Here is a 537,869-nt window from a genome sequence, read left to right as displayed (position 1 = left end):
ACTTTACCCCCTACAATACATTACTATACCACCCTAAACTACATTACTATACCCCCCTACACTACATTACTATACCGCCCTACACTACATTACTATACCTCCCTACAATACATTACTATACCACTCTACAATACATTACTATACCCCCTTCACTACATTACTATACCGCCCTACACTACATTACTATACCGCCCTACACTACATTACTATACCCCCCTACAATACATTACTATACCGCCCTACAATACATTACTATGCCGCCCTACACTACATTACTATACCGCCCTACAATACATTACTATACCCCCCTACACTACATTACTATACCGCCCTACAATACATTACTATACCTCTCTACAATACATACTATACCGCCCTCCACTACATTACTATACCCCCCTACACTACATTACTATAGCCCCCTACAATACATTACTATACCACTCTACAATACATTACTATACCCCCCTTCACTACATTACTATACCGCCCTACACTACATTACTATACCCCCCTACACTACATTACTATACCCCCCTACAATACATTACTATTCCGCCCTACACTACATTACTATACCACCCTACACTACATTACTATACCCCCCTACAATACATTACTATACCCCCCTACACTACATTACTATACCCCCTACAATATATTACTATACCCCCCTACAATACATAACTATACCGCCCTACACTACATTATTATACCCCCCTACAATACATTACTATACCACCCTACAATACATTACTATGCCGCCCTACACTACATTACTATACCGCCCTACAATACATTACCATACCGCCCTACAATACATTACTATACCCCCCTACACTACATTACTATACTGCCCTACACTACATTACTATACCACCCTACACTACATTACTATACCTCTCTACACTACATTACTATACCGCCATACAATACATTACTATACAGCCCTACACTACATTACTATACCCGCTACAATACATTACTATACCCCCTACACTACATTACTATACCCCCTACACTACATTACTATACCGCCCTACAAAACATTACTATACTGCCCTACACTACATTACTATACCGCCCTACAATACATTACTATACCGCCCTTCACTACTTTATTATACCCCCCTACAATACATTACTATACCCCCCTACAATACATTACTATACCCCCTACACTACATTACTATACCGCCCTACAATACATTACTATACCAATCTACAATACATTACTATACCCCCTACAATACATTACTATACCCCCCTACTATACATTACTATAGCGCCCTACAATACATTACTATACCGCCCTACACTACATTACTATACCGCCCTACACTACAATACTATACCCCCTACAATATATTACTATACCGCCCTACAATACATTGCTATACCGCCCTACAATACATTACTATACCCCCTACAATACATTACTATACCGTCCTACAATACATTACTATACCCCCCTACACTACATTACTATACCGCCCTACAATACATTACTATACTGCCCTACACTACATTACTATACCGCCCTACAATACATTACCATACTGCTCTACACTACATTACTATACCGTCCTACAATACATTACTATACCCCCCTACAATACATTACTATACCCCCCTACAATACATTACTATACCCCCCTACACTACATTACTATACCGCCCTACAATACATTACTATACTGCCCTACACTGCATTACTATACCGCCCTACACTACATTACTATACCCCCCTACACTACATTACTATACCGCCCTACACTACATTACTATAACCCCTACACTACATTACTATACTACCCTACACTACATTACTATACCCCCCTACAATACATTACTATACCGTCCTACACTACATTACTATACCGCCCTACACTACATTACTATACCACCCTAACACTACATTACTATACCGCCCTACACTACATTACTATACCGTCCTACAATACATTACTATACCGCCCTACTATACATTACTCTACCGCTCTATAATACATTACTATACCGCCCTACACTACATTACTATACCGCCCTACAATACATTACTATACCCTCCTACACTACATTACTATACCGCCCTACACTACATTACTATACCGCCCTAAAATACAATACTATACCCTCCTACACTACATTACTATACCGTCCTACAATACATTACTATACCGCCCTACTATACATTACTATACCGCTCTATAATACATTACTATACCCCCCTACACTACATTACAATACCGCCCTACAATACATTACTATACCCCCCTACACTACATTAATATACCGCCCTTCTATACATTACTATACTGCCCTACACTACATTTCTATACCGCCCTACAATACATTACTATACTGCTCTACACTACATTACTATACCGTCCTACAATACATTACTATACCGCCCTACTATATATTACTATACCCCCCTACACTACATTACTATACCCCCCTACACTACATTACTATACCGCCCTACACTACATTACTATACCCCCCTACACTACATTACTATACCGCCCTACTATACATTACTATACCGCCCTACAATACATTACTATACCGCCCTACACTACATTACTATACCCCCCTACACTACATTACTATACCGCCCTACACTACATTACTATACCGCCCTACAAAACATTACTATACCCCCTAAACTGCATTACTATACACCCTACACTACATTACTATACCCCCCTACACTACATTACTATACCCCCCTACACTACATTACTATACCGCCCTACACTACATTACTACACCGCCCTCCACTACATTACTATACCCACCTACACTACATTACTATACCGCCCTACAATACATTACTATACCCCCGTACAATACATTACTATAAAGCCCTACACTACATTACTACACCGCCCTCCACTACATTACTATACCCACCTACACTACATTACTATACCGCCCTACAATACATTACTATACCGCCCTACACTACATTACTATACCCCCCTACACTACATTACTATACCGCCCTACAATACATTACTATACCTCTCTACAATACATTACTATACCCCCCTACAATACATTACTATACCGCCCTCCACTACATTACTATAACCCCCTACACTACATTACTATAGCCCCCTACAATACATTACTATACCACTCTACAATACATTACTATACCCCCCTTCACTACATTACTATACCGCCCTACACTACATTACTATACCGCCCTACACTACATTACTATACCCCCCTACAATACATTACTATACCGCCCTACAATACATTACTATACCGCCCTATACTACATTACTATACCGCCCTACACTACATTACTATACCACCCTACAATACATTACTATACCGCCCTACACTACATTACTATACCCCCTACAATACATTACTATACCACCCTACAATACATTACTATACCGCCCTATACTACATTACTATACCCCTACAATACATTACTATACCACCCTACAATACATTACTATACCACCCTACACTACATTACTATACCACCCTACAATACATTACTATACCGCCCTATACTACATTACTATACCGCCCTACACTACATTACTATACCACCCTACAATACATTACTATACCGCCCTATACTACATTACTATACCGCCCTATACTACATTACTATACCACCCTACAATACATTACTATACCGCCCTACAATACATTACTATACCCCCCTACACTACATTACTATACTGCCCTACACTACATTACTATACCGCCCTACACTACATTACTATACCTCCCTACACTACATTACTATACCCCCTACAATACATTACTATACCACCCTACACTACATTACTATACCGACCTACAAAACTGCCCTATACTGCCCTACACTACATTACTATACCGCCCTACAATACATTACTATACCGCCCTTCACTACTTTACTATACCCCCCTACAATACATTACTATACCCCCCTACAATACATTACTATACCCCCTAAACTACATTACTATACCGCCCTACAATACATTACTATACCAATCTACAATACATTACTATACCCCCCTACTATACATTACTATACCGCCCTACAATACATTACTATACCCCCCTACTATACATTACTATACCGCCCTACAATACATTACTATACCCCCCTACTATACATTACTATACCCCCCTACACTACATTACTATACCGCCCTACACTACATTACTATACCCCCTACAATATATTACTATACCCCCCTACACTACATTACTATACCGCCCTATTATACATTACTATACCGCCCTACAATACATTACTATACCCCCTACAATACATTACTATACCCCCCTACACTACATTACTATACCGCCCTACAATACATTACTATACCGCCCTACACTACATTACTATACCCCCCTACAATACATTACTATACCGCCCTACACTACATTACTATACCGCCCTACAATACATTACTATACCCCCCTACACTACATTACTATACCGCCCTACACTACATTACTATACCCCCTACATTACATTACTATACCCCCCTACACTACATTACTATACCCTTCTACACTACATTACTATACCGCCCTACACTACATTACTATACCGCCCTGCAATACATTACTATACCGCCCTACAATACATTACTATACTGCCCTACACTACATTACTATACCGCCCTGCAATACATTACTATACTGCTCTACACTACATTACTATACCGTCCTACAATACATTACTATACCCCCCTACACTACATTACTATACCGCCCTACAATACATTACTATACTGCCCTGCACTACATTACTATACCGCCCTACACTACCTTTCTATACCCCCCTACACTACATTACTATACCGCCCTACACTACATTACTATAACCCCTACACTACATTACTATACTACCCTACACTACATTACTATACCCCCCTACAATACATTACTATACCGTCCTACAATACATTACTATACCGCCCTACACTACATTACTATACCACCCTATATCGCCCTACACTACATTACTATACCACCCTATACCGCCCTACACTACATTACTATAACCCCTACACTACATTACTATACCGCCCTACAATACATTACTATACCCTCCTACACTACATTACTATACCGCCCTACACTACATTACTATACCGCCCTACAATACATTACTATACCCTCCTATACTACATTACTATACCGTCCTACAATACATTACTATACCGCCCTACTATACATTACTATACCGCTCTATAATACATTACTATACCGCCCTACACTACATTACTATACCGCCCTACACTACATTACTATACCGCCCTACAATACATTACTATACCCCCCTACTACACATTACTATACCCCCCTACAATACATTACTATACCCCCCTACACTACATTACTGTACCCCCCTACTATACATTACTATACCCCCCTACAATACATTACTATACCCCCCTACAATACATTACTATACCCCCCTACACTACATTACTATACCGCCCTACTACGCTACATTACTATACCGCCTTACAATACATTACTATACCGCCCTACAATACATTACTATACCGCCCTACTACGCTACATTACTATACCGCCATACAATACATTACTATACCCCCCTACAATACATTACTACACCCCCCTACAATACATTACTATACCGCCCTACAATACATTACTATACCCCCCTACACTACATTTCTATACCGCCCTACACTACATTACTATACCGCCCTACACTACATTACTATACCCCCTACAATACATTACTATACCGCCCTACAATACATTACTATACTGCCCTACACTACATTACTATACCCCCCTACACTACATTACTATACCGCCCTACACTACATTACTATACCGCCCTACTACGCTACATTACTATACCGCCCTACAATACATTACTATACCGCCCTACACTACATTACTATACTGCCGTACACTACATTACTATACCCCCCTACACTACATTATTATACCGCCCTACTACGCTACATTACTATACCGCCCTACAATACATTACTACACCGCCCTACACTACATCACTATACCCCCCTACACTACATTACTATACCGCCCTACACTACATTACTATACCCCCTACACTACATTACTATACCCCCTACACTACGTTACTATAACGCCCTACACTACATTACTATACCCCCTACAATACATTACTATACCCCCCTACACTACATTACTATACCGCCCTACACTACATTACTATACCCCCTACACTACATTACTATACCCCCTACAATACATTACTATACCGCCCTACACTACATTACTATACTCCCTACACTACATTACTATACCACCCTACACTACATTACTATACCCCCTACACTACATTACTATACCCCCTACACTACATTACTATACCGCCCTACACTACATTACTATACCGCCCTGCAATACATTACTATACCCCCTACACTACATGACTATACCCCCTACAATACATTACTATACCCCCCTACAATACATTACTATACCACCCTACACTACATTACTATACCCCCCTACAATACATTACTATACTGCCCTACACTACATTACTATACCCCCCTACACTACATTACTATACCCCCCTACAGTACATTACTATACCGCCCTACAATACATTACTATAACCCCCTACACTACATTACTATACCCCCTACACTACATTACTATACCGCCCTACACTACATTACTATACCGCCCTACAATACATTACTATACCCCCTACACTACATGACTATACCCCCTACACTACATTACTATACCCCCCTACACTACATTACTATACTCCCTACACTACATTACTATACCCCCTACACTACATTACTATACCCCCCTACACTACATTACTATACCGCCCTACACTACATTACTATACCCCCCTACAATACATTACTATACCCCCTACACTACATTACTATACCCCCCTACAATACATTACTATACCCCCCCTACAATACATTACTATACCCCCCTACAATACATTACTATACCTCCCTACACTACATTACTATACCCCCTACAATACATTACTATACCGCCCTACACTACATTACTATACCCCCCTACAATACATTACTATACCGCCCTACAATACATTACTATACCGCCCTACAATACATTACTATACCCCCCTACACTACATTACTATACCGCCCTACACTACATTACTATACCGCCCTACAATACATTACTATACCGCTCTACAATACATTACTATACCGCCCTACACTACATTACTATACCCCCCTACACTACATTACTATACCGCCCTACACTACATTACTATACCGCCCTACAATACATTACTATACCGCCCTACAATACATTACTATACCGCCCTACACTACATTACTATACCGCCCTACAATAAATTACTATACCGCCCTACACTACATTACTATACCCCCCTACACTACATTACTATACCGCCCTACACTACATTACTATACCGCCCTACAATACATTACTATACCCCCCTACAATACATTACTATATCGCCCTACAATACATTACTATACCGCCCTACACTACATTACTATACCCCCCTACACTACATTACTATACCGCCCTACACTACATTACTATAAAGCCCTACAATACATTACTATTCCCCCCTACAATACATTACTATACCGCCCTACAGTACATTACTATACCGCCCTTCACTACATTACTATACCGCCCTACACTACATTACTATACCCCCCTACAATACATTACTATACCCCCTACACTACATTACTATACCCCCTACAATACATTACTATACCCCCCTACAATACATTACTATACCCCCCTACAATACATTACTATACCGCCCTACACTACATTACTATACCCCCCTACAATACATTACTATACCGCCCTACACTACATTACTATACCCCCCTACAATACATTACTATACCGCCCTACAATACATTACTATACCGCCCTACAATACATTACTATACCGCCCTACAATACATTACTATACCCCCCTACAATACATTACTATACCCCCCTACAATACATTACTATACCCCCCTACACTACATTACTATACCACCCTACACTACATTACTATACCCCGCTACACTACATTACTATACCACCCTACACTACATTACTATACCGCCCTACAATACATTACCATACCGCCCTACAATACATTACTATACCCCCCTACAATACATTACTATACCGCCCTACACTACATTACTATACCGCCCTACAATACATTACTATACCCCCCTAAAATACATTACTATACCCCCCTACACTACATTACTATACCGCCCTACACTACATTACTATACCGCCCTACACTACATTACTATACCGCCCTACACTATATTACTACACCCCCTACTATACATTACTATACCGCCCTACACTACATTACTATACCCCCCTACACTACATTACTATACCGCCCTACACTACATTACTATACCCCCCTACATTACATTACTATACCCCCTACACTACATTACTATACCCCCCTACAATACATTACTATACCCCCCTACAATACATTACTATACCCCCCTACAATACATTACTATACCGCCCTACACTACATTACTATACCCCCCTACAATACATTACTATGCCGCCCTACAATACATTACTATACCGCCCTACAATACATTACTATACCGCCCTACAATACATTACTATACCGCCCTACACTACATTACTATACCGCCCTACAATACATTACTATACCCCCCTACAATACATTACTATACCGCCCTACACTACATTACTATACCCCCCTACAATACATTACTATACCCCCCTACAATACATTACTATACCGCCCTACAATACATTACTATACCGCCCTACACTACATTACTATACCGCCCTTCACTACATTACTATACCGCCCTACACTACATTACTATACCCCCCTACATTACATTACTATACCCCCTACACTACATTACTATACCCCCCTACAATACATTACTATACCCCCCTACAATACATTACTATACCCCCCTACAATACATTACTATACCTCCCTACACTACATTACTATACCCCCCTACAATACATTACTATACCGCCCTACACTACATTACTATACCCCCCTACAATACATTACTATACCGCCCTACAATACATTACTATACCGCCCTACAATACATTACTATACCGCCCTACACAACATTACTATGCCGCCCTACAATACATTACTATACCGCCCTACAATACATTACTATACCGCCCTACAATACATTACTATACCCCCTACAATACATTACTATACCGCCCTACTATACATTACTATACTGCTTTATAATACATTACTATACCGTCCTACAATATATTACTATACCGCCCTACACTACATTACTATACCGCCCTACAATACATTACTATACCCCCTACACTACATTACTATACCCCCTACACTACATTACTATACCCCCCTACACTACATTACTATACTGCCCTACAATACATTACTAAACTGCCCTACAATACATTACTATACCGCCCTACAATACATTACTATACCCCCCTACACTACATTACTATACTCCCCTACACTACATTACTATACTGCCCTACAATACAATACTATACCGCCCTACACTACATTACTATACCGCCCTACACTACATTACTATACCCCCTACACTACATTACTATACCCCCCTACACTACATTACTATACTGCCCTACAATACATTACTATACCCACCTACACTACATTACTATACCCCCCTACAATACATTACTATACCACCCTAACACTACATTACTATACCGCCCTACACTACATTACTATACCGCCCTACAATACATTACTATACCGCTCTACAATACATTACTATACCGCCCTACACTACATTACTATACCCCCCTACACTACATTACTATACCGCCCTACACTACATTACTATACCGCCCTACAATACATTACTATACCCCCCTACAATACATTACTATACCGCCCTACACTACATTACTATACCGCCCTACACTACATTACTACACCCCCCTACACTACATTACTATACCGCCCTACACTACATTACTATACCCCCCTACAATACATTACTATACCGCCCTACAATACATTACTATACCGCCCTACACTACATTACTATACCCCCCTACACTACATTACTATACCGCCCTACACTACATTACTATACCGCCCTACAATACATTACTATACCCCCCTACAATACATTACTATACCGCCCTACAGTACATTACTATACCGCCCTTCACTACATTACTATACCGCCCTACACTACATTACTATACCCCCCTACATTACATTACTATACCCCCTACAATACATTACTATACCCCCTACAATACATTACTATACCGCCCTACACTACATTACTATACCGTCCTACACTACATTACTATACCCCCTACACTACATTACTATACCCCCCTACAATACATTACTATACCCCCCTACAATACATTACTATACCCCCCTACAATACATTACTATACCGCCCTACACTACATTACTATACCCCCCTACAATACATTACTATACCGCCCTACACTACATTACTATACCCCCCTACAATACATTACTATACCGCCCTACAATACATTACTATACCGCCCCACACTACATTACTATACCCACCTACACTACATTACTATACCGCCCTACACTACATTACTATACCGCCCTACAATACATTACTATACCCCCCTACAATACATTACTATACCGCCCTACAGTACATTACTATACCGCCCTTCACTACATTACTATACCACCCTACACTACATTACTATACCCCCCTACATTACATTACTATACCCCCTACAATACATTACTATACCCCCTACAATACATTACTATACCGCCCTACACTACATTACTATACCGTCCTACACTACATTACTATACCCCCTACACTACATTACTATACCCCCCTACAATACATTACTATACCCCCCTACAATACATTACTATACCCCCCTACAATACATTACTATACCGCCCTACACTACATTACTATACCCCCCTACAATACATTACTATACCGCCCTACACTACATTACTATACCCCCCTACAATACATTACTATACCGCCCTACAATACATTACTATACCGCCCTACAATACATTAATATACCGCCCTACACAACATTACTATACCGTCCTACAATACATTACTATACCGCCCTACTACGCTACTTTACTATACCGCCCTACAATACATTAATATACCGCCCTACAATACATTACTATACCGCCCTACAATACATTACTATACCCCCTACAATACATTACTATACCGCCCTACTATACATTACTATACTGCTCTATAATACATTACTATACCGTCCTACAATATATTACTATACCGCCCTACACTACATTACTATACCGCCCTACACTACATTACTATACCGCCCTACACTACATTACTATACCGCCCTACAATACATTACTATACCCCCTACACTACATTACTATACCCCCCTACACTACATTACTATACTGCCCTACAATACATTACTATACTGCCCTACAATACATTACTATACCGCCCTACAATACATTACTATACCCCCCTACACTACATTACTATAGCCCCCTACACTACATTACTATACTGCCCTACAATACATTACTATACTGCCCTACAATACATTACTATACCGCCCTACACTACATTACTATACCCCGCTACACTACATTACTATACTGCCCTACAATACATTACTATACCCCCCTACACTACATTACTATACCCCCCTACAATACATTACTATACCGACCTACACTACATTACTATACCGCCCTACACTACATTACTATACCACCCTAACACTACATTACTATACCGCCCTACACTACATTACTATACTGCCCTACACTACATTACTATACCCCCCTACAATACATTACTATACTGCCCTACAATACATTACTATACTGCCCTACAATATATTACTATACCGCTCTATAATACATTACTATACCCCCTACAATACATTACTATACCACCCTACACTACATTACTATACCGCCCTACACTAAATTACTATACCGCCCTACAATATATTACTATACCGCTCTATAATACATTACTATACCCCCTACAATACATTACTATACCTCCCTACAATATATTACTATACCCCCTACACTACATTACTATACCGCCCTACACTACATTACTATACCGCCCTACAATATATTACTATACCGCTCTATAATACATTACTATACCCCCTACAATACATTACTATACCTCCCTACAATATATTACTATACCCCCTACAATACATTACTATACCACCCTACACTACATTACTATACCGCCCTACACTACATTACTATACCCCCCTACACTACATTACTATACCGCCCTACACTACATTACTATACTGCCCTACACTACATTACTATACCGCCCTACACTACATTACTATACCGCCCTACAATACATTACTATACCGCCCTACAATACATTACTATACCGCCCTACAATACATTACTATACCGCTCTATAATACATTACTATACCCCCTACAATACATTACTATACTGCCCTACAATATATTACTATACCGCTCTATAATACATTACTATACCCCCTACAATACATTACTATACCTCCCTACAATATATTACTATACCCCCTACAATACATTACTATACCACCCTACACTACATTACTATACCGCCCTACACTACATTACTATACCCCCCTACACTACATTACTATACCGCCCTACACTACATTACTATACTGCCCTACACTACATTACTATACCGCCCTACACTACATTACTATACCGCCCTACAATACATTACTATACCGCCCTACAATACATTACTATACCGCCCTACAATACATTACTATACTTCTCTATAATACATTACTATACCCCCTACAATACATTACTATACTGCCCTACAATATATTACTATACCGCCCTACAATACATTACTATACCGCCCTACAATACATTAATATACCCCCCTACAATACATTACTATACCCCCCTACAATAGATTACTATACCCCCCTACAATACATTACTATACCGCCCTACACTACATTACTATACCGCCCTACAATACATTACTATACCCCCCTAAAATACATTACTATACCCCCCTACACTACATTACTATACCGCCCTACACTACATTACTATACCGCCCTACACTACATTACTATACCGCCCTACACTATATTACTACACCCCCTACTATACATTACTATACCGCCCTACACTACATTACTATACCCCCCTACACTACATTACTATACCGCCCTACACTACATTACTATACCCCCCTACATTACATTACTATACCCCCTACACTACATTACTATACCCCCCTACAATACATTACTATACCCCCCTACAATACATTACCATACCCCCCTACAATACATTACTATACCGCCCTACACTACATCACTATACCCCCCTACAATACATTACTATGCCGCCCTACAATACATTACTATACCGCCCTACAATACATTACTATACCGCCCTACAATACATTACTATACCGCCCTACACTACATTACTATACCGCCCTACAATACATTACTATACCCCCCTACAATACATTACTATACCGCCCTACACTACATTACTATACCCCCCTACAATACATTACTATACCCCCCTACAATACATTACTATACCGCCCTACAATACATTACTATACCGCCCTACACTACATTACTATACCGCCCTTCACTACATTACTATACCGCCCTACACTACATTACTATACCCCCCTACATTACATTACTATACCCCCTACACTACATTACTATACCCCCCTACAATACATTACTATACCCCCCTACAATACATTACTATACCCCCCTACAATACATTACTATACCGCCCTACACTACATTACTATACCCCCCTACAATACATTACTATACCGCCCTACACTACATTACTATACCCCCCTACAATACATTACTATACCGCCCTACAATACATTACTATACCGCCCTACAATACATTACTATACCGCCCTACACAACATTACTATACCGCCCTACAATACATTACTATACCGCCCTACAATACATTACTATACCGCCCTACAATACATTACTATACCCCCTACAAAACATTACTATACCGCCCTACTATACATTACTATACTGCTCTATAATACATTACTATACCGTCCTACAATATATTACTATACCGCCCTACACTACATTACTATTCCGCCCTACAATACATTACTATACCCCCTACACTACATTACTATACCCCCTACACTACATTACTATACCCCCCTACACTACATTACTATACTGCCCTACAATACATTACTATACTGCCCTACAATACATTACTATACCGCCCTACAATACATTACTATACCCCCCTACACTACATTACTATACTCCCCTACACTACATTACTATACTGCCCTACAATACATTACTATACCGCCCTACACTACATTACTATACCGCCCTACACTACATTACTATACCCCCTACACTACATTACTATACCCCCCTACACTACATTACTATACTGCCCTACAATACATTACTATACCCACCTACACTACATTACTATACCCCCCTACAATACATTACTATACCACCCTAACACTACATTACTATACCGCCCTACACTACATTACTATACCGCCCTACAATACATTACTATACCGCTCTACAATACATTACTATACCGCCCTACACTACATTACTATACCCCCCTACACTACATTACTATACCGCCCTACACTACATTACTATACCTCCCTACAATACATTACTATACCCCCCTACAATACATTACTATACCGCCCTACACTACATTACTATACCGCCCTACACTACATTACTACACCCCCCTACCCTAGATTACTATACCGCCCTACACTACATTACTATACCCCCCTACAATACATTACTATACCGCCCTACAATACATTACTATACCGCCCTACACTACATTACTATACCCCCCTACACTACATTACTATACCGCCCTACACTACATTACTATACCGCCCTACAATACATTACTATACCCCCCTACAATACATTACTATACCGCCCTACAGTACATTACTATACCGCCCTTCACTACATTACTATACCGCCCTACACTATATTACTATACCCCCCTACATTACATTACTATACCCCCTACAATACATTACTATACCCCCTACAATACATTACTATACCGCCCTACACTACATTACTATACCGTCCTACACTACATTACTATACCCCCTACACTACATTACTATACCCCCCTACAATACATTACTATACCCCCCTACAATACATTACTATACCCCCCTACAATACATTACTATACCGCCCTACACTACATTACTATACCCCCCTACAATACATTACTATACCGCCCTACACTACATTACTATACCCCCCTACAATACATTACTATACCGCCCTACAATACATTACTATACCGCCCCACACTACATTACTATACCCCCCTACACTACATTACTATACCGCCCTACACTACATTACTATACCGCCCTACAATACATTACTATACCCCCCTACAATACATTACTATACCGCCCTACAGTACATTACTATACCGCCCTTCACTACATTACTATACCGCCCTACACTACATTACTATACCCCCCTACATTACATTACTATACCCCCTACAATACATTACTATACCCCCTACAATACATTACTATACCGCCCTACACTACATTACTATACCGTCCTACACTACATTACTATACCCCCTACACTACATTACTATACCCCCCTACAATACATTACTATACCCCCCTACAATACATTACTATACCCCCCTACAATACATTACTATACCGCCCTACACTACATTACTATACCCCCCTACAATACATTACTATACCGCCCTACACTACATTACTATACCCCCCTACAATACATTACTATACCGCCCTACAATACATTACTATACCGCCCTACAATACATTACTATACCGCCCTACACAACATTACTATACCGTCCTACAATACATTACTATACCGCCCTACAATACATTACTATACCGCCCTACAATACATTACTATACCGCCCTACACAACATTACTATACCGCCCTACAATACATTACTATACCGCCCTACAATACATTACTATACCGCCCTACAATACATTACTATACCCCCTACAATACATTACTATACCGCCCTACTATACATTACTATACTGCTCTATAATACATTACTATACCGTCCTACAATATATTACTATACCGCCCTACACTACATTACTATACCGCCCTACACTACATTACTATACCGCCCTACACTACATTACTATACCGCCCTACAATACATTACTATACCCCCTACACTACATTACTATACCCCCCTACACTACATTACTATACTGCCCTACAATACATTACTATACTGCCCTACAATACATTACTATACCGCCCTACAATACATTACTATACCCCCCTACACTACATTACTATAGCCCCCTACACTACATTACTATACTGCCCTACAATACATTACTATACTGCCCTACAATACATTACTATACCGCCCTACACTACTTTACTATACCCCGCTACACTACATTACTATACTGCCCTACAATACATTACTATACCCCCCTACACTACATTACTATACCCCCCTACAATACATTACTATACCGCCCTACACTACATTACTATACCGCCCTACACTACATTACTATACCACCCTAACACTACATTACTATACCGCCCTACACTACATTACTATACTGCCCTACACTACATTACTATACCGCCCTACACTACAATACTATACCCCCCTACACTACATTACTATACCCCCCTACACTACATTACTATACTGCCCTACAATACATTACTATACCCCCCTACAATACATTACTATACCCCCCTACAATACATTACTATACTGCCCTACAATACATTACTATACTGCCCTACAATATATTACTATACCGCTCTATAATACATTACTATACCCCCTACAATACATTACTATACCACCCTACACTACATTACTATACCGCCCTACACTACATTACTATACCGCCCTACAATATATTACTATACCGCTCTATAATACATTACTATACCCCCTACAATACATTACTATACCTCCCTACAATATATTACTATACCCCCTACACTACATTACTATACCGCCCTACACTACATTACTATACCGCCCTACAATATATTACTATACCGCTCTATAATACATTACTATACCCCCTACAATACATTACTATACCTCCCTACAATATATTACTATACCCCCTACAATACATTACTATACCACCCTACACTACATTACTATACCGCCCTACACTACATTACTATACCCCCCTACACTACATTACTATACCGCCCTACACTACATTACTATACTGCCCTACACTACATTACTATACCGCCCTACACTACATTACTATACCGCCCTACAATACATTACTATACCACCCTACAATACATTACTATACCGCCCTACAATACATTACTATACCCCCCTACACTACATTACTATACCGCTCTATAATACATTACTATACCCCCTACAATACATTACTATACTGCCCTACAATATATTACTATACTGCTCTATAATACATTACTATACCCCCTACAATACATTACTATACCACCCTACACTACATTACTATACCACCCTACACTACATTACTATACCCCCCTACACTACATTACTATACCCCCCTACACTACATTACTATACCCCCCTACACTACATTACTATACCCCCCTACACTACATTACTATACTGCCCTACAATACATTACTATACCGCCCTACAATACATTACTATACCGCCCTACAATATATTACTATACCGCTCTATAATACATTACTATACCCCCTACAATACATTACTATACCACCCTACACTACATTACTATACCACCCTACACTACATTACTATACCCCCCTACACTACATTACTATACCCCCCTACACTACATTACTATACCCCCCTACACTACATTACTATACCGCCCTACACTACATTACTATACTGCCCTACAATACATTACTATACCGCCCTACACTACATTACTATACCGCCCTACAATATATTACTATACCGCTCTATAATACATTACTATACCCCCTACAATACATTACTATACCCCCCTACAATACATTACTATACCGCCCTACAATACATTACTATACCGCCCTACAATACATTACTATTCCCCCCTACACTACATTACTATACCGCCCTACAATACATTACTATACCGCCCTACTCCTCCATGTAATTCTGCAGTCTTAGAGATCTGTACACACCGCTCTCCGCTGCAGCTAATTGCAGTGATTGAATATCGCAGTCATTATTGTCGTCGGGCTCCTGGTTCGGAGCGGATACAATGTTCCGGAGTCGGATCCTGCAGTCATTTGTCCTAGTTACAATCAAACCAACAACTTAATCACAAATCATTCCAATGTTAGAGTAAGATGAAGCCTCTGCAGTATCAGGGATGAAGACCTCCCGGCATTGCAGTATATTGTGAGACCGGAAGAGAACATTTTCATTTTTAATTATTCCTTAATCCTAAGTCAATTTATTTCAGTCCTTTATTTTAATTAAATTCCCCCTTTAATGAAACCTATCCCCAGGATTGTAATTTTTATCTGGTGACAGGTTCCAATAACCTATGATATGCTGATTTTAAAAATGCCTTTGTGGGCATTTTAAATCATATTTACTTTATATATTTACTTTATAATACTTTTTTCACATTACCTGGCTCCCTGCCAGAAGCTTATGGTGAGTCCCAGGGAGGAGTTAGATGCAGCATGTGTGTGCCTGTGTCTCCTCTTGTATTCTCCTCTTCTCTACACCATCCCCCTCCCTCCATTTAGTGATGTGTCATTCACGAACGAATCGGCTCTAACATGGCTAACTTAATCCCACCCCCAATTGGCATGTCACACCCCCTTTAACGCAATAAAATAGTACTGAAAGTGGTGCGGGTGGGGGATTGGCTAAACTGATGCTCTCTATTATATATTTAGTAGGGAGCAGTTCAGGAGCCAGAAGAGCTGAATCTTCTTAATGAGTGGAGCCTAATGATCCAGCTCAATAAAAGTACAGAAATTCCCATCACTTCCTCCCCTACCTGCTCAATGCACATGACAGGAAATGGAAAGGGGGAGGGGCTGCATGAGTGAGGACGAGACCAGACTGACACAGGCATAAACACTTGGTAGCTGCTCCCTCTCCCAGGACTCACAACAATCTGCTGGCAGGGAGCCAGGTAATGTGAAATAAACAGTTATAAAGTACTGAACTGATTCAGAATGCTAACATCAGCTATGCGAACCTGTCACCAGCTAAAAATCACATTCCTGGTGTCAGGTTCAAGTAAACATCAATGTACTAAGTTATTGTTTCTAGGTCTCCCATCGATGCCTTCACTTTGAACTTCAAAAATAAAGGCTACACTGCGTTCGCTGAAATGTTGCTTTGTATCCACATGTGAATAAATCTTTTAACGAAGACGGAGTGCTGCACAGGAAGGTGAATCTGCTCCATAACTCCCTTGAACATATGGGACATTACAGAGCAGTACTGACCTGTACTGATGGGAATAAAGCACTTGGGGTGAGATAGACAAGATGCAAAATACATCGGCTGCTTTATGGGGAAAGCCAAATGTTTTAATAGGAGTTGGGGGGAAGGTAGAGTGGAGACCACCAGGTGGACAGTGGTATAGTAGGTCAGCTGACTCAGCCGTGGAGCAGTTCAGTGCAGAGAGCACAGAGCACAGCAGTGTGAGGACACGCCCCCAGTGCACTTGAAGAATCTACAATCCTGGAATATAAGTCCATATTTCACATTCATGACAATTCCTTATCAGTGTGGAGCTCGGGTGTCCTGTCAGGTAATAAGCAGGTGACAGCGAGGACCAATCACCTATAAGCTCGTTATCTTTAGCTCATTATATAGTGAGATGTTTTCACCTCGGGAATTAGAGACTCATTATACTAAGTGCAGCTGTCACTAATGATCTCACTTCATCTGAATATAACAAATCAAACTAAACGGAAGATTCTAAACAGCCACAGAAATATTGAGATTAGTGAAGAAATGTTCCTGCAGCCGATGTCCCTCCTCGCCAGATCCTGCTCATGGCTCCGCCCCAGGTCCTCGCTTTCTGACCTTTTGTGTGTTCTGACCTCTTTGCTCCTGACCCAGTTCCTTGTACGACATTTCTCTGATATTTTAAATTCTGAATTACAGTCACAAACTTGTCCTAATGGGAATTGTAGCTGCTTGCCCTGACCTAAGGCTTGTCTCTTGGACAACTGGTATCTGCCTGCCCTAACCTTGGCCTGTGTGCAGCTATTTCTTGCCTTGCCTTCCAGCCTGGTGGCCGTGCAATCCCTCTACAGGAGGTTAAAGGGTAAACCCAGCAGATTTTTCTGGATGACACTGAATAGCCGAAAGCACATCCCGTCTGATGACTCAATGAGGCTTATTTACTAAGGGCCCCTCAGACCGCACTTTCGTCGGACATCCCAAAGATTTCCGTTTTGCGCCTCTGGGACAGGTATTTAAAAGGGGTTTTTGGCACACGCGATCGGATTTTGGCGCAGTCGTGCAAAATTCATGCAACAGAAATTGGGGGGCGATGCCTGCACTGTGACATCACTGTGTATTATTTCTGTCCTGTGACATCACTGTGTATTATCCCTGTACTGTGACATCACTGTGTATTATTTCTGTCCTGTGACATCACTGTGTGTATTATCCCTGTACTGTGACATCACTGTGTATTATTTCTGTCCTGTGACATCACTGTGTGTATTATCCCTGTACTGTGACATCACTGTGTATTATTTCTGTCCTGTGACATCACTGTGTGTATTATCCCTGTACTGTGACATCACTGTGTATATTATCCCTGTACTGTGACATCGCTGTGTGTATTCTCCCTGTACTGTCACATCACTGTGTGTATTATCCCTGTACTGTGACATCACTGTGTGTATTATCCCTGTGCTGTGACATCACTGTGTGTATTATCCCTGCACTGTGACATCACTGTGCGTATTATCCCTGCACTGTGACATCACTGTGTGTATTATCCCTGTACTGTGACATCACTGCGTGTATTATCTCTGTACTGTGACATCACTACGTGTATTATCCCTGTACTGTGACATCACTGTGTGTATTATCCCTGTACTGTGACATCACTGTGTGTATTATCCCTGTACTGTGACATCACTGTGTGTATTATCCCTGTACAGTGACATCACTGTGTGTATTATCCCTGTACTGTGACATCACTGTGTGTATTATCCCTGTACTGTGACATCACTGTGTGTATTGTCCCTGTACTGTGACATCACTGTGTGTATTATCCCTGTACTGTGACATCACTGTGTGTATTATCCCTGTACTGTGACATCACTGTGTGTATTATCCCTGCACTGTGACATCACTGTGTATTATCCATGTACTGTGACATCACTGTGTGTATTATCCCTGTACTGTGACATCACTGTGTGTATTATCCCTGTACTGTGACATCACTGTGTATTATCTCTGTACTGTGACATCACTGTGTGTATTATCTCTGTACTGTGACATCACTGTGTGTGTTATCACTGTACTGTGACATCACTGTGTGTATTATCTCTGTACTGTGACATCACTGTGTGTATTATCCCTGTACTGTGACATCACTGTGTATTATCTCTGTACTGTGACATCACTGTGTGTATTATCCCTGTACTGTGACATCACTGTGTGTATTATCCATGTACTGTGAAATCACTGTGTGTATTATCCCTGTACTGTGACATCACTGTGTGTATTGTCCCTGTACTGTGACATCACTGTGTGTATTGTTCCTGTACTGTGACATCACTGTGTGTATTATCCCTGTACTGTCACATCACTGTGTGTATTATCCCTGTACTGTGACATCACTGTGTGTATTATCCCTGTACTGTGACATCACTGTGTATTATCCATGTACTGTGACATCACTGTGTGTATTATCCCTGTACTGTGACATCACTGTGTGTATTATCCCTGTACTGTGACATCACTGTGTATTATCTCTGTACTGTGACATCACTGTGTGTATTATCCCTGTACTGTGACATCACTGTGTGTATTATCTCTGTACTGTGACATCACTGTGTGTATTATCCCTGTACTGTGACATCACTGTGTATTATCCCTGTACTGTGACATCACTGTGTGTATTATCCCTGTACTGTGACATCACTGTGTATTATCCATGTACTGTGACATCACTGTGTGTATTATCCCTGTACTGTGACATCACTGTGTGTATTATCCCTGTACTGTGACATCACTGTGTATTATCTCTGTACTGTGACATCACTGTGTGTATTATCCCTGTACTGTGACATCACTGTGTGTATTATCTCTGTACTGTGACATCACTGTGTGTATTACCCCTGTACTGTGACATCACTGTGTGTATTATCCCTGTACTGTGACATCACTGTGTGTATTATCCATGTACTGTGACATCACTGTGTGTATTATCCCTGTACTGTGACATCACTGTGTGTATTATCCATGTACTGTGACATCACTGTGTGTATTATACCTGTACTGTGACATCACTGTGTGTGCTATCCCTGTACTGTGACATCACTGTGTGTATTATCCTGTACCCTAAACTTATCTCAATGACTGTAGAGCCGCTCTTAAAGGTAATGTGACATGGAGCTGCATGTTCTGTATTACTGGGACAAACTTTTTTAAGCTTTGATAAACTCCACAAAGTCAGGATAAATATTCCCCCTCCATCAGACTCCACTTCCCATGAATAATCGCAGTTGTTATAGAAGCGGAGCATTTCCCCGGAGTTTGGAGGGTTCTCTCTGCACTTGGATGAGGAATGTTTCTAATACCGGTCCGGATACAGACTTGAGCGCTGCCCCCCGGAGCCTCGCTGGATGCGGCACATTACGGAGCAGCCGCTGCCAGATACTTCACATCATTGTGTGAAAAATAATCTCTCTGCCGATGTCTTGATTTCTCTTCAATTTAATTACAAAGCGTCGGCGGAGGCCGCGCCAAGAAGAACATTCCGTGCAAACGATGGACCGTAAATCATCGGATGGAGAAGATCCTGGAACCGCGAGGCATCGATGACAGGGGCCGGTGATGACGTCTTACAGTAATATCAGGAGCAAAACTGTAGGAAAGCTTCATCACTGCTTTGTGATGCAGGGAGGGGGCTCCATGGGGGGAGGGGCTACAATTTAAAGGGACACTTTAGTCTAAAATTTTAACTTGCTAAATTATAAATCTTCCTCTGACGGGGGAGATAAACCTGAAAAGCAAAATACGAAGCAGCTGAATACTAGACAGACGCAATTCTTACTGTTAGATCATCCTGTTTTCTATATCCCTCTAAGGATGGCAGCGAGTATATAGTCAGGGAGGCTGCACTGTCATCATCTACATTGTAACTGTGTGGCAGGAACCCATGGATTGATCAGCTGTAAGTTTGTGAGGGGTTTGTGCTCCCCCGGTGGAGAGTGTGTGTGGTACATTCCAGATTAAGGGACACAAATTGACCACCCAGCAGACACCACCGTTAACACCCACTGTCGGTGCTGGCACTGATTGCAGGTGTTAACCCAGTAAATCCTGGTGGGGCGTGGGCACGGCCATATTGGATTTGTGAAGTCATTGAGGTGGCGGCGATTAGTTACTATGACATCCTGGGATCATACAAAGACCTGAGTCTGATGTCAACCCATATATTACAATGTGCGATTTTACATATTGTATGATCAATCAGACACCCTAGGGTTAAAGTACCCTAGGGGGTCTGAAAAATAGTAAAAAAAAATAAATAAAAAAAAAAATTCTAATTACCCCCCTTTCCCTAGAACTGTTATAAACAGGGCCGCCATAAGGGGAGGGTTAGTGTGACTGTGTTGAGGGGGGCCCAAGGAGGAGAAGGGGCCCCAAGTCACATAAAACTCTCCTTCCTTCCCAGGTGCCGGTTACTCATTGTGCACACAGGGCTGGATTATCATTCTGTGCAGTTGAGGGGCCCCAAACTTCCTAGTGGGGGCCCTGGATATAAATATACATAAACAGAGCCATGTCAGGAAAGTGCAACCAATTTGTTAAAGGGGTTGACCACTTTTCAATAAATCTCTTCCATTATACAAGTCCCTACATGTACTGGTATTTTGGCCTCCTTTGAGAGTTTCAGCCTTTCCCTGTTCTCCCCATGCTGCCCTCTGTATATATACACATATTTCTCTCTCTCTCATGGCTTCACCCACTGTGTCTCTCTTCTCTCACTCTATCCTCACCAACAGAGACAGGAAGAGGTGAGGAGGACGGAACAGGATGAGTCATAATCTCCTGCTACAGCTCCTCCGATTCAGCAGAGCTCAGACATGTAAACAAAGAAGTACGGAGAGTCTGCACACAGTACTTAAGTAGCAGACTTAAGTAGCAGGACTGCTGAATCATTCATGAACATTCAGGGATTATCCACAAGGCAGTAAAGGCACATGGGTAACTCATGTAAAAGAGTGGCCAATCCCTTAAAGGGATTAATAACTGGTATTTGAACATTATTGGGGGTAAGAACACAAATTCTGTATTTTTATGCTTCTCCCTTTGTCCTTCATTAGTTATGACCAAAAACTTGAGTCCTTACCTCATGTATTCCAATTTTTTCTTAAAGGGAACCTGTCACCAGGGACCTAATTTTCACTAAAGACAGATTGTATAAGCCCATTACAGCTACATTGCACATCTGTCTTTCTGCCTTTTCTTAGCATTTGCATTACAATATAATTGTGATTTATAACTTGCCTTGCACACTGAAAAAATCCTGGGGTAGTCACAGGGGCTGGACTTTGGTTTGGATGCATTTAAAAAACAACATGTGCCTTGTCTGTGTTACTCCCTACTCAGATCTTAGCCCCCACCTTTGTGCTCCTGTACAGCTCCACCTCCTGCTCCTTCTCAGAGGTCACAGCCTGGTGAGCCTGACATCAGTGGGGGAGGGACATGCTGCACAGGAGCACAAAGATGGAGGCAGTCGGCAGCTCAAACAGGTCACATGTTGTTTTTTGAAATGCATCCAAACCAAAGCCCAACCCCTGTGACTACCCCAGGACTTTGGCAGGATGCAAGAGTAAGTTATAACGCACGATTATATTGTAATGCAAATGCTTAGAAAAGGCAGAGAGGCCGATGTGCACAGCAGGTGTCATGGGCTTTTACAATCTGTCTTTAGTGAAAATAAGTTCCCTGCTGACAGGTTCTCTTTAATCCGTTCATTTCTAGGGGTATTTCTACGCTATACGGGACAAGTTTTCCACTATTATCCCAAATCCCTTGAGAGTTAAGATCCACCAAAGAATAAATCCAGTTCTAGGGATATGGACCAACCCAACAAACAAATTGCCTAAATTTCCCAACTCTTGCTCCCGATTTGGTAATAGCCGCCCCCATTATTTGGGACCAGAACCTCCCGACCCTAAGTGTCTCATTACCGTAAGATCCGATGTTTCCCACAGTTTCCCGATGTTTCCTATTCCCACATTTTGGATGGATTCTGATCCGCCCTCGGCTTGTTTGCCTCCAGACTTGATGAAGTGATTATTTTTTTTCCCTTTGCAAAATCAAAACAAAAAATTTGGACTCGTCTCGGAGAGATTAAAGATTTAGACGTGAAAAAAAAAAAATTACCATATTATTGTTACGGTTCAGTTCGCCGCATTTACATATCACAGATTTCTCCCGCAGCCGAATCGTTTTACAAGAATTTGGCTATTTTTGCATTTTTTATTTCCTTGGATCGTAGCTGAGAAACTTGGATCAAAACTGGAGATGGAAGGAGGGAACCAGAGGAGCAACTTTTTGTCTAATATGAGTCACATGAAGGGAATCTGACAGCAGCTATCACCATGCAAAACTACTGTGATGGGTAGTGGTCCTGGAGAGATGTGGAATCATAATTTGCGTCTGTGGTTAGTAGCAGCAGGACTGTGATATATGGATTTATATTCCAGGATTGTAGCTTCTCTGAGTGCACTGGGTGCGTGTCCTCACACTGCTGTGCTCTGTGTTGTCTGTGGCCAATGTATTGTCCCTGGAGAGATGTGGAATCATAATTTGTGTCTGTGGTTAGTAGCAGCAGGACTGTGAGATGTGTCTTTATATTCCAGGATTTTAGCTTCTCTAAGTGCACTGGGGGCGTGTACTCACACTGCTGTGCTCTATGTTTTCTGTAGACAATGTATTGTCCCTGGAGAGATGTGAAATAATACTTTTATATTTATGTGTGGTTATATAAGTGGCTTGAATATTTATATGTGGTTAGTAGCAGCAGGACTGTGAGGAATGGATTTATATTAAAAGATTCTAGCTCCCCTAAATTTAGTGTCGGAGTTTCCTCACACTGCTGTGCTCTGTGCAGTCTGTAGACCATGTTAGGCATTGTCCCTGGAGAGATGTGGAATATTTTTTTGTGTCTGTGATTAGTAGCAGCAGGATTGTTAGATTTATAATCCAGGATTGTAGCTTCTCTAAGTGCACTGGGGGGGGGGGGCGTATCCTCACACTGCTGTGCTCTATGTTTCCTGTAGCCAAGGGTAAGTATTGTCCCTGGAGAGATGTAGAATAGTACTTTTTTATTTGTGGTTAGGAGCAGCAGGACTGTGATAAATGGATTTATATTAAAAGATTGTAAATTTCCTCGGGGAGTTTCCTCACACTGCTGTGCTCTGTGCAGTCTGTAGACCATGTTAGGTATTGTCCCTGAAGAGATGTGAAATAATTTTGTGTCTGTGGTTAGTAGCAGCAGGACTGTGAAGTATGGATTTATATTAAAGGATACAAGTGTACTGGTGGTGTTTCCTCACACTGCTGTACTCTTTGCTCTCTGTTGATTGTATTAGGTTATATCCCTGGAGAGATGTGAAATAATACTTTTTTGTCTATTGTTAGTAGCAGCTGGACAGTAAAAAAAGCGCAACTGGGGTGCTTCCCTTCACTGCTTTGCCCATAGCTCTCTGCATTGAGCACAGCAGTGTGAGGACGCATCCCCAGTGCCACAATCCTGCAATATGAATCCATCTTTCACAGCTCTGATTTTTGTTTTTTTCTTTTTTAGATCCTTCAGAAAAACAAATGACAAAAGTTGCAAATGCAAATTACCCTTCATTCCTATGTTAAAGGCTACTTAAAGGGCTCCTGTATAGCTGCTGCTTCCATACTGATGATATCTTATAATACCTGACCATGACCACCTGTGGCGCTCTAGTTAAAGTTTTTGGGGGTCATTTACTAAGGGCACGATTCGCGTTTTCCCAACGTGTTACCCGAATATTTCAGATTTGCGTCGATTCTCCCTGAATTGTCCCGGGATGTTGGCGCTTGCGATCGGATTGTGGCGCATCGGCGCTGGCATGCACGCGACAGAAATCGGGGGGCGTGGCCGAACGAAAACCCAACGGATTCGGAAAAACCGCCGCATTTAAAACAAAAAATCTGTCGCGGAGCTTGCACTTACCTTCACACAGCCCGAGCCGGTGAACTCCAGTGCGTTCCAATGCTTTTCAGCGCAGCAGCGCCACCTGGTGGACGGCGGAGGAACTACCTTAATAAATCCCGGCTGGATCGCGAATGGACCAGGTAAGTAAATCTGCCCCTTTGTGTCACTGGATAGAGGGAGCAATGAGACTTTGGAAAGGCGGTCACACTGATCCTGATATTTGGGGTTGGAGCACCCCTTAAACTTCATGCAATAATGAAAGGCTGTCCATCAGATGGAATTACCCAGAAGTCTCTTCTCTTTCGGGGGTTGGTTAATTTTCTCACTAGGTGAATAGATCCCTGGAGCTTTTATTATATATTGATCGCAGATGCAGCTTAATGGGGAATAAGAGCCGCGACCATCAATAACTTTACGGAAATCCTGGTCAGCGCTCACAGTACCGGCTGTATGTATATAGGACCTGGTCATGTGACCTGGGGGAAATATAGGGGGGCTTAGATATTTCCTAACCCCCAACATAAGTGTTCGAGATCAAGAGCCACAGAAATTATGTGGAAAAAAGAAGAAAACCCAGAAGAAAAAACCTGGCAATCCAAGAAGTAGCCGAATCTGGACCCACTGCAACAATTACGTTCTTTGGTTTTGGGCTTATTCCTCATTATGATACCCTGATGACACTGTTAGAACCATTGAACAACCCCCCCCTATCATGGTCCTGGACTTCTCAGGGTCCCCAGGTCACTACCTTTCATAGTAGTCCTGGTAGAGGGGAAGGCTATGCGAGTCTAGAAAAGCCACAGCAAAACCTCCTCAGATGGTCAGTGTTAGAAAGGTCAGTACCAGCTGAGGTCAGGACAGGCAGAACTAGCATTATCATGGATCACAGCACAGCTCAGGACAAGCTGAGGTCAGGACAGGCAGAACTAGCATTATCATGGATCACATCACAGCTCAGGACAAGCTGAGGTCAGGGCAGGCAGCAGTAGTAGTGTCACAAATCACTTCATAGGTCAGGACAAGCTGAGGTCAGGGCAGGCAGCACTAGTAGTGTCACAAATCACTTTATAGGTCAGGACAAGCTGAGGTCAGGGCAGGCTGCACTAGCAGTGTCATGAATCACTTCATAGGTCAGGACAAGCTGAGGTCAGGGCAGGCAGCACTAGCAGTGCCACAAATCCCTATATAGGTCATGACAAGCTGAGGTCAGGGCAGGCAGCACTAGTAGTGTCACAAATCACTTGATAGGTCAGGACAAGCCAAGCTGAGGTCGGGACAGGCAGCACTAGCAGTGTCACAAATCCCTTTATAGGTCAGAACAAGCTGAAGTCAGGGCAGGCAGCACTAGCAGTGTCATGAATCACTTTATAGGTCAGGAAAAGCTGAGGTCAGGGCAGGCAGCACTAGCAGTGTCACGAATCACTTTATAGGTCAGGACAAGCTGAGGTCAGGGCAGGCAGCACTAGCAGTGTCACAAATCACTTTATAGGTCAGGACAAGCTGAGGTCCGGGCAGGCAGCACTAGAAGTGTCATGAATCACTTCATAGGTCAGGACAAGATGAGGTCAGGGTAGGCAGCACTAGTAGTGTCACAAATCACTTTATAGGTCAGGACAAGCTGAGGTCAGGGCAGGCAGCACTAGGAGTGTCACAAATCACTTTATAGGTCAGGACAAGCTGAGGTCAGGGCAGGCAGCACTAGTAGTGTCACGAATCACTTTATAGGTCAGGACAAGCGGAGGTCAGGGCAGGCAGCACTAGCAGTGTCATGAATCACTTTATAGGTCAGGACAAGCTGAGGTCAGGGTAGGCAGCACTAGTAGTGTCATACAACACTTCATAGGTCAGGACAAGCTGAGGTCAGGGCAGGCAGCACTAGTAGTGTCACAAATCACTTTATAGGTCAGGACAAGCGGAGGTCAGGGCAGGCAGCACTAGCAGTGTCATGAATCACTTTATAGGTCAGGACAAGCTGAGGTCAGGGTAGGCAGCACTAGTAGTGTCATACAACACTTCATAGGTCAGGACAAGCTGAGGTCAGGGCAGGCAGCACTAGCAGTGTCACAAATCACTTTATAGGTCAGGACAAGCTGAGGTCAGGGCAGGCAGCACTAGCAGTGTCATGAATCACTTTATAGGTTAGGACAAGCTGAGGTCCGGGCAGGCAGCACTAGCAGTGTCATGAATCAGTTCATAGGTCAGGACAAGCTGAGGTCAGGGTAGGCAGCACTAGTAGTGTCATGAATCACTTCATAGGTCAGGACAAGCTGAGGTCAGGGTAGGCAGCACTAGTAGTGTCACGAATCACTTTATAGGTCAGGACAAGCTGAGGTCCGGGCAGGCAGCACTAGAAGTGTCACGAATCACTTTATAGGTCAGGACAAGCTGAGGTCAGGGCAGGCAGCACTAGCAGTGTCACAAATCACTTTATAGGTCAGGACAAGCTGAGGTCCGGGCAGGCAGCACTAGAAGTGTCACAAATCACTTTATAGGTCAGAACAAGCTGAGGTCAGGGCAGGCAGCACTAGCAGTGTCACAAATCACTTTATAGGTCAGGACAAGCTGAGGTCAGGGCAGGCAGCACTAGAAGTGTCACGAATCACTTTATAGGTCAGGACAAGCTGAGGTCAGGGTAGGCAGCACTAGCAGTGTCACAAATCAGTTTATAGGTCAGGACAAGCTGAGGTCAGGGCAGGCAGCACTAGTAGTGTCACAAATCACTTTATAGGTCAGGACAAGCTGAGGTCAGGGCAGGCAGCACTAGTAGTGTCATATAACACTTCATAGGTCAGGACAAGCTGAGGTCAGGGCAGGCAGCACTAGTAGTGTCACAAATCACTTTATAGGTCAGGACAAGCTGAGGTCAGGGCAGGCAGCACTAGTAGTGTCATATAACACTTCATAGGTCAGGACAAGCTGAGGTCAGGGCAGGCAGCACTAGTAGTGTCATATAACACTTCATAGGTCAGGACAAGCTGAGGTCACGGCAGGCAGCACTAGCAACTCCGTATATAAAAATGAACGCTCCGCACACGGACCTATTAAATCCATTGCTTTTTTTATATCTTTATATCGAGACAGACAATAGTTTCATCAAGCACAGTCCCCCATTGTCCTTATAGTCCAGTGTGAACTCCCAGGGTCTGCAGGCTGAAACCAACATGCAAGCCTACTCCATTGAGTGACATTTCGGGGTGTGGCAATGCACACACAGGTTCAGGTGCCTGAGCTACAGTGTACCTCATGCCTCACTACTGATAGGTCCATTACATACTCGCTACTTGCTCCTGATTAAAGGGATCCTATGACCATACAGACTGCAGGCCCCTATGTCTAGGATTAATGATGTTAGTTATGGGTATTAATATAGGAGTCTGGTCAGGGGTTTGATGTTAATATAGATGTTTGGTCTGGGGTCTGATATTATTATATGGTCTTGTCCATGTTTTGGTGTCTAATATTAATATGAGGTTCTGGTCTGAGATAAATTTTTTGAGGTCTGATTTTGGTTCTTAAATTAATAAATGTTCCTTTGGGTCTTAGTTTTAACATAAGGGTCTGGTCTGGGGTCTGATATGACTATACATGGTCTTGGGTCTAATATAAGGTCTGAGGTCTTGGGTCTGATCTGGAGTGTGATGCTGTGTTTGGGGTCTGATATTACTATATATGGTCTGGGGTCTGATATAAGGTCTAAGGTCTTGGGTCTGATCTGGAGTGTGATGCTGTGTTTGGGGTCTGATATGACTATATATGGTCTGGGGTCTGATATAAGGTCTAAGGTCTGGGGTCTGATATTACTATATATGGTCTGGGGTCTGATATAAGGTCTAAGGTCTGGGGTCTGATCTGGAGTGTGATGCTGTGTTTGGGGTCTGATATTACTATACATGGTCTGGGGTCTGATATGAGGTCTAAGGTCTGGGGTCTGATATTACTATAAATGGTCTTGGGTCTGATATAAGGTCTGAGGTCTTGGGTCTGATCTGGAGTGTGATGCTGTGCTTGGGGTCTGATATTACTATACATGGTCTGGGGTCTGATATAAGGTCTGAGGTCTTGGGTCTGATCTGGAGTGTGATGCTGTGTTTGGGGTCTGTTATTCATTTTGGGGTCTGGTGTCTATGATAATATGATTGGGGGTCTGGGACCTCTCATTTTTGGTTTTCGAGGCTGAAGAACCTGGTATTTTCTATGATTCTTCCTGGGAGGTTAGAGTCCACGTTGTGTCTCTCCTGTTCCCTCCTGTGACCCTCCTGATGCCGGGGCTCAGCGTTTCCTCCTCGCAGTCGTTTTATTTACGATGTTCTAACTACAAACAGAAAATCCATAAGTCGATGTCTCCTCTTCCTCCGCGTCTCGTGGGTCGCCCTCGTCTCTCCTGCTTTGTGTGAAGGATTTAGGACCCGATATCCCGGCAGTTGTCGGAACATCTCGTGTCTGCAGTGTTGTGCTGCATTTATTGCTTCCATTCATCTCCAGATGTAAAGTCTGACACTCGCTCATCTTTAGGTTTCACCATTTTGTGCTGATTCATTTTTTTACTATGTCTTTCCATTAGAGTAACATTAGTTACATCCCCTGTATAGTCCCAGGATTTATACAGAATTATATGCTGCCTGCTTGCACCACTAGGGGGAGCTCAGAGGCTCAGACCTGCACTGCTCTGGGGGCAGTTTGTCTATGTTTGTTTTATTTTAATCTGCTCTTTGGTGAGTATTTATAATTTTGGGGTGAGGTCTTTTATATATTGTGTGATCGGGGATCTGTGTTATTTTTGTGGTCTGGGGTCTGTGTTGTCATTTGGTCTGGGGTCTGTGTTTTTATTTGGTCTGGGGTCTGTGTTATTATTTGGTCTGGGGTCTGTGTTATTGTTTGGTCTGGGGTCTGTGTTGTTATTAGGTCTGGGGTCTGTGTTATTATTTGGTCTGGGGTCTGTGTTGTTATATGGTCTGGGGTCTGTGTTGTTATTTGGTCTGGGGTCTGTGTTTTTATTAGGTTTGGGGTCTGTGTTATTATTAGGTCTGGGGTCTGTATTATTATTAGGTTTGGGGTCTGTATTATTATTAGGTTTGGGGTCTGTGTTATTATTATTAGGTCTGGGGTCTGTGTTGTCATTTGGTCTGGGTTCTGTATTATTATTAGGTTTGGGGTCTGTGTTATTATTTTGGTCTGGGGTCTGTATTATTTTTATGATTTGGGTCTATGTTATTATTTGTTTTTGGGTTTGTGTTATTAATCGGTCTGGGGTCTGTGTTATGATTTTGGTCTGAGGTCTATGTCATTTGTTCTGGGGTCTGTGTTTTTATTAGGTGCGGGGTTTGTGTTATAGTTTTGATCTGGGGGTCTATATTATTTTTTGGTTTGGGGTCTGCTTGGAGGTGTATGTAACCCATCACTGACCATTAGTCCGTAGTAGTGTGGTACTGTATTCTAACATCATATGCTTTGGCACCAGATAGATTTTGCTCCATTAATACAATATCCCAGGTGTCAGCGGCCGACTATGATAAATGAGAGCCCCGGGCCGCTGCACTTCCACCACTAGACAAATGGTCTGTTAGGTGAAGGAAACACAAAGCTCCAAATCCTCTGCATGACCTTCAGTCAGTCTGCGCAGGATCAGCAGGCGCATCATACAGGTACATATCCTGAGTCTGGGCATTGAGCCTGGTGCCCACCTACCTGTGCAGGTAAATCTCTCTGAGCATCGGGGGGAGGGGGGGGGGTGGCGGGTAATGTCATCTATCAAGTGTTCAGCAAACAAAAGTTCAATGGCTGCAGAAATATTATGTAATAATCCATAGACTACAGGAAGTGGGACATTATCATCTCTAAGTGTCCTCTGTGCTTTACACTGCATCTCTGCTTACACAGCAATTGTCATTCACTCTAATTCTCTTCTATTAATTAGTTACTTTATTTTCTTTTACCGCATGGATACCATTGTAGATTACATTACAGGCAGGACTTGTATTGTACTGGACCTCTGCAGCTGCCCTGGATTGTGGGTGCTGCCCCATTGTCCTGGGTGACTGGGCCCAAGTGTAATGTAGATAATCACAATGGCTAAGGACAGAGTTATCAGCACCTTGCTGCACCACATCCCCGGAGAGAACAGAGGAGACCGGTGTTACTTTGTTATCATTGTGCTGCCATGTCCTCACACTGCTTTGTTCTGAACTCTCTGCTTTGTGTCACTTCACAGCTGAAAAAACTGTGAAAACTGTACCGAACTTCTGGCTGAATATTACAGGAGTCAGGTTTTCCAGAATATTTCCGATTTGTGCCGTTTTCCTCTGAATTGTCCCGGGTTTTGGCGAACACAATCGGATTGTGGCGCATCGGTGCAGCGACAGAGATCGGGGCGGCGTGGCCGTCGGACCACCCGACGGATTCGGACAAACCGTAGAATTTTAAAAAAGAATTGTGTCGCAAGATCAGCACTTACATGCACCGGGAAGAAGAAGGTGAACTCCGGCGGACCTCGGGGCAGCAGCGACACCTGCTGGATATCGGGCACACGACCTTAGTGAATCCCGGCAGAGTCCGAATCCTGGTCAGACAACGCGCCGCGGGATCGGGTAAGTAAATGTGCCCCAATGTGTTCAGACCTTCACAAAAGACTTTTGAGCACCTCGGTGCAGAGAGTACAGCAGTGTGAGGACACACTTTAAGTGAAGCCATATTTCACAGTCCTGCTGCTATTAACAACATACACAAAGCTCTCCGGGGACAATACACAACACTGGCTGCAGAGAGCGCAGAACACAGCAGTGTGAGGACATGCCTTCCAGTACAATCGGAGAATCTCCAATCCTGGAATATTGTTTTGTAAAGTGCTATGTAATATAATGGAGCTATATAAATACAGATTATTATTATTATAACTCCATATATCACAGTCCTGCTGCTACTAACAACATACACAAAGGTGTAAATCCACAGCTGTACAGGGACAATACACAACATTGGCTGCAGAGAGGGAAGGCCACAGTAGTGTGAGGGCATGCCACCAGTGCGCTTGGAGGAGCCTCAATCCTGGAAAGTTGTAAAGTGCTACGGAATATGATGGAGCTATATAAGGTTATTATTACTATAAATCCATTTATCACAGTCCTAACACCTAACACAGGCTGCAGTCTGTATGGTCACACCTGCTCACGTGTTCTAGTTAAATGTTAAAATTCTCACTGTCTACAGTCACCACTAGGTGGTGCTATCTACATACCACTATCATTTATCTTAATGGGAGTTGTATATAGTAAACCCCACAGTAGTGGCTGCTGTCCAGCACCTTGTGTAAATCTGGGGCAGAAATTAAGAGCCGATTCCCCATAGAACAGAACTGGATCTGGTTCTTCCCTGCACTTGCCTCTGTAGGTGTCAGTCTTCACTGAAGCCCTTGGATTCTATTCCATGTAAATCTTCTGGTATATAGCGAGTACAGAGCGGCTTATTCTTCCCACACGTTACACGATTGTTCCCCTGCACAATAGACGTTTATTAAAGGTTCTGAACATATAAAACCTCCTGTGATTCTTCCCGATGTTTCGGCTTTTGTGTCCACTCTGTTGGACTTTCAGCGCTTTTCTTCCGGAGGATTATGCAAATGCCAAAGAACAATATAAGGAACTATAAAAAGGAGGAATAACTTGGAAAGTAATTAGCATTTTGAAAGTTTTGCGTGTAATCTTCTGACGCAGACGGATCCCGGAACGAGGAGAAGAAGAAGTAATCCCATTAACAGGTTCTTACAATGAGACGTTCTCACCGCTAATTTATGGGAGAAGAGAATTAGAGCGAAATGTTCCCAGTCGCAGAGAGAAGACGGAAATGACTGACTGTGCCTCAAATGATCAAGAGCTCGTACAGTCCTCACAATGGTAACAATGAAAACATCAGCTCATCTCACAAAAATGACACCTCACACAGCTCCGCCCACCCAAGTATGAATAATTTATTAGCGCCAGAAGATGATGAAACACAAATTTTTTTTCACAGAATGGGGGTCATTTACTAAGGACCCGAATCACGTTTTACCGGTGGGTTACGCAAATTTTTCCGTTTTGCGACGATTTTCCCTGTATTGCCCCGGGATTTTGGCACACGCGAGCGGATTGTGGCGCATTGGCGCCGGCATGCACGCAACGGAAATCGGGGGGCATGGCTGAACGAAAACCCGACGGATTCGGAAAAAATGTTGCATAAAAAAAAAAAGTGTCGCGGGACACGCGCTTACCTTCACCAAGTATAGGATCGTGAACTCCAGTGGGCCTCGGGGAACTTCAGCGCAGCAGCGACATCCGGTGGATGTCGGAGGAACTGCCTTAGTGAATCGCCGGAAGACCCGAATCCACCGCAGAGAACGCGCCACTGGATCGCGAATGGACCGGGTAAGTAAATCTGCCCCAATGTTTTCATTTTTCTAAATATATTAAAACACAATAAAACCTGTATAAATGTGTTATCTCCCGTGTTCCTACTGATCCAAGAATAAAGTAGACCTGTCATTTGTGCCGCACAGTAAAAACCGAGCCCACAAGAAAATGTTGCAAATGTGTTTTTCCACCAAGTTCACTGCATTTGGAATTTTGTTCCACTTTCTGGTACACGTCATGGAAAATTAAATGTCGTCACTATGAAGTGCAATTTGTTATGCAAAAAACAAGCCCTCATGCAGCTCTTTACATGGAACAATGAAAAAGATATAGGGGCAGATTTACTTACCCGGTCCAGATTCGGGTCTTCCGGCGATTCACTAAGGTTGTGCGCCTGATGTCCACCAGATGTCACTGCTGTGCTGAAGTCTGCCGGAGTTCACCAACCTATCCTGGGTGCAGGAAAGCGCGTGTCAAGCAACACATTTTTTTTTTAATAAACTGCGTTTTTTCAGAATCCGTTGGGTATTCTGATGGCCACGCCCCCCGATTTCCGTTGCATGCATGCCGGCACCGGTACACCACGTGTGCACCAAAAACCTGGGGCAATTCGGCGCAAAACTGTAATTTTCGGGTAACCCGACGAAAAAGAGCCATTCGAGCCCTTAGTAAATGACCCCCTTAGATTTTTGAAGGTGGGGAGTGAAAAATGGAAACACAAAAACAAAAAAGGGCCAAGTCGTTAAGGGAAACCCAATATAGAGGGGGAACAGAGGTAACGGGCTATATCCATGTCTGTAAAACTCAAGACCGGCTGGGACCCACAATCTTTATAGGGGCACATGGTGGCATTAATGGTCATTAAGAACTGTCCAGTAACCCTAGGAGACATGGTGCAGTCATGTGATTGGTCAGGTTGGCTAATCTACAAAATCATTTAAAAATATAACCAAAAACATAAATTAAACAATCATCCAGGCTTTATCCTTCACACCTCTAAATATGATCTATTGTGGAACATCGTAAAGTTTACAACACTCAAAATATCCATTGATCTCCTTGGGTCCTTTGTTGCACACCTCCAGTGGAGGACAATGGAGAGGGTTGCCCTCTATGTTGTAGGAACAATAGTTGCTCCCCCAGTCCAGCATGGCCAAGTCTCCAAATCTCGCAGGAAGTTTTTGTAACCGGTTGCTTCCCAGCCACAGACAAGACAATTTTTTCAAGCAGCAGAACTCCTCAGGAAGGTGCGTGAGGAGATTGAGCACCAGCAGAAAAGTGTTGAGTTTCCTCAGTTGTTGGATGCTCCGGGGGATCGATTCAATCTCATTGTCACTCAGGTCGAGGAAAGTCAAGTTAAGAAGTTGACAAAGAACGGTGGGAAAGGTCTCGAAATTGTTGTTGGCAAGATGGACACTCTGTAGATTTTGAAGCTTGGCAAGCTCTGGAGGAAGACATCTCAAAAGGTTATTGCTGAGGGTAAGTCTTTGAAGGCATCTCAATGTACCTACTTCTGGTGGAACTTGTTCAAGGTTGTTGGTGTCCAAGTAGAGGGTGGTCAGGTTTCTCAAGCATCCGATCTGCCTTGGAACAAAGTTCATCTGATATGTTAGACAACTCTCCCTCTCGGGGCTCATCTTTAGTATCTTCATATCATCGAGGGTAAATACTTCCAATGGTGGACATGATAGCTCCTTGCCTTCAACTTTGATTTTCTTGTGGACTTTTCCACTTGAGCTGTTTTCGACCAACATCTTCCACCCGTGCCTTAAAGGGGAGATTGAGCGAGAAGACCATGTTGGATCCATCCCACGGCAAAACTGATAAGACAACGTCCTTGCTGTGGCTCAAACCACTGAGGAGATGCCTTCTCAAACTATTTTAGTTGTTTGAGAAGTTCCTTAAAGAGGGAAACGTTACGTTGCATAGTAAATGGATTGCTATGGAACGTTTCATGGTCCACTTTGAATATTCATGCTCTCATTTGTGGTGGTTGCTACGAAACCCAATATTTTTCTATGGTAATGAGGTGGCCTTCCCTTTTCTAAGTTCTGGATTGTAGATGTTTAGAGGACGGGTGTTTGCTCTACTTTGTGTTTACTCGTGGGTTTATGTGTTATGTAAGACACAAAAGATATTGTTACTGGGCAGAGTGACTAACCACCAAAGCCTCCAGAAACATGTACAGGTATTTAGGACAGATAATGATACGGGGAGTGTCTGTGGTTTTCCACGATGCTGGTGTAAGGTCGGTCTGTTTTGGGCAGATTAACTGGTTTTGAAACTGAAGCCCATTGACCGTAAGAGGCTCTTATCGCAGGTTTAGTTAAGATACTTCTCTGAATATGAGATTAACATAGACTCAAGTTATAGGGAAATTACCACGAAGACTAAATTCTTAATTACCGTATGTACTTGAGTATAAGCCGACCCGAGTATATGCCGAGGTTCCTAATTTTAACACAAAAACTAGGAAAACCTATTGGCTCGAGTATAAGTCTAGGGTGTGTTGAATCGGTAGCAGATTGCGCCAGATTCATGAATAAGATGCACCACAAATCCTAAATCTGGTGCCCCCTGCACAGGACACTGCACATACTGCACATAGTACACACTGCACAGGACACTGCACATAGTACACACTACACAGGACACTGCACATAGTACACACTGCACATAGTACACACTGCACATAGTACACACTACACATAGTACACACTACACAGGACACTGCACATAGTACACACTGCACATAGTACACACTACACAGGACACTGCACATAGTACACACTACACAGGACACTGCACATAGTACACACTGCACATAGTACACACTGCACATAGTACACACTGCACATAGTACACACTACACAGGACACTGCACATAGTACACACTGCACACAGGACACTGCACATAGTATACACTACACAGGACACTGCACATAGTACACACTACACAGGACACTGCACATAGTACACACTACACAGGACACTGCACATAGTACACACTACACAGGACACTGCACATAGTACACACTACACACTACACAGGACACAATGCACATAGTACACTCTACACAGGACACTGCACATAGTACACACTGCGCATAGTACACACTACACAGGACACTGCACAGGACACTGCACATAGTACACACTACACAGGACACTGCACATAGTACACACTACACAGGACACTGCACATAGTACACACTGCACATAGTACACACTACACAGGACACTGCACATAGTACACACTGCACAGGACACTGCACATAGTACATACTACACAGGACACTGCACATAGTACACACTGCACAGGACACTGCACATAGGACACACTGCGCATAGTACACACTACACAGGACACTGCACATAGTACACACTTCTCCTAGTACACACTGTACCTAGTACACACTGCACAGGACACTGCACATAGTACACACTGCACATAGTACAACCTGCACATAGTACACACTGCACATAGTACCCACTGCACATAGTACACACTACACATAGTACACACTGCACATAGTACACACTACACAGGACACTGCACATAGTACACACTGCACAGGACACTGCACATAGTACACACTGCACAGGACACTGCACATAGGACACACTGCGCATAGTACACACTACACAGGACACTGCACATAGTACACACTGCACAGGACACTGCACATAGTACACACTGCACATAGTACAACCTGCACATAGTACACACTGCACATAGTACCCACTGCACATAGTACACACTGCACATAGTACACACTACACATAGTACACACTGCACATAGTACACTATACAGGACACTGCACATAGTACACTATACAGGACACTGCCCATAGTACACACTACATGTAGTACACACTGCACATAGTACACACTACACATAGTACACAGGACACTGCACCTACTACACAGGACACTGCACCTACTACACAGGACACTGCACATAGTACACACTACATGTATTACACACTGCACATAGTACACAGGACAGTGCACATAGTACACACTACAGCAGGACACTGCACATAGTACACACTACAGCAGGACACTGCACATAGTACACACTACAGCAGGACACTGCACATAGTACACACTAGAGCACGACACTGCACATAGTACACACTGCGCATAGTACACACTACACAGGACACTGCACAGGACACTGCACATAGTACACACTACACAGGACACTGCACATAGTACACAGGACACTGCACATAGTACACACTGCACATAGTACACACTACACAGGACACTGCACATAGTACACACTGCACAGGACACTGCACATAGTACACACTACACAGGACACTGCACATAGTACACACTGCACAGGACACTGCACATAGGACACACTGCGCATAGTACACACTACACAGGACACTGCACATAGTACACACTGCACAGGACACTGCACATAGTACACACTGCACATAGTACAACCTGCACATAGTACACACTGCACATAGTACCCACTGCACATAGTACACACTACACATAGTACACACTGCACATAGTACACACTACACAGGACACTGCACATAGTACACACTGCACAGGACACTGCGCATAGTACACACTACACAGGACACTGCACATAGTACACACTGCACAGGACACTGCACATAGTACAACCTGCACATAGTACACACTGCACATAGTACCCACTGCACATAGTACACACTACACATAGTACACACTGCACATAGTACACTATACAGGACACTGCACATAGTACACTATACAGGACACTGCCCATAGTACACACTACATGTAGTACACACTGCACATAGTACACACTGCACACAGTACACAGGACACTGCACCTACTACACAGGACACTGCACCTACTACACAGGACACTGCACATAGTACACACTACATGTAGTACACACTGCACATAGTACACAGGACACTGCACATAGTACACGCTGCACCTACTACACAGGACACTGCACATAGTACACACTACACATAGTACACACTGCACATAGTACACACTACATATAGTACACACTGCACATAGTACACACACCGCACATAGTATACATTACACATAGTACACACTGCACATAGTACACAATACAAAGGACACTACACATAGTACACGCTGCACCTACTACACAGGACACTGCACATAGTACACACTACACATAGTACACACTACATATAGTACACACTGCACATAGTACACACTACATATAGTACACACTGCACATAGTACACACACAGCACATAGTATACATTACACATAGTACACACTGCACATAGTACACAATACAAAGGACACTACACATAGTACACACTGCACTGCACTGGTCATATTAAATGTGCCCCAATTATTGTGATTATTGTCCCCCATAGATAGATAGATAGATAGATACACAGATAGATAATAGATAGATATGAGATAGAATTTCAAAAATGTTACCACGGGGCACATGAAATAGGCACAATTCCTGGCACACAACTAGGGATTGCACATATTTCTTCCCTTACACCAAATTGGCCTGAAGAGAGGCGTGGCCAGCGGCTTAGTGGGAGGTTCCTGAGCACTACCCACAGCCTGTGCCCATTCAGACTTTGCCAGGTTTGGCCTAGTGTAGAATTGTGCCATAACCGTGTTGCCAACTGTCAGGATTTAGCAGAAGGCTGGAGCTTCTGATAGATAATAATTCTTTATTTATATAGTGCGCACAGATTACGCAGAACTTGCCAAATTGGTCCCTGTCCCCATGGGGCTCACAATCTAATCAACCTACCAGTATGTTTTGGAGTGTGGAAGGAAACCGGAGGACACGGAGGAAACCCACGCAAACACGGAGAGAACATACAAACTCTTTGCAGATGTCGACCTGGGGGGACTTGAACCCAGGACCCCAGCGCTGCAAGACAGAAGTGCTACTCACTCAGCCACCGTGCTGCCCCTAGATCTGCTGGCTGCCAGGGGGTGAGGACACTCAGCGCCAACATATGTGCCCCAATATGTACATTGAGACCATAAACAGAACATTTCTGCTCCTCATTTCATCACTTAAACGACACCTGTCATCAGGTCTGTGTCACTTGTCCTGTCACCTCTACCTGTTGGAGCAGCTCACAAGGATCCCATCCCAGCCTCTATCTAGTTATTTCATACATTATTCATTGTAAAATCATCTATTCTTTATCATGTAAATGAGGCTGGTCACATGGTCAGAGGCAGTGATGTCACCCCTGTTCCCCCTCCCCTCTCCTCCCCCTGCTCATGTCTGTGTGTAATGTATAGTAAAGCATTGCTAGTGTGTGTGCTGCATCTGCTGACATGCTGCATCCTCCTAGTACACAGAGACACAGACATCAGCTACACAAGTACCTGACATGTTCTGCTGTAACATGGCTGCATGGAGCTGCTGTATCTCTCCTATATACACACAGGCTGCAGGGGGCGCCAGCACCAGGAAGCACATCATTATACAGCCTCACATCATTACACAGGCTGTCAGTCATGCACTGGGGGTGTGGCTGTGCCTCCCACTCATGAATAGAGTGGACAGCTTGAATATGCTAATGCTTCATTGGACATTTCACAGGTCATTTGCATACAGCTTTAGGACCTCATTGCTTAGGTTTACAGACATGTAGAGGGACAATGAAGGGATAGAGGCAATGTTCTCTAATGGCAGTTTATGAAAATATATTTAGTTTAGGGGGGTTATTTTCATGACGGGTTCTCTTTAAGTTTTAGTGACATTAAATTCTTTTAGTTCCAGTCACAAAAATCACAACCGGTGCAGAACCTCCTGCCGCTCGCGGGTCGAGGAGCTTCAGAGAGGATAAATATTTAATGCGGAGATCCTCGGTGATCACAGCCTCGGCCCGTTGTGTCATGGCCGCCTCAATAATACACGGAGCCGCCGCCACCGCCCCGACAATCTTCTCTATTATCTATGGCGACTTGGATCAAATGCTGAACCTCCGGCTCCGGCGCAGCTCCACGGGAGCCACATAAATATTTCATTAATCCTCACTAATGAGCAGTAACAATCGCCTTAAAGGGCGTCTCCGCTGTCTATTAAAGGGGATGTTTCTACAAACAGCAATTACCGGAACGATTAACTGGAAATATCCGTTTAGGCAAAATTTTACTAAATATAAAGTGACAATTTATGAAAATATTTCGGCTGTAGTTACTTGATGGCGATGCAATAATATGTTACAATAGTTCAGCTTTTTGGGGGGGGGGGGGGCTGTGGCCTTTTTTTGGTACTGATGATCTATCCTTGGTATCAAACATCTAGAACCGGCACTGATCACCTGTCCCAGACATCCTCCAATATCTGAAGCTATATAAAGAGTGAATTGTGGCAGAGAAATCCTGATCCGGGTGCGTTTTTGACACTGAAATATTCCATGTTTTACTTCACTCAGAACTTACCTCAGTTTTTCCCTATTGCCACTTACGGAAAAATCGGCCTGCAGAAAAACATTTTCGGGAATTTTTTTTTTTGTCTGCTGAAACTGGCAAAAAACCTAATAGGTTTTTCTGTGTAAACTGAGACATGATCAGCAGAGTCATCTCACTATTAGAGGTTACAAATCCCCAATGGGTTGCACTGCTGGAGGGAGAGACAATGAGGCATAACTGCATATAGTGCCATCAGGAGCAGGACCTTCGACCTTGTTGGACCTCCTCTTATCACAATGGGGGGTTTGCTGCAATCTGTCATGAAGATTTTTTACCCTCCTATTGAAACTTGGATGTGACATTGAGCTGCAGAATCCAATCTCGTGTATCTCCGTGAGCCGGAAACTTCTGCTGTGTAATTGTTCTGGAAACATTCCCGATATTTATATGGGCTGTGAAGAACTCGGCACAAACCCCACGAAACTGAGATTTACACAGAAATGCAGAGAAACCAGAGGTGCAAAGAAGGTGTGAAAAGGTTTATGTTATATTCATAATTATATAGGACAGGGGAAAAGAATATCTGTGCAGATAGATGATAGCTATTATATATATGCAACACCCCTGCCAACATATAGGCAAGAGGGTAGGTGCAAACAGCGCCCTCTACATGTCAGGATCTATCAGGTGATCCTGTATAACTCACCCAGAGGATAATGCCAGGAGAACTTAGGTAACTTGCAGCTGTAGCCTCTGACTGGAAAGGCAACAGTTAAATGGGTGTTAAGATGTTATCCAATGATGTGGCTGTATTGTAAACTGGAGTGTGATTGGAGAGTTGCTACCACCTGATCAGGGGGAGTATAAAAACCTCTGCTGGGTGAAAGCACATGGTCAGATTGCCACAGATACCAATTCCCAGGAACTGAGTCAGGAGACTCTAACCCAGAGCTCCATCTAAATTCTCTCAGCCTGCACCTACTATTGGTGCACTATTCCTGAGGACCCCTCTCCACGACCACTCCAGTACCAGGATCCAGATCTGCTGTTTGGCCCATTGCCTGCAACCTGCTGTTAAATAAAGAAGCATAAGTTGATTTGCACAACTGATCCCTGGATACAGCTGTCACCACCACGGGCTCCCCATCCATTACCCAGCGACTCATCTTACAGAGACTCAGGGGTTGCCCCAGGGAGAACCAGTACATCAGCCTCCCCCTCCATATTCTTGCATACACCACCTGCTGCAGACCTGCCAGGCTGTAGGACAGCCCTCCAGTCCCATACCAAGCACCGTGACATCAGCGCGCCCCAGGCCGCAATTGCTAACCACTCCAGTATTCTGGGCCCTGGCTTCCTCCAGGCCCCAAGAAAAGGCTAGTCCCCGGTGGGGGATGTTGCATATATCAGATAGCAGGGTTGTATCTGCAAGGGAAGCAGTTGCTATGGGGCCCACAGTGTCAAGGGCCCCGGCATCTTGGGTATTGGATGTGTATATGTTCTAAATGTGTATGCATATGTGATGGGTATAGGCTGTATTTCTGTGTATATGGTGTGTATTCACTGTATGTATATTCAGATGTTTGAAAGTATATGATAAATAGATAGATAGATGTTAACCACCTTTTTAAGCCTTGAAACGTTGCCGCAATCTCAATAAATCACCATTTGATTTGAATTTCTGGACTACTGGAGCGCTGCCTGTGTTTCTCCCATTACTAGACAGATGATGGATATGACGGCTCCTCGCTCTCCGTGTCTCATCCTCTCCCATGTGGGACACGCGATAACATGACGCTCCGGTCACGGCAGGACCTGTTACACTGAGGAATCTCTCGGCACTTATCACATCGGCAGCAGGTGAACATGATCCCTACAGAATTTTCCCTATTCTTGTTATTCAATCTGTTAGAAAACTAAGAAAAATCTCCCTCCCTGCACATTACACCGCGCCGTCTCCTGTTTTTATCGTGTTTTTGAAAATACAACATGTTTCTTCTGTCGCTGTTGGGCGTCTTGTTCCCGGACTTTTCTGCGCCTAGGTCCCTATTTCAAGGTGTAGAACACGGTTATACATACATTCAGCTGGAGAGGTGAGCGCTCCTCACCCCTCCCCTCTCCATAGTGAGCCGCACTGCCGGGCCGTTCTTAGAGCACACTCTACCCTGTCACTAGCGTCGGCACGTTACGGTCACACCCATGTGTCACGCCCAAAGCAAACCCAATCGTCCAATCGTTTATTCACTTCCATACAAACCAATGCGACCAGTAACCAGCACCCGCTATTTCACTTTTAAACAATACAAAACAATGGGTGCTCCTTACCGATTGCGTTTCTATAGAATTGCCTATGCAATCGGGTCAAGCACCGCCCATGGGGGTGTGCCCAGATAGACATGGGATGGATTAGGCAGATTTAAAAAATGGGGAATTGAAATGTTTATTAGGTTTTATATTATTATATTATGTTAGTGGTGCACCTATAGGTTCTGGCTCCACAAGGAATCCTGGCGTCTTGTTCTCTCGATCTCTCGGGAAGCCTCGTCAGTCGTGTCCTTGTGTTGTAGATAATTTTCAGAGACAACTAATTGCCGCGGAGCGTTTAACGAGGAGAAGGGTTTATACATGAGAGTTATATCCCTGCAATGCCGACAAAGCACATCCACCCCCCCCCCCACCACCCCCGGCCGGCCTGCCTAATAAATTACATGTTATCCCATAGGACCTAAGGGAAAATCAGGAAGTGGCTGTAAGTAAAGAAGACAGTGGGGTCATGTACAGACCCTACACACAGGGGATTTTACATAGTGGAGCTTGACCACTAAATATATAAATGTTGGGAGTCGTGTTCTGTAAAATATCACATAAAGAGCATTAAATTATATAAAACTAAGATTTAGCATCCAGTGTCAGGCAGCTACAAAGCCAACATAGGGTGCATCAAACGTGCCTAAATAAGGCCATACTATGCACTGTGGCTGCAGGACAGAGATGGAAGGATAGAAAGACAGATAGACAGATGCATTTTTAATTTTTAAAAATTTTTTATTTCTAGCTCTGTAGGTCCCTTAGGGTTTTCGAACACTTGGGGGTCTGATTGCTCATGCAATATACCAGTGGTGGCGAACCTATGGCACGGGTGCCAGAGGTGGCACTCAGAGCCTTTTCTGTGGGCACCCAGGCCTTCACCCCAATACAGAGTTTGCCAGCTAGGGCTCAAGGCTTTCTCGTGTGATACAATACAGCCCAGGACGTGCCATGCTCAGCACTATTTTAAAGCGACATCCTTGGCCGCCAGGACTACAGGAGGAGCGAGAAGGTGTGGATAGAGATGGATTATCATTGGAGCTCCTGCTGTGGGTCCCCCGATTCTTCCTTTTCTCGGGACCCTAGAGGGAAGCTACAATCCAAATTTCTCTATCATCTTTCTATTGTATTGGTGAACTCAGGACACCGATACGATTAAAACCTGTGATACAGCAGGGATCAATAAGTTACTGTTTAAATTGTCATGTTGGCACTGCACGACATATAGCATGGGTTTTGGTTGTAGCTTGGGCACTCTGTCTCCAAAAGGTTCGCCATCACTGCAATATACTATAATACAAGTGTATCGCAATATATTGTGAATAAACATTATATTACAGACTCACTCTGGCAGGTTAGGTTAAAGAGTATTAATTGGCAGCTAATGGGGCCCCCAGAGGCTCCCAGTTGCTATAGCAACCAATCAGCAACCCCTAATGTTGCAGAGGGTGCCGATGGCCAGCAATATGACCGCACCTATGTAAAAACTGTTGTTTATGTGAAATGATCAGATTTGACTAACAGGTTAACTGTTGCCAGCATCGATCGCGGCAGTTAGCCAAATGGTGTCTGCTGTATAATACGGCAGACACCTACCCTGTATGGAGAGGACACAGGCTGTGAACCGTCTTTGCACAGCCTCAAGCTCAACTGCCCATGTATTATGGGTGGTCCTTAACAGGTTAAGACGTCCTCAACAGATTACATATTAATGGACCCTACAAAATTTTATGAAGTGTAACTTACTGTTACTGTTTTGTCAATAGCCAAACCCCGCCAGAATCCATCATGTATCCCCTATCCTGTTACATAGTCATTTATCATATGCCACACCCCCGAGGAGCCTTCAGTTTGCTGGAGATTTAGGAAAATTACGGTAATAGCTTAAAATAGAAAACCCCTCAGAGGTTATATTGTTGTGATTTTTTTAAAACTTTACAACTTTCCACCCGACAGATGGATTGACTAATGTTTTTTTTTCTCCATACCATAAAATTCATATTGAATGAATAACCAAACAAGACTCCAATAAAAAAAAAAAAAAATATTCCAATTGTTTAACATAAAAGTATTTATGTCAATACAATATATAGATTTTTTTTAAATACATAAAAGTTGCCTTTCAGAGGCGATCACATGACTTCTATGACAGATATACGTCCTCACACGCGTCATAGGAAAACATCTTAAAGCAACGGAAACTAGCACCAAAGTCGTGGAAGGTCGATCCATCAATCACAAATTATTTTTTTTTTAATTCAGTAAAATCTCCATATATCAACAAATAACTTATTTTCAGCAGAATACAATTTAATTTTTTTTAGATTTTATTTTTTCTAAAGAGACATAAACGTATGTACCAGAACATGACATGACTTGGTGTCCCATTCCTATCATTGAGCTTCACAATAGTTGGGATTTAAAGGAAACCTACCACTGCTGGCATGATAAAATCATGCGAGCAGACCACCCGGTAGGCTATTTAATACTAATGCCGGCACATACTTTAGTTAGGCACGGCAATCGTTAGTTTAGCTAAAAAAAAACGTTTTACTCACTTATGTAAATAGCCCTCTGGTGCTACCCTACGTCATCTTCGGAAGGGAGATGGCTTCCGATCTTTGACGTCACCAAGCTCTCGGCACCTATCGCGCATGAGCAGATACTAACTCTCGCACAGCCGGTCGGCGATAGGTGCCGAGAGCTTGGTGACGTCACGGCTCCCGAAGGAGGACGGCTACAATGAAGGAGGCGGGAATTATTAAAGATCGGAAGCCATCTCCCTTCCGAAGATGACGTAGGGTAGCACCGGAGGGCTATTTACATATGTAAGTAAAATGTTTTTTTTAGCTAAACTAACGATCGCCGTGCCTAACTAAAGTATGTGCCGGCATTAGTATTAAATGGCCTACCGGGTGGTCTGCTCGCATGATTTTATCATGCCAGCAGTGGTAGGTTTCCTTTAATGGGACAAAATCAAAGGCAACTTTTGTTTACCTTTTATAGAGAAGATCTGGGGTTGGATTTGCCCCCACTCAGGTGCCTTCAAAGACTATAGCACATAATATATGCAACTAGAAGGTACCTTCTCCGGTCAGAAGAACCAAGTGGGCTCATCTTGTCAGATTTATGATGATCCATACACTCGTTTCTGGGATAAAACGGGACTAGTTCTTAGGACAAATACTAAGGCCTTCAGAGTGATGGCTCCTGGAATACAGTGCTTTAGGTCCTGATATCTTGTGCATTTGACAGCGAACCCAATCCCTGGCATCGGAGGACCGTAGACATGACTGCTTAGGCCAGACACTGCCTTAGTAGTTATGTGTTTAATTTATGTGATGGTAGTCCTTCGATCCCGTTCCTCAATCCCAGTTGTCCATCACTGGAGCCATGGTGGGTCCTCCAGTGAGGTAAGCATGGTATATCTTCCCACGACCTCTCAGGGGCTTGGCCAACAATTGGAAACCTCTTTTAAAAACCTTCAAATCAATAGATCAAGGAAAAATGTACATGTGGGCCAACATGATGCTTCTGATTGACGTTTCCAAATTTATGACACAAGCTGCCCGTTTCTGATAAATGAATTACCCCTTTACTGGTAAGGACAACCAATGCATTTATTAGCTCTAACTTAAAGTGGGCTTTTTAGGGGTACAGTTATAGGGGGTAAATACGAACCCAAAGATTCCTCTGCTACTTAAAGAGACACCAGTATAGGCCACACTAGTGGTAGGGAAGTTTCTGGCTATGTCTCTGGTTCTGTTCTACTTAGAGATGCTCAAAAATTGGGTGTTGTTGGTAGGTTCTTAATGCGGAGCAATAACTGCAATTGCTCCTTCCAAACAAAAAAAAGCCGAAACGGGAATCTTTTGGAACCCAACATTTTTGAAGGTTATGCTAGTCTTGTATGTCAGAGCTTGTACCACATTGTCAACCAAACTCCTTACGAGTGCAAGTTCTGAAAATTATGATACTCTTAAACCAGAAGGTCATGGTTGAATTTTTCCCAGTCCTGATGTTGTCAAGGTTTTCTCCACCGAAGTCACCAAGTTTGCATTCTCAAAGCAATATACCGTATATACTCGAGTATAAGCCGGCCCAAGAATAAGCCGAGGCCCCTAATTTTACCACAAAAACCCGGTAAAACCTATATATTTTTTACTCGAGTATAAGCCGAGTTTGGGTTTTCAGCACAATTTTTTGTGCTGAAAAACTAGGCTTATACTCGAGTATATAAGGTAACCAAGTTCCTCAACTCTTTCTACAGTACATTTCGACCAAAATATGATTTTTTTTCAATCCCTGGCATATCTCCATGACTTCTCTTCACAATGACCCTAACTAGACACACATTTTATAATTTTTTCCTCCATTGTCTACCCAAAGTTTCTTAGTACAAAGGTGGCACATGGCTTTACAGTTTTTGTCCATTTTATTCTAATCTAGATTTTTTGTGACCATTTCAGTCCGTATATCAGCCATGTAGGTGATGGTTACTCTCCGCGAGAGACATGTGGTAGCCAAGAATTCTGATCTAATTAAACATACACGAAGAGGGATCTGAAGGCCAAAAACTCATAATAAGAAAACTTTGGATTCATTTAAAGGGGAACAGAAGGGAAAAAGTTGGCGAAGTGGGTGCCAAGAGTTGTCTTTGAATTTCTTTGGACTATGTCTCCTTTGAAATGTCTCCAAAAAGTATCTTGTACTTTTCAAGTACAGCTCCTTCTTTTAAATAAAAAAATATATAAATGACACACATATTGTAAGAACACAAAAAGCCTTGACCGACCGGCAGCAATCATTGGTTTCATCCATCGAAAATCTTTTTTTAAAAAAATTGCACTGGATTTCTTTTCCCCCAGCTGGGATCTCCATGGTGTGGATGGAGCACTAATACCCTTCATTTTGGAAGGTTGTTTAAACCAGCAATAAATTCAAGTTTCAACTAGTCTTTTTGAGTCTTCATGGATGTCCTTAAGTTCCTTTGACACTACCAGGTCTGGATCCTAAGCTGGCGTAGTATGCGCATTGTGATGGGTCGCACTGTCCATTTATACCAGGAGGTCCTTGAGGGCCATTAGATCCTGGTATCCCTGGTTCACCCTGAGGACCAGGGGTTCCTGGAAGTCCATCTTTGGCATATCCCGGTTCTCCAGGAACACCTAAGCAAAGAGAGATTGTTATTTACAAGAAGTATACGTTGACCTGCAGCAATGTGGAGAAACTTGAAGACTCTGGTCATGTTAATCCAACAAAGGTCCATAAGACTAAATTGTTGGATTAATAACTTGCAATTAGGGGCTACTCTTTATAAAGTGATTAAAAATATGACTGTTTATCAGATTTTATGAATGATAAGTAATTCTAGGACTTGCTAAGGTCCTTTATCGATGGAAGTTGCACTCTCCTTCATGGCTGCCCAAGGTCTGACACTGAGCTGGACTTGAGCTACCACCCCTTATCACTTACTGACATAGTGGGCAAAACCAAGTTACCTGGAATTCCCGGTGGGCCCATTTCACCTCTCTGGCCAACTCCCGGTACTCCCATTTCACCTTTAGCACCACGTTCACCTGTGAGATACATGATATGAGACATAGATGGAATATAAGAACCAAAACACATGGGTCCTTCATACAAGACCTTCTTATGACCTTCTATCAATTACAGATCATGACAAGCAAAATATTGAGACTGGTTTTTCCCCCTCTAACCTTTTGGACCCATAGGTCCTTGAGGCCCTTCTGGTCCCATTTGTCCAGGAATTCCCGGTTCTCCAGGTGGACCTGGTCTTCCATCATTCCCATCTTTCCCAGCTGGACCTGGTGGTCCAGGTCTGCCCTGGGAGGATTTAATTGGAGCTGGTGGTTGCATCTGGGACATGAGGTAGGATAATTTCACTGAAATAAATAAAAACAAGAAAATCAATTATAGTTTATATGGGGGTCTGGTTTAGGGTCTGATATTAAAAAAGGAGAATGGTCTGGAGTCTAAAACTGGATATGTGCTTGGGGTTTGGGTCTCAAATGAATTTACAGACCTGATCTAGAGTCTAGTATTATTATTGGGGTCCGGTTAAAGAAAGGTCTGATCTGCAGACTGAAGTTCCTTTAGGGTTCTGGTTAAATAATATTAAATGGACCCTCCAGTCAAAGCAAAATGATTGAATAATACAAGGTGCAGGACCTGCAGGGAGGAGCAGGAGTCATTTTCATTGAATTCCTACAACATTTTTAGAACCTCGAGTCCTGCAGAAGGTATCATTCACTGAATTAGCTGTGACTGGAGTGTTCCTTTAATATTATTATTACAGAAGTTTGGTCTGGGTTGTGATATTAATATAGAGGTCTGGTCTGGGGTCTGGTATTAATATAGAGGTCTGCTCTGGGGTCTGATATTAATATAGAGGTCTGGTCTGGGGACTTGTATTAATATGGAGGTCTGCTCTGGGGTCCAATAATAATATAGAGGTCTGGGGTCTGATATTAATATAGAGGTCTGCTCTGGGGTCTGATATTAATATAGAGGTCTGGTCTGGGGTCTGGTATTAATATGGAGGTCTGCTCTGGGGTCCAATAATAATATAGAGGTCTGGGGTCTAATATTAATATAAGGGTCTGGCCTGGGGTCTGATATTAATATAGAGGTCTGGTCTGGGGTCTGATATTAATATAGAGGTCTGGGGTCTGATATTAATATAGCGGTCTGGTCTGGGGTCTGGTATTAATATAGAGGTCTGGTCTAGGGTCTGGTATTAATATAGAGGTCTGGTCTGGGGACTTGTATTAATATAGAGGTCTGGTCTGGGGTCTGATATTAAAAGAGAGGTATTGGGTCTGAGAATATAGAGGTGTGGGGTCTAATATTAATATAGAGGTCTGGTCTGGGGTCTGATATTAATATAGAGGTGTGGGGTCTGGTATTAATATAGAGGTCTGGTCTGGGGTCATTTTACATAAATTACCTACCTGCAGGTAGATCCCTTTTTAATGTATATAAATATTCAGATAGTTCCAAGAGCAAAAAATTGCCAACTTAATCCCTAACAAAAAGTTCTCCCAATTTTTGTGCCTACCATCGAGCTGCTTTCCTAACTCTTCTTGAATCAATCTTCTTAAAGTATCGATTGAGGGCGGTTCTCCCTAAAAGACAAAAAAAGGAGAAAAAAAGAACCAAATCTCAGTGACAAGAAAATGAGTAGAATAATTTAACGAATCACGGATCCTGCTCCGGATTCCAGCTGAGCAGGAGTCTCCTAGTCTTTGGCACCTTTGACCCAGGTGGTGGGGCTCTGGTTCAGCCAATCAGTGGCCTCAGGGGCTCACAACTAAAACCTCAGCATGGAACTAGAATTTGGATTAGGGTTTTCATGTTAGGAAGGTTCCATAGTGAAGATCTTATGTCTACAAATGAGTATTTGGTTGGGCCGGTTGAGGCTCCTCCTTGGCTGGTTTGGCCACTCAAGGCGAAGTCTACAGAGTGGACTGTTGAAGGTTGGCCAAGGCGTTTCCTACTCATAGGGGTCTATGATTCGTCTGGTCAAGGTTTATTCAAGAAATGGGTCTTGTTGGTTTGGACAGTCAATGGTTTATGTGTAGATAACTTCTCTATACCAAAATGGTGGATTACCTTATTAAAAGTAATAGAGAACACCTTACCCTTAGGCCGGTTAATCCTGGAGTTCCAGGTGGACCTGGAGGTCCTGATGTTCCTCGTTCTCCTGGAGGTCCTGACGGGCCCATGAGTCCAGTGTGACCTTTATGTCCTGGGCTACCAGGTTTGCCAGGTTCGCCTTTTTCTCCCTGCGTGCCTTTGTCACCTTTGGTACCAGGATCCCCCTGAAATTGGGTAAAACATAAATAAAATATGTCTCCAGAAGAAACAAGGATACGGTGATCCACCTTATTACAGCAGATTATGGCAATGTGAAGAAAGTCTAAGAAGCTTAGTGTTCTCCTGGGATTCCCACAGACTATTTCTGTAGAACATCTCAAGCCTCGAGGGCTTTTAGTGTCACGTTAACATCTATTTTATCTAATACTTAATAAGAATCAATGGGAGCCATCAGACATTACCCAATACAAAGACCAGAACTAGAAGGCAGCATAAGCAGAGACATGGATGAAGGTCTGAGTCGATATGAGAATTGGACTCCTCAATAAATAATACCTAGTTATGGTCACTAAGAACCTCAGACCTAGTTCTTTTAGATTCACTATTCTCAGAGCCTTAAAAACCCATTGAGCTTCACCAGTCTCACAGTCTTGCACTGAATGGAGCATCACTGGTCTCACGGGGGCAGATTTATCAAGCAGTCTGAATGTCAGAATATTTCCAGTTGCCCATGGCAACCAATCACAGCTCAGCTTTCATTTGACCAGTGCTCATGAATATTTTAAAGGGGAGCTGTGATTGGTTGCCATGGGCAATTGGAAATATTCTGACTTTCAGACACTTTATAAATCTGCCCCACAGTCTTGAAATGCATTGAGCTTCACTGGTCTCACAGCCTTGCACTGGAGCTTCACTGGTCTCACATACTTGCACTGGAGCATCACTGGTCTCACAGTCATGCAATGAATGGGGAATTCCTGGTCTCATAGTCTTGCCCTGAAAGGAGCTTCATTGGTCTCACAGTCTTGCACTGAATGGAGCATCACCGGTCTCATAGTCTTGAAATGCATTGAGCTTCACTGGTCTCACAGCCTTGCACTGGAGCTTCACTAGTCTTACATACTTGCAATGGAGCATCACTGGTCTCACAGTCATGCAATGAATGGGGCATTCCTGGTCTCATAGTCTTGCCCTGAATGGAGCATCACTGGTCTCACAGTCTTGCAATGAATGGAGCTTCATTGGTCTCACAGTCTTGCACTGAATGGAGTATCACTGGTCTCACAGTCTTGAAATGCATGGAGCCTCATTGGTCTCACAGTCTTGCACTGAAGCATCACTGGTCTCACAGTCGTGCAATGAATGAAGCATTACTGGTCTCATAGTCTTTCCCTGAATGGAGCTTCATTGGTCTAGCAGTCTTGCACTGAATGGAGTATCACTGGTCTCACAGTCTTGAAATGCATTGAGCATCACTGGTCTCACAGTCGTGCAAGGAATGGGGCATTACTGGTCTCAAAGTCTTGCAATGAATGAAGCATTACTGGTCTCATAGTCTTGCCCTGAATGGAGCTTCATTGGTCTCACAGTCTTACACTGAATGGAGCCGCACCGGTCTCATAAATTCACATTGCAAGAAACAGTTACCTACAGATAATGGGGCTCAGGGTAGGAAAGAGTGAAGAGGAGATTGCCATGTACTGCAAGGTACTTACCCGATCTCCTTTAGGTCCCTTTTCCCCTGTTTTTCCAGGAGCTCCCTGAACAAAGAGAAGAAAGTGCAAAATACATTAAAAATTGGGCACATAAGATTCTTACAAAGTGGCTGTGGCGGAAACAGGAAGCAAAATTGGGGAAGCTCCAAAACTAAACGGGGCTCCACTACTAAAGCTCTACAGGGCAGAGGTGAGAAGCAAAAGGACCCCGCTAGTAGCAGCAGAGGACCCCTGGAACACAGCACCCAAACCTTGTGACAGATCCCCTTTATGTTAATGAAAAAATTGTTACCTCCTTTCCAGGTGGCCCGCTCTCCCCCGGCGCTCCCTAACAACAGGAGAGAAGAACATTACAACCAAAGTTATCACAGAAATAAATAGAAAGATATCAGAGAAATAGAGAGACAGAAATACCTGTGGTCCCTTAGGTCCTTGAAATCCTGGGACTCCGGCAGCTCCAGTTTCCCCCTTGGTTCCTTTAGGTCCCTAAATAATAATCATTCTGTGTAAGTATATTTATACATAGGGGGCAGTATTATAGTAGTTATATTCCTGTACATAGGGGGCAGTATTATAGTAGTTATATTCTTCTACATAGGGGCAGTATTATAGTAGTTATATTCCTGTACATAGGGGGCAGTATTATAGTAGTTATATTCTTGTACATAGGGGGCAGTATTATAGTAGTTATATTCCTGTACATAGGGAGCAGTATTATAGTAGTTATATTCTTGTACATAGGGGGCAGTATTATAGTAGTTATATTCCTGTACATAGGGGGCAGTATTATAGTAGTTATATTCTTGTACATAGGGGGCAGTATTATAGTAGTTATATTCCTGTACATAGGGGCAGTATTATAGTAGTTATATTCTTGTACATAGGGGGCAGTATTATAGTAGTTATATTCCTGTACATAGGGGGCAGTATTATAGTAGTTATATTCTTGTAACATAGGGGGCAGTATTATAGTAGTTATATTCCTGTACATAGGGGGCAGTATTATAGTAGTTATATTCTTGTACATAGGGGGCAGTATTATAGTAGTTATATTCTTGTACATAGGGGGCAGTATTATAGTAGTTATATTCCTGTACATAGGGGGCAGTATTATAGTAGTTATATTCTTGTACATAGGGGGCAGTATTATAGTAGTTATATTACTGTACATAGGGGGCAGTATTATAGTAGTTATATTCTTGTACATAGGGGGCAGTATTATAGTAGTTATATTCCTGTACATAGGGGGCAGTATTATAGTAGTTATATTCTTGTACATAGGGGGCAGTATTATAGTAGTTATATTCTTGTACATAGGGGGCAGTATTATAGTAGTTATATTCCTGTACATAGGGGGCAGTATTATAGTAGTTATATTCTTGTACATAGGGGGCAGTATTATAGTAGTTATATTCCTGTACATAGGGGGCAGTATTATAGTAGTTCTATTCTTGTACATAGGGGGCAGTATTATAGTAGTTATATTCCTGTACATAGGGGGCAGTATTATAGTAGTTATATTCTTGTACATAGGGGGCAGCATTATAGTAGTTATATTCTTGTACATAGGGGGCAGTATTATAGTAGTTATATTCCTGTACATAGAGGGCAGTATTATAGTAGTTATATTCTTGTACATAGGGGGCAGTATTATAGTAGTTATATTCTTGTACATAGGGGCAGTATTATAGTAGTTATATTCTTGTACATAGGGGCAGTATTATAGTAGTTATATTCCTGTACATAGAGGGCAGTATTATAGTAGTTATATTCTTGTACATAGGGGGCAGTATTATAGTAGTTATATTCTTGTACATAGGGGCAGTATTATAGTAGTTATATTCTTGTACATAGGGGCAGTATTATAGTAGTTATATTCTTGTACATAGGGGGCAGTATTATAGTAGTTATATTCCTGTACATAGGGGACAGTATTATAGTAGTTATATTCTTGTACATAGGGGCAGTATTATAGTAGTTATATCCTTGTAGATAGGGGGCAGTATTATAGTAGTTATATTCTTGTACATAGGGGACAGTATTATAGTAGTTATATTCTTGTACATAGGGGGCAGTATTATAGTAGTTATATTCTTGTACATAGGGGACAGTATTATAGTAGTTATATTCTTGTACATAGGGGGCAGTATTATAGTAGTTATATTCTTGTACATAGGGGGCAGTATTATAGTAGTTATATTCTTGTACATAGGGGGCAGTATTATAGTAGTTATATTCCTGTACATAGGGGGCAGTATTATAGTAGTTATATTCTTGTACATAGGGGCAGTATTATTGTAGTTATATTCTTGTACATAGGAGGCAGTATTATAGTAGTTATATTCTTGTACATAGGGGGCAGTATTATAGTAGTTATATTCGTGTACATAGGGGGCGGTATTATAGTAGTTATATTCTTGTACATAGGGGCAGTATTATAGTAGTTATATTCTTGTACATAGGGGGTAGTATTATAGTAGTTATATTCTTGTACATAGGGGGCAGTATTATAGTAGTTATATTCTTGTACATAGGGGGCAGTATTATAGTAGTTATATTCCTGTACATAGGGGGCAGTATTATAGTAGTTATATTCTTGGACATAGGGGGCAGTATTTTAGTAGCTATATTCTTGTACATAGGGGGCAGTATTATAGTAGTTATATTCTTGCACATAGGGGGCAGTATTATAGTAGTTATATTCTTGTACATAGGGGGCAGTATTATAGTAGTTATATTCTTGTACATAAGAGCAGTATTATAGTAGTTATATTCTTGTACATAGGGGGCAGTATTATAGTAGTTATATTCCTGTACATAGGGGGCAGTATTATAGTAGTTATATTCTTGTACATAGGGGACAGTATTATAGTAGTTATATTCTTGTACATAGGGGGCAGTATTCTAGTAGTTATATTCTTGTACATAGGGGGCAGTATTATAGTAGTTATATCCTTGTACATAGGGGGCAGTATTATAGTAGTTATATTCTTGTACATAGGGGGCAGTATTATAGTAGTTATATTCTTGTACATAGGGGGTAGTATTATAGTAGTTATATTCTTGTACATAGGGGGCAGTATTATAGTAGTTATATTCTTGTACATAGGGGGCAGTATTATAGTAGTTATATTCCTGTACATAGGGGGCAGTATTATAGTAGTTATATTCTTGGACATAGGGGGCAGTGTTATAGTAGCTATATTCTTGTACATAGGGGGCAGTATTATAGTAGTTGTATTCTTGTACATAGGGGGCAGTATTATAGTAGTTATATTCTTGTACATAGGGGGCAGTATTATAGTAGTTATATTCCTGTACATAGGGGACAGTATTATGGTAGTTATATTCTTGTACATAGGGGCAGTATTATAGTAGTTATATTCCTATACATAGGGGGCAGTATTATAGTAGTTATATTCTTGTACATAGGGGGCAGTATTATAGTAGTTATATTCTTGTACATAGGGGGCAGTATTATAGTAGTTATATTCTTGTACATAGGGGGCAGTATTATAGTAGTTATATTCTTGTACATATGGGGCAGTATTATAGTAGTTATATTCTTGTACATAGGGGGCAGTATTATAGTAGTTATATTCTTGTACATAGGGGCAGTATTATAGTAGTTATATTCTTGTACATAGGGGCAGTATTATAGTAGCTATATTCTTGTACATAGGGGGCAGTATTATAGTAGTTGTACTCTTGTACATAGGGGGCAGTATTATAGTAGTTATATTCTTGTACATAGGGGGCAGTATTATAGTAGTTATATTCCTGTACATAGGGGACAGTATTATGGTAGTTATATTCTTGTACATAGGGGCAGTATTATAGTAGTTATATTCCTATACATAGGGGGCAGTATTATAGTAGTTATATTCTTGTACATAGGGAGCAGTATTATAGAAGTTATATTCTTGTACATAGGGGGCAGTATTATAGTAGTTATATTCTTGTACATAGGGAACAGTATTATAGTAGTTATATTCTTGTACATAGGGGGCAGTATTATAGTAGTTATATTCTTGTACATAGGGGGCAATATTATAGTAGTTATATTCTTGTACATAGGGGCAGTATTATAGTAGTTATATTCTTGTACATAGGGGCAGTATTATAGTAGTTATATTCTTGTACATAGGGGCAGTATTATAGTAGTTATATTCTTGTACATAGGGGGCAGTATTATAGTAGTTATATTCTTGCACATAGGGGGCTATATTAAAATATATTTCGTACATTTCTATACCTACCATTATACCTGGAGCACCAGGACTCCCTGGAGGCCCAGCTAGGCCATTTTTTCCCTAAGAAAGACACAAACTGTTAAATACAATAAAGATATTTCATTGGTGGGATGGATATAAAAGAAAACTTTACACTCCAGAGCTGCAGTCACTATTCTGCTGCTGGTGCAGTCACTGTGTACATACATGACATTACTTATCCTGTACTGATCCTGAGTTACATCCTGTATTATACTCCAGAGCTGCACTCACTATTCTGCTGCTGGTGCAGTCACTGTGTACATACATGACATTACTTATCCTGTACTGATCCTGAGTTACATCCAGTATTATACCCCAGAGCGGCACTCACTATTCTGCTGCTGGTGCAGTCACTGTGTACATACATGACATTACTTATCCTGTACTGATCCTGAGTTACATCCTGTATTATACCCCAGAGCTGCACTCACTATTCTGCTGCTGGTGCAGTCACTGTGTACATACATGACATTACTTATCCTGTACTGATCCTGAGTTACATCCTGTATTATACCCCAGAGCTGCACTCACTATTCTGCTGCTGGTGCAGTCACTGTGCACATACATGACATAGTGGCTCATATGGGGCCCTCAGAATCGGTCCAGACTCCAGGCATTGCGTCGGTGTGGGGCAGCACCACCTTGCTCTAGTCTACTGCATGGCGAGGCACCTCCTCCCAATTCCCGATGCAGAGGCTTGTAAGCTTGTTTCCCCACAATTTTTGTACTTGATGTGTAAGTAGAGTATGTGTGTATAAATGTATGGATGTGTACACTGTGTATACTTTATCATACCCCGACACTCGTGCACCAGCGTATGACAGCCGAGCCAACCTAAAGGTCAGCCGCATACTTCAAGAAGCTTAGGCCTCTTGATATATCCGGTGGCTGGCTCCACCACATTTTATTTCTACGCCGGGTCCTGCCTGGTGTACTCATAAGCCCAGCCAGTGACCTTACGTGCAGGTAATGCACCAGCGTGGGGACAGGAATACCATGCGACAGACCACTCCACGCTAGCATTTGCGATTATTTTAGGTCTTATATTCCACTGTTCTGGCGCAGAAGCCCTGATAAATGAGCCCCTATGAGTTTATATATAATGTATCCATGAATGTGTTTAGTATATATATATATGTGTAGGTGTTTAAATATACTTTTATATGTGTGTTTGTGTATTAGTTTATACATGTGTGTAGGAGTGTATACATGTGTGTAGGAGTGTATTCATCTGTGTAGTAATGTATTCATGTGTGTAGGAGTGTATCCATGTGTTTAGGAGTGTATACATGTGTGTAGGAGTGTATACATGTGTGTAGGAATGTATTCATGTGTTTAGGAGTGTATACATGTGTGTAGGAGTGTATACATGTGTGTAGGAGTGTTTTCATGTGTTTAGGAGTGTATACATGTGTGTAGGAGTATACACATGTGTGTAGGAATGCATTCATGTGTGTATGAGTGTATTCATGTGTTTAGGAGTGTATACATGTGTGTAGGAGTGTATTCATGTGTTTAGGAGTGTATACATGTGTGTAGGAGTGTATACATGTGTGTAGGAGTGTATACATGTGTGTAGGAGTGTATTCATATGTTTAGGGGTGTATACATGTGTTTAGGAGTGTATACATGTGTGTAGGAGTGTATACATGTGTTTAGGAGTGTATACATGTGTTTAGGAGTGTATACATGTGTGTAGGAGTGTATTCATGTGTTTAGGAGTGTATACATGTGTTTAGGAGTGTATACATGTGTGTAGGAGTGTATACATGTGTGTAGGAGTGTATTCATGTGTGTAGGAGTGTATTCATGTGTTTAGGAGTGTATACATGTGTTTAGGAGTGTATTCATGTGTTTAGGAGTGTATACATGTGTGTAGGAGTGTATACATGTGTGTAGGAGTGTATTCATGTGTTTAGGAGTGTATACATGTGTTTAGGAGTGTATTCATGTGTGTAGGAGTGTATACTTGTGTGTAGCAGTGTATTCATCTGTGTAGTAATGTATTCATGTGTGTATGAGTGTATACATGTGTGTAGTAATGTATTCATGTGTGTATCAGTGTACAATTTGTATGTGTGTATAATTGGGCTCCTGCTTCCAGTGTATGGGCGATGGCAGTGAAGCCTTGTTATGGGGCATGTGGTATGGCGGCAGATCTCTACACAGTTGGCGGTATTCTCAGTATCTCGCTATCTGCCATCACTTGCTTATGATTTATGTAGAATTTATGATCAGTTCTGTGATGTATTTTTGGTTACATTTTACCTTTTCCCTGCAAAAAAATTCAGTAGCGCAACAGAACATTTGCCTCCTCCAGCACACTCACCGGCGGGCCGCGGATTCCTCTTGGTCCCTGATGTCCCGGTGGTCCAGGATCCCCCTTATGAAAAATATAAAAAAAACAAATATCACTATATAAATAAATAAAACTATATAAATATAACAGGAAATCATGAATGATGAACGTCCACAATAACCAGGAACAATCACATGATGTACCGCAGCACATGGTACATGTCACCCATAGGGTGCCCACTGAAAAGTGGAAATTCAGCTTTGGGTAAGACCCAAACAATTTATTTTTTATGTAAGATGTATTTCTTTCTATAAATATATCTGATACGAGCAGCGGGTTGTGGAGGATGCATTGCTTCCTGATTTCAATTCAATGGTTTCAGGACCTTTGGAGGATCGTCAAAGGTCCTGAAATGGCTCTTGTGTTGATGTGTGTTAAGAGCAGGAACAGATGGTACGAGGATTTCATGGGTGAAGGTCCTTCACAGTATAAAATTTGGTGAGTGGTTTGGGTGGCCATGGGCCCCCTAGAAGACTTGGGCCCTGGATTCCCGCCCAACCCGCCTATATTATAATCCCCTACTGCTTGTAGTCAGATGTTATCCAGATACTTCATTTGCTTCAGAACTTACATCTTTTCCTGTAGCACCTTCTCGTCCTGGAGGTCCGGGGATTCCTGGTTCTCCCTACAAGAACAATAATCAAATAATGAAAAAATAAAATAATAGTAATAATAATTTTTTTTAAAAATGATAAAAAATAACATTTCATGTTCCAAATTTTACGTTTTTTTTTTGTTAAATGAATGTTTACGTTTCCAAACGTTCAGACGATACATTCTACTCTCGTTAAGATATTGATATAAGACCTGATATTGTGGTCTGAACGGAGTTCACACCACGTTATTCGCCCCCTACTTGAGATAATGAAAAAAATGGGTAAAGGACTGGGGCTACTCAAGATAGAGGCATAAGCGATTGGTAGGGGTGGGGTGTTGGACCTCTAGTACATTAATATTTTAATAAAACTGTATTTTATTGAAAAACATTCTGTGGAGGACACTACTCTCTCAGTAGAGAGCCACCCCAACTGTGAGCCGACATGGCGAATCGATGGGAAGATTCTCTCCGATGAAGCACATAGCATTTTAGCATCTTCCTGCGTCACCCCGCTCCCCTCCCTATCCTTCCCCTATTCCCAAACCCCAAATTGTACAGGCACCTCTGAATAGAATGTAGGATGACTTTATAGCTCCTGCGTGAGCAAATGCAAATGTAAGCTGCCTCGCTCTGTCAGAGAATATTGGCAATATGTTTCTATCTCTCCTTTGTTACAAAAAAAAAACAATAAAAAGATTGAAACAAAAAAAAAGAAAAACATATTCTGTGTATTTTATTTGCAACTATAATTGGGTGTGCCTTAAACTGGTGCTCTGGACACTTTGTCATTTGTTATTCGCCATACGTTGTAAGGACACGTCGTTACAATGCGTGGCACAGACGCATCCCGCTCTATGTCTATACAGTGGGATTCGTCACCCCAAGGACCCTCCCCAGGCGAATGCAGGGGGAGGAGTGTACATCGGCAGCGGCTGGTGATTGGCTGCTGCCAAACGGGGTGTTACCCCAGAGATATAATATGGACAGTGACATAACCGGGTCCTCCTTCCTACCGGGTGACATGGGCTGTGGGGAGAGATGCCATAAGCTGCATCCATTGCCTCCCCGAGGCCCATACGTTGCTCAGGATAAGAAGGAGCTCGCTACGACTTTCCATCCTGCATTTTTTGATGGACAGGAGATATAGTGGCCAGAAAGAGGCAACAACTATGCCACTATTTGTCAGTGTATACCCTTTCCCGATGTATACAAAAACCATGGTGTGAACCCAGCCTAATAGGTTTTTTGGTTAAGGACATTTGCCCCCTATCCACAGTACAGCTCAGAGGGGCTGGGACCCCAAATGGGTCAATCACTTGGGGTCCCAGCTGTCAGACCAACCCTATGAATCAGAAATCGGGGTCGGATCAGACACTTGTCCCTTAATGAGAAAACTCTCCTAAGGTTTTTTTCCCACTGCAGGTCCGAGAGTGACTCCTGGGCTTCTGCAGGAGAATTTCCAATGGATTTGCCCAATTGTCATTCAATCCTCCAATTTTTCAACCCAATATTCATAGCATAAAATATTCATTTATCATAATGGAAGAAAGAAACATAGACACCCCAGAAAGATGGATACACCGAAGTCTGATCCTCCAAGGATTGATGGGATCAGTGATCGGTGGGCGGGGCCATGTACACAAGGGACAACCCCTTTAACATATTTCATTGTATCATCATTTTTTAAATGAACTTACTCTGCTCCCGGGTAACCCTGCATCTCCCCTGTGCCCCTTGAAGCCCTGAAAAAAAATATTCAAAAAATATATAAAATATTTAAAAAAAGTAATAAAAATGAACATTGTGTAAATGAGTTGATAATTCACATCACATCAATAAGTTATATTTCAAATAGTTTTTAAAGTATCGATAATGCATAATAGAATAAATCCTTAATATCAGATTGGTCGGGAGTCCGACCCCCAGCACCCAAATGATCAGTTGTTCTTAGGAGGTTATAAACATGGAAGGAGACAGCGCCAGTCTATACATAGTGCTCACACAAGGGTAATGCAGAGCAGATCCCATTCATTTTATTGGGGGTTAAGTTGCAGTGACTTACTCCACCCACTACACAGAGAACGGCGCTGTCTGCTTCCTGTCCCATTCTCTGTGCATAACCAGTTGATCTTTAGGAGTCCTGGCTGATAGACCCCCAAAAATATGATAAGGAGGACCCATCTATAAGGCCTGGAAGCCTCCATAGATACAGACTGCAAACTTACAGTCATGTGTTACTCCGTCTCGGATATCCCCCAAATTTATCTAGCAATGTCCAGTCTGTTGCTTATTAACAGATGGTAAGGAATATCACATGACTGTAGGATCAGACTACACAGGACCTCTTTGTAGTCTGTTGCCATGGAGACAATTAGATCTGTGTAGAATTAATATGCACACAACGCAGGAGAATTTTAACCAAAACTATGTCCCTTCTGTAACAATCCTTGAAGTCTCTGTTATTGGTAGCTCATGTTTTCATTGATCGCTCCCTCGCGGCGTAGATTAGTGTTGATCATCGTAATGAGCGCGACATCTGTAGCGAAGGCGTCTTCGCTTTTATCTCGTTTTGCTTTATTTTTTGCTTTTTTTTGTGGCTCCGCACATAACGATTTATCACCGATCCGTTTCGGGGGAGGGGGAGGTAATAAAGTAACAAAGTATTTATCACGGAGTAGAGGTTCTCCGAGCTCCGCCGCCTTCTGCTGACAAATCTCATTGTGCGTTTTGTCACCTGTTCCGTAGCGTGAAGTCTTATAAATGAGGATTTTACAGGGATTGATCCGTCTGCCGCTGACTCCAGGATAATATTTTGGATGACGGTTGAGTGTTCAAACTACTGATGACTTTCTATAAGCCTCAACTTAAAGTGAACCTGGCAGGAGGGAAGGTTCCAATACCTACCGTATGTACTCGAGTATGAGCCGTTTTTTCAGCACAATTATTGTCCTCTTCTTCTTGCTCCTACCTTCTTCTTCTCCTGGCCTCTTCCGGGCAGTGTGGGCACAGGCATGTCTATGCGCTCTGCCCACTTACTTACTATGACGTTGGGGTGTCGCTGCCCCGTGACGTTGTCAGCAATCCCAGCATGCTCGGAAGACAACAGGAGCCACATGGAGAAGAAGCCGGGAGGAGCGAGAAGAAGAGGACCTGTGGGGAGTGCTGGAGGGTAAGCACTAGCTTTATTATTAAGGGGGCTGTGCTGGGCATTATTTTCCTTGAAGGGGGGTTGACTGTGCAGGGCATAATTTTTCATGGGGACTGTGCTGGGCATAATTTTCCTTGGGGGGGCTGTGCTGGGCATTATTTTCCTTGGGGGGGCTGTGCTGGGCATTATTTTCCTTGGGGGGGGGGCTGTGCTGGCCATTATTTTCCTTGGGGGGGGGGGCTGTGCTGGCCATTATTTTCCTTGGGGGGAACTGTGCAGGGCATAATTTTCCTTGGGGGGGCTGTGCTGGGCATTATTTTCCTTGGGGGGGCTGTGCTGGGCATTATTTTTCTTGAGGGGGCTGTGCTGGGCATTATTTTCCTTGGGGGGGGGGGGGTTGTGCTGGGCATTATTTTCCTTGGGGGGGCTGTGCTGGGCATTATTTTCCTTGGGGGGCTGTGCTGGGCATTATTTCCTTAGAGGGCTGTGCTGGGCATTATTTTCCTTGGGGGGCTGGGCTGGTATTATTAATTCCCTTGGGAGGCTGTGCTGGGCATAATTTTCCTTGGGGGGGGGGCTGTGCTGGGCATAATTTCCCTTGGGGGGCTGTGCAGGGCATTAATTTCTTGGGGGGCTGTGCTGGGCACTATTTTCCTTGGGGGGGCGGCTATGCTGGGCATAATTTTTCATGGGGGGCTGTGCTGGGCATTAATTTCTTGGGGGGCTGTGCTGGGCACTATTTTCCTTGGGGGGGGGGCTACGCTGGGCATAATTTTTCATGGGGGGGGCTGTGCTGGTATTATTTCCCTTGGGAGGCTGTGCTGGGCATAATTTTCCTCGGGAGGCTGTGCTGGGCATAATTTTCCTCGGGGGGGCTGTGCTGGGCATAATTTTCCTTGGGGGGGCTGTGCTGGGCAAAATTTTCCTTGGGGGGCTGTGCTGGGCATGATTTTCCTTGGGGGGCTGTGCTGGGCATAATTTTCCTTGGGGGGCTGTGCTGGGCATAATTTTCCTTGGGGGATGTGCAGGGCATTAATTTCTTGGGGGGCTGTGCTGGGCATTATTTTCCTTGGGGGGGGGGGTTGTGCTGGGCATTATTTTCCTTGGGGGGGCCGTGCTGGGCATTATTTCCTTAGAGGGCTGTGCTGGGCATTATTTTCCTTGGGGGGGCTGGGCTGGTATTATTAATTCCCTTGGGAGGCTGTGCTGGGCATAATTTTCCTTGGGGGGGGGCTGTGCTGGGCATAATTTTCCTTGGGGGGGGGCTGTGCTGGGCATAATTTCTCTTGGGGGGCTGTGCAGGGCATTCATTTCTTGGATGGCTGTGCTGGGCACTATTTTCCTTGGGGGGGCTGTGCTGGGCATTATTTTCCTTGGGGGGGGGCTGTGCTGGGCATAATTTTCCTTGGGGGATGTGCAGGGCATTAATTTCTTGGGGGGCTGTGCTGGGCACTATTTTCTTTCTGAGGGATGTGTTGGCCATTATTTTCCTGTGGAGGCTGTGATGGGCATCTTTTTTACTGAGGGGGGTTGTGCTGGACATCTTATTACTGAGTTACGGCTTATACTCAAGTATATACGGTTTGTTATTCTGATTTTAAAAATGTCTTTGTCCGCATTCTGAATCATTTCAGTACTTTATATGAGTTTAATTCACATGACATGGCTCCCTGCTAGCAGTGGGTGGTGTGTCCCAGGGGAGGGAGCAGTTACAGCCTGAGTCCACTCATTCATTCTTCCCTTCCCCCTCCCTTCCCTTCCAGCCCAATACACATGACAGGAAGTGGGGAGGGAGCTGGATGAGTTTGGTGGAGAAGAGACTGACACTGGCTGCAATTGCAAGATCATTGTAAGACCCAATTGTATTTGCTATAAGACTCTACACACCTACAAGGCACCCTCAATGGCGAAGTCTCCGTATGGAGAACTCTTACTTCCCGACCCACACCTGATGACCTCTGCTGAAGGTGCCACATGTTCAATATCTGCAAAGCTCCTGTAACTTGTATCTGATATTTGGATCACTGCCCTTGGGTCAATCATTGGTCAGATATTGCTTTACCATTTATGTATTAGTGGGGACGATGACTTCTTGTCTTTTCACACCCACAATGAACTTCTCATCCTGCAGGTCAGAATAGATTTAAAAAGTGGAATCATAGACTGTTCCTTTAAGAGTCAGACTGATAGAGTGAAGGGAGAGGAAGTTTCGCTTTAGGTGTCTGTTCCGCTGGTAATTGCGATGGTCTTAGTAACAGAAAATTCTCGGCCTCCAGTGAGAGACTTTCCTCCATGTAGCATATCCCGTCCCGCCTCACTAACCACCGCAGCAGAGTCCAATAGTCACTTTCAGATCTCAGGGAAACTATCGATTTCCAATACTTGTTCAGAAGTAATTTTCCACTTTGCTGCGGAGGGCGTGGAGCGCCGGGGGCCGCCGCTATCATTGTGTCCGGTTTCCTTGTATGATTCAATGTTGCAAGACACAAGAAATTTTGTTATTCTTGGTTTACTGTGTCCTGTGGGGCCCGGAGTGATGGGAGCAATGGAAGTATCCACCATGTGGGAGGATTACGGACCTGCTATGGCGCCCCCCTGGGGCTTGGCGCAGAACTGCTCCCTACTGGAACACAAGCACTAGGGCAGTGATGGCGAAACTTTTACATACTGAGTGCCCAAACTACAACCAAAAGCCATAATTTTTGGCAAATGGCAAAGAAAGAAGGAGACATTTGGATTATCATTGTAGTTCCCCCGAACAGGAAGAATCACAAGGCCTGGAGTAGAAGCTCCAATGATAAATCAGCACAGACCACATCTCCTTGGCACATCTTGGGTTGCAGGAGTTCTTGAGTCTTGTATGGAGACCATGTTCTGGGTGATGGTATGGGTGCCCACAGAGAGGGCTCCAAGTGCCACCTCTAGCCCCTGTGCCATAGGTTCGCCACCGCTGCACTAGGGGCACCCAAAACCACCAATGGATGGAGACTCAGTATACTGGCTCCCATTGCATTTCAATGACGTATAGTTGTGGCCCCAGTGCGAGCAGACAATGGGGCAGATTTACTTACCCGTCGCGATCCCGCAGTGCATTGTCCGACGAGGATTCAGGTCCGGCGCGATTCACTAAGATCTTGGATCCGAGTTCCCGCATGTGTCGCTGCTGCGCTGAGGTCCGCCGGAGTTCACCTTCTTCTTCTCCCGAATCCATCCCCCGATATCTGCTGCGTGAAAGCCGAATCGCGTGCGCCAAAATCCCAGGGCAATTCGGCGCAAAACAGAAATCGTCAGGAAACCCGACGAAAATGCGTCCGACGGACCCTTAGTAAAGGAGCCCCGATAACTTTAATTTTATGATCACTTTACTCCAGATTGGAAGAATCCTCTGGGAGTCCTAAAAAGGGGCAGAGGATGTGGTGACACCCAGGAGCCTTAGGGTTCTCTTCAGTTTTCTCTCACATTATAGTTGGAGGCCTGGCATAGATTTTACATCAGGACACAACAGCCTTAACTTACACCGATGGTCCAAAGGTTCAGCAGAAGACAATCCACCTTAAAGGGAATCTGTCATCAGTTTTGGCCATAATAGTCAATAGTCAGAGTTAAGTATTGTCCCTGGAGGAGATGTATAATCAGACCTTTGTGTATCTTGTTAGTAGCTGCAGGACTGTGAAATATGGATTTGTATTGCAGGATTGTAGATTGTCAAAGTGTAATGAGGGCATGTCCTTGCAAGCCCGGAGGCGTATAGCCGTTGGGCTAATGACTGCACAAAGGAGTCTTAGTTAGTGGGGTTCTAAGTACAGGATAAGGCCCCTTTGACTGAGGTGGTTTTTCTTTCCCTTTCTGATATCCTGCGTGTGCCATGGTGGTGGAGGCTATGTGACTATGGGCGGGGCTTGTGTCGTGGGTGGTACAGGAAGTGGGCATAGCTTAAATAGGAGCTGCAGACGTCACTCACCCTCTTTCTGGATCGCGTTTCCCACCCGCCCTCCGTTTTGTTTATGGTATTTTTTTCAGTGTTTTAAATAATACAAAAAATATTATATAAAAAAATAAGAATTGTTTATACAGTGGTTTAACCGATATAAAGCTGTGCCCGACCCTCACGTCAACCCACAAGTTCAACTTGAATACAAGTCTCCGTGTGTTTTTTTAGCGGCGAATATTGGTTCAGGGTTAAAGGGGCCTGTGCTCCCGGTGGCTTTGGCTTAGCTTTATTTGGGCAGTCTCACACTGCTGTGCTCTGTGCTTTCTGCAGTCATTGTTATGTATTTCCCGGGAGTGATGCATAATCACAGTGTTGTGTATCTTGTTAGTAGCAGCAGGACTGTGAAATATGGATTTATATTCCAGGATTGTAGAATGTCCAGGTGCACATGGAGAGTGTCCTCACACTGCTGTGCTCTGTGATCTCTACAGCTGGTGTTAGGTATCATTCCTTGCTAGCTGTGTAATCATATCTTGGTTAGTAGAATTAGTAGCAAAGGAGCTTTGAAATGGGAACTTTCAATCCATATTTGCCCTGGATGCTTTCTGCTCTTTAACCGGAAGGGTTCTGAAGCCCCTCCCTGCTGCTCTGAGTGACAGCTGTAACCACCCAATCAAAATCCTGCTGCAACTCCTACTCAAAGGAAGGGGAGGGGCTGTGAGGCACAATAGTGCAGAGAGCAGAAAGCTCTTCAGGGTGAAATAAACAGCCATGGCTTTGCAATATTTGCAGATCCGGATTATGAATTTGCTTTTCACAGTCCTGCTGCTACTAATACATAAAGGTAAAATCAGAAATCTCCCCTAACACTGTGATTTGTATGCTCAAAACTGCTGACAGGTTCCCTTTAAATATTACTAAGGTCTGTTTCCCCGAGTTGATGAAGAGTGGAAACAAATCATATTATGTGTGGGGGAACCTCGTACTTACCGGAAGTCCTCGCGCCCCCTCTCTGCCCGGAGGTCCCATCTCTCCCGGTTTACCCTGCGCAACAGCAGAGAAGATTATTATTACTTTTATTAAAGCGCAGGAGTTATAGACATCAATGTAACATAAGTTCCTCTAGTATGATGGGTGCCCCCCAGATCTGTAATGGGGGCCATGCTGCACCCCCCTCATATGATGATTCTCCACGTCTGACGACGGCTCAATATACAATAAATAATCTGGGAATTATTCATCAAGGTTTTCAATCTCCAGCAAAGGAATCACAAATGTCAGAGATGGCGACACCATGAGAGCGACGAGCCGTGATCAATGCGCGCAGAGACGGGATTGTACTCGCTGCTTGACTTCTAGACTCTCTGATAAATAGTCCCAGCGTGAGCTCCCCGCACCACCTGCTATAATATGTCACCCCGGGAGGAGAGACAGAGCCCCACACACCTGCCGAACCTGCAACTAACTATGTGCATAATGTACTGTACATATACAGCCCAGCAGTGCCCCAGATCACCACAGGGGGCAGTATTATAGTAGTTATATACTTGTACATAAGGGGCAGTATTATAGTAGTCATATTCTTGTACATAGGGGGCAGTATTATAGCAGTTATATTCTTGTACATAGGGGGCAGTATTATAGTAGTTATATTCTTGTACATAGGGAGCAGTATTATAGTAGTTATATTCTTGTACATAGGGGGCAGTATTATAGTAGTTATATTCTTGTACATAGGGGGCAGTATTATAGTAGTTATATTCTTGTACATAGGGGGCAGTATTATAGTAGTTATATTCCTGTACATAGGGGGCAGTATTATTGTAGTTATATTCTTGTACATAGGGGGCAGTATTATAGTAGTTATATTCTTGTACATAGGGGGCAGTATTATAGTAGTTATATTCTTGTACATAGGGGGCAGTATTATAGTAGTTATATTCCTGTACATAGGAGGCAGTATTATAGTAGTTATATTCCTGTACATAGGGGCAGTATTATAGTAGTTATATTCTTGTACATAGAGGGCAGTATTATAGTAGTTATATTCTTGTACATAGGGGGCAGTATTATAGTAGTTATATTCTTGTACATAGGGGGCAGTATTATAGTAGTTATATTCTTGTACATAGGAGGCAGTATTATAGTAGTTATATTCTTGTACATAGGGGGCAGTATTATAGTAGTTACATTCCTGTACATAGGGGGCAGTATTATAGTAGTTATATTCTTGTACATAGGGGGCAGTATTATAGTAGTTATATTCCTGAACATAGGGGGCAGTATTATAGTAGTTATATTCTTGTACATAGGTGGCAGTATTATAGTAGTTATATTCCTGTACATAGGGGACAGTATTATAGTAGTTATATTCTTGTACATAGGTGGTAGTATTATAGTAGTTATATTCTTGTACATAGGGGGCAGTATTATAGTAGTTATATTCCTGTACATAGGGGGCAGTATTATAGTAGTTATATTCTTGTACATAGGGGACAGTATTATAGTAGTTATATTCCTGTACATAGGGGACAGTATTATAGTAGTTATATTCTTGTACATAGGTGGTAGTATTATAGTAGTTATATACTTGTACATAGGGGGAGTATTATAGTAGTTATATTCTTGTACATAGGGGACAGTATTATAGTAGTTATATTCCTGTACATAGGGGACAGTATTATAGTAGTTATATTCTTGTACATAGGTGGTAGTATTATAGTAGTTATATACTTGTACATAGGGGGAGTATTATAGTAGTTATATTCTTGTACATAGAGGGCAGTATTATAGTAGTTATATTCTTGTACATAGGGGGCAGTATTATAGTAGTTATATTCCTGTACATAGGGGGCAGTATTATAGTAGTTATATTCTTGTACATATGGGCAGTATTATAGTAGTTATATTCTTGTACATAGGGGCCAGTATTATAATAGTTATATTCTTGTACATAGGGGGGCAGTATTATAGTAGTTATATTCTTGTACATAGGGGAAGTATTATAGTAGTTATATTCCTGTACATAGGGGGCAGTAATATAGTAGTTATATTCTTGTACATAGGGGGCAGTATTATAGTAGTTATATTCTTGTACATAGGGGGCAGTATTATAGTAGTTATATTCTTGTACATAGGAGGCAGTATTATAGTAGTTATATTCTTGTACATAGGGGGCAGTATTATAGTAGTTACATTCCTGTACATAGGGGGCAGTATTATAGTAGTTATATTCTTGTACATAGGGGGCAGTATTATAGTAGTTATATTCCTGAACATAGGGGGCAGTATTATAGTAGTTATATTCTTGTACATAGGTGGCAGTATTATAGTAGTTATATTCCTGTACATAGGGGACAGTATTATAGTAGTTATATTCTTGTACATAGGTGGTAGTATTATAGTAGTTATATTCTTGTACATAGGGGGCAGTATTATAGTAGTTATATTCCTGTACATAGGGGGCAGTATTATAGTAGTTATATTCTTGTACATAGGGGACAGTATTATAGTAGTTATATTCCTGTACATAGGGGACAGTATTATAGTAGTTATATTCTTGTACATAGGTGGTAGTATTATAGTAGTTATATTCTTGTACATAGGGGGCAGTATTATAGTAGTTATATTCCTGTACATAGGGGGCAGTATTATAGTAGTTATATTCCTGTACATAGGGGGCAGTATTATAGTAGTTATATTCTTGTACATAGGGGGCAGTATTATAGTAGTTATATTCCTGTACATAGGGGCAATATTATAGTAGTTATATTCTTGTACATATGGGCAGTATTATAGTAGTTATATTCTTGTACATAGGGGCCAGTATTATAATAGTTATATTCTTGTACATAGGGGGGCAGTATTATAGTAGTTATATTCTTGTACATAGGGGCAGTATTATAGTAGTTATATTCCTGTACATAGGGGGCAGTATTATAGTAGTTATATTCTTGTACATAGGGGGCAGTATTATAGTAGTTATATTCCTGTACATAGGAGGCAGTATTATAGTAGTTATATTCCTGTACATAGGGGGCAGTATTATAGTAGTTATATTCCTGTACATAGGGGGCAGTATTATAGTAGTTATATTCCTGTACATAGGGGGCAGTATTATAGTAGTTATATTCTTGTACATAGGGTGCAGTATTATAGTAGCTATATTCCTGTACATAGGGGGCAGTATTATAGTAGTTATATTCTTGTACATAGGGGCAGTATTATAGTAGTTATAGCCTTGTACATAGGGGGCAGTATTATAGTAGTTATATTCTTGTACATAGGGGGCAGTATTATAGTAGTTATATTCCTGTACATAGGGGGCAGTAGTATAGTAGTTATATTCTTGTACATAGGGGGCAGTATTATAGTAGTTATAGCCTTGTACATAGGGGTCAGTATTATAGGAGTTATATTCTTGTACATAGGGGGCAGTATTATAGTAGCTATATTCTTGTACATAGGGGGCAGTATTATAGTAGTTATATTCCTGTACATAGGGGGCAGTATTATAGTAGTTATATTCTTGTACATAGGGGGCAGTATTATAGTAGTTATATTCCTGTACATAGGAGGCAGTATTATAGTAGTTATATTCTTGTACATAGGGTGCAGTATTATAGTAGTTATATTCCTGTACATAGGGGGCAGTATTATATTGGTTATATTCTTGTACATAGGGGGCAGTATTATAGTAGTTATAGCCTTGTACATAGGGGGCAGTATTATAGGAGTTATATTCTTATACATAGGGGGCAGTATTATAGTAGTTATATTCTTGTACATAGGGGGCAGTATTATAGTATTATAGTAGTTATATTCTTGTACATAGGGTGCAGTATTATAGTAGTTATATTCCTGTACATAGGGGGCAGTATTATAGTAGTTATATTCTTGTACATAGGGTGCAGTATTATAGTAGTTATATTCCTGTACATAAGGGGCAGTATTATAGTAGTTATATTCTTGTACATAGGGGGCAGTATTTATATACTTGTAGTTATATACTTGTACATAGGGGGAGTATTATAGTAGTTATATTCTTGTACATAGAGGGCAGTATTATAGTAGTTATATTCTTGTACATAGGGGGCAGTATTATAGTAGTTATATTCCTGTACATAGGGGCAGTATTATAGTAGTTATATTCTTGTACATATGGGCAGTATTATAGTAGTTATATTCTTGTACATAGGGGGCAGTATTTATATACTTGTAGTTATATACTTGTACATAGGGGGAGTATTATAGTAGTTATATTCTTGTACATAGAGGGCAGTATTATAGTAGTTATATTCTTGTACATAGGGGGCAGTATTATAGTAGTTATATTCCTGTACATAGGGGCAGTATTATAGTAGTTATATTCTTGTACATATGGGCAGTATTATAGTAGTTATATTCTTGTACATAGGGGCCAGTATTATAATAGTTATATTCTTGTACATAGGGGGGCAGTATTATAGTAGTTATATTCTTGTACATAGGGGCAGTATTATAGTAGTTATATTCCTGTACATAGGGGGCAGTATTATAGTAGTTATATTCTTGTACATAGGGGGCAGTATTATAGTAGTTATATTCCTGTACATAGGGGCAGTATTATAGTAGTTATATTCTTGTACATATGGGCAGTATTATAGTAGTTATATTCTTGTACATAGGGGCCAGTATTATAATAGTTATATTCTTGTACATAGGGGGGCAGTATTATAGTAGTTATATTCTTGTACATAGGGGCAGTATTATAGTAGTTATATTCCTGTACATAGGGGGCAGTATTATAGTAGTTATATTCTTGTACATAGGGGGCAGTATTATAGTAGTTATATTCCTGTACATAGGAGGCAGTATTATAGTAGTTATATTCCTGTACATAGGGGGCAGTATTATAGTAGTTATATTCCTGTACATAGGGGGCAGTATTATAGTAGTTATATTCCTGTACATAGGGGGCAGTATTATAGTAGTTATATTCCTGTACATAGGGGGCAGTATTAGGAACAAGAGAAGTTCAGCTCACCTTCTGCAGAAAACCCCTTTGGTCGCACGGATAGCGAGGTGAACCCCACGGACTGAGGGTCTGTGATCTAGTAGCAAACAAAGAAGAACGATCCAGCATCTCAGGGGAAAATGATGCTAAAAAATTTTCTTTTATTGAGATTCCAAAAGGCATAAAATCGTTAGGCAAGATACACAGCCTCTATTTTCATGGTTTGCAGGAAATGACAGACGCGTTTCGCTCAGGTGAGCTTACTCATGGTCTACTTACAAAATGTGAGTTACGGCTATTTAAAGATCGCGGTCCCCCTCGGCGTGTGACGTCACAATCACATGATCCAAGACCATGTGAGTGACGTCACAGTCACGTGACCCGCGTCACATGATCCAGGAAGCTCCGCCCCTGGAAGGCCGCGATTGTATACAGAGTAAGTATTTGTATATACATATAAAAACTTGTAAGATCTTAAAAAATGCCACTAGAAAAAGGTAGGTGATGCATATTGTGAATACATACATAGCAATTTGTAGGTAATGCATATTGTGGAAACATATATACACAGCAATTGAGCATATAAAATACCTGGAGAAACTGTAGATGACAAGAGGAAACGAAGCAAACAATAAATGATTATACTTTATCTCAAAACCCTTGAACACTATAGGAGAAACATATATACCACAGTACAGGAGCCAAGGGATTATCAAAAAATATAATCGGATCTAATATAATCGGATCTAGTAACATAATATCAGATCCTGTCTTAAATTCATGCCCCAAGGTTGGGCAGTCTTTAAGACAAACATCCAATACGTCTCCCTATTAAAAAGCTTCTTCCTGTAGTCTCCACCTCTTATTGGTTTTGTAACCTTTTCTATTCCCTGCCACCTGAAAGTATCACAATTCCCATCATGTAGGTCGCGGAAATGTTTTGAGGCGGCTGACATATTACTCAAATTTGTGTTTTTTACATCAGAAAGATGTTTTCTAATACGGGTTTTAAGGGAATTCGTAGTGCATCCTACGTATTGTTTCTCACAAGAGGTGCAGGATATTAAATAAATGGTATAGGTTGTGTTGCAATTAAGGTAACTGGTTATATTATATCTCTTTTTAGTAGTGTGTGAGATAAAGAAATTGGTGGTGGTAAGAAATCCACACACTAAACATCTGGAATGTCCACATTTGTGGTTGCCTGGATGATGCAACCAGCTATAATTATGTTTATCGTTCTTACTATTAAACAAACTCGGAGATACAATTGATCCAATGGTGGGTGCTTTTTTTGAGATGTATCTCACTCCTTGGGAAAGACAAATTCTAGCATTATTGTCCTGCTCTAAAATTGGTATAAATTTGTTCACTATATTTCTGATTTGGTTAAATTGTTTGCTATATGTAGTAACAAACGCAATGGGTTTGATGTCAGATAAACCGTCACAATTATTCTCTCTTGTAGGTTTGTTTCTTAATAAATCTTTGCGGTTAATGTTTCCAATTCTTTTTTTGGCTAGGGATAAGGTTTTTTGTTTGTATTTTCTGTGTGTCAACCTATTCTCCCATTCTATAACATGTTTATCAAAAACTGCTTTGGTGGAACTGTTCCTGCGTAGTCGGACCAATTCCCCAAAGGGAATATTATCCACCACGTGTCTAGGGTGGCATGACGTGGACAACAAAATTGTATTTCCTGCAACCGGTTTGCGGAAAGGCGACACCAACACCCTATTATCCTGTCCTGTAAGGGTGACATCCAAGAAATCAATCCCCTGACCACCAAAATGAGAGGTGAACTTCAGGTTCATATTATTAGTGTTGAGATAATCAACAAAATTTACAAAATCTGTGTGACTGCCCTTCCAAATCCACAACAGGTCGTCTATGAAGCGGCCAAACCACTCCACAGACGACCTGTGTGGATTGGAATCCGAAAAAACGAAGTGTTTCTCCCACTGAATCATATATATGTTGGCAAGGGAGGGGGAAAACTTCGCCCCCATAGGGGCCCCCTCCACTTGCAAATAATATTGTGAATCGAACATAAAAAAATAGTTTTGAAGGAGAAAATCAGTAGACATTAGGATGAATTCTTTTAATTCAGCAGAATATGTGCTGAACTCATCTAAATGTCTAGAGAGAAAAAGTAGGGCCTGTTGGTGTGGAATTGAGGAGTATAATGAAATCACGTCACAGGTCGCCCAATTGAAGGTCTCCTGCCATGTGACGTGTTCCATTATCTGTAGTACATGTTTCGTGTCTTTAAGGTAACTAGGGGTTACCATGACTAGAGGTTGTAAATAGTGATCAAGCCAGTCTCCCAGTCTCTCCCCAAGACTACCAATTCCTGCGACAATGGGTCGACATGGGGGAGGGAAAATTCCCTTATGTACCTTGGGGAGAGAGTGGAAGACCGGCATGACAGGAAACTTATTTACCAAGTATTCCCTGAGTTTAGTATCTAAGACTCCCAGGGCTACACCTTCGTCCACATGTTTCTGTAGTTTTTTTAGACATGTGGCAGTGGGATCACTACCTAGTTTACGGTAAGTACTGACATCATTCAACATGGATTCATTAATTTTCTTATACAAGGTGGCATTCATCAAAACAATAGCTCCCCCCTTGTCCGCACTTCTAATGACGAGATCTGTATTGTTTTTCAGATCTTGTAAAGACTTAGTCTCCGAACTCGTAAGATTCCTTTTACCATGGACACAGTCACTTTGTGACTTTAATTTAGTGAGCTCCTTTTCCACAAGATCCTGAAATCTATCCATGTGATCATTCCTTGACACGATTGGATAGAAATCTGGATTAGTGGTAAAGAAAGGTTTAGATATATTATCATTAATATCAGCCGATTCGTTGTTTAAACTTTTCAAGCTAAGGACATTCATTTGATCTATAAATTGCACAATGTGGTGGTCATCAGGTGGTGTCATGGGGGTCACACCTTCCCCAGGGAGAAGAGAGGGGTCACGTATATCATCATTTGTTTTATCCAAAAAATGCATTTTCACCGTGAGATTCCTAATAAATTTGTTTACATCAAGTAGAGTCCTGTATAAATCAAAATCTGTGGAGGGGGAAAAATTCAAGCCCTTGCTTAAGACTTTCAGCTGACTTTCAGAAATAATGTAACTAGAAAGGTTAATAATAGAGGATTCTAGTTCCGTTTTTTTGTTGTCTGGGTAGCAGTCCCATGTCTGGTTTTCATTTTTTCTTTTCCTTTGGATCTTCGGTGCTTCCTGCCCGCTCTCCTACCCCGTTTTTTGAGGGGGTCTTTTTGTAATTGGTTTCAGGTTCAAGACCCTCATCCGATTGGCATGATGATGAACTATTGTGAGAATCTTCTGTTTCTGAAAAACTCACTCTGGGAAGGTCTTTATTCCTTTTGTTGTTATATCTTTTGTGTCTTTTATTTTTTAGGATTGATTTAGGCGTTGGATTTCTCTCCTGCCGGAACTGTTTCCACGTGTATACTTCGTTATATTTATAGTCCAATAAATCCCTGTCAAATTTTTTCTTTTTTACTTCCATAATGCTGTTCTCCATTGATGTTATTTTGGATTTTAGATCTTGCTCCAATGTAGTTAGATTTTCGGTGCCAGATAAGGCGCGTATTTGGCTCTTAATGTCATCCATTTCTGTTTTGATGTTGATTAGTGAATTCTGTTCCTCTGAAATAATTAACTTTATAAGTTTTTCAGAACATTCACTCAAAATCGAATTCCACAATTCCTGAAAAGAATCAGAATATACAGTCTCCACCTCCAATAAGAGGTGGAGACTACAGGAAGAAGCTTTTTAATAGGGAGACGTATTGGATGTTTGTCTTAAAGACTGCCCAACCTTGGGGCATGAATTTAAGACAGGATCTGATATTATGTTACTAGATCCGATTATATTAGATCCGATTATATTTTTTGATAATCCCTTGGCTCCTGTACTGTGGTATATATGTTTCTCCTATAGTGTTCAAGGGTTTTGAGATAAAGTATAATCATTTATTGTTTGCTTCGTTTCCTCTTGTCATCTACAGTTTCTCCAGGTATTTTATATGCTCAATTGCTGTGTATATATGTTTCCACAATATGCATTACCTACAAATTGCTATGTATGTATTCACAATATGCATCACCTACCTTTTCTAGTGGCATTTTTTAAGATCTTACAAGTTTTTATATGTATATACAAATACTTACTCTGTATACAATCGCGGCCTTCCAGGGGCGGAGCTTCCTGGATCATGTGACGCGGGTCACGTGACTGTGACGTCACTCACATGGTCTTGGATCATGTGATTGTGACGTCACACGCCGAGTGGGACCGCGATCTTTAAATAGCCGTAACTCACATTTTGTAAGTAGACCATGAGTAAGCTCACCTGAGCGAAACGCGTCGGTCATTTCCTGCAAACCATGAAAATAGAGGCTGTGTATCTTGCCTAACGATTTTATGCCTTTTGGAATCTCAATAAAAGAAAATTTTTTAGCATCATTTTCCCCTGAGACGCTGGATCGTTCTTCTTTGTTTGCTAATAGGGGGCAGTATTATAGTAGTTATATTCCTGTACATAGGGGGCAGTATTATAGTAGTTATATTCCTGTACATAGGGGGCAGTATTATAGTAGTTATATTCCTGTACATAGGGGGCAGTATTATAGTAGTTATATTCTTGTACATAGGGGGCAGTATTATAGTAGTTATATTCTTGTACATAGGGGGCAGTATTATAGTAGTAATATTCCTGTACATAGGGGACAGTATTATAGTAGTTATATTCTTGTACATAGGGGGCAGTATTATAGTAGTAATATTCCTGTACATAGGGGGCAGTATTATAGTAGTTATATTCTTGTACATAGGGGGCAGTATTATAGTAGTTATATACCTGTACATAGGGGGCAGTATTATAGTAGTTATATTCTTGTACATAGGGGGCAGTATTATAGTAGTTATATACCTGTACATAGGGAGCAGTATTATAGTAGTTATAGCCTTGTACATAGGGGGCAGTATTATAGTAGTTACTGTATATTCTTGTACATAGGGGGCAGTATTATAGTAGTTATATTCTTGTACATAGGGTGCAGTATTATAGTAGTTATATTCCTGTACATAGGGGGCAGTATTATAGTAGTTATATTCTTGTACATAGGGGGCAGTATTATAGTAGTTATATACCTGTACATAGGGAGCAGTATTATAGTAGTTATAGCCTTGTACATAGGGGGCAGTATTATAGTAGTTACTGTATATTCTTGTACATAGGGGGCAGTATTATAGTAGTTATATTCCTGTACATAGGGGGCAGTATTATAGTAGTTATATTCTTGTACATAGGGGGCAGTGTTATAGTAGTTATATTCTTGTACATAGGGGTCAGTATTATAGGAGTTATATTCTTGTACATAGGGGGCAGTATTATAGTAGTTATATTCTTGTACATAGGGGGCAGTATTATAGTAGTTATATTCCTGTACATAGGGGGCAGTATTATAGTAGTTATATTCTTGTACATAGGGGGCAGTATTATAGTAGTTATATTCCTGTACATAGGAGGCAGTATTATAGTAGTTATATTCTTGTACATAGGGTGCAGTATTATAGTAGTTATATTCCTGTACATAGGGGGCAGTATTATAGTAGTTATAATCTTGTACATAGGGGGCAGTATTATAGTAGTTATATTCCTGTACATAGGGGGCAGTATTATAGTAGTTATATTCTTGTACATAGGGGGCAGTATTATAGGAGTTATATTCTTGTACATAGGGGGCAGTATTATAGTAGTTATATTCTTGTACATAGGGGGCAGTATTATAGTAGTTATATTCCTGTACATAGGGGGCAGTATTATAGTAGTTATATTCTTGTACATAGGGGGCAGTATTATAGTAGTTATATTCCTGTACATATGAGGCAGTATTATAGTAGTTATATTCTTGTACATAGGGGGCAGTATTATATTAGTTATATCCCTGTACATAGGGGGCAGTATTATAGTAGTTATATTCCTGTACATAGGGGGCAGTATTATAGTAGTTATATTCTTGTACATAGGGGGCAGTATTATAGTAGTTATATTCCTGTACATAGGGGGCAGTATTATAGTAGTTATATTCTTGTACATAGGGTGCAGTATTATAGTAGTTATATTCCTGTACATAGGGGGCAGTATTATAGTAGTTATATTCTTGTACATAGGGGCAGTATTATAGTAGTTATATTCTTGTACATAGGGGGCAGTATTATAGTAGTTATATTCTTGTACATAGGGGGTAGTATTATAGTAGTTATATCCCTGTACATAGGGGGCAGTATTATAGTAGTTATATTCTTGTACATAGGGAGCAGTATTATAGTAGTTATATTCTTGTACATAGGGGGCAGTATTATAGTAGTTATATTCTTGTACATAGGGGGCAGTATTATAGTAGTTATATTCCTGTACATAGGAGGCAGTATTATAGTAGTTATATTCTTGTACATAGGGTGCAGTATTATAGTAGTTATATTCCTGTACATAGGGAGCAGTATTATAGTAGTTATATTCTTGTACATAGGGGGCAGTATTATAGTAGTTATAGCCTTGTACATAGGGGGCAGTATTATAGGAGTTATATTCTTGTACATAGGGGGCAGTATTATAGTAGTTATATTCTTGTACATAGGGGGCAGTATTATAGTAGTTATATTCCTGTACATAGGGGGCAGTATTATAGTAGTTATATTCTTGTACATAGGGGGCAGTATTATAGTAGTTATATTCCTGTACATATGAGGCAGTATTATAGTAGTTATATTCTTGTACATAGGGGGCAGTATTATAGTAGTTATATTCCTGTACATAGGGGGCAGTATTATAGTAGTTATATTCCTGTACATAGGGGGCAGTATTATAGTAGTTATATACTTGTACATAGGGTGCAGTATTATAGTAGTTATATTCCTGTACATAGGGGGCAGTATTATAGTAGTTATATTCCTGTACATAGGGGGCAGTATTATAGTAGTTATATTCTTGTACATAGGGGCAGTATTATAGTAGTTATATTCTTGTACATAGGGGGTAGTATTATAGTAGTTATATCCCTGTACATAGGGGGCAGTATTATAGTAGTTATATTCTTGTACATAGGGGCAGTATTATAGTAGTTATATTCTTGTACATAGGGGGCAGTGTTATAGTAGTTATATTCTTGTACATAGGGGGCAGTATTATAGTAGTTATATTCTTGTACATAGGGGGTAGTATTATAGTAGTTATATCCCTGTACATAGGGGGCAGTATTATAGTAGTTATATTCTTGTACATAGGGAGCAGTATTATAGTAGTTATATTCTTGTACATAGGGGGCAGTATTATAGTAGTTATATTCTTGTACATAGGGGGCAGTATTATAGTAGTTATATTCTTGTACATAGGGAGCAGTATTATAGTAGTTATATTCCTGTACATAGGGGCAGTATTATAGTAGTTATATTCTTGTACATAGGGGGCAATTTTTATTAGTAAAAAACAAACATAAATACAGAAATACTTTTCCATCAAAATAAATCATAGATCATTCAGTATAAATCATACATGTTCATAAAAAATAAAATGTATATTAAATGTAACTTAAGAGTCCATTTTAGCTGAAAGGGAAACAAAAAAACAGAAAAAAAACAAATGCTTCCACATTATATAATCAGACATATTTCACTCCAGATGAATGTTCCTCCAAAGTCTTATATTCTCCCCCTTTTTCCTGACCTCTAATGACCGGATCCACCTGAGCTCGGACATGATGAGACTTATGGCCTTATGATGGTGGAAGTCCTCGCTATGGATGGACACTCTGGTTCTCATGTGCCAGTGGTAGTACTTGATGACCTGGATCACTATATACATGGTCTCCTGGTTGGTGTTACTTACAGTATGTGTCACACCATAGAGGATCTCTGGGTACCTGAGGGACTGCAGTGATGTTAGTCTTAGCTTGGTGGATATGTCACGCCAGATATTCCGTCCACCCCAGCACTCTGATATAAAATGGACCATAGTCTCCTCTGTCTGACACCCGAGGGGACACATACGATCTACCATACTGAGGAACTTAAGATTCCCCCTGACAAACAGTTTCCCCTGTAATGAGAGCCAGGCGATGTCACGAAACTTATGGGGCAGCCTCCGACCATTCAGAAACCTCAGGCTGTCCTTTAGGGTGGTGGTTGGACAGTCTGGAAGTGCCAGCTGCAGAGAATAGAAGGTCCTACAGACTCTGGAGTACAGATCTCTCCTGGTATTACTTTCAATAAAAGACTTATCTATCCCCCATTTCCGTAAACACCTGAGACCATACTCCAGATACTGGGGGAGGAAGCCAGGAGTCCATCGGCCCCTCTTGAGACTGCCGCCTCGCACCCAAGACTCTGCAAAAGGCAATATCCAGTCCCTGACACTACTTACCCACAGGAGACCATTATTTGAGTCCAGGCTACCGAAATTAACTTTCAGAAACACTGAGTCAAAGAAGACCCTTGGATTTAACATATCCAGCCCACCCTCTCTCCTCTGCAGGTAGGTGATCCCTCTTTTTACTGGGTTCAACCTGTTCCCCCATAAAAGTTGGAAGAACAGGCTAAAGAGCCTAGCGGAGGAAGATTCTGGCAAAGGAAAGACAACAGAGACGTAGAGGAAGACAGGGACCAGGTAAGTCTTCAGCAGAGCAACCCTTTCTCTATAGGTCAGCCTCCAGTTCTTCCATCGCTGAACCTTTACATTTCCGGCTTCCAACTTCTCCCCCCAATTTAGTGCAGAATTATCTTCCCTCCCGAATTTAACCCCAAGGATTTTAATATGGGTGGAGGCCTTTACAAACTGTGGCAGATCAAAGCCAGGAGCAGTATCCAATGTCCAGAAAGCTTGACTCTTCTCAAGATTGACCAGAGACCCGGAGGCCTCTGAGTAACTTCTGATGGCTGCAGACAACATCTCCACCTCACGAGGTTCAGATATCACCACAGTCACATCATCCGCGTAGGCAACAACATCCAGGGGCAAGCAATGGGGGACCTGCACCCCCTGAAAATCACACCGCTGCAGTGATCTCAGGAATGGATCTATAGCAAACACATACAGCAGTGGACTCAGGGGGCAGCCCTGCCTCACCCCCGCCTCTACCCTGAAAGTGTCACCCTGCCAACCATTGATCAGAGGAAAGCTCTTCGCCTCTCTATATAAAGTTCTCAGCCAATCCACAAATTCTCCCGGAATACCGTACTTTGATAAAGTTGCCCATAGATAATCGTGGTCAACCCTGTCAAAGGCTTTAGCCTGGTCCAGACCTACAACATATCTCCCACACCTCAGAGCTTTACATCTCTCAAACATCTCCCTTATCGAGAGGACTGCTCCAGAGATGTTCCGCCCTCTTACTGTGCCGTACTGAGAGCCTGCCAACAGTGCCGGGGACAAACAGACTAATCTAGAAAAGAGGATTTTTGCCAGAATTTTCCTATCAACATTCAAGAGGGCGATGGGCCTCCAGTTCTTGATGTCACTTGGCTCTTTCCCTTTGGACAGCAGAATTAGCGATGAGACCCTCATGGATGGAGGCATCAGGTGATTTTCTAGACAATTTCTGTAAACATCCACAAGGATTGGAGCCAAGAGGTCTCTGAACTTCTTATAAAATTCTGCTGTAATACCATCTGGACCTGGTGCCTTCTTCAGATGTAACTTATCAATGGCCTCTTTTATCTCCTCCACTGTTATTTCTGCTGTCAAAGGAGAAAAGTCCAATTCTCTAGTATCAGGGCCTGGAGTTGCCTCCAAGAATTGGGTCACTTTTTCATTATCCAAAGCCTTCTTCTGAAACAAGTCAGTATAGTACGATCTCACCACTCCCAGGATACCCTCCCGAGACTCTTGTAAAACACCCTGGGAGTCAGTGAGACCTGCGATCAGTTTCTTCTCTACACGCTCCCGGCAATTCTCAAATGGATCCGGTGCCCCTCGGGTTCCATAGTCCCTTTCCACTACCAGGGAGGTGTACCTACTGTACTGATACTGTCTTATCTCAGATTTCAGCCGGTCAATCCTTTGTTGGTCATCCCCACCCGCCGAATAGAGTGACTCCAATTCTTTACGCAGTCTCAGATACTGGCTGTACTTACTTCTCCCCTTCTTAATTGACAGTTTCTGTAAGAGGGACCGGATCTCCTCCTTGACGTCCTCCCACCAGTCAGCCATGTTGTCATAAAAATCCACTCTGTCCAGTTGGTGCAGCAAAAAAGATGAAATGTATTCCTGGACAGAAATATCATCTAACAGACTAGAATTTAGTCTCCATAGTCCTCTTCCAACATCAGGATACTTAGAGGAACCCAAACAAAAATATAAGGCAAAGTGATCCGAATATGGGACATTCCTTTCCATTCTCTCACTGATGGCTTCAGTAGGACTTACCAGAGCGAGATCTATCCTGCTGCTGCGTCCTGCACAGGTGTAGGTGAACTTTGGACTCCTACCACCCTGTACAAAAACATCAGACAGGCCAGCCTGCTGAATAATACTGTTAAGGACCTTACAGTCTCTGGTAAGAGGCCTACTGTTCCTGTCCCTGGTGGTAGTGGTGGCATTAAAGTCCCCGGCCATGATGACAGGAATTGATGTGAACAGATAAGGCTTTACATCGTTAAAAAGCTGAGTCCTTTCGGTCACTGTCTGTGGGCCATAGATGTTAATGAGCCGGAGTCTTCTGCCTCTGATGGTGACCTCTAGCAGCAGGCACCGTCCCATCGATATCTCAGTGAGTCTGTGGACGGTGACATCATGGGTGTTAAACAAGATGGAGACCCCGGCATAAGGCTCCACAGCCAGCGACCAAAAGGAAGGACCAGACTGCCAATCTCTCTCCGCCTCTCGCATGAGACCCAAGGTGTTTAAACGGGTCTCCTGTAAGAAAAACACATCGGCATTGAGATATCTTAGATGATCATACACAACATGTCTGGTCCTTCTAGCCCTAATACTGTTTACATTACTGGTGATCACAGTAAGATGGAAGTCTGCCATTAGAAAAAGAAGAAGAAAGACCATCCCCATCATCATAAGTCAGAGTCAGAGTTATCTTCCTGACTACCGGTTTCCATATCCCATACTGACTGAGACTCGGCATGAAGGGGTTTCCTTTTTGTGGGAGGATCCCCCCCTGGATCATCATCATACTCCTCCATCATGCGCTTCAGTTCTCTCTCTATTTCCTCCTCTCCATCTGACTCGGACAGTACGCTGTACCTATTTGTGGTTACAGTAACATCAGCCTGACTCTGCATTTTCATTTTAGAGGGTTTTTGGACGGTGGTCCACGCACTCTCGGGTTTTCTGGTGCTCTTATCCTTCTTCCTCTTTTTAACACTATGATTTCCCCCAGTGGTCGGTGTCAGTTCGGGGGAAGGGACAGGCACTGGCTGCTCTATAGGCTGCTCCACTACCTCCATGTCTCCCTCTGTGTTACCTGTCCCTGGATGGTCCGGGGTAGCACCACTAATATCTGGGGTCTCTGGCACAGTACACACTGACCCTGACAATAGGGCCTCCTCCTCCTGCTCCTCTTCTGGTACATCTGCCCCTTCCATTAGGTCTTCATCGGGGAGGTCCCTACAGATGTTGTGCCAGGCTTCAGGACAGTCTCTGTGGGGGTGACCGATTTGACCACAAAGGTTGCATCTGATGGTCTGGCAGTTGGCGCTCACATGGCCGAGGTCCCCGCACAGGGTGCACTTCACTGTGGTGCAGTTACTTGCCACGTGACCTGATCTCCCACACCTAAAGCATAGCCTGGGCTGACCGACATAGAAACACACACCCTTCTCTCTGCCAATAAAGAAGGAGTTGGGGAGGTGATGGGTGATGTTCTGGTTCTGATGTAATTTAACCAGGACCCTCCACCCCCCGGTCCAGATCCCATCCTCATCCCTGGTCTTGGTCATGTCTGACATGAGGGTGCAATGTCTCTTGAGCCATATGATGATATCTTGAGGGGGGACAGACTCGTTCCAGAACATTATGGTGACAATCGCTGTATCTAGTTTGGAGATGGGAATGAAACTAAACTTGTTCCACCCCTCAGTATCTCTATAACGGGGTTGTTGAGCCCAGAAACGGTCCAGATTAGACATCAGCTTGAAGCTAATGTCATACCCCTGTCTGTCAGGCAGATTTATTACGGCCAGGATGTCGGCTGGCTGGAAACCCATCTGGGTGCATAACATATCCCTCACCACGTGCCTCCTGTCAGGCAGATCCTCCTTAGCCCCTCTATGCCTAAACCTGACAACGTTCCTCCTCTTGAAAGCCTGGCCGGTGTAATGGGTGCTAGAGGAGAAAAATGGGGAACCCCGACTCCATGCATTCCCTGATGACTGACCCCTGTCCTGCTGTAGGGGATGTGTGGGCCGGGGACCATCAGTAGTAGGGGGCTGCTGACCACCCGGACCATGGGGCTCTGCTGTCTGTGGTGTAACTAAGGGGGGGAACTCTTCAGCCGTAGATTGACCCGCTCCCTCCGCAACAACATCAGGGCCCTCTGTGTCTCCAGTTTCCATATACTGCACCTGAGATGCCTGCTCAGCTAGGACATTATCCACAGAGACATCAGCAATTTCAGACACTTCAGTAACAGAAATATCAGCAATTTCAGACATATCAGCAACACTATTAAGAGCATTAAGCTCCTGCAGATCACAGTCCTGAATGTCCTGCTCACATACACCCCTCACCACACAGTTCTGTGTAAATACATCCTGAGGTGCTACAGAGTTACCTTCTGGTGGGAGTCCAGAGTCCTCCTGAAGTGCACTGCCACCTGGGACTTGTGGTGCCTCCTCCACTTCACTGCTGTTATCAGGTAATAGTCCACGGACAGCTGGAACTTGCAGTGCCTCTCCAGAGGTTGCTGGGACTTGTGGTACCTCACCAGTGGTTGCTGGGACTTGTGGTGCCTCACCAGCGGTTGCTGGGACGTGTGGTGCATCACCAGCGGTTGCTGGGACATGTGGTGCCTCACCAGCGGTTGCTGGGACGTGTGGTGCATCACCAGCGGTTGCTGGGACGTGTGGTGCATCACCAGCGGTTGCTGGGACGTGTGGTGCATCACCAGCGGTTGCTGGGACGTGTGGTGCATCACCAGTGGTTGCTGGGACTTGTGGTGCATCACCATGGGTTGCTGGGATGTGTGGTGCATCACTGGGAGCTGTTGCAGGACTTGGCTGTTGCTGTCTTTTCTTATACACGACTCCCTCCTCAAAAGGCAGTGTTGCTGGTTGCAGTATGGGTCTCACATGGGGCTGCGGGGTCTCACACCTGGATGATGAGGCCTGGTCTCTCTCAAACCTTTGTTGGTTCCTGTATGTCTCTCCCACTGGTCCCATCTGCTCAATGGTGGCCTCCATCTCCTGCACAACGTCAGCCAGTTGTTTGGCCAGTGAGTCCAGCTTCTTGTCTAGCAGGACCTGCTTCCCTGGGTTTGCTGCCCTCAGTTTGTAAGTGCAGTCTATCTGTTTCTGCAGGTGAAGTTTCTGGATTTTGAGTGTCTCCATCTTCCTCACCAGTCCTGGGATCTGTCTGGCCAGCTGGAGCTCAGGTGATGGGGGCTGCAGTTTGCTGCTAGGGTGCTGTTTGCTTGCAGGCCTGGATCCTGTAGCCACACTACCACCGCTCTTTCCTGGCCCCTGAGATTTTGGCACAGAGTCCTGGGACTTCTGGTGTTTTGCGGTCGCTGTAACTGCACTGGGGTCACAAACTGCTAATGGGCGATTGAGCCCCGGATGTTTTGCAGACACAACATTAGTGGTACCTCTAGATGTTCCTTCCTGGCCGCCTTTGGTCTCCTTTCCAGCTTGCAGGCCCCCAGACCTTGTGCGCTCCGCTGGTAACATAACTCGCTGCTGCAGGTTCTCCTGGATGGTCTGTCTCTCCAGCGATGTCCTTCTCTGCCTGCCCGGGGTGGAGGTGGATTGTCCACCTGAGGCCTGGGATGGAGGCTGCTGCACACTCTGCATGTTTCTTGCTCTTGGACTTTCCAACAGCTTACTTTTACTTTCAGTCATACCTAGCTTCACCAGGTTCTTACATGTTCCTACTTCCACACCGACTGTCCTTCCATTACTGGAACTTGCACTGCTGCCACTGCTGCTTCCTTCCATAAAGACTTTAGGATTTACATCCCTTTCTTTAGCTGGCTGGTTGCTGTTTGCCAGATTAGGCCTTGGAGCCTGGGCCTTGCTTGGGGAGCTTCCCCACCCAGGGTGGCCCCGCCCTGGGCTATCTCCAGACATGCAGAGGTCTCAGGAGCTCAAACCACGCACAACCTCACCTCTAGGAGGCAGGATTATAGTAGTTATATTCTTGTACATAGGGGGCAGTATTATAGTAGTTATATTCTTGTACATAGGGGGCAGTATTATAGTAGTTATATTCCTGTACATAGGGGCAGTATTATAGTAGTTATATTCTTGTACATAGGGAGCAGTATTATAGTAGTTATATTCCTGTACATAGGGGCAGTATTATAGTAGTTATATTCTTGTACATAGGGGGCAGTATTATAGTAGTTATAGCCTTGTACATAGGGGGCAGTATTATAGGAGTTATATTCTTGTACATAGGGGGCAGTATTATAGTAGTTATATTCTTGTACATAGGGGGCAGTATTATAGTAGTTATATTCCTGTACATAGGGGGCAGTATTATAGTAGTTATATTCTTGTACATAGGGGGCAGTATTATAGTAGTTATATTCCTGTACATATGAGGCAGTATTATAGTAGTTATATTCTTGTACATAGGGGGCAGTATTATAGTAGTTATATTCCTGTACATAGGGGGCAGTATTATAGTAGTTATATTCCTGTACATAGGGGGCAGTATTATAGTAGTTATATTCTTGTACATAGGGGGCAGTATTATAGTAGTTATATTCCTGTACATAGGGGGCAGTATTATAGTAGTTATATTCTTGTACATAGGGTGCAGTATTATAGTAGTTATATTCCTTTACATAGGGGGCAGTATTATAGTAGTTATATTCTTGTACATAGGGGCAGTATTATAGTAGTTATATTCTTGTACATAGGGGGCAGTGTTATAGTAGTTATATTCTTGTACATAGGGGGCAGTATTATAGTAGTTATATTCTTGTACATAGGGGGTAGTATTATAGTAGTTATATCCCTGTACATAGGGGGCAGTATTATAGTAGTTATATTCTTGTACATAGGGAGCAGTATTATAGTAGTTATATTCTTGTACATAGGGGGCAGTATTATAGTAGTTATATTCTTGTCTATAGGGGGCAGTATTATAGTAGTTATATTCCTGTACATAGGAGGCAGTATTATAGTAGTTTTATTCTTGTACATAGGGTGCAGTATTATAGTAGTTATATTCCTGTACATAGGGAGCAGTATTATAGTAGTTATATTCTTGTACATAGGGGGCAGTATTATAGTAGTTATAGCCTTGTACATAGGGGGCAGTATTATAGGAGTTATATTCTTGTACATAGGGGGCAGTATTATAGTAGTTATATTCTTGTACATAGGCTGCAGTATTATAGTAGTTATATTCCTGTACATAGGGGGCAGTATTATAGTAGTTATATTCTTGTACATAGGGGGCAGTATTATAGTAGTTATATTCCTGTACATATGAGGCAGTATTATAGTAGTTATATTCTTGTACATAGGGGGCAGTATTATAGTAGTTATATTCCTGTACATAGGGGGCAGTATTATAGTAGTTATATTCCTGTACATAGGGGGCAGTATTATAGTAGTTATATTCTTGTACATAGGGTGCAGTATTATAGTAGTTATATTCCTGTACATAGGGGGCAGTATTATAGTAGTTATATTCTTGTACATAGGGGGCAGTATTATAGTAGTTATATTCCTGTACATTGGGGGCAGTATTATAGTAGTTATATTCTTGTACATAGGGGCAGTATTATAGTAGTTATATTCTTGTACATAGGGGGCAGTGTTATAGTAGTTATATTCTTGTACATAGGGGGCAGTATTATAGTAGTTATATTCTTGTACATAGGGGGTAGTATTATAGTAGTTATATCCCTGTACATAGGGGGCAGTATTATAGTAGTTATATTCTTGTACATAGGGAGCAGTATTATAGTAGTTATATTCTTGTACATAGGGGGCAGTATTATAGTAGTTATATTCTTGTACATAGGGGGCAGTATTATAGTAGTTATATTCTTGTACATAGGGAGCAGTATTATAGTAGTTATATTCCTGTACATAGGGGCAGTATTATAGTAGTTATATTCTTGTACATAGGGGGCAGTATTATAGTAGTTATATTCCTGTACATAGGGGCAGTATTATAGTAGTTATATTCTTGTACATAGGGAGCAGTATTATAGTAGTTATATTCCTGTACATAGGGGCAGTATTATAGTAGTTATATTCTTGTACATAGGGGGTAGTATTATAGTAGTTATAGCCTTGTACATAGGGGTCAGTATTATAGGAGTTATATTCTTGTACATAGGGGGCAGTATTATAGTAGTTATATTCTCGTACATAGGGGGCAGTATTATAGTAGTTATATTCTTGTACATAGGGGACAGTATTATAGTAGTTATATTCCTGTACATAGGGGGCAGTATTATAGTAGTTATATTCCTGTACATAGGGGGCAGTATTATAGTAGTTATATTCCTGTACATAGGGGCAGTATTATAGTAGTTATATTCCTGTACATAGGGGGCAGTATTATAGTAGTTATATTCTTGTACATAGGGGGCAGTATTATAGTAGTTATATTCCTGTACATAGGGGGCAGTATTATAGTAGTTATATTAGTGTACATAGGGGGCAGTATTATAGTAGTTATATTCCTGTACATAGGGGGCAGTATTATAGTAGTTATATTCTTGTACATAGGGGGGCAGTATTATAGTAGTTATATTCTTGTACATAGGGGGGCAGTATTATAGTAGTTATATTCTTGTACATAGGGGGGCAGTATTATAGTAGTTATATTCTTGTACATAGGGGGCAGTATTATAGGAGTTATATTCTTGTACATATGGGTGCAGTGATACAGATTATTGTTGACATGCAGAAGATTATGAAAATGTTTGTCTATCCCTGTGATACCCTACATGTTATAACATATGAATATAATGTGTAGTATTTTTCGCCATTTGTCCTGTGCCCTTGTCAGGTGTGTAAATTCTCATAATGGTGACAATGTAGAGGATGACATTGTGACTCGTCCACTAAATCAGCCCCAGTATTTGGAAATATCCCTGTCTCTGCTTGTTACTTAATAATAGAGGTGACATACGGCTTCTCCAGGTGACCCCGGTTTTCCGTCTTTTCCATCTTTGCCTGCGATGCCCTAAAACCAAAAATAAATTGAGATTATAGTATAAGAGAAAGCAGCAAAAGAGACATCAAATATTGAAAGCAGCTTTGCAGATATATCATTCTTTTAGGGAAGATTTGTATAGATTGCGTTTCTTTTTAAGGTAATTTGGAATCCATCGGACAAAAGTTTATTCACAAAAGTTATAAATGATATCAGTCCTTTTCGTATGTTGTGAGCTGCTGGACTAAAAAATATAGATTTATATTCCAGGATTGTAGCTTTGCCAAGTGTTAGACTTGTGTGTCCTCCTTCCATGGGTGGACATCAATCAGATTCAGATTTTCTCATAAAATAATTAATGTGTCATGTCCAATATGCGAACAAGGTCACAAAAATGCAGAACCCGCAGGACCGTGCAGAGCGAGGTGATCTGGCCAAACTTTTTGTCTTTTCTAACTTTTTGTCTATTCAATGAGAAGCCTGATACATATTTAACTCAAAACAGAGCAGAGCAGGTAAATGCAAAGCACAAAGAGGCTGCTGTGATTTCATGTGATCAGACATATGCATGGTGTACAGATAATGTAAGGAGACTAAAGGACCTGTGATGATGTCACCCTGGTCACGTGACATGCTGAGGAGAGGCATGGGATATGGGGAGAAGTAGATGGGAGGGGCCAGCCAAGCAGGGCAAGCCTCCTCTGATGCCAGGGAATATAATAATAAAGTTGATGTATGTGGATGAAGGGAAACTATTTTTAGCTAAAATTGTCAGTTAGTTATTAGGGCTCTATTGGAACCTGTCACTGGCTGTATTTGTGCAATTGTGAAGACATGTTCCTTTTAAACGTTAGCTTTGAACACTCTTACAAAAATCTTTTCACAATAAAGGATGTAAACCAAGTGGGTTGGTCAACCTCCGCCTTTAAGAAACATGTCACACTCACCAGCAGTCCTGGTATTCCAGGGGGACCTTTAGGTCCTGGTGGTCCTTCCTTCCCCTGAAACAAAGACCAAGAATTTTAGAGGACTATGTTCATGGTGGTCATTAATCAATCAATCAACCAAACAACCATAACGATATCATATCAATAACAGTATTTATCTACAGATACCCAACTGCCCAGATCAGGGGCAACAAGAATTGGATCGGACAACTTTTATGGCCCTTCTTCTTGAGAGCAACCACATGAAATTAGCCATTGCTTATGTATTCTCAAGGCGGGGAACAAACTCTGGCCAGATCCTACTAAATACTTGACTGGACATATGGGAAACCGGAACGTTGTGCTTAGGTTTTCCACCATCCGTCATTGGGAAGAGTTTGGGGTGTGTCCCACACCCATTAGATTCTTCAAGACTTGGCCTCCTCCATACTTCTGTATCAATTGTTGGTTGCTAGTAGTCGTAGCAATTAGATACATCCAAGAACAAAGCCTCTTCTACCGGTATATTACATGGGACATCAAAAGTTTTGGTGTTCCTGTTAAGTCCAGGAACTTCAAGCTTTGCTCCTACAAAGCTCTTTTATAAGGTCCAGGCTAGTGAAACCAGGACCTTCAAGCTCCACCGTAACTCTGCCTCGCTTATCTACAATGTCCAAGTAACATCAACTCTACTTCGGTTTTCAACGAGTCTCCTTGTTGTTACGGCATGTGCCTTTTACAAAATAGTAGTACAGGCAGTCCCCAGGTTACGTACAAGATAGGTTCCATAGGTTTGTTCTTAAGTTGAGTTTGTATGTAAGTCGAAACTGTATATTTTATAATTATAGATCAAAATGAAAAAAAAAAAAAATGTCCCCATTGACAATTGGAGCCTGGGGCTATCGTAAAGCATCTAGAGAGCTTTACCAGAGGTCACAGTGGTCAGAAGGGTCTGTCTTTAACTAGGGGTCGTCTGTAAGTCAAGTGTCCTTAAGTAGGGGACCGCCTGTATTTTACATTATGGGGCAGATTTACTTACCCGGTCCATTCGCGATCCAGCGGCGCGTTCTCTGCGGTGGATTCGGGTCCGGCCGGGATTTATTAAGACAGTTCCTCCGACGTCCACCAGGTGGCGCTGCTGCGCTGAAGTTCCCCGGAACGCACTGGAATACACCGAGCCGGGCTGAGTGAAGGTAAGTGCAAGTTCCGCGACACATTTTTTTTTCAATGTGGAGGTTTCTCCGAATCCGTCGGGTTTTCGTTTGGTCACGCCCCCCAATTTCCGTTGCGTGCATGCCAGCGCCGATGCGCCACAATCCAATCGCATGCGCCAAAATCCCGGGGCAATTCATGGGAAATCGGCGCAAATCGGAAATATTCGGGTAACACGTCGGGAAAACGCGAATCGGGCCCTTAGTAAATGACCCCCTATATGTCTTAGGGTTAGTGAAGATCTGGATGACAACTAATTTAGACACTAATTATTTTTTAATATCCTAAAATCTTAAAATGACCCACAAATGTCACATAGAATATCTCAGGGTTCCTGCTTCCCTGCTTTAAACATTGGACTGATCCTTTCACCCCCTCCTGCAGTGGAACAGTCCACTTACTTTATAGTGAATATGTCTGTATTTTCTCATCTTTTTAAGGTTCAGGATCTTTTATAAAACTTTCCCGAAAAAAAGAGGAAATCTTCTAATTTCAAAGGAAATTTTATAATTAGATTTGTCTTTGTCGTCCGACCTTTGGGCCACTGTAACGTTGTTCTGTCTGTAACGTTGTTCTGTGACCCTCTGCGGATGTGACGGAGCTTTCAATCTATTTTATAATGGGGGTCGTTAGTGAGACTCCGCGGAGCTGCCAGAAGCACATTTATGGGTGATGGGACTTTCTCTTGAGTCTTCTGATATTAGACATTGGACAATTATCAGAATCTTTCCCTGATAGGATCTTTATTCAAAAATTGCTCCAAATCGTGTCCTCTGGGTCCTAGCAGGCTCTGCCAGTGCTGTTATTCTTAAAGGGACCGCACCTTGTTTGGCGTTCAGTACCAATTATTGACAATCACTTACATCTGTAAAAGGTCCTGAAAAGAGGTGTTTAGCTTTTCAATAGTACGTTAAAAAATAGGAGAAACCCCCCCCCCCCCCATTTCTCCATCACTTTGGTTCAAACCCAACGTTACTGGTTTCTTCTAGTCCCTGCTCAGCCAATCGCTGGCCAAGTTGGGTCACAGATCCTACAAGTGATTGGCTGAAATTTTCCTATATCAAGAAAGGATCTGATTAGGAGCCCAATCAGGTGTCCATATAGTAGCGACCCTGGAGGGGTCCAGGATAATTTGTTTTTGTTGGTTGCTTCGCATAACCTTCTTATAGTCTGGTACTAGAGGCTTTATTTTAGTTTTTTCTATGGGGCTCATTGCTTTTGTTTGCATCGTGCGTTGATGAGACCCATATTCAGTCATGTTACAAGATGTTACAATATGAGATTCTATAGCAAGTATTAGATCCTTCAGAACATTCACATTCATTTGCAGCGGGCGGGGGTCTCAGCATGCACACAGTAAGACATCAGACAATCCATGCACATCACAGTGTAACTTACTGTCTCTCCGGTGGGGCCAGGAGGACCTATGGCGCCAGGTAATCCATCAGGACCCTTAAATGTTACAAGATAAAGAAATTAGTGATAGTAATGGAAATAATTGTATTACAAATAATGGCATTCTTAGAGGTAACGAGCAAGTGACAGAATGATGCAGAATGAAGCTTCTTTTGTATCGATTTGTGTAAGACTTTGCCACTTGCTCATTAATAGCATTTTCCTATACAGTAACAGCCCAGTCTATGCTTTCTCCCGGGGCCAACATCTGCAAAGAGTTTGTATGTTCTCTCCGTGTTTGTGTGGGTTTCCTCCGGGTCCTCCAGTTTCCTCCCACACTCCAAAACATACTGGTAGGGTTATTAGATTTTGAGCCCCATGGGGACAGGTCTGATTTGGGAGCTCAGTGCAGCACTGCATAATCTGCGTGCACTATATATATATATAAAGTAATTATTATTTCTCTATATCCCGATATAATTAGGTCTCTAATTCTACAATTCTCTAATTAGTCTCTAAACTACACTGAAGATGTCTTGGCACCAGTTTTCTTGACATGAGGAGCAAAAATCATCCCTAGTGAGTTATAATGGTTTGGCGGATTAAGCTGCCGCTGAAAATCACCTCCTATTTTATCCAATTGTACTTGAAGAAGGGCTGATTAGCCCGAAACGCGTCTACTATGGAATAAAGCATTTTAACCTTCTTGAAGACCCTTGTCCAAATAGCGCCGTTCCAGCCCTTTTTTGGTTTTCTTACCACGGCTTCTGTCTATTTGAAAAATTTGTTCTCTTGTATTTAGGAGAACAAGAGCAGGGCACTCCACCCTCCCTTTGTATTCTGAGCTTTGCAGTGATACAGTATACAGATGATAATGCTCCCTCTAGTGGCCACCAGTAGTACAAATATAATAAGCTCACAGGGGGCAGGGGAATAAGCCCTAAAAAATCCTAATATTAATACACAGTAATTTACATTCATCTTTTTTTGTTACTATGGTAACATTTAAGTCATCAGTTTGTCAGTCCCGTGAGTTACTTCTATAACATTTGGACTTGTTTATGCAAATACAGTAAATTATTTTAAACAAATGTGAAAAAATACAAAAAAAACCCCCATAAAAACATAAAATAAACTTGAGAATAAATCATCTTACAGGAGGTCCGGTGGTACCCGGTGGTCCATTAAATCCAGGTCTTCCTGGAATACCCTGGAATATGATATAACGTGGTCAATGATTAAATCAATAAATGACATCAGACATATAAGAAAATTGTCGTTACAGGTGAATTTCTATGTTCGTAGATTGAAACCGGATCAGTGTCTCCAATAGAAGAGGGACGCGGCTTAATACAAGTACGAGAGAGTAACACATGGACTTATGGCTCCAGTCTTCCTCATTGGTCAATGGCTACAATGTAATGCACAGAGCTCCAGGATTGGACATCTTAGAAGAAGACTCTTCCTCTGGGGCATTTGTTCCAACCATGTATTGGGCTGGGTTCCCATCTGCACTAGTCTTTTCCATCGTTCTGATCAACAATGAAAGCCTAAAGAACCCATTGACTATGATGGGGGGCAGAGGACTACCTCTGGAGAGCCGTAAACCGACGACAGATGAATCTGGGACAGAGACGGGGAAGGTGGCCTTACACATGTGGCCGGCTGGAGAATCTAGCTTGACGTCCGAGGCTTTCGAGGTTGGTCCTGCACTAACTGCCCAAACATCAGGTTGGTTTTGTAATTAAAAACATTTTATGATAAAAAAAAGCTTGAATAAGTGTAGAAGGTTCTTTGGAGGAGATGGTGGAGACGGAGCTGGATGAACCATGCAACAAGTCCCGGGAAGGTTTTGTCGTGACTTAAAGGATATCTACCACCTGGATGAAGGATTGTAAACTAAGCACACTTACATGAGGGTATGTGTCCCCTCTGGCAGGATCTCCTCTTCTTCTAGCTTCTTATGCCCTAGTTTTTACAATAAAAGGCTTCTAAAATGACACAAATGAACCTAAGGGGCTCTGGGCTTCATAGGTGTTAATGAAGCCTGGAGCCCCTACAGCTCATTTGCATAATTGTTAAAGCCTTTTTTTTTTTCCTTAAAAATAAGGGCATAGGAAGCTTAAAGAAGAGCAGATCCGACTAGAGGGGCACACACCAGTATGAAAGTGTGCTTGGTTTACAATCCTTCATCCCGGTGGTAGATGTCCTTTAACAAATCAGTGATGTTGACCTGAACTAGTAGGTCGTAACCCTTTGTGAACCTCCAAATTCATGTTCTTGAGCAGCCAAGTCAATCAATCCGGCATTCACTATGTGCCTCCATTCCCTTACCACAGGATAAGTCTTATCTGAGTAATGGGTGTACCACAGGTGGGCTCCACAATGATCAGAAGATTGGATCAGTACATGTGCCCTCTAATGCTCCATATAGATGGATCACTGGGTTTTATGCCCTCAAACAGCTTATTTCACTCAAAGGGCTTTCGGCGCCGGCTTTCTATCACAGGTCCATGGACAGGCATGCACTCATTACATTTGCATAGAGTATTCAGTTCTAATAATTCCTAGGGATCTCATTGGTCAGATTTACGATTTGATATTTGCCCTCCCCCCTGACAATAGGGAAAACGTATATATAAGGGGAAAAATCCTTGAATATATGAAGTTCCTAATGTTCTCCAAAGATTTTACCTGTTCACCTTTGGGTCCAGCTTCTCCTTCAGGACCGCGATCCCCTTTACTGCCCTAAAACACAGAAGATAAAGATGGAGAAATAAATTTACATTCAGTCCATGTCAATAGGTCTAAGTAACTGCTAAGAAACTGATGCACACTATTTATTGAGTCACTTTCCTCTATTCCTTGATGTCAAGACCTTTGAGCTTATACCCATCACCGATAGAGGTTGGTGACCACCAAAATACATAGCATATATACTCGAGTATAAGCCTAGTTTTTCAGCACAAAAAAATGTGCTGAAAACCAAAACTCGGCTTTTACTCGAGTAAAAAAAAAAATCAAAACTCACCTTCCTGGCTTCCCCCGCTGCTGGCTATATACTGGGGCAGGGGGCTGGCTATATACTGGGGGATATGGGGTGACAGGCTATATACTGGAGGGCAGGTGCGGGCTATATACTATGGGGCAGGGTCCGGCAGGCTATATACTGGGGCGGGGGGCTGGCTATATACTGGGGCAGGGGGCTGGCTATATACTGGGGCAGGGGGCTGGCTATATACTGGGGATATGGGGTGACAGGCTATATACTGGAGGGCAGGTGCGGGCTATATACTATGGGGCAGGGTCCGGAAGGCTATATACTGGGGTGGGGGGCTGGCTATATACTGGGGCAGGGGGCTGGCTATATACTGGGGCAGGGGGCTGGCTATATACTGGGGAATATGGGGTGGCAGGCTATATACTGGGGGATATGGGGTGGCAGGCTATATACTGGAGGGCAAGGTTTGGCAGGCTATATACTGGGAAGGCTGTGACCAATGCATTTCCCACCCTCGGCTTATACTCGAGTCAATCGGTTTTCCCTGGTTTTTGTGGTAAAATTAGGGGCCTCGGCTTATAATTGGGTTGGCTTATACTCGAGTATATATGGTAGGTTTCCAAGTAAAACAATGGACCTACAGAGCAGAATGGGAAGTGGTGTAGTCTTTTTTTATTTCATGACTAGTACTTGTCTATAACAACAAACACAACTCTACCCTTCAGTGACGAAATGTTTAGATAAACTCTTAGATGATGATGCAATTTGCTAAGAAAAATGCACCAGAATTCTATGAAAGTTGCAGGAAAATTGCATTAGCAGAGATAAATCTTCCTTACTGTCCGCCCTTATGACTTGGAACAACTCATCACTTGTACATATTCATAATGTACATCGACCCTGATATAGGACAAACTAATGTTCTGCAGCAAGAACCCAAATGTCCTTGAATTGAGGACTCAAAAAAAACAGTCTAAAATTATGTTCAATCTTCTGCAATCCATTAACACAAGGTTCCTGCAATCAAGGATATTTGTCATTCAAGCGGAAGATATTAATCTGTGACGTGGAATAATTACAGCATGTTCTTAATAATCCAACTCACCTTCATACCATCCAAGCCCGTTGGCCCGGGAGGACCCACGACGCCAGGTTCTCCCTGCAAAATGGTAAAAGAATAGACAGCTGCATGATATACACAGGACAAATATGTGCAGGAATGTTCACAATTAAGATGTAATTAACTTTACAAAAAATTATTTTGTTCCTTAAGACACAATGGGGCAGATTTACTTACCTGGTCAATTCGCGACCCAGCGGCCCGTTCTCTGTGGTGGATTCAGGTCCGGCCGGGATTCACTAAGGCAGTTCCTCCAACGTCCACCAGGTGGCGCTGCTGTGCTGAAGTCCGCCGAGGCCCGCCAGAATGCACTGAAGTTCATCGGCCTATTCCTAGTGAAGGTAAGTGCGAGTCCCGCAACTTTTTTTTTTTTTTTAATGCGCCAGTTTTTCCCGAATCCGTTGGGTTTTCTTTTGGCCACGCCCCCGATTTCCGTCGCGTGCATGCCGGCGCCGATGCGACACAATCCGATCGCGTGCGCCAAAATCCCGGGGCAACACAGGGGAAATCGTCGCAAATCGGAAATATTCGGGTAACACGTCGGGAAAACTCGAATCGGGCCCTTAGTAAATGACCCCCAACATGTCTCACTCCTAAACAGTGGTTGAGGTTTTCTTGAAAACATTTTGAAATATTTTGACCATTTTCTCAATCTACAGATTCTTATGGTAGAAGGATCGTTGGATGATTACCTTTTTTCCATCATTGCCATCCCGTCCTGGAGGACCACGGAGACCCTTGTCACCTTTAACGCCTGGAATTCCTGGCAAACCTGGGGGTCCTGGTGGACAGTCTCTGCACAGGTCCTTCAAAAATGTCACAAAAAATTATTAGTGCTCCCCAGGAACCAAGAAGCCCTAGAAGAGGTCGTAGAAGATGGAAGAAGCTTAGATGTTTGTGGTAATTCTATTGAGATGAAACAAAATGTGAACACAGGGGATCTGAAGCTCAAATATGTGAAGAAGCACAAAAATCTCTGGTCCGTAAGGTGAGATAAAGTTGGCCAAGGTTATCATCATAGGGGAGCTTAAAGAGAACCCGTCATGCAAAATAACCCCCCTAAACTAAATATATTTTCATAAACTGCCATTAGAGAGCATTGCCTCTATCCCTTCATTGTCCCTCTACATGCCTGTAAACCTAAGCAATGAGGTCCTAAAGCTGTATGCAAATGACCTGTGAAATGTCCAATGAAGCATTAGCATATTCAAGCTGCCCACTCTATTCATGAGTGGGAGGCACAGCCACACCCCCAGTGCTTGACTGACAGCCTGTATAATGATGTGAGGCTGTATAATGATGTGCTTCCTGGTGCTGGCGGCCACGCCCCCTGCAGCCTGTGTGTGCATGTGTGTGTGTATATAGGAGAGATACAGCAGCTCCAGGCAGCCATGTCACAGCAGAACATGTCAGGTACTTGTGTAGCCGATGTCTGTGTCTCTCACCTGTCAGCAGATGACATACACACACTAGCCATGCTTTACTATACATTACACACAGACATGAGCAGGGGGAGGAGAGGGGAGGGGTAACCGGTGTGACATCACTGCCTCTGACCATGTGACCAGCCTCATTTACATGATAAAAAATAGATGATTTTACAATGATTAATGTATGAAATAACTAGATAGAGGCTGGGATGGATCATTGTGAGCTGCTCCAACAGGTAGAGGTGACAGGACTAGTGACACAGACCTGATGACAGGTGTCCTTTAAGTTTTTTCTTATAGACACAGCACTAGTCTATATGGGTTTTCTTATGTGGAGAACATGTTTTCAGAAGTAAAAAAACACAACCAATGTGTTGTTGGCATAAATACTGTACAGGCAGTCCCTGGGTTACGAACAAGATAGGGTCCAGAGGTTTGTTCTTAAGTTGAATTTGTATGTAAGTCGAAACTGTATATTTTATAATTGTAAATCCAGACAAAAACGTTTTTTGCCCCAGTGACAATTGGAGTTTGAACATTTTTTGCTGTAATGGGACCAAGGATTATCAATAAAGCTTCATTACAGACACCTTACAGCTGATCATTGCAGCCGGGGACTATAGTAAAGCATTCAGAAAGCTACACCAGAGGTCAGAGGGGTCTGTCTGTAACTATGGTTTGTCTGTAAGTCAGGTGTCCTTAAGTAGTGGACCGCCTGTATATCATATATGTCCCCTTTTACCTTAACATAGACTTCCAAATCAGGTGTTTTGATCAATGAAGCTGGACCCTGAAAAAAGAAAAAACTCAACATGTAAAAAATGAAGGTATCTATAATTTAGGTATCTATACCTAAATAGTATAGATTATATCAATATAGTCAATAATTACACTGTAACGAGATAGAAGGGGGTAGAAAAAGACAGATGGACACAGACTGTGAGTCCTAAAACTGAACGCACCAGACAGTCCCTACCTACTTACTCACAACCACCCCATGCAGTGGCCAGTAACTGGGCGATAGTCCCTGTTTAAGTGATAACAACAGATGAGGGCAATACAAACATATGAATAAGAAAAGTAACCAAAGCCGAATCAAAACCTAAAGGACAATGAAGTACCAAATCGATAGACAAAGACCAGGAAGACGAGACAAAAGGGACAGAAGATACCAGATATTAGGAGACAGAATACACATATCAAGTGGTCAAGTGTGAACTATAACAAGCACCAGGATAGATTTCAAGGACCTTTATGTGATTTCAGAATCCTGGTTCCAATGTTAATAAGATGAGGATTCTGTCCACCATGCCTCATTGACATGACTGTGTGCATATCCAGGCTCCTAGTCCAAGTAGATAAAGGGCCTACAGTAGCTTTCCTGGTGGAGTACTGTACCGGTCAGAAAGTTTGACCCCTACTCTTCCGTGTTATACATAACTCTTCCAGGATTCCTTGCTGATTCCTGCAATTTTTATTCCATAAATAGTTGTTATCACATTAGTCCCTCAATAGAAATCTTCTGTAAGGCTACATTCACACGGACGTATGAAAACGGCCATATCCGTACCGTACCGTTTTTTTACGGATTACATACGGCCACATTCATTTCAATGGACAATACGTCTGACCATTTATATTGCCGTTGTTAACTCCGTTCCGTACCGTACCGTATACTTGCCGTATAAAAATATAGAGCATGTCCTATTTTCTCCCGTATTTCAGTTCCGTATGCGCTAGAAGTCTATGGAGGCGTATAAAATCCGGGTTACATACGTGCTGCATACGGGTTACATATGTGCTGCATACGGATGAAAAACGCCACGTATATACGGCCCGTAAATACGGGACTGGAGAAATCATACATCCGTGTGAATGTAGCCTGGATGAACTGCTGCACTAGAGGAGCTCACCATTCCTACTAAGATCCTGTCCAACCACAAGCTTGACCTCCGTTTTCTGCCTAAAATCTAAAAATCTTGGCCTTTTTGGAATATTGATCAGAATATCTTGGCTACTTATCAGTGTTATGTATCTGATAACTGTGCAGGCTTTATATAATGTGAAGTCACTGTTGCAGTATTCCAGGTTTTGGCTGCTCCACCCCAGGATCTGTATCCTATGTGATCCCAGTGGTCAGAAACACAGTAGATAAAAGTAAAAAATTTGCTTTGAACATGACATATCATGGGAGATAATATAATCTCTCTCTATATATAATGATCTCCAATAGGATGGTCAACAATACAACACAATATTCAACAGCTGGATGGGGGGATAGTGACATACCGGCTCACCCGGTGGTCCTCTCTCTCCTGGATTTCCTGGAAAACCCTAAAACGTAATAAAGAATTATGGAGTTAACTTGAGTCATTGTATCACATGACATTTATTATTTATGGCATCTTCAGTATGTAAATATGAAATATCCTTATTGGTTTTAATGAGTCCTTCTCCCCGGGGACTCCAAGAAAATAACACTTCCATATGTAAATGGGGATCGGGATGGTTATGCCGCCGTAGATATGAATACATCTGCAGAGATTTCGGCTTTTTTTCCACCTAATTAGTCAAGTCAGTCTGGGGTTTTTTTTCACTCTGAGCTTCTACTTTAAAAAAACCCCCAAGATGAAAGACCAAGTGACGAGGTAATTCATAGAGTCGATACACGAGAAGAAAGGTCTGCAGGCGACTATTTTTAGTATTCAGAAGCCGCTGTGTTTCTACTCGGCTAGAAAATTATATTATTTCTGATTTTTTTTTCTTTTTTCATAAGGACTGGAAGTAAATTGATTGATTCCGAAAAATCAAACAGTTACATATAATAGGCAAATATGAGCTCTCATATCACTGTTCATAGGGAAAGTCCTGTAACCACTTTCTTAGGACAAACGTGTCCAATAATTTGTGGGGAGGAGAATTTGGGCTTCAATGTTGATTGCTGATCTAGGCAGCAGCAATGGTGTCTCTCTATTTGACCGATGTTAGCAAATACCGGCCTCATCGAGCCACAGCTGAGGCCAAATCGGTCACATGATCTGTTGAGTAGGATATCCCAGCCAACAGTCGGTACAAATAATGTGCACAACTATCGAAAAAACCAAGCAGTGCTGTGTACTGGAGATGATAGTTGACATCTGTAGCTACACAGGGGGCAGGTAGACGGTAGAGCAAAATTGCGATTGAGAGGATGACGCATCGGTCTGGTGGTGATGCGCAAATGCCATAGCCAAGTGAGAGAGGGCAGATAAGGCTGATTGGTCTGCCAATATAATACCAGTAGGTCGTAATGGAGTAAGATGGTTGCCTTGAGCCAAAGCCTCATATGTACAAATGTCTAGTATAAAGTTCTGCAACCATCCAAAAGAGTGCCTCACTACTCCATGTAGAAACAACTGATTCTGGCTGTTCACTCCACAATTAAGACTGTTTCGGATTTAGTTCTAGTGTCTACAGGTTAGTAATGTACAGTTGCACCTGGTCCAGCTGGTAGCCCATGAGCCAGTTGGCCAACCCTGGCCCATCTCAAAAATTGACACTTTTGCCTTTTGTCTACTTATATTAGTAAGCACCCAGTATTTCTTGGGCTATTTGTGGTTGACTTTTTGTCATTTGATTTACTTTGATATGATATTTGTAATATACAATGTATGCCATCATTACTTACGTCTTGTCCAGGTGGACCTTGAGGACCTGATGGACCAGCAAGTCCTCTTATACCCTTTAGAAATAAAAATAGTTCTGTTAATGACTTGGACTTGTTTGGTGTAAAATTAGGGTTACAAAAGCTTTTACTAAACATTAGGTTTCATGGGTTTTCACAACATCGTAGGTTCTCTACATGAGACATGGTACCAGATGAGGTCAATGGTGGTTAGACTTGGCTTTAGACTTAGACTAAGTTTCCTCTTCTTAATGATTGACGAAAGGGTTTTGATTTTTTTGTAATAAGATTTGTAGATGATGATTATTTTAGAGTCTTTATTTTATTACATCCTACTGTATTTTTTATGAATATTTGAGTATATTTTTTTATATTTTGACATAATGAATTTACATTTGCAAATTTTTTCTAAGACTGGATTTCTTTTTCTGACATAAAAAATTACTGTGAGTTGGATACGTAATAAAAGTGAAAGCCGCTTCTCTTTATCAAGGTTTTATATAATCCGACAGACTCATAAAGATGACAATTTTCTCTTTGTTCAAGTGCGGCCATAAAGCAATCTCGTCTCACTTGGATTCTAAATATAATTATGGGAGGCAATTACTACTCCGTAATGTTCTACATTTACTGCAGGATAGGAAATGTCATCTGACTCAAGATTTTTGTTCTATTTAAGATTTTTTTTTTTTTAAATATATGTATATTTTAAACTTCAAGACGAAAGAATTTTCTTAAAAGTCAATTGGGAAAATGTTTTAGTTGGGAAAAAAACAATATCTAAAGTCAAGGATATTTTAGAATTATATTTGAAATTATTTTAAATGTAATTAATTTTCAGTGGTTTTAAATTATAGTTTTTTAAAAAAAATTTTATATATTTTAAACTTCAAGGCGAAAGAATTTTCTTAAAAGTCAATTGGGGAAATGTTTTAGTCGGGAAAAAAAAACTATATCTAAAGTCAAGGATATTTTAAATGTTAAAATTTTAAAAACATTTGAAATTATTTTCAATGTAATTAATTTCAAGTGGTTTTAAATTATAGTTCATTTCCCACTGGGTTAAAAATTTTTGGCTTAATCTATCCAAAGCCTTTTTTACTGAAGTTGATCATAAATCTATGCAGTGAATTATTTATCCTAATATTGGGAGGGAAATAAGGGTCAAAAAAGTATCTCCAGAAGTTTGTGGTCAAGAAGCTGGAAGGTCATAGACTGGACACTTGTGTCTTCATATTTGGTCAGGCCCTAGGGTCAGGGAACGATTTCCCCATTTTCACCCTTATAACTTTACAATATCTCAGGTGAAGTCTCAGAAGGAAATCAAATTGAAAAATACCTGTTCTCCTTTATCTCCAGGAGGTCCTGCGGAGCCCTGTGAAGATAGAGTGAGATAATAATTATAGAAAATGGTACAAATCCATCAATTCTACCCCCAGAAGAAGACAACAAAGTTGCCTATTTCCTAATTTTCAGTAAAAAATACTTCCTCGACCTCAATGCTAAATTCACACCAGGTTTTCTTCCATTTTCTGTTATGATGGCAGAAATACATAACATTGGGGTCTGGTACCCGAACATGAACAGAGCTTTCCGGTACCGGAACCTGACCGAGTCTGCTCATCACTATCAATGATCAATTTTCAGAAATCTAGTACAAATAACTTATTGTTATATCTTTTTTAAAAAGAAAATTTTGGAATTTTTAAATTTTAAATATGGAAATGAACTCAAACAACCGTACAGATGGTAAAGAGTAAGGCTACATTCACACCGTACCGTAGTGCGGCGGGCATACATTGGCGCTGTGGAAAGGAGCAGGGGTTGAGCGCTGCTCCCCCCCGCCCCTCTCCATAGGAAGATACAGCGCACGGCACCGTATCACGGGAAAAGATAGGACATGTCCTATCTTTTCCCGGGCTACGGAGCGGTACGGTGCCGCTCCTGTACAGGGCCGTGAGCCCATAGAAGCGTATGGGGGACGTATATCGGCCGTATATACGTCCCCCATACATGTGTTTGAATGTAGCCTAAGACCCATGTGTATGGGAATGTCCAGAATTTCTGTTGTCGTTGGAAGGAAATAGTCATTGAATTACAAAATGGTTGATCTTTTTGGACTGATGGGTGATACACCACAGGCAGAGGAGTATGGCAGTAGATTATTCCCCCCTCAGAATTCATAAGACATGCATTAAACAGAGGGTACTGTAAGCAATTTCCCTATTAATACTAATGATTCCATCCAACCAAAAATGTTAAATCTATGTGGACATTTTTAGAAAACCTTAAAAATATAACAGATTTTTTTTTTTTTTTTAATAAATGTACAGTAAAATGTGAATTTACATTGAAAGATGGATCTGAAAAATGCTATTAAAAAACATTTTTTTAAAAACTTACCGGAATACCATCAATTCCTATGCCCGGTGGTCCACGGGATCCAGGTTGTCCAGGAAGACCTGGAGATCCTCGGTCTCCCTGTAAAGGTCATTAACAAAATCAATCACTATAATCAGGTAGTCCATATAGCTGGGGTCGTAGCATTAGGGTATCTATTTTAGATAAGCCTTAAACTATTTCCTGGAAGGTTTTGTTCTAATAGCAAAGAGTGGAAAAAAGTAGCTTATAGGTCATACAATCCTAACCTGCTGGAGACTGGGAGCACAAATCAAGTAATTCTAATAAAAGTGTATTCTAGTCCTTGCATTGTCAATGGCTGAGAGGAAATGGATTTTGATGGGCGATTTAGCATTTTTGTTTATGAAGAGTCTATGTAATTATTTATAAATATTTTTTCAACCTTCATCCAAGACTTTCCATTCACGATGAGTAGATACAGCACTAGGCTATTAGCTTATATTTTCTACTGGGCGCAAAAATACCTCCCAGCGTTCCCTATTGGTAGTCATCCAGGCATACAAGCGATCACTAGCCTTTGGTCACTGTAATCTATTACAACATGGATTCCACGACAAACTTGTCGATATATGGAAAGAAGAGAAAGACAGCGCAAGGTTCAAGTGTGAGGTTGACATCCAGGGGCTTTTTCAAAAAGATATCCGGCTCACCTTGTTGAAGTCTTGGTTATAAGCCAATCAGAAAGAGTCGGGGAAATCATAATGAAAGAAACATGCAGCGCTGCTCGGGATGGGAGTGTCATCCATGCAGGGCAACCCGTTAGAGGTACATACATTAAGTTTTATTTAAGGTTTAACCTGATGAAGGCTCTTACTCAAAGCCAGAACACATTGGGGCACATTTACTTACCCGGTGCATTCGTAATCCCATGGCGCGTTGTCCGAATTCACCATCTTCTTCCTGGTGCATGTAAGGGCGTGTCAAGCGGCACAATTTTTTTTTTTAAATGCCGCGTTTTTTCCGAGTCAGTCAGGTTTTCAGATGGCCACGCCCCCCAATTTCCGTGGCATGCAAGCCAGCGCCGATGCGCCACAATTCGATCGCGTGCGCCAAAAACATGGGGCAATTCGCCGCAAACCGGTAAAATTCGGAAAACCCGATGGAAATGCGCGATTCGGACCCTTAGTAAATGTCCCCCATTGTTCTTTTACCATTGAATAAATACTTTTGAGGTTTGGAAGACAAGCTGCCCTGCGTGGAATATCCTTGCACCGGATTTACATAAAAATAAGTTGGACATTGTCCACTTCTTCTTCAGAGTTCATCAAAAATTGTGGACTATTTTTTCCTTCTCCAAAACACATACCTTACGGATATCAATAGAGGTCCGATTGTGGTAACCCCCACTGAAATGGCCCCTACCTTATAGTTCTTATGAGGTAAGAACTGATAAATGAAAGTTTCACTGAAGATATTTCCCCCCAAACCATGTAATGTCACCTTCAAAAAGTCTACTCTTTCCGAGTTACAGTTCAGGTCACTGTGTTGACCAGTGTCTTCAGGCTTTGTTCTTGAAGGCCATTTTGAAGCACTGTGGATATCAAGAGATTTTCCCTTTGGGAGATTAGGCCCTTTACATGCTTTGGCATGTTTAACTTATTTGTATGCGTTTCATAGATAGTTTTATTTCAACCTATTGATGTGCCATGATATGTAAGCTGGACAATGTTGACATCTATACTTGGACATCAAAAGATCTCAGATATCTTATGAACCCAATATAGCCAATATGGGGTCAAATGTTCTCCTACCCATTAGATGGACCCTACCTTATTGAATGACTGCTTTACTGAGGATCTTGCCACCATCAAAAAGTCAACTTTTTTCTTATTTTTTTTTTTACTTGGGGTCAGGCGAAAATTAGGCAGATATAGAGATTTCAGCAGATGCCTTGATGTGATATTGTATGATTGAGTTCAGGTCATTGTGTAGACTCGATTCTATAGTCTTCATCCTTAAAGACCATTTTCGAACACTGGTGTCCCCAAGAGAGTACCACCTTGGGAAACCAGTTACTTTGGAACACTCTGGGCTTTCCTATCTCATTAATATGGGCAGATTCCACATTTTTCATCACATTAGATATAATATAGTCTGATGTTTTGCTGATTTCCCATAACATTGCAGATGTTTCCTGCACACAGTTGCCAGAATCTCTTAACAAATTCATTTTACTTTCGGGAAAATGAACTTTTGGCGTTAAAAAACACTGCATTAAACTTTAATTAGATTTCTGGTTCTCTTCTGTGACTCATTTAACCACATTTTGTCTCACTCAGCGTAACGAAAGAGCAGCTGAAGAACGCCTGGCAGGCTCCAGATTAGGAGGCAGCCAAAGCTCCTTGGCCATGGTCCATAAAATAAAACTCCGTCAATGGGAGGACATGTAGCCAGAATACCAAGAAGACATGAAGAATTCTAGTCTCCCTTACAGTAGGGCTACGTGAGAATTTGGCAAATTTAATGGGGTCTTGTGGGCAAAATCTATTCTATGACCTATTTATAAGGTGAGTCTCGAAGAAGTGATTGTAGGGGATACTACACCAAACTAGATAGAAGCAGGAGGTTCCATCCGTGGCTGGAGTCGGCCAGCTTCCACCAATGTCTACAATGTGAAACCTCTGGTCTGGGGGTTCCCAGGCTCTGCACCCTGGGCAATCACTTACTAATGTCCTATAGGTCATTTATAGTTTTTAGATGGAAAATATCTTTAATCTTCACCACTTTCTCCGATTTCACTTCTTTACATCCTATTCATTGGTGCTGAACCCGCATCATTGGTATTTTTGTCCACTGTTTCTAATCATGAATAACATTTGTTTTGGATCTCTATGGTTAGGTGGGTGGTCCACCGCTCAAGAAGACAGTCTGGGGCCACCCAACAAACAGAACAGAGCCTGATTAGCATATCTAGTGCTGAAACTACTGGTACCGAGTGCTCAGGTACAGTAACAGGTGGAAAAAAGTCCATCAAAATCAGTGGTCCATCAGTGGTCCATCAGAAGTCCATCAAAATCCAGCTCAGGTTGATTAGTCCTGTCTGGAGAGTTCAGGCAGCTCATGTATATGTAGAAGTAATGTGTTTATGTACGGAAGATAGTCTGCAGCCAGCTTTCCCAAAGTCCTGAATTTTATAATTGCTTTTTGAGCAAAACTGCTCAGTTCAGGGATTAAACAAGATATGTTTCTGCATCAGTGTAGCTACCGCATTCTCAATGTATGTTTGGTTTACAATGCATAAAAACAAATTGTAGATTTCCTTTAATCTTAACCCCTTTTATTCAAAGGTTTATTAAGATATTTCTAAAATATTACTAATAATATTACTAATATATATATATATATATTTAAAATATTTTTTTTAAAAACTAAAAAAATTCAAAAACTTTGTGAGCTGATGATTGATGATCATCCCAATATTTGTGAAGTTCTGAATGTTACATTGTGTCAATACACGAGTCTCATTAAGAATTATATGGTCTTGGAATAGAATTAGAAAAAAAATACGAGAAATAATTGAGGGTGTGAAGCCGGGACGTCCGCTCCGTCACCTTCATGCAAATCTCCACAACTTCCCCAATGTGTCATTTTTCAAAATCAGTAAAGCTTGAAGAACACTTAAAGAGATGACATTTTATCGCCGTTTCACTTCCATCAGATCAAAAGCCTCAATTTTAATTCAAACCGTGAAAAAACGGAAATAGAAATTTAGACTCAAAATGGGAAATTTGTGACGTTCTTATTTCTCATTTTAGATTTTCTGGATATCGTTTTATTTGAAGCTTCACACACCAAAGATGAAGAGAAAATGAGAAGTCAAGACAATGGAATATTGCTGAAAGAAACATTACATGAAGAAATAAAATGAGAAATATTAAAGGGGTTTTTCTGGATTACACTAGTGGTGGACTGTTTTCTGGAATTTAATGGAGGAAGAACTTGAAGGAAACCATAATTTATAAGAGAAAACTCAACTCAATTGTTGCACGTGGTCAACTGGCTCCATTGTTAGTGGGGATAACAAAAGGAAACTGGCTTGGTGGTTGCAGTCACACTGACCACAGTCATGCACTGGTCTTTATTTGATGCTAGCGAGGCAGAGGCTGGTGCCTCTCAGTCTCTCCGACCTGGCCAATAGTCTCTTGTAGCTGACAGTGACACCTACCATACTGTATTTTTTGGGAGCTTTTGTCCCTCTATGACGGAGAATCTTTTAGACACTAAGGGGCTCATTTACTTAGAGGCCGTATCGCTGGGTTTCCCAAATATTACCGATTTGCGCAGTTTTTCCCTGAATTTCCCCGGGTTTTTGGTGCACGAGATCGGATTGTGTCGCATCGGCGCCGGCTTGCATGTGACAGAAATCGGGGAGCGTGGCCGTCGGAAAAACCCCACGGATTCGGCGTGGAAATTATTTGTGTCGCTTGACAAGCACTTACATGAGAAAAGAAAACAAAAACAACAACGGAAGAGGACGGCGCCTCGCGTGATAACGTAGAGACAAGTCGGTACCAACTGTGGTGAGAAAAGAGGGTGCTCACCTGGTAACCACTTGAGTGCAAGTGGTATTAATTTATCCAGTAGAGGGAAGGTTCCTTATTAATATGGAAGATACAATCTTAGGTTACTGCAGCAACTCCTTGGCACTCCGAAAAACCGGTAACCAGAGGCAGCGTAGGTAAATGATACAGAGACGGAAAAGTGGAGAGAGCCAGGTGGGTGCGCTTGTAACCAAAAGAAATCTTCGAGTATAGCGAAATTTGCAATATTTATTGGTAGCAGTAAAATTCCAATGGAATTTTACTGCTACCAATAAATATTGCAAATTTCGCTATACTCGAAGATTTCCTTTGGTTACAAGCGCACCCACCTGGCTCTCTCCACTTTTCCGTCTCTGTATCAAGCACTTACATGCACCAGGAAGAAGAAGGTGAACTCCGGCGGACCTCGGCGCATCAGCGACACCTGGTGGACATCGGGCGCACAACCTTAGTGAATCCCGGCAGAACCCGAATCCACGTCGGAGAACGCGCCGCTGGATCGCAACTGGACCGGGTAAGTAAATGAGCCCCTAAGTGCCTGAACTACAATCAACATAACCTACTCATTTATTGTAAAGCGCCAATGTATTGAAAGAATGAGGGAAAATTTGGATTCATTGTAGCATCCAACCGGAATGATGGGAAGAATTGAGGGGCTTGCATTAGGCACTCAAATGATAACCCGTCCTATCCATGTCTCCTCGCTCATCCTGCAGAATGTGTTGTGGTTGGGACTGTGTACAGGGATACCATGAGTCCTGTCTGGTCAACTCTGTGCTGGGGCAATGGCCTGGGTGCCCACAGAGAGGGCTTCGAATGCCACCTCTGCTCTACAGTCATCTGCCATCAGTCTTTTTGGTACTACCCAGTGTCGCTTTGCAATGCAGTTGATGGTTTAGCCTGTGCTGATCATACACAGGGAGATTTTCCATTTGAGGAGGTAGCTTTGCCATCAACACTAGGGATTCAAGGGAATCAGCTAATTAGCAATGGTCTTGAGTATTGGATCCACTCCGACCTGATATTGATGATGTATTATATGGTTGATGTAGCGTGTCCTGTCTTGAGCACCTTGGTGGTGGACCCCTTCCCCTGATTCCCTAAACACGGGACAATTTTTCCTATTTGTGGATCAAGCCCTAATGTCCCTTTGTGTCAGTTACGTGACAGGTATGCAACCGGTTTTATAAAATTTCTACTAACTTTAGATGCTCCCTTGATCCTGCGGTTCCACCTCGCACGCTCATAGGTGTAAAGCAGATCCTGAATTCCATGGACCCTTCCATAGAGAAGTTTATGTTGGTCTTCCAGAATATTATATACTGGTCAGAAGAATTTCTCAGCTACTTCTACAGACCAGAAACTAAATATCATCTTAATGAAAGCCCCGGGGAGCAATTATAGAGAAAAATGAATGTATTGTACCAAACGCTAATTACCCGAGTCTGCATTTCTTCATTTTCTCTTTGTTACATGTGTCAGTAGAATAAATCATCTGGTGACTTTCTGCATATATCACAAACATTAATACTCCAGCCGCTACTCTCCCGCTCTAATACATTTACATTTTCTTTTTTGGATACAGCCGGTGGAGAAGATCCTCCTAAGAGTCTTTGACCCAGGGCACCTAACACGCGTCTTGTCTGAAGCTGTCCGGTGTCTTTGTCCTTGCATGCAACAGAATGACCCATATTATATACTAAAAGTATTGGCATGAATGTTAAGGGGAGTTTTGGAGGACTAAAAACTCATTGAAAGTCTTTAGAATTGGTGGATCAAGGATGGTCCACCCTGGAGACATCAAATTTTCCTGGGTATCGTAATGAGATAGAGAAGTCTTTAATGAGTGTTTTTTATCATATAATATGGTTGATAAAAGCTAGATCTTTGGTATTCGAGAACTGGGCACTCCAAAGATTTTTGAAAGAAGGGCCTCAATCACCCAACTCCACATAAAGCTACACAACCACCTCCAGAAGCAGCTTAATAGGAGCCACTCAACTCAAAGTCAATGGTACTGATGGATACAGCCTAGCACCATTGGACTATGCTCTTGGCTATGACTTTTGAGAAGACCAAAGACAAAGATGAGGATCGTTGACCTACAGAATAAAGACAAACCATCTAATTAAAGCACAGATTATGTAACTGAGGTGTTAGGATTATAAAATAAGAAGCCACATACAGGAGTGGTTTACAGTAGGGAGATTTGGGACACGTAGTTTAATTAACCAGATCCCCCTATCAGGTCCACTTTAACTCTGAGATTAAATTAACCCCTCCATCGACTTCATCCAGAGAGTAACGAGATATCATTCGAGGGAAAAAATGGTAATGCAGTTAAAATATTTCACTATTTTTGATATTTAGGTATCTACATATCTGCATCTTAAATTTCCAAGACAGAGCAATTTTGTCAGCATCTTCAGAAGTATTTGAAGGTCCGAATGAAGATGATCCGCGCCTCCATTTATAAAAGCTTTGGAGTAAACTTGTTTGTAATTGGTCGGCACTCGGTGACCCTCTCCTCGTGCTTGTGGACAGGTTATTATATATCAAGAAGAGAAGATCCCGGCTCCGTCACATGGCTGTGTCAGTGATCTATCGCTCACTAGCAGTGATCTATCTATCTATCTAGCAGTGAGCGATAGATCACATGACACAAAGAAATCATCTACTTGACCTACCTCGATGTCCCGGAATCTTCTTTTCTTGATTTATAAAAGCTTTGGTTCTAATTCATACTCTTAAAGGAGGTGTCCTATCTCTGCTATGTCCTTCCTATATTCTGCGACCATCACTCTTATTCAATAAAATGAGCTGGAGACCTATTGACTGTCACGGGTGTCCCCGCGATCCATGTTGCGGATTGTGGGTGCACCCGCGCTCTGCTGCCGCTGCCCCGTTCCTCTTGGGTCTGTACTTACCTGTCCCGGCTCCTGTTGGCTCCATCGCGGTCCCGTCCAGGCTGCAGGTCTGTTTCCTGTGTAGGCCTTGCGCTCCCGCTGCTAGGGCGCGCGCGCCTACTCTCTAGGAATTTAAAGGGCCAGCGTCCTCCTTATTGGTGCTGGCATACCTGGCTCTGCTATATAGCCTGGCTACTCCCAGCATCCCCTGCTGGATCTTCATGTCCTGTTACTGTAGAGAAAGCCCTCCGTGTTCCCGAGCGTTTCCAGACGCCTCTGTGGATGCTGTGATTCTGGTGTTCCTGTGTTCCTGGTATCCTGTGGCAGTCCTGGTATCCTGTGGCAGTCCTGGTATCCTGTGGCAGTCCTGGTATCCTGTGCCGGTCCTGGTATCCTGTGCCGGTCCTGGTATCCTGTGCCGGTCCTGGTATCCTGTGGAGCTCTGAGGTCCTGCCAGCCATCCAAGGTCCTGCCAGCCATACGTGGTCCTGCCTGCCCCCCGTGGTCCCAGTGTCTCTACCTTGGCTGCCGCCGCGGGCCTAGTCGCACCCGCGGGGCGACCTGGTGACTCCCGCCGCAGCAAGACTCCGCTCCCGGGTGCGGCTAAGGTTGTTATCTCCCGCGGTGGTCCAGGGAGTCCACTGTTTATCCCCGTGATTGTGACATTGACCTCCGTTGCCATGATCGGTTTGTATATTTCTGATATTTATGTGAGAAATATCTGAGATGATAATACTCTTGGAGATTATTTCTTAAAGTGACCTAATGATGCTGATGGGTCTGATGTCGCTAGGACCTCCAAAGTTTACTCAATCTATAAAGAATTTTTGACAATAACCAAGCTACTAAAATCTCATTAAAATCTCCACTTAAGTAAAAAGAAATTCTACTCACTTTGGATCCAGATTGTCCCTGTGGGCCAGGAGCTCCTCGTTCACCCTGCATTTAACATAAAAATGTATCATTTACTTTAGTTTCCATGACAAACTCTGCGTGGATTCCGCATCCCATTGACCCCAACCCAAACCCATCCACATGTGTAGGATGTTCACATGGATTTATAGCATCAAAGCAAAATAACACAATGGAAACAAGTTGTCCTTCTCTTATAAGTTGTGGACGCTAGGATACTTGAGAAGATCTGCAAGATGCAAAATACAGATTCACAGCATATGCAAGACAGTGATATAAGGGTTAACCTATGGAACTCAATGGTGGCACATGGTACAGTACTACCGGTAGTAGTGGTTGACACTTTTACGATAACGGCTAAAGTAACATTGTAACATTTCACGTGATTGGATGTCTTAATGTTTCTAAAGCTTACCCTCTCGCCATCCTTGCCTCGTCCCGGTAGTCCAGGCAGACCGGCCAAGCCAGCCTCTCCCGCAGGACCCGCCGGTCCAGTCTTTCCTTCTCTGCCTGGTTCACCCTGATAGAAAATACACACATTACACAACAGTCACTTGATATTAAGTCTCCATCCTTTCTCCTGGAGGGGTTCTACAGGAGAATTGAGCATTTTCTGATTACATGTAGGTACCAAGGTAACTTGCTTATGCGTTTCGAACATCTATGACTAAGAGTGGGAACCACTCGAAACGCATCTGCATTAAAATGCATTAAAAGTGTAATGTTAATAGTAACATCTACCTAGAGATTGGTCTTGATGGACCATTGTCTTTCTCGAATCTCATCAACTATGAAACTATGTAGAGTATATTTTTGGATTTTTTTGATGTACGCTGGATTCTTTTCATTTTTTTTTGGATACTGGTTCTGACACAGCTTTTCCGGGCAATGACTGAAAGAACGAATTTGGGTGGAAACTCTTTTATTGGTTTTTCAGCCTTAGTTTTGATCACCTTTTCTGTATGTTGTTAGTAGCAGCAGGATTGTGGAATGTGAATTCCACGGGGCTGTAGCTTCTGTAAGTGCACAGGAGGCCTGTCCTCACACTGCTGTGCTCTGTTTATTAAGCAACTCCACATTCCCTCCCTTCCGTTCTGATTGACAGATGTAGTATTACAGTAGTGTGAGGATATGGCCCCTGTAAAATCCTGGAATGTAAATCCCTTTTTCAGAGTCCTTCTGCTACTAACAACCTACTTAAAGGTCTGATTTCACATCTCACCAGGGACAATATCTATCACTGGCTGAAGAGAGCACAGAACACAGAAGTGTGAGAACACACTGCCAGTGCAATTGAAGCACTACAATCCCAGAATATAAATCCATATTTACACAAGGGGTTGATTATACATCTCTCCGGGAAGAAAACATAACTTTAGCTGCAGAGAGGACAGAGAACAGCAGTGTGAGGACACGCCCCCAGTGCACTTGGTGAAGCTAATATCTAGGAATATAAATCCATATTTCAGAGTCCTGATGCTACACAAAGGTCTGATTACACATCTCTCCGGGGACAATACATACATAGTCTACATGGTCACAACTTCTGACAACTTGATCCTTCTACAAAAAATGGTCCCCGCATAAAAGTATGTTGTCCCACGCGGGTGCATATTGAAGCAAACACCCATCGGTAATACCCTGATCTGTGCTGGCACCGATTGCGGGTGTTTGATATATTATGCACGTAAGAGCTGGCAGTGCATGGATGGCACCATTTTGGCTGTGATCGTTGCTTCCCATGACATCCGCGGGGAGAGATAATTCATCACCATGACAGCCTTGGGTCTTAAGACCAGGGGACCTGACATTTAAGTAGAACTGGCCATTGCCCATGACATTTTTGGATTTTGCTAATTTTTTGGTGACTTCAGCTTTCCATAGTCACGACATAGTCAAGGCCCCCCCAGTTGTTCCTCTTCCCCTCTAGTAAACAAATTGGGGGGGGGGGGGGGTCCAGCTTTGTCTTATTTGACAAACTTTTAAGTTTTTAATTTTAGCAAAATTATCTGGAGATCGATGGGACAGAACGCAGATGGCGATCCCCCCGCCCCACTCCCCTCCGTTTCTGCCTCCTCCGCTGGATATATTTATAAAATTTTGCTTCACCTTTTCACCCTTTTGTCCATCTTTTCCTGGCAAGCCGGCGTCTCCTGGATTTCCCTTTAAAAAAATGAAAAAATGTGTAGTTAATATTTTTAGAAATGTTTTTGGCTACAATATTCCAAGAGCTGAGACGGACATTTTTTAAAATTTTTCTTCAAATAGGCCCAAGGAATGTTTAAACCATAAAGGTCTTTCAATATACTGCAATACTATGATTGGGGGTGCATCAAGCTCTTAGATACCTTTGTGGCATCTAAGGGGTTATCTGCAGATAAAGGTGTCGGCACAGTTTGCCGCTAATAGTGGGTTTGCTCAATACATGGGAGGGAAAAGACCCAGGATATCAATTTATTTCAGAAGCTAATGGAAAAATGACTCATCTGATCCTCTAGCAAGTGATGGTTGAGGGGTCTATCTTTTGGGCTATGTCCGTAACATGGCCGCCATCTTGAAAGCCGTCCTATCGAAGAAGGCCAGAATTGTCTCAGAAATGAATTGCCTCAATCAATACAGAAAGCTGCAACAACAACTGGGAACATCCCCTGTGATGCACAGCTATGAGATGAAGGAGCTGGATCCAGTCATTCTGCACCTGCAGGAGAATCTATGGAGAATCTCTGTACTCATAAATGTTCAACCACTAGACATATCACAGGTGTAATTGTGGCAATCGATTTCTAAGACCACACCCAGTCTTCTCTGATACCTGACCAACTTCTCATTGATAGAAAATTGGCTTTAATCCAATACGGCACCTTTCAAAATGTCGCCCATGTTCCACTCATAACCTGATAGACAGGCCCCTCACACATTACTTGCTGGGGTATCAGTTTGGTCCCACAAACCCATCCCCATGATCCAATTCCATGAATTTTCCTGTCTACAAGGCTTGGTCTTTCCATAAACTTTCTATACCAAACGATCAACCACCCAACTGGAGAATGAGCCGATCATGGTCTAGACCATCAGTGGGGCTAAGCCTACACATACCGGTGAGGGGTCACCTGCTAGACTGCCAATGGTTATTTATAGCACTTCAAGAGTTGGTCTCTTGTAGAAATTAATTAGGATGTAACCATCTTGAAGACCTACAGCCCCCAACAAGATGATGGGAGTAATAAAGAGAGAGACGTATAGCTCAATCCTGACATAAATGAGCCATTAGTGCATCTTCCATTCCCCAAGGCGACTCGTAGACATGAGATTTCACTTAATGAGCTATGTACCACACCTCGCTTCTATTACTGCCATGAAGATGTTCTATATATACTCTCCATAACACCTCACTTATCCAAAGACATGCTCCATCCTCACAGCATGACCTCGATTCTAGCTCCGTCATGTAACATACCTCGATGGGCTCTTAATGTACTGTGTGTAATTATGGCTTCCATTACTCAGTGCAGCGTTGAAGTGATTCACAGCACAAAGAGAAACCTGTCTTGGAGGCACCTATTAAATTCCTCTTAGGACCCTAAGGGTCTGGGGTTTACTGTAACCTCAGACTCCTGGATGTTTGAGTTCATAATCATTTTTATAACACTTACCACATTTCCTGGTAGTCCCCTGGCTCCAGGTTGACCAGCAAGACCTGGTGGACCCTGGTGGAAAGAAATGAGGAACTTGGTGAAGACAAATGTACATATTATAATGAAGCACAACGGATGGGACCATTTGGAGATCCCTCTTTCCTCTGACCATTTGTCCAACAAAAGTTGGGCGAACATCTTGAACATGGTCAACTAGTACGAACAAAATTGGCGTTGGTACAATGTGTCATGGCCATGTCAAACTTATCTTGTCTATTAAATGACAAGTTTTCCTAAAACTGTTGAGGGAATTCTACATTCTAGAAGCATTTTGGGAACACAAAGATATCACCGAAAACCAGGACACCAGATTTATCCTACAGTTTACGGTAGAAAAGCTGTAATGGGGTTGTCCATGGCTAAAAAAACATTGGTTGGCTTGTTCTATAAAACATCCCCATGTCTGTCCTGCTTCACTGGAGGAAAAGAGGCTAAGCTGCAAATACCACAAATGCCCTGCAGAAAATGCTGGTGCTGTTTTTTGGAGTAAGGCTACATTCACACTGCCGTATGGGGGACGTTTATACGGCCAATGTATATACGGCAGTTATATGTCCCCCATAGGCAGCAATGGGCGCACGGCACCCTACGGGAGCGGTACGGTGCAGCACACGTGTGGCACCATACCGCTCTGTACCCCGGAAAAAGGTCGGACATGTCCTATCTTTGTCCGTAGTACGGCTCCGTGCGCCATTACTTCATATGGAGAGGGGCGGGGGCGAGCTGTGCTCACCTCCTCCTCCACTCCCTGTGCGCTACCGTTGCCCGCTACGGTACGGTACGGCGGGCAACGGCAGTGTGAATGCAGCCAAAGTGTTAATATCTTGGACATCCAATCTAACAAATTTTTCAGGATATTATCACACATGACGCTTACAGTAATAAAAATATGTATCTGATATAAGATATACTTACAACATCTCCCTTAGGCCCACGTTCTCCTTTGGCTCCTTCTCCGCCCTTTGGACCCTGCATTGAATAAATAAAGAAATTGTGGTCAGACTTACAAAATATGGCACATAACCTGTATGTAAGTTGCATTTGGCTTCAATTGTTTTTGTCTTCTATCTCCGTCACAATATGGAAGCACATTGGATGGAAGGGATCATTCCCCTTCGCCTCTTATGTCCTTGGTTAGAAGGATGGTTTATGGCTCTTCCACTTTAATGTCCAAGTTAGCTGAAAGAGTCAAAGTCGTTTCACTTTGACTTTGATTAAGGATTGAAAGGGTCATGGCACCCAACATGGAAAGAGTCCATAATCAGGTCCATGCTGGTAGGAGAGAAACAATTTGCTACCAGGTTGATATAAAATATGGGTGAATGGGATCACCAATGGGTTATTGTTGCTTGTAGGCCTATTCATCCTATGTATAAAGAGCCATTTATGTGTATCAATTTGGGTGGAGTGGGTCATCGACCTCTCATGTGACTGCCATGTTGGATGGAAAGGGTCACTCCCATTTCACCCTGTTCTCCATATTGATTGGAAAGAGTCACTGATCCCCAGTTTACATTTCAATTTGGTTGGAATAGGTCATTGTACTTCCACAGGTTCTTCCAGGTTTGGTGGAAATGGTCCTTATTCTAGGACTTCCATGTTGGTGTCAATGATCTACAGCGATGCTTGGCTGCACATATTCCATAGAAGAGGTCATCAGGTCATTGCATTTACACTTTGACTTTTGCAGGTCCTCACATTGTGACTCCTATAATGGAATGGATGGAAAGGACCATCATGTCCTACTTTGACCTCTATGTTTTTTTGGTTTAGTTCTATGCTGGATGAAAAGAGTCAATGCTCCACTGCTTCTTCTTCCACCATGGAGATTCTTGGAAAATATACAAAAACGAAAACCACATCTCTTTTAGCTACCTTATAAGGCAGCTCCTTTAACATCAAGCATGATTTCCAGGAAGCCTAATGCCGTGATGCAGGATTTAAACCAAACCAGTATATCTATTCCAGAAGGAACCGATTCCCAACTGTAGATACATCTTTCGATGTGGTTGCATCTCTTCTGTATAGTGTAGGGTTTGGCTGAGTTAGAGGATTTTGGTCATTATGCTTCCTGAAAGTCAGGCTTGATGTTAAGGGGGCTGCCTAAAGAGGCATGGTTTTCCTTAACCCATTGTGGAAAACTTATTTGCATATTTCCCATAATCCACTTGTAGAACATCAATGACAATAAGTCTCTACATGCTTACAATTCGGCCTTAATTGGCAAAGTCTCCGTAAGGTTTGGTTTAAATGCTGCATCATGTCATTAGGCTTCATGAAAGTCATTCTTGATGTTAATGGGGCTGCCTTATAAAGTAGCAAAAAGAGGCGTGGCTTTCCTTAGCCCATCTTGGAAAATGTATTTGCATATTTTCCCAAAATACCCTAGAGGAGCATCAATAGCTATAAATCTACAAAGGCCTACAAGGCGGCATTAATTGGCAAAGTCTCTGTAAGGAGAACTCTTACTTATCCTCGGTGGATGTCGGTACAATGTGCTATTTATTGTTTTCCAGCAATCTTTCCTCTGTCTCAATATAGAAGGTTCATTCACTATTCTGCTGTGTCAGCTTGGCAAGTGATTTTAGTTAAATCCACCGTACACACTGACCCAAATGTTCAGCCAGCACCGATCCTCACTGGGAAGCCTCCATGAGATCTCCATGACTGAGCACCCGCTGTAACATGGTGGTGTTTGTCCTACGTCTAAATTGCAGATGTGTATAGCCTCTGTTTGCTTTATTTAGGTGCAAGACGAATCCGGCAAATTACAAGCTGTAGGTCTTCATGTCCCAACCTCGGGTCTCTACAAATCTGGAAGCTGAGCCTACAAACAGTGATCCCTCTATGCATCAAATAAGCAACTGTGCCCCATGACAAAGTCAACTCTGCTTCATCTGTAATACAAATCTCAAGTTACTAATTCACTCTGATATCTCTCTATTATCTACGTTCCAGGTCCCATGTCCTGGATTTTAACATTGTGTGAATATAATGAAGGGGTAGGACGCTGTCAGCTCCCTGCATCACATTTAGCCTCTGTCACTGCTGTGTATGGATCCGAGATTAGGAAAGGGATTCAAAGGTTGGGCCAGAACGGAAAAAGAGGGTACAATAGGGGTGTATTTGGGGGTGCACAATGGTGAAAGGGGTGCAATGCTGGTGAGGTTAAGTTTGGTGCTATTTCACTGTGTGGAACAAGAGGGAGTGTCCAGGCCTGTAGGGGGCACTAAAAAGAAGGTTGTTTTACCCTTTCCTGACTCCCCCTGAGGGGGCTCTGCCTTACTAAACAAAAATTCATGCTACAACTTTTATATCTTTTCCTGTGTCAAACAAGTTGGGAGCTCAGTCCATAAGGATTGTCACCCACCCATTCTCTTGTGTTGTTATATAGAAATGAAAATAAGCTTAACTAATTAACGGATCAGAGGTCTGGGAAAGCTGAGTGACAACCTCTGAAGAAGGAGATGTTATTGTGTTGCCACCCGACTATTTCATATTTAGCTTGAAGTTCTGTAACTAAACACTTTGGCCTAATGGTGACCCCAGCAAGAAGTGCTACAGTCCCATAGTCCAAAGCACGTAGTCCTACAGCCCCATAGTCCAAAACACATAGTCCTAAAGCCCCATTGTCCAAAGCACATAGTCCTACAGCCCCATAGTCCAAAGCACATAGTCCTACAGCCCTATAGTCCAAAGCACAAAGTCCTTCAGGCCCATAGTCCAAAGCACATAGTCCTAGAGCCTCATAGTCCAAAGCACATAGTCCTAAAGCCCCATAGTCCAAAGCACATAGTCCTACAGCCCTATAGTCCAAAGCACAAAGTCCTTCAGGCCCATAGTCCAAAGCACATAGTCCTAGAGCCTCATAGTCCAAAGCACATAGTCCTAAAGCCCCATAGTCCAAAGCACATAGTCCTACAGCCCGGTAGTCAAAAGCAAGTAGTCCTACAGCCCCATAATCCAAAGCACATAGTCCTACAGCCCCATAGTCCAAAGCAGGTAGTCCTAAAGCCCCATAGTCCAAAGCACATAGTCCTACAGCCCCATAGTCCAAAGCACATAGTCCTACAGCCCCATAGTCCAAAGCACATAGTCCTACAGCCCCATAGTCCAAAGCACATAGTCCTACAGCCCCATAGTCCAAAGCAGGTAGTCCTAAAGCCCCACAGTCCAAAGCACATAGTCCTATAGCCCGGTAGTCAAAAGCAAGTAGTCCTACAGCCCCATAGTCCAAAGCACATAGTCCTACAGCCCCATAGTCCAAAGCAGGTAGTCCTAAAGCCCCATAGTCCAAAGCACATAGTCCTACAGCCCCATAGTCCAAAGCACATAGTCCTACAGCCCCATAGTCCAAAGCACATAGTCCTACAGCCCCATAGTCCAAAGCACATAGTCCTACAGCCCCATAGTCCAAAGCACATAGTCCTACAGCCCCATAGTCCAAAGCAGGTAGTCCTAAAGCCCCATAGTCCAAAGCACATAGTCCTACAGCCCCATAGTCCAAAGCACATAGTCCTACAGCCCCATAGTCCAAAGCACATAGTCCTACAGCCCCATAGTCCAAAGCACATAGTCCTAAAGCCCCATTGTCCAAAACACATAGTCCTACAGCCCCATAGTCCAAAGCACATAGTCCTACAGCTCCGTAGTCCAAAGCACATAGTCCTAAAGCCCCATTGTCCAAAGCACATAGTCCTACAGCTCCGTAGTCCAAAGCACATAGTCCTATAGCCCCATAGTCCAAAGCACATAGTCCTACAGCCCCGTAGTCCAAAGCACATAGTCCTAAAGCCCCATTGTCCAAAGCACATAGTCCTACAGCCCCGTAGTCCAAAGCACGTAGTCGTACACTCCCATAGTCCAAAGCACATAGTCCTACAGCCCCGTAGTCCAAAGCACATAGTCCTACAGCCCCATAGTCCAAAGCACAAAGTCCTACAGCCCCATAGCTTAAAGCAAGTGGTGGTCCTACATTCCGTAGTCCAAAACACAAAGTCCTACAGCCCTGTAGTCCAAAGCACATAGTCCTACAGCCCCGTAGTCCAAAGCACAAAGTCCTACAGTACCATAGTCCAAAGCACATAGTCCTACAGCCCCGTAGTCCAAAGCACATAGTCCTACAGCCCCATAGTCCAAAGCAAGTAGTCCTACAGCCCCGTAGTCCAAAGCACATTGTCCTACAACCCGTAGTCCAAAGCACGTAGTCCTACAGATTCATAGTCCGAAGCACATAGTCCTACAGGCCCATAGTCCAAAGAAAGTAGTCCTACAGCCCCGTAGTCCAAAGCAGATTGTCCTACAGCCCCGTAGTCCAAAGCAGATTGTCCTACAGCCCCGTAGTCCAAAGCAGATTGTCCTACAGCCCCGTAGTCCAAAGCAGATTGTCCTACAGCGCCGTAGTTCAAAGCAAGTAGTCCTACAGCCCCGTAGTCCAAAGCACATAGTCCTACAGCCCGATAGTCCAAAGCACATAGTCCTACAGCCCCGTAGTCCAAAGCACATAGTCCTACAGCCCCATAGTCCAAAGCACGTAGTCCTACAGATTCATAGTCCAAAGCACGTAGCCCTACAGCCCTGTTGTCCAAAGCACATAGTCGTACAGCACCGTAGTCCAAAGCACATAGTCCTACAGCCCCGTAGTCCAAAGCACGTAGTCGTACACTCCCATAGTCCAAAGCACATAGTCCTACAGCCCCGTAGTCCAAAGCACATAGTCCTAGAGATTCATACTCCAAAGCACAAAGTCCTACAGCCCCATAGCTTAAAGCAAGTGGTGGTCCTACATTCCGTAGTCCAAAACACAAAGTCCTACAGCCCTGTAGTCCAAAGCACATAGTCCTACAGCCCCGTAGTCCAAAGCACAAAGTCCTACAGTACCATAGTCCAAAGCACATAGTCCTACAGCCCCGTAGTCCAAAGCACATAGTCCTACAGCCCGATAGTCCAAAGCACATAGTCCTACAGCCCCGTAGTCCAAAGCACATAGTCCTACAGCCCCATAGTCCAAAGCACGTAGTCCTACAGATTCATAGTCCTACAGCCCTGTTGTCCAAAGCACATAGTCATACAGCACCATAGTCCAAAGCACATAGTCCTACAGCCCCATAGCTTAAAGCAAGTGGTGGTCCTACATTCCGTAGTCCAAAACACAAAGTCCTACAGCCCTGTAGTCCAAAGCACATAGTCCTACAGCCCCGTAGTCCAAAGCACAAAGTCCTACAGTACCATAGTCCAAAGCACATAGTCCTACAGCCCCGTAGTCCAAAGCACATAGTCCTACAGCCCTGTAGTCCAAAGCACATAGTCCTACAGCCCCGTAGTCCAAAGCACAAAGTCCTACAGTACCATAGTCCAAAGCACATAGTCCTACAGCCCCGTAGTCCAAAGCACATAGTCCTACAGCCCGATAGTCCAAAGCACATAGTCCTACAGCCCCGTAGTCCAAAGCACATAGTCCTACAGCCCTGTAGTCCAAAGCACATAGTCCTACAGCCCCGTAGTCCAAAGCACAAAGTCCTACAGTACCATAGTCCAAAGCACATAGTCCTACAGCCCCGTAGTCCAAAGCACATAGTCCTACAGCCCTGTAGTCCAAAGCACATAGTCCTACAGCCCCGTAGTCCAAAGCACAAAGTCCTACAGTACCATAGTCCAAAGCACATAGTCCTACAGCCCCGTAGTCCAAAGCACATAGTCCTACAGCCCGATAGTCCAAAGCACATAGTCCTACAGCCCCGTAGTCCAAAGCACATAGTCCTACAGCCCCATAGTCCAAAGCACGTAGTCCTACAGATTCATAGTCCTACAGCCCTGTTGTCCAAAGCACATAGTCATACAGCACCATAGTCCAAAGCACATAGTCCTACAGCCCCATAGTCCAAAGCACGTAGTCGTACACTCCTATAGTCCAAAGCACATAGTCATACAGCACCATAGTCCAAAGCACATAGTCCTACAGCCCCGTAGTCCTACAGTCCCATAGTCCAAAGCACATAGTCCTACAGCCCCATAGTCCTACAGCCCCATAGTCCTACAGCCCCATAGTCCTACAGCCCCATAGTCCTACAGCCCCATAGTCCAAAACACATAGTCCTACAGCCTGGTAGTCCATGATTCTTTCTGCTCAGAACATACATGAGGACCCCACAGCCCCTTACCCGGGGAGGCCAGGAGATGTATCTGTACAGTATGAAGCATTGACTTCTGCTGTTAATATTGGAGCCAGAGAAGTGACGGCGTTGCTGCTTTTATTGCCAATGACTTATTCATTATTGTCTCCGGAGGCCGTCAGCAGCCACTTAAAGGGATGAAGCCACAGTAAAGAGCGTCTTGGTGGACAGGTGGAGGAAAAGCAGTGTCATCGGGGTGATGTGTATGAGGAGGGAATGACAAGTGGGACAATCTCATGCCATATTTTACAGGAAATCTACCATGAAAATCCATCCTGATAAACCAGGGACATTACTCATAGATCCAGGCACCGGGACTGTGGTATCTGCTTATATTTATTATCCATGGCTTGCATACTTCTAAAATCAACTTTGAAAATTATGATTCTGGTGAGTTACCAGGGCCCCTCTGTGTGGTAGCTTCACAGCCTGTTATACTGTGCAGGAGAACATCCCCCCTCCTGTACTGACTCTTACTGTCCGGTACATACCTGTGGTCCTGCAGGTCCGATGGGGCCCACATCTCCAGTTAGTCCCTGCGATCCCTGGAAAATATAAAGAACATTTGATAGAGGCGCTGGACATATCATAGTCTCCCCCCATGTCTAGTAACTGGGACTTTACAGGCCAAAGGACATGGAGGAGACTGACCCCCTCTTATCTGAGCACCAAATGATAATATAGAGATACATTCATAGATAAATAGATACAAGACAATTCCATCATCTGTTATTCCTCTGTCTGGAGTAAAGGTACCAGTAATAAAGATACGACCCCCGGGGACTGTACACGACCCCCACTCACCGGCTCTCCAGGTTCTCCTTCATCTCCCTTCTCTCCAGGAATTCCCTAGGAGCAAGGAACATTTTCCATACATAAATCTTCTTACGGTAAAGGAAGAATGAGATATTGATGATAGATAGGAGATAGATAGATAGATAGATGATAGATAGATAGATAGGAGATAGATAGATAGATAGATAGATAGATAGATAGATAGATAGATAGATAGATAGATAGGAGATAGATAGATAGATAGATAGATAGATAGATAGATAGATAGATAGATAGGAGATAGATAGTTGCAGATACTTACAGGGACTCCGGGTTCACCGACTACAGTCACTGCCTGGAAGAGAACAGATACATGACTTTGCAGTAATATTATAAGGTATATGGAAAGTAGAGGGTTAATAAGCTCATATTGTTCCTTCCCTCCATTAGCAAAGTAAAGAGCGGAGGTTTAACGGAAACTTAATGGGGGTTTAATGTGTCATTCAAAAACTCCATTAACATCAATGTAAATCCGTTTCGGCAGGGATCCGTTATCCATGTGTTTTTTGGACAGATAAAATGGCGGAGGCCGCAGGATTTTTACTCCGTTTTAAAAAAAAAACGCATGGATAACGGACCATGACCATGACGGATGACGTACAATGTACAGTGATGTCAATGGGATCTTTGCCTAATACGTTCAATCTCCTTTAAGGCTCCATTCTTTACTTTTTAACGGAGGGAAGGAACAGTAGTGTGAATTGAGCCTAATAATCTCAGACATGCCGCATTATACTATAGACCCTGTTGGATCATGATGTGACCCCTCAATACAAACTAGATACCCCTAACAGGCTGCAATTCACATAACAACCACTAGTGGCCGCACTGGGACACACATGGGACATCACTTTTTGACAATGTTGCAAAATCATGTTCACTTCAAAAACTGCTCATCCGGTGACACATTACAGGAGGGAGGACACATGTGCACATGTTATACTGATATACAGAGCCATACGTACCTCTCCAGCAATGCCCGGTACACCAGGAGGACCAGAGGCTCCCTGAGGGACAGAAGACACAGGGTCAGGAGAAGAGGGACACAAGTGATTCATGACACATTACAGTATCTACTCCCATAGAAATACCTGATCTCCTTTATCTCCCTTGGGTCCTAAAGGTCCGATATCTCCGCGCTCCCCCTGTAACATAAACAATCAAGACAATGAAATCAATTATCTGCAACAAAAAAATCCCGGCCAATGTTTATTTGTTACTTATATCCTAATACTACTATTACTATACTAATACCACTACTACATCTACTACTTCTACTATTGCTCTACTTCTACTATACTATTACTATTAATATTACTCCTATTACTATTTCACTATTACTACAACTTCTACTATACTATTCCTACTACTATTACTATTATTACTACAATTGCACTAGTACTATTACTGCAGCGACACTATTAATATTATTCCTATTACTATTGCTCTAGTACTACAACTTCTACTACACTGTTACTACTGTTATTACTACTATTGCTACTACTACTTTTACCACTCGATTACTACTACTAGTATTGCACCATCAATCACTTCTACAATTTCTACCATACTATTACAACTACTACTTTTGTACTAATACCACTATTATTATTATTATTGTTACTACTAACATTACTACTTCAACTATACTATAACTTCGACTACCACTGCTAATTATATTATGCTTCTTCCGGTTATCAGTGTGGAACCACAGATATCAACCGGTATGTCTGCAGTGTAATAATATCACATGTTATGGATGATACATGGTACAGGGTCAGGATGGGTCGGGATGACTGCAGTGTAATAATATCACATGTTATGGATGATACATGGTACAGGGTCAGGAGGGGCCGGGATGTCTGCAGTGTAATAATATCACATGTTAGGGATGATACATGGTACAGGGTCAGGAGGGGCCGGGATGTCTGCAGTGTAATAATATGACATGTTATGGATGATACATGGTACAGGGTCAGGAGGGGCCGGGATGTCTGCAGTGTAATAATATGACATGTTATGGATGATACATGGTACAGGGTCAGGAGGGGCCGGGATGTCTGCAGTGTAATAATATCACATGTTATGGATGATACATGGTACAGGGTCAGGAGGGGCCGGCATGTCTGCAGTGTAATAATATCACATGTTATGGATGATACATGGTACAGGGTCAGGAGGGGCCGGGATGTCTGCAGTGTAATAATATCACATGTTATGGGTGATACATGGTACAGGGTCAGGAGGGGCCGGGATGTCTGCAGTGTAATAATATCACATGTTATGGCTGATACATGGTACAGGGTCAGGAGGGGCCGGGATGTCTGCAGTGTAATAATATCACGTTATGGATGATACATGGTACAGGGTCAGGAGGGGCCGGGATGTCTTCAGTGTAATAATATCACATGTTATGGATGATACATGGTACAGGGACAGGAGAGGCCGGAATGTCTGCAGTGTAATAATATCACATGTTATGGATGCTACATGGTACAGGGTCAGGAGGGGCCGGGATGTCTGCAGTGTAATAATATGACATGTTATGGATGATACATGGTACAGGGTCAGGAGGGGCCGGGATGTCTGCAGTGTAATAATATGACATGTTATGGATGATACATGGTACAGGGTCAGGAGGGGCCGGGATGTCTGCAGTGTAATAATATCACATGTTATGGATGATACATGGTACAGGGTCAGGAGGGGCCGGCATGTCTGCAGTGTAATAATATCACATGTTATGGATGATACATGGTACAGGGTCAGGAGGGGCCGGGATGTCTGCAGTGTAATAATATCACATGTTATGGGTGATACATGGTACAGGGTCAGGAGGGGCCGGGATGTCTGCAGTGTAATAATATCACATGTTATGGCTGATACATGGTACAGGGTCAGGAGGGGCCGGGATGTCTGCAGTGTAATAATATCACGTTATGGATGATACATGGTACAGGGTCAGGAGGGGCCGGGATGTCTTCAGTGTAATAATATCACATGTTATGGATGATACATGGTACAGGGACAGGAGAGGCCGGAATGTCTGCAGTGTAATAATATCACATGTTATGGATAATACATGGTACAGGGTCAGGAGGGGCCGGGATGTATGCAGTGTAACAATATCACATGTTATGGATGATACATGGTACAGGGTCAGGAGGGGTCGGGATGTCTGCAGTGTAACAATATCACATGTTATGGATGATACATGGTGCAGGGTCAGGAGGGGCCGGGGTGTCTGCAGTGTAATAATATCACATGTTATGGATGATACATGGTACAGGGTCAGGAAAGGCCTGGATGTATGCAGTGTAACAATATCACATGTTATGGATGATACATGGTACAGGGTCAGGAGGGGCCGGGATGTCTGCAGTGTAATAATATCACATGTTATGGATGATACATGGTGCAGGGTCAGGAGGGGTCGGGATGTCTGCAGTGTAATAATATCACATGTTATGGATGATACATGGTACAGGGTCAGGAGGGGCCGGGATGTCTGCAGTGTAATAATATCACATGTTATGGATGATACATGGTACAGGGTCAGGAGGGGCCGGGATGTCTGCAGTGTAATAATATCACATGTTATGGATGATACATGGTACAGGGTCAGGAGGGGCCGGGATGTCTGCAGTGTAATAATATCACGTTATGGATGATACATGGTGCAGGGTCAGGAGGGGCCGGGATGTCTGCAGTGTAATAATATCACATGTTATGGATAATACATGGTGCAGGGTCAGGAGGGGCCGGGATGTCTGCAGTGTAATAATATCACATATTATGGATGATACATGGTACAGGGTCAGGAGGGGTCGGGATGTCTGCAGTGTAATAATATCACATGTTATGGATAATACATGGTACAGGGTCAGGAGGGGCCGGGATGTCTGCAGTGTAATAATATCACATGTTATGGATGATACATGGTACAGGGTCAGGAGGGGCCGGGATGTCTGCAGTGTAATAATATCACATGTTATGGATGATACAAGGTACAGGGTCAGGAGGGGCCGGGATGTCTGCAGTGTAATAATATCACATGTTATGGATGATACATGGTACAGGGTCAGGAGGGGTCGGGATGTCTGCAGTGTAATAATATCACATGTTATGGATGATACATGGTGCAGGGTCAGGAGGGGCCGGGATGTCTGCAGTGTAATAATATCACATGTTATGGATGATACATGGTACAGGGTCAGGAGGGGCTGGGATGTATGCAGTGTAATAATATCACATGTTATGGATGATACATGGTACAGGGTCAGGAGGGGTCGGGATGTCTGCAGTGTAATAATATCACATGTTATGGATGATACATGGTGCAGGGTCAGGAGGGGCCGGGATGTCTGCAGTGTAATAATATCACATGTTATGGATGATACATGGTACAGGGTCAGGAGGGGATGTTTGGGATGAAATTTTCCGTAATATTGGGTTGTTTACATTCAGCAATATAAGTTTTCCCCTTCCTCTGTATCTACAGTGTAGGATCATAGATAGGACCTCTGTGTTTTCTCATATAATAATAATAATAATAATAATAATAATAATAATAATAATAATACATTTTAATAAACCTTTCATTTCTTACTTCCTTCTTCTGTACATTACCTGGTTTCCCTTGTCTCCCGGCTTCCCTTCTGCTCCTGATAATCCTGGGGGTCCGGCCTCCCCCTAACAAATAACAGATCAATGTTACAGCACAAAGCAGACAGATACATTATATATTCATAATCTATAGCTACAATGTATCTTCCACAATATCAGACTCTGGGAAAGGAAAGTCATAATTGTACATAATGTAAGGGGCTCCAAGACTTGGCCCCAATTCAGATGGATCTCCGGTGTATCTGGTTCTGGGAAAGATGGGTGCACACTAAGATGTCTGCCATCACAGCTCCCATGTGATCCACAACACAACTTTCTCAGACCCTGAACGGCTCATGTATCAGATTAGTTGCAAATGTTTCTAGGAATGAAAATCCATTTACATGACTCAGGATTTGTAGGATCTAATCACATGGATCACCACAAGCCTCATCCGTATCTAATGTACTGAAGTCATAACAATAAAGCAGAAAAAAAGTATAAAAACAAGAGGAATAAAAAGAATTTTAATGAGAAGAGGCTGAAAAAAAAAAAGAAAACCACTACAAAAAAAGGAGAATAAAAAGAAAAATATAAAAAAAAAATATAATAAATAATAATAATAATAAATAATAATAATAATATTTAAAAGAAATAAAATAACAATAGTTACAAGAAATATAAAAATCGAAGGGAAAAAAAATTATTTGTATTATTAGTTTTGTAAATCATAATAAAAAGAAGAAAAAACTAAAAACATTCGCAGCACTTTTACCTTTTCTCCAGGTCGGCCCGATAGTCCTCTCTCCCCTGGTTGTCCCTATAAAATCAGAAATAGAAATATTTTATAAGAAATCCCTGAAAATTCAATAATAATATAATGCCGCCATATAGTGTCACCTAAGCAATTATTACAAATAAGTGTCTGCTGCCACCCAGTGGTCAGGTGTGTCATGACAGTCAGATGCACTGCACCTTGTTTCATTAGGGAGACACCACCACCCCATATCCCGGGTGTTTAGCCTGGTGCCCCCCAGGTGGCCTGGGCTGGTGAATGCCTGTTTCACATTGATCTGATGATAAGCAGGGGCCGCCATGGTGTCATGGTCATGGTGCTGTACTATAATCCAGTCTGTGTACTGTATGGTGGTAATAATAGTCATGGTGCGGTAGTATAATCCAGTCTGTGTACTGTATGGTGAGAGTAATGGTCATGGTGCGGTAGTATAATCCAGTCTGTGTACTGTATGGTGGTAATAATGGTCATGGTGCAGTAGTATAATCCAGTCTGTGTACTGTATGGTGAGAGTAATGGTCATGGTGCGGTAGTATAATCCAGTCTGTGTACTGTATGGTGGTAATAATGGTCATGGTGCAGTAGTATAATCCAGTCTGTGTACTGTATGGTGGTAATAATGGTCATGGTGCGGTAGTATAATCCAGTCTGTGTACTGTATGGAGGTAATAATGGTCATGGTGCGGTAGTATAATCCAGTCTGTGTACTGTATGGTGGTAATAATGGTCATGGTGCGGTAGTATAATCCAGTCTGTGTACTGTATGGTGGTAATAATGGTCATGGTGCAGTAGTATAATCCAGTCTGTGTACTGTATGGTGGTAATAATGGTCATGGTGCGGTAGTATAATCCAGTCCGTGTACTGTATGGAGGTAATAATGGTCATGGTGCTGTAGTATAATCCAGTCTGTGTACTGTATGGTGGTAATAATGGTCATGGTGCAGTAGTATAATCCAGTCTGTGTACTGTATGGTGGTAATAATGGTCATGGTGCGGTAGTATAATCCAGTCTGTGTACTGTATGGTGGTAATAATAGTCATGGTGCGGTAGTATAATCCAGTCTGTGTACTGTATGGTGGTAATAATAGTCATGGTGCGGTAGTATAATCCAGTCTGTGTACTGTATGGTGGTAATAATGGTCATGGTGCGGTAGTATAATCCAGTCTGTGTACTGTATGGTGGTAATAATGGTCATGGTGCAGTAGTATAATCCAGTCTGTGTACTGTATGGAGGTAATAATGGTCATGGTGCTGTACTATAATCCAGTCTGTGTACTGTATGGTGATAATAATGGTCATGGTGCAGTAGTATAATCCAGTCTGTGTACTGTATGGTGGTAATAATGGTCATGGTGCGGTAGTATAATCCAGTCTGTGTACTGTATGGTGGTAATAATGGTCATGGTGCGGTAGTATAATCCAGTCTGTGTACTGTATGGTGGTAATAATGGTCATGGTGCGGTAGTATAATCCAGTCTGTGTACTGTATGGTGGTAATAATAGTCATGGTGCGGTAGTATAATCCAGTCTGTGTACTGTATGGTGAGAGTAATGGTCATGGTGCGGTAGTATAATCCAGTCTGTGTACTGTATGGTGGTAATAATGGTCATGGTGCGGTAGTATAATCCAGTCTGTGTACTGTATGGTGGTAATAATGGTCATGGTGCGGTAGTATAATCCAGTCTGTGTACTGTATGGTGGTAATAATGGTCATGGTGCAGTAGTAAAATCCAGTCTGTGTACTGTATGGTGGTAATAATAGTCATGGTGCGGTAGTATAATCCAGTCTGTGTACTGTATGGTGGTAGTAATGGTCATGGTGCGGTAGTATAATCCAGTCTGTGTACTGTATGGTGGTAATAATGGTCATGGTGCAGTAGTATAATCCAGTCTGTGTACTGTATGGAGGTAATAATGGTCATGGTGCTGTACTATAATCCAGTCTGTGTACTGTATGGTGATAATAATGGTCATGGTGCAGTAGTATAATCCAGTCTGTGTACTGTATGGAGGTAATAATGGTCATGGTGCTGTACTATAATCCAGTCTGTGTACTGTATGGTGATAATAATGGTCATGGTGCAGTAGTATAATCCAGTCTGTGTACTGTATGGTGGTAATAATGGTCATGGTGCGGTAGTATAATCCAGTCTGTGTACTGTATGGTGGTAATTATAGTCATGGTGCGGTAGTATAATCCAGTCTGTGTACTGTATGGTGGTAATAATAGTCATGGTGCAGTAGTATAATCCAGTCTGTGTACTGTAGGGAGGTAATAATGGTCATGGTGCGGTAGTATAATCCAGTCTGTGTACTGTATGGTGGTAATAATGGTCATGGTGCGGTAGTATAATCCAGTCTGTGTACTGTATGGTGGTAATAATGGTCATGGTGCGGTAGTATAATCCAGTCTGTGTACTGTATGGTGGTAATAATGGTCATGGTGCAGTAGTATAATCCAGTCTGTGTACTGTATGGTGGTAATAATAGTCATGGTGCGGTAGTATAATCCAGTCTGTGTACTGTATGGTGGTAGTAATGGTCATGGTGCGGTAGTATAATCCAGTCTGTGTACTGTATGGTGGTAATAATGGTCATGGTGCGGTAGTATAATCCAGTCTGTGTACTGTATGGTGGTAATAATGGTCATGGTGCAGTAGTATAATCCAGTCTGTGTACTGTATGGTGGTAATAATGGTCATGGTGCGGTAGTATAATCCAGTCTGTGTACTGTATGGTGGTAATAATGGTCATGGTGCAGTAGTATAATCCAGTCTGTGTACTGTATGGTGGTAATAATGGTCATGGTGCGGTAGTATAATCCAGTCCGTGTACTGTATGGAGGTAATAATGGTCATGGTGCTGTAGTATAATCCAGTCTGTGTACTGTATGGTGGTAATAATGGTCATGGTGCAGTAGTATAATCCAGTCTGTGTACTGTATGGTGGTAATAATGGTCATGGTGCGGTAGTATAATCCAGTCTGTGTACTGTATGGTGGTAATAATGGTCATGGTGCAGTAGTATAATCCAGTCTGTGTACTGTATGGTGGTAATAATGGTCATGGTGCGGTAGTATAATCCAGTCTGTGTACTGTATGGAGGTAATAATGGTCATGGTGCGGTAGTATATTCCAGTCTGTGTACTGTATGGAGGTAATAATGGTCATGGTGCAGTAGTATAATCCAGTCTGTGTACTGTATGGAGGTAATAATGGTCATGGTGCTGTAGTATAATCCAGTCTGTGTACTGTATGGTGGTAATAATGGTCATGGTGCGGTAGTATAATCCAGTCTGTGTACTGTATGGTGGTAATAATGGTCATGGTGCAGTAGTATAATCCAGTCTGTGTACTGTATGGAGGTAATAATGGTCATGGTGCTGTACTATAATCCAGTCTGTGTACTGTATGGTGATAATAATGGTCATGGTGCAGTAGTATAATCCAGTCTGTGAACTGTATGGTGGTAATAATGGTCATGGTGCGGTAGTATAATCCAGTCTGTGTACTGTATGGTGGTAATAATGGTCATGGTGCGGTAGTATAATCCAGTCTGTGTACTGTATGGTGGTAATAATGGTCATGGTGCGGTAGTATAATCCAGTCTGTGTACTGTATGGTGGTAATAATGGTCATGGTGCGGTAGTATAATCCAGTCTGTGTACTGTATGGTGGTAATAATGGTCATGGTGCGGTAGTATAATCCAGTCTGTGTACTGTATGGTGGTAATTATAGTCATGGTGCGGTAGTATAATCCAGTCTGTGTACTGTATGGAGGTAATAATGGTCATGGTGCAGTAGTATAATCCAGTCTGTGTACTGTATGGTGGTAATAATGGTCATGGTGCGGTAGTATAATCCAGTCTGTGTACTGTATGGTGGTAATAATGGTCATGGTGCGGTAGTATAATCCAGTCTGTGTACTGTATGGTGGTAATAATGGTCATGGTGCGGTAGTATAATCCAGTCTGTGTACTGTATGGTGGTAATAATGGTCATGGTGCAGTAGTATAATCCAGTCTGTGTACTGTATGGTGGTAATAATAGTCATGGTGCGGTAGTATAATCCAGTCTGTGTACTGTATGGTGGTAATAATGGTCATGGTGCGGTAGTATACTCCAGTCTGTGTACTGTATGGTGGTAATAATGGTCATGGTGCGGTAGTATGATCCAGTCTGTGTACTGCATGGAGGTAATAATGGTCATGGTGCGGTAGTATAATCCAGTCTGTGTACTGTATGGTGGTAGTAATGGTCATGGTGCGGTAGTATAATCCAGTCTGTGTACTGTATGGTGGTAATAATGGTCATGGTGCGGTAGTATAATCCAGTCTGTGTACTGTATGGTGGTAATAATGGTCATGGTGCAGTAGTATAATCCAGTCTGTGTACTGTATGGAGGTAATAGTGGTCATGGTGCAGTAGTATAATCCAGTCTGTGTACTGTATGGTGGTAATAATGGTCATGGTGCGGTAGTATAATCCAGTCTGTGTACTGTATGGTGGTAATAATGGTCATGGTGCAGTAGTATAATCCAGTCTGTGTACTGTATGGTGGTAATAATGGTCATGGTGCAGTAGTATAATCCAGTCTGTGTACTGTATGGTGGTAATAATGGTCATGGTGCGGTAGTATAATCCAGTCTGTGTACTGTATGGTGGTAATAATGGTCATGGTGCAGTAGTATAATCCAGTCTGTGTACTGTATGGTGGTAATAATGGTCATGGTGCGGTAGTATAATCCAGTCCGTGTACTGTATGGAGGTAATAATGGTCATGGTGCTGTAGTATAATCCAGTCTGTGTACTGTATGGTGGTAATAATGGTCATGGTGCGGTAGTATAATCCAGTCTGTGTACTGTATGGTGGTAATAATGGTCATGGTGCGGTAGTATAATCCAGTCTGTGTACTGTATGGTGGTAATAATGGTCATGGTGCAGTAGTATAATCCAGTCTGTGTACTGTATGGTGGTAATAATGGTCATGGTGCGGTAGTATAATCCAGTCTGTGTACTGTATGGAGGTAATAATGGTCATGGTGCGGTAGTATACTCCAGTCTGTGTACTGTATGGTGGTAATAATGGTCATGGTGCGGTAGTATAATCCAGTCTGTGTACTGTATGGTGGTAATAATGGTCATGGTGCGGTAGTATAATCCAGTCTGTGTACTGTATGGTGGTAATAATGGTCATGGTGCAGTAGTATAATCTAGTCTCTGTACTGTATGGTGGTAATAATGGTCATGGTGCGGTAGTATACTCCAGTCTGTGTACTGTATGGAGGTAATAATGGTCATGGTGCGGTAGTATAATCCAGTCTGTGTACTGTATGGTGGTAATAATGGTCATGGTGCGGTAGTATAATCCATTCTGTGTACTGTATGGTGGTAATAATGGTCATGGTGCGGTAGTATAATCCAGTCTGTGTACTGTATGGTGGTAATAATGGTCATGGTGCAGTAGTATAATCCAGTCTGTGTACTGTATGGTGGTAATAATGGTCATGGTGCGGTAGTATACTCCAGTCTGTGTACTGTATGGAGGTAATAATGGTCATGGTGCGGTAGTATAATCCAGTCTGTGTACTGTATGGTGGTAATAATGGTCATGGTGCGGTAGTATAATCCAGTCTGTGTACTGTATGGTGGTAATAATAGTCATGGTGCGGTAGTATAATCCAGTCTGTGTACTGTATGGAGGTAATAATAGTCATGGTGCGGTAGTATAATCCAGTCTGTGTACTGTATGGTGGTAATAATAGTCATGGTGCAGTAGTATAATCCAGTCTGTGTACTGTATGGTGGTAATATTGGTTATGGTGCGGTAGTATAATCCAGTCTGTGTACTGTATGGTGGTAATAATGGTCATGGTGCTGTAGTATAATCCAGTCTGTGTACTGTATGGTGGTAATAATGGTCATGGTGCGGTAGTATAATCCAGTCTGTGTACTGTATGGAGGTAATAATGGTCATGGTGCAGTAGTATACTCCAGTCTGTGTACTGTATGGAGGTAGTAATGGTCATGGTGCGGTAGTATAATCCAGTCTGTGTACTGTATGGTGGTAATAATGGTCATGGTGCGGTAGTATAATCCAGTCTGTGTACTGTATGGTGGTAATAATGGTCATGGTGCGGTAGTATAATCCAGTCTGTGTACTGTATGGTGGTAATAATGGTCATGGTGCGGTAGTATAATCCAGTCTGTGTACTGTATGGTGGTAATAATGGTCATGGTGCAGTAGTATAATCCAGTCTGTGTACTGTATGGTGGTAATAATGGTCATGGTGCGGTAGTATAATCCAGTCTGTGTACTGTATGGTGGTAATAATGGTCATGGTGCGGTAGTATAATCCAGTCTGTGTACTGTATGGTGGTAATAATGGTCATGGTGCGGTAGTATAATCCAGTCTGTGTACTGTATGGTGAGAGTAATGGTCATGGTGCGGTAGTATAATCCAGTCTGTGTACTGTATGGTGGTAATAATGGTCATGGTGCGGTAGTATAATCCAGTCTGTGTACTGTATGGAGGTAATAATAGTCATGGTGCGGTAGTATAATCCAGTCTGTGTACTGTATGGTGGTAATAATGGTCATGGTGCAGTAGTATAATCCAGTCTGTGTACTGTATGGTGGTAATAATAGTCATGATGCGGTAGTATAATCCAGTCTGTGTACTGTATGGTGGTAATAATGGTCATGGTGCGGTAGTATAATCCAGTCTGTGTACTGTATGGTGGTAATAATGGTCATGGTGCGGTAGTATAATCCAGTCTGTGTACTGTATGGTGGTAATAATGGTCATGGTGCGGTAGTATGATCCAGTCTGTGTACTGTATGGAGGTAATAATGGTCATGGTGCGGTAGTATAATCCAGTCTGTGTACTGTATGGAGGTAATAATGGTCATGGTGCGGTAGTATAATCTAGTCTGTGTACTGTATGGTGGTAGTAATGGTCATGGTGTGGTAGTATAATCCAGTCTGTGTACTGTATGGTGGTAATAATAGTCATGGTGCAGTAGTATAATCCAGTCTGTGTACTGTATGGAGGTAGTAATGGTCATGGTGCGGTAGTATAATCCAGTCTGTGTACTGTATGGTGGTAATAATGGTCATGGTGCTGTAGTATAATCCAGTCTGTGTACTGTATGGTGGTAATAATGGTCATGGTGCGGTAGTATACTCCAGTCTGTGTACTGTATGGTGGTAATTATAGTCATGGTGCGGTAGTATAATCCAGTCTGTGTACTGTATGGTGGTAATAATGGTCATGGTGCAGTAGTATGATCCAGTCTGTGTACTGTATGGTGGTAATAATGGTCATGGTGCGGTAGTATAGTCCAGTCTGTGTACTGTATGGTGGTAATAATGGTCATGGTGCAGTAGTATAATCCAGTCTGTGTACTGTATGGTGGTAGTAATGGTCATGGTGCGGTAGTATAATCCAGTCTGTGTACTGTATGGAGGTAATAATAGTCATGGTGCGGTAGTATGATCCAGTCTGTGTACTGTATGGTGGTAATAATGGTCATGGTGCGGTAGTATAATCCAGTCTGTGTACTGTATGGAGGTAATAATGGTCATGGTGCGGTAGTATAGTCCAGTCTGTGTACTGTATGGTGGTAATAATGGTCATGGTGCGGTAGTATACTCCAGTCTGTGTACTGTATGGTGGTAATAATGGTCATGGTGCGGTAGTATACTCCAGTCTGTGTACTGTATGGAGGTAATAATGGTCATGGTGCAGTAGTATAATCCAGTCTGTGTACTGTATGGAGGTAGTAATGGTCATGGTGCGGTAGTATAATCCAGTCTGTGTACTGTATGGAGGTAATAATGGTCATGGTGCGGTAGTATACTCCAGTCTGTGTACTGTATGGTGGTAATAATGGTCATGGTGCGGTAGTATAATCCAGTCTGTGTACTGTATGGTGGTAATAATGGTCATGGTGCAGTAGTATAATCCATTCTGTGTACTGTATGGTGGTAATAATGGTCATGGTGCGGTAGTATAATCCAGTCTGTGTACTGTATGGAGGTAATAATGGTCATGGTGCGGTAGTATACTCCAGTCTGTGTACTGTATGGTGGTAATAATAGTCATGGTGCAGTAGTATGATCCAGTCTGTGTACTGTATGGTGGTAATAATGGTCATGGTGCGGTAGTATAATCCAGTCTGTGTACTGTATGGAGGTAATAATGGTCATGGTGCGGTAGTATAATCCAGTCTGTGTACTGTATGGTGGTAATAATAGTCATGGTGCAGTAGTATGATCCAGTCTGTGTACTGTATGGTGGTAATAATGGTCATGGTGCGGTAGTATAATCCAGTCTGTGTACTGTATGGAGGTAATAATGGTCATGGTGCGGTAGTATAATCCAGTCTGTGTACTGTATGGTGGTAGTAATGGTCATGGTGCTGTAGTATACTCCAGTCTGTGTACTGTATGGTGGTAATAATGGTCATGGTGCGGTAGTATAATCCAGTCTGTGTATTGTATGGTGGTAATAATGGTCATGGTGCGGTAGTATAATCCAGTCTGTGTACTGTATGGTGGTAATTATGGTCATGGTGCGGTAGTATAATCCAGTCTGTGTACTGTATGGTGGTAATAATGGTCATGGTGCAGTAGTATAATCCAGTCTGTGTGCTGTATGGTGGTAATAATAGTCATGGTGCGGTAGTATAATCCAGTCTGTGTACTGTATGGTGGTAATAATGGTCATGGTGCAGTAGTATAATCCAGTCTGTGTACTGTATGGAGGTAATAATGGTCATGGTGCGGTAGTATAATCCAGTCTGTGTACTGTATGGTGGTAATAATGGTCATGGTGCAGTAGTATAATCCAGTCTGTGTACTGTATGGTGGTAATAATAGTCATGGTGCAGTAGTATAATCCAGTCTGTGTACTGTATGGTGGTAATAATGGTCATGGTGCGGTAGTATAATCCAGTCTGTGTACTGTATGGTGGTAATAATAGTCATGGTGCAGTAGTATAATCCAGTCTGTGTACTGTATGCTGGTAATAATGGTCATGGTGCAGTAGTATGATCCAGTCTGTGTACTGTATGGTGGTAATAATGGTCATGGTGCGGTAGTATAATCCAGTCTGTGTACTGTATGGTGGTAATAATAGTCATGGTGCGGTAGTATAATCCAGTCTGTGTACTGTATGGTGGTAATAATGGTCATGGTGCGGTAGTATAATCCAGTCTGTGTACTGTATGGTGGTAATAATGGTCATGGTGCAGTAGTATAATCCAGTCTGTGTACTGTATGGTGGTAATAATGGTCATGGTGCGGTAGTATACTCCAGTCTGTGTACTGTATGGAGGTAATAATGGTCATGGTGCGGTAGTATAATCCAGTCTGTGTACTGTATGGTGGTAATAATGGTCATGGTGCGGTAGTATAATCCAGTCTGTGTACTGTATGGTGGTAATAATAGTCATGGTGCGGTAGTATAATCCAGTCTGTGTACTGTATGGAGGTAATAATAGTCATGGTGCGGTAGTATAATCCAGTCTGTGTACTGTATGGTGGTAATAATAGTCATGGTGCAGTAGTATAATCCAGTCTGTGTACTGTATGGTGGTAATATTGGTTATGGTGCGGTAGTATAATCCAGTCTGTGTACTGTATGGTGGTAATAATGGTCATGGTGCTGTAGTATAATCCAGTCTGTGTACTGTATGGTGGTAATAATGGTCATGGTGCGGTAGTATAATCCAGTCTGTGTACTGTATGGAGGTAATAATGGTCATGGTGCAGTAGTATACTCCAGTCTGTGTACTGTATGGAGGTAGTAATGGTCATGGTGCGGTAGTATAATCCAGTCTGTGTACTGTATGGTGGTAATAATGGTCATGGTGCGGTAGTATAATCCAGTCTGTGTACTGTATGGTGGTAATAATGGTCATGGTGCGGTAGTATAATCCAGTCTGTGTACTGTATGGTGGTAATAATGGTCATGGTGCGGTAGTATAATCCAGTCTGTGTACTGTATGGTGGTAATAATGGTCATGGTGCAGTAGTATAATCCAGTCTGTGTACTGTATGGTGGTAATAATGGTCATGGTGCGGTAGTATAATCCAGTCTGTGTACTGTATGGTGGTAATAATGGTCATGGTGCGGTAGTATAATCCAGTCTGTGTACTGTATGGTGGTAATAATGGTCATGGTGCGGTAGTATAATCCAGTCTGTGTACTGTATGGTGAGAGTAATGGTCATGGTGCGGTAGTATAATCCAGTCTGTGTACTGTATGGTGGTAATAATGGTCATGGTGCGGTAGTATAATCCAGTCTGTGTACTGTATGGAGGTAATAATAGTCATGGTGCGGTAGTATAATCCAGTCTGTGTACTGTATGGTGGTAATAATGGTCATGGTGCAGTAGTATAATCCAGTCTGTGTACTGTATGGTGGTAATAATAGTCATGATGCGGTAGTATAATCCAGTCTGTGTACTGTATGGTGGTAATAATGGTCATGGTGCGGTAGTATAATCCAGTCTGTGTACTGTATGGTGGTAATAATGGTCATGGTGCGGTAGTATAATCCAGTCTGTGTACTGTATGGTGGTAATAATGGTCATGGTGCGGTAGTATGATCCAGTCTGTGTACTGTATGGAGGTAATAATGGTCATGGTGCGGTAGTATAATCCAGTCTGTGTACTGTATGGAGGTAATAATGGTCATGGTGCGGTAGTATAATCTAGTCTGTGTACTGTATGGTGGTAGTAATGGTCATGGTGTGGTAGTATAATCCAGTCTGTGTACTGTATGGTGGTAATAATAGTCATGGTGCAGTAGTATAATCCAGTCTGTGTACTGTATGGAGGTAGTAATGGTCATGGTGCGGTAGTATAATCCAGTCTGTGTACTGTATGGTGGTAATAATGGTCATGGTGCTGTAGTATAATCCAGTCTGTGTACTGTATGGTGGTAATAATGGTCATGGTGCGGTAGTATACTCCAGTCTGTGTACTGTATGGTGGTAATTATAGTCATGGTGCGGTAGTATAATCCAGTCTGTGTACTGTATGGTGGTAATAATGGTCATGGTGCAGTAGTATGATCCAGTCTGTGTACTGTATGGTGGTAATAATGGTCATGGTGCGGTAGTATAGTCCAGTCTGTGTACTGTATGGTGGTAATAATGGTCATGGTGCAGTAGTATAATCCAGTCTGTGTACTGTATGGTGGTAGTAATGGTCATGGTGCGGTAGTATAATCCAGTCTGTGTACTGTATGGAGGTAATAATAGTCATGGTGCGGTAGTATGATCCAGTCTGTGTACTGTATGGTGGTAATAATGGTCATGGTGCGGTAGTATAATCCAGTCTGTGTACTGTATGGAGGTAATAATGGTCATGGTGCGGTAGTATAGTCCAGTCTGTGTACTGTATGGTGGTAATAATGGTCATGGTGCGGTAGTATACTCCAGTCTGTGTACTGTATGGTGGTAATAATGGTCATGGTGCGGTAGTATACTCCAGTCTGTGTACTGTATGGAGGTAATAATGGTCATGGTGCAGTAGTATAATCCAGTCTGTGTACTGTATGGAGGTAGTAATGGTCATGGTGCGGTAGTATAATCCAGTCTGTGTACTGTATGGAGGTAATAATGGTCATGGTGCGGTAGTATACTCCAGTCTGTGTACTGTATGGTGGTAATAATGGTCATGGTGCGGTAGTATAATCCAGTCTGTGTACTGTATGGTGGTAATAATGGTCATGGTGCAGTAGTATAATCCATTCTGTGTACTGTATGGTGGTAATAATGGTCATGGTGCGGTAGTATAATCCAGTCTGTGTACTGTATGGAGGTAATAATGGTCATGGTGCGGTAGTATACTCCAGTCTGTGTACTGTATGGTGGTAATAATGGTCATGGTGCGGTAGTATAATCCAGTCTGTGTACTGTATGGTGGTAATAATGGTCATGGTGCAGTAGTATGATCCAGTCTGTGTACTGTATGGTGGTAATAATGGTCATGGTGCGGTAGTATAATCCAGTCTGTGTACTGTATGGAGGTAATAATGGTCATGGTGCGGTAGTATAATCCAGTCTGTGTACTGTATGGTGGTAGTAATGGTCATGGTGCTGTAGTATACTCCAGTCTGTGTACTGTATGGTGGTAATAATGGTCATGGTGCGGTAGTATAATCCAGTCTGTGTATTGTATGGTGGTAATAATGGTCATGGTGCGGTAGTATAATCCAGTCTGTGTACTGTATGGTGGTAATTATGGTCATGGTGCGGTAGTATAATCCAGTCTGTGTACTGTATGGTGGTAATAATGGTCATGGTGCAGTAGTATAATCCAGTCTGTGTGCTGTATGGTGGTAATAATAGTCATGGTGCGGTAGTATAATCCAGTCTGTGTACTGTATGGTGGTAATAATGGTCATGGTGCAGTAGTATAATCCAGTCTGTGTACTGTATGGAGGTAATAATGGTCATGGTGCGGTAGTATAATCCAGTCTGTGTACTGTATGGTGGTAATAATGGTCATGGTGCAGTAGTATAATCCAGTCTGTGTACTGTATGGTGGTAATAATAGTCATGGTGCAGTAGTATAATCCAGTCTGTGTACTGTATGGTGGTAATAATGGTCATGGTGCGGTAGTATAATCCAGTCTGTGTACTGTATGGTGGTAATAATAGTCATGGTGCAGTAGTATAATCCAGTCTGTGTACTGTATGCTGGTAATAATGGTCATGGTGCAGTAGTATGATCCAGTCTGTGTACTGTATGGTGGTAATAATGGTCATGGTGCGGTAGTATAATCCAGTCTGTGTACTGTATGGTGGTAATAATAGTCATGGTGCGGTAGTATAATCCAGTCTGTGTACTGTATGGTGGTAATAATGGTCATGGTGCGGTAGTATGATCCAGTCTGTGTACTGTATGGTGGTAATAATGGTCATGGTGCGGTAGTATGATCCAGTCTGTGTACTGCATGGAGGTAATAATGGTCATGGTGCGGTAGTATAATCCAGTCTGTGTACTGTATGGTGGTAATAATAGTCATGGTGCGGTAGTATAATCCAGTCTGTGTACTGTATGGTGGTAATAATGGTCATGGTGCGGTAGTATGATCCAGTCTGTGTACTGTATGGTGGTAATAATGGTCATGGTGCGGTAGTATAATCCAGTCTGTGTACTGTATGGTGGTAATAATGGTCATGGTGCGGTAGTATAGTCCAGTCTGTGTACTGTATGGTGGTAATAATGGTCATGGAGCAGTAGTATAATCCATTCTGTGTACTGTATGGTGGTAATAATAGTCATGGTGCGGTAGTATGATCTAGTCTGTGTACTGTATGGTGGTAATAATAGTCATGGTGCGGTAGTATAGTCCAGTCTGTGTACTGTATGGTGGTAATAATGGTCATGGAGCAGTAGTATAATCCATTCTGTGTACTGTATGGTGGTAATAATAGTCATGGTGCAGTAGTATAATCCAGTCTGTGTACTGTATGGAGGTAATAATGGTCATGGTGCTGTAGTATAATCCAGTCTGTGTACTGTATGGAGGTAATAATGGTCATGGTGCGGTAGTATAATCCAGTCTGTGTACTGTATGGAGGTAATAGTGGTCATGGTGCGGTAGTATGATCCAGTCTGTGTACTGTATGGTGGTAATAATGGTCATGGTGCGGTAGTATAATCCAGTCTGTGTACAGTATGGTGGTAATAATGGTCATGGTGCGGTAGTATGATCCAGTCTGTGTACTGTATGGTGGTAATAATAGTCATGGTGCAGTAGTATAATCCATTCTGTGTACTGTATGGTGGTAATAATGGTCATGGTGCGGTAGTATAATCCAGTCTGTGTACTGTATAGTGGTAGTAATGGTCATGGTGCGGTAGTATAATCCAGTCTGTGTACTGTATGGTGGTAATAATGGTCATGGTGCAGTAGTATAATCCAGTCTGTGTACTGTATGGTGGTAATAATAGTCATGGTGCGGTAGTATAATCCAGTCTGTGTACTGTATGGAGGTAATAATGGTCATGGTGCGGTAGTATAATCCACTCTGTGTACTGTATGGAGGTAATAATGGTCATGGTGCTGTAGTATAATCCAGTCTGTGTACTGTATGGTGGTAATAATAGTCATGGTGCAGTAGTATAATCCAGTCTGTGTACTGTATGGAGGTAGTAATGGTCATGGTGCGGTAGTATACTCCAGTCTGTGTACTGTATGGTGGTAATAATGGTCATGGTGCGGTAGTATAATCCAGTCTGTGTACTGTATGATGGTAATAATGGTCATGGTGCGGTAGTATAATCCAGTCTGTGTACTGTATGATGGTAATAATGGTCATGGTGCGGTAGTATAATCCAGTCTGTGTACTGTATGGTGGTAGTAATGGTCATGGTGCGGTAGTATAATCCAGTCTGTGTACTGTATGGAGGTAATAATGGTCATGGTGCGGTAGTATGATCCACTCTGTGTACTGTATGGAGGTAAAAATGGTCATGGTGCGGTAGTATAATCCAGTCTGTGTACTGTATGGAGGTAATAATGGTCATGGTGCGGTAGTATGATCCACTCTGTGTACTGTATGGTGGTAATAATGGTCATGGTGCGGTAGTATAATCCAGTCTGTGTACTGTATGGAGGTAGTAATGGTCATGGTGCGGTAGTATAATCCAGTCTGTGTACTGTATGGTGGTAATAATGGTCATGGTGCAGTAGTATAATCCAGTCTGTGTACTGTATGGTGGTAATAATGGTCATGGTGCGGTAGTATAATCCAGTCTGTGTACTGTATGGTGGTAATAATGGTCATGGTGCGGTAGTATAATCCAGTCTGTGTACTGTATGGTGGTAATAATGGTCATGGTGCAGTAGTATACTCCAGTCTGTGTACTGTATGGTGGTAATAATGGTCATGGTGCAGTAGTATAATCCAGTCTGTGTACTGTATGGAGGTAATAATGGTCATGGTGCGGTAGTGTAATCCAGTCTGTGTACTGTATGGTGGTAGTGATGGTCATGGTGCAGTAGTATAATCCAGTCTGTGTACTGTATGGTGGTAATAATGGTCATGGTGCGGTAGTATAATCCAGTCTGTGTACTGTATGATGGTAATAATGGTCATGGTGCAGTAGTATAATCCAGTCTGTGTACTGTATGGAGGTAATAATGGTCATGGTGCGGTAGTATGATCCACTCTGTGTACTGTATGGAGGTAATAATGGTCATGGTGCGGTAGTATAATCCAGTCTGTGTACTGTATGGAGGTAATAATGGTCATGGTGCGATAGTATGATCCACTCTGTGTACTGTATGGTGGTAATAATGGTCATGGTGCGGTAGTATAATCCACTCTGTGTACTGTATGGTGGTAATAATGGTCATGGTGCAGTAGTATAATCCAGTCTGTGTACTGTATGGTGGTAATAATGGTCATGGTGCGGTAGTATAATCCAGTCTGTGTACTGTATGGAGGTAATAATGGTCATGGTGCGGTAGTATAATCCAGTCTGTGTACTGTATGGTGGTAATAATGGTCATGGTGCGGTAGTATAATCCATTCTGTGTACTGTATGGTGGTAATAATGGTCATGGTGCGGTAGAATAATCCAGTCTGTGTACTGTATGGAGGTAATAATAGTCATGGTGCGGTAGTATAATCCAGTCTGTGTACTGTATGGTGGTAATAATGGTCATGGTGCAGTAGTATAATCCAGTCTGTGTACTGTATGGTGGTAATAATGGTCATGGTGCGGTAGTATACTCCAGTCTGTGTACTGTATGGTGGTAATAATGGTCATGGTGCGGTAGAATAATCCAGTCTGTGTACTGCATGGAGGTAATAATGGTCATGGTGCGGTAGTATAATCCAGTCTGTGTACTGTATGGTGGTAATAATGGTCATGGTGCGGTAGTGTAATCCAGTCTGTGTACTGCATGGAGGTAATAATGGTCATGGTGCAGTAGTATACTCCAGTCTGTGTACTGTATGGAGGTAGTAATGGTCATGGTGCGGTAGTATAATCCACTCTGTGTACTGTATGGTGGTAATAATGGTCATGGTGCGGTAGTATAATCCAGTCTGTGTACTGTATGGTGGTAATAATGGTCATGGTGCGGTAGTATAATCCAGTCCGTGTACTGTATGGAGGTAATAATGGTCATGGTGCGGTAGTATAATCCAGTCTGTGTACTGTATGGTGGTAATAATGGTCATGGTGCGGTAGTATAATCCAGTCTGTGTACTGTATGGTGGTAATAATGGTCATGGTGCGGTAGTATAATCCAGTCTGTGTACTGTATGGTGGTAATAATGGTCATGGTGCGGTAGTATAATCCAGTCTGTGTACTGTATGGTGGTAATAATGGTCATGGTGCTGTAGTATGATCCAGTCTGTGTACTGTATGGTGGTAATAATGGTCATGGTGCGGTAGTAGAATCCAGTCTGTGTACTGTATGGTGGTAATAATGGTCATGGTGCGGTAGTAGAATCCAGTCTGTGTACTGTATGGTGGTAATAATGGTCATGGTGCGGTAGTATAATCCAGTCTGTGTACTGTATGGAGGTAGTAATGGTCATGGTGCGGTAGTATAATCCAGTCTGTGTACTGTATGGTGGTAGTGATGGTCATGGTGCGGTAGTATAATCCAGTCTGTGTACTGTATGGAGGTAGTAATGGTCATGGTGCGGTAGTATAATCCAGTCTGTGTACTGTATGGTGGTAGTAATGGTCTTGGTGCAGTAGTATAATCCAGTCTGTGTATTGTATGGTGGTAATAATGGTCATGGTGCGGTAGTATAATCTAGTCTGTGTACTGTATGGTGGTAGTAATGGTCATGGTGCAGTAGTATAATCCAGTCTGTGTACTGTATGGTGGTAATAATGGTCATGGTGCGGTAGTATAATCCAGTCTGTGTACTGTATGGTGGTAATAATGGTCATGGTGCGGTAGTATAATCCAGTCTGTGTACTGTATGGTGGTAATAATGGTCATGGTGCTGTAGTATAATCCAGTCTGTGTACTGTATGGTGGTAATAATGGTCATGGTGCGGTAGTATAATCTAGTCTGTGTACTGTATGGTGGTAGTAATGGTCATGGTGCGGTAGTATAATCCAGTCTGTGTACTGTATGGTGGTAATAATGGTCATGGTGCGGTAGTATAATCCAGTCTGTGTAGTGTATGGTGGTAATAATGGTCATGGTGCGGTAGTATAATCCAGTCTGTGTACTGTATGGTGGTAGTAATGGTCATGGTGCGGTAGTATAATCCAGTCTGTGTACTGTATGGTGGTAATAATGGTCATGGTGCGGTAGTATAATCCAGTCTGTGTACTGGATGGTGGTAATAATGGTCATGGTGCGGTAGTATGATCCAGTCTGTGTACTGTATGGTGGTAATAATGGTCATGGTGCAGTAGTATACTCCAGTCTGTGTACTGTATGGTGGTAATAATGGTCATGGTGCAGTAGTATAATCCAGTCTGTGTACTGTATGGAGGTAATAATGGTCATGGTGCGGTAGTATAATCCAGTCTGTGTACTGTATGGTGGTAATAATGGTCATGGTGCGGTAGTATAATCCAGTCTGTGTACTGTATGGTGGTAATAATGGTCATGGTGCGGTAGTATAATCCAGTCTGTGTACTGTATGGAGGTAATAATAGTCATGGTGCGGTAGTATAATCCAGTCTGTGTACTGTATGGTGGTAATAATGGTCATGGTGCAGTAGTATAATCCAGTCTGTGTACTGTATGGAGGTAATAATGGTCATGGTGCGGTAGTATAATCCAGTCTGTGTACTGTATGGTGGTAATAATGGTCATGGTGCGGTAGTATAATCCAGTCTGTGTACTGTATGGTGGTAATAATGGTCATGGTGCGGTAGTATAATCCAGTCTGTGTACTGTATGGAGGTAATAATAGTCATGGTGCGGTAGTATAATCCAGTCTGTGTACTGTATGGTGGTAATAATGGTCATGGTGCGGTAGTATAATCCAGTCTGTGTACTGTATGGAGGTAGTAATGGTCATGGTGCGGTAGTATAATTCAGTCTGTGTACTGTATGGTGGTAATAATGGTCATGGTGCGGTAGTATAATCCAGTCTGTGTACTGTATGGAGGTAATAGTGGTCATGGTGCAGTAGTATAATCCAGTCTGTGTACTGTATGGTGGTAATAATGGTCATGGTGCGGTAGTATAATCCAGTCTGTGTACTGTATGGAGGTAATAATGGTCATGGTGCGGTAGTATAATCCAGTCTGTGTACTGTATGGAGGTAATAATGGTCATGGTGCGGTAGTATAATCCACTCTGTGTACTGTATGGAGGTAATAATGGTCATGGTGCTGTAGTATAATCCAGTCTGTGTACTGTATGGTGGTAATAATGGTCATGGTGCAGTAGTATAATCCAGTCTGTGTACTGTATGGTGTTAATAATGGTCATGGTGCGGTAGTATACTCCAGTCTGTGTACTGTATGGTGGTAATAATGGTCATGGTGCGGTAGTATAATCCAGTCTGTGTACTGTATGGTGGTAATAATGGTCATGGTGCGGTAGTATAATCCAGTCTGTGTACTGTATGGTGGTAATAATGGTCATGGTGCGGTAGTATAATCCAGTCTGTGTACTGTATGGAGGTAATAATAGTCATGGTGCGGTAGTATAATCCAGTCTGTGTACTGTATGGTGGTAATAATGGTCATGGTGCGGTAGTATAATCTAGTCTGTGTACTGTATGGTGGTAGTAATGGTCATGGTGCGGTAGTATAATCCAGTCTGTGTACTGTATGGTGGTAATAATGGTCATGGTGCTGTAGTATAATCCAGTCTGTGTACTGTATGGTGGTAATAATGGTCATGGTGCGGTAGTATAATCCAGTCCGTGTACTGTATGGAGGTAATAAAGGTCATGGTGCGGTAGTATAATCCAGTCTGTGTACTGTATGGTGGTAATAATGGTCATGGTGCGGTAGTATAATCCAGTCTGTGTACTGTATGGTGGTAATAATGGTCATGGTGCGGTAGTATAATCCAGTCTGTGTACTGTATGGTGGTAATAATGGTCATGGTGCGGTAGTATAATCCAGTCTGTGTACTGTATGGTGGTAATAATGGTCATGGTGCGGTAGTATAATCCAGTCTGTGTACTGTATGGAGGTAATAATGGTCATGGTGCGGTAGTATACTCCAGTCTGTGTACTGTATGGTGGTAATAATGGTCATGGTGCGGTAGTATAATCCAGTCTGTGTACTGTATGGTGGTAGTAATGGTCATGGTGCGGTAGTATAATCCAGTCTGTGTACTGTATGGTGGTAATAATGGTCATGGTGCAGTAGTATGATCCAGTCTGTGTACTGTATGGTGGTAGTAATGGTCATGGTGCGGTAGTATACTCCAGTCTGTGTACTGTATGGTGGTAGTAATGGTCATGGTGCGGTAGTATAATCCAGTCTGTGTACTGTATGGTGGTAATAATGGTCATGGTGCAGTAGTATGATCCAGTCTGTGTACTGTATGGTGGTAGTAATGGTCATGGTGCGGTAGTATACTCCAGTCTGTGTACTGTATGGTGGTAATAATGGTCATGGTGCGGTAGTATAATCCAGTCTGTGTACTGTATGGTGGTAATAATGGTCATGGTGCGGTAGTATAATCCAGTCTGTGTACTGTATGGTGGTAATAATGGTCATGGTGCGGTAGTATAATCCAGTCTCTGTACTGTATGGTGGTAGTAATGGTCATGGTGCGGTAGTATAATCCAGTCTGTGTACTGTATGGTGGTAGTAATGGTCATGGTGCGGTAGTATAATCCAGTCTGTGTACTGTATGGTGGTAATAATGGTCATGGTGCGGTAGTATACTCCAGTCTGTGTACTGTATGGTGGTAGTAATGGTCATGGTGCGGTAGTATACTCCAGTCTGTGTACTGTATGGTGGTAATTATGGTCATGGTGCAGTAGTATAATCCAGTCTGTGTACTGTATGGAGGTAGTAATGGTCATGGTGCGGGAGTATAATCCAGTCTATGTACTGTATGGTGGTAATAATGGTCATGGTGCGGTAGTATAATCCAGTCTGTGTACTGTATGGTGGTAATAATGGTCATGGTGTGGTAGTATAGTCCAGTCTGTGTACTGTATGGTGGTAATAATGGTCATGGTGCGGTAGTATAATCCAGTCTGTGTACTGTATGGTGGTAATAATGGTCATGGTGCAGTAGTATAATCCAGTCTGTGTACTGTATGGTGGTAATAATGGTCATGGTGCGGTAGTATAGTCCAGTCTGTGTACTGTATGGTGGTAATAATGGTCATGGTGCAGTAGTATAATCCAGTCTGTGTACTGTATGGTGGTAATAATGGTCATGGTGCGGTAGTATACTCCAGTCTGTGTACTGTATGGTGGTAATAATGGTCATGGTGCGGTAGTATAATCCAGTCTGTGTACTGTATGGTGGTAATAATGGTCATGGTGCAGTAGTATAATCCAGTCTGTGTACTGTATGGTGGTAATAATGGTCATGGTGCAGTAGTATAATCCAGTCTGTGTACTGTATGGTGGTAATAATGGTCATGGTGCTGTAGTATAATCCAGTCTGTGTACTGTATGGTGAGAGTAATGATCATGGTGCGGTAGTATAATCCAGTCTGTGTACTGTATGGTGGTAATAATAGTCATGGTGCGGTAGTATGATCCAGTCTGTGTACTGTATGGTGAGAGTAATGGTCATGGTGCGGTAGTATAATCCAGTCTGTGTACTGTATGGTGGTAATAATGGTCATGGTGCGGTAGTATAATCCAGTCTGTGTACTGTATGGAGGTAATAATTGTCATGGTGCGGTAGTATAATCCAGTCTGTGTACTGTATGGTGGTAATAATGGTCATGGTGCTGTAGTATAATCCAGTCTGTGTACTGTATGGTGGTAATAATAGTCATGGTGCGGTAGTAGTATCCAGTCTGTGTACTGTATGGTGGTAATAATTGTCATGGTGCAGTAGTATAATCCAGTCTGTGTACTGTATGGTGGTAATAATGGTCATGGTGCTGTAGTATAATCCAGTCTGTGTACTGTATGGTGGTAATAATAGTCATGGTGCGGTAGTAGTATCCAGTCTGTGTACTGTATGGTGGTAATAATGGTCATGGTGCGGTAGTATAATCCAGTCTGTGTACTGTATGGTGGTAATAATAGTCATGGTGCAGTAGTATAATCCAGTCTGTGTACTGTATGGTGGTAATAATGGTCATGGTGCGGTAGTATAATCCAGTCTGTGTACTGTATGGTGGTAATAATAGTCATGGTGCGGTAGTATAATCCAGTCTGTGTACTGTATGGAGGTAATAATGGTCATGGTGCGGTAGTATAATCCAGTCTGTGTACTGTATGGAGGTAATAATGGTCATGGTGTGGTAGTATAATCTAGTCTGTGTACTGTATGGTGGTAGTAATGGTCATGGTGCGGTAGTATAATCCAGTCTGTGTACTGTATGGTGGTAATAATGGTCATGGTGCGGTAGTATAATCTAGTCTGTGTACTGTATGGTGGTAATAATAGTCATGGTGCGGTAGTAGTATCCAGTCTGTGTACTGTATGGTGGTAGTAATGGTCATGGTGCGGTAGTATAATCCAGTCTGTGTACTGTATGGTGGTAATAATGGTCATGGTGCGGTAGTATGATCCAGTCTGTGTACTGTATGGTGGTAATAATGGTCATGGTGCGGTAGTATACTCCAGTCTGTGTACTGTATGGTGGTAATAATGGTCATGGTGCAGTAGTATAATCCAGTCTGTGTACTGTATGGTGGTAATTATAGTCATGGTGCAGTAGTATAATCCAGTCTGTGTACTGTATGGTGGTAATAATGGTCATGGTGCAGTAGTATGATCCAGTCTGTGTACTGTATGGTGGTAATAATGGTCATGGTGCGGTAGTATAATCCAGTCTGTGTACTGTATGGTGGTAATAATAGTCATGGTGCAGTAGTATAATCCAGTCTGTGTACTGTATGGTGGTAATAATGGTCATGGTGCGGTAGTATAATCCAGTCTGTGTACTGTATGGTGGTAATAATAGTCATGGTGCGGTAGTATAATCCAGTCTGTGTACTGTATGGTGGTAATAATGGTCATGGTGCGGTAGTATAATCCAGTCTGTGTACTGTATGGTGGTAATAATGGTCATGGTGCGGTAGTATAATCCAGTCTGTGTACTGTATGGTGGTAATAATGGTCATGGTGCGGTAGTATAATCCAGTCTGTGTACTGTATGGTGGTAATAATAGTCATGGTGCGGTAGTATAATCCATTCTGTGTACTGTATGGTGGTAATAATGGTCATGGTGCAGTAGTATAATCCAGTCTGTGTACTGTATGGTGGTAGTAATGGTCATGGTGCGGTAGTATAATCCAGTCTGTGTACTGTATGGTGGTAATAATGGTCATGGTGCGGTAGTATAATTCAGTCTGTGTACTGTATGGTGGTAATAATGGTCATGGTGCGGTAGTATAATCCAGTCTGTGTACTGTATGGTGGTAATAATGGTCATGGTGCAGTAGTATAATCCAGTCTGTGTACTGTATGGAGGTAATAATGGTCATGGTGCGGTAGTATAATCCAGTCTGTGTACTGTATGGTGGTAATAATGGTCATGGTGCGGTAGTATACTCCAGTCTGTGTACTGTATGGTGGTAATAATGGTCATGGTGCGGTAATATACTCCAGTCTGTGTACTGTATGGAGGTAATAATGGTCATGGTGCAGTAGTATAATCCAGTCTGTGTACTGTATGGAGGTAGTAATGGTCATGGTGCGGTAGTATAATCCAGTCTGTGTACTGTATGGAGGTAATAATGGTCATGGTGCGGTAGTATACTCCAGTCTGTGTACTGTATGGTGGTAATAATGGTCATGGTGCGGTAGTATAATCCAGTCTGTGTACTGTATGGTGGTAATAATGGTCATGGTGCAGTAGTATGATCCAGTCTGTGTACTGTATGGTGGTAATAATGGTCATGGTGCTGTAGTATAATCCAGTCTGTGTACTGTATGGTGGTAATAATGGTCATGGTGCAGTAGTATAATCCAGTCTGTGTACTGTATGGTGGTAATAATGGTCATGGTGCGGTAGTATACTCCAGTCTGTGTACTGTATGGTGGTAATTATGGTCATGGTGCGGTAGTATAATCCAGTCTGTGTACTGTATGGTGGTAATAATAGTCATGGTGCAGTAGTATAATCCAGTCTGTGTACTGTATGGTGGTAATAATAGTCATGGTGCGGTAGTAGTATCCAGTCTGTGTACTGTATGGTGGTAATAATGGTCATGGTGCGGTAGTATGATCCAGTCTGTGTACTGTATGGTGGTAATAATGGTCATGGTGCGGTAGTATAATCCAGTCTGTGTACTGTATGGTGGTAATAATAGTCATGGTGCGGTAGTATAATCCAGTCTGTGTACTGTATGGTGGTAATAATGGTCATGGTGCGGTAGTATGATCCAGTCTGTGTACTGTATGGTGGTAATAATGGTCATGGTGCAGTAGTATAATCCAGTCTCTGTACTGTATGGTGGTAATAATAGTCATGGTGCGGTAGTATGATCCAGTCTGTGTACTGTATGGTGGTAATAATAGTCATGGTGCGGTAGTAGTATCCAGTCTGTGTACTGTATGGTGGTAATAATGGTCATGGTGCAGTAGTATGATCCAGTCTGTGTACTGTATGGTGGTAATAATAGTCATGGTGCGGTAGTAGTATCCAGTCTGTGTACTGTATGGTGGTAATAATGGTCATGGTGCGGTAGTATAATCCAGTCTGTGTACTGTATGGTGGTAATAATGGTCATGGTGCAGTAGTATAATCCAGTCTGTGTACTGTATGGTGGTAATAATAGTCATGGTGCGGTAGTATAATCCAGTCTGTGTACTGTATGGTGGTAGTAATGGTCATGGTGCGGTAGTATAATCCAGTCTGTGTACTGTATGGTGGTAATAATGGTCATGGTGCGGTAGTATAATCCAGTCTGTGTACTGTATGGTGGTAATAATGGTCATGGTGCAGTAGTATAATCCAGTCTGTGTACTGTATGGTGGTAATAATGGTCATGGTGCGGTAGTATAATCCAGTCTGTGTACTGTATGGTGGTAATAATGGTCATGGTGCAGTAGTATAATCCAGTCTGTGTACTGTATGGTGGTAATAATGGTCATGGTGCGGTAGTATAATCCAGTCCGTGTACTGTATGGAGGTAATAATGGTCATGGTGCTGTAGTATAATCCAGTCTGTGTACTGTATGGTGGTAATAATGGTCATGGTGCAGTAGTATAATCCAGTCTGTGTACTGTATGGTGGTAATAATGGTCATGGTGCGGTAGTATAATCCAGTCTGTGTACTGTATGGTGGTAATAATGGTCATGGTGCAGTAGTATAATCCAGTCTGTGTACTGTATGGTGGTAATAATGGTCATGGTGCGGTAGTATAATCCAGTCTGTGTACTGTATGGAGGTAATAATGGTCATGGTGCGGTAGTATAATCCAGTCTGTGTACTGTATGGTGGTAATAATGGTCATGGTGCGGTAGTATAATCCAGTCTGTGTACTGTATTGTGGTAATAATGGTCATGGTGCGGTAGTATAATCCAGTCTGTGTACTGTATGGTGGTAATAATGGTCATGGTGCAGTAGTATAATCTAGTCTGTGTACTGTATGGTGGTAATAATGGTCATGGTGCGGTAGTATACTCCAGTCTGTGTACTGTATGGAGGTAATAATGGTCATGGTGCGGTAGTATAATCCAGTCTGTGTACTGTATGGTGGTAATAATGGTCATGGTGCAGTAGTATAATCCAGTCTGTGTACTGTATGGTGGTAATAATGGTCATGGTGCGGTAGTATAATCCAGTCTGTGTACTGTATGGAGGTAATAATGGTCATGGTGCGGTAGTATAATCCAGTCTGTGTACTGTATGGTGGTAATAATGGTCATGGTGCGGTAGTATAATCCAGTCTGTGTACTGTATTGTGGTAATAATGGTCATGGTGCGGTAGTATAATCCAGTCTGTGTACTGTATGGTGGTAATAATGGTCATGGTGCAGTAGTATAATCTAGTCTGTGTACTGTATGGTGGTAATAATGGTCATGGTGCGGTAGTATACTCCAGTCTGTGTACTGTATGGAGGTAATAATGGTCATGGTGCGGTAGTATAATCCAGTCTGTGTACTGTATGGTGGTAATAATGGTCATGGTGCAGTAGTATAATCCAGTCTGTGTACTGTATGGTGGTAATAATGGTCATGGTGCGGTAGTATAATCCAGTCTGTGTACTGTATGGTGGTAATAATAGTCATGGTGCGGTAGTATAATCCAGTCTGTGTACTGTATGGAGGTAATAATAGTCATGGTGCGGTAGTATAATCCAGTCTGTGTACTGTATGGTGGTAATATTGGTTATGGTGCGGTAGTATAATCCAGTCTGTGTACTGTATGGTGGTAATAATGGTCATGGTGCTGTAGTATAATCCAGTCTGTGTACTGTATGGTGGTAATAATGGTCATGGTGCGGTAGTATAATCCAGTCTGTGTACTGTATGGAGGTAATAATGGTCATGGTGCAGTAGTATACTCCAGTCTGTGTACTGTATGGAGGTAGTAATGGTCATGGTGCGGTAGTATAATCCAGTCTGTGTACTGTATGGTGGTAATAATGGTCATGGTGCGGTAGTATAATCCAGTCTGTGTACTGTATGGTGGTAATAATGGTCATGGTGCGGTAGTATAATCCAGTCTGTGTACTGTATGGTGGTAATAATGGTCATGGTGCGGTAGTATAATCCAGTCTGTGTACTGTATGGAGGTAATAATGGTCATGGTGCGATAGTATGATCCACTCTGTGTACTGTATGGTGGTAATAATGGTCATGGTGCGGTAGTATAATCCAGTCTGTGTACTGTATGGTGGTAATAATGGTCATGGTGCGGTAGTATAATACAGTCTGTGTACTGTATGGAGGTAATAATGGTCATGGTGCGGTAGTATAATCCAGTCTGTGTACTGTATGGTGGTAATAATGGTCATGGTGCTGTACTATAATCCAGTCTGTGTACTGTATGGTGGTAATAATAGTCATGGTGCGGTAGTATAATCCAGTCTGTGTACTGTATGGTGAGAGTAATGGTCATGGTGCGGTAGTATAATCCAGTCTGTGTACTGTATGGTGGTAATAATGGTCATGGTGCGGTAGTATAATCCAGTCTGTGTACTGTATGGTGGTAATAATGGTCATGGTGCGGTAGTATAATCCAGTCTGTGTACTGTATGGTGGTAATAATGGTCATGGTGCGGTAGTATACTCCAGTCTGTGTACTGTATGGTGGTAATAATAGTCATGGTGCAGTAGTATGATCCAGTCTGTGTACTGTATGGTGGTAATAATGGTCATGGTGCGGTAGTATACTCCAGTCTGTGTACTGTATGGTGGTAATAATGGTCATGGTGCGGTAGTATAATCCAGTCTGTGTACTGTATGGTGGTAATAATGGTCATGGTGCGGTAGTATACTCCAGTCTGTGTACTGTATGGTGGTAATAATGGTCATGGTGCGGTATTATAATCCAGTCTGTGTACTGTATGGTGGTAATAATGGTCATGGTGCGGTAGTATAATCCAGTCTGTGTACTGTATGGTGAGAGTAATGGTCATGGTGCGGTAGTATAATCCAGTCTGTGTACTGTATGGTGGTAATAATGGTCATGGTGCGGTAGTATAATCCAGTCTGTGTACTGTATGGTGGTAATAATGGTCATGGTGCTGTAGTATAATCCAGTCTGTGTACTGTATGGTGGTAATAATAGTCATGGTGCGGTAGTATAATCCAGTCTGTGTACTGTATGGTGAGAGTAATGGTCATGGTGCGGTAGTATAATCCAGTCTGTGTACTGTATGGTGGTAATAATGGTCATGGTGCGGTAGTATAATCCAGTCTGTGTACTGTATGGAGGTAATAATGGTCATGGTGCGGTAGTATATTCCAGTCTGTGTACTGTATGGAGGTAATAATGGTCATGGTGCAGTAGTATAATCCAGTCTGTGTACTGTATGGAGGTAATAATGGTCATGGTGCTGTAGTATAATCCAGTCTGTGTACTGTATGGTGGTAATAATGGTCATGGTGCGGTAGTATAATCCAGTCTGTGTACTGTATGGTGGTAATAATGGTCATGGTGCGGTAGTATAATCCAGTCTGTGTACTGTATGGTGGTAATAATGGTCATGGTGCGGTAGTATAATCCAGTCTGTGTACTGTATGGTGGTAATAATGGTCATGGTGCGGTAGTATAATCCAGTCTGTGTACTGTATGGTGGTAATAATAGTCATGGTGCAGTAGTATAATCCAGTCTGTGTACTGTATGGTGGTAATAATGGTCATGGTGCGGTAGTATAATCCAGTCTGTGTACTGTATGGTGGTAATAATGGTCATGGTGCGGTAGTATAATCCAGTCTGTGTACTGTATGGTGGTAATAATGGTCATGGTGCGGTAGTATAATCCAGTCTGTGTACTGTATGGTGGTAATAATAGTCATGGTGCAGTAGTATAATCCAGTCTGTGTACTGTAGGGAGGTAATAATGGTCATGGTGCGGTAGTATAATCCAGTCTGTGTACTGTATGGTGGTAATAATGGTCATGGTGCGGTAGTATAATCCAGTCTGTGTACTGTATGGTGGTAATAATGGTCATGGTGCGGTAGTATAATCCAGTCTGTGTACTGTATGGTGGTAATAATGGTCATGGTGCAGTAGTATAATCCAGTCTGTGTACTGTATGGTGGTAATAATAGTCATGGTGCGGTAGTATAATCCAGTCTGTGTACTGTATGGTGGTAGTAATGGTCATGGTGCGGTAGTATAATCCAGTCTGTGTACTGTATGGTGGTAATAATGGTCATGGTGCAGTAGTATAATCCAGTCTGTGTACTGTATGGAGGTAATAATGGTCATGGTGCTGTACTATAATCCAGTCTGTGTACTGTATGGTGATAATAATGGTCATGGTGCAGTAGTATAATCCAGTCTGTGAACTGTATGGTGGTAATAATGGTCATGGTGCGGTAGTATAATCCAGTCTGTGTACTGTATGGTGGTAATAATGGTCATGGTGCGGTAGTATAATCCAGTCTGTGTACTGTATGGTGGTAATAATGGTCATGGTGCTGTAGTATAATCCAGTCTGTGTACTGTATGGAGGTAATAATGGTCATGGTGCGGTAGTATATTCCAGTCTGTGTACTGTATGGAGGTAATAATGGTCATGGTGCAGTAGTATAATCCAGTCTGTGTACTGTATGGAGGTAATAATGGTCATGGTGCTGTAGTATAATCCAGTCTGTGTACTGTATGGTGGTAATAATGGTCATGGTGCGGTAGTATAATCCAGTCTGTGTACTGTATGGTGGTAATAATGGTCATGGTGCGGTAGTATAATCCAGTCTGTGTACTGTATGGTGGTAATAATGGTCATGGTGCGGTAGTATAATCCAGTCTGTGTACTGTATGGTGGTAATAATGGTCATGGTGCGGTAGTATAATCCAGTCTGTGTACTGTATGGTGGTAATAATGGTCATGGTGCGGTAGTATAATCCAGTCTGTGTACTGTATGGTGGTAATAATAGTCATGGTGCAGTAGTATAATCCAGTCTGTGTACTGTATGGTGGTAATAATGGTCATGGTGCAGTAGTATAATCCAGTCTGTGTACTGTATGGTGGTAGTGATGGTCATGGTGCAGTAGTATAATCCAGTCTGTGTACTGTATGGTGGTAATAATGGTCATGGTGCGGTAGTATAATCCAGTCTGTGTACTGTATGGTGGTAATAATGGTCATGGTGCGGTAGTATAATCCAGTCTGTGTACTGTATGGTGGTAATAATGGTCATGGTGCGGTAGTATAATCCAGTCTGTGTACTGTATGGTGGTAATAATGGTCATGGTGCAGTAGTATAATCCAGTCTGTGTACTGTATGGTGGTAATAATAGTCATGGTGCGGTAGTATAATCCAGTCTGTGTACTGTATGGTGGTAGTAATGGTCATGGTGCGGTAGTATAATCCAGTCTGTGTACTGTATGGTGGTAATAATGGTCATGGTGCAGTAGTATAATCCAGTCTGTGTACTGTATGGAGGTAATAATGGTCATGGTGCTGTACTATAATCCAGTCTGTGTACTGTATGGTGATAATAATGGTCATGGTGCAGTAGTATAATCCAGTCTGTGAACTGTATGGTGGTAATAATGGTCATGGTGCGGTAGTATAATCCAGTCTGTGTACTGTATGGTGGTAATAATGGTCATGGTGCGGTAGTATAATCCAGTCTGTGTACTGTATGGTGGTAATAATGGTCATGGTGCGGTAGTATAATCCAGTCTGTGTACTGTATGGTGGTAATAATGGTCATGGTGCTGTAGTATAATCCAGTCTGTGTACTGTATGGTGGTAATAATGGTCATGGTGCAGTAGTATAATCCAGTCTGTGTACTGTATGGTGGTAATAATGGTCATGGTGCGGTAGTATAATCCAGTCTGTGTACTGTATGGTGGTAATAATGGTCATGGTGCGGTAGTATAATCCAGTCTGTGTACTGTATGGTGGTAATAATGGTCATGGTGCTGTAGTATAATCCAGTCTGTGTACTGTATGGTGGTAATAATGGTCATGGTGCAGTAGTATAATCCAGTCTGTGTACTGTATGGTGGTAATAATGGTCATGGTGCAGTAGTATACTCCAGTCTGTGTACTGTATGGTGGTAATAATGGTCATGGTGCGGTAGTATAATCCAGTCTGTGTACTGTATGGTGGTAATAATGGTCATGGTGCAGTAGTATAATCCAGTCTGTGTACTGTATGGTGGTAATAATGGTCATGGTGCGGTAGTATAATCCAGTCTGTGTACTGTATGGTGGTAATAATGGTCATGGTGCGGTAGTATAATCCAGTCTGTGTACTGTATGGTGGTAATTATAGTCATGGTGCGGTAGTATAATCCAGTCTGTGTACTGTATGGTGGTAATAATAGTCATGGTGCAGTAGTATAATCCAGTCTGTGTACTGTAGGGAGGTAATAATGGTCATGGTGCGGTAGTATAATCCAGTCTGTGTACTGTATGGTGGTAATAATGGTCATGGTGCGGTAGTATAATCCAGTCTGTGTACTGTATGGTGGTAATAATGGTCATGGTGCGGTAGTATAATCCAGTCTGTGTACTGTATGGTGGTAATAATGGTCATGGTGCGGTAGTATAATCCAGTCTGTGTACTGTATGGTGGTAATAATGGTCATGGTGCGGTAGTATAATCCAGTCTGTGTACTGTATGGAGGTAATAATGGTCATGGTGCGGTAGTATAATCCAGTCCGTGTACTGTATGGTGGTAATAATGGTCATGGTGCGGTAGTATAATCCAGTCTGTGTACTGTATGGTGGTAATAATGGTCATGGTGCGGTAGTATAATCCAGTCTGTGTACTGTATGGTGGTAATAATGGTCATGGTGCTGTAGTATAATCCAGTCTGTGTACTGTATGGTGGTAATAATGGTCATGGTGCAGTAGTATAATCCAGTCTGTGTACTGTATGGTGGTAATAATGGTCATGGTGCAGTAGTATACTCCAGTCTGTGTACTGTATGGTGGTAATAATGGTCATGGTGCGGTAGTATAATCCAGTCTGTGTACTGTATGGTGGTAATAATGGTCATGGTGCAGTAGTATAATCCAGTCTGTGTACTGTATGGTGGTAATAATGGTCATGGTGCGGTAGTATAATCCAGTCTGTGTACTGTATGGTGGTAATAATGGTCATGGTGCGGTAGTATAATCCAGTCTGTGTACTGTATGGTGGTAATTATAGTCATGGTGCGGTAGTATAATCCAGTCTGTGTACTGTATGGTGGTAATAATAGTCATGGTGCAGTAGTATAATCCAGTCTGTGTACTGTAGGGAGGTAATAATGGTCATGGTGCGGTAGTATAATCCAGTCTGTGTACTGTATGGTGGTAATAATGGTCATGGTGCGGTAGTATAATCCAGTCTGTGTACTGTATGGTGGTAATAATGGTCATGGTGCGGTAGTATAATCCAGTCTGTGTACTGTATGGTGGTAATAATGGTCATGGTGCAGTAGTATAATCCAGTCTGTGTACTGTATGGTGGTAATAATAGTCATGGTGCGGTAGTATAATCCAGTCTGTGTACTGTATGGTGGTAGTAATGGTCATGGTGCGGTAGTATAATCCAGTCTGTGTACTGTATGGTGGTAATAATGGTCATGGTGCGGTAGTATAATCCAGTCTGTGTACTGTATGGTGGTAATAATGGTCATGGTGCAGTAGTATAATCCAGTCTGTGTACTGTATGGAGGTAATAGTGGTCATGGTGCAGTAGTATAATCCAGTCTGTGTACTGTATGGTGGTAATAATGGTCATGGTGCGGTAGTATAATCCAGTCTGTGTACTGTATGGTGGTAATAATGGTCATGGTGCAGTAGTATAATCCAGTCTGTGTACTGTATGGAGGTAATAATGGTCATGGTGCGGTAGTATAATCCAGTCTGTGTACTGTATGGTGGTAATAATGGTCATGGTGCGGTAGTATAATCTAGTCTGTGTACTGTATGGTGGTAATAATGGTCATGGTGCAGTAGTATAATCCAGTCTGTGTACTGTATGGTGGTAATAATGGTCATGGTGCGGTAGTATAATCCAGTCTGTGTACTGTATGGTGGTAATAATGGTCATGGTGCAGTAGTATAATCCAGTCTGTGTACTGTATGGTGGTAATAATGGTCATGGTGCGGTAGTATAATCCAGTCCGTGTACTGTATGGAGGTAATAATGGTCATGGTGCTGTAGTATAATCCAGTCTGTGTACTGTATGGTGGTAATAATGGTCATGGTGCAGTAGTATAATCCAGTCTGTGTACTGTATGGTGGTAATAATGGTCATGGTGCGGTAGTATAATCCAGTCTGTGTACTGTATGGTGGTAATAATGGTCATGGTGCAGTAGTATAATCCAGTCTGTGTACTGTATGGTGGTAATAATGGTCATGGTGCGGTAGTATAATCTAGTCTGTGTACTGTATGGTGGTAATAATGGTCATGGTGCAGTAGTATAATCCAGTCTGTGTACTGTATGGTGGTAATAATGGTCATGGTGCGGTAGTATAATCCAGTCTGTGTACTGTATGGTGGTAATAATGGTCATGGTGCAGTAGTATAATCCAGTCTGTGTACTGTATGGTGGTAATAATGGTCATGGTGCGGTAGTATAATCCAGTCCGTGTACTGTATGGAGGTAATAATGGTCATGGTGCTGTAGTATAATCCAGTCTGTGTACTGTATGGTGGTAATAATGGTCATGGTGCAGTAGTATAATCCAGTCTGTGTACTGTATGGTGGTAATAATGGTCATGGTGCGGTAGTATAATCCAGTCTGTGTACTGTATGGTGGTAATAATGGTCATGGTGCAGTAGTATAATCCAGTCTGTGTACTGTATGGTGGTAATAATGGTCATGGTGCGGTAGTATAATCCAGTCTGTGTACTGTATGGAGGTAATAATGGTCATGGTGCGGTAGTATACTCCAGTCTGTGTACTGTATGGTGGTAATAATGGTCATGGTGCGGTAGTATAATCCAGTCTGTGTACTGTATGGTGGTAATAATGGTCATGGTGCGGTAGTATAATCCAGTCTGTGTACTGTATGGTGGTAATAATGGTCATGGTGCAGTAGTATAATCTAGTCTGTGTACTGTATGGTGGTAATAATGGTCATGGTGCGGTAGTATACTCCAGTCTGTGTACTGTATGGAGGTAATAATGGTCATGGTGCGGTAGTATAATCCAGTCTGTGTACTGTATGGTGGTAATAATGGTCATGGTGCGGTAGTATAATCCATTCTGTGTACTGTATGGTGGTAATAATGGTCATGGTGCGGTAGTATAATCCAGTCTGTGTACTGTATGGTGGTAATAATGGTCATGGTGCAGTAGTATAATCCAGTCTGTGTACTGTATGGTGGTAATAATGGTCATGGTGCGGTAGTATACTCCAGTCTGTGTACTGTATGGAGGTAATAATGGTCATGGTGCGGTAGTATAATCCAGTCTGTGTACTGTATGGTGGTAATAATGGTCATGGTGCGGTAGTATAATCCAGTCTGTGTACTGTATGGTGGTAATAATAGTCATGGTGCGGTAGTATAATCCAGTCTGTGTACTGTATGGAGGTAATAATAGTCATGGTGCGGTAGTATAATCCAGTCTGTGTACTGTATGGTGGTAATAATAGTCATGGTGCAGTAGTATAATCCAGTCTGTGTACTGTATGGTGGTAATAATAGTCATGGTGCGGTAGTATAATCCAGTCTGTGTACTGTATGGTGGTAATAATGGTCATGGTACTGTAGTATAATCCAGTCTGTGTACTGTATGGTGGTAATAATGGTCATGGTGCGGTAGTATAATCCAGTCTGTGTACTGTATGGAGGTAATAATGGTCATGGTGCAGTAGTATACTCCAGTCTGTGTACTGTATGGAGGTAGTAATGGTCATGGTGCGGTAGTATAATCCAGTCTGTGTACTGTATGGTGGTAATAATGGTCATGGTGCGGTAGTATAATCCAGTCTGTGTACTGTATGGTGGTAATAATGGTCATGGTGCGGTAGTATAATCCAGTCTGTGTACTGTATGGTGGTAATAATGGTCATGGTGCGGTAGTATAATCCAGTCTGTGTACTGTATGGTGGTAATAATGGTCATGGTGCAGTAGTATAATCCAGTCTGTGTACTGTATGGTGGTAATAATGGTCATGGTGCGGTAGTATAATCCAGTCTGTGTACTGTATGGTGGTAATAATGGTCATGGTGCGGTAGTATAATCCAGTCTGTGTACTGTATGGTGGTAATAATGGTCATGGTGCGGTAGTATAATCCAGTCTGTGTACTGTATGGTGAGAGTAATGGTCATGGTGCGGTAGTATAATCCAGTCTGTGTACTGTATGGTGGTAATAATGGTCATGGTGCGGTAGTATAATCCAGTCTGTGTACTGTATGGAGGTAATAATAGTCATGGTGCGGTAGTATAATCCAGTCTGTGTACTGTATGGTGGTAATAATGGTCATGGTGCAGTAGTATAATCCAGTCTGTGTACTGTATGGTGGTAATAATAGTCATGATGCGGTAGTATAATCCAGTCTGTGTACTGTATGGTGGTAATAATGGTCATGGTGCGGTAGTATAATCCAGTCTGTGTACTGTATGGTGGTAATAATGGTCATGGTGCGGTAGTATAATCCAGTCTGTGTACTGTATGGTGGTAATAATGGTCATGGTGCGGTAGTATGATCCAGTCTGTGTACTGTATGGAGGTAATAATGGTCATGGTGCGGTAGTATAATCCAGTCTGTGTACTGTATGGAGGTAATAATGGTCATGGTGCGGTAGTATAATCTAGTCTGTGTACTGTATGGTGGTAGTAATGGTCATGGTGTGGTAGTATAATCCAGTCTGTGTACTGTATGGTGGTAATAATAGTCATGGTGCAGTAGTATAATCCAGTCTGTGTACTGTATGGAGGTAGTAATGGTCATGGTGCGGTAGTATAATCCAGTCTGTGTACTGTATGGTGGTAATAATGGTCATGGTGCTGTAGTATAATCCAGTCTGTGTACTGTATGGTGGTAATAATGGTCATGGTGCGGTAGTATACTCCAGTCTGTGTACTGTATGGTGGTAATTATAGTCATGGTGCGGTAGTATAATCCAGTCTGTGTACTGTATGGTGGTAATAATGGTCATGGTGCAGTAGTATGATCCAGTCTGTGTACTGTATGGTGGTAATAATGGTCATGGTGCGGTAGTATAGTCCAGTCTGTGTACTGTATGGTGGTAATAATGGTCATGGTGCAGTAGTATAATCCAGTCTGTGTACTGTATGGTGGTAGTAATGGTCATGGTGCGGTAGTATAATCCAGTCTGTGTACTGTATGGAGGTAATAATAGTCATGGTGCGGTAGTATGATCCAGTCTGTGTACTGTATGGTGGTAATAATGGTCATGGTGCGGTAGTATAATCCAGTCTGTGTACTGTATGGAGGTAATAATGGTCATGGTGCGGTAGTATAGTCCAGTCTGTGTACTGTATGGTGGTAATAATGGTCATGGTGCGGTAGTATACTCCAGTCTGTGTACTGTATGGTGGTAATAATGGTCATGGTGCGGTAGTATACTCCAGTCTGTGTACTGTATGGAGGTAATAATGGTCATGGTGCAGTAGTATAATCCAGTCTGTGTACTGTATGGAGGTAGTAATGGTCATGGTGCGGTAGTATAATCCAGTCTGTGTACTGTATGGAGGTAATAATGGTCATGGTGCGGTAGTATACTCCAGTCTGTGTACTGTATGGTGGTAATAATGGTCATGGTGCAGTAGTATAATCCAGTCTGTGTACTGTATGGTGGTAATAATGGTCATGGTGCAGTAGTATAATCCATTCTGTGTACTGTATGGTGGTAATAATGGTCATGGTGCGGTAGTATAATCCAGTCTGTGTACTGTATGGAGGTAATAATGGTCATGGTGCGGTAGTATACTCCAGTCTGTGTACTGTATGGTGGTAATAATGGTCATGGTGCGGTAGTATAATCCAGTCTGTGTACTGTATGGTGGTAATAATGGTCATGGTGCAGTAGTATGATCCAGTCTGTGTACTGTATGGTGGTAATAATGGTCATGGTGCGGTAGTATAATCCAGTCTGTGTACTGTATGGAGGTAATAATGGTCATGGTGCGGTAGTATAATCCAGTCTGTGTACTGTATGGTGGTAGTAATGGTCATGGTGCTGTAGTATACTCCAGTCTGTGTACTGTATGGTGGTAATAATGGTCATGGTGCGGTAGTATAATCCAGTCTGTGTATTGTATGGTGGTAATAATGGTCATGGTGCGGTAGTATAATCCAGTCTGTGTACTGTATGGTGGTAATAATGGTCATGGTGCAGTAGTATAATCCAGTCTGTGTGCTGTATGGTGGTAATAATAGTCATGGTGCGGTAGTATAATCCAGTCTGTGTACTGTATGGTGGTAATAATGGTCATGGTGCAGTAGTATAATCCAGTCTGTGTACTGTATGGAGGTAATAATGGTCATGGTGCGGTAGTATAATCCAGTCTGTGTACTGTATGGTGGTAATAATGGTCATGGTGCAGTAGTATAATCCAGTCTGTGTACTGTATGGTGGTAATAATAGTCATGGTGCAGTAGTATAATCCAGTCTGTGTACTGTATGGTGGTAATAATGGTCATGGTGCGGTAGTATAATCCAGTCTGTGTACTGTATGGTGGTAATAATAGTCATGGTGCAGTAGTATAATCCAGTCTGTGTACTGTATGCTGGTAATAATGGTCATGGTGCAGTAGTATGATCCAGTCTGTGTACTGTATGGTGGTAATAATGGTCATGGTGCGGTAGTATAATCCAGTCTGTGTACTGTATGGTGGTAATAATAGTCATGGTGCGGTAGTATAATCCAGTCTGTGTACTGTATGGTGGTAATAATGGTCATGGTGCGGTAGTATGATCCAGTCTGTGTACTGTATGGTGGTAATAATGGTCATGGTGCGGTAGTATGATCCAGTCTGTGTACTGCATGGAGGTAATAATGGTCATGGTGCGGTAGTATAATCCAGTCTGTGTACTGTATGGTGGTAATAATAGTCATGGTGCGGTAGTATAATCCAGTCTGTGTACTGTATGGTGGTAATAATGGTCATGGTGCGGTAGTATGATCCAGTCTGTGTACTGTATGGTGGTAATAATGGTCATGGTGCGGTAGTATAATCCAGTCTGTGTACTGTATGGTGGTAATAATGGTCATGGTGCGGTAGTATAGTCCAGTCTGTGTACTGTATGGTGGTAATAATGGTCATGGAGCAGTAGTATAATCCATTCTGTGTACTGTATGGTGGTAATAATAGTCATGGTGCGGTAGTATGATCTAGTCTGTGTACTGTATGGTGGTAATAATAGTCATGGTGCGGTAGTATAGTCCAGTCTGTGTACTGTATGGTGGTAATAATGGTCATGGAGCAGTAGTATAATCCATTCTGTGTACTGTATGGTGGTAATAATAGTCATGGTGCAGTAGTATAATCCAGTCTGTGTACTGTATGGAGGTAATAATGGTCATGGTGCGGTAGTATAATCCAGTCTGTGTACTGTATGGAGGTAATAATGGTCATGGTGCTGTAGTATAATCCAGTCTGTGTACTGTATGGAGGTAATAATGGTCATGGTGCGGTAGTATAATCCAGTCTGTGTACTGTATGGAGGTAATAGTGGTCATGGTGCGGTAGTATGATCCAGTCTGTGTACTGTATGGTGGTAATAATGGTCATGGTGCGGTAGTATAATCCAGTCTGTGTACAGTATGGTGGTAATAATGGTCATGGTGCGGTAGTATGATCCAGTCTGTGTACTGTATGGTGGTAATAATAGTCATGGTGCAGTAGTATAATCCATTCTGTGTACTGTATGGTGGTAATAATGGTCATGGTGCGGTAGTATAATCCAGTCTGTGTACTGTATAGTGGTAGTAATGGTCATGGTGCGGTAGTATAATCCAGTCTGTGTACTGTATGGTGGTAATAATGGTCATGGTGCAGTAGTATAATCCAGTCTGTGTACTGTATGGTGGTAATAATAGTCATGGTGCGGTAGTATAATCCAGTCTGTGTACTGTATGGAGGTAATAATGGTCATGGTGCGGTAGTATAATCCACTCTGTGTACTGTATGGAGGTAATAATGGTCATGGTGCTGTAGTATAATCCAGTCTGTGTACTGTATGGTGGTAATAATAGTCATGGTGCAGTAGTATAATCCAGTCTGTGTACTGTATGGAGGTAGTAATGGTCATGGTGCGGTAGTATACTCCAGTCTGTGTACTGTATGGTGGTAATAATGGTCATGGTGCGGTAGTATAATCCAGTCTGTGTACTGTATGATGGTAATAATGGTCATGGTGCGGTAGTATAATCCAGTCTGTGTACTGTATGATGGTAATAATGGTCATGGTGCGGTAGTATAATCCAGTCTGTGTACTGTATGGTGGTAGTAATGGTCATGGTGCGGTAGTATAATCCAGTCTGTGTACTGTATGGAGGTAATAATGGTCATGGTGCGGTAGTATGATCCACTCTGTGTACTGTATGGAGGTAATAATGGTCATGGTGCGGTAGTATAATCCAGTCTGTGTACTGTATGGAGGTAATAATGGTCATGGTGCGGTAGTATGATCCACTCTGTGTACTGTATGGTGGTAATAATGGTCATGGTGCGGTAGTATAATCCAGTCTGTGTACTGTATGGAGGTAGTAATGGTCATGGTGCGGTAGTATAATCCAGTCTGTGTACTGTATGGTGGTAATAATGGTCATGGTGCAGTAGTATAATCCAGTCTGTGTACTGTATGGTGAGAGTAATGGTCATGGTGCGGTAGTATAATCCAGTCTGTGTACTGTATGGTGGTAATAATGGTCATGGTGCAGTAGTATAATCCAGTCTGTGTACTGTATGGTGGTAATAATAGTCATGGTGCGGTAGTATAATCCAATCTGTGTACTGTATGGTGGTAATAATGGTCATGGTGCGGTAGTATAATCTAGTCTGTGTACTGTATGGTGGTAATAATGGTCATGGTGCAGTAGTATAATCCAGTCTGTGTACTGTATGGTGGTAATAATGGTCATGGTGCGGTAGTATAATCCAGTCTGTGTACTGTATGGTGGTAATAATGGTCATGGTGCGGTAGTATAATCCAGTCTGTGTACTGTATAGTGGTAATAATGGTCATGGTGCGGTAGTATAATCCAGTCTGTGTACTGTATGGTGGTAATAATGGTCATGGTGCAGTAGTATAATCCAGTCTGTGTACTGTATGGTGGTAATAATGGTCATGGTGCGGTAGTATAATCCAGTCTGTGTGCTGTATGGTGGTAATAATGGTCATGGTGCGGTAGTATAATCCAGTCTGTGTGCTGTATGGTGAGAGTAATGGTCATGGTGCAGTAGTATAATCCAGTCTGTGTACTGTATGGTGGTAATAATGGTCATGGTGCGGTAGTATAATCCAGTCTGTGTGCTGTATGGTGAGAGTAATGGTCATGGTGCAGTAGTATAATCCAGTCTGTGTACTGTATGGTGGTAATAATGGTCATGGTGCAGTAGTATAATCCAGTCTGTGTACTGTATGGAGGTAATAATAGTCATGGTGCGGTAGTATAATCCAGTCTGTGTACTGTAGGGAGGTAATAATGGTCATGGTGCAGTAGTATAATCCAGTCTGTGTACTGTATGGTGGTAATAATGGTCATGGTGCAGTAGTATAATCCAGTCTGTGTACTGTATGGAGGTAATAATAGTCATGGTGCGGTAGTATAATCCAGTCTGTGTACTGTATGGTGGTAATAATGGTCATGGTGCGGTAGTATAATCCAATCTGTGTACTGTATGGTGGTAATAATGGTCATGGTGCGGTAGTATAATCCAGTCTGTGTACTGTATGGAGGTAATAATGGTCATGGTGCGGTAGTATAATCCAATCTGTGTACTGTATGGTGGTAATAATGGTCATGGTGCGGTAGTATAATCCAGTCTGTGTACTGTATGGTGGTAATAATGGTCATGGTGCGGTAGTATAATCCAATCTGTGTACTGTATGGTGGTAATAATGGTCATGGTGCGGTAGTATAATCCAGTCTGTGTACTGTATGGTGAGAGTAATGGTCATGGTGCAGTAGTATAAGGTTATTTGGGTGTCACTTACCCGAGGTCCGGTAAGTCCTGGTGCTCCGTCCAAGCCGCGTTCTCCCTGCTCCCCCTACAATCAGATGTAAGCGATTATACAATGTCCAGAATTACAGCCTTTCCCTGGGGACTGACAGGTTATCTATGCAGCGCCCCCTACAGGACACACAGGGGCAGAGTTACTTACCTGGTCCATTCGCGATCCAGCGGCGCGTTGTCTGAACAGGATTCGGGTCCGGACGGGATTTATGATGGCAGTTCCTCCGCCGTCCACCAGGTGGCGCTGCTGCGCTGAAAAGCATCGGAACGCACCGGAATACACCGAGCTGGACCAGGTGAAGGTAAGCGCTTCCCAAGCGACACATTTTCGGTTTTTAAATGCGATGGTTTTTTCGAATACGTCGGGTTTTCGTTTGTCCACGCCCCCCAATTTCCGTCGCGTGCATGCCAGCGCCGATGCGCCATAATCTAATCGCGTGCACCAAAATCCCGGGGCAATTCAGGTACAATCGGCGCAAATCGGAAATATTCGGGTAACACGTCGGGAAAACGCGAATCGGGCCCTTAATAAATGACCCCCACAGAGTGTACCCTTCCCTTTTATATCATGATTTACTATAAGGAACGTCCACAATCTCACTCGGATTTTACCTTTGGTCCAGGTTTTCCTTCCACTCCATCAGTTCCATCTTTTCCGGGTGATCCCTAAAAAATATTTATAATAAATAGAAAAAAATATTAGATATTTCCCATTATTTCTCTAGTCTGCTCTGTGCGCCATCTAGTGGACAGCTGGTACATGGCAGTATGTATAATGTACCTGCAGATAATTGCTAGTATTATTATAAGAGCTACTACCTGCACTACTATCAGTACTTTATACATTGTATGTACTACTCCTAGTATTATATGTGCACTATATACCCATAGCATACACACACTTCATCCATATACACCGATCCTACATTACTGTCCTCTATGATCCATATACTTACAGGGGGTCCAAGTTTTCCAGGTTTTCCAGGAAATCCTATTTCTCCAGGCAATCCCTGAAACCATGAAGAAAGATGCATAATATAGTGTGACCCCGGGTGTAGAGCAGCCCCCCACCCCCACCCCCACCCGTGTTCTAGTAATAGACTCTAATACAACCTGTAGTTTATGTCACAAAAGTGGAAGAGAAGGTCATAAAGGATTCACTACATCGCACACAGTCTACTATACAGGGGATACACTGCTCTGCTGCTGTACTATACAGGGGATACACCGCTCAGCTGCTGTACTATACAGGGGATACACTGCTCTGCTGCTGTACTATACAGGGGATACACTGCTCTGCTGCTGTACTATACAGGGGATACACCGCTCAGCTGCTGTACTATACAGGGGATACACTGCTCTGCCGCTGTACTATACAGGGGATACACTGCTCTGCTGCCGTACTATACAGGGGACACACTGCTCTGCTGCTGTACTATACAGGGGATATACTGCTCTACTGCTGCACTATACCGGGGATATACTGCTCTACTGCTGTACTATACAGGGGATATACTGCACTGCTGCTGTACTATACAGGGGATACACTGCTCTACTGCTGTACTATACAGGGGATACACTGCTCTGCTGCTGTACTATACAGGGGATACACTGCTCTGCTGCTGCACTATACCGGGGATACACTGCTCTGCTGCTGTACTATACAGGGGATACACTGCTCTGCTGCTGTACTATACAGGGGACACACTGCTCTGCTGCTGTACTATACAGGGGATACACTGCTCTGCTGCTGTACTATACAGGGGATACACTGCTCTGCTGCTGTACTATACAGGGGATACACTGCTCTGCTGCTGTACTATACAGGGGATACACTGCTCTGCTGCCGTTCTATACAGGAGATACACTGCTCTACTGCTGTACTATACAGGGGATGCACCGCTCTGCTGCTGTACTATACAGGGGATACACTGCTCTGCTGCTGTACTATACAGGGGATACACTGCTCTGCTGCTGTACTATACAGGGGATACACTGCTCTGCTGCTGTACTATACAGGGGATACACTGCTCTGCTGCTGTACTATACAGGGGATACACTGCTCTGCTGCTGTACTATACAGGGGATACACTGCTCTGCTGCTGTACTATACAGGGGATACACAGCTCTGCTGTTGTACTATACAGGGAATGCACTGCTCTGCTGCTGTACTATACAGGGGATACACTGCCCTGCTGCTGTACTATACAGGGGATACACTGCTCTGCTGCTGTACTATACAGGGGATACACTGCCCTGCTGCTGTACTATACAGGGGATACACTGCTCTGCTGCTTTACTATACAGGGGATACACTGCTCTGCTGCTGTACTATACAGGGGGTACACCGCTCTGCTGCTGTACTATACAGGGGATACACCGCTCTGCTGCTGTACTATACAGGGGATACACTGCTCTCCTGCTGTACTATACAGGGGATACACTGCTCTGCTGCTGTACTATACAGGAGAGACAATGCTCTGCTGCTGTACTATACAGGGGGTACACTGCTCTGCTGCTGTACTATACAGGAGATACACTGCTCTGCTGCTGTACTATACAGGGGACACACTGCACTGCTGCTGTACTATACAGGGGATACATGCTCTGCTGCTGTACTATACAGGGGATACACTGCTCTGCTGCTGTACTATACAGGGGATACACTGCTCTGCTGCTGTACTATACAGGGGACACACTGCACTGCTGCTGTACTATACAGGGGATACACTGCTCTGCTGCTGTACTATACAGGGGATACACGGCTCTGCTGCTGTACTATACAGGGGATACACTGCTCTGCTGCTGTACTATACAGGGGATACACTGCTCTGCTGCTGTACCATACAGGGGATACACTGCTCTGCTGCTGTACTATACAGGGGATATACTGCACTGCTGCTGTACTATACAGGGGATATACTGCACTGCTGCTGTACTATACAGGGGGATACACTGCTCTGCTGCTGTACTATACAGGAGATACACTGCACTGCTGCTGTACTATACAGGAGATACACTGCACTGCTGCTGTACTATACAGGGGATACACCGCTCAGCTGCTGTACTATACAGGGGATACACTGCTCAGCTGCTGTACTATACAGGGGATACACTGCTCTGCTGCTGTACTATACAGGGGATACACTGCTCTGCTGCTGTACTATACAGGGGATACACTGCTCTGCTGCTGTACTATACAGGGGATACACTGCTCTGCTGCTGCACTATACAAGGGATACACATCTCTGCTGCTGTACTATACAGGGGATACACTGCCCTGCTGCTGTACTATACAGGGGATACACTGCCCTGCTGCTGTACTATACAGGGGATACACTGCTCTGCTGCTTTACTATACAGGGGATACACTGCTCTGCTGCTGTACTATACAGAGGATACACTGCACTGCTGCTGTACTATACAGGGGATACACTGCTCTGCTGCTGTACTATACAGGGGATACACTGCTCTGCTGCTGTACTACACAGGGGATACACTGCTCTGCTGCTGTACTATACAGGGGGTACACCGCTCTGCTGCTGTACTATACAGGGGATACACTGCTCTGCTGCTGTACTATACAGGGGATACACTGCTCTGCTGCTGTACTATACAGGGGATACACTGCTCTGCTGCTGTACTATACAGGGGATACACTGCTCTGCTGCTGTACTATACAGGGGATACACTGCTCTGCTGCTGTACTATACAGGGGATACACTGCTCTGCTGCTGTACTATACAGGGGATACACTGCTCTGCTGCTGTACTATACAGGAGATACACTGCTCTGCTGCTGTACTATACAGGGGATACACTGCTCTGCTGCTGTACTATACAGGGGATACACTGCTCTGCTGCTGTACTATACAGGAGATACACTGCTCTGCTGCTGTACTATACAGGGGATACACTGCTCTGCTGCTGTACTATACAGGGGATACACTGCTCTGCTGCTGTACTATACAGGGGATACACTGCTCTGCTGCTGTACTATACAGGGGGATACACTGCTCTGCTGCTGTACTATACAGGGGATACACTGCTCTGCTGCTGTACTATACAGGGGATACACAGCTCTGCTGTTGTACTATACAGGGAATGCACTGCTCTGCTGCTGTACTATACAGGGGATACACTGCCCTGCTGCTGTACTATACAGGGGATACACTGCTCTGCTGCTGTACTATACAGGGGATACACTGCCCTGCTGCTGTACTATACAGGGGATACACTGCTCTGCTGCTTTACTATACAGGGGATACACTGCTCTGCTGCTGTACTATACAGGGGATACACTGCTCTGCTGCTGTACTACACAGGGGATACACTGCTCTGCTGCTGTACTATACAGGGGGTACACCGCTCTGCTGCTGTACTATACAGGGGATACACCGCTCTGCTGCTGTACTATACAGGGGATACACTGCTCTCCTGCTGTACTATACAGGGGATACACTGCTCTGCTGCTGTACTATACAGGAGAGACAATGCTCTGCTGCTGTACTATACAGGGGGTACACCGCTCTGCTGCTGTACTATACAGGAGATACACTGCTCTGCTGCTGTACTATACAGGGGACACACTGCACTGCTGCTGTACTATACAGGGGATACATGCTCTGCTGCTGTACTATACAGGGGATACACTGCTCTGCTGCTGTACTATACAGGGGATACACTGCTCTGCTGCTGTACTATACAGGGGACACACTGCACTGCTGCTGTACTATACAGGGGATACACTGCTCTGCTGCTGTACTATACAGGGGATACACGGCTCTGCTGCTGTACTATACAGGGGATACACTGCTCTGCTGCTGTACTATACAGGGGATATACTGCTCTGCTGCTGTACTACACAAGGGATACACTGCTCTGCTGCTGTACTATACAGGGGATACACCGCTCTGCTGCTGTACTATACAGGGGATACACTGCACTGCTGCTGTACTATACAGGGGGATACACTGCTCTGCTGCTGTACTATACAGGGGATACACTGCTCTGCTGCTGTACTATACAGGGGATACACTGCTCTGCTGCTGTACTATACAGAGGATACACTGCACTGCTGCTGTACTATACAGGTGATACACTGCTCTGCTGCTGTACTATACAGGGGATACACTGCTCTGCTGCCGTACTATACAGGGGATACACTGCTCTGCTGCTGTACTATACAGGGGATACACTGCTCTGCTGCTGTACTATACAGGAGATACACTGCTCTGCTGCTGTACTATACAGGGGATACACTGCTCTGCTGCTGTACTATACAGGGGATACACTGCTCTGCTGCTGTACTATACAGGGGATATACTGCTCTGCTGCTGTACTACACAAGGGATACACTGCTCTGCTGCTGTACTATACAGGGGATACACCGCTCTGCTGCTGTACTATACAGGGGATACACTGCACTGCTGCTGTACTATACAGGGGGATACACTGCTCTGCTGCTGTACTATACAGGGGATACACTGCTCTGCTGCTGTACTATACAGGGGATACACTGCTCTGCTGCTGTACTATACAGAGGATACACTGCACTGCTGCTGTACTATACAGGTGATACACTGCTCTGCTGCTGTACTATACAGGGGATACACTGCTCTGCTGCTGTACTATACAGGGGATACACTGCTCTGCTGCTGTACTATACAGGGGGTACACCGCTCTGCTGCTGTACTATACAGGGGATACACTGCTCTCCTGCTGTACTATACAGGGGATACACTGCTCTGCTGCTGTACTATACAGGAGAGACAATGCTCTGCTGCTGTACTATACAGGGGGTACACCGCTCTGCTGCTGTACTATACAGGGGATACACAGCTCTGCTGTTGTACTATACAGGGAATGCACTGCTCTGCTGCTGTACTATACAGGGGATACACTGCCCTGCTGCTGTACTATACAGGGGATACACTGCTCTGCTGCTGTACTATACAGGGGATACACTGCCCTGCTGCTGTACTATACAGGGGATACACTGCTCTGCTGCTGTACTATACAGGGGATACACTGCTCTGCTGCTGTACTATACAGAGGATACACTGCACTGCTGCTGTACTATACAGGTGATACACTGCTCTGCTGCTGTACTATACAGGGGATACACTGCTCTGCTGCTGTACTATACAGGGGATACACTGCTCTGCTGCTGTACTATACAGGGGATACACTGCTCTGCTGCTGTACTATACAGGAGATACACTGCTCTGCTGCTGTACTATACAGGGGATACACTGCTCTGCTGCTGTACTATACAGGGGATACACTGCTCTGCTGCTGTACTATACAGGAGATACACTGCTCTGCTGCTGTACTATACAGGGGATACACTGCTCTGCTGCTGTACTATACAGGGGATACACTGCTCTGCTGCTGTACTATACAGGGGATACACTGCTCTGCTGCTGTACTATACAGGGGGATACACTGCTCTGCTGCTGTACTATACAGGGGATACACTGCTCTGCTGCTGTACTATACAGGGGATACACAGCTCTGCTGTTGTACTATACAGGGAATGCACTGCTCTGCTGCTGTACTATACAGGGGATACACTGCCCTGCTGCTGTACTATACAGGGGATACACTGCCCTGCTGCTGTACTATACAGGGGATACACTGCTCTGCTGCTGTACTATACAGGGGATACACTGCCCTGCTGCTGTATTATACAGGGGATACACTGCTCTGCTGCTGTACTATACAGGGGATACACTGCTCTGCTGCTGTACTATACAGAGGATACACTGCACTGCTGCTGTACTATACAGGTGATACACTGCTCTGCTGCTGTACTATACAGGGGATACACTGCTCTGCTGCTGTACTATACAGGGGATACACTGCTCTGCTGCTGTACTATACAGGGAGTACACCGCTCTGCTGCTGTACTATACAGGGGATACACTGCTCTCCTGCTGTACTATACAGGGGATACACTGCTCTGCTGCTGTACTATACAGGAGAGACAATGCTCTGCTGCTGTACTATACAGGGGATACACTGCTCTGCTGCTGTACTATACAGGGGATACACTGCTCTGCTGCTGTACTACACAGGGGATACACTGCTCTGCTGCTGTACTATACAGGGGGTACACCGCTCTGCTGCTGTACTATACAGGGGATACACCGCTCTGCTGCTGTACTATACAGGGGATACACTGCTCTCCTGCTGTACTATACAGGGGATACACTGCTCTGCTGCTGTACTATACAGGAGAGACAATGCTCTGCTGCTGTACTATACAGGGGGTACACCGCTCTGCTGCTGTACTATACAGGAGAAACACTGCTCTGCTGCTGTACTATACAGGGGACACACTGCACTGCTGCTGTACTATACAGGGGATACATGCTCTGCTGCTGTACTATACAGGGGATACACTGCTCTGCTGCTGTACTATACAGGGGATACAATGCTCTGCTGCTGTACTATACAGGGGATACACTGCTCTGCTGCTGTACTATACAGGGGATACACTGCCCTGCTGCTGTACTATACAGGGGATACACTGCTCTGCTGCTTTACTATACAGGGGATACACTGCTCTGCTGCTGTACTATACAGGGGATACACTGCTCTGCTGCTGTACTACACAGGAGATACACTGCTCTGCTGCTGTACTATACAGGGGGTACACCGCTCTGCTGCTGTACTATACAGGGGATACACCGCTCTGCTGCTGTACTATACAGGGGATACACTGCTCTCCTGCTGTACTATACAGGGGATACACTGCTCTGCTGCTGTACTATACAGGAGAGACAATGCTCTGCTGCTGTACTATACAGGGGGTACACCGCTCTGCTGCTGTACTATACAGGAGATACACTGCTCTGCTGCTGTACTATACAGGGGACACACTGCACTGCTGCTGTACTATACAGGGGATACATGCTCTGCTGCTGTACTATACAGGGGATATACTGCTCTGCTGCTGTACTATACAGGGGATATACTGCTCTACTGCTGTACTATACAGGGAATATACTGCTCTACTGCTGTACTATACAGGGGATACACTGCTCTACTGCTGTACTATACAGGGGATACACTGCTCTGCTGCTGTACTACACATGGGAAACACTGCTCTGCTGCTGTACTATACAGGGGATATACTGCTCTGCTGCTGTACTACACATGGGAAACACTGCTCTGCTGCTGTACTATACAGGGGACACACTGCACTGCTGCTGTACTATACAGGGGATACACTGCTCTGCTGCTGTACTATACAGGGGATACACTGCTCTGCTGCTGTACTATACAGGGGATATACTGCTCTGCTGCTGTACTATACAGGGGATACACTGCTCTGCTGCTGTACTATACAGGGGATACACTGCTCTGCTGCTGTACTATACAGGGGATATACTGCTCTGCTGCTGTACTACACATGGGAAACACTGCTCTGCTGCTGTACTATACAGGGGATACACCGCTCTGCTGCTGTACTATACAGGGGATACACTGCACTGCTGCTGTACTATACAGGGGGATACACTGCTCTGCTGCTGTACTATACAGGAGATACACTGCACTGCTGCTGTACTATACAGGGGATACACTGCTCTGCTGCTGTACTATACAGGAGATACACTGCACTGCTGCTGTACTATACAGGGGATACACTGCTCTGCTGCTGTACTATACAGGTGATACACTGCTCTGCTGCTGTACTATACAGGGGATACACTGCTCTGCTGCTGTACTATACAGGGGATACACTGCTCTGCTGCTGTACTATACAGGGAGTACACCGCTCTGCTGCTGTACTATACAGGGGATACACTGCTCTCCTGCTGTACTATACAGGGGATACACTGCTCTGCTGCTGTACTATACAGGAGAGACAATGCTCTGCTGCTGTACTATACAGGGGATACACTGCTCTGCTGCTGTACTATACAGGGGATACACTGCTCTGCTGCTGTACTACACAGGGGATACACTGCTCTGCTGCTGTACTATACAGGGGGTACACCGCTCTGCTGCTGTACTATACAGGGGATACACCGCTCTGCTGCTGTACTATACAGGGGATACACTGCTCTCCTGCTGTACTATACAGGGGATACACTGCTCTGCTGCTGTACTATACAGGAGAGACAATGCTCTGCTGCTGTACTATACAGGGGGTACACCGCTCTGCTGCTGTACTATACAGGAGATACACTGCTCTGCTGCTGTACTATACAGGGGACACACTGCACTGCTGCTGTACTATACAGGGGATACATGCTCTGCTGCTGTACTATACAGGGGATACACTGCTCTGCTGCTGTACTATACAGGGGATACAATGCTCTGCTGCTGTACTATACAGGGGACACACTGCACTGCTGCTGTACTATACAGGGGATACACTGCCCTGCTGCTGTACTATACAGGGGATACACTGCTCTGCTGCTGTACTATACAGGGGATACACTGCCCTGCTGCTGTACTATACAGGGGATACACTGCTCTGCTGCTTTACTATACAGGGGATACACTGCTCTGCTGCTGTACTATACAGGGGATACACTGCTCTGCTGCTGTACTACACAGGAGATACACTGCTCTGCTGCTGTACTATACAGGGGGTACACCGCTCTGCTGCTGTACTATACAGGGGATACACCGCTCTGCTGCTGTACTATACAGGGGATACACTGCTCTCCTGCTGTACTATACAGGGGATACACTGCTCTGCTGCTGTACTATACAAGAGAGACAATGCTCTGCTGCTGTACTATACAGGGGGTACACCGCTCTGCTGCTGTACTATACAGGGGGATACACTGTTCTGCTGCTGTACTATACAGGGGATACACTGCTCTGCTGCTGTACTATACAGGGGATACACTGCTCTGCTGCTGTACTATACAGGAGATACACTGCACTGCTGCTGTACTATACAGGGGGATACACTGCTCTGCTGCTGTACTATACAGGGGACACACTGCTCTGCTGCTGTACTATACAGGGGATACACTGCTCTGCTGCTGTACTATAGAGGGGATACACTGCTCTGCTGCTGTACTATACAGGGGGATACACTGCTCTGCTGCTGTACTATACAGGGGGATACACTGCTCTGCTGCTGTACTATACAGAGAATACACTGCTCTGCTGCTGTACTATACAGGGGATACACTGCTCTGCTGCTGTACTATACAGGAGATACACTGCTCTTCCGCTGTACTATACAGGGGATACACTGCTCTGCTGCTGTACTATACAGGGGATACACTGCTCAGCTGCTGTACTATACAGGGGATACACTGCTCTGCTGCTGTACTATACATGGGATACACTGCTCTGCTGCCGTACTATACAGGGGATACACTGCTCTGCTGCTGTACTATACATGGGATACACTGCTCTGCTGCCGTACTATACAGGGGATACACTGCTCTGCTGCCGTACTATACAGGGGATACACTGCTCTGCTGCTGTACTATACAGGGGGATACACTGCTCTGCTGCTGTACTATACAGGGGATACACTGCTCTGCTGCTGTACTATACAGGGGATACACTGCTCTGCTGCTGTACTATACAGGGGATACACTGCTCTGCTGCTGTACTATACAGGGGATACACTGCTCTGCTGCTGTACTATACAGGGGATACACTGCTCTGCTGCTGTACTATACAGGGGATACACTGCTCTGCTGCTGTACTATACAGAGGATACACTGCTCTGCTGCTGTACTATACAGGGGATACACTGCTCTGCTGCTGTACTATACAGGGGATACACTGCTCTGCTGCTGTACTATACAGGGGATACACTGCTCTGCAGCTATACTATACAGGGAATACACTGCTCTGCTGCTGTACTATACAGGGGGTACACTGCTCTGCTGCTGTACTATACAGGGGGATACACTGCTCTGCTGCTGTACTATACAGGGGATACACTGCTCTGCTGCTGTACTATACAGGGGATACACTGCTCTGCTGCTGTACTATACAGGGGATACACTGCTCTGCTGCTGTACTATACAGGGGATACACTGCTCTGCTGCTGTACTATACAGGGGGATACACTGCTCTGCTGCTGTACTATAGAGGGGATACACTGCTCTGCTGCTGTACTATACAGGGGATACACTGCTCTGCTGCTGTACTATACAGGGGATACACCGCTCTGCTGCTGTACTATACAGGGGATATACTGCTCTATTGCTGTACTATACAGGGGATACACTGCTCTGCTGCTGCACTATACCGGGGATACACTGCTCTGCTGCTGTACTATACAGGGGATACACTGCTCTGCTGCTGTACTATACAGAGGATACACTGCACTGCTGCTGTACTATACAGGGGATACACTGCTCTGCTGCTGTACTACACAGGGGATACACTGCTCTGCTGCTGTACTATACAGGGGGTACACCGCTCTGCTGCTGTACTATACAGGGGATACACCGCTCTGCTGCTGTACTATACAGGGGATACACTGCTCTCCTGCTGTACTATACAGGGGATACACTGCTCTGCTGCTGTACTATACAGGAGAGACAATGCTCTGCTGCTGTACTATACAGGGGGTACACCGCTCTGCTGCTGTACTATACAGGAGATACACTGCTCTGCTGCTGTACTATACAGGGGACACACTGCACTGCTGCTGTACTATACAGGGGATACATGCTCTGCTGCTGTACTATACAGGGGATACACTGCTCTGCTGCTGTACTATACAGGGGATACACTGCACTGCTGCTGTACTATACAGGGGATACACTGCTCTGCTGCTGTACTATACAGGGGATACACTGCTCTGCTGCTGTACTATACAGGGGGATACACTGCTCTGCTGCTGTACTATAGAGGGGATACACTGCTCTGCTGCTGTACTATAGAGGGGATACACTGCTCTGCTGCTGTACTATACAGGGGATACACCGCTCTGCTGCTGTACTATACAGGGGATACACTGCTCTGCTGCTGTACTATACAGGGGATACACTGCTCTGCTGCTGTACTATACAGGGGATACACTGCTCTGCTGCCGTACTATACAGGGGATACACTGCTCTGCTGCTGTGCTATACAGGGGATACACTGCTCTGCTGCTGTACTATACAGGGGATACACTGCTCTGCTGCCGTACTATACAGGGGATACACTGCTCTGCTGCTGTGCTATACAGGGGATACACTGCTCTGCTGCTGTACTATACAGGGGATATACTGCTCTGCTGCTGTACTATACAGGGGATACACTGCTCTGCTGCCGTACTATACAGGGGATACACTGCTCTGCTGCCGTACTATACAGGGGATACACTGCTCTACTGCTGTACTATACAGGGGATACACTGCTCTGCTGCTGTACTATACAGGGGATACACTGCTCTGCTGCTGTACTATACAGGGGATACACTGCTCTGCTGCTGTACTATACAGGGGATACACTGCTCTGCTGCTGTACTATACAGGGGATACACCGCTCTGCTGTACTATACAGGGGATACACCGCTCTGCTGTACTATACAGGGGATACACTGCTCTACTGCTGTACTATACAGGGGATACACTGCTCTGCTGCTGTACTATACAGGGGATACACTGCTCTGCTGCTGTACTATACAGGGGATACACTGCTCTGCTGCTGTACTACACAGGAGATACACTGCTCTGCTGCTGTACTATACAGGGGGTACACCGCTCTGCTGCTGTACTATACAGGGGATACACCGCTCTGCTGCTGTACTATACAGGGGATACACTGCTCTGCTGCTGTACTACACAGGAGATACACTGCTCTGCTGCTGTACTATACAGGGGGTACACCGCTCTGCTGCTGTACTATACAGGGGATACACCGCTCTGCTGCTGTACTATACAGGGGATACACTGCTCTCCTGCTGTACTATACAGGGGATACACTGCTCTGCTGCTGTACTATACAGGAGAGACAATGCTCTGCTGCTGTACTATACAGGGGGTACACCGCTCTGCTGCTGTACTATACAGGAGATACACTGCTCTGCTGCTGTACTATACAGGGGATACACTGCTCTCCTGCTGTACTATACAGGGGATACACTGCTCTGCTGCTGTACTATACAAGAGAGACAATGCTCTGCTGCTGTACTATACAGGGGGTACACCGCTCTGCTGCTGTACTATACAGGAGATACACTGCTCTGCTGCTGTACTATACAGGGGACACACTGCACTGCTGCTGTACTATACAGGGGATACATGCTCTGCTGCTGTACTATACAGGGGATACACTGCTCTGCTGCTGTACTATACAGGGGATACACTGCTCTGCTGCTGTACTATACAGGGGATATACTGCTCTGCTGCTGTACTACACATGGGAAACACTGCTCTGCTGCTGTACTATACAGGGGACACACTGCACTGCTGCTGTACTATACAGGGGATACACTGCTCTGCTGCTGTACTATACAGGGGATACACTGCTCTGCTGCTGTACTATACAGGGGATATACTGCTCTGCTGCTGTACTATACAGGGGATACACTGCTCTGCTGCTGTACTATACAGGGGATACACTGCTCTGCTGCTGTACTATACAGGGGATATACTGCTCTGCTGCTGTACTACACATGGGAAACACTGCTCTGCTGCTGTACTATACAGGGGATACACCGCTCTGCTGCTGTACTATACAGGGGATACACTGCACTGCTGCTGTACTATACAGGGGGATACACTGCTCTGCTGCTGTACTATACAGGAGATACACTGCACTGCTGCTGTACTATACAGGGGATACACTGCTCTGCTGCTGTACTATACAGGAGATACACTGCACTGCTGCTGTACTATACAGGGGGATACACTGTTCTGCTGCTGTACTATACAGGGGATACACTGCTCTGCTGCTGTACTATACAGGGGATACACTGCTCTGCTGCTGTACTATACAGGAGATACACTGCACTGCTGCTGTACTATACAGGGGGATACACTGCTCTGCTGCTGTACTATACAGGGGGATACACTGCTCTGCTGCTGTACTATACAGGGGACACACTGCTCTGCTGCTGTACTATACAGGAGATACACTGCCCTGCTGCTGTACTATAGAGGGGATACACTGCTCTGCTGCTGTACTATACAGGGGGATACACTGCTCTGCTGCTGTACTATACAGGGGACACACTGCTCTGCTGCTGTACTATACAGGAGATACACTGCTCTGCTGCTGTACTATAGAGGGGATACACTGCTCTGCTGCTGTACTATACAGGGGGATACACTGCTCTGCTGCTGTACTATACAGGGGGATACACTGCTCTGCTGCTGTACTATACAGAGAATACACTGCTCTGCTGCTGTACTATACAGGGGATACACTGCTCTGCTGCTGTACTATACAGGAGATACACTGCTCTTCCGCTGTACTATACAGGGGATACACCGCTCTGCTGCTGTACTATACAGGGGATACACTGCACTGCTGCTGTACTATACAGGGGATACACTGCTTTGCTGCTGTACTATACAGGGGATACACTGCTCTGCTGCTGTACTATACAGGGGATACACTGCCCTGCTGCGGTACTATACAGGGGATACACCGCTCTGCTGCTGTACTATACAGGGGATACACTGCTCTACTGCTGTACTATACAGGAGATACACTGCTCTGCTGCTGTACTATACAGGGGGATACACTGCTCTGCTGCTGTACTATACAGGGGATACCGTGCTCTGCTGCTGTACTATACAGGGGATACACTGCTCTGCTGCTGTACTATACAGGGGATACACTGCTCTGCTGCTGTACTATACAGGGGATACACTGCTCTGCTGCTGTACTATACAGGGGATACACTGCTCTGCAGCTATACTATACAGGGAATACACTGCTCTGCTGCTGTACTATACAGGGGGTACACTGCTCTGCTGCTGTACTATACAGGGGGATACACTGCTCTGCTGCTGTACTATACAGGGGATACACTGCTCTGCTGCTGTACTATACAGGGGATACACTGCACTGCTGCTGTACTATACAGGGGATACACTGCTCTGCTGCTGTACTATACAGGGGATACACTGCTCTGCTGCTGTACTATACAGGGGGATACACTGCTCTGCTGCTGTACTATAGAGGGGATACACTGCTCTGCTGCTGTACTATAGAGGGGATACACTGCTCTGCTGCTGTACTATACAGGGGATACACCGCTCTGCTGCTGTACTATACAGGGGATACACTGCTCTGCTGCTGTACTATACAGGGGATACACTGCTCTGCTGCTGTACTATACAGGGGATACACTGCTCTGCTGCCGTACTATACAGGGGATACACTGCTCTGCTGCTGTGCTATACAGGGGATACACTGCTCTGCTGCTGTACTATACAGGGGATACACTGCTCTGCCGCTGTACTATACAGGGGATCCACTGCTCTGCTGCCGTACTATACAGGGGATACACTGCTCTGCTGCTGTACTATACAGGGGATACACTGCTCTGCTGCCGTACTATACAGGGGATACACTGCTCTGCTGCCGTACTATACAGGGGATACACTGCACTGCTGCCGTACTATACAGGGGATACACTGCTCTGCTGCTGTACTATACAGGGGGATACACTGCTCTGCTGCCGTACTATACAGGGGATACACTGCTCTGCTGCTGTACTATACAGGGGATACACTGCTCTGCTGCCGTACTATACAGGGGATACACTGCTCTGCTGCCGTACTATACAGGGGATACACTGCTCTGCTGCTGTACTATACAGGGGGATACACTGCTCTGCTGCTGTACTATACAGGGGATACACTGCTCTGCTGCCGTACTATACAGGGGATACACTGCTCTGCTGCCGTACTATACAGGGGATACACTGCACTGCTGCCGTACTATACAGGGGATACACTGCTCTGCTGCTGTACTATACAGGGGGATACACTGCTCTGCTGCCGTACTATACAGGGGATACACTGCTCTGCTGCTGTACTATACAGGGGATACACTGCTCTGCTGCCGTACTATACAGGGGATACACTGCTCTGCTGCCGTACTATACAGGGGATACACTGCTCTGCTGCTGTACTATACAGGGGGATACACTGCTCTGCTGCTGTACTATACAGGGGATACACTGCTCTGCTGCTGTACTATACAGGGGATACACTGCTCTGCTGCTGTACTATACAGGGGATACACTGCTCTGCTGCTGTACTATACAGGGGATACACTGCTCTGCTGCTGTACTATACAGGGGATACACTGCTCTGCTGCTGTACTATACAGGGGATACACTGCTCTGCTGCTGTACTATACAGGGGATACACTGCTCTGCTGCTGTACTATACAGGGGAAACACTGCTCTGCTGCTGTACTATACAGGGGGATACACTGCTCTGCTGCTGTACTATACAGGGGGATACACTGCTCTGCTGCTGTACTATACAGGGGATACACTGCCCTGCTGCTGTACTATACAGGGGATACACTGCTCTGCAGCTATACTATACAGGGAATACACAGCTCTGCTGCTGTGCTATACAGGGGATACACTGCTCTGCTGCTGTACGATACCGGGGATACACTGCTCTGCTGCTGTACTATACAGGGGATACACTGCTCTGCTGCTGTACTATACAGGGGATACACTGCTTTGCTGCTGTACTATACAGGGGATACACTGCTCTGCTGCCGTACTATACAGGGGATACACTGCTCTGCTGCTGTACTATACAGGGGATACACTGCTCTGCTGCTGTACTATACAGGGGATACACTGCTCTGCTGCTGTACTATACAGGGGGTACACTGCTCTGCTGCTGTACTATACAGGGGGATACACTGCTCTGCTGCTGTACTATACAGGGGATACACTGCTCTGCTGCTGTACTATACAGGGGATACACTGCACTGCTGCTGTACTATACAGGGGATACACTGCTCTGCTGCTGCACTATACAGGGGATACACTGCTCTGCTGCTGTACTATACAGGGGGATACACTGCTCTGCTGCTGTACTATAGAGGGGATACACTGCTCTGCTGCTGTACTATAGAGGGGATACACTGCTCTGCTGCTGTACTATACAGGGGATACACCGCTCTGCTGCTGTACTATACAGGGGATACACTGCTCTGCTGCTGTACTATACAGGGGATACACTGCTCTGCTGCTGTACTATACAGGGGATATACTGCTCTGCTGCTGTACTATACAGGGGATACACCGCTCTGCTGCTGTACTATACAGGGGATACACTGCTCTGCTGCTGTACTATACAGGGGATACACCGCTCTGCTGCTGTACTATACAGGGGATACACTGCTCTGCTGCTGTACTATACAGGGGATACACTGCTCTGCTGCTGTACTATACAGGGGATACACTGCTCTGCTGCTGTACTATACAGGGGATACACTGCTCTGCTGCTGTGCTATACAGGGGATACACTGCTCTGCTGCTGTACTATACAGGGGATATACTGCTCTGCTGCTGTACTATACAGGGGATACACTGCTCTGCCGCTGTACTATACAGGGGATCCACTGCTCTGCTGCCGTACTATACAGGGGATACACTGCTCTGCTGCTGTACTATACAGGGGATACACTGCTCTGCTGCTTTACTATACAGGGGATACACTGCTCTGCTGCTGTACTATACAGAGGATACACTGCACTGCTGCTGTACTATACAGGGGATACACTGCTCTGCTGCTGTACTACACAGGGGATACACTGCTCTGCTGCTGTACTATACAGGGGGTACACCGCTCTGCTGCTGTACTATACAGGGGATACACTGCTCTGCTGCTGTACTATACAGGGGATACACTGCTCTGCTGCTGTACTATACAGGGGATACACTGCTCTGCTGCTGTACTATACAGGGGGATACACTGCTCTGCTGCTGTACTATACAGGGGATACACTGCTCTGCTGCTGTACTATACAGGGGATACACTGCTCTGCTGCTGTACTATACAGGGGATACACTGCTCTGCTGTTGTACTATACAGGGAATGCACTGCTCTGCTGCTGTACTATACAGGGGATACACTGCCCTGCTGCTGTACTATACAGGGGATACACTGCTCTGCTGCTGTACTATACAGGGGATACACTGCCCTGCTGCTGTACTATACAGGGGATACACTGCTCTGCTGCTTTACTATACAGGGGATACACTGCTCTGCTGCTGTACTATACAGGGGATACACTGCTCTGCTGCTGTACTACACAGGAGATACACTGCTCTGCTGCTGTACTATACAGGGGGTACACCGCTCTGCTGCTGTACTATACAGGGGATACACCGCTCTGCTGCTGTACTATACAGGGGATACACTGCTCTCCTGCTGTACTATACAGGGGATACACTGCTCTGCTGCTGTACTATACAGGAGAGACAATGCTCTGCTGCTGTACTATACAGGGGGTACACCGCTCTGCTGCTGTACTATACAGGAGATACACTGCTCTGCTGCTGTACTATACAGGGGACACACTGCACTGCTGCTGTACTATACAGGGGATACATGCTCTGCTGCTGTACTATACAGGGGATACACTGCTCTGCTGCTGTACTATACAGGGGATACACTGCTCTGCTGCTGTACTATACAGGGGATATACTGCTCTGCTGCTGTACTACACATGGGAAACACTGCTCTGCTGCTGTACTATACAGGGGACACACTGCACTGCTGCTGTACTATACAGGGGATACACTGCTCTGCTGCTGTACTATACAGGGGATATACTGCTCTGCTGCTGTACTATACAGGGGATATACTGCTCTGCTGCTGTACTATACAGGGGATACACTGCTCTGCTGCTGTACTATACAGGGGATACACTGCTCTGCTGCTGTACTATACAGGGGATATACTGCTCTGCTGCTGTACTACACATGGGAAACACTGCTCTGCTGCTGTACTATACAGGGGATACACCGCTCTGCTGCTGTACTATACAGGGGATACACTGCACTGCTGCTGTACTATACAGGGGGATACACTGCTCTGCTGCTGTACTATACAGGAGATACACTGCACTGCTGCTGTACTATACAGGGGATACACTGCTCTGCTGCTGTACTATACAGGAGATACACTGCACTGCTGCTGTACTATACAGGGGGATACACTGTTCTGCTGCTGTACTATACAGGGGATACACTGCTCTGCTGCTGTACTATACAGGGGATACACTGCTCTGCTGCTGTACTATACAGGAGATACACTGCACTGCTGCTGTACTATACAGGGGGATACACTGCTCTGCTGCTGTACTATACAGGGGACACACTGCTCTGCTGCTGTACTATACAGGGGATACACTGCTCTGCTGCTGTACTATAGAGGGGATACACTGCTCTGCTGCTGTACTATACAGGGGGATACACTGCTCTGCTGCTGTACTATACAGGGGGATACACTGCTCTGCTGCTGTACTATACAGAGAATACACTGCTCTGCTGCTGTACTATACAGGGGATACACTGCTCTGCTGCTGTACTATACAGGAGATACACTGCTCTTCCGCTGTACTATACAGGGGATACACTGCTCAGCTGCTGTACTATACAGGGGATACACTGCTCTGCTGCTGTACTATACAGAGGATACACTGCTCTGCTGCTGTACTATACAGGGGATACACTGCTCTGCTGCTGTACTATACATGGGATACACTGCTCTGCTGCCGTACTATACAGGGGATACACTGCTCTGCTGCTGTACTATACATGGGATACACTGCTCTGCTGCCGTACTATACAGGGGATACACTGCTCTGCTGCCGTACTATACAGGGGATACACTGCTCTGCTGCTGTACTATACAGGGGGATACACTGCTCTGCTGCTGTACTATACAGGGGATACACTGCTCTGCTGCTGTACTATACAGGGGATACACTGCTCTGCTGCTGTACTATACAGGGGATACACTGCTCTGCTGCTGTACTATACAGGGGATACACTGCTCTGCTGCTGTACTATACAGGGGATACACTGCTCTGCTGCTGTACTATACAGGGGATACACTGCTCTGCTGCTGTACTATACAGGGGATACACTGCACTGCTGCTGTACTATACAGGGGATATACTGCTCTACTGCTGTACTATACAGGGGGACATACTGCTCTGCTGCTGTACTATACAGGGGATACACTGCTCTGCTGCTGTACTATACAGGGGATACACTGCTCTACTGCTGTACTATACAGGGGATACACTGCTCTGCTGCTGTACTATACAGGGGATACACTGCACTGCTGCTGTACTATACAGGGGATACACTGCTCTGCTGCTGTACTATACAGGGGATACACTGCTCTGCAGCTATACTATACAGGGAATACACTGCTCTGCTGCTGTACTATACAGGGGGTACACTGCTCTGCTGCTGTACTATACAGGGGGATACACTGCTCTGCTGCTGTACTATACAGGGGATACACTGCTCTGCTGCTGTACTATACAGGGGATACACTGCTCTGCTGCTGTACTATACAGGGGATACACTGCTCTGCTGCTGTACTATACAGGGGATACACTGCTCTGCTGCTGTACTATACAGGGGGATACACTGCTCTGCTGCTGTACTATAGAGGGGATACACTGCTCTGCTGCTGTACTATACAGGGGATACACTGCTCTGCTGCTGTACTATACAGGGGATACACCGCTCTGCTGCTGTACTATACAGGGGATATACTGCTCTATTGCTGTACTATACAGGGGATACACTGCTCTGCTGCTGCACTATACCGGGGATACACTGCTCTGCTGCTGTACTATACAGGGGATACACTGCTCTGCTGCTGTACTATACAGAGGATACACTGCACTGCTGCTGTACTATACAGGGGATACACTGCTCTGCTGCTGTACTACACAGGGGATACACTGCTCTGCTGCTGTACTATACAGGGGGTACACCGCTCTGCTGCTGTACTATACAGGGGATACACCGCTCTGCTGCTGTACTATACAGGGGATACACTGCTCTCCTGCTGTACTATACAGGGGATACACTGCTCTGCTGCTGTACTATACAGAAGAGACAATGCTCTGCTGCTGTACTATACAGGGGGTACACCGCTCTGCTGCTGTACTATACAGGAGATACACTGCTCTGCTGCTGTACTATACAGGGGACACACTGCACTGCTGCTGTACTATACTGGGGATACATGCTCTGCTGCTGTACTATACAGGGGATACACTGCTCTGCTGCTGTACTATACAGGGGATACACTGCACTGCTGCTGTACTATACAGGGGATACACTGCTCTGCTGCTGTACTATACAGGGGATACACTGCTCTGCTGCTGTACTATACAGGGGGATACACTGCTCTGCTGCTGTACTATAGAGGGGATACACTGCTCTGCTGCTGTACTATAGAGGGGATACACTGCTCTGCTGCTGTACTATACAGGGGATACACCGCTCTGCTGCTGTACTATACAGGGGATACACTGCTCTGCTGCTGTACTATACAGGGGATACACTGCTCTGCTGCTGTACTATACAGGGGATACACTGCTCTGCTGCCGTACTATACAGGGGATACACTGCTCTGCTGCTGTGCTATACAGGGGATACACTGCTCTGCTGCTGTACTATACAGGGGATACACTGCTCTGCTGCCGTACTATACAGGGGATACACTGCTCTGCTGCTGTGCTATACAGGGGATACACTGCTCTGCTGCTGTACTATACAGGGGATATACTGCTCTGCTGCTGTACTATACAGGGGATACACTGCTCTGCTGCCGTACTATACAGGGGATACACTGCTCTGCTGCCGTACTATACAGGGGATACACTGCTCTACTGCTGTACTATACAGGGGATACACTGCTCTGCTGCTGTACTATACAGGGGATACACTGCTCTGCTGCTGTACTATACAGGGGATACACTGCTCTGCTGCTGTACTATACAGGGGATACACCGCTCTGCTGCTGTACTATACAGGGGATACACTGCTCTGCTGCTGTACTATACAGGGGATACACTGCTCTGCTGCTGTACTATACAGAGGATACACTGCTCTGATGCTGTACTATACAGGGGATACACTGCTCTGCTGCTGTACTATACAGGAGATACACTGCTCTGCTGCTGTACTATACAGGGGATACACTGCTCTGCTGCTGTACTATACAGGGGATACACTGCTCTGCTGCTGCACTATACAGGGGATACACTGCTCTGCTGCTGTACTATACAGGGGATACACCGCTCTGCTGTACTATACAGGGGATACACCGCTCTGCTGTACTATACAGGGGATACACTGCTCTACTGCTGTACTATACAGGGGATACACTGCTCTGCTGCTGTACTATACAGGGGATACACTGCTCTGCTGCTGTACTATACAGGGGATACACTGCTCTGCTGCTGTACTATACAGGGGATCCACTGCTCTGCTGCCGTACTATACACGGGATACACTGCTCTACTGCTGTACTATACAGGAGATACACTGCTCTGCTGCTGTACTATACAGGGGATACACTGCTCTGCTGCTGTACTATACAGGGGATACACTGCTCTGCTGCTGTACTATACAGGAGATACACTGCACTGCTGCCGTACTATACAGGGGGATACACTGCTCTGCTGCTGTACTATACAGGAGATACACTGCACTGCTGCCGTACTATACAGGGGATACACTGCTCTGCTGCCGTACTATACAGGGGATACACTGCTCTGCTGCCGTACTATACAGGGGATACACTGCACTGCTGCCGTACTATACAGGGGATACACTGCTCTGCTGCTGTGCTATACAGGGGATACACTGCTCTGCTGCTGTACTATAGAGGGGATACACTGCTCTGCTGCCGTACTATACAGGGGATACACTGCTCTGCTGCTGTACTATACAGGGGATACACTGCTCTGCTGCCGTACTATACAGGGGATACACTGCTCTGCTGCCGTACTATACAGGGGATACACTGCTCTGCTGCTGTACTATACAGGGGGATACACTGCTCTGCTGCTGTACTATACAGGGGATACACTGCTCTGCTGCTGTACTATACAGGGGATACACTGCCCTGCTGCTGTACTATACAGGGGATACACTGCTCTGCTGCTGCACTATACAGGGGATACACATCTCTGCTGCTGTACTATACAGGGGGTACACTGCTCTGCTGCTGTACTATTTTTCAGGGGGATACACTGCTCTGCTGCTGTACTATACAGGGGATACACCGCTCTGCTGCTGTACTATACAGGGGATACACTGCTCCGCTGCTGTACTATACAGGGGATACACTGCTCTGCTGCTGTACTATACAGGGGATACACTGCTCTGCTGCTGTACTATACAGGGGGATACACTGCTCTGCTGCTGTACTATACAGGGGATACACTGCTCTGCTGCTGTACTATACAGGGGATACACTGCTCTGCTGCTGTACTATACAGGGGATACACTGCTCTGCTGCTGTACTACACAGGGGATCCACTGCTCTGCTGCCGTACTATACAGGGGATACACTGCTCTACTGCTGTACTATACAGGAGATACACTGCACTGCTGCTGTACTATACAGGGGATACACTGCTCTGCTGCCGTACTATACAGGGGATACACTGCTCTGCTGCCGTACTATACAGGGGATACACTGCACTGCTGCTGTACTATACAGAGGGATACACTGCTCTGCTGCTGTACTATACAGAGGGATACACTGCTCTGCTGCCGTACTATACAGGGGATACACTGCTCTGCTGCTGTACTATACAGGGGATATACTGCTCTACTGCTGTACTATACAGGGGATACACTGCTCTGCTGCTGTACTATACAGGGGATACACTGCTCTGCTGCTGTACTATACAGGGGATACACTGCTCTGCTGCCGTACTATACAGGGGATACACTGCTCTGCTGCCGTACTATACAGGGGATACACTGCTCTGCTGCTGTACTATACAGGGGGATACACTGCTCTGCTGCTGTACTATACAGGGGATACACTGCTCTGCTGCTGTACTATACAGGGGATACACTGCTCTGCTGCTGTACTATACAGGGGATACACTGCTCTGCTGCTGTACTATACAGGGGATACACTGCTCTGCTGCTGTACTATACAGGGGATACACTGCTCTGCTGCTGTACTATACAGGGGATACACTGCTCTGCTGCTGTACTATACAGGGGATACACTGCTCTGCTGCTGTACTATACAGGGGATACACTGCTCTGCTGCTGTACTATACAGGGGATACACTGCTCTGCAGCTGTACTATACAGGGGGATACACTGCTCTGCTGCCGTACTATACAGGGGATACACTGCTCTGCTGCTGCACTATACCGGGGATACACTGCTCTGCTGCTGTACTATACAGGGGATACACTGCTCTGCTGCTGTACTATACAGGGGATACACTGCTCTGCTGCTGTACTATACAGGGGATACACTGCTCTGCTGCTGTACTATACAGGGAATACACTGCTCTGCTGCTGTACTATACAGGGGGTACACTGCTCTGCTGCTGTACTATACAGGGGGATACACTGCTCTGCTGCTGTACTATACAGGGGATACACTGCTCTGCTGCTGTACTATACAGGGGATACACTGCTCTGCTGCTGTACTATACAGGGGATACACTGCTCTGCTGCTGTACTATACAGGGGATACACTGCTCTGCTGCTGTACTATACAGGGGGATACACTGCTCTGCTGCTGTACTATAGAGGGGTTACACTGCTCTGCTGCTGTACTATACAGGGGATACACTGCTCTGCTGCTGTACTATACAGGGGATACACCGCTCTGCTGCTGTACTATACAGGGGATATACTGCTCTACTGCTGTACTATACAGGGGATACACTGCTCTGCTGCTGTACTATACAGGGGATACACTGCTCTGCTGCTGTACTATACAGGGGATACACTGCTCTGCTGCTGTACTATACAGGGGATATACTGCTCTGCTGTACTATACAGGGGATACACCGCTTTGCTGCTGTACTATACAGGGGATACACTGCTCTGCTCCTGTACTATACAGGGGATACACTGCTCTGCTGCTGTACTATACAGGGGATACACTGCTCTGCTCCTGTACTATACAGGGGATACACTGCTCTGCTGCTGTACTATACAGGGGACACACTGCACTGCTGCTGTACTATACAGGGGATACATGCTCTGCTGCTGTACTATACAGGGGATACACTGCTCTGCTGTACTATACAGGGGATACACTGCTCTGCTGCTGTACTATACAGGGGATACACTGCTCTGCTGCTGTACTATACAGGGGATACACTGCTCTGCTGCTGTACTATACAGGGGATACACTGCTCTGCTGCTGTACTATACAGGGGGTACACTGCTCTACTGCTGTACTATACAGTGGATACACTGCTCTGCTGCTGTACTATACAGGGGATATACTGCTCTGCTGCTGTACTATAAAGGGGATACACTGCTCTGCTGCCGTACTATACAGGGGATACACTGCTCTGCTGCTGTACTATACAGGGGGATACACTGCTCTGCTGCCGTACTATACAGGGGATACACTGCTCTGCTGCTGTACTATACAGGGGATACACTGCTCTGCTGCCGTACTATACAGGGGATACCGTGCTCTGCTGCTGTACTATACAGGGGATACACTGCTCTGCTGCTGTACTATACAGGGGGATACACTGCTCTGCTGCCGTACTATACAGGGGATACACTGCTCTGCTGCTGTACTATACAGGGGATACACTGCTCTGCTGCCGTACTATACAGGGGATACCGTGCTCTGCTGCTGTACTATACAGGGGATACACTGCTCTACTGCTGTACTATACAGGGGATATACTGCCCTACTGCTGTACTATACAGGGGATACACTGCTCTGCTGCTGTACTATACAGGGGATACACTGCTCTGCTGCTGTACTATACAGGGGATACACTGCTCTACTGCTGTACTATACAGGGGATACACTGCTCTGCTGCTGTACTATACCGGGGATACACTGCTCTGCTGCTGTACTATACAGGGGATACACTGCTCTACTGCTGTACTATACAGGGGATATACTGCTCTACTGCTGTACTATACAGGGGATACACTGCTCTGCTGCTGTACTATACAGGGGATACACTGCTCTGCTGCTGTACTATACAGGGGATACACTGCTCTGCTGCTGTACTACACAGGGGATACACTGCTCTGCTGCTGTACTATACAGGGGATACACTGCTCTGCTGCTGTACTATACAGGGGATACACTGCTCTACTGCTGTACTATACAGGGGATACACTGCTCTGCTGCTGTACTATACAGGGGATACACTGCTCTGCTGCTGTACTATACAGGGGATATACTGCTCTACTGCTGTACTATACAGGGGATACACTGCTCTGCTGCTGTACTATACAGGGGATATACTGCTCTGCTGCTGTACTATACAGGGGATACACTGCTCTGCTGCTGTACTATACAGGGGATACACTGCTCTGCTGCTGTACTATACAGGGGATATACTGCTCTGCTGCTGTACTATACAGGGGATACACTGCTCTGCTGTTGCACTGTGTTGGTTGGATAAATGAGGGTTATGGTTATTTTTGCTTTGTGGCCAGTTTGTTGTTTAGGCTCAAAACTGCAGCAAAAACTACAAAACAAAAACTAGTGATAAGTGAGACATGTGGCCCATAGAATTGAATGGTGGTACAGGTACAGGTACAGGAGCAGCGGCGTAACTGTAGGGATAGCTGATATAGCAGCTTCTATGGGGCCCACATTGTTAGGGGGCCCAGTATCTGGGGTAATGGGTTTGCATTGGGTGTGTGTATGCAGCAAGTGCGTGTTGTGTATATACTGCATGTCTGTAAATGGTATTATATGTATGTGTGTATTTGATGTATGTTTGTAAATGATGTGTATATACTATATATTTGTGTATATGTGATGAGTATATGCTGTATGTCAGTGTATATGATGCATGTGTGTACTGTATATAGTATATCGTATTGTATGTATGTGTGTATATACTGTGTGTGATTGTAACTTACTCATGTGAATATACAAATATGTATTCTTTTTTAGGGGAAAGGGGGCCCTATTCAGAAGTCTGCTATGGGGCCCAGGTCTGCTTTGGGGAGGTCTTCTATGGGTCGCAGGTCTGCTATGGGGCCCGGTTCTGCTATGGGGCCAGGGTCTGCTATGGGGCCCAGGTTTGCTATGGGGCCCGGGACTGCTATGGGGCCCGGGACTGCTATGGGACCAGGGTCTGCTATGGGGCCAGGTCTGCTATGAGGCCCCGGTCTGCTATGAGGCCCCGGTCTGCTATGGGGCCAGGGTCTGCTATGGGGCCCTGGTCTGCTATGGGGCCCTGGTCTGCTATGGGGCCCAGGTCTGCTATGGGGTCCAGGTCTGCTATGGGCCAGGGTCTGCTATGGGGACAGGGTATGCTATGGGGCCAGGGTCTGCTATGGGGCCAGGGTCTGCTATGGGGCCCCGGTCTGCTATGGGGCCCAGGTCTGCTATGGGCCCCCTGGTCTGCTATGGGCCCCCGGTCTGCTATGGGGCCCTGGTCTGCTATGGGGCCCTGGTCTGCTATGGGGCCCTGGTCTGCTATGGGGCCCTGGTCTGCTATGGGGCCCAGGTCTGCTATGGGGCCAGGGTCTGCTATGGGTCCAGGGTCTGCTATGGGGACAGGGTCTGCTATGGGGCCAGGGTCTGCTATGGGTCCAGGGTCTGCTATGGGGAGGTCTGCTATGGGGCCCAGGTCTGCTCTGGGGCCCAGGTCTGCTATGCGGAAGTCTGTGAATGATGACCTACCCCCAGATAAATAGGTAAAAAGGCTGTGATTATTAATAGCCTTTATTCTTTCTATATTGTTTGGATGTTGCTGTATTATATCAGGACGGGATATAAGATTGATCGCTTCCCTTGGATGGCAGGAATATTGGCGCGGCACAACGCGGATGAGATGATTGCTTTATTGATTTACAAATTCATGTAAATTCTCCGCGTGGCGTCTGGTAATTCTCTGGTTCGCGTCCAGGTTGCTCCGAGTTTCTTTGCCAAATGAACTAATGATTGAGATAATTCTCATTATCCTCCAGTGTTAGAGGAGATAATTGAAAATATAAGCGATGGCTCGGGTCCTCTGCGGCTTCTATATCAGTGATACAATGTCCTGCCTGCCTGGGACTGGTGGTGATGTCATCATCTGTGATGTCATAGCTGTATTGTGATGTCACCAGGTCAAGTCATTTTTCTTATTATTTTCATTACACTCTTACAGAATAGGGTTAGTGCTAAACCTCTCCCTAAGAAAATCTACTTACCTGGAGGCCAAGAGGTCCCTCAGGTCCAACAGGTCCTGGTGGTCCCGGAGGTCCCTGAAATAGCAGGAGGTGACATGTTACACTGTTACAATTACTTGTGTTCTAGATTGTTACTTTCCCAGTATGAAAATCCAGCTGTGTAATTAATGCGTAATTAATGGCACCACTAGAGGGAGCACTTTGGTGCAGTTACTCACTTCAATACAGCTGCCAGCTGTGGGGGGGCAGTTGTATACAGATGTTTGCAAGTAGTACAATCCCCCTATTGGTGGCTCATGGTAAATGTTATGACCTTTAACATGGAGCCACACATGGTGCACATGTTCTAATACTTTACACATCGCTGCCGGTATTCAATGTATTGACCTCCATGATGTATAATGTGTGTCACCAGTCAATAAATCGGTATTAGATAATGATACAAACAATAACAGCATTTATATCTATCAAATAACACACAAATACAAGAAGGAAACAAAATGACAAAGGAATTGGTAGAGATGTCATTTCCTTTTTTACCACAAGGGGGAGCAAACGCTCAAGATCAAGACCTACTTTACAAGGGGATTTTACAAAGTTCCTATGAAACCTTTAGAAACTTTTTCGATCCCTCTTATTGGTTTAGGACAGTGATGGCGAACCTATGGCACGGGTGCCAGAGGCGGCACTCAGAGCCCTTTCTGTGGGCACCCAGGCCATCGCCCCAGCACCAGACAGGACTCAAAGAATCTTCCTGCAGTTCCAAGCAACTTAAAAGAGGCTGCTTTCAGTCATATTTTGATATTTACTTTGCTACCTGGGACTGTAGGAAGAGGGGGAATGAGTAGACAGGGCCAAATTATCTTTGGAGGACCTCCTGATGGACCACAATTTTCTCTGTACAGAGGGACACTGGAAAGAAGCTAAAATGATGAAACTTTTCCATCTTTCTACTGTGTTGCTGTCCTCAGGAGGCCAATATGATTGAAAGTTGTGGAACAGGGAGCAATAGGTTACTGCTTTAATTTTTGGTTGGCACCTCGCAATAAATAAGGAGGGTTTTGGGTTGCAGTTTGGGCACTCGGCCGCTAAAAGGTTCGCCATCACTGGCTTAGGATATCCCTCTGCTCCCTTGTGGGATGGGAATAACCCAGGGTCTATCTATACCCCCTTCCATATTTTCTGGCTATGATAAGCCAAATTTACCAGGATTGGTGGTAATAGTTAGGCAATCCCTATAATTAGAGCGGTATCAGCTCCCTGCTACACCAGTGTCAGACAAGCAACATTTCTAAATCTTAAAAACTCCTTCACTGTATCTGGGTCCCATCACATCTCCCGACCGTCCCAGAGTCAGCGGGAAAATCCCAGGTTCCAGATGTTGTGGCACTTCTTCTACCAGTCCTTTCTACCAAACCGATATGTGGGGAGTAAAGGGTTACTTATCACTTCCATATTACGTTCCTGGTTCTCTCACCTCGGGTCCTTGGATGCCATCTACACCAGGTAAACCCCCTTCTCCTTTTTCACCCTGGAAAGACAAAGTAACAAAATCAATAAAACGGTCACAGTTAATAAAAATAAGTGAAGCTGTAATGTCCCACAGGTCAGGCCCCTGCTAAATCCTGCACCAAGATACATTACTGTAACAGTCTGGAGAGGGCCAGCTCTACAGTACCAGCTTCAAGCCATAGCACCTTCACCTTTAAGGCTGGGTCATCCCTTTAAGAGCCTTCATCCCCCTTTATCTATGTCCTCTATGAGATATCCTGTAGTAATCTCAGACTGGCATTTTCATCAGGTTTCCCGACTATTTCTGATTTGCACCGCATTTAAAAGGGGTCTTTGGCGCACGCGATTGGATTGTGTCACATCGGCGCCGGCTTGCATGCGACACAAATTGGGGGGCTGGCCATCGGACAACCCGACTGATTTGGGAGAATCAGAAGGAGAGTTCTACCATCTCTAAATAGAGGCCCTTGTCTTGGTTCATTGTTTCTTTCTCCTAAGATTTCCACAGAACTTATTGCTGTTATTGGGGCTCATTTACTAAGGGTCCGAATGCCGCACTTTCGTCGGGGTTCCCCAATATTTCTGTTTTGCACCGAATTGCCCCGGGATTTTGGTGCACGCGATCGGATTTTGGCGCATCGGCATCTTGTGTTGCAAGATCAAGCACTCACATGCACTGGGAAGAAGAAGGTGAACTCCGGTGGACCTCGGCACAGCAGTGACACAGGAATGAACTCGGACACACGACCTTAGTGAATCGCACCGGACCCGAATCCATGTCGGACAACGCACTGCAGGATTGCGACGCGACTGGTTAAGTAAATCTGCCCCATTATTGTGTTGCAGATGCAGGAGAGCCGATGTGGCTTTCTGGAAATGGATCCAGTCTTCTTACATCCTCAGGATCACATCATCTCACTACAGCTAGCCAAGCGGACAGCCCTGCTTGTCCTCAGAATTGGGAACTCTGCACAGCCTGTCATCTGCTGCTAATTGTCTTCTACCTGTGGTTCTCCTAACAAAGTTATCGTGAGTTTACATCATCTCCATTATCCGTGTGAGTCCTTGGCTAAGCATCATAAGGCATCATAAGACTCCCTTTCACTTTCTGCCATGACCCGTCACCTACACCGGGAGTTCCTCAGAGGAAAGCATATAGCCATGCAGTACCCCCCTACCCTTCTTGCTTTAGTGGCTACTCCTGCCAGGGGTGGGTGAGGCCTACACTAAGGCTTTGCTACCATAACATCTGCAGCTACGGCACAACCGAGCCCGCCACTCCGTATCTAGTATACAGCGGCCCCCATATATGGAGGTTTCAAACCCCCTTAGTATGAACACTATAAGGAATTTCCACCCCTGTCGGGTCCTTAAATAGCATGGACCAATTGAGGGACTTTTAAGGGTATACTTTTGTCACGAGTTCCCCAGCGATCCTTGTCACGAATCGCTGGGTTGTGCCCAGTCCCAATTGTGACAACTTTCTTCAAGTGATGAAGGTTAGAGCTCCTCCACCTAAATTAGGGTTCATCTTCTTGGTTATCATGGAGACATTTCAGCATTGGGAGGTTTCCTGACTTGGAGGAGACCATAGATACTAACAAACCCTCAGCCGGGTCCTTGGCACATAAAGGTAGGAGGACATTTCCATCTCCTTTCTCCCGGTGACGCCTAGTAACGGTGTTCATTACAGCACTGCCATAAAGCAGATGAGGCGGTGCGCGCCATTACTGCTGTCAGATCCTTCCACCTCCTCCACAGCGAGAGAATCATTTCATGTGCAGAAAACGTACAAAGAAGAAAAAATCCCCCCGACAACTTCCGAGACGAGAGACTTTCCACTCCAATAGCTGGATTGAAATTCATTCGTCTTATCTGTTGAGCGCAGGACGTTCCGTGAAGGCGACTCGACAGAATTACGGCGGCTCTTAATTAGTAAAGATATTTCTGCCGCGGCTCAGGTGATACAAGACATTAATGAAGCCATAAAATGTAACTGTCTGGGAATTACAAAGAACAGACGGCAAGCGATACATTGTAACGCTACAGGGTGACGGCCGCCGCGCTGTAGTACACAACGCGGGGAGAGATCATTGAGGAGGATGGAGTGTTACAAGGCTACATGGGAAATATATGCTAATTAGCTCTCCTCCAGGAGGAAGAAATCCGTCTCTCTTGTGCCACCTATAGGAAGCCACCGTCATACATCACTGTCACACAACTCTGCGGCCCCAACTGTAGGGAGCAATAGACATAGGGGGTCATTTACTAAGGGACCGATTCGCGTTTTCCCGACGTGTTACCCGAATATTTCCGATTTGCGACAATTTTCCCTGTATTGCTCCGGGATTTTGGCGCACGCGATCGGATTATGGCACATCGCCGCCGGCATGCACGGGACGGAAATCGGGGGCGTGGCCGAACGAAAACCCAACAGATTCAGAAAAACCGCCGCATTAAAAAAAAAAAAATGTTGCGGGACTCGCGCTTACCTTCACCAGGTATAGGCCGGTGAATTTCAGTGCATTCCGGCGGGCCACGGGGAACTTCAGCGCAGCAGCGCCACCTGGTGGACGTCGGAGGAACTGCCTTAGTGAATCGCCGGAAGACCCGAATCCACCACAGAGAACGCGCCGCTGGATCGCGAATGGGCCGGGTAAGTAAATCTGCCCCATAGAGTTATTGGGGCTTATTTATCATTGGTTTTCCTGGGCTTTTTTGGTGTATAAAAAGTCTCAAAGTAGTCAAATGAAGGGTTTTTGAGACTTTTCACTGCTAAAAAGTCTTACGGGGCTATTTCCACCTCTTCATTAATCTGGTCTAAACCTAGAACTACTGCTAGTGCATCACCGTGCAAAGCCAGAGGCATGACTTCAGACTCATAAAAAGTCTCTAACTTTCTCCAGTCCCTGCTGGTGGATGTGCTGAGACTTTTTATGCATTTTGAGACTTTTTTGGGGACTTTTTTTTTTAAATAAATCCCAGACAGAAAATAGACCATAAGGACATTTATTAAAGGGCCAAAGCCACTTCCATGAATCTGATGGGCAGAAAAATACAAAAATAGACATAGAACTGTCCCAGGGAGCCTAATGATAAACAACCCCCATGATGTCTATGGAAAGTAAGATCAAATAAGATCGTGGGGGTCATTTACTAAGGGCCCGATTCACGTTTTCCCGACGTGTTACCCGAATATTTTTGATTTGCGCCGATTGTACCTGAATTGCCCCGGGATCGTGGCGCACGCGATCGGATTGTGGCGCATCGGCGCCGTCATGCGCACGACGGAAATCGGGGGGCGTGTCCGAACGAAAACCGAAAAAGTGTCGCTTGGGGACCGCTTACCTTCACCTGGTCCGAGGTGGTGTATTCCGGCGCGATGAGATGACTTTCAGCGCAGCAGCGCCACCTGGTGGACGGCGGAGGAACTACCTTCATAAATCCCGGCCGGACCCGAATCCTGTGCAGAGAACGCGCCGCTGGATCGCAAATGGGCGAGGTAAGTAAATCTGCCCCCTTGTGTCTGGTCTGGGGTCTGGATTATTTCAGGAGACTGATCTGTGAGTCGCAATTGTTTGATGGGTCTAATTCAGTCTGAATTATTTTACAGGTCTGGTGGGATCTGAAAACCTACTAATGGGGAATCGGACCCTAAGAGGTCCGGTGTCAGGTAATAATTACTCTCTTACTCTCTAATATAAATCTCTGGACCAAGGTCTAAATTTATATTAGGTTTTTTTAGATTTAGAGGACCAAATTCATACAAGGGACTGGTCTAGGGGGTAAATAAACTTGTGGCCACGGTCTGAATTGATTTAGAGGTTTGGTCCAAGGTGTGAATTCATTTGGAGACTGGAGCGATAGATTAAAACGAGGTCACCTGCTTGTAGAGATGAGCCAATCACTGAAGATTTAAAAAAAAAAAAAATCATTTACAGGCAGTCCCCCGAGTTACGTATAAGATAGGTTCCTTGGGTTTGTCCTTAAAGGTCTCTGCCACTAGTCCTGTCACCTCTACCTGTTGGAGCAGCTCACAAGGATCCCATCCCAGTCTTTATCTAGTTATTTCATACATTAATCATTGTAAAATCATCTATTCTTTATCATGTAAATGAGGCTGGTCACATGGTCAGAGGCAGTGATGTCACCCCTGTTACCCCTCCCCTCTCATCCCCTGCTCATGTCTGTGTGTAATGTATAGTAAAGCATGCTGCATCCTCCTAATACACAGAGACACAGACATCAGCTACACAAGTGCCTGACATGTTCTGCTATAACACGGCTGCAGCCTGGAGCTGTTGTATCTCTCCTATACACACACACAGGCTGCAGGGGGCGTGGCCACCATCAAGCACATGGAGCAGCCATTACATGGAGCAGCTGTCAGTCAAGCACCGGGGGTGTGGCTGTGCCTCCCACTCATGAATAAGCTGGACAGCTGAATATGCTAATGACTCATTGGACATCTCACAGGTCATTTGCATACAGCTTTAGGACCTCATTGCTTAGGGTTACAGGCATGTAGAGGGACAATGAAGGGATAGAGGCAATGCTCTCTAATGGGAGTTTATGAAAATATATTTACCGTAGTTTAGGGGGTTATTTTGCATGGCGGGTTCTCTTTAAGTTGAATTTGTATGTAAGTCATTACTGTATATTTTAGAATTGTAGCTCCAGACCAATTTTTTTTGTGCCAGTCACAATTGGACCAAGAATTATCAATAAATCTTCATTACAGACACTTTACAGCTGATCACTGCAGTCTGGGATTATAGTAACATTCAGAGAGGTCACAGGGGGCAGAGGGGTCCATCTTTAACTAGGGGGCGTCTGTAAGTCGAATCTCCTAAAGTAGGGGACCACCTGTATTTTAAACACATTTTTTAAAAATAAAAGGTCCTTTCTTAATTCCTTCATTTTCTATTTAAGAAAAAATCTAAATGAAAAAAATCATATAAAATGACTGGATGGAGGTTTTTTTTTTATAGCTTAGAAAACTAGAGGGGCTTTATACTGATTCCAAGGACATTCCGAAGCAAATCAGAAATTTGATTGATACCGCGTCTACAAATCATCAAGTTGATTGGCTCATCAATTGTTGGGGGTCAGACCCAGGGGCATAACTACAGGGGTAGCAGCCATAAAAGCCGCTATGGGGCCCGCAGTGTCAGGGGGCCCAGCACCAGAACTGACACACTAAAGAATAGAGGTTGTGCACCATTATATACATATTGGGGCAGATTTACTTACCCGGCCCATTCGCGATCCAGCGGTGCGTTCTCTACGCTGGATTCGGGTCCGGCTGGGATTTATTAAGGTAGTTCCCCCGACGTCCACCAGGTGGCGCTGCTGCGCTGAAAAGCATCGGAACGCACTGGAGTTCACCGGCTCGGGCTGAGTGAAGGTAAGTGCAAGCTCCGCGACAGATTTTTATTTTTTTTAATGCGGCGGTTTTTCCGAATACGTCGGGTTTTCGTTCGGCCACGCCCCCCGATTTCGGACGCGTGCATGCCGGCGCCGATGCGCCACAATCCGATCGCGTGCGCCAAAATCCCGGGGCAATTCAGGGGAAATCGGCGCAAATCGGAAATATTCAGGTTACACGTCGGGAAAACGTGAATCGGGCCCTTAGTAAATGATCCCCATTATATACACATTGTACAGCATAATATGTATATACAGTAATAGGGCACATCCTCCACAGGACACAGCACTAATCTGCAGCTCAGATAAGAAATGTCGGGGTAGAGGGAGGGGAAAGCAGAAGGACAGGACAAGGGATCTCTCATCTCTAATTCCTGCCATGTACTTACAGATATTGGCAGATATTGGGACGGATCTGTGTAAGTATAGAAACATGTATATATGGGATATGTGGGGCCCCATTCAGAAGTCTGCTATGAGGCCCTATGTATCCTCGTTACGCCCCTGGTCAGAGTAGGTAGGAAAGGAAAGGATTGCCTAACCATCCACATTGTGGTGAACTTTGGGGCCAGACCCCTAAATCTCATTATGTTATGACATATCCTATATTACCCTATAGTATTCTCAGGTGGGAAAACTCCTTTAACCCTTTACTAGTCCATTTGTTTTCCAGACGTAATTCTGAATTAATTCAGGAAGTTTTTTTTCCCCCAGTGATGTTGTGGTACACGATCGGCAAGTAAAGGCGGCAGCTGTTCAGTAACCGAATCTTTTTGTTCGATGCAAGATAAACATCCCCAAACAATTTGCCTCTTTGCCATCTTTCCCTGTTTGCCTGGAAGGGACTGGGAGCCTCGGGCAATGATCCTGCTAATCCGGCTGTCTAGATGCTAATCGATCCAGGTCCATGCTATTGAGCCTGGCCCGCTCCCTCCGCCCGGCCCTGGCACACGCGGCTGGCGGGGGCGGCATCAAGGCTTTGAATCTGTTCCAAGGAGAACAAGTAAAATGAGACGCCCCGAGGCGGCTTCACTGTGTGATGGACGGAGGAGAAAGTTCAATCACAACAAAAAAATTGAAAAAATTATGTAAACTGCTTGATCTGGACTTAAAGTCGTTACATTATCTCTTCTGGGGCAAATCTGGAGGAGCAGGCGATGGTCTCCAGCCGGTTCCCCAAACCCCAACACAACAGAGATCCTCGTAGTTACATGCACAGATATCACTACACATCAATATTCATGTTCTAGGAGGATATTTTACCCATACAAGATGGTTTATACATGTCATCTGTTCTCACCCTTTGTCCTTCAAGTCCTGGAAGCCCCGGACTTCCCGTAGGTCCCTCTGGACCCTGGAATGAGAAATTATGAGTCATTACTTACAAGCTGTGATGTTCGAACTTGCACCTGTAGTTGTAGTAATAGCAGTAGTTGGTCTTAAGGTCAATGAACCCAATGGGCTGCTCCTCCATTCATGGGACGGCCAGAGGTAACCAGGGGCCATACTTGGAGCTCACATCTCAGGGGTCTTTGAGGTCAGACAGCTGTAGTTGTAGTAATACCAGTAGTTGGTCTTAAGGTCAATGAACCTAGTGGTCTGCTGCTCCATTCATGGGACGGCCAGAGGTAACCAGGGGCCATACTTGGAGCTCACATCTCGGGGGTCTTTGAGGTCAGACGGCTGTAGTTGTAGTAATACCAGTAGTTGGTCTTAAGGTCAATGAACCCAGTGGTCTGCTGCTCCATTCATGGGATGGCCAGAGGTAACCAGGGGCCATACTTGGAGCTCACATCTCGGGGGTCTTTGAGGTCAGACGGCTGTAGTTGTAGTAATAGCAGTAGTTGGTCTTAAGGTCAATGAACCCAGTGGGCTGCTGCTCCATTCATGGGACGGCCAGAGGTAACCAGGGGCCATACTTGGAGCTCACATCTCGGGGGTCTTTGAGGTCAGACCCCTCTAGTCTTATGGTGGCCATGTACCTTAGGGGATTGTTTGAGAAACCTAATTATATTGGTGAGACTCAATAACTCAACAACCAAATAACATCGCCTTGAGTCTGTAGAACAGGATCAGTAAGTTTATATCCTGACACTGGTGGCAAATCGAGAAGACCTTGAACATGCAAGATGGTGGATAAGTCCTGCCGAAGTAACAAGACTTCAACACATTAAATGTGTCCCATCTGGAATATCTAATGGCACGTCCAACAATCACCCCACGTTGTATGGCCAGACAACAGGTTAGCTGTTCCTCTTGACTATCCTATGTACATGCACACTCGCCAGGGATGTCTAGCAGCAGATCCTCTCCCATGAGATGGAGGAAGGTTGGGGACACAACTGATACTGATTACCTATCCTATAGATTCATATAAAAGATATCAGTATAACTACAAATAATGGATCCCTCTGTCCCAGCTGATTGGACACCTACCGTACCATGTTCCAATGGAGCGTCAGTAACTACCTCATTGAGAATCTACGAGACTGAGATACGGTAGACATCTGAAAACCGACTTGGAATGAAGCAGCTGCACTATTTTGTAATTGGTGTTGGGTCCAATGGTCAGACCCCCAGTGACCCACATTGATCAAGTACAAGTGATATTCAAAAAGCCCCTTTAAGTAAACCCCATAAAACTAGTAATATTCTTTCTACATTAGCTGTGTCTTACCGGTGGTCCGGGCTGCCCGATGAGACCTTGGGGGCCACGTGGTCCGGGTATTCCCTGTAAGCAGAAGGCACATATTTTGTATATTTTTGTGCTTTGGGATCAGCTGTGATCGGCTCAATGTCCTGAAACCACTTTAAGCAACTCCGTGCCACGAATATTATGTTATTTTGACAGATTTTTACATAAATTACACATAATCATATATATTGTGCTAATACAAAGTGCAATAATAAAATGCACAACGTGTTTCCTACCTGTTCTCCCTTCAGTCCTTCCATCTGAACCTACGATACAAACAAGAGGCCACATTACAGGAGTCTTTTCATATAAAAAAAATTACTGAAAACATAATTTTTTTAAAAATGGTCTTACAACATTCCCTGGTAATCCTGGGGGCCCCCCTTCACCCTTTTCACCCTAAAGAAAAGAAGAGAATTGGGTTACATTTTGAACATGTGACAACATAAGTTTTATGTATATAATTACTAAGAAATACAATCGATTTATATTTAATAATAATATAAAAATAATATTTTAAAGATAGCAAAAATATTTACATTCTTTTATCCATTTTGGAGGAAAATGGATGACAAACTGATGCTCGAGGGGTCAGTCCTGTGTCCAAGGGCACTGGGCACCGGTCTGTAGCTTTGTAAGTCCAAGAGGTAAGTGGTACCATTGAAGGGATGAACAGTCACAACACGCTAGCCCCGATACACAGGAGAGGAGCTAAGTCCCTGATTGGTGTTGGTCTTAGTGATGGGATCTCCAGGAGATTGGGGGTCCAGTGTACTCCCGCTCTACCCCGGATGAACAATGCAGACAGTTGCACATGTAACCTACTAGTGGTCCCGTCCATTGCCCTAGTACCTGAGCCAAGGTTCCTAGAAGCAGTCCTAGTCCCATATTATGGGATACCACTACCTGCTAATTACCCATGTTTGACACATGGCACATTCCCTGATTATTGACTTGATGAAAGTTCCCTGTTTGCCTACGACTGGCACTGATCCATTCAGAAACTTTTTCTCCAGCTCCAACCCTGGACCATTCCTGAATATTCATATTGGGGGTCATTTACTAAGGGCCCGAATCTGGGGCAGATTTACTTACCCGGTCCGTTCGCGATCCAGCAGCGCGTTCTCTGCGCTGGATTCGGGTCCGGCCGGGATTCATCAAGGTAGTTCCTCCGCCGTCCACCAGGTGGCGCTGCTGCGCTGAAAAGCATATGAATGCGCTGGAGTTCACCGAGTTGGGCTGAGTGAAGGTAAGCACGTCCCAAGCGTCCCAAGCGACACATGCGCCACAATCCGATCGCGTGCGCCAAAGTCCTGGGGCAATTCAGGGGAAATCGGCGCAAATCGGAAATATTCGGGTAACACGTCGGGAAACCGCGAATCGGGCCCTTAGTAAATGACCCCCATTGTCTGTATAATTCCCAGACACATTCTGCTTCATATTCTATTATTCAGATTAAAATCTTGTAAATTACATTTGTTTGTTTTATATGCACAAAACTGACATCATGTGGTAAGAAAAAGTTGTAGCCTTTGAAGAAATGTAAGCGGCACCGCCATGGGGTCCACACTCACCCTCTCTCCTTTTGGCCCCTTTAGACCTGGTAATCCAATGCTGCCTTTTTCACCCTGCAATAACCAAGATAAAGAAAGATGAGTGATGAACGTTGATGTTTATGTTACTGTAAATTGCAGAAATGATGCAACATTCAAAAATGACAAATTATTTTAGGAACACACTAACATTTATCAGTGAAGGAATAACATCACTTACGTCTTTTCCGTCCGGACCGGGCTTTCCAGGAAACCCATCGATACCTCTGTCACCCTAGAAGATAAAAGATGACAGATCTGAAATAAAATTACTAGTGAAAGTCTCCATTAATATTAGATGCATATTGAGGGATATAACTAGACATGTAGTAAAGGGGGTAACGCGGCTTTCTTGGAATCTACTTTAGGCCAGGACAATAGGAAATAAAGTAACTTCCCTTGCTTTGGCTCCCTGAACCCCGGGGGCCATTATCTACTAAGTCACGTGACAGACCTGACGGGGCTAGAAGTGTCCATGGTCATATGATCCCAACAGCCAATCAGCGTTTGCAGAGGTCACAGACTCAGGACTGGTAATGTCACTTTTAAGTTTCACTGTTGCTACTTCTGTGACTTCTGTGGCCATGAGAAATGGGGAACCTGTCCCATCATTTTGGCTGCCCCATACCACTCCTGGACCCCTCCCCACCATGTTCTACCATCATTACTACCAGGGGCGTAACTTTGGGGGTGCAGAGGTTGCAGTCGCACCCGGGCCCAAGAGGTTTAGGGGGCCCTTATGGTGTCACTTTCCCATATGAGAAGACTAGTACTATAAACCATACGTTATAGTCGGGGCCCGGCACAGACTTTGCACTGGGGCCCATCAGCTTCTAGTTACACCACTGATTACTACCACACTGTATATGATCTTTTGGACCCCCTTAGCTTCCCACCTAGACTGATCCGATTTTGGGGGATCACATGACCTAATCACAAGCCTTTGCTTTATAAGAGCGGGGGCCCACGAACACCCCTCGAGGACATCCATTACGTGGGTGAGATTCCCTCTATATGGATGGTTACCACCATGTGATGCCAGGTCCCCAGGGCTTTCTGCTTCCATCATCACGAGATTAGATTAGGATGGAATTAGATTTGTGTGTTGTGGATCTAATGAATATTGGATGGGTTCTGGGCAAAGTATGAAAATATTCCATCAGCCTCATTATTAATCCGGTCTCCAGGAGGCTGAGAAGAGCTGCCGATGCGGCACTGGACTCGGATCCAGTTTGTAGGACCCTATAAATGACCAGGGAAGAGTTTGTATAATTAGGAACCTGATGGGGAAAATGGTTTAAATTAGGGGATGTAGTTATTGTCATCGTCAGAAAGCAGAGGAGAAGGGGGGCAAACCGATCTAAGTTTTTAAGGATAAGGAAGAGCAGATCTATAAGACCCCAGAACACACATGATTTCTTATATTCTTATTGATGCCACACCCTAAACTTTCAGTCACTCTTCAGTAACGGTCCAGCCACAGTGCAGGACATAATGGAGCAGATTTACTTACCCGGTCCATTCGCGATCCAGCGGTGCGTTCTCTGCGGAGGATTCGGGTCTTCCGGCGATTCACTAAGGCAGTTCCTCCGACGTCCACCAGATGTCGCTGCTGCGCTGAAGTCCGCCGAGACCCGCCGAGGGCTGCCGGAATGCACCATCCTATACCTGGTGAAGGTAAGTGCAAGTCCTGCGACACTTTTTTTTTTTTTTTTAAATGTGACGGTTTCTCCGAATCCGTCGGGTTTTCGTTCAGCCACGCCCCCCCCCATGTCCGTCGCGTGCATGCCGCTGATGCGCCACAATCTGATCGCGTGCGCCAAAATCCTGGGGCAATACAGGGAAAATTGCTGCAAAACGGAAGAATTTGCGTAACCTGCCGGTAAAACGCGATTCGGGCCCTTAGTAAATGACCCCCAATTTTAATCTCATATACATTGCCACAGTGTAATCCCATGTACAGAGCCTGTCACCATGCAACGACCACATACGATGGTGCCAGGGTGTCATTTCTTTCCCCCAAAAAACATCAAAAATGTTGCCTTTATATAATCAACTAAAGCCTTGAGTTACCCCAATACCAATGGGATACAACAAAATGAACTCCAGGTTCTTTGTTAGGAATTGTATAAGCAACTGAGCACTTAGTGACAGGGAGCCCCAATACTGGGATATTGAGGTGCATGTCCTCCCCTGTGACAGTTACATCAGCAGCGTCCAGGAAGGAGATTCACGTAGTGACAAATGGAAGATGTAGCAGAGTCATCGCTTCTATTCTCAATGTTTTAAAGGCAGAAATTAATTTCCGGCCCGGTGATGTGTGACGGCGCAAAAATCCTATGCTCCGCTCTCCTCCTCCGAGGTGTCCTGCTGATCATTGGGAGAGATGTGTGATAGCGCAATAATCCGATGCTCCGCTCTCCTCCTCCGAGGTGTCCGCAGATCATTGGGAGAGATGTGTGACGGCGCAAAAATCCTATGCTCCGCTCTCCTCCTCCGAGGTGTCCTGCAGATCATTGGGAGAGATGTGTGATAGCGCAATAATCCGATGCTCCGCTCTCCTCCTCCGAGGTGTCCTGCAGATCATTGGGAGAGATGTGTGATAGCACAATAATCCAATGCTCCGCTCTCCTCCTCCGAGGTGTCCTGCAGATTATTGGGAGAGATGTGTGATAGCGCAATAATCCGATGCTCCGCTCCCCTCCTCCGAGGTGTCCTGCTGATCACTGGGAGAGATGTGTGATAGCGCAATAATCCGACGCTCCGCTCTCCTCCTCCGAGGTGTCCTGCAGATCATTGGGAGAGATGTGTGATAGCGCAATAATCCGATGCTCCGCTCTCCTCCTCCGAGGTGTCCTGCAGATCATTGGGAGTGATGTGTGATAGCGCAATAATCCGATGCTCCGCTCTCCTCCTCCGAGGTGTCCTGCAGATTATTGGGAGAGATGTGTGATAGCGCAATAATCCGATGCTCCGCTCTCCTCCTCCGAGGTGTCCTGCAGATCATTGGGAGAGATGTGTGATAGCGCAATAATCCGATGCTCCGCTCTCCTCCTCCGAGGTGTCCTGCAGATCATTGGGAGAGATGTGTGATAGCGCAATAATCCGATGCTCTGCTCTCCTCCTCCGAGGTGTCCTGCAGATCATTGGGAGAGATGTGTGATAGCGCAATAATCCGATGCTCCGCTCTCCTCCTCCGAGGTGTCCTGCTGATCATTGGGAGAGATGTGTGACGGCGCAATAATCCGCTGCTCCGCTCTCCTCCTCCGAGGTGTCCTGCAGATCATTGGGAGAGATGTGTGATAGCGCAATAATCCGATGCTCCGCTCCCCTCCTCCGAGGTGTCCTGCAGATCATTGGGAGAGATGTGTGATAGCACAATAATCCAATGCTCCACTCTCCTCCTCCGAGGTGTCCTGCAGATTATTGGGAGAGATGTGTGATAGCGCAATAATCCGATGCTCCGCTCCCCTCCTCCGAGGTGTCCTGCTGATCACTGGGAGAGATGTGTGATAGCGCAATAATCCGACGCTCCGCTCTCCTCCTCCGAGGTGTCCTGCAGATCATTGGGAGAGATGTGTGATAGCGCAATAATCCGATGCTCCGCTCTCCTCCTCCGAGGTGTCCTGCTGATCATTGGGAGAGATGTGTGATAGCGCAATAATCCGATGCTCCGCTCTCCTCCTCCGAGGTGTCCTGCAGATCATTGGGAGTGATGTGTGATAGCGCAATAATCCGATGCTCCGCTCTCCTCCTCCGAGGTGTCCTGCAGATCATTGGGAGAGATGTGTGATAGCGCAATAATCCGATGCTCCGCTCTCCTCCTCCGAGGTGTCCTGCAGATCATTGGGAGAGATGTGTGATAGCGCAATAATCCGATGCTCCGCTCTCCTCCTCCGAGGTGTCCTGCAGATCATTGGGAGAGATGTGTGATAGCGCAATAATCCGATGCTCTGCTCTCCTCCTCCGAGGTGTCCTGCAGATCATTGGGAGAGATGTGTGACGGCGCAATAATCCGATGCTCCGCTCTCCTCCTCCGAGGTGTCCTGCAGATCATTGGGAGAGATGTGTGATAGCGCAATAATCCGATGCTCTGCTCTCCTCCTCCGAGGTGTCCTGCAGATCATTGGGAGAGATGTGTGATAGCGCAATAATCCGATGCTCCGCTCTCCTCCTCCGAGGTGTCCTGCAGATCACTGGGAGAGATGTGTGACGGCGCAATAATCCGATGCTCCGCTCTCCTCCTCCGAGGTGTCCTGCTGATCATTGGGAGAGATGTGTGACGGCGCAATAATCCGATGCTCCGCTCTCCTCCTCCGAGGTGTCCTGCAGATTATTGGGAGAGATGTGTGATAGCGCAATAATCCGATGCTCTGCTCTCCTCCTCCGAGGTGTCCTGCAGATCATTGGGAGAGATGTGTGATAGCGCAATGATCCGATGCTCCGCTCTCCTCCTCCGAGGTGTCCTGCTGATCACTGGGAGAGATGTGTGATAGCGCAATAATCCGACGCTCCGCTCTCCTCCTCCGAGGTGTCCTGCAGATCATTGGGAGAGATGTGTGATAGCGCAATAATCTGATGCTCCGCTCTCCTCCTCCGAGGTGTCCTGCAGATTATTGGGAGAGATGTGTGATAGCGCAATAATCCGATGCTCTGCTCTCCTCCTCCGAGGTGTCCTGCTGATCACTGGGAGAGATGTGTGATAGCGCAATAATCCGACGCTCCGCTCTCCTCCTCCGAGGTGTCCTGCAGATCACTGGGAGAGATGTGTGATAGCGCAATAATCCGATGCTCTGCTCTCCTCCTCCGAGGTGTCCTGCAGATCATTGGGAGAGATGTGTGATAGCGCAATAATCCGATGCTCCGCTCTCCTCCTCCGAGGTGTCCTGCTGATCATTGGGAGAGATGTGTGACGGCGCAATAATCCGATGCTCCGCTCTCCTCCTCCGAGGTGTCCTGCAGATCATTGGGAGAGATGTGTGATAGCGCAATAATCCGATGCTCTGCTCTCCTCCTCCGAGGTGTCCTGCAGATCATTGGGAGAGATGTGTGATAGCGCAATAATCCGATGCTCCGCTCTCCTCCTCCGAGGTGTCCTGCAGATCACTGGGAGAGATGTGTGACGGCGCAATAATCCGATGCTCCGCTCTCCTCCTCCGAGGTGTCCTGCTGATCATTGGGAGAGATGTGTGACGGCGCAATAATCCGATGCTCCGCTCTCCTCCTCCGAGGTGTCCTGCAGATTATTGGGAGAGATGTGTGATAGCGCAATAATCCGATGCTCTGCTCTCCTCCTCCGAGGTGTCCTGCAGATCATTGGGAGAGATGTGTGATAGCGCAATGATCCGATGCTCCGCTCTCCTCCTCCGAGGTGTCCTGCTGATCACTGGGAGAGATGTGTGATAGCGCAATAATCCGACGCTCCGCTCTCCTCCTCCGAGGTGTCCTGCAGATCATTGGGAGTGATGTGTGATAGCGCAATAATCCGATGCTCCGCTCTCCTCCTCCGAGGTGTCCTGCAGATTATTGGGAGAGATGTGTGATAGCGCAATAATCCGATGCTCCGCTCTCCTCCTCCGAGGTGTCCTGCAGATCATTGGGAGAGATGTGTGATAGCGCAATAATCCGATGCTCCGCTCTCCTCCTCCGAGGTGTCCTGCAGATCATTGGGAGAGATGTGTGATAGCGCAATAATCCGATGCTCTGCTCTCCTCCTCCGAGGTGTCCTGCAGATCATTGGGAGAGATGTGTGATAGCGCAATAATCCGATGCTCCGCTCTCCTCCTCCGAGGTGTCCTGCTGATCATTGGGAGAGATGTGTGACGGCGCAATAATCCGCTGCTCCGCTCTCCTCCTCCGAGGTGTCCTGCAGATCATTGGGAGAGATGTGTGATAGCGCAATAATCCGATGCTCTGCTCTCCTCCTCCGAGGTGTCCTGCAGATCATTGGGAGAGATGTGTGATAGCACAATAATCCAATGCTCCACTCTCCTCCTCCGAGGTGTCCTGCAGATTATTGGGAGAGATGTGTGATAGCGCAATAATCCGATGCTCCGCTCCCCTCCTCCGAGGTGTCCTGCTGATCACTGGGAGAGATGTGTGATAGCGCAATAATCCGACGCTCCGCTCTCCTCCTCCGAGGTGTCCTGCAGATCATTGGGAGAGATGTGTGATAGCGCAATAATCCGATGCTCCGCTCTCCTCCTCCGAGGTGTCCTGCTGATCATTGGGAGAGATGTGTGATAGCGCAATAATCCGATGCTCCGCTCTCCTCCTCCGAGGTGTCCTGCAGATCATTGGGAGTGATGTGTGATAGCGCAATAATCCGATGCTCCGCTCTCCTCCTCCGAGGTGTCCTGCAGATTATTGGGAGAGATGTGTGATAGCGCAATAATCCGATGCTCCGCTCTCCTCCTCCGAGGTGTCCTGCAGATCATTGGGAGAGATGTGTGATAGCGCAATAATCCGATGCTCCGCTCTCCTCCTCCGAGGTGTCCTGCAGATCATTGGGAGAGATGTGTGATAGCGCAATAATCCGATGCTCTGCTCTCCTCCTCCGAGGTGTCCTGCAGATCATTGGGAGAGATGTGTGATAGCGCAATAATCCGATGCTCCGCTCTCCTCCTCCGAGGTGTCCTGCTGATCATTGGGAGAGATGTGTGACGGCGCAATAATCCGATGCTCCGCTCTCCTCCTCCGAGGTGTCCTGCAGATCATTGGGAGAGATGTGTGATAGCGCAATAATCCGATGCTCTGCTCTCCTCCTCCGAGGTGTCCTGCAGATCATTGGGAGAGATGTGTGATAGCGCAATAATCCGATGCTCCGCTCTCCTCCTCCGAGGTGTCCTGCTGATCATTGGGAGAGATGTGTGACGGCGCAATAATCCGATGCTCCGCTCTCCTCCTCCGAGGAGTCCTGCAGATTATTGGGAGAGATGTGTGATAGCGCAATAATCCGATGCTCTGCTCTCCTCCTCCGAGGTGTCCTGCAGATCATTGGGAGAGATGTGTGATAGCGCAATGATCCGATGCTCCGCTCTCCTCCTCCGAGGTGTCCTGCTGATCACTGGGAGAGATGTGTGATAGCGCAATAATCCGACGCTCCGCTCTCCTCCTCCGAGGTGTCCTGCAGATCATTGGGAGAGATGTGTGATAGCGCAATAATCTGATGCTCCGCTCTCCTCCTCCGAGGTGTCCTGCAGATTATTGGGAGAGATGTGTGATAGCGCAATAATCCGATGCTCTGCTCTCCTCCTCCGAGGTGTCCTGCTGATCACTGGGAGAGATGTGTGATAGCGCAATAATCCGACGCTCCGCTCTCCTCCTCCGAGGTGTCCTGCAGATCACTGGGAGAGATGTGTGATAGCGCAATAATCCGATGCTCTGCTCTCCTCCTCCGAGGTGTCCTGCAGATCATTGGGAGAGATGTGTGATAGCGCAATAATCCGATGCTCCGCTCTCCTCCTCCGAGGTGTCCTGCTGATCATTGGGAGAGATGTGTGACGGCGCAATAATCCGATGCTCCGCTCTCCTCCTCCGAGGTGTCCTGCAGATCATTGGGAGAGATGTGTGATAGCGCAATAATCCGATGCTCTGCTCTCCTCCTCCGAGGTGTCCTGCAGATCATTGGGAGAGATGTGTGATAGCGCAATAATCCGATGCTCCGCTCTCCTCCTCCGAGGTGTCCTGCAGATCACTGGGAGAGATGTGTGACGGCGCAATAATCCGATGCTCCGCTCTCCTCCTCCGAGGTGTCCTGCTGATCATTGGGAGAGATGTGTGACGGCGCAATAATCCGATGCTCCGCTCTCCTCCTCCGAGGTGTCCTGCAGATTATTGGGAGAGATGTGTGATAGCGCAATAATCCGATGCTCTGCTCTCCTCCTCCGAGGTGTCCTGCAGATCATTGGGAGAGATGTGTGATAGCGCAATGATCCGATGCTCCGCTCTCCTCCTCCGAGGTGTCCTGCTGATCACTGGGAGAGATGTGTGATAGCGCAATAATCCGACGCTCCGCTCTCCTCCTCCGAGGTGTCCTGCAGATCATTGGGAGAGATGTGTGATAGCGCAATAATCTGATGCTCCGCTCTCCTCCTCCGAGGTGTCCTGCAGATCACTGGGAGAGATGTGTGATAGCGCAATAATCTGATGCTCCGCTCTCCTCCTCCGAGGTGTCCTGCAGATCATTGGGAGAGATGTGTGATAGCACAATAATCCGATGCTCCGCTCTCCTCCTCCGAGGTGTCCTGCTGATCATTGGGAGAGATGTGTGATAGCGCAATAATCCGATGCTCTGCTCTCCTCCTCCGAGGTGTCCTGCAGATCATTGGGAGAGATGTGTGATAGCGCAATAATCCGATGCTCCGCTCTCCTCCTCCGAGGTGTCCTGCAGATCACTGGGAGAGATGTGTGACGGCGCAATAATCCGATGCTCCGCTCTCCTCCTCCGAGGTGTCCTGCTGATCATTGGGAGAGATGTGTGACGGCGCAATAATCCGATGCTCCGCTCTCCTCCTCCGAGGTGTCCTGCAGATTATTGGGAGAGATGTGTGATAGCGCAATAATCCGATGCTCTGCTCTCCTCCTCCGAGGTGTCCTGCAGATCATTGGGAGAGATGTGTGATAGCGCAATGATCCGATGCTCCGCTCTCCTCCTCCGAGGTGTCCTGCTGATCACTGGGAGAGATGTGTGATAGCGCAATAATCCGACGCTCCGCTCTCCTCCTCCGAGGTGTCCTGCAGATCATTGGGAGAGATGTGTGATAGCGCAATAATCTGATGCTCCGCTCTCCTCCTCCGAGGTGTCCTGCAGATTATTGGGAGAGATGTGTGATAGCGCAATAATCCGATGCTCCGCTCCCCTCCTCCGAGGTGTCCTGCTGATCACTGGGAGAGATGTGTGATAGCGCAATAATCCGACGCTCCGCTCTCCTCCTCCGAGGTGTCCTGCAGATCACTGGGAGAGATGTGTGATAGCGCAATAATCCGATGCTCTGCTCTCCTCCTCCGAGGTGTCCTGCAGATCATTGGGAGAGATGTGTGATAGCGCAATAATCCGATGCTCCGCTCTCCTCCTCCGAGGTGTCCTGCTGATCATTGGGAGAGATGTGTGACGGCGCAATAATCCGATGCTCCGCTCTCCTCCTCCGAGGTGTCCTGCAGATCATTGGGAGAGATGTGTGATAGCGCAATAATCCGATGCTCTGCTCTCCTCCTCCGAGGTGTCCTGCAGATCATTGGGAGAGATGTGTGATAGCGCAATAATCCGATGCTCCGCTCTCCTCCTCCGAGGTGTCCTGCAGATCACTGGGAGAGATGTGTGACGGCGCAATAATCCGATGCTCCGCTCTCCTCCTCCGAGGTGTCCTGCTGATCATTGGGAGAGATGTGTGACGGCGCAATAATCCGATGCTCCGCTCTCCTCCTCCGAGGTGTCCTGCAGATTATTGGGAGAGATGTGTGATAGCGCAATAATCCGATGCTCTGCTCTCCTCCTCCGAGGTGTCCTGCAGATCATTGGGAGAGATGTGTGATAGCGCAATGATCCGATGCTCCGCTCTCCTCCTCCGAGGTGTCCTGCTGATCACTGGGAGAGATGTGTGATAGCGCAATAATCCGACGCTCCGCTCTCCTCCTCCGAGGTGTCCTGCAGATCATTGGGAGAGATGTGTGATAGCGCAATAATCTGATGCTCCGCTCTCCTCCTCCGAGGTGTCCTGCAGATCACTGGGAGAGATGTGTGATAGCGCAATAATCTGATGCTCCGCTCTCCTCCTCCGAGGTGTCCTGCAGATCATTGGGAGAGATGTGTGATAGCACAATAATCCGATGCTCCGCTCTCCTCCTCCGAGGTGTCCTGCAGATCATTGGGAGAGATGTGTGATAGCGCAATAATCTGATGCTCCGCTCTCCTCCTCCGAGGTGTCCAGCTGATCACTGGGAGAGATGTGTGATAGCGCAATAATCCGATGCTCCGCTCTCCTCCTCCGAGGTGTCCTGCAGATCATTGGGAGAGATGTGTGATAGCGCAATAATCCGATGCTCCGCTCCCCTCCTCCGAGGTGTCCTGCTGATCACTGGGAGAGATGTGTGATAGCGCAATAATCCGACGCTCCGCTCTCCTCCTCCGAGGTGTCCTGCTGATCACTGGGAGAGATGTGTGATAGCGCAATAATCTGATGCTCCGCTCTCCTCCTCCGAGGTGTCCTGCAGATCATTGGGAGAGATGTGTGACGGCGCAATAATCCGATGCTCCGCTCTCCTCCTCCGAGGTGTCCTGCAGATCATTGGGAGAGATGTGTGATAGCGCAATAATCCGATGCTCCGCTCTCCTCCTCCGAGGTGTCCTGCAGAGCATTGGGAGAGATGTGTGATAGCGCAATGATCCGATGCTCCGCTCTCCTCCTCCGAGGTGTCCTGCTGATCACTGGGAGAGAAGTGTGACGGCGCAATAATCCGATGCTCCGCTCTCCTCCTCCGAGGTGTCCTGCTGATCATTGGGAGAGATGTGTGACGGCGCAATAATCTGATGCTCCGCTCTCCTCCTCCGAGGTGTCCTGCTGATCATTGGGAGAGATGTGTGATAGCGCAATAATCCGATGCTCCGCTCTCCTCCTCCGAGGTGTCCTGCTGATCACTGGGAGAGATGTGTGATAGCGCAATAATCCGATGCTCCGCTCTCCTCCTCCGAGGTGTCCTGCAGATCATTGGGAGAGATGTGTGATAGCGCAATAATCCGACGCTCCGCTCTCCTCCTCCGAGGTGTCCTGCTGATCATTGGTAGAGATGTGTGATAGCACAATAATCCGATGCTCCGCTCTCCTCCTCCGAGGTGTCCTGCAGATCATTGGGAGAGATGTGTGATAGCGCAATAATCCGATGCTCCGCTCTCCTCCTCCGAGGTGTCCTGCTGATCATTGGGAGAGATGTGTGATAGCACAATAATCCGATGCTCCGCTCTCCTCCTCCGAGGTGTCCTGCAGATCACTGGGAGAGATGTGTGATAGCGCAATAATCCGATGCTCCGCTCTCCTCCTCCGAGGTGTCCTGCAGATCATTGGGAGAGATGTGTGATAGCGCAATAATCCGATGCTCCACTCTCCTCCTCCGAGGTGTCCTGCAGATCATTGGGAGAGATGTGTGATAGCGCAATAATCCGATGCTCCGCTCTCCTCCTCCGAGGTGTCCTGCTGATCACTGGGAGAGATGTGTGATAGCGCAATAATCCGGTGCTCCGCTCTCCTCCTCCGAGGTGTCCTGCAGATCATTGGGAGAGATGTGTGATAGCGCAATAATCCGATGCTCCGCTCTCCTCCTCCGAGGTGTCCTGCAGATCATTGGGAGAGATGTGTGATAGCGCAATAATCCGATGCTCCCGCTCCCCTCCTCCGAGGTGTCCTGCAGATCATTGGGAGAGATGTGTGATAGCGCAATAATCCGACGCTCCGCTCTCCTCCTCCGAGGTGTCCTGCAGATCATTGGGAGAGATGTGTGATAGCGCAATAATCCGATGCTCCGCTCTCCTCCTCCGAGGTGTCCTGCAGATCATTGGGAGAGATGTGTGATAGCGCAATAATCCGATGCTCCCGCTCTCCTCCTCCGAGGTGTCCTGCAGAGCATTGGGAGAGATGTGTGATAGCGCAATAATCCGATGCTCCGCTCTCCTCCTCCGAGGTGTCCTGCTGATCATTGGGAGAGATGTGTGATAGCGCAATAATCCGATGCTCCGCTCTCCTCCTCCGAGGTGTCCTGCTGATCATTGGGAGAGATGTGTGATAGCGCAATAATCCGACGCTCCGCTCTCCTCCTCCGAGGTGTCCTGCAGATCATTGGGAGAGATGTGTGATAGCACAATAATCCGATGCTCCGCTCTCCTCCTCCGAGGTGTCCTGCTGATCACTGGGAGAGATGTGTGATAGCGCAATAATCCGATGCTCCGCTCTCCTCCTCCGAGGTGTCTTGCAGATCATTGGGAGAGATGTGTGATAGCGCAATAATCCGATGCTCCGCTCTCCTCCTCCGAGGTGTCCTGCAGATCATTGGGAGAGATGTGTGATAGCGCAATAATCCGATGCTCCGCTCTCCTCCTCCGAGGTGTCCTGCTGATCATTGGGAGAGATGTGTGATAGCGCAATAATCCGATGCTCCCGCTCTCCTCCTCCGAGGTGTCCTGCTGATCACTGGGAGAGATGTGTGATAGCGCAATAATCCGATGCTCCGCTCTCCTCCTCCGAGGTGTCCTGCTGATCACTGGGAGAGATGTGTGATAGCGCAATAATCCGATGCTCCGCTCTCCTCCTCCGAGGTGTCCTGCAGATCATTGGGAGAGATGTGTGATAGCACAATAATCCGATGCTCTGCTCTCCTCCTCCGAGGTGTCCTGCAGAGCATTGGGAGAGATGTGTGATAGCGCAATAATCCGATGCTCCGCTCTCCTCCTCCGAGGTGTCCTGCTGATCACTGGGAGAGATGTGTGATAGCGCAATAATCCGATGCTCCGCTCTCCTCCTCCGAGGTGTCCTGCTGATCACTGGGAGAGATGTGTGATAGCGCAATAATCCGATGCTCCGCTCTCCTCCTCCGAGGTGTCCTGCTGATCACTGGGAGAGATGTGTGATAGCGCAATAATCCGATGCTCTGCTCTCCTCCTCCGAGGTGTCCTGCAGATCACTGGGAGAGATGTGTGATAGCTCAATAATCTGATGCTCCGCTCTCCTCCTCCGAGGTGTCCTGCTGATCATTGGGAGAGATGTGTGATAGCGCAATAATCCGATGCTCCGCTCTCCTCCTCCGAGGTGTCCTGCAGATCACTGGGAGAGATGTGTGATAGCGCAATAATCCGATGCTCCGCTCTCCTCCTCCGAGGTGTCCTGCAGATCATTGGGAGAGATGTGTGATAGCGCAATAATCCGATGCTCCACTCTCCTCCTCCGAGGTGTCCTGCAGATCATTGGGAGAGATGTGTGATAGCGCAATAATCCGATGCTCCGCTCTCCTCCTCCGAGGTGTCCTGCTGATCACTGGGAGAGATGTGTGATAGCGCAATAATCCGGTGCTCCGCTCTCCTCCTCCGAGGTGTCCTGCAGATCATTGGGAGAGATGTGTGATAGCGCAATAATCCGATGCTCCGCTCTCCTCCTCCGAGGTGTCCTGCAGATCATTGGGAGAGATGTGTGATAGCGCAATAATCCGATGCTCCCGCTCCCCTCCTCCGAGGTGTCCTGCAGATCATTGGGAGAGATGTGTGATAGCGCAATAATCCGACGCTCCGCTCTCCTCCTCCGAGGTGTCCTGCAGATCATTGGGAGAGATGTGTGATAGCGCAATAATCCGATGCTCCGCTCTCCTCCTCCGAGGTGTCCTGCAGATCATTGGGAGAGATGTGTGATAGCGCAATAATCCGATGCTCCCGCTCTCCTCCTCCGAGGTGTCCTGCAGAGCATTGGGAGAGATGTGTGATAGCGCAATAATCCGATGCTCCGCTCTCCTCCTCCGAGGTGTCCTGCTGATCATTGGGAGAGATGTGTGATAGCGCAATAATCCGATGCTCCGCTCTCCTCCTCCGAGGTGTCCTGCTGATCATTGGGAGAGATGTGTGATAGCGCAATAATCCGACGCTCCGCTCTCCTCCTCCGAGGTGTCCTGCAGATCATTGGGAGAGATGTGTGATAGCACAATAATCCGATGCTCCGCTCTCCTCCTCCGAGGTGTCCTGCTGATCACTGGGAGAGATGTGTGATAGCGCAATAATCCGATGCTCCGCTCTCCTCCTCCGAGGTGTCTTGCAGATCATTGGGAGAGATGTGTGATAGCGCAATAATCCGATGCTCCGCTCTCCTCCTCCGAGGTGTCCTGCAGATCATTGGGAGAGATGTGTGATAGCGCAATAATCCGATGCTCCGCTCTCCTCCTCCGAGGTGTCCTGCTGATCATTGGGAGAGATGTGTGATAGCGCAATAATCCGATGCTCCCGCTCTCCTCCTCCGAGGTGTCCTGCTGATCACTGGGAGAGATGTGTGATAGCGCAATAATCCGATGCTCCGCTCTCCTCCTCCGAGGTGTCCTGCAGATCATTGGGAGAGATGTGTGATAGCACAATAATCCGATGCTCTGCTCTCCTCCTCCGAGGTGTCCTGCAGAGCATTGGGAGAGATGTGTGATAGCGCAATAATCCGATGCTCCCGCTCTCCTCCTCCGAGGTGTCCTGCAGATCATTGGGAGAGATTGAGGCTCCCAATCACTCTCTGAATCACGGCACTTCTGGATCTGGATTTTCTTGACTTTTTGGAATTAGTTTGTAGCGATTTTGCAGAGCGGATCGTAAGATTAGGCCGAGAGGAGTTAATGGCTTATTGATATTTCATAAGGAGAAGTTAATTCTATTATCGTATTTTAAATAAAGGAAAAGACAGAAAAAAATGGACGTTAATGAAGTCTGTTATGGAAATGTATTGTAATCATCAGCCTCATCGACCTTCAGGAGTGTAATTATACTACATGGATGTAGCAGAGCTGAGGATGGGGGGAGATAGAAATGTAGTACTGTACAGGGGGGTGGGAGATGACCTACAATCCAAGAAGACCACAAGAAGGGAAGAAGGAAAGAGAAGGGAAATAGAAGGGAAAGGAAAGGGAAATAGAAGGGGAAGGGGATGGAAAAGGATAGGGAAGGGAAAGGGAAGGGGAAGAAAATGGAAGGGAAAGGGAAGCGAAAGGAAAGGGAAGGGGCATGAAATGGAAGGGAAAGGGAAGGGAAAGGAAAGGGAAATAGAAGGGGATGGAAAAGGAAAGGGAAGGGAAAGGGAAGGGGAATGAAATGGAAGGGAAAGGGAAAGGAAGGGAAATGAAATTGAAGGGAAAGGGAAGGGGGGAGGCAGGGGAAGGAAAGGGGAAGGGGGAGGGAAAAGGAAGGGAAATGGAAGGGGGAGGGAAAGGGAAGGAGAAAGGGGAGGGAAAGGGAAGGGGAAGTGGGAGGGAAAAGGGAAGGGGAAGGAAATGGAAGGGAAGGGAAAGGAAAGGGAAGAGGAAGGATGAGTGAAAAGGAAGGGAAAGGGAAGTGGAAGGGGGAGGGAAAGGGAAGGAAATGCAAAGGGGAGGGAAGAAAAGGGAATGGGAAGGGGACGGGGGAGGGAAAAGGAAGGAAAAGGGATAGGGAAAGGGAAGGAGAAGGGAAGGGAAAGGAAGTTTGCATGGCTTCATTAGCTGTCACCTTATGGTGAAAAGTTTATATATATTTTTTAAATGAAACAGATATTTGTAACTTGCAGAAGAAAGTGGTAAGTAGCCGTTTCTATATTTCTAATAATAAAGCAGATAAAAGGAAGTTTCGGCTGGTGACTCAGCCCCCCCTGACTCCTCTCCCCCGTTCTGCACCAGAGGAGGCATCGATAATGGACGGGGCACAGCTGTGTGGCGACACAGAAAGTATCCGAGCCGCCCCGGAGGCGCACGGGGACCGGATCATTCTGACTTCTCAACAAATTATGATCTCAAAGAACATCCAAATTTAGCTCTGGAAAATTAAAGGTAGGGAATCTCATGGTTTCATCCTGCAGACCACAGCCAGCGTTATGTATTGTCCCTGAAGAGATGTGTAATCAGATTTGTGTGTATTCTGTTAGTAGCAGCAGGACTGTGATATATGGATTTATATTCCAGGATTGTAGATTGTCCAAGTGGTGTGTCCTTACACTGCTGTGCTCTGTGCTCTCTGCAGTCAGTGTTAGGAATTGTCCCTGGAGAGATGTGTAATCAGACCTTCATGTAGGTCTTTAGTAGCAGCAGTACTGTTAAATATGTATTTATATTTCAAGAATGTAGCTTGTCCAAGTGCACTGAGTGGTGTATCCTTACACTGCTGTGCTCTGTATTCTCTGCAGTCAGTGTTAGGAATTGTCCCTGGAGATGTGTATAACCAGACCTTCATGTAGGTCTTTAGTAGCAGCAGGACTGTGAAATATGTATTTACTTTTCAAGAATGTAGCTTTTCCAATTGCACTAGGGGTGTTCTCTCACACTGCTCTGTATTCTCTGCAGCCAGGGTTATGTATTATCCTTGGAGAGATGTGTAATCAGACCTTTGTATATGTTGTTAGTAGCAGCAGGACTGTGATTTATGGATTAATATTCCAGGATTGTAAATCTGTGCTGTACAATCCCTACATCAATAGTCTATGTTACAACAGATGAACCCGCTCCTGGATGTCACATGAATGGGACGTATAGATTGTATCTATGTTCTAAAGTTCTATGAGACGTGAAGAAGATTAATTTCTATATATGAAACTTTTAATAATTAAAATATACTTTCAAAATTAAATAGAAGTGATGGATTATAAAAACACGACAACTTTCTTCAAAAACAGCGCCACCCCCGAGTACAGGATCAATGTGCTCCTGCACCTCAGTCTCATTCACTCAACCTATGGACACATTTCGGAAGCTTTATATAAGTGACTGGTAACAGTGGTCACCGGTACTGCAAGGGTTAATTTAGTTTTTTTTCTAAAGTAACAATTTAAAGGGATCATTTTGAGTCAGACTTCCCCTTTAAATCTTCCCGGTGCCACCCTCCTACATCACCCGGGGTCTATCATTAGAGCTTGAGGTCAGAGTAACAATCATACGATTCCTTCTATACAAGTTCTATGGGAAATTCTTTCATTAAGTTGATTCATTTTTGCCGCCCACTACTCTCCTCATCATCCGCGGATTACTCACTCAGCATCGGGATCACTGAGACAGCATATAAGAGAATGGTGGAGATACAGACCGCATTGTAATGGTGGGTTACATTCACCCTTTTGTAAGGAACATTTTACCTTTCAGGACACAAGAAAAGCTGAGTGACAACCACAGGGGAGCTGTACCTCTTCTTCATAGAACAACTTCTCTCTATATGGATCCCCAATCCCTTTTATCAATGTGATGCTATAATGATGAGCTATTCCCAAACTTTTTGAATAACCTCTGATAGTATTGTGGTGTCATTACCAGATGTACCACCAGGGGGCAGTAGTGATCTGCAGATTTTTATTGACAACATAATGAAACAAAGTAATTTATTTAATTGAATTGTTTAACTCAATCAGATATTCCGACATCTGCGAATTAAGATGAATTCATAGGAGTTTATACTTCGTCCTGCAGTTATTTCTATTGCGGCCCCTGATTTTGGTACTAATTTAGTTAAAGTTAAATTTGTATGTAAGTTGGAACTGTGACTTTTATAAAAGAAAAAAAAATGTTTTCCCTGTGACAATTGGATTTTCAAAGTTTTTTGCTGTAATGGGACCAAGGATTATCAATAAAGCTTCATTACAGACACCTTACAGCTGTTCATTGCAGTCTGGGACTATAGTAACATCCAGAGAGGTCACCAGAGGTCACAGAGAGGTCATTAGAGGTCACAGGGGGCAGAGAGGTCAGTCTGTAACTAGGGGTCATCTGTAAGTTGGGTGTCCTTAAGGGACCGTCTGTACATACAATAACTAAGCCATCAATGAAAAATAAAACTCTATAAAATCTCCCTTTTTGAAATGAAATTCTTGCAATACCCCTCCTGACCACTGGGTGTGCTGTAAAAGGGAAACATTTCCAAGACGGAAGGTTTATCCCAGCAAATATAGTAACAAATTGCCTAGTGGTAGCAATGATTACTACATCATTTTACAATCTTTTGCTTTGTTTATAGCAGAAAATATAAATATCATTTAATACATTTTAAAGGGAACCCGTCACCAAATTGTACCCCATTAAATTCCCAGCCCGCTCAGGTCGGGTATGAAATGTTTTTTTTTAGAATTCCCTTTTTTATATGAAATCTTCCCAATTTACATATCAAAAATCTCTCCAAAATTCAGGCAAATATGACTCATTTTCACATAAGATGAGTCAAGTTTTGTGGCTGTAGTGGGGGGATCACTTCAGACGCATCTATCTTCTGTTCTATAGCACCTACAAAAACGCTACTGGTGTCATATTAAAGATACGAATCTCATCCTTGAGATCCCAGACTTTAGAGCTACAGAACCAGAGATACAGACAGCTAAATACATGCATTGGAAATGAAAGCTGCAGATAAATATCCAGTTCTTACCTATGTTTTAACTGCTTGTATCTCTAGTTCTGTAGCTCACAGAGACATAAGCCTGAATGATCAGAATGATGAGATTATCTTATCTTTAATATGACACCCGTAGCAGATTTCCAGGTGCTATAGAACTGAAGATAGGGCTTTCTGAAATGACGCTTCCCTTGTAATCACTAAACTTGACTCATCTCATATGCAAATGAAGCGAGAAGAGTCATATTTGCCTGACTTTGCTGGAGATTTTGTAAATTGTTGAGAATTCACATAAAAGAGGGACATACCGCACCTGAGGGGACTGGTAGTTTCCAGATACCTTTAAATAAATACATTATTTGAATAAATAATATGAATAAACAATTGAAATAAATAAATATTTGCTCCCATTGGATGTAACATCTGTGATACTTTGTGTTCTTTCCCCTCCCCCGGGACCAATTATAACTGTGCCCATAATTCACCCTATAAAACCTCTAAACCTCGTAAGGTCAGGAGCTAATTTACCAAATTGAGAAAAAATTACGTCTATAAATCAGCCGTAATTTACATAAAAATTTCCATCCAGCAGATCGGGTTCGTCCGGCGCCGTCAATCCATCACCCTCCCTAATGAATACGTATCAGACAATAATTCTGTATTAAATTGTATTAATGTACCAACCGCGGATAATTCTATTTGCGGAGAGTTATTTCCCAGGTGTCTACGGCAAAGCAAGGGGGGGGGGGATTGCCGCTGCGCTTCCAGCACTCCATTTATATCCTTCCCTGGTGATAATGGTCTATCCTTACCCTATTATAATGGGTGAAGGGGGTTCACATACTTTTAGGAACCAATTTCCCTCTTATTGGTTAATGAGAAATGAAAATGTTTCTCGGAGAAATCTGAAGCCGTGCCGTAACGCGTAGAGAGAATAATCAAATCCACGGCATCGGAACATATTTCATCGTCGCTTAATGGTCTCCCTGCAGGTTCATCGTAATTTATTAGGGAGTAAGGAAAGTGCCGGAGTGTAATGAGGTCTGGGGAAACGAGGGTCCCGGAACGACACAGAGATATATGGATCACTCTAGATATGGATCGTGGAGGGGGGGCGGTCAGGTTTGGTTCTGAGTGATTAGTCTGGTAATGGGAACTACAGTCAAAAGATTAAGGGACTGGACAGGAAGATAAAGGCGGAGGAATGGGGAGGGTGCACCTAAACTGTCTATACAATGACTTCTCCCGCCCCCTATAGTAGTGATATATAAGGGAATGTTTTAGTAAAAACGTTCTCCATGCAGTGTCTCACACCCATCAGGTGTGTAGAGACATTATTTTTAAGTGTCACTGCCGCCCATCTTTTTTTTGCAGGTGGTGCTGCCTGAGGCAAGAGACTCAACTCACCTCATGGTTGGTGCACCCCTAAGCTTTGGAAATTTTGGGGGACATTTGAGCCACTACATCGAGGAAGTCTTTGATTTGGCACCCACAGGGTTAGACAGCCCATAACAGTGATAACACATGTACCTCTCATCTAGTTATCAGTGCCCAGTATGTTACTAAAGTCAACTCTTGTATGTGATTTACAATCTTGGAGCACCCAAGGACACCTTGCTCAAGAAGCAAATATTTTGTCTCCAAGACCACCCCCATCAGCAGCGGGTTCACAAGCCATGAGGCGCGTTGAGTATCTTGCCTCAGGCAACATCACCTGCAGCAAGGTAGGGGGCAGCATCAGGGGTGCAAAGCAGGACCTGACACTCGCATATAGTGTCTCCTCACACTGGATGTAATGGATGTATGAGGTTTTGGGCCGGAGCACTACTAAGTAATGGGCTGATGGACCTCATGGCTGCCAAATAATATAGTTAAAGGAAATCTACCACCGCTAAGTCCATTATGCCTAAATAAGTGAGAAGTACAATGGTCGCACATGCCCAGTACCACTTTTGGCAACGCCCATTCTTGTGATTAGGCCCCCAATGATCAAAAAAAATCCACTTTAAAGATATATAGTTTGGGAAACTTAGTATGAAGTTGTGATTTCCAAACTTAAAGAGAATATTTGGCCTAGATATATAAGGCCATATAGGGGATACTCAATGAGTAGAGTCAGGGGGAACACTGAGAACGCTGGGGCACCCCATTCTTGTGGACAGATCACTGGTCCCCCCACTGGTTAAGGATTACCCTTTACCTAACACCTAATTTGGCCATATTAGATGGTTATTGGTTAAGTATTTGTTGAGACCCCCGCATACATGCAGTAATAATAATGGGTCATCATTTGAATATTTCTTCCCCCAAAACATTTCAATGATTAATAATTATCTTATGAACTAGATTTTATATTGCGTCGCTTCCTACCTTGTCTCCGCGGCCTCCCTTCTCACCTCGTTCCCCTGGTAAACCCTTAAAAATCAAAAAGAAAAAAATTGCTCAATCATAGACAAAAACAGGACATCCTGGTATCTGGTCACTACTGTAGAAACACTGGAGTGAAAGGTTTGGGGCTTTAGTTATGACCTATTACTTACAGGGGAACCCGCTGGTCCGGGGCCTCCAGGTGGTCCTCTTGGTCCTACCAAACCCTGTGAAATAAGGATGAGAAATATTATATATAGGAAAAATAGAAGAAAACACCATGAGGTCTCCATCACAACTCCTAATACAATGGGACCTCCATCTAAACACCATGAGGCCTCCATCACATCTCCTAATACAATGGGACCTCCATCAGGCATCCAAACACCATAGAGCTTGCATCTTAATTTCAAATACCTTGGGATATCCATCACATGTCCAAACACTATGAGGTCTCCATCACACCTCAGATCACCATGGGCCCTCCATCATACCTCCAAACACTATGAGGTCTCCATCACACCTCAGATCACCATGGGCCCTCTATCACATGTCCAAACACCATGAGGTCTCCATCACATCTCCTAATACAATGGGACCTCCATCTAAACACCATGAGGCCTCCATCACATCTCCTAATACAATGGGACCTCCATCAGGCATCCAAACACCATAGAGCTTGCATCTTAATTTCAAATACCTTGGGATATCCATCACATGTCCAAACACTATGAGGTCTCCATCACACCTCAGATCACCATGGGCCCTCCATCATACCTCCAAACACTATGAGGTCTCCATCACACCTCAGATCACCATGGGCCCTCTATCACATGTCCAAACACTATGAGGTCTCCATCACACCTCAGATCAGCATGGGCCCTCCATCATACCTCCAAACACTATGAGGTCTCCATCACACCTCAGATCACCATGGGCCCTCCATCACATGTCCAAACACTATGAGGTCTCCATCACACCTCAGATCACCATGGGCCCTCCATCACATGTCCAAACACTATGAGGTCTCCATCACACCTCTGATAACCAAGGGCCCTCCATCATACATCCAAACACTATGAGGTCTCCATCACACCTCAGATCACCATGGGGCCTCCATCATACCTCCAAACACTATGAGGTCTCCATCACACCTCAGATCACCATGGGCCCTCCATCATACCTCCAAACACTATGAGGTCTCCATCACACCTCAGATCACCATGGGCCCTCCATCATACATCCAAACACTATGAGGTCTCCATCACACCTCAGATCACCATGGGGCCTCCATCATACCTCCAAACACTATGAGGTCTCCATCACACCCCAGATCACCATGGGCCCTCCATCATACCTCCAAACACTATGAGGTCTCCATCACACCTCAGATCACCATGGGCCCTCCATCATACCTCCAAACACTATGAGGTCTCCATCACACCTCAGATCACCATGGGCCCTCCATCATACATCCAAACACTATGAGGTTTCCATCACACCTCAGATCACCATGGGGCCTCCATCATACCTCCAAACACTATGAGGTCTCCATCACACCCCAGATCACCATGGGCCCTCCATCATACATCCAAACACTATGAGGTCTCCATCACACCTCAGATCACCATGGGCCCTCCATCATACCTCCAAACACTATGAGGTCTCCATCACACCTCTGATGACCAAGGGGCCTCCATCATACCTTCAAACACTATGAGGTCTCCATCACACCTCAGATCACCATGGGGCCTCCATCATACCTCCAAACACTATGAGGTCTCCATCACACCTCAGATCACCATGGGCCCTCCATCATACCCCCAAACACTATGAGGTCTCCATCACACCTCTGATGACCAAGGGGCCTCCATCATACCTCCAAACACTCTTGAGCCTCCATCCCACTTCTGATGACCATGGGGCTTCCATCATATCTCTACATCACACCATGGGACACCTATCATACATCCAAACACTATCACATCTCTGATCACCATGTGGCCTTCATCCCACCACCAAACACCAAGGGGCTTGCATCACATCTTCAAACATCCTTGGGCACCCATCAAACATCCAAACACTATGGGGTGTCCATTTCACTTCTGATCATCATGAAGCCTCTATCACACCTCGAAACTCTTAAGACACCCATAGTGTCCAAACCCTGTGGGCCTCCATCACATCTCTAATCCCCATCAGGCCTCCATCACACCTCTACAAACCATGGGTCCATCACAACCTCCAATAATCATGGGACCCTCTTCACACACCCTAATACAATGGGGCCTCCATCACACCTCTAGTACAAACCTTGGCAGGTCCTTACTACTTATTTTAGCACATAAGTTGCTACTATAAGGGGCGCTGTCCAGCATATTTGCTTCAGCGCTCTACGATATAGTATAATGTGTCCAACCGCAGTATAACGGTATCTGAGAACCATATGGCAACATTTAATAAACACTGTACAATATTTCTATTCCAGCTCTGTCCTGCGGTATTATTTCACCACTATATCGCAATATTCTTAGGGCACGGTATTGCTGTATCATGTGGCCATTATTCGGTGCTCTTATTATGGCGCTGTATAGCAGTATTATTACATCACTGTATGGCGGTATTATTTCAGAACTACATAGTCATATTCTTAGGGCACTGTGTGGCGATACTAGTATTAGTCTGATGTTCTATATCTATACTCTTAGCACGGTATAGTGATGTTCTTAGGGCACGTGGACTTTATAAGGTTCTATTATCACAGCACCATATAGCAGTAGTATTAAATCACTGTATGGCGGTATTATTTCAGCACTACATAGCATTATTCTTATTGCTGTATCATATGGTCATTATTTGGTGCTATTATCACGGCACCGTATAGCAGTATTATTAAATCACTGTATGGCGGTATTATTTCAGAAGGATATAGTCATATTCTTAGGGCACTGTGTAGCTATAGTAGTATTAGTCTGATGTTGTATATCTATACTTTTAGTGCGGTATAGTGATGTTCTTAGGGCACAGTATGGCAGTATCACGTGGACTTTATAAGGTTCTATTATCACGGCACCGTATAGCAGTATTATTACATCACTGTATGGCGGTATTATTTCAGAACTATATAGTCACATTCTTAGGGCACTGTGTAGCGATACTAGTATTATTCTGATGCTGTATATCTATACTCTTAGCACGGTATAGTGATGTTGGGCACAGTATGGCAGTATCACGTGGACTTTATAAGGTTCTATTATCCCGGCACCGTATAGCAGTATTATCAATCACTGTATCATTTTAGAATAACTTGTTGTTTATTTCATATACAATGTAACTTCTTTGCCATTGAATCTATCATTACTGGTTCTCTGTCTGGTTGTTCTACGAGATTCTTTCATAGCTGATGTTTATGCCCCCGGTTGACCACATTTGGGGGCTTCTGGGTCTATGACGCCCCTAACCCTGGTTCGGTCGACCACTGGTTCTGAGTAAATGATGTATCTTATATCAATATTTGGATGAGGAAGATAATGGGGGAATGATGGATGTCAGACCCCGGGGAGGAGCCGCTACAAAGTAATAGAAATGATGGTAAAATACTAATCATTTATAAGTTATTATTACTTTATTATTATTACATTTCTATTATTTTGTATCGGCTCCTCCCCGGGGTCCTACATCCATCCCCCCCCGCCACCCCCCCCCCCCGATCACCGTCCTCATCCAAATACTGGTATCGGATTCATCACTTCCTCTCCGGTTCAGCGCGGTTCCTCCAGCAGAGACAGTGACTGCTCGGCCGCTCCGTTTAATAATGGATCCCTTCAATTTTGCGCCTTGTGTTTGAAAAATCCGATTCTTTTTTAGTTATTGATCGGAGGAGATGAAGGTAAAATCAAATCTTGGGTCTAATTAAGGCGCGAGCACGGACAATGCGCAGGAGTTAAACCCATCGCTCCCGCTGCCATCGTCTGAATCAATTCTACATTCATTAGCGGAAAAAAAACAAAAAGACATAAAACAGCGGGAAACCGATGCCGAAAACTTCTTCCATGGAGCCCCAGGGGCTGAATTTTCCTGTTTGCATTAGTTCTGTACATAATATTGTTTTATCATTCTCTGTTAACCCCTCAAGGACGGCGGAAACTTATGTTTTTTTTTTTGTTTGTTTTTTTTTTACTCTCATCTTTCCAAAAACTGTAACTTTTTCGGTTTTCATTTCTCTTGTTTATACTTTGGTGGGTGGAGCTGTGCAAGGGGCCGTTTTATGCAGAATCTCCAGTTTTTTATTGATGTCAATTTGGAAAAGGTCCAGTGGAGGATAAAGTATTTAGTCAGCGCCAATTGTGCAGGGGGTGCCTAGTACACACTACACAGGACACTGCACATAGTACACACTGCACATAGTACACACTACACATAGTACACACTACACAGGACACTGCACATAGTACACACTGCACATAGTACACACTACACAGGACACTGCACATAGGACACACTACACAGGACACTGCACATAGTACACACTGCACATAGTACACACTGCACACAGTACACACTACACAGGACACTGCACATAGTACACACTACACATAGTACACACTACACATAGTACACACTGCACATAGTACACACTGCACATAGTACACACTACACATAGTACACATTACACATAGTACACACTACACAGGACACTGCACACAGTACACACTACACAGGACACTGCACATAGTACACACTACACATAGTACACACTACACATAGTACACACTGCACATAGTACACACTGCACATAGTACACACTGCACATAGTACACATTACACATAGTACACACTACACAGGACACTGCACATAGTACACACTGCACATAGCACATCCTGCACCCAGTACACACTGCACATAGTACACACTACACAGAACACTGCACATAGTACACACTGCACATAGTACACACTACACAGGACACTGCACATAGTACACACTGCACATAGTACACACTGCACATAGTACACACTGCACATAGTACACAGGACACTGCACATAGTACACACTGCACATAGTACACACTACACAGGACACTGCACATAGTACACACTACACAGGACAATGCACATAGTACACACTGCACATAGTACATCCTGCACCCAGTACACACTGCACATAGTACACACTACACAGAACACTGCACATAGTACACACTACACAGGACACTGCACATAGTACACACTGCACATAGTACACACTGCACATAGTACACACTACACAGAACACTGCACATAGTACACACTACACAGAACACTGCACATAGTACACACTACACAGGACACTGCACATAGTACACACTACACAGGACACTGCACATAGTACACACTGCACAGGACACTGCACATAGTACACACTGCACAGGACACTGCACTTAGTACACACTACACAGGACACTGCACATAGTACACACTACACAGGACACTGCACATAGTACACACTGCACATAGTACACATTGCACATAGTGTACACACTGCACAGGACACTGCACATAGTACACAGGACACTGCACATAGTACACAGGACACTACACATAGTACACAGGACACTACACATAGTACACACTACACAGGACACTGCACATAGTTCACACTGGACATAGTACACACTGCACATAGTACACAGGACACTACACATAGTACACAGGACACTACGCATAGTACACAGGACACTGCACATAGTACACACTGCACATAGTACACACTACACAGGACACTGCACATAGTTCACACTGGACATAGTACACACTACACAGGGCACTGCACATAGTACACACTACACAGGACAATGCACATAGTACACACTACACAGGACACTGCACATAGTACACACTACACAGGACACTGCACATAGTACACACTGCACAGGACACTGCACATAGTACACACTGCACAGGACACTGCACTTAGTACACACTACACAGGACACTGCACATAGTACACACTACACAGGACACTGCACATAGTACACACTGCACATAGTACACATTACACATAGTGTACACACTGCACAGGACACTGCACATAGTACACAGGACACTGCACATAGTACACACTGCACATAGTACACACTGCACATAGTACACATTGCACATAGTGTACACACTGCACAGGACACTGCACATAGTACACACTGCACAGGACACTACACATAGTACACAGGACACTACACATAGTACACACTACACAGGACACTGCACATAGTTCACACTGGACATAGTACACACTGCACATAGTACACAGGACACTACACATAGTACACAGGACACTACGCATAGTACACAGGACACTGCACATAGTACACACTGCACATAGTACACACTACACAGGACACTGCACATAGTACACACTACACATAGTACACACTACACAGGACACTGCACATAGTTCACACTGGACATAGTACACACTCATAAGTCGCTGAGCATAGACCAAGGCAAGGACTGCAGTCAATTTGCACCAACACTTGTGTCTAAACAGTAAGTCCCAAATCATGAATTCAGTCGTATTCTGAGGAGAAGTCTTTGCAAATAATGCATTTGGTGAAAGCAGGGACTATGTCACAGGGACTTGTCCTATTGTCCTAACATACAGTAGACAAAAAAACAAGGATACAGCACCCCCATAGTCTTTATCCTTAATATATAATACTATTTTGCACGGTCCATCACAGCATCACGGAGGATGTCCATACAGGTTCCTAAGCAGCGTCATACTGGGGTCCTTGGTTCCATCAGATAAGATGATTCGGGGGTCTAGTCTCCCATTAACCCAAAAAGAAATAGATCCCAGTAGCTGCCAGGTTGTGTTGTCCTCTGCTGGACTCTTAGGACCCCTTCTTGTGTTAGAGCATAGGCTCCCTGGAGGGTCCTCCGGAGCACTGGTGGCCCAGTCCAACATTGTTCCTAAACTTTTATCCGCTGTGTAATATGGGATGGGTTGGAATTAGAGATGAGTGAATTTCCTGAAACTCTAACTCTTTAGCGTCAACCATTTGCCTTTGGTCCTTAGGTTTGATTTGGTCCAAATAAATTCAGGTTTATTTCAAAAGTTCCCTCTGAAAAGTTGTGAATGTGTCTTACGACAACTCTTTCAAGTGTTTTTTACACCAAGACAATCAAAGTGAAACAACAAGGAAAAGTGAGGGCACCGGGGAGGGTTAGAGCTTCTTGACCCCTAATAGGGTGACCCATACCTAAAACCATGTTAGGGGTCAATGGCCTAATTCCTAGGGCTCTCCTGCTGGGACTTTGTAAGGTTCCTCATGATAATTCTGGCAAGTCAGACACTTGACCATCTGACACACCGGCCCAGTGGTACCTGTTCCACTTCTGCTTCTACAAAGTCCTGAAACTCAGACCTGACCCAGAACCCAGACGTTTTCTGGTGTATTGGGGCTCATTTACTTACCCGGTCCAGTCGCAATCCCGTGGTGCGTTGTCTGACGAGGATTTGGGTCTGCCGAGATTCACCAAGGTCCGATATACAGCAGGTGTCCGCCGGAGTTCACCTGCTTCTTCCTGGTGCATGTGAGAGCTTGATCTTGCGACACATTTCGTTTTTTAAATTCCGCGGCTTTTCCAAATCCGTCGGGTTGTCCGACGGCCACGCCCCCGATTTCTGTTGCGTGAAAGCCGAAATCTGATCGCGCGCCAAAATCCCGAAGGAATCCGCCGCAAAACTGAGAAATTCGGGAAACCCATCGGAAATGCGGCCGCGGAGCCCTTAGTAAATGAGCCCCGTTGTGTTTCTGAAGTTTCAGATTTGTCTAATACTAAATCTTGGGAAACTCAGAATTTTTTGGATTCATACCAAATGGTCGGGGGGAAAGTGATGGACGTCTCCTAATAGGACACAGATGACCCGGGAAAGTAAAGGAAAACCTTGCGATGTGGTCACCATTTCTGTTGGTAAATCAGTCGGAGCGATGGGAGTCAGACCCAAGCAATTTGTAGAAATCCCATCCCCGTGGTGGGTCAGTATCAAAGTCCTCCCCCAAAAACCTCTACATGATGTACTGTGCCCGTGTACGGAAAGAAAGGAGAGCACTATAAATCAATCAGGGGAGAATATTGTCTAACGAAGATGTCGCCAGTATCTTCAATCATCCCCCTGATTACCAGGAAAACCTATCCACGACCTGACTCACCTGTGGCCCTGGTGGCCCCGCAAGTCCAACTTCACCCTGTTCTCCTCTGTCACCCTAAAAAATAACAGAAGAGAAAGAATCATTGTCAGAGATGAGCAGTGGGACAATTAAAAAGGCAAATTTGCTCCAGAACGGAGATCATTGGGGCACATTTACTATGGACCTTGCGCCAGTTTTCTGTCGGACTTTGCACGCTCTTTCTATTGCTAACTGCTTACACAGGTATTTAAGAAGTGTCTGTATTGAAGGGGGTGTCCGGTACTCAGTCGGCAGAATTGTGTTGTAAGCCCCATGTTAAAGGTGCACCAAACAAAAGTGGTGCCCTCTGTCGGAGCAGTGCAGGGGGAGCCAGATTCGTGAAGAACCAGCGCCAGAAATCCTGAATCTGCACTATACACAGGACACTGCACAAAGTACAGACTGCACTGCTCTTAGTAAATGTGTCCCAATGTCACTGTGCTGTCACCTATAGGCAGCTTCATTATTTTACTGAATAGGTAAGTATAGGTGGCGCTAGTGAGACGGTTACATTCCTTATATAGACAAGCTAAAAAAAAAACAAAAGAAATCTGGCAGCTCCATCATCTACCGTCTCCTGTTTGCTAATTTGCTGCCAAGTTTCTTTCAGAACTTTGAAGTCCAATTTAGTCCTTTTGTTATGCAACATCCGCAAAACCTCCATCCACCAATCTGCTGCCACCTGGCTCAGAACCAGCACTCACATTGACCCATAATCTAAAATCAGCCGGAAGAAGAAAAGCAACAAATGCAATAAACATCATAAAGCAGATGTGATACAATTACCCGCTCTCCTTTGGCTCCTTCTCTGCCGATTGGACCCGGAGGCCCAAAGGACCCCTGAAATACAACGTGAGCTGCTGTAAGAAACTCTGGATACTTAGTAACAGTAAAGAAATACATAAACCTTGTATCAATTATAGTCCAAGGGGATTACCAAAATCCATCAATACTGAGCACCCAGCTTAAAAGAAAAAATAGAAAGGAAAAAAAAAAACTAAAAAAAAAAATTTCCTCATCTTTCTGGAGAAGTTCTCCAGGACTTCCAGGAGACCAGAAGTGATGAGAGAACCTCCACACTAAAGATGGGGATTGGCTCATCCATCACTTGCACAATGTGACATCATCACTTCCAGTCCAATGGGATCGCAGAGCTGTCTTACATCATAAGTCTGCCTTCCAATGAGAATAGGGGGCTCCTCATATTTTGGCCACGCCCATGGTGTAACAGGAAGCAAATTAGCATAATTATCTGCAGGTTCTTGAACCAAGTGATTGAGCAGTCAAAACGACATTTAGCAATTATAAGACAGACAGGCCGTTACCTTCTCTCCTCTCTCGCCTTTAATTCCTTGAAGTCCTCGGACTCCGACCTCTCCCTGAAACGTGAGAATTGATTGGATATCAGATATACAAACATCACATGGATGAGGATTGTCCTGTTACATCACTTGTAGACATCTTATACGTATTTTACATAGCGTTAAGATTGGTGGAGGCCCATGGGCCCAAATTCTGGTGGGGGCCCCCACTGAATGCAGCCCAGACAGTGGTACACATTGATATATAATAAATATTCTAAACATTCTCCTACTTACATGTTATCCTGTCTGCTAGCCTGGCTGGTATAGTGGCAGTGCTAGTAGTACTGACTACTAGTCCTAGTCCCCAAGCCAGTCCCACAGGAAAATTCTTCCCTGTTCTCTCTCTACCTCTTACAGATCACTCAGTGGGTGGGAGAAGGTCTAAAAGTGCACTGCATGCAGAATTAAACTTACTTAGGTGAGCTGTGTGGATATGATCTCAATGACAGAGCCAATGAGTCACTGTCACCACGTGAAGGCAGGGAGAGGGCGCAGGTGTTTCATGGCGCCACGGACCTCTGCGTGTCGCTCCCAGAGACAGTCAGCTGACTATCAGACATTGCAGTTGTGGGACCCATTTTTGGTAAAGTGGTGGGGGCCCTGGGGCACTCACCCCTGTAGCCATTCCCATAATCCAGCCCTGATTCACCAGATAAATTACAACAATTAATACTCCGCTCCGCTATATGAATGCGGATTTTTGTCAACTGTCAAGCATCTGTATTGAGCAGGATTTGAGTAGTTATATTCTTGTACATAGGAGGCAGTATTATAGTAGTTATATTCTTGTACATAGGGGGCAGTATTATAGTAGTTATATTCTTGTACATAGGGGCAGTATTATAGTAGTTATATTCCTGTACATAGGGGGCAGTATTATAGTAGTTATATTCTTGTACATCGGGGGCAGTATTATAGTAGTTATATTCTTGTACATAGGGGGCAGTATTATAGTAGTTATATTCTTGTACATAGGGGGCAGTATTATAGTAGTTATATTCTTGTACATAGGGGGCAGTATTATAGTAGTTATATTCTTGTACATAGGGGGCAGTATTATAGTATTTATATTCCTGTACATAGGGGGCAGTATTATAGTAGTTATATTCTTGTACATAGGGGGCAGTATTATAGTAGTTATATTCTTGTACATAGGGGACAGTATTATAGTAGTTATATTCTTGTACATAGGGGGCAGTATTATAACAGTTATATTCTTGTACATAGGGGCAGTATTATAACAGTTATATTCTTGTACATAGGGGCAGTATTATAGTAGTTATATTCCTGTACATAGGAGGCAGTATTATAGTAGTTATATTCCTGTACATAGGGGGCAGTATTATAGTAGTTATATTCTTGTACATAGGGGGCAGTATTATAGTAGTTATATTCTTGTACATAGGGGACAGTATTATAGTAGTTATATTCTTGTACATAGGGGGCAGTATTATAACAGTTATATTCTTGTACATAGGGGCAGTATTATAACAGTTATATTCTTGTACATAGGGGCAGTATTATAGTAGTTATATTCTTGTACATAGGGGACAGTATTATAGTAGTTATATTCTTGTACATAGGGGACAGTATTATAACAGTTATATTCTTGTACATAGGGGCAGTATTATAGTAGTTATATTCTTGTACATAGGGGGCAGTATTATAGTAGTTATATTCTTGTACATAGGGGGCAGTATTATAACAGTTATATTCTTGTACATAGGGGCAGTATTATAGTATAGTAGTCTTGTACATAGGGGGCAGTATTATAGTAGTTATATTCCTGTACATAGGTGGCAGTATTATAGTAGTTATATTCTTGTACATAGGGGGCAGTATTATAGTAGTTATATTCTTGTACATAGAGGGCAGTATTATAGTAGTTATATTCCTGTACATAGGTGGCAGTATTATATTAGTTATATTCTTGTACATAGGGGGCAGTATTATAGTAGTTATATTCTTGTACATAGGGGGCAGTATTATAGTAGTTATATTCCTGTACATAGGGGGCAGTATTATAGTAGTTATATTCTTGTACATAGGGGGCAGTATTATAGTAGTTATATTCTTGTACATAGGGGGCAGTATTATAGTAGTGATATTCCTGTACATAGGGGGCAGTATTATAGTAGTTATATTCTTGTACATAGGGGGCAGTATTATAGTAGTTATATTCCTGTACACAGGGGGCAGTATTATAGTAGTTATATTCTTGTACATAGGGGGCAGTATTATAGTAGTTATATTCTTGTATATAGGGGTAGTATTATAGTAGTTATATTCTTGTACATAGGGGGCAGTATTATAGTAGTTATATTCTTGTACATAGGGAGCAGTATTATAGTAGTTATATTCCTGTACATAGGGGGCAGTATTATAGTAGTTATATTCCTGTACATAGGGGCAGTATTATAGTAGTGATATTCCTGTACATAGGGGGCAGTATTATAGTAGTTATATTCTTGTACATAGGGGGCAGTATTATAGTAGTTATATTCCTGTACATAGGGGGTAGTATTATAGTAGTTATATTCTTGTACATAGGGGGCAGTATTATAGTAGTTATATTCTTGTACATAGGGGTCAGTATTATAGTAGTTATATTCCTGTACATAGGGGGCAGTATTATAGTAGTTATATTCTTGTACATAGGGGGCAGTATTATAGTAGTTATATTCTTGTACATAGGGGGCAGTATTATAGTAGTTATATTCTTGTGTATAGGGGCAGTACTATAGTAGTTATATTCCTGTACATAGGGGGCAGTATTGTAGTAGTTATATTCTTGTACATAGGGGGCAGTATTATAGTAGTTATATTCCTGTACATAGGGGGCAGTATTATAGTAGTTATATTCTTGTACATAGGGGGCAGTATTATAGTAGTTATATTCTTATACATAGGGGGCAGTATTATAGTAGTTATATTCCTGTACATAGGAGGCAGTATTATAGTAGTTATATTCTTGTACATAGGAGGCAGTATTATAGTAGTTATATTCTTGTACATAGGGGTCAGTATTATAGTAGTTATATTCCTGTACATAGGGGGCAGTATTATAGTAGTTATATTCTTGTACATAGGGGGCAGTATTATAGTAGTTATATTCTTGTACATAGGGGGCAGTATTATAGTAGTTATATTCTTGTACATAGGGGGCAGTATTATAGTAGTTATATTCTTGTGTATAGGGGCAGTATTATAGTAGTTATATTCTTGTACATAGGGGGCAGTATTATAGTAGTTATATTCTTGTACATAGGGGGCAGTATTATAGTAGTTATATTCCTGTACATAGGAGGCAGTATTATAGTAGTTATATTCTTGTAGATATGGGCAGTATTATAGTAGTTATATTCTTGTACATAGGGGGCAGTATTATAGTAGTTATATTCTTGTAGATATGGGCAGTATTATAGTAGTTATATTCTTGTAGATATGGGCAGTATTATAGTAGTTATATTCTTGTACATAGGGGGCAGTATTATAGTAGTTATATTCCTGTACATAGGAGGCAGTATTATAGTAGTTATATTCCTGTACATAGGGGGCAGTATTATAGTAGTTATATTCTTGTACATAGGGAGCAGTATTATAGTAGTTATATTCTTGTACATAGGGGGCAGTATTATAGTAGTTATATTCTTGTACATAGGGGGCAGTATTATAGTAGTTATATTCCTGTACATAGGAGGCAGTATTATAGTAGTTATATTCCTGTACATAGGGGGCAGTATTATAGTAGTTATATTCTTGTACATAGGGGGCAGTATTATAGTAGTTATATTCTTGTACATAGGAGGCAGTATTATAGTAGTTATATTCTTGTACATAGGGGGCAGTATTATAGTAGTTATATTCCTGTACATAGGGGGCAGTATTATAGTAGTTATATTCCTGTACATAGGGGGCAGTATTATAGTAGTTATATTCCTGTACATAGGGGGCAGTATTATAGTAGTTATATTCTTGTACATAGGAGGCAGTATTATAGTAGTTATATTCTTGTACATAGGGGGCAGTATTATAGTAGTTATATTCCTGTACATAGGGGGCAGTATTATAGTAGTTATATTCTTGTACATAGGGGGCAGTATTATAGTAGTTATATTCTTGTACATAGGGGGCAGTATTATAGTAGTTATATTCTTGTACATAGGAGGCAGTATTATAGTAGTTATATTCTTGTACATAGGGGGCAGTATTATAGTAGTTATATTCCTGTACATAGGGGGTAGTATTATAGTAGTTATATTCTTGTACATAGGAGGCAGTATTATAGTAGTTATATTCTTGTACATAGGGGACAGTATTATAGTAGGTATATTCTTGTACATAGGAGGCAGTATTATAGTAGTTATAAAGCAGTTTTTTAGTAACAATATGACTTTAGAGATAGTTTTGCAGCAGTTTGCGCTCCGTGGTGGATTCTTTAGCAGCTGCTTTGATATTATTTCATGGAGAAGTTAGCAGCGAGCACTTTCTCTCTGAACCACAATTCTTGGCAGTAGACAGGTCAATCTCCTGAACTGCCGGCATTCATGACTAATTTCTTGTCTTCTATAAAATTTGAAGACCATCCAATAATTTATGGGAATTTTTCATTTAATGCTAAATATTAAATCAGAACCAATCATAACAATTCATTTCTCCAAGGCTTCTTCTTCTACATCCCTGCGAATCATTGATACTTTTTAATCTAGATATGAAACTTCTTCATATTGGCTGCTTTCTATTGGCCAAACATTTTGCTCTTGAATATCCAATGCACATGATTCCATCTTCAAGTCCCGAAATTTAGAATCAGGACACATTCTCCAGCTGATTTCAGCCAATCCAGTTTTCAAGCATACAATTATTTTTTAAAGATAAATGACAACAATTACAAGTAGTTATATCCTTGTACATAGGAGCATCAACTTTGAAAAAGGGGGTTCAATTCTCCAGAATGAATAGACTGGAAGGTGAAATAAGCCTCCTTGTTATATGGCTACAGGGCAGCCTTAGGCTACATTCACACGACCGCAGGGGGACTTATGTATGGGTCCAAGCTTGCGGCCGTACATACGTTCCCCACAGCCCGGCAATGGGCGCAAGCGGCACTTTACTGCTCCATACACGGAGAAAAGATAGGACATGTCCCATCTATCCCCGTGTTATGGCACCGAGCACCGTGGATCTCCATGGAGAGGTGAAATGTCACCCCTCCTACTCTCCATGGAACCAGACGTATGCCCCCCCCAGGGCCGGATTAAGGTTGGTGGGGGCCCCTGGGCGCAAAATCTGGTGGAGGCCCCCACTCAGTGCAGCGTGCATACACGTCCTCCTGCTCACTATCCACTATCCCCGCAGTAACACTGCTACATACAGCCGCCTCGTCCCCAGTAACACAGCTACATACAGCCGCCTTGCCCCCAGTAACACAGCTACATACAGCACCTCGCCCACAGTAACACAGCTACATACAACTGCCTCACCCCCAGTAACACAGCTACATACAGCCGCCTCGTCCCCAGTAACACAGCTACATACAGCCGCCTCGCCCCCAGTAACACAGCTACATACAGCCGCCTCGCCTCCAGTAACACAGCTACATACAGCCGCCTCACCCCCAGTAACACAGCTACATACAGCCGCCTCGTCCCCAGTAACACAGCTACATACAGCCGCCTCGCCCCCAGTAACACAGCTACATACAGCCGCCTCGCCCCCAGTAACACAGCTACATACAGCCGCCTCACCCCCAGTAACACAGCTACATACAGCCGCCTCACCCCCAGTAACACAGCTACATACAGCCGCCTCTCCCCCAGTAACACATCTACATACAGCCGCCTCTCCCCCAGTAACACAGCTACATACAGCCGCCTCGCACCCAGTAACACAGCTACATACAGCCGCCTCGCACCCAGTAACACAGCTACACACAGCCGCCTCGCACCCAGTAACACAGCTACATACAGCCGCCTGGCCCCCAGTAACACAGTTACATACAGCCGCCTCGTCCCCAGTAACACAGCTACATACAGCCGCCTCACCCCCAGTAAACAAGCTACATACAGCCGCCTCACCCCCAGTAACACAGCTACATACAGCCACCTCACCCCCAGTAACACAGCTACATACAGCCGCCTTGCCCCCAGTAACACAGCTACATACAGCCGCCTCGCACCCAGTAACACAGCTACATACAGCCGCCTGGCCCCCAGTAACACAGCTATATACAGCCGCCTGTACCCCAGTAACATAGCTACATACAGCCGCCTCACCCCCAGTAACACAGCTACATACAGCCGCCTCACCCCCAGTAACATAGCTACACACAGCCGCCTAACCCCCAGTAACACAGCTACACACAGCCGCCTCACCCCCCCGTAACACAGCTATACACAGCCGCCTCATCCCCAGTAACACAGCTACATACAGCCGCCTCACCCCCAGTAACACAGCTACATACAGCCGCCTCGTCCCCAGTAACACAGCTACATACAGCCGCCTCGTCCCCAGTAACACAGCTACATACAGCCGCCTCGTCCCCAGTAACACAGCTACATACAGCCGCCTCATCTCCAGTAACACAGCTACATACAGCTGCCTCACCCCCAGTAACACAGCTACATACAGCTGCCTCACCCCCAGTAACACAGCTACATACAGCCGCCTCATCCCCAGTAAAACAACTACATACAGCAACCTGGCCCCCAGTAACACAGCTACACACAGCCGCCTGGCCCCCAGTAACATAGCTACATACAGCCGCCTCACCCCCAGTAATACAGCTACATACAGCCGCCTCACCCCCAGTAACACAGCTACACACAGCCGCCTCACCCCCAGTAACACAGCTACACACAGCCGCCTCACCCCCAGTAACACAGCTATACACAGCCGCCTCATCCCCAGTAACACAGCTACATACAGCCGCCTCACCCCCAGTAACACAGCTACATACAGCCGCCTCACCCCCAGTAACACAGCTACATACAGCCGCCTCACCCCCAGTAACACATCGTATCTACCTTCACCCCTACCAGACATCCAGTCCCGCAGTTTATACAATTACACACATTTATACACTGATATATCCACACCTTTATATATACACACATAAAGTTCTACACTGGTATGCTTGCACCCATATATATACAAGTATACACACACATTTATGTACCCATATACATTTATACACTAATATACAGAGTATACACAAACTCATAAAGTATATACACACATACAGTATATATATATCACACATACGGCATACACATTATATACAATATATATACTGTATATACTCGAGTATAAGCCGACCCGAGTATAAGCCGAGACCCCTAATTTTACCACAAAAAACTGGGAAAACCTATTGACTCGAGTATAAGCCGAGGGTGGGAAATGCTTCGGTCACAGACCCCCCAGTATATAGCCAGCCAGCCCCCAGTAGTATACAGCCCAGCCAGCCCCCAGTAGTATACAGCCCAGCCAGCCCCCAGTAGTATACAGCCCAGCCAGCCCCCAGTAGTATACAGCCCAGCCTGCCCCCAGTAGTATACAGCCCAGCCTGCCCCCAGTAGTATACAGCCCAGCCTGCCCCCAGTAGTATACAGCCCAGCCTGCCCCCAGTAGTATACAGCACAGCTGTGCCCCCAGTAGTATACAGCACAGCCGTGCCCCCAGTAGTATACAGCACAGCCGTGCCCCCAGTAGTATACAGCACAGCCGTGCCCCCAGTAGTATACAGCACAGCCGTGCCCCCAGTAGTATACAGCACAGCCGTGCCCCCAGTAGTATACAGCACAGCCGTGCCCCCAGTAGTATACAGCACAGCCGTGCCCCCAGTAGTATACAGCACAGCCGTGCCCCCAGTAGTATACAGCACAGCCGTGCCCCCAGTAGTATACAGCACAGCCGTGCCCCCAGTAGTATACAGCACAGCCGTGCCCCCAGTAGTATACAGCACAGCCGTGCCCCCAGTAGTATACAGCACAGCCGTGTCCCCAGTAGTATACAGCACAGCCGTGCCCCCAGTAGTATACAGCACAGCCGTGTCCCCAGTAGTATAGAGCCGTGCCCCCAGCAGAATAAAAAAATAAAGTTATATACTCATCGTGCGTCCCGATGCGCAGCGCTGCTCCCCCGATGTCATCGCGGCTCCTATTCTTGCTTCAGCTTGCTGTGCGCCGTCTTGTTCTTCTCGCGGGCGGCGCCTAGTATGACGCGCCGCTGCTGACGTCATACTAGGCGCCGCCCGCGAGAAGAGCATGGCGGCGCCCAGCACGCTGAAGGAAGAACAGCCGGGAAGCCAGAAGAGGAGCCGCGATGACATCGGGGGAGCAGCGATGCGCATCGGGGCCACCGGAGGGTGAGTATATAAGTTTATTATTTTTTTAGTCAATTTATTGACTCGTGTATAAGCCGAGGGGACATTTTTCAGCACATTTTTTGTGCTGAAAAACTCGGCTTATACACGAGTATATACGGTATATAAACACATACAGTATACACTGACCATATATACATATACATGCAGTATAAAAACACCATATACACACATGCTGCATATACATACAGAATATACACACATACAGCAAATACACGCACATTCAGTATATACAGCATTTACACACACACACATTCAGTATACAGAGCATATACATACATACCATATACACAGCATATAAACATAAACATACATCATATATACATATCTATATATATGTGCATATATTTAAATGTGCACATATATATGCTTGTACAAATATATGCGTGTATAAATACAGTATATTCATCTATACACAGTATTTACATATATACACAGTAGATGAATATATACACATATACACAGTATATACAAATATACACTTTATATACACAGTAGAATCATATATACACAGTATATAAATATATAGACAGTAGATGCATATATACACATATACACAGTAGATGCATATATACAGGGCCGGATCATAGGCGGGGCTCCCGGGGCTCGAGCCCAGGGGCCCCCACCATCTTGCCCCCCCAGGGGGCCCCCACCAGATAGCACCCCCGTGCCTCACTTCCTGAGCAAAATCTCCCTGAAGCCCGGCCGCGGAACAAGAGACTACCACCTGCCCGCCCCCCCAGCACAGGTCACCGCCTCCCCAGCACAAGTCACCACCTCCCCACCCACACATCCGCTTGCATGGTCGACCGCCCCCGGCTATTCCCCTGCAAGGCCGAGCCACACACCCCCGGCACAGTTGACCGCCTCCACGCCCGCATAGCCGGACCACCATGCAGCCCCGCTAGTACTCATGCCGCCCCTGCGCGAAAAAGCACCCGCCCTCCGCAACTCCTAGCCTACGCCGCCGGAAAACGCACACGTCCGAACACGGACCCCCCATCCTTCCCCCCGGCCGCACAAGCAATAGCACTCCCGGCGCCACCCGCAACTCCTCCCCACGCTGGAAAAAGCACCTGCCCGAACACCGCCCCGGCCGAACAAGCAACCCCGCTAGTACTCCCATTGAGCCGTCCTCCGCTCCACGCCCCCCCTGCCGGAACATCCAGCCATCCTCCGCTCAGAAGGCCCCCCCCCCCCCCGCTGGAGAATCGAGCCGTCCTCCGCTCCACGCGCCCCCCCCCCCCCCATCGCTGGAACATCGAGCCGTCCTCCGCTCAGAAGGCTCCCCCCCCCCCCCCGCTGGAACATCGAGCCGACCTCCGCTCCACGCGAACTGTATACTACTGGGGGCAGGCTGGGCTGTATACTACTGGGGGCAGGCTGGGCTGTATACTACTAAGGGCAGGCTGGGCTGTATACTACTGGGGGCAGGCTGGGCTGTATACTACTGGGGGCAGGCTGGGCTGTATACTACTGGGGGCAGGCTGGGCTGTATACTACTGGGGGCAGGCTGGGCTGTATACTACTGGGGGCTGGCTGGGCTGTATACTACTGGGGCCTGGCTGGGCTGTATACTACTGGGGGCTGGCTGGGCTGTATACTACTGGGGGCTGGCTGGGCTGTATACTACTGGGGGCTGGCTGGCTATATACTGGGGGGTCTGTGACCAATGCATTTCCCACCCTCGGCTTATACTCGAGTCAATAGGTTTTCCCAGTTTTTTGTGGTAAAATTAGGGGTCTCGGCTTATACTCGGTTCGGCTTATACTCGAGTATATACAGTATATATATTGTATATAATGTGTATGCCGTATGTGTGATATATATATACTGTATGTGTGTATATACTTTATGAGTTTGTGTATACTCTGTATATTAGTGTATAAATGTATATGGGTACATAAATGTGTGTGTATACTTGTATATATATGGGTGCAAGCATACCAGTGTAGAACTTTATGTGTGTATATATAAAGGTGTGGATATATCAGTGTATAAATGTGTGTAATTGTATAAACTGCGGGACTGGATGTCTGGTAGGGGTGAAGGTAGATACGATGTGTTACTGGGGGTGAGGCGGCTGTATGTAGCTGTGTTACTGGGGGTGAGGCGGCTGTATGTAGCTGTGTTACTGGGGGTGAGGCGGCTGTATGTAGCTGTGTTACTGGGGATGAGGCGGCTGTGTATAGCTGTGTTACTGGGGGTGAGGCGGCTGTGTGTAGCTGTGTTACTGGGGGTGAGGCGGCTGTATGTAGCTGTATTACTGGGGGTGAGGCGGCTGTATGTAGCTATGTTACTGGGGGCCAGGCGGCTGTGTGTAGCTGTGTTACTGGGGGCCAGGTTGCTGTATATAGTTGTTTTACTGGGGATGAGGCGGCTGTATGTAGCTGTGTTACTGGGGGTGAGGCAGCTGTATGTAGCTGTGTTACTGGAGATGAGGCGGCTGTATGTAGCTGTGTTACTGGGGACGAGGCGGCTGTATGTAGCTGTGTTACTGGGGACGAGGCGGCTGTATGTAGCTGTGTTACTGGGGGCCAGGCGGCTGTATGTAGCTGTGTTACTGGGGGTGAGGCGGCTGTATGTAGCTGTGTTACTGGGGATGAGGCGGCTGTGTATAGCTGTGTTACGGGGGGTGAGGCGGCTGTGTGTAGCTGTGTTACTGGGGGTGAGGCGGCTGTGTGTAGCTGTGTTACTGGGGGTGAGGCGGCTGTATGTAGCTGTGTTACTGGGGGTGAGGCGGCTGTATGTAGCTATGTTACTGGGGTACAGGCGGCTGTATATAGCTGTGTTACTGGGGGCCAGGCGGCTGTATGTAGCTGTGTTACTAGGTTCGAGGCGGCTGTATGTAGCTGTGTTACTGGGGGCAAGGCGGCTGTATGTAGCTGTGTTACTGGGGGTGAGGTGGCTGTATGTAGCTGTGTTACTGGGGGTGAGGCGGCTGTATGTAGCTTGTTTACTGGGGGTGAGGCGGCTGTATGTAGCTGTGTTACTGGGGACGAGGCGGCTGTATGTAGCTGTGTTACTGGGGGCCAGGCGGCTGTATGTAGCTGTGTTACTGGGTGCGAGGCGGCTGTGTGTAGCTGTGTTACTGGGTGCGAGGCGGCTGTATGTAGCTGTGTTACTGGGTGCGAGGCGGCTGTATGTAGATGTGTTACTGGGGGAGAGGCGGCTGTATGTAGATGTGTTACTGGGGGAGAGGCGGCTGTATGTAGCTGTGTTACTGGGGGTGAGGCGGCTGTATGTAGCTGTGTTACTGGGGGTGAGGCGGCTGTATGTAGCTGTGTTACTGGGGGCGAGGCGGCTGTATGTAGCTGTGTTACTGGGGATGAGGCGGCTGTATGTAGCTGTGTTACTGGGGGTGAGGCGGCTGTATGTAGCTGTGTTACTGGGGGCGAGGCGGCTGTATGTAGCTGTGTTACTGGGGGCGAGGCGGCTGTATGTAGCTGTGTTACTGGGGGCGAGGCGGCTGTATGTAGCTGTGTTACTGGGGATGAGGCGGCTGTATGTAGCTGTGTTACTGGGGGTGAGGCAGTTGTATGTAGCTGTGTTACTGTGGGCGAGGTGCTGTATGTAGCTGTGTTACTGGGGGCGAGGCGGCTGTATGTAGCTGTGTTACTGGGGACGAGGCGGCTGTATGTAGCAGTGTTACTGCGGGGATAGTGGATAGTGAGCAGGAGGACGTGTATGCACGCTGCACTGAGTGGGGGCCTCCACCAGATTTTGCGCCCAGGGGCCCCCACCAACCTTAATCCGGCCCTGCATATATACACAGTATATACACATATAGACAGTAGATGCATATATACACAGTATATAAATATATAGACAGTAGATGCATATATACACATATACACAGTATATACATATATACACATATACACAGTATATACATATATACACACAATATACATCATATATACACACAGATAAATAAATATGTAATGTATACTTACCATTTTAGGGTGTTCGGCTGTCCCGTGAGGGCGGTGTTTGGGGGGGGGGGGTCTGCGGACGGCTGCTTGTTCCAGCGGACGGACGGGGGTAGGGCTGGCATCGGGGGCCGTGCGGAGGATGACAGCTTGCTCGGGGGTGGGGGGGGTGGTGGAACGGAGACGACTTCTTGCTCTGGCAGCGGGGGGGGGGGGGGAGCTGGGGGGGGTTCGCGTGGAGCGGAGCTCGGCTCGATGTTCCAGCGGGGGGGGGGGTTGGGGAGCCTTCTGAGCGGAGGACGGCTCGATGTTCCAGCGATGGGGGGGGGGCGCGTGGAGCGGAGGACGGCTCGATGCTCCAGCGGGGGGGGCCTTCTGAGCGGAGGATGGCTGGATGTTCCGGCGGGGGGGCGCGTGGAGCGGAGGACGGCTCAATGGGAGTACTAGCGGGGTTGCTTGTTCGGCCGGGGCGGTGTTCGGGCAGGTGCTTTTTCCAGCGTGGGGAGGAGTTGCGGGTGGCGCCGGGAGTGCTATTGCTTGTGCGGCCGGGGGGAAGGATGGGGGGTCCGTGTTCGGACGTGTGCGTTTCCCGGCGGCGGAGGCTAGGAGTTGCGGAGGGCGGGTGCTTTTTCGCGCAGGGGCGGCATGAGTACTAGCGGGGCTGCATGGTGGTCCGGCTATGCGGGCGTGGAGGCGGTCAACTGTGCCGGGGGTGTGTGGCTCGGCCTTGCAGGGGAATAGCCGGGGGCGGTCGACCATGCAAGCGGATGTGTGGGTGGGGAGGCGGTGACTTGTGCTGGGGAGGCGGTGACCTGTGCTGGGGGGGCGGGCAGGTGGTAGTCTCTTGTTCCGCGGCCGGGCTTCAGGGAGATTTTGCTCAGGAAGTGAGGCACAGGGGTGCTATCTGGTGGGGGCCCCCTGGGGGGGCAAGATGGTGGGGGCCCCGGGGCTCGAGCCCCGGGAGCCCCGCCTATGATCCGGCCCTGGCCCCCCCCCCCCCCCCCTGGACATAGCCATGCGCGCACATGTTCATGTAAATGCAGCCTCAGACTCAGAGAGAATGAACGGAGAGGACAGTGTTTATGCTTAAGCTGCTGCATAATTCATTAAGGGGTAAGAGGACCACCATAATTACGATTATGGAGGTGCCAAAGGTTGGGTCCCAAAAAATAAGCATATTTTCCAACAATCTTGTTGGAAAATATAAAATCTTTGGAAGACCCCATTAAGCTCCAACTTCCTTGATTCTTTGGAGTTCTTACAGATTTTCCTCAAAGTCCCATTAAGATGAAGTCACTTTAGAAATGAACCCAACCGGGCGACGTGTCACTCAGAACATCTTGAGATGATCAACGTTTTGCTCAGAGATGGAGTATTTACAATCCTTGATGTGAACACGTTGTACACTTCATTGTGTGGCGCTTCCCTGATTTCCCCCGGGTCCTATTTGTAAATGAAAATCTGATACATGACTCATGTTGTTTAGGATCTGAGCCAACATTATTTAGCGGTTATTTCTGCCGCTGCCTACACATCAATCATCGTTCCGATCCTCGAAAAACACAAATGACTCGTAAATGTAAATGCAACTTTAGGCTTTACATATAGCGAGGTGTAAACGCTTGAAATGGATGATAATAGAATCCGAAAGTCAGGAAAAACAATTAGATGAGGGCTTAAAAATGTCATGATCGTTGAGGTATTGTTTGTGCTTTCTATGGACCAAACTTCCAAAATAGGTAGAGAAGATAAATGGAGGTACATACACATGATGCTAAAGACCCTTACACATAGTATATGAAAATTGGCAAAATTTACCAGTTTTGGGCTTGACCGACCATCCAATATATTTGGGGCTACCTGGTTCTCACCTGGTTCTCACCTGATTCTCCTTAGAGGCACTAGTTGGTGGTTCCCATAAACATTATGCTAAAGCCCCCTACACATGAGATAAAAATTAGTAAAATCCATAGATTTTTGGATGTTGTTGGTCAACTGTCTAATTGTAAGGGGTTACCTGACTCTCTTCCCTGATTCTCCTTCTATCACAGATATAGGAGGACATTAGGATTTATCATCGTGGCATGTAAAGGGACAATTTTGTTGTTTTGGAGCCAGATGGTAGTGACCAAACCATGTGGATGGGCACTATATGAGGGAGTCTTGAGAAATAGCTGTTGGCTAAAATCTTAGAGTACATCTAAGAAGACCAATTCCCACTGGTAGAACATCTACCATAGTGGCTGTGGTGGGGCACACAAAGACGGAACCTTAGACATTCGGCTCGGTGGCAACCAACTCTTTGTGTGACCTCTGGGGGGGCCAAGCTAAAAGTTTTCTGTAGGTGACCAAATTATTATAGTTATGCCCCAGCCAACACTTTCTGCGACCTCTGGGTGTCCAAGCCAAAATTTTTCTGTAGGTGCCCAAATTCTTCTAGTTATGCCCCAGCCAACTCTTTCTGCGACCTCTGGGGGGGCCAAGCCAAAAGTTTTCTGTAGGTGCCCAAATGATTCTAGTTATGCCCCAGCCAACTCTTTCTGCGACCTCTGGGGGGCCAAGCTAAAATTTTTCTGTAGGTGCCCAAATTCTTCTTGTAATGCCCCAGCCAACTCTTTCTGCGACCTCTGGAGGGCCAAGCTAAAAGTTTTCTATGGGTTCCCGAATTCTTCTAGTTATGCCCCAGCCAACTCTTTCTGCGACCTCTGGGGGGCCAAGCCAAAAGTTTTCAGTAGGTGCCCAAATTATTCTAGTTATGCCCCAGCCAACTCTTTCTGCGACCTCTGAGGGGCCAAGCCAAAAGTTTTCAGTAGGTGCCCAAATTATTCTAGTTATGCCCCAGCCAACTCTTTCTGCGACCTCTGAGGGGCCAAGCCAAAAGTTTTCTACGGGTTCCCAAATTCTTCTAGTTATGCCCCAGCCAACTCTTTCTGCGACCTCTGGGGGGCCAAGCTAAAAGTTTTCTATGGGTTCCCGAATTCTTCTAGTTATGCCCCAGCCAACTCTTTCTGCGACCTCTGGGGGGCCAAGCTAAAAGTTTTCTACGGGTTCCCAAATTCTTCTAGTTATGCCCCAGCCAACTCTTTCTGCGACCTCTGAGGGGCCAAGCCAAAAGTTTTCTACGGGTTCCCAAATTCTTCTAGTTATGCCCCAGCCAACTCTAACTTTTTGCAACCTTGAATAGTTGTCGTTCCCCCGTCTCCACTCTAATTATTTTTGGATCGTTATCGTAGAAATTTGAGACAAGTATATTAAGATTTTACTTTATATAAATATCATCTATTCTAATGTGTTTGGGGAAGAAAAACGTGCAAAATCTACCGTGAAAATATTATTCTAAATAGCTGTTAATTGTCAGCAGGTGCGAGGAGAAATTTGCTGGAAACTTGGTAAAAATATCCGTCTCATTAATCCAACAGGTGCCAATTTTGCATTTGTTCTTTGAGACTAATCAGGTCTATAAATATGAGAAGAATTTGTCAAAAATAACCAAAATCTTAGGGATTAGAATTTAGGGACTCAGATAAACGTAACTTTTTTTGAAAAAAGTTTTTTTTAATGTAGCGGTATAGCAAGTACCCCAAGACTGATCCTTTGGCAAATATATTGTATGATTAGAACCCTATGGATACATTTGTCAAGTGGGCCTCCTTTTTCATGAGGAGCCCACCAACCCATCCCCCCCCACAAATCCTTACACTTTGGGATGGTCTTTTGCATCTATTTGTGGTCATTTAGGACAATGAGGCCATGAAGAGATTTTAATGGCCCCGACCACCTTGACCACCTGACTATCAAGTGCAAAGATGCAAATTTTGGAAATCAGAGAGTAATACATTGGAGGGATCTGTGAATTTTCAACAATTTTAAATTTCTGGTGGTCCAAATTGACAAAATCTTTGAACATTATTTTAAGATTTTTTTTTTGGTAAATAACTTAAAACTTTGGCACAGTTTTCTTACCTGATCACCTTTCTCTCCTTTGATTGATATGACTTTTCCCTGTAATATTTAAAAACAGAGAGTTCACAATTTTTTGATTTGCTACTAAAAACCAACAAAACTTTGGTGGAGAGTTAAATTTACCAATTTCAAGTAACAGGCTCTAGATTTTAAGAACAAGTTATTAAGACCTAGTTCCAACCCTGGATCATATGGTTGGCACAGGACTAGCTCCACTTCCACCTTTCCCGATTCCCCTTTATGATGAACACCGTGGGAGACGAGAGTCTCGGTTGTGACTCAACAGTGAAAAAGATGGGATTGTCTTTGAGTGCAATGAGTGAGTCTTTAAGGACCAAGAATTTTACATCATAGTAGGGAACAGAGAGAAGAGGGATGAAGAGGAGGGATTTGGCTCTGGCCTGCGGATTATGTGACCCGGTGAGGGAACCTGTCCAAAAATGAAGGCTTAAAAACTTAAATTTTGCTATTTTTGACATAAGTATCTAGAGGGAAGATCGAGTAAAAGTGCAAATTTTATTATATTTCTAACAAACTAATATTAACAATGGGGGCGGGTCGAGATAACCTGGGGGCGGGTTGAGATAACCTGGGGGCGGGTTGAGATAACCTGTGGTTCCTTAAATGTTCCCTTATTCTATTTGGGAAGATATCGAAGAAGAATCCTCATATCTTGTCTCTTGTAGAGACAAAGACCACCCCTTGCTCTGGATTCCTACAATACACATACAACCCACTAAATTGTATGGGTCGGTAATACTCAACTTCTCCTGCGGAGGCACTGTAGTCATTTAGAACTCATTTAGAGCTCATATATGAATACAATGAAATTATTTCTAAAGATAGGTATAAAAAAAATCATTATAAAAATTCCAGATACTTACAGCTTCCCCTTTTTCTCCTTTTGGACCTGAAGGTCCTATTGGCCCCTGACTTCCGGTGTCACCCTTAGGGTCATCAAAAAGAAATGAATTACCAAATAAATAATTGACTGATTGAATCTTATTATTTACTGAATTTTACAGAATAAACGGATATAAATATAAATGTTTAGGTAAAAAAGTTTTCCCCAAAAATAAACCTTACTTAAATATTGCTCTTATTCTAAAAAGGACGACCCCGCACCAATCCATGGAGTAAGTCTGAGGGTTGAGTTACAATATTGGACACAACCTGACAACAGGGGGGGCTCTGTTTTAGCAGCCATTTCTTTTACATTCCGTTAAGCCCATAAATAACAAAAATCAAAAATTTCAAAAACCTCTTCCTATCAATCAAGCTCCGTTAATTTTCAGAATTTGCGATTCTTTTCAATTCCAGATTGTCTTCTTCCATTTTTTTGGGCATTTTTGGAAATCCTGAAGCATCATGTGACTATAAGTTATGGATACTGGTAACAGAGAACTTGAGTCAAGAGTAAAAGATGACCTCTGTATACAGCTGTACTCACCTTAGGGCCCATGGGACCTATTGGTCCTGGAAGGCCAATGTCCCCCTAAATATAAGACACATGCAAATTAGTAGTTGACATGCAGGCGGGACACAACACACATACAATGTGAAACCACCTTACCTTCTCTCCGAAAGGGCAGTGTGAGCAGTTAAGGGTGCTCTCCGTGCCCCTGTGCTCCGGAATAGTGGGGGTGGTTATAACTGGCGGAGGCTCGGTGACCACACTGACCACACACTAGAAGGAGGAAAGATAGATGCCAGTCACCATGTTGGTCACCAGCTAAACCTATGGTGACCTGTAAACTACCCCTAACCCAAATGTTGGATGTTTGAGCATCATATACCACCAGGGTCAACTGTGTGCTCACCCCCCGGGGTCATGCCATTCTTAAGACCAATGAAATAGTAATCAAAACCGCCTAGTAGTCGGGTAGGCAAAACCTACCTCCACTGGAGGCAGCCCGTTTATGGCCCCTATGTTTTATCTAAAGAGCATTTGGTACGTTGAGGACCTTGTGGTGCCACCAATAGGGTTAGGTGCCTGTTAGGTTGTAGCCCGTTATCACATTATAATGGGCTACAACGGCCACTCTCTACAGATGTAATGTCTCACCGGGCCACTGGGAATATCACAGCAGGTCTCGAGCTCGGCGTGGCGCGAGTCACAGTATATGACGATCCGCTGAAGATCAAACTGAAAGACAAGCAAACCAAACAATGCATCAGTGACATTCAGTCCTATCCTTCTGTCTGGAGTGCTGCCGTTTCCATTTGGTTTACCATTGAAGGACCTATTGCCCGGTCTAGTATGTTTGTTGAGCTGCTTAGGTTTTCTTTTTGTATTTATCTCTTTATCTATAGAGCAGCTCTCTACCGAATGACAAAATAACAGAATGTATTTCCCGTGATATTTTCATAACTCACATCCACAGGGACGCTGTCGTACAGACGTTTGCCGATCACGGTCTTCCCCTGGATGTCGATGTTTTCCCGTTCCTCGATGGGTAGTGTCATGACCAGCTTGCAGTCGATGTACAGGGTGACGGTCCTCGCTTGCACACTAAGAGCGATCTTATGCCAGTTCCGATCAAACAGTTCACCGACTTGGCCACTACGGAAACTGGCCCTGACTGCGTCCTTCGTGACTCCCACCGAGCTGTACTCCAAGGCCTTGTTCTCTCCATCGAGTCTCAAGGACACCTGTGAGGAAGGAGTAAAATAGCTACAAGTATCAATCCAGGACAACTGGGGCATTGACCATTGATATTCATTATTGGCTCCAACCTCAAAAATATCTTGGGAACTTTTGCCATGTTTTCGACTACCTCTTTTAATAGCAGTACCCAATAGTGTGGGACTGAGCTTCTTTGGACATACCCTTTATCATCCCCAAGGAAATAGACACTAAGAGCCTCCAATTTAGCTTGTATTCCACTTGAGTTCTGAGTATTGGGTTAGAACTGAGCTCACCATCCACTCCGATGGACCATTACAACACAAGAACGGTTGTAAAACAGCAATTTGCATTCTTCTACCAGGAACAGAATCTAAGGGGACTCATTGGGTCTCAAAGGCTTAAAGAATCTGTGACCAAGTAACGGTTTGGTAGTGCCCCCTTTAATCATCTCCATGCTGTGTACAAGGAGACCTTATCTGTCACGACTGCAGTCAATGACTGTTGTCTTCTACTGTATGCTATGAGCTCCCCCCGGTGGCAGTAACGGACAGAAAGAATTTTATAGTTCAGTTGTTTTCCTAGATTCTAAATCTTTATTCAATTTTTTAGAACCTTCCATTAAAAAACTGTTCTTTGACTCTCAACCCATAACACTTTTGGATTTTAAGGGTTATACATTGTATTACCTGTGGGATCCCGTACTTGTCTATAATTTGCCAGATGTACCAATCTTCCCTCCTGGAGGCTTTCCTGAATCTAAAGGTGGTCACAAACGCGTATTCATCTGGTAAACCTTGTGGGAATATGTCCCTGTGGGAAAAGGTAAAAAATATCAGGTTACAGGACTTGATTTTTTTCAGAACGTAGAGGGAACATGACATATCTTATACCCCAACAAGTAATGGGTGAGGGGACCAGAATATGGCGGCCATCTTAAAAGAAAGGATCAGGTTTCAGATCACAAAATATAAGAATTGTCTCAGAACTCCATCAGATTTGTAATGTCCCTTGTGGTTCAAAGTTATCTATACAGGCACTGCAACAACAACTGGGAGCGTCCATGTGATACACAATTGTGTGACATAATGCTGCTGCTCTGTGTGATAACTTAAGGTGATTACATTCTACATAATAACTAACCAAAACCAACATTTCTCAAACTTAAATCTTCTTCTATTACAAAGGATTGGGAAGTAAGAGTTCTCCTTATGGGAACTTGCCAATCAAAGGGATTTTCCCATGAAAGAAAAGACTCAAGTGTGTGGACGGGGACTCTCTAAGCAGACACTTCAAGATCCCTGTGTGCTATGAGATGCTGTGTGCTGGCAATGTGCTTAGATTATCAGGGTACAGGGTTTATCTACACTTTTATTTATCTTCTGAACATTCTATTAGTATCTGACACAAAGAGAGAGATGAGACAGATCAGGGATGAGAGAAGATGAGATAAATGAGATGGATATAAAACACAATGACACTCTCAGCTCTGCTAACTCACCTTTTCAATAAAATACAGCATCAGCTCTATTATAAAGAGCTTATCTGTCTGTATCTTGTAGAGTAAGTCTCTGCACACCGCTGCTTACTAACAGCAAGTGCCTGTGTCTGAGCCGGTCTTGTAATGCAAAGGGAGAGGCAGGAGGCAGAGAGCACTGCAGTGTGCAGATAGGAGAAGCTATTCATGAGGAGGATCCGACCATAGTCAGAAGATCTATGGTCAGATACAGAGACAACCAAAATTGTATTCAGCACTGATAGAGACAGGTTGGAATTATAGCTGTGAAATGCTGGATTTTTCTTAATAACAGGGAATTAGAGAATGTGTTATTATGTTGTCCTGAGTATATTTAAGAATTTTTCCTTCTTGGGAATACCCCTTTAAGGCCACCTTGCAGGCAAGTGGAGACTTATAGCCATTGATGTCCCATTAGGGGATTCTGAAAAATATCCAAATAAGTTTTCTAGGATGGGATAAGGAAAACATAGCCTCCTTAGCATCAAGCATGACTCTCAGGAAGCCCAAGGGCAGGATAAAAGTCAAACCAGTATATACTGCCAACTGTAGACAGCACTGTTTCGATGAGGTAGCGTCCGCTAAGTACAGCATGATGAACTGGTTTAGCCGAATGAGAGACTTTTGACTAGGGCCGGGAAGAAAGAATTCTCTGTACTTTACCAATGAAGGCCGCCTTGCAGGTGTGTGGAGACTTACAGCTATTGAGACTTTACCAATGAAGGCCGCCTTGCAGGTGTGTGGAGACTTACAGCTATTGAGACTTTACCAATGAAGGCCGCCTTGCAGGTGTGTGGAGACTTACAGCTATTGAGATTCCACTGGGGGATTCTATTAAGAAGAAAATTCTGCATTGTGATATACAGTCTTGTATCGAGGACCTCTGACACTGAACTGAGTGCTGAAACTCTCAAGAGGGGGGGTTATTGCGCCTATTCCACCCTCTACTTTGGTTGGGTGTGGTGCAGGGCCGTTCAATGGGCTGATGCAGGAAGGGGAAATTTGTCATGTCTGTCCATTATCCCATTTCCAAGATATTCCCATTTTAATCTATATGCTAATGAGGCAGTTGGTGCACTCAAAATGTGCCCTTAGCACCCGGGGCACTGTTAGTCCTGCCTAAATCTCTTTTAGTGTCGTCCGATGGTCTTACAAGACAAATCCCCCACTTATCTGACAGAGAGGGGAGTGATCCAGGCAGGAATATCAGTGCTCCTGGTGCTAAGGACATGTCTCGGGTTCACCAACTACCTCATTAGCATACGGATTAAGATAGGAATATCACAAAAACTGGACTTCCTTTAAAGTCTGGACTTCACAGATGACATCAGAAACTAACTCCATGACATGTGGGTCACTGTGACATCATAAGTGTTTCAGTGTGTAATCACAAGCGCAGTGCCACCCTGAAATCACCCACGAGTCATGTGATGTCACAGTCTACGACATCACAAATAAGTTTCCGACCGCTGTGACATCACACTTCTGCTGCTGTGACTTCTGCTGTGTGTTTTAATCGGGAATCTTCCTTTGTAGGTCATAGAGGTTAAACTCCTGCTCATAATTGTTCCTCGGAGCTTCCCGTAGAAGTCGGGACATAAAGAATATGCACAATACATAACACAAGGGAGACATCCGCATGCCGGCCATATCTGTGGATCGGTTGGTCGGTGACATCACTTGCCGGCCTTCTATTTATTTTGGAAATCTTGATGACCAAACCGCCGTGACATCGCAACTTTTTATACTTTTTTACGTTTTTAACTATTTTTCTATTTCTATTTTATTATTTTTTTTAATCATTTGAATGATTGATGTTTATGTTCTTGGGAAGTTTTATTCAAACTTTTTTATTTTATTTTATTTTTTTACAAATCCCTGAAATATGTGTTTAAACATCCAGTGAGGGAGAGGTCAGGGGGATATTTCCTCTAAACTTCTGTAGGATTTCTTTTGTCTGTGTCTTTTTCTCTTCTCATTTTACGCATATATTAACATTTGACTTTCCTTCCGCCTGGCACACAATAAATGGGGCACGGTCAGTGTTTTGTGATGGGGAATTAGGTGGGAGTGAAGGAATCTGGCATTGACTCCGTTATTTTGTGATATGAATTGGGGAGCGTTGCCCTTGGCTCAAATACTAGAAATCATAGTGTGTCAATTGAGGTCGTTGTCTGGGACAATCGGCCAAGGTCAAGCTTGAGGAGCCTTGAGATGACCAGGTCCTTCAAGGAACATTTCACTAGTCAATTGTGCCAGATTGTCCGCAACAGGAAATCAGACATAACTTTACGCTTGTGGCCCTCAAACAAAACTCCCTAATAGGTTTCCCAGTTTGGAGGTGTCAATCATTATGTAGTCTTATCACCTTCAGCTTGGTGCCAACCTGGCATTGAGCTGGAGACTTGCGTCAATAGAGATAGATTGGTTAGTGGAGAATGAGGTCTGGCTATGATTCCAGAAACAAGGATCCCATTCTAATAAGTGGATGGAATTTAGTCTAACATCTGATCAACGTGTGGTTCAAACCTAACAATGAGCTGAAGACCTGGGTAACCAGAAACGGACTGAAAGGAGCTAAATCTGACCACCGAACCCCCTTGATCCCAGAAACAAGGATCCTATTTCCCTGCCTGAATTGGATCCAATTGCTGAATCCACCAAATAAAATTTGGTGCAAACTGGACATTAAGCTGAAGAAGTAGGTAACCTGAGATAGAATGAAAGGTAGGAACTGGGGCCTGACTGCTTGGACCCCCCAATGGTCTCCTTATTCCCGATATTGAATAGAGTGGTGCCAACCTGACATTAGGTTGAAGACTTCAGTAACCAAAGATGGTTGGAAAGAAACTGAATCTCACTGTTCAAACCTCCTCATCTGCAACAGCCTAAAGCGGATAGAAAGGCACCAACCTGGTATTGGGATGAAGACCTGAGGAACAAGAGACAGACTGGTTGTTTCTGCCCTAGGAAACCTCCACCAATCACAGAACAAGAAGTCCTGATTCCATGCCCCATTGGAGTATGGTGGGACCCCTGTCTTTATGATAGGTGGTATTCTCTACAGGCAGAGCTCTACTGCACAACAAGCCGTCCCTTGTCCTCTGGATGTAAATCTCTTATGGATAATGTGAGGCACTTACTCAGTTCTCTGCACGATGGGGAATGTCCCGAGGCGCACGTAGGAGCTCTGCACCCCGCTCTCTCTCCCTCCGACCACGTCCTTTATATTAAATAATTCCATGAGGTCAAAACCTGAAACAAGAGAAGATAGAGAACAGATCGATCCACAGTCCAGGACAAGAAAAGCTCCACAGAAGGAAGGAAGAAACTGGGTCTCTGGAGCCACCTAGATTTTTCTAGAGCTCCATACATAACTCTACCTATCCATCATCCAGTGGCATAATGTGAAGCCGATGACCCCAATCCAAAGTCTATAATGTATGGTTTATAGAACTAGTCTTCTCTTATGGAAAAGTGACACCTTATAGACCCCCTAAGCTTCTTGGACCCGTCTATCTATCTATCTCATATGTATGTATCTATCTATCTATCTCATATGTATCTATCTATCTATCTATCTATCTCCTATCTATCTCCTATCTATCTATCTCATATGTATCTATCTATCTATCTCATATGTATCTATCTATCTATCTATCTCATATGTATCTATCTATCTATCTATCTATCTCCTATCTATCTATCTCATATCTATCTATCTCATATGTATGTATCTATCTATCTATCTATCTATCTATCTATCTCCTATCTATCTCATATGTATCTATCTATCTATCTATCTATCTATCTCCTATCTATCTCTCTATCTATCTATCTCCAATATATCTATCTATCTATCTATCTATTTATCTATCTATCTCCTATCTATCTCCTATCTATCTATCTATCTATCTCCTATCTATCTATCTCCTATCTATCTATCTATCTCATATCTATCTCATATCTATCTATCTCATATCTATCTCATATCTATCTATCTATCTATCTCCTATCTATCTATCTCCTATCTATCTCCTATCTATCTATCTATCTCCTATCTATCTATCTATCTATATATCTCCAATATATCTATCTATCTATCTATCTCATATCTATCTCCTATCTATCTATCTATCTCCTATCTATCTCCTATCTATCTATCTATCTATATATCTCATATCTATCTATCTCTATTTATCTATCTATTTTTCTATCTCATATTCTCATCTTTTTATCTATCAAAATAGGAATAAATCTAATGTAATGTAACAATGTTGTCTGCGCTATTTGTAGTCTTACAATTATTTGCTGTCTCTGGATTTGCTCTGGGGCTACATTTCTTCTTGGAATGACTGAGGCTCCTGACCTCTGCTCTGCTGTGAAGGTCGCGCTCCAGGATACATATGGATATTACTCATTTCCCTAAGTTCTGTCCTGTTATGCAGGGACCGGGCCCCGCCATCAATCATGTGACTCCCGGGCCCCCGCCATCAATCATGTGACTCCCGGGCCCCCGCCATCAATCATGTGACTCCCGGGCCCCGCCATCAATCATGTGACTCCCGGGCCCCCGCCATCAATCATGTGACTCCCGGGCCCCGCCATCAATCATGTGACTCCTGGGCCCCGGCGCTGAGCACGGAGGGTCCTTCCTATAAAGGGTTTGGTGGTTTATGCAAAACTGAATTAATGTCGGGATAATTAGAACATATGGTGAATGTAGATCTCCTCCGGGTCCATTTATCTATATTCCTTTCCTTAATGTACAAGGAAAGGTCCGGATAATGGAAGGGGAATTAATGGGATTCACCAAAAAATTATAGAAAAGCTGAAAACTAGAAGTACATCTTCCTTCCTCTAGGTGGAGCTCTAACATACTGTACTGTATATATGTGTGTGCTCTATGGTGCTCATAGAAGGTGTTTCCAGGTCACAGCGCTCCATGTGGCCAGACAGGGTATTACAAGCATATATCCCATTGTATAGGATGAACTCCCATTAATGCATTGAATAGATGCCATTTTTTATGTAAGCGCTACAGTGCAGTATTATGATATGTTTCTTCTTTACATGGCGGTATTATGTAAGCATTATATGAGCACTGTTTGGCACCATTATGTTATTACTGATTGGTAGTTTTAGGTAAGCACCATATGGCAGCATTTGTTAGTAATGACTGGTATTGTAATGTCTCTGTTACTATGTACAGTATTATTGGATGTGCACTATGTGGCAGTACTACGAAGCCAATATCTTCACAATGTGGCACGTTATCACTCTAAGCAGCGTATGGCAGCATTATGTGACACCATTCTGCACATCAGCTTTATATAGCGTATATCTGTATACTATATGGCATTTTCAGTCCACATTATATGGAAGTTTTATAGTAACGCTGCAGTGTGCTGTATGTCTGCACTAGTATACGGGCACTGTATGGTGGTGTTATATCATCATTACCATGCACAGACATGGAGAGATGTGTGATCAGACCTTTTTATATGTTGTTAGTAGCAGCAGGACTGTGAAATATGGATTTATATTCCAGGATTGTACAGGAGTGTGCACCGGAGTGTGTCCTCACACAGCTGTGATCTTTTCTTTGCAAATTGAACAGCCCCACAACCCCCATCCCTCTGTTCTGTGGTGCAGTTTTAATATTGAGCCAGATATCACAGTCCTGCTGCTATTAACAACATACACAAAGGTCTGATTACACATCTCTCCAGGGACAATAGCTAACACTGGCTGCAGAAAGCACCGATCACAGGAGAGTGAGGACACAACCCCAGTGAATTTAGAGATGCTGTAATCCTGGAATATAAATGCACATATAACAGTCCTGCTGCTACTAACAACATACACAAAGGTCTGATTACACATCTCTCCAGGGACAATAACACTGGCTGCAGAGAGCACAGATCACAGGAGAGTGAGGACACAACCCCAGTGAATTTAGAGATGCTGTAATCCTGGAATATAAATGCATACATCACAGTCCTGCTGCTACTGACAACATACACAAAGGTCTGATTACACATCTCTACCTGGACAATACCCAACATTTGGCTTCAGAGAACACAGAGAACAGCAGTGGAAGGACATGCCCCCTGTGCACTTGGAGAAGCTACAATCCTGGAATATAAGTGCATATATCACAGTCCTGCTGCTACTTACAACAAACACAAAGTTCTGATTACGTATCTCTGCAGGGAAAATATCTAACACTGGCTGCAGAGAACACAGATAACAGCAGTGTGAGGACACCACCCAGTACACATAAATATGCTACAATCCATAAATCCACAGTCCTGCTGCTACTAACAACATACAGAAATATCTCATCACACATCTCTCCAGAGACAATACCTAATACTGGCTGCAGAGAGTACACAACACAGCAGTGTGAGGATACATCTGAAGTGCAAATTCAGAAGCTACAATCCTGGAATATGAATCCATCTATCACAGTCCTGCTTCTAGTGACATCATACATAAAGGTCTGATTACACGTCACTCCAGGGGCAATACTAAACACTGGCTGCAGAAAGCACAGAGCACAGCAGTGTAAGGACATGCCCCCAGTGCACTTAGAGAAGCTACAATCCTGTAATATAAATCCATATATCACAATCCTGCTGCTACTAACAACATACAGAAAGATCTGATCACACACTTCTCCAGGGACAATACCTCACCCTGGCTGCCACTGTGTTATAGCTATAGCGCCATCTAGTGGACATCCAGTCTAGTCTCTCTTTTAGGCACGGATACTGTAGATATGTTTGTGTTTTTTTTAAATTTTAATTAAAAATAAATTTTTTTGCATTTCTTCTCTATTTTCTCTCCAGAAATCCTGGTGCAGACACTGAACGTGGTATAAGACGAGAGTCACGTTCTATATCCACTGGTGTCCAGATGGTTCATTCCCTATTTATAGTCCCCACTTATTTCTGGATATTACCCTCCATCATATCAATCCTCCTGCTGAGAAACATTGGGATGAATGTGTAAGAAGTCACGATCAGGTCCCCCGGGGGCAATTATCGGCTCCTCTGTCTAATACTGACTGTAATGAAGGAGTCAGATCTCCCGTCACTCGTGTATCTACTGACAGATTATCCGGGGTAGGTAATACATGACGGACGACGCATATTACAGCTCATTCGTTATGTCATTTTCTATTCATTTGCATAATTAGTAATTTGGTGACTAATCACCAGGCATTGGAAGATTTAAAGGGACGGATCACTATTTACATTGGCAACGTTGGTTTACAACCTTAAAGGGTTTGTCCACTTTGATGCTTTGTTTTTATACAATTTTCCAGTATACTTTCTGTTTTCTAGATCTCTGCTTGCTGTCATTCTATACAAAGTATCTATGTTTACTTTTGCTGGATACAAATCTGTCCATGGTCATGTGATGTCACACAGGTGCAGCTGTGTGACCATGGACACATTTCTATCCACTGGAAGTAAACATAAAAAGCTTTCTATTGAAGGACAGCAAGCAGAGATCCTGAAAACCAGGAGGAATTGATACTAAACTACATTGGAAAATTGTATAACTTTTCCTTACACAAGCCATATCAATTATGTGCTGAAAGTGGACAACCCCTTTAAGATTTACATTCAACTTTACTTGGTCAATCAGGAGGAGTCCTGTTTCTATAGGAATATAACCGCCCACTGTACGGAATGGGGGTGGAGCTTATGCAGATATCGCTAAGTGGGAATTCTGGGAGGATTAGTGGGCATGCTCTGAGCTAAATGGCAGCACCCATGAGCCAGATCAATTTTAATGTGACCCACAACTTTGAGTGCGATTGGTCCCAGCAGTGATCAGGGTTTTACTGGCAGGGGTGATTGAGCCGGACCAGTACCAGTACCCAGACTTCTAATAAACTCCAGGGTCAGGTCTGGGGAACCGAACCGGCAAAGCTCGGTATGACACAATCCATATCAATTATGTGCTGAAAGTGGACAACCCCTTTAAGATTTACATTTAACTTTAATTGGTCGATCAGTAGGAGTCCTGTTTCTATAGGAATATAACCGCCCACTGTACGGAATGGGGGTGGAGCTTATGCAGATATCCCTAAGTGGGAATTCTGGGATGATTAGTGGGAATGCTCTGAGCTAATGGGGACATGTCCTACAAATGGGGATATTTGGGGGGACGGCGGCTCCGGATTGATTGGACTTTATACAGATCTCTTTGTCTAGATAAAAACTGGACAGTAAATCACAGGTAAAAACACAAATAAGACAAGAAAATTAGAATATTTATTGTAGTTCTATACATTACATTACTGTGTTACATATCCTGTTTATATTTGGATTATTATTTGTATACATTGTAATATTCTGTTTTGATATTATTTTTATGAGAACTTTGACATTAACCTCTTACCCCCCCCCCCCCCCCCCCCCCCCGTATATATTCTGCTACTTTATTGTCCCGCGTGAAGATGAATTGGAGAGCTGAATTAAAACATCGGCAGATCCTTCTTATAGAAATATATTGCTTTCAGTTTTGTTTAGACAAAATGTATATGGAGGGGCGGAATAAGACCACCATGGGCCCGGGGCTGTAGGAATATTAGGGCCCCTACAAGTCTGGAATCGCTTCCTACATCTGGTACTAGAATCAGCTTCTTGGGGAATGGAGGAGGAGTCCCTTCTACTGCTTTTATTCGATGGTTTCAGGACCTTTGGAGGACCTTCAAAAGGTCCTAAAACAGCTCTTGTGTACATGTGTATTGAGAGCAGGAACAGATGTAGGAGGATTTCATGGGTGATGGTCATTCTCAGTATAAAATATGGTGGGTAGTTTGGAAAGCCATGAGCCACTTAGAAGACTTGGGCCCCCGGGCAACTGCCCAAACTGCCTGCATTATAATCCACTACTGTGTATACATAAGACCCAATAAAATTGAATTGTAAAAAAAAATGATATATATTATTATTATTATTATTATTATTATTTGTAGCAGTATTCTGCAGAATCATAGATCCACTGTGATAAAGTAACAATCATGATAATTATTTATACTAAGTTTATGTAAATATTATTGCTGTTTGTTATTTTCACGATTATTATTTCTATAAGTCTATTATTATCAAAAATGTTTGAATGATTACTATTATTATTATTAGTATTATCATTATTATGTCTAATATCATCATTATCATTATTATTATTATTATTATTATTATTATCGTTATTATTATTATTATTATTATTATTATCGTTATTATGTCTAATATCATCATTATTATTATTATTATTATCGTTATTATTATTATTATTATTATTATTATCGTTATTATGTCTAATATCATCATTATTATTATTATTATTATTATCGTTATTATGTCTAATATCATCATTATGATTACTTTTATTATTGCTCTATGACACATATGGCAGACGTTATATATTACCTGGAATTTCATCTTTTTCTCCGTTCTTGTGTTTAAATCGATCGCCCTGGACCTTCACGTTTGGACAAAGGACGTCTGAAAACAAAAGATTTATACAGATTATAAAACAGTATCAGACTAACACCATAATAATCCATGTACATCCTCCCCTTCCTGTACTTCTGCTACTATGGGAGGTGCTGGGTGACGGCCGGATCTGGTCCTCAGCTCCGGAGAGCGCACACTCCAGATCTCCTGATGGGCTCATATCTCACCCCATACCGAGTTACATCTCTCGTAGGACCAGTATAATGAGCCTGACACGGAGGGGGATTTACAGTAACGAAACGATGAGAAAGTTTTTTACAATGTATTTACATTCTCCAGACCTAGACCCTTGAAGGAAATCTACCATCAGAATCCATCATGATAAACCAGGGAACATCTAGTCGTAGATCCATAGATATATTTGTTATCCATGGCCGCCTTCCTTCTAAAATCAACTTTTAAAATTATGCTAACGAATCAGAAAGTCTCATGGGGGTGTTACCAGAGCCCCTCCATGCTGTAGATTCACAGCCTGTTACACAGTTTCCCCTCTCCTTCCGCTGCTCTCACAGCACTCTCTCTGCCTGATGTATTATCACACAGTGGAAGGGAGAATTGCTCCTGCACAGTGTAACAGCCTGTGAAACTGCTGCACATAGGGGCTCTGGTAACATCCCAAGAGCCCTTCTGGTTCATTAGTATTGAACCCACCTCCCAATTATAATGTCCCTTATTTCATCACACTGACTTTTAAAATTCCTTTATTGTGGTCCTTACACTGACCCATTACAGGGACCTGTGATCACAGCAGCATCGGCATCTCTAATCATGTCTGTTTCTAGGAGCCCCTCCCGTAAGGGCTACAATGCTGTTCAGTATTAACGCTTTCAGTACAGGACAGTAGATATGATGACATTAGAGCACAGTAGTCTCTCAGGAAGGGAGGGGGCTCTTAGCAGCATAGGTGACAATAGATTCCTATGCTGCTGTGAGCACAGAACCCGTAGACCGTACAATATGGAAAATACATCTGATATATGGGTCCTATATTTCCTGGACTGAATGTTCTTCAGCCTCATAGAAAAAAATCCCAATTCCATCCTGGTCTGTGCACACTCCGGCTTATTACAAGGCAATGATTGATTTTTCCACTTATGATTAGGGATAAGTGGACCCACAAACACGGACCAGAACCATGACCCCCCAATCACGTGTGTTAACTGTTTCAATGTGGCCATCAAAGTTATTGTCAGCATCTAAATTGATGTGGCGCGTGCGCACCGGTACCGACGTGTCGGCACATTGCGAGTAACAAATTTGGGGGGAATCCGTGTTCCCTATGACATCACTGGGGAGCGATGATCTTCCCCAAAATGGCAGCAAGTACGAGTCAGATCAATTTTGATGTGCAAATTTGCGACTTTGAGTGCGATTGGTCCCATCAGTGATCGGGGTGTTACCGGCAGGGGTGATTGAGCCGGACCAGAACCAGTACCCAGACTTCTAATAAACTCCAGGGTCAGGTCCGGCAAAGTTGGTTATGAACCTGAACTTTTCTGTTCGAGTCCGCTCAACCTTTACTTACAATGATATCTTAACAACCGTGACATAAAGCCAGAAGATCCCTTTAAGAACCACTTCATGTCCCATTGCCAATCAGACATCTATTTACGGACGGAGAACCCCTTTAATTGCCGGGCTCAGCGCCGCTTCCTCCGCCCTCCCAGGATATTTATTGCGCTTCGCTCTTCATTCCGGGGTATTTTTAGAGTTTTCCATTAAACCTCTGAACACTTGGGTATGATTTGTACAGTGCGACAACCTAGTCCCAATTAAAGGGGGCGGCAGATAACGGCTCGTGGCGCCTTTAATGACTCCCTTCGCTGTGAGCTGTGATAGACTGGAGGAAATGACTCTGATTGAAAGTTTAACATCAGTTGAGATAATGAGGAGATGATTCCTGTTCCAGGGACTAATAGGCGCTGGCAGGCGAGAGTATTGGCAGCTCCTGCCCCCCAAAGCTATTTCCAGGGGTCCCACTAAAGGAGCAGCTGCAGCAGATGTCCCTGTCTGTCACCATAAACCGGAGCGCTGCGCACAATCCTTACATTTCTATACACACATGTATATACTCTGTCACTCTTCTTATCCCAGGTGGTGTCAAAGATCTGCCCTAGTAGCTGCTGACCCCATGGGGGAGAGATTAGAGACCCCTGGTCCTGCCGTCCCCTCCCCTGCTGCGCTCCCGGCTCTGCTGTATATTGTGGATGATGTGCAGTATTATATACATGTTATACCGTACAATGTGCAGCATAATATATATATATAATAGTGCACATCCTCCATTCTTTATAGTGACAAGTCAGGTGCCGGGCCCCCTGACACTGCGGGCCCCATAGCAGCGGCTTTGGCTGTAATGATGCTCCTGATGGAGATCCTGGAAGTCGCACATGAGGGTTTGTTACTGTATAAAGTCTAGATATAATAGCAGCAGCTGTCACCCCTCTGGCTCTGAGCAAGATGAAGAAAGATTACGGCCCAAAAGCCTGACTCAGAGCCCCCCAAATTTTCATCAGTTGTTTGGCATGCTTTGTGCAGCGCTGCGTAATCTGTACAACCTATAGAAATAAAGAATTATTATTATCAGTAGTAGTAGTAATATTATTATCATGGCCAAAAGCACTACTTCATCCGACCAGTAGGTGTCACTGCAACAAATACAATGAATGATGTCAGGCGCTGCACCCTAGAAGCTGGTACTGAAGGGTGCAGAGAAAGGGTTAAATCTGAATACCATCATTTTTTACCTTTTTAATGAACAATTGAATAAGAACAAGAAAATAATAAGAGAATTGTTGGAAACATTGTACAGATGTGGCGTTGATTTGTCATAAATCGTGTAAGGGACATGGGGGCGATGTTGCACTGAAGCCTATAGAGAATATTGTCACTGGAGGTGGTGAACAGCGGTACTGCAGGTGGTAAAAGTTATTAATAGATTTACTTTAAAATTCCCCAAAAGTCTAAATACCCTGGTTAACATCACAATTTAGTTATATTATAATATTTATGACTGTATTTTGCATAAACAGGCCAGGTCATCATTATAGATTTGCATCCTGGCACGTGACCAGGGTGGGTACCAGTGAGGAGATCAATAATATTTTGGACAGTTCCTTTAAGGGGCCATGAAGGACCTTCCACTCCTCGTAGTAGCTGGGGTCCTGTCATAGATAATGCTATGGGGCCCGGCAGCTGGGAGTTTGTGATGGGCCCTATAGGAAGAGCCTGGGTGGTTGTCTCCTTGGTGCCCCCTAATCCATCCATGAGATGCAAAGTGACAAGAAATCCTCCTAATCAGGACAAACACCACGGACAATAGATAATCGCATCCCCTTCCCCTTTGTCTTCTCTCCTCCCCCCGACGCTTCCCTTTGTATAAGAAGCCGCGTCCGCTCCTCACAAGACGCTGCCCCTCCACCAGAAGAATCTACTCCCCTCCTTACCCCGTGTATTGTCACAGATCTGTCACATTGTATCATAAGGAGAATTACAGAGCAGCTCCGGGGAAAGGGCGGAATATTCTACTAATGTGACGTCCTGTATAATGGAACAAGTGCAACAATGTAACTTCTAGGCCACATTTATTACTGACATGCGCCTAAATTCTTAATAAAAAAATGGTTCCCGCCTACCGAGCCATAAAGACAGACTCCACAGGCAACTTCTGATAAACGTGAGCCATAGAGAATAAAATATAACATAGTATATTATGCTCCAGTGCAACATGGTATAGTATAATCATATAGTAAAACATTGGGGGGCATCGGACTGTCGGCATTGGAGATCAGTCTCCGGAAACCACAGCCCCATGTATAAAAGTGACGCACGGCTGTAAGTAAATAATGGTTAGACGGTAATAATCAGTCGTGCGCCATAAAAATGCCAACATCAATGAGATGTGCGCCAAAATCTTACATGGACTGCGCCTTAATTTTGCTCTCTGACCATTTTTTCCCTGGTTTATTGTGCGCCAAAAATTGTGCCTAAAAATGCAGACAAAATACACATAAATGCCACAGATAATGTGGAAAAGTTAGGCCACGCCCACTTGCGCCAAAAAAAGACAGAGGAGTCGGGATAGTCGGAAACATCTGTTCTTTCTGGCGCAAACTCATTATAAATGATCCACAACGATTATGCGCCTAAAAAAAACGAAAGATCCCGGCCTTTTTTAGGCACAGATACGATAATACATGTCCCCCATGTATAAAGTATCAAGTGCTACAATGTAACGTTTAAGGTGGGAAAGTATAACATAATGGGGCTCATTTACTAAGGGTCCGTCGGATGCATTTTCATTGGGTTTCCAGACGATTTCCGTTTTGCTCCGAATTGCCCGAGGATTTTGCCAAATGCAATCAGACAACCCGACGTATTCGAACAAACCGCGGAATTTAAAATTGGAATTGTGTCGCAAGATCAAGCACTCACAGGCAACCGGGAGGAAGAAGGTGAACTCCGGCGGATCTTAACGAGGAAGCGACACATGAAGGAAATTGGACGCACGACCTTAGTGAATCGCAGCAGCTCCGAATCCTTGTCGGACAACGGATCATGGGATCGCGACAGGACCTGGTAAGTAAATCTGCCCAATTTTATCTATTCAAATGCCTATATGGGCTGACAAATGGCAGGTGAGGTTTAATGTAGATAAGTGTAATGTTATGCACTTGGGTCAAAGAAATGAAAATGAAAATTATGTGTTAAATGATAAATTTCATGGTGAAACTGATAGAGAAGAAGACTAGTGGTTACTGGTAAACTTAATTTTAGAGACCAGAATCAGGTGGCTGCTGCTAATACAAAGAAAATTATGGGATTTATTAAAAGAGGAATAGATTTTCATGATAAGGATGTAGTTTTGCCCTTATACAAATCCCTGGTCAGACCACACATGGAATATTGGGGCAGATTTACTTATCCGGTCCATTCGCGATCCAGTGGCGCGTTCTCTGAACAGGATTCGGGTCCGGACGGGATTTATGAAAGTAGTTCCTCCGCCGTCCACCAGGTGGCGCTGCTGCGCTGAAAATCATCTGAACGCACCGGAATACACCGAGCTGGACCAGGTGAAGGTAAGCGCTTCCCAAGCGACACATTTTCGGATTTTAAATGCGGCGGTTTTTCCGAATACGACAGGTTTTTGTTCGGCCACGCCCCCCGATTTCCGTCGCGTGCATGCCAGTGCCGATGTGCCACAATCCGATCCCGTGCGCCAAAATCCCGGGGCAATTCAGGTACAATCGGCGCAAATCGGAAATATTCGGGTAACACGTCGGGAAAACGCAAATCGGGCCCTTAGTAAATGACCCCCATTGTGTACAGTTTTGGGCACCAATGTATAAAAAGGATATAGAAGAGCTGGAACGGGTGCAGAGGACAGCAACCAGAATTATTAGGGGAATGCAGGAACTAGTATACAATGACAGATTCCAAACTTTGGGATTATTAAAGTTTAGATAAAAGACGGCTGAGGGGAGACCTCATTACAATGTACAAATACCTGAACGGACAGTACAAGGATCTCTCCAAAGATCTTTTTATACCTAGGCCTGTGACCAGGACAAGGGGGCATCCTCTACGCCTACAGGAGAGGCGATTCTACCATCACCATAGACAGGGGGCGTCCTCTACGCCTAGAGGAGAGGAGGTTCTACCATCACCATAGACAGGGGGCATCCTCTACACCTAGAGGAGAGGAGGTTCTACCATCACCATAGACAGGGGGCATCCTCTACACCCAGAGGAGAGGAGGTTCTACCATCACCATAGACAGGGGGCATCCTCTACACGTAGAGGAGAGGTGGTTCTAGCATCACCATAGACAGGGGACATCCTCTACACCCAGAGGAGAGGAGGTTCTACCATCACCATAGACAGGGGACATCCTCTACACCTAGAGGAGAGGTGGTTCTAGCATCACCATAGACAGGGGGCATCCTCTGCGCCTAGAGGAGAGGAGGATCTACCTTCACCATAGACAGGGGGCATCCTCTACACCTAGAGGAGAGGTGGTTCTAGCATCACCATAGACAGGGGGCATCCTCTGCGCCTAGAGGAGAGGAGGTTCTACCATCACCATAGACAGGAGGCATCCTCTACACCTAGAGGAGAGGAGGTTCTACCATCGCCATAGACAGGGGGTGTCCTCTACACCTAGAGGGGAGGAGGTTCTACCATCACCATAGACAGGGGGCATCCTCTACGCCAAGAGGAGAGGAGGTTCTACCATCACCATAGACAGGGGACATTCTCTACACCTAGAGGAGAGGAGGTTCTACCATTACCATAGACAGGGGGCATCCTCTTCACCTAGAGGGATGGAGGTTCTACCATCACCATCGACAGGGGACATCCTCTACACCTAGACGAGAGGAGGTTCTACCATCACCATAGACAGGGGGCATCCTCTACACCTAGAGGAGAGGAGGTTCTACCATCACCATAGACAGGAGGCATCCTCTACACCTAAAGGAGAGGAGGTTCTACCATCACCATAGACAGGGGACATCATCTACACCTAGAGGAGAGGAGGTTCTACCATCACCATAGACAGGAGACATCCTCTACACCTAGAGGAGAGGAGGTTCTACCATCACCATAGACAGGAGGCATCCTCTACACCTAAAGGAGAAGAGGTTCTACCATCACCATAGACAGGGGGCATCCTCTACACCTAGAGGAGAGGAGGTTCTACCATCACCATAGACAGGGGGCATCCTCTACACCTAGAGGAGAAGAGGTTCTACCATCACCATAGACAGGGGGCATCCTCTACACCTAGAGGAGAGGAGGTTCTACCATCACCATAGACAGGGGGCATCCTCTACACCTAGAGGAGAGGAGGTACTACCATCACCATAGACAGGGGGCATCCTCTACACCAAGAGGAGAGGAGGTTCTACCATCACCATAGACAGGAGGCATCCTCTACACCTAGAGGAGAGGAGGTTCTACCATCACCATAGACAGGAGGCATCCTCTACACCTAGAGGAGAGGAGGTTCTACCATCACCATAGACAGGGGGCATCCTCTACACCTACAGGAGAGAAGGTTCTACCATCACCATAGACAGGAGACATCCTCTACACCTAGAGGAGAGGAGGTTCTACCATCACCATAGACAGGGGGCATCCTCTACACCTAGAGGAGAGGAGGTTCTACCATCACCATAGACAGGGGGCATCCTCTACACCTAGAGGAGAGGAGGTTCTACCATCACCATAGACAGGGGACATCCTCTACACCTAGAGGAGAGGAGGTTCTACAATCACCATAGACAGGAGGCATCCTCTACACCTAAAGGAGAGGAGGTTCTACCATCACCATAGACAGGGGGCATCCTCTACACCTAGAGGAGAGGAGGTTCTACCATCACCATAGACAGGGGGCATCGTCTACACCTAGAGGAGAGGAGGTTCTATCATCACCATAGACAGGGGGCATCCTCTACACCTCGAGGAGAGGAGGTTCTACCATCACCATAGACAGGGGGCATCCTCTACACCTCGAGGAGAGGAGGTTCTACCATCACCATAGACAGGGGGCATCCTCTACACCTAGAGGAGAGTAGGTTCTACCATCACCATAGACAGGGGGCATCCTCTACACCTAGAGGAGAGAAGGTTCTATCATCACCATAGACAGGGGGCTTCCTCTACACCTAGAGGAGAGGAGGTTCTACCATCACCATAGACAGGGGGCATCCTCTACACCTAGAGGAGAGGAGGTTCTACCATCACCATAGACAGGGGGCATCCTCTACACCTAGAGGAGAGGAGGTTCTACCATCACCATAGACAGGGGACATCCTCTACACCTAGAGGAGAGGAGGTTCTACAATCACCATAGACAGGAGGCATCCTCTACACCTAAAGGAGAGGAGGTTCTACCATCACCATAGACAGGGGGCATCCTCTACACCTAGAGGAGAGGAGGTTCTACCATCACCATAGACAGGGGGCATCGTCTACACCTAGAGGAGAGGAGGTTCTATCATCACCATAGACAGGGGGCATCCTCTACACCTCGAGGAGAGGAGGTTCTACCATCACCATAGACAGGGGGCATCCTCTACACCTAGAGGAGAGGAGGTTCTACCATCACCATAGACAGGGGGCATCCTCTACACCTAGAGGAGAGAAGGTTCTATCATCACCATAGACAGGGGGCTTCCTCTACACCTAGAGGAGAGGAGGTTCTACCATCACCATAGACAGGGGGCATCCTCTACATCTAGAGCAGATGACTTCCCTATGCCATGACGTGGCCATAGAGATAGTGTTATACCACGAGCCCTCCATCGCAGCAGCCCTAATACCCCATGTCATGGCGGCCCTATGTCACCCCGTACTACTAACCCCATCATACATACAACCCCCATTGTGTTCTCTGAAGAACCTCTGCTCATAGAAATCAAGAGAAAAAGAAATATTAAGAAGCTTCTACTGTTCTCTGCCAAATTGTATCAAAGCTGAGCAGCTGCAGACACGGAGCCGCGGCGGGGGCTATTTATACTGCAGGGTCCGAAACTGGGAATTTGCCTTTCAGGGATATTTATAAGAGCAGCAGCTGGAGTCTAATTGTTACCTGCACGAGGTCAGAACTTTCACTGTATCTCCAGCTGTAAATATCATAGAGAACACGACACTGGATATTACTGCGCGTCATATATTCCCCCAAACCAGAGTAACATCCTGTATTATACTCCAGAGCTGCACTCACTATTCTGCTGCTGGAGGAGTCACTGTGTACATACATGACATTACTTATCCTGTACTGATCCTGAGTTACATCCTGTATTATACTCCAGAGCTGCACTCACTATTCTGCTGCTGGAGGAGTCACTGTGTACATACATGACATTACTTATCCTGTACTGATCCTGAGTTACATCCTGTATTATACCCCAGAGCTGCACTCACTATTCTGCTGCTGGTGCAGTCACTGTGTACATACATGACATTACTTATCCTGTACTGATCCTGAGTTACATCCTGTATTATACTCCAGAGCTGCACTCACTATTCTCCTGCTGGTGCAGTCACTGTGTACATACATGACATTACTTATCCTGTACTGATCCTGAGTTACATCCTGTATTATACCCCAGAGCTGCACTCACTATTCTGCAGATGGAGTCACGGAGTACAGACATGAAATTACTGTGAGATTTTCACGTATTGTTACTCCTCTTATAACATTATTTTTAGGTGAGGGAGATCTCCGGAGTCCATGATACAACTTGTCTGTTCTTCACGTGACAACCTGTCAGAGGTTAGGATTATTGTATCACATTTTTGAGGATTTTCTTTTACATTTTGTAGCGATGTTTGAGCTTAGAAGGAAGAAGCAATAACAAATTCCGAGATAAATTGCTCGTCATGGGGGCAGCCAGACAAGTGGGGCCTCCGCAGGAATGTGCGTTTATGCCGCCATCACCAGTTTCACTTAATTTGTTTTTTCTACAGATAAAATCATGACAGAGAAATCTTAATCTTTTTGAGAGGGAAAAGAGAGAATCTTGTTTTAATAAAAAAATTCAGAGATAAAGAAAGTGAAAGATCTGGCGCCTTCTGTGCCGCGGTATCAAAGGAGAAGCAGCACCTTGTGTAACAACGTTCTGCACCATTCACTACTGGGGTTGGCTCAAGCTTTGATGGTACACCCAATCGACAGCACAGGAAATTATTTGCAGATTATTGGGGGATCCCGAAATGGAGACTTTAATCTCCCATCTGAATGGAGTAGAACGTCCTCCATCTACAGTCCTTATAACTGGTGGAGACAACCTGCACCAGCATTCAGGAGGAAAAGTAAAAGAGAGAAGCAAAGGAAGGACAGATACAAAGAAGGGAAGGAGAACGAAGAAGATAGAGGTACAAGGTGGAGGTAAAAGAAATAATAGGAGGCAATGAGAAGAAAGAGAGGAGCAAAAGAAAGAAGACGTAAGGAAGAGAAGGGACACGTGATGGATGAGAAACAATGTAGGAGAAGGAGAGGAAGAAGAAAAGAATGAAACAGAAGTGTAAAAAGGAAATGAAGGTGCAGAATTACAAGGTGGAGAGAAGGGGGGAGGAGAAGAACATGGTAACAATGGAGACAAGGAGAAAAAGTGGACTAAGAAAAAAGTGTAGAATTACAAAGACGAAGAAAACTTGAAGAAAGAGATGAGAAGGAAGAAGAATGTTAAATACATTAAGAAGGGTGGAGATAAAGGCTGTCAGAACTCTCTGATTGGGTTCTGATTGCAGGATTCTGAGCTTATGAGCCACACTCAGGGCTGCCTTGCAGTATCTGTTCACTGGAAAGTTGGATGGTTCATTCTCGGGAATTGTGTTAGACTCAGCTTTGGGTTGATTAATACAGTGGAAAAGTGAGTCATCTGCTGGGCGGCTTCCAGGAACTGGATAAAGGGCTTATCCTCAGTTCACTCAGTGCTGGTTATACTTTCCCTTGTCACCTGTACAACTACTGTCTATTTCTGTTTTTCTGGATCTGAAACCCAAAACCTATACCTGAGCCTGTATCCTGTTCGAGCTAGTAACCTGAACCGCAGCCTGATCTGGAACCCCCTGTACCTGAGCATGTATCCGGCCTGATCTGGAATGCTTTATCCTTACTGATCTTGAACCCTGAACCCCAATCTGATCTGGAACCCCGGAATCTGTAACTGAGACTGTTCTCTGAACCCTGAGCTTGTACTCAGAACCCCATTCCTGAGCCTGTACCCTGATTCTGAGTCTCTTTCCTGATACTCTTGTATCGGCATATTTCTCAGTCCTAACAAAAGTAGAGAATGGAGAAGAGAAGGTAGAGCGAAAGTGAAAGAAAAGTAGATAGAGAAGGAGAAAACCGGAAAGTGAATAAGAAGGAAATATAGAGGAGAGGAAGAAGGAGAGGACAAAGGAGAAGAAGGAAAGGAGTAAGGAAGAAGAAGGGGTGAGAACTGAGTAGGAAGAAAGGAAAGAGGAAGAGGAGGAAACCCAGAAGGAAAAGGGAGAGAAAAAAGTAGCTGAAGAGGAAACAAAACCACCCACCGAATTTTATACTGAGAAGCACCTTCACCCATGAAATCCTCGTACATCTCTTCCATCCTCCGCTCCCCAACAAGCTGATTCTAGTACCAGATGTAGGGAGTGATTTTCAGACTTGTAGGAGCTATAATATTTATACAGCTCAGGACCAGGGCAGAAAAGAAATAAAATATGGAGGAAAAAGAAAAGGAGAAGGGAGTAAAGAAGGAGGAGTTATGATGGAGAATGAAGAAAGAAAAAAAGAAGGAAGGAGGAAGGGGAGAAACGACAAAGAAATCTTAGATTGAAAATCAAAAATATTTTATAGGACATCTACCACCATCTGCAGCGCTTGTGGGATGAACAGTATATGAATTTTTACTACGGGGGCCGGGCATAATTGATTAGTGGGCGGAGCCAGTAAGCACTCGGCTGACATAGGCCGGAGCACCTCCCGTTCATTACCATAATTTTATAAAGTGAATTTCTTGGATAAAGGGATCTTACAAAGGATAAGAAAAGCAGTGGCCACTACCCCCTAAGGTAACGAGCCTGACATTGGGGACCGTCCAGTAAATCTGGTGGTAGATGTCCTTGAAAAGAGTAAAATAACATTAGGTCCATCTGTGATGGGGTCACGACCTCCAGGTCCAACACGACGGCCATTCCATGTAATCCGGGGAGGTGAAGTTTTCTTTCCTCTCCTCTTATTTCTAGCTTCTTCTTCTAGTTCATGTAATGAATTTCTCATTGTAGACCGGTGGAGCAGAACTCTTCCTCGCGGCCCCGCATAAGTAATGAGGCGTGGGACCGGCGTCTGTACACAAGCCGCTGCTGCCAAGTGCCGTATTGATCGGCGTCAGAGGAAGATGTACACGAGAAGCCTGACCTTTAGCAAATAGTTAGCAGAAATAATCTGCCCGACTCCTGGGTCTTTATTAGATGTCTAATAGAGCAAATCGTTGGTTTTGGACGAGCCCCCCGGGTGCTGGTCTTCAGGGGATACTCCGCTCCTGTACTAACATTAGGGATGCATCAGTGGCGTCAGGTCCCAGCTGACGGCAGATATGACGCCAGAACCTCGACAGGCGGGAAATCTCCATTGCATTTCTCCGTGTTAAACTCCATCTTTAATTTGTCTTCCCTCTTAAGAGCGCGTCAGGAAGTCATGTATCGAGCTCTCACACACGGTCCAGGGATTTAGACATCTGTTCTTTAATTCCATTCGATGCCTCGGCTGCTTCACATTTACTTCATTATTTCTTTCCAGGAAGTTTTCGGAGATTTACTAGTTGTGTTCATTTATGGAAGTTATGGAAGTTACAGAATATCTTAATCTTAATTATGGTAGCATCATCAGTAGTTGGGTTTATACTGGGTGGACAATCTAGTCCAATGTTCCAGTAGTGGTGGCCAGACCATGGTTGATTCCACCAATTTCCAACACTACAACCTCCACTTGGTTTTTCCCATTGGACCATGATTGAGCAACCCTATGAACAAGCGAAAGGGTAGAGAGGAAGTAACGGCATGAAAATTTCCTACATTCACTCCACTATTACTATAACCATTGGTACAGATGACAGAGGTTGCGCCGCCACACAAGACCTGACCAAACTGGGATCCTTAAGTCTTGAAAAGGTCCACAGCAACCCACTATAGGATACATTGGTTGGACCATAAGTGGCATATCCTAGCTAATAAAAAGACCATGTGACCTCACTACACTCATTGTGACATCACTATCCAATCAGCGGCTGACCTAATAAATAGACCATGCGACCTCATTGCACTCCTTGTGACCTCGCAAACTGTTCCATAGGCTGTGTGACCTCACTGAATTCATTATGACATCATCATTTGACCGGGGGCCGACTTGCTGACGTAAGAAAAGGGAGAATGGAAGCTTTAGTTGGACCCATCCATAGTTAGCAAAATGACTTGGCACAATTGGTGTCTATAAGTCCTACCCCATAAAACAGGTTGGAATTCATACCCCTACTTTTTGGGGGGGGGGTGGTCCATCTTTAGGATTTAATAACTTAGGGCATGTCTAATCTCCTGGGAATGTTTCAGAAAATGTAGGAATTTTGACTGGTATGCCTTATATATTTGCATTTGTGCCCCATGCCCTATTAGTGTCTATCCAATAAGGATATGAAGTTGAGGGATTTTTAGGGGTTCATGTAAGGTGACTATTGGGTAGCAGGTGCTGATTGAGGCTCTATACATCAGTAAGACCCGTACTGTCCTTGTGGCAGCCTGGACATCATCTGCCAGCAGAGCACCACCACACTTAGCGCCACCAACTATGGAGTAAGTGGAGATGACACCACCTGTGGTTATCGCGCCCTCAGACATTTCCTGCCTTTGTAGTCAGAAAAGAGAAAACATTTGACGGGAGGGAGGAGAAGAGACCCAAACCTGTAATTCTGCCTCCACCATCACAAACCAATCATTCTACACAATAATTACTACTCCGGGCCATTCTGTGGTCGGCTCCACCACTGTTCCTTCTTTACTGTAAGAAACCATAAAAAAGGGAGCAATGTCCTACAAATGTATGAGATTTAAAAATATTACGTGTCTCATCTGTCCAAAAAAACATATGAAAAGACAGAAGGACTGGCTGCAATACCGAGCACAGCCTCAGAGCAGGTGTGGCGCTGTTTTTGGAAAATAACAAGCCATGGGCCACATGTATCACTCGTTTTTTCTGTTGTTTTTGCGCCTTTTCATTCAGGCGCACCGTTTTTGCGCCATTTTTGCTGCGCCTAATGATATTCATCACTTGCAACGTTTTCATTTAGGCGTAAAAACGGGTGCAAAAACACTCCAGCCCGAAGGTGGCGTTATCTGAGAAGAAAGCACTGAGCCCCTGTGCAGAAGAGCTCATTTCTAGCAGCAAAGCTCAGCCAGACACTGGAACATATAATAGATACAATTAGATACATTACAGACAGGAGCTGCAGACTCTATTTACAGTTCATCACCTTCTATTTACTAAATATTCTGCAAACGCTGAGCTCACAGCAAGAGCAAGAGAAGTTTGCAGAACTTTTCAGAATGTTGCAGATACGACATACAAGTGTCCCCCCATGTAATTCTGCACAGTATCACCAGTGTATCTGAGGGGGATACTGTGCAGAATTACAGGGGTGCAGCAGGAGACCAGCACTGGGGGATCCCCTCCAGGAGAAGCCACTGCTGAGGAGGTCACTGGGTGCTGGGTGTCACACACCTGGGTGCTGCTGTGAGTGTTATCTTCATTCTGGGCTGTGGGAGAAGCAGAGAGGAGCTTGTAGCAGGATCACATGTAAGTGCCCAAATCTAACATTGCGCCTAAACTGCGCCTAAACTGTGATAAAGTAAAGTGATTAATAAGAGGCAGAAAATATACTTATCACAGATGGTTGTAGCTTGTGATAATTCTGGCAAAACAGTGCGCCAGAATTTAGGCGCAACTACTACACTTAGGCGCACAAAAGTGATAAATGTGGCCCTATGTTTTTTTAGCTCCTTTAAGAGTTACGGGAAAAGGCATAAATTTAAATGTATCAAGGTAGAAAAACATGGCTGCTTTATAACAAACCGTGCCACAGCATTACCGACGCTTTACTTAGTATTCCAGCTCGAGACCATGGACTTTACTAGACGGAAGGTGCAATACCACACACCATCTAAGTGAGTAACTTTAAGCTTTTCAAGTACATGATTTCAGTGGGGAATTCTTCTGGTGAGGACATCTATGAATGGTTGGAATGCGAAAAGTTATTTGCTGCTCAGTAGTCCATAACTTCTTACATTAGGAGAATATGAAGTGAGAAGAAAGTGGACAGGTTGTAACAAGTGATGAGAGATGACTAAAGTCTCACTGCTCTGAGCAGACGCAGATAAGGTGACACATGAGAAGGTCCATGTTATCCCGAGTATTCTCCACATTCCTGCAAGGGAGAACATGACATCTTGACCACCTTGGTTTTACTGACCCTCAACTAATGAGGGTCCAATAGTTTGTAGGACTGGAAGGAGTCTAGTTGTTCTCATAGTCTGTAGGACTATGACTGTTCTCAGGATCAGTGGATCGGAGAGTTGGTCGGAGCCCAGTAGTTCATAGGATCAGTTAAAAAAGTCACTTGGGTCTGTGGAGTCCACTACTTCTCAGAATCAGTGGGTATCTGAAGATTCCAAGGATTAGTGTTATTATCATTGGGAGAATAGTGATTTTGTGGATCTGTGACCGTATTATGAGTCAAAGAACCAAAAAAGTCCAGTAGTTGTCCAATAAATCTCAGAATTAAAGACAGTCATCACCAATAGCAAGCTCCACCCAACAGGATCAGGGAAATCAAGTGGTCCTCAACGTCTGGGAAAGTCAATGGTTCTCAGGATCATTAGGAGTCCAGTGGTCCTAAAGATTAGTATAAATCTACTAGTTGTAGAGGTTCAGTGGATAAGAGTAGTGGTTTGGGGGGGATTAGGAAAGTTCAGTGGTTCTCTGTATCATTGAGTATCCAAAGGTTTCCACAGTTAGTGACAGTCCGGCAGTTCTCAGGATTGGAGAAAGTCTAGTGGTTCTCAGGGTCGAAAGAGTCAAGTGGTTCTCAGAATTAGTAAAAGTCTAGTGGTTATCAGGTTTGAAGGAGTCAAGTAGTTATCAGGATTATAAAAAGTCTAGTCTAGGTCTCAGGGTTTAAAGACTCAAGTGGTTCTCAGTATCAGTGGGTAGCCAAAGGTTTTCAAGATTAGTGAGAGTCCAGTAGTTCTCAGGATTGGTGAAAGTCTAGTGGTTCTCAGGGTTGAAGGAGTCAAGTGGTTCTCAGGATCAGTAAGTATCCAAAGATACTCAAGAGTCCAGTGGTCATCAGGATTGGTTAGTCTTGAGGTTCAGAGTTGAGGAAGTCAAGTGGTTCTCATCACCTGGTCGGTCGAAGCCGTGTAGGTTTTGTGATCATTAATTGATGTTCCCCTAATTTTGATTGTACACAAGACAGATTGATTTTTTGGCTCTTATCATCACAGATTTTTAGGATCGATTATTTATCGATTATTTATCGATTATGTATTTATAGATATATGTATTTATCGATTGTTTATATAGACGTATTATCGTTCTTACAATTTATATGTTCTTTTTAAATCGTATTTGCTATATCTTAGAAAAAATACTATGTATAAATCCCGCCTATTTATATAGATGAAATGTACTTTTTACCAATAGAATATTGGGAGGGTTCCGTACATGAACGGAAAAACCCCGAACTTTGACCCCCGGTAGGTCACGTGATCATGATCACGTACTTCCCATTTTTTTGTTTTTTTTTCCCTCTAACATGGTAAGCTATAAGTCTGTTGGATTTCTTCTTTACACCATGCCTGATGAAAGCCCTAGTCCAGGGCTGAAACGCGTCGCACTGCATTTTTAATACGTTTTGTATATGTTCATTTTATAAGAAAAAAATTTTTAGTAACAATAAAAGAGATTCCTTTATCCATTGGATCTCTATGCCTGCTGTTTGCACCAAGCGCCTTCCTAAACCTCTCTTCGGGCTCTTCCTCCAGATTTTTAGGATTGCTCGGGGGTTGCATTGTGCTCATGATAACTGAAGGCTCAAAGCTCGTAATTTGTGGGGTTACAAAAGTTTATTGTTATTGGTGGTGCTCCAGATTATTGGTATCTTAGTGAGTCTCAGAATTGGTGGAACTTTGTTAGTTGTTGGGATCAGTGACTGTTCAATGGTCCTCAGGGTCAGTGAGGGTCATGTATTCCTATGGGCTAGTTAGTGTCTGATGGTTCTCGAAGACTCTGTGAATACAATGTTCTCCTAGATTTGTAATTATTTAATGGTTTCTGCATCAGTGGATTATTAACGCTAAGTAATACCTGACCATGGTCTACTTATACATTATACCTTTCTAAAGACGGACATTGATGCCATATTATAAAGTTCAGAATGGTGGTTGTCCTCCATACATACTCGTGCTACACAACCTCACCACAGATCCAAGGATTTTAGTTGCTTCACTTACTCCAAGCATGAGCTTCCGAGTTTCTCGAAATTATCTGTCATTTCTGATGTCCACCCAGTGGCGAATTGTGAGAATTTCACTGCACGTGTCCTAATGAGACGGCGAGATAAATCTAGTATTGAAGCCTGTAGAAGCCCTCGGGAGTGTGCAGTGGGGTCAGGAGGTAACATCTCGCCCCTTGGAAGTGATTCGGCTTAGGTTTCTACTTCCCAGGACTCAGATGCTGTGATTTCTCTGCCAAGAAGCTTCTCTGAGACTCGTGTAACACTAGAACTATAATTTCACATAAAAATAACTCAGGCCAAACCACAAGGTCTCCGCTCCCCGGCAGAGGAACCGGCGCTGCCACCGATATGTGTCTGAGGTGCTGGATGGGAGCGACCGCAGGAACAACAGGAAAAGGCAAATACAAACAAAAACAATTTCACAAACTGATTTCATGCGACTAAACATCTCGTAACAATGAAGGAAAAAATGTCATCCGTTCATGGACACAGAGAAGAAAGAAGAACTGTCAATCAATAAAATAAATGTGTACGAAAAAAAATAGTACGAAAAAATCTTCTGGCGCTAATAACTTTTATATAATTTGGGGTACGGAGCTGAGTGAGGTGTCATTTATTACAAGATGAGCCGACGTTTCCATTGCTACCATTTTGAGGACTATGTGACCTTTACATCAGTTTTTATACCATTTTTCATGTGATGTAAAATGGTGTAAAAGTCGCAATTCAGACATTTGGGCGCTATTTTCCGTTATGGGGTTCACCCTCCGGCAATAGCCAGTTTTATAATTTGATAAGTCGGGCATTTTGTGTTGCGGCGATACCTATTGGGGCTCATTCACTAAGGGTCCACGGAGCGCATTTTCGTCGGGATTCCCGACGATTTCCGTTTTGCGCTACATCACACACGGGGATTCTGTTGCATCGGCGCCAGCTTGCACAGAAATCGGGAGGCGTGGCCGTCGGACAACCCGACGGATTTGGACAAAGTGCAAGATTTAACATTTAGAATTGTGTCACAAGACACACAACTACAAGCACCGGGAAGAAGAAGGTGAACTCCGGCGGACCTTGGAGGGGAAGCGACAGATGCAGGAACTCAGGTGCACGATCTTCATGAATCGCGCCGGACTTCATCCTCGTCGGACCGTCCGAACCGGGGATCGCGACAGGACCAGTTAAGTAAATTTGCCCCATTGTGTTTCTGATTTTTTACTGTTTATTACTTTTATATCTGTTCTAGGGAAAGGGGGTGATTAGAATTTTTAGTTATTTTTACATTTGTAATTAATTTTTCAGTTTTTTTTTAACTATTTTTCAGACCCTCTAGGGCACATAAACCCTAGAGGGTCTGATCGTTCATACCATATGCTGCACTACTACTGTATTGTAGTATATTGCACTTTTATACAGTATTAATTGCAATAAGCCACTGGCTCATTGTAACGAAACTGCAGAAACCAGACAGCCTCCCGTCTGACGAAGACCTGAGCCTGTTATGGTAAACCAATCACCGCCCCTGATGACATCACAGGGAGCGACGATCGGAACAAAGATGGTATCATAATTAGTTGTTACATTTTGCTCCTCTTAGCAGAAAAAGGTATGCTGCTGGCCCTTTAATCAGTCCTGTGAAGATGGCCGCAGGTCACATGTCCACATCACATGTCCTGCACCTACCTGGGCAGGTCATGTGATCAGCACTACGTTTGGCTGTAGCCGGTTGGTTGCGGTGCATCCAGTATGGCCGGTGTGTGGTGAGACGTCATCTCTGTGCGGTAATGTGCAGTGATGGCAGATTCTCATAGTATCATAGTTGCCATAACAGTCTCGGGTCTTCGTCAGACGGGAGGCTGTCTGGTTTCTGCAGTTTCGTTACAATGCGCCAGTGGCTCATTGCAATGAATACTGTATAAAAGTGTAGTATACTACAAAACAGTAGTAGTGCAGCATATGGTATGAACGATCAGACCCTCTAGGGTTTATGTGCCCTAGAGGGTATGAAAAATAGTAGAAAAAAAAGCTGGAAAATTAATTAAAAATGTAAAAATAACTAAAAATTCTAATTATCCCCTTTCCCTAGAACAGATATAAAAGAATAAACAGTAAAAAATCACAAACATTTTATCATAGTATGTAAGGCCGGAAAAAATTCTATCAGGTCCAAACTTTAAGAATTAAACAAATGTTTTTTCCCCATAACCCATGATATTTTTGCTCTTTAGAAAGGTATCTGGGGCTCTCCCGTGAACATGTACAAAGTGTCCGCCATAACAACCTCCTGCGGCAGAGTGTTCGAGAGAGTAGAACCTCCTCTCCTCTATGTGGCAGGTAATGCTGCGCTGAAGTATCTGGAGCTTCTGGGAAGGTATTTTGTGATTTATCATCAAACAATACTGGAGGAGTTTAGCGGTGGAAGGTAGTTGTGCTTCACTGTACTGCTGAATCTAGAGGGTGCTGCAGGGGAGTATAGCTGTACTCTGATATTGTATCTATTGAGTGCTGATGGGGAGATATATTGTGCTGCACGGTGATATTTATGGAGTGTAACTGGGTAATCTAGTGTCCTGTATTTTGGTTCGGTATTTATGAAGTGCTGCTGGGGAGGTATATTGTCCTGTATTGTAGTATTTATGGAGTACTGCTGGGGAGGTATATTGTCCTGTATTGTAGTATTTATGGAGTACTGCTGGGGAGGTATATGATCCTGTATTGTAGTATGTATGGAGTGCTGCTGGGGAGGTATATTGTCCTGTATTGTAGTATATATGGAGTGCTGCTGGGGAGGTTTATTGTCCTGTATTGTAGTATTTATGGAGTACTGCTGGGGAGGTATATTGTCCTGTATTGTAGTATGTATGGAGTGCTGCTGGGGAGGTATATTGTCCTGTATTGTAGTATGTATGGAGTGCTGCTGGGGAGTTATATTGTCCTGTATTGTAGTATGTATGGAGTGCTGCTGGGGAGGTATATTGTCCTGTATTGTAGTATGTATGGAGTGCTGCTGGGGAGTTATATTGTCCTGTATTGTAGTATGTATGCAGTGCTGCTGGGGAGGTATATTGTCCTGTATTGTAGTATTTATGGAGTGCTGCTGGGGAGGTATATTGTCCTGTATTGTAGTATTTATGGAGTGCTGCTGGGGAGGTATATTGTCCTGTATTGTAGTATTTATGGAGTGCTGCTGGGGAGGTATATTGTCCTGTATTGTAGTATTTATGGAGTGCTGCTGGGGAGGTATATTGTCCTGTATTGTAGTATATATGGAGTGCTGCTGGGGAGGTATATTGTCCTGTATTGTAGTATTTATGGAGTGCTGCTGGGGAGGTATATTGTCCTGTATTGTAGTATTTATGGAGTACTGCTGGGGAGGTATATTGTCCTGTATTGTAGTATGTATGGAGTGCTGCTGGGGAGGTATATTGTCCTGTATTGTAGTATTTATGGAGTGCTGCTGGGGAGGTATATTGTCCTGTATTGTAGTATTTATGGAGTACTGCTGGGGAGGTATATTGTGCTGTATTGTAGTATTTATGGAGTGCTGTTGGGGAGGTATATTGTGCTGTATTGTAGTATGTATGGAGTGCTGCTGGGGAGGTATATTGTCCTGTATTGTAGTATGTATGGAGTGCTGCGGGGGAGGTATATTGTCCTGTATTGTAGTATTTATGGAGTGCTGCTGGGGAGGTATATTGTCCTGTATTGTAGTATGTATGGAGTGCTGCTGGGGAGGTATATTGTCCTGTATTGTAGTATGTATGGAGTGCTGCTGGGAAGGTATATTGTCCTGTATTGTAGTATTTATGGAGTGCTGCTGGGGAGGTATATTGTCCTGTATTGTAGTATTTATGGAGTACTGCTGGGGAGGTATATTGTCCTGTATTGTAGTATGTATGGAGTGCTGCTGGGGAGGTATATTGTCCTGTATTGTAGTATGTATGGAGTGCTGCTGGGGAGGTATATTGTCCTGTATTGTAGTATTTATGGAGTGCTGCTGGGGAGGTATATTGTCCTGTATTGTAGTATTTATGGAGTGCTGCTGGGGAGGTATATTGTCCTGTATTGTAGTATTTATGGAGTGCTGCTGGGGAGGTATATTGTCCTGTATTGTAGTATTTATGGAATGCTGCTGGGGAGGTATATTGTCCTGTATTGTAGTATATATGGAGTGCTGCTGGGGAGGTATATTGTCCTGTATTGTAGTATGTATGGAGTGCTGCTGGGGAGGTATATTGTCCTGTATTGTAGTATGTATGGAGTGCTGCTGGGGAGGTATATTGTCCTGTATTGTAGTATTTATGGAGTGCTGCTGGGGAGGTATATTGTCCTGTATTGTAGTATTTATGGAGTACTGCTGGGGAGGTATATTGTGCTGTATTGTAGTATTTATGGAGTGCTGTTGGGGAGGTATATTGTGCTGTATTGTAGTATGTATGGAGTGCTGCTGGGGAGGTATATTGTCCTGTATTGTAGTATGTATGGAGTGCTGCTGGGGAGGTATATTGTCCTGTATTGTAGTATTTATGGAGTGCTGCTGTGGAGGTATATTGTCCTGTATTGTAGTATTTATGGAGTGCTGCTGGGGAGGTATATTGTCCTGTATTGTAGTATATATGGAGTGCTGCTGGGGAGGTATATTGTCCTGTATTGTAGTATGTATGGAGTGCTGCTGGGGAGGTATATTGTCCTGTATTGTAGTATGTATGGAGTGCTGCTGGGGAGGTATATTGTCCTGTATTGTAGTATTTATGGAGTGCTGCTGGGGAGGTATATTGTCCTGTATTGTAGTATTTATGGAGTACTGCTGGGGAGGTATATTGTGCTGTATTGTAGTATTTATGGAGTGCTGTTGGGGAGGTATATTGTGCTGTATTGTAGTATGTATGGAGTGCTGCTGGGGAGGTATATTGTCCTGTATTGTAGTATGTATGGAGTGCTGCTGGGGAGGTATATTGTCCTGTATTGTAGTATTTATGGAGTACTGCTGGGGAGGTATATTGTCCTGTATTGTAGTATGTATGGAGTGCTGCTGGGGAGGTATATTGTCCTGTATTGTAGTATTTATGGAGTGCTGCTGGGGAGGTATATTGTCCTGTATTGTAGTATGTATGGAGTGCTGCTGGGGAGGTATATTGTCCTGTATTGTAGTATTTATGGAGTGCCGCTGGGGAGGTATATTGTCCTGTATTGTAGTATTTATGGAGTGCTGCTGGGGAGGTATATTGTCCTGTATTGTAGTATTTATGGAGTGCTGCTGGGGAGGTATATTGTCCTGTATTGTAGTATTTATGGAGTACTGCTGGGGAGGTATATTGTGCTGTATTGTAGTATTTATGGAGTGCTGTTGGGGAGGTATATTGTGCTGTATTGTAGTATGTATGGAGTGCTGCTGGGGAGGTATATTGTCCTGTATTGTAGTATGTATGGAGTGCTGCTGGGGAGGTATATTGTCCTGTATTGTAGTATTTATGGAGTACTGCTGGGGAGGTATATTGTCCTGTATTGTAGTATTTATGGAGTGCTGCTGGGGAGGTATATTGTCCTGTATTGTAGTATTTATGGAGTGCTGCTGGGGAGGTATATTGTCCTGTATTGTAGTATATATGGAGTGCTGCTGGGGAGGTATATTGTCCTGTATTGTAGTATTTATGGAGTGCTGCTGGGGAGGTATATTGTCCTGTATTGTAGTATTTATGGAGTACTGCTGGGGAGGTATATTGTCCTGTATTGTAGTATTTATGGAGTGCTGCTGGGGAGGTATATTGTCCTGTATTGTAGTATTTATGGAGTGCTGCTGGGGAGGTATATTGTCCTGTATTGTAGTATATATGGAGTGCTGCTGGGGAGGTATATTGTCCTGTATTGTAGTATTTATGGAGTGCTGCTGGGGAGGTATATTGTCCTGTATTGTAGTATTTATGGAGTACTGCTGGGGAGGTATATTGTCCTGTATTGTAGTATTTATGGAGTGCTGCTGGGGAGGTATATTGTCCTGTATTGTAGTATGTATGGAGTGCTGCTGGGGAGGTATATTGTCCTGTATTGTAGTATTTATGGAGTGCTGCTGGGGAGGTATATTGTCCTGTATTGTAGTATTTATGGAGTGCTGCTGGGGAGGTATATTGTCCTGTATTGTAGTATTTATGGAGTACTGCTGGGGAGGTATATTGTGCTGTATTGTAGTATGTATGGAGTGCTGCTGGGGAGGTATATTGTCCTGTATTGTAGTATGTATGGAGTGCTGCTGGGGAGGTATATTGTCCTGTATTGTAGTATATATGGAGTGCTGCTGGGGAGGTATATTGTCCTGTATTGTAGTATTTATGGAGTGCTGCTGGGGAGGTATATTGTCCTGTATTGTAGTATTTATGGAGTACTGCTGGGGAGGTATATTGTCCTGTATTGTAGTATTTATGGAGTACTGCTGGGGAGGTATATTGTCCTGTATTGTAGTATGTATGGAGTGCCGCTGGGGAGGTATATTGTGCTGTATTGTAGTATGTATGGAGTGCTGCTGGGGAGGTATATTGTCCTGTATTGTAGTATGTATGGAGTGCTGCTGGGGAGGTATATTGTCCTGTATTGTAGTATGTATGGAGTGCTGCTGGGGAGGTATATTGTGCTGTATTGTAGTATGTATGGAGTGCTGCTGGGGAGGTATATTGTGCTGCACTGTGTCACTGTATTTATTGAGTGCTGCTGTGGATGTGGATGTTGGTCTGTGTAAAAACTTTGTGCACATAAATGGTAAAAGTTGCAATTTTTAATGCAATTTTAATGCAATTTTTTATTCTATTCCCACGTGGAGTTTGGTAGACTTACTTTTTAGGACACCAAGGATCACATAGGACCCACCCCTCCTTACATGAGGACCTCCTTGAGTACACAAACTCATTTCAATTAACTGATTCTTTGGCGGCTCTGTAGCACCAGTGTCTGATGACATTTTTCTCCAACCCACAGGAAACATTATCCACTTCACATCCTCTTGATATTTGGACTATTATCGGCCCTGCCCCCTGCGCCCCCCTCCATGTCATCCGTCTGCCTGGACTGGTAACACAAGGGGTCTCCCAGACTGCAGAAGGGTCCGGCCGCTGTGCTATCTGCATATGAAGTGCTGCTAATTGGGCGGCTGGCACAGAGCTGGCAGCTGCCTGACACGGAAGCGAAGGGGATTATCGGGGGTTGTACTCGTCATCGCTGGATTATGAGATAAAGAGTGGAGGTCAATGATTTACTAGGGAACATTGTCAGTAGTGGGGTCCCTGGAGAGATGTGTAATCAGACCTCTGTGTATGTTGTTAGTAGCAGCAGGACGGTGAAATATGGATTTATACTCCAGGATTGTAGCTTCTCCCAGTGCACTGGGGGATTGTCCTCACACTGCTGTGCACCGTGCACTCTGTAGCTAGTGTTAGGTATTGTCCCTGGAGAGATGTGTAATCAGACCTTTGTATGTGTTGGTAGTAGCAGCGGGACTGTGAACTATGGATCTATATTCCATGATTGTAGTTTCTTCAACTTGTTGGGGGTATGTCCTGACACTTCTTTCCTCTTGGCTCTCTGCACTGAGCATTGCGATGACTTAAAGGGGTTTTCCAGAATTCCTCGAGAATTATACAAGAAGAGGGCAGCATATTGTGTAGGGGGCACTAAGGAGGTATTATATTATATTTGGGGGTATGGGTACTCTAGGTCAGAGGTCCCCAACCTTTTTTGCACCAGGGACCGGCTTTAAGCTAGACCAGTTTTCCATGGTCCGGTGGGGGTGGGGGCGGGGCTTTGGTCATATGGGGTGGGGTTATGGAGGGGTGGAGCTTAGTTCATACTTATCATATAATTATGACATTTATAATGACCTGACGTCATATCTAGCTTTCCATTAGCATCCAGAGCCCCTCCAACTCGCAGCTAGCAGGAGGGGAAGGAGCGCTGGACACACATGACCTGCTTGTCCCTGCTCCTGCCTGAGCACATTCTGCGAGTAGCAGCAGTGTACATTGAGCGTCAGTGTATACAGTGCTACACACTGAACACCGGTACCGGGAGCCGTGTCACTGACCAGGCGCAAGGCAACGGAGCTAGCTGTCAGCGGCGCCGCGGACCAGCTGATAAACTCCAACGGCCCGGTCCTGGTCCACGAACCGGCGGTGGCAGAAAGACGCCTCATGCCTCTCCACTTTTGTCGCACGTTCCTTGTACAAAAAGTGGGAGAAATATGTTTTGTGTGCAGCAGTGGCAAATAAGACCTCTTATTCCAGGATTGTTGCTGGACTTGGAATTTGTCCACACACTCTTTGTCCTCTTTTGCTGTAGCAGGCCTTTGGTTGAATAATACGGAAGTAAATCAGAGTAGAGAGGAGGAGCTTTGAAGGGGTTGTACAAGATGAGGAAAACATGGCTTCTCTCTTACAAAAACAGTGCCACACTTGGCCACAGGCTGTGTATGGTACTGCAGCATAGCCCCTTCATGTTACTGTCAATATCAGACACAATCCAAGGACAGAGATATCGTCTGTAACTGTAACTGGACACCTAAAGATCAGAAAGGGGAAAATGTTTCCTTACAGGGATTTTCCATAAGCAAAAAGTGACTTCCTTTGGTTCACTGAGGCCACTGATTGGCCGGAGCAGGTTCCAGACGACTGTTGTGACACTTATAGAACACTCAAAGAATTCTAGAAAACGCTGTTAAGTCATCTCATTGCTCAGTGCAGAGAGCCAGGAGCAAAGCAGTGTCAGGACATAAAAGAAAGAGCTAGGAGAAATTACAATGAAGGAATATAGACCCACATTTCACAGTCCTGCTGCTACCAACAAAATACACAAACATCTAGTTACACATCTCTCCAGGGACAATGGGGCACATTTACTAAGGGTCCGCAGCCGCGAATCCGTCGGGTTTTTCCCGAATATTTCCGCTTTGCGCTGTATTTCACGGGATTGTGGCGCACGCGATCGATTTTTGGCGCAATCGCGCCGACTTTCACGCGACAGAAAATCGGGGGGCGTGGCCACTGGACAACCCGAAGGATTCGGACAAACCGCGGAATTTAAAAAGCCATTTGTGTCGCAAGATCAAGCACTCACATACACCAGAAAAAGCAGGTGAACTCCGGCGGACCTCGGCGCAGCAGCACGTACCTTAGTGAATCCCGGCCGGACCTGAATCAACGTCGGAGAACCCGCCGCTGGATCGCGACTGGACCGGGTAAGTAAATGTTCCCCAATATCTCACACTGGGTGCAGAAAGCACAGAGCACAGCAGTGTGAGGACAAGCCCCCAGTGCACTTGGAGGAGCTACAATCCTGGATTTTAAATAAAGTGTAAGTCTCTGCAGCTCATACAAAGATCGTGGCTGTGGGGAAATGATCTCTACGTACTCTAGGACCCTTAATCCGGACTAGATTTAGGTCGCCCCTCCTGCTTCAGAGAGGAGGCTCTGTTTGCCTAATTCCAGTCTTAAATGGGGTTTTCCGCCTCCATTAAACTTTACCCCAATCCCGGGATAGTTATTCTGACAGCTGTAACCCTAGATGCCCCCACTTCATTCCTTGTATTTTTATATTGTTATAATCTCTTGTGATATTTTGGACCTGCTTAGATTTCATCTCTGCCCCTATAACACGGCCATAGACATCGCTGGTATTCAGCCGCCAGAAATAACGTCTCGCCCCAATGAGCAGCCGGTAACCCGAGAGATCCGACAGGAATAGGAGCCGCAGCCCGGACAGCACGGAGCCGACACATCGACAGTCTGGATATGACGACCTGTAAATCCATTAATATCCCCGGATATTTATGACACGTTGTACATCACAGAACCCTATAAAGAGACCCGAATGTTCTGTGGGCCCAGATACTGGAGTCCTCACACACCTAAAGTCTACCTTATTCCTGTACATGGGGGGCAGTATTATAGTAGTTATATTCTTGTACATAGGGGGCAGTATTATAGTAGATATATTCCTGTACATAGGGGGCAGTATTATAGTAGTTATATTCTTGTACATAGGGGGCAGTATTATAGTAGTTATATTCTTGTACATAGGGGCAGTATTATAGTAGTTATATTCCTGTACATAGGGGTCAGTATTATAGTAGTTATATTCTTGTACATAGGGGGCAGTATTATAGTAGTTATATTCTTGTACATAGGGGGCAGTATTATAGTAGTTATATTCTTGTACATAGGGGCAGTATTATAGTAGTTATATTCCTGTACATAGGGGTCAGTATTATAGTAGTTATATTCTTGTACATAGGGGCAGTATTATAGTAGTTATATTCTTGTACATAGGGGGCAGTATTATAGTAGTTATATTCCTGTACATAGGGGGCAGTATTATAGTAGTTATATTCTTGTACATAGGGGCAGTATTATAGTAGTTATATTCTTGTACATCGGGGGCAGTATTATAGTAGTTATATTCTTGTACATAGGGGGTAGTATTATAGTAGTTATATTCTTGTACACAGGGGGCAGTATTATAGTAGTTATATTCTTGTACAAATGGGGCAGTATTATAGTAGTTATATTCTTGTACATAGGGGGCAGTATTATAGTAGTTATATTCTTGTACACAGGGAGCAGTATTATAGTAGTTATATTCTTGTACACAGGGAGCAGTATTATAGTAGTTATATTCCTGTACATAGGGGGCAGTATTATAGTAGTTATCTTCTTGTACATAGGGGGCAGTATTATAGTAGTTATATTCTTGTACATGGGGGCAGTATTATAGTAGTTATATTCTTGTACATAGGGGGCAGTATTATAGTAGTTATCTTCTTGTACATAGGGGGCAGTATTATAGTAGTTATATTTTTGTACATAGGGGACAGTATTATAGTAGTTATATTCCTGTACATAGGGGGCAGTATTATAGTAGTTATATTCCTGTACATAGGGGGCAGTATTATAGTAGTTATATTCTTGTACATAGGGGCAGTATTATAGTAGTTATATTCTTGTACATAGGGGGCAGTATTATAGTAGTTATATTCCTGTACATAGGGGGCAGTATTATAGTAGTTATATTCTTGTACATAGGGGCAGTATTATAGTAGTTATATTCTTGTACATCGGGGGCAGTATTATAGTAGTTATATTCTTGTACATAGGGGGTAGTATTATAGTAGTTATATTCTTGTACACAGGGGGCAGTATTATAGTAGTTATATTCTTGTACAAATGGGGCAGTATTATAGTAGTTATATTCTTGTACATAGGGGGCAGTATTATAGTAGTTATATTCTTGTACACAGGGAGCAGTATTATAGTAGTTATATTCTTGTACACAGGGAGCAGTATTATAGTAGTTATATTCCTGTACATAGGGGGCAGTATTATAGTAGTTATCTTCTTGTACATAGGGGGCAGTATTATAGTAGTTATATTCTTGTACATGGGGGCAGTATTATAGTAGTTATATTCTTGTACATAGGGGGCAGTATTATAGTAGTTATCTTCTTGTACATAGGGGGCAGTATTATAGTAATTATATTCTTGTACATAGGGGGCAGTATTATAGTAGTTATATTCTTGTACCTAGGGGGCAGTATTATAGTAGTTATATTCTTGTACATAGGGGTAGTATTATAGTAGTTATATTCTTGTACATATGGGGCAGTATTATAGTAGTTATATTCTTGTACATAGGGGGCAGTATTATAGTAGTTATATTCCTGTACATAGGGGCAGTATTATAGTAGTTATATTCTTGTACATAGGGGGCAGTATTATAGTAGTTATATTCTTGTACATAAGGGGCAGTATTATAGTAGTTATATTCTTGTACATAGGGGGCAGTATTATAGTAGTTATATTCTTGTACATAGGGGGCAGTATTATAGTAATTATATTCTTGTACATAGGGGGCAGTATTATAGTAGTTATATTCTTGTACATAGGGGGCAGTATTATAGTAGTTATATTCTTATACATAGGGGGCAGTACTATAGTAGTTATATTCTTGTACATAGGGGGCAGTATTATAGTAGTTATATTCCTGTACATAGGGGGTAGTATTATAGTAGTTATATTCTTGTAGATAGGGGGCAGTATTATAGTAGTTATATTCTTGTACATAGGGGGCAGTATTATAGTAATTATATTCTTGAACATAGGGGGCAGTATTATAGTAATTATATTCTTGTACATAGGGGGCAGTATTATAGTAGTTATATTCTTGTACATAGGGGGGCAGTATTATAGTAGTTATATTCTTGTACATAGGGGGCAGTATTATAGTAGTTATATTCTTGTACATAGGGGGCAGTATTATAGTAGCTATATTCCTGTACATAGGAGGCAGTATTATAGTAGTTATATCCCTGTACATAGGAGGCAGTATTATAGTAGTTATATTCTTGTACATAGGGGGCAGTATTATAGTAGTTATATTCCTGTACATAGGGGGAAGTATTATAGTAGTTATATTCCTGTACATAGGGGGTAGTATTATAGTAGTTATATTCTTGTACATAGAGGGCAGTATTATAGTAGTTATATTCTTGTACATAGGGGGCAGTATTATAGTAGTTATATATTTCTGTACATAGGGGCAGTATTATAGTAGTTATATTCTTGTACATGGGGGGCAGTATTATAGTAGTTATATTCCTGTACATAGGGGGCAGTATTATAGTAGTTATATTCCTGTACATAGGGGGAAGTATTATAGTAGTTATATTCTTGTACATAGGGGGCAGTATTATAGTAGTCATATTCCTGTACATAGGGGACATTATTATAGTAGTTATATTCCTGTACATAGGGGGCAGTATTATAGTAGTTATATTCTTGTACATAGGGGGCAGTATTATAGTAGTTATATACTTGTACATAGGGGGCAGTATTATAGTAGTTATATTCCTGTACATTGGGGGTAGTATTATAGTAGTTATATTCCTGTACATAGGGGACAGTATTATAGTACTTATATTCTTGTACATAGGGGGCAGTATTATAGTAGTTATATACTTGTACATAGGGGGCAGTATTATAGTAGTTATATACTTGTACATAGGGGGCAGTATTATAGTAGTTATATTCTTGTACATAGGGGGCAGTATTATAGTAGTTATATTCTTGTACATAGGGGGCAGTATTATATTAGTTATATTCTTGTACATAGGGGCAGCATTCTAGTAGTTATATTCCTGTACATAGGGGGCAGTATTATAGTGTTTATATTCTTGTACATAGGGGCAGTATTATAGTAGTTATATTCTTGTACACAGGGGGCAGTATTATAGTAGTGATATTCTTGTACACAGGGGGCAGTATTATAGTAGTGATATTCTTGTACATAGGGGGCAGTATTATAGTAGTTATATTCTTGTACATAGGGGGCAGTATTATAGTAGTTATATTCCTGTACATAGGGGCAGTATTATAGTAGTTATATTCTTGTACATAGGGGGCAGTATTATAGTAGTTATATTCTTGTACATAGGGGGCAGTATTATAGTAGTTATATTCCTGTACCTAGGGGGCAGTATTATAGTAGTTATATTCTTGTACATAGGGGTAGTATTATAGTAGTTATATTCTTGTACATATGGGGCAGTATTATAGTAGTTATATTCTTGTACATAGGGGGCAGTATTATAGTAGTTATATTCCTGTACATAGGGGCAGTATTATAGTAGTTATATTCTTGTACATAGGGGGCAGTATTATAGTAGTTATATTCTTGTACATAAGGGGCAGTATTATAGTAGTTATATTCTTGTAGATAGGGGGCAGTATTATAGTAGTTATATTCTTGTACATAGGGGGCAGTATTATAGTAATTATATTCTTGTACATAGGGGGCAGTATTATAGTAGTTATATATTTCTGTACATAGGGGCAGTATTATAGTAGTTATATTCTTGTACATGGGGGGCAGTATTATAGTAGTTATATTCCTGTACATAGGGGCAGTATTATAGTAGTTATATTCCTGTACATAGGGGGAAGTATTATGGTAGTTATATTCTTGTACATAGGAGGCAGTATTATAGTAGTTATATTCCTGTACATAGGGGGCTGTATTATAGTAGTTATATTCCTGTACATAGGGAGCAGTATTATAGTAGTTATATTCTTGTACATAGGTGGAAGTATTATAGTAGTTATATTCTTGTACATAGGGGCAGTATTATAGTAGTTATATTCCTGTACACAGTGGACAGTATTATGGTAGTTATATTCTTGTACATAGGGGGCAGTATTATAGTAGTTATATTCTTGTACATAGGGGGCAGTATTATAGTAGTTATATTCCTGTACCTAGGGGGCAGTATTATAGTAGTTATATTCTTGTACATAGGGGTAGTATTATAGTAGTTATATTCTTGTACATATGGGGCAGTATTATAGTAGTTATATTCTTGTACATAGGGGGCAGTATTATAGTAGTTATATTCCTGTACATAGGGGCAGTATTATAGTAGTTATATTCTTGTACATAGGGGGCAGTATTATAGTAGTTATATTCTTGTACATAAGGGGCAGTATTATAGTAGTTATATTCTTGTAGATAGGGGGCAGTATTATAGTAGTTATATTCTTGTACATAGGGGGCAGTATTATAGTAATTATATTCTTGTACATAGGGGGCAGTATTATAGTAGTTATATATTTCTGTACATAGGGGCAGTATTATAGTAGTTATATTCTTGTACATGGGGGGCAGTATTATAGTAGTTATATTCCTGTACATAGGGGCAGTATTATAGTAGTTATATTCCTGTACATAGGGGGAAGTATTATGGTAGTTATATTCTTGTACATAGGAGGCAGTATTATAGTAGTTATATTCCTGTACATAGGGGGCTGTATTATAGTAGTTATATTCCTGTACATAGGGAGCAGTATTATAGTAGTTATATTCTTGTACATAGGTGGAAGTATTATAGTAGTTATATTCTTGTACATAGGGGCAGTATTATAGTAGTTATATTCCTGTACACAGGGGACAGTATTATGGTAGTTATATTCTTGTACATAGGGGGCAGTATTATAGTAGTTATATCTTTGTACATAGGGGGCAGTATTATAGTAGTTATATTCCAGTACATAGGGGGCAGTATTATAGTAGCTATATTCCAGTACATAGGGGGCAGTATTATAGTAGTTATATTCTTGTACATAGGGGCCAGTACTATAGTAGTTATATTCTTGTACATAGGGGGCAGTATTATAGTAGTTATATTCTTGTACATAGGGGGCAGTATTATAGTAGTTATATTCCTGTACATAGGGGGCAGTATTATAGTAGTTATATTCTTATACAAAGGGGCAGTATTATAGTAGTTATATTCTTGTACATAGGGGGCAGTATTATAGTAGTTATATTCCTGTACATAGGGGACAGTATTATAGTAGTTATATTCCTGTACATAGGGGGCAGTATTATAGTAGTTATATTCCTGTACATAGGGGGCAGTATTATAGTAGTTATATTCTTGTACATAGGGGGCAGTATTATAGTAGTTATATTCTTGTACATAGGAGCAGTATTATAGTAGTTATATTCCTGTACATAGGAGGCAGTATTATAGTAGTTATATTCTTGTACATAGGGGGCGGTATTATAGTAGTTATATTCTTGTACATAGGGAGCAGTATTATAGTAGTTATATTCCTGTACATAGGGGGCAGTATTATAGTAGTTATATTATTGTACATAGTGGGCAGTATTATAGTAGTTATATCCCTGTACATAGGAGGCAGTATTATAGTAGTTATATTCTTGTACATAGGGGACAGTATTATAGTAGTTATATTCTTGTACATAGGGGGCAGTATTATAGTAGTTGTATTCCTATAATGAGTTGTGTACATACTGTATGCACGTTCCTACCTTGGCTGTTATTGTGTTGCGTTACATGATATCAGTATAATCCATGCACCTTGTATACACAGGATGATGGGAGTGATTTGTCTGGGTGCTTAGCTCTAGGTGAAGCAGTACAATTTGTCTGGCAATGCTGTGTGTAACATGTCAGGACGTATCTGAGTCTGGGTAAGTGTTCCCCATCCATCATGGCCACCTCTGATGTGATAATCTCCCCCATTGTCCTGATCACCCCTGTCATCCAGCAGCTGCAGACGACCTGTGGATTTTGGCTTCTTATCTGGACGCTGTTGACACAATGAAGCCACATTTTAATGATTAGGGTAAAAATAATACATGATATGGGGCGTGGGCTGATACAAGAGAACAGTAGACGTCTATACAACGTTACACAAAGGATCCACAGAAAGAGAACGACCCGGCCCCAAAACCAGAACCATCGGTGAGAAATGATAGTCAGTAGTTTTACATAATGTGAGAAATTGAGAAGTTGGGAGCGATAACTTTTCATGCTGTCAGTGAGAATACAAGCAGAGGTCTCCTGGGATGACCCGGGCTTTGTAGAAGGTCACATTGATGTCCCCTGACATTGTGACCTCAGACTGGGAGACCCTCAGCCTATCCTGAGGGACACAAACAGATACAAATGAGCAGAACCTGACACCATCAGAACTTCCACCACTTTGTATCTCTCGTGTGGACCTTCTGCTATGATGCCACCACCATTACACCTGAGAACTCTGTGAGGTCAGTTACTGTGCTATATAGGGTCTATCCTTGGACGGGGCCACCCACCTGACCAGACAGAAGTAAAGGAGCAATTGTTTTAGGATTAGACAAGAGCAAATCATCCAAGATTCCATTATCTGTTTCTCAAATTGTCCTGGGAACTGGTTTCCCTGTAGTCCTAACAGGGTCGGCACCAAGTTTCAGTTGGCCCCTGGACAACAGTTTGAGTAGACCCCTGGGTAACAGTCTCAGTAGACCCCTGGGTAACAGTCTCAGTAGACCCCTGGGTAACAGTCTCAGTAGACCCCTGGCCGACAGTCTCAGTAGGACCCTGGGTGACAGTCTCAGGAGGCCCCTGGGTGACAGTCTCAGTAGGACCCTGGCCGACAGTCTCAGTAGGCCCCTGGGTGACAGTCGCAGTAGCCCTCTGGGTGACAGTCTCAGGAGACCGTGGGTGACAGTCTCAGTAGCCCCCTGGGCGACAGTCTCCGTAAACCCTGGGTGACAGTATCAGTAGACCCCTGGGTGACAGTCTCAGTAGGCCCCTGGGTGACAGTCTCAGTAGGCCCCTGGGTGACAGTCTCAGTAAACCCTGGGTGACAGTCTCAGTAGGCCCCTGGGTGACAGTCTCAGTAGGCCCCTGGGTGACAGTCTCAGTAGGCCCCTGGGTGACAGTCTCAGTGGACCCCTGGGTAACAGTCTCAGTAGACCCCTGGGTAACAGTCTCAGTAGACCCCTGGCCGACAGTCTCAGTAGACCCCTGGCCGACAGTCTCAGTAGACCCCTGGCCGACAGTCTCAGTAGGACCCTGGGTGACAGTCTCAGTAGGCCCCTGGGTGACAGTCGCAGTAGGCCCCTGGCCGACAGTCTCAGTAGGCCCCTGGGTGACAGTCGCAGTAGCCCTCTGGGTGACAGTCTCAGGAGACCGTGGGTGACAGTCTCAGTAGCCCCCTGGGCGACAGTCTCCGTAGACCCTGGGTGACAGTCTCAGTAGGCCCCTGGGTGACAGTCTCAGTAGGCCCCTGGGTGACAGTCTCAGTAGGCCCCTGGGTGACAGTATCAGTAGACCCCTGGGCGACAGTCTCAGTAGGCCCCTGGGTGACAGTCTCAGTAGGCCCCTGGGTGACAGTCTCAGTAGGCCCCTGGGTGACAGTCTCAGTAAACCCTGGGTGACAGTCTCAGTAGGCCCCTGGGTGACAGTCTCAGTAGGCCCCTGGGTGACAGTCTCAGTAGGCCCCTGGGTGACAGTATCAGTAGACCCCTGGGCGACAGTCTCAGTAGGCCCCTGGGTGACAGTCTCAGTAAACCCTGGGTGACAGTCTCAGTAGACCCTGGGTGACAGTCTCAGTAGACCCTGGGTGACAGTCTCAGTAGCCCCCTGGGTGACAGTCTCAGTAGCCCCCTGGGCGACAGTCTCCGTAGACCCTGGGTGACAGTATCAGTAGACCCCTGGGTGACAGTCTCAGTAGGCCCCTGGGTGACAGTCTCAGTAGGCCCCTGGGTGACAGTCTCAGTAGGCCCCTGGGTGACAGTCTCAGTAGGCCCCTGGGTGACAGTCTCAGTAGGCCCCTGGGTGACAGTATCAGTAGACCCCTGGGCGACAGTCTCAGTAGGCCCCTGGGTGACAGTCTCAGTAGGCCCCTGGGTGACAGTCTCAGTAGGCCCCTGGGTGACAGTCTCAGTAGGCCCCTGGGTGACAGTCTCAGTAGGCCCCTGGGTGACAGTCTCAGTAGGCCCCTGGGTGACAGTGTCAGTAGACCCCTGGGCGACAGTCTCAGTAGGCCTGTCAGGTTCGCTAGGGAGAATGCTGGGACTTCTGGTGGTGCCAGCAGCGTTCTCCGAACCCCGGCGCGTGTCCACGCAAACTCCACCTCTCGTCCTGGGCAGCGGCTGCTAAGATCTCGCGCTGTCTAGGAGTGGCTGGGACTTGAACCTCTGCTTGGTGCCTGTTGTTCTGCACCGTGAGGGGTTAATTCCCAGATGCTGTCCAGCTCCTATCAGGTTCTGGAGGTGGAGTTCAGGCTGCATAAATTGCAGCTTCACTAGTCACCTGTGCCAGTGTTTGAAATCTCTTTCTCCACTTGCTTGCTGCACTAGGTTGTATTGCTCTGTATCTGTATTGTTGTTACCTCGGCTAGTTTTTGACATTGACTATTTGCTTACTGACTTTGCTATTGACGTACCCTCCCGTTGTGACTCCGGCTAGTTTACGATTCTTTTGTGTTTTATGTTTGTCTGTCTGTTTGTATTTCCCTTCCCCCACTTAAACCAGCGTATTCCGAGTCTTCAAGTAGTCGCCCCACGGTTTAGCGTGGGGGGGCTATAGGAAGGGACAGAGGCTGGGGAAAGCTCAGGGCACACTATCCCCTGTCTTTTGTGTACCCTATCCTAACAGAAACACTGGCCACACATAGGTCTGCATCCTGTATCCGACCTGCTACATTCTCTCCTCCCATGGAGCCTTTGTCAGCTGTGGTCACTCAGGTCCAGACCCTAACTCAGCTTGTTCAGGATCTAGCTTCCTGTCTCCAAATTCAGGAATCTATGCAGGTTCCACGGCAGACATCACCGCAGGATCCACTGCCACCCACGCCTGAACCTAAGGTTCCTCTCCCTGACGTGTTTTTTGGTGACCGTAAGAAATTTTTTTCATTTCGGGAGGGCTGTAAACTTTACTTTTCTTTACGCCCTCGTTCATCGGGCACAGAGATTCAAAGGGTGGGCGTGGTAATTTCCCTGTTGCGTGGGGATCCGCAAAATTGGGCTTTTTCTCTCCCACCTGACTCTCCATCCCGTTCTTCTCTTGACGCTTTTTTTTCTGCTTTAGGCCAGATTTATGACGAACCTGACCGCCGAGCACTTGCAGTTTCCCACCTTAGATCTCTGTGTCAGGGAAAACGGACAGCAGAAGATTATTGTGCCCAGTTCAGACAGTATGTGACTGACTCGCAATGGAATGACTGCGCCCTAAAAGACCAATTTATGTCCGGACTGTCAGACCGAGTACAGGACTTAGTCTTAGCTTATGCCGAGCCTCAGACATTAGATGATGCTATGACTCTGGTCATCCGAGTTGATCGTCGCCTAAGATCCAGGCGATCACCTCGGGTGTCCTCTGACTGTCAGCCAGCGGCCAGTCTGTCTCCAGGTAGTCCAGAATTGGAATCCATGGAGCTGGATAGCATCTCTCCTGCACAGCGGAAGCAACATCGAATGAGACGTCATCTTTGTTTCTACTGTGGAAGTCCTGATCATCAGGTCAACACCTGTCCCAAGAGGCAGCAGCAGGAAAACTTCCGCTCCTAAGCAGTAGTCGGGGGGACTGCTTAGGAGCTCAGGTACTCCCAATTGTGTCTAGAATGTATTTACCTTGTACTATTAAGTTTCAGTCTGTTTCCTGCACTGGTCGCGCCTTTTTGGATTCAGGTGCTGCGTCTAACTTAATTGATTATAATTTTGTCTCTCAGTTTCGCATGTCATTGATTCCATTGTCCACTCCTATCCAGATGTCGGGTGCGGATTTGACCCCTCTACAGGCAGGGTTGATTAAATTCCGAACCCCGCAGATAAAGCTTATGGTAGGAGCTATGCATGAAGAATGGTGTTCTTTCCTAGTTATGGAAAACTTGTCTGAAAATGTCATTCTTGGTCTACCCTGGCTCCGGATCCATAATCCGGTAATTAATTGGGAAACTCTGGAGCTGGTTCATTGGGGTCCTCACTGTAAGGATCACCTGTCCAAAGTTTCATTATGTACAGTAGTAGCGGAAGATCAGAGTCTTCCAGGTTTTCTCTCTGATTACTCAGATGTGTTTTCAAAACCCTTGTCCCAAGTCCTTCCTCCTCACTGGGAGTTTGATTGTAAAATTGACCTTCTTCCTGATGCTAGATTGCCAAAGGGTCGTATATATAACCTGTCAGTACCAGAACGGGAGGCACTGAAGAGTTATATTGATGAGAGTTTGGCAATCGGACATATCCGTCCCTCTGAGTCGCCCACTGGGGCCGGGTTCTTTTTTGTTGAGAAAAAAGATGGTGGTTTACGGCCGTGTATTGATTATCGAGAATTAAACAAGATAACGGTAAAAAACTCAGGTCCTCTCCCCTTGATCCCGGATCTCTTAAATCAGGTTTCTGGGGCCCAAGTTTTCTCTAAATTAGATCTCAGAGGGGCTTATAACCTGATTCGAATCCGGGAAGGGGATGAGTGGAAAACCGCATTTAATACACCTTTGGGGCACTTTGAATACCTGGTTATGCCCTTTGGTTTGAGTAATGCCCCAGCGGTTTTTCAAGGGTTTATGAACTCCATCTTTCATGATTACATCGGTGTGTTTATGGTGGTGTATCTAGACGATATTTTGATTTTCTCTCCTGATATGGTTTCTCACCAGCAACACCTCCGCCAAGTACTTACCAGGTTGCGCAAAAACCACCTCTTCGCTAAGCTGGAAAAGTGTGTTTTTTGCGTCCAGAAGGTTTCCTTCTTAGGCTATGTGGTGACTCCCTCTGATGTACAGATGGATCCGAGTAAGGTTCAGGCGCTCACGGACTGGGTTCGGCCTACCAATCTTAAGGCCCTACAACGTTTTTTAGGTTTCGCTAACTATTATCGGAACTTTATAAAGAACTTTTCGTGATCGCCAAACCCCTCACGGATCTAACCCGTAAGGGTGCTGATCCGAACAATTGGTCCCCTGCCGCTTGCTCAGCGTTTGAAACTTTAAAAGCGGCATTCTCGTCAGCCCCAGTCTTGGTTCAACCTGACCTCTCTCTACCGTTTGTTGTGGAGGTGGATGCCTCCGAGGTAGGAGTTGGTGCAGTGTTGTCTCAGGGGTCCTCCACTCTCACCAGACTTAGGCCCTGTGCATATTTCTCTAGAAAGTTTTCCTCTTGTGAGAGGAATTATGATATTGGTAATCGAGAGCTCCTTGCCATTAAGTGGGCATTTGAAGTCTGGCGACACTTTTTGGAGGGAGCTCTTCATCCGATCACTGTGCTCACGGATCATAAGAACTTAGTATATTTGGATACTGCTAAACGCTTGAACTCACGTCAGGCTAGGTGGGCCTTGTTTTTCTCTCGCTTCAATTTTGTGGTCACCTACCGACCTGGGTCAAAAAATGTGAAGGCTGATGCCTTGTCCCGTAGCTTCGGGACTCCTGAGCTTCCAGAGGCTACTAATATTTTGTCTCCAGGGGTCGTGCTGGCAGCTGTCTCCTCCCACCTCTCCTCTCAAATTTTAGCAGGACAAAGATCTGCACCTAAAGACCTTCCGGAAGGCAAATTATTTGTTCCTCTTTCTTGTCGTTTGAGAGTGTTGGAGGAGACGCATTGCTCGGTGTTGGCAGGTCATCCGGGAATGCGGAGCACCTTGGATCTCTTGAAGAGAAGTTACTGGTGGCCTCACATGACTAAGGATGTGCACGCATTTGTCCAAGCCTGTCAGGTCTGTGCGCGAGGAAAGACTCCCAGGAGACGTCCTGAGGGGCCTCTTCTTCCGCTTTTAGTTCCCACCAGGCCGTGGTCTAAAGTGTCTATGGACTTTGTCACTGATCTGCCAGCGTCTCAAGGCTGTACAGTGGTTTGGGTAGTAGTGGACCGTTTCTCTAAAATGGGACACTTTGTTCCATTAAAAAAGTTACCTTCAGCTGAAGAATTAGCTGAATTGTTTATACAGAATATTGTACGCCTCCATGGTATACCAGATGATATTGTGTCAGATAGGGGCGTACAATTTGTTTCCAAATTTTGGCGAGCATTTTGTTCTAGACTGGAAGTTAATTTATCGTTCTCGTCGGCGTTTCACCCTGAGTCTAATGGTCAGTCCGAGAGGATGAATCAGGAGATGATTCAATATCTGCGACTCTTTGTCTCGGACAGTCAGGACCAGTGGGTGAAATTCCTTCCGTTGGCAGAATTTGCTATTAATAACCACAGTAGTTCTTCCACACAGGTATCTCCGTTTTTCTGCAATTATGGTTTTCATCCTCGTTTCTCTTTTTCATCTGTGCCTGTCTCTAATATTCCTCGAGCGGAAGCTATTACATCCAAGTTGCGCTCACTCTGGTCACAGGTTCGGGGGAATATTCAGAGGGCACAAAATTCTATGGTCCAACAAACTGAAAGAAGGCGCACTAACTCCGATACGTTTGTGGTGGGGGATAAAGTGTGGTTATCCACGAAAAACCTTAAATTGAAGGTCCCCTCTTTGAAGTTTGCGCCCAGGTTTGTGGGTCCGTTTGTTGTTACGCATATTGTTAACCCGGTATCCTTCAAGATTACACTTCCAGCAGGGTGGCGGGTCCATAACACCTTCCATAAGAGTCTTCTGAAGCGCTATGTTGAGCCTCTTTTGCCTCTTTCTGACCCTCCTTCTCCATCTATTGTGGAGGGGAATCTGGAATTTGAGGTAGAAAAAATTGTGAATTCCAGATGGGTAGGTAACTCCCTGCAGTACCTGGTCCATTGGAAAGGTTTTGGTCCTGAGGATAGGTCTTGGGTTCCGGCTAGAGATGTTCATGCTCCACGGTTACTCAGGTTGTTTCATCAGACCTACCCTCAGAAGCCATCTTTAAGATCTAGGGGTCCGAAGGCCCCCCGTCAGGGGGGGGGTACTGTCAGGTTCGCTAGGGAGAATGCTGGGACTTCTGGTGGTGCCAGCAGCGTTCTCCGAACCCCGGCGCGTGTCCACGCAAACTCCACCTCTCGTCCTGGGCAGCGGCTGCTAAGATCTCGCGCTGTCTAGGAGTGGCTGGGACTTGAACCTCTGCTTGGTGCCTGTTGTTCTGCACCGTGAGGGGTTAATTCCCAGATGCTGTCCAGCTCCTATCAGGTTCTGGAGGTGGAGTTCAGGCTGCATAAATTGCAGCTTCACTAGTCACCTGTGCCAGTGTTTGAAATCTCTTTCTCCACTTGCTTGCTGCACTAGGTTGTATTGCTCTGTATCTGTATTGTTGTTACCTCGGCTAGTTTTTGACATTGACTATTTGCTTACTGACTTTGCTATTGACGTACCCTCCCGTTGTGACTCCGGCTAGTTTACGATTCTTTTGTGTTTTATGTTTGTCTGTCTGTTTGTATTTCCCTTCCCCCACTTAAACCAGCGTATTCCGAGTCTTCAAGTAGTCGCCCCACGGTTTAGCGTGGGGGGGCTATAGGAAGGGACAGAGGCTGGGGAAAGCTCAGGGCACACTATCCCCTGTCTTTTGTGTACCCTATCCTAACAGAAACACTGGCCACACATAGGTCTGCATCCTGTATCCGACCTGCTACATTCTCTCCTTCCATGGAGCCTTTGTCAGCTGTGGTCACTCAGGTCCAGACCCTAACTCAGCTTGTTCAGGATCTAGCTTCCCGTCTCCAAATTCAGGAATCTATGCAGGTTCCACGGCAGACATCACCGCAGGATCCACTGCCACCCACGCCTGAACCTAAGGTTCCTCTCCCTGACGTGTTTTTTGGTGACCGTAAGAAATTTTTTTCATTTCGGGAGGGCTGTAAACTTTACTTTTCTTTACGCCCTCGTTCATCGGGCACAGAGATTCAAAGGGTGGGCGTGGTAATTTCCCTGTTGCGTGGGGATCCGCAAAATTGGGCTTTTTCTCTCCCACCTGACTCTCCATCCCGTTCTTCTCTTGACGCTTTTTTCTCTGCTTTAGGCCAGATTTATGACGAACCTGACCGCCGAGCACTTGCAGTTTCCCACCTTAGATCTCTGTGTCAGGGAAAACGGACAGCAGAAGATTATTGTGCCCAGTTCAGACAGTATGTGACTGACTCGCAATGGAATGACTGCGCCCTAAAAGACCAATTTATGTCCGGACTGTCAGACCGAGTACAGGACTTAGTCTTAGCTTATGCCGAGCCTCAGACATTAGATGATGCTATGACTCTGGTCATCCGAGTTGATCGTCGCCTAAGATCCAGGCGATCACCTCGGGTGTCCTCTGACTGTCAGCCAGCGGCCAGTCTGTCTCCAGGTAGTCCAGAATTGGAATCCATGGAGCTGGATAGCATCTCTCCTGCACAGCGGAAGCAACATCGAATGAGACGTCATCTTTGTTTCTACTGTGGAAGTCCTGATCATCAGGTCAACACCTGTTCCAAGAGGCAGCAGCAGGAAAACTTCCGCTCCTAAGCAGTAGTCGGGGGGGCTGCTTAGGAGCTCAGGTACTCCCAATTGTGTCTAGAATGTATTTACCTTGTACTATTAAGTTTCAGTCTGTTTCCTGCACTGGTCGCGCCTTTTTGGATTCAGGTGCTGCGTCTAACTTAATTGATTATAATTTTGTCTCTCAGTTTCGCATGTCATTGATTCCATTGTCCACTCCTATCCAGATGTCGGGTGCGGATTTGACCCCTCTACAGGCAGGGTTGATTAAATTCCGAACCCCGCAGATAAAGCTTATGGTAGGAGCTATGCATGAAGAATGGTGTTCTTTCCTAGTTATGGAAAACTTGTCTGAAAATGTCATTCTTGGTCTACCCTGGCTCCGGATCCATAATCCGGTAATTAATTGGGAAACTCTGGAGCTGGTTCATTGGGGTCCTCACTGTAAGGATCACCTGTCCAAAGTTTCATTATGTACAGTAGTAGCGGAAGATCAGAGTCTTCCAGGTTTTCTCTCTGATTACTCAGATGTGTTTTCAAAACCCTTGTCCCAAGTCCTTCCTCCTCACTGGGAGTTTGATTGTAAAATTGACCTTCTTCCTGATGCTAGATTGCCAAAGGGTCGTATATATAACCTGTCAGTACCAGAACGGGAGGCACTGAAGAGTTATATTGATGAGAGTTTGGCAATCGGACATATCCGTCCCTCTGAGTCGCCCACTGGGGCCGGGTTCTTTTTTGTTGAGAAAAAAGATGGTGGTTTACGGCCGTGTATTGATTATCGAGAATTAAACAAGATAACGGTAAAAAACTCAGGTCCTCTCCCCTTGATCCCGGATCTCTTAAATCAGGTTTCTGGGGCCCAAGTTTTCTCTAAATTAGATCTCAGAGGGGCTTATAACCTGATTCGAATCCGGGAAGGGGATGAGTGGAAAACCGCATTTAATACACCTTTGGGACACTTTGAATACCTGGTTATGCCCTTTGGTTTGAGTAATGCCCCAGCGGTTTTTCAAGGGTTTATGAACTCCATCTTTCATGATTACATCGGTGTGTTTATGGTGGTGTATCTAGACGATATTTTGATTTTCTCTCCTGATATGGTTTCTCACCAGCAACACCTCCGCCAAGTACTTACCAGGTTGCGCAAAAACCACCTCTTCGCTAAGCTGGAAAAGTGTGTTTTTTGCGTCCAGAAGGTTTCCTTCTTAGGCTATGTGGTGACTCCCTCTGATGTACAGATGGATCCGAGTAAGGTTCAGGCGCTCACGGACTGGGTTCGGCCTACCAATCTTAAGGCCCTACAACGTTTTTTAGGTTTCGCTAACTATTATCGGAACTTTATAAAGAACTTTTCCGTGATCGCCAAACCCCTCACGGATCTAACCCGTAAGGGTGCTGATCCGAACAATTGGTCCCCTGCCGCTTGCTCAGCGTTTGAAACTTTAAAAGCGGCATTCTCGTCAGCCCCAGTCTTGGTTCAACCTGACCTCTCTCTACCGTTTGTTGTGGAGGTGGATGCCTCCGAGGTAGGAGTTGGTGCAGTGTTGTCTCAGGGGTCCTCCACTCTCACCAGACTTAGGCCCTGTGCATATTTCTCTAGAAAGTTTTCCTCTTGTGAGAGGAATTATGATATGGGTAATCGAGAGCTCCTTGCCATTAAGTGGGCATTTGAAGTCTGGCGACACTTTTTGGAGGGAGCTCTTCATCCGATCACTGTGCTCACGGATCATAAGAACTTAGTATATTTGGATACTGCTAAACGCTTGAACTCACGTCAGGCTAGGTGGGCCTTGTTTTTCTCTCGCTTCAATTTTGTGGTCACCTATCGACCTGGGTCAAAAAATGTGAAGGCTGATGCCTTGTCCCGTAGCTTCGGGACTCCTGAGCTTCCAGAGGCTACTGACAGTAATATTTTGTCTCCAGGGGTCGTGCTGGCAGCTGTCTCCTCCCACCTCTCCTCTCAAATTTTAGCAGGACAAAGATCTGCACCTAAAGACCTTCCGGAAGGCAAATTATTTGTTCCTCTTTCTTGTCGTTTGAGAGTGTTGGAGGAGACGCATTGCTCGGTGTTGGCAGGTCATCCGGGAATGCGGAGCACCTTGGATCTCTTGAAGAGAAGTTACTGGTGGCCTCACATGACTAAGGATGTGCACGCATTTGTCCAAGCCTGTCAGGTCTGTGCGCGAGGAAAGACTCCCAGGAGACGTCCTGAGGGGCCTCTTCTTCCGCTTCCAGTTCCCACCAGGCCGTGGTCTAAAGTGTCAATGGATTTTGTCACTGATCTGCCAGCGTCTCAAGGCTGTACAGTGGTTTGGGTAGTAGTGGACCGTTTCTCTAAAATGGGACACTTTGTTCCATTAAAAAAGTTACCTTCAGCTGAAGAATTAGCTGAATTGTTTATACAGAATATTGTACGCCTCCATGGTATACCAGATGATATTGTGTCAGATAGGGGCGTACAATTTGTTTCCAAATTTTGGCGAGCATTTTGTTCTAGACTGGAAGTTAATTTATCGTTCTCGTCGGCGTTTCACCCTGAGTCTAATGGTCAGTCCGAGAGGATGAATCAGGAGATGATTCAATATCTGCGACTCTTTGTCTCGGACAGTCAGGACCAGTGGGTGAAATTCCTTCCGTTGGCAGAATTTGCTATTAATAACCACAGTAGTTCTTCCACACAGGTATCTCCGTTTTTCTGCAATTATGGTTTTCATCCTCGTTTCTCTTTTTCATCTGTGTCTGTCTCTAATATTCCTCGAGCGGAAGCTATTACATCCAAGTTGCGCTCACTCTGGTCACAGGTTCGGGGGAATATTCAGAGGGCACAAAATTCTATGGTCCAACAAACTGAAAGAAGGCGCACTAACTCCGATACGTTTGTGGTGGGGGATAAAGTGTGGTTATCCACGAAAAACCTTAAATTGAAGGTCCCCTCTTTGAAGTTTGCGCCCAGGTTTGTGGGTCCGTTTGTTGTTACGCATATTGTTAACCCGGTATCCTTCAAGATTACACTTCCAGCAGGGTGGCGGGTCCATAACACCTTCCATAAGAGTCTTCTGAAGCGCTATGTTGAGCCTGTTTTGCCTCTTTCTGACCCTCCTTCTCCATCTATTGTGGAGGGGAATCTGGAATTTGAGGTAGAAAAAATTGTGAATTCCAGATGGGTAGGTAACTCCCTGCAGTACCTGGTCCATTGGAAAGGTTTTGGTCCTGAGGATAGGTCTTGGGTTCCGGCTAGAGATGTTCATGCTCCACGGTTACTCAGGTTGTTTCATCAGACCTACCCTCAGAAGCCATCTTTAAGATCTAGGGGTCCGAAGGCCCCCCGTCAGGGGGGGGGGGGTACTGTCAGGTTCGCTAGGGAGAATGCTGGGACTTCTGGTGGTGCCAGCAGCGTTCTCCGAACCCCGGCGCGTGTCCACGCAAACTCCACCTCTCGTCCTGGGCAGCGGCTGCTAAGATCTCGCGCTGTCTAGGAGTGGCTGGGACTTGAACCTCTGCTTGGTGCCTGTTGTTCTGCACCGTGAGGGGTTAATTCCCAGATGCTGTCCAGCTCCTATCAGGTTCTGGAGGTGGAGTTCAGGCTGCATAAATTGCAGCTTCACTAGTCACCTGTGCCAGTGTTTGAAATCTCTTTCTCCACTCGCTTGCTGCACTAGGTTGTATTGCTCTGTATCTGTATTGTTGTTACCTCGGCTAGTTTTTGACATTGACTATTTGCTGACTTTGCTATTGACGTACCCTCCCGTTGTGACTCCGGCTAGTTTACGATTCTTTTGTGTTTTATGTTTGTCTGTCTGTTTGTATTTCCCTTCCCCCACTTAAACCAGCGTATTCCGAGTCTTCAAGTAGTCGCCCCACGGTTTAGCGTGGGGGGGCTATAGGAAGGGACAGAGGCTGGGGCAAGCTCAGGGCACACTATCCCCTGTCTTTTGTGTACCCAATCCTAACAAGGCCCTTGGGTGACAGTCTCAGTAGGCCCCTGGGTGACAGTCTCAGTAGACCCTGGGTGACAGTCTCAGTAGACCCTGGGTGACAGTCTCAGTAGACCCTGGGTGACAGTCGCAGTAGACCCCTGGGTGACAGTCTCAGTAAGCCCCTGGGCGACAGTCTAAGTAGGTCCTAGGCTGACAGTCTCAGTAGGCCTTTGGGCGACAGTCTCAGTAGGCCCTTGGGTGACAGTCTCAGTAGGCCCCTGGGTGACAGTCTCAGTAGACCCCTGGGTGACAGTCTCAGTAGGCCCCTGGACGAAAATCTAAATAGGTGCCTAGGTGATAGACTTAATAGGCCCCTAGGCTACAGTCTCAGTCGGCCCCAGGCTAACAGTCTCAGTAGGTCTTTGGCTGATAGTCTCAATAGGACTCTGGGTGACAGTCTCAGTAGACCCCTAGGTGACAGTCTCAGTAGACCCCTGGGTGAAAGTCTCAGTAGCCCCCTTGGTGACAATCTCAGTAGACCCCTGGGGGACAGGACAGTCTCAGTAGACCCCTGGAGGACAGTGTCAGTAGACCCCTGGGGGACAGTCTCAGTAGGCCCCAGGGTGACAGTCTGAGTAGGCCCCTGGGTGACAGTCTCAGTAGGCACCAGTGCGACAGTCTCAGTAGACCCCTGGGTGATGGTCTCAGTAGGCTCCTGGGTAACAGTCTCAGTAGGCCCCTGGGTGACAGTCTCAGTAGACCCCTAGGTGACAGTCTCAGTAGACCCCTGGGTGACAGTCTCAGTAGGCCCCAGAGCGACAGTCTCAGTAGGCCCCTTTGCAGTTTAGTCACCTTGCAGCATTAAAAATTCCGAAACTAATATTCTATAACGCTATCTGTGATGAAATCAACTAATGTGAATACAAACCGGTAAACTAAAGGGCAATTAGCATCTCTTGAAGTGTCCAGATAGATTTTATGACATCTTAGAGTTTTGCAGCTTATTAAAATCTGACCTCAAACCTGTTCTCTGCAATTTCAAAGGGGTACATGGACATCTGTTTACCCCCCCCCCCCCCTTACCCCTCCCAATAAGGACTCGGCGAAAAAGAACTTTTTAAATATTCTTGGACTCTCCCCCTAAGGGTGATGTGACACGTGGTATTTTTGGTCGCTTTTAAGCATGCATTTTCAGTCCTTTTAGAAACACATGAGTCACTGTTCAGGACTCCGGTCTATAAGATGAAGCTAAATGTAGACAAATAGACAGTCATGTAATACTACAGATAAGTCTATCACTTTTAAGTCCCTAAACTGTAGGCGATCAGCTGATGGCGGTGGCTTGTTCCATATACAAAGGGAAAGTCAAAAGGTATAAATATATGAAAGTAGAAGAAAAGTTGTGAATGAAATACAAATGACCCAATCAAAAATGTGATTACGACCACAGGAAAGATAGAAAGTTGATATTCACATGGACATGAATTACTTATGGTAGCCTCGTAGAACATATCAGCAACCCTTGACGTCGCACAATAGTTGACTTGACCTTAGATGTGTCCTCCAGAAAGACACAGCAGATACCAAGGACAACAGTGACTTTAGGAACCTGCACATTAACCCAAATTCTTCAAAAGGATCCAATAACTACTTAAATATTGAAACTTCTAAAATCGTTAAATTAAGACTTTGATACCACACACTTGGACCAAACGGTTCCCAGTGGCTCGTGTTTGGTTTCTGTTCATCTTTTGATACTTTTGTACAGTAGAGCATCACATCTTTGGTGATTTTTTTTTTTCAGACCAATTTTTCTACACACATTTTTTCTGCAATGTAGGACATTCTAAGCTTTCCTCTTGGCAATGCCGCCTAATGAGACAAGGACGTATTAGGAGTAGAGTAGAGCAAAGGGTTTGGAGGATGAGAGGTCAAAGATCTTCTTTTCTTACACTCAGTTGTTGGAGATTGTCATTGTTCAGTGGTAACTCAATCTCTCAGTTGTCCACCAAAAGGCACCCACCTGCCGACACTTCCTACAGCTCGTCATTCCCTCGGCCTAATGATCTCTAGTCACCACTAGACGTGCAACCAAATATAAATGCTTAAGATTTTTTTTAAAAAAACAAAAACGTAACAGTTTTATCACCAGTTTAAAAATGTAAACTTTGTAAAGATATTCTAGAATATATTTTTAGGAATCAAACTTAAAGGGGTTTTCCCAGCAACCAAGTTAGGCCCTATCTTGCTGATTGGTGGGGATCTCAGTGATGAGACTCCCAGAGACCACGAGAACAGGGGGGTCCAATGTACCGCCGTGGGACCCCTCGTTGCTCCCCGAGATGAGCGGAGCAGCTGGCCAAGCTTGGCACTCAGCAATCTCCATCAGCTCTATAGAGATGAATGGGGTAGCACCGAACATGTGCAGCCAGCTGCTCATCTCAAGGAGCGACGAGGGGTCCGATGGAGCTAAAGCGGACCCTCTGTTCTCATGATCTGTTGGGTTCTCATCACTGAGACCATCACCTTATCCTGTGGATAAGGCCTGACTTGGTTAATGCAAAAGCCCCTTTAAAGGTAGAATTGGGGGTGTTGACCAGTGGCATCTCCACTGATCACAAGAGCTGGGGTTCCTTTGTCTCCTGCTCCATCCATTTCAGTGTCTTTCACTGTTCACTCTACAACAAATCTCCTATAAAATGGATTTAACCCTTGAATACATGCTCTTGGTAGATGTCTAACCTCTGTTTGGAGATTTAGCTACGAAGTTTCAAGGAAAACAAAATAGACCATTCTTGACTTTCAGGTCCATGGGCATCTCATGACCTTATGAATTGACTGCGTACAGTAGAACATCATCCTTTATTGTGAACTGATATGGTAGGAACATTGGGTAATCACAGTCACTAAATTTTTATCTCTAAGATTACTTCAAATTGTTGTATCTGACCGATTGCTTTAAATATGCCAATAATTTTTGGAGCGATAAAACCTTCTCCATTACAACTTTCTACAGATTTATCGTATGAATCTAGATGTAAATTAAGGCACAAATCCCCTCCAGTCCCTCGGTGTTGCGAGAAAAACTTTGAGACTGGATAGAAATTTTTTGCAGCTTTCTGGTCAAAAAGTTTCAAATCCTATTTAAAAATTAGCACTTCGTCTGCTGAAATTAAGGCAAATTTTACAAGTTTTGAAATCTCACTTACAAAATACAACCAAAAGATCTGAACATGTTCCAAAAACATGGAATAAGATATGTGTCTAATGATAAACTTGCCACACTGTATCCAAAAGTTTCTTTTGTGGATTCCACATAAATGAGCCGGTCAAACCTTTTCATCCTGGTATTAGTATAAATCATTTATAACATTGGGTCCATAGAAGCCATATGTAAGATTCCTTCACTGGCACTAAATCAAGTACCAGAACCAAAAAATATTCACAATTCCCATATCATAGGGCCCCCAGTTATGGCTGCCCAAGACTCTACGAGTAAGAGTTAACTATGAAACTCATCAGCTCACTTTCAGACATAAAGACAATTGGAAGCCATTCACACAGTGACATTGTCCCCCTTTAACTATAAGGCCCCTTAGATTGTCCATTGGGCAGTGATAATGAACCTTCTAGAGACAAGTGCCAACTACAACCAAAACTCACTAATTTATTGTGAAGTTCTGACAAAGCAATTTACTTATTGCTGCTCTTCCACAGCTTTTAACTGTATTGGCATCCTGAGGCCATCGATACAGTTGAAAGAAGGAGAAGAACTTGAGATTGTCATTGTAGCATTTCGCTAGGGCCCCAAGAACAGGAAGGATGGTGGGGCCTGGATTCGAAGCTCCAATGATAATCCAACCCCCCATCCACAGCTTCTCACACCTCTTCTAGGCTCTGCAACCTTGGATCATGGGTTGCTTTGGACTACAGGACGAGGCCTTTAGTCCTGTTTGACTAACTCTGTGCTGGAGCAATAGCCTGAGTGCCCACAGAGAAAGCTCTGAGTGCCACCTCTGGCATCTTTGCTATTGGTTCGCCACCACAGCCATAGGGTATGTCTGATGACCAATGAATGTAACGATAGCGCTGATTTAGACCTTGGAATTACCCATTACCCTAATATTGTGGACATGGATATGGCCAAAGAAGCATTACCCTTGGATATTATGATTAAGGGATGGGTAATAAAGAAGCACCAAACCAGTATCTAATATGGAGTCATCACAAATTTAGAATTCTTTGAATGTTGCGCCATATTTACAGTAGATGCCCATGTAGACGCCCAGATCCCACTGTAACAGTATGAAATCATTCCCTGTAGACTGGAAATAACTGAAACCAAGTTTCAGAACGGAGTCACTTACTTTCACAAAGTCTCCTTCTCAATATTCCTCGGATTTTGTCGATGGCGTTGTAGTCCGAGACGTGGAAGACGTGGGCCGACTTGGGTTCAGATGCGATCTCTTCCAGTTCCTCTTTGAGAGCTTCACCAACACCCACAGCAAAAATCCTAATTCCTGCTTTATGAGCCGCGGTGGCAGGTTCTAACACCAGGTCCTGACTTCTTCCATCGGTCAGAAGGATTGCCACTCTTTTGATGGCTCGTTCTCTGGGCCTGCTACCGGCCTCCTGAGAAAAACTGTATGTGGTGATGTATCGGAGAGCATCTCCCGTGTTGGTGTTACCACCATAGTACTTAATGTTCCTGGCGGCTTCTTTCACGTCTTCACGGGTCTGATATGTCCCCAACTCAAATTCGGTGTATGGTTTACCACTGTACCGGACCACCCCCACCCGGGTCTTGTCCGGTTCAATCTCAAATGTTTCCACCAAGTTAGAAACCCATTGACGAACTTTCTCAAAATCTTCCTTGCCTACGCTGGAGGAGGTGTCCAGGATGAAGACTAAATCGTAGTGGACGTTCTTACATCCTGGGGGAAAATAAACCAAATAATAATAAGGTTTTTATCTTAGAACACAAGAGGGAAACGGATATCAAAACTTTTTGTTTAACTAAAGAAATCATGAAAGAAAGTTGAATTAATAACTTTGTTGCAGTTTTAGTCCAAGCAAAGAACAAGAGAGAAGTGAAAAAGTACAAATAATACAAACCCTAAAAGTAAAAATAAGGAAAATTTTTTTTTGCTGAAACTCAAGAAAGTTTAGATCATGAATTTAAGGGGATTCTGCCGTTACTAAAATGTATTCCGAATAGGGATGAGTGGACCCAATAGGGTTTGGGTTTGGATGATCCTTCAAAAAAAGGTTTGATTTGGGTAACGGGACCGACCGTTGTCCCCTTAGATGTCCCCGTGTGACTGTGCACCAGAATTTAAATACCACCTACACCTGAGCCCAAATGCCAAACCCAGGTCCAGGTTTAGACACCGGAACCTACAATGTTCTGCACAGATACAAGCACTGGGGTTTGATTCCGCTCATATATAATCCTGAATTTATTGTACCGGGGTAAGTGTCTGATTTCTAGGGGTCTTTCCTTGGGACCACCGATCACAAGAATATGAGTGAAAGGACTGATCATGACCGTGCAGATCAAGGGGGTTCCAGCAGGGTCGGCTCCAGGTTTCAGTAGACCCCTGGGCGACAGAGACTCCTTTGCAGTTAATTCATGTGGCAGCATTAAATAATCTACCATCAAAATCCATCCTGATAAACCAGGGACATTACTTATAGATCCAGGCACCGGGACTGTGGTATCTTCTTATATTTGTTATCCATGGCCGCCATACTTCTAATGCTCTGAGGGATGTTACCAGAACTCCTCTGTGTTGTTGTAGCTTCAAAGGCTGTTACACTTTTTCCTCTACCTCCCTAGGACCCCCCCCCCCTCTTCCTGTTTTAATCTCACACAGTGGGAGAAGTGCTCCTGCACAGTATAACAGTCTGTGAAGCTACAGCACAGCGGGGCTCTGGTAACACCCTCAGGTGCATGTAAGACTCATTAGCCAAATTATAAAAGTTTATTTTAGAAGGAAAGAGTCCATGGATAACACATATAAGTCCCAGGGCCTGGATCTATGAGTTTATCATGATGGATTGTGATGTAATTTCCTTTAATTTAGTATTATTATTTTTATTTTATTTTCCTCTAACTGCTCGGCGGGTTTTCCAGTACAAATAGAAAAAAGCTTTTTTGATAAATAGATACTTGACCAATGAGCTGACCAATCCCTGGCGATCAGTTTATTATATTATTCTTATTATATTATTTTTATTCTTGTCTTTTCTGGCAGCTTATAGTCCACCCGTGTCCAAAACGAGAACATGGAACCTTTCCCCAATATAAATAATTACAATAAATTTAATAATAATAATAAGATATCATCAGAATCGTAGAGATTATTATCATTATTATTATTATTATTATTATATGACATTTTATCTCTCATGATTATTTAGACTTTGATGTTACATTTCTTTTTTCTCTTTTGTTGTCTTTGTAAATATTATCTCTATTATTATCAGTCAAAACCTCGGGACACGGTAAATAACATTTATTTTCATCCCTTTCCCTTCTGGTAGTGACTACAATGCCCCCTCTTTACATGTCTTTGGGGGTCTCTCGCTCCCATGTCCCGCCGTCCCAGCGCGGTTTTTGTTCTTGTGTCCCTTTTGTTTCCCTTCTCTTTGAAAGAAGATTGAAAAGGCGACGGGTGGATGTCAGATCTCCGCTGACCTCTGTCACGTGTAAGGAAACCTGGGCGGGACCCCCACATGTGTAGATTAGTTGTGGGGGGAAATTCACATATGAAGGATGTAAAGAACATGAAAAAGATACAATGTATAAGATATTCCGGATCTAGAGGCCAATCTGTGGCACTTCTTATGATCAGTTCTGAGACCCTCTTAGATAGGGGAGGATCCCTATAAGGGTGAGACTGACCCTCTCAGATAGAGGAGGACCCCTTTAAGGGTGAGACTTCATTGTGAGGAGCAGCTTTGGTCCATTATAATAAACTAAAAGTCATTAATAAGAGCCTTTAGGCTCCTGAATTCCAACCACTTTCAGCTCTGGATTTTCTGAATGGCTCCTGTTCGTGTGCACAGGCAAAGATTTCCAGGATGGGATAAGGAAAACCACACCTCTTTTAGCTCCTTGTAAGGCAGCTCCCTTGACATCAAGCATGACCTTCAGGAAGCCTAATGACATGATGTGGAAACGAAACCAGTATCTATGATCCAGAAGGAACAGATTCCCTACTGTAGACAGCTTTATTGAATGAGCATAAGTCAGAGTTACATACATTTCAACAGACATACAGCGTATACTGTGTCGCAGCACAGACCGCAACACGACATATACAATAAATTAAGATTCACACGTAGTGTTGACAGCACACAGGAGTATAATCCTCAACTGTGCCATGAAAACCCTATACTAGCACACAGCTCGCTCAATTGACCTAACTAAACACGCATTGCATCTCACTTACGGCGACGACAAAGTGTAAAAACGGAAAAGGGTGCGGGGTGGAAGGGGAAGGGGTGGGGGGTAACACTTGCCCGAAGCTTTATTGAAAGACAGACACAGAAGGGGGAAAAACAAGGAAGGGAACCTAGCAAAAGTCCACTTCCTGGTTTGGGTCGTTTGCATAATGTATGCGTGACCCAGAAACCCCTGTAAAAGTCCAAATCTAGTGGAAAGTGAGTGTTTTCTGGCATTTGCCAGATAAACACAGCCTGTACTTCCTAACACACCTAAACTAAGCAAAGTCCAGCATTTTATACAAAAGTCCTGAACTTGTGCAGACAGCGCTGTATAATGTTTCCACCTGGTTGGGTCTCTTCAGTACAGTGTAGGAAACTGGTTTGGGAGAGGCTTGGGACTAGGGTTGGGAAGTAAGAGTTCTCCTTAAGGAGATTGCAAATTAAGGCCACCATGTAGGTGGGTGGAGTCTTATAGTCATGGATGCTCCATGTGATAAGGAAAACCACACCTCTTTTAGCTATCTTGTAAAGCAGCTCCCTTGACATCAAGCATGACCTTCAGGAAGCCTAATGACAAGATGCGGGATTAAAACCAAACCGGTATCTCTATTAAAGAAAGGAACAGACTCCCAACCGTAGACAGTGCTGTTTCGGCCTGGTTGCATCTCTTCAGTACAGTGTAGGGAACTGGTTTGGCTGAGTGAGAGGCTTGTGATTAGGGTCGGGAAGTAAGAGTTCTCCTTTCGGAGACTTTGCCAATTAAGGCCTCCGTGTAGGCGTGGGCAGTCTTATAGCCATAGATGCTCCACTAGGGGGCTTCTGGGAAAATAGGCAAAGTTTTCCAGGATGGGATAAGGGAAAGCCTGTCCCTTGACATGAAGCCGGACCTACCAGGTGGAAACAGCTCTGTCTACAGTTGGGAATCTGTTTCTTCTGCAGTAGAAACTGGTTTGGTTTTAATCCCTCATCATGTAATTAGGCTTCCTGAAGGTCATGCTTGATGTCAAGGGAGCTGCCTAACATGGTAGCTAAAAGAGGCGTAGTTTTCCTAATCCCATTCTGGAAAACTGTGCTTTTTTTCCCAGAATCCCCTATTGGAGCATCCAGGGCTACACACTCCTACAGGGCGGCCTCAATTGGCAAAGTCTCTGTAAGGAGAAATCTTACTTCCCGACCTCAGGCTCAGCATGAAGCATGGAAAGTGCTGCCTGATTGGTTGGATATACTTAGGGGCTTTAGTCCATTTCTGGGGCCTTTTAATACAATACATAAATATAACGTATAGTAGGCTCCATCCCTAATATGTTCTCCCTGGTATTCACAGTGTATAAAGCAACATAAGCTGCAGGAGCCGCGCGTGTCCATGTGCAGGATCAGTTATTTAAAACCGCTCTCTTTTGGGACACATTCTGATTATAAATAAAGCGACATTGACGTCTACAAACGGTTTTATTTCATTGTGTTCTTATAACATACAGAGGGGTCAGCAACTCAATTTGTATCTGTAGCTGGTGGTGAAGACAGAACATATGGGGCAGTATTATAGTACAGGCAGTCCCCGGGTTACATACAAGATAGGGTCTGTAGGTTTGTTCTTAAGTTGAATTTGTATGTAAGTCGGAACTGTATACTTTATAATTGTAAACCCAGCCAAAATGTTTTGGGTGTCTGTCAAAATTGTATTTTAAAAATGTTGGGTTGTCATAAGAACCAGGATTAACACTAAAACTTCATTGCAGACATAATTTATAACTGTTATAGCTGTTTATTGTAGCCTAGGACTAAAGAACAGTAAATTACCAACATCTAGAGGTCCGTTTGTAACTAGGGGTCGTCTGTAAGTCAGGTGTTCTTAAGTAGGGGACCGCCTGTAGTTATATACTTATATTCCTGTACATAGGAGGCAGTATTATAGTAGTTATATTCTTGTACATAGGGGGCAGTATTATAGTAGTTATATTCCTGTACATAGGGGGCAGTATTATAGTAGTTATATTCCTGTACATAGGGGGCAGTATTATAGTAGTTATATTCCTGTACATAGGGGACAGTATTATAGTAGTTATATTCTTGTACATAAGGGGCAGTATTATAGTAGTTATATTCCTGTACATAGGGGGCAGTATTATAGTAGTTATATTCCTGTACATAGGGGCAGTATTATAGTAATTATATTCTTGTACATAGGGGGAGTATTATAGTAGTTATATTCTTGTACATAGGGGGCAGTATTATAGTAGTTATATTCTTGTACATAGGGGGCAGTATTATAGTAGTTATATTACTGTACATAGGGGGCAGTATTATAGTAGTTATATTCCTGTACATAGGGGGCTGTATTATAGTAGTTATATTCTTGTACATAGGGGGCAGTATTATAGTAGTTATATTACTGTACATAGGGGGCAGTATTATAGTAGTTATATTCCTGTACATAGGGGGCTGTATTATAGTAGTTATATTCTTGTACATAGGGGGCAGTATTATAGTAGTTATATTCTTTTACATAGGGGGCAGTATTATAGTAGTTATATTCTTGTACATAGGGTGCAGTATTATAGTAGTTATATTCTTGTACATAGGGGGCAGTATTATAGTAGTTATATTCTTGTACACAGGAGGCAGTATTATAGTAGTTATATTCTTGTACATAGGGGGCAGTATTATAGTAGTTATATTCCTGTACATAGGGGGCAGTATTATAGTAGTTATATTCCTGTACATAGGAGGCAGTATTATAGTAGTTATATTCTTGTACATAGGAGGCAGTATTATAGTAGTTATATTCTTGTACATAGGAGGCAGTATTATAGTAGTTATATTCTTGTACATAGGGGGCAGTATTATAGTAGTTATATTCTTGTACATAGGAGGCAGTATTATAGTAGTTATATTCTTGTACATAGGGGGCAGTATTATAGTAGTTATATTCTTGTACATAGGGGGCAGTATTATAATAGTTATATTCTTCTACATAGGGGGCAGTATTATAGTAGTTATATTCTTGTACATATGGGGCACTATTATAGTAGTTATATTCCTGTACATAGGGGGCAGTATTATAGTAGTTATATTCTTGTACATAGGGGGCAGTATTATAGTAGTTATATTCCTGTACATAGGGGCAGTATTATAGTAGTTAAATTCTTGTACATAGGGGGCAGTATTATAATAGTTATATTCTTGTACATAGGGGCAGTATTATAGTAGTTATATCCTTGTACATAGGGGGCAGTATTATAGTAGATATATATTTGTACATAGGGGGCAGTATTATAGTAGTTATATTCCTGTACATAGGGGGCAGTATTATAGTAGTTATATTCTTGTACATAGAGGGCAGTATTATAGTAGTTATATTCTTGTACATAGGGGGCAGTATTATAGTAGTTATATTCTTGTACATAGGGGCAGTATTATAGTAGTTATATTCTTGTACATAGGAGGCAGTATTATAGTAGTTATATTCTTGTACATAGGGGGCAGTATTATAGTAGTTATATTCCTGTACATAGGGGCAGTATTATAGTAGTTATATTCTTGTACATAGGGGGCAGTATTATAGTAGTTATATTCTTGTACATAGGAGGCAGTATTATAGTAGTTATATTCTTGTACATAGGAGGCAGTATTATAGTAGTTATATTCTTGTACATAGGGGGCAGTATTATAGTAGTTATATTCTTGTACATAGGAGGCAGTATTATAGTAGTTATATTCTTGTACATAGGAGGCAGTATTATAGTAGTTATATTCTTGTACATAGGGGGCAGTATTATAGTAGTTATATTCCTGTACATAGGGGCAGTATTATAGTAGTTATATTCTTGTACATAGGGGGCAGTATTATAGTAGTTATATTCTTGTACATAGGAGGCAGTATTATAGTAGTTATATTCTTGTACATAGGAGGCAGTATTATAGTAGTTATATTCTTGTACATAGGGGGCAGTATTATAGTAGTTATATTCTTGTACATAGGAGGCAGTATTATAGTAGTTATATTCTTGTACATAGGAGGCAGTATTATAGTAGTTATATTCTTGTACATAGGAGGCAGTATTATAATAGTTATATTCCTGTACATAGGGGGCAGTATTATAGTAGTTATATTCCTGTACATAGGGGGCAGTATGATAGTAGTTATATTCTTGTACATAGGAGGCAGTATTATAGTAGTTATATTCTTGTACATAGGTGCCATATTATAGTAGTCATATTCTTGTACATAGGGGGCAGTATTATAGTAGTTATATTCTTGTACATAGGGGGCAGTATTATAGTAGTTATATTCCTGTACATAGGGGGCAGTATTATAGTAGTTATATTCCTGTACATAGGGGGCAGTATTATAGTAGTTATATTCTTGTACATAGGGGGCAGTATTATAGTAGTAATATTCCTGTACATAGGGGGCAGTATTATAGTAGTTATATTCTTGTACATAGGGGGCAGTATTATAGTAGTTATAGTCTTGTACATAGGGGGCAGTATTATAGTAGTTATATTCTTGTACATAGGGGGGCAGTATTATAGTAGTTATATTCCTGTACATAGGGGGCAGTATTATAGTAGGTATATCCCTGTACATAGGGGGCAGTATTATAGTAGTTATATTCTTGTACATAGGGGGCAGTATTATAGTAGTTATATTCCTGTACATAGGGGGCAGTATTATAGTAGTTATATTCCTGTACATAGGGGGCAGTATTATAGTAGTTATATTCTTGTACATAGGGGGTAGTATTATAGTAGTTATATTCTTGTACATAGGGGGCAGTATTATAGTAGTTATATTCTTGTACATAGGGGGCAGTATTATAGTAGTTATATTCTTGTACATAGGGGGCAGTATTATAGTAGTTATATTCCTGTACATAGGGGGCAGTATTATAGTAGTTATATTCTTGTACATAGGGGGCAGTATTATAGTAGTAATATTCCTGTACATAGGGGGCAGTATTATAGTAGTTATATTCTTGTACATAGGGGGCAGTATTATAGTAGTAATATTTTTGTACATAGGAGGCAGTATTATCGATAGAGTGGGGAGGAATTTGATGACATAAGGTTTAACATTGCAGTGATTTTCGGGTTTCTTACTGTATCTGCCCTCAGACCTTTAGTCTTTGTATCAATCATTGAATGTATTAGAGAACTTACCAGCTCTCTGCGCCTGTGAGTGTCCTCCTCCAAAAACCAAAACCCAAATCACAAGTAGTAAAACAGGTATTCGGCATCCCATGCTGGTTCGCATTGTTCTGGCGACTCCTTAAAGACGCTCGGGTTCATTTAATTCACCTACATCAGAAGAATACAGAACAATATGTCAGAAGTTTCTACGACCAAGAGATGTTGAATTAGCCAAATGTTCATCCACCATCATCTTTCCTTCTGGCTGCCCATCAAGCCCTGATATGTTAGTAATGAATCACGATCCTAAAACTGGATGAACACTCTGCAGAAATATTGATTTACAATGAGAACGTTGTTAGGATTGGCCATAAATCTAATGTCCATTTAACTGTCCCCCTAACCTTGTGCATGTCACTCTCATCGTGTCTCTCCCTACCTCCATTGCTACTGTCCACCTCCCTGTAGGGCAAATAATACACAAAAAGAAAGCAAGAAGCCAGGAGAACTTATCTCCATTGACCACTGACTACCCATGGCACCGTCCTCCACAGTTAGGTGCCTGAGCAAGTGTTTGAAGACTAATCTGGTGCCTTCAAAGTTGTTCCTGTCTGACTTGACCTTTTTGCACTTCTTTCCCTACAGCATTTTTCCACCTTCCCTGACAGTACCTGAATCTTTCTACATGGATAAACTCTTGTCCTGTTCACAGCCCGTATCTAAGGGCCAGGGCCCAAACCTTCTAGGGGGCCAACAATCGCCGAAACAACCCACCATATTTTATACTGAGAAGGACCTTCTACCATGAAATCCTCATACATTTATCCCTGCTCTCCATACACATGTAGACCAGAGTCAAGGTCCTCCAAACTGCAGCTTGAAAGAAGGCAAAAGGGACACATCCTCCATTCCACAAGTAGCTTGATTCTAGTCCCAGATGTAGGAAGTGATTCCAGATTTGTAGGGGCCATAATATTCCTACAGCCCTGGACTCTTCTATTTGACCACTTGCTGATAATTACCATTGGCCTTTGCCCTGTCTTGGTCATATGCGTCAAACTCTTTAACTACTCCTGGGATCCAACTGATTTGGGAACATAATGGGGCCTATTTACTAAGGGTCTTGTAACGCATTTTCATCTGACTGTTTGCCATTTTTGGGATTTGCGCAGCTTTGAAAGGGGTTTGCACTGGGATTGTGTCGCACATGATCGCATTGTGGCGCAGCTGGCACTGCTTCCAAGCAACAGAAATCAAGGAGCGGCCGTTGAATGGAGCAGACTGAGCGCAGGATTTAACTTTAAAATTGTGTCACAAGACAATGCACTTACATGCACCAGGAAGAAGGTGAACTCCGGCAGAAATCCGCGGGGAAGTGACGGATGCAGGATATCGGGAGCACGATCTTAGTGAATCCTGGCAGAGTGCATTGGAGTCGGACAGGTAAGTAAATCTCCCCCAATGGGTCTACATCCTTTGAGCATTACATATCACCTCTAAACCCAGGCTCTACTGATATTTTTTAACGATATTGGGGTTCTTATTCCAAATTGGGTTCCAGTAAGACCAATAGACCAGGTGCCGTTAAATGCACCCATTGCCTCACTTGATGAAAATATCTATTAGATGTCTTCAAGAGAGAATTTTAGACATATTCTCTAAAGTTTGGAGCTGCTGGTCCAGCACCAGAACCATCAATCAGTTGACTTCTCCATGACCTGCCAGGCATCGTCCCAGGAGGAGCAGTAGGAGCACAGTTCTTGGCATCCATTTAGATGACTATCCATCTGTGTAATACCTGGAGGGTTTAATGTACAAAATAGGAGCCACTCTTACAGAATTACATAATCGCTCTCTGTTTGGGCATAATTGCAATTTTAAGTAATGGTCCCTTTTGATGTTCTTTTATTGCAAATGGACAATAATGATAGACATGAATTGCTGAGCTTCTACAATGAAGAGCAGTGACCCCTGGACATGAAATGTTACATTGAACTTGAGACCATTAAGGGGTCGTAAAACATCAAAATGATCAAAAAAGGCAATCAGTGTATCTAAGTCACACTCCATGCATTCCCAAATTTTATCATCCATGATATATATACCGTAGGTATATTGAGCTCATCTTCAAAGCAAGTCTTGTCCTCAGAAGATCTCACTTTTATTTGAATGTTGAAAGTAGACCCCCGGAAGTTATGTGAGACCGGTCTCATGTAACACATCCAAAATAGTAGCCACATTTTACAATGTCCTAATCACCCACGTCAAAGGCAAGCACCTCGTAAATCACAGCGGACAACGAGAGTCATGTCTACCAACAATACAGTGGCTTTGAATTGGTCATCATGAGCTCAATAACATCCTTCAATACATCATGACATCCTAAAATAGACCTACAGCAAAGTTGCCAAAGTATCTGAATGGGTTCCTTACTGAACTCGAAGTAGTCCAAAGTAGTCAATCTCTGTCAATATGTTCTAGAAGGGCATTGGAACGTCGTAAAGGGAAGCCCAAGTCATGACCTCATCCAGGCTGGAATAGGAGGCCATTGGAAGAGCAGCTGATCCATGTAGTGCATAGTTGGTCTTCCCAAGGACATTGCATTTGAGGATACAAGGAAAAGAACCTAAAAGACTAAGCTGACAACAGGTGCGACCACCTTTGAAAGAGTTATTTTGATCCTCTTTGGATTTTTTTTTTTACAGTAACCCGACTTCAATCAGATCAAGTGTCCACCAAGGACTTCCGCAAAGTTCACGTTGGTCAGCATTCTGAATTGGGCAAACCATATCTTTAAGTAAATGGCCACCAGATTTTCTGACTACTCTATGAAGACTTCCTATTTGGTAGTCTGAGACACCCATGCTTTTGGATGGACCGTCCATGCCTAAAGTAATTTGCAGACCTCCTCCTGTATGGTTTTGGATGGATCAGTTGAGCTCAGTGTACATAGATTAGCCTGAGATGTCACCTACTTCTGGTTGGTGCTCTACCAAGAACAATAAGCATAGAGTAGTCCAAGAACCTCATCCTGAACTTGGCTGGTCTAGTTGAGCTGGCAGAGAGTAGTCCACTATGTGATAGAACAGAAAATGATGATTCATAGAATAGTTTGAGACTGTAAACCAACTTAGCATGCTGTGCGTAGAGTAGTCTGGATGACTGAGGCGGCCATCTTGATCTTGGATAGACCAGCTAAACACAAGGGGCATAGAGTAGTCTACGACGCTCATCCCTGACCCTTGTGGACAAGCCAAGTACAGTGTACATACAGTTGTCTGAGACGCTCCCTCTTACTCATGCATGAACCAGACAATGCGCGTTGTGTAGTCTGTGACACCCCCCCCCCCCTCCCCATTGAATTCAGGCGGATCAGCCAACATCAGGAGGGAGTGTCCCAGACTACCAAAGAACTGTTTGTAGGAGAAGTTGATAATGATGAGAGACCGGGGAATCAGAAAAAACACATAAACAATAAAATAGAGGATTTTGTATCTTGAAATATGTTACAACCACTTGCAAAATGTAAACTTCCTTTACATTGGATTCAATTGCTAGGTAAGACCATATGAAAGAAATGAGGTTCTGCACTGATTTTAAGGGTTAATAACTGTTGAAATCAGCAATGACCCTCAGAGAACTCCAGCTGCAAGGGTTCAGTTTACCTGCAGCGCCTCCGCAGGACACACGTGGCATTACACTGGGTACATTGAGATTTACAGACTGGGTCCTCCAAAGTAAAAGATACTCTCTGGACTGTTATCCAATCTCATTGATACATGAGGGTCTCCTCTAGCAAATAACTAAGTGTTGGGTAAAGATAGTTTGTAAATCACAAAATATCTCAGGTCATAAAAGGTTTTAGCAAAGACAATTGCAGATTTTTCTAGCCTATAGGTTGTTAATACGACAGTTGGTGGCACCAGATTAGGAAACATCACTGACTCCTGACACAGAAACAGGTGGCCAATAAAGAGTCTTTGTCAGGAGCTGGAGGACTGAGGCTCTCAGTAAAATCTTTGTATTCTAGGTGCCCGGAGGACATCAGAGTAACGACCCGGACCAGGAGACACCTGCCCCACTGGAGGGTAATAGAGGGGAGGCTAAAATTACTGATGTCTGGTACACGAGAGGTCAATCCCAATGGTGACCTCACATGGAGGTGATGACCAGAAAATACACATGACCAAGGGGGAGGGGCGAAGAATAACTGATTCTCTGTTACACACTCTGGGAATAGTAACAACGTAAGGTAAGATTGTAGTAGAGATCAGCGATGGTGGAGAATAATCCAGTGGTGTGACCTTACAAGCCCACAATGAGCCACCATTGTTCTGTGAGGGCATTACATGAAGAATGCGGAAAGCTCAGAGAATTATAGTCAGAACCGTTCACTTCCGACACAGCACTACTACTCCTATCCTGTATATATGTGCACAGTACTACTACTCCTATCCTGTATATATGTGCACAGTACTACTACTCCTATCCTGTATATATGTGCACAGCACTACTACTCCTATCCTGTATATATGTGCACAGTACTACTACTCCTATCCTGTATATATGTGCACAGTACTACTACTCCTATCCTGTATATATGTGCAGAGCACTACTACTCCTATCCTGTATGTATGTGCACAGTACTACTCCTCCTATCCTGTATATATGGGCACAGCACAGCACTACTACTCCTATCCTGTATATATGGGCACAGCACAGCACTACTACTCCTATCCTGTATATATGGGCACAGCACAGCACTACTACTCCTATCCTGTATATATGGGCACAGCACAGTACTACTACTCCTATCCTGTATATATACACACAGCACAGTACTACTACTCCTATCCTGTATATATGGGCAGAGCACAGTACTACTCCTCCTATCCTGTATATATGGGCACAGCACAGTACTACTACTCCTATCCTGTATATATTGGTACAGCACAGTACTACTACTCCTATCCTGTATATATGTGCACAGTACTACTACTCCTATCCTGTATATATGTGCACAGTACTACTACTCCTATCCCGTATATATGGGCACAGTACTACTACTCCTATCCTGTATATATGGGCACAGCACAGTACTACTACTCCTATCCTGCATATATGGGCACAGCACAGTACTACTACTCCTATCCTGCATATATGGGCACAGCACAGTACTACTACTCCTATCCTGTATATATGGGGACAGCACAGTACTACTACTCCTATCCTGTATATATGGGCACAGCACAATACTACTACTCCTATCCTGCATATATGGGCACAGCACAGTACTACTACTCCTATCCTGTATATATGGGGACAGCACAGTACTACTACTCCTATCCTGTATATATGGGCACAGCACAATACTACTACTCCTATCCTGTATGTATGTGCACAGTACTACTACTCCTATCCTGTATATATGGACACAGTACTGTACTACTACTCCTATCCTGTATATATGGACACAGTACTGTACTACTACTCCTATCCTGCATATATGGGCACAGCACAGTACTACTACTCCTATCCTGCATATATGGGCACAGCACAGTACTACTACTCCTATCCTGTATATATGTGCACAGTACTACTACTCCTATCCTGTATGTATGTGCACAGTACTACTACTCCTATCCTGTATATATGGACACAGCACAGTACTACTACTCCTATCCTGTATATATGTGCACAGTACTACTACTCCTATCCTGTATATATGGGCACAACACAGCACTACTACTCCAATCCTGTGTATGAGGGCACAGCACAGTACTACTACTCCTATCCTGTATATATAGGTACAGCACAGTACTACTACTCCTTTTCTGTATATATAGGTACAGCACAGTACTACTACTCCTATCCTGTATATATCGGTACAGTACAGTACTACTACTCCTATCCTGTATATATAGGTACAGTACAGTACTTCTCCTCTTATCATATATATATATATATATATATATATATATATATATATATATATAGGAACCGTACAGTACTACTACTCCTATCCTGTATATATGGGCACAGCACAGTACTACTACTCCTATCCTGTATATATGGGCACAGCACAGTACTACTACTTCTATCCTGTATATATGGACACAGAACAGTACTACTACTCCTATCCTGTATATATGGACACAGCACAGTACTACTACTCCTATGCTGTATATATGGACACAGCACAGTACTACTACTCCTATCCTGTATATATGGGAACAGCACAGTACTACTACTCCTATCCTGTATATATGAGCACAGCACAGTACTACTATTCCTATCCTGTATATATGGACACAGTACTACTACTCCTATCGTGTATATATGGGCACAGCACAGTACTACTCCTATACTGTATATATAGGCACAGTACTACTACTCCTATCATGTATATATGGGCACAGTTCTACTACTCCTATCCTGTATATATGGGCACAGCACAGTACTACTACTCATATCCTGTATATAAGGGCACAGCACAGTACTACTACTCCTATCCTGTATATATGGGTACAGCACAGTACTACTACTCCTATCCTGTCTATATAGGCACAGCACTACTACTCCTATCCTGTATATATGGGCACAGCACAGCACTACTACTCCTATCCTGTATATATGGGCACAGCACAGTACTACTACTCCTATCCTGTATATATGAGCACAGCACAGTACTACTACTCCTATCCTATATATATGGGCACAGCACAGTACTACTACTCCTATCCTGCATATATGGGCACAGCACAGTACTACTACTCCTATCCTGTATATATGGGCACAGCACAGTACTACTACTCCTATCCTGTATATATAGGCACAGCACAGTACTACTACTCCTATCCTGTATATACGGGCACATCACAGTACTACTACTCCTATCCTGTATATATAGGCACAGCACAGTGCTACTACTCCTATCCTGTATATATGGGCACAGCACAGTACTACTACTCCTATCCTGTATATATGGGCACAGCACAGTACTATTACTCCTATCCTGTATATATGGGTACAGCACAGTACTACTACTCCTATCCTGTATATATGGCACAGCACAGTACTACTACTCCTATCCTGTATATATGGGCACAGAACAGTACTACTACTCCTATCCTGTATATATGAGCACAGCACAGTACTACTACTCCTATCCTGTATATATGGGCACAGCACAGTACTACTACTCCTATCCTGTATATATGGGCACAGCACAGTACTACTACTTCTATCCTGTCTATATAGGCACAGTACTACTATTCCTATCGTGTATATATATGCCTAGTACTACTACTCCTATCCTGTATAAATAGGCACAGTACTACTACTCCTATCCTGTATATAATGAAACTATGGTACATGTGCCGACTCCTCGTCTTCTCTTAGTGATCAGAATAAGGACCAGGAATCTTGGGGTTAAGTTGATGTAACTCAATTATTACACAAATATTTAACGAAGAAGATTCTTAATCTTTATAATCTCTCTGTAGATTTTGCTAAACTTCCACAGAATCTCCTCTAATTCCTCCTGGGCCTTAACATTTGAGAAGAACTCCAGAACCTGATCCTGGAGGGGTCTCATTACCCTGGAGCCGCTGATAGGTGATACCCCAGAACAAGAGGCCATTGTCCCCCTCTCCTCCTGCGCCGGCTCTAGATTCGCATCAAAACAGGAAATAATCTCAGGATTTGGGGGATTTTCATGTTCAAAAATCAAACCCATTGTTGTGTGTGTCAGGATTGATACAATGTTTGCTACAATGTGTCAGGCTGCGCAGGGATCACAATCCGCCTTTGTTGTCAGTGCCGGATCGTTGTTTCATGTCTGAACACGAGCGAAGCCTGAAGATACAACTTCATGGTGTCCTTACACATAGACAATCCATTACATCCAGAGACATGGAGACAGTCAGGAGGAATGGAAACAATAGTAATCGCGGATCCTGATACATATTCAGCACAACCTGGATATGTGCTCTATTTATCAGGGGGTGATAAGGGGTTCTCAGACCTTTGTGCCGCTTATCCCTGGATCATCTTCCAGCTTTTTCAGCTCCTACTTCCCTAGACACATAATAAGACTTGGATTTACCCTTTGGATATCAGATTCTATCCTCAGTATCGAGATGGAAGGGGTTCCTCCAACCAACACCCCCCAAAATCAGCTTACAGTGCCGATCTCTTTATAGTGGACACACCAGGTTACTACGGATCATCTTCTATTAACTTGTGTAGGAGTCTAGCTGCAGTGACTCTGTTCTGCCACTACATAGAGGAGAGCGCTGTCTGCTTTCTGTTCAATTCTCTGCTACAAAATCTTTTTGATTTATCAGTGTCAGACCCTCTGCATCAATCTGATATTGATGACCTATCAGTAAGATAGATCATTCATATATATATATATAGGCTGGAAACCCCCTTTAATTCTGTGTATTATACTCTGTATTACACCTACTCACCTAAGCTGAGTCAATCGCTGAACAAACCTCCTAAGGTCCTGCACTCTTCCCTAGAGCGCCACCACAGGTGAAATAGGGCATAGCACAGGGAACATTCATACTGAAAATATGCAAATACGTTTTCCTATATGGAACAAGGAAATCACGGTCTCTTTTGCTACAGAGAACTCTTACTCCCCGACCCTAGTCAAAAGCTTCAGACTCAGTTCCCTACACTGTACTGAAGAGACCCAAATAGGTTGAAACACTGCAGTCTATATTTGGGAATCTGTTCCTTCTGGAATAGATCTACTGGTTTGGCTTAATCCCACATCGTGTCCTTAGGCTTCCTGAAAGTCATGCTTGATGGTAAGGGGGCTGCTTTACAAGGCAGCAAAATAGGCGTGGTCTTTCTTATCCCATCTAGCTCTTAAAAACTTATGTGCAGAATTCATACAGGACACAAACTCTATATCAGGAGGGATTCTTTTTTGCCGATCTCAATAATCCGAAAGTCTATGCCAATATGGCCGCCCCTGGAGAAGCTTTACAGATAGACATTACAAGGCTATTTCGTAACAATTAACACTGATCATATGTATAACCAGCCCCTCCCGCGGATGCAGGTTTTTCGTAAAAATTGAAAAAAAAAATTATGCTCAACTCTCGAGATGGACCTGAACTACTCCAGCAACTGCTCTCAGTTTCTGAGGATTCTAATTTCAGTGGAGCAGAAGTGATGACATCTTAGCCAATCCTGAGCCCACACTCATGTATCCTTCATACAGATGTAACTGCTGAGGTTGGTGATTGGCTCAGTGATAACAAGATGGCAGCACTTCTGATGGATAAAAGCTCCAAGACCAAGAGCCACCACTGGAGTGGTGAAACCAAAGGTCTGACAGATCTGGGATGCACAAATGTCAGGCTTCTGGGGTAGTGAACCCCCTGGACCACCGCGGACAATGACACAAGCTGACACCTGGGACCGGAATTTAAGTGGCACCCGGTCTTCACCAGAACCCGCCACAAAGCGGGTTGGCCTTGCTGTGGCTTGGTGGTGCACAGGCATGACTTGTCCGCAGGGGCAGCCAAGGTCGAGGTACAGAATCAGCAGGCAATCTCATGGTTGGGGACAGGAAGAAGGTCAAGACAGGCTGCAACGGTTAAAGGTCAGTGACGGAGCAAGAAGTCAGAGCTGGCAGCAAAGGAGCAGAGTCGGGAACGGGTCCTCGGTCACAACCGGAGGTCAACACACAGGTCTCAGAACACAGCTTTCTCGATGGCATATAGTGCAAAGATCCGGTGGGGAATGCTGGGAGAAACCGGCTTAAATGGAATCCCGGGAAGTGGCGAGGGACGGGAGCAGGAATGTGGAGAGGTAAGTGAGGTCGGGAAGGGCCGCTGCCACGGAGAGGGGCATGGGTGCACCTGCGATCCGAGATGTGGATCGTAGGGGCACCTGTGACAACAAAGAAGATTCCACAGAAATCCATGCAGGATTACTATGTAATCTCTAAACCTCAAACATCTCAGACTCCACCATCCATGGATGGAATCCTCAAAAATAAGTGAAGGTAAAGTGACCATAGAGCAGCCCCTGGAGAGCAGACAGAAGCTAAAGTGGCCATCAAAGGGTTTGTCATGGGCACCGCCCCCTCTTAATGGAGTGGTGTATATCAATGTATATTATTGTACTGTATATTAATGTTTTGACTCAGTTCTTTCCAAAATGACCAATTTAGAGCAAACCGCGTTCACAAAAAAACGAGTAACGTGTTCTCGTCTACCACCACCGAAATATTACTCAAAAATACAGATGAAAATTGAACAAGAATCCAACAATTTCCATAGAGTTAAATAGAGGTTAAGGGCAATTTCCTATCTCCAAAGATGATTTTCTTGCTTAAATGTGACCTCCGAGGGGTTAATAACGATCCGATCACATACATAAGAACACTTGACAAGTGTAAGGAAAGAAGCCGGAGTAAGAACGCAATCTATGTGCCCCCTGCACCTGCTGCTCTGTAAAGTGCCTCCTCCGACCTGACAACAATCACAACATTCACCAAAAAGCACAATACCAAAGAGAACATAAAAGCCGCTCCCGCCCCATCGCTCCGTAACAAGGACGTGAATGGAAGTACGGAGCAATAGACTCTCCGGATCAATACAGAATACGCCGCACTAAAGCTCAGCAGGGCTCATCTATAGATTGTTATTAAGAGCGCTCCGAGTCGGAGGAGAGAACCTTCCAAAGACTCGTTACAGAGCAAAGAAAAGCAACTTTTGTTCTGTGTCAGTAAATTCTACTAATATTAAATAGATTTCATAGGGTCAAAGGGGAGGGTCTCCAATCATATAGATTATTGTATCATTGAATTGAAAATTGTTCCCACGTATTTTGAGTTATTTCACAATATTTTAGGTGGTGGGGGGTTCACCCATATCAGGTCACGTTAATAGTGGAACCATTGTAGAAACCATGGCCGATTGGCGGATGGGCCGATTGGGCGGATGAAGGACCTCACATTGATTTGGGCCATTGAGGATGTAAATCAATATGGAGGAACCTGTTGCAGAAACCGTGGTGGGCAGGTGGCTTCATGTTCATTTGGCCCATTGAAGAGGTTAATCAATGTGCAAAACCCTACAAGGATCTCCTGCAGAAACCAGTAAAATTGGTTAAATTTGGGGTAACAAAATGCCTCAAGATACATTGGGGCACATTTACTAAGGGTCCGCAGCCGCGAATCCGTCGGGTTTTTCCCGAATATTTCCACTTTGCACTGTATTTCACGGGATTGTGGTGCAAGGATTCGGAAAAAACGCAGAATTTAAAAAGCCATTTGTGTCGCAAGATCAAGCACTCACATACACCAGAAAAAAGCAGGTGAACTTCGGCGGACCTCGGCGCAGCAGCGACACCTGGTGAATATCGGCGCACGGACCTTAGTGAATCCCGGCAGCACCCGAATCAGCGTCGGAGAACCCGCCGCTGGATCGCGTCTGGACCGGGTAAGTAAATGTGCCCCATTATTTTTCAAAAACAGCTTAAAGGAAGAGTCTAAGTAGTAAGTCTCAGTCTCAACAGTGGTGCATGCCTCCCAGGACTGTTAATCTCCTCACCTCTCTACACAGAGATATCTTTGTGGCTCTGATGAAGAAGATTGCCATTGAGGCTTTTAGGCAAAGAGAATCCTCATTCTATTGATAGGATGGCACAGTATGTTGCTGCCTCTGATCCCCAGGATCCTGAGACTTATTGTAAATGTATGGTAACTGTAATAGTTACCGGTATCTCAGGAGCAGTGGGAGAGTGCTGAGAGGAGACTGTCCCCAACATAAATTGGAAAAAGAGCAGTGTGAGAGCGCTGAGAAGTGACTGTCCCCGCAATACAGTAAGGAGGAGAAGCAGTGGGAGAGTGCTGAGAGGAGACTGTCCCCAACATAGGAAGACGAGCAGCGAGAGAGCGCTGAGAAGTAACTGGCCCCGAAACACAGAAAGGAGGAGGAGCAGTGGGAGAGTGCTGAAATGACACTGTCCCCGGCATAGATAGGAGAAGGGGCTGTGTGAGAGCGCTGAGAAGTGACTGTCCATTGACACAGATAAGAGGAGGAGCAATGCGAAAATGCTGAGTGGAGACTGTCCCACAATACAGAAAGGAGGAGCAGTAGTGTGAGAGCACTGAGGGGAGACTGTCCCTCGACACAGATCACAAGAGGAGTAGTGTTAGAGTGCTGAGAGGTGACTGTCCCTCAACACAGATAGGAGGAGGAGCAGTATGAGAGCACTGAGAGGTGACTGTCCCTTGACACAGATAGCAGGAGGAGCAGTGTGAGAGTGCTGAGAAGTGACTGTCTCTCAACGCAGATAGGAGGAGGAACAATGTAAGAGTGCTAATGGGTGACTGTCCCCCAACACAGAAAGGAGGAGCAGTGTGAGAGTGATGAGAAGTGAAGGTCCCCCAACACAAAAAGGAGGAGGAACAGTGTGAGAGTGCTGAGAGGAGACTGTCCCCGACATAGATAGGAAGAGGAACAGTGTGAGAGCGCTGAGAGGTGACCTATCCCTCAACACAGAAAGGAGGAGCAGCAGTGTGAGAGTGCTGAGTGGAGACTGTCCCCCAACACAGGAGCAGTGTGAGAGTGTTGAGAGGTGAGTGTCCCTCAACACAGATAGGAGGAGGAGTAGTGTGAGAGTGCTTAGAGGTGACTGTCCCCCAATACAGATAGGAGGAGCAGTGTGAGAGTGCTTAGAGGAGACTGTTCCTGACATAGATAGGAAGATAAGCAGTGTGAGAGTGCTAAGAAGAGCATGTCTCCCAACATAGATAGAAGGAAGAGCATTTGGCCCTACCTTTAAAGAAGAGGCAAAAATATTCATATAAGGTGTGAACAATTGTTAATAACGTCATACTAGCATAATATTCATATAGCAGAATAGCCACAACCTGGAACGTCCAGGGACCTGTGCACAGACCTAGTCCACCTAGTCCACCCCTAAAGACCACAATATATGGTCCAGCTTATGCAAACTCTGCTGGGACTATCCCTGAACATTATCCCTGAACCCTTTAATGTTCAGAGACAGTCCCAGCAGAGTTTGCATAAGCTGGACCATAAATTGTGGTCCATTTTCAGCAAATAATTGATATTGTATGAGGGAAAGTTCTACAATTTTCCAATATACTTTTTGTATGTGTTCCTCATGGTTTTCTGGATCTCTGCTTGCTGTCCTGCTATAGAAAGCTTCTATGTTTACCTCCAGTGGATTGGTGAGTGGCAAGGCTGAAGAATCCACATCAACGGCGCGTCATCACTTGGAAGGCTCTTTTTTGTTATTATTGGTAAAAGGAACTATGCGTTTCGGCGCTGTACTAGCGCCTTCGTCAGGTTTTGAACCTGACGAAGGCGCTAGTACAGCGCCGAAACGCGTAGTTCCTTTTACCAATAATAACAAAAAAGAGCCTTCCAAGTGATGACGCGCCGTTGATGTGGATTCTTCAGCCTTGCCACTCACCTGTTTCAGCCGCGGGATAGAACATCGGACGCCTAATCCTCGTGGACCCACAGGCAGCGCATCACATCAATATACTACATGCTAGGCTACAAGATAGCCGCAAGGTGAGCACCACATAACAGTCTTTTATACCACTGTTATTCTAATACTACACCTGAGTCGCGCACTTTGGTTCTCTCCCTCTTTTCTCTGATTCAGTGAATCGGTCCACCCTCTGTCTACCTCCAGTGGATTGAAATCTGTCCCTGGTCATATGATGGAGGTGCAGGTGCATGACCCATCATTATACTGAGAGTAATCAGTGACATGTTATAATAACCTGCATGGCCGTCACAAGAACAGGGACACATTTCTATCCATTGGAAGTAAACAAAGAAGCTTTACATATAGTATATTGGAAAATTGTAGATCTTTTATAATAAAGAAACAATATCATTTATTTGCTGAAAATGGACAACCCCTTTAAGGACTATCCTGGTAAATTTGGGAAAGTTGTGGCGCACATCATATCCTATTCCTCCAGTTTCTCCTTAGTCTTCTTACACTTCATACATCCATGTTATTATCCTGACACTCGGCCGTGTCTGATATTACATGGATTATAATGTGGGAAACACAATCTCTGCCCTGAGGGAAGAAGAGCGGGAGTATCACTATGTGACTTTCTATATGACATAATTATACATTGTAACTGATGACGGGATTCTACTTAAAGACAAGTAGCGCGTTCTGTCCTATAGATCTACACGTTTATACTATAGAGACTATTACACCTCCTGGGCTACAAAGGTCAAAGCTGTCACTGAACTATTACTTGGATGTGTTTGATTTCTCACATGAAGCCTCAATAATTATTTTTTTTATATATTTTTATTATACTGCCATCATCTGTGCAGCACAATGGGGCACATTTACTTACCCGGTCCATTCGCGATCCCGCGGTGCGTTCTGCAACGTTGGTTCAGAGCTTGCCCGGATTCACTAAGATCGTGCGCCGGATGTCCACTAGGTGTCGCTGCTGCGCTGAAGTCCGCCGGAGTTCACCTTCTCCGTCCTGGTTTATGTGAGTGCTATTCTTGCGGTTCCACGGTTTTTCCGATTCCGTCCGGTTTTCCGACAGCCATGCCCCCCGACATTACCTTGCACCCTGACAGAATCCTCTGTGTAGTCCCAGAGGGTTGGGCTTTGGTTTAGATGCATTTAAAAAAAACAAGACACATCTTGTCTTTGCTGAGCACTCCTCAGCTCTGGACCCCCACCTTTGTGCTTCTGTACAGCTCCTCCCTCCTGCTTCTTCACTCACAGGAACAAAGCTCACAGCCTGGTGAGCTGACATCAGTAGGGGAGGGAGGAGTTTTACAGGAGCACCAAGGTGGGGGCTGAGAGCTGAGGAGTGTGCCGCAAAAAGGTGGGGGCTGAGAGCTGAGGAGTGTGCAGCCCAAAGTTGGGGCTAAGAGCTGAGGAGTGAGCAGCACAAAGTGGGGGCTGAGGGCTTAGCAGTCTGTAGCACAGATCTTGTTCTTTGAAATACAGCCAAACCAAAGCCCAACCCTTGGGACTACACAGAGGATTCTGTCAGGTTGTAAGGTAAGTTAAAACACACAATTATATTGTAATGCAAAAGCACATGTGCACTGCAGGTGTAATGGGCTTCTGCAACCTGTCTTTAGTGAAAATGAGGTCCCTAGTGACAGGTTCCCTTTAATGTCTTTAAAGGCCCCATTTCCATAAAAGTTACAACCAAGGAAGAACTTATGGATACCAGAATGTAAAGATGTCCCCGGGGATAAGGCGCAGAGATGTAAACACTTAAATTAGCCCAAATTTGATTGCAAACTCAAATTTATCAAGAATCAAATTGAATACAGTATCACCACATGTTAACAAAACCTTGACAGGCTGCAATTCATAAAACAACCACTAGTGGCCACACAGAAACTCATAGAGGAGATCACTTTGTGACAATGTTGCAAATACATTTCATCTACTCGCCTGGTGACTTCTGGACATGTCCAGCCAATAGTAAAGGTAAGGGGGGGTAAGGTGGGAGTAAAGGGGAGGTGGGGGAACCCTGTAGACAATTTTTCATGAAATTTTTGAAATTTTTTTGAAATCGATTCTATCACTTTCTATAGAAACTCCTGTTGAGGGACCTGTCTCCTCAGGTAAAGATTTAGTCCTGCATCTAATAAGTCGTCCCCAAAAAAACGATATTAAAAGGATTGTTCCAGCAATGACTTTAAGGCATCATGGAGGGTCCGGGGATTGGGTCTTGTACAAATTGGTCCTAAGTTTTAATTAAAAACCAGCGACGACAGATTCTTCTAAGAGCTGGATTTCCGTGACAATAGCAAAGACTAATTTCTCAAAAAGTTGTAAAACAAGAAGTGTATGAGCCGTCAGGGAGGGTGATGATGGTTATCAGGACGTGCCGGCACACGCTCCCCATACTTAGCATACATCTTCATGTACAGACTATAGGTATGCGCTGCCCCGTGGTGCTGACGTTATGACGTACTCAGATTCTATGGATCCTTTCAGAATATTATTATGTCATTGTGGTGGTGGAGGGACGGGGGATGCGGGAACACTACTAATGTTTATCTCATTCCAACCCGCATCATCCTTCCTCCAGGGCACCCATAATCCTACCCCCATCAATAGGATCGGGTGATCCCACCGACAGCCCAGTCACTACAATCATAAAACACTACAATCATATCGACCTTCTGAACTAGTGGGGAGAGAGCTGAGGAATGTCAACTAAAGGAAAATACATGAAAACAGAAAATAAGTGAAATAAAAATACATAAAAACAGAAAATAAGTGAAATAAAAATACAGAAAACAGAAAATAAGTGAAATAAAAATACATAAAAACAGAAAATAAGCGAAATAAAAATACATAAAACAGAAAATAAGTGAAATAAAAATACACGAAACAGAAAATAAGTGAAATAAAAATACATAAAAACAGAAAATAAGTGAAATAAAAATACACGAAACAGAAAATAAGTGAAATAAAAATACATAAAAACAGAAAATAAGTGAAAAAGTACAAAAAAATATACCGGTAGTTACAATTTAAAAAAAAAATAAATACATAAAAACAGAAAATAAGCGATAAGTGAAAGTAAAAAAAAAAAGAACAAAAAAATATACCGGTAGTTACAATTTGAAAAAAAATTAAAGCATAAAATAGAAAAAGATATAAAATATTTACAGGCAGCCCCCGGGTTATGTACAGGATCGGTTCTTTTGGTTTGTTCTGAAAGTTAAATTTTATCATTTTTAAAAATAAAGAACTGGAATATTTTATATAATTGTAGCTCCAGGAAAAATATTTTTTTGTCAAAATCACAATTGGAGTTTCAAAATTTTGGGAAAAAGGATTATCAATAAACCTTATTACAGACACCTTACAGCTGATCATTGCCGCTGGGGACTAATGTAAAGCATCCAGAGAGGTCACCAGAGGTCACAGTGGGCAGAGAGGATTGTCTGCAAGTCAGGTGTTTGTAAGTCGGGTGTCTGTAAATCAGGTGTCTGTAAGAGTCGGGTGTCTGTAAGTCGGGTGTTTGTAATTCAGGTGTCTGTAAGTCGGGTGTCCTTATGACTTAAGTCGGGGACCGGCTGTACATACAAAAATGGCTACCAATTGAATTTTAGAAATAGACAAAAAAAAAGACATAAATAAAGTATAAATATATATATATATGAACAAAATAAATATTATTTCATGCAAGAAAAAAAGAAAATGAAAACAAAAGAAGAAGGGTGTAAAAAATTATTGGATTCAAAAGCAGACAAAATCAAAAAGATAAAATGAGAAGTAAAAGGAATGTATTAAAAGTAAGAGCATAAAATGGAGGAAAATATAGAATATATAGACAGATCATTAAAAAAATACAAATAATATACCCCCTTAGAGGGGGACTTTACAAGAAACTTACCCATAGATCCAGGCACTGTGACTGTGTTATATTTGTTATCCACAGCCTCCTTCCAACTAAAATCAACTTTTAAAGTTATGCTGATGAGCCAGAAGTGCTCCTGGAGGTGTTTCCAGATCCCCTCCATGCTGCTGCAGCTTCACAAGCTGTTACACTGTCTTCCACTAAGATAATTTCATATTTATGGCCTCCAGTATCATCATCCCTGGTGGAGGTCCTGGGTAGGGCATCATCCCATTTCCAGGGTGCGGACAGATATTTGATGTTAGAGACGCCTCTAAGGGTTAACTTTCAGCTCAGGGTCTTTAACCCAATGTTATCCATCCTCCGTTTTCCATATTCCGCTCATTTCTCATCAATTATGACCCCCGGATCTATTCATATGGCAGCGAGAAGAATGATGGCGGATGCGCGGTCCTGCTAATTGATCGCGCCATTGTTCTAGCGGTAATGAAGATTAACAGACGGGGGGTGGGGGGGCGCCATCCTTCTTCTTAAACACTTTTAATTAAAAAATCCCATCATTCATTATTTGCTCTGCAGAAATTCTCACGACAGAAGGAAAATCATCGTCCGTCATCTGGCGGAGCCGCGGATGGAGATGTTAGAATCCGCTCAATCCCCTTCATTCGCAACACATGTATCAATCCGTCTCCATTTGGCGGAGTTCTCGTGCCGCTCCATCGTTCACCGGGTAATGAACGACTAATAAAGTTGTTTTTGAAGTAATCGCTAATCATGGACATTAATTATCCTGGGCGTGTAAACTTATGCAATAGTCAACCCCACCAGGCAGCGGCCATCAATTTGCTTGGCCATTTAGGGGGTCAGTCAAGACACTCAACGACCTCCCCTGCTCTTTGCATGGGTTGTCTGCTCACAAATGTTAAGGGAGTGCGTAGAATTAGGAATAATATAATGAACTTTATAAGCTGAAATCCCTTTAAGAGTAAACTTAAAGAGAACCTGTCATCAGGTTTTACCCCACTAAACTAACACCCACTTCAGGTAGGGGGATGATAAGAATTCCTTCTTCTATGTGAAATATCACCCATTTACCTATGAAAAAACAGGGAAATCAAAGTCAGGAAAATATGACTCGTCTCACCTCATTTTCACATGCGACGAGTCAAGTTTAGCGGTTGCAGGAGGAGTGTCACTTCAAAAACCCCTATCTTGTGTTCCATAGCACCTAGAAACTGCTGCTGTCCTAAAGATAGGAATCTCATCTTTTAGATCACATCAGACTTGTGGTTCTAAGAGCTACCGACCATAATCCCATAAATACTGGGAATCCGTACAATATCCGTCCTCAAGAGATGGTTCATCACTATAAGAGCTGTGCATTTATGACTCTGTAACATCTGGAGCTAAGAATACTAAAAATAGTGAACATGTAGAATAATTCCCTTAAATGGAACCTGACACCAGGTTTTACCAAACTACTTGTAGCCTCAGGCACAGTATGAAATGTCACTTCTAGAATTCCTTCCTATGTGACATATCACCCGTTATTATATAAAATAAAATCTCTTCAATTTCAGGCAAATATGACAGTCAGGAAAATTTGACTCGTCTCATTCTCCCATTTTACATGGTGTTTTATTAAAGATAAGAATCTCATCTTACAGATCCAGCTACGGCTTTATGAGCTACAGAATTAGAGATACGGGTATCTAAAGATGCATCTGAAATGAAAGTTGCAGCTAAAGATCCAGTTCCAACTTATATTTTAACTTCCTGAAAAAAAGAGATTCTTATCTTTAATATGAAACAAGCAGCATGTTCCTAGGTGCTACAGAACAGGAGATAGAGGCTTCTAAAGTGACACTACCCCTGCAACCTGCAAACACTAAACATGACTCATCTCATTTAAAAGAAGAGTCATTTTTTTTTACTTTGGGAGAGATTTTATATAGGTAAAGGGCTGAGATCCCGCATAAAAGAGGGACCTGAGGTGGAAGGAGATAAATGAGGTAAAACCTGGTAATCCAAAAATGATGAGCAAACTAATAGACACTCAGCAGGACTAGGAGCTCAAGTAAAATACTTTTGCACATCATAAGAGAATAAAGCAGGTGACAGCCCCGGGAAGGAGGATGAGATTTCACAAAGTTTTTCTAAGACATTTGATTAAATGCAGGGCCCTGAGCTGCAATACCAGACATTGCCTATAGATCTGGGGGCGCTGTTCTTAAGAAAAACACTGGAAATTGCTCCTGATTTATATAAGAATTCAGTGTGATCCTGACGTTTCTTAAAGAGACCTGATCCTGGAATAATCCGATAATCTCTGGAGCTGGAATGTGCGGCCGGATGGGGTGGGGAGCATTGGACTATTCCCCCCCTTGTAATAATCCACCCCTAAGCCCCACATCAAAGTCGCTTTGTACAACTTCACATTCTGAATGGTTTCCACCAATTACTGGGGTTTAGGAGGAGAATTAATGGGTTTATAGGCAAAAGACACAATGGATCCTGCACTGCGACATTGTAACAAATCACAGTGGATACAAGAGCGCCGACCAATCACACGCAACTATAGATTGTGTGCCCCTCCGGAGCCCAGAAAAGGAGATATCCAAGACCCCCAAATAACCCGACCTGATAGTAACTACCTACAGACGAGTATTACACAACTATAGAAGAATAGCTGGACCATTGTACAATCTCTTTTACCTCTCGTGTCACCCCCTAATCCTCATAAACTGTAAGCTCTTGTGTCACCCCTCATCCTCATAGATTGTAAGCTCTTGTGTATCCCCCTCATCCTCATAGACTGTAAGCTCTTGTGTCACCCCCTCATCCTCATAGACTGTAATCTCTTGTGTCACCCCATCATCCTCATAGACTGTAAGCTCTTGTGTCACCCCCTCCTCATAGACTGTAAGCTCTTGTGTCCTAGCCTCATCCTCATAGACTGTAAGCTCTTGTGTCACCTCCTCATCCATATAGACTGTAAGCTCTTGTTTCACCCTCTCATCCTCATAGACTGTAAGCTCTTGTGTCCTCCCCTCATCCTCATAGACTGTAAGCTCTTGTGCCCCCCCTCATCCTAATAGACTGTAAGCTCTTGTGTCCCCCTCATCCTCATAGTCTGTAAGCTCTTGTGTCACCCCTCATCCTCATAGACTGTAAGCTCTTGTGTCCCCCTCATCCTCATAGACTGTAAGCTCGTGTCACCCCCTCATCCTCATAGACTGTAAGCTCTTGTGTCACCCCCTCATCCTCATAGACTGTAAGGTCTTGTGCCCCCCCTCATCCTCATAGACTGTAAGCTCTTGTGTCACTCCCTCATCCTCATAGACTGTAAGCTCTTGTGTCACCCCCTCATCCTCATAGACTGTAAGGTCTTGTGCCCCCCCTCATCCTCATAGACTGTAAGCTCTTGTGTCACCCCCTCATCCTCATAGACTGTAAGCTGTTGTGTCACTCCCTAATCCTCATAGACTGTAAGCTCTTGTGTCACCCCTCATCCTCATAGACTGTAAACTCTTGTGTCCCCCTCATCCTCATAGACTGTAAGCTCTTGTGTCACCCCTCATCCTCATAGACTGTAAACTCTTGTGTCCCCCTCATCCTCATAGACTGTAAGCTCTTGTGTCACCCCCTCATCCTCATAGACTGTAAGCTCTTGTGTCACCCCCTCATCCTCATAGACTGTAAGCTCTTGTGTCCGCCCCTCATCCTCATAGACTGTAAGCTCTTGTGTCACACCCTCATCCTAATAGACTGTAAGCTCTAGTGTCATCCCCTCATCCTCATAGACTGTAAGCACTTGTGTCACCCCCTCATCCTCATAGACTGTAAGCTCTTGTGTCACCCCCCTCATCCTCATAGACTGTAAACTCTTGTGTCCCCCTCATCCTCATAGACTGTAAGCTCTTGTGTCACCCCCTCATCCTCATAGACTGTAAGCTCTTGTGTCACACCCTCATCCTCATAGACTGTAAGCTCTTGTGTCACCCCCTCATCCTCATAGACTGTAAGCTCTTGTGTCACCCCCTCATCCTCATAGACTGTAAGCTCTTGTGTCACTCCCTCATCCTCATAGACTGTAAGCTCTTGTGTCAACCCCTCATCCTCATAGACTATAAGCTCTTGTGTCAGCCCCTCATCCTCATAGACTGTAAGCTCTTGTGTCACCCCCTCATCCTCATAGACTGTAAGCTCTTGTGTCACACCCTCATCCTCATAGACTGTAAGCTCTTGTGTCACCCCCTCATCCTCATAGACTGTAAGCTCTTGTGTCAGCCCCTCATCCTCATAGACTGTAAGCTCTTGTGTCACACCCTCATCCTCATAGACTGTAAGCTCTTGTGTCACACCCTCATCCTCATAGACTGTAAGCTCTTGTGTCACCCCCTCATCCTCATAGACTGTAAGCTCTTGTGTCTCCCCCTCATCCTCATAGACTGTAAGCTCTTGTGTCACCCCCTCATCCTCATAGACTGTAAGCTCTTGTGTCACCCCCTCATCCTCATAGGCTGTAATCTCTTGTGTCCTCCCCTCATCCTCATAGACTGTAATCTCTTGTGTCCTCCCCTCATCCTCATAGACTGTAAGCTCTTGTGTCTCCCCCTCATCCTCATAGACTGTAAGCTCTTGTGTCACCCCCTCATCCTCATAGGCTGTAACCTCTTGTGTCACCCCCTCATCCTCATAGACTGTAAGCAGGGCCGATTCTAGACAAAGTGGGGCCCTGGGCAAAATTAAAGAGGGCCCCAAAATAAAATTATTTTATGTCCAGTCACAGTCAGTAAGAGACCCCCCCCCCCCTAGTATGGTAAAACAAACTGTAATATGGGAGAATTTTAAAGGAGAGAAATAGATGATAGGGAGATTGATGGGCATCACGGTGGCTCAGTGGTTAGCACTACAGCCTTGCAGCGCTGGTCAAAATCTGCAAAGAGTTTGTATGTTCTCTCTGTGTTTGTGTGGGTTACATCCGGGTCCTTCGGTTTCCTCCCACACTGCAAAAAATTACTGATAGGTTGAATAGATTGTGAGCCCCATGGGGACATGGACTGATCTGGCAAACTTTGTGCAGTGCTCCGTAATATGTGTGCACGGCTTTAAATATAAAGCCGACACGTGCCCCATTTTCAAAATTGCATTAAACAGTTTATAGACATAGGCGCCTTCATGCAATTTTGATTCAAACTGAAACATTTTATAAAAAATACTTAAAATTTGACTGATGGCAAAAAATGTAATCCAAACAGAAAATATTTCCCTTCACATCTCCTAAATGTAATAGATGGACACGTGTAGAGTTCACAAATGTCCCATATTGATATGTTTACATAAATAAATCCACATAATATCACTAAAACTGTAATAACCAGATATCTGCTTTTCAGCTAGACATTTTAAGACCGTCACAACCTGCAAAATATAGCAAAAAAACGGAATAAAACGTAAACATATAAAACCTATAGAATTTCGAAAGTAGACAATCAGGCGATGCATTTAGCAATTAACATTAAAATTACTAAAAATCCACTAAAATACGTACAAATCCAGATACTTATATAAAGAAAACATACTTTCCTAAAACAGTAAGATGTGAGGGGATCACACAGACCCCACATGTGGATAGTCACCAAAATATGCAGCAAAGGGAACGTTACATCCACAGGGGACACCAAACTATTTGTGCAGATAATTGCACTGAGCGTCACACAGATCTATCACTGTATCCTCCTTACACAATGGTCACCCAAATAATAACTATATATCCATAACCCAAGCTAATGAGATAATAAAGTCACGTTTAGATGTCGCCAATGTATCAGCCGCACAATAACAGAACCCTCCGCGCTTCATAAGAATGAGAGTGAGAACCTCATAACATAGGAGTAAATAATGGAGGATGGGGGGAAATAAAAACTTTATTCCAGAACATGTGGGTGCTTTTGGTGTTACATAGAACTTTATGGACATGTTCCGGGTCACTGTGTTAATATACAATAGCAACATTAGGAGAAGAGGATGGAATGTTCATCGTATCAGTCAATTTTCGCAAAAAAATAAAAGGCAATAAGAGAGAAAGTGTGTTCTTAGATAGTTCTGCATAGATAAGGGTTAAAAACATGAATATTAGTTGATATTATCCCTTCTCAGAATGTAGTAACATATAAAGTAAATATTTCCATTATCTGGGAGGTGCAGCAGCTCCTGTGTGCAGCAAATTCTCCCTGTAGCCTGAGGGCTGAGAATCTGGAGGGGGCTACATTTCAGGGGGCTGTATCTCTGGCTCTGTGACACTTAGAACCTCCGTTCTTTTTTTCTATGAAAGAAGAGAATCTCTTCTTTTATATTAATCTAAATTTGTGTTTCTAAGTTTCAGAAAAATGGAGATATTAACCGTTATATTGCCATTGGGAGTGATTTTTCTATATAAAAATGGCACCTGATATTCTCACTTTAAACCTAAATATCTCTGGATCCCTGGCACCTAGAAACACAATTCAAGATTCATTTGAAAGAAGAGATTCTCCATAGCCCTGGCTATGTAAGCTCTTGTGTCACCCTCATTCCCCTGATGAGACATAGATGGAACAGATACATTGATATACAGGTGTGAGATGATAGATGAATGACAGGTGATTGTCTTGCCTTGAGTTTATTGTTTCACCTAAAGGTTCTGATCGGGTTCTGAATGAGTTAAAAATGACTTTTGTAGTCTTAATAGTCGCAGTTTCCTCCCATCTCATCCATGAATCACACTTATTATTTACATCAATGTCTCATATGTTCTGAGATAAAGTTTGTTGTAGGGACTTGGGTCTTAAAGGAAATCTAGGAGCAAACTTTGTGGTGATCGTCTTATATTTGTTATCCATGTTCCTTCTAAAATCACGTTATATAGTTATGCTAATGAGTCTAAATTGCTCTGCGGGAGGAGGGGTACCAGAGCCCCTCCATTCTGTAGCTTCACAGATTGTTACACTGTGAAGGAGCACTTCCCCATTCCAATGTGTTATATTACATGAGGCAAAGTGAGGGGGAAATGTTGCAGGAGCAGACAGCGGGGAGACAGTGTAACAGCCTATGAAGCTATAGAATGGAGGGTCTCTGGTAACACTTCTCTTTAGCATAATTTTAAACGTTAATTTTAGACTGAATGGGGCCATGGATAACATATATATGAAGATATCACAGTCCTGGTGCCCGGATCTAGGAGTAATGTCCCTGGTAATGGAGATACTGGGCAGATGGGGGGACAGGATGACTTGTGGGGTTTAGTATTTAGATTTGTCTGAGATCCTAAGTGTATAATGACAGATACAAATGAGTTTTCAAGTGTAGTCTGAGGTAGGATGAGATTTAGGGTAATGGCCTGGGGTCTGGATATAGTAGATAGGTCTGGGGTCTGGATATAGTAGATGGGTCTGGGCTCTGGATATAGTAGATGGGTCTGGGGTCTGGATATAGTAGATAGGTCTGGGGTCTGGATATAGTAGATAGGTCTGGGGTCTGGATACAGTAGATAGGTCTGGGGTCTGGATATAGTAGATAGGTCTGGGGTCTGGATACAGTAGATAGGTCTGGGGTCTGGATATAGTAGATAGGTCTGGGGTCTGGATATAGTAGATAGGTCTGGGGTTTGGATACAGTAGATAGGTCTGGGGTCTGGATATAGTAGATGGGTCTGGGGTTTGGATACAGTAGATAGGTCTGGGGTCTGGATATAGTAGATGGGTCTGGGGTCTGGTCTAATTCTACAAAGTTGTCAAACTTTAACATTTTGATCCCTGATGATTGGACCCCAGACCCAAATACGAAGTCTCTCGCTATACTTAGGTGAGTGCCCTGGTATAGTAGGTGAGTGCCCTGGTATAGTAGGTAAGTGCCCTGGTATAGTAGGTGAGTGCCCTGGTATAGTAGGTGAGTGCCCTTTTATAGTAGGTGAGTGCCCTTTTATAGTAGGTGAGTGCCCTGGTATAGTAGGTAAGTGCCCTGGTATAGTAGGTGAGTGCCCTGGTATAGTAGGTGAGTGTCCTGGTATAGTAGGTAAGTGCCCTGGTATAGTAGGTGAGTGCCCTGGTATAGTAGGTGAGTGCCCTTTTATAGTAGGTGAGTGCCCTGGTATAGTAGGTGAGTGCTCTGGTATAGTAGGTGAGTGCTCTGGTATAGTAGGTGAGTGCCCTGGTATAGTAGGTGAGTGCCCTTTTATAGTAGGTGAGTGCGCTGGTATAGTAGGTAAGTGCCCTGGTATAGTAGGTAAGTGCCCTGGTATAGTAGGTAAGTGCCCTGGTATAGTAGGTGAGTGCCCTAGTATAGTAGGTGAGTGCCCTGGTATAGTAGGTAAGTGCCCTGGTATAGTAGGTGAGTGCCCTGGTATAGTAGGTAAGTGCCCTGGTATAGTAGGTGAGTGCCCTGGTATAGTAGGTAAGTGCCCTGGTATAGTAGGTGAGTGCCCTGGTATAGTAGGTGAGTGCCCTTTTATAGTAGGTGAGTGCTCTGGTATAGTAGGTGAGTGCTCTGGTATAGTAGGTAAGTGCCCTGGTATAGTAGGTGAGTGCCCTGGTATAGTAGGTGAGTGCCCTTTTATAGTAGGTGAGTGCCCTGGTATAGTAGGTAAGTGCTCTGGTATAGTAGGTGAGTGCTCTGGTATAGTAGGTGAGTGCTCTGGTATAGTAGGTGAGTGCCCTGATATAGTAGGTGAGTGCCCTTTTATAGTAGGTGAGTGCCCTGGTATAGTAGGTAAGTGCCCTGGTATAGTAGGTGAGTTCCCTGGTATAGTAGGTGAGTGCCCTGGTATAGTAGGTGAGTGCCCTGGTATAGTAGGTGAGTGCCCTGGTATAGTAGGTAAGTGCCCTGGTATAGTAGGTAAGTGCCCTGGTATAGTAGGTGAGTGCCCTGGTATAGTAGGTGAGTGCCCTTTTATAGTAGGTGAGTGCCCTGGTATAGTAGGTAAGTGCCCTGGTATAGTAGGTGAGTGCCCTGGTATAGTAGGTGAGTGCCCTGGTATAGTAGGTGAGTGCCCTTTTATAGTAGGTGAGTGCCCTGGTATAGTAGGTAAGTGCCCTGGTATAGTAGGTAAGTGCCCTTGTATAGTAGGTGAGTGCCCTGGTATAGTAGGTGTTGGGTGCAGTTGGGTGCAGTAGGAGTTGGGTGCAGGTATGATGATGTGGGTGGTGAGTATTGTCTGGACCTGACCCTCCATGTTTATAGATGCAGCAGGAGCCTCGTCACGGTATGTGCAAGCGAAGCAGCGCCAATTCATCTATCACAGTGAACAAGCAGCAGACGAGAACGTCACCAAGTCCCGATGGAATGTGTAGAGATGGAGAGATATTACATTGTATCTAAACTCTGCCTCGCTTCCTCATGATGACACCTTCCTACTAACCACCGTGGCTCCAAGTGAAAAATGGAATAATAATTAACATTTCAGAACTGAAATCCCCCGACACCTCCTGCTGGTTCAGTGTCTGTAGAGTTTGTTCTGATGATACTTTACAGCAAACCACCAGGACTCAGTGATTCTGATATGAGACTATTAAGTGTAGTACTAGAGGTTTAACTACTGAAATCAACCGTTCATTCATTAAGAGCAGCAATCCTCTGCGGGTTCAGTGTCTGCAGTTTATGCTGATCATGACTAGCCCCTCAGAAATAAGTGATATATATATATATATATATATATATATATATATATATATATATATTTGTCAAGGAACATTTGGACCAATAAACTAAATTCTACATGTTTCAGAGCTACAATACTTCAGCATCCCCTGCTGGTTCAGTATTTGCACTGTTGCAATGATGATAACTTACTACTAGCCACAGGGGCTCAATAACTCTAAAACAGTGACTAATGATGAACATGATGACTAAAAGGCTAAATTGTACAGGTTTCAGAGGTCAAAGCCCTAAGAAACCCCTGCTGGTTCAGGGCTTGCAGAGCTCACTCTGATGATAGCTTACCCTTAATCATTTTGGCTTAATGTATCTAAAACAGGCTTAGATTCCGCTACAAATTTAAATTTGGACCGACAAACTAAATTTTGCAGGTTATAAGACCTCCTGCTTGTTCAGTGTCTGCAGAGTATGATCTATGGATAACTCACAGCTAAACATTGGGGCTCAATGAGCATGAAATTGAGATTGAACATTTATACTGAACATTTACACTAATAAAATTAATACTCCAGGTTTCTGAGCTTAATCCCCCCTGAATCCTCTGCTGATGCATTGGGCCAGATGTATCACTCATTTTAGTATGTTGTTTTTGCGCCTTTTCATATTGTCACACTGTTTTTCCGCCAGTTTTGTGACTAAACTCCAAACTAGCCGTGCAGCAAAAATAACCATGTTTTCCTCATTTATCCTACAAATCCAGATGTTGCACTGAGCCTAATAATTATTCATCATTGCTAATTTAGGTGCAATTTAGGCACAAAAACACTCCAGCCCAAAGGTGGCATAAACTGGGAAGCAACAATGAGCTCTTGTGCAGAGCAGCTTATCCCCAGAAACAGAGCTTAGCAAACACTACAGATACTACAGTCACTACCTGCAGCCTCTGTTTACAGTTCATGACCTTCTATTTACAAACAATCTGCAAAAGCAGCAGCTCAGAGCAGGAGAGAAGAGAAGTGAGTGGGAGCGGCAGAGAGTACAGAGAAGTGTCCTCGTGTAGCAGGATAGAAGAGAAGTGAGTAGGAGCTGCAGACAGGACAGAGAAGTGTCCTGTGTAGCAGGATAGCAGAGGAGTAGGAGCTGCAGACAGGACAGAGAAGTGTCCCATGTAGTAGGATAGAAGAGAAATGAATGGGATCTGCAGACAGTACAGAGAAGTGTCCCCGTGTAGCAGAAGAGAAGTGAGTGGGAGCTGCAGACAGGAAAGAGAAATGTCCCTCCGTGTAGCAGGATAGAAGAGAAGTGAGTGGGAGCTTCAGACAGTACAGAGAAGTGTCCCCCATGAAGCAGGATAGAAGAGAAGTGTGTGGGAGCTGCAGACAGAACAGAGAAGTGTCCCCTGTGTAGCAGGATAGAAGAGAAGTGTGTGGGAGCTTCAGACAGTACAGATAAGTGTCCCCATGTAGCAGGATAGAAGAGAAGTGAGTGGGAGCTTCAGACAGTACAGAGAAGTGTCACCGTGCAGCAGGATAGAAGAGAAGTCAGTGGGAAATGCAGACAGGACAGAGAAGTGTCCCCTGTGTAGCAGGATAGAAGAGAAGTGAGTGGGAGCTGCAGACAGTACAGAGAAGTGTCCCCCGTGTAGCAGGATAGAAGAGAAGTGTGTGGGAGCTGCAGACAGTACAGAGAAGTGTCCCCCGTGTAGAAGGATAGAAGAGAAATGAATGGGAGCCGCAGACAGAACAGAGAAGTGTCCCCCATGAAGCAGGATAGAAGAGAAGTGAGTGGGAGCTGCAGATAGTACAGAGAAGTGCCCCCATGTAGAAGGATAGAAGAGAAGTGAGTGGGAGCTGCAGATAGTACAGAGAAGTGTCCCCGTGTAGCAGGATAGAAGAGAAGTGTGTGGGAGCTGCAGACAGGACAGACAAGTGTCCCTTGTGTAGCAGGATAGAAGAGAAGTGAGTGGGAGTTGCAGACAGGACAGAGAAGTGTCCCGTGTAGCAGGGTGACCACACTGGTGTCTGAGGGGGATACTGTGCAGAATTACAGGGGTGCAGCAGGAGACCAGCACTGGGGGATCCCCTCCAGGAGAAGCCACTGCTGAGGAGGTCACTGGGTGCAGGGTGTCACACACCTGGGTGCTGCTCTGGGGGTCATTCTCATGCTGGGGTGCAGGAGAGAAGCAGAGAGGAGCTTGTAGGAGGATCACATGTAAGAGCCCGAATCTAACATTGCGCCTAAATTGTGTCTAAAGTAAAGTGATAAATAAGAGGCAGGAACTCACCTAATCACAGATGGTTGTAGCTTGTGATAATTCTGGCGCAACGCTGCGTCTAATTAAGGTGCCAACAATGAGACCTAAGCGCAGAACAGCGATACATCTGGCCCAGTGTCCACAGAATTTGTGCTAATCATAACTAACCATGGGAGATGAGTGGCAACAACTACTCATGAATATTTGCACCACTTAATGAAATTCAATAGATTCAGGGCTTATGTACCCCAGCATTCCCTGCTGGTTCAGAGTCTGTAACTTTGCACTAATGATAACTAACCACTAACCATTAAAGCTGAATACATTTTAAAATGACGACTAATGATCCGTTGGACTCATTCTGCAGGTGTCATAACTGAAACCCAAGAAATCCCAAGAAACCTTCAACTTTCAGAGCTGTAATATCCCTATTCAGTGTATTCAGGGTACAACTACTGATGAAGTATTTCAGCAGCTTTTTCTGCAACTTTTAGAGTTAAAACTCATATTTTCTCCATATTCATTCATATTTTCATATCATTTCCTGCTGGTTCATGGTCTACAATGTTTTCTCTGATCTTAACTCACTGGGGGTCATTTATCTTATTTTCCCCTTTCCCTGATCTATTTTTGCGCCTTTTGTGAGTCTTTTTTTGCACTTTTATTTATACGGCTGTAGCGCAACATTTAAAAAAAACACGAAATAGGCGCAAAACAGCAACAGAAAAGATAAATGACCCCCAGTATATCACTATGAGGACTCAAAGGGGGTCATTTACTAAAGGCCCGATTTGCGTTTTCCCAACGTGTTATGTGAATATTTCCGATTTGCGCCGATTTCCCCTGAATTGCCGCAGGATTTTGGCGCACGCGATCAGATTGTGGCACATCTGCACTGGCATGCACGCGATGGAAATCGGGGGGCGTGGCCAAACGAAAACCCGACGGATTCGGAAAAACCTCCGCATTTTAAAAAAAAAATGTGTCGCGGAGCTTGCACTTAACTTCACTCAGCCCAGCTCAGTGTATTCCAGTGCGTTCCAGGGAACTTCAGCGCAGCAGCGCCACCTGGTGGACGTCGGAGGAACTGCCTTAATAAATCCCAGCCGGACCCGAATCCTCCGCAGAGAACGCGTCGCTGGATCGCGAATGGACCGGGTAAGTAAATCTGCCCCAAAGACTCTGAAGTGAGTGACAAATACAACTTATTGGATAATTCAACTTAGTACTACAGGTTCCTGAGCTGTTATCCTCTCATATTCCCTGCTGGTTCAGTGTCTGCAGAGATTGCTCTGATCATAACTTACTGCTAATCACTAGAGCCAATGGGGGGCATTTATTATGACTTCTGGAAAACTGGCAATTTTTTTCCCCCCTTGCCGTGCCTCTTGCGCCTTATTTATGAATTGTTGGCGCCATAATTTTGGTGGTTTTCTGACACTCACAACTTTTTTTGGCGCAAAATTGTGGCTCCGCTTGTGAATCCGACACTTTTCCTTTGCTTCTATTTTTCCTAAAAGCTGGTCTAAGGAGTTCTGTTTTCCCTGAATGTGGAGACAGTTCTTAACCTTGTTTGTGCGCCAAATCATTAATCCCTTGTGACACAAAGTTACATTGCACTGAAAAATTTGGCAGGTTTCCAGCACCACCCTGCGCCCAAATTGATAAATGCCCCCAATGACTCAGAGTGAGTGACAAATGCACACTGCAAGCATACTATTGGGACAATGAACTATTCTGAAAGTGAAATCCCCCAGTACCTCCTGCTTGTTCAGTTTCTGCAAAATTTGCTCTTATATTACCAGACATAGTAATATTATTAACATAGTACAACGAATGAAATGATTGACTCCTCCCACTCAATCTCAAGGAATGTTAGGAACTGGGAATGTGGAAGGAAATTAGATTTTGTTATTAAGCGCATGTAGTTGCCTCATCCAGGTCTGAAAAAGTCATTTGTTTTGGGGTCTAAATTAGTTTTGGTGTTCGGGGTGGGGTCTGAATATATTTAGGGGTTTGGTATGAGATTTGAATAAGTTATGGATCTAGTGTGAAGGGTCATCACCACAGTAAGATTGTTTCTGGTCCTGTACCTATATAGTCATCTTGGTTCTGGTTCTGTATCTACAATATGTAGCAATCTCAGTTCTAGTTCTGTATCTTTGTAGTAATCTTAGTACTGGTAATTTATTTATGAAGTAATCTTGGTTCTGGAGTTGTTTTCATGTAGTCATCTTGGTTCCGGTACCAGATCTATGTAAAAGCTTTGTCCCGGTGCTGTATATGTGTCGTAACATTGGTTCTGTCACTGTCCCCATGTAATATGTTCAGTTATGTTATAGTTTCTATGTAACAAATTTTGATCTGAATCTTTGTAGGGTCTGAGGTCTGAATAAGTTATGGATCCAGTGTAAAGGGTCATCACCACAGTAAGTTTGGTTCTGCTTCTGTACCTATATAGTCATCTTGGTTCTGGTCCTGGATCTACAATATGTAGTAATCTTGGTTCTGGTTTTGTATCTATGTAGTAATCTTAGTTCTGTTACTTTATTTATGAAGTGATCTTGGTTCTGGAGTTGTTTCCATGTAGTCAAGCTTGGTTCCAGTGCTGTATATGTCTCATAACATTGGTTCGGTTACTGTCCCCATGTAATACGCTCAGTTATGTTATAGTTTTTATGTAACAAATCTGAATTTTTGATCTGAATCTATGTAGGGTCTGAGGTCGGAATAAGTTGAGGATCTAATCTAGAGCCTATAATTAGTCGAAGGGTCTGAATTAGTTTTGGAACTTGCCCTAAATGAATGTAGGGATCAGATCTGTGGTGTGAATGAGGTTGAGGTCAGGAACTTTAGGATTTCTTACAGCAAATATCATTAGTAAAGAGTCTGAAGGGCGGAGCCAGGAGCAGCTTTTATATCATAATTATAATTATATATATAATTAGCGATGACTTTCACACGTGACGAGCACAGACACACAATGCCGGCAGTCATCTCATCCCTCTACAAATAACCTCATTACCATCAGAGCGCCCCCGAGCTACACAAGGGGCGCTGCAGCAGGTGCTGACACAGAGCGGACACGTACAGAGGAATCCCTGCTGCTGGGATGTGCTACAAGTGTCTACAGGATGGGACCTCTCACACTAGGCTTGTCCTCCAGCTGTGGAGGAGTTATCCCATCCTGGGAAAGCTGGGTGAGGAGTGGAATGTCTACTACTTACTAAGCATTAGAATGACTGGCGGAGACATATACAAAAAACATATTATATAACTTGTATATTCCATAGTTTCATAGTTTCTAGTTTCATAGTTTCTACGGTTGAAAAAAGACACTTGTCCATCAAGTTCAACCAAGGAAGGGAAGGGATTGGATGAGGAAGGGATTTAGGGGAAACAATTCTAAATAACATAATTCCAAAGATAACTGTCAATCACTGTGCAACCCCGCCCACTGGACTCCTATGCCTAGTGGGCAGTCCTACTCAGGGATTAGTACCTTCTCTGTGATTGGCTGCATAGAGAGTTTCTCCATTATCATAAGCTTCAGCAGACAATAAAGTAGTAGTAACTTTTATTCCATGTATTAGTGTAATAGTAACAGTACAGTTAGTCTCCATGAGAAGACCACCTCATTGTCCACTTATGGCACATACTATCCATGTTCTTTGGGATGACCACCCCCTTCTTGAGGATGCATCCTATTGGTGGTCTTCTTAAAGGGTTTCTCTGTACTTGGAACTTATACTTGGAAGTATATATACCGAACTGCAGTGTACTACTGGTAGGTGATCGTACAAGAGGAGCAGTGTCATGGTAGTACGGGTAGTATCATCGTTATATCACTACATTATAGCTACTGATATTGGGTGTAGCAATAGTAGTAACAACAGTAGTACAGTTGTAGTAGTATTAGTAACAGTTGTAGTAGTAGTAACAGTAGTAACAATTGTTGTAGTAGTAGTAACAGTAGTAATGGAAGACGTAGTAGTAGTAGTAATAGTAGTAACAATTGTTGTAGTAGTAGTGATAGTAGTAACGGAAGACATAGTAGTATTAATAGCAGTAACAATTGTTGTGGTAATAGTAGTAACAGAAGACGTAGTAGTAGTAATAGTAGTAACAATTGTTGAAGTAGCAATAGTAGTAACGGAAGACGTAGTAGTAATAATAGTAGTAACAATTGTTGTTGTAGTAGTATTAGTAATATTAGTAACAGAAGATGTAGTAATAGTAGTTACAGTAGTAGTAGTAACAGTTAAAGTAATAATAGTAATAATTTGTATTTATATAGCGCCATCAAATCCCGCAGCTCTTTCCAAATCATAAAGTAGTTGTAACAGTAGTAGTAAGAGTAGTAACAAATGTAGTAGTAGTAATAATAATGTAGTAGTAGTAACAATTGTAGTAGTAAAAGTGTAGTAGTAACAATTGTTGTAGTAGCAATAGCAGTAGTAGTAGTAACAGTAGTGGCAGCAGTAATACTAGTAATAGTTGTAGTAGTACTGTTGTAGTGCCAGAAACTTCACTTCCCAACTCTGGATTGTACTTCTATAATAATCTAATAATGAGGCATTTGTTACTCTCCAGGATTTCCCTTGTATCGTTACATTATGATGTAGCAGAGCTCAGTTGTCACTTTGTTGCTTGGTTTATCTTTAGACCCACAACCTGAGATAGAGACTGCAGGGAGATTACCTGCCGCGCTGTGCGAAGCCACTTATCCTGCCAAGTGACAGACTCAGCTCTGCTACATCTCCAATTCAACTTCATCTGAGTTCTAAACTTTAAGGCAATGACAGGTGATAGCGACAAGAAGTCTCCTTAAAGGTAAAGTGAACAGAATTAGATTGTTAGCTCCTCTGGTGACAAGAATTGGATGGATACAGTCTATGTACAACGCTGCAGAATATGTGGGTGCTATAAATCATATTACATACCTATGACTGACCCCAGGCATCCGAGGAGCAGCAGAGGGAGGCTGTCACTGGGATAGGATGCCCCTGGCAGTGATGACACCCAGAAAAGTTCAGGTGTAGAAACAAAGTTGTAAAAAGTTGATCAAACTACATCCCAAAATCCGAGCAGAGGCGAGAAGACGAGGTGGGCAGAGGAGCCACAAAACATAAATGGAATTCCAGAGTTGGTTGGTGGCTGCTGCCAGGACAATGATCCCAAAGCTGGTGCAGGGGGGAACGAGCTGCAGCCTGAATGTGGGGAGGGGGCAGAGGAGGGAGGCTCTGCAGGGTCCACAGGAGGGGCCGACACCAGGGAGGGACAACTCCAATTATAGAGCAACTCAACTTTTCTGGGTATTTCTGTCTCCTTACTGCAGCATCCGAAATAACCCAACAGTGTGACAGGCAGGGGGAAGGGGCGCGGGGCATTCCCAGAGGGTAATTTTGGGTACAGAAGTTACAGGAAGATACATGATACAAGGGATCTGATTTTAAAGAGTCTGAAACGGGCAAAGTATACAAAAAAGAATGGAATAAGGAGAAGAGGCGGAGACAGATGATAGATAGATAGGAGATAGATAGATAGGAGATAGATAGATAGATAGATAGATAGGAGATAGATAGATAGATAGTTAGATAGATAGATAGATAGATCACATTTGGAAGTAAGTGGCTTGCCTAATTTACAAATTGTTGCAACTTGTTGAATCAAGTACTACAAACTAAGTAGAGAGAACTTAAATTATGTACGATCAATTTAATGCACACAAAAATACATCTTAAGTGGAAAAAATTTATAAAATTCATTAGATAAAACAAAACTACTATAATACTGCCCCCTATGTACAAGAATATAACTACTATAATATTGCCCCCTATGTACAAGAATATAACTACTATAATACTGCCCCCTATGTACAGGAATATAACTACTATAATACTGCCCCCTATGTACAGGAATATAACTACTATAATACTGCCCCCTATGTACAAGAATATAACTACTATAATACTGCCCCCTATGTACAGGAATATAACTACTATAATACTGCCCCCTATGTACAGGAATATAACTACTATAATACTGCCCCCTATGTACAAGAATATAACTACTATAATACTGCCCCCTATGTACAAGAATATAACTACTATAATACTGCCCCCTATGTACAGGAATATAACTACTATAATACTGCCCCCTATGTACAGGAATATAACTACTATAATACTGCCCCCTATGTACAAGAATATAACTACTATAATACTGCCCCCTATGTACAGGAATATAACTACTATAATACTGCCCCCTATGTACAAGAATATAACTACTATAATACTGCCCCCTATGTACAAGAATATAACTACTATAATACTGCTCCCTATGTACAAGAATATAACTACTATAATACTGCCCCCTATGTACAAGAATATAACTACTATAATACTGCCCCCTATGCACAAGAATATAACTACTATAATACTACCCCCTATGTACAGGAATATAACTACTATAATACTGCCCCCTATGTACAAGAATATAACTACTATAATACTACCCCCTATGTACAAGAATATAGCTACTATAATACTGCCCCCTATGTACAGGAATATAACTACTATAATACTGCCCCCTATGTACAAGAATATAACTACTATAATACTACCCCCTATGTACAGGAATATAACTACTATAATACTGCCCCCTATGTACAAGAATATAACTACTATAATACTGCCCCCTATGTACAAGAATATAACTACTATTATACTGCCCCCTATGTACAAGAATATAACTACTATAATACTGCCCCCAATGTATAAGAGTATAACTACTATAATACTGCCCCTATGTACAGGAATATAACTACTATAATACTGCCCCCTATGTACAAGAATATAACTACTATTATACTGCTCCCTATGTACAAGAATATAACTACTATAATACTGCCCCCTATGTATAAGAATATAACTACTATAATACTGCCCCTATGTACAAGAATATAACTACTATAATACTGCCCCTATGTACAAGAATATAACTACTATAATACTGCCCCCTATGTACAAAAATATAACTACTATAATACTGCCCCCTATGTACAGGAATATAACTACTATAATACTGTCCCCTATGTACAGGAATATAACTACTATAATACTGCCCCCTATGTACAAGAATATAACTACTATAATACTGCCCCTATGTACAAGAATATAACTACTATAATACTGCCTCCTGTGTACAGGAATATAACTACTATAATACTGCCCCCTATGTACAAGAATATAACTACTATAATACTGCCCCTATGTACAAGAATATAACTACTATAATACTGCCCCCTATGTACAAGAATATAACTACTATAATACTGCCCCCAATGTATAAGAGTATAACTACTATAATACTGCCCCTATGTACAGGAATATAACTACTATAATACTGCCCCCTATGTACAAGAATATAACTACTATTATACTGCTCCCTATGTACAAGAATATAACTACTATAATACTGCCCCCTATGTATAAGAATATAACTACTATAATACTGCCCCTATGTACAAGAATATAACTACTATAATACTGCCCCTATGTACAAGAATATAACTACTATAATACTGCCCCCTATGTACAAAAATATAACTACTATAATACTGCCCCCTATGTACAGGAATATAACTACTATAATACTGTCCCCTATGTACAGGAATATAACTACTATAATACTGCCCCCTATGTACAAGAATATAACTACTATAATACTGCCCCTATGTACAAGAATATAACTACTATAATACTGCCTCCTGTGTACAGGAATATAACTACTATAATACTGCCCCCTATGTACAAGAATATAACTACTATAATACTGCCCCTATGTACAAGAATATAACTACTATAATACTGCCCCCTATGTACAAGAATATAACTACTATAATACTGCCCCCTATGTACAAGAACATAACTACTATAATACTGCCCCCTATGTACAAGAATTTAACTACTATAATACTGCCCCCTATGTACAAGAATATAACTACTATAATACTGCCCCCTATGTACAGGAATATAACTACTATAATACTGTCCCTTATGTACAAGAATATAACTACTATAATACTGCCCCCTATGTACAAGAATATAACTACTATAATACCGCCCCTTATGTACAAGAATATAACTACTATAATACTGCCCCCTATGTACAAGAATATAACTACTATAATACTGCCCCTATGTACAAGAATATAACTACTATAATACTGACCCCTATGTACAAGAATATAACTACTATAATACTGCCCCCTATGTACAAGAATATAACTACTATAATACTGCCCCCTATGTACAAGAATATAACTACTATAATACTGCCCTCTATGTACAAGAATATAAATACTGTAATACTGCCCCCTATGTACAGGTATATAACTACTATAATACTGCCCCCTATGTACAAGAATATAACTACTATAATACTGCCCCCTATGTACAAGAATATAACTTCTATAATACTGCCCCCCATGTACAGGAATATAACTACTATAATACTGCCCCATATGTACAAGAATATAACTACTATAATACTGCCCCTTATGTACAGGAATATTACTACTATAATACTGCCTCCTATGTACAGGAATATAACTACTATAATACTGCCCCCTGTGTACAAGAATATAACTACTATAATACTGCCCCCTATGTACAAGAATATAACTACTATAATACTGCCTCCTATGTACAGGAATATAACTACTATAATACTGCCCCCTATGTACAGGAATATAACTACTATAATACTGCCCCTATGTAAAGGAATATAACTACTATAATACTGCCCCCTATGTACAAGAATATAACTACTATAATACTGCCCCCTATGTACAGGGATATAACTACTATAAAACTTCCCCCTATGTACAGGAATATAACTACAATAATACTGCCCCCTATGTACAGGAATATAACTATTATAATACTGCCCCCTATGTACAATAATATAACTACTATAATACTGCCCCCTATGTACAGGAATATAACTACTATAATACTGCCCCCTATGTACAGGAATATAACTTCTATAATACTGCCCTATGTACAAGAATATAACTACTATAATACTGCCCCCTATGTACAAGAATATAACTGCTATAATACTGCCCCCTATGTACAGGATATAACTACTATAGTACAGCCCCCTATGTACAGGAATATAACTACTATAATACAACACCCTATGTACAAGAATATACCTACTATAATATTGCCCCCTATGTACAAGAATATAACTACTATAATGCTGCCCCTATGTACAGGAATATAACTACTATAATACAACACCCTATGTACAAGAATATAATTACAATAATACTGCCCCTATGTACAAGAATATAACTACTATAATACTGCCCCCTATGTACAAGAATATAACTACTATAATACTGCCCCTATGTACAAGAATATAACTACTATAAAACTGCCCCCTATGTATAGGAATATAACTACTATAATATTGCCCCTATGTACAAGAAAATAACTACTATAATACTGCCTCTATGTACAAGAATATAACTACTATAATATTGCCCCTATGTACAAGAATATAACTACTATAATACTGCCTCTATGTACAAGAATATAAATACTTTAATACTTCCCCCTATGTACACGAATATGACTACTATAATACTGCCCCCCTATGTACAAGAATATAGCAACTATAATACTGCCCCCTATGTACAAGAATATAACTACTATAATACTGCCCACTATGTACAAGAATATAACTACTATAATACTGCCCCCTATGTAGAAGAACATAACTACTATAATACTGCCCCCTATGCACAAGAATATAACTACTATAATACTGCCCCCTATGTACAAGAATATAACTACTATAATACTGCCCCCTATGTACAAGAATATAACTACTATAATACTGCCCCCTATGTACAAGAATATAACTACTATCATACTGCCCTCTATGTACAAGAATATAAATACTGTAATACTGCCCCCTATGTACAGGTATATAACTACTATAATACTGCCCCCTATGTACAAGAATATAACTACTATAATACTGCCCCCTATGTACAAGAATATAACTTCTATAATACTGCCCCCCATGTACAGGAATATAACTACTATAATACTGCCCCATATGTACAAGAATATAACTACTATAATACTGCCCCTTATGTACAGGAATATTACTACTATAATATTGCCTCCTATGTACAGGAATATAACTACTATAATACTGCCCCCTGTGTACAAGAATATAACTACTATAATACTGCCCCCTATGTACAAGAATATAACTACTATAATACTGCCTCCTATGTACAGGAATATAACTACTATAATACTGCCCCCTATGTACAGGAATATAACTACTATAACACTGCCCCCTAAGTACAAGAATATAACTACTATAATACTGCCCCTATGTAAAGGAATATAACTACTATAATACTGCCCCCTATGTACAAGAATATAACTACTATAATACTGCCCCCTATGTACAGGGATATAACTACTATAAAACTTCCCCCTATGTACAGGAATATAACTACAATAATACTGCCCCCTATGTACAGGAATATAACTATTATAATACTGCCCCCTATGTACAATAATATAACTACTATAATACTGCCCCCTATGTACAGGAATATAACTACTATAATACTGCCCCCTATGTACAGGAATATAACTTCTATAATACTGCCCTATGTACAAGAATATAACTACTATAATACTGCCCCCTATGTACAAGAATATAACTGCTATAATACTGCCCCCTATGTACAGGATATAACTACTATAGTACAGCCCCCTATGTACAGGAATATAACTACTATAATACAACACCCTATGTACAAGAATATACCTACTATAATATTGCCCCCTATGTACAAGAATATAACTACTATAATGCTGCCCCTATGTACAGGAATATAACTACTATAATACAACACCCTATGTACAAGAATATAATTACAATAATACTGCCCCTATGTACAAGAATATAACTACTATAATACTGCCCCCTATGTACAAGAATATAACTACTATAATACTGCCCCTATGTACAAGAATATAACTACTATAAAACTGCCCCCTATGTATAGGAATATAACTACTATAATATTGCCCCTTTGTACAAGAAAATAACTACTATAATACTGCCTCTATGTACAAGAATATAACTACTATAATATTGCCCCTATGTACAAGAATATAACTACTATAATACTGCCTCTATGTACAAGAATATAAATACTTTAATACTTCCCCCTATGTACACGAATATGACTACTATAATACTGCCCCCCTATGTACAAGAATATAGCAACTATAATACTGCCCCCTATGTACAAGAATATAACTACTATAATACTGCCCACTATGTACAAGAATATAACTACTATAATACTGCCCCCTATGTAGAAGAACATAACTACTATAATACTGCCCCCTATGCACAAGAATATAACTACTATAATACTGCCCCCTATGTACAAGAATATAACTACTATAATACTGCCCCCTATGTACAAGAATATAACTACTATAATACTGCCCCCTATGTACAAGAATATAACTACTATCATACTGCCCTCTATGTACAAGAATATAAATACTGTAATACTGCCCCCTATGTACAGGTATATAACTACTATAATACTGCCCCCTATGTACAAGAATATAACTACTATAATACTGCCCCCTATGTACAAGAATATAACTTCTATAATACTGCCCCCCATGTACAGGAATATAACTACTATAATACTGCCCCATATGTACAAGAATATAACTACTATAATACTGCCCCTTATGTACAGGAATATTACTACTATAATATTGCCTCCTATGTACAGGAATATAACTACTATAATACTGCCCCCTGTGTACAAGAATATAACTACTATAATACTGCCCCCTATGTACAAGAATATAACTACTATAATACTGCCTCCTATGTACAGGAATATAACTACTATAATACTGCCCCCTATGTACAGGAATATAACTACTATAACACTGCCCCCTAAGTACAAGAATATAACTACTATAATACTGCCCCTATGTAAAGGAATATAACTACTATAATACTGCCCCCTATGTACAAGAATATAACTACTATAATACTGCCCCCTATGTACAGGGATATAACTACTATAAAACTTCCCCCTATGTACAGGAATATAACTACAATAATACTGCCCCCTATGTGCAGGAATATAACTATTATAATACTGCCCCCTATGTACAATAATATAACTACTATAATACTGCCCCCTATGTACAGGAATATAACTACTATAATACTGCCCCCTATGTACAGGAATATAACTTCTATAAAACTGCCCTATGTACAAGAATATAACTACTATAATACTGCCCCCTATGTACAAGAATATAACTGCTATAATACTGCCCCCTATGTACAGGATATAACTACTATAATACAGCCCCCTATGTACAGGAATATAACTACTATAATACAACACCCTATGTACAAGAATATACCTACTATAATATTGCCCCCTATGTACAAGAATATAACTACTATAATACTGCCCCTATGTACAAGAATATAACTACTATAAAACTGCCCCCTATGTATAGGAATATAACTACTATAATATTGCCCCTATGTACAAGAAAATAACTACTATAATACTGCCTCTATGTACAAGAATATAACTACTATAATATTGCCCCTATGTACAAGAATATAACTACTATAATACTGCCTCTATGTACAAGAATATAAATACTTTAATACTTCCCCCTATGTACACGAATATGACTACTATAATACTGCCCCCCTATGTACAAGAATATAGCAACTATAATACTGCCCCCTATGTACAAGAATATAACTACTATAATACTGCCCACTATGTACAAGAATATAACTACTATAATACTGCCCCCGATGTAGAAGAACATAACTACTATAATACTGCCCCCTATGCACAAGAATATAACTACTATAATACTGCCCCCTATGTACAAGAATATAACTACTATAATACTGCCCCCTATGTATAAGAATATAACTACTATAATACTGCCCCCTATGTACAAAAATATAACTACTATAATACTGCCCCCCATGTACAGGAATATAACTACTATAATACTGCCCCATATGTACAAGAATATAACTACTATAATACTGCCCCTTATGTACAGGAATATTACTACTATAATACTGCCTCCTATGTACAGGAATATAACTACTATAATACTGCCCCCTGTGTACAAGAATATAACTACTATAATACTGCCCCCTATGTACAAGAATATAACTACTATAATACTGCCTCCTATGTACAGGAATATAACTACTATAATACTGCCCCCTATGTACAGGAATATAACTACTATAATACTGCCCCTATGTACAGGAATATAACTACTATAATACTGCCCACTATGTACAAGAATATAACTACTATAATACTGCCCCCTATGTACAGGGATATAACTACTATAAAACTTCCACCTATGTACAGGAATATAACTACAATAATACTGCCCCCTATGTACATGAATATAACTATTATAATACTGCCCCCTATGTACAATAATATAACTACTATAATACTGCCCCCTATGTACAGGAATATAACTACTATAATACTGCCCCCTATGTACAGGAATATAACTTCTATAATACTGCCCTATGTACAAGAATATAACTACTATAATACTGCCCCCTATGTACAAAAATATAACTGCTATAATACTGCCCCCTATGTACAGGATATAACTACTATAATACTGCCCCCTATGTACAGGAATATAACTACTATAATACAACACCCTATGTACAAGAATATACCTACTATAATATTGCCCCCTATGTACAAGAATATAACTACTATAATGCTGCCCCTATGTACAGGAATATAACTACTATAATACAACACCCTATGTACAAGAATATAATTACAATAATACTGCCCCTATGTACAAGAATATAACTACTATAATACTGCCCCCTATGTACAAGAATATAACTACTATAATACTGCCCCTATGTACAAGAATATAACTACTATAAAACTGCCCCCTATGTATAGGAATATAACTACTATAATATTGCCCCTATGAACAAGAAAATAACTACTATAATACTGCCTCTATGTACAAGAATATAACTACTATAATATTGCCCCTATGTACAAGAATATAACTACTATAATACTGCCTCTATGTACAAGAATATAACTACTTTAATACTTCCCCCTATGTACACGAATATGACTACTATAATACTGCCCCCCTATGTACAAGAATATAGCAACTATAATACTGCCCCCTATGTACAAGAATATAACTACTTTAATACTGCCCATTATGTACAAGAATATAACTACTATAATACTGCCCCCTATGTAGAAGAACATAACTACTATAATACTGCCCCCTATGCACAAGAATATAACTACTATAATACTGCCCCCTATGTACAAGAATATAACTACTATAATACTTCCCCCTATGTACAAGAATATAACTACTATAATACTGTCCCTTATGTACAATAATATAACTACTATAATACTGCCCCCTATGTACAAGAACATAACTACTATAATACCGCCCCTTATGTACAAGAATATAACTACTATAATACTGCCCCCTATGTACAAGAATATAACTACTATAATACTGCCCCCTATGTACAAGAATATAACTACTATAATACTGTCCCTTATGTACAAGAATATAACTACTATAATACTGCCCCCTATGTACAAGAACATAACTACTATAATACCGCCCCTTATGTACAAGAATATAACTACTATAATACTGCCCCCAATGTACAAGAATATAACTACTATAATACTGCCCCCTATGTACAAGAATATAACTACTGTAATACTGCCTCCTATGTACAAGAATATAACTACTATAATACTGCCCCCTATGTACAAGAATATAACTACTATAATACTTCCCCCTATGTACAAGAATATAACTACTATAATACTGTCCCTTATGTACAAGAATATAACTACTATAATACTGCCCCCTATGTACAAGAACATAACTACTATAATACCGCCCCTTATGTACAAGAATATAACTACTATAATACTGCCCCCTATGTACAAGAATATAACTACTATAATACTTCCCCCTATGTACAAGAATATACTACTATAATACTGTCCCTTATGTACAAGAATATAACTACTATAATACTGCCCCCTATGTACAAGAACATAACTACTATAATACCGCCCCTTATGTACAAGAATATAACTACTATAATACTGCCCCCTATGTACAAGAATATAACTACTATAATACTGCCCCCTATGTACAAGAATATAACTACTATAATACTGCCTCCTTTGTACAAGAATATAACTACTATAATACTGCCCCCTATGTACAAGAATATAACTACTATAATACTGCCCCCTATGTACAAGAATATAACTACTATAATACTGCCCTCTATGTACAAGAATATAACTACTGTAATACTGCCCCCTATGTACAGGAATATAGCTACTATAATACTGCCCCCTATCTACAAGAATATAACTACTATAATACTGCCCCCTATGTACAAGAATATAACTACTATAGTACTGCCCCCCATGTACAGGAATATAACTACTATAATACTGCCCCATATGTACAAGAATATAACTAATATAATACTGCCCCCTATGTACAGTAATATTACTACTATAATACTGCCTCCCATGTACAGGAATATAACTACTATAATACTGCCCCCTATGTACAAGAATATAACTACTATAATACTGCCCCCTATGTACAAGAATATAACTACTATAATACTGCCCCCTATGTACAAGAATATAACTACTATAATACTGCCTCCTATGTACAGGAATATAACTACTATAATACTGCCCCCTATGTACAAGAATATAACTACTATACTACTGCCCCCTATGTACAGGAATATAACTACTATAATACTGCCCCTATGTACAGGAATATAACTACTATAATACTGCCCCCTATGTACAAGAATATAACTACTATAATACTGCCCCCTATGTACAGGGATATAACTACTATAATACTTCCCCCTATGTACAGGAATATAACTACAATAATACTGCCCCCTATGTACAGGAATATTACTACTATAATACTGCCTCCCATGTACAGGAATATAACTACTATAATACTGCCCCCTATGTACAAGAATATAACTACTATAATACTGCCCCCTATGTACAAGAATATAACTACTATAATACTGCCCCCTATGTACAAGAATATAACTACTATAATACTGCCTCCTATGTACAGGAATATAACTACTATAATACTGCCCCCTATGTACAGGAATATAACTACTATAATACTGCCCCTATGTACAGGAATATAACGACTATAATACTGCCCCCTATGTACAAGAATATAACTACTATAATACTGCCCCCTATGTACAGGGATATAACTACTATAATACTTCCCCCTATGTACAGGAATATAACTACAATAATACTGCCCCCTATGTACAGGAATATAACTATTATAATACTGCCCCCTATGTACAATAATATAACTACTATAATACTGCCCCCTATGTACAGGAATATAACTACTATAATACTGCCCCCTATGTACAGGAATATAACTTCTATAATACTGCCCTATGTACAGGAATATAACTACTATAATACTGGCCCCTATGTACAAGAATATAACTGCTATAATACTGCCCCTATGTACAGGATATAACTACTATAATACTGCCCCCTATGTGCAGGAATATAACTACTATAATACTGCCCCCTATGTACAAGAATATACCTACTATAATATTGCCCCCTATGTACAAGAATATATATATACTATAATGCTGCCCCTATGTACAGGAATATAACCAGTATAATACAACACCCTATGTACAAGAATATAATTACAATAATACTGCCCCCTATGTACAAGAATATAACTACTATAATACTGCCCCCTAAGTACAAGAATATAACTACTATAATACTGCCCCCTATGTACAGGAATATAACTACTATAATACTGCCCCCTATGTACAAGAATATAACTACTATAATACTGCCCCCTATGTACAAGAATATAACTACTATAATACTGCCCCCTATGTACAGGAATATAACTACTATAATACTGCCTCCTATGTACAGGAATATAACTACTATAATACTGCCTCCTATGTACAAGAATATAACTACTATAATACTGCCCCCTATGTACAAGAATATAACTACTATAATACTGCCCCCTATGTACAGGAATATAACTACTATAATACTGCCTCCTATGTACAAGAATATAACTACTATAATACTGCCCTCTATGTACAAGAATATAACTACTATAATACTGCCCCCTATGTACAGGAATATAACTACTATAATACTGCCTCCTATGTACAAGAATATAACTACTTTAATACTGCCTCCTATGTACAAGAATATAACTACTATAATACTGCCCTCTATGTACAAGAATATAACTACTATAATACTGCCCCCTATATACAAGAATATAACTACTATAATACTGCCCCCTATGTACAGGAATATAACTACTATAATACTGCCCCCTATGTACAAGAATATAACTACTATAATACTGCCCCCTATGTACAAAAATATAACTACTATAATACTGCCCCCTATGTATAGGAATATAACTACTATAATACTGCCCCCTATGTACAAGAATATAACTACTATAATACTGCCCCCTATGTATAGGAATATAACTACTATAATACTGCTCCCTATGTACAAGGATATAACTACTATAATACTGCCCCCTATGTACAAGAATATAACTACTATAATACTGCCCCCTTTGTACAAGAATATAACTACTATAATACTGCCCCCTATGTACAGGAATATAACTACTATAATACTGCCCCCTATGTACAGGAATATAACTACTATAATACTGCCCCCTATGTACAGGAATATAACTACTATAATACTGCTCCCTATGTAAAGGAATATAACTACCATAATACTGCCCCCTATGTACAAGAATATAACTACTATAATACTGCCCTCTATGTACAGGAATATAACTACTATAATACTGCCCCCTATGTACAAGAATATAACTGCTATAATACTGCCCCCTATGTACAAGAATATAACTACTATAATACTGCCCCCTATGTACATGAATATAACTACTATAATACTGCCCCCTATGTACAGGAATATAACTACTATAATACTGCCCCCTATGTACAGGAATATAACTACTATAATACTGCCCCCTATGTACAAGAATATAACTACTATAATACTGCCCCCTATGTACATGACATGTAGATGAATGATCTATGGTGTAATGTGTGTCATCTGATCCTGGGGTTGCAGGGTGCAGATTATGGTAATTTGCTTTGGGCTATAGAACTTCTCAGGTTCAGCTCAGGATTATGAGTGACACTAATGATTTACTCCTAAAAACATCAGTGAAGATTTATTGGTGTCTGTAGAACTTTCTGTGTGATTTGCATTCTGCACTTTCTTCCTCTTCTGTCTCTGATCTGAATAGAGATGAGCGAGCACTAAAATGCTCGGGTACTCGTTATTCGAGACGAACTTTTCCCGATGCTCGAGTGCTCGTCTCGAATAACGAGCCCCATTGAAGTCAATGGGAGACTCGAGCATTTTTCAAGGGGACCAAGGCTCTGCACAGGGAAGCTTGGCCAAACACCTGGGAACCTCAGAAAAGGATGGAAACACCACGGAAATGGACAGGAAACAGCAGGGGCAGCATGCATGGATACCTCTGAGGCTGCTTAATCGCACCATTATGCCAAAATTATGGGCAACAGCATGGCCATGACAGAGTGACAGAATGAAGCTAGATAGCATCTAAAACATCCAATAATTGACCCTGACACTATAGGGGACGGCATGCAGAGGCAGCGGCAGCAGCGGCAGGCTAGAGAGTGTCATGGCAACATACCCTAAATGGACTCAGGCTTCAAACCAATGGGTAGCAGAGAGGAACCAAAGGAGGTGAGCAAGAAGCGCTCAAATAATATCGGTACATGATAAAAGTTTGCCAGTATATTTTGTGGATTACACAGCAGGGTGGCGACAAAGTTAACATGGAAGCCATGAAAACAATCCAAAATTCTGCCTGACACAGCTCGTTTGATAAGGGGACCATGTATGGAGGCAGTGAACTAGTAGTAGATTAAAGGTGCTGCAACTATGTTAGTTGGTTTTTGGCATGGAGCTGGCGCTCCGCTTCCAGGCGAGCTTTTGCCAATCCAAGCCCCTGTCTCTAGGCTACTCCCCAAACAGCACTTCTAAGAACCTTTTGTATAAGATCAAGTGTAGTAGCGTTCTTATAAGTTTAGGATATGGCGGGTGAGGGGAATGTAAACAGAAGCGCAAGAAGCGCTGAAATAATATCCGTAAATGAAAAAAGTTTTCCAGTATATTTTGGGGATTACACAGCAGGGTGGCGACAAAGTTAACAAGTTTGATGTGGAATGCCCTGTAATAGCTCTTGGGCGGTGTGCCTTTTATCACCTAGGCTCAGCAGTTTGAGTACCGCCTGCTGTCGCTTAGCGACGGCACTGCTGCTGTGCCTAGAGCTACCGACTGATGGCGCCATGCCCACGGATGGTAATTCGGAGGAGGAGGAGGTGGAGGAGGGGTGGGAGGAGGAGGAGGCATAGTACGCCTGAAACACCTGGACCGAGGTAGGCCCCGCAATCCTCTGCGTCGGCAGTATATGACCAGCCCCAGGGTCAGACTCGGTCCCAGCCTGCACCAAGTTAAGTGTAGTAGCGTTCTTATAAGTTTGGGATATGGCGGGTGAGGGGAATGTAAACAGATGCGCAAGAAGCGCTGAAATAATATCCGTAAATGGTAAAAGTTTGCCAGTATATTTTGAGGATTACACAGCAGGGTGGCGACAAAGTTAACAAGTTTGTTGTGGACACGGGCGGACTGGCCATAAGACCCACCGGGAGAAATCCCGGTGGGCCGATTGGTTTGGGGCCGGTCCGGGGCCGGTCCTGTACTGGTGGGGCCGGTGGAAAAACAATAACACATGAAACTCACCTCTCTGACGGCCCGACGCTGCTCCCCTGCTTGATACCAGTCCGGCCGCGGTGACAACAACGTACGCGCCGGCGTCGCATAGACCATGACGTCGGCAAGCGGCTGACGTCATGGTCTGTGCGACGCCGGCCCGTACGGAGCTGTCACCGCGGCCGGACTGTGTTCAAGCAGGGGAGCAGCGTCGGGCCGTCAGAGAGGTGAGTTTCATGTGTTATTGTTTTTATGTACTGGCTGTATACCAGGGGCAGGCTGTATACCAGGGGCTGATGCTGTATGCCTGGGGCTATGTGCTGTACGCCTGGGGCTGGCGCTGTATACCTGGGGCTGGTGCTGTATAGCGGGAGCAGGCTGTACACCAGGGGCTATGGGCTGTATACAGGGCTATGGGCTGTATACAGGGCTATGGGCTGTAATACTGGGGCTATGGGCTGTACACCAGGGGCTATGGGCTGCAATACTGGGGCTATGGGCTGCAATACTGGGGCTATGGGCTGCAATACTGGGGCTATGGGCTGCAATACTGGGGCTATGGGCTGTAATACTGGGGCTATGGGCTGTAATACTGGGGCTATGGGCTGTAATACTGGGGCTATGGGCTGTAATACTGGGGCTATGGGCTGTAATACTGGGGCTATGGGCTGTAATACTGGGGCTATGGGCTGTAATACTGGGGCTATGGGCTGTAATACTGGGGCTATGGGCTGTAATACTGGGGCTATGGGCTGTACACCAGGGGCTATGGGCTGTATACAGGGCTATGGGCTGTATATCAGAGGCTGGCGCTGTGTACTGGGGCTATGGGATGCAATACTGGGGCTATGGGCTGTACACCAGGGGCTTTTGGCTGTATACAGGGCTATGGGCTGTAATACTGGGGCTATGGGCTGTAATACTGGGGCTATGGGCTGTAATACTGGGGCTATGGGCTGTAATACTGGGGCTATGGGCTGTAATACTGGTGCTATGGGCTGTAATACTGGTGCTATGGGCTGTAATACTGGGGCTATGGGCTGTAATACTGGGGCTATGGGCTGTAATACTGGGGCTATGGGTTGTATATCAGAGGCTGGCGCTGTGTACTGGGGCTACGGGCTGTATATCAGAGGCTGGCGCTGTGTACTGGGGCTACGGGCTGTATATCAGAGGCTGGCGCTGTATACTGGGGCTACGGGCTGTAATACTGGGGCGATGGGCTGTATTGCTGGGGCTCAGGGCTGTAATGCTGGGGCTCAGGGGCTGTAATGCTGGGGCTCAGGGGCTGTAATGCTGGGGCTCAGGGGCTGTAATGCTGGGGCTCAGGGGCTGTAATGCTGGGGCTCAGGGGCTGTAATGCTGGGGCTCAGGGGCTGTAATGCTGGGGCTCAGGGGCTGTAATGCTGGGGCTCAGGGGCTGTAATGCTGGGGCTATGGGCTGTATACTGGGGCAGGGGCTGTATACTGGGGTTGTCTGGCTGTATACTGGGGTTGTCTGGCTGTATACTGGGGCTGTCTGGCTGTATACTGGGGCTATGGGCTGTATACTGGGGCAGTCTGGCCGCATACTGGGGCACGGGCAGACTGAATATACTAGGAGGGCTGGCTGGCTGTATACTGGGGGGCTGTATATATACTACAGTGGGCTGGATGTATACTGTGGGGGGGGGGTTGGCTGGCTATATACTGGGGGGGTAATGGCTACTAGTAATAGTAGCTATATTCTTGTACATAGGGGGCAGTATTATAGTAGTTATATTCCTGTACATAGGGGGCAGTATTATAGTAGTTATATTCTTGTACATAGGGGGCAGTGTTATAGTAGTTATATTCTTGTACATAGGGGCAGTATTATAGTAGCTATATTCTTGTACATAGGGGGCAGTATTATAGTAGTTATATTCCTGTACATAGGGGGCAGTATTATAGTTGTTATATTTTTGTACATAGGGGGCAGTATTATAGTTGTTATATTCTTGTACATAGGGGGCAGTATTATAGTAGTTATATTCCTGTACATAGGGGGCAGTATTATAGTAGTTATATTCCTGCACATAGGGGGCAGTATTATAGTGGTTATATTCCTGTACATAGGGGGCAGTATTAAAGTAGTTATATTCCTGTACATAGGGGGCAGTATTATAGTAGTTATATTCTTGTACATAGGGGGCAGTATTATAGTAGTTATATTCTTGTACATAGGGGGCAGTATTATAGTAGTTATATTCTTGTACATAGGGGGCAGTATTATAGTAGTTATATTCCTGTACATAGGGGGCAGTATTATAGTAGTTATATTCTTGTACATAGGGGGCAGTATTATAGTAGTTATATTCTTGTACATAGGGGGCAGTATTATAGTAGTTATATTCTTGTATATAGGACGCAGTATTATAGTACATGTAGTAGAGGGCAGTATTACAATATATTTTACTTAGGGGCAGTAGTATTATACTAGTTACATTCATGTTTATTGGAGAAGGTATTGTAGTATGTTTTTAGTGTACATATATGGCAGTATTAAGTTGTGTGCTCTTAAAATAGAAGTGTTATTCCTTTACAAGGAGGCAGTATGAGTCTCTTTCTCTGCGGTGTACATGTTGATTTAGACCATCTATTAACAGTTTGCATAGAGTTTAGTAACTCCACCCACATCACAAGGCCACGCCTACTTGTTTTGACCCCCGCCCACCGAATGGGGCCACTTTTACAGTTTTTTCCAGGGCCACTTTAAATTCCCAGTCCGCCCCTGGTTGTGGAAGCCATGAAAACAACCCAAAATTCTGCCTGACACAGCACGTTTGATAAGGCGGCCATGTATGGAGGCAGTGAACTAGTAGTAGATTAAAGGTGCTGCAGTTAAAACTATGTTAGTTGGTTCTTGGCATGGAGCTGGCGCTCCGTTGCCAGGCGAGCTTTCGCCAATCCAAGCCCCTGTCTCTAGGCTACTCCCCAAACAGCACTTCTAAGAACCTTTTGTATAAGATCAAGCGTAGTAGCGTTCTTATAAGTTTAGGATATGGCGGGTGAGGGGAATGTAAACAGATGCGCAAGAAGCGCTGAAATAATATCCGTAAATGGTAAAAGTTTGCCAGTGTATTTTGTGGATAACACAGCAGGGTGGCGACAAAGTTAACAACTTTGATGTGGAATCCATGAAAACAACCCAAATTTCGGCCTGACACACCTCGTTTGATAAAGGGACGATGTATGGAGGCAGCTATATGGACGACTTTTGGAGGTAGCAATGGAGACAACGTGTGGAGGCTGCTATGGAGACAATTCAATTTGGATAGTGCCTGTATGTGGCAGTCCAAAAAAGTTTTCAAACCAGAGGAGCAGGTAGGTGGCCCTCCATAAAAATGGAATAGATTGAGTGCCTGTATGTGGCAGTCCAAAAAAGTTTTCAAACCAGAGGAGCAGGTAGGTGGCCCTCCATAAAAATGGAATAGATTGAGTGCCTGTATGTGGCAGTCCAAAAAAGTTTTCAAACCAGAGGAGCAGGTAGGTGGCCCTCCAGAAAAATTTAATAGATTGAGTGCCTGTATGTGGCAGTCCAAAAAAGTTTTCAAACCAGAGGAGCAGGTAGGTGGCCCTCCAGAAAAATTGAATAGATTGAGTGCCTGTATGTGGCACTCCCAAAAATTGTTTAAAACAGAGGACCGGGTCGGTGGCCCTCCATAAAAATTTAATGCATAAAGTACTATAGCTAGAGCCAGTGGGCCCTGTCAAAAAATAGCCAGTTTCCTCTGCTTTACTGTACAAAGAGGAGGAGAAGGAGGAAAATGAGGAGGAGGAGGAGTGGATAAATTATTCAGGTTGAGCTTCCTTCACCTGGTGGAGATTGGAAATTAGGAGAAATCCAGGCTTTATTCATCTTGATAAGCGTCAGCCTGTCAGCGCTGTCAGTCGACAGGCGTGTACGCTTATCGGTGATGATGCCACCAGCTGCACTGAAAACCCGCTCGGACAAGACGCTAGCGGCAGGGCAGGCAAGAACCTCCAAGGCGTACAGCGCCAGTTCGTGCCACATGTCCAGCTTTGAAACCCAGTAGTTGTAGGGAGCTGTGTGATCATTTAGGACGATGGTATGGTCAGCTACGTACTCCCTCACCATCTTTCTGTAAAGATCAGCCCTACTCTGCCGAGACTGGGGACAGGTGACAGTGTCTTGCTGGGGTGACATAAAGCTGGCAAAAGCCTTGTAAAGCGTACCCTTGCCAGTGCTGGACAAGCTGCCTGCTCGCCTACTCTCCCTCGCTACTTGTCCCGCAGAACTACGCCCTCTGCCGCTAGCGCTGTCAGAAGGGAAATACTGTTTCAGCTTGTGCACCAGGGCCTGCTGGTATTCATGCATTCTCACACTCCTTTCCTCTCCAGGGATGAGAGTGGAAAGATTTTGCTTGTACCGTGGGTCCAGGAGAGTGAACACCCAGTAATCGGTGCTGGAATAAATTCTTTGAACGCGAGGGTCACGGGATAGGCAGCCTAGCATGAAATCTGCCATATGCGCCAGAGTACCAACGTGTAAGAATTCACTCCCCTCACTGGCCTCACTGTCCATTTCCTCCTCCTCCAACTCCTCCAACTCCTCTTCTTCTGCCCATACACGCTCAACAGTGAAGGACTCAACAATGGTCCCCTCTTGTGTCTCGCCAACATTCTCCTCCTCTTCCTCCTCATCCTCCTCCACATCCTCCGATATGCGCTGAGAAACAGACCTAAGGGTGCTTTGGCTATCAACAAGGGAATCTTCTTCCCCCGTCTCTTGTGAGGAGCGCAAAGCTTCCGACTTCATGCTGACCAGAGAGTTTTTCAACAGGCCAAGCAGCGGGATGGTGAGGCTGATGATGGCGGCATCGCCACTGACCATCTGTGTTGACTCCTCAAAGTTACTCAGCACCTGACAGATATCAGACATCCACGTCCACTCCTCATTGTAGACTTGAGGAAGCTGACTGACCTGACTACCAGTTCTGGTGGAAGTTGACATCTGGCAGTCTACAATCGCTCGGCGCTGCTGGTAAACTCTGGATAACATGGTCAGTGTTGAATTCCACCTCGTGGGCACGTCGCACAACAGTCGGTGAGCGGGCAGTTGGAGGCGGCGCTGCGCTGCCCTGAGAGTGGCAGCATCTGTGCTGGACTTCCTGAAATGCGCACAGATGCGGCGCACCTTCGTGAGCAAATCAGACAGATTGGGGTATGTCTTGAGGAAACGCTGAACTATCAGATTTAACACATGGGCCAGGCATGGCACATGTGTCAGTCTGCCGAGTTGCAGAGCCGCCACCAGGTTACGGCCGTTGTCACACACAACCATGCCTGGCTTCAGGTTCAGCGGTGCCAGCCACAGATCAGTCTGCGCCGCGATGCCCTGTAATAGTTCTTGGGCGGTGTGCCTTTTATCGCCTAGGCTCAGCAGTTTGAGCACCGCCTGCTGTCGCTTAGCGACGGCACTGCTGCTGTGCCTAGAGCTACCGACTGATGGCGCCATGCCCACGGATGGTCGTTCGGAGGAGGTGGAGGAGGGGTGGGAGGAGGAGGAGGCATAGTAGGCCTGAAACACCTGGACCGAGGTAGGCCCCGCAATCCTCGGCGTCGGCAGTATATGACCAGCCGCAGGGTCAGACTCGGTCCCAGCCTCCACCAAGTTAACCCAATGTGCCGTCAGCGATATATAGTGGCCCTGCCCGGCAGCACTCGTCCACGTGTCCGTGGTCAGGTGGACCTTGTCAGAAACGGCGTTGGTCAGGGCACGGATTATGTTGTCTGACACGTGCTGGTGCAGGGCTGGGACGGCACATCGGGAAAAGTAGTGGCGGCTGGGGACCGAATACCGAGGGGCGGCCGCCGCCATGAGGCTGCGAAAGGCCTCGGTCTCTACTAGCCTATAGGGCAGCATCTCCAGGCTTAGCAATCTGGAAATGTGCACATTAAGGGCTTGGGCGTGCGGGTGGGTTGCACTATATTTGCGTTTCCGCTCCAGCGTCTGGGGTATGGAGAGCTGAACGCTGGTGGATGCTGTGGAGGATCGTGGAGGTGACGATGGGGTTTTTGTGGCAGGGTCCTGGGCAGGGGGCTGACTATCAGCTGACACAGGGGAAGGAGCAGTGGTGTGCACGGCCGGAGGTGAACGCGCTTGTTGCCACTGAGTGGGGTGTTTAGCATTCATATGCCTGCGCATACTGGTGGTAGTTAAGCTAGTAGTGGTGGAACCCCTGCTGATCCTGGTTTGGCAAATGTGGCACACCACAGTCCGTCGGTCATCCGGTGTTTCCTTAAAGAACCTCCAGACTTCTGAAAATCTAGCCCTCGCCGCAGGAGCCCTCGCCACGGGAGCTTCACTAGTTGACACATTTGGCGCTGATGCACCAGCTCTGGCCCTGCCTCTCCGTCTGGCCCCACCACTGCCTCTTCCAACCTTTTCTGGTCGAGGACTCTCCTCCGTCTCAGAAGCACTGTGTTCACCCGGCCTCTCAACCCAGCTTGGGTCTGTCACCTCATCATCCTCCGATCCCTCAGTCTGCTCCCCCCTCGGACTTCCTGCCCTGACAACAACTTCCCCACTGTCTGACAACCGTGTCTCCTCATCGTCGGACACCTCTTTACACACTTCTTCCACTACGTCAACAAGGTCATCATCACCCACAGACTGCGACTGGTGGAAAACCTGGGCATCGGAAAATTGCTCATCAGCAACCGGACAAGTGGTTTGTGACTGTGGGAAGGGTCCAGAAAACAGTTCCTCAGAGTATGCCGGTTCAAATGGCAAATTTTGCTGGGAGGGGGCAGACTGGGGGGGAGGAGGCTGAGGTGCAGGAGCTGGAGGAGTGCCGATTTCGGTGACATGGGTGGACTGCGTGGAAGACTGACTGGTGGACAAATTGCTCGAAGCATTGTCGGCAATCCACGACATCACCTGTTCGCACTGTTCTGGCCTCAACAGTGCTCTACCACGAGTCCCAGTAACTTCAGACATGAACCTAGGGAGTGTAGCTCTGCGGCGTTCCCCTGCTCCCTCATAAGCAGGTGGTGTCTCACCCCGCCCAGGACCACGGCCTCTGACCCCTGCAGTAGTTGGACGCCCACGTCCCCGCCCTCGTCCTCTACCCCTAGCCCTCGGGTTAAACATTTTGAAAATGAGAGTTATAACTTGTATTTTTTTTTTAACTTTTTTTTTTTTTTTTTTTTGGGTTTTTTAGTTTTTAAAACCAAACGATGCTATCCTATTGCTATGGCTATTTTCTAGCCAAGTATTACAGCACACTACTATGCCAGATGAGATGACGCTGAGTTATGAAAAAAATAAACGTAAAATAAAAAAGGAAATGGCAGACTGTGCCTAGTTGAAATACAACCCCGGGCCCTAATAAATTTTCCCACTTCGGTCTTTGCGATGGATATGTGCGTCACTAAAACACAGTGGTCGCAAGTCTGACTCCAAATTGCTCCCAATTTGATAGTAGATGCACTGCAGCAAGTACAGCCACCAGCAGATCAACCAGAAATCAAATATATATAACGCTACTGCAGGCGTAATTAAGCCGTTTGTATTCTCCTATGGCTATTTTCTAGCCAAGTATAACAGCACACTACTATGCCAGATGAGATGACGCTGAGTTATGAAAAAAATAAACGTAAAATAAAAAAGGAAATGGCAGACTGTGCCTAATTCTACTCAAACCCCTAATAAATTTTCCCACTTTGGTGTTTGAGGTGGATATGTGCGTCACTAAGAGCTAAACACAACGGTCGCAAGTCCCCCTGCTAATTCCTCACAATATGGTACTAGCTGCAAATAAAAAAAAAAAAAAAGTATAACGTTATTGTAGCCCTAAGAAGGGCTGTTGGGTTCTTGTAGAATCACTCCTGCCTAACAGTAAGCTAATAGAACACCCTAACGCTTTCCCTGACCAGCAGCAGCTCTCTCCCTAGCGGCATCCAGACAGAGAATGATCCGAGCAGCGCGGCCAGCGGCTAGTCTATCCCAGGGTCACCTGATCTGGCCAGCCAACCACTGCTATCTACGTGTAAGGGTACCACGTCATGCTGGGTGGAGTGCAGAGTCTCCTGGCTTGTGATTGGCTCTGTTTCTGGCCGCCAAAAAGCAAAACGGCGGGAGCTGCCATTTTCTCGAGCGGGCGAAATACTCGTCCGAGCAACGAGCAGTTACGAGTACGCTAATGCTCGATCGAGCATCAAGCTCGGACGAGTATGTTCGCTCATCTCTAGATCTGAACCCTTTATATTATTCTGTCCGCCCCTTTTAGATCCAGTCCTGACCCATAATCCTGTGTGTGAGGTGTAAATACTCCGGAGCAGACAAGATGATTCCCGGATTTCCATGTATCTATTTCCACCAGGATATTATTATTATAAGAACCCGAATAGAACAATCTGCCGCCTGACATCATCCCCTGTAACACCGGGGGGGGGGGGATTATAGAATTATAGCGAGACAAATATTTTCCGATGAACGTGGAATCAAAAGAATCAAATCCTAGAAAGTTCTGTCCTATATATAAGTATTCAGCGCCCGGTAATAAGTATTCAGCCCCTGGTGATAAGTATTCAGCGCCCGGTAATAAGTATTCAGCCCCTGGTGATAAGTATTCAGCCCCTGGTGATAAGTATTCAGCCCCTGGTGATAAGTATTCAGCCCCCGGTGATAAGTATTCAGCCCCCGGTGATAAGTATTCAGCCCCCGGTGATAAGTATTCAGCCCCCGGTGATAAGTATTCAGCCCCCGGTGATAAGTATTCAGCCCCCGGTGATAAGTATTCAGCCCCCGGTGATAAGTATTCAGCCCCCGGTGATAAGTATTCAGCCCCTGGTGATAAGTATTCAGCCCCCGGTGATAAGTATTCAGCCCTTGGTGATAAGTATTCAGCCCCTGGTGATGAGTATTCAGCCCCCGGTGATAAGTATTCAGCTCCTGGTGATAAGTATTCAGCCCCCGGTGATAAGTATTCAGCCCCCGGTGATAAGTATTCAGCTCCTGGTGATAAGTATTCAGCCCCTGGTGATAAGTATTCAGCCCCTGGTGATAAGTATTCAGCCCTCGGTGATAAGTATTCAGCCCCCGGTGATAAGTATTCAGCCCCTGGTGATAAGTATTCAGCCCCCGGTGATAAGTATTCGTCCCCTTTGCTCAGTGATGAGTAGAAGCAGCTTTGGAGCTGGTGCAGACAGGAGTCTTCTTGGGAAGATGCTACAAGTTCCTCTCCCCTGGATTTGGGGATCCTCTGCCTCCTCCTTGCAGATCCTCTCCAGTTCCCTCAGGTTGGATGGAGAATGTTGGTGGAGGCCATTTTCCGGTCTCTCCAGAGATGCTCCATTGGGTTTAGGTCTGGGCTCTGGTTGGGCCGGTCAGAAATTGTCAGAGAGATGGTCAGAAGGAAATGGACAGAAGGTGAGTTACATAAGAGTGTCACAGCAAAGGGGCTGAATACATTTCTGTGGACAAGTGCACATTAATGAGCAAAAAAAAGAACTTTTTTGATCTTACCAATTGGCTGCAATGAAGCAAAGAGTGAAATATTTAAAGGGGTTTGAATACTTTCCCACTGTAGTGATAGGTAGATAGATATTCCTCGATACTTATCTCAATACCCGCTGTACATGCCATTGCTTCCTTTACAGAGGAAAAAACTAAAATGTGAATATATTACTGATTTTTTTTCCATCTATTTGTAACAATATTTGTCTCTGTGATGAGGATGGAGCTGTGTACACAATATGGGGTCCTCCATCCTGCACCATTAAGATTACTACATGGATAGTACAGGAACTAAGCTTACTGCATAGATACATTACCAGAACTAAGCTTACTGCATAGTTACATTACCAGAACTAAGCTTACTGCATAGATACATTACCAGAACTAAGCTTACTGCATAGTTACATTACCAGAACTAAGCTTACTGCATAGATACATTACCAGAACTAAGCTTTCTGCATAGATACATTACCAGAACTAAGCTTACTGCATAGATACATTACCAGAACTAAGCTTTCTGCATAGATACATTACCAGAACTAAGCTTTCTGCATAGATACATTACCAGAACTAAGCTTTCTGCATAGATACATTACCAGAACAAAGCTTACTGCATAGATACATTACCAGAACTAAGCTTACTGCATAGTTACATTACCAGAACTAAGCTTACTGCATAGATACATTACCAGAACTAAGCTTACTGCATAGATACATTACCAGAACTAAGCTTTCTGCATAGTTACATTACCAGAACTAAGCTTACTGCGTAGTTACATTACCAGAACTAAGCTTACTGCATAGATACATTACCAGAACAAAGCTTACTGCATAGATACATTACCAGAACTAAGCTTACTGCATAGTTACATTACCAGAACTAAGCTTACTGCATAGATACATTACCAGAACTAAGCTTACTGCATAGATACATTACCAGAACTAAGCTTTCTGCATAGTTACATTACCAGAACTAAGCTTACTGCATAGTTACATTACCAGAACTAAGCTTACTGCATAGATACATTACCAGAACTAAGCTTTCTGCATAGTTACATTACCAGAACTAAGCTTTCTGCATAGATACATTACCAGAACTACGTTATACAGACAGACTTATACTGCACCAGATTTATCCCAGTGTCTAAAGCTGTAGAATATATCTCACTTAGTATAAAACATGTCTCCTTGAAGATCGCCCTCAGAAGAGAACACAGCACTGGGGTGTGATGACTCACAGATGAAGTCTTGTGCCCAAGTTCCTCCCACAGTAGCCAGTATAGTCAGAGTGACCCCACAGTAGCCCATAGTCACAGTGCATCAGTAGCCCATAATCACATAATCCTCACAGTAGCCGGTATAGTTACAGTGCCCCCACAGTAGCCCATAGTCACAGTGCATGAGTAGCCCATAATCACAGAACTCCCACAGTAGCCAGTATAGTCACAGTGCCCCCACAGTAGCCCATAGTCACAGTGAATCAGTAGCCCATAATCACATAATCCCCACAGTCACCAGTATAGTCACAGTGCCCCCACAGTAGCCCATAGTGACAGTGCATGAGTAGCCCATAACCACAGAACCCCCACAGTAGCCAGTATAGTCACAGTGCCCCCACAGTAGCCCATAGTCACAGTGCATCAGTAGCCCATAATCACAGAACTCCCACAGTAGCCAGTATAGTCACAGTGCCCCCACAGTAGCCCATAGTCACAGTGCATCAGTAGCCCATAATCACAAAACCCCAACAGTAGCCAGTATAGTAACAGTGCTCCCACAGTAGCCCATAGTCACAGTGCATCAGTAGCCCATAATCACAAAACCCCAACAGTAGCCAGTATAGTTACAGTGACCCCACAGTAGCCCATAGTCACAGTGCATCAGTAGCCCATAATCACAGAACTCCCACAGTAGCCAGTATAGTCACAGTGCCCCCACAGTAGCCCATAGTCACAGTGCATCAGTAAACCATAATCACAGAACTCCCACAGTAGCCAGTATAGTCACAGTGCCCCCACAGTAGCCCATAGTGACAGTGCATCAGTAGCCCATAATCACAGAACTCCCACAGTAGCCAGTATAGTCACAGTGCCCCCACAGTAGCCCATAGTCACAGTGCATCAGTAAACCATAATCGCAGAACCCCAACAGTAGCCAGTATAGTAACAGTGCCCCCACAGTAGCCCATAGTCACAATGCATCAGTAGCCCATAATCACAGAACCCCAACAGTAGCCAGAATAGTAACAGTGACCCCACAGTAGCCCATAGTCACAGTGCATCAGTAGCCCATAATCACAGAACTCCCACAGTAGCCAGTATAGTAACTGTGCCCCCACAGTAGCCCATAGTGATAGTGCATCAGTAGCCCATAATCCCCACAGTCACCAGTACAATCACAGTAGACAAGTCACAGTGTTCCCCATCCAGCAGCCAACCAGTGCATTGCATCTGCCCTCTCTAACTATTGCAGAAAACAATACCGTCATACTGTGCCTAAATAACAGAGACTTTAAAATTTTCTAATATTTTATTTAAAGTTTTGTATTTTGTTGTGCTATATTTTAGGTTGCTTTAGGTGAACTATAGGGGGTCTGTTCATCACAGAATATACCGCCTTAACACTGTATTGCAGTTTATTGCAGCGCTGGATATATGATACAGGATAAATGAGCGGATTCTGATTACTATTATCCCATATATCATGTATTGAGGGGTGCACTATATACATTATATACATGTAATACCGCCATACAGCGCCTCCTCTGCAGCCTCCAGCTTCGTCTCTGGATTAAAACCTTCTCTGACAATTAGATGCTTGTGGTCTGATCCACATATTCCCGGACCTCCAGGAGCTATTTATATAGAAAATTACATACATTACATGTACAGGGGGAGATGTACAGAGAGGAGGCTGAGGTTACACTGAGGCTGAGGCTGGGAAGATACTACAAGTTTCTCCCCCTTGGATTTGGGGATCCTCTCCAGTTCCCCCAGGTTGGATGGAGAACATTGGTGGAGACATTTTCCAGTCTCTCCAGAGATGATCCATTGGGTTAAGGTCCGGGCTCTTTCCGTACCCAATGTATTACCCCCTCTGCACTGTCTGTAGCTTATAGCGCCCCCTGTGGTTACCCCGCTACATCACACACTGGCAGAGTCACTAATATTGGTAAATTTAGGTCTCATTCCTAAGACCACCACCAATTTCAAGGATCCCCTACTTTTGGGTGACATTTGCATTAACCCCTTACTCTTTGGGGCGCTGTAAAAAGCAAAAGTTGCTGGAATGGTTATAACATATTCAAATCTGACAAAATCCATGATGATGTCACTCTCTACTACGGGGGGTGCCAGGGGCGGGGGTCCGGACACGTCTCTATAACCACTGTACAGCTGGTTTATTTTACAAGCCGCACACTGAGACTTTCCTATATGACCCTCCGTAAATATCTGTCATACATTGTACCGTCCTGTAATTATGTCCTACAAGTTATAGTGTGGACTGCGGCTACATGAGGGAATGGGGGGGGGGGGGGGGGGGTAGAAAAATGTAGCTGCATGTTTTATACAGTGTATCTCCATATGTGACATCTTTATACAGAGGCCGTAACCCTGTACATAGCAGGTCCTGCTTGTAACTGAGAAGTGGAGACATTTGTATCCAGTCTGGACAATGCTCTGTGAGCTAAAAACATCAGCAGCTGCTGCAAATGTCTCTCTGCTGGTTTGCTACATTGTTTAAGTCTGGAGACCATGCCATTTAGCTCACAGAGCATTGTCTAGACTGTACATATGGAGACAATTGTATTTAATGTCCATGCCTTTGAATTGAAACTTGTATCCAATCTGGACAATGCTCTGTGAGCTAAAGTTTGCCACAATGTATCACTCTGGAGTACACGTTCATGTCGCCAGAGAGCTCAACAATGTGAACTCTAGACTGATACAATGTAACAAATTAGTAAACTGCTGATGTGTTTAGCACACAGAGCATTGTCCAGACTGAGAGCAAGATTAGCTATGTACAGGGTTAATGGCCCTTCAATGAAAACAGATGGTGTTCATATTCACTGACATAATCAGAACTGACATAAAAGAAGTTTGGGATATTGGGGTGTAGGTAAACTTTTATAGGGGTTTTCCCATAGGATGCGGAATGAATTCCTTTTCTCTTGGGGGTCTTGCTGCTGAGATTGGGGGCTGCCAGTGCCCTATGTGAATGGAGCGGGACTGTATGTGCCATTCTTCTATGGGTCTGCTGGTGGGCAGCCATACTCAATGTCCCACAGGAGATAATACCACATACGAGACACCCGCAGAGCATCTCGCTCCTGACTGATGGGTCCCGCACTCTCAGTCATCAGATGTCACAAATATATTGTGTGCAGGGGATTATCTATACAGGAAAAACTAAAATCCTGGAGTCATGGGGGTTAAACCCCATAGAAGAAGCCATTCCTGTCATATCTGCGGAGCCCCTCCAGCCCCGCCACAAGCCACCATTTTACTGGCTTCTTCAGAACATCTTTACTGGAAACTTTTGAGACTTTTATTTCACGTTCTGCTTCTGAAGCGTTTTCATTGCCAATAAATACTCCAGATAATTTATATGTTTCTTTCCCCGGGGCGACGAATCCCCATGTAACAGCGATATTTACAAGCATCGTACATAGGAGGGACGGAGTCACTGATACAGGACACGCCTGGCACACGCTAAGTGTCTACTACAAGGTGGAATATGTAGCATAAAGTCCTCATGTAATATACAGGGAGACAGATCAGATACAAAATCACAACAAAGAGACCACAGAAAAGAAGAGGCAAGAGAAGATAAACCATAGAAGAGAACGGCAAAGCAGGGACAAGACAAAGAGACGGAAGAGAAGAAAAGACCACAAAACATAAGACAGAAGAGACCACAGAAAAGAAATGCCAAGAAGAAGAGATCAGGATAGAAAAGGAGAGGTCAGAAAAGAGAAGAGAGATCATAGAAGAGAAAAGCAGACCCTAGTATAGGTCATAGAAGGAAATGAAAGACCAGAGAAGAGACCACAGAAGAGAGGAGGAGACCACAATAGGTAAGAGATAAAACAGAAGAGGTGATGAAAGCAATGGAAGTACAGAAGAGATCAGGGAAGAGAACACAGGAGAGATAACAAAAGAGAAAAGAGACCACAGAAGAGAAAGACAGAACAGAGACAAACCAAAGAGACCACGGAAGAGAAGAAGAGACCACAAAAGATAAGAGAGGACACAGAAGAGACAAATAGACAACAAAAAGGACCATGGTAGTAAAGTAGAGACCACAGCTGAGAAGAAGAGGTCAAAAAAGAGAAGAGAGATCATAGAAGAGGAAAACAAACCACATTAGGGGCCATAACAAGATATAAAAGATCAGAGAAGAGGCCACAGAGGAGAAGACCACTCAGAGGTAGAGAATACAGAAAAGACCACAGAAAATGCCACAAAGGTGAAGAAGCCACAAAAGAGAAGAGGCCACAGAGGAGAAGACCACTCAGAGGTAGAGAACACCAAAAAGACCACAGAAAATGCCACAAAGTTGAGGACACGACCCCAGTACATTTCAGAGCTTCACTACAGGCAGGTCTGGAGTGAACCCTACTCAGTTAATTCTTATTGGGTGCCAAGGGAGTGGTTCACCCTCTAATCACGATGTTTGATGTGTTCAGTAACATGGTCCACACCCAAGTAATCGCCTGTAGATCTTGCTGACACCAGAGCTCTGCTACTTGTTGGCTTCATCCCAGGTCAGGAATCCAGAAAACCTGATGATACATGATATGCGGTCACCTCAAATGGTGACTATGGGGCATATTTATCATGCGCCGGCGCTCGTGCGTGCATTTTCGCAGCGGCATACATCACGAGGTTTCATCAGGCGGCTGTGCAGGCAGGGCCTCGCATATGAGAAGTCGCCAGTGCACCAGAGCAGGGACAGTGACACCCCACGCCGGCCCACTCCCAACCAGCCGTGCCCCCCCCCCTCACGCCCCACTGGTGTGAAGGTGCCAGAGAGGGCAAAATAATCACAAGTGCTAGCAATAAGCAAGCAAAGGCCCTGATGTGGCGCAAGGGCCCTGCTAAATATGCCCCTACGTGTCCATCTTTATGACTTTCACTCTTGTTCATCCTATGGATACGGTGACTGCCCTGATTATACAGAACAGGTATTAGGTTATACATGGAGCAGGGGCAGGTTGCTACTTGTAGCTCTAGAGCTGTGGAATGACAGAGCTTGGATCAGGAAGAATAACATGGAGGTAGGTGACTTAGGACCATGTGATTCAGGTCTAGAAGAGCTGAGTTGTCATTTGGCCTAACACATTGAGATAACTTCACAATGACCCTAGAAATGTGATGCCCCCATTTTGCCGGACTCTGTTCCACAAACCATTGATTCTGCTCTGAGGGAAAGCTGCAGCAGAATTCTACTCTAGTCACTAAGAGAAAAAAAGACGGGCCCTGTAGTAGCTCAATGATGAAACCAGCGTCAGGGCAACATACACAGGTCTCCAGGGACAATACCTCACACCGGCTGCACCTAAATATTTTAATGTGACAAAAAGTCAAAAATATCAAAAGATATGACACAAGGTTTGACACAAATGGATGGACAGAGATGAGAAAGTACAAAAGTACATGACATGAGAAGACATATGAGGTCCTTATGCCCTGACCCATTTAATACAAGTTCTGCCAGATTTCCCACTTCCGGACACCCCAAAGGTTTTATTAATATTCCCAACATTCTCCAATAGTCGTCTTAATTTATACCTTAAGACCAATGTTTCTAATGTTTTAATCATGAAGGAAATTCAGAGGAATTTCTGGAGGTTTTAGAGTCACAGGAAACCTTCATACGTCTTCGAAGCTGCAGGTAAAGTGCTTCTGACCCAAGATGACCTCTTTTACTAGGTTGACCTCTTATGACCCAAGTGAAATTCATTTTCAACACGCTTTAACTGCCCCAAGAGAAGTGTTCCTGAATGGGAAACCTTCACAGACTGAGGGTGGACCTCGTTTGATCCAGGTGAATCTCTCATTTTTGTATCTCATTCTTGGGTTGAAATCTTTTGACCCAGCTTGGCTTGTTGTTGCAAGTAGACCTCATTTTTTAGTTGAAATGTTGTGACTCAGTTGACCTTTTTGTCAAAGATCTACATCTTATGTGGGTTGAAATATATTGACCCAGGTGGACCTTTATTTGTAAGTAGACATCCTGTTTGGGTTGAAATATTTTGACCCAGGTGGACCTCTAGTTGTGAGTGGACCTCTTGTTTGGGTTGAAATCTTTTGACCCAGGTAGACATCTTTATGCCGGTACATCTCTTCTTTGGGATCTTTGAAATCTTTTGACCTAGATGTATCTCTTTTTGGCATCTCGTGATGCTGGAGGAAATGTTCCTGAAGGAAAATCATCAATTCTTGAGTCTCTCGCAACTAAACCGGTCCCTTCACCATGTCTAGCCCTGGGTCTATGCAACCCAAGATGACCATGACCATGACTATCTTTTAGTGCCACATGAACCATTTGGTCTTTGGACCACAGTCAGTCTACGGCTTCATGGCCCATTCATCGCTATTGACCACCACCTTTTGTCTATGGGTAAATTGTCTGAAAGCCCAGTCCTGCAAGTCTTCCATAACAAGTCCTCCTTGGGGCCCTCGGCCCTACTCCTTCGGGGTTAGGAGTTACCGGCCAAGGTAACTAAAAGGGTTAACCACTGGAATGAGGTTTTTGTTCTTCAGTAGGTACAATTAGTATCCAACATTATGCATAAAGGGGTTAATAGGGCGAAACCTCCGACTTGGACGCTTTTTTCACGGACCCATACGTCCTGTTTAAATTCGAGAGATTCTGCTAAAAGCACCAAAAGAAAACCTGAAAGCAAAAACTTCTAAATGAATCATGTAATAAAATCCTTGGAACGCAGCTAATGGCTTTAGGGGGAAATTATATTTTCACAAAATGCGTCGTGTCTTCATATATTAATGTATCGAGGACGTTCATCAGCCCAAAACCCATGCTGAGGACGACTGCGCGACTGGCTGAGAACAGCAAAATCAGGATCTTCAGCAATTTTTCACTTGTTTTTTTAAAACCAGAAAAATCTAAATAATAACAATGTATTTTTTACAATCAAGGGGTTCACCAAGATGTGAATAAATGGCCACTTTATGACCAAAAAAAACCGGGTAGAATGTAAAGTATAGGATGGTATCATCTAAGGATCCTCCCTGTGATTCCCCCCATAACCTCTACATCTGGATGTAAACTTTGCCACAGGGTGACCACCAGGTCGCTACCTCCTGATGTGGCCCTGGTGAAGGTGAAAGCTGCCTCATGCTGAGAGTCTCAAGGAGACTGGAGGAGTGTGGGGAGAGTCAGGAAGGCGACAGGGGACACAAGTCAGGTCAACAAGGACATCCAGCGGATCAGGGGAAGTTACAGATGTGGGGTCGGGAACCTGCTGAAGTTAGGAGTCAGTGGGGCTCATTTACTAAGGGCTCCGCGGCCGTACTTTCGTCGGGTTTCCCGACTTTTTCCGTTTTGCGCCGTATTCCGCCGGGATTTTGGCGCACGTGATCGGATTTTGCAGCAATCGGCATCAGCTTTCACGCGACAGAAATGGGGGGCGTGGCCGACGGAAAACCCGACAGATTCGGAAAAACCGCAGAATTTTAAAAACGAAGTGTGTCGCAAAATCAATCACTCACATGCACCGAGAAGAACCAGGTGAACTCCGGCGGACCTTGGCGGACCGTGGTGCAGCAGCGACACCTGGTGGACATCGGGCGCACGACCTTAGTGGATCGCCGGAAGACCCGAATCCTCGTCGGAGAACGCGCCGCTGGATCGCGGCAGGACCGGGTAAGTAAATCTACCCCAGTGTGTGGGAATGCACAAATCCTTCTTGGAAAATATACAAATAAGTTTTCCAGGATAGGGTAAGGAAGACCACGCCTCTTTAAGCTCCCTTGTAAGGCAGTTCCCTATATATCAAGCATGACCTACAAGAAGCCTAATGACATGATGGAGGATTAAAGCCAATCCAGTATATCTATTTCACAAATAACAGATTCCAAACTGGTTCCACCTGGTTGGGTCTCTTCAGCATAGTTCCCTACGCTGTACTGAAGAGATCAACCGGGTTGAAACAGTACTTTGTTATTTTTTATTAACAAATAAAATAAATAAAGATGTAATTTTTTATCATGATTAATATTATTATTTACTAGGCTAGGCTATAGGCCTGTATTAGCTTAGTTCTGGATCCATATGTATTTATTGAGCTTGGTTCTGGGGCTGTATTTATGTATTGAGCTTGGTTCTGGGGCTGTATTTAGGTATTGAGCTTGGTTTCTGGGCTATACTTATGTATTGAGCTTGGTTCTGGGGCTGTATTTAGGTATTGAGCGTGATAGCTGGGCTGTTTTTATGTATTTAGCTTGGTTGTTGGGCTACACTTATATATTGAGCTTGGTTCTGGGGCTGTATTTATGTATTGAGCTTGGTTCTGGGGCTGTTTTTATGTATTGAGCTTGATTCTGGGGCTGTATTTATATATTGAGCTTGGTTCTAGGGCTGTTTTTACATATTGAGCTTGGTTCTGGGGCTGTATTTATATATTGAGCTTGGTTCTGGGGCTGTTTTTACATATTGAGCTTGGTTCTGGGGCTGTTTTTACATATTGAGTTTGGTTCTGGGGCTATTTTTACATATTGAGCTTGGTTCTGGGGCTGTATTTATATATTGAGCTTGGTTCTGGGGCTGTTTTTACATATTGAGCTTGGTTCTGGGATAGTATCTATGTACTGTGCTTGGTTCTGGTATTGTATTTATGTAGTGAGGTCAGTGCTGGTTCTGTATCTATGCACTAAGCTTGGTTTGGGTGCCTTATGTACTGAGATATCACAATGCAGTAATTCATGGGAGGCGCTATTACATCATTTAGGGGTAGTGTTAATTAGGGGGCTCATTGTATATGCTAAACTTAATTTATAGGCAGCCTTGTGTACACTATAATTTCCCAAAAAGCAAAGTCAAACTAAAGTGAAATCCATGTTGCGCTCCTCCTGTACACACTGTACCTTCCCCTCCTTTGGCTTTTTTTGGATTGTGGCTTCTAAAATTATATACAATGTTCTATTTTCTGAAAATAGAAAAAAAATTGTCATTCTTGGGTCAAGATTCTTCACTGATGAAACTTCTCGGGAGGAGACCAGGGCAGACATTGGTCCTAGGGGGTGACACTGAGAAGGACTAATTATAGAGGAGACCCTCTGCCCAGGGAGATCACAGCTGAGCGGCCGCCTCCTGACACCTGCTCCTGATGGAGGACTGCTCAGCGCTGCCCCCCAGAGGGTCTACCGGCTCCTGCAGAACTTATCTCGTAGCGTCTTGGTGGTCTCTGTGATTCTAATTACAGGGCTGTATTAAAGACCCCAAAGCAACTAATGACTGTAGGGGAAGGGTCATAGATTTTATGAAAAAATCTATATTATCTATCTATCTACCTACATAGGGCCACATGTATCACTTGTTTTTTCTGTTGTTTTTGCGCCTTTTCGTTTAGGCGCACCGTTTTTGCGCCATTTTTGCGATTAAACGTCAAATTAGCCGCGCAGCTAAAATAAGCAGCTTTCCCTCATCTATCGTTCAATTCCAGATGTTTTGCTGCGCCTAATGATATTCATCACGTGCGACTTTTGCATTTAGGCGCAAAAACGGGCGCAAAAACACTCCAGCCCGAAGGTGGCGTTATCTGAGAAGAAAGCACTGAGCCCCTTTGCAGAAGAGCTCATTTCTAGCAGCAGAGCTCAATCAGACACTAGAAGAGATAATAGATACATTAGATACACTGCAGACAGGAGCTGCAGACTATTTACAGTTCATCACCTTCTATTTACTAAATATTCTGCAAAACCTGAGCTCACAGCAAGAGCAAGAGAAGTTTGCAGAAGTTTGCAGAATGTTGCAGATACGACATACAAGTGTCCCCCATGTAATTCTGCACAGTATCACCAGTTTGTCTGAGGGGGATACTGTGCAGAATTACAGGGGTGCAGCAGGAGACCAGCACTGGGGGATCCCCTCCAGGAGAAGCCACTGCTGAGGAGGTCACTGGGTGCTGGGTGTCACACACCTGGGTGCTGCTGAGGAGGTCACTGGGTGCTGGGTGTCACACACCTGGGTGCTGCTGTGAGTGTTATCTTCATTCTGGGCTGTGGGAGAAGCAGAGAGGAGCTTGTAGCAGGATCACATGTAAGTGCCCGAATCTAACATTGCGCCTAAACTGCGCCAAAATTGTGTTAAAGTAAAGTGATTAATAAGAGGCAGAAAATATACTTATCACAGATGGTTGTAGCTTGTGATAATTCTGGCAAAACAGTGCGCCAGAATTTAGGCGCAACTACTACACTTAGGCGCACAAAAGTGATAAATGTGGCCCATTATCTCTGTATCTAGATAGATAGGAGATAGATAGATAGATAGATAGATAGGAGATAGATAGATAGATATGAGATAGATAGATAGGAGATAGATAGATAGGAGATAGATATGAGATAGATAGATAGATAGATAGATAGATAGATAGATAGGAGATAGATAGATAGATAGATAGATAGATAGATAGATAGATAGATAGATAGATAGATAGAAAGGAGATAGATAGAAAGGAGATAGATAGATAGAAAGGAGATAGATAGATAGATAGATAGATAGATAGATAGATATGAGATAGATAGATAGATATGAGATAGATAGATAGATAGATATGAGATAGATAGATAGATATGAGATAGATAGATAGATAGATAGATGATAGATAGATAGATAGATAGATAGGTGATAGATAGATATGAGATAGATAGATAGATAGATAGATAGGAGATAGATAGATAGATAGATAGATAGATAGATAGATAGATAGATAGATAGGAGATAGATATGAGATAGATAGATAGGAGATAGATAGGAGATAGATAGATAGATAGGAGATAGATAGATAGGAGATAGATAGATAGATAGATAGATAGATAGATAGATAGATAGGAGATAGATAGATAGATAGATAGATAGATAGATAGATAGATAGATAGATAGATAGATAGAAGATAGATAGATAGATATGAGATAGATAGATAGGAGATAGATAGATAGATAGATAGATAGATAGATAGATAGATAGATAGGAGATAGATAGATAGATAGATTAGATGAATAGTTTCTGGCAGGATCCATGTCCCTGAGGTGGTGACAGGAGAACAGATGGACTTCACCTTTGGACTTGTCATTGCTGAGATTCCATCTTTTTTATTTGATCCCAAAAAGAGAAAAAATTCCAAAAATGTTCATCCCTCCGCGCTGCAAGAAAGAACAAGACTGTCCTCATGTATCTTATACTGTAAGAAGGTTACACTCTGACATCTAGTATCCACTGTACCCTGAGCACTCACTATGGGTCCTGTGCACCTCTACTGCTCTCTGTTATCAGCACCTGAAACAAATTACCTTATCCACACCCTGAGGGTGCGGTCACACGTCGCGTTTACCGCATGCGTTAAAAAACGCATTGGAATAGCTGGAGAGTGATTTGCCTAATTAAACACCTCTTAACACTTGTGTTTACAAAACGCATGCGTTAACCGCGATGTTAACGCATGTGTTAACAATGCGTTAACAACCGCATGCGTTAACCGCGATGTTAACGCATGCGTTAACAATGCGTTAACGGTTGCGTTTTGTAAACACAGGTGTTAGCAGCTGTTTAATTAGGCAAATCACTCTCCAGCTATTGCAATGCGTTTTTAAACGCATGCGGTAAACGCGACGTGTGACAGCACCCTGAGTTATGCATCATGTCACCCTGAGGGTGCGTTCACACGTTGCAGTTAAAACTGCATCGCAATCAGATTTGAGGTGGTTTTAGGTGCAGTTTTGTCAATTGAACAGGTGAAAGACATTTGAGGAGCCGATTTCCCCTTCAAAATCAAATTCACTCGTTCAGTTCATGTCTTTCACCTGTTCAATTGACAAAACTGCACCTAAACCCCCCTCAAAGCTGATTGCATTGCAGTTTTAACTGCAACGTGTGAACGCACCCTCACCCAGCTTTCTCAGACTCCAGTATTGCTGGTAAACATCACTATAAGATATGGTGGTATTGGAATGTGCCATTCAGGAATCTGGAAAAGTTGGGTTACACTTCCTGACAGTAAAAGTAGCCAAAATTGCTATGCACCTAGCTTTCCCAGAAATATCTGTGTCTACTATGACTGTCCTCCTCCAGGGAGTGTCACCGGTGTCCCGGGGTCCTGGCAGTGCACATGATGGGTTATTTTAGGGGCAGTGTGAACTCGCCTTCATACATGACAGCAGTGAGACATCTAGTGGCCACCAGCAGGTACTGCAGCCCCATAGGGGTCACTGCTGTGTAAGAGGATTATGCAGGACCTGGCAGCATTAGGGTTGTCACTGATCCTGACGCTGTTACCTGTGGAGCAGGCGATGTACAATATGGCGCTTTGTTTTATAGAATTGATACAGAAGAAAGGATAAATCAGGTGTAACATCAAGCCCCCAAAATTCTATAATAGACCCCAAGTCTACTGGGGTCTTCTTATGTGGCAGACGGAACCTTCTAAGTACAGGCAGTCCCCGGGTTACATACAAGATACGGTCCATAGGTTTGTTCTTAAGTCGAATATGTATGTAAGTCGAAACTGTATATTTTATCATTGTAGCTCCAGACAAATTTTTTTTTTTGCCCCAGTGACAATTGGAGTTTCCAAATTTTTTTGCTGTAATTGGACCAAGAATTATCAGTAAAGCTTCATTACAGACACCATTCACCAGGGGGCACAGGGGTCCATCTTTATATAGGGGTCGTCTGTAAGTCGAGTGTCCTTAAGTAGGAGACCGCCTGTAAAGGAAAATTACAACAAATATTTAGCTTTTCAATAAAGAATAATTTTTAAGATCTCCACTTGCTGTCAGGAAATGATGACTCTCCGTGGTAGTGACCCTGTGTGTACAGAAAGTATTCAAGTTCACATTTTTCACTATTTGTTTCATTGCAGTCATTGGTAAGATCAAATAATTATTTTTTTGCTCAATAATGTGCCCTCTGCCCCCCCCCCCCCACAGTAATGTACCCTCTGCCCCCAGTAATGTGCTCTCTGCCCCCCAGTAATGTGCACTCTGCCCTCCACAGTAATGTGCACTCTGACCCCCAGTGATGTGCACTCTACCCCCAGTAATGTGCACTCTGACCCCCAGTGATGTGTCCTCTGCCTCCCAATAATGTACCCTCTGCCCCCAGTAATGTGCTCTCTGCCCCCCAGTAATGTGCCCTCTGCCCCCCCCCCACAGTAATGTACCCTCTGCCCCCAGTAATGTGCTCTCTGCCCCCCAGTAATGTGCACTCTGCCCTCCACAGTAATGTGCACTCTGACCCCCAGTGATGTGCACTCTACCCCCAGTAATGTGCACTCTGACCCCCAGTGATGTGTCCTCTGCCTCCCAATAATGTACCCTCTGCCCCCAGTAATGTGCTCTCTGCCCCCCAGTAATGTGCACTCTGCCCTCCACAGTAATGTACCCTCTGCCCCCAGTAATGTGCTCTCTGCCCCCCAGTAATGTGCACTCTGCCCTCCACAGTAATGTGCACTCTGACCCCCAGTGATGTGCACTCTACCCCCAGTAATTTGCCATCTGCCCCCCCAGTAATGTGCACTCTGCCCCCCACAGTAATGTGCCCTCTGCCCCCCCAGTAATGTGCACTCTGCCCCCCCAGTAATGTGCACTCTGCCCCCCCCCAGTAATGTGCACTCTGCCCCCCAATAATGTGCACTCTGCCCCCCCCAGTAATGTGCACTCTGCCCCCCAATAATGTGCACTCTGTCCCCCCAGTAATGTGCACTCTGCCCCCCAGTAATGTGCACTCTGCTACCACAGTAATGTGCCCTCTGCCCCCCAGTAATGTGCACTCTGCCCCTCCCAGTAATGTGCACTCTGCCCCCCACAGTAATGTGCCCTCTGCCCTCCAGTAATGTGCCCTCTGCCCCCCCAGTAATGTGCCTTCTGCCCCCCAGTAATGTGCCCTCTGCCCCCCAGTAATGTGCACTCTGCCCCCCACATTAATGTGCCCTCTGCCCCCCAGTAATGTGCACTCTGCCCCCCAGTAATGTGCACTCTGCCCCCAGTAATGTGCCCTCTGCCCCCCAGTAATGTGCACTCTGCCCTCCCATTAATGTGCACTCTACCCCCAGTAATGTGCCCTCTGCCCCCCCAGTAATGTGCCCTCTGCCCCCCACAGTAATGTGCCCTCTGCCCCCCCAGTAATGTGCCTTCTGCCCCCCCCAGTTATGTGCCTTCTGCCCCCCCCCCCAGTAATGTGCACTCTGCCTCCCAGTAATGTGCACTCTGCCCCCCAGTAATGTGCCCTCTGCCTCCCAGTAATGTGCACTCTGCCTCCCAGTAATGTGCCCTCTGCCCCCCAGTAATGTGCCCTCTGCCCCCCACAGTAATGTGCACTCTGCCCCCCACAGTAATGTGCACTCTGCCCCCCACAGTAATGTGCACTCTGCCCCCCCAGTAATGTGCACTCTGCCCCCCCAGTAATGTGCACTCTTCCCCCCAGTAATGTCCACTCTGCCCCCAGTAATGTGCCCTCTTACCCTCTGTAATGTGCCCTCCACCCCCCAGTAATGTGCACTCTGCCCCCCAGTAATGTGCACTCTGCCCCCCAGTAATGTGCACTCTGCCCCCCAGTAATGTGCACTCTGCCCCCCAGTAATGTGCACTCTGCCCTCCCAGTAATGTGCCCTCTCCCCCCAGTAATGTGTCACTGCTGGGATTGTATTTGGCAGATAATGAGCTGCACCGACTGGTCATCAGCAACTTGACTTTATACAATCAATTTAAAACCCTCTTTTCAAAGTTAATTTTCGTGATGATGTCATTGCACTGGGCCAAGAAAGAAACATTGGGGCACATTTATTTACATGGACACCGGAGTTCACAGAAAGTGCATTGTCTGTGTATAATGTCCTGTGTGAGGGGTCACTAAGATCGTGCGCCCGATATACTGCATGTGTCGCTTCCCCGCTCAGGTCCCTGGAGTTCACCTTCTTCTTCCTGGTGCATGTAAGTGCATTGTCCGTGTATAATGCGCTGTGCGGGGAGTCACTAAGATCCTGCCCCCGATATCCTGCATGTGTCACTTCCCTGCTCAGGTCCCCGGAGTTCACCTTCTTCTTCCTGGTGCATGTAAGTGCATTGTCCGTGTATAATGCGCTGTGCGGGGAGACACTAAGATCCTGCGCTCAATATCCTGCATGTGTTGCTTCCCTGCTCAGGTCCCTGGAGTTCACCTTCTTCTTCCTGGTGCATGTAAGTGCATTGTCCGTGTATAATGTGCTGTGCGGGGAGTCACTAAGATCCTGCCCCCGATATCCTGCATGTGTCGCTTCCCCGCGCAGGTCCCCGGAGTTCACCTTCTTCTTCCTGGTGCATGTAAGTGCATTGTCCGTGTATAAAGCGCTGTGTGGGGAGTCACTAAGATCGTGCGCCCGATATCCTGCATGTGTCGCTTCCCCGCTCAGGTCCCTGGAGTTCACCTTCTTCTTCCTGGTACATGTAAGTGCATTGTCTGTGTATAATGTCCTGTGTGAGGGGTCACTAAGATCGTGCGCCCGATATACTGCATGTGTCGCTTCCCCGCTCAGGTCCCTGGAGTTCACCTTCTTCTTCCTGGTGCATGTAAGTGCATTGTCCGTGTATAATGCGCTGTGCGGGGAGTCACTAAGATCCTGCCCCCGATATCCTGCATGTGTCACTTCCCTGCTCAGGTCCCCGGAGTTCACCTTCTTCTTCCTGGTGCATGTAAGTGCATTGTCCGTGTATAATGCGCTGTGCGGGGAGACACTAAGATCCTGCGCTCAATATCCTGCATGTGTCGCTTCCCTGCTCAGGTCCCTGGAGTTCACCTTCTTCTTCCTGGTGCATGTAAGTGCATTGTCCGTGTATAATGTGCTGTGCGGGGAGTCACTAAGATCCTGCCCCCGATATCCTGCATGTGTCGCTTCCCCGCGCAGGTCCCCGGAGTTCACCTTCTTCTTCCTGGTGCATGTAAGTGCATTGTCCGTGTATAAAGCGCTGTGTGGGGAGTCACTAAGATCGTGCGCCCGATATCCTGCATGTGTCGCTTCCCCGCTCAGGTCCCTGGAGTTCACCTTCTTCTTCCTGGTACATGTAAGTGCATTGTCCCTGTATAATGCGCTGTGCGGGGAGTCACTAAGATCCTGCGTCCGATATCCTGCATGTGTCACTTCCCCGCTCAGGTCCCCGGAGTTCACCTTCTTCTTCCTGGTGCATGTAAGTGCATTGTCCGTGTATAATGTACTGTGCGGGGAGACACTAAGATCGTGCGCCCGATATACTGCATGTGTCGCTTCCCCGCTCAGGTCCCCGGAGTTCACCTTCTTCTTCCTGGTGCATGTAAGTGCATTGTCCCTGTATAATGCGCTGTGCGGGGAGACACTAAGATCCTGCGTCCGATATCCTGCATGTGTCACTTCCCCGCTCAGGTCCCCGGAGTTCACCTTCTACTTTCTGGTGCATGTAAGTGCATTGTCAGTGTATAATGCGCTGTGCTGGGAGTCACTAAGATCCTGTGCCCGATATCCTGCATGTGTCGCTTCCCCGCTCAGGTCCCCGGAGTTCACCTTCTTCTTCCTGGTACATGTAAGTGCATTGTCCCTGTATAATGCGCTGTGCGGGGAGTCACTAAGATCCTGCGTCCGATATCCTGCATGTGTCACTTCCCTGCTCAGGTCCCCGGAGTTCTTCTTCCTGGTGCATGTAAGTGCATTGTCCGTGTATAATGTCCTGTGCGGGGAGACACTAAGATCGTGCGCCCGATATACTGCATGTGTCGCTTCCCCGCTCAGGTCCCCGTAGTTCACCTTCTTCTTCCTGGTGCATGTAAGTGCATTGTCCGTGTATAATGCGCTGTGCGGGGTGTCACTAAGATCCTGCGGCCGATATCCTTCCTGCATGTGTCGCTTCCCCGCTCAGGTCCCTGGAGTTCACCTTCTTCTTCCTGGTGCATGTAAGTGCATTGTCCGTGTATAATGCGCTGTGCGGGGAGTCACTAAGATCGTGCACCCGATATGCTGCATGTGTCGCTTCCCCGCTCAGGTCCCTGGAGTTCACCTTCTACTTTCTGGTGCATGTAAGTGCATTGCCTTGCGACACAATTTGAAAGTAAAATCCCGCGCTCAGTCGGAATCAGTCGGATCGTCCAACTGCCGCAACTCGATTTCTGTCGCATGGAAGCAGCTGCGCCACAATCCGATCGCGTGCGACACAATCCCAGTGCAGACACTTCTTCTATACCTGTATAAGACGTTTTACCATTGAAGAACGTGAGTCTGACTAAATTGCGGCACAAAACCTTTAGTAAATTTGCCCCATTATCTGGAAGGTGTTCTGTACTTGGCAACATACTGGGGCACATTTACTTACCCAGCCCAGAGGAGATCCGGAAAGTGCCTTGTCCGACGACAATGCCCTGTGCCGCGATTCACTTACACCGTGCGCCCGACTTGCTGAATGTGTCGCATGAGTCCCTGGAGTTCACCTTCTTCCTCCCGGTGCATGTAAGTGCATTGTCTTGCGACACAATTTTTAAGTTAAATCCTGCGGTTTGTCATACTGGTAGGTGGATTAGATTGTGAGCCCCATGGAGACAGGGACCAATGTGACGTGCTTTGTGCAGCGCTGCGTAATCTGTGTGCGCTATATAAATAATAATTTATTTATTATTATTATTGTCCGAATCCGTCGGATCGTCCAACGTCCCGCCCCCTGATTTGTGTCACATGCGTCACAATACCCTTTTAAAAGCGGTGAAAATCCGAAATCGGCAGAATATCCGACGTTTGTGCGGTCCGCGGACCCTTAGTAAATAAGCCCCACTGAGAGAGGTTTATTAAGTCAATTTTCTGATGACAGGTTCAAAAGAAAAAAGTCCAATTTTCATCTCATCAGAGCAGAAAGTCGTATTCCTCGTAGTCTGGATCCTTCATGTGTTTTGCACACTATGGGGCACATTTACTAAGGGTCCGCAGCCGCGAATCCGTGGGGTTTTTCCCGAATATTTCCGTTTTGCGCTGTATTTCATGGGATTGTGGCGCACGCGATCGATTTTTGGAGCAGTCGCGCCGACTTTCACGCGACAGAAATCGGGGGGCGTGGCCACCGGCCAACCCGAAGGATTCGGAAAAATCGCGGAATTTAAAAAGCCATTTGTGTCGCAAAATCAAGCACTCACATACACCAGAAAAAAGCAGGTGAACTCCAGCGGAACTCGGCGCAGCAGCGACACCTGGTGAATATCGGCGCACGGACCTTAGTGAATCCCAGCAGAACCCGAATCAGCGCCGGAGAACCCGCCGCTGGATCGCGACTGGACCGGGTAAGTAAATGTGCCCCTATGGGTCGCATGAACTAAGGGTCCGAGGACCTCACAAACGTCGGATATTCCGATGATTTCGGATTTGCACCCACAAACTATCATAAAATTGTGTTCATATTGAACAATTTTTTATGTATCCGAAAGGATTTACAATTTCGAGACTTTGTATGTTGCTTGGAACCTTTTGGAGACTTCTATTCTATGAGAAAAACAACGTCAGGAATCCTCAATGCAAAGAGGGGGAAGACAATGGGGACATTTCTCAGGGGTTGTTCACCAGAATTCGGGTATAAAAGCCCTGAAATAGGAGCAATTTGTGGTGCAGGGCCAGGAATTTTGTCTATTGCCCCCTTATGCCAAGCAGCCTGTGCACTACCCATAGCCCATGCCCCGAGAGATGGAGGAGGTTGTGGGGTCAGGCAGCCTCTATACCCTAGGGGTGGGCTGCAGTCATTGCAGTATTTAAAGTGAACCTGTCACCAGGAATGTTATTTTTAGCTGGTGAGAGGTTCCTTTAGCCAATGTTACGCTAATTTTCAAAATGCCTTTGTCAGCATTCGGAATCATTTCAGTACTTTATATAAGTTTATTTCATATTACCTGGCTCCCTGCCAGCAGCGCGCCGGAGTCCCAGGGAGGAGCAGCTGCAGCCTGTGTGTGCCTGTGTCTCATCATGGATTCTTCCTCTCCTCCTCACCATCCCCCTGTGGAGGAGAGGTGACACAGGCACACAAAGCTGCCAGGACTCACAACAGGAAGCCAGGTAATGGGAATTAAACTTATATAAAGTACTGAAATGATTCAGAATACTGATAAAAGGCTTTTTTAAAATCAGCAAAGCATCGGCTATTGGAACCTGTCACCAGCTAAAACTGACATTCCTGCTGCCAGGTTCTCTTTAATGGGATGGGGTTTGGTCACACAGAGGGTCATCGCTTCTCTGTCACCTTCTTCTGTCCCTGATGGAGGCTTAGGAGATCCATTAGTAGAGCGTCCCCCATGATCTGCATCTCCTTCTACATTAGATCCTGGACACTCGGGGTAGTTGAGTATCGGGAGTATAGTATGCTATATGTAACTACTACTACTGTCTGACCCCGGTAACTCCACTTACTCAGCTCTCTTGACCCTTGACCTTAGATTATTAACTCCTTGTTGTCAGTGACCTCTAGGTGACTACAGCCCTGGAGGGTGTAGAATAATTGATGGACAAATGTCCCATGGAGAAGATAAGATGGAAGCCATTAGATGAGTAATGTGGACCTTCTAAGGTCCACCACCTGTGAGGGTCTCAGAGGTCACAGCCCATGACCTTGGTTACTGTCTTCCAGGTCTGATATCATGGGCACCGCCAAGGTGATGGGCACACAACGCCCTCGTGTCATTGTCCCATCAGGATTGTATCGTCTTCACTTTCTCTAAGTCTCAGCTATAAATAAATGTGACCTTAATCCTCTGCTGCCTAATCGTCCTGAGGGGAGAAGCTTCCCGGGGAATGAGGACAAACCACTCGTTACAATGGAGAGTAAGGAACTAAGATCCAGGAGGAAAACTCAGGAGACGTGGACTCAGTCTGTGAGTATCTGTGGTGGAGTGTCCTCAGTGTATCCTCAGTGTATCCTCAGTGTATCCTCAGTGTATCCTCAGTGTATCCTCAGTGTATCCTCAGTATATCAGTGGTGTATCCTCAGTGTATCCTCAGTGTATCCTCAGTGTATGCTCAGTGTATCCTCAGTGTATGCTCAGTGTATCCTCAGTGTATCCTCAGTGTATCCTCAGTGAATCCTCAGTGTATCCTCAGTGTATCCTCAGTGTATCCTCAGTGTATCCTCAGTGTATCCTCCGTGTATGCTCAGTGTATCCTCAGTGTATGCTCAGTGTATCCTCAGTGTATCCTCAGTGTATCCTCAGTGAATCCTCAGTGTATCCTCAGTGTATCCTCAGTGTATCCTCAGTGTATCAGTGGTGTATCCTCAGTGTATCCTCAGTGTATCAGTGGTGTATCCTCAGAGTATCCTCAGTGTATCCTCAGTGTATCCTCAGTGTATCCTCAGTGTATCCTCAGAGTATCCTCAGTGTATCCTCAGTGTATCCTCAGTGTATCCTCAGTGTATCCTCAGTGTATCCTCAGTGTATCAGTGGTGTATCCTCAGAGTATCCTCAGTGTATCCTCAGTGTATCCTCAGTGTATCCTCAGTGTATCCTCAGAGTATCCTCAGAGTATCCTCAGAGTATCCTCAGTGTATCCTCAGTGTATCCTCAGTGAATCCTCAGTGTATCTTCAGAGTATCCTCAGAGTATCCTCAGTGTATCCTCAGTGTATCCTCAGTGTATCCTCAGTGTATCCTCAGTGTATCAGTGGTGTATCCTCAGTGTATCCTCAGTGTATCCTCCGTGTATCAGTGGTGTATCAGTAGTGTATACTCAGTGTATCCTCCGTGTATCCTCAGTGTATCCTCAGTGTATCCTCAGTGTATCCTCAGTGTATCCTCAGTGTATCCTCAGAGTATCCTCCGTGTATCCTCAGTGTATCAGTAGTGTATCCTCAGTGTATCCTCAGTGTATACTCAGTGTATCCTCAGTGTATCCTCAGTGTATCCTCAGAGTATCCTCCGTGTATCCTCAGTGTATCAGTAGTGTATCCTCAGTGTATCAGTAGTGTATCCTCAGGGTATCCTCAGAGTATCCTCCGTGTATCCTCAGTGTATCAGTAGTGTATCCTCAGAGTATCCTCAGAGTATCCTCAGTGTATCCTCAGTGTATCCTCAGTGTATCCTCAGTGTATCCTCAGTGTATCCTCAGAGTATCCTCCGTGTATCCTCAGTGTATCAGTAGTGTATCCTCAGTGTATCCTCAGTGTATCCTCAGTGTATCCTCAGTGTATCCTCCGTGTATCCTCAGTGTATCCTCCGTGTATCCTCAGTGTATCCTCAGTGTATCCTCAGTGTATCCTCAGTGTATCCTCAGTGTATCCTCCGTGTATCCTCAGTGTATCCTCCGTGTTTCCTCAGTGTATCCTCAGTGTATCCTCAGTGTATCCTCAGTGTATCCTCCGTGTATCCTCCGTGTATCCTCAGTGTATCCTCAGTGTATCCTCAGTGTATCCTCAGTGTATCCTCAGTGTATCCTCAGTGTATCAGTGGTGTATCCTCAGTGTATCCTCAGTGTATCCTCAGTGTATCCTCAGTGTATCCTCCGTGTATCCTCAGTGTATCCTCAGTGTATCCTCAGTGTATCCTCAGTGTATCAGTGGTGTATCCTCAGTGTATCCTCAGTGTATCCTCAGTGTATCCTCAGTGTATCAGTGGTGTATCCTCAGTGTATCCTCAGTGTATCCTCAGTGTATCCTCAGTGTATCCTCAGAGTATCCTCAGTGTATCCTCAGTGTATCAGTAGTGTATCCTCAGTGTATCCATGTTGTGTCCTCAGTGTATCAGTGGTGTATCAGTGGTGTATCCTCAGTGTATCCTCAGTGTATCCTCAGTGTATCCTCCGTGTATCCTCAGTGTATCCTCAGTGTATCCTCAGTGTATCCTCAGTGTATCCTCAGTGTATCCTCAGTGTATCAGTGGTGTATCCTCAGTGTATCCTCAGTGTATCCTCAGTGTATCCTCAGTGTATCCTCAGTGTATCCTCAGTGTATCCTCCGTGTATCCTCAGTGTATCCTCAGTGTATCCTCAGTGTATCCTCAGTGTATCAGTGGTGTATCCTCAGTGTATCCTCAGTGTATCCTTAGTGTATCCTCAGTGTATCCTCAGTGTATCCTCAGTGTATCCTCAGAGTATCCTCCGTGTATCCTCAGTGTATCAGTGGTGTATCCTCAGTGTATCCTCAGTGTATCCTTAGTGTATCCTCAGTGTATCCGTGTTGTGTCCTCAGTGTATCAGTGGTGTATCAGTGGTGTATCCTCAGTGTATCCTTAGTGTATCCTCCGTGTATCCTCCGTGTATCCTCAGTGTATCCTCAGTGTATCTTCAGTGTATCCTCAGTGTATCCTCAGTGTATCAGTGGTGTATCAGTGGTGTATCCTCAGTGTATCCTCAGTGTATCCTCAGTGTATCCTCAGTGTATCCTCAGTGTATCCTCAGAGTATCCTCAGTGTATCCTCAGTGTATCCTCAGTGTATCCTCAGAGTATCCTCAGTGTATCCTCAGTGTATCCTCAGTGTATCCTCAGAGTATCCTCAGTGTATCCTCAGTGTATCCTCAGTGTATCCTCAGTGAATCCTCAGTGTATCAGTGGTGTATCCTCAGTGTATCCTCAGTGTATCCTCAGTGTATCCTCAGAGTATCCTCAGAGTATCCTCAGTGTATCCTCAGTGTATCCTCAGTGAATCCTCAGTGTATCTTCAGAGTATCCTCAGAGTATCCTCAGTGTATCCTCAGTGTATCCTCAGTGTATCCTCAGTGTATCCTCAGAGTATCCTCAGTGTATCCTCAGTGTATCCTCAGTGTATCCTCAGTGTATCCTCAGTGTATCCTCAGAGTATCCTCAGTGTATCCTCAGTGTATCCTCAGTGTATCCTCAGTGTATCCTCAGAGTATCCTCAGAGTATCCTCAGTGTATGCTCAGTGTATCCTCAGTGTATCCTCAGTGTATGCTCAGTGTATTCTCAGTGTATCCTCAGTGTATCCTCAGTGTATCCTCAGAGTATCCTCAGAGTATCCTCAGAGTATCCTCAGTGTATCCTCAGTGTATCCTCAGTGTATCCTCAGTGAATCCTCAGTGTATCCTCAGAGTATCCTCAGTGTATCCTCAGTGAATCCTCAGAGTATCCTCAGTGTATCCTCAGTGTATCCTCAGTGTATCCTCAGTGAATCCTCAGTGTATCCTCAGAGTATCCTCAGAGTATCCTCAGTGAATCCTCAGTGTATCCTCAGTGTATCCTCAGTGTATCCTCAGAGTATCCTCAGTGTAGCCTCAGTGTATCCTCAGTGTATCCTCAGTGTATCCTCAGTGTATCCTCAGTGTATGCTCAGTGTATCCTCAGTGTATCCTCAGTGTATGCTCAGTGTATCCTCAGTGTATCCTCAGTGTATCCTCAGTGTATCCTCAGAGTATCCTCAGAGTATCCTCAGTGTATCCTCAGTGAATCCTCAGTGTATCCTCAGAGTATCCTCAGTGTATCCTCAGTGAATCCTCAGTGTATCCTCAGTGTATCCTCAGTGTATCCTCAGTGTATCCTCAGAGTATCCTCAGTGTATCCTCAGTGTATCCTCAGTGTATCCTCAGTGTATCCTCAGTGTATCCTCCGTGTATCCTCAGTGTATCCTCAGTGTATCCTCAGTGTATCCTCAGAGTATCCTCAGAGTATCCTCAGTGTATCCTCAGTGTATCCTCAGTGAATCCTCAGTGTATCCTCAGTGTATCCTCAGTGTATCAGTGGTGTATCCTCAGTGTATCCTCAGAGTATCCTCAGTGTATCCTCAGTGTATCAGTGGTGTATCCTCAGTGTATCCTCAGAGTATCCTCAGAGTATCCTCAGTGTATCCTCAGTGTATCCTCAGTGTATCCTCAGTGTATCCTCAGTGTATCAGTGGTGTATCCTCAGTGTATGCTCAGTGTATGCTCAGTGTATGCTCAGTGTATCCTCAGTGTATCCTCAGTGTATCCTCAGTGTATGCTCAGTGTATCCTCAGTGTATCCTCAGTGTATCCTCAGTGTATGCTCAGTGTATGCTCAGTGTATGCTCAGTGTATGCTCAGTGTATCCTCAGTGTATCCTCAGTGTATGCTCAGTGTATCCTCAGTGTATCCTCAGTGTATCCTCAGTGTATCCTCAGAGTATCCTCAGTGTATCCTCAGTGAATCCTCAGTGTATCCTCAGTGTATCCTCAGTGTATCCTCAGTGTATCCTCAGAGTATCCTCAGTGTATCCTCAGTGTATCCTCAGTGTATCCTCAGTGTATCCTCAGTGTATCCTCCGTGTATCCTCAGTGTATCCTCCGTGTATCCTCAGTGTAGCCTCAGTGAATCCTCAGTGTATCCTCAGTGTATCCTCAGTGTATCCTCAGTGTATCCTCCGTGTATCCTCCGTGTATCCTCAGTGTATCCTCAGTGTATCCTCAGTGTATCCTCAGTGTATCAGTGGTGTATCCTCAGTGTATCCTCAGTGTATGCTCAGTGTATGCTCAGTGTATCCTCAGTGTATGCTCAGTGTATCCTCCATCATTGTGTTTCTTTAATGTTCCTCTTATCCCTGGTGTCTCTCTTGTGTATCCCTGGTGTCTCTCTGTTGTATCCCTGGTGTCTCTCTTGTGTATCCCTGGTGTCTCTCTGTTGTATCCCTGGTGTCTCTCTGTTGTTTCCCTGGTGTCTCTCTGTTGTATCCCTGGTGTCTCTCTTGTGTATCCCTGGTGTCTCTCTGTTGTATCCCTGGTGTCTCTCTTGTGTATCCCTGGTGTCTCTCTGTTGTATCCCTGGTGTATCTCTGTTGTATCCCTGGTGTCTCTCTGTTGTATCCCTGGTGTCTCTCTGTTGTATCCCTGGTGTCTCTCTGTTGTATCCCTGGTGTCTCTCTTGTGTATCCCTGGTGTATCTCTGTTGTATCCCTGGTGTCTCTCTTGTGTATCCCTGGTGTCTCTCTGTTGTATCCCTGGTGTCTCTCTGTTGTATTCCTGGTGTCTCTCTGTTGTATCCCTGGTGTCTCTCTGTTGTATCTGGTGTCTCTCTTGTGTATCCCTGGTGTCTCTCTGTTGTATCCCTGGTGTCTCTCTGTTGTATCCCTGGTGTCTCTCTGTTGTATCCCTGGTGTCTCTCTGTTGTATCCCTGGTGTCTCTCTTGTGTATCCCTGGTGTCTCTCTGTTGTATCCCTGGTGTCTCTCTTGTGTATCCCTGGTGTCTCTCTGTTGTATCCCTGGTGTCTCTCTGTTGTATCTGGTGTCTCTCTTGTGTATCCCTGGTGTCTCTCTGTTGTATCCCTGGTGTCTCTCTGTTGTATCCCTGGTGTCTCTCTGTTGTATCCCTGGTGTCTCTCTTGTGTATCCCTGGTGTCTCTCTTGTGTATCCCTGGTGTCTCTCTTGTGTATCCCTGGTGTCTCTCTGTTGTATCCCTGGTGTCTCTCTTGTGTATCCCTGGTGTATCTCTGTTGTATCCCTGGTGTCTCTCTGTTGTATCCCTGGTGTCTCTCTGTTGTATCCCTGGTGTCTCTCTTGTGTATCCCTGGTGTCTCTCTGTTGTATCCCTGGTGTCTCTCTGTTGTATCCCTGGTGTCTCTCTGTTGTATCCCTGGTGTCTCTCTTGTGTATCCCTGGTGTCTCTCTTGTGTATCCCTGGTGTCTCTCTTGTGTATCCCTGGTGTCTCTCTGTTGTATCCCTGGTGTCTCTCTTGTGTATCCCTGGTGTCTCTCTGGTGTATCCCTGGTGTCTCTCTTGTGTATCCCTGGTGTCTCTCTGTTGTATCCCTGGTGTCTCTCTGTTGTATCCCTGGTGTCTCTCTGTTGTATCCCTGGTGTCTCTCTGTTGTATCCCTGGTGTCTCTCTTGTGTATCCCTGGTGTCTCTCTTGTGTATCCCTGGTGTCTCTCTTGTGTATCCCTGGTGTCTCTCTGTTGTATCTGGTGTCTCTCTTGTGTATCCCTGGTGTCTCTCTTGTGTATCCCTGGTGTCTCTCTGTTGTATCCCTGGTGTCTCTCTGTTGTATCCCTGGTGTCTCTCTGTTGTATCCCTGGTGTCTCTCTGTTGTATCCCTGGTGTCTCTCTGTTGTATCCCTGGTGTCTCTCTGTTGTATCCCTGGTGTCTCTCTGTTGTATCCCTGGTGTCTCTCTGTTGTATCCCTGGTGTCTCTCTGTTGTATCCCTGGTGTCTCTCTTGTGTATCCCTGGTGTCTCTCTGTTGTATCCCTGGTGTCTCTCTGTTGTATCCCTGGTGTCTCTCTGTTGTATCCCTGGTGTCTCTCTTGTGTATCCCTGGTGTCTCTCTTGTGTATCCCTGGTGTCTCTCTGGTGTATCCCTGGTGTCTCTCTGTTGTATCCCTGGTGTCTCTCTGTTGTATCCCTGGTGTCTCTCTGTTGTATCCCTGGTGTCTCTCTGTTGTATCTGGTGTCTCTCTTGTGTATCCCTGGTGTCTCTCTTGTGTATCCCTGGTGTCTCTCTGTTGTATCCCTGGTGTCTCTCTGTTGTATCCCGGGTGTCTCTCTTGTGTATCCCTGGTGTCTCTCTTGTGTATCCCTGGTGTCTCTCTTGAGTATCCCTGGTGTCTCTCTTGTGTATCCCTGGTGTCTCTCTGTTGTATCCCTGGTGTCTCTCTGTTGTATCCCTGGTGTCTCTCTGTTGTATCCCTGGTGTCTCTCTGTTGTATCCCTGGTGTCTCTCTTGTGTATCCCTGGTGTCTCTCTTGTGTATCCCTGGTGTCTCTCTGATGTATCCCTGGTGTCTCTCTGTTGTATCCCTGGTGTCTCTCTGTTGTATCCCTGGTGTCTCTCTTGAGTATCCCTGGTGTCTCTCTTGTGTATCCCTGGTGTCTCTCTGTTGTATCCCTGGTGTCTCTCTGTTGTATCCCTGGTGTCTCTCTGTTGTATCCCTGGTGTCTCTCTTGTGTATCCCTGGTGTCTCTCTTGTGTATCCCTGGTGTCTCTCTGATGTATCCCTGGTGTCTCTCTGTTGTATCCCTGGTGTCTCTCTGTTGTATCCCTGGTGTCTCTCTGTTGTATCCCTGGTGTCTCTCTGTTGTATCCCTGGTGTCTCTCTGGTGTATCCCTGGTGTCTCTCTTGTGTATCCCTGGTGTCTCTCTGTTGTATCCCTGGTGTCTCTCTGTTGTATCCCTGGTGTCTCTCTGTTGTATCCCTGGTGTCTCTCTTGTGTATCCCTGGTGTCTCTCTGTTGTATCCCTGGTGTCTCTCTGTTGTATCCCTGGTGTCTCTCTTGTGTATCCCTGGTGTCTCTCTGATGTATCCCTGGTGTCTCTCTGTTGTATCCCTGGTGTCTCTCTGTTGTATCCCTGGTGTCTCTCTTGAGTATCCCTGGTGTCTCTCTTGTGTATCCCTGGTGTCTCTCTGTTGTATCCCTGGTGTCTCTCTTGTGTATCCCTGGTGTCTCTCTGTTGTATCCCTGGTGTCTCTCTGTTGTATCCCTGGTGTCTCTCTGTTGTATCCCTGGTGTCTCTCTGTTGTATCCCTGGTGTCTCTCTTGTGTATCCCTGGTGTCTCTCTGTTGTATCTCTGGTGTCTCTCTTGTGTATCCCTGGTGTCTCTCTGTTGTATCCCTGGTGTCTCTCTTGTGTATCCCTGGTGTCTCTCTGTTGTATCCCTGGTGTCTCTCTGGTGTATCCCTGGTGTCTCTCTTGTGTATCCCTGGTGTCTCTCTGTTGTATCCCTGGTGTCTCTCTTGTGTATCCCTGGTGTCTCTCTGTTGTATCCCTGGTGTCTCTCTTGTGTATCCCTGGTGTCTCTCTGTTGTATCCCTGGTGTCTCTCTTGTGTATCCCTGGTGTCTCTCTGTTGTATCCCTGGTGTCTCTCTTGTGTTTCTCTGGAGCCTGTTGATATATCGGGCACATGGAAGGGGCGGGGCTTTTATGATACTATGATAAATGTCCCCCATAGATATATAATAATATAGTTATTATTTACCTATAAATATTTTCATGTTTAGTTTCCTCATGAAGAGGTCCTGAAATTTTGCAGCAAAAGCAACGAAAAAATCACAGACGTTGACAACCTTGATCTGACCTTGGCCAAAAATACCAGAATCGGAATACAGAAAGCCACCCTAAAGAGAGACAGAAGGTTTCCAAAAACCAAACTACTGCTCCCCAGCTCTGAAACTGCTCTGATCAGGAGAGAGGCGATCACTATCGGGAGTTTTTGTAACAGTCTCAATTCTTTGAAATTGACAGAATCCAAAAACATTGATAATTTCCAAAAAAAGCGACCAATCAGATTGGCTCCTTTAGAACTTCCAGTACAAGTAAAAGAGGCACAAATGGAAAAAATCACAACAATGGCTGAGGGTGTGGGTGAAAGGAAGCCCCCACACCAAAGACTGAACACCCCCTATCAGTGTCCCACCAAAAATCAGCCATTAAAGAAGATCGGAAAGGAGGAGAACAAACTTCCAAGACTTCCAGAAGATATCTTGGCCACCAAGGACAATGTATTGTTCAAAGAGTCATCTGTAAGGACATCTTCTCTCCCTCGGGATTTACATGGAGGGGGCTTAAAATTATCTGTGATCCGACCCGAAAGTACAAACATGAAAGATTCCCTTCCTAAGAACATATCATCTAAGGTCAATGAGAGTGGAGATGTTTCTGTAGAAGGACATCTGAGGTCTACAAGGTGTCCCAAAGCAAGTCATGGCGCACCTCAGACCATCACCATCAGCGGACCTCCAGGAGACTACACTGAGATGAGGGCTATTGGGAAATGAGGTCAATAAAACAAAGAATTAGGACCAACTTTATCTGTAGAGCAACATATTTTTGAAAAAGTCTGAGGAAATTTTAAGGAATTCATTGTAGGAATGGTTGAGTGTGAGGGGCAGGTCGGTCTACGAGCCTGAGGGGTAAAGCTAGGGAGAAGACTTGGACTATGTTGTTCAGCAGAGGAGATGGAGTCACACGTAGAGGCAGTTGTTAGATGATATAGTCTACGTTGTCTGTATGGGGTGGATCCGTAATGAAGATGATGATGATAACAACCGCTCACTGATGTCACCGCCCTAGAAACATGACAGGACGATCTATTATGTAGTTTTGGGGCAGATTTACTTACCCGGTCCATTCGCGATCCAGCGGCGCGTTCTCTGCGGAGGATTCATGTTCTGCCGGGATTCATTAAGGCAGTTCCTCCGCCGTCCACCAGGTGGCGCTGCTGCGCTGAAGAGCATCGGAACGCACTCAAGTACACCGGCCTATTCCTAGTGAAGGTAAGTGCAAGCTCCGCGACACATTTTTTTTTTTAAATGCGGCGGTTTTTCCGAATCCATTTTCGTTCAGCCACACCCCACGATTTCCGTCGCGTGCATGCCAGCGCCGATGTGCCACAATCCGATCGCGTGCGCCAAAATCCCGGGGCAATTCAGGGAAAATCGGCGTAAATCGGAAATATTCGGGTAACACGTTGGTAAAACACGAATCGGGCCCTTAGTAAATGACCCTCATTGTGTTGGGTCGGCCAGAAGTGAGTGACAACTAGATGAACCCTTCCAAACCACATATCTAACTCTTTAACTCAAGACAGTGATCTACCTTTCAGATCAAATATCTCTCCAACATAAACATCTAGACCTTCAAATCAGTGATCTACCCCTCCAACATAGAGATCTACTCCTTCAGATCAGTGATCTACCCCTCCAACATAGTGATCTACTCCTTCAGATCAGTGACATACCCCTCCAACATAGAGATCTACTCCTTCAGATCAGTGATCTACCCCTCCAACATAGTGATCTACTCCTTCAGATCAGTGATCTACACCTCCAACATAGAGATCTACTCCTTCAGATCAGTGACATACCCCTCCAACATAGAGATCTACTCCTTCAGATCAGTGATCTACCCCTCCAACATAGAGATCTACTCCTTCAGATCAGTGACATACCCCTCCAACATAGTGATCTACTCCTTCAGATCAGTGATCTACCCCTCCAACATAGAGATCTACTCCTTCAGATCAGTGATCTACCCCTCCAACATAGAGATCTACTCCTTCAGATCAGTGATCTACCCCTCCAACATAGAGATCTACTCCTTCAGATCAGTGATCTACCCCTCCAACATAGAGATCTACTCCTTCAGATCAGTGATCTACCTCTCCAACATAGAGATCTACTCCTTCAGATCAGTGATCTACCCCTCCAACATAGTGATCTACTCCTTCAGATCAGTGATCTACCCCTCCAACATAGTGATCTACTCCTTCAGATCAGTGATCTACACCTCCAACATAGAGATCTACTCCTTCAGATCAGTGATCTACCCCTCCAACATAGTGATCTACTCCTTCAGATCAGTGATCTACCCCTCCAACATAGTGATCTACTCCTTCAGATCAGTGACATACCCCTCCAACATAGAGATCTACTCCTTCACATCAGTGATCTACCCCTCCAACATAGAGATCTACTCCTTCAGATCAGTGATCTACCCCTCCAACATAGAGATCTACTCCTTCAGATCAGTGATCTACCCCTCCAACATAGAGATCTACTCCTTCAGATCAGTGATCTACCCCTCCAACATAGAGATCTACTCCTTCAGATCAGTGATCTACCTCTCCAACATAGAGATCTACTCCTTCAGATCAGTGATCTACCCCTCCAACATAGTGATCTACTCCTTCAGATCAGTGATCTACCCCTCCAACATAGTGATCTACTCCTTCAGATCAGTGATCTACACCTCCAACATAGTGATCTACTCCTTCAGATCAGTGATCTACCCCTCCAACATAGTGATCTACTCCTTCAGATCAGTGATCTACCCCTCCAACATAGTGATCTACTCCTTCAGATCAGTGATCTACCCCTCCAACATAGAGATCTACTCCTTCAGATCAGTGATCTACCCCTCCAACATAGAGATCTACTCCTTCAGATCAGTGATCTACCCCTCCAACATAGTGATCTACTCCTTCAGATCAGTGACATACCCCTCCAACATAGAGATCTACTCCTTCAGATCAGTGATCTACCCCTCCAACATAGAGATCTACTCCTTCAGATCAGTGATCTACCCCTCCAACATAGAGATCTACTCCTTCAGATCAGTGATCTACCCCTCCAACATAGAGATCTACTCCTTCAGATCAGTGATCTACCCCTCCAACATAGAGATCTACTCCTTCAGATCAGTGATCTACCTCTCCAACATAGAGATCTACTCCTTCAGATCAGTGATCTACCCCTCCAACATAGTGATCTACTCCTTCAGATCAGTGATCTACCCCTCCAACATAGTGATCTACTCCTTCAGATCAGTGATCTACACCTCCAACATAGTGATCTACTCCTTCAGATCAGTGATCTACCCCTCCAACATAGTGATCTACTCCTTCAGATCAGTGATCTACCCCTCCAACATAGTGATCTACTCCTTCAGATCAGTGATCTACCCCTCCAACATAGAGATCTACTCCTTCAGATCAGTGATCTACCCCTCCAACATAGAGATCTACTCCTTCAGATCAGTGACATACCCCTCCAACATAGTGATCTACTCCTTCAGATCAGTGATCTACCCCTCCAACATAGAGATCTACTCCTTCAGATCAGTGATCTACCCCTCCAACATAGAGATCTACTCCTTCAGATCAGTGATCTACCCCTCCAACATACAGATCTAACCCTTCAAATCAGCAACCTTACCCTTTATCTTCGATCCACGGAGATCTATCCCTGTTTTCCTGACCTGCACACCCCTTCGGGCGTGTTGGGGCTGGTGGTAGATGAGCAGGGACTGAAAACTCTGCCAGACCAGACCTGGTCTAATCAGGTTTAACCTGGCGGACACTGCTCCCGTTTTTACAAAGAGGCAGTAATTGGCGCAAGTATAATGGGTCAAAAAACAGCAGCTTCAAAACACGTCGGCAGGTGGGTCATAAAGTTTTATGATCCAATAAAAGTTGTTTTCACCTTCCGATCCTGTTGACTTGTACATTTACTGGATCGTTACAGATGAGGTGGGTTAAAAGTGAAGATTTTTGTTTTATTTATAAACAATTAAAAAAAAACACCCCAGTAACACCCCAGGAGCCCTTCTCATTGGTATATTCATATCTTATATTTGTTATCCTTGGCCTCCTTCCTTCTAAAATCAACTATTAAAACTATTCTAATGAGCCAGAAGGGCTCTGGTAACACCCCGAGGAGCCCTTTTCATTGGTATAATTGTAAAAGTTGATTTTAGAAGGAAGGAGCCATGTATAACTAATACAAGATATGAATATAAGATGATCACAGTCACAGCGCCGGGATCTATGAGTTGATAGTTTAGTTTTAGTTTATTTTAACCCCTACAAGATGCAGCCAGTTTGTAGATTAAGACTCAGCCCCGTTTTTTTGTAATCTAACGTGTTGCTTTATACGATTATAAACTTGAACAGTTTAACTTACCAAAGTGATTTTGAGATTGGTGACGCATTGTATTTCATGTTACTGGTGAATTTTGATTGAAATGTTTTGCATTTAATTATTAAAAAAGTGAAAATTTGGCAACAATGGTGAAAAATTTGCCATTCTCAAAATGTAAAAATGAACTTCCATACAGACAGATATCTTCACCGCCCGAAATAACTTTTATATGTGAAAGGGGCTTTGGGGTATTTTTATTCCTTTGTAGATTTTTTTTTTTTCATTTTAAAACTTTTTTTAAAAACTTTTTTATGAGTCCCACTACGGAACATGAACAAGCAATCGGCTTTCAGCTTATGCAGGATACAGGATCTGGATGATATGGGCTCTGACTATCCTAACAGGATCCCCTCCCTACCAAAATGTATTGCACCCCTGCTCATAGCTTAGTGCCATCCTCAGACGTTTAGTGCCCCATCTGCCCTCTTGGGACCTCTAGTGTCCCTTTCCTTTTAGCACCCACTCATTTGCTCCCTTGTTGGATCAGTGTCCTCCTTACTGCTATTAGTTTAATTATTCACGTCCTTTTCCCAAGCAAGGGTTAAGAGTCCCCACTTAAATCAAGCCCCCCCCCACTTATAGAGTTACTATCCCCTTCCTTGCCGCTTCCATCTTAGTTCATGTTTAATGCCCCCCTTCTTCTTATGTTCTTAAAGTTAGTGCCCTCTTTGCCCTCACACTTAGTAGGTGCCCCCTCATTTTTGTCACCATTCTTAGTGACCCTTTTCTTTGTAGTTGCCCCTTTTTTATGGTTAGTGACCTCTTTTTTGCCCCCATTCCTAGTGCCCCTTTGTGCCCAATTGTTAGCAAGTGCTCCTATTTTTTTTATGAGGTCCCCCCCTTTTAAATAATGACCCCCTTATTTTGTCCCCATTTTAAAGAATTCCCAATGTTTTAATAATTGCCTACTTCTTCTGCCCCAATACTGTGAGGTCTCCTATTTTTTTTGCATGTGAAATAAAGTATTCACCTTTTCCAGGACCCTCCACAAGGGGCCAGTCATATTCTTTGCTTGCACAGCCAAGCGAAGGACTTAAAGGGAACATTCATTAGGAATGTGATCTTTAGTTAGATTAGATTATTTTAAAAATGCCTTTGTCAGCATTCTGAAATTTAGATAAGTTTATTTCACATTACCTGGCTCCCTGCCAGCAGTGTGTGGTGAGTCCTTGGGGAGGAGCAGCTGCAGCCTGTGTGTGCCTGTGTCTCCTCATGCGTTCTGCCTCCCCTCCACACAAGCTCCCTGGATGAGTGTGGAGGAGAGGAGATGAGACACAGGCTGCAGCTGCTCCGGGGACTCACAACATGCTGCTGGCAGGGAGCCAGGTAATGTGAAATAATTTTTTCATAAAGTACTGAAATGATTCAAAATGCTGACAAAGGTATTTTTAAAATCAGCATAGCATAGGCTATTGGAACCTGTCACCTGCTGAAAATGACATTCTGGTGACAGGTTCCCTGGAGCAGGAAGCCAACAGAGGATGTAGGTAGAGTTTCATCTCACCTCCTGCCGCCCATGACTGACAAGAAGGTTTAAAGTTTTTACATCATTGCACGCCTGGTACTAAGGAGAGCAACTGGGAGGATGCAGGAGCACCAGGAGGTAAGTCATTGCTTTTCTACTGATTCTAGATGTGAACTCCACCAAGATGGAGCATTCTTTGAAGTGGTTGTCATGTGGTTCAGCATATCCCAGCCAGAGGTCAGGTAAGTGTGACGCCCTCCATAAATCACCATCATGTCCCCTCTCCTTGTGGCCTCCTCATTGCATCTCCTCGCCTCAGCTGTAGGAATTGTACTCAGGCCGCAAGTGTCCACTTGAGATTCTTGTCTCTTCCAAGTGATTCTCAGGAATGCAGATCATTTGCAATCAATAACGCAGAATATTTCCTTGGACACAAGCTGATTTATGGAAGAGCAGGCGATGATGAAGAAGCCGCTCCTCGATAATAATGGCGCTTAACCTTTACTCTTCCCTTTGATAAATGAAGCAGGAACGAAATTCTGAACATTTTTTTGAATGTAGATCCAAAATTCATGAATTAAACGGTTTTACTACAAAGTAAAAGAAAGTTGAAAGGGGTTTTTTTTGTGCACAAGACTGATGATCTATATTTAGGAGAGGTCTTCAGGATCTCATCAGTAGTGGCCAACCAACTGGAGACCATGCCAAACGGGCTGCACCAGAAGCCAAACAGTGGATGGAGCTGGAAGCTGAACTCCCCAACCACTAGACAATGGCCATGAAGTGACTTGGGCCAAAGCTTCAGTCCCCCAGCGCAGACTATGGTGGTCAGAGCCATTTGCTTCCAGCTCATCTACTGTGTTGTTTCTGGTACAAAGAAGCGGCTGGAGCCACTGAGGTTTTGGACCCTCACTAGTCACATAAGAAGGACTCTATCTAAAAAACCCTATTAACAATAATAATATCAATAGTCCATCAGTAGTTGGCCATCCAGGTTCCTGTGTTTAAAGGGCAGAAGCCCCAGCTTATGTTTATTTTTAGTGGAAGCCCCCGGCTACAGTTGCAGTTATCACTGATCCCGTTTGGGTGATGGACCCAACACCGAAGTATTTATGACCGATAGAGAGGAAATGCTATCACTTCTTGATTCTGGTGAACCATTTAATATTATGTTTCCAAACTCTTCAAATTTTTCTGACACAATCAACATGTGCCAAGAAACGTTGGACCACGAGGCCTGGACATGTTCTAGGACCAAGGAGATGGAGACCGGGACATGAAGTCATGAATGTGACGACTCTTGAAGCTGTTCACCTTCCCTGCCCATGACCAGCCCCAGTGAGGCTGTCTGGTTATCCCACCAAAGTCATGGTCTCTGGGCCTGAACTGTGCACCAGCCAGGGACCCGGGACCCAGGGATCTAGGAGCTGGAATGGAGTTTGATATAGTTCCAGAAGACTGCCCCATTCCTGACTTCTCAGATGTGATCAGAATGAAGGGATAACTCTGGACCTGTCAATCAAACTGAGCTACCTAGTGAATACTCCTTCCCAAGAACAAACCAACTCCTCCCCAACTATCAGGACACAGAATAATCCCTTTAAGAACATAGACAGTGCCAGCCTATCATTAGAGCACTGAGGCTTATTAGCGGATCCATCACACTGTCGCCTCTTGTGTTGGATAATATTATTAGATTCACTGATTATTGACTCTCTAATTCTTCTCACACCAAATTATAACACACTGATACCGGAAATAAGACAATCTGTAGGATCCGTCGATGACATCTCAATCATTTCTAAACGTTTGCATATTTGAAATCTAATTTTTAGCCTTGCATATATGTTTACATATTTGTAAAATTTGATAAAATTTTTCATTTATAACCAATTTTAACATCTGAACTGTAGGCTACATCTACACCTTCCTATGCTGGATTCAGAGATATCTCTTATGTATATGCAAATTAGCATTTTGGTGCATCATGGGAGCAATTACTAGTTTTGGTGCAGCTTCTTTTGCCCAAACTGCAATGTTCTATGTGTTGAATTTTGCTGGTTTAGGACCCTGGACTTCACCAGTAGCCGTCAAAGCCGATTTCAGTGTTACTGGTTGGTTCACATTTGGGTCACTGAACCCAAACCCAATTGTGTCCACTCATTCCCTATTAACAAGGGGAGGAGCACAATGTCATCCAAGGCTTAGTGGATGGTGCTCGGAAAGGAAAATTGAGCAGGAGAAGGTTCTTGGACCTTTTGACCACATGGATGTTGCTCCAAGGATTCATTCTGACTGCCAAATTAATGAAGGAATTTTTCAAACCAGCATCTCCCTGATTTAGGTTTTTTTTGCCTTTTCCTAGATCCACACTGTATTCTTATAGATTGGACTACAAGGACTTGTGCCCATATTGAACCTAATCCACTATGATATTGTGATTGCCCTTTAGATCCAGTGATCACTTGAGTTCTTCCATTTGGCAGCTTCTCCGTGTTGGAGAAACAATCGGATCGTGGGATGAAAGCAGAATATTGTAGAAGAAAACATAAAAGCCACAAGTGGAACCTTTTGCCTTTATTCAGTATGGCAGTAACATTGGCACGGAGCGTCTAACAGATGGCCTGGATTTCACCACCACAATCTGCTTGATGGATTACCGTCCAGGTTTCTTCGTCTTTCTATTTATACATGTAGCAAATAGAAATTTTCCCGGCGATGGAGGATACATCAGGCTCCCTGTCATGCGCTAGATGGCTCGTTGCGAGCCCTGACATTTCCCATCGAGTCTGAACATGTATGAGCTTGTTCATGGATTAAATAGCCTCGGTATAAAAATAAGCTCCAAACACCTCATATTCCATCTGGTTCCTTGTTGAATATTTTACTTGGAGCCTCTCGGTAGCCTCGAGCCATGCAAAATGGAAGCAGATCTGCCAATTTTATTAGCTGCCGTCCAAGCCATGCAAGGATAATTATACCTCGGAGAACGCTTGTTTAACCCTTAAATCTTCTACTTAGTACATAAAACATGTTAAGTCAATATTGAGTTGATGAACTCTCTTTCTGGTAGCGGCCAAACATAACACTGTAGCATTAGGAGCCACAATGGAGGATGAAGGATGGTTTATGGACTTGCAGATGTCTCGTTTGAGCGGTACCATCTGTTAATGTGTTGCTACCATCTGTGAGGAAGCTATTGTGTCGAATGATTATTCCCATAACCTTCACTTCTGGGTTTAGGGACTGATCAACCAGAACTAGGGAAGTTTTTCCAGCGTAAAAGTTGCAATGACGTCAGAGACCTAAAATCATCTAGTTTAGCTTTACAGGAGAGCAGGTGGTGCATGTGCCCCAGTAGTAATTAGGATGGACGAGCAAGGGCACTGGATGGCCAACCAGTTCCTGGAGCTCACGCCAGAGCCATTGCTCTAGATAGCAAAGGTTTAGGATGATACTCATGACCTGTACCCTGACCAAAGCTAAGTGGCTCTTTGGCGACCCCTTGGGATTACCAAGTCTCTAGGTAACTCTTCTAATTCCCCATGGTGAAGTTACTTTCCAGAGTGTTGCCATCTGACCAAGTTCACTACAGGATCTTCAGGAACACTGGTGGGCCAGTCTTGTCTGTAAGGTAATTCTTACTTGTAAGGGGCACCGCAATAACTGAGGTGTGGCAATTGTATTTGGAAAGATGTAGACCCCAGTCACCTCTGCTCTAGTTAAGGACCTGCATTCAGTCCTGGTTTTGATGGCCAGTTTTATGGCTAGCTGACTAGTGTGTTGTCTCAATGGACTACTTTGGCTCCTGTTTACATTGAGGGTAACTCCATCTGACCCAACAGGTAGGTAGTTATCCTCTCCTGTAGTCATGCTTCATGTTTACCACAGCTGTGGTGCCCGACATTCCTCCAGAAGCTCCTGGTGCTACAGGCTGCGTCGTAAGGCATGAAATAGCCTTCCCCTACCCTGCTAGGGGGGAAGCAGAGCATGGACATGTGCCCGGGATGAACAACAGGACTCATGCACTAAACAGATGGGACACATGCACCCGACATTCAGGACTAAGGTAACAGACAGATGTGACTAATGCACCAGAGATGGGACTAATGCACTAGTTTTCCCTATTATAAGCTCCACCTTCCTCTCATTGTTACCAGGTACAGCAGTGCTTTTCTTTAGTTAGTGGATGTGGTTGGTATTACAGTTTAGATTGACTAATCCTGTTCAAGTCAATAAGAAGAAGACACAGTAGTAGTCACAACCACTAGTACAGCACATACAGACATTGTAGAGGGACCCTCCTCAGTCCTACTATAGGAAGTCTATGGAAAGTAAACTTACCCACCCGCAGTAAGACTCTACCCAAGACTGCCCTATGCACGGAGGTCAAGAAATGGTTAATAATCCAATATTTGCAGAAAATGACTTTTCCCGATCAAACTCCACAATGAATGAATATACAGAGTAGTAATTAGTATATGGAAGGGGCAGGACGCAGCCTCTCATCTCTGAATATGTAATTTCTCCGCATAATAATTATCAGCAGCTCTGACACAATGTAGCGGCGAATCTTCTTCTCCGAGTCGTCTCGTAACATCAGGATCTATGGATCTAAGGGGATATTTGGCGGATACACATACTTGTAATGTCCCGATAGAAAACACAAGTGACACATGGGGCAGCGCTCGGTCCGGATCCATCACCTCCGCGGCTTCTGAACTGCTATAAAACAAGAGCTGAATGAGCCACAATCAGGTAATAATAGCGTTCAGCATCCCTGGAAGTGCAGCCGGATGAGGGGACGCAAGGTGCTATTACAGAACAAATGATGGTTATTACTGCCATAACTCCAGCACTAGAGATTAATGGCTGATTTACATGGTGCACAGAGCTCAGCTGGGATTTCTATAGGTGCCCATATACTGAATGTCCCCATGTATCCGTATACTGCAGCTCCTCAATGTTACTAGGAATCTGTCAGTAGTTGTGAGAGACTAAGGACAGAGTTACCCCCGGAGAGCTAAGTAATCATTCCATTATATTGGATGGATTTATACTCCGGAATTGTACGTTCTCCAATTGGGGGATGTCCTCACACTGCTGTGCTCTTAGCTCTCTGCTTCAAACTGCTCCATAGCAGCTCCTCTTTTCTCTGAATCACACCTGAGCTGGAACGATACTTATAGCAGAGGGGAGGGAATGTAGGACAGTTTAATGCAAAGAGATAAGGGCACAGCAGTGTGAGGACACGCCCCCAGTGCACTAGGAGAAGTTACAATACCGGAATATGAATGCATATATTACAGTCCATGCTAAGTCTTACATATACAAGGTGTGATTAAACCGCTCTCCGGAGCTTCTAATACTGCCCTTAGAGAGCACAGAGCACAGCAGTGTGAGGACACGCCCCAGTGCAATAGGAGAAGCTACAATACTGGAATATGATTCCATATATTACAGTCCTGTTCATTCTTACATATACAAGGTGTGATTAAACTGCTCTCCGGAGCTTCTAATACTGCCCTTAGAGAGCACAGAGCACAGCAGTGTGAGGACACGCCCCAGTGCACTAGGAGAAGCTACAATACTGGAATATGAATCCATATATTACAGTCCTGTTCATTCTTACATATACAAGGTGTGATTAAACTGCTCTCCGGAGCTTCTAATACTGCCCTTAGAGAGCACAGAGCACAGCAGTGTGAGGACACGCCCCAGTGCACTAGGAGAAGCTACAATACTGGAATATGAATCCATATATTACAGTCCTGTTCATTCTTACATATACAAGGTGTGATTAAACTGCTCTCCGGAGCTTCTAATACTGCCCTTAGAGAGCACAGAGCACAGCAGTGTGAGGACACGCCCCAGTGCACTAGGAGAAGCTACAATACTGGAATATGAATCCATATATTACAGTCCTGTTCATTCTTACATATACAAGGTGTGATTAAACTGCTCTCCGGAGCTTCTAATACTGCCCTTAGAGAGCACAGAGCACAGCAGTGTGAGGACAGGCCCCAGTGCACTAGGAGAAGTTACAATACCGGAATATGAATGCATATATTACAGTCCATGCTAAGTCTTACATATACAAGGTGTGATTAAACCGCTCTCCGGAGCTTCTAATACTGTCCTTAGAGTGCACAGAGCACAGCAGTGTGAGGACATGCCCCCAGTGCACTAGGAGAAGCTACAATACCGGAATATGAATCCATATATTACAGTCCTGCTCATTCTTACATGAAAAGGTGTGATTAAACCGCTCTCTGGAGCTTTTTCCTACTACTTTCCCTAGAGAGCACAGAGCACAGCAGTGTGAGGACACTCCCCCAGTGCACTTGGAGAAGCTACAATCCTGGAATCTGAATCCATATATTACAGTACTGCTGTGATTTAGCAGCTCTCCTGAGCCTCTTATACTGTCCTTAGAGAGCACAGAGCCCAGCAGTGTCAGGGAGCTCACAAACTATAGAAGTTGTAGAAATCCCTGACCTGTACATGGATGTTCCATAGATTTTAATGGAGCACAAGCCGGATGTACAGAGCTTTGTTCCGTTCATGTGGAGCACTCATGGCATCTATAGCGCCCCCTGTCTAGAGTAGGAGTCTTATAGGTGAAAGAGACATGGAACATCACAAAGAAATACTGATTGTGGCCCTCGATGGACTCGGATCATACAAGGTTTTCTACCATCACATTTATATATCTACAACATAACCCATTTACATGCGGACCTGTAGGTGGGGTCCCTCCTCTGGTCTCCAGAACCTGGGTCATTTAACTTGTCTCTTACAGCTCCGGATCATGAAGAGATGGCGATACACCTGCGTCTCTCCATGTCCAGAAATGGCAGAGGCAGACGCTCTACTGTACGCGCTCTAGACATGGAAGGAGAGAGCCCATGCACCTATGTCCATATGATGGCGCCGTCCATGCTCCAAGTTCTACACAGTCATCCAGTTACACCTAATGAAGTCTATTAAGTCCTACTGAGTCTCCTATTGCTCCCAAATACATTTGTGTTTTGTTGGGAACCATAAGGCACATAATTGGATACTTTGTGGCTTCTGGCACATAGACCTCCACTCCGTTACAGTATAGTGCTGGCCAATGGGCTCCATCTGATCCTCACTCTGCCTCCATCTTCCTCCATTTCATGCGTTTCATGTTCTTGGATATCTTATGGTATGAGGTCACATTGAACTGTGTGGGGGTCAATTATTAAGAGCCCGATTCGCGTTTTCCCGACGTGTTACCCGAATATTTCCGATTTGCGCCGATTTCCCATGAATTGCCCCGGGATTTTGGCGCACGGGATCGGATTGTGGCACATCGGCGCTGGCATGCGCACGACGGAAATCGGGGGGCGTGGCCGAACGAAAACCCGACGGATTCGGAAAAACCGCTGCATTTAAAACAAAAAATCTGTTGCGGAGCTTGCACTTACCTTCACTCATCCCGAACTCCAGCGCGTTCTGAAGCTTTTCAGCGCAGCGGCGGAGGAACTGCCTTAATAAATCCCGACCGGACCCGAATCCACCGCAGAGAACGCGCCGCTGGATCGCGAATGGAACGGGTAAGTAAATCTGCCCCTGTATGTCACCATTTGTCACCATTTGATACAAACTTTTCATTTTCATTGTCTTGAAGCACCACCTTGTTATGAGCTTTCTACTCTTTTGTGCAGTAGGATGGTTCCACCCAATGGTCCCAAGACTCCAGGTCCCACAAATTCCTGCCAACCAAGCTAAAATAGTCATATGAACCTTACTGTACCTTAATATTCCGTCCCTCTCCGTTGCATGTACCCCTGCCATGGTTTTGGGGGATACTGATCGGCATCATACAATGTTCCCGATTTAGGATGGAACCACCCAAAAGAGTAAAGAGCCAATTACATTGTAGCCATAAAAATCTGCTCCTGTCTCCGCACAGTTTGGAGCCGTATCCATGTAAATCTTTTGGTCCTGCATGCACCCCCAAAGAAAAGGGTATGTGGAGCGACGCTGCAAAAAAAATGGATCAAAGTCCACAGTGGGTACAAGTTTCATCCGTCCAACTCACTGGTACATAGAGGAGTCCCCAAGACAAAACAGAAGGAAGCAGCGTTCCAAAATAACCTTCAGGGAATCTTATTCACTCAGAATGAACAAACGAGCTTTTTCAAGAAGAAAATAAATGTTACATATTGGATATTTAACCGCACAGGAAATGACATAATTAGTGACATCATCAATGATTGATTGCATAACCTCTAACAGATAAACTGATGTCGTGTATAGTGTCAGTATTATCATTGTACAAAGAAGATTGTTACATGTGAACATTGGGGCAGATTTACTTACCCGGTCCATTCGTGATCCAGCGGCGCGTTCTCTGAGGTGGATTCGGGTCTTCCGGCGATTCACTAAGGCAGTTCCTCCGACGTCCACCAGGTGTCGCTGCTGCGCTGAAGAGCATCAGAACGCACTGGAGTTCACTGAGCCGGGCTGAGTGAAGGTAAGTGCGTGTCCCGCGACACTTTTTTTTAAAAATGAGGCAGTTTCTCCGAATCCGTCGGGTTTTCGTTCGGTCACGCCCCCCGATTTCTGTCACGTGCATGCCGGCGCCGATGCGCCACAATCCGATCTAGTGCGCCAAAATCCCGGGGCAATACAGGGAAAATCGTGGCAAATCGGAAACATTCGGGTAACACGTCGGGAAAACGCGAATCGGGCCCTTGGTAAATGACCCCCATTGTGTCAAGCACTGTGGTACATGGCGTTACATAACCTCTATATGAAATGTTACTCCACCGGCTTGTAGTGATACCTAGCACCAGTAAATGTCACTGGTGGCTTGGTTCAGTGGACAGGCCTCATCCATCCCCATCAGGGCTAGCGAATGCAACAAGATGGGAATAACCGCAGTATAGTGTAGGGATCCTACTGGGGCACTGCTGGTGTGCTTGTGGTAATAGATCCATGGGCAGATGGTGAATTGGAGGGAGCTGGCTAGTAGGAGCCAGATTGGCTCTGCTGCTTGGGCTGCAGGGTAGCAGTCTCTGTGGCATTAGCACACAGAGACGCAGGCTTACGAAGCACTGGAAGCAAAGACTAACTAAAAACACTGAACAGACTGAGCCCAGAGCCTCGGAAAGAGTTCCCAATTTATAAACTTCTGCAAAGATACCTCCTAAACATGCTTAGCCCCAACCAATTACCAGCCTGCAGAAAAGATAACTAAGGTTGCAACATAACATCAACATTACATCTTAACCCGTCAGTAATAGGCAGATTGTACTGCAAGTGTCAGTATTACATTTTACATATCAAAGGACAGCTATTAGAAAGATGTTCAAGAAGCGGAATAGTATGTTGTGATAATATGATGTCCCACAACAGGCTGCAAACCACTGTATCTATAGAAATATTTTGGAGTTTAGCATGTTTTAAATTTCATACAGAGTTATATGGGGTTGACATGTGACCACACCACATGCTATTCAGATCTGGGAAAATTGTAGACGTGGTGCACAGTTGTCTACCAAACACGAAAAAGAGGAAACACAAAACACAAAGCTCTACCCTAGTGTAGTAGCTTACAGAGAGTTAATGTAGGCAAATGTGGAGCAAATGGGACTCGCACCTTACTGTGCAGATATAAGCGCATGTAGTACAAAGATCAGGTGGCAGTTGGTGTCCTGCTGTACACAAGTTCTGATCCAGTCCCCGATGACAGGAATGGACCCAGCAGATAATAAGGAGGTATCCAGCGCTCACGGACGATCCAGAGAGGGATTTTTTTCTCGATCAAGACTTTTATTAGTGGCAACGCGTTTCAGCTCAGAAACTGATTCTTCATCAAGCAGAAACACAAGAATACATAACCTCTAAATATACACAAGATCTGTACACGCCGGGTGTCCTGTGAGAAGATGGGAATGGGATGCTTGATGATGTCATCTGTCAATCAAAAAGTCAACTTAGTTGCATGTCATAGAATATAATAAAAATACACAAAATAATTGTAATGTTAGCAAGGACAAGGAAGGACAAAAATCCTATAAATTAGTAAAAAAAATTTAAAAAGCCAATTGCTAAATGTCCGGTTTCCAACATGCCACGTCAGGTAGCGACGCAACCGGAAGTATTAATAAAACGATTGGAAGTGTAAAAAGAAAGGCAGTTTACAAAAACAAAGGAAGTGTAATGTTGCTAGGCAACCACAGATATACGGAAGTCGAGATTGGGCCCAATGGGTATGAGATTCCTCGTCAGACGATCTGTGGAGCGCTCCGAAGGAACATTTGGTTTTAAGCAACCGGGATTCTACGGCGGCTGAGGAGGGACAACAGAGGTTTGCATCAGGATTACAAGATAAACAGAAGAGATACATGCAGTCCTCGGGTTACATACAAGATAAGTTCTGTAGGTTTGTCTTTAAGTTGAATTTGTATGTAAGTCAGAACTGTATATCCTGTTTATCATTGTCACCACAGACAAAATTTTTTTGGTCTCTGTGACAATTGGATTTTTAGAAATGTTGGATTGTCACAAGAACCAGGATTAACAATAAAAATTGCAGACACCTTTAATAACTGTTATAATGGTTTATTGTAGCCTAGGACTACAGTACAGTAAATTGCCAACTTCCAGAGGTCCGGTTGGAATTAGGTGTCGTCTGTAAGTCGGGTGTTCTTAAGTAGGGGACCGCCTGTACTGAACTCTCACTTCAATATTTCACAGAAATGATCTCTCAGGATGGTTCTTGAGCGCCGGACACCTCCTTATTATCTACTGGGTCCACCAGCACATCACATGGTGCCAAACAGGGGTCCTAATACATTAAAGCCCAATGGGATCCAAGCTTAAAAAGCCACGAAGCTCTAATTGTTAAGGTGTATAGGGCCTGATACTGCCACCATATACCTTCTTATACATTTTTTGGATACTTGGAGGTTCCAAGACGTCTGTCGTACTTTGCCACCCAATGGGGTCTAACCATGGAGTTATACAAAGCCATCAGATTGTACCTGTATATAAGTATTAGGAGCGTAGTGTGATTCCACATGCTCCTGACTTCGTTTGGAGTCTTTACCATGGGGTTTTATTGTGGTGGACACTTAGTGGCACAATATGGCTAAAATATTAGCCAGAGATCCAAGAGATCCAAGACCCAGAGATCCAAGAGATCCAAGACCCAGAGATGCAAGAGATCCAAGACACAGAGATCCAAGAGATCCAAGACACAGAGATCCAAGAGATCCAAGACACAGAGATCCAAGAGATCCAAGACACAGAGATCCAAGAGATCTAGGACCCAGAGATCCACCACACTATTCTCTGTCCATGAACCTAGAGGCCACCAACCTGAAGAAAAAGCTTCTTCACTACATTTATTTCCCATATTTTACAACCCCAGATGTTCCAGGAGGCAGATCCCAAGCGTCTCCATCCTACTGACATATTTTTATACCCTGCTGCTTATTTTAGCCCTGGCGATGGGTCAGGTTTATATCCGTCTCCATTCAGTGTGACTTGCACTAATAACATGTACATTGTCCATTAACCCCTCGCATGACCGAGGTGCCCCAGTCCCATTATACCAGAAGACAAGAGAACCTGGCCCTGGCGCCTCAAGTGTTAAAGCCTGTAATAATGGTCCAGTGACTTCACAGCGTTCAGTGACTTCCTGACCAGCTGCACCATTATACTTAATTACCATGTAGATCCTCTGGAAACGACATAAATACCATCTCCGCTTCTTCTCTCGCTCATATGGATGGAAATTTCCACTGATTTGAAGCATCTTTTGGAAGGGGAGGATCTCAACACTTTGGTTTCGCTGCCAATTGATGCAAGGAACCTAGCAACATGTAGGCACCAAGTGACTAGGACTTTGCCGAACAACGGATGGAAATAGTCTATGCTCCCAGGAGCCACTGGAAAGTTTTTGGAAATATAGAAGAAACTTTAAAAAAATTCAATTCATTTGACTCCTTAAAATTTTTATAATTCTGTTTTAAAAAATGGCATTTCAAAAAAATGATAAAGTGATACATAAATAGTGATACAAATAGTTACAAATCCTATAGAAAGCAAAATGTCTCATCCATAAGATACAAAATCTTAAAGGTCTTGGACCTTAATCGAAAAATTTGGACCCAATGTGAATTCAAGCTCCAGTTCTATTAGTGTAGAAGTCGCCTCCTTATAGATTATTTACGGACCCCAATGTGACTGTTATCTATCGACCCCCTATATGCCCCCCCCCCCCCATATTACAGCTTCTTACAATGAACTGTACAATTTATTATACCTCTATATTATCCCAAAGAGGTGCTAGACCCATACACTGGGTCCCGGAAACGTCGGAAAACGGAAATTCGGCCGCAGAACGCAGTAAATAAGCCCCATTGATGTGTATAAGGGTCCGCCATGGGCTTTACTGATTAGGGGGGAATGTGTTTATATATGACACAAATGGGCTGATTACTACTATTTTCTTACTAAAAAAAAAAAGGTTACATTAAATATTAAAGTCCTTCTCATCAAAAAGAAAATAAATGAATAAATAAATTGTAAAGTATAAATATATTAATTAAAAATAAATAATAATAATAATGACATAATAATAACAATAAAGCATAAACATAAAATGTCAGGAATACAGGCAGTCCCCGGGTTACATACAAGATAGGGTCTGGAGGTTTGTTCTTAAGTTGAATTTGTATGTAAGTCGAAACTGTATATTTTATAATTGAAGTTCTAGACAAATTTTTTTCTTTGGCCCCAGTGACAATTGGAGTTTCAAATTTTTTGGTGTAATTGGACCAAGGATTATCAATAACGCTTCATTACAGACACCTTACAGCTGATCATTGCAGTCTGGGAGTATAGTAAAGCATCCAGAGAGCTTCACCAGAGGTCACAGTGGGCAGAGGGGTCCGTCTGTAACTATGAGTTGTCTGTAAGTCAGGTGTCCTTAAGTAGGGGACCGCCTGTACTTTGAAGTATGCGTAAAAAAACACCATAAATAATATATGAAAATATGATTATAATAATAACAATAATAATAATAATCATACGGTGTGAAAATAAAATGGTATAAAACCTTTGAAGAATAAGTTACAAACTATAATTTATAAGAATAAATGAAAATAAACTGTAAAAAAAATGTGATATTAGCAGTAAGATAGGAAAAGAAAATAGGCTTTTTTGTGAAATCTATGACATAATAAAAAATGCTAATAAAAATGAAACATAATGAAAATAATTATAATATTTTTATGAAATATTTTGAAATATGTGTAAAAAATAAAAAAATAACAATTATGAAAACAATAATTATTTGAAGCAATCATAGCCATGGCTCGTTGCTGGGAACATTCATTTGCCGGATTGACTGTACGGCTGCTAATCCATCAATATGTCTTGGTCTGGAACCCGAAAGTAACCCTGAACTCCATTGGGTCCACTCATCTCTAGTTTTCACATCAATACCTGGTAGCTGAGAATGGAGATCCATGGCTAGGACTCACAGGGCTGGAGTCACCAGCTGAAAGCTCCTGCTGGGCTGGGTGTAGATGTCTTGTCCTGTCCACAAGTTACAGAAACAATGGCTTCTGCTCCACCATGTTACACCAGCAGTGACCCCAGCAAGAGTTAGTAGTGTCCTTAGGTCAAGATAACTTGAAACAACTTGTAGCATAGAGTGGGAGCCATAGCTTTGACACATCAAGTAGCTTTCTTTGTGTGATGTTGTTGGGTCATCTCATTCTCAGGACCCATAATGTACTAAATAGGTAACAACCCAAGAAGCTGAGGGTCACATGGAAAAGATGTTGCTTAAGTTCCATTTGGTGGATGAGTTGACTTTTCGGGATCCAGTTGACCACCCATGATCTGGTTGACCACCCATACTGTCTCTCTCTCTCTCTAACCTCTGCCAACGTTGTCGTTGATGACCTCAAAACGGAAAGAAGAACTTACATTTAACCTCTAGAAAGGGAAGTTTAATTGGAAGTCTTGTGGTGTAGACCTTGTCAAGATGAAGTTGATTGGTGGAGAAAGTGGAGATGACAGGCAGCTAACAAGATCTCACACTGTAAAAAGTTCTGAAAAGTTGTGAAATATATTTTAATGGTCCGAGGTAGAAGAAGTGAAGATTGAGGATGTCACAGGGAATGATTTGTTCCTCGCAGTACAGGACTCTGCCGAAGCCAAGATAGTTAAGAAGGAATACTCTAAGTGATATGTGAAGCCACGACAGGTCGTTGGCAGGTGCTTAAGGCTCGGTTTTCTTGTATCTTCCCGTCCTGATCACTCTGTATCCTGGTTTCTACTCTGTATTGATGACTTGTCGTCACGTTCCCTTGTATGAGGGATATCAGAAGGTTTTCTTATTCTATGACGAATCATGTGTGTCTTCAAGTCAACCACCTGAGACATCACCCTAGATATATACATATGGTTATGGTGCCACATTATGGGGCAATTTTGGATTATACATGACCTGAAATCCTTTGTGGTTTTGCAGCTGCTGCCTGATATTGAGTTCTGCTCAGCATCAATGTAACCAAAATATCCAAATACTCTAGTAATAGTGTTACTTACACTACATGGAAGACAGAACCAGTGTGTAGGTGCATTACATTATCTGCCCTGTTCTTCCAAGGTGGATGAAGTCTGAGATGAAGGAATAATGAGATAGAGAGGGGCAGCTCCTGATATAGTAATGATTTTAGCTATGATTTTAGATATTACTAGAACAAATTGTACAGCAGATGAAGGAGACATGAAGCTCACGTAGTGCATCAGGACAATACATGTGAGGTCGCAGCTCATGTTAGTTCAGATATGGACATGATCGGCCAATGTGAGATTTTTGAAAAATTTGTGCTCCCCTGCCTGACCACCCACCTTTGCACCCAAACGTGAACCTCCAGAGGGACTAGTTTGGTCCTGGAAGCCTGTGATACCCGTTGGATGCTTGGCCGCCCGATGGTTTTGGAGTCCCCCTGGTCCGGTTTTGGTCCTCTCATGCTGCATGTTTTGGTTGGAGTTGATGTGGTGGGTTGATGTCTCGTTGTGCCTTGTTCTTTATTAAGTAAAGAAATGCCAAAAACTTGCTTTTTTATATCAGGATGTTATGCTAGTTTTTTTAAACACTGCAAAAGTTTACAATTTTCTAAACTGAGCAATCACAAGTTCATCATCTCATCATTATGGTCACACCCAGTGCATCTTTTTCTAAGTGCAGCTATTTTTAAGTGCAAAAGTATTACACCAGATTGTAGCATTATAGACTATGACCTTGCATTCCATCATCATCTTCAATGTCTTCATCTTTACCTGGTCTCAACATTAATCATTTCTCTCATCCACAGGTAAGTCTGCTTGATTCGGCACCAGAAGACCCAGCACCTCTTGTCTTTCTCTGCACCTTCCATGTTAATTGGTCTGTGTAAATGCTTATGTGTTAGCCCTGCTCTCCCGGGAGATGTCTCTGTGTCTTCGCCCTCCTGGTAGTTGCTACTAATTTGTCTTGGTGTATAAATGACAGACTACAGGTAATACCTGATCTTGGTTATACCCAGTGCATCTTTTTCTAAGTGCAGCTATTTTTAAGTGCAAAAGAATTATACCAGAATTGAACCAGAAGGGAACTAAGGGACTTTATCTGTAAGAACTTATGTGAAAAGCACCAATACCTATTTCCTCCATCGCCTCCCCCCCCCCCTTCCCTGAATCTTGTGGACTTGTAGTGGCACTTAGGAAAAGATGCACTGAAAAGATGGCACCGTTGTAAGTGGCTACCTGTGCATTGGCTCTGGCTTTTGATCCCCCGCCCCTCACCCCACCGTGTGGCACCCGCTTGGTCTATCACCCCCGCTAAACAGAACATCAGCAGTAGGGGCTCCATGTTGCACAACTGGTTGCAACAAAGCATCGGAACCGGATCCTGGCAGCCAAGAGCACCAGTAGCAGCTTCATCCGCAGCCACAACCAGGCAGCTTGGGCACCGGCACCTGGCAAAAGTGGAGCTACGGACAGTGCGTCTTCTGCCAAACCAATACCAGCAGCAGCAGTGCACCACTACTCCACCACAACACTGTTACCCCTCCTGTAATCACCCCTACACATATCTGTAGCATTAGCAGGATCATCATAGAGAATTACTGACTTGTACTAATGGGTATAAATAACATGGTGAAATAAAAAACCTACTATAATCTCCAGCAGCATCTTTCCAATTCCAAGCATTCCAGGCCCATATAGGACATTATACAGAAGTACTTACCTGTAGTGACATGAATAAAGCACTCGGGGTGAGATAGAAGCTCACTTTTACCCTCTGTCTGTGCCTGTGTCTCTCTATTATCCACCCCCTCCCCTCTCCATAGAGAGCAGCTGATACCTGTGAGCTGTAAGGAGGATCCAGGAAAGTCAATACCAGTTTAGGAAGAGAAGATCCTAACAAGAGGAGATGGAGGAAGTTTTCTCTGATACAAAATATTACAAAGTTTCTTGTAGTCTATTATATTATTAACTTATGCAAAGTTTGCCGAAAAGTTAAAGACCAACAGCTAACAGCGATCTACCGAATATTCATGAAGAGCTGTCAGAGCGGATAATGAACATTCAGCCGCACGACGGATTCTATCTGCTCAGTGATACGTGACACGCAGATCATCTGTACCCGTCCAGCGCCACGACCATGACTCAAGTGCCACCCGTGATTGGATGTACAAGAAAACTTATTTAACCCAAGATGTAATAGAAGAACTTTCCTAAAGAGGTTGAAGAATATTCCACAGTATCCGATGCAAAGAAAATTCTATAGAAAAACATGTACAGTGCAGTAGACAAATTTTCACCTTGTTTGACAAGGGGGTGGGATTACTCAGAAAGTAACATGATTTTCTGGCATAAAGTACAACATTGGGGGTCATTTACTAAGGGCCCGAATCGCTATTTTCCGTTGGGTTTCCCGAATATTACCGATTTACGCAGTTTTTCCCTGAATTGCCCCAGATTTTTGGCGCAAGTGATTGGATTGTGGAGCATCGGTGCCGCCATGCATGCGACAGAAATCAGGGGGCGTGGCCGTCGTAAAACCCGACGGCTTCGGAAAAACCACAATATTTTTTTTAAAAAAGTGTCGCTTGATTTCCATTTTCCATTTCCTATTAATCTATTTGACCTATATATCAATCATCATCAACTAGCTCATATCATCTTTATCTATCTATCTATCTATCTATCTCATATCTATCTATCTCATATCTATCTATCTATCTCATATCTATCTATCTATCTATCTATCTATCTATCTACATATCTATCTATCTATCTATCTATCTATCTATCTATCTATCTCATATCTATCTATCTATCTATCTATCTATCTATCTATCTATCTATCTATCATCTATCTATCTATCTATCTATCTATCTATCTATCTATCTATCTATCTATCTCTTATCTATGTATCTATCTATCTATCTATCTCATATCTATCTATCTCATATCTATCTATCTATCTATCATCTATCTATCTCCTATCTATCTATCTATCTATCTATCTATCATCTATCTATCTCCTATCTATCTATCTATCTATCTATCTATCTATCTATCTATCTCCTATCTATGTATCTATCTATCTATCTATCTCATATCTATCTATCTCATATCTATCTATCTATCTATCATCTATCTATCTCCTATCTATCTATCTATCTATCTATCTATCATCTATCTATCTCCTATCTATCTATCTATCTATCTATCTATCTATCTATCTATCTCCTATCTATGTATCTATCTATCTATCTATCTCATATCTATCTATCTCATATCTATCTATCTATCTATCATCTATCTATCTCCTATCTATCTATCTATCTATCTATCATCTATCTATCTCCTATCTATCTATCTATCTATCTATCTATCTATCTATCTATCTATCTCCTATCTATCTATCTATCTATCTATCTATCTCATATCTATCTATCTATCTCATATCTATCTATCTATCTATCTCCTATCTATCTATCTATCTATCTATCTATCTATCTATCTATCTCATATCTATCTATCTCCTATCTATCTATCTATCTCCTATCTAGCTATCTATCTATCTATCTATCTATCTATCTATCTATCTATCTATCTCCTATCTATCTATCTATCTATCTATTTATCTATCTCATATCTATCTCCTATCTATCTATCTATCTATCTATCTATCTATCTATCTATCTATCTATCTCCTATCTATCTATCTCCTATCTATCTATCTATCTATCTATCTATCTATCTATCTATCTCCTATCTATCTATCTATCTATCTATCTCCTATCTATCTATCTATCTATCTATCTTCTAATTATTAATTATTGATTCCTAATTAGCGACTTTGGATTCAGCCACAAATTTGGTGCAAAAACACTCAAGCCCAAAGGTGGTAAAGACTGGAAAGTGAGCACTGAGTTGTTCTGCAGATTAAAGTATCCCCTGTATGTCACAGCAGCAGAGCTCAGCCAGTGTTTGCACTTCATGCAGCTTCTGTTTATAGTTTATGAGCCTCTGTTTACCAAATATTCTACAAAAGCAGCAGCTCAAACCAGGATAAAAAAGCAGGGAGAGGGGGGGGGGGGAGAAAGGACAGAGAATAGTCCCTGTGTAGCAGGATAGTAGAGAAGGAAGAGGGGGAGACAGTACAGAGAAGTGTCCACATGTAGCACGATAGAAGAGCAGGGGGAGGGGGAGAGACAGTACAGAGAAGTGTCCCCGTCTAGCAGGATAGAAGAGCAGGGAGAGAGACAATACAGAGATGTGTCCCCATGTAGGAGGATAGGAGAGCAGGGAGAGGAGACGAGACAGTACAGAGAAGTGTCCACATATAGCAGGATAGAAGAGTAGGGAGAGGAAAACAGTACGGAGATGTGTCCCCATGTAGGAGGATAGGAGAGCAGGGAGAGGAGGCGAGACAGTACAGAGAAGTGTCCCCATGTAGCTGGATAGAAGAGCAGGGGGAGGGGGGAGACAGTACAGAGAAGTGTCCCTGTCTAGCAGGATAGAAGAGCAGGGAGAGAGACAATACAGAGACGTGTCCCCATGTAGCAGGATAGAAGAGTAGGGAGAGGAAAAAAGTACAGAGAAGTGTCCCCGTGTAGCAGGATAGAAGAGAAGGGAGGGGGAGAGACAGTACAGAGAAGTGTCCCCGTGTAGCAGGATAGAAGAGAAGGGAGGGGGGAGAGACAGTACAGAGAAGTGTCCACTTATAGCAGGATAGAAGAGTAGGGAGTGGAAAACAGTACAGAGAAGTGTCCCCGTGTAACAGAAGAGAAGAGCAGGAAGAGAAGAATAGACATAAAAGAGAAGTGTCCCCGTGTAGCAGGATAGAAGAGTAGGGAGAGGAAAAGAGACAGTACAGAGAAGTGTCCCCATGTAGCAGGATAGAAGAGTAGGGAGAGGAAAAGAGACAGTACAGAGAAGTGTCACCGTGTAGCAGGATAGAAAAGCAGGGAGAGGGGAGATACAGTACAGAGAAGGGGCACATATTTTTAAAGGGATTGCCCCCTGATGTCTGCATTGCTTCTGTCACATAATCCATCAATCACACAAGTTACATACGTTTGATCTCTCACACCTCGACCATCGCTGAGGCCAATAGACGCCTAGTTCCTGCTCCTGGCTGGAGAGCCTTGGTCTGTGTCCCAGATCTCCTTTTTGGGTTCAGCTACATTCAGTGCCACCATTAAAATCTAATGAGGGGACAGAGCAGGATTACTCTCTCCGGCAGAGAGTGGGATCTGGTTATTGGCCATGGTTTGGGTACTAAAAGTTGGGATCTTATTTTTGGAATCTTGTGTATAAAGGATTGGAGTTGTGGGAGATCTGACTGTCGCGGCCCCTTGTGATGGGCAATACTATAGGCCACAAAACTCATCTTGCTGCCCCATATTGGAGACCTCCGGAATTGGGTTTTTCCGTTGACCCAAGCCAAGAAAGTTGAAGTTTTCATTATGGGCTAAATAGATTGCTATTGAAATTCCATCACAGATCATTGGATAAGTCTATTCCAGATGTTAGGAGTAAACGACGGCTGTGGACTTGTGGTCCTCTGACCTGCCAATCAAACCCTCCCATCGTAAGATATTGATCCCCTCCTGACGGGAGTCTAGCACCTCCTCGAAGCATCATAACTTCTCGACAATATGTTGTAGAGAGATTCATTGTTTCCATTTCATTCCCATTATAATTTTAATATTTCTCTCCTCGTTTCTGGGAGATTCCCATGTCACTTATATAACGATGAGGCAGTTGGTGAACCCGAGACATGTCCTCAGCACCCGGAGCACTGCTATCCCTGCCTAAATGACTTCGCTCTACTCCCAATTTCATCCCTTGCTTCTCTAAAGTCAATCGCGTGTCTATGGGACTGATAAGGTGGCGAGGACACGTCTGGGTGCACCAACTGCCTTATATTTATACAGATTAACTAAGGAAATAATGGACAAGAGTAATAAAGTTTTTAAAATCCCCAGTAATTTCTTATAACATTCCAACAGCAGTGGAATCTGCTTGGGGGAGGTCGTAAAACCTCTTTATAGGGAGCTGTCACCTCTATAATGCCACACTACAGGGACACTTATCAGCTCCATTATCTGAGCCCCGAGCAGCGATCAGGATATGTCTCTTATAAAACCTTCTATTGTCCGTTAAGTAACAGATGAAATTTCTGTTCTTTCTCTATGTTTTCTATGTGTCGGGTTTCTGTGGTTACGGGTGATTTGTGCTGAGAGTTGCGCAGTTTGTAGCTTTTGTATGAAGCATTTATCCGTCTTCAATGTCGATACATCGCCAGAGGTGAGTAACATCGCCTAATGGATGGGAGATCTTATTGCGCCGCGCAAGGAATTAAGCATCGAGTAACAGCTGCTGTCGTGTTATTTCTCCCATTAATGCAAATCTACAGCAGTTTTACTGACAGTCGTTCAGGAAATCATGTGCCCCCCCCCCCTCGTTACTTTCTATGTATACGTCTTCTTCTATACCCAGGAGACGTGTGTTGTTATCATAACGCAAAACTCAGAAGGAAAACCTCATAAATATTACAATAGAATTAGATTAGAATGAAGGTGCACAGCTCTCTCCACTGTGAGCGGACAATGCTGGTGGGGGCCCCTTTATATGTAAAGTGGTGGGGGCCCTGGGGCGCATGCCCTGGGAGCCCTTCCCATAGTCCGGCCCTGCCTTAAATCCATTTGTAAATTCCTCAATCACAGCTGATACATATTTCTTTAACTACCATCTTCCTATCTCTTGTCTCACATTTGAAGGACATGGAAGCCCACGACTCCATCCACCTAAAGTACCATGAGTATTCCATGCCATGTACCACGCAAGGACTGGGGGCCACTGATGGCACCCACCATATATATATCATGAGGCTCTTGTTTCTTGATATATTTCAATGCGCAACTGCAATGCGCTGTGCCAGTGGGGCCCTTCTACACTAGGGCCTCATGCACATGAACGTATGTACGGCCGTATATACATGTAGCATACTGCTCCATTCATTTCATTGAAGAGTGAGGAAGCAACCTTGCTTAGCTCCCAGGCCAGCCAGGAATCCTAGCCAGCAAATCTCCCTCCATCCTGCCTAATCACATACCCCATGGGACCCAGAAAGAAGAGGGGTACAGGGCACACCGCCTCCACCACAACGCGGCCCTCATCCATGGGTATAAGCCAGTACCGGGTCCCGCAGGCCTCCCAGGACACGCGGCCTACTCAGGAGGAGGACGGCGACCTGATTGACCTGTCGCTCCCGGCTGCCGCGCTCCAGATGCCGCCTCCTGATCCTCGTTCCGGACCTCCGGATCATGGCCCCCTTCCGTCGGGCTGTGCAGACTCCAGGTACCCGGTGCAGCGCGCGGAGCATGACAGCCCCAAGATGGCGGACGGCACAGCTCCGATGCTCCTTCAGGCGCGGGACCCCGCTGTTCCGGCTCCACGCACCGCCCGCTCCAGCAGCGACAGCACCGGCTCACCCAGGATGCCCACCAGCGGAGACCCGGCTCTCGTCCTGACTCCAGACCGGCCCAGAGACCCCCAGCACCGGCTCGCTGATGTGACAGCGGCCCAGGAGGCCAGCGCTACAGGTACCTCCAGCCATAACCTGTCGCCCTCTGGTCTCGCCACTCTAAAGTCCGGGATGAATGGCTCCTGCCTCACACCGGTACGGCGCAGCCCCACTCTGCAGCGGCCCACTCACCAAGCTACAGCCGCAGGTGAGCAACACCTCTCCCCTGCAGTCCGGGACTTTGACCCCATCCTGGTTCCACAGGAACAAAGGAGCCCCACTCAGGCTATGAGCCCCTGCCCCCAGTCTTCTGGGCTGCCCTCTTTAAGCTCAACAGGAGCCCCAACTCCGGAGCCGGCCTCACCTGCCCCATGCCAGCAGTCTGCACTGTATCCAGTGGTGGTGGTGCAGAGGGCCCCCTTGCTCCAAACACTGGACCCAAAGGCCCCAGCGTTCTCCTATATGCACCCAGGCCCAGCCGAGTGCTCTCCGGAAGCCCCACCTGTCTCCCCTGATGCCTGGCCACAGAACACACTGACTTGGCAATCTCCTGTGCCACCTCGATCCTCTCTGCCACAGAGCCCGAATCTATGCCTTCAAGATACCCAAGATAGTTTATCCGTTCAGTCCCTCGACTGGTCAACCGCAATGGGGACACACACCTCTCCACAGCATTTTCCAAGTTACCAAAGTAACATAATAGAGGCGGGTGTGCTAGCGGACCTGCGTGCGCTCCGTAATCATATCAGAGCTATTCCAACGAGGGAGGATATGGAGAGCTACGTAGCTCGTCTTGAACAATCATACAGAGTGGAGATATCCAATCTGCATGACGAGGTACTTCAAATTGAGCAAAGAGTTACTACTACTGAATCCTCCCATCGCGCTGTAACAGAAAGGCTTGCAATCCACAACACACAGATTTCGCTTCATTCCCAGCAACTATTGGCCCTCACAGAACAGATGGATGATGCCGAGAATAGGGGCCGCAGGAATAACATCAGAGTTCGGGGTGTGCCGGAATCCATCGATAACCAACAGATTGACGGGACTCTCAGAACTATATTCAACAATATTCTTGGGGTTCCTGAGGACTCCCCTGTAGAGCTCGATAGAGCCCACCGAGCTCTCGGCCCTCGCTCAACTGACCCATCCCGGCCTAGGGACATTATCTGCAGAGTCCATAGATATCAATTGAAAGACCAAATCATGGCCAAAGCAAGGGAGGCAGGCAAAGTGCGCTTCCAGGGGTCGGATATCCAGCTGTTACCTGATTTGTCCCGCCTGACGCTACAGAAACGCAAGGCCCTTAAGCCCCTTCTTGGCGTCTTACAGGACAGACACATACCATACTCCTGAGGCTTTCCGTTTCGCCTCCAGGTCAGGCGAGACGGCATCCTGACAGTGCTCCGTCATCCCGGGGACCTCCCAGTGTTTCGTGCTGCTCTGAATCTGCCAGAGGTCTCCATCCCGGACTGGCCCTCTTTCCTCCCGACCAGTCCCTCTCCTCAACCAACGAGACAGCAGAGATTTCCTAGACGAAGAGCCAGGAGACACTCTCCGGATAGACGCGATGAGGGCGCCCAGGGCCCCCCCCCCACCCAAGATGAACATCTCCTGATCTAATCCGCACTACGTGCTGTTCTTGAGGATCCCTTGGGCCCTTTTCTTTCTCTCACTTCAGTCGTTCTTGTTGGACTGGTCCCCAGTGGACTCCTGCAGTATCCTTTACAGTGTTTAATAGTCATACACATTGTTACAGTTCTATAATGTTTAAGATTGACTTGACTACATTTAAGTTCACTTTGCAATGTTTTCATATTTAGGCATGGACACTTATACATGACTCCATTGGCGGTTCCTGGCCCCTGGGGGCGCCCTGCATGGACAGCGCGTCTCTCATTGGGCCCCACGACCAGCTGGACTGCTCGTGGTATAATTTGACCCCATTAGGCTCGTCACTGTCGCCCGCGGCAGAGACAGACCCTAGTCCTTAGCGGCCCTTTAGGCTGCTTTCTTTGTTTTCTTTGCTTTTTTACATTTGTTTAATTGTTACCTTCTCTTCCTCCCCCTTCCTTCCTTGAGTCCTCCCTGTCGCCTCCTTACCCTATTGTCTTCCGGTCGGTGTCTCCCCCAGTGATTGTCTGCCCAATTAGGACCTAGAGTTCATCTTCCTGTGGTTGATCCCAACATGGCGCCTATCACCTGCTACTCCCTAAATGCCAGGGGCCTGAATATTCCCCAGAAGCGTAGCCAAGTCTTGTTCCGCATGCACAAGCTTCGGGCTGACCTTCTCTTCTTACAGGAGACCCACTTCCGCACCGATAGCATTCCAGTGCTTAGGGACAGATATTACTCATCCTTGTTCCATAGCACTCATGCGTGGGCCAAATCGAGGGGGGTATCTATTGTTATCCATAAACGCTTACTTCATGAAGTTATAGACTCCCAAACCGACCCAGAGGGCAGGTTCATCTTTGTAAAAATAAAAATATGGGGCCAACTGCTCACACTGGCCTCGGTGTACCTTCCCAATAAAGACCAGATTAGAGCATGCCGCAAAATTCTGTCCCGATTACGGGATTTTTCAGAGGGCATAGTTGTTCTGGGGGGGGACTTCAATTTCCCGCTCGACCCCTCGGTCGACTGTTCAGTAGTGCGGCCTTCCCTAGCCCCAGCCCAAATGCGGAAACTACGGAAATCCCTTGGGGAATCACAACTGGTGGACGTCTGGAGAATCCTCCACCCACAATCCCGTGACTATACCTATTACTCCCCAGCGCACCGATCCTACAGTCAGTTAGATATGTTTTTCCTAAGCCACCATGCCCTTACCTGGAAGCCAGAGGCCTCCATTGCCCCCTCCTTGTGGTCTGACCACGCGCCGATCTCTCTCGCCTTGGATATTCCGGGCCCTCATGCCTCACCTTGGCGGTGGCGCCTTAACGACAATTTGCTCAAAGACTCTGTCTGTCTTGCTGACGTTCGCAAGCAGATTGCTGAGTTCTTCACTACCCATTCGGGACAGCAGCCGTCTCTCCCGGTGCAGTGGGAGACCCTTAAGGGTATGCTCCAATTAGTATTTCTTAAACATGGGGCCCGTCTGAAGCGAGAGAGATCGGCCAAAACACTGTTACTTCTGTCCAAGATAAGTGCCCTAGAATTGGATCACAAAAACGGAGGGTCCCAGGAGGTTCTGAATGAACTATTAAACACTCGAGAGGAGCTGAGGGAGTTACTGAATCAGAAATACTTAAGCTCCCGAGATAGGAATAAACGCTTCTTCTATGAATACTCCAATAAATGCGGGAAACCCCTCGCCAGATACCTCCACCCCCGCACGACTGTTACTTACATTGTTAAAGACCATGCGGACAGGTTGACCCATGACCCCAACAGCATTAACTCTGTTTTCCAGAAGTACTATAAGGAACTATATAACCTTCAGGACCAGTTATCCGAGTCGGCCGGGGCCAGAGAAATGGAGAGAATCCGGGCGTACGTTAAAGATACGGCCCTTCCCAGATTGACTAGTGAGGGCCGCGAAGGCCTAGAAGCGGACTTCTCTGAACCAGAGGTAATGGAGGCCATTAAAGCTACCCCAGCAGGTAAATCCCCTGGCCCCGACGGTTTCACTCCCCGCTTTTATAAGACCCTGAAGACTGAGATAGTCCCATTCCTGACACGTACGTATCCTAACTGTATCTCCTCTCAGGTTCCTCTCCCGCCCCCAGTCACTACAGGCCTCCATATCCGTAATCCCCAAGCCTGGCAAAGACCATACCATTTGCTCCAACTACCGGCCAATATCCATCATTAATATGGACATAAAGATACTTTCCAAACTTATGGCCAATCGACTGGGGCCCTTGCTTCCAGCTATCATACACAATGACCAGGTCGGTTTTATCCAGGGGAGGGAAGCCCGCGATAACACTAATAAAACTCTGCTCCTCATCTCTAAGGCCAAGTCAACCAAGCAGCAGATGTGTTTGTTCTCGGTGGACGCAGAGAAGGCGTTTGACCGTGTGCACTGGGGTTTCCTTTGGGCTTCGTTGAGACAGCTGGGCATAGGTCCCCGTTTCCTGGGCTTGGTGCAGGCACTATACTCTGCCCCCACGGCCCAGGTCCGAACCAACGGCATTATGTCGGACTCCTTCTGCATTAAAAACGGCACCAGGCAGGGCTGTCCGTTATCTCCTCTCTTATATGTTATAGTCATGGAACATCTGGCTGTTGCCCTTCGTCGAAACCCCAGTGTACACAGTCTCCAGGTGGGATCTCGACAGTATAAGATGGCACTATACGCTGACGACCTTCTCCTCTATGTCTCCCAGCCCAGAATCACTCTGCCTAATGTCCTGGAAGAATTTAGGAAATTTGGTTCCCTTAGCAATTTTAAGGTCAACCTCTCCAAATCAGAAATCTTGAATGTCTCCCTCCCAGGGACTGAGGTGCTCCACCTGGCCTCTCAATTTCCCTTTAAATGGAAAAACTCTCATATTTACTACTTGGGAATTAATATCTCGGCGGACCTATCATCACTGTATGCCCTAAACTACAAACCACTCCTAGACCGAACGGTTAGAGACCTCGGCCAACACCAAAGCCGCCACCTCTCCTGGTTCGGCCGCATAAACGTTCTTAAAATGGACACTATGCCCCGATTCCTGTATCTATATCAGATGCTACCGATCCGACCCCCATGCTCCTTTTTTACGACTTTACGTACGGCCTTTCGGAGGTTTATCTGGGGTGGCGGATCTAGCCGCATAAGTTTCTCTGTATTGACACGTACAAAAGCCAGGGGGGGTGGGGGGGACTCCCCGATCCAAGGTTATATCATACGGCGGCTATTATTCAAAGACTGGTTGACTGGACGTATAACACTGACTCTAAACAGTGGGTTAAATTAGAACTTGATCTAACCTCCCCCATGTTACGTTATCTTCCCTGGGTCCCAGCTGATTCTAGACCCTCGGACCTTAATCATTCTCTGTTTTCCCCATACTTTTTCTTTGCATGGGACAGGCTGATGAACATGAATACCCTGCTTAGGATGAGAGGCCCGCTGACCCCACTATTTCACAATCCTGCCTTCCCACCTGGAGTGGGCAGACAGAGGTTTCTCTGTTGGGAGGCTTCTTCCGACGTTCGCCTGGGTCAGATTGTCGAGGGCGATTCCGTCCCCACTCTGGGGTCCCTGCAGGCCTCCCATCCTGACTCCTCACTGTCCTGGCTAGAGCACAGGCAACTGACATCTTACGTAATGGCTGACCCAGAAAACACCTTATTTGGATCGTCCCCCACGGCCCTGGAAGCTTTATTTAGATTGTCTTCTTCACCAACACATGTACTTTCCACCATATACAGCTTATTGTTGGAAAATGCCACTCCTGATAGGCCAAACTACATTGGTGCATGGGAGGAAGCCCTCTCTATCGAATTTACAGACGCGGAGCTAGATAAGGCCTTCCTATTCTCGCACAAGATGCCGCTGCCCTGCAGCGCTCAAGAGAAGAATTATAAAATATTGTCCAGATGGTATAGATGCCCCTCTCGGCTCCACAGAATTTTCCCCGAAGTCTCTGAGGTGTGCTGGCGCTGCGGTGCGGAGGTGGGTACCTTACTCCATATCTGGTGGAGCTGTACGGCTCTTCAACCATTCTGGAACAAAATCTTTGACACCTATCATCAGGTCACCGGCAAGACGGCCACCCCTTCTCCTCAGATAGCTTTACTCTCGATTATCCCTGGTACTATCTCCTCCATTAAGAAGGGTCTCCTTCGTCACTTTTTGACTGCAGCCCGTTCAGTAATCCCCAGGCATTGGAAAAGCCCACAACCTCCTACGATAGTGGAGTGGGTTCAGGAGCTCGGTTTTATCCGGAGGATGGAGGAGTTGGTGGCCAACGATTCAGTAGACCCTAATAAGACGAACACAGCTTGGGCCTCATGGGATGTTTTTCTGGACTCTCAGGGATTTCATGACCTCCTCCTGTCATAAATGAAACGTGCAGTAGCTCTCCCAACCTTCGAAAACCTATCCCTTATGTGTGTGTCCCCCCTCTCTCCTCCCCTTTTTACCCCTCCCCCCAATATCCCTTTTCTTTATATTCACGTGAGTGTTTTTTTGTATTTATCTTTTATTAACTTGTTTATGTTATAGTAGTTACTTTGCCCGAGATGGCAACGGGGGGGGGCTTTACTCCTTGCTGACTTACCCTTCAACTCTCCTCCCCATATGAGCATATCTTTGTTGCGTCTGACCCTGCGTGGTCAGGTTTATTATGCCATCTCCTGCTTGTACTGATTCTTGTAACGTTTTCCCAATAAATGTTGATTATACCTAAAAGATATAGAGAATGTGCACGGTGGCACTTCTGCCTTGCAGCGCTGGGGTCCTGGGTTTCAGTCCCACCCAGGTCAACATCTGCAAAGAGTTTGTTTGTTCTCTCCATGTTTGCGTGGGTTTCCTCCGGGTCCCCCAGTTTCCTCCCACACTCCAAAACATACTGGTAGGTTGTTTAGATTGTGAGCCCCATGGGGACAGGGACCAATTTGTCATGCTTTATGCAACGCTGCGTAATCTGTAGGCGCTATATAAATAAAAAATTATTATTATTATTATTATCTCCCGTATTTCTGTTCCGTATGCCCCATAGAAGTCTATGGAAACATATGAAAAACTGGTTGCATAAGGTTGTGCACTGTATGCTGCTGTATATACGTGCAGTATCCAGAATCAGTGGGAGGAGCATTCTACCAACCGGCCAATAGTCCGTCATCCATAATTTGCCAGCCCAGAGTATTTTACATGGATACGTTGACTTATGTGCTTGTATGGGCGAAAAAATTTCCTGTATTTACAGCCAAAATACATCTGTGTATACAGAACCGCAAAAAACATACGGTCCTATGCATGAGGCGTCTGAGCAGGCCTATGGATAGTTATCACGTATGGGGTGGTACTACCTTTCTTAAAGGGGTTTTCCCAAGAAAGAAAGTTCTCAAATTATAACCCCCTAGTGATGTTTACACAATAAAAATATATTTTTTTTTTACTTTACAATGTTACTCATTGTTATTGCTGTGTTAGTGATGGTCGGTGTAAGATTCCCCTGTGTGAGCGGGGACTCTCTGTGCAGACACTCTATGATCCCTCTGTACTATGAGATGCTGTGTGCTGACAATGTGCTTAGATTGTCAGGGTACAGGGTTTATCTACACTATTTAGCTTCTGAACATTCCCTAGTATCTGTCTCATAGAAAGAGAGATGAGACAGATGAAAGATGATGAGACCCATGAGATGGATATAACACACAATGAAACTCAGCTATAACTCACACAGTCAGCCCTGCTGCATGCCTCCTCCCCCTGCTTTAAATATCTTATTTGTAGTTTGTAGACTAAATCTGTGCACAAAGTTGAATGCTAGTAATAAGTGCCTGTGTCTGAGCTGGTCTTGTTATGGGAAGGGGGGGCAGAGATCACACTGCATTTAGCAGACAGGAGAAGCTATTCATGAAAATTCATGGTCGGATTCCGGGGAAACTGAAATTGTGTACAGCAGGGCTGGTAGAGACAGGTTGGACTTATATCTTTGAAATGCTGGATTTCTGTTAATAAGTGAATTAGAGAATGTATTATTTTGTTAGCTTGAGTATATTTAAGACTCTTGTATTAATAGGAAAAACCCTTTAAGCCTCATCTTCAGTTTTGGAATAAACTCAACCCCATTTTTCAACATCTTTGGACTTAGATAGATGATAGATAGATGAATAATGGATGGATGGATGGATAATGGATGGATGATGGATGGATAATGGATGGATGCATAATAGATGGATGTATGGATGGATGTATGGATGGATGATGGATGGATGGATGTATGGATGGATGATGGATGGATGATGGATGGATGGATGTATGGATGGATGATGGATGGATGATGGATGGATAATGGATGGATGATGGATGGATGGATGTATGGATGGATGATGGATGGATGATGGATGGATGATGGATGGATGGATGGATGATGGATGGATGATGAATGGATAATGAATGGGTGGATAGATGGATGGAGGGATAATGGATGGATGTATGCATGGATGTATGGATGGATGATGAATGGATAATGAATGGATGGATGGATAATGGATGAATGGATAATGGATGGATGGATGGATGATGGATGGATAATGGATGGATGGATAATAGATGGATGTATGGATGGATGTATGGATGGATGATGGATGGATAATGAATAGATTGATGGATAGATGGATGGATAATGAATGGATGGATGGATAGATGGATGGATAATGGATGGATGGATAATGTATGGATGATAGATGGATGATGAATGGATAATGAATGGATGGATGGATAATGGATGAATGGATAATGGATGAATGGATGGATGATGGATGGATGATGAATGGATAATGAATGGATGGATGGATAATGGATGCATGATGGATGAGTGGATAATGGATGAATGGATAATGGATGGATAATGGATGGATGATGGATGAGTGGATAATGGATGGGTGGATAATGGATGGATGGATAATAGATGGATGTATGGATGGATGATGGATGGATGATGGATGGATGGATAATAGATGGATGTATGGATGGATGATGGATGGATGGATGTATGGATGGATGATGGATGGATGGATGATGGATGAATGATGGATGGATGGATGATGGATGGATGGATGATGAATGGATAATGAATGGATGGATGGATAATGGATGAATGGATAATGGATGGATGGATGATGGATGGATGATGAATGGATAATGAATGGATGGATGGATAATGGATGAATGGATAATGGATGGATGGATGATGTATGGATGATGAATGGATAATGAATGGATGGATGGATAATGGATGAATGGATAATGGATGGATGGTGGATGAGTGGATAATGGATGGATAATGGACGGATGATGGATGAGTGGATAATGGATGAATGGATAATGGATGGGTGGATAATGAATGGATGAAACAGACTGCACTGTCACACTAAGGTTTGCCATGACTTTTTCTCCTTCTTACTAATCTTCTGACTCGCTTTGTATTCTGTTGTTCCGTCCTCGGATCCTCCCATCATTCCTCACCCTGCCTGTCTCTGTGTTACTTGTAGCGATGGATGCTTTGTTGTTATAGCGGATAATTACTTTTCTTGTAAATAGAGAGAATTATGTTTTAATGAACAACATTAGTTTCTGATGAACCTTATCCATCTGTTCTGCAATATCGTAAGGCAGAGAGAAGATGTTTCACCGCGGCATCATAAAAAATGTAGGATCTCACAGACGTGGAGGCATCAGTAGTGCTCCGCCGCAGCGCCATACATCTGCTGGACGCAACCAACATGGCGGAGGGCGTCTGCTCTGCCATCCGTTATCAGTGAGTAGATGATGGATGGCCCCAACGCCTGACACCGCAGAGGAGGATGGATGACAGGAGGGATGACAGTCAGACCTTATGTGCTATAGGGGAAACTACAAAGTTATGGTCACTTACCTTTCAACCAACCTCACATAAATCCAGTAACTAGAAAACACATTGTTATGTATCGGAGCAAACGCCTCTTCCTCTACTTTTTAGGCTCCTCCATTTCTAACATTCCCTCTATAATCTCTTCTAAAGATGATGACAACTCACAGAGGGATCAGGTTACATAGAAGTCTATGGAGAGGTCAGGCAGGAGGAGTGAGAAATTACAGAGGCTACTGGAGATAGTACTAAGCTACTGTCTTACCCCAAGTGCTTTATTTGCATCAATACAGGTGGGTACTTCTCTATAATGTCCTATATGATCCTGCTGATGCTTCTGAGTGATAGAGAGGAGAGACATAGTCAAAGACCTAGGCTACTGGAGATAATAGTAGGTTCCTGTCTCACCACGAGTGCTTTATCTGCATCAGTAATGGTCTGTACTTCTCTATAATGCTCAGTGCTCAGTGGTTGCCTCTCAGTATACGCCACCTTCAGGCTGGAGTGTTTTCACGCCTAAATTGCGCCTAAATGAACAACTTGCTGATGATGAATGATTATTAGGCGCAGGATAAATGAGGAAAGCATGGTTATTTGTCTAGTGTTTAGTTGCAATAAAACTGAAAAAAAAAGTGCTTTACTCACATCAGTAACGGTCGGTACTTTTCTAGAATGTTCCATGTGATCCTGCTGATACTTCTGAGTGACAGAGGAAATACTGCTAGAGCCAATGGTAAGTTTCTCACACCCAATGGGCTTTTTAGGTCAGTACTTACCTATTATATTATGTGCAACCCTGCTGATGTATCTTAGTGAATGTGGAGAGACATAGGCATCTATCTATCTATCTATCTATCTATCTATCTCATATCTATCTATCTATCTATCTGTCTCTCTATCTATCTATCTATCTCTCTATCTATCTATCTATCTATCTATCTATCTATCTATCTCTCTATCTATCTCTCTATCTATCTATCTATCTATCTATCTATCTCCTATCTATCTATCTATCTATCTATCTATCTCCTATCTATCTATCTATCTATCTATCTATCTCATATCTATCTATATATCTATCTATCTATCTATCTATCTATCTCCTATCTATCTATTTATCTATCTATCTATCTCCTATCTATCTATCTCCTATCTATCTCTCTATCTATCTAACCCATATCTATCTATCTATCTATCTATCTATCTATCTATCTATCTATCTCCTATCTATCTATCTATCTATCTATCTATCTATCTATCTCCTATCTATGTATCTATCTATCTATCTATCTATCTATCTTCTATCTATCTATCTATCTATCTATCTATCTTCCAGATGTTGCGTTAAATGTGCCAAGAAATACCGAGATTTATTACAATCGGGAGATTTCATTAAAATTCGGACAAGTTGTAACCTATTGAGATAAGAGAACCTCGCAACGTCACGCTGAGTGCAGACCATCTGGAGAAAGTGTGGTACGGGATGTAATCCAGTGGGTGCACGGCTGTAAGTGGTGCTGAAGAAGCTGGCGCACCCACCTGGTAGCTATACACCCAAAAGGCCTCACTTTAAGCAATGTTAGTTGTAGTAAGCATTAAAGAGGTTCCTCCAATGTTCCAAGGCTCTAGCCCAATACTTAACCGAAAAGGTCCAACTGAAGACAACCCACTTGGAAGGCTACTATGGTCTACTCTAGAGAGGTTGGTGGACAGTGGACTCCCAGGATAACTTTACCCCCAGTCCAAGTCCTGGATCCTACAGATATGGCAGATATACCTGGGCAAGTTTCGGGCCCAGGGCTGCTGGAGGGGAGCAACATAAGGCTGTACATTAGGAATCCATGGGGGTGAAGGGGGTTGTATCTAATGAATCTATAGGGTATGAGGGGGACTTATGTAAAATACCCATGAGGAGGCTGTTTGGATGATAAACAAGGGAATATTTTATGGAATAGAAGTGTTTTAGTTTCAGAATTTTTAATGTCTCCATGCGAGTTCACTGCAAAGGGGCCCACTGAGGCTCTGTCGCCCAGGGGCCTACTGAAACCTAGATGTAGCCAACGTTGACAGAAGGCAAGAGCTTTCATCAATTCATATCAAAAGAAGGTGTGACTACTAATTCCAAATCTATTATTAATAACTGAGGTTTATCTCGTGGCTCCAATCCCGGAGTGCAAAGACTCCCGCTGCCCAGTGAGGTTTCTCTTCACTAATCAGGTTAATCAAATTATCAATATTTTAAAAGTAAATGGCAGCAAGTTACTAAAACCACAAAGACATTGACCTGTGAATGTTATCTTAGGCCTAGATCACCTTGTTCCAGGTTACTCCGATTCATTCATAGGCCCATGGGACCAGATGATCACAGCCAATGAGAGCTTACAGACATGATTGACCCCGGATAGGAAAATACAATCATTTTTATTTTTAGGACTAAATAAAAAGGATCATCAAGAGTTGTTATGGGAGGCTTATTATTATTAGGGAATTTTAGTCACAATTCCTGGCACAGAGACAGGATCTGTGGCTTCTTCGCCGGTCTGCAGAGTTGGCCAGTGCGAGGCTAGCTATAGCCAGGTCCAGGTTCAGGCTGTAGCACAGTTCTACGCTTGACTTGACCTTGCGTACCCCCTGGTGTAGAACTGAGAAGGGCACATGATGGGCCCGGCAATTAGCACCCCGCAGGCAGATATATTTATCAGGAGGCTGGAGGCCCCTGCTAGATTGGGCGGGTGTGGAGGGTGGGATTTGGGTCATGTACTGGCACATGGTACCACAGTGTATGGTTCATCTCCCTCAATGTTTTTCTGGTGTTTGTGTGGAGCCGTGGGTCAAGGATCCACGGTAACACAGTAATGCAGATCAAACACAGAGGGGGTAATTTACTAAGGGCCCGATTCGCGTTTTCCCGAAGTGTTACCCGAATATTTGCGATTTGTGCCGATTTTCCCTGTATTGCCCCGGGATTTTGGCGCACGCGATCGGATTGTGGCGCATCGGCGCTGGCATGCACGCAACGGAAATCGGGGGCGTGGCAGAACGAAAACCCGACGGATTCGGAAAAACCGCCGCGTTTAAAAAAAAATACATTTCGCGGGACTCGCGCTTACCTTCACCAGGTATAGGCTCGTGCATTCCGGCGGACCTCGGGGAACTTCAGCACAGCAGCGGACATCTTGTCCTCACGCTCCGTGCTGCTAATTGTAAGTTTGTTTTCTAGGTGATCCTGGCGTGTCAAGACAGTGCCGGAAGCAAAATGAAGAGGAGCGGAGATGAGTATTTGTAGAATTTTTTGTTATTTTCAGTGGTTGATTTTCTTTAATTAAATGGGGCTTTGTTTCGTGTTTCTATGAGTTAAATTCATATTATTGAATGTAAACCGAGATGATACAGTTTGGGATGTTCCCTGTACATCTGTACGATGCCACAATCCATTGTCTGCTCTGCATTGTTGATGTCCTGGCGCAGCGCTTGTATTTTTGCATTCATCTGCGGCTCCTCACAGTCCATTAGTTAATGAAGTTACGTCAATTAATTCTGTTAGGCTTAATATGTCGCTACTCTTTGGCCAGATGAATCTATTATTATTTTTCTTGTGTTTTAGTAAAAATAGGCAGCTTGTGAAATGGAGAAGATGGACCTGTGCTGGGCCACCCTATCAATACTTAAAAAGTTCATTTTAGCAGACAACCGCTTAAAGAGAACCTGTCACCAGGGACCTAATTTTCACTAAAAACAAGTTGCAAAAGCCCCTTACAGCTATAGTGAGCATATACCTTTCTGCTTTCTCTTACAATATATAATTGTTATTTAAAATTGTACAAAATTGCTTGTTATAACTTAACTTGTACCCTGACAGAATCCTCTGTGTAGTCCCAGGGGTTGGGCTTTGGTTTGGATGCATTTTAAAAAAACAACACTGACTTGTCTTTAATGTGCTCCTTTGTGCTCCTGTACAGCTCCTCCCTCCTGCACCTTTACAAAGCTCACATCCTGGTGAGCTGACATCAGTGGGGGAGGAGCTGTGCAGGAGCACAAAGGTGGGGGCTGTGATCTGAGGAGTGAGCAGCACAGACAAGTCACATGTTGTTTTTTAGATATGCAGCCAAACCAAAGCCCAACCCCTGGGACTACACATATGATTCTGTCAGGGTGCAAGGTAAGGTAAGCAAAATGCTTAGAGAAAGCAGAAAGACAGATGTGCAATGCAGGTGGTGACAAGTTCCCTGTAACAGGAGATCAAGTGGAGAAAAGTGATTCCATCCCTGTTCAACGGTGAAAGGAAGTATACTGTGTGCTGGATTCTGATCTAAGAAGAATGTATGTAGAATTATATGGTTGAGACTGAGTGAAATACTGCAGTACTTGAAATGTATCTTAAAATTGACCTTAAAATTGACCTTGGGTCTAAATGCCCAGAGTGTTGGAACGAACCCATTGAACCCGAATTTTGCCCTGAATCTCTCATCTTTAATCCTGATTAGAGATGAGCGAACACTAAAATGCTCGGGTACTCGTTATTCGAGACGAACTTTTCCCGATGCTCGAGTGCTCGTCTCGAATAACGAACCCCATTGAAGTCAATGGGAGACTCGAGCATTTTTCAAGGGGACCAAGGCTCTGCACAGGGAAGCTTGGCCAAACACCTGGGAACCTCAGAAAAGGATGGAAACACCACGGAAATGGACAGGAAACAGCAGGGGCAGCATGCATGGATGCCTCTGAGGCTGCTTAAACGCACCATTATGCCAAAATTATGGGCAACAGCATGGCCATGACAGAGTGACAGAATGAAGCTAGATAGTATCTAAAACATGCAATAATTGACCCTGACACTATAGGGGACGGCATGCAGAGGCAGCGGCAGCAGGCTAGAGAGTGTCATGGCGACATACCCTAAATGGACTCAGGCTTCAAACCAATGGGTGGCAGAGAGGAACCAAAGGAGGTGAGCAAGAAGTGCTCAAATAATATCGGTACATGATAAAAGTTTGCCAGTATATTTTGTGGATTACACAGCAGGGTGGCGACAAAGTTAACATGGAAGCCATGAAAACAACCCAAAATTCTGCCTGACACAGCTCGTTTGATAAGGGGACCATGTATGGAGGCAGTGAACTAGTAGTAGATTAAAGGTGCTGCAGTTAAAACTATGTTAGTTGGATCTTGGCATGGAGCTGGCGCTCCGCTGCCAGGCGAGCTTTCGCCAATCCAAGCCCCTGTCTCTAGGCTACTCCCCAAACAGCACTTCTAAGAACCTTTTGTATAAGATCAAGTGTAGTAGCGTTCTTATAAGTTTAGGATATGCCGGGTGAGGGGAATGTAAACAGATGCGCAAGAAGCGCATGATGCGCATGGAGCTGGCGCTCCGCTGCCAGGCGAGCTTTCGCAAATCCAAGCCCCTGTCTCTAGGCTACTCCCCAAACAGCACTTTTGTATAAGATCAAGTGTAGTAGCGTTCTTATAAGTTTAGGATATGGCGGGTGAGGGGAATGTAAACAGATGCGCAAGAAGCGCTGAAATAATATCCCTAAATGGTAAAAGTTTGCCAGTATATTTTGTGGATTACACAGCAGGGTGGCGACAAAGTTAACAACTTTGATGTGGAATCCATGAAAACAACCCAAATTTCTGCCTGACACACCTCGTTTGATAAAGGGACGATGTATGGAGGCAGCTATATGGACGACTTTTGGAGGTAGGAATGGAGACAACGTGTGGAGGCTGCTATGGAGACAATTTAATTTGGATAGTGCCTGTATGTGGCAGTCCCAAACATTTTTCAAACCAGAGGAGCAGGTAGGTGGCCCTCCAGTAAAATGGGATAGATTGAGTGCCTGTATGTGGCAGTCCCAAAAATTGTTCAAACCAGAGGACCGGGTAGGTGGCCCTCCAGAAAAATGGAATAGATTGAGTGCCTGTATGTGGCACTCACAAAAATTGTTTCAAACAGAGGACCGGGTAGGTGGCCCTCCAGAAAAATTAAATGCATGAAGTATAGCAAGAGCCAGTGGGCCCTGTCAAAAAATAGCCATTTTCCTCTGCTTTACTGTACAAAGAGGAGGAGAAGGAGGAAAATGAGGAGGAGGAGGAGGAGTGGATCAATTATTCAGGTTGAGCTTCCTTCACCTGGTGGAGATTGGAAATTCTGAGAAATCCAGCCTTTATTCATTTTAATAAGCGTCAGCCTGTCAGCGCTGTCAGTCGACAGGCGTGTACGCTTATCGGTGATGATGCCACCAGCTGCACTGAAAACCCGCTCGGACAAGACGCTAGCGGCAGGGCAGGCAAGAACCTCCAAGGCGTACAGCGCCAGTTCGTGCCACATGTCCAGCTTTGAAACCCAGTAGTTGTAGGGAGCTGTGTGATCATTTAGGACGATGGTATGGTCAGCTACGTACTCCCTCACCATCTTTCTGTAAAGATCAGCCCTACTCTGCCGAGACTGGGGACAGGTGACAGTGTCTTGCTGGGGTGACATAAAGCTGGCAAAAGCCTTGTAAAGCGTACCCTTGCCAGTGCTGGACAAGCTGCCTGCTCGCCTACTCTCCCTCGCTACTTGTCCCGCAGAACTACGCACTCTGCCGCTAGCGCTGTCAGAAGGGAAATACTGTTTCAGCTTGTGCACCAGGGCCTGCTGGTATTCATGCATTCTCACACTCCTTTCCTCTGCAGGGATGAGAGTGGCAAGATTTTGCTTGTACCGTGGGTCCAGGAGAGTGAACACCCAGTAATCGGTGCTGGAATAAATTCTTTGAACGCGAGGGTCACGGGATAGGCAGCCTAGCATGAAATCTGCCATATGCGCCAGAGTACCAACGCGTAAGAATTCACTCCCCTCACTGGCCTGACTGTCCATTTCCTCCTCCTCCAACTCCTCCAACTCCTCTTCTTCTGCCCATACACGCTGAACAGTGAAGGACTCAACAATGGTCCCCTCTTGTGTCTCGCCAACATTCTCCTCCTCTTCCTCCTCATCCTCCTCCACCTCCACCTCCTCCGATATGCGCTGAGAAACAGACCTCAGGGTGCTTTGGCTATCAACAAGGGAATATTCTTCCCCCGTCTCTTGTGACGAGCGCAAAGCTTCCGACTTCATGCTGACCAGAGAGTTTTTCAACAGGCCAAGCAGCGGGATGGTGAGGCTGATGATGGCGGCATCGCCACTGACCATCTGTGTTGACTCCTCAAAGTTACTCAGCACCTGACAGATATCAGACATCCACGTCCACTCCTCATTGTAGACTTGAGGAAGCTGACTGACCTGACTACCAGTTCTGGTGGAAGTTGACATCTGGCAGTCTACAATCGCTCTGCGCTGCTGGTAAACTCTGGATAACATGGTCAGTGTTGAATTCCACCTCGTGGGCACGTCGCACAACAGTCGGTGAGCGGGCAGTTGGAGGCGGCGCTGCGCTGCCCTGAGAGTGGCAGCATCTGGGCTGGACTTCCTGAAATGCGCACAGATGCGGCGCACCTTCGTGAGCAAATCAGACAGATTGGGGTATGTCTTGAGGAAACGCTGCACTATCAGATTTAACACATGGGCCAGGCATGGCACATGTGTCAGTCTGCCGAGTTGCAGAGCCGCCACCAGGTTACGGCCGTTGTCACACACAACCATTCCCGGCTTGAGGTTCAGCGGTGCCAGCCACAGATCAGTCTGCGCCGTGATGCCCTGTAATAGCTCTTGGGCGGTGTGCCTTTTGTCGCCTAGGCTCAGCAGTTTGAGCACCGCCTGCTGTCGCTTAGCGACGGCACTGCTGCTGTGCCTAGAGCTACCGACTGATGGCGCCGTGCCCACGGATGGTAGTTCGGAGGAGGAGGTGGAGGAGGGGTGGGAGGAGGAGGAGGCATAGTAGGCCTGAAACACCTGGACCGAGGTAGGCCCCGCAATCCTCGGCGTCGGCAGTATATGAGCAGCCCCAGGGTCAGTCTCGGTCCCAGCCTCCACCAAGTTAACCCAATGTGCCGTCAGCGATATATAGTGGCCCTGCCCGGCAGCACTCGTCCACGTGTCCGTGGTCAGGTGGACCTTGTCAGAAACGGCGTTGGTCAGGGCACGGATGATGTTGTCTGACACGTGCTGGTGCAGGGCTGGGACGGCACATCGGGAAAAGTAGTGGCGGCTGGGGACCGAATACCGAGGGGCGGCCGCCGCCATGAGGTTGCGAAAGGCCTCGGTCTCTACTAGCCTATAGGGCAGCATCTCCAGGCTAAGCAATCTGGAGATGTGCACATTAAGGGCTTGGGCGTGCGGGTGGGTTGCACTATATTTGCGTTTCCGCTCCAGCGTCTGGGGTATGGAGAGCTGAACGCTGGTGGATGCTGTGGAGGATCGTGGAGGCGACGATGGGGTTTTTGTGGCAGGGTCCTGGGCAGGGGGCTGACTATCAGCTGACACAGGGGAAGGAGCAGTGGTGTGCACGGCCGGAGGTGAACGGGCTTGTTGCCACTGAGTGGGGTGCTTAGCATTCATATGCCTGCGCATACTGGTGGTAGTTAAGCTAGTAGTGGTGGAACCCCTGCTGAGCCTGGTTTGGCAAATGTTGCACACCACAGTCCGTCGGTCATCCGGTGTTTCCTTAAAGAACCTCCACACTTCTGAAGATCTAGCCCTCGCCGCAAGAGCCCTCACCACGGGAGCTTCACTAGTTGACAGTGGCGCTGATGCACCAGCTCTGGCCCTGCCTCTCCGTCTGGCCCCACCACTGCCTCTTCCAACCTGTTCAGGTCGAGGACTCTCCTCCGTCTCAGAAGCACTGTGTTCACCCGGCCTCTCAACCCAGCTTGGGTCTGTCACCTCATCATCCTCCGATCCCTCAGTCTGCTCCCCCCTCGGACTTCCTGCCCTGACAACAACTTCCCCACTGTCTGACAACCGTGTCTCCTCATCGTCGGACACCTCTTTACACACTTCCACTACGTCAAGAAGGTCATCATCACCCACAGACTGTGACTGGTGGAAAACCTGGGCATCGGAAAATTGCTCAGCAGCAACCGGACAAGTGGTTTGTGACTGTGGGAAGGGTCCAGAAAACAGTTCCTCAGAGTATGCCGGTTCAAATGGCAAATTTTCCTGGGAGGGGGCAGACTGGGGGGGAGGAGGCTGAGGTGCAGGAGCTGGAGGAGTGGGGATTTCGGTGACATGGGTGGACTGCGTGGAAGACTGACTGGTGGTGGACAAATTGCTCGAAGCATTGTCAGCAATCCACGACATCACCTGTTCGCACTGTTCTGGCCTCAACAGTGCTCTACCACGAGTCCCAGTAACTTCAGACATGAACCTAGGGAGTGTAGCTCTGCGGCGTTCCCCTGCTCCCTCATCAGCAGGTGGTGTCTCACCCCGCCCAGGACCACGGCCTCTGACCCCTGCAGTAGTTGGACGCCCACGTCCCCGCCCTCGTCCTCTACCCCTAGCCCTGGGGTTAAACATTTTTAAAATGAGAGTTATAACTTTTTTTTTTTTTTTACTTTTTTTTTTTTTTTTTTTGTGTTTTTTTTGTGTTTTTTGTTTTTTTTTGTGTTTTTTGTTTTTTTTTTAGTTTTTAGAACCAAACAATCCTATCCTATTGCTATGGCTATTTTCTAGCCAAGTATCAAAGGAAGCACACTACTATGCCAGATGAGATGACACTGAGTTATTGCCTAATAGAAATCCAACCCCTACTGAATTTTCCCACTTCGGCCTTTGCTATGGATATGTGCGCCACTAAGCGCAGAACACAGCGGTCGCAAGTCTCACTACAAATTGCTCAGAATTGGCAAGTACATGCACTGCAGAAACTACAGCCACCAGCAGATCAACCAGAAATCAAATATATAGAACGCTACTGTAGGCTTCAAGAAGCTATTTGTATTCTCCTATGGCTATTTTCTAGCCAAGTATCAAAGGAAGCACACTACTATGCCAGATGAGATGACACTGAGTTATTGCCTAATAGAAATCCAACCCCTACTGAATTTTCCCACTTCGGTCTTTGCTATGGATATGTGCGCCACTAAGCGCAGAACACAGCGGTCGCAAGTCTCACTACAAATTGCTCAGAATTGGCAAGTACATGCACTGCAGAAACTACAGCCACCAGCAGATCAACCAGAAATCAAATATATAGAACGCTACTGTAGGCTTCAAGAAGCTATTTGTATTCTCCTATGGCTATTTTCTAGCCAAGTATCAAAGGAAGCACACTACTATGCCAGATGAGATGACACTGAGTTATTGCCTAATAGAAATCCAACCCCTACTGAATTTTCCCACTTCGGTCTTTGCTATGGATATGTGTGCCACTAAGAGCTAAACACAACGGTAGCAAGTCCCCCTGCTAATTCCTCACAAAATGGTAAAAGATGCAAATTAAAATAAAAAAAGTATAACGTTATTGTAGCCCTAAGAAGGGCTGTTGGGTTCTTGTAGAATCACTCCTGCCTAACAGTAAGCTAATAGAACACCCTAACGCTTTCCCTGACCAGCAGCAGCTCTCTCCCTAGCGGCATCCAGACACAGAATGATCCGAGCAGCGCGGGCAGCGGCTAGTCTATCCCAGGGTCACCTGATCTGGCCAGCCAACCACTGCTATCGACGTGTAAGGGTACCACGTCATGCTGGGTGGAGTGCAGAGTCTCCTGGCTTGTGATTGGCTCTGTTTCTGGCCGCCAAAAAGCAAAACGGCGGGAGCTGCCATTTTCTCGAGCGGGCAAAGTATTCGTCCGAGCAACGAGCAGTTTCGAGTACCCTAATGCTCGACCGAGCATCAAGCTCGGACGAGCATGTTCGCTCATCTCTAATCCTGATCCTTACCCCTGTTTCCTGGTCATGTAGTGCCTCAAAAGTGGACACAACCATGGCCAACAATGAGGTTACTCCCAGACATCCAAGCTGATGACTTCTCTCTCACGGGAAAGATTTTTTTTGTAATTTTTTTCAAAAATTCCTCGGCAAATGTTTTAGCACTTCCGGGATGTACCTCTTCAATTTCCGAGAGCAGGGTTAAAAATACAAGGTAATGAAAAAATTACGCTTATTCTAACTGCTCGCACTCGTTAACCCCATGTCACTGGGGTTCACTGAGGCCTCTGATTGGCTGCATCAGATCCTTTGATTGGTGAATCTTTTCCATGTACTTTTTTGAATCTTAAAAAAAAATCTATCAATTTTTGGAGGCAAAATAATATTTTTCTTGGATATTACCCCCCAGCATTTGAACCATTTTTTGAAGCTACTTACTTCACATTGTCAGGTCCAATTAAATCCATATCTAGGCCAAACGTTGGCTCGAGCTTCTCCAAGCCTTGGCATCAACGATTCTATTAACACAAAAAAAAAAAAATTTTTTAAAAAAAGTCTAGGAAATTCCTGTAAAACAAATCCTTAAATCTTCGCTATAATTCAGGTCTTAATTGATGACGACCACAGACAAAGATGTTTATTTATAAGCCGCATTGACAATAGAACACAGATTGCCGAGATAAATTGGGTAAAAAAAAAAATCTATTTCGTAGACAAAGCAAACATTTCATTATCTCCCCGGCATCCGCAGCCAAGAAACACATTTGCCGATCGTGATTTGGAATTGCTGACTAGTAATTTATAGCAATTACCAAAAGGTCACAAGGAGTGCAGAGGAAAATGTGATATCAGCAGGGTTGTCCCATTTCCCTAAAAAGTAACCTCCTAAAGACAACCAGGACTATTCTGGGTCAGGCGGCTGTTCCAATGACTCATAAGGTTCACGTCAAATAGATCGGAACTGATCTAGAGGAAGGATTTGTCTTCAGGTGGATCCTTGGGGGCAAATCTTCTGTCAGTTTGGGTTTTGGTTCCATGTAGAGGCACTAAAAATTCTCAGGGCACGTGACATACCTAAAAGATCTGGAGAGGTTTGTCCAACAAGATATGGTCCAACAAGATATGGTCCAACAAGATATGGTCCAGCAAGATATGGTCCAACAAGATATGGTCTAACAAGATATGGTCCAACAAGATATGGTCTAACAAGATATGGTCCAACAAGATATGGTCTAACAAGATATGGTCCAACAAGATATGGTCTAACAAGATATGGTCCAACAAGATATGGTCTAACAAGATATGGTCCAACAAGATATGGTCCAACAAGATATGGTCCAACAAGATATGGTCTAACAAGATATGGTCCAACAAGATATGGTCTAACAAGATATGGTCCAACAAGATATGGTCCAACAAGATATGGTCCAACAAGATATGGTCCAACAAGATATGGTCCAACAAGATATGGTCCAACAAGATATGGTCCAACAAGATATGGTCCAACAAGATATGGTCTAACAAGATATGGTCCAACAAGATATGGTCCAACAAGATATGGTCCAACAAGATATGGTCTAACAAGATAGGGTCCAACAAGATATGGTCTAACAAGATAGGGTCCAACAAGATATGGGCTAACAAGATATGGTCTAACAAGATATGGGCCAACAAGATAGGGTCCAACAAGATATGGTCCAACAAGATATGGTCTAACAAGATATGGTACAACAACATATGGTCTAACAAGATATGGTCCAACAAGATATGGTCCAACAAGATAGGGTCCAACAAGATATGGGCCAACAAGATATGGGCCAACAAGATATGGGCCAACAAGATATGGTCCAACAAGATATGGTCTAACAAGATAGGGTCCAACAAGATATGGTCTAACAAGATATGGTCCAACAAGATATGGTCTAACAAGATATGGTCCAACAAGATATGGTCCAACAAGATATGGGCCAACAAGATATGGGCCAACAAGATAGGGTCCAACAATAATGGATCTCCCATCATATTCATAAACAGGAAGTGGAAGGTCCACCATTTTCAGTGGAGTGGTCATGTATTAGAGTGAGCGTAGCCATAACTTCACCATCACTGGAACATATAACCCATAACCTTGAAAGTTACAAAGGACATGGAGCTTGTTGGTTACTAGTAGTCTTAGAGTCATGGACACTTTGAGTATCTGACCTACTGTGGTGTGTCATGTCTATGGACATGCCCACAGTAGTTTCAAGGGTTTCCTTGAGTTGAGAGAAGAAACAGAAGAAGACACTCCTGATCATGAAGTCTTCTTAGACAGGCCACCCACAGCCTTAAGGATTGGTTTTACCACAACCTTTTACCACCTATGGAAAATATAAGTTCTATCAACTAACTATCATAGTAAAGGCCGTTTGGGTCAACATAAAGTTTTTCCAATGTAGCTTGAGGAACATTAACTGCATGGGCTTTCTTAAATTTTTTTAGGCAATTCTGGCAGATTGGCTTTGAGCCAACATGAAGACAGATGAACCCTAGGCTGCCCCCCACCTTCCCCTTTGAAGTAGGTAAGTAACTTGGGGCATAGTAACCAACTTTCCTGTAGTATTCTGAATTTAAAGGTCATGAGTAGAGATGAGCGAACATGCTCGTCCGAGCTTGATGCTCGGTCGAGCATTAGGGTACTCGAAACTGCTCGTTGCTCGGACGAATACTTCGCCCGCTCGAGAAAATGGCAGCTCCCGCCGTTTTGCTTTTTGGCGGCCAGAAACAGAGCCAATCACAAGCCAGGAGACTCTGCACTCCACCCAGCATGACGTGGTACCCTTACACGTCGATAGCAGTGGTTGGCTGGCCAGATCAGGTGACCCTGGGATAGACTAGCCGCTGCCCGCGCTGCTCGGATCATTCTGTGTCTGGATGCCGCTAGGGAGAGAGCTGCTGCTGGTCAGGGAAAGCGTTAGGGTGTTCTATTAGCTTACTGTTAGGCAGGAGTGATTCTCCAAGAACCCAACAGCCCTTCTTAGGGCTACAATAACGTTATACTTTTTTTTTTTTTATTTGCAGCTAGTACCATATTGTGAGGAATTTGCAGGGGGACTTGCTACCGTTGTGTTTAGCTCTTAGTGGCGCACATATCCACCTCAAACACCAAAGTGGGAAAATTTAGTAGGGGTTTGATTTCAATTAGGCACAGTCTGCCATTTACTTTTTATTTTACGTTTATTTGTTTAATAACTCAGCGTCATCTCATCTGGCATAGTAGTGTGCTTTCATACTTGGCTAGAAAATAGCCATAGGAGAATCCAAACGGCTTACGCCTACAGTAGCGTTATATATATTTGATTTCTGGTTGATCTGCTGGTGGCTGTACTTGCTGCAGTGCATCTACTAGCCAATTGTGAGCAATTTGTAGTGAGACTTGCGACCGCTGTGTTTTGCGCTTAGTGACGCACATATCCATTGCAAAGACCGAAGTGGGAAAATTTATTAGGGGTTGGATTTCAATTAGGCACAGTCTGCCATTTCCTTTTTTATTTTACGTTTATTTTTTTAATAACTCAGCGTCATCTCATCTGGCATAGCAGTGTGCTTTCATACTTGGCTAGAAAATAGCCATAGCAATAGGATAGCATCATTTGGTTTTAAAAACTAAAAAACACAAAAAAAAACAAAAAAACACAAAAAAAAGTTAAAAAAAAATTAAAGTTATAACTCTCATTTTCAAAATGTTTAACCCGAGGGCTAGGGGTAGAGGACGAGGGCGGGGACGTGGGCGTCCAACTACTGCAGGGGTCAGAGGCCGTGGTCCTGGGCGGGGTGAGACACCACCTGCTTATGAGGGAGCAGGGGAACGCCGCAGAGCTACACTCCCTAGGTTCATCATGTCTGAAGTTACTGGGACTCGTGGTAGAGCACTGTTGAGGCCAGAACAGTGCGAACAGGTGATGTCGTGGATTGCCGACAATGCTTCGAGCAATTTGTCCACCAGTCAGTCTTCCACGCAGTCCACCCATGTCACCGAAATCGTCACTCCTCCAGCTCCTGCACCTCAGCCTCCTCCCCCCCAGTCTGCCCCCTCCCAGGAAAATTTGCCATTTGAACCGGCATACTCTGAGGAACTGTTTTCTGGACCCTTCCCACAGTCACAAACCACTTGTCCGGTTGCTGATGAGCAATTTTCCGATGCCCAGGTTTTCCACCAGTCGCAGTCTGTGGGTGATGATGACCTTCTTGACGTAGTGGAAGAAGTGTCTAAAGAGGTGTCCGACGATGAGGAGACACGGTTGTCAGACAGTGGGGAAGTTGTTGTCAGGGCAGGAAGTCCGAGGGGGGAGCAGACTGAGGGATCGGAGGATGATGAGGTGACAGACCCAAGCTGGGTTGAGAGGCCGGGTGAACACAGTGCTTCTGAGACGGAGGAGAGTCCTCGACCAGAACAGGTTGGAAGAGGCAGTGGTGGGGCCAGACGGAGAGGCAGGGCCAGAGCTGGTGCATCAGCGCCAAATGTGTCAACTAGTGAAGCTCCCGTGGCGAGGGCTCTTGCGGCGAGGGCTAGATTTTCAGAAGTCTGGAGGTTCTTTAAGGAAACACCGGATGACCGACGGACTGTGGTGTGCAACATTTGCCAAACCAGGCTCAGCAGGGGTTCCACCACTACTAGCTTAACTACCACCAGTATGCGCAGGCATATGAATGCTAAACACCCCACTCAGTGGCAACAAGCCCGTTCACCTCCGGCCGTGCACACCACTGCTCCTTCCCCTGTGTCAGCTGATAGTCAGCCCCCTGCCCAGGACCCTGCCACAAAAACCCCATCGTCGCCTCCACGATCCTCTACAGCATCCACCAGCATTCAGCTCTCCATACCCCAGACGCTGGAGCGGAAACGCAAATATAGTGCAACCCACCCGCACGCCCAAGCCCTTAATGTCCACATCTCCAGATTGCTTAGCCTGGAGATGCTGCCCTATAGGCTAGTAGAGACCGAGGCCTTTCGCAACCTCATGGCGGCGGCCGCCCCTCGGTATTCGGTCCCCAGCTGCCACTACTTTTCCCGATGTGCCGTCCCAGCCCTGCACCAGCACGTGTCAGACAACATCATCCGTGCCCTGACCAACGCCGTTTCTGACAAGGTCCACCTGACCACGGACACGTGGACGAGTGCTGCCGGGCAGGGCCACTATATATCGCTGACGGCACATTGGGTTAACTTGGTGGAGGCTGGGACCGAGTCTGACCCTGGGGCTGGTCATATACTGCCGACGCCGAGGATTGCGGGGCCTACCTCGGTCCAGGTGTTTCAGGCCTACTATGCCTCCTCCTCCTCCCACCCCTCCTCCACCTCCTCCTCCTCCGAATTACCATCCGTGGGCATGGCGCCATCAGTCGGTAGCTCTAGGCACAGCAGCAGTGCCATCGCTAAGCGACAGCAGGCGGTGCTCAAACTGCTGAGCCTAGGCGATAAAAGGCACACCGCCCAAGAGCTATTACAGGGCATCACGGCGCAGACTGATCTGTGGCTGGCACCGCTGAACCTGAAGCCAGGCATGGTTGTGTGTGACAATGGCCGTAACCTGGTGGCGGCTCTGCAACTCGGCAGACTGACACATGTGCCATGCCTGGCCCATGTGTTAAATCTGATAGTTCAGCATTTCCTCAAGACATACCCCAATCTGTCTGATTTGCTCACGAAGGTGCGCCGCATCTGTGCGCATTTCAGGAAGTCCAGCACAGATGCTGCCACTCTCAGGGCAGCGCAGCGCCGCCTCCAACTGCCCGCTCACCGACTGTTGTGCGACGTGCCCATGAGGTGGAATTCAACACTGACCATGTTATCCAGAGTTTACCAGCAGCGCAGAGCCATTGTAGACTGCCAGATGTCAACTTCCACCAGAGCTGGTAGTCAGGTCAGTCAGCTTCCTCAAGTCTACAATGAGGAGTGGACGTGGATGTCTGATATCTGTCAGGTGCTGAGTAACTTTGAGGAGTCAACACAGATGGTCAGTGGCGATGCCGCCATCATCAGCCTCACCATCCCGCTGCTTGGCCTGTTGAAAAACTCTCTGATCAGCATGAAGTCGGAAGCTTTGCGCTCGTCACAAGAGATGGGGGAAGAAGATTCCCTTGTTGATAGCCAAAGCACCCTTAGGTCTGTTTCTCAGCACATATCGGAGGAGGTGGAGGTGGAGGAGGATGAGGAGGAAGAGGAGGAGAATGTTGGCGAGACACAAGAGGGGACCATTGTTCAGTCCTTCACTGTTCAGCGTGTATGGGCAGAAGAAGAGGAGTTGGAGGAGTTGGAGGAGGAGGAAATGGACAGTCAGGCCAGTGAGGGGAGTGAATTCTTACGCGTTGGTACTCTGGCGCATATGGCAGATTTCATGCTAGGCTGCCTATCCCGTGACCCTCGCGTTCAAAGAATTTATTCCAGCACCGATTACTGGGTGTTCACTCTCCTGGACCCACGGTACAAGCAAAATCTTTCCACTCTCATCCCTGGAGAGGAAAGGAGTGTGAGAATGCATGAATACCAGCAGGCCCTGGTTCACAAGCTGAAACACTATTTCCCTTCTGACAGCGCTAGCGGCAGAGTGCGTAGTTCTGCGGGACAAGTAGCGAGGGAGAGTAGGCGAGCAGGCAGCTTGTCCAGCACTGGCAAGGGTACGCTTTACAAGGCTTTTGCCAGCTTTATGTCACCCCAGCAAGACACTGTCACCTGCCCCCAGTCTCGGCAGAGTAGGGCTGATCTTTACAGAAAGATGGTGAGGGAGTACGTAGCTGACCATACCATCGTCCTAAATGATTACACAGCTCCCTACAACTACTGGGTTTCAAAGCTGGACATGTGGCACGAACTGGCGCTGTACGCCTTGGAGGTTCTTGCCTGCCCTGCCGCTAGCGTCTTGTCCGAGCGGGTTTTCAGTGCAGCTGGTGGCATCATCACCGATAAGCGTACACGCCTGTCGACTGACAGCGCTGACAGGCTGACGCTTATTAAGATGAATAAAGCATGGTTTTCTCATAATTTCCAATCTCCACCAGGTGAAGGAAGCTCAACCTGAATAATTTATCCACTCCTCCTCCTCCTCATTTTCCTCCTTCTCCTCCTCTTTGTACAGTAAAGCAGAGGAAACTGGCTATTTTTTGACAGGGCCCACTGGCTCTAGCTATAGTACTTTATGCATTTAATTTTTCTGGAGGGCCACCTACCCGGTCCTCTGTTTTAAAAAATTTTTGGGAGTGCCACATACAGGCACTCAATCTATTCAATTTTTCTGGAGGGCCACCTACCCGGTCCTCTGTTTTAAGCAATTTTTGGGAGTGCCACATACAGGCACTCAATCTATTCAATTTTTCTGGAGGGCCACCTACCCGCTCCTCTGGTTTGAAAACTTTTTTGGACTGCCACATACAGGCACTCAATCTATTCCATTTTACTGGAGGGCCACCTACCTGCTCCTCTGGTTTGAAAACTTTTTTGGACTGCCACATACAGGCACTATCCAAATTAAATTGTCTCCATAGCAGCCTCCACACGTTGTCTCCATTGCTACCTCCAAAAGTCGTCCATATAGCTGCCTCCATACATCGTCCCTTTATCAAACGAGGTGTGTCAGGCAGAAATTTGGGTTGTTTTCATGGATTCCACATCAAAGTTGTTAACTTTGTCGCCACCCTGCTGTGTTATCCACAAAATATACTGGCAAACTTTTATCATTTACCAATATTATTTCAGCGCTTCTTGCGCATCTGTTTACATTCCCCTCACCCGCCATATCCTAAACTTATAAGAACGCTACTACACTTGATCTTATACAAAAGGTTCTTAGAAGTGCTGTTTGGGGAGTAGCCTAGAGACAGGGGCTTGGATTGGCGAAAGCTCGCCTGGCAGCGGAGCGCCAGCTCCATGCCAAGATCCAACTAACATAGTTTTAACTGCAGCACCTTTAATCTACTACTAGTTCACTGCCTCCATACATGGTCCCCTTATCAAACGAGCTGTGTCAGGCATAATTTTGGGTTGTTTTCATGGCTTCCATGTTAACTTTGTCACCACCCTGCTGTGTAATCCACAAAATATACTGGCAAACTTTTATCATGTACCGATATTATTTGAGCGCTTCTTGCTCACCTCCTTTGGTTCCTCTCTGCCACCCATTGGTTTGAAGCCTGAGTCCATTTAGGGTATGTCGCCATGACACTCTCTAGCCTGCCGCTGCTGCCGCTGCCTCTGCATGCCGTCCCCTATAGTGTCAGGGTCAATTATTGGATGTTTTAGATGCTATCTAGCTTCATTCTGTCACTCTGTCATGGCCATGCTGTTGCCCATAATTTTGGCATAATGGTGCGATTAGGCAGCCTCAGAGGCATCCATGCATGCTGCCCCTGCTGTTTCCTGTCCATTTCCGTGGTGTTTCCATCCTTTTCTGAGGTTCCCAGGTGTTTGGCCAAGCTTCCCTGTGCAGAGCCTTGGTCCCCTTGAAGCATCGGGAAAAGTTCGTCTCGAATATCGAGTACCCGAGCATTTTAGTGCTCGCTCATCTCTAGTCATGAGCTCAAAGTAAAACCTGCTCCATTTGGGTGCTCCACTAGGTTTCATGGAAAAAACGAATAATCCCACCAACTCTCGCATATATTTCCATGATTTTCCTGACCGTTTTTCTAATTTGTGTAGAATCAGTATGTGGATGGGTGGACGCTAGGCAAAACCTAAACCCAAGTAGGTGTTCCCATGGGGTTTGGGCCATACCAACTAAGCAACTGTGCCAAAAATATGCAGAAGCAATTTTGGCACATTGATTTTAGGCCGGCAAGAAAAGGAGTGACCTCTATGGAGAACATACAATACTAAATTTTTTGATAAATTGGAACCTTGGACCCCAGACAACAGTCTTAACATCAGGAAGAGCAATGAGCCCTTTAGTCAAACTTCAGTCATACCGTTCTACCCCCTACTATGACATTCCAATGAGATTTGGGATTTATCAGCCTAACAAGAAATTTTCAGAAATTATTTTTGGAAATAATATTGGGATTGCATGAAGAGAACTTGACTCTGGGCAAAGCTACTGTACAAGGGGCTTTCCCATAAGATGGGACTAATAACTACAAAATCATAACTATAAACATAAGCGTTACTCCCCCTGTCATCTTTGGGATTAATAAGTACTGTTTTTTTTGGACTATGAGGCGCACCTGATTATAAGGCGCACCATCAATAAACGCCTGCTAAAATGCCTAGGTTCATATATAAGGCGCACCTGATTATAAGGATGAATGACCAGCAGGTGGCAGACCTGTGCACAGTTCAAGGGAGCTGGTTCATATATTAGGTGCACTAGACTATAAGGCGCACCCAGTGGCGTAACTAGAAGCTGATGGGCCCCGATTATAATGTATGGTTTATAGTACTAATCTTTTCATATGGGAAAGTGACACCATAAGGGCCCCCTAACCCCTTGGGCCCGGGTGCGACCGCTCCCTCTGTACCCCCTCAAGTTACGCCCCTGGGCGCACCTTTAATTTCTGAGAAAATCAAAGGATTTTTTGTGTGCCTTATAGTCCGAAAAATACGGTATAAGCGATCCTGCTGCTATATTCCCGTAAAACATTGAAAATACACCCGAAATTTCCACGGAGGATGATGTGTATTGCAGGCTGGTTAAATAACACACACAGTATAAAAAATAATAATAATACTAATACCGGAGCCTATTTAAGTAGATGAAAAGTTCTGTGCGGTGAAAACACAATGATCACACGAAGAAGAAATTACAGGCTTACGGCTTAGAATAGTCAGAGTTCTTTTAGCCTCGTTTCCTTTCCCGTTGCCCCCCCCCCCCCACCCTCCGTTTCCAGTACTGGAGCCCTGACATCCCGAGCTGACAGATTAATTATTAGGGTAACGTGATGGATAAAGGCGCGCGCTCCGATCCTCCCACTCACTAAACACTTGCTTGCAAATGCAGCTGCAAAAATGCCACCGAGAAGCAAATCACGGCTGATAATTCCCACGTTCCCTCCACGTCAGCCGACACCTTTCCACCGCTTTATCAACATTGCTTTTATTTTACTTATTATGTTTATTGCCCTCGGAAACTTTGAGGGTTTTTTTTTTTTTTTTTCTTTTTTAACAAAACAGATAAATATAGGCAAAAACCTCTGCGGATTGTCATATTAGTCACAAGTCATCGCACAAGGGAGATCAATGGGGGATCGGAGACGAGACGTACAGTGTGTAGTATCTTATGCCGAAATATAGAATATAGACCTGTACAGTATTTATTCCCCAAAAACTTTTTGAATGTGGATTTTTGTTTCATTAAGTTTTTTTTATTTTTTATAAAATTCAAATTTTTCAATTTGTCAATGAAGAGGTTTTCTCTTTAATGTATATTTCAAAACGTGAAATATTCTTTAAAAAGATGATGCACTAAATGGTTATTAAAAATTCCCTAACTCTCTGCGCCGTACATGTGCGTCACATAGGTGCGGGGGCTGTATGAAGAGGGCTCACGGGCTGGGCCCTCTTCATACAGTGGAGGGTTTGCAGCATATTGCAGCAAACACCCACCACTAATACCCACAGTCAGTTTTGGCACCGATTGCAGGAATTAACCCTGCTGATGCCACTGGCAGAGCCGCCGACAGAATCTACATGACAGCACCGTGTGGGAGCCGCCATCTTTGTTGCAATCGTCGCACCCCCGAACATCATCAAGGGTGGTGATTGGTTGCAATAACAACCTGTCTGGTTTCTGTAGTTTCCTTACAATGAGCCGGTGACTCATTATTGGGGCAGATTTACTTACCCAGTCCATTTGCGATCCAGCGGCGCGTTCTCTGCGCTGGATTCGGGTCCGGCCGCTGAAAAGCATCGGAACGCGCTGGAGTTCACTGGGCTGAGTGAAGGTAAGCGCAAGCTTAGCGCTTAAATGCGGCGGTTTTTCCAAATCCGTCGGGTTTTTCTTCGGCCACGCCCCCCGATTTCCGTCGCGTACATGCCGGCGCCGATGCGCCACAATCCGATCGCGTGCGCCAAAATCCCGGGGCAATACAGGGGAAATCGGCGCAAATCGGAAATATTCGGGTAACACATCGGGAAAACGCGAATCGGGCCCTTAGTAAATGACCCCCATTGTAATGAAAACTGTGTACAAATGCCTTACACTGCAACACAGTATTATTGCAGTATATGGTAGAAACGATCAGACCCTCTAGGGTTTATGTACCCTAGAGGGTCGAAGAATTAGTAAAAAAAAAAGTTGAAAAAATAATGAAAAATGTAATAAAAACCTAAAAATTCTAATCATCCCCATTTCCCTGGAACTGATATAAAACGTAACAAATGGTAAAATTCACAATCACATTAGTTATCGCCGCGTCTTAAAATGTCCGATCTATCAAAATATAAAACCGGTTATTGGCAGCGGTGACCCCCATAACAGATAATAGCGCTCAAATGTCCGAAACGCCACTTTTACACCATTTTACATCACAAAAAAATGGAATAAGAAGTAGTCAACATGTCGCACAGTCTTCAAAATGATAGCTATGAAAACGTCGACTCATTTCGCAAAAAATGACACCACACACGGGTCTGTACAGAGAAGTATCAAAAAGTTACTAGCGTCAGACGATGGCGAAATGATTCTATTTTCGTACACATTCGTTTAATTTTTGAAAATGTATTAAAACGCAATAAAACCGGTATAAAATTTGGTATCACCGCGATCGCACCGAACCAAAGAATAAAGCAGAGGTGTTATTTGGGGCGCACGGTGAAAGCCGTAAAAACTGAGCCCACAAGAACGTGGCGCAAATGCGTTTTTCACCAATTTCACCACCTTTGGAATGTTTTCCAGCTTCCCTGTACACGGCATGGAATAATAAATAACGTCACCGAGAAGTAAAATTTGTTACGCAAAAAATAAGCCCTCACAAAACTGAGTACACGGGAAAATGAAAAAGTTATAGATTCTTAATGGTGGAGAGCGAGAGATAAGCAAAAAAAAAAAAAAAAACTCCGTCCTAAAGGGGTTAAACAGCTTTATTAAAATATAAACATTGTATAAAATTATATTACAGTACATAATATTCTATTTCTTTCATTTTTAGTAAATTTGTATTTTATTAAAAGTACAGGCAGTCCCCGGGTTATGTACAAGATCAAGTTATGTAGGTTTGTTCTTAAGTTGAATTTGTATGTAAGTCGGAACTGTGTATTGTAAACTGTGCAGGAATGTGTCCCAGTGTCCAGGGGAGGTGGGAAGTTTGGCTGGATTTGGGAGCGCTCCCCCCTCTGACTGTATACCTGAAAAAAATGTGGATTAAATGTTGTTTCTAGAGCTCAGCACCAAAAGAGAGGACTGGCCGTACTAACGTCACAGAAACCCCAACCTACCCCCCGCCCCCCGGCAAGCGGACAAAAAACTCAGACTCGTAAATTGGGATAAAAATGGGGGGTCGGCCACAGCTTTAATCTTTAAACAAATTAACTGTTGGTCCAAATGGGGAACCCGAGACCCTCCTCTTACCACCTCGCATGCCAGGCCCCGCCTCCGCGGGGGCATGTCCTCGTTGATTCGTCAGGTGATTGATCTCATTCCCGAGAGGGTCAAGGATTCCGCCATAGGCCACTAGGAGGACAGTGTACCCCTACACTGTGCTCCGACCCCCACAAACAAGGAACAAGGCCCTCTCGATAGCGTCCTGAAGCCCTGAAAGAAAAATATCAAGTCCAATGTCATTCAAGTGAACGCCATCCTCCAACATGAGCCCTGCGTTGTCTCCTTCCAGCTGTCTGTGGCGGATAACCACGCCACAACGGGAGCGAACAAATCTGGATACCCGCATATTCAGCATCCTACGCGCCCGCTCTATGGACTCGGGATTTCGTGCCCCATTCCAGATGACCCTGGGTATGACTTCGGACCAAACCACCACCAAGTCCGAGAAAAAGGCTGCGAAGCGCTCAATGTCGGATTTCATGACCGATATCAGCTCCGCCAAACGAGTCGAGCACATGTCATTTCCTCCAGCGTGGATGACAAGTACGGTCGGGCCAGGAGACTGCCTGCCAATTGCCACCACCTCCGGAAGGACTTGCAGCCACTTCAGACCCCTGATGCCTCTCCAGGACAGATCAGCCGACATGAATCCCAAATTCAAACCCCCAGGACACACCGCCGCCCGACGAGCGGCCCAATAAATGTAAGAGTGGCCCACTAACCATACCTTAGGCCGAGGGCTCCCTGAAAGAAAGAACAACAGTTAGTCCAGCAATAAATTAGGACGAACATAACGTTTAAAACAATCAGATTTCCACCTCCCAATGCGCATGATGTCAGAGTCAGAAAGTCCCGCGGCATCCGCTGCCGTGGCTGCACCGATCCGGAAAGAATGGGTACCAAACTCCGACGGGGGGACCCCCGCCGCGGCCAAAGCCCGCTTATACAACGAAACAAACTGAAACCTCGTAAAAGACGACCCATCGATATGGCACAAAAAAGAATGGGCTTGCGGCCGAAGAGCTATGTAATCGCGCAGCAGCTGTACTGGGCAGAAGGGGCCTCCCAAACTTCCCACCGTCAACCAAACCCCTGTACCGTATATGTCCGTTTTTGATTTTTTTACATAGACTTTGACCGACTCGCCCACCAATAACACGTCCTCACCTCCGAGCCCCGCCGACGCGCTGCTGGATGCCGCAACCAACTCGCTTATACGCAGCGCGCAAAAGAAAGCCAGCGCGAAGCTACACTGAAGCAGAAGCGCCTCAAAAGGAGAAGCGCAAACGTCGACCGCCGCCATGCACAGGCGCTGCAATAACGAAAAAGACACTGGCCGCCGTGTGTCTCTGGCCGTTTGTTCCTTGCCCCAACCCCTTAATAATAACCAAATCTGAAAATCTTTTGTCACATCCTGAAACCCCCATAACTTCAAAACAAAGGCCACCCCCGCCAGCCGCTTTTTCACCGCCGCTAACGACATGCCCTGCGCGCGCAATAGAGCAAGGTACCGTAGCGTGGTATCTTTCGCCGTCATAACTACGTCCCCACGATCCGGCACCAGCAAGCTAAACCACTCGCCCCACGCCTTACCGTGACTGCTCCAAGTGCTTGCGGCCAATGAAGACTGCATCAACGGTGCTAACTGCATGTCACCAGGTCCCACAGGAAGGGGGGGCAAGGGCACCCCTCCGGGTCCGCCAGGGGGTGGAAATCCCTGAAACGCTGGAGCTGAAAACGAGACAACACATCAGCCACAGAGTTAAGTTCACCCGCCACATGCCTGGCCCTGAAAACTATGTTAAGCTGCAAGCAACGTAGGACCAGATGCCTCAGCAGCGCCAAGACCTGTAAAGAACTGGATGTAAGGTTATTCAGGGCATGAACCGTGCTCTCATTGTCTGACCAAAAACGTATCCTCTTATTCTGCATGGAGGGCCCCCACAGCTCAACGGCAACCACAATGGGGAATAATTCCAGCAATGTCAAGTTTTTATTCAGACCGTCCAACATCCAATCCGGCGGCCAGCGTTCTGCTGACCACTGTTTGCCGAATATGGCACCATAACCCACCGACCCTGCCGCGTCGGTGTACAACTGCAAGTCAGAGTTATCAATTTCAGGTTCCAGGAAAGCCGTAACCCCATTGTAATCCGTCAAGAAGGACCTCCACACCTTCAAATCCTCCTTCAGCACCGTTGTCAGACGAATATGATGATACGGCTTAGATGTGCCAGCCGTAGCCAGGGATAACCTCCTAGAAAACACCCTACCCATGGGGAATATTCGGCATGCAAAGGTCAGCTGACCCAAAAGCGACTGTAAGCGCTGTAAAGTCACTTTTTCCGACAACAAGCAAAGGTCAATATCGCCGATAAGGCGAGACAATTTTTCTGCTGGAAGGCTGAGGGTCATATTGGCTGAGTCAATGAAAATACCCAAGAACGACAAGCGCTGGACCGGGCCCTCGGTCTTCTCAGCAGACAAAGGAATCCCAAAATAATTAGCAAAATGGCGAAAAACATTTAACAACCTCTCACAGTCTCCTGACCCCCTTTTACCAACAAACAAAAAATCGTCCAGATAATGTATCACCCAGTCGGAACCCGACCCCAAACGGACGACCCATTCCAAAAAACTACTGAACATCTCGAAATATCTACACGAAATTGAACAACCCATCGGCAGGCACATATCGACAAAGAAAGAATCACCAAGCTTGCAACCCAACAGGTGAAAACAGGACGGATGCACCGGGAGCAAGCGGAAGGCCGACTCAATGTCCGATTTTGCCATAAGGGCACCAGGACCGGCCCTGTTCACCAGCAGTATCGCCTTGTCAAAAGACGTGTAGGAGACAGCCACTTGCTCCCGAGGGATGCCATCATTAACAGAGTCCCCCGGTGGGAAAGACAGATGATGAATCAACCTAAACTTGCCTGATTCTTTCTTTGGCACTAAACCCAACGGAGACACCCGTAAATTTTCGAAGGGTGGTTCAACAAAAGGGCCCGCCATCCTGCCCAGCTCAACTTCCTTCAACAGCTTCTCAGCTACAATCTCAGAATGATCTCTTACTGACTTTAAGTTCTCGGATAAAACCAAACCAGGCTGTGGGACAAACGGGATACAAAAACCTGAAGTAAAACCATCAAGCAGCATTCTTGCCTCCTGTCTCAGATGGTAGCTGCCTAGCCACCGGCGCATCTTTTGTACCTGCACCGGCGTCCTCCCCCCTGCCGCTAGCAGCAGATCTGGACGGGGGTTTCTGCCTCTTAAAGCAGCGGAGGGCAGAATGGGCTCCGCCACAGATGGAGCATTCATGCTTGAATCTGCAGGAGGCAAAAAAACGGCAGTGGCCTTCATTGAACAGCCAACAGGACCCAGGTCTCTTGGAGGCCGCCCCGGTGGCTGAACCCGAGGCGGCTCCCGAAAGAAAGGGAGCCTGCGGTTTCTGTGACATCATGAACTGTATCCAAACATCTGTCGCCTTAGACGCCCAACCAACCTCAGGATTTGCCGCTAAGCGGCGCCTGAACTCCTCATCATACCGCCACCAAGCCGAACCACCGTGTAACTTATGCGCGGTATAAATCGTGTCTAGATAAACAAACAAATCCTGAGCACAATCCGGCTTTTGCCGCACAATAACGCTTGCCAAAATTGCAAACGCCTGCAACCAGTTACCAAATGTCTTTGCCGCTTTCGGCTTCTTCTCTTCCCCTTTTTCAAAGCGCTTTTCTTTATCCACCGTTAACTGGTCCGGTGGCAACAGCGCCCAAATATCAACAAATTCAAACCTCATTATCTTTTCCTTCAGGTCAGCTGTTAAACGCGTACCCAAAGGGGCAACACCACAAAAATGTGTATCCCTGAATAACATCCCCGCTGAACCTGACACCTGCACAGGCGGCAAAGCTGAGGCCCCTGGAGTTACCACCGAGGTACCAGCCTCCATCTTTGCCAACACCGCCCTCAAGGCACCAACCACATCATCACCTTGCATAGCATTCTTTTTCCACGCATTTTCACAAGGTAACTCACCAACAGATGTCGCCGCTGGAAGCGTCACCGCTGGCGTTGCGGGGGCTTGAGGTCCACTGGGGGCTACCACTGGAGGAGCTGTCGGGGGCACCCTTGCTTCGTTAACGCCACATTGCGAAGAAGCCCGATGCCGTCTCCTCGACCGACTCTCACTGCGGCGGCCGTGTCCGCCACTGGATGATGATGAAGAGCGCCGGGAATACGTCCGGCCCCAGCTGGATCTACCAGAACCCCTACTGTCCCGACCGGGGGACCGTGACCGCCTACGTCCGCAATACGTGGAACGGGAAGGGATCGGGCAGAACGGGATCGGTGGCTACACCGCCCCGCTGGACTAGATCTCGCAGACCGGGCGCTGGAGTGGTGCCCGTAGCGCGGGATATCCACGCAGCTACAGGCCACACTGAACCTGCTGTGACCCCGGTAACTGCGGTCCCGCGAATCGACGGCCACTGAATCAGCATGCCGCCGATTCCCGGGCTCATCACTATCAGAAGAATCCCTATCCCCGCCTGGCGGAGAAGGGGGGGGGACGTAGGAAGGGGGGGGGGGTGCAGTGTGGGTTGTGTGCTGTTGGGTGCAACTACCGGCTGCTGAGCAGCCATTGATACTTGGGTCGAAGGAGGTGTAGGGGGGAGAGGTGACACTGGGGCTGGCGCAGCGCTAGCGCCAGCACCCAGCCCGAACCACCTGGCCAGCCGGCCTGGCTGTTTTGGGGGGGGCATCAATGGGCTGGCCTCCGCAACCTGCGCTGCATCCACACGTGCAGCCAGGTTGTCCGCAGGAGGGAGTGAGGGAGCGATCATGCTCCCCCCTTCTTCCCGAGCCCGGCTCCTCGTCTTGATCGGAGACGGGCTAAGCCTGCACGGCGCTCTACCGCGCCGTGCAGGACGGGCAGAGGGGGGGATTGATAAGGAGCAGCTGCCGGAGGGGGAGCGGGTCCGGAGCTAGCCAGCAGCGGAGCCAGCCAGCCGGAGCCCTCCCTCTGCAGCTTTTCCTCCAAAAGGGCCATAATGGCGGGGTCTGCCATACTTGCAGGTCCGGGATATCTTTCCTAGCGCGGAGCCGTCCAGAAAGAGGACGGGATGCTCCGCGCCAGGGAATAAATATCCCAGACCTGCACCCCCATGTGGCCAGCGGAAGCGCTGGCCCCAGCAGAGCTGCCGGGAGGGAGGGATTGAAAAAGGGGCAGGCCGTGCTCCAGCAATAGAGCACGGCCAGTCCTGCAACCCCCGCGCTTAAGCAGCCCGAGGGTTTAACAGAACCATGGTAGAAACAAAGACGTGTTTAGAATCCTCTACACTGCCGTATACTAGTTGAACAAATATACAGGCAGTCCCCTACTTAAGAACACCCGACTTACAGACGACCCCTAGTTATAAACAGACCTCTGGATATTAGTAATTTATTGTACTTTAGTCCTAGGCTACAATAATCAGCTGTAACAGATATCACAGGTGTCTGTAATGAAGCTTTATTGTTAATCCTGGTTCTTATGACAACACAACATTTTTAAAATCCAATTGTCACAGAGACCAAAAAAGTTCTGTCTGGGATTACAATGATAAAATATACAGTTCCGACTTACATACAAACTCAACTTAAGAACAAACCTACAGACCCTATCTTGTATGTAACCCGGGGACTGCCTGTAATCATAATAAATCCAATAAAAAATATATGTAGATTTTTTACCGTTATTTCAGGCAGCCATTTATGGGAGAACCACTGCCTCAGTTCTGAAGTTTTCTTCCAAATATCTGAGTTGGTCAAAGTTTGAAGAGCAACAATGGGGCAGATTTACTTACCTGGTCCATTCCCGATCCAACGGCGCATTCTCTGCACTGGATTCGGGTCCGGGCGGGATTCATTAAGGTAGTTCCTCCGACGTCCACCAGATGGCGCTGCTGTGCTGCAGAGCATCGGAACGCACTCAAGTTTACCGGCCTATTCCTGGTGAAGGTAAGTGCAAGCTCCGCAACACATTTCTTTTTTAAATGCGGCCCTTTTTCCGAATCCGTCGGGTTTTCGTTCGGCCACGCCCCCCCGATTTCCGTCACGTGCATGCTGTGCGCCAAAATCCGATCGCGTGCGCCAAAATCCCGGGGCAATTCAGGGGAAATCGGCGCAAATCGGAAATATTCGGGTAACACGTCGGGAAAATGCGAATCGGGCCCTTAGTAAATGACCCCCAATGTGTTATTCATATCTGTGCTACAGGAATAAAACCCTTATCTTTTTGCCTTCCTGTATTCACTGAGTATCAGCCTCTTTTTATGACTGTTTTGCTTTTTTTTATGTTTTCAGTCTCGTATTTTCAGCGAATATCCGTCCTGAGATCTTTCCATTTCAGCTGTTAGGGCAATTCCTGTAATTTGGCTGCAGTGAAAGCAGCGAGACGCCTCCTGCATGTATTTATCACCGCTCTGACTTATGGGGTGATTGAGCGCTTGTTAGGACCAATTTAGTCTTGGAGTCTTTTTGATCGGATTGAGCGTAATTCTATGTACAGACGCAGCAAGGAAATCAAAAAATACAGGGGGGGGGGGGGGGTGAAGCCTTTAGTATTTTTAAATTCAATGTCTGTAGCCAAACTAGAAAAAGAATACGACAAGTGCTCATAGAGCCCCTAAAGTTGATTTTAAAAATGGCCGCTACTCGGGGTGTTCGCCCCGTTGATGATTATCTCATGCTGAGTACATAACGAATATACTCTTACAATCCTTTGGGTTGGCTCTCCCTACCCGGGGGGCACCAGGGGTCGGAGGTACATTGTTCTGAACTGTTGTATCGCGTATTTGTCCTTTTTTGGTAATGAATAAAAAAAAAAAAAGTTACAAAGTGTCATAGGAGCACATTTACTTACCCGGTCCTGTCGGGATCCCTAATACGGACAGTCCGACGAAGATGAAGTTCGGCGCGATTCACCAACATCGTGCGCCCGATATCCTGCTTGTGTCGCTTCCCCACTCAGGTCCCCGGAGTTCACCTTCTTCTTCCTGGTGCATGTAAGTGCATTGTCCGTGTATAATGTGCTGTGCGGGGAGTCACTAAGATCCTGCACCCGATATCCTGCATGTGTCGCTTCCCCGCTCAGGTCCCCGGAGTTCACCTTCTTCTTCCTGGTGCATGTAAGTGCATTGTCCGTGTATAATGCGCTGTGCGGGGAGTCACTAAGATCCTGCACCCGATATCCTGCATGTGTCGCTTCCCCGCTCAGGTCCCTGGAGTTCACCTTCTTCTTCCTGGTGCATGTAAGTGCATTGTCTGTGTATAATGCGCTGTGCGGGGAGTCACTAAGATCCTGCGCCCGATATCCTGCATGCGTCGCTTCCCCGCTCAGGTCCCCGGAGTTCAGCTTCTTCTTCCTGGTGCATGTAAGTGCATTGTCTGTGTATAATGCGCTGTGCGGGGAGTCACTAAGATCGTGCGCCTGATATCCTGCATGTGTCGCTTCCCCGCTCAGGTCCCTGGAGTTCACCTTCTTCCTGGTGCATGTAAGTGCATTGTCCGTGTATAATGCGCTGTGCGGGGAGTCACTAAGATCGTGCGTCCGATATCCTGCATGTGTCGCTTCCCCGCTCAGGTCCCCGGAGTTCACCTCCTTCCTGGTGCATGTAAGTGCATTGTCCGTGTATAATGCGCTGTGCGGGGAGTCACTAAGATCCTGCGCCCGATATCCTGCATGTGTCACTTCCCCGCTCAGGTCCCTGGAGTTCACCTTCTTCTTCCTGGTGCATGTAAGTGCATTGTCCGTGTATAATGTGCTGTGCGGGGAGTCACTAAGATCCTGCACCCGATATCCTGCATGTGTCGCTTCCCCGCTCAGGTCCCCGGAGTTCACCTTCTTCTTCCTGGTGCATGTAAGTGCATTGTCCGTGTATAATGCGCTGTGCGGGGAGTCACTAAGATTGTGCGCCCGATTTCCTGCATGTGTCGCTTCCCCGCTCAGGTCCCTGGAGTTCACCTTCTTCCTGGTGCATGTAAGTGCATTGTCCGTGTATAATGCGCTGTGCGGGGAGTCACTAAGATCGTGCGTCCGATATCCTGCATGTGTCGCTTCCCCGCTCAGGTCCCCGGAGTTCACCTCCTTCCTGGTGCATGTAAGTGCATTGTCCGTGTATAATGCGCTGTGCGGGGAGTCACTAAGATCCTGCGCCCGATATCCTGCATGTGTCACTTCCCCGCTCAGGTCCCTGGAGTTCACCTTCTTCTTCCTGGTGCATGTAAGTGCATTGTCCGTGTATAATGCGCTGTGCGGGGAGTCACTAAGATCGTGCGTCCGATATCCTGCATGTGTCACTTCCCCGCTCAGGTCCCCGGAGTTCACCTTCTTCTTCCTTTGCATGGCTTCGAGCCGTGCAAAGGGTATAACAATTTATCTAAAAGTAATAGGAAGAGTTTATAATAAGTTACTTGCAACCAATGTTATCAAATATTTTTGCCAGCAACTTTTTATGAACTTTAAAAACTTACTTTAAAAGTTAAAAAGTTACAGTTACCAACCCTAACCTCCGCACCATGTGGCCAGTGTAGTATGGCAGCGTATTCATTTGAAGAAGAGATCAGATGATCAAATCCCAGAGGGGGAAAAAAAAGTGGAGTAAAAAAGTTTCATAAAAATAAAAATTAATACACAATAAAACTCCCTTTAATGCCTCATATAGGTACCACTAGGTCGCTCCACAGGCACGACTTTGGCTGCTGTGTTGACCAAGGAGAGGTACAGAATCGTGAGGCAGAATCGTAACATCAGAGGCAGAGCAGAAGGTCAGGGCAGGCGGCAGAGAAGCGAGGTCAGGAACAGAACCGGGATCACAACGGGAAATCAGTCTAGATGCAGGAGATATGGGACACAGCCTTCTCAATTACACGGAAGCACAAAGATCCGGCACGGGACACAGGAAGGCGGCCGGTCAGCGGCAATTATCAGCGCCGTTCCAAGGAGACCGCAAGTGGAACGCGGACAGGTAAGTTGGGCTGCTGCTGAAATGAGGGGGCACAGAGAGGCACACGGGTCCGGGGAACAGAGAGGCACACGGGTCCGGGGCACAGAGGCACACGGGTCCGGGGAACAGAAAGGCACACGGGTCCGGGGCACAGAGAGGCACACGGGTCCAGGGCACAGAGAGGCACACGGGTCCGGGGAACAGAGAGGCACACGGGTCCGGGGCACAGAGGCACACGGGTCCGGGGAACAGAAAGGCACACGGGTCCGGGGCACAGAGAGGCACAAGGGTCCGGGGCACAGAGAGGCACACGGGTCTGGGGAACAGAAAGGCATACGGGTCCGGGCACAGAAGGCACACGGGTCCGGGCACAGAAGGCACACGGGTCCGGGGCACAGAGAGGCACACGGGTCCGGGCAAAGAGAGGCACACGGGTCTGGGGAACAGAAAGGCACACGGGTTCGGGGCACAGAGAGGCACACGGGTCCGGGGCACAGAGAGGCACACGGGTCCGGGGCACAGAGATGCACATGGGTCCGGGGCACAGAGAGGCACACGGGTCCAGGGCACAGAGAGGCACACGGATCCGGGGCACAGAGAGGCACACGGGTCCGGGGCACAGAGAGGCACACGGGTTCGGGGCACAGAGAGGCACATGGGTCCGGGGCACAGAGAGGCACACGGATCCGGGGCACAGAGAGGCACACGGGTCCGGGGCACAGAGAGGCACACGGGTCCGGGGCACAGAGAGGCACACGGGTCCGGGGCACAGAGAGGCACACGGGTCCGGGGCACAGAGAGGCACACGGGTTCGGGGCACAGAGAGGCACATGGGTCCGGGGCACAGAGCGGCACACGGGTCCAGGGCACAGAGAGGCACACGGGTCCGGGGCACAGAGAGGCACACGGGTCCGGGGCACAGAGAGGCACACGGGTCCGGGGCACAGAGAGACACACGGGTCCGGGGCACAGAGAGGCACACGGGTTCGGGGCACAGAGAGGCACACGGGTGGGATATCATTGCATTCAGGAGAAACTGGGTGACAAACTATGGGGTGCGTTTACTTTATTAACCCTTTCTAAAAATTTAGGAGCCAGCGCAATAATTTTGGGAGAAACATTTTTGAGACATGAGACAATGTAATTACTTTCTAGGATACACAATAGGATCATTTATAGGGTGGGGGGTTCATTGTTCTTGTAGCTCAGGAAGTTTCTTTTGTGTGATGTCACCTGATAACAACGTCACCACAATCCGCCCCCTATAAGCTCGATGGCGCCTTCCGTTCTGCTGTGGCCCCTAAAGTAGTTTACATTGACATGCGGGGTATTGCCCTAATCGTAGATAACTGCACAACAAAATCTGAGATGTGTTTCCTCATTTTATCCAAAATACACGTGTACATTTTAGGACTAAATCCTGCAAAGTTTGCATGTTCTCTCTGTGTTTGCGTGGGTTTCCCCTGGGTCCTCCGGTTTCCTCCCACACTCCAAAACATACTGGTAGGTTGATTAGATTGTGAGCCCCATTGGGGACAGGGACTGATTTGGCAAGTTCTGTGCAGCGCTGCGTAATCTGTGTGCGCTATATAAATATAGGAATTATTTTATGGCCAAAATTTAAAAATTCCAATTAGAACCTTCATTTTGTTTTAATTCTTTGAAGATGCTCAAAGGGTTAACAAGCTTAGCAACAGCAGTTCTGAATAGTTTGAGTGGCGCAGTTTTAAAAATGGGGTGATTTGTGGGGAATTTCTACTAAATAGAACTTTGAAAACCCTTATGAAGACAATTTGTCCTCTAAAAATATTGAATCTGAAATTTACTTTGGAAATTCGCGGTTCACAAGTGCAAAAAATTCAACTAAAATATATGCCATGAAAAAACAGTCAATGTAAGAGTCCAGAGTGTGAGCTGGGACTCTCTGAGCAGACACTTCATGATTCCTCTGGGCTATGAGCTGCTGTGTGCTGACAATGTGCTTAGATTATCAGGGCCCAGGGTTTATCTACACTTTCATTTACCTTCTGGACATTCTACTTGTATCTGACACAAGATAGATGATACAGTTCAGAGATGATGAGATCCATGAGATGGATATAAAACAAAAGTAACACACTCAGCTCTGCTACCTCACCTGTAAAATACACAGTCAGCACTGCTACGTCCCCCTCCCCTTGGATCAAGACCTTGTTTGTAGAGCTGCTGCTCTCTGCCTCCTGTCCCTCTCCCTGCTTTGCAAGAGAAGCTATTCATGCCAGAGGAATCTGCCTGTCCATAGTGGTCGTATCCAGGGACATCCAAAATGACAGAGACAAGTTGGAATTATATCTGTGAAATGCTGTGTTTTTGTTAATAACATTGAATTAGAGAATGTGTAATTTTGTTATCCTGAGTATATTTTATAAACTTGTCTTTGTGGGAACATCCCTTTAAGGGGTTAAAGATAAAAATCTGATCTCGATGAGGCTTGTCATAAACCTGCTGTGATTTGAAAGATGAGATTCTTATCTCTAATATGACCCTCCCCCTGCAGCCTCTAAACTTGACTCATCTCAGGCAAAATATCACTCTTCTCTGCTTATTGTCACATGACCTTGGAGGAGAATTTCTATAGGTAAGAGGGTGAGATTTCACATAAAAGAGAGAATTGTAGAAAGAACATTTTATACACATTGGGGCACATTTACTTACCCGGTCCCTGATGAGAATAAACTCTGCCGCGATTCACGTAGAACGTGCGCCTGATTTAAATAAAGGAGTTTGTCTGAACCCATCGGATCGTACGGCGGCCCGCCCACCGATTTGTGTGACACAATCCCGTTTTAAATCCCCGTCCCGGCGGTGCAATCACCAAAAAGTCAGAAAACCCAACGGAAAACCCTTAGTGAATAAGCCCCATTTTCTGAGGGGGCCAGTAGTTTAACGGTGGCAACAATTTTTTAATCCCTCCTGTCACCATTGCTCTGGACATTTGGACCCCCATTCCCAGGATGTCCACGATACATATTAGAAACAATGGGGCAGATTTACTTACCCGGTCCATTCGCGATCCAGCGGTGCGTTCTCTGCGCTGGATTCGGGTCCGGCCAGGATTTATTAAGGCAGTTCCTCCGCCGTCCACCAGGTGGCGCTGCTGCGCTGAAGTTCCCCGGAACGCATGGAATACACCGAGCCGGGCTGAGTGAAGGTAAGTGCAAGCTCCGCAACACATTTTTTGTTTTAAATGCGGCGGTTTTTCCGAATCCATCTGGTTTTCGTTCGGCCACGCCCCCGATTTCCGTCGCACGCATGCCTTCGCCGATGCGCCACAATCTGAATGCGTGCGCCAAAATCCCGGGGCAATTCAGGGGAAATCGGCGCAAATCGGAAATATTCTGCTAACACGTCGGGAAAACGCGAATCGGCCCCTTAGTAAATGACCCCCATTGTATATTATTTGCTGACATTGGTTGTTCTTCACAATGGCCACCAAAATTTTTGATGGCTCCTCTTAGGGCTCCCACATGATTACATTGGGGCACATTTATTTACCCGGTCCATTCGCGATCCAGCGGCGCGTTCTCTGCTCTGGATTCGGGTCCGGCCGGGATTTATGAAGGCAGTTCTTCCGCCGTCCACCAGGTGGCGCTGCTGCGCTGAAAGTCATCTCATCGCACCGGAATGCACCACCTCGGACCAGGTGAAGGTAAGCGCTCCCCAAGCGACACTTTTTCGGTTTTTAAATGCGGCGGTTTTTCCGAATACGTCGGGTTTTCGTTTGGCCACGCCCCCCCATTTCCGTCGCGCGCATGCCGGCACTGATGCGCCACAATCCGATCGCGTGTGCCACAATCCCTGGGCAATTCAGGTACAATCGGCGCAAATTGGAAATATTCGGGTAACACGTTGGGAAAACGCGAATCGGGCCCTTAGTAAATGACCCCCATTATCTCTATGTCCGGAGAGCTGATTAATATACATTTTGCTAACCTTTAAAAATGTACATTTCCCGCAGAAGATCCGGCGCGGTCAGCGATATTTACTGGTGATAAATCTGTGCGTCCTCCATCGCGTGCGGTTGCTATTGTTTTGACTTTATAATGGCTCGTCATCTATCTCCGGTGATGTATTATGACTGATTATGCTTATATATTCCAGCCATATTCACTAGCGCGGACATCAATATCCCAGGATTTAAGATGAGTCCTCGAGGTTAATAATCCGGGCGCCTTTTATCTTCATAGAGTGACTATTGTTATGGGATTCTGGAGTCATTAGGGATAATGAGATGCAGGAGGGTCTACTATTACACAACAGAGGATGAAAACTGAGTAAAACCCTGAATAAACAGAAAATAAGTAAAAAAGATGAGCAACAACCATTAAAAATACGAAATTTTTGATGGCCTAAACTCAATGGGGGTCATTTACTAAGGGCCTGAATAGCATTTTTACGTCGGGTTACCCGAATTTTACCGTTTTGCGCCGATTTTGGCGCACGCGATCGGATTGTGGTGCATCGCCGCCGGCATGCACGCGACGGAAATTGGGGGGGCGTGGCCGTCGGAAAACCTGACGGATTCTGAGAAAACGCTATATTTTTTAAAAAAAATGTGTCGCTTGACACGCACTTACCTGCACCTGGCCCGGCTTGATGAACTTCAGTGAACTCCGATGGACTTCAACACAGCAGCGACACCTGGTGGACATCGGGGGAACTACCTTAGTGAATTGCCAGAAGACCCGAATCTTCCACAGAGAACGCGCCGCTGGATCGCGAATGGACCGGGTAAGTAAATCTGCCCCAATATGTAGTCATGGGGATCAAACACCATAGGATCATCGGTTGGACCTGCTCAACTATAGACAACAATAGATAGAGCCAGAAGAAGATGTCTCCATGCACTGTGTAGTGGCCATGCCGTGTTACTGCAGTCTTCTCCCTCACTGAGTTACATTCCTTAAAGTGAACCTTTCCCCACCCTCACCAATCCTAGCTCCTTACATACAATTATAGCTATTACACCACTGATTCCGAAATAGTTGGAATTTCCTCTCTCGCCCCCCCCCCCTATATCCCCAAGCAATCAATTTCAACATTTCTACTTTACTAGTGTCATATGGGTGGAGCTAAAGTGTTGGCTTCAGGTCAGGACCACCCACGTGACAATACAGATGATGAATTGCATAGATCCAGTGGAGTTTTAGTACCTAATATGCTAATTATGTTCAATATTGCCAATATTGGGGACCCTGGCCTGAAGAAGACTCCCAAAGATCCAAAAATGTTGTTGCTTTCTCTATAACGGTAAGGGCTAGAAACAACAACACCCTATCAGAGGATGTCACGGGTGTCCCTGGGATCCACGTATCTGATCGCAGGCACACCCCTCTCCAGGGCGGCACCCGGTCCCTAGCTCACTTACCTCTCCATGTTCCCGTTCCTGTCCTGGCTGGCCAGCGCGCGCATTCCCACTCCCTAGGGCGTGCTGTGGCACTTGCAGATTTAAAGGGCCACCGCGACGCTGATTACCGCTGGCCACTTCCGGGATTCCTCAAAAGCCGGCTGCTCCCAGCAACCCCTGCCGGATCTTAGCGCTCCTAGTAATGTACGTTCATTGTCATCTGTCTTCCTGTTGTGACCTCGGACCTGACCCTGACCTTACTCCTTTGCTGCTCTGTTCCAGTTTCTGCATCATTGCCGCCTGTCCTGACCATCTGCCTGTTCCTGACCACGAGACCATCCAGTGATTCTCTACCTCGACCTTGGCTGCCACCAAGGGCAAGTCGCACCTGTGGAACGACCTGGTGGCACCCCGCCGCAGTAAGACCAGGTGCCACTTAGATTCCGGTCCCAGGTGTCGGCTTGTGTCATCGTCCACGGAGGTTCAGGGGGTTCACTGACCCCAAGCCCTGACAGAGGTAGTAAAAGACCCTCTTTATACTCCTTCTCTCTGGCCTTGTTGTAGGTTAAAGTCTAGAAAAACTGAGCTCCATCAACTATACAGTCACAAGGTGACCAAAAATTGTGCAGAATTCCTTATAAAAAGTTGAAAAATGTTATAGATTTAAACAAAAAAAAAATCCTCTAAAAGTTCCCGGAGTTCAGTGACTCATCCATCTATTACAAGTCACTACTTTAATTATTTAAAGTTATGCAAATTGGATTAATAATTGGGCTCAGCATCTGACACTCATTCTATAAAAAATATTTGCAGATTTCAGATCTTACACCAAATGTTATTTATTTTTTTTTTCATTTTATTTACAGCCTTTATCAATCACAGAATATAAATAAATTTACAACTCGTCTCTGATGACGAGAAAAAAATGTGAAATTAACTTACTTTTAGATTTGAAATAATAAAATCTGATGACGAGAAAAAAATGTGAAATTAACTTACTTTTAGATTTGAAATAAGGTAAAAGCAGTGGATATAAGGCAAGATTAAAAAACTAATAACAATGCGTCTGTTGGGTGCAGAATTTCGACGCTAATATATTGGGGCAGATTTACTTACCCGGTCCATTCGCGATCCAGTTCTCTGTGGTGGATTCGGGTCTTCCGGCGTCTCACTAAGGCAGTTCCTCCGACGTCCACCAGATGTCGATGCGGCGGTTTCTCCGAATCCGTCGGGTTTTCGTTCGGCCACGCCCCCCGATTTTCGTCGCGTGCATGCCGGCGCCGATGTGCCACAATTCCGATCACGGGTGCCAAAAACCCAAGGCAATACAGGAAAAATCGGCGCAAATCGGAAATATTCGGGTAACACGTCGGGAAAACGCGAATCGGGCCCTTAGTCAATGACCCCCATTGAGAGGAAAAAATATTGGACAAGGGATTAGAGAACCCATCCGGGTTTTGGTTTGCTGAGTTCAGGCAAATTTGGTTAAAGAGTTAACACCGCATTTTGGTTCCGTCAGTTGGGTGTTCCCAATGCAAGGGGAACCTGAATGCGGCACCAGAACCCCAACGTTATGCTGAAGTCCAGGTTCAGGGATCCGAATTTGAAACCCAAGTGACCATTGTCTTCCTACGTGTTTCCAGCACCTTTCATACACAGAAGCCGATTATCCATCCTGGAACTGTGAAGAACTTTCTTCCATAATTTCATCTCTTTGCTCTCTTGGACTCATGGCCAAACTCTCGGTCCAGAGTTGTTTTGTTTGCTGAAGTGCCAATGTGCCTAATCCTAAAGTGTCCTGGTAAATCCCATCACACCAATCACTAGATACTTGCAATAGGTGTTGAAACTTCCCATTCCAGTTGAGTGACTCTGAATTTCGATTCTCCGATAATTAGTTATGACTCCAGCCTGACCTGACTCTGACCATAACTCCGTGCACTGACCTCTGACTCATACCTTGAACTCTATGACTGACCTCCACCTTCGCTGAACTTGGTTTGCTCATGAGTATATATATATATAGTTTTGCGCTGGCATCTCCTGACACGGATTAAAGTTCAGATCACTGTATAGGTTTTAAAGAGCAAAGTTCAACAAGACCCTCAGGATTAGCCTCAAGCCAATGCCCCAGTGGATACAGGAGCTGTAATACCCAGGCTGTCTTGGCCATCACTTCTATCTACTGGTTTGACAATTGAAGGGGTTATCCAGGTGTTTAAAAAATATACAGGAGATCTGGCGGGGGGGGGGGGGGGAATGTAAAAAATATAACCTTATGAATCTCCCCTGGCCCTCCCGTACTACAGCCACTCTCCGTTGATGCCCTCAGACTACTTCCGTCCACCTGACATGCCCACCCTTCTACTGCCACAGCACCTTGTACAGCCTTAGTTTCAATGCATATGAGTTGCGGTGGCAGGACATGGAGCATGCTTGCCTCTGTGAACAAACAAGGGCATGGTACCTACGGATGGTGGGGCTGGATAACAGTGGAGATATTCACAAGTATATTTTTTCTTTACAAGCCCTTGGTATATTTTCTTAAACACCTGGACAACCGCTTTAAGTTCCTGCTCCTTCACCAATCTTTGCTCCTTTACCGGTCCTCTGCTCCTTCACTAATCCTCTGCTCCTTCACCGGTCCTCTGCTCCTTCACTAATCCTCTGCTCCTTCACCAGTCCTCTGCTCCTTCATTAATCCTCTGCTCCTTCACCGGTCCTCTGCTCCTTCACTAATCCTCTGCTCCTTCACCGGTCCTCTGCTCCTTCACTAATCCTCTGCTCCTTCACCGGTCCTCTGCTCCTTCACTAATCCTCTGCACCTTCACCAGTCCTTTGCTCCTTCACTAATCCTCTGCACCTTCACCGGTCCTCTGCTCCTTCACTAATCCTCTGCTCCTTCACCGGTCCTCTGCTCCTTTACTAATCGTTAACTCCTTCATGGGTCCTCTGTTCCTTCACTGGTCCTCTGCTCCTTCACCAATCCTCTGTTCCTTCACTGGTCCTCTGCTCCTTCACTGGTCCTCTGCTCCTTCACTGGTCCTCTGCTCCTTCACTGGTCCTCTGCTCCTTCACCGGTTCTCTGCTCCTTCCTGGTCCTCTGCTCCTTCACTGGTCCTCTGCTCCTTCACCGGTTCTCTGCTCCTTCCTGGTCCTCTGCTCCTTCACTGGTCCTCTGCTCCTTCACCAATCCTCTGTTCCTTCACTGATCCTCTGCTCCTTCACCGGTCCTCTGCTCCTTCACCGGTCCTCTGCTCCTTCACCGGTTCTCTGCTCCTTCACCGGTTCTCTGCTCCTTCCTGGTCCTCTGCTCCTTCACTGGTCCTCTGCTCCTTCACTGGTCCTCTGCTCCTTCACTGGTCCTCTGCTCCTTCACCGGTTCTCTGCTCCTTCACTAATCGTTAACTCCTTCATGGGTCCTCTGTTCCTTCACTGGTCCTGTGCTCCTTCACCAATCCTCTGTTCCTTCACTGGTCCTCTGCTCCTTCACTGGTCCCCTGCTCCTTCACTGGTCCTCTGCTCCTTCACTGGTCCTCTGCTAGTTCACCGGTTCGCTGCTCCTTCCTGGTCCTCTGCTCCTTCACTGGTCCTCTGCTCCTTCACCGGTTCTCTGCTCCTTCCTGGTCCTCTGCTCCTTCACTGGTCCTCTGCTCCTTCACCAATCCTCTGTTCCTTCACTGATCCTCTGCTCCTTCACTGGTCCTCTGCTCCTTCACCGGTCCTCTGCTCCTTCACTGGAGGCCCATTTTGATCTTTGGAATGGGTCTTTTCTCTTTTACTCAACATACATAATGACATTGGGGCAGATTTACTTACCCGGCCCATTCGCGATCCAGCGGCGCGTTCTCTGCGGTGGATTCGGGTCCGAACGGGATTCACTAAGGCAGTTCCTCCGACGTCCACCAGGTGGCGCTGCTGCGCTGAAGTTCATTGGAATGCACTGAAGTTCACCAAGCCGGGCCTAGTGCAGGTAAGCGCGTGTCGAGCGACCCTTTTTTTTTAAAATGCGTCGGTTTTTCCGAATCCGTCTGGTTTTTTTACGGCCACGCACCCCGATTTCCGTCGCGTGCATGCCAGCGCCGATGCGCCACAATCCGATCGTGTGTGCCAAAATCCTGGGGCAATTCAGGGAAAATCGGCGCAAATCGGAAATATTCGGGTAACATGTCGGGAAAAACGCGAATCGGCCCTTAGTAAATGACCCTCAATGTACGTAAATGGGTAACTTTAGGTAAAACTACGTCTCGTACACTATTTACAATCCTTTTGATTCAATATTTTTATCCTCAAATGTCCTAGAGGCTCGGAGAAATATGACTTGCCACTAAACAAAGCCTCGCACATAGAGCAACACTAACACTAGAAGCCACCTATACATCCAGCTATAAATACTCCTAATGAACACAATGGCTTATTTTGGGATTTTTGGAATATTTAATGTAGCTTCTAGAAATTGAAATGTTTCTTCTGTGTGGGATGTAGATCTCGGTGCCTGCTATGCATAATAATGACATGGGACGATGGAAGGAGCGGAAAATATTCCAATTTCAGCTAAAAATCTGCTTTTTTAACCTTTGCAGAATGAATCACACATCAGAATAGATATCAAGGTCTCCTCCTCTTCATCTAGAGCACTGGAGGTAATATTTGGGTACTGAGGTTCCACTGTAACAATTTTTTTGTGAAAACAGTCAATATTTTTGTTTGAAACGAACACCCCCCCACCCCTAAATACATCCACAATGCCGGCCCCTCCCATGAAGATAAGGAATGGGCCCTTTGGGCAGAGGTTTGGATTGAAGTCTAGTTGGTGCAGGATAGACTAGTTTCAAGACATTAAAGGATCCCTTGGACTTCACCCATAATGTTCGTAAGGACGTGTAGACTTTGCTGCACAAAAAACCTTAGGTCACGGTCCTCAGAAGAGTCTCAGATTGGTAGCAGTTGTTGAAGAAGTTATAAAGCCAGTACTAGAGCCAAGGGTTGTCACTGGGGGGATGGTGGGGATGAATCCAAAATAGAGTCAAAGTCGGACAGTACCTACCAATTAATCCAGGAATAAGGATACGTTCAAGTTTAGGGTCAACAAGGAGTCAAAATAATTTTAGAAGAAGGCAAGTCTGGATTGACCTTCAAATAGGCCACCAAGACGGAGATCATTGGCAAGAACTGGTTACCTGGCAAAGCTGATGGCTGCCGGGAGGAGAGCAGTGGGAGCTGCTATTCTGGATTGTGGGTATAAAACCTTGGGTGCCTCTAACTCGTCAGGGCAAAACCTGGGTGGATTTCCATCTCACTGCTCTGAATATCTCTGAGCACCAAAAAATTCCCTCACAAAAAATGGAAACTTAGTTATTCAAGGGAAGACCTACATTACCTGCTATTATTACTTATCCTAAGGAGCAGATACTCCTCTACTTTATGGGGCACATTTACTTACCCGTCCCGTTGACGCCGTCGAGCCAGAATGTCCGACAAGGATTCGGAGCTGCCGCGATTCACTAAGATCGTGCGTCCATTTTCCTGCATGTGTCGCTTCCCCTGCTGAGGTCCACCGGAGTTCACCTTCTTCTTCCCGGTGCATGTAAGTGCTGATCTTGTGACAGTATTTGGTTTTTAAATCCCGCGGCTTGTCCGAATCAGTCGGGTTGTCTGATGTCCACGCCCCCCAATTTGTGTTGTATGCAAGCCGGCGCCGATGTGCCGCAATCCGATCGCGTGCGCCAAAATCCAGGAACAATTCAGCACAAATCGGAAAAAAAGGCGAAACCCGAAGGAAATGCGTCCGACGGACCCTTAGTAAATGTGCCCCTATGTGTGCAGTTTACGGGAGACATCATAGCAGCTAGTCTCCAGCTATCAGCTAGATTCATGCGAAGTAGTTAAGTGTTCACTAGAAAATCCATATGTTATTATTAGATCTTACATAGCTTTAGGGAACTAAAGGGTATTATTTAATGGGAAATACAGCAAGTTATAGTATGTACCGAAGCTTCAAAGTGCAGTAACAGAGGTCAGCATCAAGGCTCTTAGATATGATTGGTGTCAGAACTTCTGCAGGTTATAGTTCTGCAGTTTGTGTTCTACCGGCTGAGTACCACATCCAAGTGTATGCCCTGCTCTCTGTATCAAAGGTGCCATTTGGAGTGACAGCCGAACCATTCAGCTGTTGGGGCAGTGTCCAGGTACTCCATTTTAGCTCTCATGTGACTTCATTTGTGCCTGGTAGTCAAGTCTTCTGGTTCTTGGTTATTTGTATATTCGACTGTGCTTTTACTGTGATTCTGACCTTTGCTTGTATATTTTGACTATCCTTTTCCCTGAGAATTTTGTACTTCACCGCCATGACTGGTTCTGCCTATCTGTCTCTCTTGTTAGTCTGTGTAAGAACCAAGGGTAGGGACCACTGCCCAGACATCACCTGCGGTTCAGCACAGGGCTGGCAAATGGGCAGGGACAGAGATTGTGGAAAGCATAGAGTTCACATTTCTTCCCTGTCTTGATTGGGTTTGCACGGCTTAGCATAGTCTCTGACACTGGATAAGCCAAGGTCAGGATAGGAAAACCTCTTATGTAATGGTAATCCAGGCAGAAGGTTCAGAGGCCCTAAATACAAGCAGACAATCTATAAAAGGCACTGGAGGTCTAGCTACTGCTCTGCGTCTTAGAGGGGCCTATTAAACAGTGGATAAGACTTTTCATTCGAAGTTCAGTTTTTTACTGATCCGTAGTGAAATAAGAGGTTGTAGTCAGCGGCAAAGTACATAAGGCATTCACAGGAATTGTCCACAGCTTCGAAAAATAGTTTCCTATACTCTCCCGGTAAATTCATCTTGTAACACTTCATTACTTTTTTTTGAGCAGGAAGATCATAGACCTACTAGATCCCGGGAGAGTTGTGAGTCAGACTTGACTTTCCAGGTCCATGGTAAAAACGTGATGAATTTGGATTTAGCTTTTGAGGCAAAGGAAATTTCAGAACTTAATTTATAAGTTCGAAGCGTTGATGAAATTTTAATAATTGCTTTTAAGTTCAGATCTTCTTTGAAGCAAAGATTTTGTTCTATGGAACAATAGGTCCCCGGGCTATGGATGGAAGATAGATACAAGGTATCGCTCATGGCAATTAGATGATTATTCCAACCAATGACAGGGAAGTTTGTTTGTAGGCCAATTCTAGGTGTCAATTTTGACTTGTACATATTTATTATTACATCTACTTTTAGAATATGAATAGTATGTCTTGGGTTTCTCAGGAGGTCTACTGAGATAGCCCTCAAGTAATCACTTGAAAATTAATGAAGAAAAATACAACTCGTGATTTGAAAGTATGATAGTGCTTATTTATTTACAACTATTTACAGCAAATTATGTGTTCGGAACTTTTGCATTGCATGTTCAAGTCCTCGGCATCAGTGATCGATCTAAAAAATAATAAGATGGATCAAGAGGGGTGTGAGAGACGGCTCGGGGCGGCCTGAGAGTTATAATATATGATGAAAGGATGGGCTCACCTCCGGGACTACGTACATCTCTGTATCTTCCGAGTATGGGCTCCGCGGGGCTCCTTAGGATATAGTGTTGCATAAGGCTACCCCAGAGTCAGTAGTAAGGTGGTAACTGGTCACAGTGGGGTGGATCGATGATCCAAAAGGAGTGCACAGAGAACGAAAGGTGGAGGGTAAGGAGATAAGCGTTATGTCCGTATGGGTATAGGGTTTTAAATGACACTGTAGTCACAAAGAAAGTCCCTATTACACCCTAGTTTTAGACGCAAATCTAGTATACCCTGATAGCCTAGCCTCGGGACTATGGTCCTATTTAACCATAGGCCCGACTGGAACCTGACCCTGCAATGACTGGCCCTGTTATAGACCTAGTTAGCAGGTAAAGTCAGGTTCTGGTCTTAATGTTATCACAGAGGAGCCGAAAGTAGGTTTTTGGCTCCTGCGTTGTGGGACGCAAGTCCTGAAAGGAGTACGAAAACCCGAATCCCGACAAGGCTTGTTTCGCCCTATGGGGCTCGTCAGGGGATCATTGGGTTCATCCAGCAAGTGTCCTTGTCCCTTGTGGGGGCAACTTCACAGGTAAGGCGGCGTAGCCAGGCAAGGTGGGCTTAGGGAGTCTAGTGTCTGCTCCTGGTCTAAGCCTTAGGGTCCAGTGGGAGATCCCACTGGACCCTAAGGCTTAGACCAGGAGCAGACACTAGACTCCCTAAGCCCACCTTGCCTGGCTACGCCGCCTTACCTGTGAAGTTGCCCCCACAAGGGACAAGGACACTTGCTGGATGAACCCAATGATCCCCTGACGAGCCCCATAGGGCGAAACAAGCCTTGTCGGGATTCGGGTTTTCGTACTCCTTTCAGGACTTGCGTCCCACAACGCAGGAGCCAAAAACCTACTTTCGGCTCCTCTGTGATAACATTAAGACCAGAACCTGACTTTACCTGCTAACTAGGTCTATAACAGGGCCAGTCATTGCAGGGTCAGGTTCCAGTCGGGCCTATGGTTAAATAGGACCATAGTCCCGAGGCTAGGCTATCAGGGTATACTAGATTTGCGTCTAAAACTAGGGTGTAATAGGGACTTTCTTTGTGACTACAGTGTCATTTAAAACCCTATACCCATACGGACATAACGCTTATCTCCTTACCCTCCACCTTTCGTTCTCTGTGCACTCCTTTTGGATCATCGATCCACCCCACTGTGACCAGTTACCACCTTACTACTGACTCTGGGGTAGCCTTATGCAACACTATATCCTAAGGAGCCCCGCGGAGCCCATACTCGGAAGATACAGAGATGTACGTAGTCCCGGAGGTGAGCCCATCCTTTCATCATATATTATAACTCTCAGGCCGCCCCGAGCCGTCTCTCACACCCCTCTTGATCCATCTTATTATTTTTTAGATCGATCACTGATGCCGAGGACTTGAACATGCAATGCAAAAGTTCCGAACACATAATTTGCTGTAAATAGTTGTAAATAAATAAGCACTATCATACTTTCAAATCACGAGTTGTATTTTTCTACATCTACTTTTAGCTGGACTTTTGCTTCTTTCTGAAACAGCGCCACATCTGTCCACGGGTTGTGTCTGTGTCATCCAGCCAAAACAATGGATGAAACTGGTTCTACCAGAGGACGGAGCCTTATGTTTTTACCTCCATCCACTATATACACACACCGGCCACTTTATTAGGTACACCATGCTAGTAACGGGTTGGACCCCCTTTTGCCCTCAGAACTGCCTCAATTCTTCGTGGCATAGATACAACAAGGTGCTGGAAGCTCCTCAGAGATTTTGCTCCATATTGACATGATGGCATCACACAGTTGCCGCAGATTTGTCGGCTGCACATCCATGATGCGAATCTCCCGTTCCACCACATCCCAAAGATGCTCTATTGGATTGAGATCTGGTGACTGTGGAGGCCATTTGTGTCCAGTGACCTCATTGTCATGTTCAAGAAACCAGTCTGAGATGCTTCCAGCTTTATGACCTGGCGCATTATCCTGCTGAAAGTAGCCATCAGATGTTACAGGGTACATTGTGCTCATAAAGGGATGGACATGGTCAGCAGCAATACTCAGGTAGGCTGTGGCGTTACCAAGGGGCCCAAAGAGTGCCAAGAAAATATTCCCCACACCATGACACCACCACCACCAGCCTGAACCGTTGATACAAGGCAGGATGGATCCATGCTTTCATGTTGTTGACGCCAAATTCTGACCCTACCATCCGAATGTCGCAGCAGAAATCGAGACTCATCAGACCAGGCAACGTTTTTCCAATCTTCTATTGTCCAATTTCGATGAGCTTGTGCAAATTGTAGCCTCAGTTTCCTGTTCTTAGCTGAAAGGAGTGGCACCCGGTGTGGTCTTCTGCTGCTGTAGCCCATCTGCCTCAAAGTTGGACGTACTGTGCGTTCAGAGTTGCTCTTCTGCCTACCTTGGTTGTAACGGGTGGCGATTTGAGTCACTGTTGCCTTTCTATCAGCTCGAACCAGTCTGCCCATTCTTCTCTGACCTCTGACATCAACAAGGCATTTCCGCCCACAGAACTGCCGCTCACTGGATGTTTTTCTTTTTCGGACCATTCTCTGTAAACCCTAGAGATGGTTGTGCGTGAAAATCCCAGTAGATCATTAGTTTCTGAAATACTCAGACCAGCCGTTCTGGCACCAACAACCATGCCACGTTCACAGGCCACAAATCACATTTCTTCCCCATACTGATGCTCGGTTTGAACTGCAGGAGATTGTCTTGACCATGTCTACATGCCTAAATGCACTGAGTTGCCGCCATGTGATTGGCTGATTAGAAATTAAGTGTTAACGAGCAGTTGGACAGGTGTACCTAATAAAGTGGCCGGTGAGTGTAGGTTTAGTAGATGCATCCAGGGTCCTTCGGCATCAGGCTCCAGCCACAGCTGTAATGGTAATGGTGAAGGCTTTGGTTGTTAGATGCATCTAACCTATTGGATGGTCACCAATGTAAAGAGATGATCAAGTGCAGGAAAACCTCTTTAAAGTGAATGGACCTGAGCTACAAGACCACTCACAATCTATGCGTAAATGTAGTAACTAATGACGAGCGGAACTCAACCCAAAGGGGCTCATTTACTAAGGGTCCGTCGGACGCACTCCGTTTCCATGCCCCGGGATTTTGGTGCATGCGATCGGATTTTGGCGCACCGGTACCGGCTTACACGCGACAGAAATGGGTGAGGTGTGGCCGTTGGACAACCCGACGGATTCGGACAAACCGTGGAATTTAAAAAACACAATTATGTCGCTAGATCAAGCACTCACATGCACCAGCAAGAAGCAGGTGAACTCCAGCGGACCTCGGCGGCGAAGCGACGGATGCAGGAACTTGGGCACACGATCTTCATGAATCGCGCCAGACCTGAATTCTCATCGGACAACACGCTGTGGCATCGCGACAGGACCGGGTAAGTAAATCTGCCCCAAAATGTTAGGTTTCGTGCTCAACGGTGGAGGTTCAGGTCCACGAACCTGGATTTCAGACAAAAGTTTGGGTTTGGTGTTGAGGTTCACCCCCTGCCCTTAACACCTGTTAACTCTTTAGAGTTGCCTGCTCATCCATTTTCCCTAGAAACATTGCTCCCTGTGATGTCATCGGGGAGCGACAATCCTTACGAAAAAGAAGGCACTCATGTGCCGCCAGTCATGGGCAACACCAATCACGGGTCTTACTAGTGAACTCAACCGAGGCCAAACCAGAACCTAAATAGGTCTGCTCATCCCTAGTAGTCCCATTTTTATAAGAAATCCGCCATGTTTTTTTCTAATCCTACACGACCCCTTGAATAATCATTGGTGTGAGCAGAAAACATAGAAAAACAAAAGTTTGATAAACGGTTTTCATTTTCTGTATTTCGCATTTTTATTGTTTTTTTTTTCTTGAGTTCTTGTAGATTTTCACATCTGCCGGTTTCTATGTATTATTAATAGTTACAAAAGACAGATAAATATCATGCATGCATAATTAAGGCTTTGTCTATTTAATATGCTGGATGAGTGATACCCGGCTATAACATTCATTACCTATAGTGTTCTATAGATGTAATTACCCCGTACAGCCAAATGCTTCTTCTCATTAGAACCCCTCGTGGAAAGAGAAAAGACTCCTTACCAGATGAATAATAACATTTATCTTAATGAGCGTTAGCAGCGTGGGGCTGTCTTCTGCTCAACCACAACAACTTGATGACTAATTCAGATTAGTCAGCAAGAGAAGCAGAGAGAACGAGCAACGCAGCCAATGACGGCAATGTATCTCTGCAACCGCTTCAAGGGAATATCCTCCTTCCCATGCCATATTCTTCCTAAAAGTCCACATTCTGACTTGATTGATTCATATAGAGATCTAAAACCCATGCAATGAGGCAGAAGTAAAGTATAACATTGTGGGTACCAGCCGTCACCACTAGGGGGAGCTCTAGAAATGTCTATTTATACATTGATGGCTGTGAAATCACAGTATCCGGTTGGCACATGAGCTCCTCCTAGTGGTGACCTCAGGAATCTAGATTTTTTATCCATAACTTTATAAATCTGTGTTCCGTTGGGACAGAGGTATACAAGTTTCCATGTTTATGCAAACCATTAAAAGATCCAAGATTAGAGCCCCAAATGAATTCAGGACTGAGACCAGATCATCACTTAATTTAGCTCCAGCTGGAGCTGGAGTGGGTTTGGCTAGCTCTCCCATGCAATCCTTTTCTGCTAGCAACTGCTAAATATATTAGTTGTAGTACATTATGCCTACTACTGAAGGGTTAAAATGTTATGTTTGTGGATGTATGTTGAATCATTTGTTATCTTCCCTGCAGAATCCCAGGCTGGTGATTGGTTGGTGTCTCAGCGTGCTTTGGAATTAGTTATGCAGAAGTTTATGAACAAAGCTCATACCAAGCTTCTGGTTCTTTCTCCGAATTCCTGTTTGGAGACAGGACCAAGTCAGTTCTCAGTCAGTGCTCAGTCTTCAGTCAGTGCTTCCTGAGAGTGTGTTTTTGTGTCCTGAGACTGTCATCCTGATATCCAAGCAGCAGAGCCAATCTGGCTCCTACTACCCAGCTCCCTGACCACTTGGCTAGGGCAGAGGTACTCCCAAATTTCTATTCTAAGATGGAATTATATCCACAGCCAACCAATCCCCTACCTAGTGTGTGCCTGCAGAAAGTGCAGTTTCACTTGTTGCCTACATCTTTTGGACTATGTGTAAAAAAACTGTGTGTTATTCAAAATTTTGGTTTCCAAGTGTGATTCCTGAGATGCCGCAAACACCATGTACCTCCCATTCAAAATCTGCTTGGGAATCCATTACCACACATGATAGGAGTTCCCCAGGGGGATACCTGCTCTATATTGCAGCCTCCCTCTCTACCTGCTTCTCGCAACTGGCCTAGATGGGCATGGAAGAGGTCTGTTCATGTGGACAAAGCCACTGCGCCAAATTCTGGTGCTAGGCCGCACTACAAGCCCATTTGGAATCCACCTACCCCCACACTGCAGCCAGGCCCTAGTGGGGTAACAGTCTTTAATATCCAGAAATCCTCAGTCCATCCTGAGCTGGGACCAATGATACCCTACCATAAAATGGGTAGACTTGCTCGAGGTTAGGGATGGTGTAGGTCACTGGTGGCAAACCTATGGCACAGGTGCCAAAAGTGGCACACAGTGCCTTCTTTGGGGGCATCCAGGTCTTCACCAGATAAGACTCAAGGCCTCCTCCTGCAGACATGTGAAGTGTAATTTTAAAGCATTTTGGGCTACCTGGGACTGCAGGAAGAGTGAGACGGTGCAGGGAGGGCCAGATTATCATTGGAGCACCTGTTCCAGGATCAAAGCTGTTTGGGAGCCCCTGAGAGAAGCTCCAAATCTGTGTTTTCCCTCCTCCTTTCAACGATATTGTAATGTGCCAATAACGTTAAAAGCTCTGGCAGAACAGAGAGCAATAAGTTACTGCTGAATTTGCTGTGTTGGTGAGTTGCCAAAAGAGAAAGTGATGTCATATTCTAGGACAAAGACCTAAACTTCCATTTTTCCTAATGTTGGTAGAAGACCCCAGGATCTCCCATAAGCACCTTGTGCTAAGACTGCTGCAGTCTTTTTATTTGATCCAAGAATCGGGGAGGTGGAATGTTTCTGCACACTTTGGCTTATAATAGGTCAAGACATGATAAAACATGTAATAAAGATCTGGCCGGCTCTACATGTTCATCCTCCGAGGTCATTCCCGATATCCCTTTAATTGGATGACTGTAATACATGTTGATGGTTGAGGACATTTGCTTTGCAGACGAATCACTCACTTTCATTCCTCCGCACAATTACATTAGGCACAAAGGCATCCGAGTCTTCAGGGCAATAACCAGATCAGCAGTTTTGCCGTTTTTTCCCTCCAGGATTACATAATATCAAGGCCAAACTGTCTTCCTTCTCACAATGTGGACAAACGAGTCCGTAAAAGTATAGAAAACATTCTATAAACATTTAAAGGGGTTTCCAGGACTAATATATAAGGAAGAAATATAAGGAAATTCATCAGTATGAGATCAGTCGGGGTCTTGCAACTCATTGAAACTCAGTTGCCATTCACTTGTAAGTGAGCTGAGCTGCAGTACCCCAGTATGACCACCACATTATGAAGGGAGCTTTCTACTTGTTACTACTCAGTGGGCCAAGTCTGTACTCACCCCCTCCCCCCTGCATCCAGTCCCACCTGCAGCGCCAGGGCTGAGGTAATAGTCTGCGCTCTGTCAGGGCACACGGACCTGTCACCACTGGCCGGACTGGATCAAGAAGAGAACCTGCAGGGGGCATCGGAAAGGTGAGTACAGACTTTATTATTTCTATGTGCTGGGCAGGAGACTGGCAGGCTATATACAAGGGGAAGGCTGACTGGCTATATACTGGGCTGTCTATATACAGGAGCTGACTGGCTATATACAGGGGGATGGCTGGCTACATACAGGGGACTGTCTGGCAGGGTCGGTACGAGGGGAAGGCAAGGGTAAGCGATAGCCTAGGGCGCTACCCTCACCTCCCATCCTCCTTAGTGACCAGCAATATGTGTATCTATACTATTGGGCTGCCAGAGCCACCTGGGTCCTAATGTGAGAAGATGCTGGTGACGCGGGACAGACCATGCAGTTCCAGGGAGAGCAGGTAGGTGAGTATTATTTTATTATTTTTTGGGACTACAGGGGGCAGGCTGGCTATATACTACAGGGGGCATGCTAGCTATATACTTCAGGGGCACTGGCTGGCTATAAACTACTGGGGGGCAGGCTGGCTATATGCTACAGGGGGGTTATATACAGAAGTCGGTTGGCTGGCTATATAATGGGGTCTAGCTGGCTATATAAAGGAGACTGGCTGGCTATATACAGGGGCTGGCTGGCTATATACAGGGGGGTCGCTTTTTAGAAGGAAATAGTTGTCTATATTCAGGGGCTGGCTGGCTGCATCATGGGGGCTGGCTATACACAAGGCGTAACTGGCTATATATATAGGAGCTGGCTGGCTGGATATATACTGGGGGCTAGCTGGCTATATAAAGGAGACTGGCTGACTAGTTACAGGAGCTGACTATATACTGGGGGGGAATTAACAAAATTAATGCACGTACCTTTCCAGATTATACAGGACAACACAAAATACCATCAATGTTTTGAATCATGAAAATTAGCTCCCCCTATTTCTGCAGGACATATGGTTGGGTCCCAAATTTTTCCTAATTTTAAACTTTATATACACAGCCTAAATCATTGAAAAACTTTGGGAAGTAGCAAAGTTCTGGATTCTGAAAACCGTAATCTTTTGAGGTGTCCAATCAAAGAGATTGATGGATTTTTATCCATAAATGAGTGAAAAAGTGTGATACTTAATAGATGTCCATGTTAAGGACCCAAAAATAGTGTCAGATTGGTGACAGTGGTGCTGATGTGGAGGTAGCAATGTTAGGACAGGAGCCATGGATAGTCACCAGGACACCCTCAATATACAACAGGCAAGATGTTAGAATAGTTAGAATATAGTTAGAGCCAAGATTCGAAGCAATGGGTACTGGGGAAAAAAGCAAGGTCGAAGGTCAAAATCTGGATTATTACAGAGTCAAAAGAGACATGAGAGGTAGAGATGGGCAGAGCCTTAGCTTTAGTTTGGGATCATCGTTCGGGTTTGGATACGCAACCAGGACATCTTGCCGGACTGGCAGGCAAACAGCTATTTTCGGCAAATTAAAGCCCCTTGCTATGAGCCCTGGCCAATCATGGAGGAGCCTGTGGCCTGACAGTAGAGGCTGCTGGACAGGCTAGTACACATCCTAGTAGTCTCTGCCGATATTTAGCATGTTTAGCACCGGATACCCTCCTTGGATGCTCAAAGTAGGGTTGTGCCTATTCGGAACACAACACACAACGGTGAGCATATTCCCTCTCTTACTTTCACACAGTATTACACTATTAGCTCTCTTTTCTTTTTCTGCTACCCGCCTCAGATCTACCTTAATAGATAGATTCCCGGTGGTAGGTTTCCTTTAAGGTCTTATCAAATCTCTCTAAATATTTACAAAAAAAAACCCATCACTTTTTAAAATACTTTTATTAAATTTTCGAATTTTTCTAATTTCTACAATTTTGCGTTTTCTAGTAAAAAAAAAAAAAGACCCTTTTTTAAAAAGTGACCCAGTAAAAATACCATTATACAAAGCCAATGCACAGTAGACATACCTGCTGCCCCCTCTGTTTGAAAACTTCTTTCTCTGTTTGTCCAATCTGGAGTCCTCTTTGCATGTCACACAATGGCCGCCACAGTATTACAAAGTGCACAGTGTGAAAGTCTAAGAAACGCCCCTACTGAGTAGATCTCTTTGGGCTGAAGGACCTGGGGTGATGTCATCAACGGTCCTTTAGACTGATAAGATATAGGAGGTCATTTACTAAGGGCCCGATTCGCGTTTTCCCGACGTGTTACCCGAATAGTTCCGATTTGCGCCGATTTTCCCTGCATTGCCCCGGTTTTTTGGCGCACGCGATCGGATTGTGGCGCATCGGCGCCGGCATGCATGCGACGGAAATCGGGGGGCGTGGCCGAACCAAAGCCCGGCCGATTCGGAAAAACCGCCGCATTTAAAAAAAAAAAAGTGTAGCTCGGCACGCGCTTACCTTCACTCAGCCCGGCTCGGTGAACTCCAGAGCGTTCCAATGCTCTTCAGCGCAGCAGCGCCACCTGGTGGACGTCGGAGGAACTGCCTTAGTGAATCGCCGGAAGACCCAAATCCAGCGCAGAGAACGCTCTGCTGGATCGCGATTGGACTGGGTAAGTAAATCTGCCCCATAGTATCTATTCAGGGGGCGGGGCTTGGACACAGGGCATCTGGCGGCCATGCATGTAGGACTCCATATTAGACATTTAACCACTGGATACATTTCCTATACATTGGATATGTACAGCTGTAATATTACCGGAGGCTCGAGGGTCACTTTAAATAAGTTGACGTCTATATAATACACAATGTTATAAATTGTCTCTAAATTCATTTTCTCTTTTCCCGCTGAAGTAAATTCCCATAAACTGAATAGAAAATCGTCCAATAATTGAAAACTCGAACGTTCCAGTTAAGAAAAAAAATTTCTATAGGATATAATATTTCCATTGTGCTGGGGATCACAGGCATTACACGGAGTACAAAGCCGCCTCGATTTCCATAAATTCACGGAAATATACGGATACTTTGCTTTCATGTATGAAAATATCATTGTGGCAACCTCTAATATTGTTGTCTCCATTTTAATATCTTTCATCATTTCACTTTTACATTATTTTTCATGAAAGGAAAAAGAGGAAGAAAGCCCCGAAGCGCCGCAAATTGTTCTCTAAATATTGAAAAGGAATGAGAAGAGATTCCCATTAGTCAAGAGTAAAAAAAAAAATAAAATAAAAAATAAAAAAAAAATTAAAATGAATGTCGCCTGGTTAAAATGCAAAGATAGCGACGGAATAAATCTCTATTAGATACAAAATGTAACAGACATGACACAATACTCTATAGGATACGACCCCCCCCCACCACAGCAACATCACCTAGAAAACACAATGGAAGCTATAATAAAAATACATTCAAATAAATCCCTATATTATCAAACATAGAAGAAGATTAACCCCTTATAGGAAACCTACCATGTGATTTGATGCATTATGAAGCAAACAGACCTTGAGAATGCTATAGCTACACTGATGCAAAAACATATCTTGTTTCATCCCTGAACTGAGTGGTTTTGTTGAAAAAACAATTAAAAAATTATGATAATGAGGCTCTGGCGCTCGTGTGGCTGCCCCGGCGCTTCTCCTCTTACCCTAATTATACCCTGCTCCAGCCTTGTCCTGCCCAGCATAAGCCGAGAATACGACATCACTGTGTTGTCCCTGACAGGCAGAAGTAATCAATCGCTGCACCATCCCCCAGCTGCTGTGTTGATTAGTTCTTCCTGGACAGTTCAAGCAGCTCCTGTGTATGTGGAAGTAAGGTGTTTATGTACGGCAGCCAGGGGAACCCAGCTTTCCCAAGTTCCTGAATTTTATAATTGTTTTTTGAGCAAAACCACCCAGTTCAGGGATTAAACAAGATGTGTTTCTGCATCAGTGTCGCTACAGCAGTCTCAAGGTATGTTTTGTTCATAATGCATCAAATCAAACGGTAGGTTTCCTTTAACTCCTCTTGGACTGCCCGTTGTCTTTAGGCGTCTTTAGACGTCAATGCAGTTTTACGCTGCTCCTGTGGTCACCATGGGAGCAGGACCGGGTCTCCAGGTTTTGGAGACACCCGGAGTCCCTAGAGAGAAAGGAGGAGCAATGTATTACCACTTCTCCCTTCTCCTCTCCTCACAGATTGCACTGAAGTGCGGCCGTGTGCACCAAAAACCCGGGGCAATTCGGCGCTAAACAGAAATATTCGGGAAAACCTGATGGAATCGCGGGCCGTGGACCCTTAGTAAATGTGCCCCATTATATATCTAAACGTTCCCTCCAAGAATTACAAATTGTAAAATATTGCCCCAAAAAGTTAAATCACTAAGAAAAATAGACACATTACCCATTTTAGATAATTTGCCCCAAAAGAATATTAAGAAAACAAAACTCTAGGGATCGAGAATATGGCCTCCTGGAAATGGAAATGACAGACATATACAGTGGCCAGCAGTCCCTACCTAATTGCCTTTCCAAGAGTAGATGGTAGATGACAATTGGTCGACGTTCCCTTTCTGTGAAAAGACAGAAACAAAACAAACAAAAACAGAACAATGGTCTTATAAATTCAAGGGAAAAAAAAACAATAGTAACAATTGCATGAGAGGAAACAAGAATAAAGTGACCAGCACCACCTTCTCCGTACACGGACAGCAAGGCAAAGCGTTTTCGTCCCAGAAATTCGTAAGTGCCATTATCTTACTTTTGTTGGACCAAGGTAAAACCAAGGACAGTACAGTGCAGAATCAGGAGACTAGCCAAAAATGTGATTGGTCTTGACCCCTGAGATCCGTACAAATAAGACTAGAAAGGGAGTAATGTGAGTGGACGAGGCATCTGTCCATCATAGCTGGCTAAACTGCCTGCAACCCAGAACAAAGGCAACAGGAGACAGACAGGTTTGGTGCAAATCAATTAAGACGGTCAGGAGTGAAGTAAGGAAGTGTTCAGACTAGTGAGGGACAGAATTCAAACTAAGTACAAAATCACAGTCAGCAGAACCTCTTCTGCTGTATGTTATAGCCAGAGGATGGAGCTGAAGTTACAAGGAAAAATGCTTTGTAGCCAGTTGAAAAAATTTGTGTTGCTTTTGTTAGGTCAAATAAAGTCACCTTGTTGAGATTGTGATACCTTTTAATGGCTTACTGAAATATAAGATGTTACAAGCTGTCCTGTGATACTTTGCCTGATAAAGGGACCGTATCCGTCCCGAACGCTTGCATGTAACATTTTATGGTTCAGTTTTCCATTAACAGGTATCACAATCTCAAAAAGGTCACATTTTTGACCAATTTAAAGCAACAGAATGAATTTAGAAATGGAAAACATGAAACCAAAAAGTGAATCCACAAAAAAAAAATCTGGGACAAAAATGGGGGTTATTTGCCCAATTAAATAATTTTTGTGCAATTTTGCCCTTCAAGAATCTAACGCTAGACAATCCAGCCTCAGCCTTTTCACCTGGAGCCACGTAGTAAGTCACGAACGATCCGGACCCCAAAGGTTTTTTTTTACAAATAACATTGTGACGATCATAATGAAAATGTGATTGAAATAAGTAACTTCTACTCAGAATGTGATCAAATCAAATCCGTTATATGAATCCAGGAGGTAATGTCATCGTTAACATAATCTTAACCCGTCCAATACGCAGACCAAAAAAATTATTACAATTATGACTGTAATATATTCCGAGAGCCAAGATATGAAGTAGACACTTGAAACTATCAGGCCAGTTGTGCTGAGGACCTGATTACATTTGGCTCGGTGAGTGTTATTGCCTCCTGTTACATATGGATGAGATCCTTATCCCCGCTTTCATCAGTTTCTGCTCGATGGATAATTGGTAATGGAAATCCGTCCATTTGTATATATCCGGGGAGCTCAATGCAAAGTGTAGAGTGGCTTTTGTGTGTCACGCAGCAAAACAATTGAAAAATATTCACTGGATTTTTTTTTTTTAAATTTAATAATTTAATATGTGATTTTTACTGAGGTTTTGATTTGTGGCAACCAACGTGGTGCTAGATTTTGTTGTCACATTTTCAAAAACTGAAAAAAATTTCAACGTTTTGTTTTTAAGAGAAGAAAGAAGCCCACGGAAAACCAAATCCCACCTAACTGCACCCCATGGCAAGATACAACCCAGTTGCCTTTTACCAAACCAGATACTAAAATAGATCAGCCAATGACCCAACAAACTCATCCCCATGGCAGCTCAGGATCCAGAACCCCATTGGAAGTTATGTCCAACAAACTTTGCTCAAGGGAAGCTTCATCCCATCAAACATCTTCCTCATCAACACGTTCAAATATTTTTCAAAGGGTTGAAGGGAGATTGTCATTGTGCAGGTCTACCATTTCGTAGTTCATTAAACATACCCGCGACCCAACAAAAATCTCGAATGGTGAGCCATGTCCTGACAACATTGACCCAAGGCAAACCACTTATCAACATCTCTCTATGGAAAGCCACAACGAAACCAACACTAGGCGACGCATACGGCAATTTTTTGATCATTTTTAAAGCAGAGTGAAGAGAAGTTATCATCATTGCAAAGTTCTTTGAACAAAGCAAACCACATACTTACATAGACCTCTATCCACATACTAACATAGACCTCTATCCACATACTAACATAGACCTCTATCCACATACTAACATAGACCTCTATCCACATACTAACATAGACCTCTATCCACATACTAACATAGACCTCTATCCACATACTAACATAGACCTCTATCCACATACTAACAAAGACCTCTATCCACATACTAACATAGACCTCTATCCACATACTAACATAGACCTCTATCCACATACTAACATAGACCTCTATCCACATACTAACATAGACCTCTATCCACATACTAACATAGACCTCTATCCACATACTAACATAGACCTCTATCTAGCTACATCCCAACAAACATGACCCATGGCAAGCCTCATCCCCAACTTAATTTTATATATTTTTCTAACGGAAGAAGGGAGTAAGGTTGTCATCATGGCACCAGGGCTCACGTTATCCCAACAAACCTCACCCCATGACAAGCCCTATACCCACAAATTTTACCCCATGGCAAGCCTTTTCCTTACAAATATCAACCCATGACAAGTCCTATTCCAACAAACATCACCCCATGACAAGGATTATCCCAACAAACTTCACCCCATGAGGAGCCTAATCCTAAAAAACGTAATCCCATGACAAACCTTGTCCCTACAAATTTCACCCCATGACAAGCCTTATCCTTAAAAAACTTCATCCAAGGACAACCCTTATTCCAACAAATTTCATACTATGACAACCCTTATCCCAAAAAACTTCACCCCATGACAAGCCTTATCCTAACAAACTTCAACCCACTACAAGCCTTTTTCCAAGAAACAGCAACCCAAGGCAAGTCAAGTCCCAACAAATCGCATCCATTTATGGAAAAGGTTTTCCTAGAAAGAAACTTACCCTATTTTGTATAAATGTCAAAAGAAGCCCAAACCGATTACAATCTTTTTGACCTTTTCGTTGTGTTTTCCTCCCGCTGTTGGTTGTCCCATTGTTTTGTATGCCGCGTACATTCCCAGATTCTTCAAGCAGCTCCGATCTCTTTACCTAAGTAATATTAACTTTTCTATGGAGTATTCTGTTCCCAGAGAAGCGTGAGTGGCATAAGGAGCGGCCTCCCCCTCATAAGATCCCCGGTAATATCACATCTCCATTCGTATTCTGCTGGTGTTTGCATTTAGCGGATAGGAGCAGCGGGAGAAGCCTCTTGAACATTTGTGCACGGTTCACGGAGAGACACCTTCCAGTCACCTGAGCAATGATTATTCATGCATTCATAGAAACTGCGCATCTTTTGGGGTCTACAGCAGAGAAGGAGCTACGAGCGGGCGGCGTGAATGTGTTTACCTCGATGTGTCATGAATAACAATCCAGTTTGCATATTTTACACGCTACATATTATATTATACGGAGTTGCCAGGAAAAAAAGTTGAGTATAACGTCGGTGCAACTGGAAGGAAACTTCAAAATAGTCAAAAGCAAGGCTCAGGAGCCCAGCATCTTATGTTTTGGGGCCTTCTACTAGCAGGACCTGTTCACATTGGCGCTCTGCTGTGCCGGCCAGACTCTGGGTGCGGTGGGGTTGATTGGGCTTTCAAAGGCAAAAAAGGCTTACGTGAACCTCAAAGTCAACAAGTTTGACACCTATCCCATACTCTACACAATCCTAACCATGTGCCATGCTACACCCTCTATAGCTAGGCTGTGGGCACAGTTATCACATGCCATGGTATGAATGTATAGTGACGTTTTTGGGGATTGCAGGTTGTGACAGGTATTTAACATATATCTGCACCAGGATTTTGGCGCACGCGATCGATTTTGGCAAAGCTGCGCTGCTTCCCTACGACACAGATCGGGGGTTGTGCCGTCAGACCATCCGACTTATTCGGACTGAGCACGGGATTTAACATTTAAATTGTGTCATAAGACAATGCACTTACATGCACCACGAAAAAGATGGTGAACTCTGTCGGACCTGAGCGGGGAAGCAACACATGCAGGATATCGGGAGTATGATGTTACTGAATCATCGTCGGACAATGTGAATCTGTGAACTCCGCGGCCGGGTAAGTAAATGAGCCCCAGTATTGAGAAGAACATCTACTGATGATTGGATTAATGCAATGGTCACATACACACAAGACTCCTGTACATGTCTTATGGTAGGGATGGTTAACTTACTGGAGTTGCTCATTTACTTCTTCCTGTGTAACTCAAGTTGTGCCGGTCATCCCCTTTATTTCTTCATAGGGTGTCTGCTAACTTTGGAAGGAAAACCATGCCTCATTTCCTACCTCGTAACAAGAATAACTTTTACAACGCCTAATGACATCTGGTAAAACTTATCTGTATATTTCCCAAACTTCACTAGTGGAGCATCAATGGCTATAGGTCTCCACATACCTGCAAGGTCGCTTTAATTGGTAAAGTCTCCATAAGGAGAACTCTTACTTCCTGACCTAGTCAGAAGCCTCTCACTCTGCCAAACCAGTTCCCTACACTGTACAGAAGAGACACAACCACATCGAAACAGTGCTGTGATGTGGGAATCTGCTCTTTCTGGAATAGATATACTGGTTTGGCTTTCATTACACATCATATCTTTAGGCTTCCTGAAAGTCATGCTTGATGATTTTCTTTGTCCCATCTAGGAAAACTTATTGCATATTTCCCAGAATCCCCTAGTTGGAGTATCAATGGCTATAAGTCTCCACACACCTGCAAGGTGGCTTTGATTGGCAAACTCTCCATAAGCAGATCTCAAATTTTGGACTTTGACTTGCACACCTGATGTTGCTTAGGAAATGATGTATTGTATGTAGATGTATTGCTCAAGTCCATCTCCGGACCCACCACTGTCCCAGGAGAGGATGGAGCCCACCACGTGACAAGTTCACCACTATTAGATCTCTCTCTCTAGTGTTCTTCTAAGTTTTGAATGTTCTATCATAGACTTGCGATACATTGTTACATTGCCGGCCGTTGTTCCTGCAGGATAATTAGTTTTACATTTTCCAAGAACATTTTTATCATTTCTGTTAATTTCTCTAACAAATAGCTCCGCAAAGCGCAGCATTCATTTTCTACAGAGAGAATGTTTTTCTTATTAAATCATAACTCTCTTCTCTTAATGGGGTTTAAGAAGTGAGATTTATAAAAGGGAACAACTGATGAATGCAAAATCATTTCATGGATCTCCTGCCTCGAGTGTGATGGAGTTCCAAAACTAAATCATCGTGTTCTCTATTAGTAACAGCAGAAGAAGTTACAGAGTCTACTGTATCTCCAGGGGTCATTGACCTCCAGCAGACCATCCCTCTAGGTCATTGATGGCAAACCTTTTCGAGGCCAAGTGCCCAAATTGCAACTAAAACCCATTTATTTATTGCAAAGTGCCAACACGGCAATTTAAGCAGTAACGCATTGCTCTCTGTTCTACCACAAATTCAACAGAAGAAGAACCTCCATCGATAAACTGCCTCTGTCGGGATCTTCTCACTCTTTCTACAATCCAAAGAAGCCAAGGATGTGTTGCTTTAAAATAATGCTGAGAGTACCAGGTCAGTTCTTTGAGTCATGTCTGGTGAACTAGTTGGGGCAATGTGGCCTGGGTGCCCACAGAGAAGGCTCTGAGTGCCACCTCTGGCACCCGTGCCATAGGTTCTCCACCACTGCTCTAGGTGGCCACTGCCATTGAGCCCTCTACTGTCTTCGTTGGGCAACTCTCAGCCAAACCACAACCACTTTTGGCCTCCTCCTCCATCTTCCTCTGTTCTTAGGTGCCGCCACTGGATGTATACACTCAAAGATGGATTTATATACAAGGCTATTTCTTTCGGCCCTGGTGAACAAGGGGCCGAGAGAGTGCAGCAGCTTCAAGGTGTAGGAGAGAAGTTGAAGACTGATTTCCTTCCTTTTTCAGTATCGGCATGAGAGCAGAGCCCCCACATTACTTAGCTTGGGGCACCATAAATGCCAATTCTATCATAAGAGCCTGCACTCCCTGCATTCTGAAGAGTCAGAACATGAATGGGCTAATGTACCTCCCGTCACTCCCCGTACACCGGGTAATATAGTGTGTTTGCTATCTTCTAATAATAATTGTCTAAAATTTTGCCCATGGGCACTTAGCCCTCTGATCTTAGCCTTTACGTAGACAAGACTCCTTTGAGTTCTCTCAATACTACAAACCAAATTTTCCATGACAAGCCTGGGTCATGATTGACCAACTGCAAGACGAAGCGTTCTGGTGGTCTCCTTTCAGGTCCGATATGAGGATTTAAGCATCAAAACCAGGATAATCACTAAGACAATGGGGCAGATTTATCAAGCAATCTGAAAGTCAGAATATTTCCAATTGCCCATGGCAACCAATCACAGCTCCCCTTTAAAATATTCATGAGCACTGGTGAAATGAAAGCTGAGCTGTGATTGGTTGCCATGGGCAACTGGAAATATTCTGACTTTCAGACTGCTTGATAAATCTGCCCCAATGTCCTTTGCCAAATTTAAAACTGTCTTGGAGACACTCTGGTTCCATAAAACTTACAAATAATGTCCAAAGATTGGATTACAGAATTAAGGTTTTGCAGTGGAACTTTTTTTTCCCATTCGAAAACAATGTTCATAAATGTCTCACTCTGGTCTCTAATGTTTCCATTGGTAGACGCTGATCATGGAAAGATGGAATACATTTGCACCCGTCACAGTATATAAGGTGGAAAAAACTTTTAAGCCCAAATGAAAGTTGTACCAGTAATGACATAATGTAAGGGGTAGAAATAAAGTCTAAAATGAAATTATCATAACATATGTGCAACAGAGGAAAATTTGATCCAATTTAAGTAGAATTGTAAATGAATGTATATTACAATAATTATCATCCACAAGAGCGCGACTGACTCACACAATGATGATCCCCTAAGGTCCATGTCACAATCCACATTGATTACACTGCTACCCCCGCTGTGCCATGTCTTCTACCATCCCATATGAATGTATTATGACTTACATTACAGAACCACCCCCAATACTGCAGCAACAGAATGGTTAAACTCTACCCTGCTTCTGTGTTCAATCACAAGGCTAACTTGCTTCTGCTGTATATCATCTACTAACCAATGCACTTTCCAGTGAAATAACTTACTTGTTCAGCTTGTTGCAGATCATGTTCCCAGTTCTTCGTGGTTCTCTGCTAATCTTGATCAATCTTAATCAGGGCAACTCTGTTCTACCAACCTGTAGCACTACTCTACCAGCCTTGGCTCTCTATAACTGCTCTAACAGCCATGTCTCACTATCACTGTTCTACCAGCCCTGGCTCTCTATAACTGTTTACCAGCCATGGCTCTCTATCACTGCTCTACCAGCCATGGCTCTCTATAACTGTTTACCAGCCATGGCTCTCTATCACTGCTCTACAAGCCATGGATCTGTAGCACTGTTCTATCAGCCTTGACTCTCTAGCACCGCTCTACAAGCCATGACTCTCTATCACTGCTCTACCAGCCATGGCTCTCTAACACTGCTCTACCAGCCTTGGCTCTCTAACACTGCTCTACCAGTTATGGCTCTCTGTCACTGCTCTACCAGTTATGGCTCTCTATAGCTGCTTTACCAGCCTTGGCTCTGTAGCACTGCTCTACCAGCCTTGGCTCTCTATCACAGCTCAACAAGCCTTGGCTCTGTAGCACTGCTCTACAAGCCTTGGCTCTATATCACTGCTCTACAAGCCATGGCTCTCTATCACTGCTCTACCAGCCATGGCTCTCTATAACTGTTTACCAGCCATGGCTCTCTATCACTGCTCTACAAGCCATGGATCTGTAGCACTGTTCTATCAGCCTTGACTCTCTAGCACCGCTCTACAAGCCATGACTCTCTATCACTGCTCTACCAGCCATGGCTCTCTAACACTGCTCTACCAGCCTTGGCTCTCTAACACTGCTCTACCAGTTATGGCTCTCTGTCACTGCTCTACCAGTTATGGCTCTCTATAGCTGCTTTACCAGCCTTGGCTCTGTAGCACTGCTCTACCAGCCTTGGCTCTCTATCACAGCTCAACAAGCCTTGGCTCTGTAGCACTGCTCTACAAGCCTTGGCTCTATATCACTGCTCTACAAGCCATGGCTCTCTATCACTGCTCTACAAGCCTGGGCTCTCTATCACTGCTCTACCAGCCTTGGCTCTCTATCACTGCTCTACCAGCCTTGACTCTCTATCACTGCTCTACCAGCCATGGCTCCCTATCAATGCTCTATCAGCCTTGGCTCTGTAGCACTGCTCTACCAGCCTTGACTCTCTATCACTGTTCTACCAGCCTTGGCTCTCTATCACTGGTCTACCAGCCAAGGCTCTCTAGCATCGCTCTACCAGCCATGGCTCTCTAACACTGCTCTACCAGCCATGGCTCCCTATCAATGCTTTATCAGCCTTGGCTCTGTAGCACCGCTCTACCAGCCTTGGCTCTCTATCACTGCTCTACCAGTCTTGACTCTCTATCACTGCTTTACCAGCATTGGCTCTGTAACACTGCTCTACCAGGCTTGGCTCTCTATCACAGCTCTACAAGCCTTGGCTCTGTAGCACTGCTATACCAGCCTTGACTCTCTAACACTGTTCTACCAGCCATGGCTCTCTATCACTGCTCTAACAGCATTGGCTCTCTATCACTGCTCTAACAGCCTTGGCTCTCTATCACTGCTCTACCAGCCTTGGCTCTCTATCACTGCTCTAACAGCCATGACTCTCTATCACTGCTCTACCAGCCTTGATTCTCTATCACTGCTCTAACAGCCATGACTCTCTATCACTGCTCTACTGGCCTTGATTCTCTATCACTGCTCTACAAGCCTTGGCTCTCTATCACTGCTCTACCAGCCTTGGCTCTCTATCACTGCTCTACCAGCCATGGCTCTCTATCACTGCTTTACCAGCCATGGCTCTGTAGCACTGCTCTACCAAGCATGGCTCTCTATCACTGCTCTACCAGCCATGGCTCTGTAGCACTGCTCTACCAAGCATGGCTCTCTAGCACTGCTCTACCAAGCATGGCTCTCTATCACTGCTCTACCAGCCAAGGCTCTCTAGCACCGATCTACCAGCCTTGGCTCTCTATCACTGCTCTACCAGCCATGGTTTTCTATCACTGCTCTACCAGCCTTGGCTCTCTATCACTGCTCTATCAGCTTTGGCTCTCTAGCACCGCTCTACCATCCTTGGCTCTCTAGTACTGCTCTACCAGCCTTGGCTCTCTATCACTGTTCTACCAGCCTTGGCTCTCTATCACTGCTCTACAAGCCTTGGCTCTGTAGTACTGCTCTACTGGCCTTGGCTCTCTATCACTGCTCTACCAGCTTTGGCTCTCTATCACTGCTCTACCAGCCATGGCTCTCTATCACTGCTTTACCAGCCATGGCTCTGTAGCACTGCTCTACCAAGCATGGCTCTCTACACTGCTCTACCAGCCATGGCTCTGTAGCACTGCTCTACCAAGCATGGCTCTCTAGCACTGCTCTACCAGCCATGGCTCTCTATCACTGCTCTACCAGCCAAGGCTCTCTAGCACTGATCTACCAGCCTTGGCTCTATATCACTGCTCTACCAGCCATGGTTTTCTATCACTGCTCTACCAGCCTTGGCTCTCTATCACTGCTCTATCAGCTTTGGCTCTCTAGCACCGCTCTACCATCCTTGGCTCTCTAGTACTGCTCTACCAGCCTTGGCTCTCTATCACTGTTCTACCAGCCTTGGCTCTCTATCACTGCTCTACCAGCCTTGGCTCTCTATCACTGCTCTATCAGCCTTGGCTCTCTATCACTGCTCTACAAGCCTTGGCTCTCTATCACTGCTCTACCAGTTATGGCTCTCTATCACTGCTTTACCAGCCTTGGCTATGTAGCACTGCCCTACCAGCCATGGCTCTCTATCACTGCTCTGCCAGCCTTGGCTCTCTATCATTGCTTTATCAGCTTTGGCTCTCTAGCACCGCTCTCCAAGCCTTGGCTCTCTAGCACTGCTCTACCAGGTTTAGCTCTCTATCACAAGGAGCCTGTAAGCAGTATTGCCCCTTCCGTATAGTGATCACCCTGGGGTCACAGCAGTCAGACCCCCACTGATATTGGATATATGATATGTTATAGTCAACAATAAAAAAAAACAATAAGACAGAAACTGTAAGAAATAAATAAACAATAAAAATATATAAATAATAAATGGAGAAAAAAAAATTAATAACGTTAGCAGTGCCCCCCCCCCCCCCCCCTGATACCACATCCCGTGTCTGTGAAATTCTATTAGTCACAATCTCATCTACAATCTCCTCTTGACTCGCTCTTGTAATTAATTACATCCATTTTCCATCCCATGAACATCCAGGTCATCACCAAGCGGAGAAATCTACATTACGGCAGACGCAACACCATGAATCAGGGAGGATAGGAAAGTTTTTTTGGTGGCACAGAGTTACACAAATACAGAATCTTTCAATTCTCATTCCTGTGTCTTCCACCCAAAGGCACCTAAATATCTGCAGTAACCCCTTAGTGACCAGACCCAGGAGCTGACAAACATTGACCAGCTCTGCCAGTGTTGTCACTGCATGGGCCCTAAAAAAGAAGAACAGCCAAAAATCTGGACTCTAGCATTGGGCTCAGGCCGATATCTTCTTTCGCTCCCTGGCAGGTGGGATCTGCAAAGCTGATGGTCCTTTATGAACTGGTTTGATGCCCTGTGATGCCCCCTCATGGACCTGGTGCCACTTCCTCTGCACTTCCCCTTGTGGCTCCTCAGTAGCCGCTGTTCGCTGTGACATTATAACGAGGGCTCCCTGTATTCTTTGTATCCATAACCATCCAGCGCATGTTCTATGTAAATCTACAATTTCCTCTTTGAATATAGAGAATTTACATAACAAATCTTCCCTCATTAACCTTAACACTCGTTATCCCTCCTCAAAGAACAACACACACCGGGGAAAAGCAGACGAGAATACTGATTCCTCTTCTTACACCATATATATCTCTGTTACGCCTGTGTCTCCAAGAAGCTCAAGAAGCTCAATTCTATCTGGTTCTATTGTGTAAGCAGTCTGAACAGTTCTCTATAGCTGAACATTTTTTGATATTTGGCTCACGCTCTTGACTATTCTTATATGTATTTGATGCTGTACTTTATATGCTACCTGTGTTCTGACCTGGATTGTCCACCTCCCCATCGTGTTTTTTGTTTGTCTGTTTTGTTCCGTGTCCACACTATGGCGCAGGGAGGGGTGGTCTTCATAGTTGTTCTGTATCGCCTAGGATAAGGCAGAGGAAAGCAGGCAGTGTTGTTGGGTAGCTTAAGTGTTAGGGTTCACCGTCCTCTGTGTTGTTCCTAAGTCCAGTGTCCCCATACCACATCTAAATATGCAGCTTTATTAAAAAAAAACTTCCGACATGATGATTTGGTGTCCTCCTAGTATCCCCTGATCTTGTTTATGAACAAAATCCAGAGCCAAGTAAATGGAAGCTCCCACAAGCAATAGCTACAACCTATCCTGATAAAAGTCTGATCCCAATGCTACAACCTAACAGATCCCCATAAATCAGTACAGGGGGGTCCTCAGACTTGGTCACTTCTTACAGCATCTCAGCTATCCTTACTCTGGTAGTCAGGCATGACAAAGCCTCAGGAACTGAGCCGAAACGCGTTGCATTCTGTGTTTTTAATTGCTTTTATTCATTTTAAATACTTCAAATAAGACCATTTGTATTTGGAATTACTAACGCTAGTTCCCAGAGGATTTACTGAGCACCGGACTCTCTCCTGTCATCCACCGGGTACCTCCATGTGTTTATGTAGGCAGCCTGTCTGACCCAGCTTTCCCAAGGTCCTGAATTTTATAATTGTTTTATCAGCAAAACCACTCAGCTCTGGGATTAAACAAGATATGTTTCTGCATCAGTGTAGCTACAGCATTCTCAAGGTATGTTTGCTTCATAATGCATCAAATCGAATGGTATATTTCCTTTGAAGGAAACTTAAAATCTAGGATCTACCTAATAAGTGCACCTACCATCAGATCTACCTTATTAGGTACATCCCTGATGGTAGGTATCTAGTGGTGGATTTAGTGACTGGGTCTCTTTAAGGAAGAATCCAGAAGCAGTCGCCAAGTCTTTGTATAAGATGCATTCAGACTCCAATAGATTATGGGGCAGATTTACTTAGCCGGCCCATTCGCGGGTTCTCTGCGGTGGATTCGGGTCTTCCGGCGATTCACTAAGGCAGTTCCTCCGCCGTCCACCAGATGTCACTGCTGCGGTGAAGTTCCCCGAGGTCCGCTGGAATGCCCTGAAATTCACTGGCCTATACCTAGTGAAGGTAAGTGCAAGTTTCGCGACACATTTTTTTAAAAAAATGCGCCGGTTTTTCCGAATCCATCGGGTTTTTGTTCGGCCACGCCCCCCATTTCCGTCGCGTGCATGTCGGCGCCGATGCGCCAAAATTTAATCGCGTGCGCCAAAATCCCTGGGCAATACAGGGAAAAACGCTGCAAAGCGGAAATATTCGGGTAACACAGCGGAAAAACGCGAATCGGGCCCTTAGTGGACCCAATTGGGTTCAAGAGTCAGTAGGTTAGGCCTTGAAAAAAGGCCGAACCCAAAATGAACCTGAGAATCGGGCACTGGTGTTAACCTCTTAAATGCAGCCCGAAAGCTGAACTCATTCTTCCAAATTCGGAGAATCAGACCCGCACCGTTCAGCATGGATCCGAGCATTGCGGTTCTGTTTGGCTCCTCCCTAGTAATAACTATTCCCTAATGGAGAGCACCTGCAGTGTAAAGTAGAAAGGAAGAGAAACTACTACTTACAAATGTGAATTTTAAGCCGCCACATGGACATCTGTACAAAACTGCCGATGGATGGAACCTGTGATTTTGTGTCACATGAAATCAGAGTTGGTATTGAAGCCGCTTTTATTTTCCGCTCTCCCGTTGTTACTCGCGGCCGCTGGAAACCTTTCATTTTCCCGGATCAGAAATCTATTTTTCGCGACTTTGACTCTATGTTTTGTTTTGTTTGCTTTCCCTAAATGTCACGCTAGAAGAAATGATAGATTTGGATTATTGATAGCTTTCATATACCCGGAGACTTGCTTGCTTTTCTCTAATAGCTCTTCTGACAGTAAGTGTGAAAAAGATAAACCACTCGCATAAAATATCAGCAAATATTATAGTACGCTGCATCATTATAAAACCATGGAGCTTCCGGCAAGTCTTATAGAAGAAAACTGGTGAGAATGTACAGGTACCACACAGAGGGAGCTTGTCTGGATATAGATAAGCAGGGGTGGGGCTAAGTAGGCGGGGCATATACTCAGGGGAAGAGGCTTGACTTCAAACTGCAGGGCGAAAAATATGTAGCAAACACCCAAATTATAATTTATTGTGTATAGCTCTGACCTCTCTATAAGAGCAGGAGACAATTTATAGCTTGAAATGACCGCACCTCAATTTATGCCCCTGTTTAGGGATGGGTATTGGTGAAATGGCCCAATCTTGAATATCCGGTGGTCCATAATGAGAAATGCATTGTGTGAGCTATGACCTCACAGGCCCCAGTGTAAAGTGTGGGAGACGCAAGACTGAGCTGTTATCAATCCCATGGTGCCTTAGTACAGCATCACATGGGCAGCTAGAAACTGGGAGGACAGTGTGATTATTAATCATTCCAAAAATTGCTGAGACCTTAAATTTACAGTCATGGAGGCTACAGTGAAGTTTTTTGCGTTATAACTGGGTGAAAGGAGCCTGTTCACTCATAGGCAGATACTGTATTAGGAGCAGTAGTGTATTATAATATGAGCAGTTTGTGTGGTAGCCCGGGCCCCAAGCCTTCCAGAGGCCCCATAGCCATCCAAACCACCCACCAAATTTTATACTGAGAAGGACCTTCCCCCAAGAATGCTACATCTGTTCCTGCTCTCAATACACATGTACACAAGAGCTATTTCAGGACTCTTGAATGTCCTCCGATGGTCCTGAACCTGCAGATTGCAAACAGACAAAAGGGACACATCCTCCATTATCCAAGTAGCTGATTCTAGAACCAGATGTATGAAGTGATTCCAGACTTATAGGGGCTATAATATCCATACAATCCAGGCCAATCTTATCCTACCCTGATTGGAAGTATGTGCTCCCCTCGTAGAGAGTCTTTTTGGTATGGTCCAAGCAGTTGCTAGAGAGCCTGATGCCTCAGGCACCCCCTTGAGACAAGATATGTGAATCACAGGGGAAAGTCACCATGAGGTCACAGGTCCCAAATGAAGTGGATTTTCCAGATAAAACTGGATAATACGGTGATATGGGATGAACTATTTTTATTGGAATAGACGGGACATCAGGAGAATACAGCAGGATATTCCGCAGCGCTTCTCTTAGGGTTAATGCTCTCAGCCTGGGAGGCCTTCACAGATAATTCAGACAGACGTAATGTTGTGAATGGGGTTTTTATGAAGATGAATATTTTGTTCGATCAAATGATTTCCAGTAGATAATGAATCTCTGCAGAACAGGACGTTTTTGTTATCGTCGTAAATCTTGTCTAGCTGATCGCCCATCCCACATGTTGTGGGCGAGAGGATGTACAAGGCTCAGATCAACGAAAGCAGCAGTCAAACATTTTGGAGATGTTCAATATATTTTGTAGGGTTTCACATATTTAGATTTTATTGATGTATTTTAGCCTTAGAGAGCAATTTCCAAGGTGCGATGGAGAAGGTCGTGATCCAAAATGTTGGTGTAAAACTTCACCCAGGTCTAAAGGTTATGGACAAACAAATTGGCCCAGTGGTCTCTTGTTTGGGGTTAAAACAAAGTTTAGCAAAGTTTAACCAAATATGAGATCAACCTCCTTGGTATCTGGTTGGGGGGGATCAGGGCCGGCGTCAGAGCTCCGAAGGGGCCCACCACGACGATCCATGAGAAACAGTGGCGTAACAATACCAGCCCTATTACGTGCCCCCGGGCCCGTTCCACTACCTCCCCTGATTGCAGGCCGCTTAGGAGGTGGGCGGAGAGGTAGTTGGACGGGCCCGGCGGCAAAGTATGATCGCATTCACTCCCGTCCCGTGACCTGACTGCTCCTGAAGGAGCTTGGACGGCCTGCCCTACCCACTTCACATGAGGACCGCCCCACCCTGCCCACCTCACATGTGGCAGTGCGTATCCTGCACTTCTACTCCATCCCGGCCAGCGCGCCTCTGTTCCGACCCGGCCAGTTGCCTCTCGTCCAGCCTGCGCGCTTCTCCTCTGACCCGTCCAGCATCCTCTTGTCCTGCGCTCCTCTCCTCCATGGCGTGGCGCATCCTGCGCCTCTCGTCCGACCCCAACCTGTGTGCTTCTCCTCCATTTCGGCCAGCGCACCTCTCTTCTGACCCGACCAGCTTGCCTCTCATCCGACCCGGCCTGCGAGCTTCTCCTCCGTCCGGGCCTCCGCGCCGGGGCTGTCCTGTGCTCGTCATGTCTGCCCTTAACTGCGGCTGGGGTGAGTATATTTGCTACACATGTAAATGCATCTATGTGTTTGTATGCTGTATATGTTTTTATGTGTATTTCTGCTGTATATGTGTTTGTGTGTATATCTGCTGTATATCTGTGTGTATGTGTTGTATATACTGTATGTGTGTGTATATATGGTGTGTATGGTGTATATATGCTGTATAGCTGTGTGTATGTGTTGTATATACTGTATGTATGTTTATATATGCTGTACATACTGGATATGTGTGTATGTATGTTGTAAATTTGTGTATATATAATATATGTAATTGAAATATATGATTTTGTCTGAGCTCAGGTGGTAAGGCCATGCCGCCACATGAGTTCACTATTAAGGGGCCCACTGAAACCTGGAGCCGGCCCTGGGGGGGATGGAGGACAATGCACCAGAAGGTACAGAAAATAAATCAGGGTCTTATACCTGGAAGCCCTGTGTCCTACATCAAAGGCCATCTTCATGTCCCAACCCCGTGGCTGCCCCCAGAAGTTCTACAATACTAGATCCCAGACATACCAACCTCTGTGGTATCTGGTTGGGGGGATGGAGGCCAATGCACCAGAAGGTCCAGAAAATAAAGTAGGGTCTTATACCTGGAAGCCCTGTGTCCTACATCTAAGGCCATCTTCATGTCCCAAACCTGTGGCTGCCCCCAGAAATTCTACAATACTAGATCCCAGACATACCAACCTCCTTGGTAACTGGTTGGGGGGGATGGAGGACAATGCACCAGAAGGTCCAGAAAATAAAGTAGGGTCTTATACCTGGAAGCCCAGTGTCCTACATCTAAGGCCATCTTCATGTCGCAACCCTGTGGCTGCCCCCAGAAGTTCTACAATACTAGATCCCAGACGTACAGCAGAAGACAACCGGATTTGGGGGCTCGTAGGGTCTATTTCCCAGGAGATGATGAAGTGTGGTCTACTAGAATTTAATTACAATTTATCCAGTGGGCCCAAGGAGCTACAGTGCAGCCCATCACATGTTTCCTTTTGCATGCACCATATGTCAGCTACGTGTGGCCAGTCTTGGTCTAGACAGTTTAGGTTCCCCATTTATCAAGTCTGTTTAGGGCACCAAACCAAACCCGGCCCCGACTGGAACAAAGCTCCTCAATATGGAGGAAAGACCAAGACCAGTCGGCGACTATCCGGGTTGGTGTAGAGTTGAGGTTCTCCCTACCCTTGTATGACCCAGGTCCCACCCTGTGCCCACCCCCCAGACTTCCATGCAGTCACATCTTCGCACCGTCTCGTACATATTTCTCTCACCTCGGAGTGAAAAAAAAAAAAGCAATTTATAAGAAATCTCTCAGATCTTCAATAAATAGCTCAGGTTATGGAGCCAAATATAGTAAATATTATTTTTTGTATCTATTTCTGGTGGTTTCCATAGAAACAGGAATAGTTTGAGGCGGAGATGCAGCTTTTTCCAGTAGGAGTTGATCATTCTGAAAGATAGCTGAAAGCTACATCGCAACGTGTACGAGCGTGAGCTGCTGTCTACCAGGGGGATGTAGAGGTCTACAGGTCAAGATGGAAGGATAAGTGTGCGGTGTGGTCTACACATCAACATTCCATATGGTACGTCCCTTATAACATGCTGGTACCCCCTACATACCTCATATAACATACTAATACCCCCTACATACCTCATATAACATACTAATACCCCCTACATACCTCATATAACATACTAATCCCCCCTACATACCTCATATAACATACTAATACCCCCTACATACCTCATATAACATACTAATACCCCCTACATACCTCATATAACATACTAATCCCCCCTACATACCTCATATAACATACTAATACCCCCTACATACCTCATATAACATGCTGGTACCCCCTATATACCTCATATAACATGCTAATACCCCCTACATACCCCATATAACATGCTAGTACCCCCTACATACCTCATATAACATACTAATACCCCCTACATACCTCATATAACATACTAATACCCCCTACATACCCCCATATAACATGCTAGTACCCCCTACATACCTCATATAACATACTAATACCCCCTACATACCACATATAACATGCTGGTACCCCCTACATACCCCATATAACATGCTAGTACCCCTACATACCTCATATAACATCCTAATACCCCCTACATACCTCATATAACATACTAATCCCCCCTACATACCTCATATAACATCCTAATACCCCCTACATACCTCATATAACATCCTAATACCCCCTACATACCTCATATAACATGCTGGTACCCCCTACATACCTCATATAACATGCTGGTACCCCCCAACATACCTCATATAACATACTAATACCCCCTACATACCCCATATAACATGCTGGTACCCCCTACATACCCCATATAACATACTAATACCCCCTACATACCCCGTATAACATGCTAAAACCCCCTACATACCCCCAAATAACATACTGGTACCACCTACATACCTCATATAACATGATAGTACCCCATACATATCACCATCTAACATACTAAAACCCCCTACATACCCCCATAAAAAATCCTAATACCCCCTACATCCCCCATATAACATGCTAAAACCCCCTACATACCCCATATAATATGCTGGTACCCCCTACTTACCCCCAAATAACATACTAATACCCCCTACATACCTCATATAACATGCTAGTACCCCCTACATACCCCATATAACATGCTAGTACCCCCTACATACCTCATATAACATACTAATACCCCCTACATATCCCGTATAACATGCTAATACCCCCTACATACCCCATATAACATACTAATACCCCCTACATACCCGTATAACATGCTAAAACCCCCTACATACCCCATATAACATACTAATACCCCCTACATACCCCATATAACATGCTGGCACCCCCTACATACCCCATATAACATACTAATACCCCCTACATCCCCCATATAACATACTAATACCCCCTACATACCCCATATAACATGCTGGCACCCCCTACATACCCCATATAACATACTTATACCCCCTACATACCCCCATATAACATGCTAGTACCCCCTACATACCTCATATAACATGCTAATACCCCCTACATACCCCATATAACATACTAATACCCCCTACATACCCCATATAACATGCTAGTACCCCCTACATGCCTCATATAACATACTAATACCCCCTACATACCCCATATAACATGCTGGTACCCCCTACATACCCCATATAACATACTAATACCCCCTACATACCCCCATATAACATGCTAGTACCCCCTACATACCTCATATAACATGCTAATACCCCCTACATACCTCATATAACATACTAATACCCCCTACATACCCCATATAACATGCTGGTACCCCCTACATACCCCATATAACATGCTGGTACCCCCTACATACCTCATATAACATACTAATACCCCCTACATACCCCATATAACATGCTAGTACCCCCTACATACCTCATATAACATACTAATACCCCCTACATACCCCATATAACATGCTGGTACCCCCTACATACCCCATATAACATACTAATACCCCCTACATACCCCATATAACATACTAATACCCCCTACATGCCCCGTATAACATGCTAAAACCCCCTACATACCCCGAAATAACATACTAGTACCCCCTACATACCCCATATAACATGCTAGTACCCCATACATATCACCATCTAACATATTAAAACCCCCTACATACCCCCATAAAAATTCCTAATACCCCCTACATACCCCATAGAACATGCTAAAACCCCCTACATACCCCATATAATATGCTGGTACCCCCTACATACCCCCAAATAACATAATAATACCCCCTACATACCTCATATAACATGCTAGTACCCCATACATACCTCATATAACATAATAATACCCCCTACATACCTCATATAACATACTAATACCCCCTACATTCCCTTAAATAACATACTAGTACCCCCTACATACCCCATATAACATGCTGGTACCCCCTACATACCCCCATATAACATACTAATACCCCCTACATACCCCAAATAACATACTAATACCCCCTACATACCCCAAATAACATACTAATACCCCTCTACATACCCCATATAACATGCTGGTACACCCTACATACCCCCATATAACATACTAATACCCCCTACATACCCCAAATAACATACTAATACCCCCTACATACCCCATATAACATGCTGGTACACCCTACATACCCCCATATAACATACTAATACCCCCTACATACCCCAAATAACATACTAGTACCCCCTACATACCCCATATAACATGCTGGTACCCCCTAGATACCCCCAAATAACATACTAGTACCCCCTACATACCTCATATAACATGCTAGTACCCCATACATATCACCATCTAACAAATTAAAACCCCCTACATACCCCCATAAAAAATCCTAATACCCCCTACATACCTCATATAACATGCTGGTACCCCCTACATACCCCATATAACATACTAATCCCCCCTACATACCCCCATATAACATACAAATACCCCCTACATACCCCATATAACACACTAATACCCCCTACATACCCCATATAACACACTAATACCCCCTACATACCCCATATAACATGCTGGTACCCCCTACATACCCCATATAACATCCTAATACCCCCTACATACCCCATATAACATCCTAATACCCCCTACATACCCCATATAACATCCTAATACTCCCTACATACCCCATATAACATGCTAGTACCCCCTACATACCCCATATAACATGCTACTACCCCCTACATACCCCATATAACATCCTAATACCCCCTACATACCCCATATAACATCCTAATACTCCCTACATACCCCATATAACATGCTAGTACCCCCTACATACCCCATATAACATGCTACTACCCCCTACATACCCCATATAACATCCCAAACACCCCCTACATACCTCATATAACATGCTGGTACCCCCTACATACCCCATATAACATGCTAGTACCCCCTACATACCTCATATAACATACTAATACCCCCTACATACCCCATATAACATGCTAGTACCCCCTACATACCCCATATAACATCCTAATACCCCATACATATCCCCATCTAACATACTAAAACTCCCTACATACCCCCATATAACATCCTAATACCCCCTACACACCTCATATAACATGCTGGTACCCCCTACATACCCCATATAACATACAAATCCCCCCTACATACCCCCATATAACATACTAATACCCCCTACATACCCCATATAACATGCTGGTACCCCCTACATACCCCATATAACATACTAATACCCCCTACATACCCCATATAACATACTAATACCCCCTACATAACCCATATAACATACTAATCCCCCCTACATACCCCCATATAACATACTAATACCCCCTACATACCCCAAATAACATACGAGTACCCGCTACATACCCCATATAACATGCTGGTACCCCCTAGATACCCCCAAATAACATACTAGTACCCCCTACATACCTCATATAACATGCTAGTACCCCATACATATCAACATCTAATATATTAAAACCCCCTACATACCCCCATAAAAAATCCTAATACCCCCTACACACCTCAAAACATGCTGGTACCCCCTACATACCCCATATAACATACTAATCCCCTACATACCCCCATATAACATACTAATACCCCCTACATACCCCATATAACATGCTGGTACCCCCTACATACCTCATATAACATGCTAGTACCCCCTACATACCTCATATAACATACTAATCCCCCCTACATACCCCATATAACATGCTGGCACCCCCTACATACGCCATATAACATACTAATCCCCCCTACATACCCCCATATAACATACTAATACCCCCTACATACCCCATATAACATACTGGTACCCCCTACATACCCCATATAACATACTAATACCCCCTACATACCTCATATAACATACTAATCCCCCCTACATACCCCATATAACATACTAATACCCCCTACATACCTCATATAACATACTAATACCCCCTACATACCCCATATAACATGCTGGCACCCCCTACATACCCCATATAACATACTAATACCCCCTACATACCTCATATAACATGCTAGTACCCCATACATATCAACATCTAATATATTAAAACCCCCTACATACCCCCATAAAAAATCCTAATACCCCCTACACACCTCAAAACATGCTGGTACCCCCTACATACCCCATATAACATGCTGGCACCCCCTACATACCTCATATAACATGCTGGTACCCCCTACATACCTCATATAACATGCTGGTACCCCCTACATACCCCATATAACATACTAATCCCCTACATACCCCCATATAACATACTAATACCCCCTACATACCCCATATAACATGCTGGTACCCCCTACATACCTCATATAACATGCTAGTACCCCCTACATACCTCATATAACATACTAATCCCCCCTACATACCCCATATAACATGCTAGTACCCCCTACATACCTCATATAACATACTAATCCCCCCTACATACCCCATATAACATGCTGGCACCCCCTACATACGCCATATAACATACTAATCCCCCCTACATACCCCATATAACATACTAATCCCCCCTACATACCCCCATATAACATACTAATACCCCCTACATACCCCATATAACATACTGGTACCCCCTACATACCCCATATAACATACTAATACCCCCTACATACCTCATATAACATACTAATCCCCCCTACATACCCCATATAACATGCTGGCACCCCCTACATACCCCATATAACATCCTAATACCCCCTACATACCTCATATAACATGCTGGTACCCCCTACATACCCCATATAACATCCTAATACCCCCTACATACCTCATATAACATACTTATACCCCCTACATACCCCATATAACATACTAATACCCCCTACATACCCCATATAACATGCTGGTACCCCCTACATACCCCATATAACATCCTAATACCCCCTACATACCTCATATAACATGCTGGTACCCCCTACATACCCCATATAACATGCTGGCACCCCCTACATACCCCATATAACATACTAATACCCCCTACATACCCCATATAACATATTAAAACCCCCTACATACCCCCATAAAAAATCCTAATACCCCCTACACACCTCATATAACATGCTGGTACCCCCTACATACCCCATATAACATACTAATCCCCCTACATACCCATATATAACATACTAATACCCCCTACATACCCCATATAACATGCTGGTACCCCCTACATACCCCATATAACATGCTGGCACCCCCTACATACCCCATATAACACACTAATACCCCCTACATACCCCATACAACATGCTGGTACCCCCTACATACCCCGTATAACATGCTAAAATCCCCTACATACCCCATATAACATGCTGGTACACCCTACATACCCTTATATAACATACTAATACCCCCTACATACCCCAAATAACATACTATTACCCCCTAGATACCCCCAAATAACATACTAGTACCCCCTACATACCTCATATAACATGCTGGCACCCCCTACATACCCCATATAACATACTAATACCCCCTACATACCCCATATAACATCCTAATACCCCCTACATACCCCATATAACATGCTGGTACCCCCTACATACCCCATATAACATCCTAATACCCCCTACATACCCCATATAACATGCTAGTACCCCATACATATCACCATCTAACAAATTAAAACCCCCTACATACACCCATAAAAAATCCTAATACCCCCTACATACCCCATATAACATACTAATCCCCCCTACATACCCCCATATAACATACAAATACCCCCTACATACCCCATATAACATGCTGGCACCCCCTACATACCCCATATAACACACTAATACCCCCTACATACCCCATATAACATGCTGGTACCCCCTACATACCCCATATAACATCCTAATACCCCCTACATACCCCATATAACATCCTAATACCCCCTACATACCCCATATAACATCCTAATACCCCCTACATACCCCATATAACATCCTAATACCCCCTACATACCCCATATAACATGCTAGTACCCCCTACATACCCCATATAACATGCTGGCACCCCCTACATACCTCATATAACATACTAATACCCCCTACATACCTCATATAACATGCTAGTACCCCCTACATACCTCATATAACATACTAATACCCCCTACATACCCCATATAACATATTAATACCCCCTACATACCCCATATAACATGCTTGTACCCCCTACATACCCCATATAACATGCTTGTACCCCCTACATACCCCATATAACATCCTAATACCCCATACATATCCCCATCTAACATACTAAAACTCCCTACATACCCCCATATAACATCCTAATACCCCCTACACACCTCATATAACATGCTGGTACCCCCTACATACCCCATATAACATACTAATCCCCCCTACATACCCCCATATAACATACTAATACCCCCTACATACCCCATAAAACATGCTGGTACCCCCTACATACCCCATATAACATACTAATACCCCCTACATACCCCATATAACATGCTGGCACCCCCTACATACACCCATATAACATACTAATACCCCCTACATACCCCAAATAACATACTAGTACCCCCTACATACCCCATATAACATGCTAGTACCCCATACATATCACCATCTAACATATTAAAACCCCCTACATACCCCCATAAAAAATCCTAATACCCCCTACACACCTCAAAATATGCTGGTACCCCCTACATACCCCATATAACATACTAATCCCCCCTACATACCCCATATAACATACTAATACCCCCTACATACCCCATATAACATGCTGGCACCCCCTACATACCCCATATAACATACTAATACCCCCTACATACCCCATATAACATGCTGGCACCCCCTACATACCCCATATAACATACTAATACCCCCTACATACCCCATATAACATGCTGGTACCCCCTACATACCCCATATAACATCCTAAAACCCCCTACATACCTCATATAACATGCTGGTACCCCCTACATACCTCATATAACATGCTGGCACCCCCTACATACCCCATATAACATACTAATACCCCCTACATATCACCATCTAACATATTAAAACCCCCTACATACCCCCATAAAAAATCCTAATACCCCCTACACACCTCATATAACATGCTGGTACCCCCTACATACCCCATATAACATACTAATCCCCCCTACATACCCCCATATAACATACAAATACCCCCTACATACCCCATATAACA

At 44.4% G+C, this 537,869-nt stretch overlaps 2 protein-coding genes across 3 annotated transcripts; one reads left to right on the top strand and one right to left on the bottom strand.

The window, feature by feature from the left end:
• Nucleotides 1–50,488: 50,488 nt before the first annotated feature.
• On the bottom strand, nucleotides 50,489–365,510 carry COL22A1 (collagen type XXII alpha 1 chain). Of its 2 annotated transcripts, XM_072151139.1 has the most exons (65): nucleotides 365,259–365,510; nucleotides 331,067–331,204; nucleotides 322,819–323,385; nucleotides 272,694–272,768; nucleotides 266,385–266,496; nucleotides 262,415–262,538; nucleotides 261,476–261,751; nucleotides 261,165–261,245; nucleotides 260,673–260,786; nucleotides 260,550–260,594; nucleotides 259,984–260,046; nucleotides 259,100–259,138; nucleotides 242,783–242,836; nucleotides 242,244–242,297; nucleotides 241,440–241,493; nucleotides 233,418–233,471; nucleotides 233,248–233,292; nucleotides 212,995–213,048; nucleotides 212,796–212,849; nucleotides 211,576–211,620; nucleotides 211,458–211,487; nucleotides 211,204–211,257; nucleotides 209,827–209,880; nucleotides 203,065–203,118; nucleotides 201,609–201,662; nucleotides 174,216–174,269; nucleotides 173,872–173,925; nucleotides 173,240–173,293; nucleotides 133,296–133,340; nucleotides 132,545–132,607; nucleotides 129,007–129,060; nucleotides 128,881–128,922; nucleotides 128,178–128,210; nucleotides 127,886–127,930; nucleotides 127,573–127,626; nucleotides 120,825–120,878; nucleotides 119,868–119,921; nucleotides 118,324–118,377; nucleotides 116,630–116,734; nucleotides 116,197–116,241; nucleotides 107,838–107,915; nucleotides 106,774–106,809; nucleotides 105,438–105,491; nucleotides 104,060–104,104; nucleotides 102,513–102,560; nucleotides 101,033–101,146; nucleotides 100,326–100,379; nucleotides 98,914–98,967; nucleotides 97,376–97,429; nucleotides 96,223–96,276; nucleotides 93,634–93,687; nucleotides 92,663–92,716; nucleotides 70,284–70,337; nucleotides 63,912–63,956; nucleotides 62,188–62,241; nucleotides 61,587–61,640; nucleotides 59,243–59,296; nucleotides 55,398–55,469; nucleotides 55,276–55,311; nucleotides 54,984–55,028; nucleotides 53,313–53,492; nucleotides 52,730–52,796; nucleotides 51,369–51,554; nucleotides 51,150–51,227; nucleotides 50,489–50,816 (listed from the first exon to the last, which is right to left on the bottom strand). In XM_072151139.1, exons 2-65 carry the CDS (start codon nucleotides 331,158–331,160, stop codon nucleotides 50,629–50,631), a joined length of 4,872 nt encoding a protein of 1,623 aa, XP_072007240.1. In that variant the 5' UTR covers nucleotides 331,161–331,204; nucleotides 365,259–365,510; the 3' UTR covers nucleotides 50,489–50,628. The 2 variants fall into 2 exon arrangements, with proteins under 2 accessions (XP_072007240.1, XP_072007241.1); XM_072151140.1 differs by lacking the exons at nucleotides 272,694–272,768; nucleotides 322,819–323,385; nucleotides 331,067–331,204; nucleotides 365,259–365,510 and adding an exon at nucleotides 267,544–267,723.
• A 45,341-nt stretch (nucleotides 365,511–410,851) lies between these two features.
• On the top strand, nucleotides 410,852–420,670 carry LOC140132399 (uncharacterized). The gene is made up of 2 exons (XM_072151138.1): nucleotides 410,852–410,958; nucleotides 418,976–420,670. Exons 1-2 carry the CDS (start codon nucleotides 410,902–410,904, stop codon nucleotides 419,750–419,752), a joined length of 834 nt encoding a protein of 277 aa, XP_072007239.1. The 5' UTR covers nucleotides 410,852–410,901; the 3' UTR covers nucleotides 419,753–420,670.
• The last annotated feature ends 117,199 nt before the right edge of the window (nucleotides 420,671–537,869 follow it).

This window comes from Engystomops pustulosus, chromosome 5 (genome assembly GCF_040894005.1).
Source record: "Engystomops pustulosus chromosome 5, aEngPut4.maternal, whole genome shotgun sequence".
Taxonomy (NCBI): Eukaryota; Metazoa; Chordata; class Amphibia; order Anura; family Leptodactylidae; genus Engystomops; species Engystomops pustulosus.
The sequence above is the reverse complement of the archived record's forward strand: the minus strand, read 5'-3'. Positions and strand labels throughout refer to the sequence as shown.

Coding starts and splice junctions, on each gene's coding strand:
- COL22A1 (XM_072151139.1), bottom strand. CDS start 331,160: ATGCGAACCAGCATGGGATGCCGAATACCTGTTTTACTACTTGTGATT. Junction 266,497..272,693: donor AGAAAAAGATGAAATTCCAG/GTAATATATAAC, acceptor CTCTTGTTTCAG/GTTTTGACCTCATGGAATTA. Junction 261,246..261,475: donor ACGACAGCGTCCCTGTGGAT/GTGAGTTATGAA, acceptor CTTGTCTTTCAG/TTTGATCTTCAGCGGATCGT.
- LOC140132399 (XM_072151138.1), top strand. CDS start 410,902: ATGGAGAGTAAGGAACTAAGATCCAGGAGGAAAACTCAGGAGACGTGG. Junction 410,959..418,975: donor AGGAGACGTGGACTCAGTCT/GTGAGTATCTGT, acceptor TTTCATGTTTAG/TTTCCTCATGAAGAGGTCCT.